This window comes from Cynocephalus volans, chromosome 14 (genome assembly GCF_027409185.1).
Source record: "Cynocephalus volans isolate mCynVol1 chromosome 14, mCynVol1.pri, whole genome shotgun sequence".
NCBI lineage: Eukaryota > Metazoa > Chordata > Mammalia > Dermoptera > Cynocephalidae > Cynocephalus > Cynocephalus volans.
The window spans coordinates 34,810,027-35,386,742 of record NC_084473.1 but is presented as its reverse complement, the minus strand read 5'-3'; the positions used below and the strand labels follow the sequence as shown (position 1 = coordinate 35,386,742).

The window sequence follows — 576,716 nt, the reverse complement described above, 5'->3', positions numbered from 1 at the left end:
CCTCCCCTCACCCCTGCACATCATATCTGTGCACTTGGCTTAAATAGTTCAAGGAATTTTTGTGTTTATTCTGTCTTCTTCCCCCCACCCTTATATGTTTGTGTGTTTATCTATTTATTAATTTTTACCTCCCACAAATAAGTGAGAACATGTGGTATTTCTCTTTCTGTGCCTGACTTGTTTCACTTAATATAATTTTCTCTAAGTCCATCCATGTTGTTGCAAATGGTAGTATTTTTTCTTTTTTATAGGAGAGTAGTATTCCATTGTGTAGATATACCACAGTTTCCTTATCCAGTTATCAGATGATGGACATTTGGGCTGGTTCCAGCTCTTGGCTATTGTATATAGAGCTACAATAAACATTAGAGTACAAGTGTACCTTCAGCATGATGATTTCCATTCTTCTGGGTATATTCCCAGCAGTAGAATAGCTGGGTCCTATGGTAGATCTATCTGTAATTGTTTGAGGAACCTCCATATCATTTTCCATAAAGGCTTCACCATTTTGCAGCCGCACCAACAGTGGATAAGTGTTCCTTTTTCTCCACAACCTCACCAACACTTATCGTTCTCAGTCTTTTGGGTGTTAGCCATCCTAACTGGAGTGAAATGGTATCTCAGTGTGGTTTTGATTTGCATTTCCCGGATGCTGAATGATATTGAGCACTTTTTCATGTGTCTGTTGGCCGTTCATGTATCTTCCTTTGAGAAATGTATGTTCAGCTCCTTTGCCCATTTTTTAATTGGGTTATTTGTTTTTTTCTTGTAAAATTGTTTGAGTTCCTTATATATTCTGGATATTAATCGTTTGTCAGATGTATATTTAGCAAATATTTTCTCCCACTCTGTTGGTTGTTTTTTTACTCTGTTGATTGTTTCTTTTGCTGAGCAGAAGGTTTTTAGTTTGATATAATCCCATTTGTTTATTTTTCCTTTGGTTGTCTGTGCTTTTTGTGTCCTATTCATGAATTCTGTACCCACTCCTATTTCCTGGAGTGTTTCCCCTATGTTTTCTTTAAGGAGTTTTATTGTTTCAGGATGTATATTTAATTCTTTAATCGATTTTAAGTTGATTTTGGTATATGGTGAAAGATACGGATCTATTTTCATTCTCCTACATATGATTATCCAGTTTTCCCAGCACCATTTGTTGAAAAGGCAGTCTCTTTCCCAGTATGTAGACTTGCTTCCTTTGTCAAAGATCAGATGGCTGTAGGTGTGTGGGTTAATTTCTGGGTTCTCTATTCTGTTCCATTGATCTGTGTGTCTGTTTTTATGTCAGTACCATGCTGTTTTGGTTATTATAGCTTTGTAATATCATTTAAAGTCAGGTAGTGTTATGCCACCAACTTTATTTTTTTTGCTCAGGATTACTTTGGCTATTTGTCATCTTTTGTTGTTCCATATAAATGCCTGGATAGCTTTTTCCACCTCAGAGAAATATGTCATTGGAATTTTGATGGGGATTGCATTGAATCTATAGATCACTTTGGGTAATATGGACATTTTCACAATGTTAATTCTTCTAATCCAAGAGCATGGGATATCTTTCCATCTACTTGTGTCCTCTTTAATTCTCTCAACAGTGGTTTCTAGTTCTCATCATAGAGATTTTTCACATCCTTGGTCAGCTTTATCCCTAAATATTTTATTTTTTTGGTGACTATTGTAAATGGGCTATCTTTCTTGATTTCTTTTTCTGCATTTTCACTGGTATAGTATAGAAATGCTACTGATTTTTGAGTGTTGATTTTGTACCCTGCAACCTTGCTGAAATTGTTTATCAACTCTAGGAGTTTTTTTATAGAAGCTTTAGGCTGTTCGATATATAGGATAACATAATCTGCAAAAAGGGACAACTTGACTTCATCCTTTCCAGTCTGGATGCCCTTTATTTCCTTCTCTTCTCTGATTGCTCTAGCTAGTACTTCCAACCCTATGTTGAATAGGAGTGGTGAGAGTGGGTATCCTTGTCTAGTTCCTGTTTTTATGGGAAAAGTTTTCAGCTTTTCCCTGTTCAGGATGATATTGGCAGTGGGCTTATCATATATGGCTTTAATTATGTTGAGATACTTTCCATCTATGCCTAACTTGTAGAGAGTCTTTATCATGAAAGGATATTGAATTTTGTCAAATGCTTTTTCAGCATCAATAGAGATGATCATGTGGTTTTTGTCTTTGCTTTTATTAACATGGTGTATCACATTTATTGATTTGCATGTGTTGAACCAACCTTGCATCCCTGGGATGAATCCCACTTGATCGTGGTGTATTATTTTCTGTATGCGTTGCTGTATTCTGTTAGCTAGTACTTTATTGATGATTTTTGCATCTCTATTCATAAAGGATATTGGCCTGTAGTTTTCTATTTTTGATGCATCTTTGTCTGGTTTTGGTATCAGGGTGATATTTTCCTCATAGAATGAGTTTGGGAGAATGGCTTCTGTTTCAATCTTTTGGAACAGTTTGTAGAGAACTGGTATCAATTCCTCTTTGAAGATTTAGTAGAACTCTGCAGTGAACCCGTCCAGTCCTGGGCTTTTCTTTGTTGGGAGCATTTTGATAACAGCTTCAATCTCTTTTATTGTTATTGGTCTGTTCAGATATTCTATATCTTCTTGGCTCAGTTTTGGGAGCTTGTGTGTGTCCAGAAATTTATCCATTTCCTCCAGATTTTCAAATTTGTTGATGTATAGATTTTTGTAGTAGTCTCTAATGATTCCTTGTATTTCTGAGGTGTCAGATGTAATATCACTTTTTTCATTTCTAATTTTTGTTATTTGGGTCTTCTCTCTTCTTAGTCTTGCTAAAGGTTTGTCAATTTTATTAATCTTTTCAAAGAACCAACTTTTTGTTTCATTGATCTTTTCTATTGTTTTTCATATTTCTATCTCATTTAGTTCTGCTCTGATCTTAATTATTTCTTTCCATCTACTAACTTTAGGTTTGGATTGTTCTTGTTTTTCTAGCTGTTTAAGGTGAAGTGTTAGGTTATTTATTTGCCATCTTTCCATTCTTCTGAAGTAAGCATTTAATGTATAAAGTTCCCCCTTAAAACTGCTTTTGCAGTATCCCACAGGTTTTGGTATGATGTGTCATTATTTTTGTTAGTTTCAAGAAATTTTTTGATTTCCTGTTTAATTTCTTCTTGGACCCACATGTCATTAAGTAGAATGTTGTTTAATTTCCATGAGTTTGTATAGTTTTTAGAGTATCATTTATTATTGATTTCTAATTTTAATCCATCATGATCAGAAAAAAATACATGGAATAATTCCAATATTTTTGAATTTGTTAAGACTTGCTTTGTGACCTAACATGTGGTCTATCCTGGAGAATGTTCCATGTGCTGATGAGAAGAATGCATATTCTGAGGTTGTTGGGTGGAATGTTCTGTAGATATCTGCCAAATCCAATTGGCCTAAAATATTGTTTAGATCTTGTGTTTCTCTGTCAATTTTTTTCCTATATGATTTATCCAATGATGAGAGGGAGGTGTTCAATTCCCCCACTATTATGGTGTTAGTGTCTGTTTCTTTTTTTAGATCTAATAGTGTTTGCTTTGTAAATCTGGTTGCTCTGACATTGGGTGCATATATATTTAGGATTGTTATGTCTTCTTGATGGATAAATCCTTTTATCATTATATATTGGCCATCTTTATCTCTTTTAATGTTTTTTGCTTTAAAGTCTATTTTATCTGATATAAGAATAGCTACTCCAGCTCGTTTCTCATTTCTACTTGCATGATATATCTTTGTCCAACCTTTCACTCTTAGTCTCTATGTGTCTTTACAGGTCAAGTGAGTCTCTTGGAGACAATAAGATATCATCTCACACCAGTTAGAATGGCTATTATCAAACAAGCAAAAAATAACAAATGTCAATGAGGATGGGGAGAAAAGAGGACTCTTATACACTGTTGGTGGGAATGTAAGTTAGTACAGCCATTATGGAAAACGGTGTGAAAAATTTTTTATGGAAATTTTTTCCCTCGAAAAATTAAAAATTTAACTGCCATACAATTCAGCAATCCCATTGCTTGGTATTTATCCAAAGGAAAGGAAATTAGCATACTGAAGAGATATCTGCACTCACATGTTTTTTTTGTTGTTGTTGGTTATGAATATTCATGGGGTACAAAGCTGACCATCACCACTTGTGCCCAAGATGTGATGGCCAGACCAATACTGGTAGCATGCACATTACCACAAATTGCAACTATACCCCATGTCCCCTACCCAATGAAAACCCGACCTTCTTCCTCCCCCTTTCCCCCACCCCACTTTGTATCCCTCGGTACACTCTCTCCCTCTGCAAGTCCAACGCACCACTGTGGTCTTCGTTCCTTCCTTCTTTCTCTCTTAGCTCTCTCTTATGAGTGAGGACATGCAGTACTTTTTCCTCTGTGCATGGTTTATTTCACTCAACATAAGTTTCTCCAAACTCATCCATGTAGTTGTGAATGGCAGAATTTCATTCTTTTTTATGGCAGAGTAGTATTCCATGGTGTATACATACCACACTTTCCTTATCCAGTAGTCTATCAATGGACATTTAGGTTGATGCCATATCTTGGCTATTACACTCCCGAGTTTATTTCAGCACTATTCACAATAGCCCAGATATGTAATCAACCTAGACATCTACTGACAGATGAATGGGTAAAGAAAATGTAGTATATATACAAAATGGAATACTACTTAGCCACGAAAAAAGAATAAAATCCTGTCATTTGCAGCAAAATGGATGAGCCTGGAAGACATTATATTAAGTGAAATAAGTCAGGCACAGAATGATAAATACCACATGTTCCCATTCATATGTAATGACTAAAAAATAAAAATGAGTTGAACTTCTAGAAGTAGAGAGTAGAATTGTGGTTACTAGATGCTAGGACAGGGAGGGTGGAGTGGGGATAGAAAAAGACTGGTTAATAGACACAAAGTTACACCTAGATAGGAAAAATAAATTCTCTTATTAGTAAGTGTACTGTACTAAGTGTACAGTAGCGCTAGGCATTGATAATTAACAGTAATATATTGTATGTTCTCAAATGGCTAGAAGAGAGGAGATCAAATGTTCTCATCACAAAGAAATGAAAAAGTTTTGCAATGATGAATATGCTAATTACCCTGATTTGATCAACACACCTTGTATACATGTATTGTAATATAACTCTGTACCCCCAACATATGTATATCAATACATGTCAATAGAAAAAGAAGTAAATTCCTTTAAATTAAAAAAATTAAAAATAATTTAGTGGAAGTGTTGGGATAGTAATAGAGTTATATCCCACACTTGGCTGTTTTTATTTTCATCTATCTATTTGGGAGTATTTTTATAAAGCAAAACAAAATAAACAAAACAGCAATTCTGTATTGTCCCGACAGGCAAAGGAAGGCACAATACAACCTCCAACACTGTACTATTAAAAAACAATTTGAAATATAGTTTTTTTCCCTTAGTGTGTGTTTAAAAATATATATCATATCTCAAGGTACTATTAAATGTATAAACACAATGAATTTTTCACTTCCTCTATAAGTGAAAATAATTCTAATTCTCCTGCAGAAAATTTTCATTTGATGGATGTGAAGCACAGCTAAGCATCTATGGTCTGAGCTGCAGGGAACTCTGGACATCATGAATGTGCTTTCTCATCAAATTTTCGTGAATGTTCTGAAGTTTACTTTAGATTGCATTTGGGTTCAAATAAAATAAATCATAAAAATAAAAAAAGAAAGAAGAAGTCAGTGAACTTGAAGACATAAAAATAAAAACTACATGAAATAATGGCTGAATTTTTTCAAAATTTGATGAAAAGTATAAACCTACAGATTCAAGAATACCAACATGGCTCACGCAATATAAACACAAAGAAAAACATATTAGGGCATGTCATATTAAAATTTCTAAATACTAAAAATAGAGATAAAAAGTAGCCAGAGGGGGGAAAAAAGACATAATTGATACAGAAAAACAAAGATACCACTGATTTCATACTATAAACGAAGGAAGACAAAGGACATTGAATGACATTCTAAAAAGTACTCAAAGGGGAAAAAAGTAAAAATAGACATCTACATTCATCAAAAATATTATTAAAAAATAAATGTAAAAGGACATTTTCAAACAAAAGCTGAGAGAATTTATGATCATCAGACCTACGCTACAATGAGTGAGCAAGGTATTTTTTTTAATAATAATAAATCAATATTGGTTATTTAATTGTAATTGCTGCAAGTCCAATATCAAAGTGTCAGCTCCTGAAGGCCATGAGGAAAGGACTCTCTCCTCGGCCCATAGATGGCTGTCTTCTCCATGCAAGGAATTTCTTAAGGCTGAAGGAAATGATAGCAGGTAGAAACTGAGAGCTACAAAAGGAAAAATGAGCTCCAGAAATGAGAAGTATATGAGCAAATATTAAAGAATTTTTTTTATTTTTAAATTTCTTTAAAACACAATTATGGTTTAAAACAAAAATAACAATGTATTATGAGATGTATTATATATGCATAAGCAAAAAGTATGACAACAATAACGCAAAGGATGAGAGAGGAGAAGTGGAGGTGTATAATTGAAATGTTCTTACTTTATACATAAAGTGGTAGTATATTACTTGAAGATGCATATTGCAAACATTACCATGACCTGCAATTTAAAAGTATTAAAATTATCCAATATTAAGAATAAAATAAAATCCTAAATTACTCAATACAAAAGAAGCCAGGAGAAAATGAAAGTGAAAAAAGTATGGAATAAGTATGTATGTATTAGTCAATTTTGTGTTGCTATAACAGAAATACCTGAGACTGGGTAATTTATAAAGAACAGAGGTTTATTTGGCTTATGATTCTGGGACAGCTGCATCTGGCACGGGCCTCAGGCTGCTTCTACTCATGGTGGAAAGTGGCAGGCAGCCGGCAGGTACAAGCAAATCACGTGGCGAGAGGAAGAAAGAGAGAGATTGGAGGTGCCAAGGTGTTTTAAGCAACCAGCTCTTGCATTCTTCTACAAATGGATATCCAGTTTTCCCAGCACCATTAATTGAAGAGGCAGTCTTTTCTGCAATGTTTGTTCTTGGTGCCTTTGTCAAAGATCAGTTAACTGTAAATATGTGGGTTGATTTCTGAATTCTCTATTCTGTTCCATTGGTCCAATGTCTGTTTTTATGCCAGTACCATGCTGTTTTTTTACTACAGACTTGTAATATAGTTTGAAGTCAGGAAGTGTAATGCCTCTGGCTTTTCTTTTTTTGCTCACGATTGCTTTGGCAATTCGGGGTCTTTTGTTGCTCCATATGAATTTTAGGATTGCTTTTTCTATTTCTGTGAAGAATGCCATTGGTATTTTGATGGGAATCACATTGAATCTGTAGTTGGCTTTGGGTAGTATGGACATTTTTACTACATTGATTTTTCCAATCCACGAACAATGAATGTCTTTCCATCTCTTAGTGTCTTCTTTAATATCTTTCAGAAGTGATTTGTAGTTCTCATTGTAGAGATCTTTCACCTCTTTGGTTAGATTTATTCTTAGGTATCTTATATTTTTGGTGACTATTGTAAATGGGCTTGCTTTCTTGATCTCTTTTTCTTCTACTTTGTTGTTGGAGTACAAAAATGCTACTGATTTTTGTATGTTAATTTTGTATCCTGCAACCTTACTGAAATCATTTATCAGCTCTAAGAGTTTTTTGGTAAAGTCTCTTGGGTTTTCTATTTATAGAATTGCCATATACCAAAATCAACTCAAAATGAATTAGAGACTAATAGATTAGGCCTGAAACTTTAAAACTCCTAGAAGAAAACATAGGGGAAATGCTACAGAATTTGGGACTATATGAATAACACCCCAAAGCACAGGCAACAAAAGAAAAAATAAATAAATGGGATTATATCAAACTAAAAAGATTCTGCACAGCGAAGGAAACAATCAATAGAATGAAAAGGCATACTACGGAATAGGAGAAAATACTTGCAAAATATGCATCTGACAAGGGATTAATATCCAGAACATACAAGGAGCTCAGACAACTTTACAGCAGAAAGACAAATAATCCAATTTAAAAATTTGCAAAGGAACGTCCATTTCTCAAAGGAAGACATATGAATGTCCAACAGGTATATGAAAAAATGCTCAGCATCACTAATCATCAGGGAAATGCAAATCAAAACCACTTTGAGATATCACCTCACCCTAATCAGACTGGCTATTATAAAAAAGACAGAGAATAACAAATGCTGGCCAGGATGTGGAGAAAGAGGAACCCTCCTCCACTGTTGGTGGGACTGTAAATTAGAATAGCCATTATGAAGAACAGTATGGAGGTTCCTTAAACAGCTACAGAAAAAACTTCCATATTATCCAGCAATCCCACTACTGGGGAGATATATCCAGAGGATTGGAAAACATCAGGTTGAAGGGATACCTGCACTCCCATGTTTATTGCAGCTCTATTTGCAATAGCTAAGTGATGTGAACCAATCTAAATGTCCATCAATGGATGACTGGATAAGGATTTTGTGGTATATATACACAATGGAATACTACTCGGCCATAAAAAAAAGAATGAAATTCTACCATTTGCAGCAAAATGGATGAGCCTGGAGAAAATTATTCCAAGTGAAACAACCCAGGTGCAGAGAGGGAAAAAGCACATGTTCTCACTCATAACTGGGAGCTGAATCCATAAATAAACAAAAGAACAATAAGGAGAGACAGAGAAAAAGAAAGAAACAACAATCACAGTAATTTGTTGAACTTTTAGAAAACTAGAGGTGGAAAAGGGGAGGGGAGGAGGAGGGGGCCTAATGAGGAATTGATCAACAGACACAAAGAATGATTGCATATTGTGATGATGAATAAGCTAACTATACTGATCTAACCACCACACATTGTACACAATTATTGAACATCAACATTGTACCCCACATGTGTGTATAATAAAATAAAGAAAGAAAGAAAGAAAGAAAGAAAGAAAGAAAGAAAATCATATAAAAATTATTAAAAATAAAAGAAATAATATTAATTTTATATAAACCATTTCAGAAAACAGAGGAAGAGGGAAGGGCAGTATTACCCTGATACTAAAATTGGACAAAGATATTACAAGAAAACCTCAAACCAATATTTCTCATTAACATATATGCAGTAATTATTAGCAAGATACTACAAAATAGAATCCAGCAATCTATGAAAAAGATAAAACATCAAGACCAAATGGGAATTATCTCAAGAATGCAAGTTGGTTTACCATTAGAGAGCAATTAATGCAACATATTTTTCAATAAAATCAAAAAGAAAACTCTATAACCATCTTAATAAATGCACAAAAAGCACTGGAGAAATTCAAGGACCATGCATTTTTTTAAAAAATCCCTCAGCAAACTAGAGTAGAAGAGAATTTTCTCAACCTAATAAAAGATATCTACAGAAAAAAAAAACTGCAGCTAACATCCTACTTAATGCCAGACTGAATGTTTTCCCCCTAATATTGGGAACAAGGCAAGGATGTGTGCTCTACTCACTTACATTCAACATTGTATTGGAGGTCCTAGCCAGTGCAATAAGGCAAGAGAAATATAATAGAAGGCATACAGATTGGAAAAGAAGTAAAATTTCCTTTATTCACAGATAACATAATTGTACATACTGAAAATCCCAAAGAATCCACAATAAAAACTATTATAACTAATAGGTGAACCTTACAAGGTTGCAGGATACAAGATTAATATAAAAACATTTGCAATTCTGTAAATTAGCACAATAATATTGCAAAACAAAACTTAAAAATAATGTCATTTTTAATATCAAAAACATAAAATACTTGGACATTAACAAAAATGCTTAAGATTTCTATACTAAAAACTACTTAACCATTTCTGGGAGAAATTTTTTAAAATTTTTAAAAGAAATTTGAATTGATCTATAGCATCAATGCAATTTCAATAAAAATCCCAGGAAGCTTTTTTAAAGAAATTAAATAGCTGTTTTTAAAATTTATAGTGATATAATGCAAACAAAAAAACACAAGAATAGTCAAAGCAATTTTGGAAAGGAATAACAAATTTGGAGAACTTAAGTTATCTGACTCTGAAACTTTCTATAAAGCTATAGAAATGGAGACAGTGTGGCATTTACATAAAAGATAGGCATGCAAATAAATTGAACACAATAGACCATCCAGAAATAGAACTACACAATAATCAGTTCAATTTTAACAGAGGTGCCAAGGAAATTCAATAAGTAAAAGACGTTTTTAACATAGTTCTAGAAAAAACAGAAACCATGTTTATTTTTATTGAAACATAATTGGTTATGCATATTTGTGAGGTATAAAATGGAATATCAATACCTGTGCACAGCACGTGATGATCAAACCAGGATAATTAGTATACGCATCTTTACAAAATATAACCATTCTTTATGACCCTTCACCAATTTCTCATTAACCCCCCTTTACCTTCCCCTTTCCCACTTCTAATAACCAGTTCTGTTCTCTCCTTTTTATTATAATTGTTTCTTTCTTTTTTTCATTCTTTCATTCTTTCTTTTCTATTTATTTCTTAGCTCTCACTTATGAATGAGGACATGCAGTATTTCTCTTTCTGTCCCTGGCTTATTTCTTTTTTTTTTTTTTTTTTTTAAAGATGACCGGTAAGGGGATCTTAACCCTTGACTTGGTGTTGTCAGCACCACGCTCAGCCAGTGAGCGAACCTGCCATCCGTATATGGGATCCGAACCCGAGGCCTTGGTGTTCTTAGCACCGCACTCTCCCGAGTGAGCCACGGGCCGGCCCCCTGGCTTATTTCACTTAACCTAATTTTCTCCAAGTTCATCCACATTTCTGCATATGACAGAATTCCATTCTTTTTTATTGCCAAGTAGTACTCCTTTGTGTCTATATACCACATTTTCTTTACCAGGTTGCCCAATGATGGACATTTAGGTTGGTTCCATCTCTTGGCTATTGTAAATAGAGCTATGATAAACATGGAAGTACCGGTATCCTTTCCACATGATGATTTCCAAAAGTGGGAATGTATATTTGCATGTATATCCAAAAGTGGGAATGCTGGATCATATGGCTGTTTTATCTGTAGTTGTTTGAGAAACCTCCATAATGTTTTCCGTAATGGCTGCTTTAATTTACAGTACAACTAACAGTGTAGAAGTGTTCCCTTTTCTCCACATCCTCTCCAGCATTTGTTATTCTCTGGCTTTTTGATAATAGCCAGTCTTAACTGGGTCAAGACAATATCTCAATATGGTTTTGATTTGCATTTCCCTGATGCTTAGTGATGTTGGGTATTTTTTCATGTATCTGTTGGACATTTGTATGTCTTCCTTTGAGAAATGTCTATTTAGCTCTTTTGCCCATTTTTAATCATGTCACTTGTTTTTTTATTAAGTTGTTTGAGTTCCTTGTATATTCTGGATATTAATTTGTTGTTGGATGCGTAGTTTGCAAATATTTTATCCCATTCTGTTGGTTGTCTTTTTGCTCCATTAATTGTTTCTTTTTCTGTGCAGGAGCTGTTTTGTTTCTCATAATCCCATTTGTCTATTTTTTTATTTTGTTGCCTGTGCTTTTGAGGTCTTATTCATGAAGTCTTTGTCCAGTCCTACATCCTAAAGTGTTTTCTTTTAGGAGTTTTATAGTTTTAGGTCTTACGTTTAAGTCTTTAATCTATTTTTGAGTTGATTTTGGTATATAGCAAGAGGTTTCAATGTTCTACACATGGATATCCAGTTTTCCCACCACCATTTATTGAAGAGGCTGTTCTTTCCCCAATGTACATTGTTGGTGACTTTGTCAAAGATCAGTTGGCTGTAAAGTACATGGATTGATTTCTGGGTTCTCTATTGTGTTCTATTGGTCCATGTGTCTGTTTTTATGCCAGTACCATGATGTTTTGGTTACCATAGCTTTGTAGTATAATTTGAAGTCAGGTAGTGTAATGTCTCCAGCTTTTTTTTCTTTTTTCTTTTTTTTTTTTTTTGCTCAGGATTGCTTTGGCTATTCAGGGTCTTTGGCTGTTCTATATGAATATTATGATTTTTATTCTATTTTTATGGAGAATATTATTGGAATTTTGATGGGGATTGTGTTGGATCTGTAGATTGCTTTGGGTAACAATGTTAATTCTTTCACTCCATGAGCATGGAATGTCTTTCCACCTTTTTGTATTCTCTTTAATTTCTTTCAGTAGTGCTTTGTAGTTCTCATTGTAGAGATCTCTCACCTCCTTGGTTAAATTTATTACTAAAAAAATTTTTTTTGGTGATTATTGTAAATGGGCTTGCTGTTGTTGGATTATAAAAATGCTACTGATTTTTGTCTATTAATTTTATATCCTGAAACTTTACTGAATTCATTTATGAGCTCTAAGAGTATTTTGGTAGAGTATTTAGGTTTTTCTATATGTAGGATCATGTCATTTGCAAACAGGGACAATTGGACTTCATCTTTTCCAGTCTGGGTGCCCTTCATTTCTTTCTCTGGCCTGATTTCTCTGTCCAGTACTTTTAATACTATGTTAAATAGGAGTGGTGAGCATGGGCATCCTTGTCTTTTTCCTGTTTTTAAAGGAAAAGCTTTTGATTTTTCCCCATTCAGGATGATATTGGCAGTGAGTTTGTCATATATGGCTTTTATTGTGTGGAGATACTTTCCTTCCATGCGTACTTTGTTAAGAATCTTTATCACAAAGGGATTGAATTTTGTCAAATGCTTTTTCTGCATCTATTTAGATAATCTTATGGTTTTTGTCCTTGATTTTATTGATGTGGTGTATCACACTGATTTGCATATGTTGAACCATCCTTGCATTCCTCAGATGAATCCTACTTGGTCATGGTGTGTAATCTTTTTGATGTGCTGCTGTATTCTGCTTGCTAATATTTTGTTGAGGATTTTCACATCTAAAATTGAAGAGTGACACTACTTTATGCATTGTTAGTGAAAATGTGAAATCGAAAAATCACTTTGGAAAATAAACCAATAATTTTTTATAAAGTTAAACATAAACTTCCCATATGACCCAGAAATCTTACTCCTAGGTATTCATCCAAGAGAAATGAAGAAGCATGTTTATATGAACATTTATACATGAATGTCATACCAGATTTATTTATAATAGCTAAAAACTGTAAACGACCCAAATGTCTATCAACTGGAGAATGGAAAAACAAATTATAGTATATCCATACAATAGAACACTACTAAGCAATAATGTTGATACATAACACAAAATGGATGAATCTCAAAAATGTGCCAACAAGAGTATATCCTGTAAGAGTCCATGAAAATATAGAACAGGCAAAATTAATCAATAGTGACAGAAAGCAACCCAGTGGTGGCCTGGGACCAAGGACAGTGGGGATTTACTGTATAGAAGCACAAGGGAATTTGGGGGGTGATGAAAATATTCTGTGTGTGCAGGTATTGATATTCAACAATTTACCCCATAGACATGGACAATCAATTATGTTTCAATTGAAAAAAAAAAGAAAAGAAAATATTCTGTGTCTTGATTAGGATGATTGTCCCACATATGTATACATTTATCAAAATGTATTGACTGGTACAATTAAGATGCGTGCATTTAATGTAAATTATACCAAAGTAAGGCTTATTTTCAATGTAAAAAAATAATTTCTTAGAAGGACCAATAGATTTTTACCATTCAAACTATCGTACACAAGTTTGAGAGCATAGAGCTTCCTGAAAGGCTTATTTGCAACTGGACTATCCTTATTTTGATCCTTTTGTCTTGAACGATGTTGTACCTATGACAGCAGAATTCCACATACTAAACTACAATACGACCTTGATAAACTTCCCATCAAAAAGTAGGGTTTGTGTGCCCTCCCCTCATTTCGTAGTACAGTTGTGACTTGATTGGAACTAACAGAAATGCAGCAGAAATGATGCTGCATGATTTCCAAGGCTAGGTTAGAAAAGGCAATGCTTCCCCCTGGCTCACTAGAGAACTAGCACAAGAGCTACCATTTAAACAGTCCAATTCCCTGAAGCCACCATGCTGTGAAGAAGCCCTGAGACTACATGGAGAGAGAAAGATGCCCAGCCAGACCCTACCTCCTACAGGTGACTGTAGGAAGCTCCAGCGTCTGCCTGACTATAACTCCATGAGAGACTCCCTTTCATAACCACTCATCATAGCCCTTCCCAAATTTCTGAACTGTAGAAACTATGGGGTGATTTGATGTCCAGTAAGAATAACTGGAATAACACCCTCAGCAATAACACTTGATACAGTGCCCAAAATCAATGGAAGGAGGAGGTGTGATACTGCTATCCTTTTTAATAAACCTAGAACCATTTCACACCTTTTAGACTCATTGCTACTGTGTAGAAATCAGCACACCTTTTATTTCAAAGCCTGACTAAACACATGCATTAGTGACTCTCTGTTATACTAGAAGAGTAGGGTTGAATTAATCCTCTGTGAAACTGCCTGGCTCTTTTTTTACAGGAGTTGTGACAGATAAACTGTTAAACCCACAAGCACAATATACTCCTCTTTTTCTGGACCTAGACTCACTCTTGGGCTACTGGAAAAAGAACTTTACCAAAAGTATATGAGCAAATAGTATTGACCTAAGCTGAAGGGCACTTCAGAAACACAGGCCTGTTGTTTGTTTCTCAGCGAAGGTTCATGATATGCATTATGTAAAACATAGCACTAGACCAGGAGCTGGCCCAAACAAGACTTTTAAAAATAATTTCAGATCAAAACACATCAATCTTCCTGCATCAGCATGTCGACAAGACCAGCCGAATTTCAGGGAGGCCTACCCACTGGTAGGCATAAGTCCCACCATGGCAGATAATGGGCAAACTGCCTTTACCCTCATCAAAATCCATCCATCCATGTTTGCTAGGCAGCAAGCATAAAATAAGTTGAAGCAAACCAAAAATGTAGCCACAAAGAAGCACACATACTCACTCATACACACATACAGACCTTTCTAGTCAGGGAACTAATGCAAATAGAACCTAAGTATGTGCATGTGTTTAGTTTAAAGTGGGTGTTTATTTTCCAGTTTCCATAGGAAATAATTGAGCTAATATTATCTTCCAAAAGTAAAATCCTTTATGCAAAACTCCTTAAAACTGATCCCAGGCCAAGATTCCTACTGCCGACTCCTTTTGCCCTCATGCCTCCAAATTCTCACCCTGTGGTCTAAAGCACAGAGGATTATTAAAGGAGGGGCATGGCCTTGTTTCTTCCCCCAGCTCTTCTGAAAGTTGGACTGCAGAGTCTTTTGTACCCATCTCGCCAGACCCTATGCTTGAAGTGGGAGATAAAATCTAATGGGAAGCCAGAAATGTGAGGACTCATGGAGGTTTGACCTTGTCAGTTCCACTTGGCCATGGACACCTTTTTCAGACCCTTCCTGGGTCTTTTCTGGAATCATGTAAGCTAGGAGGGCTGGAGATTGGTTTTGGTTGTATTTCTGTGCAGCCCTGTGAGTTTTGTGTTGCTGTGCTTTTAATAATATTTGCCTATATGCTGTTTTGGGGTTTTGTTTGTTTAACTCTATAAAAGACTATTATTAAGATCCTACTTACCAACTGCTCTCTCCTTCATCAGCACTATCAATGACCTTTCAACATCATCTGCCTAATTTTTAAAGTCAGATAATTAAAATGTCAATTTAATGATCTCTATGTGTTTTTTTTTAATCACCAAAAGGCTACATTTTTTAGGCAAATCCTCTTTAAAAATACAGCGAGTGCCTGACGTTTTGAGGGGACAGGGCCAGAGACCTTTCCCAACCCCCAAATCTCAGACACAGGAATGATTATACACAGGAATCTCTGGCTTTAAGTCAAGAGGCCTGAATTTCCTTTTATATGTCATCACTCCAACCACATTTTGACCTGGAAAAATGCATATAAATGGAGAAAACATGACCATCTACAAACTCACACTCAACAAAAGATTAAATTATTGAAGATAAGTATAAAAGGAGACCTGAAATGAATTCAAGCTTTCTGCTACTAATAAGAATTAAGTTCATGCATATTAAAAATCAGTTGTTGAAATCATTAGGCTGACTACGGAAAAATTATTAAGATTTTTTATCATTACAAAATGCATACTCTGTTTTTGCTCAGTGTGCTCACTGGAGATGAATTCTAGCTTTACCATCAATCTTTAGCCCTTTTGTGTCATTAGAACATAAATGTCAAAATACCATGCATATCATCCAAAAGATAAACTTGCAAAGACTGCTAAACAAACCAAAACAAGAAAGTATTCAGGAAAAGTCTTCAGAAGATGATAAGGAGAAATTGTACTCAACCAAAATGTCCAACAAAGGCAAAACAAAAATTGTCCATCTATTCAATGCACTATAAGGCAAACATTAAAATTATTATTATGTAACCATTGTGTTGTAGATGCCACTGGCCCAATGGACCCTGGATTCTTTAGGAGCCATTATGCCATTCGCTTGTCTCAAGCCCCCACTTAAGAAATAATCTTCCTACATAGCTAAGCACTCTTTACTTACAGGCACTGATTCTATTTATTCATTTATTCAGCAAGTCTCCAGCATATTGGTACTGGAATGCTAATCTCCTTATTGAGTTTAGCCAAGAAATAATAGAGCTGGCTGGTTAGCTCAGTTGGTTAGACTGCGGTGCTGACAGCACCAAGATCCAGAGTTTGATCCCTGTACTGGCCAGCAAAAAGAAATACTATTCTTAATATAACAGACACCATCTTTGGTAATTTACTGACAACCGTTAGCTTGGAATCCAAACTCTGCCACTGATTGTGTGACTTTGGGAAAGATAATTAACCTGTCTATTCTTTTGTTTCCTTATTTACAAATAGAGGTGATAACAACTCTCTTTGAGAGTTATTGTGAGGATAAAATAAGATAATATATGTAAAGTGCCTCGTACACAGGTAAGGCTCTATTGACAGGTATGATTGTTTTTCTTGTTACTTCAACGTGAGGCTGTGGTGTTTGCCAGTCATTCAACTATTCACAAACATACAAAATCAAATGCAATTTACACACATAAGAAACATCCTATTTCTCTTCCTTAGATATTTATAATTCATGGTAGAAATTATGAGGTCTCCTTTTCCAAGGTCGAATCTCAACTAAGATTTTCTGTGTGTGTTATATCTCCTTAAACCCAGGTCCTGGAGCAAGATGGCGGCGGCTGCGGCGGCTGCGGCGGCTGGCGCGGAGTAGCTGAGGTGGAAAAGGTGGCCACTGGGCCTCAGGCAGCCAGAAAACTTGTGGACCTTCCTCTGGCCATCTCTTAAGGGAGGACTGCTGCTGCTGGCCGGTCGTGGGGGCTCAACGCCACTTTGCCCCCGGCAGGAGAGGCTGCCTCATTTACAGGCAACAGCTTTGAAGTGTGGAGCAGGAAAAGAACTGATTCTTAGCTGCAGAAGTGAGTCTTGAAACAGGGAACACGACGCCAGGGCTGCTGTGGACGCAGCCAGGATCCCGGAGGCTGGGGCCGCACTGAAGGCGGCCAGCTGCCCTATCCAGGATTCGAGGTTTCAGGCCGGCATTAAAGAAGACTCCTGGGAGCGCCCGAGCGGCGCCGCGACTGAACAGCCCGAGGCGGCAGCGCCGAGAACACGGAAGGCAACAAACCAGAGACAGAGCGAGCGCCCGACCTGGCACAGCACTGTGAGTGATCCCTGGCACAGCTCTGTTCGGGGGGTGGATGCCCACGAGGCTCCCCGCCTGCACCACCAGGCCACTCACTGCCCCGGTGCTGCCTCCATTTTTCCCAGGTGCGGGCAGCTCCGCCCAGCTCGGCCATCACTGAGCCCATTTGCTTGGCCTGGCGCGGGGCTTTCCGGACCCTGCGGGCCGACCTCCTCTCCCACTCCCTCCACGGTTCTCTGGCAGGGCTGGGGGTGTGGGGCGTCCCGACCAGTTTTGGGAGGGCTAGGAAGTACGGGCGGGCCGACTGTCACTCCACCACACCCTGGACTCCGGCCCCGGTAAACTTCCTGTTACTGGGAGGCAGATACCATCTCTGCGACCACCAGTTTGGAAAAAAGCCTAACGAATTTCTGGTTGGGAATAGTGTGGTAGGAGAGTTCCCAGGTCCGCTTGAACCTGCCGGAGAGCAGGCTGCAGGCGGGCACTAGACTCGGTTTATACCGGGGGGATACAAAGGTGAACAAGACCTGAGAAAGATCTACACAGTGCTACAAAGGCACCCAGAGAGACCGGTCGTCTGTGCCTAGCAGAAACCTGGTAGACTTCCTGGGCGAGGCGGTGCTGAGCAGGGTCTTGAAGGCCCAGCTGATAGACGAGGGGTGCAGAAGACACGCCCCAACCCAGCACAGTGTGCACAGAGGGGGGAGACGTGCGGCCAGGGAGGCGGAGACTCGACAGAAACCACACACCCGGTGGGGTCGCCACTGCACAATCTAACAGCCTGGGCCAGAGCACACGGAACGGGGAGAAGTCCTGTACAGAAAGTGAAAGCTCAACAGAGATCACACACCCTGTGGTACGTGACCCACCAGCCCAGCAGAGTACAAGCTGACCAGAAAGGTGGATCCCCGGAGAAGCCCAAGACCCGAGGCAACCACACACACAAGACACTAGAGGCCAACTGAGCAGTCACGGCGGGAGCCATACCAAATTGGCAACCACAGCAACATCCTAGTTAGTCATTAGTCTTAAACCGGTGGACTGTGAAACCCCCTGCCACAATGAATAAACACCAAAAAAAAGACACCAGAAATACAAAAAATCAAGAAAGTACACCACCAAAAGTTAATAAATCTCATACTCTAGATCCTATAGAACAAGAAGCCCTTGAAATAACTGACAAGGAATTTCGAGTGATAATTCTAAGGAAACTGAATGAGATACAAGAAAACTCAGCTAGACATCATGATGAAATGAGGAAAAGTATACAGGATCTGAAAGAGGAAATATACAAGGAAATCAATGTCCTGAAAAAAAATGTAGCAGAACTTGCTGAACTGAAGAAGTTATTCAGCGAAATAAAAAACACAACGGAGAGTTTAACCAGCAGGCTTGTCGAAGTTGAAGAGAGAACCTCTGAACTTGAAGATGGGCTGTTTGAAATAACACAAGCAGACAAAAAGAAAGAAAAAAGAATCAAGGACATGGAAGAAAATCTGAGAGAGATATCAGACAACCTCAAGCGATCAAATATCCGAGTCATGGGTATTCCAGAAGGGGAGGAAAATGGAGATTCCATTGAAAACATATTCAACAAAATAGTGGCAGAAAACTTCCCAGGTATAGGAAAAATCACAGATCTTCAGATCCAGGAAGCTCAACGAACTCCAAACGTATTCAACCCAAAAAGGCCTTCTCCAAGACATGTCATAGTCAAATTGGCAAAACTCAGAGACAAAGAGAGAATCTTAAAAGCTGCAAGAGAGAAGCGTCAAATCACCTATAAGGGAGCCCCAATCAGGTTAACATCAGACTTTTCATCACAAACCCTAAAAGCTAGAAAGGAATGGGATGATATTTTCAAAATACTAAAAGACAAAGATTGCCAGCCAAGAATACTCTACCCTGCAAGGCTATCCTTCCGAAATGAGGGGCAAATAGTATATTTCTCAGATAAACAAAAACTGCGGGAGTTCACTACCACAAGACCACCCTTACAAGAAATCCTCAAGGGAGTACTGGGTTTGGTTCCTGAAAAATAACTACCACTGCCATAAAAACCTAAGAAAAATCTAAACCCGCTAGTACAATAAAAATGACATTCATGAAGAGAAAACAAGCTAACAAAAACACTATCTACAACCTAAGGAACCAACAAACAAAGAAACCAAACAGTAAATCAGAAAGCAAGGAACAAAAGACACCTAAGACAACCAAACAACCAATAAAATGCTAAGAATAAATCAACACCTTTCAATAACAACTCTTAATGTTAAAGGCTTAAATTCCCCAATTAAAAGACACAGACTGGCTGACTGGATCAAAAAGCAGGACCCAACTATATGCTGCCTACAAGAGACCCACCTCACCCATAAAGATTCACACAGACTAAGAGTGAAAGGATGGAAAAAGATTTACCATGCAAACAGAAAAGAAAAACGAGCTGGAGTGGCTATTCTTATATCTGACAAAATAGACTTTAAACTAAAAACCATAAAAAGAGACAATGAGGGACACTACTTAATGATAAAAGGACTGATCCAACAAGAAGACATAACAATCATAAATATGTACGCACCCAATGTTGGAGCAGCCAGATTTATAAAACAAACTCTATTAGACCTAAAGAAGGAAATAGACACTAATACCATAATAGCAGGGGACCTGAACACTCCACTGTCAATATTAGACAGATCATCTAGGCAAAGAATCAGTAGAGAAACACAAGATCTAAACAAGACTCTAGACCAATTGGAATTGGCAGATATCTACAGAACATTCCACCCAACAACCTCAGAATATTCATTCTTCTCATCAGCACATGGATCATTCTCCAAGATAGATCACATATTAGGTCACAAATCAAGTCTCAATAAATTCAAAAAAATTGGAATTATCCCATGTATCTTCTCAGACCACAATGGATTAAAACTAGAAATTAATAACAAACAAAACTCTGGAAACTATACAAACACATGGAAATTAAACAGCATTCTACTTAATGACATATGGGTCCAAGAAGAAATCAAGCAGGAAATCAAAAAGTTTATTGAAACTAATGAAAACAATGATACATCATACCAAAACCTGTGGGATACTGCAAAAGCAGTATTGAGGGGAAAATTTATTGCATTAAACGCTCACTTCAGAAGAATGGAAAGCTGGCAAGTGAACAACCTAACACTTCACCTTAAAGAACTAGAAAAACAAGAACAATCCAATCCTAAAGTTAGCAGACGGAAAGAAATCATTAAGATCAGAGCAGAACTGAATGAAATTGAAAACCAAAAAACAATTCAAAAGATCAACGAATCAAAAAGTTGGTTTTTTGAAAAGATAAATAAAATTGACAAACCATTAGCATGGCTAACAAAAAAAAGAAGAGAGAAGACTCAAATAACAAAAATTAGAAATGAAAAAGGCGATATTACAACTGATTCATCTGAAATACAAGGAATCATTCGAGACTACTATAAACAACTATACGCCAACAAATTTGAAAATCTGGAGGAAATGGATAAATTTCTGGACACACACAAGCTCCCAAAACTGAACCGTGAAGACGTAGAAAATTTGAACAGACCAATAACAATAAAGGAGATTGAAGCTGTTATCAGAAGGCTCCCAACAAAGAAAAGCCCAGGACCAGATGGATTCACAGCAGAATTTTACCAAACATTCAAAGAGGAATTGACACCGATTCTTTACAAACTATTCCAAAAGATTGAAACGGACGCAAATCTCCCAAACTCATTCTATGAAGCAAACATCATCCTGATACCAAAACCAGGTAAAGATATAACCAAAAAAGAAAACTACAGGCCTATATCCTTGATGAATATAGATGCAAAAATCCTCACTAAAATACTAGCAAACAGAATACAGCAACACATACGAAAAATTATTCATCACGATCAAGTGGGATTCATCCCAGGGATGCAAGGTTGGTTCAACATACGCAAATCAATAAATGTGATACACCATATTAATAAACTCAAACACAAGGACCATATGATCATCTCTATAGATGCTGAAAAAGCATTTGATAAAGTTCAGCACTCATTCATGACAAAGACCCTCTATAAGTTAGGTATAGAGGGAAAGTATCTCAACATAATTAAAGCCATATATGCCAAACCCACTGCCAATATCATCCTGAATGGGGAAAAGCTGAAAGCTTTTCCTTTAAGAACAGGCACTAGACAAGGATGCCCACTCTCACCACTCCTATTCAACATAGTGTTGGAAGTACTAGCCAGAGCAATCAGAGAAGAGAAGGAAATAAAGGGCATCCAGATTGGAAAAGATGAAGTCAAACTGTCCCTGTTTGCAGATGACATGATCCTATACATCGAACAGCCTAAAACCTCTACAAAAAAACTGTTGGAATTGATTAATGATTTCAGCACAGTAGCAGGATACAAAATCAACACACAAAAATCAGTAGCATTTCTTTTCTCCAATAGTGAACATGCAGAAGGAGAAATCAAGAAAGCCTGCCCATTTACAATAGCCACCAAAAAAATAAAATACTTAGGAATTGAGTTAACCAAGGAGGTGAAAAATCTCTATAATGAGAACTACAAACCACTGCTGAGAGAAATTAGAGAGGATACAAGAAGATGGAAAGATATTCCATGCTCTTGGATTGGAAGAATCAACATAGTGAAAATGTCCATACTACCCAAAGTGATATACAAATTCAATGCAATCCCCATCAAAATTCCAAAGACATTTTTCTCAGAAATGGAAAAAACTATTCAGACATTTATATGGAACAATAAAAGACCACGAATAGCCAAAGCAATGCTCAGCAAAAAAAATAAAGCTGGAGGCATAACACTACCTGACTTTAAGCTATACTACAAAGCTATAATAACCAAAACAGTATGGTACTGGCATAAAAACAGACACACTGACCAATGGAATAGAATAGAGAATCCAGAAATCAACCCTCACACTTACTGCCATCTGATCTTTGACAAAGGCACCAAGCCTATTCACTGGGGAAGGGACTGCCTCTTCAGCAAGTGGTGCTGGGATAACTGGATATCGATATGCAGGAGAATGAAACTAGATCCATACCTCTCACCGTATACTAAAATCAACTCAAAATGGATTAAGGACTTAAATATACACCCTGAGACAATAAAACTTCTTAAAGAAAATATAGGGGAAACACTTCAGGAAATAGGACTGGGCACAGACTTCATGAATACGACCCCAAAAGCACGGGCAACCAAAGGAAAAATAAACAAATGGGATTATATCAAACTAAAAAGCTTCTGCACAGCAAAAGAAACAATTAAAAGAGTTAAAAGACAACCAACAGAGTGGGAGAAAATATTTGCAAAATATACATCTGACAAAGGATTAATATCCAGAATATATAAGGAACTCAAACAACTTTACAAGAAGAAAACAAGCAACCCAATTAAAAAATGGGCAAAAGAGATAAGTAGGCATTTCTCTAAGGAAGATATCCAAATGGCCAACAGACATATGAAAAAATGCTCAACATCACTCAGCATCCGGGAAATGCAAATCAAAACCACATTGAGATACCATCTAACCCCAGTTAGGATGGCTAAAATCCAAAAGACTATGAACGATAAATGCTGGCGAGGCTGCGGAGAAAAAGGAACTCTCATACATTGTTGGTGGGACTGCAAAATGGTGCAGCCTCTATGGAAAATGGTATGGAGGTTCCTTCAACAATTGCAAATAGATCTACCATACGACCCAGCCATCCCACTGTTGGGAATATACCCAGAGGAATGGAAATCATCAAGTCGAAGGTATACCTGTTCCCCAATGTTCATCGCAGCACTCTTTACAATAGCCAAGAGTTGGAACCAGCCCAAATGCCCATCATCAGATGAGTGGATACGGAAAATGTGGTACATCTACACAATGGAATACTACTCAGCTATAAAAACGAATGAAATACTGCCATTTGCAACAACATGGATGGACCTCGAGAGAATTATATTAAGTGAAACAAGTCAGGCACAGAAAGAGAAATACCACATGTTCTCACTTATTGGTGGGAGCTAAAAATTAATATATAAATTCACACACACACATACACACATACACACACAAACCGGGGGGGGGGGGGGAAGAAGATATAACAACCATAATTATTTGAAGTTGATACAACAAACAAACAGAAAGGACATGGTTGGGGGGGAGGGGGGGAGGGAGAAGGGAGGGAGGTTTTGGTGATGGGGAGCATTAATCAGCTACAATGTATATCGACAAAATAAAATTAAAAAAAAAAAAAAATCAGGTAGCTACTTAAAACATTAAATTGGAAATAGAAATATGAAAAAAAAAATAAAAAAATAAACAGAAGTACTGAAATACATAAAAGCAAGAGCAACTTAATAAACATAAATTTCTAAATTCTTAAAAAAAAAAAAAAACCCAGGTCCTGAGGTGGACCACAGGTCACATTATCACAAAAGGGGAAAGAAATAGTCATCAAAAACCAATTATGTACCAGGACTGTTCAAGGCCTACATATTCTTTTTTATTTTGCTGTCCCTATTTTAAAGATGAAGAAACAGAGGCTCAGCATGGTTAAATAACTTTCTCTATATCCCAACAAAGTAAATGAGAGAACCAGGATTCATATTTGGGCCTGTTCAACTCCAAAGACCGTGTGCTTTCTGTTATGTTCAGCTGCCAAGTTTAGTTTTCTACCACAATGTCATGCACTATTGTTATAAGAAAATGAGACTACTGTTTACTCTATGTCACGGCTAGGTTTTAAATCAAGCCTGAAGATATAAACCTTATGACCTCTAAGTCTTAAATTAAAAACCCACTTGAATTAAAACAAAACAATGGAAAATGCTTTCGTAATAATATTTGAAAAATCCTCAGAATGTGAGATATCAACTGGCTTTGTTTAGTGGAATGTCCCTGCGCAGACATGGGTGGACGTTTGTGGGTGTCAGAGTGGTCAGCTTCTCCAGGGTGGAATTCGTGAACCTAAAGCTCTATGTTCTCTCTTCCTGGTCAACAAGTCATAGTTTAAATATGACATAATTGCCCCTTTCTACAGTTTGTAAACCTTCATCCCAACAGGATTATAGATTCTGGCTAGGCTTAATTTTAAATGGAAAAACAAATTAGTTTCATCCTTTCAGTATGCGAGTCATGTGGACAAAGAAAACTGTGCCTGACAGTGCCTTTTCTAGTACCACAACGCTCTGACAACGCACACTTCTCCAAAGAGCCACTAGCCAAGACTGAGCCCCAGAGGGGGTGGCCTTCTTTCTGTACCACCATCACCAGCCCCTGCCTCATACTAGCTCTTAACCAAGCACGTGGTACAACACCTGGCACGTGGTGGCTGTGCAGTAAATATTTGTTCAGAGAATAAATGAGTGAAAACTTGTCTGCCTAAAACAGCAAGGAAGCAAAATCATTCCTTCCTGATTTCCTCATACCAAGCCTGGCCCTTTCTTTCTACCTGAGCCTCCTGCCTGCTAACTGAAGCCGCCCAGCTCACAGGCCAAATGCAGTCTCAGTTTTCAGCTCTAGGGTCATGATACCGGTCGACCCCACAGGTCTTGAGAGGATCAAATTGGATAAGGTTGTCAGGAGTCTGGGAGTCACAGTATTTGATCCATGTTCTCAAAAATGGTGCAAAGAGAATGTGTCAGATTTTCATCCTTGGAAACATGTTAAAATCACTTGGGGAGTTTTCAAGGAACAGAGACCCTAAGTCCCACTCCAGTTAAAACTGAATCTCTGGGGGTAGGGCATGAGTACCAGCATTATTTAAATGTCCCCCTAGTAATTTGAAAGTGCAGCCAAAAATGAAGATCACGAGACTGGAGGAGGCCAGGAAAGGGGCACATCAGCCCCACACAAGCAGGAAGGAGCATCTTGCTCTCCTAGAAGGGAAGGTTAAGAAGATGGGAAGCCCAATAAGAAACAGCAGCTACTGCTGTTGTACAAAACACTCTTTCCAGCCCTGCAGTGCTCACTGCAGCCTTGGCTCCACCACCTCCTTCCTGTTCCTCTAAATAGTCCTAGAGCAGGCTGTGGTCTCATTCTGGATGGGTCAATGGGAGCCTGCCCCAGACAACCTTTTTTCAAACACATGAGGCTCCAGGTCATGATCTCTACCCACTATCCCTGCCCCAGTCCTCACAGGTCCTGTGTTCTCTCCACTCTCCTACCCACTCCTTAAAATGAGAATCCAAGTGAAAAGTCCCAAGCGGATATTTGATGGACTATGCATAAGCCCAGGGTGAGCACTGTGGAAAGAACTGCACATCATTAAGTCCTAAAGGCAAGCTGGGGGAGGGAGAGTAACCAGAGACGCAAAATGTCAGAGTCGTTTATGTTCTCCATGTTGGAGAGAGTCACTGATTCATGACACTGGGATAAACTGCCTGTTTTAGTCCGTTTGTGTTGCTATAACAGAAATACCTGAGACTGGGTAATTTATAAGGAAAAGAGGTTTATTTGGCTTGCGATTCTGGGACAGCTGCATCTGGCACGGGCCTCAATCTGCTTCTACTCATGGCGGAAAGTGGCAGGCAGCTGGCGGATACAAGCAGATCACATGGCAAGAGGAAGCAAGAGAGGGAGAGAGAAGGTGCCAGGGTCTTTTCAAGCAACGAGCTCTCACGGGAACTAATAGAGCAAGAACTCACTCATTAATCCCCCCTCCCCCAGGGAGAGCATTAATCCACTCATGAGGGATCCGCCCCCATGACTCAATCAGTTTCCAAAACTGCCACATTGGAGATCAAATTTCCACATGAGTTTTGGAGGAGACAACACATCCAAACTCCATCACTGCCTCTTAGATCTAATGTGGTATAGGACACACACACACACACAATTTGGACACTAAGGCCCCTAAGGTCACAGCCCAACTGTTGTGGACTGAATGTTGGTGTCCCACCAAAATTTGTATATTAAAGTCCTAACCCCCCAATGTGGCTATATTTGGACATGGGACCTCTAAGGAAGTAATTAAGACTAAATAAGGCCATAAGAGTATGTCCCTGACAAGATTAGTATCCTTATAAGAAGAGATACCAGAGAGTTTGCTCTCCCTTCTCTCTTCACCATGTGAGGACACCAGCAAGAAGGTAGCCATCTGCAAGCCAGGAAGAGAGCCCTCATCAGGAACCAACTCTGTTGCACCTTAGTCTGGGACTTTTAGCTTCCAGTACTGTGAGAAAATAAATTTCTGTCGTTTAAGTTACCTAGTCTGTGGTATTTTGTTATGACAGCCTGAGAAGACTAAGACACCAACCTCAGACAAATCACATCTCTGAGCTTCGGTTTCCTTATCAATAAAAGAGAGATAAGTCCTACCTGCTCATAAACGTCAAATGAGGTAATGTATGTTTTAAGGGTTTTGCAAAGAGTAGAATATTAAGAAGGCATTACATCACTCATTAATCTCCACCTCTGTGCTCTCATACTCAAATCCTTGTGCTAGCCAAGCATTTGCCACATTGTGTTAGATTGAATTGTTTATATCTGTCTCCCCTTTCAGACTGTAAAATCCTTATGGCCAGGAGCCAAGTCTCATTCATCTTTGTGTCCTTAATGCCAAGGCACACAGTTGCTGCTCAAGAAAGGATTTTGGAATGATCCCTGGTGGCATTAGATACCCTTTCTCTGTGTTCCCTAACACCCCTGTACATACTTCCATCAATTAGCATCAGGTATTGAGGTTATTAATTTTATTGTTTTTCTTTCCTACTGGAGTGTAAGCTCCCAGATGGTAGAGACTACATATTATCATTACTGTATCCCTAGTGACTAGTGCCTGATACCCAGTAGAAATTCAGTGAAAGTTGATGAAAAGAAGGGTAATGATTCATTTCTTGAGGAATTTGCACCATTGAATTTCAGTGATCACACTTGCCCTATATTCAATCCACCACCTTCAACAGAACAAACTAAATGCCTTCATCCCACTGAGTCTTTTTTCAAAGGGCTCCTAAAAAGTTCCAACTCATGCAGATCTTTTATCTATTATAAACCAATAAAGTACCTGAATGCACCATTTTATTGTACAAATCAATATCATCCCTCAGAGAACCAAGACTACTCATTTACACCAGCAGTAGTTGCTATGCAACCACCCTTCAAGGCTTGGTTGAAAGATGTGGGGCTAAGGCAGTGATTTTTCCCACCTGGAAAGGACTATCATTTCTAAGGGGGAAAACACACTATTATGCAGAGTCACTCAATCTTCTTAAAGAAGAAAATTTAACCACATCCGTAAAGCATACTTTGTAGGTTTCCTAGGCTATGCATATATAGCCTTTATATAAATAGATGTGTATATTTAGCTACTGGAACCCAAACATACATACACTATATATAAATTTATATACTTTATAAATATTTGTGTATTTATAAATATGTATACATGTTTATTAGTAAAAGGGTACATATCATTTCTTTTTATTCTAAAGAAGTTCGAAGAGAATCAAATCATTCCATTTCTTTTTTACAGAAGTAAACTTTTTAAATTAATTTCCATTTTCTCATGGCAAAAAATAATTCAGAAAATATGAGAAAATTTAAAGAATAAAATAAAGAAGCCCATATCAAACAGCATAGATAAAACTACTACTGTTGGTGATTTCTATGTAGCCTTCCAAATGCTTAAATATATAAGAACATTTATATACATAAAACACCAAAATGGAAACATATTATATACATAGTTTGGATACCTCTTCTCCTTAAAACTTCACAGAATAACAGTAGATGTCTTTCCAAGTCAACATATAGTTATATCATCATTTTTGTGGATGCATAATAGGCCATTATTTAAATATATTATTACCAAGCAAGGGTGTGCCACCCAACGCACGTAGAAGCCAATACCATGACACGCTTTTTGAGGAAAAAAAAAAGGCTTTGTTGCAAAGTTGACCAGCAAGGAAACAAGGGTAAAATCTGTCTAACCAACCTAGCATCTGGGCATGTTGTAGGGGGTCCGGCAGGGAGCAAGGAAGTTTTGATTTGGCAGATTTTGATTGATCAGAGCACTAGATCTTCTTTATTAAAGGACCTCTCGCTTTGGAATTGACTCCGGTAATTAAGCTGCCAGCCTTTAGGTTCCGTTGGTGGAAAACTTTGTTCCTGCAGTGCTCAAGGGCATGACCTTCCTCCACTGAGCATGCGCAGTGGGTATCCTGCAAAACAACGTTAGTACAAAGTGAGACCAGTTGAAACCGGCTGCTGTTGTGTCCGTTTTTCACAATCAGAAATACTGTGAAAACATCCTCACGCACACTTCTTTGAAAACTCATCTCCTTGTTTCAGTAAGATTAATTCATGGACCAGGTTAGAGATTACGCATGTATTTGAAGTCTTTCGGAGCATTTACAAGTTAATAACCTAGTATTAGGCATTTGTCCCCCCAAAAGCACGATTTTTAAGTCAATACAAATTTAGCCAAATCTTGACTTGATTTTGAGTTTTTAAAAAATAAAAATCCATGGTTTTCAAAGACACATTATGAAAAAATAATCTGAAATTTCTCCCTTCATTTTGTTGTATAATAATCCATTCTATACCTTGCTACCCTTTGACAAACAAACCAAGCTGTCTTTCTTTGTTCCCTGAATTGATACTTCCTGGTATCACTCCCTGTAGCTGCTACCTTTGATCTTTCCTGCTGTTAACAGCTGCGTTTCAGAATTGGCTATAGATGGTCCACATGGTCCACGGCTGAGCCTGAGGAATAGCTTCATAAACTCCATGAAAGATACAGTGGGTTCATGAGTCAAACCCACATGAAAAATAGATGTTCCAAAAACATTTAATTTGGAGTATATTGACAGCTGCCTTCCAAAAGATGTGTTGACTTCTGTTTAAATTTCTTTATCCCTTTAAAAGCTGGTTTCCCCACTCGCAAACTTGTCTTGTTCTTCAAAGTCAACACACACTCCTCTGCCAAGTAATCTTCCTAAATATGCAACTCTGATCATTTTGGGTCCTGCTCAAAAACATTACATTAGTAAAATCCAAGTTCCTGTGAATGACATTCAGAGTCCCTCCAATCTCACCACGTAACAATCTCACTCCCATAGCAGGCTATCTGCCGCAGTGTGAACACAATATATTTCTATTCCAAACCCTTACTCACACTGCTTCTATTTGCCTGCCCTTTCCACTTTCAAGCACATTTTTAACTTGCCCAAAATACTGTCCATTCTTTGTTTCTTTCTTATGTCACCTCTTTTAAGAAACCTTCCCCCATTTCCTACAGTCAAAATAGAATCTCTCCAAGGAATCAAAATCAAAAAGTACCCAAAGTATCTAGGATCAGGTGATCAGAGATCTGGGTCCACATTTGCTAATGACATCTAAAAGTTCACTGCTTTGGTAATAATAAGCTGTACTCTACTGCATTAAAGTTCTGTACTATAAGTACTACTGCATTAAGCAGTATTAACAGCAAAAACTAATAATACCAAATGAAATTAAACTGGGCTAGAGAGAGGATATTAAGGCTACAGGATTACTTCTAACCCCCTCCTTTCTGTCTCCTTATAACACTCAACAGTACCTGGCCAAAAAGGTAGAAGCAAAACGTTAACATCCCCCAGATGGTGCCACAGCCCTCACTTCCATGCACTTCCTAGATCCCCTCCCTTTTCCTTCACCCTCCCCCACCCCCAAAATCCTGAGAAATTGAGTATACAAATGGACTATCTCCAGACTATGTATAAAAATAGAACTGTAACCCACAACCTTCAGCAACCAGCCCAGGAAGCCAAACAATAATCACTATAGCAATCAGTCCAAAATGGCCAGGACTTGATTAATAACTGACAGCTTCCCTAACTTTTGCCCCTGCTTCCAACTTAGTACCAACTGGAGAAAGCGAAATAAGCACCCCTACCTAATCACATAGGATGCACATTCTAGATAGCCCACCTACAACTTCACTGTGCTAACAGACTCCAATCAGGGCATACCTAAAGCATTCCCCCTTTTCCACTATAAAGCTTTCCCACTCCTCTGCCTGCCTTGGAGTCTCTGCCAAGCACAAATGGTGACAACTGATTCCTTCGTGGTAGCAAGCTCCAAGAAAGTAGTCTTTGCTTGTTGTCCTTTGGTGGTCTTTATTTCGACAATCCCAAGTCAAGCCCTGGTGCTGAAAGGTGATTCGAAAAAGTTTTCTAATAAACACTCTTTTATGATTTTGATTCAACCTGCAGTAGGTGGACCATTGTGACCCAAGATTAGTCCTTTTTCATTTGAGATGTCAAAGCCCAGAAGGCCAGTTTGCAACACAGAGAGTCCTATATTAGGAAAGTCTGGACCCATGGCTGAGAAACCAGAGTCCTCTCCAGGCTCTGCCATTAACTTGCTTTAGAATTTCAGGCATGAGATCTTAATGTCTCTATGCTTCTTTTTTTTTTTTTTTTTTTTTCTATAAAATGGAATAAATCCTGTGCTTTCTCACAGGCTTGGTATAAGAATAAGACAAAATACTATATACAACAGTGCTTTGGCATGGTTCCTAATTGTGAAAATATAGGATGTTATCTTGGATCCATACAGCCCTTCTTTCAACAGCTCCTGGTGCCTCAGACATGGGAGAGACTAAATAGGGATAAAGAAGGAAGAAAAAACTTGGCTCAAAGGTACATTAGCTGGATGGAGTGAGGAGTGCGAGCTGCCCAGCCACTGGAGCTGGTTCCTGGTCATGTTATTCTATGCTCTTCAACACCCACACATACAACATCCTCTGCCAAAATACATAAACCTCTTCGAATTACACTTCTCTTACAGAAGCAATTGACTACAGTTGGATGTGATTTTCCTTTGTTTGTTTTAGTTTAGGGATGACCAGGAATGCTGCTCCACCTCCTTGTTTTAAGCACCCACCATTCCTCCATCAGAGGTCCTCTTCTAGGGTCTTAAGTTTTCTGGTAAATTTTTCTTTGCTAAAAATAGTTGTGGTTAGAGGCAGCTCCAAGCACAGCCCCAGGCCCTAAGGCTCATTAAAGGACATTCCCCAACTCTCAGACTACAGCAGTAAATCACTGGCTCCAGAAGGGTGGATGGGGCTTGGAGGGCGAGTGGAGAGCCGTTCAGCTGGCTTCAGGAAGAAAGGCTGCATGGGTCTTATTCTAGGATGACAACCCCTATAAAGGAAAAAGGTTTGAGGAATAGAAGAGGGAGGACACCAGGAACTACAAACACATTTTTCATCTCTCAGCCAGCACCTGTTATTCTGGAAACTCTTCAAGCAGGATAATAAAAGAACCAGCTCACTCAAGTGCTCACAAATGCATCTCAGCTTGGGGTTTCTCACTTAAAATCCCCGAGAATGACTTCAGTCATACCCCACCTCCCAATTAAGACAGCTTTTGACTAAAGTACCCCTAGAAGGACAAGTTACAAGATAATATCTCAACCCTAAGTAGAGCAATGGAACCACTTTTTTTTTTTTTCTGACTTCAATATCAGTAAAGGACTATACTTCTAAGACTGGCATTTTCCAAAGTTGCTAATATACATATGCCCAAAATCAAAAGAGAGAGTGTATGAGTTTGAGAAAAGCTGACTGTTTCCTTCTCTTGGAGAGTCACAGTGCATATCAGGATACTAAAGTTTCTGAGAAGGCCTGGATTGAAGAAACATGTTTATCTAAACTAGAGCATTTCCCAAATCTACTTGACCACAGAACCCTTTTTTGTGCCTGTGTAATACTGATTAATATTCTGCAGAAAACTGCCCCTCAAAAAAGAAAAGCCTCCATTTGGCCACTTAGATTGTTTGGTTTGAAGAGAAAGGCAAATTTGCCTCCAAAGAAAATCTTCTCAATGTATGATATCTCACTAGAGTAATGCAGACATTCATGTAAACCCCAGTCCCTGGGTCAGGAACAAATATCATTTGCTCTCTATCTATGGAGACAGTCAGATGTTCCAAAACACGATGGTGGGTTTTTCTTGCCCCCCACTCCTATCTTCTGCCACCTCTCAGCTCTCTTCCACCACATTGCCCCTGTGAAGGCTAGCTGATAGCTTCATAGAGCCCATGTGGCAGAGAGCAGAACGATTGAAATGGATACCAGCCAAAGAAATCTGTGAAGCAGATGATAACGTAAAATATACATTCAGAGCATTTTTATGTGGTTGTTAAATGGAAGGAAAGATTTCTCTTCTTTCAATTTTTCCATTCATAATTTTTAACAAATGGGCTTCTTTGAATAAGCAACATTAGAGATGGAAGGAGAAGATCTGCACAGAAAACTTAAATGTTAATTAAAAAGAGCATTCCAAAGAAAAAATGTCAGGCAATTTGCAAGACCCAACTGAAGAATGATTTTAAGTCTATCCATGGAAAGTTATTCACAAAATATTGTTGGGTGAAAAAGCAAGCTGCAAAACAGTATATACAAAGTGATTCATTTTTGTATGTGCAGTAGACTCAATGTTTATTGGAAGAATAAATATGCATAAAAAAGAGACTAAGAATTTATACCAAACTGACAGTAGTTAGCACTAAGTGAGGGAATTTTCTTATTTCTTCTTTTTTTTTGCTTATCTACTTTAGCTTTTTTTGAATAAAAATATTTTTACAATAAAAATGATATTTTAGAAATGTGCTAGTCTACCATGCATGTTATCTGTGGAAAAATATCCAAAGATGAAGGAAGCAGTTTTCCTCATGAGGAGGAAGGATCATGAGACCAGACTGTGTAGACAATGAGTAGCCAAGGGCAGACAATATCCTTCATGGCATTTAGCACAGGCTTTTGCACACAGCAGGCAACAAGCACTTGCCATAGACAAGATAGACTATAAGGTAACAGCTGCAAGTCATGATACAAAATATTGGGGAAAACCAGTACATCCCAAGCAACACCAGCCAGTGGGTACAGAGAGGTAACAAATAAGATCCCAGATCTCAATACAAAACCACCCCCACCACACCACACACACACACACACGCACGCACGCACGCACGCGCGCACACACACACACACACACACACACACACACACACACACACACACACACACACACACACACACACACACCCCTACTTACTAGCTGGAAGTCCAGTCCTTTTCCAAATTTTCTTTGCCCAACCAGTCCAAAGAATTTTCAGGTTGTAACCCAAATGTCCACCAGTTGGGGGGTCTTTACATTGATTCCCCTAGAAGTCACAAAGAAAGGGGTGAGGTGTCACATACGTGATCATCGTCTCTACCTGCCCTCTGCAGTCCTGCCCTGTTAACCACTTTCCCTTCATCACCCACAGGCCACTACCCCATCAAGGACAGCTTGTCTCCTCTAAACCACCTGGTTCGGCTGCTCTTCTCTCTCTCTAGCCAATTGGGAAACATCTGCTGCTTCTCATAGGAAAATTGCAGAAGAGATTTCCATAGGAGAGCTGCCGAGTCCCTCTGCCTCTCTCCTCTGTACCACAGCCCACTTCTCATAGATAGAGTGGGCAGGTACCGCCAGGCTGGACAGGGGATTTGGGGAGTAAAGGCCAGGTCTGGATTGCAAAGCACAGCCTCACATCGTATCTCCACTCTAATATTTAAACCCTGCTGCTCAGCTTGGCCAGAATTCTTCCTCATACAAAGTGAATTTTTTAATGAGGATTTTTTCTCTCTTCATTCTGGCTTCACTTAGGCCCCCTCCTAATTACCTCGGAAAGTTCAGTACATATCAAAACTCCAAAAATGGATAAAGTTCACATGTTTTTCTCATAAGATTCTTGGCCTCCAAGCAAAGCAAAAAATGTGATTAAATTTCATTCCCTGAATAGTCCTTGATAGTTGAAATGTTAGGAAGTCCCCCCTCCCACCCCCTGAACAACTTCCTAAGACAGAAGACTGATCAGCCTCCAACACAGACTCTTTAAGGAAGGTGTTGCTAATTCTGACCCAGGCTCAGCTCTGACGTGGCCAAAGTGCCTGTCACATGGGTGACTATGCTCAGGGCTGGGAGCATCCTTAGTAATCTCCTCTCACCTCCTCACATATAGATGAGAAAACAGGCTCGGGGTCACTCCTACTAGATTGTGGTAAACTTAAGCTAGATTCTAAGCCTCCTAACTTCTAATTCAATACAATGGAATACCAAGTCTCTAATACCAAAAAATAACAATGCTTATAGTAGAGTATGCATAATTAGAGACATTTAACCAGCTCAGATTCCAGTTCTATACTAGTTTGTCTTTTCCTTTTACAAATGTCATCCCCTTTCAGCCTCAATATTATGCTCTTTGTACAGACAAATGATTAATGTCTGGAGAAGTAACTTTCCCCAAATCATACAGTTTGGACATGGTAGAGCCGGAATTCCAACTAAAGCCAGTCCGACCCCAAAGCCTATGTTTTTTTCCACTACACTAAACTGATTGGAAAGGCAGAGTGAATAAAAGCTTCTATATTTAAGTATAAAGTGGTGATTTATCAAGTGGATTTACAAAGAAAATAAAACTGCCTAAGTGTGTTGAATGGCCCTGAATCCTCACATTAAAAACCAGTTCTAAATAAATCAATGTTCTGCTTCAAAGCATTTCTTGAAACTACTGTGATTTCTTCATTGATTACACAGAAGAATGTCAGAGAAGAGCTACTATAAGGAGCAACAATATTATTCTATTCGTGTAACTTCAGGGAAAAAATAGTGTAATGCCTATGTGTTACAAAGACATTGCAAACATCAAATAGCAACTCATAAAGAAAGATCAATAAAATGCCTTTTTAATCAATGGATAATCTCTTTTAATTCCTGAAAACAATTAGAATGTGAGAAAGCACCAATTAATTAAAACTTTATAAATTTAGACCAAAGAAAGATTACCATATTTTTGCAAATGCTTTGGTGTACACATATTTATTTATAGTTTTCAATCTGCCAGATGTGGGCTTTAAAAAAAATGGAGAAAAGCTTAACACTTCCCAAAACTTCTTGGCTGAAGACACATGAATAGATTTGGGAAGTGTGTGTGTGTGTGTGTGTGTGTGTGTGTGTGTGTGTGTGTGTGTGTGTGTGTGTAAAGATTTTGTTCCCATCGTATGAGTTGGTTGAAATAAATATGATTTATTTTAGTGGGTGCCTGTCAATGTTGTTCTGGATGAAAACAGAACAAAACCCAAAAAACTACAAAACAGTAGGCACTCCTTCTTTTCCAGAAAGCAGGAGAATCTTCTTCCGTCTATGGTTTCTATCCAACCCAGCCCATAGATTTAGTGACACACACACCTCAGAGAGAGAGACGCAGAGGGTCTATGTGGAATCTACTCATATTCTCCTTGACCACATCTTTTCCTTTTTCTTTTCTAAGAGTATTTTATAAGTAAATTAGCAAGAGATTTCATGCATAAAAACTTTAGAGAATACAGAAGTAAAATCATTCAGAGATAATCACAGTGAATATTTGGTTGTAGTTTCTATTTTGAATACACAAATTTTAATTCTATTTCTATCCCAAGATATCTTGCATGTTTTCCCCACATTTAGATATATTCTTTGAAAACATGATGTTTTAGTAATAGCATAATGTATTATCGTGTGAATGCTTGAAAATTTGTCACTCTCCTATTGTTTAATATTCAGGTTATTTCTAATTTTTTGCTATTATAAATATAAAGATATATTAAATACAATGGCATGTACATTTTTGTTTGCAATCAATTGACTTCCTTAGAGTTAATATTAAAAAGTAATTGCCAAATTAGAATTATTGGGTTAGAGTTTAATTTCTAATTATTTTCATTTTTACTCAGCTAATACTTTCTTTTTAAAAAAATCAAATAATACATATGTAGAATAAAAAGAAAACTCATTTCTGCCTACCCAATCCCATTCTCATCACTAGATCACTATTTCAGTCTTGAGTTAAGTTCATTCTATTACTGATTCCTTTCATTAAATTATTTGGACAATCACATTTTCAATTTTCAAACACCTTGTTTTCTGATAGTTACTTCCTTATAGCTGCCTATTCTTGTTTTATGAGTGCAATGTACTCTTCAGATGGTGGTAGTGGTGGAGATGGTGTTTTTATCCAAAGAGAGAAAATGAAATTCTTTTAAGATCTTTTTTGTTTTCTGAATTCTGTCTTTTCTAGGGTCCACTGATATGTTCATTCATTCTTGCTGTTGATTTTCCATATGGTATCTGGTATTCCTGTGTCTACAAATGGAGACCTGAGAAGCTTTATTTAGGTAGCTTTGCTGTTCCACAGGCCTTTCCCCACCTCCACTCCAAATTGCCTGATTGGAAGGGCTGACTGCTCTCTAGAAGGCTCCTAGATCCTAACTAGGAGCCTTGCTCAGGCAGTTCACTCTCTTATGTGCAGATCTTGGTGTTTTAACCTGGAGTCTATGCCTTATTCATCCACCTCTTACCCCTGTGACCTGTGGTCCAGTAATAATGACCCACCTATTGTCACATGCCTCCTCTTGTTCTTCGTTCTCCTGAAACGTCTCAAAATCTGCTCTTATCTACCCAGCGGTTTTCTCTGTGTGTTTTTTTTCAACCTTATCAGGTCAATCCCATTACTTTCCATTGTCGAGGAAGTTTCTCACAATTTCTGAAATGTTGATGTTACCATTTCTTGTTTTGCATTGAAAGTGGTGGTATTGGGACTCAGAAAACCATACCCCAAAACATGACGCTTTGGACTAAAGACCATTGGAAAGCCTCAGAGGCAGCCTCAGAACCAAGGTCTCTCTTATCTTTTCCTGCCATCCTATCTCTTGCCCCTCATTTTCCCTCAAAGCGAGCCATAGAAACCAGAATTCTTCCACAAGATAGGTCATAGAAACTAGAACCCCTTTTCTCCAAAACAAGCCATAAAGCCTAGAAATACTATTCTAACTTTCCCCACCTTTCTGTCTAGGAGCTGGCCATCAGGAAATTCTCTGACCTACCTTATCTGAGAGTAGATCATAAGACCCTCATTCAAGACGGGTCCTGCCTCATACCTGGGAGGAATAAATGCTACAACAGAGAGGCCAAGAACAATCTGAATACACAGCCTTGTTGTGTTCCCCCCTTAATCTATTACCATTAATTAGGTCATACCCTTTTGTCCAATCACATTTCCATAGAGCTGTCCATGCTTCATTGAACCTAAGCATAAAAACAGATAGTGGTTCCTGAATCTTTAGATCTTCATTTCTGAAGGCTGCATGTCACATAAAACTTTGATTAAATGAATTTGGTATGCTTTTCTCTTGTTAACCTGTTTTTTGTTATAGGAACGTTGGCCATGACCCTTATGACAGGTGAGAAAAGAGGTCACAGCCTTCTGTTCCTATAGTTTGTCTAGACTTTAATGAATATATATTTTCTTTCACTTCAAGGAATTTAGAGGTGGTCAAATGTGCCTAAACCACCACATAGATTCGATGTACCACATCTTCTGTTTCCTTGTAAAAGTGACATCATTTCACATTTGACTTTTACTCCTATCAAAATCGTCATTTTTCATATTACAGTTATTGTCTCAGAAAGATTTTGCATGCAAGTATCAGAAAGCACTGATCTAAATTGACTGAAAGGCTAAAGAGTATGTATCAACCCATGTAACTGAAAATTTCAGAGATCATGTGAGTTTCGGGTGAGGCTTGACTGAGAAGTTCGACGTTGATACCAAAGGCTGCCTTCTGCAGTGTCATCTTCATCCTAAGGCTTCATCCTGGGGTTGGACGATGGCCACCACGGGCTTCTGGATCTACATATTTTCTCCTTAACACACAGCAGGAAGAGAGTGTCTTGTCAAGTAGGCTTTTTGAGATTTCAAAAAAATTTCATTCCCAGAAGCCCCTGGAAAGTGTCTCTCCACAGTTCACTGAACTAAAATGGGTCATATTAATCAATCACTGTGGTCAGGACAAAGGAATGTGCTAATTTGGTTTAAACAAAAAGGGGCACACTCCTAGGGTTGAAGTTGGTTGTGGTCATCTGTCCCAGAAACAAAGGTATGTAAGGGGACTGGGAAAAGGCAGAGAGGGACAGGGAAAGTGGAGAGGGGTAAATTCTACACAGAAATCTGAGTCTGTGACAATAAAATAAGGGAAGATAGGCTAAAATAGCAAATGGCCACCACAGTCATGAAATAATATGAATATCTACCAAAAACAAGCCGTCAGAGGCTATAACAGCACATTTGGGCTACGGAGCTGAGAGTCGGCTCCTCTTCCAAGTGGTGGTTACGCTTGCCCATTGCATAAAGTTTTTCACATTCAAACCCTTTTCATTTTATAATTTTTGTATTTTATATTAAACATTTTAAGTTAATATATTTGCAATGAGTTTTTTAAACTGAAAAGTCTGAGGGCACAGTCCTCTGCAAGAGTGCCTTCACTTAAGACACCACGCTCAGGAGTCAAGGCCCCCATGGCCACTCTCATTTCAGACCAGCTGGCTACAAATTTGTGCCTCTCCATAGACTCCATCAGAGTTGATAATTTACTAGAATGACTCACAAAACTCAGGAAGTGTTATGCTTACAGTATTCAGGAGGCAAATTAGAACCAAGCAAAGGAAGATAAGTCTGGGAGGGTTCCAAATGTGAAGGTTTCATCATCCTCAGGGATGCATTACCCTCCTGGCATCAAAGAGTGGTGATACTCAAAGAGTATTGCCAACCAGGGAATCTCACCTGCTCTTCAGTATCCAGAGATTTTATTGGAGTTTCATTACATAGGCATGATTAATTAAATCATCACCTGTATGACTCACATCCAGTCCTCTGCTCTCCCCAGAGGTTGGATTGATATTTCAGGTGGCTCAAAGCCCCAACTCTCTAATCATGTGGTTGGTCTTTCTGGCATGGCCAGCCCCCATCCTGAGACATCTTGTTACCATAAACTATATCAGGTGTGGTCTGAGGGACCCACCATGAATTACAAAGACACACCTATCACTCAGGAAATTCCAAGGGTTTAGAGGTTACCTCCCAGGAACCAGGGACAAAAGCCAGCCAAATTCTTTATTACAAATATGTCATTAAGATTGGTATATTACTAAAGTTGTATTAAATATTTTATTATTATAATATTATAACAAATCAAGGAAAACATCCATCTTTTCACTATTTAACAAGTAACATAAAATGCTTAATTTATTTTATATTAATTATATAACATAAAATATGATTTCTCAACAAATAGATTTTAAAATGACTTACATCATGTTTGAATTAGGGGCCAAGTATTTTTGAAACTATAGACTAAATTTAACTGTGTCTTCTGGCATTTTTTTAAAAAGCTATTGTGACTCAATGTTTAAAATTCTTATATATGTTTCAAAAAAATTAAAGAATATATGTTTATGATTTTATGTTTTGTTTTTAAAAGACATAAAAAAAGAGAAAATTTTCAACCACTATTTGGAAACATTTCTCCGCAAATAATCCATTTCAGGGTTTTTAGCCTTTATTTTAAATATATGAAAAGCCGATTGGTTATAATCGAAAACATATTTTCTCTTTTTTAACACTGGAGTTTTTAAATTAATGCTAGGGTTTCTATTATAACATTGGCAGAGATGGTGATTTATTAGTTTAATAGACTGCCCCAACACAGAACTCTACAGTATGAATGGTAGAAAAGGAAACTGAATTATTATTATTTAAAGCATTATTATACAGATTCTTTGATTTACTCTTTCATAAATTAATCGAACTACCATTTACACTCTTTGTCAATACCTTCTTTTTCTTGCTTATGGATTTCTTGTTTAAAATCAACCTTATTGAAGTATAATTAAAATACAATAAACTTACATCTATTTAAACTTTAGAATTGATTATTTTTGACAACACTCATGAAACCACCGCTACAATCAAATACAAAACATTTCCATTACCCCCAAAAGACTCTTCCTTCCTTCCACTCCTAGCCTCAAGCTTCACTAATGTACTTTTCATCACTATAGATTTGTTTGCATTTTCTAGAATTTTTTAAAAATGGAATCATACAATATGCACTCTTTTGTGTCTGGTTTCTTTCACTCAGCATAATTTTTTAAATTCTTCCATGTTACTACACCTATCTTTTTATACTTTATCTTTATTCTTTTTATTTGCTGAGTATTTTTTTATCATATTGATGTATAATCACATCTTTTTGTCCATTCAGCAAATATTTATGAACTTTTGGGTTGTTTTCAGCTTTGAACTATCACGAATAATGATACTATGAACATTTGTGTGCAAATATTTTTGTGGATATAAGTTTTTATTTCTCTTAGGTAAATACCTGGGAGAAGTATTCTGGTTTGTATTGTAAGTGTGTATTTAATTTTTTTAAAAACTGCCATGCTCTTTCAAAATAGTCAAACTATTTTATATTTATATGTACAAATCTTTGCCCATGTTAAAAACTGAGTTGTATGTCTTATTATTTTGTTATAAGAACTCTATGTATTTTCTACATTGAGTCCTTTGTCAGATTCGTGCACTGCAAATATTTTCTCCTATTCCGTGGCTTGCCTTTTCATGCTTTTAATGGTGTCTCTGAATGAGCAGAAAAATTTAATTTTAATGAAGTCCAATTATTCATTTTATTTTATTTTGTGGTTTGTGCTTCATGTCACATCTGAAAAATCCTTGACTACCCAAAGTCACATTTTCTCCCATGTTTTCCTTTAAAATTTTTATAATACTGGCTTTTACATTTAAGTCTATGATTAATTTTGAGTTAATTTTGTATAGGGAGTAAGATAAGGGCTAATGTGTTCTTTCTTCAAGTGAATATCCAGTTATTCTAGCACCATTTGTGGAAAGTCAGTTACACACACATACATACACACACATACACACACATATGGAAATATTTCTGGACTCTATTCTTTTCTATGTTACTTCTATTGATCTATACACCTATCTTTTCATAAATACCACAGTCTTAATCATTCTCACTTTACAGTAAGCCATTAAATCCAGTAATATAAGTCAATGAATTTTGTTCTTTTTTAAAATTGTTTTGGCTATTTTAGGTCATTTTCATTTTTACATTAATTTTAGAATTGGCTTTTAAATTTCTACAAAAATATTTTTAAATCATCCATTTTATATAGAGCTGAATTCAATTTGCTAAATCTTTTTGAGGATTTTGCAGCTAGGTTCATTAAGAATAATGGTTTGAAATTTTCTCTTTTTTTTTTTTTCTTTTTCTTTTTTTCTTTTGTTTTTTTTCTTTTTGTATTCTCTTTGTCAGGTTTTGGTATTAGGCTTATGCTGGCCTCGAAAACTGAGCTGAGAAGTATTCTTTCCTCCTCTATTCTCTGAAAGAGTTTGGGTTATTATTCCTTTGGAAGTTCTGTAAAATTCACCAATGAAACAATGTGGGCTTGCAGCTTTCGTTGTACAAAATTTTTGACAATGAGTTCAATTCCATGATTAGATAGAGAGCTAGTCAGGTTTTATTTCATCTTATATTAACTTTTGTTGTATTTTTCAAGGAACTTGTCTATTAAAGCAGTTATCTTGGTTTTTGGCATACATTTATTCACAATATTTTTTTATTTTTGTGTGTGTCCGTAGCATCAGTAGTGAATAACCCCTCTTTTCTTCCCAGTATTGTTGATTTACGTTGTTTTTCTTCATTGGTTTAAGAGGAGTCTACTTTGTTGAAAGAACTTGTTTTGAGCTTTGTTAATTTTCTGTATCATTTGTTTGTTCTATTGATATTTTTTGCTCAAGTCCTTATTATTATCTTTCTTCCACTTACTTCGGACTTTGCTCTTCTTTTTCTAGTGTCTTGAGGTGGTACCATAGGTCATTGTTATTTGTTCTGTCCTAATAAAAGCATTCAAAGCTACAAATATCCCTCTAAGCATGTCTTTAGATAAATCCCACAATTGTGATATATTATATTTTTATCATCATTGAGTTAAAAATATAGTATAATTTATTTTTGACTCTCCTTTGACTCATCAGTATTTTAAAAATATTTTTTTTAATTCCTAAATATTTTTGATTTACCTAGGTATCATAATTTTATTGGTTTCTAATTAATTTCATTGTGGTCAGAGAACATACTCTGTGCTATTTCAATCCTTGTAAATTTATTAAGGCTTGTTTTATGGCCCAAACTATGGTATATATTGATGAACATACCGTGTACACTAAAATAAATGTGCATTGTACACTAAAATTATGCTTATTTTGCAGTAGTTGAGTGAGGTGTTCTATAATTATTAATTAGCTCAAGACAGTTGATAATGTGTTCAAATCCTCTATGTCTTTACTACTGATTTTTGGCTAGTTGTCCTATCAGTTCCTGAGAGACAGTTAATAAAAATCTTCAACTAAAATTCTGGAACTGTCTCCCTATAATTGTGTCTAATTTTGCCTTCTATATTTTGAGGCTCTATTGTTAGGCATATACATGTTTGTTTGTTTTGTCTTCTGATGAATTAATACTTTTTGTTATTTCTTTTTATCTCTAGCAATACTCTTTTTTAAGTCTGTTTTATTTGATATTAATATTGCTCACTTTAGCCTACATATGCTTACTGTTTTTCTGACACATCTTATTCTATCAATTTACTTTCAAGCTACAGTCATACATCACTTAACAACAGGGATACCTTCTGAAAAATGCATCATTAGGTGATTTCATCATTGTGCAAACATCATGGAATATACTTGCACAAATCTAGATGGCATAACTTGCTACACACTTAGGGTTATGAAGTGTAGCCATTATAATCTTCTGGGACCACTGTCGTATATGCAGTCCATCATTGACCAAAATGTCATTATGCAGTACCTAACTGTGTTTGTATCTTTATATTTTAGTTGCATCTCTCCTAGTCAAATATAGTTGGTTCTTGCCTTTTTCTCCATTCTAAAAATTTCTACCTCTTAATACAAGTGTTTAGTTCATTAACATCATTAATGTCAGTTCAGCTATATAGTTACCTCAAAGGCATAGAACTGAGGCCTCCAGTGATGCTGGCAAAGAGATAAACTGAATATTAGCACTGACAACAATCAAAAAGACAAACACATTAATATGTACATTTAGGGAAATAAATAAGAGAGATTTAAATTGACTTCAAAAGAATGTTTGAAACCTCAGTAAACTCAAGATAAACCAGCTGTGAGCTCTCCAGAGGACAAAATTCACTGTGTGTTGCAACAGTTTTCACATATTTACCTCCAATGTCATGGTCACAGCCCTATCAGCCTGATGGGTTTGCTAAGTTCAGAAACTCTTTCATGATTTAAATATTTTTGTTTTACAACTGAATGATAAAATTGGACAAACAAATTTCTCATGAAAATCTTCTGAGCTAGAAACTCTAAAGAGACCAGCAAAAAGATCAGAAGCCCATTTTTCTTCCTGAACTAAAGCCATAGAAAATGATAAGTCAAGCATCTCTTTTCCTGAAACTCTCAGTCAGTGAAAGGCAGAACTAAATTAATGGCTCACACTTTCAGAGATTCTGTTAAAAATGTGATCCAAATATTTTCTATTTAAAGTTTCATCAAAATGGAGAGCTAATGTTTTCAAACAAGAAATGTCTAATTTACTTTCTTGCTAATATGCATTAAGCATTTTTCAAAATAAATTCATTGCTAAGAAATGAATGACATTTATTTATTTTTCATTGAAACAGACAAACAAAAGAAACATAAATGACTGTACATGTCTTTGGGATACAGCATAGAATGTGAATGTCTATGTGAAATATTTGACACTCAAATCAGGATAATTAGTATATTCAACATTATACAATGTAATCATTTTTTGTGATTTGTAAAAATTTGTAAAAATTTCTTGCTTACCCCCCACCCCTCACTCCTTCCCACCTCTTGTGGCTTCAGTTTCATTCTTTCCTTTTGAAATAAATAAACAAATTATTATGATTGTTCTATCTCTCTTTTTTCTTTTTTTCTCTTCTTTTTCTTTTAGCTCCCACTTTTGAGTGCTAGCTCCTTTTCTGGAACATCCGTGGTTCAAATGTTTGTGTGCTTAAGGTTGTCTGCTAACTCTTTTAGTTTTTCTTCAATTAAAAAAAATTTTTTTTGTCTGCCTGGGTTATTTTGAAAAGACCATCTTTAAAATCAGGGATTCTTTCTTCTACTTGCTCTAACCTCCTGCTTAAATTGTGTTTTTCATTTCATTGAATGAATCTTTCAGTGCCAGGAGTTCTGCTACATTCTTTTTAAAGGTATTAATCTCTTTGTAAATTTCCTGCTTCATACCCTGGATATTTTTTCTCATTTCGTTGTGTTGTCTAACTGAGTCTTCTCATATCTCATTAAGTTTCTTTAAGATTGTTGCTTTGAATTCTTGTTCAGTCATTTCAAGTGTTTCTTACTTTATGGGACCTGGTATTGAGAATTACTGTATTCCTTTGGTGGTGTCATATTTTCTTGTTTGGTTTTTTTTTTTTCATATTTCTAGTATCTCTACATTGGTGTCTCATCATCCAGTAAAGCAGTTGCTTCTTCTATTACTCTGGATTGGGCCTGGAGGAGAGAGACTTCCTCCTCTTTTTCCAGACTCTGTTGGTAACTCTCCTTGTATCAATGCAGTTGAGTGGTTGGAAGGCTGCTTGCATGGTGGCCGTATCTACTACTGTTGCAGTGAGTCTCCCTTGTGGAGGCAGTGGCTGTGATGGCAGCTGTGGTGGATACCTGCATGGAAATGATGTTTCCAGCAGTGGTGGGGGCTGTGGTCCCAGGTGTGCTCCTGTCTTCTGTCTGTCCGATGACTGCCTGTGGTTCCTGCTGAGGTCCCCAGGGGTGCTCCTGCTTTCTGTTGGGCAAGGGGCTGCCTGCAGCCATGAATGACTTTTTAAAAATATCTCTTTAGTAGGTTTCTGATTCTAGGTGAAAAAATAATTCTACCCATCTTTGAAGACTCCAATTAGGACTCGTGTCGTTCCTGAACCCTTCATATCTCTCTAGCCCACAATCATCTCTCCCTTCACTGAGCTTTTATACCACTTTTTGTCTACTCCATTTATTTTGATACTATTTGGACATTTACCTAAAAATCCTGACTATCTGTTATTTACTATAAGAGGTGGGTAGCAAATGAATTGATGAAATCTTCCATGACCATCAGGAAATAATATAGGTTATCTCTCAAATTTCATTAAAAAGTCTAGAAGTAATTTTAAAATGGTTATTGATTTTGACCAACATTATATTTGATAGAAGCAGTGGTTATCTGCATAAATTAGAAAGGACTTTTCAGAAGGTCTCCTGTCCAAGAGAAAGGGAGCTCTGGTTCAAATTGCCAATGGCAACCCAGACAGAATACCTCCAGTGTACAGATACGGACTTGTCATGGTGATATAGCCTGAAAGACTTGCCCCGTGGTAAATTCAACATTCTTTCCTCTGATTCCATGCCACCAAACAAGATGTATAATTTGGGATCCTGAATGAACCATCCCACCTTCAATGCTGACTGATAGTCGGGAAGGAAAGGTAAATGTTGCCTATCTTTCCATGGCTGCAGTCTTCTAACTTAGCCAGATTCATCTTCTTTATCTCCACATCTGGCGCACATCTGGATTCAGCCTTGAAAAACAGACATAGCCCTGGCCACATTCGAGGAGACTAACTTAAAGGGTCCTCCAGGTTAATATAGTTTAAGAACCCACTGAGTGTGTGGAGATTGGATAGTATCCTGAACACTGTCCTGCTATTGAGTCCTCTTGCCTCTTGTACCAATCTAATACTGAATCCCTTTTTGCTGGGCTTTCAGCCTTATGACTTGGCCAATAGGGAGTTGGGAGTCTTTCCTGGTGTCCACTAATTCATTGCATGTAATACACCAGGCACTGTGGTGTGTCATTTAAATATATTGTCTCATTTAATCTTTCCAGCAGCCTTTCCCGGGAAACCCAGGTTCAAGGTTATATGACCTGCCCAAGGTCTTACAGGTAGTAAATGACAGAGCTGGGTTTTAAACCAAAAAAGTTTTGTTTCTAAAGTCCACAGTCTTAATCTCAAAGTTATCTAACAGATTTAATCCCTCCAAAACTGTTTTTTGGTGTTGTTTTGGAGCCAGACAGACCAAAATTCAAAACCTGCTTCTTCCCCTCTTAGTTATTTGTCCTCTGGTTCCTTCTGAACTTCAATTTCCCCATCTGTAAAACTAAGATAATGGCACCATTATCCATGGAATGTTAAAAAGTTTAAATGACTTAATATGTGTGAAAAATACATGGACTTGATCGCAAACTGCATCAGTGTAATTTTCCTTCTCGATTCAAACTCCCACCTTCCATTAATGGGTGCCCAGAATCTCTGTAATGTGTTTATGTTGTGTGCTAATGAAGACCTTGTTTCTCATGCTTGTATGCCTTCTACATCTCAGGGAAGCATGGGGTAAGACCATGGGCAGACTGCTTTTATCAACTCTACCATCCACCGGCTAACTGCATCTCCACCATTGCAAAGCCTTCCCTTCCACCATGGAAGATATAGGGCCTCAAGTCACATACCCTTGGGAGAACCAGCATAAAAAATACAATAATCCCATACTCAAGTATTTAAGATATAAGATCTAATCTTTGCAGGGAAACTTATCATAGACTCTAAGAGCAGGAGCATCTCAATGGAAGGTGGGCAAGGGAGGAAAACACATTTTGAAGTGTGATTCCATCTCAACTCCATGCCTAACCTCCATTTTCAAATCCTATGGCTCTGGAAGAGTCCACATCTAAGAAAAAGCAGGGTCACTTGCTGGCTTAGTAAGTGGGCACCCAACTTATGAGGAGCACCTCCATCCCTACCACAATACACACACACACAACACACACACACACACACACACACACACACACACACACGTGCCACCTTTACAGCAAAGAGTCACAAAAGAACTTATCTGAAAGGAACAATTTATTTATCTCCTCTAGGCATTAGTTTCTGCATCTTTAAAACAAGGTGGTTCTCCTTGAAATGATCCCCGTTTTCCCAGCCAATTCTGACACGATGTGCTGAAATATCTATTATTTCAAGTAGATAATAAAAGCTGGATTTATTCTTATTCCTGTGGAACAGCTACACAACTATATGACAACCTGTCCCTACTCACATGCCTCCATTGGCTAGAGTGAGGTGAGTGTCCCAGTACTCTGCTCTGGCCTCTTCCATTTACACTCACTGCCTTGGTGATCTCATCCACACTTGTGGCTGTACATACACCCTATCTCTGGCAAAGCATAATTTATCTCTACCCCAGACCTATCTCCTGAACTCTAGACTAGAATAGATAGCCATCTCCACTTGGATGTTTAATAGGCATCTCAAACTTACATGTCCTAAACTAAGCTTCTGATATTTGCCTCAAACCTGCTCCTCCTCATTCTTCACCATCTCAGTTAGTGGCAATTTCATCCTTCCTGTAGCTCAGATGCTTGACTCTTCACTTTCTCTAATATCCGACATCAAATCTCTTACGAAATCCTGTTAGCACTTGTATTACTCTGTTTTTACTTTGCTATAACAGAATATCTGAAAGTGGGTAATTTATAAAGAAAAGAGGTTTATTTGGCTCACAATTCTGGGACAGCTGCATCTGGTGGGGGCCTCAGGCTGCTTCCACTTGTGGCAGAAAATGACAGACCAATCCACAAGTACAAACAGCTCACAGGGTAAGAGGAAGCAAGAGAGGGGGAGGAGGGGGGAAGTGCCAGGGTCCTAGCAGAGTGAGAACTCACTACCCACCCTCTCAGGGCATTAATCTATTCTTGAGGAATCCACCCCCATGACCCAAACTGCTCCCAACATTGCTAAGTTGGGATCAGATTTTGAAATGAGCTTTGTGAGGGACAACACATCCAAACTCTATCAAACTACTTTCAAAATGTATCAAGAATCCAATTATGTGTCACCACCTCCACTGCTCCACCTTGGTCCAGGCCACCATCATGTGTCATGTGGGTTCCTGCAATAGCCTTTCATTGACCTCTTTATTTCTACCCTTGTCCCCCTAGAGTCTTTTCTCAGCAGAGAAGCCAGAATTAGCCTCTTAAAACAAAAGTCAGATCATGTCTTTCCCCTGCCCAAACCTTGCAATTGCTCTCCTTCTACCTCAGGGGAAAAGACAAGACCAATCTGGCCTTCCACCACTTCTCTAACCTCATCTCCCTCCATTTTTCCCTCCCTCACTCTCTTCCTATCCAGTGCCCTCCTGGATGTTTCTTGAATGTGCTAAATATGCCCTTCCTCGGGTCTTTCCAACTTTGCTCTTCCCTCTGCCTGGAATGCTCTTCTCCAACTAGCGACATGGCTCACTCAGTCACCTACATTAAGTGCCTCCCTGTTGAAGTTGCAACCTCCTTCGCTACCTGCAGCAGCTCTCTTTCTTGCTCTTAATTTTCTCCATCACACTTACCATCTGACACACTACCCTTTTGATTGATTGAATGATTGATTGATTGATTGTCACACATATGAATGTAAGCTCCATGATGGTTTAAGTGTTTTCTAGTTGCTATATCTCTAGTATCTACAACTGTGCCTGACAAATAGTGGGTACATGAAATTCGCTAAATGAACAAACCAATGGGTTACTTGATATGAGTAGAATACTTCCAAATTGTAGGTAAGGAGTCTGGGAGGAGTTAGTGACCTCCCAAGTCTGATAACAATAGGTGTGTCCAGTGTATATCTACAGCATCTTCCTGCTTGATCATCCATGTGACTGGCAGCTGGATGCATTGTTATAAATGCACACAGCCAACCTGTCCAGCCGGTGGCCCCTGTGAACTCTGAAGGAAAGGTTACATTTACACCACCAAAATCTATGAAGTACACTACTCCTTGAGTTACCACGGGTCTGTGGTAATGCATTTTGGCATCTGTAAAAGGCGTGGTTGATAAGTCATGCCTAGCTCATCTGCAGATTCCATAGCTGGGTAAGCCAAGTCCTGTTAGCTCCCGAGGACCCAGCCTATCATAATTATATCTTATATATAACAAGCACTCTGGAGCCAGAGTTACGTAAGGTTGAATTCATCAGTAATGGGGTATCTTCCTTTTCTATGTCTCTCCAAGACTAGAGGCAGCCAAGAATGTGGTGTGAGCTTTGCGTGATGCTGGGAGAGTGTGTGTGGGTTTGATTTTGCATGCAGCTTTGATTTCCTCATCTGGGCCATCTTCATACAGTATATAAATACCAGTGGGATATTTGGCTCCAACTGAAGACTCAACAGTTGAGATTCAGCATTATAATGTCTTCTAGAAGAGGTATTACCTCCAGCCTTGTGAATTCTCTGGAGCCAGAGGTGGTGTAATCTGGATGAAATATGTGTATTGATTGAGTTGAGTTTCAAATTTATTTACCACACAAAATGACATATTTGTTTTCACATATGTTATGATCATGACATCCTCTAGAAAAGAGACTGTGTCTGGTTTACCTTTCCTTCACCAGCACCTGGTGCCTGGCACATGGCATTGCTCCGTAAATCTGTTGCACTGCATGCAACTGCACATGGCTCTTAAAAGGATTCCTGTTCCCCCTCTGAAATAAGGAAGAACAACTATGTGCATATACTTTGTGCTTATCATTTCTAAGTTAGTGGATAAACAGGGATTAATTTTGCATTAAGGAGAAGAAAAGTAAGTCATTGTCCCTGCCTTTTTCTCACTGAGGGTCTTTTCTTAGCCTCTGCATTCCTCACAGCACAGCAAACAAAAGTCATAAGACAACTGAAGTTTTTTCTAGAGCAAGAGGCTGTGTGGTGTAGTAGAAACTAATTACAGAGGCAAAATATTAAAAGTACAATTTCATGATAGTTAGTCATCTTAACCAAGAGTTTTAAACTCCTACTTCAAAAGCAAGATATTATTCAGAGAGCCACTTTCAGGGAATAAAGCACAATGATTAAGAGCCAGCCCATGGCATTAGCCATCTTGGTTTCAAATCCTCACTCTGACACTTCTGAGCTGTGTGATCCTGGACAAATTACTTAACCTCCCTGAGTCTCAGCTTCTTCATCCCAGAAGTGGAGATAAAAATGATGCCTGCTGTAGTGGGTTGCTATGAAGAGTAAATAAAATAATGTCTGTAAAGGGCTTACTTAGCACGATGCCTGTATAGAGTAAGTGCTGAATAAGTGATCGTTATTAGTGCCATTATGGGCATTAATTGGACCTTCCCATACTCACCCCTTGGTCTTCTCCCTTGTCTAGTTCCCATTTAATTTCAGAGTATCACAGCCCTTCCCCATGCCACATCCAAGTTCACACCTCCAAGTGCACTGACACTGTTGCACTCCCAACTTTCTTGATCCTGAGGAAATTCTGACATGTCAAATTTTCTCTCCTGACTCCCAGGGTAGGTCCTACTCTCCCTCTTCAATGCATTCTGAAACTACTTTCCTTTTCTTTCTACCTTCAAGTCAACTAGAGGCTTAAATTATTGGTGCTAGCTCTGTGGCTCAGCTTTCTCACAGTGTTTTTCTCTCATCTCTTTTTTTGGTTTTTTCCCAAGTAATAGACTTTATGGGGGGTGCAGTTTTAGGTTTACAGAAAACTTGAGCAGAAAGTACAGAGTTTCCATATGTCCTCTGAACCCCCTTCCCAGTTTTCCCTATTATTCACCTTTTGCATTAGTGTGGTGCATCTGTTGTAATCAATGAGCCAATACTGACACATTATTATTAACTAAAGCCAATAGTTTACATTAGGGTTCAGTCTTTGTGTTATATTCTTCTCTCGCCGCTTTTTTGTCCATTCTTTCCATGGATCTCACTATTTCCAGTCCTAGCCCCCTTTTATTTGAAGGCCCTGCCCTACTCCATTATTTGCCCAAGCTACACACCCAAGGCACTAATGCCTTTGCATAATCCCTTCCCTAGCTTCAAAATACAATGTGTTTTCAAAGCAATCTCCACATTTTAAAATAGTTGTGTGTCCACATGTACATTGAACACAAGACTTCTCGGGCTGGACCTACACCGTATTCCCTCTTTCCTCTGCAGAGCACCCCCTGGGATTCCAGAGTCAGCTGGCCAACACATGTTTTGCACAAGTCTAAGAGAGGGAAGAATACACCAGCAGAGCCAAACACGCCCCTTTTCTCACCCTGCTCTGAAATGTGCTCCCTGATCACTTATTCACTATCACGCTTGTCCTCATCAGACCAAAAGGAACAGAAAATAAAATGAATACCAAGAGCCTGTGGCCCTCTCTTTCCTTCCTTCCTGCCTTCCTTCCTTCCTTCCCAGAGCCCCCTTTAATTAGCTTAACTAAGTAGTTAATGAGAGAACATCTGCAAAATGCCCAAGGCTTGGAATGAAATGCCCATGAATGCAAGGTGTTGGTGGTGGTGCTGTCATCAGAAGGTGACGTTCCCTTTCTTTTCAATTTCCCTGTCATCCATGCTATTATCACCCCTGGAGTCTGTCCTCGGGCTCAGAGATGCCCTCCTAGCAACAGCCCATTCCCTTGGCAACACCTTGACTCTGGTTTGTCACCAACTCCAACAAAACTAGAAATCCAGTACTGCCAGAGTCATAATGTCAGGAAGCTGCTATTTGGGGAATGTGCATTGCTTTATTAAAGACTTTCACATTCAATTTACTGACTATGAGTTTCAGGCCAATGGCATATTTAGGCTACATCAATATGAATCATTTTGACTGGATCCAGAAAAATATATGTGTGCATAATTCAATCAGATAACTGCATTTTCTTTATTCACATGACACCAGTGATAAATTTTTCACTTTTCAATCAGTTGTTTTGACAAGTATAGTCATCTATTAAACTACTATTTTGTTTTTTTCCTTTATAGGAGCTGGGTTAGAAAAAAATCTTTTAGCACAATTTTTGAAATGGTATTTTCAAATCACAGAGGAGATTTACCATTTCCTCACAAGCTAAAATGCCTTTAGGATGTGTGTTTGACTGCATTCTCACCTCACCATGCACTAAACAGAACTTACAAGCCCTGGTGGAGAATTTGGGGCCAATGTTATCATTAAATAAACTCTGGAATGCCCCAGTCAGGGTCATTAACTTGTCTCCACTACAGACTACATGTCCAAATAGCCACCTCCCTTCTGTGGGTTCCCACAGGCCTCTGGGTGTGCTCCATAGCCCACCCGCTTGGCATAAAGGGACAATTGGGCCATTATATTTGTACCAAGAGCAAGCAGCCAGCTGAGTTCAGCTCTGTACACAGAGATGAAAAAAAATGGGCACCAAATATAGACCACTGGGACCATTTATTTGTCTTAAGAGTGTTTAAAGACACACAAGCAAGCCCCAGCAGGCTATAAATGGTTAGCTTTGTGCAATTGCCACACAAGTCTGAAGAGTATTCTAGGTGGATACAGTTTAGAAACCCTATAGTGGATCACACCACATAGGTGGCCTTGACAAGTCTCACTCTTTGCATCCATGACCTCACAGGAGATTAAGAACCCAACCCAACATCCTCCTCCACATTGTGTTTTTAAAAATGTGTATCGTTGTCTTGCTCAAAACATGTTTGAAATTCCCATTTTTCCCCCCAGAATAAAATATTAGAATTAATGAGAGTTTTAAAACTTCCAAAAGTTCTTGTCCAAATATCTAATTTTTAGAAGAGGAAACTGGTGCCCAGAAGGGTTCATAAACCAGTTGAGCCAGCCTTATTTAAATCCTAGCTTTACTATCAAGTCACAGTCCAATGTACTTTTTAGCCTAGAGGACAACGAGGAATCACCCAAACTTTTGACTGCAACTGAAACACTTAATGTGTGCCCACAAGCCTATTGAAAGAAAGAAAAAGAGAGAGAGAGATTTGGAACCTGGTTTTCTCATTCATCATTGATAGTATGTCTTTTGCATAGAAGTGCTGGGAACCTCCCCTCCTCCCCCCAGAACCTTCTCCTCTTTCAGACAGCAACCATTCATCCATAATTTCTGAAGATTTCAACTAGCTCCTAGAGAGGTAAATGTGCCATCCCTCCCTGCAGTTCTGCACTGTGAACTTCAAAAAGGAACTCCTGCAGACAGTGTCTTAACCCACAGCAGGGGGAGGCCTCCACTGCCCTGCCAACCTTTGAAGTCCTGGATTGCTGCAAGGGTGAAGTCTCCACACAAAGGCAGCTGCTGATGGTGACAAGGATACAGTGGGGAGTGAATAAGTGTAAAGGTTGCTTGAGTGACAATCGTGAGTCTCTCTCGAAGACAAGCAGCAAAGGGATAGTAGCCTGGACAGAAGGAAAAAAACAAACAAATCTAAACAAACACAGCAATAAGATTGCAAAATCATTTAGCATTGTATTCCAACACTGCCTTGGACTAAGCAAGGGTTCAGAAAGGAACTCAAAGCACCTGTCCCCTCCAGGAAGGGGTTGCTGTCACCCACTGTTGACAGAGCTGACCAAGCAGTTCCAAAGCCAGGATGACTCAAAGAGGGTTACATGGTGCTTGTGTTCAAGCTGCCCCATTCACCTCAGCTTGTGCTCGCCAGCATCCAGAACACAGGCAGTCTCCAATCAGCCCCATGACTCAGGCTGGGGTCAAGGTGGCTGCAGGGTCTGCCGCCCAGCAGCCTTCCACCATTTCCACTGGGTTGAGCTCCCCTTGACTCAGTCCTACCCAGGAGCCCCACCTCTTCCTCTCTCTTCCCATGGCCTTTTGCAGATGCTGAGTCTGCAAGATAAAGAAGGGAAACACTTTGGACCAGGAGAAGGCACACCTAGGCTAGTCTTCTTCCCTAACCAGCTGAGGCCTGGGACAAGTCCCATAACTGGTCTGACCTCTATCAAAATGAATCTTCAAGTTTGGATAATAACCAGGAAGCACAAAGTTAACAGGTTAAGTGGGCAGCTCTGGGTTCAGAGGCCTTGAGTTTAAATGGCAGCTCAGCCATTTACAAGGTAGAAAACCCCGGATAAGTTCCTTGACCTCTGTAGGCTTCGGTTTCCTCATCCACAAAACAGGGGTAACACAATTGCTGGGTCAATGAACTGAAACAGTGTATATGTAATTAAACATGACAAAGGAGTGTAAAGTCGTCAGCACGGTGCCTGGTGAGAAGTGAAGACACAATAGACGTTAACTCTTTGCACGGTCATCTTCACCATCCTGGACCAATCTCCCTGAGAGAAATCAGGTGCTACACACATTATTACCCTTATCACAGGGAGCCCAGCTCGCCATTTCCTTCAGCCTATCCTACTAGGTGAAACTAAGGACAAAACCATCCTTTTTCTACTTGGGGAGCTAATAGGATCTGAGAAACTAACATTTTGCCCTCATTTCTAAATGGATTTAGAACAAAAGAAACCTGCAAAGCTCAGATAAACGTGGAACAAAAATCACCAAGCGTTGCTCTTTCCGACTTGCTTGAAGCTTGTGCATCTCCTAGTGGTGATCTTTCAAAATAACTCTGAAAGCTCATCTTTTAGACAGAGTAAAGGAGAATCTGTAGAGGAGCCATTCAGATTTCTAGGGCAGTCTGGGCCCAACACACCAAGACACTTCAGTGTGGAAGGGACAGAAGGGAAGTGTTGCTTCTCCCTAAAGAGGAAACTGAGCACCAGTGAACGCTCACCTCCAGCCTTCTGAGCACAAGAGCCACAAGACATGCTGTGTTTTGTGTGGCCCCAAGCAAAACTTTCTTAAAAAGTCATAAACTATCAAACAATCTCTAGTGCCCCTTTGCTGTCTCCTCCCCTGATCCCATTATCTCTGGGAGAACTGAGGAACTAGCCTTCAACATGGGGGCTCCCCCTGCATGTCAGTATATTTTTAGGAGACTGTCTCTAAACTCAGATTTATACAATGTCCGCACTACACAAAGATGTCCTTGGCAGTGTTAGCTACTTTGATGGTGAGTGGTTATGTAAGTTACCATAAACTTACATGACGGAATATTATGCAGTCATTGAAATGTTAATGAATAACTCACTATAACATGGAAAGTGTTTATGCTATAACCTAGTTTAAGTAGCAGGGACTCTACCTGCCAGCCACCAAAACTAAAATGGGGGTGGGAGGGAGACAGTGGGGGGAAAGGTGTGGGAATATCTGTTCAACTCCCCCACACACAAAGAAAGCAGGAGAAAAATTAGTGGAGGCAGTATAATCACAACTATGCTAACCATACAAAGAAAGGAATCTGGCTAGAAATACCTCAAACTATGAACTGTAGCTTTCTGCAGGTGATGATACTTAATTTTTTTCTACATATTTTGAATTTTCAAAAATTTCTCTAATTGCAATGTATTAATTTCATACTAGAAAATAATAAAATAAAATTTTCTGGGTTTTTTAATCCCTTGCTGAATTAGCAGGACCAATTATTTTAGGCAAGAGGAATTAGACAGATCCAGTAAATCTTCAATGGCTATTTGAATGGAAAGAATTTCTGCCAATGGTGGGTGCCCAGAAAGCAGAAGCATTCAAAGGCAATTCAAACTGACAATTGTGCAAGGAATGAAACTTGCTGTATTTCTCTATAATCATTGAAATTTTAATTCAAGTCACCCCCCAGTTATGCCAGGTGATAGAAACTAGAGCTTTGTCGAGTCAGGGTCCCCTGACATTTTTCTCTCCAATTTCATCTAAATTCCACGATGCTTAAGTTGTACCAAAGCAGGGTCTGAAGGTAGAGGAGGGAAAGCTGGGGAGGTAGGGACAAGGCAGGAGTCTGTCCCCAGCTGGCCTCACACAGCCATGCTGCTGTCCCGAGACATCCCCATGCCCATCCAGCCTGAGTCATGGGTCCACGCAGACACTGTCTTGCCTGCTCCTCAACCACAAGCTTGTTGGCACTTCCCAGCTCTTGCTCAGAAAGCCATGAGGTCTGTACTCAGTGGGGCACAAACATAAAACTTTTTCTCCATTCATTGCCTTCATCCGTGTTCTGTTGAATCTTCTTTCCCTGTCTCTTGATGATATCTTGGGTACTTTTTTTAGCTTTCCCATTTCTTTGAGATGTTACAAAGTTTAGTGCAGTCCAGTTTACCACTTCAACCTTTATATCCAATTAAAGTCCTTTCCCTCTCCCAGCTCAGACCTAATCCCTGGCCCAAGGGAACTGCCCTGCAGGGGATCGCAAGGGAAAGAGCATCATCCACTTCCTCTACCTCCTTTGTCCCTGCTTCTGCCCCCACAGTGAGGAAAGAGGAGACAAGAGGTTTGTTCTACTTCACTCTCCTGGTTGCCTTGGCAGGCTGTGCCTTCCTGGAAGCAGGTGTCCGCAAGCTGCCTCCCGTGTGGGGCACAGGCTTCTCCCATGTGGGATGCTTCCCAGCACGACCTCTCCTGGTCCCACCTCTGCTCCTGCCCCAGGTGCTACACCCCATGGCTCTTTATTGAGAGCCCTGTGGCCTGCATCGGGCCCTCCTAGGTGAGTTATCCATAAGAAGGCACAAGCTCAAGCTCAGCATCCACTTGGACTGCAGGAAGATCAAGAATTCTTGACCCAATAGAGAGCAGGTGTCCAGGCTAGCCTACTGTAGCTCATCTCTCTTCACCTCACAGTCTCTTCAATTCATTCTCCTCCAGCCCAATGGGAGCCTAGCATATTTGCTGCATTAGGGAAATCCAAGTAGGTGATAAAGTACCAGCCTTGCTTTCTCACAGGCACCTCATCTCAGTGGCTCTATTAGAGTTGCATGGCTTGGGGTCAGGAGGACAGAGATCATGGAAGAAGAAAACTACAGTGCTCTCCCTAGTCCTACAACCCACTCTGTGACAAACTCTCTTACTTCATAAACTTCTCTTGGAATGTCTAGTCTACACTTTATAATGGCTGGAAGTAGATAAAGGCAAGATCCTGGAAGAGTTTGCTACCTCATGGACATGCAGTAACATGCTTTCATGATAAGGCTTGTTTGACCCAGGTCACTATATTGGGCTTTCAAGAAGTCTCTCAGACACAAGTGCTTTTTTTAAAGTGCTAACACCTTCAGCCTTCACTTATACACTTGTCTCACCCATTTCTCTTTGATAGGTGTAATCTTAAAATAAATTATATTCACTCAGAAGCATAAAGATGTTAGATAAAATTATACTGGTAAAAATAATATTAAAGAAAGTCAACGGGTCTTTATTCTCATTGGAAACTAGGTCAGTTAGCCACTAAAAGGGGGGGGGGGGCAGAGGAAATCAAGAATGGCCCTGGCCTCTCCCAAGTCACTTGCCTCTAGCGGTAGCATGTATGTTTGTGCCCAAGTGCCACAGTCTGCCTGAGGAGAAAACAGGCCAGATGGCCAGGATGGATTCCAAGCAAAAAAAAGCATCCACGAGTTAGGGCACTCATCCCAGCTACCCTGACTCAGAGTCCAGGGAGCATTTCTAGAAAGGTCAGACCCAGAGTAAAATAATTTTTCAGTAGGATAACTTAGCTCCCTTCTGGTGTTAACCCAGCACCGATGTGCCTGTTCCCAAGCTCTCCTGCCTCGGGCTCTGCTGTTTGACAACAAACACACTCAAATGACATCTACATTAAAAGATAAAATAAGAGAAAATGCCTTCCTTTAACCTTGCCCTCACGAAGCTACTATAACATTCCTTTTACCACCAACATTTTCAAAAATTTGTCTTCCCAGATGACGCCTCCTCCTCACTCCTTAGAGCTCTGATGTATTTAAACAGCGATTCCCAGGAGCGGCTTTCACAAAATTTAACTGAAATGGCATCTATCAAAACGGAGCATGCGCAGAACAGACCGGCCGCGGCAGCGCAGAGCCGGTGTGGGGGCGGGGCCGTTCACACACGCGGGCCAGGTGAGGTGCTGCTGACCGCTGCTCTTTCCCATGATGCTCCAGCCCATTTTTCCAGGTCTGCAAGCTCTTGTCCTGACGGAGAATGTATACGGATAGTCGTCCTCACCCCATTCTCACGGTTCCACTCACGGCTCTGAAATCCGGGGTCAATGCTAGTCTCTCCATATCTCTCCTGAGAAATTTCAGACCACTCAGCAGTTGCTGTGGGCTGAATTGTGTCCTCCAAAAAGATACGTTAAAGTTCTAACCCCTAGTACTCAGGATGGGACCTTATTTGGCAATAGGGTTATTACAGATGTAACTAGTTAAGATGGGGTCATACTGGAGTTGAGTGGGCCCCTAATCCGATATGACTGATTCCTTATAAGAAGAGGAAAATTTGGACAGAGACACAGAAGATGGCTGCGGTTAGACAGAGGCAGGGACTGAAGGGGTGCTGCCACGAGCCAAAGAGTGCCGGGAGCTACCAGAAGCTGGAAGAGGCAAGGAAGGATACCTCCCTCTCTGTTCAGAGGGAGCATGACCCTGCCAGTACCTCGATTTGGGACTTCCAGCTTCCAGAACTGTGAGAGAATAAATTTCTGCTGTTTTAAGCCACCCGGATATTGATACTTTGTTACTGCAGCTCTAGGAAACTAATTAATACAGCAGCCGTCTTAAATTCTGGCACATACCTCAGCCCACTTGCAGAGGCCTTTGGGATTTCACAAGCCAGGGTGAACCTCAGTTCTTTTTCTTCCCCTTGCGGCTGCCTTCTTCGTCCCGATGTTATTGCACTACCTTTCCTCTCCGCAAGGAATCACCTGCAGTCTCCTTTGGGGCCTGTCTTCCTCATCTAAAAGCTGCCTAAGAAAATCCCTCTTTGGCATTTCAAAAACCAAGATAGACTTAAAAATGAAAGTCTATTTTTGAATTAGAAGGTGACATATTTGAAAGTTCTATGTAAACCTCTTAGAGACATATTTCATCCCACACTGAGATACTTTACTTGAGAAGGCAAGTCTTAACAAGCCAAATCCTATAATTCTGTATTGCTGACTAATGCTCCTGCAGAGATTTAGTCCTATCTCATTTCCATTAGTGTTTTATTCAGTATTCCCATCATAAAATTTAGACTTGTTCTGGACATGATTTTACAAAAACAGAATTAAAAATTTAAGTCGTAGAAGTTCATTTATTACTTGATATAAATGATATGTAAGCTTTGAAAAACCTTATTACTGAAGTTTAGTTTATGTCTTTATTAACAATATGCTAGAGCTGATCATTTTTCTTAAGCTGACCATTTTTAAATCTACAAGTATAACCTACATCAGTGATCTATTGTTTTCATTACTCTCCCGTCAGGGAAAAAAAAAAAAGTGTGCACATACTCGTGGTATACATATATTTATAAAATGTATACATGTATACTGCACATTAAAATACACTAAACTTAGAATTTTTAAAGGATGAGATTACAACTAAATATAAATAATAGTTCTTTTGTTTTCACTTAGACCATCTTGAGAACCCCACTTGGGAGACCACTAACCTACATAATAGTGAATATGATACAGATAAAGAGTAAAATCCTGAGTTACTTTTGCAGTTAGAAAGGATGTTTGAAGGTATTCAAGTATCATAAAATTGGGGTATGCGGAAGTCCCTTTCAGGCCCTATTACTCTTCTCTCGTTTATGCAACCCCCGCCACCACTGCACATGATAGCACAAAGTATAAAAATGGAGAGAACAGAGATCTCACCAACAGACCATAAATACTTGCAGCCAGTGATCTAGTGAAGAAGAGCAAACTTGCAGAATGGGATGGATCTTCACAAATAGAAATAATAATAAAATAGCCATACACTGAGAGGAGATAAAGCATAATAGTTAAGGCTCTGGTGTCACACAGACCAGGTTGAGACAAGAGGAGTGAATTAAGAGTGTTGAGTCATTTCTTAATCTACACACACAAACAGTGGGTTCATATGATTTGGAATATGCCACACACACTGTATGTAAATGCTTCTCTATCCATCTTTCTAAATTTGGCATCGGTCTTTTCCAGATATCCGTGACACCATTGATTCGGGACTTATTTGATGAGAGACTATGTGCTGGGGTTATAAGTCTTTATTGCAGCTCCCATTTACTGAATGCTTGATAACCGCCTTATAGACATTATCTCACTCAACTTCCCAGGACTATTTTCTTCATCTAAGAAAAGTAATTATAATAACTACCTCCACAGTGTGGTTATTATGATGAAGTAACTCATCCAGGATCATACAGGAACTAGGTGCCAGAGACAGGATTCCAGGCCAGGGCAGTCAAATTCCAACGAGCTTCACCACTCCTATACTGTCAGGAATAAAGACCTCCTCATCGCATTTCATCAGAGAAATAAAATCAACTTGTCTTTTCAACAATCCTAGTAAATCCATAAGACTTCTTTCCTACTTGGCAAATCAGATAGACAGGGAAAAAAAAAAACCACAAAGCAATGAGTTACCCTATTCTTGCTCTTTCTTCCTTAACAGCCTGAATTGTTCATTATAGAGGTTTGGTAGAACCCAATACATCACACTCTCTCCTCTACCGGAGTTCTGAACTTATTGACAAAGGTGTAAAGCAGATATAGACAGCACATTAGCACCTCTGTTACTAATAAAGGCTATGTTTAACAGTGACACTTTTGCCCCAAGAAGGCTCTAAAATAGGCCCTAAGAAGTTCATTAGTTAAATTTGTCCCAAAACCATTCTTCATCCAAAGTTGAAAATTTACTCGTCATTCTATTTTCCACCTCAAATTAGTTCATTCACATTGTTCAAAATATCAATGGTTCTGTAAAAATAACATCATAAAAACACTCCGATGGTAATATGCTAGATGCCCTATGTATAAATTTAAGTCCACTCACTATGAAGTTCCTAGAGAGAAATTAAAATCCTCAAATTAAATCCCTTTACAAATTTAATTCTTAAAAAAGGAAAATCCCAAAGGGATTCAAGTCTAAAATTCATTTTTCTTCATATATTAAAAATCCAAAGAAAACCTACAAAACTTCTTTTTCTGGCAATATAGCTGACTAGCTATCATGAAAATCTCTCCTGATAAAGGACACTTAATAATGCTGAAAAAAAAAATACAGATGCCTAGCAGCTGAGCTGCCAAGAGAGCAATGGAAATCCTTTATGGTCAAAAGTTATTTCAAAAAAAAAAAAGCAAAAAAATATATATATATCCAGAAAGATAACTAAACATTGAAGCCAACAGCTGTCTCCAGAAAGATACTGATCTCTGGTGGCTTAGAACTTGTGTTTTGAAAAGCCAAAGAATCAAAGTTTATGTCCTCAGGAAGGTGAGATGCCAATGAAGGATTTCTAATAAACCCTGGACCCCAGAAAATAATATGTTCAGAGAAAGAAAAAAACAATAGCTCCATAGAGATAGACCATAAAGAAATTTGACTCTTAGTTATGGGTCAAGACAGAAAAAGCATGTACTCTGAGAATTTACATCTATAAACTGATCACCAATTAAATCTGGGACTGGAAGTTATAGTATGTAGATACCAAAAAAAAAAAAAAAAAAAAACCTTAAAGTTGAAGATTTAGTTTAAAGTAGATCCAGGTTGGCAGCACCACTAGTCACATAGAATAATCAAATATAAATTCTCCCTGAAGAAATGCAACGTAATCTAGTCCTCAAAAAATTTCCACAGATAACAGTTCTCAGGGGTATGAGCTCATACTTAAAGTCACACACACAAAAAAAATAATAAACATAAAATGAAGAAAACAAGCCAATATGCCTGAGAGTCAATGGAAAAACAAACTATGAAAAAATTGAATTATATCCACAATTGATACAGGTATTAGAATTATCAGATATAAAATATAAATTATGTTAAATATGTTTAATAGAATGAACAAGTTTGAAATTATGATAAAATAAGAAAGTTTAGGAAGGCTTGAAAATAAAAAATTCAATTTTTTTAAATTAAAAATATAATAATCTAAATTAGAGACTCATGATTAAATATAAGCACATCAGATTAAGCATAAGCTAAAGAGAATAGTTGTGTACTAAAAGATCTAAAGAGCTTATCCACAATGAATGGCAGAAAGACAGAGATGTAAAATATAATAGGTTAAGAAATGTGGCAATAGCATAAGAAGGTCTAACTCAGTGCTTGTCAAACTATAATGTGCATATGAATCTCCTGGAAATGCTGTTAAAGTGCAGATTCTGATTTAGTAGTCTGGGAAGGGATCTGAGATTCTGCATTTTTAACAAACTTCCAGATCAAGCCAATATTGCTAGTTCACAGACCACACTTTGAATAGCAAGCATACATTAAATGTCCATTCAGAGATCCAGGAAGAGAAAAGAGGAAGGAATATGGAGGAAATACAAAATTAGAAAAAATATTAGCTGAGAATTTTTCAAAATTGAGGAAAAACACAAATCTTTCAAATCAGAGGCCAATGATTAAAAAACAAGATAAATAAATTCATAAAAGTAAGTTCATTATCATTATTTAAGTTCCTTAAAGATAAATTTATACTTAGGTATACTGTAGTGAAATTACAGAAAACCAAAGAAAAAGAGAAGATCATAAAAACAAACACATTACTAACAAAGGAATGACAAATACACAGCCTTCTCAATGGAATCTGTAACAATGGAAGCTGGAGAACAGAAGAACGTATTTTTGAAGGGCTGAAAGACCTGTCAACCTGGATATTTATGTTCACCAAAACCATATAAAAGCATTTTCGGACAAATGAGTTTCCTACCCACAAAACTAAAGGAGCAGGGCTGACCAGTTAGTTCAGTTGGTTAGAGCATGGCACTGATAGCACCAAGGTTCAGGGTTTGATCCCTGTTGCTGGCCAGCCACCAAAAATAAAAAATAAGAATAAGAATAGATTTGTCTCCTAGATGGATGCTTAGACACCAGGACTCTCTTCCAACATGGCTGAAGACAACTCTCTAAACAAGACGGTATCAATAAATTGTAGGCGCAATCGCACAAAATTCACAGAAGATAAATTAAAAATTCTTATCAGTGCCTCCAACCAAAAACCTTACCTGGGTTATGCTACGAAACAAAAACTTGCTTTAGAAGTCAACACTATAGAGTCAAGAACCTAGATTTGTTTTCAGAATCAAAGAGATAGGCACCAATTTCAGAATAGACCAGATCTTGGGGAGAGTTTAGAATCAAGCCAAGGCCATGAGTAAGATCACCTTAAAGAACAGATTCAAAGTAGAGAAGCCTGATGGTGTTGTGCCACCTATAGCTCCTCTCAAACACCCCTCCTCAGGCATTTATGAGCAACCCTTACCTTGGAATTGATTTCAGAGAACAACCTGCCAAAGAAATTGGAGTTGCAGAGTCAAGAGTACAAATTTGGTTTTAAAATCGAACATCTGGATTACATGTCCAGAGAAAAAGAAAACCTGAGGAGTCCCTAGAACATGGCCAGGGCAAGATATCTGAAATACAGTTCAAGGTATAGAAGGTACACAAAGCAACTCTGTCATTTCTCTGGAGCCAGAACATGGTAGACACAGAGACAAATTCAGTGTTATTTGATATCATCACCCTAGGCCCCAAATCTCTTTCACAGCTTTCTTGGAAAGCTAAGTTTTCTGGAGATGGTAAGCAGGACTTCAGGAGGCAGAGGCCAGTGCAAGAGGCAACACACAGCTCCACTGACCCAGCCTGTCTCCAGAATTCAGCAGACCTTGGGACAATGATGATTGATTCAGGCAAAAATCATCAATGGATGTTCAAACCCTAAAATTAAAGTCTTATGAAGAAGAAGATATGTATATATCATCTCAAAGACTCTCTTCCCACATACTTATTAATTACAGACAAAAAACTGGTAATTTTGCAATGGAGAAACCTGGACTCTACCTTAACCAAGTGGCTGAAATTCACTTCCCCAGTAGTGGCACAAACCAATGTGAGATGCCTCCTGATATGATACCCTGAGAAGGACAAAATATCTCTTCTGTAGTATTACTGACAAAAAGTATTTAAGCTGAAACTTATCACGAGGAAGCATGGAGCAAACCCAAATTGAGTTACAGTCTACAAAGTAACACCCCTGTACTCTTCAATAGTGATGGACTGAATAATAACAGTAGGAACAGAGAAGAGGCAGGCTGACTCAGAAAATATTTTAAAACTGTCTCCTGAAGAGTCCTCTTGTATATGTAGCATGTGCCATTTATGTAAAACAAAACAAAAAGCAACACTTTTAGAGACCAGTTTGTGCCTAAGATTGTATCCGTTTTCCTTAGAGAAAATAAGACTTTTTAAATTGTAATAAAATATACATAACATAAAATTTTTTAATCACTTTAAGTGTACAGTTAAGTACATTCACACTGCTGTGAAACCATCACCATCCCTCTCCAGAACACGTTTTATTTTGCAAAATTGTAATTTTATACCCATTAAACAATAATTCCCTATTCCCTCCCTCCCATAGCCTTTGCAATCCATGTACCTCATATAAATGGGGTCATACAATATTTGTTCTTTTGTGTCTGGCTCATTTCACTTTGCATAATGTCTTAAAGTTTCTTCCGTATTGTAGCATGTGACAGAATTTCCTTCCTTGTTGAGGGTAAATAATATCCCATTGTATGGGCATACAATATATATAATATATAATATATTTATATGTATTGTACAACACATGGGTTATTTCTGCCTTTTGGCTATTATGGATAATGCTGCTATGAACATTGGTGTACAAATTTCTGTTCGACTCCTTTCAGTTCTTTTGGGTATATACCCAGAAGTGGAATTGCTGGACCATATATTAAGAAATTTTTTAATAAATAGATGTTATGAAGCAGTATGTAGCCAAATGGCATTTCTCCAAGGAAGGTGGTAATTTAAAATATTTAATAATTCAACATTTTCTACCCAGGTAAACAGATAAACTTTTTTAAAAGGTGGTATTTACACAATGGAATACTATGCAGCTATAAAAAATGAAATCAACAGATACAAAGTTACAGTTACATGGGAGAAATAAGTTCTACTGATCTATTGCACAGTAGGTGACTATAGTTAACAATAATATATTGTATATTTTAAAATAGCAAGAAGAGAGGATTTTGAATGTTCTCACCACTAAGAAATGATAAATATCTGAAGTGGTGACTATGTCAATTACCCTATTTTCACTATTATGCATTGTATACATGTATTGAAACCTCATACTGTACTTTATAAATATGTACAATTATTGTGGGTCAATTAAAAATTAATAAAAAATAAAGTTACATTCCATAGAAACTTTTTTAATTTAAAAATTTAAAAATTAAATAGATAAAAGAACTTCAGGTAGAAGGAAAATGATTCCATAAGTAAAGTCCAATACCCAAGAAAAACTGTTGAGCAAAGAAATTGTTACACATGTGAGAAAAACCTAAACAAATGAACTTTATCAAATGCCAGAAATAATGTCTAATTATTTAGATATTAATGTCTAATAATGTCTAATTTACTGAGTTAAAAAAAAAACTAGAGAGAACTAAAATACCAGACAAAAGATAGCATATAAGTAAAAATGTGCATATTGAAAGTTCTTTGGCAATCAGCAAAATACTAGAAATAGACTATATAATTTCCTAACTAGCAGGAGGGGTGGAGGGGTGATGAAATAAGAATAATAAATCGAAAATAAAAAAGGTGCAGGGGAGAATGAATAACAGACATATAGAGGCACAAAATTAGATGGTAGAAATAAATCCAAACAGAAGTTATCACAGTGAGTGCAAATGAACTAAATATGCCACATAAAAGACAAAGATCATTAGATTGGCTGCAAAAACAAAATCTCCTTATATGCATTTTACTAGAGGCATACCTAAAATATAAGAGAAAAAAACTATTGAGAATAAAAGGATGGAAAATATATAAAGTAAAAATTGCTACAACAGAAAAGAGGAGTTGATAATCCACAATATAGTGGGAAATTTTAACACACCTCTTTCAGTAATGGATAAATCAAGTACACACATGGAGAGAGAAGCAGTAGGGTCATAGAAAATTTGAAATATACAATAAACAAGCTTGACATAAATAATATAAAAAACCCTGCCACCAGCAATCAAAGAATGCACCTTCTTTTTAAGCATTATTGAAAACTGACCACATACTACATAAAGCAAGCCTCAACAAACATCAAATATTTAGTACATATTCTCTGACTTCAGGATGTAAAAGTATAATTTTCAAAAAATTTTTAAAACATGACATAAGAATATAGAACAAAAATGTGCTGAAAAGGCAACTTGTAAAACGGTAAAAGGTAAAATGGTAAAGTTGGTGCAAAAAGCATTTGAGAAACTAGGTATTTATAAGCATTTAGAGAAAATGTTACATGAGATTACTATGTTAGATACAAAACTAGTTAATGAGCTATAGGTCAACAAAATCATAACTTTAGCATATTCTTCTGTACTGCGTAAAAATCTACAAATTAACATGTAACTTCACATAATCTGGGCTTTTGTTCAAGAGTGAATAGCAAGTTAAATGAAGGTGCATTTCTCTAGATAATTGATTCCTTGGCCAGTTAAACAATGCTCCAATGCAGTATCAAAAGAATATGCTGCCCTCCCTTTGCCTTATTTATAAGTTTCAGATAATTTTTCTTAACATGTGTTAGCCTTGTTGGTTTATGTGGGATTTCTTCAAGGCAAGGGGAGTCACAATAGCAAAAGTAAAATTATAACCTTCACTAAGAAAGAAAAAGCTCTCAGTTCCACTGTGGTATTGGTTGTGCTATATCTTAAGATATTTTCAGACAAGTGCTTTTTTTGAGGGTCACCTCTTCTGAGAAGTACACCCCCAGGATTCTGTGATTCTTGGCTTCTGGAAGTTTACACTGCCACCCAAGCCCCACTGACCCAAGCCCTACTTATATCTGGAGCCAGCCCTGCTGTAATTAAAGGGTTGACAATATTTCTACCCTTTTCTTTTCATTCATTTTTATATCTCCTGTGGCAGCCTGCCTGTACATATCATATTATCTCCCAGATGCCAATTATTGTTTTTGTGAATGTACTTCTTAGAAAGTTGCCTAAGTCGTGAGGGCTATGCCCCCAAAAACCTGTTATTTTGTTGTGTGGCTTTTATGGTATGCAAGGTTTTCAGGCACATATACACCACATTATAGAAGAAACTTCTTTATTTCATAGGCTGCTTGAGATGGCAGGAGATATTTTTCACATTGTGGCAAGAAATGTGGTAGATGAGTAATATACCTAACAGATTAATTGACAGACATTGTCAATCGTTCCCAGTAAATAATTTGTCTACAATTACAGAAAAGAAAGTGGTATTACTGGTAAGACTGACGTGCAAAGACCGCTGCAACTTGGAATGGATTTCCAAACATTTTATTTGAGCAGATTAGAGTTTAAGTTTCAAATCATACACAAACATCCCTCCATATAGAGAGCTACTGCGAAGAAAAGAGACAGCAACCTTATTACTCATAGCCTCATTTTTAAACATTTAATTGATAATGCTATCTTATTAATAAATGTTTTAGTTGCTAGAAAAGGGATTCCTGGTATTCATAACCTTTAGCTGTTGCCATTAAATTGGAAATATTATGGAATCCAGTGTGTTAAACTCTTAAAAACTGTTGTGTATGAGAAAGTGCAATCAACTCATATCCTGTGAATGTTCCCTCAGAAGTGATGGTTGCCATGGGGCCATATATAAACATGTTGTTGTGGTGGTTGTTGTTGATTTAAAAGTGCAAGCAGACTTTTTTCTGAAAGAAAGTTTGTTAGATGACTTTGACACTTAGGGCTGGCTTTGCCACTTAGGTTATTACACACGAGGCATTTTCCAAAAATTGAATGAGTTCTGTGTACAATGCAGAGATACTGACAAAAAATATTTAGAGCATTTCATCAAAATTTTCTACTGGCAAAGGTGCATTGATATTAATAATATTTACATTTTCACAACCACTTCTGAATATATTAGGTTAAACGGGGTGAAAGAGTAGCAAGTATAATTTATATTCATTTGATAAGACTTGGTAAAGATTTTTGATTTCTTCACAGAAATTTAGAAAGTGAATTATCTAATGACTGAATAAAACACCCTTTTGCAAGATATGTGGGTTCCAAGTCTTTTTAAAAAGTCACTTAAAAAGGACAAAACCATATGACTATCTCCATAAACGTAAAAAGTATTTAATAAAATACAACATCTTTTTATGATTAAAAAAGTTCAATAAACTAGGAATAGAAAAGAATTTTCTCAATCTGATAAAGGGCATCTGTGAAAAACCCACAGCTAACATTATATTTAATAGTGAAAGACTGAATGCTTTCCCCTAATATCAGGGAAAAGACAATGGCGTCTGCTTCTCAGACTTCTATTCAACATTGTACTGGAGGTTCTAGCTAGGGCAATTAGACAAAAAAAGAGAAAGATATGAAAAGCATCCACTGGAAAGGAAGAAGTAAAACTATCTTATCTTCTATTAAGAAAGTCCTAAGGAATACATTTAGAAAACTAGTAGAACTAATAAACAAGTTCAGTGAGGTTGCAGGATACAAGACCAATATAAAAAAGTCAGCTATATACACTAGCAATGAACAATGCAAAAATGAAATTAAGAAAATTTCATTTGGAATAGCATCGATAAGAATAAAATACTTAGGAGTAAATTCAATGCTGAAAACTACAAAAGACTGTTGAAAGAAATTTAGAAAACCTAACAAATGAAAAGACATCCCATGTTCATGGAATGGAAGATTTAATGTTGCAAAGAAGGCAATACTCCCCAAATTGGTACACATATTTAATATATTCCCAACAAAACCCCACCAGGCGTTCATACAAAAATGGCAAGCTGATCCTAAAATTCATATGGTAATATAAGGGAACCAGTCAGAATAGCCAAAGAAATGCTGAAAAAGAACAGAGTCAAATAACTCATACTTCCTAATTTCAAATTGTACTACAAAGCTCTAATAACCAAGACAAGTTGTACTAGCATAAGCAAAGACATATAGGTCAATGGAACAGAATTAAGAGTCAAAAATAAACCCTTACATCATGGTCAATTGATTTTCAACAAGAATTCCCATGCAATTCAACAGGGAAAGTATAGTCTTTTCAATAAATGGTACTGGACAACTGAATATCCATATGCAAAAGAATGAAGTTGGACTCTCAAACTCATACCATATACAAAAATTAATTCAAATGTATTAAAGACTTAATAGCAAGAGCTAAAACAATAAAACTCTTAGAGAAAAACACAGGAGTAAATCTTCATGACCTTGGATTTGGCACTGGATTCTTAGATATGGCACTAAAATCACAAACAACAAAGTAAAAAAATAGATAAATTGAACTTCACCAAAATCAAAAACTTTTCTACTTCAAAGTATATCATAAGAAGGTGAAAAAACAACTCACAAAATGCAGGAAAATATTTGCACATATCAGTTATGGGACTTGTACTCAGAACATATAAGGAAATCTTACAACTCCGTAATGAAAAAACACATAACCCAATTAAAAAGTGGGCAAAAGAGCTGAATAGACATTTTTCCAAAGGCGATATATATAAATGATCAATAAACACGTGAGGATGGTCAACATCATTAGCCATTAGTAAAGTGCCAATCCAAACCACAAGATACTATTTTTCACCTATTAGATTGGCTATCATCAAAAAGACAGACAATAACAAGCATTAATAAGAGTGTGGTGAAATTGGAACTCGCATACATTTCTGATGGAAATGTAAAATGGTGCAGTGCTTTGGAAAACAGTTTGATAGTTCCTCAAAAAATTACATGTAGTTACCATATGACCCGGCAAGTCTATTCCAAGGTATATACCCGAGAGAACTGAAAACATGTATCCACACAAAAACTTGTACCCAAATATTCATAATAGCAATATTCATAATAGACAAAAAGTAGAAGCAATCCAAACATCCATCAACTGATGAATGGATAAACAAAATGTAGCATAACCATATAATGGAATATTATTCAGAGATGAAAAGGAAAGAACTACTGATACATGTTACAACACAGATAAACCTCAAAACCATTAGGCTAATTAAAGAAGCCAGACATTAAAGATGGCATATTTTATTATCTCATTCATATGAAATGTCAGAAATGGAACACCTGTAGAGACAGAAAGCAGATCGGTGGTTGTCTAGAGCTGGAACTGAATGATGATTGACTACAAACAGGCAAGAAGGAACCCTTTGGGATGATGAAAGTGTTCTAAAACTGGATTGCAATGATGGTTGTGCAACTCAGTAGACATACTAAAGATCATCAAACGGGTGGACTTTATGGTGTGTGTGTGTGTAAATAGACCTCAATAAAGCTGTTTTCAAGCAACTAGAAAAAAACATTTATCTAGGTTTAAAATAACAGTTTTTCTCCCTGTTATTTAATCAAGCAGTTATTTTTTTTTCTGTCATTTCCTAAACACCTATTATGAGATAGGTGGTAGATATTATACTTTTACTATTAGTATACTATTTATATTCATTTTAACCCTATGAAGGGGATGTAATTATACCCATTTCTCAGAGGAAGATACTGAGACTTAGAGCTTAAGTAACCTGCCAGGATCAGAGAGATGATAAGTGGCAGAGCTAGAATTCAAACCCAGATTTGTCTGACTTCAAAGCACAGGCCTAGGCTCTAAGCCACACTGTGCTGTGCTAAGAAATGAAAAGAGTTTCAGAGAATCTTTTTTTAGCAAAGGAAAGGAGAGTGGTTGCCCAGGCAACAAAGCTCTTAATTTCAACACATATCACATGCTGTCTGCAAAGCCAATCCTAGAGCATTTGAGAACCTTTGTTGCTGACATAAAATGGAGAATGAACACATGGCCAACCCAAGGTCAACCCAGCCTCCCTAGTCATGACTTCCAGTTGGTTTAGCTGGTCACAGAACAGATGAAATGGGTGTCTCCATTTACCCATACAAATCTTCCAAGAAGGTCATTTAAATTCTAATTCTAAGGCCCCATACCCGGATATTCTGGTCCAATAGGCCTGGGGCAGGGCCTTAGCATCTGCATTTTTAACAAACATAGGAAATTTGTTGAAATCCCAGGCTTCAGATATAAATGTACCTGGGTCTGAATACTGCCTTAGGCCATTAACTAGTTGTGGCACCTTGGCAAGTTAGCATCTTTGAGCCTCAGTTTCCTTATCTAGAAAATGCTATTGATAATAACTATCTCTTTAAATTGTTGTAAATTTTTAATTACTAGGTGCTTCGTGAAAGTACTTAATAAGCAGTAGCTGTTTTTTACATGTGTGCACCTGCATGGGTGTGTGTGTGTGTGTGTGTGTGTGTGTGTGTGTGTTTCCTAGGGAGTCTGATGGGATAGAGTTTTGCCAGCAGTCCAGATTGAACACTTTTTCTCAGAATCAGGTCAGCAGAAAACACACTGCTGGGATGGACAAAATCAACCCAACAGAGATAGTGAAATAACCAGGCCTGCAACCCTCAGGCACTGCTGATTTGTGTTCCTGGTAAGAGATTTTAATATTTGGAGCTGAACCCTATCGACTCAGAAATTTATTCTATCCCCGGCCTTCAAAAATGATCCTCAGAAAAATAGATAAGGTGAAACCATGAGGCAAAGATGACACCTACTGGAAGCACAAAGCCCCTGCAATAGGCATTCCCGTAATCTCGTTCCCCTCTTAAATACAAAATGCTGTTGCCAAGGAAATCATCAGAGATGTGGACAAAGGTTTAGATGCAAAAGTTTAGAACAAGTATTATTCGTGAAAGTGAAAGACTCAGTGTTCAACAGTGAGAAATGAGTTAAATAAATTTTGAGACATCCACACAATATATCAAGTAGCCATTAAAAACTACGTTTTCAAATCATTTTAATAATGTGAAGAAACACTCATATTAAAATAAGTGCAAATGCTATTGTTGAGTGCATATAAAAATATAAAATAAATAAGTGCAAAAATCAGGTTATAAAACAAAACATGAACAGGATAAGGATTAAGTAAAGTTGATGTATGTACATGCTCATAGAAAGAAATCTAGAATGAAAGGTAGAAAATGTCAATAGTGGTTATCTCTCAGATTAGTATTTTTCTCCTTGTACATTTTCATATTATTCAAGGTTTCTGGAATAAACATGTATTACATTAGGGAATAGAAAGCAAAGGAATAAAAATTAAATTTTTAAAAAAGAAAAAAGAATTTCAATGACATTTTAAGAGAGAACAGTAGTTCCAAAGCAAATACTGATAAAATAGTGGTAAATATCACAGGTGAACAGTTGAGACTCAGATCTCAGGACCTATGATCAAAGAGGCTGATGAGAGACAGAGTCTGATCTCTGTGATGACGTGAGCAGCATCAGATACTGCCACATTGCTAGACAGTGGAACAAAAGAACAAAAGAATGAGGCTACTTCATTATCTAAGAAGCAGAAAGCTATTTTCGCTGGCTTAATCATAGGACTCCTACAACTGCCTCTTTTGTATTCTCTCTAAAGAATTTTCTTTCTTTTTCTTTCTTTTTTTAAATTGGCTATAATTTACACAAACAGGGATTAAAACAACAACATAAAGCAAGAGAGAAGATGAGAAAGAAAATAAAAGGAGAAACCCTGCTTGTCTTTCAAGGCAGTATGATCAAATTAAAATCTAATATAGGGCTAGGATGGGGGAGGGGGGCCAAAATACTTAGTAATCAAGATAAATATTATAATGTAATATTTCCAAAAACCAAAATCAATGTAAAAAAAAATTCATGATAAAAAAAAGTATCAAATTTTTAAATAGAGACAGGATCAATTCCTTCTGTAGCCTGGTAGACTTATTAACTCAAAATGACAGCAAGCATCCACCAACCCCTGCCAGGTGGAAAAAGGACTGGAGCCACATTGAATGAAGGCTGGAGCCACACTGTGAGTGATGTTGAATGGATACATTGCCCACTTGTTTGGAGCAAGATAAGCATTCACTGTTTCCTACTCTTGACAGTAGAAAAGCTATGTCAGGCACTCTAGAGGATTTTCTTACATAAATGACTGTGATTAAAAGGTCTTCCCTGGTGGGTAGGTGGGTAAAACTATATCTCTTCAATGAATGCCTGATTGACACACCTCTTGTTTCTCCCATGTATCTGGCAAGGCACTGGCTCTATCACATTCCAGCTCTGTAGCCAAAGGGAAATCACCTGACTTCTCTGAGCTTCACTCTTCTCTTTGGTAAAATAAAGATGGCAGTAGCCACCCAACTGACCTCCCACGATTGTGAGATTTACATGAGATAATGTGCTTTGAATGTAATCCCATGTAAATCTCATGCAAGGTCATAGTAGCCAATATCCATCATTGACTGATTAGGTGCCAGACACTTCAGAATGTGTTTGTTTTACATATTATTTCATTTATTCATCATAAAAAGCCTATGAGTGAGTATAATCCCTATTTTACACATGAGAAAACTGGTTATAACTTGCTCTAAATCAAACATGTTTTGCATTGCAGAGTCAGGATTTGAATTTAGTTCTTTCTCCAAAGGGAAGGCTCTTAAACAATATGCTGTAGTACTGCATAGAATCCTAGAGCCCAGTGACACCCAACGGATCATTAGGTTGAATCCCTGTAGTTTGCAGATGAAGACACCAAGGCCCAGAGAGGAAACCAACAAGAAACACCACAAACTTTGCTTCACAGGACACTAAGATCCCCCGCACAATCTTCCAGCCAATGTGGTTCCCGATCGCTCAAGCCAGAGAGAGACGGCTGGAGTTTCTGTTCTCATTTTAGCACCACTTCCTATTGCTGATAATGAGAAACTTTTGAGTCCACCCTGTTATTCAGTGGTCAAATTACATATTCTGAACTGTACTGGGTAAACCTTTTAGCTTCTGGGGAAAGGGAACTTCCGCACAATCTTGTTTACCACCTCCAAAGCCAGTGGGGGGGAGCAGAGGGGTGGGGGACAGAAAGGTCACAGGTAGGAGCAGTCCAAGGTAACCAGCACAATGTGAGTCCTAGATATAGGATTCTCTCAAAATGTATCATCTTAACTACAACTACCGAGAGTGAGGGGGATGCCACTAATCATTGCAGTCAGCATATCCATAAGGTAAAGCTATTGTCAGAAGCACCAGGTTGAGGCAGAAGCTAGCAAGGGACAGAGGCAGCAGAACCTAAGTCAAAGGCTCTGAAACTAGAAGCAGGAAGATGAAGCTGGGCTAGAGCTTCCCTCCAGGTTGTGGTCCTGAAACAGTCACATGATTGGCTCTTCAATAATACCTAAGTGTCACGTCTCTGGTGCTGTGCCTTGGCCCATAGACAGTGACAGACATGGCTGTAGTATAAGCAAAGATCAGAGAGAATTTAAAAAGTCAGCTCACACAGCCAGCATGTATGGGCATAGAATTCACCACAAAATTCTCCCCATTTAGTTCACTCCAGCTCCACTTTCCACTCCAGCTCCAATTCTATGAATTAAGCATTTCCCCCTAGAACTTTTCACGTTTCCTTCCATTTTTATGTCTGCGTGAAAGAGGAAAAACACAATCAAGTATCATTTCCTTTTGCATCATGAAATATGATGTCGCCTCCCAGTAACCAAGGCAAGGAAAAAGAGTCATCTAGAAGTCATGCCTATTCATGGGGTCTAACTAGTAGGATAACTGATTTTTCTTTTAATCAAATTGGCTTCTTATCAATGACCATGCGACAGATCCCAGAGGACTACTGAATTGACTGTTCTGGCCCACCGTGTTAGCTCCAATTACGACCTAGAACTTCTCTGGTCCTCAACCATAAATGGCCATAATTTAAAACTCCTGAGTTCTGTGGTCTCTATTACCCACCTTTCACTTGGCTCCCTTATAAGACTGTCCCTGGTTCTATTGCTATTCACTCATTCATTTAACAAACCCATTATATGCCACTCACTGTTCAAATAAACAACAAAACAAAGATCTCTGCCTTTGTGGCACTTGCATTTTAAAAGGGGAAGGCAGACAATAGAAAGCAAACATATTAAATAAGTAAATTGTACAGTATATTAGAGGGTGATACAAGAAAAAGTAGAACAGAGCAAAAGAGATCAAAATTAAAATTTGAAACAGAGAGGTCAAGGAAGACTTCATTGAAAAATTACATTTTAGTGAGGATTGGAAGAAGATTTTTTTTTTAAATAGCCATGAATGTATCTGGGGGGAAAACATGAATGTATCTGGGTCCAGGCAGAGGGAACAGCCGGCGCAAAGGTCCTGAGGTAGAATCAAGACTGACATGTTCAAGAGACAGCAAGAAGGCCAGCATGGTACAGCAGAGTGAGCAATAGGGGGAACTGGTTAAAGATGAAGTCAGAGTGGTTAGGGGACAGATCACAGAGGGCCAAGCAGGGCACTGTAAAAATGCTGGCATTTACTCTGAGTGAAATAAGGAACTATGGCAGGGTTTTCAATGGAGGAGTGACATGATCTGATCTACTTCCTTAAAGGATAACTTTCCCTGATGCATTAAGAAGAGACTGAATTGGGGGTTGGGGGTAGATGCAGGAAAACTTGGTAAGAGGCTTTTACAGTAATCGAGGCAAGAGATGCTGGTGCTTGTACCAATGTGGTAGCAATGGAGATAGTAAAAGCTGACTTGGATGTATTTTGAAGACAGACCTGGCCAGGCTATTTCCTGATTAGGTATGGGATATAAGAGAGGGGTCAAGAATGGCTCCAGTGTTTTTGGCTAAGCTACGAGAAAACCATAGGTGGAGCAAGTTTGTGGGGAGGAAGATCAGAGTGGGGACATGTTGAGTTTGACCTCCAGGTGGAGCTGGTAAGTAGGCAGTTGGATATATGAGTCTAGATGACAATTAAGTGCTCTGGGAATTATCAACATACAGGTGGTATTTAAAGACTTGAAGCTGGATGAGGTCAGCAATGGATCGAGTGAGATAGAGAAATGAAGAGGACCAAGAACTGAGCCCTAGCGCCCTTCAACACTAACAAGTCTGGAGATGAAGAGGAATCAGCAAGAGACTGGGAAATCACCATGTGTGAGTTGCAGGAGAACTAGGAAAATGCAGTGAGATGCTAATTTCAGTGAGCACACAGGCCAGGAACATTCTATTCTTCAGTCACTATTGGCGGGGATTTCTTGAGTCAGTGCCAATAAATTCCACACCACTGGGTGCTTTTTCCTTTCCACTTAATGCCCAAACATTTGAAGCCCTCTCCCATGGTGACTGTGTAGGTCTGGAAGCAGCCAGATCTGTAGCCCTGATACCAGGAAAATAGCTCAGATGGGCAGCTTGTTTGCTGCTGTGACATACCTCAGGCCCAGAGGGAGAATTATAAATCAAACCAGAACCCACGAATTGTGCCCTACCCAGCACTATCAAAACACCGAATGAGAGACTGCTCAAGCAAGCTGCCTGGAGCAAACTGCCAGGGTATCATGCAGCTTTTGAGAGCTCAGCAGTGCGCAGAATATGAACTGAACCCAGGAAAGAAGACAGAGTGACTGGGGCACCCAGAGCAGCCTACAACTTGAGATGTGTATGGTCCCTATAAGGCTCCTGCCCTATAGCCCTGTGGGCCACCTGCTGAAGTTGCTCTGAGGAGTAAGCAATGTCTAGGAATTAATTCCTGAGGTTCTGATAACACAGAAATATCTTCAAAGCTTCAACTCTGCAATCTGATTTATACACTGACTTGTGTTTGAAATTTCACCATTGTCGGAGTTGAATCTCTTGATTAAAAAGTGTTTTCACTAAACTCTCCTGTCCCTCACTCTCAGCTCAGAATGGTTACATAGAGCTTGATAGAGAGGAAGGAGAAGGGAGGGGGGCATGCATGACGAGGATCGAGAAAGCCCCCTCCCCCACCCCAGGAAGAGAAACGGTTCTGAATAGGTACACGGACCGTAACCTCCCCACCAGGAGTTTCCCCTGCTGGCAGATGTAGGAGGGAGCGACAGGGATGAGTCAGAAACTCTTCAGTTGAGGCTTTAGAGCTGCCTATGCAAATTTGCTTGGGCCTTCTTTGCTACCACAAAGGAAATAGCCTAAACCCAAAGTCTTTGCTGGCACACAAAAGCCAAAAGGAGACCACGTGTGACTATCGTGAGGGTCTGAAGGCAGATTTTTCACTCAAAGCCTCAATTCCCCCTCCCTCCTCGTCCCTCCTCTGCCAACTTCTCCTGGCCTTTTGCTCCCCACCTAAGTCCATATCTCACGCCAAAATTTGATCCAGTGCTGAAAAATACTCTATATATACTGTGGTTCTTCATTTTCCACTTTATTTCATATCCATATTTCTCTTTTCTCTTCTCTGGGATTTCTTCAAATATCCTTCTTTTTAAGGGGAGAAGTAAGAGGAGGCAAGAGGCAGACCTGGAGAGTTCTCCAGGCCCACTGAACCTTGCCGCTCTATTCTAAGCCAGCCACTTCTCTAAAGGCAGCACTCTCAGAACCTACTGGAAACTGAAGGCCAGATCCCCAGCTCTAAGCTCAGAGCCTCCCTCCCACAGGCCCAGTAAAGGAGGCCAGGCACAGCGAGCTTACACGCAGCAGCTAGCTCCCAGATGTGACCCTTGACCCATTGCTGCATCTGCCCTTTGGTGCCTAATTCCCACCCTGTGGGTATATCTTATCCTCAGTAGCTGTCTGATCCTTCCAGCTTTGTCTTTCTAGCCAGAAGCCTGAATTCTTTCTTTTTTTACTTCGAATAACCATGTACTCTATAACCCCTGGAGTGCCATTCTGAAACCCCAAAGTGAGTCACTTTGATTTGAAATGTAGATAAGGATTAACATTATACAGTGAAAAGGCATTGGACTGGATGGAAGTCCCAAAACCTAACTTCTGGTCCCAAATCCTCATTATTGTATAAACTCAAACAAGTTGCTTAAGGTCTCCGTGTCTCAGTTTGCCCTATCTTGCCAATGAGGACAGGGGTCTTGAGGGCTGGCACTGTGGAGTAGATGCTCAAGGCAGCCAGTACAGCCAAGAGGCAGAGGATAAGCCATATTCTTATAGAACACCAAAGGCCCAGACTAAGGATACCAAATTTCTCACCAAGATCGAGGTGCCAAAGCCAGGAGATACCTTGTTATATTTTATACAGGGAGGTTGGAAAAGCCTCTCTGATAAAGGGACATGAGAGCAAAGTCCTGAAGACAAGGGATTGGAAGCTGGATCAATACCTGAATATTTTTTAATCACCAAATATTTATTAAACATCTGCCTCAGGCTAATATCTCTGCAAGGCTCTAGGAATGCAATGATGAATCAAATAGACACAGTCCTATCCCTCATGGAACTCACAATGTGATAATGGAGACAGCCCCAACCTCACCCCCAGGGTAAAGCGATATTATAATGACAAGTTGTAATAAGTATGATGAAGGAAATGAGCAGAGAGCTGAGATAGGAATATTCAGAGAAGGACCTATTTCAGATGAGGGGATATGAGGAAAGGCCTCTGTGAGATGGCCAAGAAAGAGACAGCCACATGAACTGGGAGCAAAGGAGAACTCCATGTGCAGGAAAAGAATATGCAAAGCCTCCCTATGGCAGGAAAGAGCTTAGCAAGCTCAAGGAACAAAAATAGAGCCTGATGGGGCTGTAGCCGAGAAAGGGAAGGAGTGTTAATAATGTCGAATTTTTGAGTGGGCAGAGACTTGTAGGCCATATAAGGAGTTTATATTAATTCCTAGTGCAATGATGAGCCATTAGAGGGTTTAAGGCAGCACAGTGATAACTATCTGATTCATGCGTTTAAAAGGTTTCTCTGACTATTGAATGGAGTCTAGATCGAAGAAGGGCAGAGTTGCTGCAGGGAGCCCAATTGGGAGGCTGTTTTATTATCCCAGGTGAGGGAGCAGGGATCAAGATCAAGGGCAGAGTCAAAGCGAGAGGCGCCAAGACAGTTGCTGCCAATGAGACCAGAAGCTTATGTGACTTACAAGTGAATCATCCTGGCTTAACATCCAGGATCAGGAAAGACAAATTTCCCCACCTGTAAAATTCATTCAGTAGGTGTATAAATATACATCTACTATGTGCCAAGTACTAGGCTGGTCAGGGAAGAGATAGCAGTAAATGAAACCAAGTCCCTGCTCTTCTTGTGGGCTCCCTTTCCATAGGAAGACAGAGACTCAAGCAAACAGTGTAAGTACGATTTAAGAAGAAAGAGAATTAGGAGTGGCTAACAGGCTTGGATTCCCTAGAAATCAGAGCCTGAGGCAAAAGTTCATGACTAACGCTTTATGGGAAAGGGTACAACTCTGGGGAAGTAAAAGTGGAGGAAAGCAGGAAATAAGATGGGGAAGGAAGAAAAGTAAATACAAGAGATGGCCAGCTTTGCAACAAATACAACCAGTTTTTCCATCTGTCTCCTCCCGAGCCATCGTATAAAACTACTGCATCTCAAAAGAGTCCATTGGAGAGAGGAAGGTGAGCAATTAATCTCTGGTCTCTTCCTATCTCCTGCCTCTCATCAATTTAAGTCCCCTCCACAGGCCATGAACTGCATGTATTTCTGGGTTGTGTCACCTGGCTGCTCCTGGCAGCTTCCTGGATCGCAGCAGTGTAGGTGCTACAGAAGACACACCTGAGCCCACCACATCTCTAGGGAAAGAAGAGGCCATCAGTGATGTCAGGGGATGAAGTAGTGGAGGTGCCTTTACAGAACTAGTTGTCACTAAGACCTCTCCAGGTTGGAAACAAGGCAAGTAGCCAAGGCCCAGGGAACAGGAGGAAGGGGGTCAGGGAAGAACTCTTCAATAAATTATTAGTTGAGCAGAGACCCAGGTGAAATGTGGGCAAGTGCCATGCAAACACCTGGGGGAAAACCATTCCAGGCAGAGGGAACAACAATACAAAGGCCTTGGTTCAGGGCCATGTTCAGTTTGCTTGGAAAAAGCCAGGAGGCCAGTGAGACCAATGTGAAGTGTGTGAGACAGAGAGTGGCAGGAGGAGAGATCAGAAAGATGGAAGGGACTGATCATGCGGCACCTTGCCAGCCATGGTGATGGTACTGGCTCCTATTCTGAGAAAAATGAAAAGCCATCGGAAGGCCATGAGCAGAGTAGTGATATGACCTGGTTGTAATTTTAAAAGATTGCTCTGGCTTCTGTGTGGAGAGGAGACCAAGACAGCAAAGATGGAGCAGGGAGCCCAGGTGAGAGATGATGGTGGCTTGATCCAGAGTGGGAGCAGTGCTCAAGATTGTACAGACTCAGGTTATAGTACAAAAGAGAGCCAACAGAATTTGCTAATGTCCTGAACTGAGAGAGAGGAGTCAGTACCTGAGTGAAAAGATTTCCATTTACTGAGATGAAAAGATTTGGGGCATGCATGAAACCATAAGTTCAGTTTGGCATTTCATTGTTTGAAGTGCTTTTGGGATACCCCAACAGAGATGTATTGAGTTTGAGCAGAGATTGGGACTGGAGATACAAATTTGGAAGTCATCTGCACATTATTTTATTTTATTTTATTTTATTTTATTTTATTTTATTTTTGACATAGATTTTTATTTTATTTTTTTATTTTATTTTGTCAATGTACAATGTGGTTGATTATTGTGGCCCATTACCGAAACCTCCCTTTCTCCTCGCTTGCACATAATTTTAGAGCTGTGGGGCTGGATGAGATCACCTGGGGAATGAGTATAACTGGGGAAGAGGTCTAAGAACTAAGCCCCAGAATATTCTGAGTTCTAGGAGTCAGGAAGACAAGGAAGATGCAGAAAGGAGAAAGAAGGAGAGACTGGAGGTAGGGGAACCAAGAGAAAGTGGTGACTGAGAAACCAAGGAGTAAGTCATCAACTGAGTCATCACCTTGGAAATCTGAGTCAAAGGAGACTGGACATTAAGTCAGAATTGCAAGCTATGTTCTGCAGAGCTCTAGGTTTCATGGAGGAACTGATGAGTCCCTGTTGGGGTGGGTAGGGGCGAGTGTGGTGGGAGTTTGGATAATGCGTAGCCAACAAGGTTCAAGTTTCTCTCTCCCTGCCGCAACCAGATCTGCTCCACTTTTACCTTTGCGGTCTCCGTGTGAGATTTCCTTTGAAGAAAGGGATCTACTACTTAAAATACAAACCTTTAAAAACTCCTGGAGAACATTCTACCACTGGGAAAGGGGCAAGAACATGGAGAGAGACCCTCTCTGCAGTGCAGCCCCCAGGGAAAGTCTAAAGCTGAGGATGAAAACATAGAATAGATGATTTCTAAGGCCTGTTTCAGTTCTAAAGCACTTGGATTCTACTTCCTTGGTCCCAGACCCTGAACACAACCTCAGCTCAGACTCCACCTGCACTGTGGTCAGATAATTACCTTAATGGAGACCTATGACCTTAATGGAGACCTGTGACCTGACTGGCCCTCATACATCACCCTCATAACATTTATGGGCCTCTAGGGAGTGGTGTAAAGCATATGTTTGATCGAAGTGCTGCCTTGAACTCTTTGATTCTGAACAGAACTACTGGCTTGAAACATTCACAGTGAGTCAGCAAACCCTTCCTTCTTCTACCAACCCTGATCTTCATCAGCTTCACAAGCTGCCCAGCCTCAGGCAGTCTGGATAGGGTCTCAACCATGACTGCCAGCCTCCTGTAGCAGGAAAGTTTATTTTTCCTGGTCAATTTCTACGTGTCCTAAATTTTTCTTGGTTTCTTACATACTGTAATTTCTCTGACTTCTGTCAAGATAAAATGTTAATGAGTTTAACTATCCAAAGATGCCCTTCTGCCTTTGGGTGAGACATTGCAAGCTCTATCAACTGGCATATGGGTCTGGGGAAGAAATACAATACTGCTGAAGAAAATCTGCACTTAGGTGAAGCAACTTTGTTTTCTTTTGACAAACTCTCATTTCCAACACTGGGATCCTACTGCAACGAAATGAAGCAGGAGCAGCTGAATTTGGGAATTTTCTAATCCAGATTTTTAAATTAATGGGGCATAGTCTACCCTTATAACTCCTGTGGTCTTCTTCCAAGACTCCAACCCTATATTTTATGAACTTTGATTAAGGATCAAGTTCTTCTCCATTCTAAGGGAATTTTATAATGTCACATGGTATGTAAGGTAAGAGAAAGTCAGTGCGGTACCATGCCTTAGGATCAGGCTAAGTCACCCAGCTCACTTGTCTACTGTAGTGCACATTTGTTGCTCTTGTCTGTATAGCATCCTTTCTCCAGACCTTCCTCTGGGGATCCACCCTTGCCCCACCTTCGTCCCTGTGGTTTGGGGGGGCTGACCCTTCCCCCATCTATAGGAATGGGCATGATCAAAGTCAACCAGTGCCTTCCATCCCCCGACCCAGAGACTGAATCAGCAAAGGACTAGTGGTGATCAAGCCTAGGAATTTGTTGTTCAGGGGACAGGTACTCTCCTTTCACTAAATCTGCAGTTATGGGGATATGAACCTGGGGGTACTAGCATCCATCTTGCTCCCAGGAGGAAATACTTACCTAGGTGTAGAGCCACCCCAGAGGAGGGCAGAGAGACAGATAAGAAGAGATAGGGTTCTGGATTCAGCTGTGCCTGAAACCAGAGATGTGAGATAAATTTCCTTTTTTGCTCACGTAAGTTTGAATTGGGTTTTCTGCCACTTGCAACCAAAAGAATCTTCAATGATCCATCCTGTCTGGATCTTTGGTATCTGAAACTTTAAAATAAGAATGTTGAAAAACAGTTAGTGTTTCTCAGTGTGGGCACTATTGGCCTTCCAGGTAGGACAATTCTTTACTGTGCAAACTCTCCTAAACGCTCATTTTTGCCCCTTCCCACTAAGTGCCAGAAGCACCCCTCAGTCTTTATGTCAACCAAGCATCTACTACCTGTCCCACTACGTAGACACTCACACACACACACACATACACACACACACACACACACACACACACACTTCCAAATGCCCCCTAGGGAGGTGTACTACCCTCAGCTGAAAACCAATACACTATGAAATCTCTAAAGCTCCTTCTAACTAAGCTGAAATAAGCCATGTCAGATATCAGAAATAAAGTTCTCTAAAGTCTAGTCTTAGCAGCAACTGAGAATAACTTAATCTCTGTGTTCACTTCTTTGTAAAACGAGGACACTAACATGTAGCAATCTGGATAAACCAATCCAAGGATTATCTCAATAAATTACTTGATATGAAATAACTCTAGCATAACCTAAAATGGATCCTTAACATGCCCAAGGGAGGTACCCTAAATGTTTTTGAATACCATTGTTGCATATTATTTCCCAGTGTTATTACAAGGGAGACTAGAGAACAACAGTGAAACTGACGGCTGGTAGTCAGCTATGCTCATTCACGTCTCCACGCCAATCTCTTAGCTCTCATAATTTACATGTCATTCTTTGTTAGTCAAAACCACAAGTGTTAAATCCACGAATGTCAAGAACCTCCTGTAGCACATAGTGCTAAGTGTAAGAGAATTAAGTTTCCAGTGCTATCTATAATTTATCAGTTTTAAAATCTATTTTTACATAACCTTGGTAAACTTCGTGAATTTGGGTTTGTTTATTTTATTTTTGCTTCATGCTGAGTTGTTTTCCCTTCTTTGCAGTTTTGTGCTCTTAATGTTAATTCTCAAGCCAGTTGTCTAAACTCTCCACTGGCAAATTTAGCTATGTCGGAAGAGTGGCCTATGTTTCATGTGCTGCCTTTGAAATATGAGCATTGTAACATGACTTCACATTGCGTGAGTATCCCAACCAAATTCAGGCTGAGGAATACAGACACGCCACAGACAGTCCTTTCATCCCAGCTGTCTTCAAAACTGTCATAAATTATTGCTGCTGGATGTATTGCCAGGAGCCTGGGGGCAATTTCCATGTTTAGGAGAATTTGGAGGGTATCCTATACCACCCTACTCCCTCAACTAGCTAATACCCTCTCCTCTCTGTCTCAGCCCTTCCATGAAACATGGCAGTGGAATTACACAGTGGTATCTGCCCCATTGCAACAAAGCAATAATTGTACTATTTGAAGGCTGAGAAAGATATACCATAGATGTCAGAGACATGAAACAGAAGGGGGAAGTTAAACCACTTCAAAACTACTTTTAGAATTTCAGGCTGTGTAGAAAGTACCCCGAAACTGAGAGTGAAACCTCAATCTCTCATAAAATCATCTTTGAAGCCCAAAGTTGATGGGAAGGCTGACTATGAAAGCACAGCCCCATGCCTTCATGAATAGCAAATTTAAGTAATTTCCCCCAAATCTCCTGCATTTGCTTTGCTTTAAATCACTGTGACTGCTCTGAATATCTCCCTCATCTTCTCTTTATTTCCTTTCTCGCTATACCTTCATTCCTCTGAGTTAGGTCTTACAAATAAACTGAGATTTGACTTTCAACACAATATACCATGACCGAGCCTCATGCAAGGCTGTCTGTGCAACAGGGAAATGGAAGTGTCTCCAGTCTTGTCCATCCCTTTCTTATGCAAAGTAATCCTCTCCAGCTGGGCCAAGTTGATTGAGCAAATGCTCAGTTTCCGCATGATTTTTCTGCAGCACCATAATGAATGTAATTCTTTGATGGAAGAAAGAAGCTTCATGAAATAAACTGTGTAAGGATTTGAAGTTAGAGCTGGAAACATGGGGTGCTTTGTTCTTAGGACAACTGCTTCACCTAAAACATTTCTCCATTTCGAAGGATCTGTCTTTTCTCTTCCAGCCACAACCCTCAAGCAACAATAACAGGCTCGTGATTTTTTTAGATGCCAAAGTTATGAATACTCTTTTATGAATATATTCCTTTGAACTCATTTCTCTTGAAGAAGAAAAATAGCACTATGTATTGCAGGGTTGACAGTAATAGACCAAACACATAAACTCTTAGGGGCAGTAAAACGCTCCAAAATGCACACAGAAAAATTCCAAATGCAACATAATGTTTATGAAGCACTGCCTTAGTAGTTATAATTTCTAAAAGGTAATATTTCTGACTAGCATGAATTATACAAAACATATTTTAGAGATTAATGTCAAGGCTAATACCCTAAAATGTCTCCCTTTGTGGCATCATGATTGCTTTCCCTATATTAGTGTGAACTCTTAGTAAATACAATTTTAGGATGTGCCTTTTCGAAGGAAGGTAACCTTCATTAGATTAAGCTGCTTATGCTTTTATTTTTCCTTTTATCCCATTTCAACATATACTCCAACCTCCTCTAAAAATAATTCAACTCATGCCAACTCCACAGATTATTGCAGATCTCCTATTAATTTCATTCTGCCTCAAAAGGAGCTTATCATTTGGGTTTATAATTATATATGCAGTACTGTCAACTAATGTCTAAGTTCCTTATTAAAACTTCATTTCATTCTGCTTTAATATCATCAGTTAAACCATTTATTTTCTCAAATTTAAAAAAAATACATGTTTTCCCTGAACCCCTTTCAAATGTTTTCTCTCATCCAAAAGTTAATCCAAAAAACTCAGCTCCCTTTAATCCTGCTTTGTGGCTTAGATTCTTTAGCCCTGGAACCACTCATATAGATTTCTGTTATACCCATGCTAATGCAGAAATAGCTTTTGCTATGGCAGAGAAATAATTCTGCATGGAAATGATGTGCCTCTGAAGCCTAACATTGTCAGGTGAATCATGTCAATAATGATTTAAGAATGTTTCCCCAGACTGAGGAAATGACATATAAATATTTCACGATACAAGTAATGCTTTGCATTTGGCACTAAGAATATTCTGCAAAGTTCTTTTCATGTACAGAGGCAATACTCTATAGTGTTTCAGAGCATGAGCTTTAGAGCCAGACTGCTCGGGTTCAAATCCCACTGTTACCACTGACTAGCTACATGACCTTGAAGAACACACTTAACTACTCTGAGCATCATAAAATGCAATTAATGGGCTGATCCCGTGGCTCACTCGGGAGAGTGTGGTGCTGGGAGTGCAGGGGCGCTCCCGCCGCGGGTTCGGATCCTATATAGGGATGGCCGGTGCACTCACTGGCTGAGTGCAGTGCGGACGACACCAAGCCAAGGGTTGCGATCCCCTTACCAGTCACACAAAAAAGAAATAAATAAATAAAATGCAGTTAATAATTCCACGTACCTCATAGGATTGTTGTGATAATTAAGTTGGTAAAAACACATAAAGCAGTTATGCATGCATTGTCTGGCACAGAGTTAAATGAAGCTCTTAGTATTATTAACTCACAAAGGCACAACATCCCTTTATAATACTTTAAAAACAGGTTTGTAAAATAAAGAGAAATCCTAGAAAAATCAAATTTTGTAAAATTTACCAACATGAAATTACAGACAGATAGTGTTATTCCTGTACAAAAAACATAATGTATATAATTCTGGCTACATTCTTTTACACAATTATACATAGTCATATAGATAAAACTATATTTATTTTTTTCTTACCTGGAAAGTATGTTTTAGCAAGTCAACCAATTTCTCAATAACTTCCACTGTCATTGAACTTAAAGCTGCCATTACTTCCCCACTCAGCTTGTCTGACTCACTCTCTGCCCAGCCCCAGCACATTAATTCAGTGGGCATTTACCAAATATCTCCTCTGAGTGAGAAACACACAGAAAACAGTGGCCCCAACTTTTTTATAAAACTCTATAAAAAGTGGACTATGCAATAAGTTATATAATTCTTCATTTATATAGATAAAAAAGAAATTCATATATACAAAAGAAATAATATGCATTTATAAAAGAAAGTCACAACATGTCATTTAATTCTGATTTTTAATTTCCATGAAATTAACCCTACAAAGATTTCTCAAAGCAACTTGAGAGCCTTCAAACTACATCTCTGTTTTATGTTATTTGTAATAGACTCCCAAGTATGAAAAATCGTAAAACTAAGAATACATATTGCATACCACCATCACATTTAAATACTGTTTAGAAAACTATGATATTGAATAAGTGAATCTGATTTTACTTCATAATTTTTATCTAAAGGAATTTTTTTAAGATATTTATTTTCTGAGGTTTTTTTTTTACACGTTCCCTTTTTCAATTTCTAGATGAAAATTAATGAGCAATTTAGGACAAAATATTCTAGGACTCATTGATCACATATGCAAAGACACCTACAGAATGGATCTATAGGATAGAAGTTTTCACACACAGCATTTGTCTGGAGTCAGATTATGTTGAATGATGCCTTGACTTTCGAATTTGATGCTAGAAGCAATTACCATAAATTAAATCAGAATGTTACAAATGAAGATATTCCAACACAAAGACTTGTAAGATTTTGTTTAGATTGTCAATGGTTGATTCATCCAAATTTTCTTCATTGTCATCCATGGTATGCCAGACTTCAGGGAAAGGAGATGGTATCAGATGTAGAATTGGAACACCTAATAAGAAAGAACCCACTTGTAATTAAGTGCATTATTCCCAGTGAGTAAATTAGAAAGTGTTGTTCTTCAAGCTAAGGGAGCTCTATACCATATAAAGACAACTGATAATTCATCATCTTCTGTATACTTCCTTATATATTACCCCTTGTACTCCAAAATCATTCATTCATTAAGCAAATATTAATTAATTCAGTAAATAATTATAAAGCACCTACTATATACCAGTTCCTGTTCTAGGAGTTGAGGTTTCATTAGTGAAAAGGCAAATGGAGCCCAAATGGAGCTTACATTCCAATGGAGAAAGAAGTAAGTAAACAAATATAAAACATAATTTTAGGATGTGATAAGGTTTATTAAGAGTAATAAAACAAGATAAGGGTAAAGAGCATGAGAGGCAGGCAGCAGGACCAAGAGAGGAGGTATTTAAAGTTGGGGAAGGCCTCTTTGAGAAGCTAATATTTAAATAGAGACACACCAAAGCGAAAGCAAGCCATGCAAAGATCTGAGATGAGCATTCCAGGCAGCAATATTAGCAAGTACAAATATCCTGAGGTAGGAGTGTGCTTGGCCTGTTTGAAGAACAGCAATAACACCAGTGTGGCTGGATCAGAGCAACAGTTGAAGAGAGAGGTAGGAGGTGATATTGAAGGAGAGAAGAGAGTCTGAAAATGAAGGCCCTCGTTGGTCATGGTAAAGACTTTGGGTCTTACTCCATGCAATGGCAAGCCACTAGAGATTTTAAACAGGAAAGTAGCATAACTTGATTTACATTTTTAAAAGATAACTCTAACTCCTATGCAAAGAATAGTGATGCAAGAGCAAAATCTGGAGACCAATTGGGAATCTACTGCAAGAATCCTTGGGTCTATTCAGATTTCTACCATCTTGACACAATGAATATTGCTACCAGAGTTACACAAAGTATAATAATACAATCTAACTCCATGAAAGGGAAGGCAAGATGTCAGTGGGATATGAGATTTCATAAATATTTTAAGTGTAGGAAAAAAATTAAAATGTCCTCAAAGATTTGGAATGACTTTCATAAGAAAATAGAAGCCATGAGATGACATGATCAATGATTCTAATTAATCGATTAATTTAATTTAATGGTTCTTCACACTTCTAGCTTGTTGCAAAATGGAGGGAATAGGAATTATCACCAAGGCCTGGTGCTGCATATCAGTATTATACTTAGATGCCACCTTGAAGACCTAAAACTGAATATGTGTGAGATATGGAAGTGGGACACAGGGAAAGAGCAGAATTAAGGACAACTACCAGGAGTCTGATTTGAGCAATTGGTAAATGTAGACCGTTTACTGAGAAACATAAGACCGGAAGAGGAGCACTTACTTTCAGGCCCATCATTCCTCCTTTTCAAGAAACAATGGTGGGCTCTGTCATTTCATTTGATAACCTGAAGAGAGTGGCCTGGTAAGGGCATTAAAGCATAAAGTGTTGCATCTGAATCATACCTAGCGTCAACAAAGATCAAGTGAGGGAGTGTCTACACTTCCCTCCCATTCAATTTGGTTTAAGTATCTGACTTCTAGCTTACAGGCACACAATCAGAAGACACATATTGGTGAAAGCTTATTTACAGCACAGTATATATATTTCTTTTTTAAAGATAGGCTCTCATTCAAATCAGTTTCATTATCTGTTTTTAGATCATTTAAAATTTAGATTGGTTCAGATAATTAATATATAAATTTAGTGCAGTCAGTCTTTAAAGAAGAATGGTTTTACTGATTAACAATGTACCGATTATCATTCATATTTAATTTTCTTCTCAAACATATGCAGCAATTAAAGACCTGGAAAGTTTCACTGCTGAAGAGAGTCATCCGATGGCACCAGAAAGCTACATAAGGTTTGGGAATAAGCCAAGGCTCAAAACATTGATAAGATAAGATGATATTCTCATAAGAGTGAATAAGTGATATATAGTCTTGGAATTTAAAAATGCACATAAAATACAATAAATACAATAGATAAAAAATGCACATGGCCAGGCACGCACACACACACGCGCACACACACACACACACACACACACACATTACCTCTTCTTAAAAATGGAATATGGTCATCCTGAATTACACTTCCATAACCATAATTCTGGAAGTACTGCCTCTCCCAAGAGTGATCTTTGAGCAAACCCAGTTCATGGAGTTCATATTCTGCAGATGACAATTAGACAGTAGTTGAACATCTATTTTTACCTGGTCAAGACTCAGAATGCATCCTTCTTTAAGAAATTTGAAATCTCAGCATATGGCCATCATTTAAAAAATATTACACAGCAGTGAGCACAGTCACACCCATGACAATGAACATCTGGGCTGAACTTGGGTGTGTACACTTGGAAAAGAGTCACACATGGCTCTTACAGGTGAGAACATCCTTAGAGGTAAAACTCAACAGAAAAATGGAGAGATGGAGAATGAGAAAACCGGAGGAAAATGGGAGAAAAATTCAGATGAGATGCTTATAGTTCCAAGATGCTGCATGAAGAATGCCTTTAGAGGAGACGTGCAGCTTAAAAGGGGGAATACTCAAACAGAACAGGGATAAAGTATATCAAGTGGCCACTATGGGAAAGGGATACTTATTGTGACCTATATCAGCAGTTCTCAAAGTGTGGTCCCTGACCAGCAGCAGCAGCAGCATCTGGGAACATGTTAGAAATGCAAATTATCTGGTCCCATATCAGACCTACTGAATCAGAAATTCTGGGGGTGGAGCCCAGCAATGTGTGTCATAACAAGCCCGCCAGGTAATTCTGATGCACACTAAAGTTTGAGAACCACTGGCCTGCATTTTATCACTTTTGTCACCTTGTAACCTATAACCCCTATTATGTGTTACAAGATGACAAGAGATCACAAGAAGATCATAAGACAACCAAATGAAACTAACTAGCATAGGTGTTTATTTTTTTAATTGCTAAATTTAAAGAGTAAAACTAGCCAACTGGTAAGCAAACATATGTAATACGATTTTAGGAACATTGATGAAGCCCTAACCACCAACAAAAACAATATTTCTGACTGCTCATTGATACTTATAATTCCTCTGCCATAGGATACAACTTTTCCTTATATAATTAGAGATATGGTTTGAAGCATAAATACCACTAGGAAAGGCAGCACAATGGGTTAAAATTGCATTAAGGTGCAAGTTATTGATGTATGTTTACTCCAGTACAAGAAATTTAAAAAGTGCATAAAATCCTTAAAAGAAGGCCAAACAAAATTTCTTGAGGCTACTATCAAAGTAAGGAAAACATGTTGCAAGCAAGTGGCCCAAGAAGTTTATATTAATAATACCATAACAGCAATTCTTTCAAACTAGGAATTGAAATTTGCCAAAGATGTGCATCTGAAGTTCAGGTAGAAGTTTCTTTCGTAAGAGTCTAGATCTGGATAACTGGCAAATTCTTAACTCATGGCAAAAGCATGAGTTAAGATGGCAGTGCTTTGTCCACTCTTAGAAGTAACACAATTCTGTCTTGTTCCAGGAAGTTTGTGTGGCTAGAAAGGAATTTCTAGCATGAAGTTCCTGCCTCAAAAGCAGCCTCCTGGCCTGGATTCTATAATAAAGCTCTATCTCATTTTCATCTTTCCCTTGATGCCTAAAGGGTTGGTTTTTGTTTTGTTTTGCTTTGTTTTGGGTGGGGTGGGAGAGTATGAAGGGAAGAAGTAATTCTTCTTTTCCCTCTCCAACCCCCAGGCCTCTCTTGAGCCACAGATATCTATGTTTCTTGGCCTGGCCTGACCTGGTCTGGACTAGTCTATTCCCATTTATTTGACTCTAACTCTCCTTTTAAATGGCTCTTAAAGGATCTGGCTTTCTATTCATCCTGATCTCTTACTTCTTTGGAAAAGACAGAGAGTGTACTAGATTTAAAACAAAATAATGCCTGGATAAGGTAGAAAAACAGAAGATGACAAAGACAGAGATGGAAAAGAAAGAAAAACTAAACATTTATTTTGGTATCATTATAATGACATAACATTCACCATTAGCCAACATACATTGCTGAGTAAAGTTTTCCCTAGAAATGCATTGCATATGCTTCAAACAGGACTCTGGGAAAATATTCCAAACCATTTCTAAGGATATGCAAACATGAATATAGTTTTGTTTTGGTTTGGTTTGGTTTGGTTTTGAAATATATTTATTGGTACAGAAATTGTAATATGGTGTTCAGTGGAAAAGCTATGGCACCATAGTTATCTCTGAGTTGTTAATTTACATGAGATTTTATTATTTTATTTGTAATTATCATATGGTCTATGATGAACATGTATTGATTTCATCATCAGAAACTACAATTATTGGTTATAAACAATTCCCTTCAGTGTCTGGTCCTTACTACTTTTTCTGACCACCACCCATTGCTTCAGAAATGCCATCTTCTAATCCCATTCATGAAATGTAGTCTTTTCTGTTTCCATTTCAGAATATAATTCATGCAGGAAAATAAACTAGGCCTACTAAAAGAGCTGAATAGGAATAATAAACTAATCAACAAAGCAAGAAAAAAAAGCCAGTATATTATATATTCAAATCATACACTTAACTATAAATTTTGAATTTTAAAATGTAGTATTTGTTAGTAGGAAGAAACCATGTTTTACTCTTTAAAATAGTAGTGCTTACCAATGGCTTGAAGTCTATCAAACCATCTGGCAGAGTTTGGAAAAAAATTGGGAAATGTTGGGTTTGGAGCTCCAATTAAATCCAATAAGACCAATAAATCCTAAGGGAGAAAGAATACTGTTTAATCAATATCACCAAAACATGTTTCATATTCATCAATAAAGAAAAACAATTTGTCAAGACTAACTGCGTTTTAGTAACCAAGAATAATATTGGGAACTGTGTAAATGAACAAAAGGTTTAATAACATTGTATGCTAATTATTTTAGAGAACTTTTTAAATCTTCCTTATTCAATGTGGACAAATGGCAGATTGTTGACTCTTCATGTAAATAATCACAGAGGGACATCACTAAAGATAAATTAGAAAGAAGACATTTGGATAAATATTTAATACATTAAAAAAGATGCATTTACTTTATTTTCAGATAGGAATCCAAGTCTTTTTGATCTTCTGTTCCATTCTTTTTTTTTTTTTTTTTTTCTTTGTCTTTTTCGTGACCGGCATTCAGCCAGTGAGTGCACCGGCTATTCCTATATAGGATCCGAACCCGCGCGGTGGGAGCGTCGCTGCGCTCCCAGCGCCGCACTCTCCCGAGTATGCCACTGGGTCGGCCCTTCTGTTCCATTCTAATTAGCCATATTATTCTTAATCTATAATTACACAGCTTTCTATAAGAGAGTAAGTATGTATTGATCAAGCATCATCTGAGAAAAATTCCTTGTATAGGAGTCGTATGACTATACTGTGTCTGTGGATTTCCATTTCTTTGTGTATCAAACGAAGAGCTCAAACTAGCTGATCTCCAAAGGTCTCTTCTGGTTATAAGCCTCTGTAATTAAACCAGTGTTCCTTCACTTGGCTGAGCCATAAAACAACAGCAGGCTTGAGGACTCCCTAAAGACTGACCCCTAGATTAAAACCTCCTGATTTATGTAAGTGAAATAATGTATGGGTAAATAGCTGGCATAGATCCTGACACATAGCAGATCAATTTTTTCAGAGTCTATGATTTTAAAGACACAGTATGTATAAATTCATGAATGACAAATATATTCACTGAAAAAAAGGATTTTTGAAATAGAAACATATTCACAAGGTTGGATAAACTACTAAGAGTTTGTTTCTGGGGAAAACAGTCTTAACTATCACTGTGGATTCACATATTTGGACTGATAAATGAAAACCTTTATTCCTACTACCGATCAACCAGTTCTCTTCTCCTTCTCCGAACCCTTTTTAGCCTCTTGGGCATAAGTTAATGAATGAGGTGTCGAACATATTCCCTTGACCCATTACGAGCTGCCAGTGGACAACGGGAGGGAGAGAGTTGCAATAGGAGGTGTGTTAGAGGCAAAGAGGGCATTAAATATGGCTATTTGGACCCACAGTGTAAATATCAATGAAGGGCAAAGGACAAGGATGAGAGGGGGTTAGAAATAAGCTATCAGTTCACAAACAGGGTGCAGGTCAGAAATACACGAAGGCCCTGGGAAGAATGAAGTCTCAAGGGTAGCATGAAGTTCCAAGCTGGGGTTAGTGAGGACTCAGGGATGGGGCAAAGGTTAAATATGAGAAGAGAGTCAGGGTGGGGAAAGGATTTGGGGGTGGGGTGAGGGATTAGGGATGGAGTGTGGACCAGGAATGGAGATAAAAATAAGGCTTTGTGTTACACCCCTTATTAAGTAAGATTTCAAGGCAGCATCAAAATGTGCCTACCCTCATATCAAAAATGCCATATCAAAATCAACACATAAAAATGTCATATACGCACTGGAGTCACTATAATACTTTAAAGCCACGGAGGAAATTCTTCACTCCTATCCCACACCTACTCCATTTCCCAGGACTTCATGCTCCTCAGACGTTAGAGAAGTCTCAAAGAAGGGATTTGCTCTCTCCACCCCTGTACAGTACTGGAGGAATATGCTCCCATTGGATGAAACTGGATCTGAAGTTTCCTTAACCTGATTTTTTACCTTGTTTTAATTAAGCTCAGTCAAACCTGGCTTCTAACCCAGAATTCTTTTTTTTTTTTTTTTTTTTCCGCCCTGGGATTCCTCAAAAACCCAAGGTCTGCCAAGGAATGTTCTGTTATAAACACTCTGCTCCATGGATGCCGTGGCATTTTTAGGACTTTACTTGGCCTTAGCAACCTTTTCCTTGGAAGCAGAGCCTGCAGCCACAGCACCGTGGAAATTACCCAGACTAACCATGCCATGCAGTTGGTTGGTGCCTCTTGCTCCAGGTGGGTGTGGGGTCGATGCCATCTTCAGAGCTAAGTGTCGCGACCCATACAGAGAATCTTGAGGAGACCAGTGAAGAAAAGCCTCTTCCCCATCAAAGAAAATTAGCTGAAGTGAGAGATCTGGCTTGGAGTCTGAAATATTCTGGTAAAAAGAACAATAAAAAGACAGCAAACAATGTTGTGATGATTAAAAATAGCAAGCTTTTCTATGAACTGGGCAAAAAGATAGATGTGCCATGAAAAAAGGCAGATACCAAAGCAAGTGAAACTATGCCAAAATTTACTTCACACCACTTCCTCTCCAAAAATCATCACACCTCCCACAATCTTCACACACGTAAACCTTACTTCTTCCACCCCCTCTAAAAATAGAAGTCTTATATTTCTTTTCTTACTCCTCAGAGGACATTGAAACTATGGAAGTGCTATGACGAATGGTGTGAAACGCCACCCAGATCCCCTCCAGAAGGAAGTATTGCCTCAGCTGCTGTGAGAGCTGTCAGCCACTTGAGTGACTGCCTGGGCTGCACCTCCTCCTGGGACTGTCCTACAGCCCATGACTGACATACACAGGTACTGGGGCTCTCTAAAGGACCATTGTACCTCAGAGCCCCCTGGGGCTTGGCTGAGGCTGCTGTTGAACCTGCACTGCAGCTGAGCTTCTCCCTCTGCCTAATTTCATTTCTTTCTCCTCCCTGCCACCAGTGTTGATCCAAGGCTACTCCCTAATAAATTACCTGAATGCTAAACTCCATGTCAGAGTGTGCTTCCTGGGAAAACCCAACCAGAAACAACCGCATATCTTTTTTGCTTCTCACCTTATTTAAGTCTGCAACTTTTCATTGAGTCTAGGTTCAAGAACCTGCCCTAGGAATGCTACAGGAACACAAAGAATGATAACTATAGCCTTTCCCTTGAAAGAATCTATCCTTAAGTTGGGTTAGGGAGACAAAAAATAAATACATGAGCATGGCAAAATGTGCCACAGGCCACAAATGTAACATAAACGTCCTCTGGAAACTGGATGCAATGAGAGATGGAATCCTTGGGGTTCAAGGAAGGCTTGATGGAAGAGACGGTATTTGAGCAGTGGAACTGAGAAGGTTGAATAGGGTTCTGATCGCTTTTACCCTTTCCACTGTCTGACAACAACCCTGACCTTTCAGATTAGTCCCACAATCCTTCAACCCACTGAAATCCCCAACCTATTGAATCTTTTACCTCGTCACAGTCCTTCACCCCCATAATGTTCTCATTTCACTTCATATTTAGCTTAAATATCAGCCAATCACTCTAATCACTCCCTTGCATATACCTTCAGCTCCCTGTCTCTCTCTGCCTTGGTCAAACTCTCATGGCAAACACATAACATTAAGTCCAACTGTCTGCCTACATTGTACCAGCACTTATGCAACTAAACCTGGTTAGAGGAAAATATATAACCACACTGTCTGGTCTTACTTAAAATCCTTGACCACAAACCTCAAGTTAGCCTTTTTGTATTGACTGGCAGTCATACTGTATTTTCTTAGTTCATTCACTCTCACACTCTCCCAGTACTTCACATTCCTCCCCTCCCTAACTTGCAACACCTCACCCATCCTCATTCCCAATTGATGATCGTGATTTCTTCTGGCCATGCTCGTATTAGGTGCCAGTCTCTCCACTTGTGCACTAAATCCTATCCCCTCTCATCTGCTCAAGGACATCACTCTAGCAAATACCATTTGTCTCCTACATTATCAACTTTTCTATCTCTGCTAGATAATTCCCATCAGTCTGCAAACATGCGGTTGCTTCTCTCATGTTAAAATGTTTGACGCCACTATCTCCACCAACTGCTGCCTCATTTTTTTTTTTTTTATCCCATTTGTAGGAAAACTTCTTGAAAGAGTTGTCTACCCACACTGTCTCCCATTCCTCTTCTTAAACCACCCCAGTTAGGCTTCATGTCAACCATGTACTGAAATTGCTCTTGTCAAAAACACCAATGACCTCAACATTGCAAAGTCCAGTGGTCAACTGTCTGTCTTCATCTTTCTTGACTTGTTGTCAGCATTTGACAACACTGATCACTCTCTCTTGCTCTCTTCATTTGGCTCCTTGGACAACATATTCCTCCTACCTCAGTCAACACTGATGATTCTCTTGATTTCCCTTCCCTCTTAATGCTGGAGAGCCCCAGGGCTTGCTCCTTGGTTCTCTTCTCTTCCCTGTCCACACTCAGTCCCTTGACATCTAATCTTGATGCTTTAAATTACATATATAAGTGTACGTATATATGTGTGTGTGTGTGTACATATATACAATACAAACACATACACACACACACACATATCGACAATTCCAAAAAAATATATCTCCAGCCCTGACTTCAGACCCACATATTAAATTGCCAAATGAACAATCTCCACACAGATCTTTAACGGACATTTCAAACATAAAGTGCCAAAATTCAACTCCTAATGTTTTTCCTGAAACTACATTACCAACGGTCTTCCCCAACTAAATTGATGGCAACACCACCTTTGCAGTTACTCAAACCAAAACCATGGGCTGGCGTGCCGCTCCCCCCCCCTTTCTCTCTCTCCCCCCGTATATATATGCACACACACACACACACACACACACACACACACACACACACACACACCCAGTTCATCCTTCCTCTGCAAACCTATTTCCCATCATTCCTCACCACATGCCTCTTTTTTCCATTGCTTCATTTTCTTTTAGCTTCATATATCTCCACAATTACGTGGTCAAACTTTCCAGATGCTGTGGCAATTTTGCTTCTCATGTGTCTGTCTAGTTCTGTTTTTTGTGGCTGTAATCCTCCCAGAGCCTCTCCTTTGGCTTGCTTCAGCCTGGCTGGCTACTCACCAACCCTGCTGCCCACCTCTTACCTGAGGTCTCTCCTCACTATCACCTTTGGGACTCCCTCTGCCTCTCCTATACGGGATTCCCAGGGACCCAAATCCCATGACTTCCTTGATTTGTCCCTTGATTTTTCTGGAGAATATCTTAAGTAACTTCTAAAAAAGAAACAGTACATGGGAGTGAAAATGATTGAGACTTTACATGTTTGAAAATGTCTTCATTCTACTCTCACATGTGATTTGGCTGGGTATGAGGATTCTGAGTTGCAAATTATTTTTATTTAAAATACTTAAGACACATTTTCATTATTTGCTTGCTCCTGAGGTTTCTATTGAGAAATCTTACACCATTTTCATTCCCAATACTTTTTATATGACCTATTGTAATTCCTGGAATGATCCCCCAGAAGTAATAATCATCTCTTTCGTTGTCGTTCCTCTGTAGAAAAGATATTCTTCTACATTAGTATCCAGCTGTTTTACTGATTTTTTTATTTTGAAAATAGAATTTTTAATTTCCAAAAGCCCTTTCTTATTCTGTGGTTGTTCTGTTACTGTAGCATTCTGTTTTTATTTCATGGATATAACTTCTCCTCTTATCTCTGTAAGAATATTAAAAATTGTGTCCTTTAACTTGTCTTCTGCTCCTTGTACTCTATTTCCACATACTTCATTTTTCAATTTGTATTATTTGTTTTGCTTCTTTCATGCTGGAGACTGTCCTCAAATGTCTGGTCCTCCATTGAGTTCATTCACATTAAAGAATAAGGTACTAAAATGCTGGTAGGAGACACAAATGGATTGGTTTTGCTGGAGGGCAATCTGGTACCCCATCAGTGTTTTCATTGAGGACCTCCAAATGCCACTATCTGTGAATCTTGTCTGTGAGGTGGTTCACATCCTCTGGAGAAGACTCCCCCAGTTTCCTACCTGACAGGTATAAGCTGGCTGCCAGCTTTCTGGTGCTAGAAATGGGAGGAAGACTGGAGATTTCACTGTCCAATATGTAGACTTTCACCTAATCTCCCTGACTTCCATGGGGGCCTCACTGCTGCCCTCTGGGATACCTGGTATTCCCAAGTTCAGAACCCCCATGGTTCAATTTCTCTAGAAAAATATTCTCTCATCTGCTGCAGAAGTATATGTGGGGCACTCACCTACCTGCCTGGTGTGGGTTGGAAATCTGCATATTTAAGTGCTCCTTATGCAGACTTTTAAACACTCTCCACTCCATCCACTGCCTCACCTCTGCCTTCCTGAGCATATCATACCTTCAATCCCTGAGCCTTTCCAGGATTCTGGAGGAGACCAGCTGGCTTCTTCCATTTCCTCCCCTCTCCAGGGCAGTGTGACTTCTCTCCATTCTGAGAGGTCATTTGCCATTTCTTCATCTACCTCTGTCTTCATTTTGTGGTTCCCGTTAACAGATGTTTTCTAGTTTCTTCAAAAATGGAGTTTTTCTGATTGTTTTAAGGGTGATTTCATAAAAAAGGAGAAAAATGCCTTTATCATCTTAAAACTAAGTTATTTTTGTATGCTAATCATTTCAATTGTCTTAATATTGCTCTTTAATTAGACCATAAGAAAAGGAAAGTTTATTTTACTTTGAATCCCTCACAACTCCTGACAGCATTAAGCCAAGCATGTGTTTGTGCAATACCTATGCACTCAGGGTTTTAAGAAGGAAGCATAAGTAATTAAACATTTTCTCATTGGCAAAAGGTGTAAGGTGTATACTTCAGCGGTGACTTCTAGGCATCCAGTGTTCAAAAGGCCTCGACTGGTTCCTAAGTTCTAGCTCCAAATCAAACAGCATGATTACCACCACAGGGGCAGAATGAGACTTCTTGGGAAAAGAGCTTTTCTGCTCGTGCCCAGGACAGGGGCTAAAGGAGGTAGTTTTCATCTTCTGCAAGTTTGAAGGTTGGTGTGCCTCACTGAAATTTCAACAGCCAGGTTATTCCAATGATCGGTGCAATGATTTACTTTCATTCTGTTCTCTTAGCATCAATTCATTTAGACAGGAGTGGAATGTGGTGGACAATGATCCTGAGTCCATGAGGTAACTTGCTCTTTTTGCTTCATTTCAGAATTGTCAGGAAAAAGCCATGGCCTTCAATTTCTAGTAACTGAGCCTAGTAGCTCGGAGCTAAGAGAATCTGAGTGGCCTGATTTGTGAAGATCTTCATAGTAATACTATAAATGCCTAGTTTCTGGTGTTCCCGTTCTGCAGTCTTTCCCCACCCAAGGCTGTATCGGTTGGCTAATGCCACAATAATGTGGCGCAAAAAAACACCCCTAATGCAGTGGCTTAAAACAATTACATATCCTCCTGGGATCCATAACCATCATGGGTCAGCTGGGGAACAACTGATCTAGGCTGGGTTTGGCTGGAGCAGCTCTGCTTCACCCTGCAGTCAGCGAGGTTGGCTCTGCTCCGCATGTCTCTTATCCTCCTGCTGGGACTGGCAGGCCAGCTGGGACATGTTCCTCTCATGGTAATGGCAAAGACACAAGTGAGCAAGCCCAACAGACAAGCACATTTCCAGCCTCTGCTTGTGTCACATCTACTAACATCCCATTGGTCAAGACAAGCCAAATAACCAAGTTCGGAGTGAAGGGATAAGGAATTACAACTGGCTGCAGTGGGAGGGCACAGCTGAGTTACAAGGCGAGGGATGTGGATGTGAATTTCAATCCTATTAGTGGAGAGAGGAGGGGCTGCAAAGAGTTCAAACCCTAACCTAGTCTTCTATCCAGGCCCCTCCCAGGTCACATTCCACAACCACCTACCCAATCCATGACAGCTGAAAAACTTAAAATAACTCCTGAATACAAATTTAAAGAATAACTGGAAGAATAAATATGATACTCTCAAAGTTTGCATTCAGAAACAGCCCTGTTTTTTAAATTCTCCACATCACCATTTACCTGTAATAAAAAGGATAATTAAGAGGATGTATATGTTGACATGAATTTTTTAATTGGGATCACCACCCAACAACTCTTTTCTATTTCTGGTAACCAAAAGCAGGTACGAAAAAAAGGTGAAGGAGTTCACCAAGAGAAAACACATCCACTACACAGAACTGTGCATTTAAGTCATTCTTCCTTTCATTTCATGTCCTTATACTAGAAATGCACATATGAAAAATTAAACTTTTATATCAGCTTCCGAACTCTCTCAACCCAATTGCTAGGGAAGGGTGCTCATTAAAAGCAGGCAGAGCATGGGACAAAGGCATTATAGAAAGTTCAGAAAACAAAATAGAACAAAAAAATAGTGAAAAGGAGACTGGAGCATATAAACAATTCTGGCTTTCTTCAAGTTCTGCATATCCAGGAAAAATAGAAGCAAATATCTCTATTACTTCCATTACAAGATAAACCTTTTACTTCTTTATCCCCATTGTCTCAATGGCTGGACCTTCCCTAAAGTTCTGAGGGGGAAAAAAAGGCATTTGTTGCCTATGAACAAAGTTTTTTGTTTTGGCTCTGTTGTGTTTACTTGGTTATGAGTGATAGCAGAACAAAATGTCTTCGTCTAGTTTAGCACTTTTTTCCAATATACCCTGAAGAACACAGAGACTGAAATAACATCTGAGAGTCCCAGTCGTATCTTGAGCTGAGAGCATAACAAAAGCTCTGCCATGCTACATAAAATTGAGACGAGATTCACAGATAATAGCAATAATGCATTTCTGCTCCATGCTTTTCATCTCGATATGTCTCTCTGCTTTGGAATCACTTTGCTGCAGCTCCCTCCCCCCAACTCAAGAGCCACCTGTCTCAGATCAGAAGGTTGTGATGTTTTGTGGCTGTCTAAACAAAAAGAAATAAACATATATCATTATAAAACATAATTCTCATACATATACCTGTACCAACCTTCCTCCTTCTTCACTTTTTGCAAAGAAATGTTGCATTTAATTTCATGCACAGTGCAAGCTGAAAAATCAGGTGCCAATTAATAAATGCACTGTCAATGTATCTTATGTTTATTGCCCATTTCAAATCATGTAATCTTCCAATTAATATTCATTCAACGTCATATCATTCTGTACCAAAGTAGAACAAAAATGTACCAAAAGTCTCCATTTCTAAATAGCCTTCTTACTCCCCCAAGAATTCTAGAATTTACTCTGAGTTACTGCTAATGTATTTTATCCTAGGAATCAACAAGAGGAAAACAGATACCTTCAAGGAAAGGAGTTGCTTGTCTAAGGCACGGACAAGTTCCAACATCATTGCACATGGCACGGCTGAATCAGTGGCTCCTACAAACACTCTGTTGCCCCAATGGGGAAAATACTTAGAGTCGTAGTGGCAGGCGAGGACCAAGTGTCGTTTAGCAGTGGGATTGAGGGTGCTGATGATATTTGAGAAAGACCGGTACCCAAAGGGTGTCTGACTCAAGAAGGTGTCTACTTCCACAACCCAGTCAGCCTGAAGTCTCTGAATTCGCTGCATGATGTGCTGATCAAAACATAAACCAAAATTTCAGCTCTAAACAGTTTTCATTTGCTAACTTTGTTTTTAAAAATGTATGTGATGCCTTTCAAGTTAAAATTCTAGTATGTGCTTATTGGATTCATAGTAATAATACTGCTATTAATTGCTATTGTAATTAATAGTATTTTTCCTGTTTAAAGGAAAAGTTAATCCTCTCCCTCTCCCCAAACCTTCCGAACCAATAAATACCAGCCAATTGTTAATGTTAACCAGTGTTAATAGTTTGATGTAGTTCTTTCCACATATCTTCTTCTTGCTTATACAAACATATATGAGCATACAAATACATATATTTGGCAGAGAGGTGTATGTTTTTATAGGAAAAGAATCCTACTTTCCACGCTACTCTGCACCTTGCTTTTTTCACTTAACAATATGTTATGGACAAGTCTGCAAGTCAGGAGATAGAGATCCAGTTCGGTAGTATTGAAGTCCACTTTTTACATTTCTTGGAGGCTGAAAAGGCATGTTTGAGAAATCAGATACACCAAGCTCCTACAAATCTTTACCTCTACACTGAGCTCTCTGAGGGCAAGAACTGCAGATGGTAGGTCTTTTTGTCCCAAGGGTATAGCATGTGCCGACATCCAGCAAATGCTTCATATGTAATGAACACTAACAAAAGATACTAATGCCTACCTGCTAAGGAGAATATAGAAAGATCCCATAACAAGGAGATAGTTGGGGGATATTTGAGGTCCTCGCTCACTGGAAGAATCAAAAAGCAACCCTGAACCATAGTGACATGTCAAGTAACTTTCCCTCTGGACCAGGGCAGGTCCAGACCCACTGCAAATGCTGCTAAAAATAAAAAAGAATCTCTTTCCCCCATCTCTCCTGGCCACTTTGGGCCTTATGGACAACACAGTGACTGAGGAGAGAAAGCAGCAGGTGAAGAAGAGTCACCACTTCAGGGACCGGAAGTGTCTTCTTTCAGAACCTAGAATTTGTGGTGTGAGAAGTTATGGGTGAGTTCATCGCCATTTCTTCTGTCCTGTCTCATCCTTATTTTCCCTTGGCCTCATTTTTCTCACCATGTTCCTTTTTTTCCCAAATATTGTATACATATTTGCAAGTTGCCTTAAATTATTTTCTAAAAGTCAAACAACAAACTAATCATCAAAATAACTGACAATGTGTCCTGCAACTAACATCCAGTAGGGATAGACCTTGAGATGATAAACAAATAACTTACAATAACTGGAAACAAATGGGAGATTTTTTTTCCCTTAAGGAAATACAGGATTTTTCTCTCCTAGCCAAGTCTTGTGTGGCTTGCTGCTCACTAATGTGACATGACATGTAGGCGAGGGCCTTGGAAAAGCTGCAGGAGAAAGATTCCAAGGAGAGGGGAACTTAACCAGAGGGAGGACACTGATTTTACAGTCATTCCTTCAAAAGCTGAATAAGAAAATGACTCCCCAGTTATTCACTCCTTGCTTTTAGTCATGGGTGAACTTTGGCCTAAATAGCATCATGTATGCAGTACCTCACCTTTTCTATTACAAGTTTACATGTTGACTTTTCACACCATCAAAAGAAATGTTTATAATTAGTTGGAAATCTCCATTTATACATCACTTATTTTGTTATTCTCCGCAATTCTTAGTACTGTGCTTTGCTCCCAGTGTGCTATGAATACGAGTTGATTGTAACAGTAAATATGGGTTGATTCAATGAGAATATATAAAATTATATGATACGGAACATTTGTAGTTTGAATAGAGAGAAATCACTGTGCATCTAAGATAAGTTTTTCCACAAAACATGAAAATGGGTTATCCCCAGACTTTGTAAAAAAAAAATTTTTTTCCATAAAAGGGGTCATCTTACAAAAAAAAAAAAGCATATTCTCCAGGACATCTGGTATCCAGATGATGAACTACTGCCTAAAATGGCTTCTTCAACACCAATAGCAGCCTTCAAGCTTACAAAATGAATTGGGATTTTAAAAAATGTATCTGTTAGCATTGCTCAGAAGTCTCACACACAAATTCATTCTCAGCTACCAAACAGATTTTGGCTATAGTTTCTGATGTCTGTGTTGACACTAAAATTCACAAAAGAATCAGCAAATACTCCCAAAAGAGTTCTCCCCGAAGTGACCTTTTTCATTCAGTATAAATATTTTTTATTTATCTTAGCAACTAGGAAAAATAATGTTTATAAACAATAAAATTTGGCTGTATGATCTAATTAGGTCATCAATATCCCTGATTGTTGTGCTTTTGGCTTTCAGAATTAGTCCGCAAGTTCCCACTAAGTCTCTAGAGAAGGCTCCCAAAGCAACTGTTCTTCTCACTAGATCACTGCTAAGCAGGGAGTGCTCAGCCGTGGCAGGGAGTCTAACTAAAGCAGCTGTGCTTCTCCAACTGCAAGTGACAGAAGGCAATTTATAATACGGACCATACCCTGGACCATATATGTATGTTTTAAAGCAGGGAAGGGAGAGAAATGGAGACAGAGACGAAGATGGAGATTGAGTAGAGCAAAAGAAAAAGACACAATCATAGAGATGGAAATAAGGGAAAGAGAGAGAGAAAGGCTATTCCATGACATCCTATTTCCAGCAGGGTGGCAGGGGGGATTTATTTTAGGTTAACATTAGTGAATGATCCTGGGTCTAATTTAATTAAACCTAAATTCTAATTTCCAGGTTCTGAGAAACAATGACATCAGTAGACCAGGTTGGTTTGGAGGAAACAGATTCTCCAGCATTTGCGCTAGGTCTGCAAACACCCCGTTGTCAGGATGCTGATCTGTGGACTTCAAGCGCCTCTTTCTTCTCGGGTGTACAACCTACAAGTCTCTAGGGCTCCAAGCCGAGGGCTCTTCTCCCAGATCTCTCCACCCGGGAGGCTGGCCTGAGGGTGCACCCTGGTATATACAGTTATGCACCACATCACTTTGCTTTAGTGAACAAGGGACCACATGTACAGCAGTGGTTGGAGAATTAGGCTATACCCTATAGTCTATTGTGTGTAGAGGGCTATACCATCTAAGTTTGTGTGAGTACAATCTATGATGTTCACACCATGATGAAATCACCTAAGGATATATTTCTCCCACTCGTTAAGTGACACATGACTACTACCTTTCACTGAGCAAGTTCAGTTTCAGCTTCTCAAGTGCACTATGCATCTGCAGGGGACTTTAACTCCTAAAGTGTCCAATTTTCCTCTTCGAGACAAAGGACGTTGCTCGCCCCTTTGTGAGACTTTATCATCCTGATTTTTTTAATTTATTTTTTATTTCCATCTTAGAAATCACTCAAATAGCCCCAAATTAATGCCTTTAAATTATTCATTTCACAAATAAATTATCTCTTCAAATAAAAATATTCTAATAATCCAATAGGCAGCTTTGGGTTCGTTGATCAGAGACCATAAAAAAAATTCACTAACCAATTTTATATCAAGTCTACATGTTATTCAGATCTCTGGGTCTTCTCTAATTAGAATCTTGAAACCATAAATTATAAAACATCTGATCTAGTGCTCAAAAAGTCCTCAGGAGAAAAATAATTCTATCATTCTTGTTTAAATTCAGTTCTAAATCAAAGGATATAATCCTTGTCAAATTAAGGCCATTAGTGTAGTTCCCTTATACTAACTCTAAGTGCCATCTACCCTGTTTGCAAAAGGGGAAGCCCTTTATCTTCCACAGTTTAGAGTACAGGTCTCTAAAAATTAATGGTAATTTTCTTTGCAAAAAAAAATTATAAAACTGAATTGCTTAAGTGAGGTTTCTCTTTTTTAATAAACGCTTTATTTTAAAGTTCAACATTATACAATGTAATCGTTTTTCATGTCTCTATCAATTTAAGTGAGATTTCTATCACAACCATCAGCAAGAGCAGGCACCAGTAACCCAGCAGTAGTTCCCGACACATTCTAAAATACTGTCAATAAATTTCTTGTTTGCCTCCACCACCACATGACAGTGGAAAATGTTATTGTAGGGCCGAGCCCGTGGCACACTCGGGAGAGTGCGGCGCTGGGAGCGCAGCGACGCTCCCGCCGCGGGTTCGGATCCTATATGGGAATGGCCGGTGCACTCACTGGCTGAGTGCTGGTCACGAAAAAGACAAAAAAAAAAAAAAAGAAAATGTTATTGTAGATTCAGTTACAGTGTTCAATGAATATGTATCTTTCTAATCACAACAATGTCTATGTATATTACCAGAGTACTTCAAAAAGTTCATGGAAAGATTAACATTATCTTTCAACTATATTTTTCCACACACTTTTTGAAGTACCGTCGTATTTTGCTGAATACTCTGTTGAAGTTAAAGATCAAATAGCAGTGTTCGTCGGGTTTGTGGATTTCTAGAGCCTGCAGGTGAGGAACCTCAGGCCTGAAGCACGCATACATATGTCTAGGTATGGCTGGCCTTCTGAGTAAATGACATGGGGAAACCAAAAAGGTTGAGCAGAGCCGAGTGAGCTTCATAGACCTAGATTTTTTTTTCTAAGAGGAACAGGACTTTGGAAAGCACCTGTGAGTATCCTGACTTCTTTTAAGAAAATGCTTGGGAGAGGAGGCCCAGAGCATATAGTTGGAAGGACTGGTATGTGCCTCACTCTCCAGCGTGGGCACGAGAAGGCTGACAGCTAGAGATGTCTGAGTACACACACCACAGAGCCGCTTCCTCCAGCTCTCCAGTGATAGGATTGAAGAGTCAAGCAAATTTGGATCCAAAAAAACTTGATAAAAGGCCTGACCTGGGAAAAGGGCTGAGTAAAAGTCAGCTATCATCATTATTATTATTCATTCTTCCTCAAGATTAGAAAGAATGGAGGTGCTCTTAGAGACTCCACCATCTAATTCCTTAGGAGAAGTGGGAGCTGTTCAAATGGAAGTCCAGAGGCTAATGGGGCAACATCACATGGCTGTCTAGGCTAGACTGGAGGGGCAGAAGCCACACCCTGGGTAGAAGGGAAGAGCCCCAGAGCTGGGCCACTAGGTCTCACAGGTCTTACTCTGGGCACAGCAGTGGGTGCCAAGGTCTTTTGCCTGAAAAGTTAGGCAGGTGGAGTAGCCTCAGAGGAGGGTACAAGGGGCCATTGCATTCCTTCCCAAGCTGACCCTCGAAATGGAGTTAATTAGACAAAAACAGATTTTTACAGGTGGGGTTTCAGATTGCTTAGGAAGACTGACACTAAGGATGCAAAGCGATATTCAAGGTCTAGCCCAGCTTTTGGCTTATTCTACCCTCTACAGCAGTGTTCCAAAAGCACAGGTAAAGCCGGTGGGTCTTGAACTCACTTCAGTAGGTCAAGACAGGCATTTTTAAAGACAAACTGATAAAATAGAACGAACAATAACTGAAATGCTGGTAATAAGAGTATTTTTCCATGAAACTTTTGTTTCAGTTAAATATATCGACAGGTTTGTGTGCATAAAATGTGAGATATGTTTAGACAACTCAGAACTTCAGCCACAACATTATCCCTCATGTGAAAGCAAAATATTCAAGTTTTTAGGTTTCAGTGCCACGTTCTCACCTGACGAACAGCGTAGCTTCCAGGAGATCCCGGGTATCGTTCTATCAGCAATGGTCGTAAGTCCTTTTGCCACATTTCAGAAATACTGGTGCCTTCTGCAATTTGCTGAAGAACCGATGAATTCAAACTGGCTGGTTGGTGATAATTCTGAGGATTAAATTAAATTGTTTAACTGGCTATCATTTCATAATATGTTCAAGGCTTACCCTGACACATTTGCACTTAGTTGCTTTAAACTTCAAAATAAAGTGATAACTTTTATGTCATATGAGGTAAATTAAACTACTCAACTTTAAAATTGGCCCCTTATATCTAGGAAGTTAAAATTTTGGGAGGCTTATTTTATAAACAAAATTAACATAGTGCTTTAAACCCGAGAATTAATATACAATTGTTTTGCAAAACTAAGGTTTAAAAATATCAATTATCAGCCCACCATTATTAAGAAAACCAAATATTTTAAAAACTGCAGCTAACAAAACAATATACTTTGTTAGCACAATTGTTTTCTAAAAGGCAGTGTAGTGTTACACAGTAAGCACTGTCTTAGAGTCAGAGAAACTGGATTCAAAGCTTCTGGCTGCCATTTAAAGGTTGTATGACCTTGGGCAGGTCACTTAACTTCTCATTCTCCCCAAAAAAACTAATAAAGGAATTTGAGCTAGATTTACACTATCCAATAAAGTAGCCACTAGCCACATGTGACTTGGGCTTGAAATGCAGCTAGTCGAATTGAGATATGTTTTAAGTGTATTATACACATTGGATTTTAAAGACTTAGTATGAAAAAAGTAAACTGTCTTATTCATAATTTTTGTAGTGATTACATGTGGTAATTTTTCTGATATATTGGGTTAAAGTACGTACATTATTAAAATTATTGTACTTGTTGCTTTTTACTGTTTTAATGTATCCAGTAGAAAATTTTAAATTACATATGTACCTCTCATTAAATATTCCTATAGGACAGTGCTGATTCAGATGATTGTTGCAATCCTTTTGGCCCAAGCTTGGTGATTCTATAACCCATTAAACAGTAAACTTTTTATCTTCAGTTAAAATTATTGTAATATTCTGTTAATGCTTATACTCATGTAAATGTATATTTACATATTAGTTAAGTGAAACTTAACTTAAAAAGCTAAATAAACATAACATTTAAATTTGTATCTTGGGTATGACTTTACAGAGGCGGTATTTTCTTATGATACTAGCAATGATGAATCATTCATGCATTGCATGTTTTTCAGGTACTTAATGATGGAATGTGTTACTTCTCCTCAAAGGGAAGTGAGTGATTGATTGGATAACTTGCTCCCTAAGGGGAATGATGAGGGTAACATAAAGATACTGAATTATTTGGAATGCAAAACAGAAGTTGAGGAAGGCTTATCTATTTTACAGTTCCTTGCAGGACCAGTGTTAGTTGAATATGTTTACACCGGTACTTTCACTGCATGTGAACCACTCCTTGCAGCTGGTGGGGAACTATGGAATTAGAGAATACTTATTGCCTGATTACTTATACTCATCTACACTTTGGGATGGCTCAGCGTTACTCCCAGTATTTATCATGTCAATAGTATGGGCTGTGGGATCAGACAGCTCCTCTCAACTCAGCACCCCACCTCTTATTTATTAGCTGTAACTCTGGCCAGGTTACTTAACTTCTTTATGTCTCAATTTCCTCACCTGTAGAATGAAGGTAATAACACCTACATCTAAGGATAATTAAAATTAAGTGAGGTAATATATGTAAACTGCCATAGTAAATATTCAATGCATTCGTTCTATTATTCCCTCCTATCTATCATTTAATAGATATAGACTTTTAAAGCTGGAAGAGACATTTACAGATGATCTAGTCCAACCTCCTTGATTTATATCAGTGGAAACCATATAATCAGCTGGTTCATAGGAACCAGCTGATTTCCCAAGTTTGTAAGGAGAGTTACAGATAAGTCCATGAAAACACGTATGACCTGTAGATTCCTGATCCCATGCTAGTTCTTCTCTGCCTAATTGCCTCATCTATGCACTTACAGTTTACTCCTAAATATTGATTCTGTGCCTGAACATCTTATGGTTTGTGTTTGTTTACTGGTAATACATTTTTAAATATATTTACTTAATAAATTTGTCACTGCAGCCTTTAAATTTCTTGGTACCTCCAGGATCTAAGTCCTCGTGTAGCTCTCAAACAGCACTTTGGAAAGTAAGCTGAAGCTAAAAGACAAAACAATAGAATATGAGAAAGGAAAAGAAGAAAAGAAGGCAAGAGGTCGGAAGACTTGCATGGTTAATTATTACTTAACCCAGGCAACAGTAGCCTGTCTGTCCTGTCCCACTGCCTCACTGGCCCCATGCGGTGCTGCTCACCCCTGCTCACCATGCTTGTCACCCTGGCATTCATCCAGGTCCAAAGCACTCTGTCCCCTTGAGCCCTTGGCATCTGCAGTGCGTTCTGCCTTACAGGCTGTTTCCCTTTCTCTTCAACTGGCTGGATGTTTGGAGGCCACTTCTCTGTGTGTTTACTTGTTTAACGTCTGTATTTCATGCAAGCTGTCAGCTCCATGAAGGCTGAAACTGTCTCTCTTCTTTATACTCTCTCCCTATGCAGGCTGCACAGTACCTGGTTCATATTGAGCATTCAATAAATATTAGGCAAATTCATCAAATAAGGAATCAACAGATTAACTATCTTTCTAAAACTATCTTCACTAAGACTATGTTTACAAAATAACGAAGTAAAATGGGCACTTTTACCATCATAAATACCAAGTCAGTTGAATGCACAAGCAAGTATAAATACAGAAGAGACAGGTGGCCACCTGCTGCAGGCCTGGGAAGTGCTATGGCTCAATGTTAGTGGGCTTTGTTCTTTTTGAATTTCTGATAATCAATGTGTCTTATGATAGAGAACTGGGTTGGCCCAGGCAGTCACTGTGACAATCAAGAACTGTTGCATCAAAGGCCATCTGACCAGTAGCTCCTTTTCTATTTACTGTCCATTACTGCATCCCAGAGCTCACCTGGTTACTGTAGACAGGGCCCTTCACTCTGTGTCCACAGTGAGAGGAAATCAAGCTCGTGTTTAGATGAATGATTTGTAGAGGTTTGAAAGAGTTCTTCATAGATTTAAGAAAAAAACAGAAGCAAAGTAAATGGTCCTCCAGCATCCCTAACTGTAAGATATTTTGGATGAAATGTAGTTGGCAAATAGCACCAAAAAAAATGTTTAATGGACGATTAAAGGGTAAATTCAACAGACAGGCCATTGGTGCTCATGAATACAGAGACTTACATGTGTTGCTTCTCAATGTCCTAGGTTCAATCATTTAATTAACATACTTCAGTAAAGAGTCTCGTCTCTCCTTGCCTCTCTGGGAGCAAAGATGCTCCTGCAAAATCCCAGGAGCTTACCAGTCAGTGAAGGATAGAAAGGAGGAAACAACCACACTTAGTTAATTACTTAAGCCCATCTCTTTATTAAAGCCCTGTATGGAAAAGCATTGGACTTTCCAACCTAAATAGTATGTATTCATATTTAAGGAGTCCTGCTCTCAGAACTCAATAAATATATGCATCTATGTGGAGAAGAATGAGTAAGAGGAGAAACGTGGGAACAGTGTGAGCTAAACAGGGGGCAAGTACCTGAGGCAAGGACAGTGTTGGGCCCAACAGTAAATGCAAACCCCAATTTATTCTAGGTTTATTTCAATTAAAAGGCACTTAGACAGTTTTCTATTGGTGCAGGCATTCTCAGAGGAATGAGGCTCTGTTACAGCCCCTGCCTTGTCTTTTCATCCAGGCAGAAAGGACAATTAGTCTGCTCCAGGTGACAAGAATCTTTCAGCTAAAAAAGTGTGAACCAGATATCCTGAAGCATCTCCTCTAGGCTAATCACATGGTGCCAGGCCAAAGAGGGTTTTAATTACATAATTTGTAGAGCTGGCCTAGCTTGCAGAGAGATTTGAGGTTCCAAACTATTGAAATAAATAAAGGGAGATCATTACAGAAATGCAGCCAATTCAAGTCCAGTTTCCATCCTATAAGAGCATCTCCCAGGCAGCCCTCAAATTAACACCTCTGTCCACCTGCACATTCAACTCAGCCAGCATTTACTGAACTCCTATGTGTCAGGTGTGACTAACATTAAAAATGCAGTTAGGGAAGAGTGGGGAACTGCATAAGATAATGTATGTCTTTTTAAAATGCAAGTAGCCGTCTACTTAAAAGCAGAACAGTACAAGCTTTAAACACAGCAATGTAGGGTCAAATCCCGGCTCCCTCACACACTAGCTGTGACTAGGGAAAGGCTCCTTATCTGTAAAATGGATGTCATAGTATTTACTTAGCAGGTGGCACAGGCTCCAAAATGACACATTTTGTCTTTGTTCCCTGACCAACACCCAGCCCATCACTGACCACCCTGCCCTGCCTTGGAGTCTCCATCACTGCTTCTATAGGAATCACATGGGGTAGAGGAGTGGATGGCTAAGGACTCCTAGAACCATGGAGGAAGGAACCCTAGGACTTTTCGAGCACATGTTGCTTCAGAAACAGAAGAATGTGAAATGCTGGAGACAGCAGTTATCAGTTTGCCAGAATTGACACTTCAAATAATCTGTCCCTCCATCCCCAATACGACTTGCTTTTTCCTACTTCACCTTTGTAACAATGAAGGAATATTCTACCAATTAAAATACATCGAGAAAGTTTGAAAAACAAGCTAAAAATTCAAGAATAAAAAAGCTGTTAAATTACGGAATGATGATTTTGCAATTATCTAATGATGCTTTCAATGAATTTTATTGGCTTAAGGAAATACTCATAATATACTATTAAACAACATAGTAAGATATAAAACTATATATGCAGCACAATATCTAGTATGAAATAAATATTTTGTGTTTATTTTTAAAATAAACAATTAACCTTTATTGAGCATTTACCATATGCCAGCCACTTTACTAAGTGCTTTACATGGATTCACTCATTTATTTCTCATAAAAATCTATGAGAATGATATAATTATCCATCTCCATAAATGTAAATACACACACACTTGTGTGTGTGAGCCTGTGTATGTGTGTGTATATGTATATAGAGAGAGAAGACTAGAAATAAAAACACCAAAATGGTTAACAGCAATTATTTCCGAATAATGTGGGATAACATCAGTTATCTTTTTAGTATACTTTTCCATATTTTCCAAGTTTTCTAAAATGAGCACTTGTTAACTTTATAATTAGGAGACTTCACTAGAAGTCATTCTTTTTACTTTATTAGAGTTAGCATCCTTTTAAAAACATAAATCCCTTTCACCAGCCATCAGTCATTCACACCTAAAGGAGGACTGATTTAATGAGATTCCTTTTAACAGTTCGTTGACAATGTTGTACTAAAGGAATGGGCCTGTACTAAAGGAATATGCCTGGGCATCAAGGGGCAGGGGAAGGATCCAGAAGAAGTAATTCTGTAATACGGCTCAACCGCCAGAATAATGATGACTTTTAAGCTGCATTACAGAGATCAAGGAAAGGGAAATTCAGGGGGTGAGAGAAGAGAAGTTACCAAAAACAAACTATTTTGGAATGCCATTTAGGGTCAGTCCACCCTAACCCAGAAAAAGGGAGTAAGGCTGTGGACCTCCAACCTCCCCACTAGCCCCACAAGTCACAGAGCGCTACCTGGGCATTGTGCATGTACATCAGCCAGGACTCACCTACCTTAGAGAAGAGAGTAGAAGGGGAAAGGAATTATCAGGGCTAAGCCAAATCCTACCTCTTCAATTCACTGGTGTAGTAGTCATCAAGTTTTCCCATTTGTAGGCTGGGGATGAATATACCCTCCTCACATGGGTACTGTGAAGTTCAAGTGAGATGGTTTTATATGAGTGTGTATGTGTTTGTGTATATGTGTGTGTGTGTGTGTGTGTGTGTGTGTGTGTGTGTGTGTGTGTATATATATATATATATTTAGGGACCTCTGCTCCTAAACGTACATCTGTGGGCCCACCTGGTAATCTAACAATTTATAATATTGCTTCTGTGGAAACATTGTTTCCAGGTTTCAAATAACCAAATCATAGTCTTCTGAACACAACCATAAACTAGGGTTGATATGCTTTTAAATATTAGATGCCATTGAAAGAGACACACCTTTATTTCAAAACAAAGAAAATGGATTTCAAAATCAATGAGTTCTTTATCACACCTCACCTGTTGGCAGACCAGTGTACCAAGGGCACACCTCATATGATTAATATAATCTAACGTCATAAAAAGCAGGAAGGCATGTATGTTAGTGTGTACTGATTCATCTCTCAGGCTGCAATCTATAGCTGGCTGCCTGGAAGATTTTACGAAGGCCTACAAATAAGAGGAAAGGGAGCTAGAAATTGGAAAATACCATGGCTGGTTGTCATATTGCTTATACCATTTGAAATCCTTCCATTTCCCAATGAACAGTGATTGGAAGCTTCTTAAAATAAATATGAAAGGGATTCATGCTTTAAAAGACATTTCTCAGAAGTCCAATTTTCATTAGTTTAAAACGTTTTAAGAGTCACAGCACCTTCTCCCATCCACAGATACCCCCTGCCTACACATGCCTACAACGGATCCTTCAAAGCAGTTCCTTCAGTTTCCTATTTACTCCCATCCATTTAGATGTATCATAAAGACACATTTGGTGTGGCTCCACACTCTGGTTTTTAATATCCCCTTCCAAATCTCTGACCATATTCACAGTGAAGGGAAGAAGGAGAGGATTTGTTTGTGTAATTCAATGATCTTCTTCATAAGCCTTACTCCTACTGAACCCCCATGGGAAGCTGTTTTTCTTAAAACGAAGTTATTCTGGCAGTTGACTTCCCTCGCCCCTACCACATTCCCTGAAGCAGGTGGTCTCCATGTGTAAGTGAGGGCCGCTGTGGTCCCTGACTGGTGAAGCTAATTAAGCATGAGCGAAGAACGAACGTGGGCTGTTCATATACCTATGCCTGTGGCTGGGCAGAGGTGGGCATTCACAGTGTGCCCTGTATTTCAAATGTTTGAGTAAATATAGACCTACTGTAAAGCACCTAAAAGATCTGTTCAATAACACTGCCAAAGTTTATATCCCTTTACTCAGCTGCTTTTTTTAGTATCTTTAAAGCATACCATTTTACTCCAACACCAATTAACATTTGCACAAGCCTTTAGCAATCTCATGATGTCAAAACTGCAACACAAGAAAAAGAAATAGTTGTGAACCTATTTCTTTCACACTGAGGAACTTGCAAATCACTTTTATCCTAAGTTCCTCATATGAAATTTTCGGGGGGGACGGGGGGAGGAAGTTTTCGCCTACAACTAGACACATTTCTCTGAAAACAGCATATACCCTCCTAAAGAAAAGAAAAGATTTAGAAGTAAAGCGGGTCTCAGTTAACGTCCTTGGTTCCGAGTTGCTCCGCTTACAAACCTAAAGCAAAGAGATGACACAGGTCCGCCCTGAGAATGCGAGGACATTGCAACGCCCCAAGAACATCCTCAGATGCAGCAGCGGGGGAGCTGTGGGTACACCCCAGGAGCGGCCCGCACGCCGGTGCCCGGAGCGCGGGGACCGGTGGCCTCGCGGGTCCCGAGTGGGCGGCGGCGCTGCGACACACTTCCTGTGCCTATCAGCACCCTCGTCGGACTGCAGCCGAGGGGCGGCCGGTGACATCACCCAGCCCCGCTGGCGTCTGCAAAGCAGCGCCGAGGCCAGCCGAGGCACCCTGGCGAGGACGCACAGCCCCGGCTCCTCGGAGCGCCGGGTGCGGGTGCCTGGGTGGGGGACCGCGGCCCCGCCCCGCCTCCCGTTCTGCCGCGGTGACGCCGGCCGGGCCCCGGTGTCCCCGCACTGGGCAAGAGCCGCTCAGGTACAATCAGGCAACGGCGCCGCCTCACCTTCTCCTCGGTCCAGGCTGCGGAGCCCCGACCGACCCTCGGGGCTGCCTGGGGCAGGGCGGCCACCAGCAGCAGCAGCAGGTGGAGGGTGCCCATGGCGCGCCGGTTCCCGCCGCCTGTCATCTCTCCCAGGCTGTCTGGGCGCCGGCTCCCCGGGCTGCCGGCGGTCACGAGCCCGGGAGCGCGCGTCCTTCGCCTTCCCCTTCTCCACCCTGGACCGACCGCGCCCGCCTCCCCATCGCCTCCCAGTCGCCTCTCGCTGCGCCGCGCAGGCCGCTACCGCAGCCCTCCGGCCCCGGACCTTAGCAAACCCGGGAGCTGGGCTTGGAGAGGACGAAGGGAAAGAAGGACGAGACAGGGAAGAGCCTTTTTATGATCCCCCATGTCATGGGAGGAAGTGTTCATCGACCCTGGGGGGTTCCGAAGTGCTTCCCACAGCTCTTTAAGAAGGGGTGAACAGGGAAACAACATTTATCAAACACACTGTACCAGGCACTGTCCTAGGTGCTTTTCCGATGTTCCCCTACTTGATGTACTAATCCCATCTTAGAGATGAGGCAACTGAGACCTCCCTGCAGAAAGCCTGGACTGGAACCTCCAAAGAAAAGTATTTCCTCTATAACAGTGCATCTGTATGTTTTCTCTTTTTTTCTCACAAATGGTTGCCTTACTTTGTAGTAGATAACCAACATACTCCCCAATGAAGACGTGTGGTTGAAGTAATTATCTGAAATAAAAGAGATCTAGAATATTCACAAAAGTGGCTCTTTGGGCAGTCGTCTCCCATGGATGCCCCCAAAAGGAAAAGCTGATATCAATTTTATTTACTTTCTACCATCAAAGGTTATTGTTACTCCAGATAATCCTAGAAAAAAAAATTCAATTTTGTCTGTAGGTTTCTGTCCAAATTGTCAGGACAATTACTTCACCATCTTTTTTTCTTCCACAGTCAAGATCAGGGCTTGGCGTTTCCTGAGTCATCTCCCAGTTATGTATAGTTCTCAAAAAAGACAGAACAAGGACACTGATTTCCTAGAGAGCAAATGTTTGAAGGTAATGAAGCCTGCCGGAGGGCCCACCCCCTCTATCTTCCTAGGCTTGACTATAAAGAGGGGTTTTTTTAAAAAAGAGAGCCAATCTGGAAATACACTGTTCTGCCCCCCTCTGGAGCTACAGAGGAAGACAGGATGGAAGTATCTTCTGATGTTCAAAATTTCTAACCCTAATCATGTCTGAGAGTTTTCAGGGACAGTTTAAATCTCCAGGCCTGAATAAAATTAAATAGCTTCTTTATTACATCCATGGGCAGTTCTTATAATCAGACCACTTCAGAACTTTCTGCTGGTTCAATATTCAGAACAAAACCATTATCACGTTTCCCAATATACTTCTTCTCTTGCTGCCTAGGCCAACCTTGAAATAGTGGGTTTCCTGGGTGGGTGAATAATAAAAAGCCTGTTTGTTTTTCATACCCTATTACCTTTTTATCTTTTCGCAATATGATTTCTATAAGAGAGAGAAGGTGTAAATAGCAAACTTATATGAAATGAAACTTGAAAGATAATATGCTAAATGTAAGCAATTCAAAATAAGAAATACGGGAATACTTGAGCTAAAATGTAACACATAATTTGATTATGATTTTCTATTCCCTAGTGTTCTCCAAGTTTGGTTATGTTTAAGTCAACAAGATACTGTTGCAGAGATCTACAGGAAGAAGACTCTGAGACAAAGTTTAGCATGGAAGATGTGTATCAAAGAACCCTTGAGACAAACCCCTGTGGGAGGAAGAAGGAGGAACAAGGGAGGGCAGAGAAAGAAGTTAGCAGCTAAGTCGGCCCAACAGCCTCACCCAACCCCATGGGGAGCCTTGGAACTGAAATTCCCCTACCTCTATGGAGTGACTTCCTGCAAGCAGCTCTTTACAGCCAAAAGAGCTGACAGCTACAGGCTGTCTGCCAGCATCAGTCCAACATCTGGAGCAGAGTCCTTCCCTAAAGCAGAACCTGAGCAGCACATCTCTACAAGTGCATCCATGTGATGTATCTCGCACAAATCTAAAACATTTCACATAGTAAGTGAGGCTGATTTTAATAAATTGTTTTTTACACATGTGGGTTTTTCTGACAACTTTCCATAAATCTATAAATCCAATGCAACTATTTGTGTATCCTACCTTCCTTATTCATGTCTTTTTTGTGTCTTACACGCTAAATATCCTTTTCCTTTCCTTCACTCATTCTTCTTTTCTCCCCTCCATTCCGGAAGCTTCAGAAATCCTTCGTGTCTGCTATTTTTTTCCCTACTGCAAATTTTTCTTTCTTCAAACTCTTCCTATGGAAGATAACTGATGACTTTTACATTTTAATTAAAGTTCCTGGCCCTGATTTGTATCATGGAAAAAAAGTAGTTGCAAATGCAGTGAAAACACTCTGTTCATGAGTGGAGTAGTTGTCATCTTCAGTATATTATAAATTCTATACTATAATTCGAAGGACATGAAGAACCCAACTGCCAAAAAAGATCTTCACCACAAAGCTGCCATGGCAGGATTTTCCTGTACCCAGTTCCACCTTTAAAGTGGACCCAATCAGTAACGATCAGAAGTTTCTATTAAACCAGCGGTTTTCACGGTGTGTTCCATGGACCCTGGGGATTCCCCGGGACCCTTTTGGATATGTGCAAAGTCAAATCAATTGTTATAATAATACCAAAATAAGATTTGCCTTTCTTACTGCATTAACTTTGCACTGATGTTGCAAAAACAGTGGTGGGTAAAACCACTGGCACCTTAGCACCTATCAAGACAGGACATAAAACTGTACAATTTTTTAAAAACCATACTTATAGTCATTGTATTCTTACTTAAGAATGCCATTGATGAGCAATAACAATTGTTTTTATTAAATCCCAACCCCTAAGCATGTCTTTTTTAATAGCTTTATTGAGACATAATTGTAATACATTAAACTGACCATATTTAAAGTATACACTGTGATGAGTTTTAGTATATGTATACACCCATAAAACCACAACACAGTCAAAAGAATGAACATATTCATCTCCCCCAAACCTTCCTCCTGTTCCTTTGTAACCTATCCCTCCACTGCCCAAGTCTAGACAACCACCTATCAGGCACACTGTCTTCCAAAATTGCTATACCATTTTACACTACTACAAGCAGTGTATGCGAGTTTCAGTTCCTCCACTCTTCACCAATATTTGATATAGTTGGTCTTTCATTTTAACCAGTAGAATAGATGATTCATTTCATTGCTTCTATTTCTGCTCTATTTTCTATTTTACTGATTACTGCTCTGGTCTTTATTATTTCCCGTCTTCTGCTTACTTTGGATTTACTTTGAGCCTCCCTCCCCCACCATTCTAATTAAGTTTCATATAATGGGAGCTTAAGTTATTAATTTGCAACATTTCATTTTTTCTAATAAAAGGTCTTTAACCATCATAATTCACTGAATCTTTCAAATGAAAATTGGAATTTTGGAAACCTTGTATCTGTTACCATAAGCCTAATACTTTTGTGATATGTAACAGCTTTTCTGACAAAATCGGTGATTTTAACAAATGTGATTATTTATAATATATAATGAAATGTTCAACATTTGAAATATTTGCCTAACTCAGTGAATCAAATATTTTCCAAATGCTTGATTCATAATACTACAAAATCACAAGGGAAAGACCCATTCAAAGTATGAGAGACCAGTGGATTTTAGTGTAATCGAGTAAAAAAAGTTTATTTGTATGGTTCCAGACACCAAATCGCAACTAACTTTTATGACACTACCATTTGTCATGTTTTGATTTAATAACCAAGAAGATTAACCAATATTATCCGAAAAGGCTATTAAAATACTCCTCCCTTTTCCTACTACATATCTATGTGAGGCCACATTTCCTTAATACGCTTCAACCAAAATAACACATCACAACAGATTGAATGCATAAGCAAATATGAGAATTCATTTGTCCACTAAGAAGTCAGGCATTAAAGAGATTTCTTAAAAATAGTCAACAATGTCGTCTTCTCACTAAATTCTTTTTGTTTCAGAAAACATAGCTTTTTTTTAAAAAAAAAATGTGTTATTTAACATATAATGATTTTATTATTTTTAAATAAATCCATGATTATTTATTAAATGCCTGTTTAAATTTTCTGCATAAGAAATATTGATAGACACAATCACATAAATAAAAGCAATTTGCAGTCCTCAATAATTGTTACTAAATACATAGGGGTCCTAAAACCAAAACATTTGAGAACCATTGTATTAAAGCTATTTTTCCTAGGGGAGATAATACATTAAGCCAATGGTTCTAACTTTAGCAACACATTGCAATTATCTAGAAATCTTTTTTAGGAACATGATATCTGAATCCCACACCCAGAAATTCTGATGTAATTAGTCTGGTGTGTGGTCTGGGCACCAGATTTGCTGGAAAGCTCCCCAGGTGATTCTAATGTGCAGTCAGGGTTGAGAACCACTGCACAAAGCCACACACTTTAAGAAATACATTAGCGAAAACCATATAATCAGATTAATGATAACATTAGTAATCATGTTGCATAGTAGTCATGTTGTAAAGCCCTGAGGGTACAGTAGAAAAGACAGGGAAAGTGGGCCAGCCCTAGGCAAATTATGAAGTAGGCAGCTTAGTTTCAAACCCTCAACTTTCCCCCAACATTTTGCCCCTGCACAAGCCTCAAACTGAAGCACCCTGCCCTTTGTTCCTTTAATAGTCAAAGAATGTAAAGAAGTACACAATATCCCTGCCCAAAGCTGTTCACCACTACTTTCAATAAGAGAGTCAAAAATTAAAATATTCGCTTCTGCAGTCAAGAGTCAGACTTTTGCTGTTCCGTAGGAATCTCAGGAATCTAGATTTCCTGTAAATCTTCCCAACTCCTTTCACCAGATCAGAGGTCAGGTCAAGGTGGCAATAAAAGTTAGGAAGAAAGGTTCCTTCTCTCTGGTTTTCTGACCCTCTCCCTTCCCAGCTCTTTAGGATAACATTCACTCTCAGAGAAGGGGAGAGGAACAGTCCCCCCTAAATCCTTATCCCTTTATCTGACACTAATCTTGCCCCCAAACAAAATTCCTTTCACTGTTTTACTAATTTTGTCATGCTTTTTATCAATTTTTCTCTGAAGGCTCTGAAAACCAAAAGTGTTCAAGATCCAAAGAAATTAATCTCTAGTAAGGAATTTCAACGCACTCAAGGAGATGAGTGTAGAGAATCAAAGGTGAAGAACCAAAAAGAAACTTCACTCTTCATAGCTCATAAAACAGACAGCTCTGATCCACGTAACACCAAAACTGACTATAATGTGAGGTTACAATCAATTGATTGTTATGGGAAGTATATACACATACAGTGCATGTATGTATGTTTATAGATGCACACATGTTGACTTTTTATTCAAAAAATTCCATTTATGTTTAATTTTTTTGCATCTTGTAGGATCAGATGAGACAACAAAGCACTGATTTCTACAATATGTTAATGATAATACATGAAAGAGGAAAGCTCTTAGTTCAACAACTTGTTTCCATTCCGAGTTACTAGCTACAATTTTATGGTATGAATTAAAAGTATGATCAGGGACGTTAGGTGTGTGAATAACATGTTTTTTAAGACCCCCTAATTAAAAAACATGATTAGAGATATTATCATCATCCTCATCGTTAATGATAGGAAAATCAAGGCACAGGGAGATTACGTAATCTGTCCAGGGCCATACAAAGCTGACTCACCTGCAGGCAGCATACTTTCTTCACTCTACCCTACTTTTATAGTTTCAAAGGAAAAAATTTAAGTAGTCATTAAAATCTAATTTTTAATATGCTGAGATAAGTTTTTACTGAAGGTAAAACCAGACACCTTTGAAATTATTTTATCTCCAAGTTTTAAGCAGAATATTCATTTTGGTATTGCTTTCTTTCCTTTAATTAGATGTCTAGTATCACGACTATTAGAAGAAAGAAAAGGAAATTATTTTTCAAAAGAAGATTCTTTTGGAAAAAAAACCAAAATGTAAGTAAGTATAATCTAAAGTCAAAACTGAGGCACTCAGTTATCTTGTGCTTTGGGTTCATTTTATTCTATTTATCCACATTGTAGTGATATGAAATTGTGAATTTTTTTTTGCTGCTCAAGCTACACAGACTTAACCGGAAAAGTGCCCTTTCTCTCAATCTTATAATCTTGGAGCAGTATTAATTGTGATTGCTAATTAATTCCTTTCTAACTTTTCATGAAAAACAATCATTCCAAGAGTAATTTTCAAGTCGTACCAAAACATGCTTGTTTTTAAGATTCAAATTCGGCCTAGCAGTCTCAAATGAGAGAGGAAGAAAGGCTCTAAAATTTCTTTCCACAGAGCCCCAAAATAGAACATTCAGAAAGCAAATAAAAATGACACAAATATATAGAAAATAGCAGCAGTCATTAAAAAAACAAGTTGGCTATGCCACATATAGCTATTAATAATAATAATAATAATAGTTAAAAAGTTGCAACATAATACCACAATTCAAATTCTGCCTTTTAACCACATGTTACTATACATATATATATATATAATTTTTTTTTGCTTAAATTTAGGATGTGTTTATGCTGTTTGTCTTATTTATATATCTGAAAGAATGAGCAAAGTATTTTGAATGTTAGTAATACTAAGACAGTAAACATTGAGGTAATAAAAAATCCTTTCAACACTACTATTTATATGTACTTCATTGTTCAGACTATAATAGATTAGATGAACTAATCCAACTTTAATTTTAAAGTTTAAAAAAGCATTTCAGCAAAGCTCATGACCAATACCAGGTCAAGAGTATACCTAAATTTTACTAAAAAAAGGAGCTGAAGTTACTCAGCACAGAATTTAGTGAGACCAATTGCTTTCTGTTACTGGTCAAACCTTGACCTTTTATGGTAAATCACATACCTATTATGGGGAACACTGAAGTTGGCATTTAAAGATGTGTGAGGAAGCAAAAGAGATTGACTAATTACCTTTTATAATATATTTGTTTAGTCCTCCGAGAAAATCCTTCTAACAGGGTTAGATCTGTATTACAAATTAGGAAGAATCAAAGTAGTAAGTTTAGAAAGGGGACTGGGAAGAAATTTCATAAGCAAAAGGAAATGGCCATAGAAGAACTGTGCGTCTTCACTCTACTCTAAAGCAAAATGGTCTTCTTTCAATTCTACTCTTAGATTAAAGAAAATGAACATCAGTAGAAAAACAAGAGAATGCCTCAGACAAAACGAATGACATTCAGGACTAAGCCATATATATAGGATGCAGTAAAAATTATTATTCAGGATTTTTAGAGACTGAAAATATGAAGGAAACATGGTATAGTGGATAGACGATAGCCTGATTACACGCATCTCTGTGTGCTACAATTAAATGTTTATCTTTATTATACTGTGTGGCTAGTTACAGAATGCTATTATTTTAAAGCACACACTCACATCTTCAGCATGTGTTTTACACATGTAAAATATTTTGATAATATAATCCTTACAAGGGCAGGCACCTGGCATCTTAGTAAGTTCTCAATACACTATTTACTGTCTGAAAACAAATGCCTAATGATTATTCAAGCTAGTGCCTGCCAGAAATATGCATAAATATTTGACTCATCATAGTACATAATGTACAGCCTAACCTATAATGACAGATAGACGGTGATCTTCCCCTGACCCCAATACCTTCTGTAATTATTGCTCCCTTTCCCTTCATTTCCATTTTTAATGTAATCTACAGCATTAGTTCCCAAATGTCAGTTTCATATTAATTCCTGTCCATGACTATGCTTATTTAGTCTGTTGCAAAAGGAGAACATTAAGAAAAATGTGTTTTGTTAATAATGCAATTGTATTTACCCAAAAAGCTGATCTTTAATTTTATATTCTTCCTTCATATTTGATGTTACATATTCTTTTTTAACTAACGTGATAGTAGGTTGTAGGTTCCTGAATTTGTTTTTTGTTATCTTGCTTTCTTGTTTATTTATTTTTATTGACACGTTGTAATTACACATGCTTATGGGGTACAATTTGATGTTTTGATACATATATATGTTGTGTAATGATCAAGTCAGGGTAGTTAATATAAGCATCACCTCTTGCATTTATCATTTCTTTGTGGCTAAAACATTCAAAAGATTATCTTCTACTTATTATGTAATATACAAAACTTAACTGTTAACTATAGTCACCCTACCATGAGTGGAACACCAGAACTTATGCCTCTTAATTGTAATTTTGTACCCATTGGCCATCCTCTTCCTGTTTTCCCTTCACCCCCGCTCCTCCCCCAGTCTCTGATAACCACTGTTCTACTCTCTGTCTCAATAATATCAACTTTTTTTATTTTTTAGGTTCCATACATGAGTGAGATCATGTGGTATTTGTCTTTCTGTGCCTGGCTTTCTTCACGTAATGTAACAACCTCCTAGTCCATCCATGTTGCCTCAATGGCGGGATTTTAATCTTTCTTATGACTGAATAGTGTTCCATTGTGTGTGCGTGTGTGTGTGTGTGTGTGTATGTGTGTGTGTGTGTGTGTGTGTGTGTGTGTGTGTGTGTGTATATATATATATATATATATATATACACACACTACATTTTTTTATCCACTCATCTGTTATCAGACACTTAGGTTGATTCCTTATCTTCTCTATCATAAATTGTGCTGCAAAAAAAAATTAAAGTGCAGGTATCTCTTTGACATACTGAGTTCATTTCTTTTGAATATATACCCAATAATGGGATTGCTGAATCAAATGGTAGTTCTTATTTTTAATATTTTGAGGAACCTGCATACTGTTTTCCATATTACCTGTACTAGTGTACACTCCCACCAACAGTGTGCATATGTTTCCTTTTCTCCACATCCTCACCAACACTTTTCTTTTGTCTTTTTGATAATAGCCGTTGTAACTGGAGTAAGGTGGAATCTCACAGTTGTTTTGATTTGCATTTCCTGGATGATTAGTGATGTAGAGCATTTTTTCACATGCCTGTTGGCCATTCGTATGTCTTCTTTTGAGCAATGTCTATTAAAATCCTTTTCCCATTTCTCAATTGGGTTATTTGTTTTTTTACTGTTGAGTTGTTTGTGTTCCTTACATATTCTTGATATTAACCCCTTGTCAAATGTATAGTTTACAAACATTTTCCCCTATTCTGTAGGTTGTCTTTTCACTCTGTTAACAGTTTACTTCGATGCATGTAAGCTTTTTAGTTTGATGTAATCCCACTTGTCTATTTTTGCTTTTGTTGCTGTGTTTTTGAAATATTATTTAAAAACTCCTTGCCCAGCCCCATGTCATGGATAGTTTCCCTTATGTTTTTTTCTAGTAGTTTCATAGTTTGGGGTTTTAAATTTAAATCTTGAATTTATTTTGAGCTGATTTTTTGTATGTGGTAAGGGGTTGGGGTCTAGTCTCATATCTTTTTCCCAAAATGTATTCTTGGCACCTTTGTCAAAGATCAGTTGGCTGTAGGTTCGTGAATTTATTTCTGGGCTCTCTATTTTGTTCTATTGGTCTATGTGTCTGTTTTTATACTAGTACCATTCAGTTTTGGTTACTATAGCTTTGTCACATAATTTAAAGTCAGGTAGTGTGATGCTTCCAGCTTTGATCATTTTTTTAAGGATTGTTTTGGCTATTCAGGGTCTCTTTTGGTTCCAAATGAATTTTAGGATTCTTTTTCCTATTTCAGTGAAGAATATCATTGGTATTTTGGTAGAGAGTGCATTAAATCTGTAGATTGCTTTGGATAGAATAGCCATTTTAACAATATTAATTCTTTCAACCTGTGAACATGGGATATCTTTCCATTTATTTATGTCCTCTTCAATTTCTGTCTTCAAAATTTTGTAGTTGCATTGTAGAAGTCTTTCACCTCCTTGGTTTAATTTATTCCTACATATCTAATTTGTTTGTAATTATTGGAAAAGAAATTATTTTCTTGATTTCTTTTTCATATAGTTCACTATTAGCACATAGAAATGCTACTAACTTTTGTATGTTGATTTTGTATCCTGCAACTTTACTGAGTTGTTGTTTAATTGTGGTAAAATACATACAACATAAAACTTACCATTATAATATTAAATACACTCAGATCATTAAATACATTTACATTGTCATGCAACCATTACCACCATCCATCTCCAGAATTCTTTTTATCTTGCAAAACTAAAACTTTACACCCATTAAGTAATAGCTCTTCATTCCCTTCTCCCCGCAGCCTCTGGCAATCACCACTCTACTTTCCGACTCTGTAAATTTGACTACTCTAAGTACCTCATATAAATGGAATCTTATAATATTTGTCTTTGTGACTGGCTTATTTCACTCAACATAATGTCCTCAAGGCTCACCCATGGTGTAGCTCATGTCAGAATTTCTTTCCTTTTTAAGGCTGGATAATTTTCCTGCATATATCACATTTTGCTTACCCATTCATCTATCAATGGATACTTGGGATGCTTTCATCTTTTGCCTGTTCTGAATAACGCTGCTATGAACATGGGTGTACAAATATCTCTTCTAGTACCTGCTTTCAATTCTTTTGGATGTATATGCAGAAGTAGAATTACTGGATCATATAGTAATTCTACTTTTAATTTCTTTAAGAACTGCCATACTGTTTTCAATAGCTGCTCACCATTTTACATTCCTACCAACAGTGCATAATGATTCCAATTTCTTCACATCCTCACCAAAACTTGTCATTTACTGTTGTGTTTTTTTTAATGGTAGCCATTGTGATGGGGGTGAGGCAATCTCTCATTGTAGTTTTGATTTTCATTTCCCTAATAATTGGAGATGTTGAGGTCTTTCTTAATTTTAATGTTCTCAGGTGGCAAAACAAAGAGTTGGCAACTTAGAGAGTCTCCAATTTTTATAAATTTATTGGTCCTTGATATCTGAAAATCTGGGAACCACCAGTGTACTGTCTGTGTTCTCTTCTCATCTCTCACATGCATACTCAATTCTCTGTAGTCTGGCATTGGCTCACAATCTTCTCTTGACATCTCTTTTGCTGGACTTAACAAATTATTAACTTATTATTGCCAAATAGGATGGACCCGCTTCAGTCTTTATATGATTAGTGAAAAGCACAGAGGCTCTGGGGTCAAACTTAGAATCCCATCTCCTTCAGCACAGTACTTCAATAAATGTAAGTCCTGCTCATGGATTTCCCACAATGTAATTTCATTACTTTCCATAATTTCATTCTCTACGTAATGAATGACTCTCAAATCTCTAGTAATCAACCTTATCAGTGGAGCACTAAGACTTTGCAAAGCCCGCTGCAAGGCATATAGGAATGAATTAGGTATGGCCCCTCCCTGTTTCAAGGAGGTTATAGTTTAGTAAGATAGACTGTTGGGCAATAAAGTGTCTCATGTTCTATGGAGAAACGTGCCTGGAGCACAAAAAAAAAGTGTGTGAGGAGAGGGTTAGTATATAATACCCTCCAAACTGGGAAGAAATTTTTAGTCCAAAGGATGAAGCAGGCAAATTCACACAGTTTACTAAGAGTTTTATTAAAAGGGTAACTTACATACAGGTAAGGTCACACACAGCAAAGAATTAGATATCTACAGCAGATGAGAGTTCTCTCTGGCTTTTAGGCAAGGCTTATATAGCATACCTTCAAATAAATAGCTTGAGAAAAATAAGTTTCCTATGATCTATGAAGCAGGGAGCTTGTGATGTTTGTGCACAGACTAGCCAACACCAGGAGTTGTGATAAGTTGCCTGTTGCCTAAAACCTATGGTTCTGCTGTGCTTGCCCTAAGGTTAATCTATAACTGGTCAATGAAATAAAGGAATGAGGTTAAACAGGAGTCAACATGGTGGTTAAGGCACAAGGTAGCAGTAGTCCTGTTCCTTCCCTAACAGCCCACCCTCAACATCTCTGTGGCCTGCACAGTCTTATCTGCCAGTCTTCCACAATGACCCTAGTGGCCAGACATCAGGTGGTGGCTTGCATCCCTATTTCACAACAGCAATATAAGCAACAACAGGAGCATTATATCCCTATTAAGCAGAGGAAGATACTAAGAACTACAGTTGCCCATTTCCCCCAGAGAGAAGTAAATCATCTAGTAAAAGCATCTGCAAAGGAAAGGTGATCTACATGATCAATGGCCTTTCTTATTTGAGAAAACAAATCAGTTATGTTAGCTTCATAGGAAGGAATGTAAGTACAACATTCCTGTCCAATCAAAGCATGTGTTTCTCTATGAGTAGCAGTTAACATATCTAAAGCCATTCTGTTTTATAACACCATTTCTCTCGTGTGTGCTGTTTCTTGGCTTAATAAGAAAATAATCTGGCTGGAGTCATTCAGGGCAATGGCAGTAAATTTGGCCAGTGCCTGGACTTTTTTGTAATGATGTCTGACAATGGGGGAGAAAAAAGTGGCTGCTGGCCATTTCCACAAGGCAAGACTTTGGCTGCATCTGACTTGAGAGCTGGAAGATTATGAGGAACTCCAGGCAGGATATCATATATCCTGCCTGGTAGAGATGCAAAGCTTAAAGTGCATCAGCCAGTCCATCCATACAGTAGGTATGGCCGGAGGTTTGTCCCATATATCCAAATACCATTTGGGGGCACTAAAAAGGCACCTGCTCTAAAGGTCTTGTTTTCTTCCCCAGTCAATTCAGTTTCCAATACCTGATGTGATAATCACCTCATACATCTGTGTGCATGTTGGGTATGATTTATCCTTTTAATATGAAAAGGGACTACCAATCCTAACATACCATGTTCTGCACAAAACCATCCCAGACCATCCCAAATCTGATCGGCAGTGGGTATCTTGCAGTCATTGGTACAGTGCTTTACTAATGAAAATACATACTGCTAAGAGTCATTATAATCAAATAGTACAGTGGTCCTCCATCTGGTATTCAGAGGACCCAGCAGGTATCTGCCCTCTGTAGTCATTGTCCTTACCCAGAGTTCCCATTCTCTCTTGTTGAAGGGCAAAACCTTCCATGGCATCTCCCCAGTACTGGACACCAGCAGCAATCCCCATACTCAACAGTTGGAGCAGTTGAGCACTTCAGCAAAGGTGCTGGCCCAGGACACAAGGGCATTTCCCAATGTTATAGGCAGAGACCCAAAAATGAGGAAGCTAAGGCTGATAAGATAAATGTTTCAAAGGTATTAGGTAGGACAAGTCTTCATTTAACAATAAAACAGTTGCAGTTTGATCACCATGTGCCAATACCATCCCCGGTTTTGGCACTTTCCCTGGTGGGCTATACCATATATTTTGGGCTTTGGTGCTATCAATAGGTGCAAGCATGTTATAAACAGGGGCTTCTGTTGTCAATCACAATAGTATACCCACTTCTGTCTCCTGCTTTAGAGGACATGGAGAGGTCACATGGGTCAAAGTTGAGCACTCTCTTAAATGAAAAGGAGGGCTGAGTGTGCTGCCAGAGGTAAGGCCATTTCCCCATGGGTTAGGAATACCAAGCCACCTGGGAGGGGGATACCATTTGAACATCGAGTTTATTAAAGCTTCCCCAGGTGGGAGGCCCTGTAGCAATCACAGAACAAGCCCCTCATCCTCTCCGAGTGGCCTCAAACCTCCTTTTTCTATTTGTATTTTTAAAACTCTAGTGATTGGCATACACTTGGCCAATCGGTCATAAGTAGACATGTGTCCCACGGTGGACACAGCATTTATCAGTCTGATGGCTTCCATCAAGTGAGGGGACTATCCCTTCAGGGTTCTGTGTGGTGAAAAAGCCTTTAGGGTGGTCTTAATCATGCCATTCATCCCCTCAGTGAGATGGAATGTCCGTGATGTTATGGGCTTCGGCCCACCCTTGCACATCGTGTCCAGTGAAGAAGTTTCCTTGGCCATTGTCAATTTGGGACAGAGTACTCTCTAATTTTATAAGTCCTTTTATAGTGGCAGCCTGATTTGCCCCTTTACAGGTGAAGGCTTATATAAGTCCAGTTGTGGTTTTTGCACACGTTGAATTGTATTTATGTCCTTCAGATGTCATAAGGGGCCCAACATAATCTACCTGCCATCTGGTGACTGGGTGGGTGGATCATCCAACATGCCCCAGTGTATATTTCAATGGGCATCACCATAGTTGGCATTGTGGACAGTCCTGTCGGCAGCTTGCAAATATGAATATTTAATTGGTAAATAGGGCCTTCTTACTATTTCCCAAGTTGTCCCTTGCCCTCGATGGCCAGACTTATGATTAACCCAAACTGCCACATCAGAGGGGATCATCAGATTCTCTAGCAGGATGGCTCAGGCTCTGGTGAGGGCGTCTGCCTCACGGTTGCCTGGTAAGGTAGTCAGGGAGTGAGCAGATACATGCCACACAGCCACCTGAGCAGTCAGCTGTGTACACACTTCCCATACGTCTCTCCAGAGCTCAGATCCCCATAAAGGTTTTCTGAGCACAGCCCAATTTTCATGGTACCATTGTGGCATCCAGGTAGTCAAGGCTTTCCACACAGCCTAGCTGTCAGTGGCTACATTGAGCAGCATCCACTCTTGGGTCAGTAGGATCCACACCACTTGAAGTCAGCCCCCTGGCTACTCTGTTCCTTCTTCAAACCGGATAATATCATAATCCAACCAGATGGCACAGGAATGTCAGGTGGGTGGACTTCCATCAATGTATCAGGTGCCAGGGGGAGGAGTGTCCACCCCTCCTGTGCTTGTGGGAGAGGAGGAGCAATGTCCATGATCTTTGGAATGGGATCCGGATCCACGTATATGACTGGTCCCAATCAAGTATGCAATTTTTGAGACAACAGGCTGGTGTTATATGAATTCCTTTGCTATAAGTATGCATGCCATTTCTGCAGGGTGTTTATTTGTGCACACACACTCTTTGGTTTTAAGAACATGTCCTTAATCCATCCTCCTACCAGCAGGGAGGAACATACTTCCACTGGCAGGTTAGTTGTTTGGCCTTCTGTTTGCTGCAAGGTCAGATATACAGCCAAAAGTTGTTTTTCAATGGGGTTATATCTGATCTCTGCACCTTTCCATAGTTGTGACCAAAATCCTAATGGGACATGTTTCCTATTCCGCTTCTGCCACAGGCCCCAAACAAACCCCTCTGGGTAAAAACTGACATCCAATTTACATCTTACATCCAGCTTGAACACTCCTGAAGCTTGCGCCTGTTTTACCACTGTTTTAGCCTTATCAGATGCTTCTTGTTGGGGAATATCCCAACTCCCTCTAGCCCCTTTGGGTTTTTTTTGTTGTTTGTTTGTTTGTTTGTCTGTTTTTTGCACAGCATAAAGTTCCCAGAATTTGAGCTAAATGGAGAATAAGAGGGTGCCAGTAACCTAACAATCCTACAAAAGTTCGTAAATCTTTCACAGTTTGAGGAACAGGGGAAGTCCATATCTTATCAATAACTGCCTCCAGCATTACTTTAGTTTTACTTGACCGGATAACTCCCAGGCATTTTACAACTGCCCTGGCCCTTGTATCTTGTAGGTATTTACTTTCCATCCCAGTTTCTTCAAGACACTGCAGCTTGGGAAAAAGATGGTAAATCATCATTGGTTAACAATACCATCAATATAGTGATACACTTTGAGGGACACATTTATTTTCCACCCTTCTGGGTCCCTCGCTACCATGCCATGAGAGATAGTAGGGCTGTGTAAGCAGCCTTGGGGCAGTACCTGAAAAGTGTGTTGCCTCCCATCTTAAGTGAAGGCAAAACGATCTTGAGGAGACTCAGCCAAGGGAATGCTAAAGAAAGCATTCACTAAATCCAATACACAGTGATATACATGTCTTAAAGGAAATGTGTATCTGTTCTAGCAGAAAAGGTATGTGAGGCATGGCAGCACGTATGGGTGGACTACCTTGTTCACTTCTCTGTAATCTGCTGTCATGTGCCATGTGCCATTGGGCTTCCTAACCAGTCATGCAGGGCTGTTTATATGTTATATGGTGGCCAGCCATATTATCTCTGCCTCCTCTAATTCTCAAATGGTAGCAGTAATCTCTTCATGTCCTCCAGGAAGTTTGTACTGCTTAATGGTGACTACCCCATGCAGCTTGAGTAGTTTCCCAGGGTCTCAGTTTGCAAGTCCTACCAGTACAGGTTTTACTACCCAAAAGTGTAGGCCTGAATTCACCCATTGTGGTCATCAGATCCAAGTCCTGAAGTCCATCTACTCCTAGTATATGGGGAAATATATACCAGGAAAAGAACGGGAGGAAGGGGGTAGTAGAGAGCTTCCCAATTTGTAAATACTGACCTGTCTGTTTAACCCTGATTGTTTGGCCTCCCTATCCATCAGTGGCTTGAATATCACCTCTAAATTTAGGAAGGTTACCATAAATCAAAGCGCACTCAGCTGCTGTGTCAATTAGAGCCCAGTACTCTCTGTTTATTAGTGCGGGACTGATAAATGGTTAATTCTTCTTGGGGCCTCTGGTTACCCCCCACTGCGTGCACCAGAGGGCAATGTTGGCCAAGTCCCTAGTCTCTAGGGGTTGGGGCTGTCCACCCCTCAATGCCCTCCTAGAAAGGAGGGGCATCAGTTTGTGCTATTGATTTTTCTATATTTCTATATTTGATTTAAGAGTAAATTGCTGTCCTTAGGGAGAACTTTGCATAATGTTAGAAGGACTGAATTTGGCTTCTTATCAATATCTGCTGATACCAGATCCTACCATAGCTGCTTACCGGAGACCCTGATGGGGCACCAGTCTTTTACATCCCCCTTCTTAGAGTTTTTTGGTTTTATCAACCTTTCTATTTCCCTTATGGCCAATTCTCTCAGTTTCATTTAAATCAGCAATTACAGATGCTACTGTCTGGACAGGCAACCTACCAGCAGGATGAGCACTGAAACCAGAGTCCCATACCAGGCCCTGGGAGCCAATTTCAAGATTCTATCATGTGCATGGTAAACAATTCTTCATCTGGTCCCATAAAATGCAGGACATGGAATGTTTCATTCCTAATTCTCTTACTACATCCTGCAGTTCTTCCATAGTGGTCCGTCTTAATGGGAGAGATGGCATGTCCCCTTCCTTTGGCCAAGTTAGTTTTTTGCTTGCCTGGACCCACTCTTTATCAGATTTGCCAGGCGACCTCAGTTTTCTCTGGCCCCAGCAGCACTCAGACACTTTCGCAGGGCAGGTTGTACCATCACAAATGCCATTTTGACAATTCAAAGTTATTTAGCATTATGCCATCTCCTCCTGTGTCCCACAACCATAGTAGCCATTTGGCTACTACCTTTGTACTTTCTGTTTGTACTACTAGTTCAGTGGAGGAGTATTCCCACACAGTGATTTTAGTACTGGGAGGGATCTCTATCACCCCCTGGCTTTCTAGTAGCCCCAGGTTTTATTTTGAATCTAAGGTCATACCTTCTACGCATACATCTCCTCTTCCTCTATAATGTCCTCATCCTCTGATGAGTCATCACAAGAATCCCATCGTTTGGGGTCTCAATTCTCCTGTGAAATAATAGTTCTTACTCAGGTTGCTGGCAAGCACCTACCCTGTGTTTTAGCCACCTTGCAAGCCATGAATTCAATATGTTCCTCCTATTGCTGAAACTTTTTCAAAAGTGAATCAGAATTGGTAGAGCAAGTCATTCTTACATCTTCCTCCAGGGCTAAAGCCTCCTTAGTTTGTTCTAATTCCTACTGCAACTGAAGCTCTTTCTTTGTGCTGAATTCCAGGGCAGAGAGGAGTGGCCAAGCCACTGTAGCAATAGCTTGCTCACTTTCCTTCTTCCACTTTTTATTACCAACAGCTTCAATTGAAATATCTAACAATCCCTTGGGTGTTTTCAGGGTGTCATGCTTGAAAATGTACTCAGGCACCAGTCTGAAGCATTCAATAAACCTGGCCAGGTCCCCCCACATGGAAGGTGCTGGCCAGCCTGGGATTTCCCCCACAAACCCCAGATTGCCCCTGCAACACCCCTTTCATCCATGCTTGCTTCATTCTCATTCTGTTCCTGGCTGGCTCAAAAGCTGTGCAAGGAGGGGGTTAGAGTATGATACTTTCTGAACAGGGAGGGAAACTTCAGACTGAAGAATGAAGCAGTTAAATCCATATAGTTTACAAAGAGTTTTATTAAAAGGGTAACTTACATACAGGTAAGGCCACAAGCAGCAAAGAATCAGATGTCTACAGCAGATGAGCATTCTCTCTCTCTCTGGCTTTTAGGCAAGGCTTATATAGTATAACATCAAAGAAATAGTTTAAGAAAAATAAATTTCCTGTGATCTATGAAACAGGGAGCTTGTGATGCTTGTGCACAGACTAGCTGACCCAGGAGTTGCAATAAATCACCTATTCTCTAAAGCCTATGTTTCTGTTATGCTTGTCCTAAGATTAATCTATAACTGGTCAGTGAAACAAAGGAATGAAGTTAAACAGGAGTCAACATGATGGGTGGGGCATAAGATGGCATTAGTCCTGTTCATTCTCTAACAGAAAGGAACAATTATTCCTTCATGACCTGGTGTGGACAGGAAAGGTCTCATAGAGGAGAAGCTTAAACTGAATGAGTTTTATCAGGTAGAAAAGGGGAGACAGGTTTCACATGAGTAAACGCATACTGGGGAACTGCCAGTAGTCTACCACCACCCGAGGTGCTAGATTTGTGGGTAATGGGGGAGTAGCAGTAAGAGAAAGCAGGAGGGGGCACCTTACATACCATTGTAAAAATTTTGCACAGTGAAGACATTGGTCAGCTATTGAAGGATTTTAGGCTTAGGGAATCATATCATCAATTCTGCATTTTAGAACTACTACTCTGGTGGCTTTTTTTTTTTTTTTTTTTTTTTTTTGGCAGCTGGCCAGTATGGGGATCCAAACCCTTGACTTTGGTGTTACAAAGCTGTGCTCTAACCAACCAAGCTAACTGGCCAGCCCTCACTCTGGTGGTGGAGTGGAGAGTTGATTAAAGAAGAGAAGATTCAAGGCAGGGAAACCTTAATCATTATTTCAGCAAATCATTTGAGGGCTAGTGAAGATCTGAACTAAGACAGTAGCAGTGAAAAAGAAGGCAGGGGATACAACACAAGAAACATGGCATGAAACTTGGTTAGAGCATGGTGCTGATAACACCAAGGTCTAGTGTTTAATCCCTGTACTGGCAAGCCACCAAAAAAAAAAAAAAAGGAAAAGAAAAACAAACTGATGAGACTTGGACACCAGTTAGACTTGGAGAACAAAGGAAAGGAGTTTAGGCTAACCAAGTAGTTAGTTTCTGTCTTGGATGATTAAATAGATGGTGGTACTATGTGCTAAGGTAGGAAATACAGGAAAAGGAACAGGTTAAAAGGAAAAGAGTTCAATTAGGGACACTTTGAATTTGTGATCTTTCTGTGGGGTATTCAGGTGGTTACAGAAAGAGATCAAAGCTAGAGATACAGATTTCTAAAATGGAGGTTTAAGGCATGTGTAGCAGATTCAGCAGGTGCCCTACCAGTTTCCTCCACACTCACCTTCCCATGCATGTCCACCCAAACATATGCAAGCCTTTTTGAGTCTTTGCCTGAAGGCTCCCAGCAGAGCTCACTGGGTGGGCCTGACACCTCTGGGGCTAATGGGAAGGGACTAGTGACAGGTTTCTTCTGGGGTGATGAAAATGTTCTGAAATTAGATAGTGGTGATGTTGCATGACTTCATGAATATACTAAAAAGCAGTAAATTCTACACTTCAATAAAGTGAGTTTTATAGTTTGTGAATTATATCTCAATTTTTACAAATTGTGTGAGAAAAAAAATATCCTATGGTTCAGTCCAATTGAACTATTTGGTCCACAAATGTGCCCCATGTTTTCATACCTGTGTGCCTTTGTTCACACTGCTACTTCCACCTAGAATTTCTTTGTTCTCCCATTTCTCTCTCCTATATTTTCTAATCTTACTTTTTCTTCAAGGCCCAGTGAAAATCCTACTTTTTCATGCATTTAGCCTTACCCAGGTCAGTGGTATGTCTCATATTTCTCTGACATCTTTTAATCCCTTATTTTGTCTCCTACTTACTTTCTTTTTTAAAATCTCTTCTCTATAGTACAGATTTTAACATACCTAATAAATTTTAAACATATAGCTAATAAACTTTAGGTTCCTGAAAACAGTTGTTTTGTCTATATATACTATCAAATGGCTTGTACATGACAGCCTCTCAAAAATGTTTAGTGAATCAATACATCAAAGACTGTAAAGTCTCAAGGGGGAAACTAGGAAAAAAAAAATGAGCTAAACTAAAATCAATTAGCCTTCAGCTAACTTAGACATCATCATTTAAGGAACCATGAGGCAGTTTAAAGTCTAGGATTATACAGTCAGAATTCTTTCCAGAGCTACTTAAGGTTTTGAAATTTGAGGTGTCATGATCAGAATACAAATTATAGTAAAATATTCAGGTCATTATAGTCTGACTAACTATTAAAAATACAACCAACAAACAAAAAAAACATTTAGGATTTTATCCTCCACTGGAACAGTTCAAGTTGTTAGTGTAGAAAATGTCACAGTGATAGCTTCTGCTCACTTGAGGACCTGTGCAGTAGGATCTTCCTTTGATGAAGTAAAAAGGAATTCATACTATGGCCACAGGGATTCCTGTTCATTATCATTTTAAATTTCCCTCCATAGAATCAAGCTTAGCAACTGTTCTTTCTCTGTGCTGCCAAAGGACAGGAGGAGCTATAGAGATATAAAGGGCTCTAACTCTTTAACATGAATAATAATAGTTAACATTTATTGAGCATTCTCTGTATGCCAGGCATTTTTAAAAATTACTTTCCATGTATTATCTCAATTAATCCTTATAACAACTCATGGGGTTTACTCATAGGATTACTATCATTCCAGTTAATGATGAGGGGACCGAAGCACATAGAGGTTAATTTGCCCATGATCACACAGCTTTATAAGTGGTGGAATCACGATGCATACCAAGACAGATTACATTATATATGTGGTTCATTACATACTTTTTTTTTTTCATTTAATTCTCAACAGCAACCTGTGAGATTTCACACGTCAGGAAATTGTTAGTGAGATTAAGTAACACAAAGCTACTACATGGCAGAGCCTAGATTGCATTCTGTCTTCAAAATCCTGTCTTAACGCTTTCCTTCTATTTTGCTCCTCTGGGCTGGTGCAGTTTCCACAGTGAGGAAGGGAACCCCAACTCCTTTGCTTCAGTCACTCTTGGTGCGATAATTAATTTTAACACTGGCTTCCTATTCAGGTTTATAGTACCTTTGTTCTCTTTCTCAGTTGGCTTTTTAAGTATGTTATAACCAGTTTACAGTATTTCAAAAGAGAGGTTTTAAATTAATACGCAATAAATGAAATCCAGAATAAAAGAAATACTCTATAACCCAGGGAATTTAATGTTAATTCCATTTTAATATCCACGAAAAATCTATTCATTACCTCCTCTTTCCTGGAGAAACTTATTTTGCAACCAGCAAGATAAACCCGAATTATTGGAGGTGGAAAAGGTAATTGGCTTTTTATTGCAAATTATCTGGAAATTCACTTTTAATGACACCATATGAAATCCTAGGTGGAGCATATGCAGTAACTAACCTTTCTGTTTACTTACCAGATTTCCCTAATCTTCATTTTAGTCAAACCATCCTTACCTCTTTTTGACTATACACTATGTTACAAATATACTATATGCAGATATATTTACAACATAGTACACATAATTAAATGTAAAATTATGTAAAGCTAAATATAAGTGCAAATAAAAGGGAGGAGTTATGTGGAATAAACAAGAAAGCCATATAAAAATGGATGGGTGTCCTGGCTCAGAGCTGGTATTCAACAAACGACAGATATTATTTATAGTTTTTATATCCAAGCAGAAGAATTTGAAGCCAGTATGGTAGGCAGTGGAGAACAATTGTAGAATCTATCATGAGATATTTTAGAACTACTAGGCTAACTACTATAATCAAGACATATTCAAAAAATTCACCAATTTAACCAACATTTACTGAGCTCTGTGTTAAGTGGTGAGTAAATAAAAATAAGACATGGTCTTCTTACAAGTTCAGTAGGGGGAAGAGCAGATAGGGAGCCCAGAAGGATCTGTGAATCTTAATCCACAATAAACTGTGATAAGTGACATGAGAATTATCTATCAAGGGCTATCACAGCACAGAACAATAAGTGACAGTGTGCAAGTCAGAGAAGACAGTTCCAAGGATGTAACAGTCCGAACTAGTCTAGAGGGAGACCAACCAAAGGTCTGTTGCAGTAATCCAGATATGAGATATGGACTAGGGTAATGGTAGTGGAAACTGAGGAACAACATTTTGAAGCAAGTGTGTCTCTGCTGACAAAGAAACAGATCCTTCTAGACAAACTGGACATGTTAAAGAAAACAAACAAACAAACAAACAGATCCTAAAGCGTTTTCTCCCATAACTTTTTTTTTGGGGGGGGGGGGCCACAAGCCAGTACGAGGATCCAAATCCCATAACTATTTTACTAACTCTACATTGACACCCAAATGCTTTCTGAATTTTTCAGCTATGTGTCAAGGTCATGGAAAAAGACAAACCCAAAATAATTTTGCAGTAACCACAATCCATAAATTAAACCCAGCTGAAGTTTTAAAATAATGATTATTTCCTCTGGCTTGGGCCTTAGCAAATCATGCTTTTCTGCAAATAAAATTCTGAATTAGGTAGCTCTGCTATCTCAAGTCACAAGTGTTGACCCTTCTTTTCTTGTATTAGGTAACATGTGTGAATGCTTATGTTGGTGTCATTAGAGGACTCACAAGAGGAGTCCATTAAATACGGGACAAGCAGATTTGCAACTGCACCCACAGAAAAGGAAGACTGTAAGCTCCTGTTTTCATAATACACCACTAAGAAGAAAATTCCTTTCCATCTTGGATATTCAGATTATATTTTCTCTCAAGGATAAAATACATTTATTTATTAAACCCAATCTGTGTCTTTGTAATGCTCTTAGGATATGAATGGAACATCTTGAGGAAACTGTAGTTCATGTCAAACAAAAAATTAGATACAAAGATAGTCCAATGCTAAAACGTTTAAAGATCAAAGTAGAGGAGACAATTTTATTTTTAAAAAGAGAAGCAGAACAGTGGAAATGAAATGAGACATACATATATAGCATGTATTATATATATTCTCTCACATGCACACAAATACTTAAATCTCTGTGTAACAGTATGATTCGTTTAGAAAAGTTGTTTCTGGGAAGCGTAACTTCTGTCTCTTTAAGGACCACAACAGAAAATGGAAGTCAATAGTGAGATGGGACTGGCTGTAAACTGCTCCAATGAGGTCCTGGGAATCTTGCCCAGAGAGGATATTTGGGGCTGGACTAAAACGTCTGTTAGGGAAGTGAAAGAAAGAAAAAGTCAAAGTTAGTCAAGAGAGTTCCTTAAAAAGAAGGTAAACTTGAGTGAATCTACTTTCACTTTTAAGGTGAAAGAATAGCAGAATAAGACAAGTATAAAAGTATAATTAGATTGAATTAGATAATACTAGATTTTAGACATTTAGCAGCTTCCAATTCCAGAGACTGTTTCAGAAAAGTCTTTTTTTTTTTTTTTAATTGCTTCAGAGTAGATCAGGTTTATACACAATTTTACTTGCCCCATCTTTAATATAAATTATTTTAAAATTACTATTGCTTACCTTTAAATCCAGGGACATCCATTAAGATTGATGATTTGGTAACAAACGTAGGGACTCACTTATTTTCTCTTCTCAGAAACTGCCCTCTTGACTTCTGCATGGGGATGATTATTGACTGTGGCCCCTCCAGTTGAGTGTTTTAATATATTTTACTTTAGTTTTGGGATAAAATGTTGACTTAAGGAGAACTATGTCGTTTCTGTGACAATGGCCACAGCTGCTCAGGCTTTTCCCTCACATAAGAGGTCTATATTTAATGCACAGTGTTATTTTATCTCCCTCTAGATCCTTATGTCACCACCCACCCCCACCCCCCTCCGCATTGTCACAGTCGTTTCCATGCACGTGGACGCCTAGGTTAGTTAGGTTTGGTGATTTTTAACTGCACTTCACTTTGGTAACAGAGGTCACACTCAAGTTTAAAAATAGACAAGGAGGAAACACAAAAAACATTGAAAGTAGCCACGTTACTGTGCTTTAGGTGAAGGGCTCCGGATGTTTCTGTCTTGGTGAGGAATGACCGGGGCTGCGGTGCCAGGCGGCCACCTGGAGGGCAGGCAGGAGAGAGGGAAACGTGGGGGGTAATGAGACTCTTAGGGTGGAAACTGCTCTCTGCTCCGGACACCTTCCCAGTGCCCCTTTCAAGTTGTCACCTCTCGCCCCTTGCCGTCATCGCTTCCATCAGAGCGCACGGCAAACGAGAAATAGGCAGTTCAGCCCCAATAGTGGGTATCGGGCGCGTCGTCCAACTGGTACGAATACACGGTCGCGTCTTCGGAAGCGCCCCCGCCACGTGCGCGCCCCGCGCTCACGGAGACGCCCGCACCTCGAGGGGTGCGGAGTGAGCCCGAGAAAATCCCGAGCTCGCGTTGCCCCTTCGCGGCTCAGAGAGCGCGACCGACCTCCCTCCGCGCTGCCACCACCCGCTCGCGGCTCGCGGCCCGCGGGAGAACTACAGCTCCCGGCAGGCCCCGCGCCGGCCGCGCGCCCCCGCCCCTCGCGCGCCCCCGCCCCGCACGCCCCGGCCCCCCGCCCTCCGGCCTCAGGACGGGACGGAGAGGGAGGGAGGAAGGGGCGCCAGCGGCGGGCGGGATCCTGCGAGGCGCGTGAAGCCTCGCTGGCGCCTCGTCGGGAACCCAGAAGCTGGCGGGCGCGGAGTTTCTCACGACGGACCGAGCCCGCCTTTGTAAGTAGTCGCCTCAGGGAGCGCGGAGCAGACACCGAAAAAGTTCGCGCTGCCGCCGCCACCGCTTTGTTCTCCCGGCCCGTCGGGCTGAGGCGGCGGCGGCCCCTCCCCCACCCGTCCACCCCTCGCGGCGGCCGCGGCCGCTGCGGGACTCGGACCCCGAGCCGGGCTGGGCGGCGGCCGCTGGGCTGGGCGGGAAGTTGGGGCAGCGCTCGGCGGGCGATCGGCGGCCGAGGGGGCGCGGGGCGCCGGCGCTGCCGCCAGAGGGGGCCAAGTTCCGGCATCCCTGCGGAGGCTGACTGGGACTCGCGCTCCGCCGGTGACCACCGCGCCCGGCCTCTCGGTGACGGTCTGTTCCCGGGTGCCCCAAACTAGTTCTCGACGCCAGACCCGCGGCACTCACAGTGTCGAATTTTGGATAAGCCTTTTTCTTTCTTTTCAGCACTTTACGTTGTACAGGTCTCCAAGGGGTGAGTAAACGGTGTTTGGAGAATGTAAGCCCCTCCACGCCAATTTCCTGACTGCGTTTAGATTGACAACTTGCAATATTGCTCGGAGTTCTCACTCCCGGGAGGTTTTTCTTAAGACGAAACACTGAGTGTGACTGTTCCTTTGGGCAATAAAAATAACCACATACTGCTCGATTGCCTCTTGGATATTTTATTTCATGTCAGCGCAGCTAGAAGCACAGGCCTTGGGTCTGCAAGCACGAATATGAATCCAGCGACAGGCGTCTGTGCGACCTGCTGACTTTTCCACACACAGATTGATGGCACAGACATAACTGTCTCTTCAACCACACCCATCCCCACAGGAAATAAGACTATCGGTGTCATCTTTGATTAGGAAGGATAAGTTACACCCTGAACTACTACTTTGTACGACACAGCCTTTATGAGCTGTAGCCACAAATGAAACAAAAATTTTTTAAATGCCATAATTTGTACCCTAGAAGATGTTATTTTGTTACCCAAATTGCTTTTACTTTGTAGTTAATGGTGCTTTCCTTTTTTACATTTTTGGCGATTTGATGTTGTTTAGATCGAGCTTACTTAAAAACTTCTCATGTAGAGGGTGGGGAATACGTGTGGATTAGCTGCAGAAGTCTTCCATAAAGTTCTCAGACTGAGGTCTAGGCCAGTTTTACTCTACAACGAAACCTTCCCCCTGTTAGAACCTGGGTTGGGATCAAGCATGGAAATGCAGCCAAAAAAGAAGTTGCAAGTTTTAGTGAAAGTGGTATTTAACGTGTCACAGGAACCATGGTATGTTTTGCTTCAGGAGGTAATAATATTAAATGTGGTAGGCCTGATAAGATGAGCTTGGAGTATTCCTATTTGACAAGCCGGTTTTTATCCTAGGTCCTGTAAATTAGTATATAGCATTTCAGATTTCCGCATGACCCAAATTCAAGAAGGTGGACTGGTTTATATCTTAAAACTAATCATTTAAGCATCGCGAATAGAAGTGAGTCTTTTAGTTTTACAAATTTTATAAGTTTTCAGTTTCATCAGATAACCTCTTTAAAAGAAATTCCTTCCTTTTAGTGGATTGTTTTTAATTTAAACACTGCCACACACACAAAAGAACTTAAATCAAGCTTTTCTGTATTAAATTTTTTAAATTATATAGTTACCAGAAATACCTCATTCAGGAAAAAAATGATCATTTACATACACTTCTTTTTCTTAAGGGACATTCTCATTTTCAAATGTTCTCATTTTTAAAAAGCATTCAAAAATTGATAAAATATTACGACAGAGGAGTTATTGCTCTTTTTTAAAAAAACTACTTGTACAGAACTTGGTATATGGGGAAATTATTTACTAGTACAAGTTTTAATTTGATAATAACCCTGCTTATGATTCACAATCTCTTGATAGTCTCCGATTATGTAATTCAAATTGAGCTTGTTATATATGTGCCTCTTTGGAACAATCATCTCAAGAAAAACTTGAGATAATGTACATAGGAGATGTTTTCATTTTAATTTCAACATAGGAAAAGAATTTTCCCCACTTTTGTTGTTAGTTTATACTGGCAGTATGTGAGAAAGTGCTCAATGGCTATTAGCTAATCAGATTTCTTAGATACTACTGGTGCAAAGATGAAGTATATCAAGCTCGATGTAGATTCATATTGCATTGCGAGACTGTCAGTCTGTAATCTTATTACTGGATAAACTTTTCAGTGCCTGAGCGGAGAGCAGACATGGTGTGCCCTGTCAGTACTTTCTCTGACAGCAGAAGGACTGAGATTCAAATGTCACTGGTCCAGATGAGAAGAATTTTAGAGGAAACAGTTTAGTCAAATGCTGAATTCTTAGGAGGGAAAGTATTACATTAATCTAAGGTAATAATCATATTTTTGAAAATATATAAATAGATGTAGGGATTGCTGCAAAATATGATTTTTTAAAAACCAACAACAAAGATAATTGAGTTTTTTATATATGATATAAAAGCAACGTGAAGATTATTTAGCAAAATCAAGCTTGTATCAAGGAAAAACATGGACATTGACTTCAGAACACTGGTCAGTATTGCACTGAAAAAGACCACAGTTTTTTACATGGTGAAAGAATATGTGTTATATCAAGGGGTGGGGGAGGTACCCTCCACTTCATTAGCATTCCTAGGACAATCGGCTAAATTGAACCTGGAGAACTCATTACTGGTAGGGATATTCTTTACTGGTAGTGATATTCTGAATATGAAAAGCGTTTTGCCTCTTCAGTCTAGCCTTTACTGAGTACAAAAAGAATGCTGGCTACAGTAAATTATGAGCTTCCTTTTGAAGTATTTAATAACTAGGTATGTTCTGTCTTCCTGAAATCTTCTTGCCTATCTCTCTCTCTGTTTCCCTGACTCCTACTTATCCAAAGGTCTCAGTTTAAATGTCATTGACTTAAAGGGACCTTCCCTGAGACCCCAGCTGAAATTAAGTACCATTAGTGTATTCAGTCATATTTCTCATAGTTTGTAATTACCTAGGTATTTATGTGAATGTTTGCTTAGTATCTGGGAACCACTTACACTGTGAATTCCAGAGAGAGCAGTGTCCATGTCTGTTTTGATCACTGCTGTGTAACTCCAGTGTACTTCACAGCAGTCTGGTAAATATGTACTCAATAAGTATTATTGAGTGAAAATGCTGTTAGAGCTTCTCCTAATTAGAGATTTTGTTAAAATATGAAATAATGTCTGTGTAGGGAGGAGGTGAGGGAGGGGTGAGAGGAAGGTAGATCAACTTGTGGTATTACCATGAAGTGACCCTCAAGTAAGTCCCCTAACCTCCAGGGCCATTGTCTGTAATAATAGGCAGATCAGGCTCAAGATACTTTTAATGTCCTATTTTTTTATTCCGTTTAACAGTGATGACAGATTACGTTAGCTCATTTGAATGGGATATATGACAGGTAAACTCCCCAGAAGAATATTTGAGATGTTCCAAATGAACACATTAGAAGTGCTTCCCAACTAGACAATGTTGTCATTATTTAGAACTTCTCATAGCTGTTCGAAACAACCATGTCTAATATATAATTTAAAAATAAATAAGATGTACCCTCGTTTCTGTTTTCTAATTGAATGATAAAGACAAAGAACTAACATACCAAGGTTCATATATATTAGAGTTATTAGATTTCTTTTAATACTTAGTCTTAATACTTTGATACTTAGCCTTAATACCCTACATCTTGTTGCATCTTACAGAGCAAATCAGGGTTCCATAAACAAAATAAGTAGAGGAAAAACAGGATAAGTGGGCAGAAGCTAGTATGATAGCTTCTTAGTTTTTTCTATTTGTGTTCATGCTAAAACTTTTAAAAATCATTTTTACACAAAATTATATAGTATTTTATGAATAGTAATTAGTTCTGGCAAGTTAGTCAACTATAATATTAGACAGTTACTGTTTTGGGCTAATATTAATAGGTAAAGTAAAATGGAAACTTAGTGGGAGGACATCCATCAAAATAAATTATTTAATACAGTGGTATCTTATATTTTGAAGTAGTTAACTTGCATACAGTATTATTCATAGATATTTTAGTACTTTATTGTGAGTGGTGTTCAGCTTTTTAAAACAAGTTATATGTTATGGAGCTCATTACCTTATGAGACAACCCGTTCTATTAGGTTGTTGGATGTGGAATGAAATAGTAGAAAGAACATGGGCTTTGGAGTAGGTGAAGCGTTAGTTTGAATCTCAGTTCCACCACTTAATAGTTGTATAATTATGGGCAAAGAACAACTGAAATTCTGGTTCTTTTTCTGTAAAATAGAGTTAAACAAATCTAGGGCTATTGCAAGGATTTAATGAAACATCATATCTTACTTGAAGTGTTTAGCATAAAGTAGAGGCTTAATTATTAAGTCCTCTATCTAATTACTCTGAAAATTGCTGAAACTTATTGGGCATTTTACTGTAAGCCACGTACTGTTACAGCTACTTTATGTGTAGTAGCTCAGTACTTACAGCCTGTTAGGTAAGTAAATAGTGCTGTCATCTTCATTTTACTTCTACCCCCTGCAATGATACTGAATATAAACAATTCTTCTATTAACACCTCTTCAAATATTTGAAGAACACTTATTCTGTCTTTTTGGTTTTGTTAAGCATATATTTGTCACGTGACATTGTTTATGCCTTTAACCAGATGAATGCCTTTTTGAAAAATACATATATATATATATATATATATAGACACATATAGCTCTAAAAATGTAGACAATAGAAATAAGCATAATAGTGGTGTAAGCTGACTAGCAACAAGCATATACATTGATACTGGTGTGTTTCAGTGTCCTGGGCTTTTAGGTTTGCTCCAGCTCATGTAGTCACCCATTACATAGTAGCTCATATTAAACTCTTGGGTTGATAACTTCTCACATGAATAGCTTCCAAGTAAGCATTTACACGTTTCTATATTGCATATTTAACTTTTTGAAACTAAATGCAAAGCTTTACACTTATATTTAAAGTTTCACTTTAATTTTAGTTTATTACTCCTGGATTTGTTCAACTTGAGGATTTTATGAGCATATATTCTGTGCCTTTATTATCTCATAAAGAAAAACAATATTGAGCTAGGGAACTAGGGACAGAATTCCAAGGCACTCTTGAACAACTTTCCTCATCTAAGTTAACATAGAGCAGCAAACCCATCCAACTCACACTCAAGCAACATATTTACAAAGATAGCATGGAAAACCCTCTTGAGTATTTTTCTTTCCTAACCCTCTTTGACTATTTTTGTCAAATACACTTTTTTTTCTGGCTTTTCTAACTGTGTGATTTGGGGCAAGTACTTTAATCTCCAAACGTCTGTTTTCTCAACTATAAAATGAGTTGTGAGTATTAAATGAGATAGTACATATAAAGTGCTCGGGACAGTGTCCGGCAGATAGTAAGAGCTCAATAAATGTTATTACTTCTTCTAAGAAGTGTAACAGTGATTCCTTTCCAAGACATAAATACTGTTGACTTGGCATTACTTGTTCTGTTTGAATTCATGCTGACATCTAGTGATCTTCTCTAATTATTCTCAAACTATTTGCTTCATAATCTGTTCTCAGATTTGGCTAAGGATTTATGTTGTTTATATATTTCTAATTTCTGAAATTTGCTTTCCTACTTCTCCAGCCCCCAGGACTTGAAGCAACTCTACCCAACTGCAAGCCATGATTTTTTTCTCTCTTTCTCAGCTCTTCCTACAGGATTATAGGAGTCAGCTTTGTGATTACACTTGCTAATTGCTTTAGCAATATGGAATGGATTGCATCTGGGCCCAGAAATTCAAACTCATGTAAAGTTGTTTTAGGCTCTGTTATTCATCATGCTCAGGTTTCAGTTCTCAGTGGTTTTCTGCAGCTTTAGTTTAAAAACTGTTGGAAAAGATAAGCAAAATACAGTTGAGCAATTCTGTCTGTATGTGATCTCTCAACCTTACCAACATCCTCTCTGAGCAGTGATTCTCTCAGTTCCTTATTTTCTTTGAGAAATAGTATGTTATTGTGGAGACAGCACTGGGTAAAAAACTATGAAACCTGGGTTCTAATTCCCACTCCACCTCATAATAGCCGTGTGATGCTGGGCAAGTTGTTTATTACTTTGTGCTTCAGTTTTCTCATCTGCAAAAATGATAATATTTGCCCTGTCAACTTTCAAAGAGGTATCATGAGATAAAGTATGTGAAACAATTAGAAATTATCAGGTGCGATATGAGGCGGAATAATAATCATTTACTTGAATGTAGCTATAAAATCTTTGTTCTTTAAGCAGTTTTTTGTCAGTTTTTTCTGAGCTTTCTCATTCTTAATAGTGTATCTGTATGTTTTTGCTTTTCTGTCATGTTCATCCTAATTTAGCCCCATTAACTGTTCTGCAGAGTCACTCTGTAGCCACATTGGATGCTTCACTCTTTTTCATCATTGGAATGGTTTATGGATATATATATAGATGGAATAATTTAGAAGGATCCAGCTCTTGTGAGCCCTTTTACTTAAGCATGTGGAATCATACCTATTTTTGTTTTAACTTTTTGAACTGTTCTTTCCTAAAAACTACGATACATACTTAACTGTACCTTTCTTACTGTTAGAAATCCCTTATGATGAGATCACTTTCTTCTATGGTCCTGTCATAACTATGTCAACTTTCACACTTCTTTGTTGGTCATATAACTGTGTCCAGTATATCTCTTCCTGCTTCCTTAATCTTCTGAAAGGAATTTTTCAGCAAAGCAAGTCAGGAGTCATATTTTGGCAGAATTCTACTTTTAACCTAAAAAAGAATACTGTTATTTATATTAGGAAAGTAAAATACATCTTTTTTTATTTTTTTGATTTTGTTTATTTTATTTTAATTTATCAATATACAGTGTAGTTGATTTTCGTTTGCCAGTTCCTTCTTTTCCCCTCTCCCTCTCCCCCTCCCCTGCCATCAGCATTGTATCTGTTCACTTGTCTTAACAAGTTCAAGGAATTGTGATTGTTGTGTCTTCTCTCCCCCGCCCCCATTTATTTGTTTGTATATTTATTTATTTATTTTTATTAGTTCCCACAAAATACAACTTTTTAATGGCTGGATGGTACATATTTTATGTCTATAAAAATGTCGGTTTTACTTTTCTTTTTTGTCCCTTCTGTTTTCCTCATAACTCAGTTGTATAATTGTGGTATAAAAGTGTTTGATCTTTGTTAATTAAAAATAAAATAAGTTTTGTTAAAAAGTGTTTAATCTTCAAATTAGGTATTAATGAGGAGTCCCAGGGGTGTTTTTTGTGTGTGCAGGAGGCGCTTCCTGAAATTATACTTACAGTAACAAATGGCTCTGATAACTAGACAAAAAATGGCTACCCGTTAGGATTTATTAGTGAATTATAAATGTACAACCAAAAATTATGATTTAAAAAAATTATAGGGATTATTACATTTTTAAATTTATGTCAAGCGAATGTAAAATATTGAAAACCTTTTTAAAATTTCTTCCAGGCTGACTGCAATTCAGAAAGCATCAACTTTTCTCACTGGATGCAATCCGCAAATGAAATATTCTTGCACTATTTTAAAAAGCTTTGTACTTCGTTATAGAAAAGTTCACCCCCAAAATGAAAATGAGGGCGGTTGAGAACGTGATTTAAGGTGTGGACATTTGAGGTGTCCCATCAAATCAGTGAACTGGAAGATAAGGTACTGAATAGATTAATCCAAAACCTTTACTATTTCTTAAACCAGGAGGATTTTATCTTGACAGAAAAACTACTTTTATTCAGTATGTATTTTCTGAAATTAAAGCAGAGAGACAAGAAAATACATGAAGATGTTTAATAAACAATGTCTACTCTTTTCTGATGAGGATAACTCAGTGATGTTAAATCCTTTACAGATCCCTGGTTGTGGTCCTAAAGATAAGACTCTCTTTTGATGGGACTGATATTAAGAGAAGTGGGACCTTTTTTTGTGCATTCAACTCTCAGTGATAGAATTTGTAATCATCAGCATGAGTGGCTTAAAAGAAGAAATAAAGAAGCTTTCAACTAAATCCAAAAGTGCAGTCATTTTTTTACTGCTGTTACTTTAAACGGCTCTTCATAACCATTTAAAAAGGATTGACAACTGTTTTAAAGATTAAAGAAAGGCAGATGTCTGCAAATAATTCCCCTCCATCAGCCCAGAAGTCTGTATTACCTGCAACAATTCCTGCTGTGCTTCCAACTCCTTCTCCGTGTTCAAGTCCTAAGACTGGACTTTCTGCCCGCCTCTCTAATGGAAGCTTTAGTGCACCATCACTTACCAACTCCAGAGGCTCGGTGCATACAGTTTCATTTCTACTGCAGATTGGCCTCACACGGGAGAGTGTTACCATTGAAGCCCAGGAACTGTCTTTATCTGCTGTAAAGGATCTCGTGTGCTCCATTGTTTATCAGAAGGTACTGTGCATGCTATTTATGTCAGTAGTTTTCCTAATTAATATTGTTTCTAATGCTTCTCTATAAATTATACATACAATAATGACTTAACACGTAAGGATCCATCAATAATTTATGTCCTGATTCTGAGCATTTTTGGAAGAGTCCTAATAGACTGTGAGCCTAAAGTCTGATATTTCAGAGAATATCTAGTTGGAACTTATGTCCCAGATTTAAAATACTACTTATCCCAACTTTAAAATACCACTGTGGTTCTGTTTGTCTCTTAAGAGTACGAAAATTGGTATAAAGTTAAGAGGACATAAGAAATCTCATTGATTTTCAGAAAAGACAGGAGATAAAGGGCACATAGGACACAGCAGCAGCTGAGTCCCAGTTCCACATCTTACTCTTTCTAGGTGCCCTGTGTTCTGCCATCTCTTTTATACCCTTTTCTGTCCCTTAAATCCTGATAATTTTCAGAAACAATGTTCAGAACCTACCTAAACTGCCATTTAATGTAGGACCACACTCTCTCTGTCTCTTAAAAAATAGTAAGTCAATTTTGAGTATATGACAAAATATATGAAAATTTGAACATTCAGGGTAGTTTTATTTTGTTTCCCATCCACCCACTATGTGCCCTTTACCATGCCGTTCTTAAGGGAACCTTAGCTAAATGTCTTTAATAATCTTGATTTGATGGATGAGCTAGTCTGTTTCTATTTTATCATAAGACTATTTGCATGGGTTGTATGAATTTGTTATATTTTATTTCCATCCAATGGACCAAACATATGTTCCAAATTTGTACTGTTTTTGTTTTAATTCCTTACACTTTATATGTTTGTCATTGTATTCTGATGTAGAAGTGATTAGCAATCCAAATATGTTATGCTGTGAAAATCACCTGTGCCTCTGGTGATTTACATAAACGTGGCCTAAAGTAAGAATAACTTCTACTTTTTTGAGGTTTGGGATGGAGCACACACCTGGCCAATACAGGGATCAAACCCTGGACGTTGATATTATCAGCACCACGCTCTAACCAACTTAGCTAACTGGCCAGCCCCCCAACTACTTTTGTAGAGCTGTAGGGCCATGTATCTTTCAGTGTCTTTGCTTTTACTTTCCCTTTCATTACGTTTCCAAGATTTTCCACAAATACTTTTGCAACTAGGTTGTAATTTTTTATTTAAAGATAATATTTAAACTTAAACGTGATTTGTAACATAAGTGGAGTGTTTTCTTTTTATTTAAGAACGTAGAAACTCAGAACTAATGTTTTGGTGAGTCTCTATTGTTAGTTTTCGATCTTTGGAAATTTCATTTACTTAGTTTTTAAAATTTTTTGAAATTGGTGATGGGCCACAAAAAATACATTGTGTAAAGATAAAACAAAAGTAATTAATTAATTAATTTTTTTAAAGGCAAAAAAATCCATATTACTAAATAAAATAAAATTTTTTGATTGACAAAAAGTTATATATACTTATTGTGTATACATTTTGTTTTGAAATAAGTATAGATTGTGTAATGGCTAAATCAATCTAATTAACTCGATTTACTATTCTTACTTACTTCAACTAACTCATTTGCTTCTCGTGTTTATATGGAGGCATACTGATTTTCTGCATGATTATTCTAGAATCATTGTTACTTCATCATTAATATAAATGTGAGTAGTGGGTTAAAGGGTTAAACTCATGGAGAACTGGATTAAAAATCATAAACCATCAAAAATCAGAGTGGTGTCAAGGAAATAAACGGTATAGCTCAAAAAAGGATAATTCAGAGTAAACTTTATACAAATATAAAATAGTTATTGATTATAGATATATCCAGCATAAAATGAATATTGTAGTGAACTGAATTTGAATCAATTTTATAGTGACACAGGGATGTATTTGACAAAAATATATAGAATATATATAGCATATAAACATGTTACACTTTATTTTTTGTATGTCCTAGAATACTGACTTGTTTAAATATAGTGAAAAGAGTCAATACTCGGTAAATAATCATATGGTAAATAAATACTATTTATTTACCGTATGATTTAGGGCAAGTGATTTTACTTCTCTAGATTATGGTTTCCAGATCTGTCAATCATTCAGATGAAATGATTTCTAGCGTGTAATTACAGCTATCAAACTCTGAGTTATTTAATCTACATTTGGGTTTTCACTGCTAGAGACAGATAAATGAGAATGAAGTCTCAAGGGATGGATGATCTCTCCAGGTCTTAACTGGAAAGAAATCTTTTATTTATTTCTTGTTTATTTATTTATATTGAAACATGATTGATTATAGATATCTGTGGGATACAAAGTAGACTATCAGTAGTTGTGTACAATATGTGATGGTCAAATCAGGATAGTTAGCTTCTTCATCATTACAATATGTAATCATTCTTTGTGTCCGTTAACCAGTTTCTCATTAACTTCTCATTAACCCCACTCCCCTGTTTCCTCCCTCTCTCCTCTTCTAGTAACCACAGTTCTGTTATCTCCTTCTGAAAGTTCAGTGTATTGTGATTGTTGTTTCTTTCTTTCTCTCTCTTGCTTGTTTGTTTATTTATTTATTTAGCTCCCACTTATGAATGAGGACATGCGTTATTTCTGAAAAGAAATCATACGGGAACCAGCTTAGAATCTAGGATTTACTTAAAGGCTTCATGGATCCCTAACTCATCTTGGAGATGGAAAAACTATGTAGAAGTTCTTTTTTCTCTTTCCTGTCTCTCTTGGAGAGCTTGCTCACTGGTTATCCATTTTCATTGCCTACACATGTGCATCTTCAATTAGTTGCATGTTATTTGGAAATTACTTTGAGCTTCTCAAGAAAGGTACTATTTAAAAAAATCATTATTTTGTTGATATATGGGGAGGAGTATCTTTTGAGTTAACTTGAGATGATGATTCCCCACCCTGTCAATAAATGCATCATATTTTTTTAAAAAATGAAGATAGCTCACATTAATAATAATAGCTATTATTTATACAGTGGTTCTTATGTATCTAATTTTGTTCTAACCTCTTTGCACATATTTCATTCATTCTTCACAGCATCACTGTACGAGATGAGCACTATTAAAATCTCCATTTACAAATAAGGGAATTGAAGCACAAAGAGGTTAAGTACCTTTCCAAAGTCTTTAACTGTTTACTTCAAAAAGTTCATGGAAAAATGGAATTAAAAGATAATACAAATCTTTCCATGAGCTTTTTGAAATACTCTCATATAGATAACAAAGTACAGATTAGTGCAGACTGTCCTATCATTATTGTATATTATATATACATACACACAGTTATACATGTATGTGCAAGTATTGCATATTAAAAAAATAATATTTAAACATTAAAAAAATGCTACAGTGATCTAAAAGGAATGGCCATTAGATTTATAAATTATGTTATTGGATAAGATTGCATTTTTATATTTCTTTATTTTCTAGTACCTGTAAGACATATAAAAATGTGACATGTAGTATATATATTTAGGGATTTTTTTCTTAAGAGATATTTTTACAAGATGTTTATTTTTCTTCTTTTTTTTTAGATTTTAATTTATCGATATACAATGTAGTTGATTTTCGTAACTTCTAAGGTATTATTTTAAAACTTTTGATATTTAATATACATACAGGAAATGTACATACCATAACTTTAATAAATTACGAAATAACATCTGCCAATAAATAGAAATTTGCTAGCACTTGCAAAGGTCTCCTTGTGCCCCCTCCCATCACCACTCTCTTGTGCCTTCCCAAAGATAAAGATTCTTCTAACTTCTAATTTCCTAGTTAATATATTTACTTCAGTTTGAACATTTTATAATGAAAGAATGAATATGTAATTTTGTAGTTTGTGTAGCTGCAATTTTATTTTTTATTGCTGTGTAATATTACATTATGTAAATGTACTATTATTTATTTATTCAAACATTGATGCACCCTTGGACTTTGCCATTTTGAGGATTGTGATGGTTAATTTTATGTGTCAACTTGACTGGGCCATTGGGTGCCCAGGGTCATATATCATTCTGGGTGTTTCTGTAAGGGTGTTTGAAATACTAACCTTTTAAATTTATTTGTTAAAAATATTTTAACATTTATTTTAACATTTATTTTAACATTTTGGTTTTGGTGGCTGTCTGGTTTGGGTGTCCATAAAAATATTTTAACATTTATTTGTACATATTTGTGGGGTACAGTGTGTTGTTTCAATACATGCATTTACTACACAGTGGTTCACTTAGGGTAGATTGCATAGTGTTGTACCCGTTAGTCCATTTTTTCTCCTCCCCCCACCACCCCTGCCTCCAGTAACCATTATTCTACTCTCTATGAGAACTTTTTTTTTTTTTGATTCCACATATGAGTGGTATTATGTGGTATTTGTCTTTTTGTGCCTGACTTACTTCACTTAACATGATGGTTTCCAGTACCATCCATGTTGCTGCAAATGATAGGATATCATTTTTTTATTTTATTTTATTTTATTTATTTATTTATTTATTTTTTAGGATATCATTTTTTTAAATAGCTGAGTAGTATTCCATTTTTTTATCTGTTCATCCATTGATGGACATTTAGGTTGATTCCATCTCTTGGTTATTGTGAATAGTGCTACAATAAACATGGAAGTACAGGTTTCTTTTTGATATATTGATTTCATTTCCTTTGAGTGTATACCCAGTAGTGAGATAGCCGGTTCGTAGGGTAGGTCTAATTTTAGTTCTTTGAGGAACCTCCATACTGTTTTCCACAGTGGCTGCACCAATTTACACTACCACCGACACTGTAGGAGAGTTCCTTTTTCTCAGCATCTTTACCAGCATTTGTTATTTTTGTCTTGTTGATAATAGCCATTCTAACTGGAGTGAGATGATATCCCATTGTGGTTTTCATTTGCATTTCCCTGATGATTAGTTATGTTAGGCATTTTTTCATGTGCTTGTTGGCAATTTGTATGTCTTCTGTTGAGAAATGTCTGTTCAGGTCCTTTGCCCATGTTTTAACTAGGTTATTTGTTTTTCTGCTATTGAGTCTTTTAAGTTCCTTAAATATTCTGGATATTAGCCCCTTGTCTGATGTGTGGTTAGCAAACACTTTCTCCCATTCGGTAGGTTGTCCGCTCACTTTGTTGAGTTTCCCTTGCTATGCAGAAGCTTTTTAGTTTGTTATAATCCATTTATGTATTGTTGCTTTAGTTGCCTGTGCCGTTGTAGGCTAAAAAAAGCGCTGCCTACTCCCATTTTGTGGAGCATTTCCCCTATGTTTTCTTCTAGTAGTTTCATAATTTAGGAGTCTTAAATTTAGGTGTTTGGGCCATTTTGAGTTGATTTTTGTGTATGATGAGAGATAATCTTATGCATGCGAATATCCAGTTTTCCCAGCACCATTTGTTGATGAGGCTTTCTTTCCCCCTTTGTCAAAAATCAGTTGGCTATAAATGCATGGGTTTGTTTCAGGGCTCTATGTTCTATTCCATTGGTCAATTTGTCTGTTTTTATGCCAGTCCCATGCTGTTTTGGTTACTATAGCTTTATTGTATATTTTGAAGTCAGGAAGTGTGATTAGTTCTTCTGACCCATGAACATGGGATATCTTTCCATCTATTTGTGTCCTCTTCCATTTTTTTTTCCCACAATGTTTTATGGTTTTCATTGTAGAGGTCTTTCATCTCCTTCATAAATTTACTCCTAGGTATTTTGGTTTTTTGGTAGCTATTGTGAATGGAATTACTTTCTTGATTTCTTCTTCAGCTATTTCATTGTTAGCATATGAGAAGGCTACCGATTTTTGTGTGTTGATTTTGTATACTGTCATTTAACTGAATTAATTCATTCTGGTAATTTTTTTGATGGAGTCTTCAGGGTTTTCTATATATAGCATCATGTCATCTGCAAATATGGGTAGTTTGACTTCCTCCTTTCCTAATTGGATGCCCTTTATTGCTTTCTCTTGCCTTGTTGCACAAGCTAGAACTTTTAGAACTATGTTGAATAAGAGGGAGGAAAGTGGGTATCCTTGTCTTGTTCCAGATCTTAGAGGAAAAGCCTCCAATTTTTGTCTATTCGGTATGATATCAGCTGTGGGTCTGATATTTGGCATTTATTGTGTTGAGGTACGTTCCTTCTATACCTAATTTGTTGAGGGTTTGGGTTTTTTTTTTTTATCATGAAGGGGTATTGGATTTTATCAAATGGTTTTTCTGCCTCTGTTGAAATGACTGTTTGGTTTTTTTCTTTCTGTCAATGTGATGTATCACATTTATAGACTTGCATATATTGAACCATCCTTGCATCCCTGGGATGAATCCCACTTGATCATGGTGTATGATCTTTTGCTTGTGTTGATGGAATTTGTTGCTAGTATTTTGTTGAGGATCTTCATTTCTCTGTTTATTAGGGATATTGGTCTGTAGTTTTCTTTTTTAGTTGTGTCTTTTTCCAGTTTTGGTATGAGAGTAATGCTGGCCTCATAGAATGAGTTTGGAAGTATTCTCTCCTCTTCAATTTTCTGGAAGAGCTTGGGAAAATTTGGTGTTCTTCTTTAAATGTTTGGTAGAATTCAGCAGCAAAGCCATTTGGTCCTGGGGCTTTCTTTGTTGGAGGACTTTATTTCTGCTTCAGTCTTGTGACTCATTATTGGTCTGTTTAGGTTTTCTAGTTCTTCTGATTCAACTTTGGTAAGTTGTATGTGTCCAGGAATTTATCCATTTCTACTAGGTTTTCCAGTTTTTTTGTATATAGTTGTTCATAGTAGTCTCTTGTAATCCTTTGTACATCTATGATATCAGTTGTAATGTCCCCTTTCTCATTTATTTTATTTGTCTTCTCTTTTTTCTTTGTTAATCTAGCTGAAGGTTTGTCAATTTTATTTTTTCATCAATCTTTTTTATTGTTTTTTAAATCTCTAATGCATTTATTTTTGCTCTGATCTTCATTATTTCTCCTTCTACTGATTTTGGGTTTGGTTAGTTCTTGTTTTTCAGCTCCTGAGGTGTAACATTAAGTTGTTTATTTGGAGTCTTCTTTTTTGATGTAGGCATTTATTGCTATAAACTTCCCTCTTAGAACTGCTTTTGCTGTATCCCATAGATACTGGTATGTTGTGTTTTCATTTTCATTTGTCTCCAAGAATTTTTTAATTTCCCTCTTGATTTCTTCTTTTATCCATTCATTGTTTAGGAGCATAGTATTTAATTTCCATATATTTGTATGGTTTGTAGTGTCCTCTTATTGTTGATTTCTAGTTTTATTCCATTGTCTTCAGTTAAGGTAATTAATATGATTTTGAATTTTTAAAAATTTGTTGGGACTTGTTTTGTGTCCTAACATATGATCTGCTCTAGAGAGTGTTCCATGTGCTGCTGAGAAAAATGTGTATTCTGCAGCTACTGTATGAAATGTTCTATAAATATCCTTTAGGTCATGTCAGCTTATAGTAGAGATTAATTCTGATATTTCCTGTTTAATTTTCTGTCTGGATGATCTGTCCTTTGCTGAAAGTGGGGTATTAAAGTCCTACTATTGTGTTGGAGTCAATCTCTGCTGTTAGGTCTAGTAATAATTACTTTTTAGATAGATGTTCTGGAGTTGGGTGTTTATATATTTAGAATTGTTATAGCCTCTTGTTGAATTGATCCCTTTATCATTATATAATTACCTTCCTTATCTTTTTTTATTGTCCTTGGCTCAGCATCTGTTTTATCTGATATAAGTATAGTTACTTTAAAAAAGAACAGGAGTAACTATACTTAGATAAAATTTCTCATATAACCATATCTTTGGAATAAGTATATCTATGGAAATTGATATACTTATTTGATATAAGCATACCTATGGAAATATCTTTGTTCAGCCCTTCACTTTCAGCTGGTGTGTATCTTTATTGGTTAAGTGAGTTTCTTGTAGGCAGCGTATTGTTGGTTCTTGTTTTATGATCCATTCAGCCACTCTCTGTCTTTTAATTGGGGCATTTAATCCATTTACATTTAGTGTTATTGTTAATATATAGGGACTTGTTACTGCCATTTTGCTAATTTTTTTTTTTCCTGGTTGTTTTGTGGATCCCTTTTCCTTTTTTCCTGTCTTACTGTCTTCCTTTGTAGTTGAATGGTTTTCTCTGGCTTTACATTTTGCTTTCTCACTATTGTTATATGCCTCTTCTAAGTTTTTGTGTTATGGTTACCATGAGACTTACAAAAAACATGTTATAGTTATAATAAATTATTTTATTTTATTTATTTATTTGACTTTTCTGTTGAAACATAAATTGACTGTACATATCCATGGGGTACAGCATTGAATATTGATACCTGTGTGCAATATGTGATGGTCAAATCAGGATAATTAATATATTCAGCATTATGCAATGTAATCATTTTTAGTTGCCCTGTACCAATTTCTCACTAGCCCCCCCCCTCTCTTCCCCTTCCCCACTCTGGTAACCACAGTTCTGTTCTCTCATTTTGGAAGTTCAGCATATTATTATGATTCATAACAAATTATTTTAAAATAATAACTTTGATGTCTAAGAAAAAAGAAAAAGCAAACTAATTCTACAATTTGATATCATCCCCCTCTACTTTCTGACAATTTGTTGTTTCAAGATACATCTTTTAACATGGCCTTTCTCTCATGGATGTTGCATATATTAGTGTCTTGTTAGGTTTGTCCTTTTATCTTCATACTAAGGATGTAAGTGTTTTATTCATCATCCTTATGACATGAGTATTCTGAGGTTTTCTGTGAACTTACTTTACTAATGAGTTATATAACTTGACATGTTTTCTTCCTGCTCCTTGATATCATCTTCTTACAGATTGAAGAACTCCCTTTAGCATTTCCTATAAGGCAGGTCTAGTGTTAATGAATTCTCTTAGCTTTTGTCTGGGAAAGACTTTACTTCTCCTTCATATTTGAAGGTTAGTTTTGCTGGATACAGAATTTTTGGCTGACAGTCTTTTTCCTTCAGCACTTTGAATATATCATCCCATTATTTTCTGGCCTATAGGGTTTCTTCTTTGAAATCCACTGAGAGACATATTGGAGCTCTGTTGAAGGTCATGTGTTTCTTTTCTCTTGCTGCTTTCAGTATTCTCTCTTTGCTTTGGTTTTCGATAATTTGATTATGATCTTAAAGGCCTGAAACCCAACCTTAGGGAAACTGAGCACCTCCTATCTCAGTTTGACCTTTTCTAAATTTTTGTATAAACGAGATCATACAGAATGTCATCTTTGTTTCTATTTTCCTTCACATAGCACAATGATTTTTTGTATTCTTCCATATCTTTGTGGGATAATAGTTCCTTTTTATTGCTTAACTAGTACATTGTATGGATGTACCACAATTTGTTTATTCATCCATCAGTTGAACATTGGGACTGTTTCCAGTTTGGGGTTGTTATGAGTAATGTTGTTATGAACATTCTCATGCAGATCTCTACTGTAGATACATCTTTTCATTTCTTTTGGGTAGATACTTAAGTGTATAATGACTAGGTCAGATGATAGGTGTATATTTATAAGAAATTACCAAATTGTTTTCCAAAGTAGCTGTATCTTTTTCCATTCCTGCTTCACATCCCTGTGAACACTTGGTATTGTCAGCCTTTTAAATTTAGCTATTCTGGTTGCTGTGTGGTAATATCTTTCTGATTTTAATTTGAATTCCCCTAATGACTGATGATATTGATCATCTTTTCATGGGCTTAGTTGCCTTTCGTATGTTTTCTTTGGTGAAAGTCTGTACACATTCTTTGTCTTATTATTGAGGTATTAAAATTCTTTATATATATACACATATATTTATCACCTGAAATATTTAACATTTTTGGATGAGAACATTTGAAATTTACTCTCTTAGTGATTTTGAAATATACAGTAGAGTACCCAATTATTAGCTATATTTACCACCTTGTACCATAGATCTTAAAAAAAAAAAAAAAAGAAAAAAAAATCAAACCTATTTCTGCTATCTAAGTGAGGCTTTGTTCCCTTTGACCTTCATCTCCCCATTTCGTTCATTGCCCCAGCCTTTGGTAATCACTGTTCTCTTCTCTTCTTCTATTAGTTCAATTGTTTTAGATTCCACATGAATGTGAGAATGTGCAGAATTTGTCTTTCTGTGTTTGGTTTGTATCACTTAGCAATAATGTTTTCTACTTCCATCCATGTTGTCACAAAAGACAAAACTTCTCCCTTTTCTAAGGCTGATAGTATTCCATTGTGTATGTATTCAACATTTTCTTTATCCATTTATCCATTGATAGACACTTAGGTTGATTCCATAACTTGGCTATCGTGAATAGTGCTGCAAAGAACATGGGAGTGCAGATATCTCTTTTACATACTGATTTCAAATTTTTCAGTTAAATATCTACCCAGAAGTGGGATTGCTGGATCATATGGTAATTTTATGTTTAGATTTTTGAGGAACCTCTGTGCTGTTTTCCATAATGGCTATATTAATTTGTATTCCCAACAACAGTGTCCAAGGGTACCCTTTTCTCCATGTTCTTGCCAACAGTTATCTTTTGTCTTTTTGATAACAGCCAGTTCTAACATGTGTGATCAGATATCTCATTGTGGTTTTAGTTTGCATCTCCCTAACAATTAGTGATGTTGAGTATTTTTTATGTATCTGTTAGCCATTTGTATGTCTTCTTTTGAGAAATGTCTATTTTGGGGGCCGGCCCTGTGGCTCACTTGGGAGAGTGTGGCACTGGTAGCGCCGAGGCCGCAGGTTCGGATCCTATGTGGGGATGGCCGGTGCACTCACTGGCTGAGCATGGTGCATACGACACTGAGCCGAGGGTTCTGATCCCCTTATCGATCAAAACAAACAAAGAAAAAATAAATGTCTATTTAGGTCCCTTGCCCATTTCTTAAGCAAATTATTTGTTTTCTTTCTATAGAGTTTCTTGAGTTCCTTTTATTTTTTGGATATTAATCTCTCATCAGATGTATGGCTTGCAAATATTTTCTCCCAATCCTTATGTTGTCTCTTCACTCTTGTTTCCTTTGTTGTCCATACAAATTCTTATCAAATATATAATACAGATATTTCGTCCAGTCTGTGGCTTCTTTTCATACTCTTAACAGTGTCTTTTGGAGAGCCAAAGTTTTTCATTTTGATGTAATTCAATTTATTAATTTTTTTCTTTATGTGTAGTGCCTTTGTGTCAAATCTAAAAAATCTTTTCCTAGATAAAGTTAAGAAAGATTTTGTCACATGTTTTCTTCTGGAAGTTTCATAGTTTTAGTTCTTACCTTTGCATCTGTGATCCATTTATTAGTTTCCTGGGACTGCCATAACAAAGTACTACAAACTATGTGGCTTAAACAATAGAAATTTATTTTCTCACAGTTCTGAAAGGTAGAAATCCAAGACCAAGGTGTTGGCAGGGTTGTTACTTCTAGGATTATGAGGGAGAATCTGTTCCATGTGTCTCTATTAGCTTCTGGTGGCCTCAGGAATTCCTTGCTTTTAATTGTCAAATTCATTTGCAAAAGTTGTTTTATATTCCCTTATTATCCAATAAGTTCTGTAGAATCTCTACTCCGTCACTTTTATTCCTGGTTCTGATCATTTCTACCCTTCCTTTTTTCTTGTTTCTTTTTTCTTTTATTTTCCTCCTTGACCTTTTTGGCTATAGAGGTTTATCAACTTAATTTCCCACGAACAAGATCTTGGTTTTGTTGATTTTTTTTTTTTTCTGTTGTCTGTTATCTACTTCATTTTTTTTTTTAATTTCTTTTTTCTACCTCCTTTGGGTTTAATTTATCCTTTTTTAAAAAAAATTCAGTTTTTGAAGGTGGCAGTTTAAGTCATTCATGTGAGTCTTGTTTTCTGATATAAGCATCAAGTGATGCAAGCTTCTCCTCGCACTATTTTAGAGGCATACCACAAACTTTGATATGTTCTGTTTTCATTTTCATTCTGTTCAGAGCATTTTCTAAATTCTTTTATGGTTTCTTCTTTGATCCTTGGATTGTTTAATTTGGAAGCATTTGGAGATTTTTCATATTTTTCTGTTACTGATTTCTATTTTAATTCAACTGTAGTTTGAGAATATACTTTCTACACTTTGGATCCATATAATTTACTGAGATTTGTTTTATTTTGAATATTACAAATGCAGTTTTAAAAAATGTGTCTTCTGCTCTCGTTGAGTGGAGTTTTCTATAACTGTGGATTAGGTCAATTGGTTGATGGTGCTCAAATCTTCTACATTTTCATTCATTTGTTTCTACATGTTCCATCATTTACTGAAAAAGGAGTATTAAAGTCTCCCAACTGTAATCGTAGATTTGTCTGTTTCTCCTTTCAGTTTTATCACTTTTTGCTTCAGGTTTTTTGAAGCTCTCTTTGCAAGCACATTTAGGATTTTTACAGTCTTTGATATATTTACCCCTTTTTCAATATAACTTTTTTCTTTATCTCTGGTAATATACCTTGTTCCAAAGTTTACTTTGTTTGGTATTAATATAACTCTTCCTACTTTTTTTTTTTAAATAGTGTTTATATTGTGATATCTTTCACATGCTTTACTTATAACCTCTCTGTGTCTTCATATGTAAAGTGGGATTTTTGTGGACTGCACATAGTTGGGTCATGCTTTTTACTCTAGTCTATTAACTTCTGCTTTTTAAAGTAATTAGACCATTTGTATTTAATAAAATTTTCAATATACAAGGGTACTTCAAAAAGTTTGTGGAAAAATAGAATTAAAAGATAATATGAATCTTTCCATTAACTTTTTGAAGTACCCTCAGAGATACGTTTAAATATGTTGTTTTGCTGTTTGCTTTTTATTTGTCCCTTCTGTTCTTGTGTCCTTTTCTTCCTCCTTTTCTGCCTTTTTTTGAATTGAATATGTTATTGAATTCTTTTTATCTTCACTGCTGGTTTATTATACTCTTTAAAAATTTCTTCCATCAATTGCTGTAGTGCATAGGTTAGCACTCTGCTTCCATGGGCCAAATCTGGCCCACAGCCTGTTTTTGTAAATAGCTTTATTGGAACACAGCATGCTCATTCATATACATTTTGTCTATGGCCACTTTCATTCTACAACAGCAGAGTTGAGTAGCTGTGAACAGAGACCATATGGCCCACCAAGCCTAAGTTATTACTGTCTGGCCTTTCACAGAAAATGTGAACTCCTTCTCTAGTTGTTAATAATATACACCTTCAACTTATCATAGTTTATCTTCAAATAATATCGTAACACTTTATGTATAATGTAATGTATTCCTTACAACAGTATACTTCTGTTTTCTTCCTATTGTCATTTGTGATATTGTTGTCATATATTTTATTTCTGCATACAGCTTATTCTCATTATTCACAGTACTTATGTTCTATAGAGTCACTGGGAACACTGAATTAGCAAATACTGAACCATTGCTCCTACCAAAAATACAGGGTTAGATTCCTGCAAGCCTCTGTTCACAACATTTCATCAACCAGTAAATACATAACCTTGTTTTATATGTGTTTTTGTTTAAAGACACCTTATTTAATATATATATAGTTGATTCATTAGCATTGTACTCCTGGCCAGCAGCACTACATTACCAGTGCCTAAATGAAGGTTATTTAACATACACATTTACTCCATAAGGCACATCACAGACTTCTTGCAGTTAGGAACATTAGACAGTGCTTAAGCACTGTGTTTGGGAGCCCTTTTAAAAAGAGAACTCACTAACAGAAAAAACAAATGAAAGGGGACATTAGTTCAGCTGGTTAGAGCGTGGTGCTAATAACACTAAGGTCCAGGATTCGATCTCTCTACCAGCCAGCCACCATAAACTGACAAAAAATGCAGAAAATGTGGCACTAAATAGACCCTGAAAAGGACACTTGTTTACACTATAAGCGTTGAAACAAGAAGGTAGAGAAGACTCACTTGAAATATGTAGTACAATGGAAGAATTGTATTTGATTGCCTCTGAGTTGTGCTGTGACAACATTTGAGCTAATGCATTATTTTAAAACCTTTTTCAGTCCCAGCCTACTGTTTGAAGAAGTGTGAACCAAGTCAGTAGTTAATAAAGCAGTTACAATCAAATGAACAAAGTAATACTCATACTTTGACAAATGCAGGCTTTATTTTAATGTTTATGTCTGTTTTTTCCCTATAAAATTTTATTCAATCTACTTTTAAACAGCCCAGGAAAAGATTTTCTGATTATCCTATCACTGAGCATTACTTGAGGATGAGCTTTTTTTTTTTAATTAGAAGCAAAATATTCAAAGTTTTTTTTGTCATATTTATGGAAAAAAATGGCTTAATTTTCAAAAATCTTTTACTGCAGGCCACATGTTATGAAGGATCAGGATTCTTAAATGTTTATAAACTTCATACATGTGGTTGGAACGTTATATGCAATTTAAATGTCACTTTATTGGTAACAATGGTTTTCAACCATGGCTGCACCAGAGAATACTCCAGGAGATTAAACAGGTTCTTCCTTGACCAATTAAATCAAGGTCTCGAGGAGTAGTTTAAGAGCTCTATGATTCTTGGTTGTTTGGTTGTCTTAGGTGTCTTTTGTTCCTTGCTTTCTGATTTACTGTTTGGTTTCTTTGTTTGTTGGTTCCTTAGGTTGTAGATAGTGTTTTTGTTAGCTTGTTTTCTCTTCATGAATGCCATTTTTATTGTACTAGCGGGTTTAGATTTTTCTTAGGTTTTTATGGCAGTGGTAGTTATTTTTCAGGAACCAAACCCAGTACTCCCTTGAGGATTTCTTGTAAGGGTGGTCTTGTGGTAGTGAACTCCCGCAGTTTTTGTTTGTCTGAGAAATATACTATTTGCCCCTCATTTCGGAAGGATAGCCTTGCAGGGTAGAGTATTCTTGGCTGGCAATCTTTGTCTTTTAGTATTTTGAAAATATCATCCCATTCCTTTCTAGCTTTTAGGGTTTGTGATGAAAAGTCTGATGTTAACCTGATTGGGGCTCCCTTATAGGTGATTTGACGCTTCTCTCTTACAGCTTTTAAGATTCTCTCTTTGTCTCTGAGTTTTGCCAATTTGACTATGACATGTCTTGGAGAAGGCCTTTTTGGGTTGAATACGTTTGGAGATCGTTGAGCTTCCTGGATCTGAAGATGTGTGATTTTTCCTATACCTGGGAAGTTTTCTGCCACTATTTTGTTGAATATGTTTTCAATGGAATCTCCATTTTCCTCCCCTTCTGGAATACCCATGACATGGATATTTGAGCGCTTAAGGTTGTCTGCTATCTCTCTCAGATTTTCTTCAATGTCCTTGATTCTTTTTTCTTTCTTTTTGTCTGCTTGTGTTATTTCAAACAGCCCATCTTCAAGTTCTGCTAGTGGTGTTCTAAACTGTATGCGAGCTGGACCTAATCATTTGAGAAATTTATGGTGGTCTCTGCCCTCCTCACTCCCCTGCAGTTTAACTAAACAAACATTTGTAGTTGCTAGCAGTGAGCAAGTGACAGAAACATGTGATCGCTTATATAAGGTATTATTGCAAAATTACTTAAGAAATATGCTGATGATTCCCAAAGGCTTATCTCTGGTTCAGATTATTTTCCAAAGCTTCAAAAATGCCACATTCTATCTCATTAATTAGACCTTTGTGCCTGCTATTTCTCTGCCTAGAACACCCTTTCCCTGCCACATCCTCTGCTTAGACGTCCAACAAGTATAGGTGTTGGCATCCTATCCAACCCATTGTATTTTAACATTCATCGTGCTGATTGTAATTGTCCCTGTACTTGAATGTATCCATCATAAAACTGTAAGCTCTATGAGGCCTGATATCATGACCACAGGAAGTGCTCAATAAATATGTCTTGGTTGAATAAATGAAGGAGGGAATTCGTAGGAAGAAGTATAATGTTGTAGTTAAGAACATGAATTTTGGGGCCAAACTGGGGTTCTTCTCTACCACTTACTAGTTGTGTAACCTTGGTTTCTTATCTGAAAAATGAGGTTAAAAATAGCAGTTCTAATCTCTCATGGTTTCATGTGTGTGTGTATGTGTACATGTACATGTTTACTAAATGGTATGTTTCTAAAATGGTAAGCCCAGCACCTAGCATGTTATAATCAGACAATAATTGTTAGCTTATCAATAATATTTTCTATAATCTGATCTTAGTGGTTTCCAAACTGAAAAGAAAAAAGCAAACTTAAACCACTATACTTTGAGGTCCGTCTGTTAAAAGTTATTAGAATTAGTCAGTGGTGATTTAGAAATGACTGAAAGCTACTACCAGTTAAATTTATGTTAACATATGGTTTTGTGCCTTATGGAGTATACACATGTCAAAAGCTATTTTCTACTGTGTAGAAGACAACTAATTCCTTCTTTCCATGTGGGTAAATTATTTTCTATTAGCTTTACTAATGCTCCTTTTATTGGTGCAGAAAAAAAGAGGTTAATGGTATATCTGTTCTGTGATTTATTTAATCTTATGTTCTTGGGCTGCATGTGAAAACCTGTGATTTCTGTATTAGAGTATTATAGTATATTATATTCCTGAGGGCATAATGTGTTTCTTTAGATTAATGGTGATTGCATATGTGACTTTAGAATCATATAATTTTGAGTTCAACTGATTTAACTAATCAGTTAATTACTATTGTTGAACAGTGAGTAAGCATGCTTTTCTGTATTTCTATTCCCTTAGGCTGTTATATCTAATATATGGAATTGAGATATCCCTGCATTGTGTATACATTCCCAAGGACTAAACGGCCAGAAAGAGCCTATAGAGTAACTGTAGAGGCTCCCTATAAAGGGATAGGAACAGTTAAATGAAATTATATAAGATCTTTTGATATCACAAGAGGGACAGGAAAGCTAACCAAGAGTACGTAAATATCTCCATTAGAAAAAAAATGATTGCAAGTATTTAGTGATAATTATCTTAATAGATAAATGCAAATGTTAATAAAATTTCAGAATTTTTTGTAATATATTTTTAAAAAGTCTTTGTGAAATGAATATGTCTTATCATGTTCCAGAAAAAGGAAGACTGATAGACGGATAGTGTATAACTTTTACTTCCCAAATTAAAATTTTTTTTCCCTTGAAGATCTTATTGGGGTTCTTTTTACCTTGACAATATTATTCTAAAGATTATCTGGCAGAAAAAGTAGTAGAGCATTAATTTAAAAATCTGAAAAATAAGAAAGGAGAAAGAAAAAAGCTACAATTATACTTAAACAGGAAAATAGACAGGCCCATTGTACATTTTAGGTATATGCCAAAGGAGGCATGGGAAATAAAAAAGAATCATTTTTCAAAAAATGGAGTTTAGAAAACCAGTTTTAAGCAGTTGAAAGGGCATTAACATAGATCTCCATTTAATACCTAACACCAAGATAAGTTTCACAGGGATTAAAGTTAAATATAAAAACTCAAGGGAAAATTAATATAAAATGGAATTGAGTTTCAAACTTCTGGACAGTGAGATCACTCACTTTTAGATCAATAAAAGGAAACACAAGGGGAAAGAATGGTTTATAGATTTTGTTATTCAAAATTGTAATATATACATATGTAAAAATAAAAACAAAAATGACATTGGGGAATATTACAGATTAGGTATCATATGTTCAATTAGGGAAAAAAATGAAATTGGTATTCCTAGCATAGGGTGGGTATGGTAAAATCTCATAGAAATACGTAACAGTCAATGATTCAAGGTTTATAATAAGTTAAAAACTGGATCAAATTTTAATAATGCTAATACAAAACATATACACTAGGATTTTTTCCCCCAAGAAATATTTCTTCAACCAACAGATCATTTATAGTTGAGCTTTGCTTAAGACTTGGATATGACCAAAAGTGATCACTCTGAATTTCATCCCATTTCATGACATATCCCAAGGGTGGAGTGGGGTGGAGTTTCTTTTGTTGTTGTTGTTAGAATAAACCAAAACTTAGCTTTCTTTTTTCAAAGCTTTTAAACCCTTCCAACAGTTATGATACATTGAGATTGGTACTGTCATATTCATCTTTCTATCCTCAGAAATGAATTATATTCAGTAGACATTTGGTAAAGGACACATTCTACCTGCTTTTATTATTAAAAATATGATACCACAAATAATCTGTGGTGGTGATTACTTTCATTGATAATATGATTTATGGTTGTCAGAGCTGAAAAGATCAAGAAATGAGCAGATAGGCACCAGTATTCTTTTCCATACTGTTTTGTGTATCACTGCCTTAGTTGTGCCCAAGCTGCTCCACTCATTTAGTCAGGTATTTTGTAAAGCTCTTTCTTAGAATTGTGTAAAAGGCCCGGTTCTTCTAGAATGCTCTGAAATTCTCAAAGTTATTCACTCCCTGAGAACACCAGTGAACTTTTTCCTTCTTCCATATAAGAATGTGGATTAGGACTTTGGCCCATTTTATTGGCAAATAAATATTAATATTAAGTATAAATATTAAATTAGTCTCAGTATCTAATTTTAATCTATAAGATCAAGTTAAACCAGTGGTTCTCAACCCAATGGAGGATGAGGGGAGGGATTTTTGACCCTCGGGGGACATTTGGCAATGTCTGCAGACATTTTTGGTTGTTACACCTGGGGTGTGAGCATCTAGTGGGTAGAGAGCAGGGATGCTGCTACAATGCACAGGAGAACCTCCCCCCCACCCCCCGCCCCAGCAAAGAATTATTTGGCCCAAAATGTTAACAATACTGAGGTTGAAAAACCCTGAGTTAAACTGATGCAGAAATAGAACTTCTGAAGTTTAGAGAAATTGAAAACTTCTCTCTATTAGAAGGGTCTTAATAGGTTAGGGAATATGAGTATCTCCTAGATTAAAGTGTAAATGTGAAATTGTACTTGAGATCTTTTAAACCGATTTCTTGTTTGGCTTGGGCATTTGCATTTGTTTGTTTTAAGAACAGTACAAAGTTTCCATGATGAGAATGGATATAGTTAAACAATTCATGTAAATTTGTAACTTTTAAGAGTGTGTGTATATATATATATATATGTATGAGTCCTATATCTTTGTATCGGTTTCTAAAACAAAATTAACAACAAATGAGGTCTCTGATTTCTAGAGGTTTATAAGCTAAAGGGAGGTTTATAAGCTGCTGATAGAATCCAAAGAACTAATGGGACTGGTTATCAGAACCGAGAAGGCAGACAAATCTGAGCAGCAGGCGGAACTGGGATTGCACCAAGCAGAAATTTGCTGATAAGACCACAGCTGGGAGGCCACTTACAAGAGAGTCAGATTACAAAGGAGCAAATCAATACTTAGGTAATAGGCCAAAAGCCTTGCCCATTTTACAGTGATTATTCATTTGTGGATTCCCAATGTTGAAATTACATTAGCTTTTTTTTTTTTGGTGAGAATAATCCAAGAAGAGATAGCAGAATATATTATCACAGAACAGAGTTTTGGAATCAAGGAGACAGATCCTGAGTGTAGATTTTTATTCCGCCGCTTTCTTGTCATGTAACTTTTCTAGTCACTGGTAGTCCTCAATTTTCTTATCTGTGAAGCTAGGATCATAATACCTACTGCCATTTTTTTTTTTTTTAAATGATTAATTGTAGAGCCCTTAATAAAGTGTCTGGCACATAATTAGTGCTCAAAAATAGTAATACTCATGATTTTAAAATCTCTTTAAATCTGGAAAGATCATTGGTTTTGTAGAAGTTTTAAATTTTAGTTAGTACCATAGCATATATAGCAGCCTGCCAACATGCTTACATTGCTTTGCTCTCGCCTTTTGATTTTAGTATTTAACATATGACAAACTATAAACAATAGAGATTAGGTGTTTATCTTATTAAAGGACTGGTATTCCTTGTTTTAGGAGTTTTGAGGAAATTAAATAAAATAGGGTATGTCAGTATTTTGCACAATTTTCTGATGTATATTGACTACACTCAATAAATGTTAATTCCCCACCTTCTTGCTTTCATATTGCCAAGAGGCTTAGAAGATACCACTGTAATGCCACTGTTACTGTGCTAGTTTGTTGAATGAACAAAGTAGATGTAATTGGAATGAGAAAGGAAATTGGCAGATAGCAATTCATTTTAAGTTATAATGGTATTTACCAAAATTGAAATTATTCTGACAAAGCAGCCTGTCTGCTTTTAAATGATTTAAACCATTTGGTTTGAGTTTTGACTGTTAACATGTTACTAGACTTGAAGACTGTTTGCTTATGTAGCCTAATTTAGGAGTGATTTTGGTCTATTCTTTGAATATGTTGTCTCTGTAGACATGGATTGTGTGTAATTTTTGGGTTCTGCCAAAATAGAGCAAAACCCCCAGCTGTATCTTTTGTTTTCTAGAAGTGAGTTGTCATTCTGTGTTGTTTTCTCTACCCCATACTTTCTACTACAGCTGTGTTGCAATGACTTGGTGACATCCTACTGTTTACTCCTACATTTTTTGTCTAGGCAAAACAGTGTTGGGCAGCCATTACCAATCTAGGGTCTCAAACTGAAAGAAGAAATTTTTATTAATTTCTGCTGGATATTCAGGTTAGGACCTTGACTAGAATGGAAGGTCCCAGAAAGTTTGAATTAAAGATAATCAGAACTAATAACAAAACAGGGAAAAAAAGAGAATGAAAAAAGATTGCTCTGGTTTATGTCAAAAAGGCAGCTTTTCCTGGTATATCATATCTAGAAAGTTCCAGGTTGAAGATTAATGATGAAAGGTAAGAGTAAATTCAAGTCCACATTGAGTAATTTTCCCACTGACTCATCTAGACTATAGTGCTTTATGTCTGTATATAGAAACAGAATCATTGAGATTCTTCTCTTCAATCAAATACTTTTCCTAAAAATTGATGTTAAATAAATATTAGATTGGTTTTTGGGAGATTTATTAGTGCTTAATTAGTTACTCAGTAGTCAAAATCTGTGCCCTCGCTGCCCAGTTACCTATGTGGAGTCCAAAATGTTGCCAGTTTGATAAAAACACTGAATAATATTTTTAAAGTAAATTTAAAATTTAGGTGACCTTGTCTTATTCCCCAGACCTTGACCGTAAAACTGAGACAAAGCCTGAGCATCTTTAGTTTTAAGCTCCACAGGTGATTCTGATATGTGGCCAGAGTTGAGACATTGTTTTAGGGATTCACTCCTGCTTGAAAACCTAATTTGTGAATTTTTAAAAATCATGAACAGTAAATCCCTATATATCCAATTCATTAGCAGGTTTTTTTGTTTGTTTTGTATAATTGCTTAGACCTTTTAAAGTGTGTACTCATGGTTTATTTCCTTGTTCTTTCCCTTTTTTATCTTAATATACCCATGCCTCAAGACTTCTAATGTTTTTAAAACTTAGCCAGTGTTTCCCTGATATTCAGTGGCAGCATTTAATATTCTCTTACTTTTTTTCCAGCCACATTTTCTGTTACTTCATTTAGTTCTGACTCTTGCTTTCAGATAATTCTTAAACATCCTACCAAATACACCTATAAATCAATAGTGAATAGCAGAAATCCGTTTTTCACAGACTAGTTATTACAGTTTTCCCCTTAGGAACTCTGTAACTTGTCAGTCATGTAGATGAGTACAGTATAAAAACATTTGCTATCCTAGAAAATGACTTTATTCTTTATCATCACCAACAGCTTTCCAGCCTCTGATACACAATGCTTATGTTAAATATTCTTAATACTCCCTATAATTTTTTTACTTGCTCTTGGGTCTCTTAATAATACCAATTTTATATTGATATTGTCATTTATTAGGTCATGTGTTTATTATTTTATATATATTTTTTCAAGCCATAAATTTATTATTTTGATTTTGCTTTCCTTCTCTCATTAATGTGTTTATTGTCATTATTCAGGACTTCTGGTTTGGTCAAAACAGTACTAATGATTCATATGATTTACTGAAGATACTTTCTAGAGAGAAGTATTCCTTGTTTGTCTATTTTCTTACTGTATAATCTATACCATGATGCCTCCAGCCTTTCTTCAGGAGCTTACTTGGGTCTCTTCCTTTTCTGGTTCCTCTGCACACTGCTGTCAGCATTATCTTTTTAAAATGCAGATTTGATCATGTTACTGTCTTGCTCTGGGACCCCATGTCTGTCCCTCTTGGATATAGAATAATAATACGAACCACTAGTATTTATTGATCATAGTGTTGAGGGTTTTATAGCCATCAAGTAATTTAGTTTTAACAAGAACTCTATAAAGCCAGTACTACTGTTATCTCCATTTTATAGACAAGAACTGATGTAGAGAGGTTAAGCAAACTTACCTAAGGTGCTGTAGTTAGTAGGTGGCAAAGCTTGAACCAGCTCTGTTGGCTCCATGTTAGTATGGCCTCAGTCAGGCCTCCTGAGCATTTTAGCCTCCTTTCTACCCAACTGTCCCCCACCTTATTCTTCCATCACAAAACTCCATTTAACTTTGTCCCATTTACCTTGTACTTTCTCAACTATGACACTTACAATTCAGTCTATGGAAACCCGGCTTCTCTTTTTTATAATTCTGCTCAAATATCATACTGGATCCCTCTACTCCACCTCCCCAGTTAGTTTTTTATTCTCTCTTATACTAGAATTTTGTTTGTATTTTAATTTTCTCATTTGTCTCATCATGTTATATAATATTTATGTTTACTTCCCCCTTCCTACTAGATAGTAAGCTCCTGGAAGATAACGACTAGTTTTCTTTACAAACTGTGGTGCCAATATTTTACATTTAGCAGATAGGCAAGAAGTGTGACTTTTTAAAATCAGTTTTATTCATTCAAATATTTTCTTAGAGATTTTATAAGGATGGAATGTGGAGTCTTTTTTTATTCTTAAGAATTGTTGCAGCTAAGATATGAGGATATTTTGTTCTCCAGTATAATTATAAATTAATAAAATTTAGTAAAATTTTAATTTTAAAACTTAAATAAAATTTTAATAATTTTTTGATTCTGGATTTTTGGTCTTTTCAGTTGAGAATTCTTATACTGTTAGATACATGTTATAGCAGATTTTGAAGTTTTATAAATATTATTGATAACTGAAAAATTGAAAGGAGAATTAGTATTATAAAAATTCTAAATATTTCTGTACTTTCCTGTTGTTTACTCAGGTTAAAAATACAAATAAACTCTTACCTTTCTAATTAAGTAATTGTTTTCAATTTTTTCAATAATTTAACAAAAAAAATTTTGAGAATTCTTTAGAGATATATACAAGATTTTTCTAATGGGAAAATTAAGGCCAGAAAATAAGATGAGGCTAGGTTAGTATGTGCACCTAAAACACATGCCCTATAATACTACACTGATCGCCCTACAATCCTACACTGAGACTACAAATTTGGATGTGCTTTTTCCAGTGGACAAAGCAAATAAGAAAACATGATTAGTTCCTATGATTAGCTACCATATGAAGTAGGTGAACCATATATCTTCAATAACACCTTTGCAATAAATGCATTTACAATTTAGTGTGACTGGTTCATATTAGGCTGTTTGATGCAGGCCAGTGACATATTGCACAGCTTATTAAAGGATATTCCTTGAGGAGCCAAAATAAGTCAATGAGCATTTTCAATTCTGAAATCTACTGAAGAATTTTGGAATGTCTAGAGCAGCATGTCCCAAGGCACTGGTAGTTTAGAAGATGATCTCTTTTTTTTTTTTTTTTTTTTTTCTTAGTGGATTTAAAGATTAAACATAGTTATTTTCTAAGGCAAGTATTTAAAATTCCCTTATAGGCTGGCCAGTTAGCTCAGTTGGTTTGAGCGTAGTGTACTAACACCAAGGTCCGGGGGTTCAGATCCCTGTACTGCTAGCCACCGTCCCCCACCCAAAAAAAGAAACATTAAAATTCTCTTATACAATTTCAAATACATACCTTCATATTTTAGAACACATGCCTTCATATTTTAGTCCTTTGTACTAATCCTCAAGGTATCTTGACACCATAATTGCAAAATGTAGAAGCCTTGGAAGAGGATGCATCAGGCATATGTAAACGTCTCCCACCCTGGCCAAATGTTTTTTTGAAAAGAAAGGCACTGTAATGAATCGTGTGCTTGTAATAAGTGATTAGACTTAAAGAAGATATTAGATAAATGCTAGAGGCTGTAGGTGCATTTGGTAAAAATATTGTAATTAGCACTCTTGTGACTGTAGTTTGAAAATTACTAGTCTTCTGGGATGATAGAAGTATTCTACATCTGAGCTGTCCTATATGGTAGCCAGTAGCCAAGGTGGCAGTTGAGCACTTGTAATGTACATATAGTGACTAAGGAAGTAAACTTTTAACTTTATTGAATTCTAACTATTTAAATAACTGCCCGTGGCTGGTAGCTAACTGTATAATGGAAAATGCAGTTCTAGAGAATGGGAAAGACTGCTTATCTTTCAGGCTATCCAAGAATAGAGAAGCAGTAAGTAAGCTCAAGATTATATTCTCTATCAATAACCGAAATAGAAATCCTGTATTTCTAAGGGCCATATGTTTTAAGATAACCAAAGACTGCTTATTTGTAAGTTTACTCTCTATTTTTGAACTTTAAAATTAACCGATGCTTGAATACATGGCTGATCTTTTAAATATTAATAGAGTTGTTACCAGTGTTAGGCTAAAACACTACATTTAAAATTCTTTCATAAAATTGAGACATTTACTTATAAAAACAGAAAGCTATGGGTATACTGATATAGGACTATTTTCCCAGTTTCCAGAGTGTGGATTCTTTGGCATGTATGATAAAATTCTTCTCTTTCGCCATGACATGAATTCAGAAAATATTTTGCAGCTGATTACCTCAGCAGATGAAATACATGAAGGTGACCTAATAGAAGTTGTTCTTTCAGGTAAGGAAATATCTTTTATTTTGTTTCAACCCCCCTCCCCAAGAGCCTCATTTTCTGCACTAAATGCTGTGTTCAATTATACTTGGTCTTTGTACCATAGCTGCTTACTTCTTTCATCTGTAATGATGGTTACCATATGATTTTTACTTTCAGGAAGGTTATATCACAAATGACAAAGGAAAATAAACTGAATTACTTGAGTGTTGCTAAGCTAAAGTAATTATCAATTGAACAGAAAGAGGAATATACTTTTATTCTCTGAGCTGAAGAGATAAAACAATTATACTGAAATTCTGTTCCCTTTTCATCACTTCTGGAAAGATCATAGAAGAAAAGAATTGAGGTTTAAAAAAGAGAATCAAGGAAAAAAGGAGAAATAATAAAGATATGGAAGAGGAAACTACAATACTGGTTGTTTCCATGGCTTTAAAAAATGTTCTTTCCCTTTTTGTTCTCATTGGGCATTTTTCTACCTCTCTCTCCATCTCCCATCTTACGCATTCTTGCCATTTCTTGTTTCTTAGCTCCCACTATTTTTCATCTCATCTCATCCCATCCAACAGCATGCGGGTAAGATTGTTAGTGACGAGTGTGATGAAGGAAGAAAGAGTGCCATAATAATGCACATAGTAGGTCTGCAGTAGTCCTTGTTTGGCAAGAAAGGAAGACTGATGGAAGAAAGGAAGCAAGCTGGCCAGCCTTGGGTCCAGAGTTCTGCTACCACTTTTCCCTCTTCCCAGACTTACCTTTGAGTATGTTCTTGAGATCCTTTCTGACCATCACCTTTCCTATTAGTCTCCACTCTTTTCACCTTATATTTCTGATCCTCCCATTCATCCAGCCTTCCTGCGATGATCACTCATCTTCTGTACCTCAACCCCAAACCATTTGTATACTTCCCAATCCTTGTCTTCCTCTTCACTCCTAAGGGGCTTCACTCCCTGCCCTCCCTGGACATCATGCTCACATCTATTCCTTCTTTGCTGTGGATCTTTCATCAGACCACAGGGATATCTACTAATGACTTTCAGGTTGAGGTGAGAGAAAAGTCCTTGTGTCTACTGTTCTAGTGTTCACTGAGGGTAGAGTCGTCTCTTTCTCTTAACTGTTAGGACTATGGAGAACAGACAGCCTATCCTGGGATCCTAAGTTAGAACTCAAGTGTCTTTTTTCCATAGAAACATTGCTATAAATTGAGGTTAAGTTCCATGGTTTTTTTTCTTTTTTCTTTTTTTTTAGTGTTCTATTTCCCAGTGTAGTATAAGTTAAACAGTTTTTAGTTAGCTACAATAGACCTAACAGCTATTTGCAATCTTGTCATTATGAGAAAATGCTTTTGGAGGTTTACAGACCTCCTTTTGGAGCTTAAATTATTTGAAGCTGATGGGCTTCCTAAACTGGAGTTTAAAAATCACAACATTAAATGCTGAAAATAATTTATTTTATGGTCAAGTGAAACTTTCAGACAGAAAATGATTCTGTGTACTCTGACATAAATGAACATGGTGAGTGTTTCTAATCTCATCACAATTACAAGTATAAGGTTTATTTTAATACTTCTCTTTTTTAAAAGCTTTGGCCACAGTAGAAGACTTCCAGATTCGTCCACATACTCTCTACGTACATTCTTACAAAGCTCCTACTTTTTGTGATTATTGTGGCGAGATGCTCTGGGGATTGGTACGTCAAGGACTGAAATGTGAAGGTATGTGTTCTAAAATTTTTGTAGTCATTTGAAATAGAATTTTACATTGGCATTCTTTTATTAGTGAAAACCAAGATCATTAGTTGGTGACTAGGTAGTAGCCAGGATTTATAATTGGAGTGATCGGGACTCTGGTCCTACCTCTGCCACCTACTCGTTCATAGTCTTGGGCAACTTACTAAACCTCTCTGAGGATTGATTTCTCTATAGAGTATATTCTACTCCACTGGTTTCATGAAAAGTACATGGTTAACTAAGGTAATATGAGTAAAATATTTGGCATAAAGTAGTGGCTCAATAAATACTAACTTCCTTTTGTATTATCTTTTTTAAAAGTTAAGTCTCTCACATCAAAAAAATTGTCAGAGTTGTTCTGAATTAGAATTGCTAGGGGATAGGATGATAGTGTACTTTTCTGATTAAGAAACAGTCCTCTAAGGTGGAGGGTCAATAATCTGTCTGTAAAGAGCCAGAGAGTAATTATTTTAGGCTTTGCTGGCCATATGGTCTCTGTTGCCACTTAACTTGCTGTTGTAGTGTGAAACTAGTCATCGATAATATGTAAACAAATGGCTGTGTTCTAGTAAAGCTTTATTTATGAACACTGAAACTTGAGTTTCATATAATTTTCATGTCATGGGAGGGATTTGGTACGCAGGCCACAGTTTGCTTACCAGTGTTTTAAGCCAGTAGTTCTCAAATTTTACCACACATCATAAAACATAGTTTGCTGGGCCTTATCCCCAGAGTTTCTAATTTAATAGGTCTGAAGTGAAACCCAGTAATTTACGTTTCTTGTCAGAAATTCCCAGGTGGATTGCCTTAGGGACTACACTTTGAGAATCACTGCTCTGGTAACGTAACTTTTTAAATAAACTTTCCTACACGTTTTCTATTCTTCTTGAATTTGTTAGCTTCCACTTAGCCTGTCATCCGGGTTCTTAATTAGAGTAGATATTGCTGCCAGAGAAAATAAATAAAAGAAGCACCAGTTATGTATCACACTTAAAGAGTAAAGTTTTTTTAATCTTACCTTACCTTTTAAAATATATTTAGGCTGTGGATTAAATTATCATAAACGATGTGCCTTTAAGATTCCAAATAACTGTAGTGGAGTAAGAAAGAGACGTCTGTCGAATGTATCTCTACCAGGACCTGCCCTCTCAGTTCCAAGACCACTACAGCCTGAATGTGTAGCCCTTCCCAATGAGGAGGTATGTATTCTAAAGTAATAAAAGGACATCTTACTAGTTATTTCTCATGTTTCTACATAGTATATGACATCATCATAGAACATAAGTTATATACTAAATAGTCATGTTTCTACACTCAAGAAACTTAAAATGTAGTAATGGACACAGGACTTACCAATAATACTGAATTGCATTTTGTACACCTTGGGATTGCATTATTTATCACTTGGACCACTGCATTAGCCTCCTAATCAATATCTGGGCTACTGTTCTCCATACTTCACTTCATCTTATATACAACAGCCAGATCAAATTTCCTAATATACATCTCTGATTATATTACTCCCCACTAGGAAACCTTTATATATTTATTCTGTTTCTGATAATCTGTACTGTGTAAGTTTCCCTGAACAGACCTTTACTCTCCCTACCACTGCTGTGGTTATTGTCCCATCCTACATGGTTTTTCCAGACCTAGCTCAAAAGCTACCTCTCCTGATTTTCCTCTTCTCTAGAATTTATTTTATTTTCTGAATGACATCACACTTTTCAAGCCTCCCTAAATATATGTATAACTTATCTGGGAATGAGAACTATAGGATAGACATATGTTGTTTTAAGAGCCTCACAAATAATGCTGGTATGCCAGCTACCCCCAGCTGATTATTACTAGATTAGGAATTACACAAGAAAAAGTAAAGAACCCAGTATAAAAGAGCAGATGAGTAAGGTATTACATTTTAATTCATTAATTTATATTTCATCCTGAAGATAAAAATTCCTCAGGGAAGGGTAAGAAGTAGAGTGACATGTTTGAATTGGTTAGGTTGTTCAGAATATGTTAGAACAAGCAGAACTTGTAGAGTAGAAGGTCTCTTGAGGTTTACTTTTGTCTGTCCATCCACACAGTCTCGAAAAGAAGAAGGTACAGTAAAAGAAGAACACATGGAGGAAACTCAGAGGAAAGAAAGAGTACAGAGAGAGGACGCTGTAAAGGAATGGTGGAGATAGCAGTTAGGAAATTAGAGCAACCCCAGAGCTGAAGCAAAGTTAGAGGAGAACTAACTACTAGTGGCTGTACAGCGAGGGCCTCTTAAGCCCTCATGTGTCAGGCTTTATGCTGGGTTCTTTGTTTTCTCATGTAATTCTTGCCACAGTTCTGGGAGGTATAGATTTTGCCCTGATTTCTTAGGGAAAGTGAGGAAGAAAAATTTCTGAAGAGTCAAGATGTTAAACTTAATTGAATAGTGAGATGAGCTTGAAAATAGGCAAATTGAGAATATAGAAACCTTTGAATCTGACTCTTGGGTTGTCTTTCTTTACATGTAAGAAGGCATTTCTGTTATAATGCCAGAAGTCAGTCAAATGGGGTCAAGTAAAGGCATGGTAGAACAGAAGAAGATAGATTGTTCAATGAATTTAGTACAAATGGGACCACTAAAATTAGATAAACTAGAATCGAGTCCTGGCTGTTTTAGAACAAGACAGATAAAATGTTCCTTTCAGTACATTTGGGAAAATTCCTGAGGGACCAAACAGGACAGAATCAGCTAAAAAGAAAATCTTGGTTCTAAGTGTGCATATAAAAGTGGAGATATTTCTCTCACTGAGTAATACTTCAAAGCCAATTAAATATACGTAATTGAGGAATTGCCCTTTTTTAAAAAATACTTTTATTTCCTTTATTATCATGTATAACAGAGAGTTGGTAATATTGTTATAAGGTCTTTATGAGCAATGACTTCAACAAATGTTAGCTGAAACCTAAGCTGTGGAAATAATCAGATTACTGAGTAGCTGAGGGCAGCTCCCTCTACCCAGAAGCAGGCAAGAAGCAGGGCATGTTTGGGGTCCTACGCAGGAACTAAGCGCAGCCCCCTCTGCCCCAAAGCAGGCAGGAAGCCGAGCACACCTGGGGTCCTTGGCAAAAGCCAAGGGCAGCCCCGTCTGCCTGGAAGCAGGAAAGAAGCAGAGCACACCCAGAGTCCTAGGCCAGAGCTGAGGGCAGCATCCCCCACCCCAAACCAGGCAAGGAGCACACTGAAAGCACCACTTCCATGGAGGTGGCTACCACAGCCACAACTGCCGCAAAAACAGCTGGACACCACAGCAGTAGCCACAGCTGCCATGCAGGCAGCCCACCAGACGCTTGACAGCATTGACACAGGAGAATCACCAGAGGAGACTGGAAAAAGAAAGGGATGTTCCTCACCTCAAAGGTCACTCCAGAGTAATAGAAGAAGCAACTGCTCTACCAGATGACTAGATATCAATGTGGAGATACTAGAAATACAAAAACCCAAGAAAATATCAACAAAAAACATATAGTAATTCTCAAAACACCAGACCCTATAGCGATGGAAACCACTGAAATGACTGAAAGGGAATTCTGAGCAACAATCTTAAGGAAACTCACTGAGATAAGAAGATACTCAGACAACATAATGAAATGAGAAAGAAAGATCAAGGATATGAAGGAGGAAATTTACAAAGAGATTAATACCTTAAAATAGCAGAACTCATAGAACTGAAAGATGGACTGAATGAAATAAAAGACACAACCTATAGTTTAAGCAGCAGGCTAAAACAAGCAGAAGAAAGAATTTCTGATCTTGAAGATAAGTCTTTCAAAATAACGTATGGGGACAAAAAAAGGAAAAAAGAATTTTGAAAAATGGAGAAAATCTAAGAGAACTAGCAGATAACCTTAAGCTCACAAACATTCAAATCATGGGTGTTCCAGAAGGGGAGGAGAAAGGAAAAGGCATGGAAAACCTATTCAACAAAATAATAATAGAAAACTTCCCAGGTATAGGGAGAGACATGGACCTTAGATCCAGAAAACTCAAAGATCTGTAAACAAATTCAACCCAAAAAGATCCTCTCCAAGACACATTATAGTCAAATTGACAAAGCTCAAGGTCAAAGAGAGAATCTTAAAAGAAGCAAGAGAAAAGCATCAAGTCACTTATAAGGGAGCCCCAATCAGATATACATCAGACTTCTCAACAGAAGCTCTTAGGCCAGAAGAAAATGGAATGATATATTCAAAATACTAAAAGAAAAAAATTGCAAGCCAAGAATACTATATCCAGCAAGGCCATCCTTCAGAAATGAGAGGAAAATAGTGTATTTTCCAGACAAACAAAAGTTGTGGGAGGTCACCACACAACCAGCCCTACAAGAAATACTCAAGGAAGTCCTGTATCTGGAATCCAAAAAATCGTAATCCTTACCACAAATACACAAGAAAGAACAAAACCCACCGGTAGAACAAAAATGCAAACGAGGAAGAGAAAGAAACTAAATCTTACCACCACAGAAAGCCATAGTGACAATGTAATAATGCCCCTACTTTATTTCCTATTTTAGTAATTTCAGTCCTCTTTTTTCTTGGGCAGTCTAGATGAAGCTTTGCAAATTTTGTTGATCTTCTTAGAGAATCAACTTTTGTTGATTTTTCTCTATTGTTTTTTAATTCCCTATTTCATTTATTTCTGTTGTAATCTTTGTTACTTCCTATTTATATTTGCTTTTGGTTTAGTTTGCTCTCCTTTTTTTATTTTCTTAAGGTAGAAGTTCACATTACTGATTTGAAATTTTTCTTACTTTTAATATAGGTGTTTGCAAGTATAAATTTTCCTCTAAGCACTGCATGAGCCCTGCATCATATAAATTTTGATATATTGGACTTTGATTTTTATCTCAAAGTACTCTCTTATCTCCCTGTTATTTTTCTTTTTACCATTTTTTATTTAGGAGAGTATTGTTTAATTTACACACGTTTGTGAATTTTCTAAATGTCCTTCTGTTGTGGTCAGAGAATATATTTTCTATAGTCTTTTTAAATGTATCAAACTTGTTTTGTGGCCAAAAATTAAAAAGAAAAAAAAGAGAGAGAGAGACAATGACTGACATTGCCAAAACCAGAAATAAAAGAGGGAATATTACTACTGTCCATAAAGAAATAAACATTGTAAAGGAATACTGTAAATTACTGTTTACAAACAAATTAGATCACTTTGATAAAATGGTCAGTTCCTAGAATGATGAAAACTACTGAAACTGACTGAATTATAAATACAGAATCTGAATAAAGCTATGAAGAGCAAAGGCATTACATTAATAATTTTATAAGTTTCAACAAATAAATACCTAGACCAAGATGACTTTATTGGTGAATTCTACCAAACATTTGAAGAAGAATTAATACCAATCCTTCACAAACTCTTTCAAAAAAAATAGGAAGCCTGTTTGTTTATTTTTTTGGCTGCTGGCTGGTACAGGGATCCAAACCTTTGACCTTGGTTCAAGATGATATGATCTTGTATATGGAAAAGCCAAAAGATTTCAAGGAAAAAAACAGAACTATTAGAATTAATGAATGAGTTTAGCAATAATAGAATTCAAGATCAATATGCAGAATTTAATTGTGTGTCTTAACATGAGTAATAAATAACCCAAAAATAAAATCAAGAAACAAATTCCATTTACAATAGGATCAAAAATAATAAAATGTTTAGTAATAAATTTAGCAACATAAGTGCAAGACTTATGTTGAAGTGAAAACTACAAAACACTTTGAAGTAAATTAAATAAGACCTAAATAAGTAGGAAAACATTCTATATTGATGAGATGTTGTTAAGATGACAGTACTCTCAAAGTTAATCTATGGTTTAATAAAATCTTTGTCAGTATTCCACCTGACTTTTTTTGCAGAAAATGACAAGCTAATGTTAAAATTCTTATGGAAATTAAACTAAAGAATAGCCAAAATAATCTTGAAAAAGTACAAAATTGAAGCTCCCACATACTGATTTCAAAACATACTATGCACACACAGTTGCAGTAGTCAAGACAGTGTGGTACTAGTATATGAAGACACATGTAGATCAGTGCAATAAAGTTGAGAGTGCAGAAATAAATCCTTACAATTGTGGTCAATTCCTTTTGACATAAGTACCAAGGCATTTCATGAGAGAAAGGACAGTCTCTACAACAAATGAGATGCTAGGACAAGTAGATATTCACATACAAAAAAAGGTGAATTTTGTTTTTTAATTCACATCAGACAAAATTAACTCAAAATGAATCATAAACCTCAGTGTTAGAGCTAACACTATAAAACTTTTAGAAGACAATGTAAGTCTTTGTGGCCTTGAATTAAGCAATGATTTCTTAAATATAACACCAAAGGAACAAGTAACAAACAATCAAAAAAATAGATAAATGGGCCATATCAACATTTAAAACTTTTGTGATGCAAAGGATACCCTCAATAAAGTAAGAAGACAAATCTAAGGACAGGGAAAATATTTGGAAATCATATACTAATAAGGGGACTGATGGATATATAAAATATTATAACAGTCTTATAAAAAAGTCAATAAAAATCAAATGACTAATTTAAATTGTACAAAGAATTTGAATAGATATGTCTGCAAATAGGATATACGAATGGCCAATAAGCAAATAAAAAGATTCTTAACATCTTCAGCTATTAGAGAAATGCAAATCAAAATCACAATGAAATATCACACCCGTAAGGATGGATGCTATTAAAAAAAAAAAAAAAAAGGCGTTGACTAGGATATAGAGAAAAGAAAAAAACAAAAAACAGTACTTTAAAAAAATTTCTGCCCATACATTAACGAGGAAGAACTAAGAGTTTAAGCTAAGCACTAATTTGTAAATAGGGGACATTAAAGCAAGGTAAGAAAAGAACTTTTACTCAGTTGTAGTTAGTAATCTCAGTGATCCCATTTTAACCAAATTCTCTAGATAATTCTGTCATCTTCTCCCTCCAAATTCTGCCAAACCTTTCCTGCCTTCCTCATCCAATAGAGTGCCAAATCACTGTTACTAATGGGATTGTATTGTATGGCCAGGCATATGGAGATGGGAAAAAGGTTAAGAATTACTGAACTATAATATAAAAAAACCTAACTTTAAATCTTGATTTTAATAATACCACTTGGTAGTATTAACCCGTCTGAGCATTTTAAAATACATATTTAAAATTAGGATAATAACATAAATAACTATTTGTTGTACTGGACGTGATACATTTATTGGCTGCTACAACCAGACCCCTGAGTAGTTCCTGGTATGGATGCTCTATACCATGTCCCTAATACCCTGATCCCAGCAGGACCTGACCAAAAGGCAGTCACAAATTGGCCATTGGCATATTAAGGCGTCTGTTATGAAATCTCTTCCATACAGGTGTACCCTATATATTTGATGATGACTGGCTAAATCAGTCTTACTTGGTCTTGTGTTTTGAACTTGAGACAAACCAAAAATGGTAGAAGCAGGAGCAGGAGAAGCAGTGTTGAGTCACCATTACAAAAGGGAGCCAGGGATGAGCAAAGATCTAAAACATCTATTTCTAGTTCCTGCTGGCTTCTTAATTAGTTTTGCAGAATCACTGTGGTGTTCTGTTTGCTAAAGGTGTCCATACATGGCAGCATGGAGGAAGGGTGAGCCAGACTAGAGTAGGAAACTTCATATAACTGAAACATGCAAGTGTGGTTTTGGTTTTAACATGCTTTTTGTACTTTTTCTGAACCAAACTGCTTCATAATTTGTTTTTAGAAAACTTCTGGCTACACATAGTAAAAAACTATCTGATGCTACCTTTGTGTTCTTTTTATATTGCTCTGCTCCATTCATGTGTTCTGTCCTTTTCTTCTTTTCCTTTTCCTCCTCCTACTTTTTTTTTCTCTTCCCCTTCTCTCTAACACTTCTCTGTCTCTTGGTTTCTTCTGACTTTTGCTTCCATTGGTTGAACATATCAATGTAGAATAACTCAACTTCTCTGAGTTACAAATATTACAAACATTATAGAAGGCATCTAAAAGGTCTCAGGGCTTCGGTCTGACAGTGAAGGTGCAAGCAGCTACAACAAAATCTGTGAACACATCTAGGTGGTAGGTAGGTATTTGGTTTTTGTGCTTGAGAACATGGATTGTTTTATTTATTTTTGTGTCCTCAATGTATAGTATAGGGCCTGCCGTATATTAATCAGTGAATGTTTGCTGAAATAAAATGAGCCACATTGAAACGGCCTATAATTCAGTTTGATTCTTCCCTTTATCTAGAAAAGGCCACAGCTACAAAAATCCCCTTATCCCACAGGTTACACAAAAATTTTTAATTGACCCTTTCTTTAGTTTTGCTTTTCATTTACCTGGGGGAGAAAAAACTCAAACAACTGGAAAATACTGAAAATGTCAAGGAACTTCTTAAAGCCTAATTACTAGGGCTAAAGTTGTTTTAATTAGTTTTGTGTCTGCCATTATTTATGTCATCATCATCAATTAGACTTAAATTTTTGCATACATATTTTAGTATTTGTTAAGATAAATTTGAAAACCTAAGATTTGTTTCAAAATATTTTTAGACATCTTGTTCAGTAATGCAACATGAACAACAATAATACTTTCTGAATTTATACTTTTCTTGTGATTAATTTCTTGGTCATGTTTTTAAAGGGATTTGAACATCTGTTATAAATTCATTTCAAGGTTTTTAGTTTTTATTTGTAAAATGCTGAGCGTGTCAAATAATAGCTAATCAGTTAATGCGTACATGAGAATGAACATATGTTAGATCTTTTTTTAAAGCATAAATAATAGCAAAAAAAATTCTGCACTTTTTTTATTCAAGCGTTGGTAAATTAAGCTTTCCAAAGGAAACTGCTGAGATCCACGTTTTTAGGTTTTTGGCTTTAGCGTTCCAAATAAATGACTTTTGTGGTTAAGCTCTGCTCCCAGTTCTTTGTTTTTAATATTAACTTATACGTATGGAAATTACTTATGTTGTAGTCACATGTTCACCAAGAACCAAGTAAGAGAATTCCTTCTTGGAGTGGTCGCCCAATCTGGATGGAAAAGATGGTAATGTGCAGAGTAAAAGTTCCACACACATTTGCTGTTCACTCTTATACCCGTCCCACAATATGTCAGTACTGCAAGCGGTTATTGAAAGGCCTCTTTCGCCAAGGAATGCAGTGTAAAGGTAGGATTGGATGTGTTCCTCAAGTCAAATTTATGTCTGTTTTTGTTAGCAAATACAGGTTTAAAATATTTATATTTCAGAGGCATTAGCCAGAGAAATTGTTCTCGTAGTTAAAAAAGAAAGGAAATGCATATATTTATAAAATACATGTACTAACAACTACTATTTCTATCTGCAATGTGTGTGCTGTGTACCAGGCACTGTGCTAAAAAAATCAAGCTTTACATACTCAATCTTCAAAGCAACTCTGTGGGAAATATAGTTAGTAGTGGTAATAGCAGTCATTTTCCATTTTTTAAGCATAGAGAGATTAAGTAACTTGCTTAAGAGCACATAGCTAGTAAACAGAAAAACTAGAATTTGGATCCATTAGGTATGGCTACTTAACCCGCATGTTTAACACTTGCCAATATAAAATAGTAAGCAACAAGGCAGAAATTTGAGCTTAAGTTTTTTGTTTGGTTGGTTTCTTTTGTTTGTCTTTGGCTGACTAGCAAGGGGATCCAAACCCTTGACCTTTGTGTTATAACACTACACTGTAACCAACTGAGCTAACCAGCCAGTCAAGTTTAAGTCTTTTGTATTACAGAGCCAGACACTACCCAAAATAGAAATAAAGCTTTCTTCTTTCATTAAATATTCATACACACAAGTGTAAACATACTACGCTTTTTTTCTGATTTTTTTGTTTTTAATTATATAGCTAGGAGAATTGTACAAAAACATCATTACAGAGAATAATCACACGGAAATAGGTAGGATGTAGTAGAAATCATTGAAATTATAATACGGGCCACCCTTATTTGGATACTAACCCAGCACATTATCATAGTATTCTCAAAACATCTCTTAATGAAACAGGCTTTTTATAGAATAATGGAACAATTTTTGCTTAGCTTTTATGCTTCTTAAAGATTATTTTAAATTTTTGTCTCATATCTTCTTTTCGACAATGCTGTACAGTAGAGTGAAAACTAAAATAGTTTAAATGTCTTAGATTATTAGTCATTGCATAGGACAGAGAATAAGTGATCTAACTATAATCTTGTATACTTTTTTCCATGTGATTGATTTAACAGTTCCCGGTACCATACTTTTTTATATGGAGCAGGTATTTGTGGAATTGAATTATCAAGTGATCATTATCAGGTGAACATTAGGGTTGAGGTTTTTGCAATAATAAATCCTTGCTTACACCACAGAATAAGATAATTGTTTATAAGTTAAATTTGAGTATAGAAGAAAAGAAAGCTTTTCCTGACAGTATATGATAGTGTATGGGAACATCAAATAGGGAACAGGTTGTACATTTGTTGTCAGGTATTTAATAAGCATTAGGCAGGCATAATTAAACACTGAAATTTTATTTCAACAGCTTGCTTTGAGGATGAGTTAAGACATAAATTAATACTTTAAATATCAAAACGAAAGTGTATTGGCAAGCAGTCACTGAGAAATGTTTTGAGAAAGAACATTAATAACAGATGTACAAATTGTAGCCAACAGATAATCTTAGTAAAGGTGGTTCATAGTGCCATTCTGCTAAGCAAACAGAAACATTCTAAAACCATATGCAGAAAAGTACATTTTGTAGAGGAACTAAAATAAATATGTAGATTAATGAATTTTTAAATAAAGCCTGTTAATTCTGCCACTAGGTGATTCGTTTCTCTTTTTAGGGTTCTAGAAGAATAATGTTTTGCACTGACATTGGTTCAGAAAATAGCAGGGTTTATTTCTGTACAAATAAGCTATTTCAGTTATCAAAAAATAATCATAATTTACTTCAGTGATTCCTATATTTTTATAATATGAATTAAGACACTTAAAGTAAAATAGGCATCATTTTCATTCCTTTCTCAAGCTAAGAAACAAAAAAGAAATAATTGAGTTAAGATAAAACAGTTATGCTGGATCATTTGACAATCCATCCATCTATTCATCTTTTTATTTTCTACTTTGCTATGTCAAAGGCAGTTTGAAATCATAAGTAAGATATAATAAAGCATAAGCAAATTTTAAAAAAACATGGGTAAGAAGATAGAGAAATTAAAATGCCTGCTATTAGAACCTATATACTTATTGCAGGTGGGCCACAAATTTGGCTCTGAGTGTTCAATGGGAAAATGAAAACCTGTTTATTTTCACAATTTTCAAAGTTCGTAAGATAAAAAACAAATCTGTTGTTTAAGAGATGTGCTAGCTTATTAATATTAACACCATATTTGAATTTTTCCTAGGGCTTCTCATAAGGAGGACAGTGTTTTGTTTTTATTTTTTCTTTTTTTGTGTGTGCAACTAGCCAGTGCAGGGGTTGAACCTTGGACCTTGGTGTTATCAGCACCACATTCTAACCAACTGGGCTAACTGGCCAGCCCTAGGACAGTGTTTTATATAATGCAAACTTTATCATCCACCAAATTATTAATTTCTTGGGGCTTTTTCATATAATGACCTTCATCCTATGCTGTTGGCATGAGACCCAGGATTCCCTTGACTCACATGAGTTACAAAAGCATCCTAAATCAGGACTCAAAATTATTTTTACCCAATTATTGCTAGTAGATGCATTTCAAAGGTGGTGTTAAACATAGTTACATCAGTAGGTCCCAATGTTAGTGTCAAAGAGCTCATTTAAACACACATTTCTCAGCCGCACTCCCAGAGTTGTTGATGGTAGTAGGTCTGGGAGGGGGCCCAAGAACTTTCATTTCTAACAAGTTGCCAAGTGATGCTTATGTTGCTGGTCTGGGGATTACACTTTGAGAACCAAACTCAAATATGTGTTAAACAGATGGTACCTGACATTGATCTGCAATGCTCTCAACTCAGGTTCTTGTAGGCTGAAAAGAACCATTACAGAAAACTGGGAGACCATGTGCCTGAGAAACTCCGTCCTTCCTCACAGGGTTGTATGTGAAAGCACTTATTAGATTCCTGATAAATATTTGTTGAATCTGTCTCTTTTCTGCATATGCATCAGGTCCATATACTTAGGAATTGAAAATATGTACCTGAGATATGTTGGATAGGATTTAGTCAACTTGAGAAACTCTTACTGGGGGTGTGGAAAGATGAATGTGAGGTAAGAGAAGGAAACATGGAGCTACCAGCACATTTGGTAGTGTTACACAAATGGTATTAACCTCATTATACAGATGAAGAAACTGAGTCAGCAGGGGAGTGTTAAGTGACTTGTAGATGGGTAAACAACTATTAAGAGATGCCATCAGAATTTGAAACCAGACCTGTAGTCCGAGACCTGAGTTCTTAGTAGAGGAAGACTTTATTATTATTATAACATCATCATCATCATCACTAATAATGTTTCATCTGTGAGTGATATTGGCTGACTTTTTAACATGAATTAATAAGCTGAATATTTTATTTTAGACTGCAAATTCAACTGCCATAAACGCTGTGCATCAAAAGTACCAAGAGACTGCCTTGGAGAAGTTACTTTCAATGGAGGTAAAATTCTTTTTCCTAATTTCTATAGAAGATGAGAAACGGTCACTTTTTCTTTCCTGTATTACTATCTTTGCATGAGATTATATTTGTATATTTTATTTTGTTTACCTTGTTTTTTACATTTAATGTTTTCTTCTGATTTAATAATCAAGCAAAATATAGAGATCAGTGATGGCATACATTTATTAGTAATTATGCCTTTCCAGCTTTCCTCTAGCCACCTACCACTTTGTAGTCTAACATAGCCAGTGGTACTGCATATCCTCTTTCACCTTCAGCCATAAAAGAACTTGTTTTAAAATCCTGCTGTTTTTCCTATTCTTTCATAATTCTAATATTTTTTGACTGCTTACTATGCCAGATACTGTCTAAACTCTTTAATATATTGACATTTAAGTCAAAGTACAACCCTTTGAAGTAGGTACTAAGAGATGAGTAAACTGAGGTGTAATTACATTAAATAACTTGCCTAAGAAGTATAGACAATAAGCGGCAGGGCTGGAATTTGAAGCCATGTGCTTGGCTTCTTAGTCCATAGTCATTAGAATACATTATACTGCCTCACTGTCTCTTTCTTCATCAGATAATCATTAGCCAAATATCTTCTCTTTGGGGCCATTTTTGTTTTCTCAAGATAATATTAAGCAAGGCAATTACTTTTTTTTTGGAAAAGAGTAAGGACTCTAAGCTTTCAGCATAATTTTTCTTTAACAATTTACATAACTGGCAAAAATTGAATGTCAGTAGTTCTGTAGGAAGAAAAACATAACAAATGGTGTTTAGTCTGTTTCTTTTGCTTATAACAAAATCCTTGAAACTGCGTGATTTATAAAGAAAACAAAATTTATTGCTTACCGTTTCTGAGCCTAGGAAGTCTAAAGTCTATCTGGTGGTGGCAACAGTGACCCAGGGGTCTCACATTGTGAGATGGTGGAAGCAGAGAGAGCAGAGGGAGACAGACTCTTTGTGCTCCCCTTTTAAAGCCCTTCAAACCACACCTGAGACCATTTTTAATCCATTCACTGTGGCATGGTCCTATAATCTAATCACCTGTTCAGGGTACCGCCTTTCAATTACCATAATAGGATTTCCCATCCTCAACAGTTACAGTGGGGATTAAGCTTCAGTGAAGTTGGTAAGAGGCATCCAGTCTACAGCAAATGGAAATTCAACTCCTAGAGAATTTAATCAATATTTTCTCTTACGGCATGTTTTCCATGGTTTCTGGTTGTCCTAGTCTGTCCAGTGTGCTGTAATAAAATACTGTAGGCTGGGTAGATTATAAACAGCAGAGATTTATTTCTCATAGTTCTGGAGATGGGGAAGTCCAAGACACCAGCACATTCTGTGCCTGGTGAGGGTCCGTTTCCTGGTTCATAAGTGCTACCTTCTAGTTGTATCCTCACTTGGTAGAATGGGCTTTGTTGGGCCTATTTTATAAATATTTTTTAATCTTTAACAGCTTTACTGAGACGTAATTTGCATACCTTACAATTCACCCACTTACTATATTAACAAAGTCATACAGCCATCACTGCAGTCTAATGTTAGAACATTTTTATCACTCCAAAGGAAACTCCATACCCATTAAGTAGTCATTCTGTATCTAGTCCTCCCTACTAGCCCCTGGCAAACACTAATCAACTTACTATTTCAATATGTTTGTCTATTTTACACATTTTGTATAAGTAGAATTATATAATATCTAGTTTTTTGTGACTGGTTTCTTTTATTTATCATGATGTTTTCAGGGCTTACTCAGACTGCAGTGTATGCCAATACTTTGTTCTTTTTTTATTAACACATATTCCTCTGCAGGGATGTGCCACATTTTATTTATCCATTCACCAGTCAATGGACTTTTGAGTTATATCCTCTTTGGGGCTATTATGAATATTGTTATGAACACTCAATTATAATTTTTCTGTGGGCATATGTTTTCATTTCATTTGGGTAGACACCTAGTAATAGAACTGTTGAGTCATATGGTAACTCCATGTTTAACATTTTGAGGACTTGCCAAACTGTTTTCCAAAGCAGCTTGACCGTTTCACATTCCCACCAGTGTATGAAAATTCTAATTTCTCAGCATTCTTGCCACCACTTGTCATTGCCTGTCTTTTTATTACAGCCATCTTAATGAGTGTGAAGTGTTATCTTAATGTGGTTTTCTTTTGCATCTCCCTGGTAGCTAATGATGTTGAGTATCTTTTCATGTGCCTATTGGCCATTTTTATATCTTCTTCAGAAACATATCTATTCAGGTCCTTTGCCTATCTAAGTTCTCTTTTTATTATTGAGCTGTAAGAGTTCTTTAAATATTCTGAATACGAGTCCCTTATCTGTATGATTTACAAATATTTTCTCCCATTCTATGGACTTTTTATTTTCTTAAGGTATTGTTTGTGGCACAGAAGTTTTTGATTTTGATGAAATCCAATTTATTTATTCTTTTGTCACATGTTTTCAGTGGTGTATCTAAGAAGGCTTTGCCTAACCCAGGATTACAAAGATTTACTCCTATGTTTTCTTCTAACAGTTTTACAGCTTTAGCTCTTACATTTAAGGTCTGTAATCCACTTTAAGTTAATTTTTGTATATGGTTTAAGGTAGGGGTCCAACTTCATTCTTTTGCGTATAGATATTCAGTTGTCCTAGCACCATTCATAAAAAGACTATTTATTCTTTCCGCATTGAATTGTCTTGGCATTCTTGTGAAAATCAGTTGACGAAAATATAACAGTGGTGGCTTATCTTTTGCTTTGCTTATAGTATCTTTAGTCATATGGAAATTTAAAATTCTAATGTAACCAAATTAATTTTGTGCCTTATGTGTTGTGCATTTTGTATCTTCTTTAAGAAATACTTCCTTATCTTGAATTATAAAGATATTTTCCTATATTTTCTTTTAAGAGTTTTAAAATTTTTTTCACATTTCATAGACTGTCTCTGTTTAGATGTATTGATATTCCATTAATATAAACCTATGAAATTTAAAACCTTGCCAGAACCTTCCAGTCTGGGAACAGATACAGATATACCAATGGACATTGACAGTAATGACATGAACAGTGATGGTAGTCGGAGCTTGGATGACACAGAAGAGCCGTCTCCCCCAGAAGATAAAATGTTCTTCCTGGATCCATCTGATCTTGATGTGGAAAGAGATGAAGAAGCTGTTAAAACAATCAGGTAACACATGTGTAGGTATTGCAAGCTACTTCTAAATGCTAGGTCAGTTTAGGATTAAGTGGAACCTTAAATTTAATTTAAAATCTAGTTAAATTGTGGCTAATTCTTTTATATGCACCGCAGTATTTCTGAAATAAATTTTATCACCCTTGCCTTCCACTCAAGATTGAAAGGTATGAGAATCCTTGTTTTCTTTAAAAAAAAAAAAAAGCTTTGTTTAAATATATTATAGATATATAATACCTAGTTGTGGAGCATCCACCATAAGGTGCCAGTATTTAACTGTTAGTTGAAGCAACCAGTTCCTTCCCATAGGCAAATGGTAGAAACAGCAATAGAGAATGTACTCCTGAAAGGTTGCGTAGAGATGATGGTCCTGAATTTTGGGGCCGTTTTTGTATTGCCATAATTAATCTATTAGCACTTTGTTAAACTGCTACTGAACTATAAAACTGTTTTAAATATCCCACTATGTTTATAGAAATTCAATTTTCGTAGCCTGTAGGATATATACTGCTACACAGCAAAATGTCAGCATTTTGACAGGTTTTTTTTCCTCCCATTTTGTGCAGCTCGCTGGTACAGGGATCAAACCCTGGACCTTGGCATTACTAGCAGCATACTCTACCAACTGAGCTAACTGGTCAGTCCTGGCAGGTTTTGTTTTTCATTGGCAATGAAGAGTTATTTAGAGAAAACGAGTCATTTATCAATCTCACATGGTTGAGCTGTCATTTATTCAGTTTGGCTTATTAAATTACAGCTGTTATCATTATCATTATTAACTAAAACTCGATGTTTACCCAATTTGGAGACTATAACAGAACATAGCTAGTTTCCTAATCTTGAATACTTCACAGTTTAAGATAAAGTATTTAACTGTTTGAGGCTCAAATTGTAAAATAGTATATTTTATACACACACCAAATTGCTCTTTTCTCCAGCTACAATTACTGACCCATGTTTCATTATTACCTGATTTGACTTGTTACGTTTTTTTCTTAATTAATATCTGCAAATTATTTCACTTTAAATATCTTCTACCAGAAATATTTTTTGCTGACAACATGATTGACTGATTTTGACATTTGAGCCATGTGAGTACACACTTATACTTGCATTTTGCCTTCTTATGAATTTGCTGATTTATCATGCTGCCTAGGGCAGGAAAACTCCTAAACAGCAAACCCAAATGAAACCCTGTTCCAGGCTCTAAATCTTCCAGTTGGGAGGACTCTTTCTGCTCTGTTCATTGTTTTCATATTTTTTTGTGACCCTCTAGAAAACATTCATGACAAATAATGACGATTTACAATATTATCTTTAGTCTTTTATAAGTCAACTGTATATCATCGTAACAGGTTAATTTATTTTCTTCTTAAGCCATTGTCTAAGATATTTTGAAAAATTTTAGCTCAATTATCTTAAAATAGGCTTGGTGAGTCTATAGTATTCATATGATTTTTTAAAAATCGAAATTACAAATATTTATCATAAATTTAAAATGTTTTTTAGTCCATCAACAAGCAACAATATTCCACTAATGAGGGTCGTACAATCCATCAAGCACACAAAGAGGAAGAGCAGTACAATGGTGAAGGAAGGGTGGATGGTCCATTATACCAGCAGGGATAACCTGGTCAGTAATCACATACATTTGTGTGATTTATTAAATTTGTTACAAGTTTTAATTTATGCATTTTTTAAAATCAAAATGAGGATGTGATTTATAAGATATTACATACACAATCGCAATGTAAAAAGTTGCAGTGGAATCATAGATACACTTGTGAAGAATTTTTTAAAGGCAGAATGTTTAATGTATTGTCTTTACAAACTGGTAGAGCAGTTGAGATTCAAAAAGGGCCTGGGATTGTACCACAATAAGGAGTAATGACTCTAAACATAATGAGCTACAAATAAAAATAAAAAGAACTAGAACTTCATCTGAAAAGACATCTTAACTGATTACCAAAGATAGGAAACATTTGTTTTTATGTAGACTTTATTATCTTAGTGTAAATATACAAGTTATTTTTTAGATTTAGCAAAGAGGAGAAATGGTGAACATAGTGGATGACAGTAGATTTGAAGAATCAGCATTGTGTAGAGGGTAAGAAGATAGACTTTGGAGCTAGATTGCCTGAGTCTCTGTGACTTACTAAAACTGTAAACTTGAGAAAGTTACTTAGTTTCTTTATGCCTTGGTTTCCTCATCTGTAAAATTGACATAATGTTTAACCACCTCATATATCCAAGCAAGTTAATATATGAGAAGAGCTTGGTACAGCAACTAGCATACAGTAGCATTCAATAAATGTTAGTAGCCACTATTTTATTATTATTTGCAAAATTTGCTGAATGGTTACTGAAAGAGACTTTCTAGTAGCCCTTTTATGAATAAAATGAAGTAAGTACTCAGTACATTTAGCTGGCTTACATAAACTTTTATATGTTGACAACAGTATAGACTGCAGTTAGGTGCTTTTTCTTTTATTTGTAGTCCAAATGGAACTTGAAGTGGTGTATAAATATTTGGGAATTTAGTAGTATATCAAAGGTGTTATATCAAATCAGCAGGGGTAAAGGTAATTCAATAAATGATATTGGGACAACCATGTAGCCATTTGAAAAAAATAAAGTATGTATATCTCACAGTTTACACATAATAAATATAAATGGATCAAATATTTAAATGTAATGAAATTAAACCAGTAGAAGAAAGTTTTGGAGAATTATTTTGTAAACTTTCAATGGGAAAGAAACAATAAAAGATCAATAAATTCGGTCTCATAAAAAAAAATTTTGTGTGGCAGAAACCAAAAGCAAAGACAAAGACAAACGGGAAGAAGTATTTTTAACTCATATTCTAAACAAGGGTTAATTCCATCATATGTGAAGAACATCAACAGATTGATAAGAAAAAGACCACAACAGAAAAATGGGCAAAGAATATGAACAGAGAGTTCACAGAAGAGGAAATACAAATGACTGTTACACATTAAGAGCTTGATTTCATTTATAATAAAAGTATCAATTTAAACTTGCACTGAAATGTGAGTTTTTATTTTTCAGTATAGCAAAGAGCAAAAAGTTTAATAATTACTGCATGAGAGTAATTATTACAGTGAGAGCATGAGGAAATGGGCACTCTCATATGTTACTGATGAACTATAAATTGGGTCAAACCTTATGTAGAATAATTTAACTCTACCAAGGAAAATTACACGTGCACATATCGTTTGACCCAGCAAGTCAAATTCTAGAAATGTAGCTTATAGGTAAATGATATACCTATATGTGTGTGTATGTGCGTGTGTGTATAATATATATGCATTTACGTGTGCATGCATAAAATTCTCTAAAAGAATTCCCCAAAACCTATAACATTGCTTACCTGGGGTAAGGGTGAGGAGTGGATGGTGAGAATAATACTTTTCACTATATATCCTTTTATATTTTGAGAATTTTGAACCTCATGTATTTTAAACCTATTCAAAAATACAAATTTACAAATGGAAATGAAAGGAAAGGGAAAGTACAAGTACATTAGAGGAATCATTTTTTAACCTCTCAGTTTTCTGATCTTGATTTTACAGAGAAAGAGGCATTATTGGAGACTTGACAGCAAATGTCTAACATTGTTTCAAAATGAATCTGGATCAAAATATTACAAGGTAAGTATTTCACATTTTTAAAAATATAGGCGTTAAAATATTGTACACGTTCCAGATATATCCAAATAATATTCATTAATTGTTATATTTGATTATACCTGTTATGACTCTACCTAATGTAGTTCATAGAAGTCACTGTTAGGTTTCTTATTGAGGTAGCTGTTCCCCAACCCTCCGTCTCACACCACCTCCATGCCCCCAGCAGCCCTGCTACCAAAGATTATTTTTTTGTTGGGTGTTTCTTTGTTTTTGGCCTGCCTGTCAGGTTGCTGCCTCTTTCTTTCTGGTTACTATAATTTAGATTAGACTGCTTAGAAAGTCCCGTGACAATGCCTGTCCAGAAGAGGCCAATGAGGTACTCAGTCTTTCTCCCACCTTCCACTTTACCTTAGGCTCCAATTCCCACTTGAGTATTTTGGCCTTTCATCTCCTTTGTATAGTCTTCTTTGCTTGGCTTGCCCCATGTTTTGTTATGTCACAAACAAGGTTGTAAATGTAGCAATTAGGTCAGTAAGAAAGAGAATGGGAAATAATTACTTGCTTCGAGCTGATTGTTTTTTTTTAAATAAGTTTTTTGCAGTTTACATCAATGTATAGAACCAAAATGGAGTGCTTAAACAGCCTATACTAACCCAGGATTCTGCTTTTTTCTGCCACTATTTATGCTTCTGACTGCCTTTGGGGCTACATTTTATAGACAGCAGCCACTAGAGACGTAGTTGTTGATTTAATAACAATTGGAAAGTGACAAGTGTTAGATATACAGTAGTGGCAGATTATCCTCCTAAATTTCTCTTTCCTTGCATCCTAATGACCTGCTCTAGGCTTGGTCATCATACTCTGTGCTTCGCCTCCGGCATTGCTGGACAGGCAAACCATTGAAGGCAGACACCATCATAAGACTTGACTGTGTATTCCATATGCCACATACTTGTGTTCACCTTAATGGCATTCATAGAAATGCATATCTTCTATTCTTTCGTGTATTTAAAAATAAAAAAAGATGTATTTGTATGTTCCAATGCTTTATTTTTTACTTCAGGAAATTCCACTTTCAGAAATTCTCCGTGTATCTTCGCCACGAGATTTCACAAACATTTCACAAGGCAGCAACCCACACTGTTTTGAAATCATCACTGATACTATGGTATACTTTGTTGGTGAGAACAATGGGGACAGCTCTCACAATCCTGTTCTTGCTGCCACTGGAGTCGGACTTGATGTAGCACAAAGCTGGGAAAAAGCTATTCGCCAGGCTCTCATGCCTGTTACCCCTCAAGCAAGCATTTGCACTTCTCCAGGGCAAGGGAAAGATCACAGTAAGCAATAAGTTTGTTGATTCCTTTTTCTCCTCTTTGGTTCTGAAGCTTTTTGGGTGTGGTTGCATTCCTTTGTCTTAGTAACCAATAGCGTGAGTTAATTCCTTTATAAAATTATTTTGGTTATAGTATATACTTAACAATGCCCAGAGCTAGGCTCTAGAGTCATTCTTGCAACATTAAGTTAGGAAACTGCAAATGAGTTAAAAGTGAAGATTCTTGAGAATGAAAGCCCAGTTCTGTCACTTACTAACTATGTGATCTTAGACTCCACAGTTTTCTAAAGTAGGAAGAATAATAATGAATGCACATAATGCACTTAGTGCAGTGCCTGACACATAAGTAATAGTATTATTGTGTTGTTGTTGTTCTTGCTGTCCTTATAGCAACCTATCTGGAGCAGAGTTCTGGGAAGCGATGAAATTAAAACTGGATGGTGCTAGGTGGTGGAGGCCTTAGAAAGAAAATATTGATACAAACTAGGAACCTACTGAAAAGCAAAGTTTTAGACACTTTAATTTTGCTGATGCTGTACCTTTTCTTGACTTTTAATATTTAAAATTTGAATTACTATTCTAAAATTGACTTAATATTTTAAAATGGAGTTTTTGATAGTCGTGTTACTTATTTCTAATGTATAGTTTGCTTACATTTCCCTCTTAAGGAAGTTTTATATTTTTATATTTTGGATTATAAAGGAAACTTCATATCTTGCTTCTTTGAGTTGTCTCTGAGATTCTAGATGTTTGACACCTAGTCTTTTGCTTACTTCCATGTTCCCTTTTTCTCTTTTCTTGCCAATTACCATGTCAATAGATAGGTTTACCTAATTTTTAATTTTTTTATGAAAGCAATGCATGCTTTTTGTGTTTTAAAAAGTACAAGCAGTATAGAAGTGTATAAGAACTAAAATCCTCATTCCCCAACCTCACCTCTCCCACTCACCAGAAGTAATCATATTTTTATTTTCGTTTTTAGTTGAGACACTGCGACCCTACATCTTCCCTTTTTAACTCAATAATATGTCATGGCTAGCTTTCTGGCTCAGTACTTATGGCACTACATCATTTAGTAAGTGTTTAGCTAGTATTCCTTTGTATGGATGTATCATATTTTATTTAACCAGTTTTCTGCTGATGGATTAGTATTGTGTGTGTAGATAAATTTTTTAAATGTACATAATTGTATTATATTGTATGTTAACCTGTTTAAGTTTAGTATACCATATGCATTCATATGGCATTAATATTAAGCCATATATTAATAATTTTGTTATTTTCTCATATATTATTCTTATATTTTACAGAAGATTTGTCTACCAGTATCTCCGTATCTAATTGTCAGATCGAAGAGAATGTGGTAAGTAATAATGATAGCTAACATGTGCAAATTGGGTGATTAAAATAAGGCAAATAAAATGTGAAGATCTTATTAGAGAAATAGGTTTTTAATTTTTATGTTAATTTACTTTTAAAGATTTTTTTTTTTTTTTTTGGCAGCTGGCCAGTACAGGGTTCAAACGTTGGTGTTTTATCAGCACCACATTCTAACCAACTGAGCTGAATGGCCAGCGCAGATTTTTTTATTCAAAGCATTTTTTCCTAACAGTCTTCTTACAGAATACATTATACTTAACCTTCTCTAGAACATAGCCTGTGTTTCATGAAATATTTTAGTTGCCTCTAATGCGAAAACAAGAATGTATTTAAGTATTTGAAAATAGTCAGAGATATTAGCATTGTTTTATAGAGGTAGGTAGTACTTACTGCTTATTTTTTCCTATTAGGACATCAGTACCGTTTACCAGATCTTTGCAGATGAGGTGCTTGGTTCAGGCCAGTTTGGCATTGTTTATGGAGGTAAGCAACTACAGCCTTTTGCATATTGCATATAATATAGAAAAATTGTAAAATTTAAAAACATCTGCCAGCTATCTTGTCATCTCACAATTTTGTCAAGTGGCCCTTTTATCTTTTCAGCTAAGTCCTTTTCACTGTAACTGAGTATTCATTCCTTAATGTCAACTGCAAAAACTTTAGAAAGTAACAAAAAGAACCAGAAGAGTAGTTTTACAATAGTCTTACTTTATCTCTTCTTGTAGCTCACACATAAAGATGTCTGTGTGGGGGGAAAAGTGGTTCAAAGTTTATGTTGGGTTGTATGTGCTGCTTCATTGAAGTATATTCCCTAAGGGTTTTCTAACACAAATGGCATCATTTGTCTACTTTTGGCATTGAAAACCTGAAATCTTATCCAGCTCTGTGTTATGATTTGTTGAAGTCATTTAACCTTTCTGTAATAATCTGTTTCTTTTGCTTATAACATAAATACCTGAAACTGAGTGATTTATAAAGAAAACAAAACTTATTGCTTACAGTTTCAGAAGCTGGGAAGTCCATAGTCCAGGGAACACAGCTGGTGAGAGCCTCAGTAGTGGCGACAGGGACCCAGGGGTCTCACATGGCAAAATATGGCAGAGCACAATGAGTGATAGTTCCTTATGCACTCTTTTTAAAGCCCCGAGAACCACACCCCTGACCACCATTATTAATCCTTTCATTCCGGCATGGTGTCCTACACTCTAATCATTTCTTCAAGGCTCCACCTTTCACTTACCGTAACAGCATTTCCCACCCTCTTAGTGTCACAGTGGGGGTCAAGTTTTGGGGTGCCCTCAATCCAAGGCACTTACTATCCTCAGTATGTTCGTCTATCTAATGAGCTAATAAAACCTGATCTGCATAGCACACAGGGTAGTTAATATTAATTAAAACTAAAGAGTATAAAAGTACTCTATAAGCTGTAATCCAAGGTGCAAAAGAAAAGTAACGTTAAACCCTTTTCATCCCTTGCCAAGACTGCTACAATAGTCTCCTACTTGGCCTTTGTGCCTCCAGTCTTGCCCTCTTTTCACACCATTCCTGGAATCTTTCAGAAAACTCATATCTGACTGTAGTGTTACCTTGCATAGAACCCTTAAGTGGCTCACTGTTGTCTACTGATTCCTGGCCAATTTTCTTAGCAGGGCATATGAGTCGTTTCTCCCTGCTTCTCTAGTCTGTCTAATTGCAGCTCCCTCCTTGCTTTGTCTTCCAGTCATACTTACATGCTTCCATACCTGTCCTTCTGCTCCTTCTCAATCCCTTTGTCCCTCTAGTGAACATTTATTCATACTTCAGGACTCAACTAAAAGATTTCCTCTATGAAGATTTTCTTATCCCCACCCCTTCCTCTCCATCAAAAACTGACCATTCCTTCTTGGTGCTCCTGCTACGTTAACGTTCGTTCTTCTGTCATGGTCTCTATAACACTCTGGGTTTATATTATTGTCTTTCTACCGAACTTTATTTGAGGGTAGGCTGAGAGCTGTGTGGGTTTTCTTTGTATTCCTAGCACCTAGCTTTGTGTTTGACATACAGCAGTCACCTGAAAAATGTGCTGATTTACAATGCTTATACAATATCTATGGTTTGCACCTGCATATTTGTCAGTTCTAGGACTGATGACATCTCTGGAGGACCTCTTCTCATTGAAGGGACAGAGAACTGTCTGAAGTACCTTTGGCTTCTTACCAAATATGCACAGATTTGTCTAGTCTTTTCAAGTAGACTTATGTTTATGCCCTTAAGACAGGTGTGAGTTATTTTCAAATAAATAGCTATGTAGAAAACAACAAGTCACATACAGGTTAAAAGAACAAATATCAAAAATATACCTGTCATTTTCACTGTTGATCCACAGCATCTAAAACAATGTCTAGTATGTAATAAGTGCACAATAACTAATCAGTTGGAACTAACGAGTGAAGGAATGGCTATTTATTGTACACTTTCACCTTGTAAATCTTTTATATCTAGATTCTAGAACATAGGGACCCATAGTTTGAGAGTATAATATGTGGCTAAGTCAATCTGTGCTAACTCAGTGAGCCTAGAATAAAATTAATTAGTATGATATTTCCATGTTGACAAGAGTCTCTGAAGACTAGATCAGGTAGTTAACTATCATTTATTTAACAAGGTACGTTACTTTTCAGCAAACAAATTCATACAAATTTTCTGCCATTTCAGATAATGAAATTGCCTTTATAGAGGCAAATAATATAGAGGGAAAACATAATTTCTTAAAATTAAAGGTGAGTGAAGGAGTGTGGAGAAAGAACAAAATGAGCCAAAAAAAGAAAACATAATACATACATACAAGTTTCAGTCTGCGGACAACTTCCCAATAAAGCTTTTTTATTGTATGTGAGTTGCCAATATGCTTCTTTATTTTCTATTCTTTTTTTTTTTTTTTTTTAATAGGAAAACATAGAAAGACTGGAAGGGATGTGGCTATTAAAATAATTGATAAGATGAGATTCCCCACAAAACAAGAAAGTCAACTCCGTAATGAAGTGGCTATTTTACAGGTAAAAAAAAAAGAAAGGAAGAGGCTTATGTTGGTTTTAATTTTTGTTTTATCTGTTTCTGAGTCTGAATCTATATAGTGTACAGATAAGAAAAAGATTTGCTTTTTATTTTGTTTTGATCTTTTGCCCTTTTGGCTGAGAAAGAACCTGGTAAGAACCTAAATTAACTGCTTAAGTCCTTTTTTTTAAGAAGAAGTCAAAATTATGTCACAGTAATGTAGGAGTTATAAGGACTGCCATTTTGCTCTGGTAGTTTGTTTAGAACACATTTTTGTAAGTAAAATCTTTTTTAAAAATAAATAAATAAAATTTCATTTTTAATTCATCATTCCAGGAGCTCAAAATACTCTGATACATGTATTGCTACTTTTCATTAGGACATCATTATGTACCCATCCAATTCTCACAGATGATGTGCTTGATTATTATAGCAATTACTATAAAAATAGACTGCTTAACAATTGTGTACCTTTTAACAGTAGCATTTGCTATTTTATTCAAAATTCTAAATATTTAATTTTGTAATGGTTTAATCCATTAAAATATATTTTAAAGATAGATTGGCAGTGATTTATATCCCATAAAATAAGCTCCTGTGTGTTCTTCTTTTCATGTAACATTTTTACCTCTTTTGGGAGTCATGTAGAAGACTAAAATTTAGCTTGATCCTTGGATCATTTTTCTGAATATTATGTAAGTAACTTATAATATGCAAATGTCTGTTAATTCATTGTGTAGCTTTTGCCTATTATTTAAGAAATCATGGTCATGTCATAGTTAATACTGTCAGCGTCCCATTTGCTTGTGGGTGAAATTCAAGAAGATAGCCTATGAAATTTGTGTGTCCTTGAAGAAGGTAAGAAACTTATAAACAAGTGATTAATTTTACATTTATTACATTATTTGCCACTAGGAGTAACATTGCATCACTTTTTCAGAGGAATGAATCAAAAGCTTGTGGTGAATAAGGTACCTGTGGTCACATCAGGGCTGCCTCCTCCTATAGAGCTAGCTACCTTTAAATATTCATAGCATTCAGACTCTGTATTAGAGTGTGAAGATACTGTTAGAGATATTTCTGCATATGTAATTTTGGAATCTTTCTCATTGTCCACTAATATGCAAGAAACAAATAAAATAAGGATATATTCCTAAGGGTTGATTTCTCAACACTTTGATCACAAACATAGCTTTGATCCAAGTACTTAAGCTTTTTCCCCCCTGAATTATCAGTTGTGGATCATAATAATTAAATTTAGGATTTTCCAGTTAATGCACAGTTAGGATTTTCCAGTTAATAAAAAACTTTATTATTATATCCTTCTGGTTATTTTTGTCAATATTGCCTAGCTGGGAATAAAGTGATTGTAGTATGTTTCCAAATATACTATTTTCATAAAATTTAAAACAGCACTATATTTGTTGTAGATTCTGTTCAAATTATTTACATAAAATATTTACATTTTTATATTTTGTGAATGGCTTACTTTGTGCCCGAACCCGTACTTAAGTATTTTTTTTTAACATCACCCAGCAGGAAGAAATCAGGTTCAGAGTTTGTTTGAATCTAAGTCTGTTTCCAAATCACATATTTTTTCTACTTTACCTCATTGGACCTACACACCTACTTGGTGTGTGTGTGTGTGTGTGTGTGTGTGTGTGTGTGTGTGTGTGTGTGTGTGTGTGTGTGTGTGTGTGTGTGTGTGTGTGTGTGTGTGTGTGTGTGTGTGTGTGTGTGTGTGTGTGTGTGTGTACATGTAAAATTGTGACTTCAGATATTTCTCTGCAGTGTGTAAACTCAACAAAATCTAAATATGTGGTATAAAGATGAATTTCAGCTGCTTTGTATATGAAATATAATTGTTAGTACAATTTCAATTCATGTGGTAAATACATTTTTTAAAAGGAAATCTTTTTCAAGTCATACCTCATTTACTGAAATTAGTTCCACAAGATTAGTCATATGTGCATTTCAGCTAGACTTCTTCATTCACATGGGTTGAAAGGAACTTACTACACACTTTCACTCACACTGCCCTTTGGCTCTTCAGTTTCCCCTACAACTGTATCATCTTTACTTTTCCATCTTTGTTCTTATATGTGGTTTTTGTGTTCTTGTATGTTGTCCTCATTTAGCCAACCTGAAAGGCTGCTGAACTCCTGTAGTTGATCTGGTGCTGTTGTATCTTCAATTCAGCACCGGTGGTATCCATAGTTTTTCTTTCCCATGCCCACATTTTCCAAAAAAAGATCGGCTAAAAAAGGATAGGCTAAAGACTGAGCATATTATTGAGACCACAACTTTGGCCTTTCCCATGGCAAGGAGGAAAGATCATAGAATCATTTAGAAGTGACATGACAGTTTACCCAGGAACATCCAGCCTTTGTCTTAGTGGTAGGCTCTGTGTTTCTATCAGTTTAATAGAAATGGACACATGCCATTTTTGGATGCCTGTGGTTACTCTTTATTAAACTGAACCAAAATTTCTTGAAAAAGGATACACTGCGGACACCACACTCTACAAATTGAATCTCTTTTCCAAATGATGGCCACCCTGACTTTCTTGATGTTTCTCAGATGTGCCAGACATGCTCCTGTCTCAAGAGCTTTGCATTCACTGTTCTCTCTGCTTGGAATGCTTTTCTCCTCAAATATCTGCATGACATATTTGCTTGTCTTTTTCAAGATTTTGCCTATATCATTTTCTCAGTGAGGCCTTCACATTCTATTCAGCATTAAACCCACCCTCTCACCCATCTGCTCCATTACCCTCTTTTCTTTTCTCCATAGCACTTACTACCTCCATAATAGGTAATTTATTAGTTTATCTCCTATTATCTATTTCACCTTGCTAGAATAAGCTCCATGAGACAAGGGATGTTTGTCAGTTTCATTTATTAATAAATCCAGACTACTTACATAGTGGTAGACACATGAAAAATACTCATTTAATATTTATTGAATAAATGTATTTATGTGGGAAATTATCTACAACATATTGTTAAATGAAAAAATGGAAGTGTGGAATGATCCTATTTGTGTAACTTTTTAAAGTAATGTGTTTGGATCCCTGTACCAGCCAGCCAACAAAAATATAAAAATAAAAAAGTAATGTTTACATTATGTATGTCTGCATATGATTATGTATAGAAAAGGATTCATACCTACATAAACTGTCAACATGGCCATAACTGGGAAGCACGTTGTGGGGTAGAAACGGGGGTGGGGGCACTTTTGTTTCCTAGATACATAGCAATGTAGAATGATTATTTTGCTATTGCCTGAAGAAAGTAATAGAGTAGTGGGAAAAAGTTGTAGCATTCTCATGACTACCTGTGTAAATGGGAAAACACTATCAGAAACTTAGATGGAAATTTCTGGTTTGAAAACTGGTATAAATTCAGCATTTTCCCCTTCTCTTCTTGGAAATCACCCAAAACCTACAAGGAAAATGATAAACAGAAGAGCATACTCTATCTTTAATAAAAATAGAAAAAGTTTATACCTACAAAATAGGGAGAAGATTTTCTAAAAACAGTGAAGTGAAGCAGGGGTACATGTAGGAAGAAGCATCACAATAAAAACTGTTTTTGCTGGTTCTTTCTGACATCTACAGCTGTGATATCCTCCCTAGGTCCCTTCCCCAAACAAAAGAAAGCCAAGGGGTTATACCTGACAAGATTCAGTTCAAAGGAAAACACATTAAATGAAATGAAGAAGGACACTTTAACAATGGAAGACTGTAAATCACACTACACCAAATAATAGCATCGACTTCTAAAGGAAAACTAGAGAAGAAATAAGAGAAACAGACAAGCATATTAATAGCCCATGATAGATGGAGTAGACAAAAATAATTAAGAACATACAAGACCTAAATAGAATAAGGTAGATCTAACCACTTTACAGTGAACTCTGTACCCTAAAAACAAAGAACAAAGAATACCTCATTAATTCAAAAAAGTAGTAGTATAGACAGTATTCTCTGATCTTAATGCAATAAAAGTAGAAATAACTTACAAAATCAGAAAACAAAAAGCTTCCACTACCTGAAAACTTTAAAAGTTATCTTAATTCTTGAATGAAAGAGCAAAATCAAAATTTCAGAATGTTTAGAAAATAATCAAGAAAATACTGTATTTATCAGAGCCTTTGGGCTGTCATTCAAAGAAATCTTTATAATCTCAAATATTAAGCAAGGAAGAATGAAAATAAATGAGTTAAAAATCCAACTCAAAGAATGAACAATAAAATAAAATTAAGGAAAGCAGGAAGGATTAACAAAGATAAAAATGGAAATTAATAAACACAGAAAAGAATACAATACATCCAAAAGCTGGTTCTCTGGGTGAGGGGTGGTACGAGAGGAGGTACGTAAAAATAAAATAAGTAGCCAACCTAAGCAAAAAAATAAAGAAGAAAATATAAAAACAGCTTGGGGAGATGACCTGAGATACAGAAAAAATGAAAGGAATTATAAGATACTACTTTGTTCAACTCCATCAGATAAGTTTGAAAACTTGGAGGAAATGGGCAATTCTCTATGAAAGTATAACTTGCTAAAACAGACTCTGGAGGAAATAAAAAGTTAAGCAAACAGGAAGTTCTTAAGTGAGAAGAATAATGTTATAGCATATTTCTATTTTTAAAAGTGGGCAGGGAAAAAAACTTAAGAGCTAGACAACTGTGTCATAGGAAACAGTCACACCTCTAACTCTAAGTTGATAAAAGTTATGATATTCTGAATACCCCTGCTTACTGCTATTGTCACACCCCTCCACTGAGGTATTTCACTTTCACTTCTCTGCTATAAAATTTTGTCACTTTTTATTTTTCTACGTGGAACATCATGTCATTAAATTGTTTTAAATTGATTAGTAAACAAGTTTATTTTGCATTTGATATTCTTTCATTTTTCTAAACATTTTTGAAAACACCTACCGTGAGTCAGACATTGAGCTAAAGTAGGACAGCCTGTGCCCTCAGGGAACTTATTAGAGAGGGAGTAAGACACATACACACATAATCACAGTACAATGGGATAAGTATTGCTGCATATATACAGTGTAGAAACTATTGTAGTAGTCCTAAAGAGAGATAATGTGGGCTCAAGTGAAGGCAGTTGCAGTAGGAATTGAGAGATGAAGGTGGATTCAAAAACCGTTTTAGAGATGGAACTCAACTTTGCATGGCCAAAAAAATAAAGCTAGCTCCCTTAGCATAATCAGATACCTATATTAAGGGGAAAAGCATAAGAAAAGAATAAAAATAGATTAATCATATGGGTCAATGGAGCAGCATATTTAAGATTGAATGGGGAGAATGAAGCCAGATTATTGAAGATCTTAAAATCTAGGCAAAAGAATTTAGATTTATATCCAGAAATAAAGAGCCACTGAAATTTTTTGAGCAAGGCTGACTTGACATATTTGTTTTTGAGGAAGGTTTTTTCACCAGTAGAAAATAAGATAGATTGCTTTTTTATAAGCAGAAATAGTATCACATTAATCTTTATGTATCTCCAGCCTTTGTAACCTAGTAGTGCTCAAGAAACGAGATGATGGAGGTAGAGAGATGCCGAACCTAAAGGAGGGAAGAGGTATAAGACAGTAGTCCCCCCCTTAACCACAGGGGATACGTTCTAACAACCCCAATGGATATCTGAAACCATGGATAGTATCAAGTCCTATATACTTTGTTTTTTCTTATACATACGTACCTTTGATAAAGTTTCAATAAATAAATTAGGCACAGTAAGAGATTAACAATAAAAAATAGAACAATTATCACAATATACTGTAATAAAAATTATGTGAATGTGGTCTCTCAAAATATCCTATTGTACTGTACTTTGGGGTAACTGAAACCACAGAAAACGAGACAGCAGTTTGGGGGGAGCGACTGTATAATGAGAATCAAGACTTAGATAAACAACTACTTTGGAAACAAAACTATCTCTTGTGCAAAGATCTTCACAAATGCATCCTCCAAAGAGCCAAATCCATGTGTAATTGGCTAAAAATTGACAACTGGTGCCTATTCAAGGACAGCATAAAATTAGAGCAGTGTCAGAAGATTAAAAAGAGAAGGAAGGAAGGAAAAGAAGCAGTAACGGACAAGGACCATTATGTAATCAAATCAGGAAAACATTTTCTCCCCTCAGTGCGTCCACTCTCCAGTACACAACTTGGAATATAAGAATCTATGATCCTTTTTATTAGTTGTTTTTGTTTTTGCTTTATTTTTCTAAGCTGTTTTTCTTTCTATGCCATGTTTTTCATACAATTAAACTGTAACACATTGTTAGATATTTGCATAGTAAAACTGTTTCTCTACTTAAGTTGGTTATATAGATATCCCATAACTGTTTTCAGAATTTGCACCACCCTGGGATTGTAAACCTGGAATGTATGTTTGAAACCCCAGAACGAGTCTTTGTAGTAATGGAAAAGCTACATGGAGATATGTTGGAAATGATTTTGTCCAGTGAGAAGGGTCGGCTCCCAGAACGAATTACTAAGTTCATGGTTACACAGGTATTTTACCTTTTTTAAGCTAGAAAATAATTAAAAACTAAGAATTAAATAGCACTGCTTTTACATATTGGGAGATTGTAGGAATCGTTAACCTTGAAGAACAAAGTTACACTTTGAGCTAAATCTTGATGAACTGTAGTGTTTTCAAACTTACACCATTCAGGGAGTCACATTGGAGTTTAACTATGATTTTCGAGACATTGAAAGAAAATCATTTTTCTTTGATAACAGATACTTGTTGCTTTGAGGAATCTACATTTTAAGAATATTGTGCACTGTGATTTAAAGCCAGAAAACGTGCTGCTCGCATCAGCAGAGCCATTTCCTCAGGTAAGATATTCTCCAGAACCTTTTGAAGAATTATTTTAAGTATCTGACAATATTTAGGAAATACCTACATAATAAAAGGCAGTGTACTAAATGCTGTAGGTTCAAAATGCATACCATCTTACAGATTCAAAATTTTTAGCCTATAACTGCCAGTGAGGGTTAATAACTGATTAAATTCAGATTTTTGAAATTATATTGTTTATGTTCATTAAGATTTTTTTAGACTCTTTGCAATTCACCTCTCCCCATGGGCTGGGAATGAAGTGAGGAGAACCAACCTTGGTTGGTGCTTGGTGCCCAGGATGAATTCCCCATAAATTAAACTGAGGGGTGTTACCTCAAATGGAAGATTTTTGGCCGGCCCCGTGGCTCACTCCGGAGAGTGTGGCGCTGGTAGCGCCGAGGCCGCGGGTTCGGATCCTATGTAAGGACAGCCGGTCCGCTCACTGGCTGAGTGTGGCGCAGACAGCACTGTGCCGAGGGTTGCAATCCCCTTACCAATCAGAAAAAAAAAAAAAATGGAAGAAGATTTTGGTTGAGTCAGGCAGCCAACGCCATTTCCTCTTTAGAGCACTATATTTCAACCATTTTCACCAAATCGTATGTAAGAATTATATTTCCCATTACCACCAGTGCTCACACACATACGAACAATATCATATGCCTGTGCGTCCTGGCTATGTGTGGGGTGCTCTGATTTTTTTTTATTCAATTGAATTTCATTTTTTTAAAAATGTCGATCTTGAACCACTAAATTTGTTTTATAACCTACTAAGTCCAAATTTTGAAACAACTGTCCTGAGAAATATATGTTGGTGGTGGTACCTGCAACTGTTTTTCATGATTGTCACTGATTATTCCTCCAATCAGCTAGAATATCTGTTGCCAGACTATTATTTATGTACATTTGAAACATGTACAGTTGGACAAATGGCTAGAATAAGGATAACAGCTGCTTCACTAGTAAATACAACTGAAATTGTCTTTCAAAGAAAAATGTACTTTTAAAAGTCATTCAGCACTTTTAAAGTAGTAATCATGTTCTTCCTTTTATAATGCCTATGTGGTTAAAAGTGATTCCTTATCACTGTGAGATCAAAAAGTTCCTCTAATAGTGGGTACAATGTTCAAAATAAACTGCTTCCATATATAAGGCCAAAGCTCCAACTTTCTGACCTCTGCTTTCTATATCATTCCCATTAGGAGGAAAGGGAAAATGTTATTTGCTTGATATGCCTTTTTTTTTTTTTTTTGCTCAAGTGCTAGCCATGGTCACACTTCTTTATTCAGTTGCCAAACTGCCAAGTCATCTTTACTTTATCGAGGTGTTAGCTGAAATCTGACATTTAACTCAAAAAAAGGAGAGTTCACATTTCTTCAAGGTCAGTGCTCCTATTCTTCAAAGACTCAAATAGAGAAGCAGCCAAATTCAATAATAGAGCAGATATCATTCATAAAAACGTCAGGATCCATAACCTAGAAGTAGCAAGCAGCATTTGAAAACACCTTCACCTCTTTATTCTCCAGTCATTGGGCCACTGTTTTCTAGAGGTCAAACCCCTTCTCTCTCAATTTATCTTAATGCTTTTTCTGAACACATTTTGTGTGTCAGAGCATTTCCTCTGGAAAGTACTTGGCATTTGCTTATTCAGCACGGATGCAGTCATTAATCACCAGAATCTGAACCTCTACAAAAAGATGGGCAGCAAAATAAGTGCCAAGATCATCACACTTCAGAACTCTCTTTCCATAGGACATGGTAGTGGCTGTGACTACCTTCAGATAGAACTTTTTCAAATCTAAACATCTAACTAGCAATAATTTGTTCCATAGTCATAGAAAATACTGTTGCTCTTCTTATTCCTTGGAACAGTCTACAGCATTACTCTTCTATTATCCACATTAATAGTTTAATACACCTCAGTTTCATTTTCTTGCCACTTAATAGTGTCCTTGGGAAGACAGATTCTAGGATTAAACAAAGGATGTTTTTAAAAATTGTAGCTTATTTTTATTCAGTAAACATGCATTGAGTACCTTTATGTGGTTAGGTACAGTGAGGTCACTGAGGATTCAGAAATGAAACACAATTCTTGCTCATAGGTGATAGAAAAGTGATCTCTGTACAAGAAAAATGGTAAAAGAGCATACCCCATTTCATCAAAAAACTGAACACTTGTAACACCAGTGTATTATTTGGCATTCTGGAAGCTGGAATTCAAGTTTTTTGAAATAAGCACTAGGAAAGCTTTTCATACTGTTAGTCAGGATCACAGGGCTATAAATGTATTTGCCTTCTGGGAAAGGGACATTTTACAATTTCCCTATGTATAGTTGTTTGATATTAAAAATACAGTTGGCAAGTATGTTAAAGTGATACAGGATCATATTTAGGAACACTAAGTATGTACATATAAATTGATATATAGTTATATATAAAATTAACATTTATTTTTCTTTTTAATTTCCAGGTGAAGCTGTGCGATTTTGGATTTGCACGCATCATTGGTGAAAAGTCATTCAGGAGGTCTGTGGTAGGAACTCCAGCATACTTAGCTCCTGAGGTTCTCAGGAGCAAAGGTTACAACCGTTCTCTAGATATGTGGTCAGTGGGAGTTATCGTCTATGTGAGCCTCAGTGGTACATTCCCTTTTAATGAGGATGAAGATATAAATGACCAAATCCAAAATGCAGCATTTATGTACCCACCAAATCCATGGAGAGAAATTTCTGGTGAAGGTAAAAAAATAATAATAATAATTAACTTTGGCTCTATCCCCTTTAGTCTAAAAATCTTTGTGATCCCAAATCAGTCTGTCTCTTCTGATCTCTTTTTTTAATATCTCCCATTCATCCTCCACATTCAACTAGTTACCCATTTTTGGGTACTCTTCCTCTTACACTGTCTTTTCTATCTCTGTCTTCCTGACAGTTCCCAGGCATAGCACTAATCCAGACCCCAGTTACCTCATTCTGAAACCACTACTCCCCTACAGAAACCTAGTTGTGTACTCTCTTATGAAATGTTTTCTGCACGTTGCTTAGGCCTTTTTCCCCTGCCTACAATCCCTCCTCTTCACTATTGAAATCCTTCTAATTTTTCGAGGACTCCTTAACCAGTGGCTCACTTATGAAGCATTTCCTGACTATGCTTCCTCTAAACTGTATAAGATCTACTTAGGCTAATAGTTGGGTGTTTTATTTTAAGCATTCTATCTTTTCATGATTAACTTCTCTAGTCTTCAGAACAAGACTGTTAACTCCTTGAATGGAGGCCTGTAGATCAGGTTTATACCTACCTGGAATGGGCTTTATATTCAACACACATTCTCTACTTTGTTTTCATCTCCCCCGTGGACCTCTACTGGGCACCTTCATACATTTGTTTTTCCTGCCTGATGAAGGCTTTTGAGCTTGCAACCCTTGGTTCTGTACGCATCAAAAATGACTTGGTTGGTCGTGTTCAGTTTACTGATAGTAACAGGAAGGAAGAGTACACCACTTAAAATTTAGTAGTCCCATAGAATTTAGTAGAACCAATGCTGGGAAATACCCCCACCTGGATTTAGCCAACCCTTGGAACAGGTAGGTCTTGTTTTTCCAAAAATACTACGCGTAAGAGTAGGAACTAATATTCCATTGAACTAACAAAAGTTTGAGGAACAACAAGTAAAGACAGTTGGTAATGAAAAAAGCTGATTAACGTCAATGTAAGTATATTTTTGATGCTACCAAAGTCATCTCAGAACTGCTGGGGCAGTGTGGTCTGTAGACGTCTTGTATCAGAATCACTTGATGAGTTTATTACAAGAAAAAACCCTGGTCATGTCCCAGAGATTCAGATTTATCAGTTGGAATGATAACCAGGAATGTGCATTTCAAATAAACACCCCAAATGATTCTGATACACATGGTGGACCACAGTTAAAAAACAGTGAGCAAAGGTTTGAAGTATTTGAAACACAGAGAAGTTCATAATTAATGTACTTACAGAAAATCTAGAAGAGAAATAGAGCTACCGTGGTATAAAAGTCTTTTATTTGGCTCATCTGTGGGTCAAGGCTTTATTTCATATCAGTATTTCAGATGTATCACTGTACGATGGATCTTCGAACAGTTCATGGAAAGATTTGTATTATCTTTTAATTATATTTTTCCATAAATTTTTTAAAGTATAGGGCTATAGTATGTAGGTGTATGGTTGCCTTGGTTTTGCAGTTGATCCATTTCTCCAAATTATTGAATGTGTATGCCAGGATCTCACCATATACACCAAAACACCCTGAACCTATTTAAAACCTTTTGAATGTGAACTTTTGGTAATATGTTATCACCTCAATCTAACCATGTCTGCAGAGGCAAGGCAATGGCTCTGGCTAGTTTTGCAGACCAAGCCAGGGACTAGAGAGCAACATGGTATCATTGGAGGGATCAGCTTATAATCAGGAAGTCTGCTTTATTCATCTTAAAATAATAATAGTTAATCCTTATCACTTTTGTGCTAAGCGCTGTTCTAAGCCCTTTATATATTAAACTGATTTCATCTTCTCAACTTCATTTTACAGATGAGGAAACTGAGGCACAGTATAGTTTAGTAACTGATCTGATATCACACAGCTAGTAAGTGGCAAAAGCAGACAGTGTATACTTTTAACCTGTATTGTATACTGCCTTCTTCATAAAATAAAAATTTGATGGGTACACTTAATTCAGTAAATATCTATGGATCACTTAAGGTCCACGTCCTTGAGAAGCAAAAATTCCTCAACCCTGTACTTCTATGGATTTAACTGCTTTCCGGGCAGAGTGACTGGTGTGTGGTGTTCTATACACCCAAATTCATGTACCTAATTTTGTTTTTTCCCTTAGCAATTGATCTGATAAACAACCTGCTTCAAGTGAAGATGAGAAAACGTTACAGTGTTGACAAATCACTTAGTCATCCCTGGCTACAGGTAAAAAAAATATGCATCTCTTTGGCAATCCTTATTTGAGCAGTTCACTATAATTTGTCTTCCCTCATGAAACCACTCCAAGATCAACAGATTCTACACGTTGCTTAGAATAATGTAAGTGCTCTTCAATGATTAATCTGTGCTATGGCTGAATCTCTGGAAGTGATGCATACAACATTCAAATCAGTACTGATAGGCAATTAAACTCCCATAAGCTGAAAGCTATGACTTAGCCTTTTATAGGGCCTTGTGTGTTCATTTCACCTTTTTGTATGATCAGCATGACATATTTTGTCAAGTATATTTTATTTTAAATGTCCACCAAAAGGCTTATTTTTGCATTGATCAAAAAACTGCCATTTAAAATATTTTAATTCCCCCAAAAGTTACTGCGTGGATTTCTCAAAAGATAACTTCCAAACTTCAGAGTAGGGAAAGAAGCTTTAGAGCTGTTTTAAAGGGAGTGAGTAGAATTAAGCACAATCGTAGTTAATCTCACCAATTATTAAATTATCCTGATAATAGATTCCAAGCACTTTCCCCTATTTTAGGCTCCTCACAGTATAGAATAAAATGTTGTAGTGATTATTGCCACCTCAGAAGCCCAACGGAAATTTTTTTTTTCCAGGAACTAATTTCCTTCATTAAGAGACTCTGAATTTCAAAAAGTATTTATCTTTAACATTGCGAATCTAAAATATTACAAATAGAACTTACTGTATAACAAGTACTCATGAATAGGAATTGTTAGTTATTTGACTCAGGTGCTACACGCCCCCCCCCCCCCCAAAAAAAAGGTTGATAGTACTTTGTTTCTTTTATGGTTCATAATTACATTTTTTTCTAGGACTATCAAACTTGGCTTGACCTTAGAGAATTTGAAACTCGCATTGGAGAACGTTACATTACACATGAAAGTGATGATGCTCGCTGGGAAATACATGCATACACACACAACCTTGTATACCCAAAGCACTTCATTATGGCTCCCAACCCAGATGATATGGAAGAAGATCCTTAATTATCCGTGAGCTAACTAACTTCGATAGGAAGGATTTCATTTTATGGACTGATATTTTGCTGCATAACTGTTCTTTTAGGTTATCATCTGCAAGAATGCAAAGACATGAGGAAGTATGATAAGGAATCGGTGACACCAATACTGTAGTTCACAATGAGGTACAGGAGGGGAAACAGAATAAAAACAGATAATGGAATCAAGTGAAATTTTCTATATTTTTTTTTAGTATAAGCAATAACTGGTTTTGTATTTTTTCCTAATCTTTCATTTTAGTACAGTAGTGCCACTTAATTTATCTTCCCTTTCCTGTTCTTCCATTACTTTTTTTAAAAGGGGGAAAAAGGCAAGCTAGAGCCCAGTTATTGCATAGCTTGACCAAATCATACAAGAATTGTAAGGTTGATATGACTGCACAGGTGTGCATTTAAGAGATAACTGTGAGACTACCAATATGTGATTTACTATAAGGACTTTTAAACATTTGTTTAACTGACCATAGAGGAACTGAATGGTTTTTCTTAGATGCTTAGAAAAGGAGCACTGGACTGTTTTACCTTTTCCTTTTTATGTTAATCAAGACTCCGAAATAGTGATTCCTAACCTTTTTGGAGTTGCAACTCTGAATATGCTCTCTACAACATAAAAATTAGGTTGTCACCTTTTGTATGTTGCAATAGCCTCTAAGATAATTTGGGCCGACTGATGTTACAAAACAAGAAGTAGGAACTTCTGGTCTGAGCGTGGTGTGTATGTGGTGTCTTCTCATAGCTCAACTCTGCTGCTAACTATTTATGTTCCCACTGACATCACTGTGATGGCACAACTGGATTCCAGCATTGAGTGAATGCAGATCTGAACTTTAAACGATTTTTCTTTATCCAGGGTTGAATAGTTTGAGGGAGAAAATTAAATATATGCTAAAAGGAAGGCCAATGCAGGTCAGTTAATGCTACAGTTACTATGCAGCAAATAGTATCCTTTTATTTCTTCCCTTAGCTATTGGACAGCTTTGCAGATAAATGTTTTTAATCAATTATAAGCAGTTTGAAGCAATGGGCAGTAGAGCATGAAATGCTTAGTTTGTAAGGGTGGGGCTATATTATCAACACCGCAAATAAAAGAATGAAGTATTTCTTTTTACATTTCAGCCCCAGGAGCCAGCTATTCTAAAAATAGTTACTAATATTTTCCCCAAAGAAAGTTTAAGATCTGGGACTATACAATTATAACAAATCTAGTGGCTTTTTGTTGCTTTATTCCTCAGTAATCATTGTAGGCCTTTTTTTTTTCTTTGCCACTCTAAGAGCACAAGATCTGGAGTTAGAAAATCTGGGTCTTTCCAAGTCTTTAGTTCCTCATTCTGTAATATGAAGATTGTAATTCTTGCCTCTACCTTCCTCACAGTGTTGTCATGAAAATCAGATATGTATGAATGTATTCAATAAACTAAGAACTATAAAAATGTTCATTATCATTGCCCACTGAATTTGAGGTAGCAAAGGAAAAGAACATTCTTTATATCAGATGTAGACTGAGAAGGCCTTTAGAGATCCCTTTAGCTACCTGCTTTTCTAGGACTAAAAATATCTTTGAGAGAATAGTACCAGACATTGTGCAGTGCCCCTATGTTCTAAGTTCTCTATGTTTTAATTTACCCTTACAACAGTCATGTGGTAAATACATTCTGAACCCCATCTTATAGATAAGGAAATTGAAGCACAGTGAAATTACCTGCCAAAGTTCACACAGTATGTGGATTTAAACCCAGGCAGTATGGCTCCAGAATACTGCTTAACCCTCCTGTAATCATTATGCTATCCTGTCTATCCATAAATATCTCTAGGAGACATTCCACGTCTCTCATAGGAATTCCAAAGATTAAACCAAATTAATTTTGAAAAAACATCTTAGAAATCTAATTTTCCCTGTTGGAAAGCATGACTTCCCCAGATTTCTCCAAAGTTAAGTGTTTATATCAACAAGCACCAAATGGAATAATTTTGAGTCACTAGGCAACTTTACTGTGGTTTTACTGCATAAGGTGAAAATTAACTGGAATGATGTTTGTTTGCTATACTTATATCATCAAACTTTACAAGCCATGAAATCAATTGCACTCTTTTTAGTTTTGTTATTGAATGCCTAAGTTTTTTCTAGAAAATTTTGTAAAGGCACTGTCAGATAATTTGGAGTTGAGAAATTACTCCAGAATAACTGTATAACCTACATAACCTTTTGTCTTGAAGTTAAGTTGTATTTGTATAAGAAATAATTGTTTGCTAGAAACGTTTGATAATGTACAAAGTAGTTTATAATGACACTGTTCAGTACATTTTTATATTTTTGTGTTACATCCCACTTTTTGTAAATATCCTCAGAGAAGCTTGATAATAAAATGTCTTTCTGTATCACCATACTTTCCCATGTGAAAACTTGAGCCTATCTCTAGTAGAGGAATCCAAAGATATTTTTACTTAATTATTTTCCTAGGCCTTGGTAATAGAACAACTTTGGAAATAGTATTTGTAAATGGAACTAATGCTATATATAAGAGCACTGATTTTTTTTTTTTTTAACCTGCCAAAAATAAAAAAACTCATTACAATTTTGTACTAAATTTGAGGTAATTATCTGGAGGTCTCATTTCTTGGAATGAGGGTTTGGAATAATAACTAACTAAATTCTTCAGGAACTACCACCAAATGTTCAACTTTTGCAAATATCACAAGACTTAGAAAAGTTAAATACCTAATATCAAAATAAATTTCCTAAACCCTAGAAAATTAAAATTGAAAGTTAAGGCACTGCTTGATTCTTCCCCCTTAGTTATAAAAACTATTATACATATGGGAAGTGCTGACTATGGGCATATCATCTTTAAGAATTCTCCAAAGTCTTTGAAAAAAGAAAATAAATATGGAAATAGAATATAGTGACTTGGGAATGGCCCAAGGCTGGGCAACATCTAAGACATAAGGCGTCCATCCTTTAGTGAGATGAAATGCTAATCCTGTTCTCAGTTAAGCAGAAAAAGCTATAAAAAGCAACAGCTCATTAATATAAAAGTTGTAAACCAAAAAATGTGAACCTAATATGGAACTAAAACTTGACATTTATCTAAAAATAAGGGAAAATTAGCTCAATTTAGAAAATTATTCCTCCTAAGTAGTCCACACTAACTCATATTTCAAGTACATGTCATATTTACTGGTTTTTTTCCTATGATATTTATAATTTTAAATTTTTTTAATCTAAATTTTACTTATAAAATTCACAGAAGCATAAGGTAAAAATTCAAATATGAGGTCTGTCACCACCCCTCAGACCCACTTCCAGATTAGGAAATTTAATACTGATGATTGGGCATCTTTTTCTTATTTTTTGTATGCAAGTATATACCACAGAACAGAAAACAACCAGTCTGCACTAGTATATTCCTATGAAATTACTTACAAGAATTTATTTAAATGTAGCTTTTCTCCTTCAATAAAAATGGAAGAACTAAACATCTATAGAAACTTTTGCATCCTACTTTTCCACTTACTAAACCTTAGAGATCTCTTTATGTCAGAAAATATTGTTGTACCTCATTTCTTAAAATAGTATATAAATCTATTTCATCAGTCCCCTAATGTGAACAGACATTTACCTTGTTTCCATGTTTTATTAAACCAGTCAGCATTCATGCTTACTTTTTATTGAAAATAAAATAGCTTTATTGAATTTTAAAATAAAATAGCTTTTTATTAAAGGAAACTCAGTTTAATAACTTAATTGTTTTATTAAATTGAACACACTTTTACTAAAAGTCAGTCATAACCCTAAAAGTTCTATAATTCCAGTTGTTTATTCATAACATGGGCTATTCTTACTGTCTGTGAAAAGATAAAATGCTTTTAACACTTATGTTACCTGCGATGTATGAAATGTGTTCTCTTATTTTGATTTCTTAGGCAGATTGAGGGTTTAAAAAGTCCAAGTTTGAAATATCATCGCCAGACAAGTTCACCAAACCCAGCTACAGGTGATGCAGAGGGTTTTGACTGACATGCATTCATCTCATGACTTCCACCATGAAGTCTCTGATGAGATAGCAAGGCAAAAAAGTTAAATCTTTCTCCCATCTTCTTAGGATTCATTAACATATCATACCCCTGAAGTAATTGCTGCCTTATTGATGGCTCTTCTGATTTATCTAAAAGAACCTGAAAAGAAAAATTTCTCAGCACAAATAATCAGAAGAAAGAATTCCTAGTTATACACAGCAACACTAATGACTCTTAAATATTTCAATAAAGCAGTGCTCAGATGTGATTTGTGATTACCTGCCTGAGAATCATGGGGTGCTTATTAAAGACATAGGTTGCTGTGACCAAAACCTACAGATTTGCATTTTTAACAAATATCCCCAGGTGGTTTTATCTACACAAAAGTTTCAGAAGAACAGTTATAAAATTCATACCCATGAACATGGTTTTCTTAATGAACAAGAACAGTATTTGGAAATCTTAATTCTACCTCACATGGAGATGCATGAAACTTACCAGGCTGTGTCACTCTCTGGCTATCTGGTTACACTACATCCTACACTACTGAGAAGACTGGAACACCAAGGATCTAGCTAACTACAAAAGATTAAGTCCAGGTAAACTTACTTAAAATAGTCTTTGAAGTACTATGAAATTAAAATATTAATGATTGTGAAATAAGCCATTACCTTCAGCCGGACATCAATACCCATATTTTTTAAAAATGTTTGTTGTTTTATTGGGCCCAGAGAGGTTACTTTTCCCTGTGTCATTCTGCGCAGATAACTGAAGTCCACATCAGCTGTTAGGTCTGCTGTTCCTGGGGCAATTAAGACATCATGAAGCTTGTGGCCACAAAATCCCTTCAACATAAAGAAATGAGTTTTTGCCCTCTTATGGTTATTATCAAGATTAAAGAAATGTCACATTAGTACATTTTTACATGGCAACTGTTAAAAAGGAATATATGGCCTCAATCTGTGATTGACAGACTATGCTATAGACCCTTCAAATGAGACTCAATATGAAATGCAGTGTTGGAGTGTCTAAAAATGCTACCCTTAACATAAAGTTATTTAACATTTTTATTAATGTTTGTCATGATGGACTACAGGAGATCTCATTAATTTTCCAGGTGAATTCAGGTTATCAGAACCTAAGTAGTGTTTTACAAAGTATATCCATCAACCATGTACATCAGAATCACCTGAGAATGTTACTGGACTCCACCCAGACCTGGTCAGTCAGAATCCTGGAGGTGAGCTAGAGAATCAGCACTTTTAACAGTCTCCAGGTTATTCTCAGATACAGTAAAGTTAGAAATTAAGAAACACAGATCTAGAAAATGACTAATAGCATGTATTTCAATTAAAATATATTGAACAGAACTAATCATATTCAAAGAACATTAAAAGGATGTTTTTTTAGGAAGGGTTAAAAGAATACACTAGGAGAAGAAAATATGTTGAAAATATGACAGAAAAAGTGTGAATGATTACAATAACTAGGTTAAAACTGGAAAGAAGTACCAAAAAATTTTTTTCTGAATGAAGCAGGGGCAGATAGAAAAATATAAGAACTTGAAGAAAACCTTTCTGTTTGTATAACTCAGATGCTTACTAGGTCCTACAACTAAGAAAGAATGTAAAAAATACAGATCTTACTCAAAGGAGAGTTGGACAGTGGACTTAAGACTAGGGTTAAGGGTGATTATAATATGAATTAATGTTAATTATAAAATAATGTAATTCAATAAAACTAGGTACCGTAGAAACCAAAGATAAAGATCTTCAATCAACTTCAAATCTAACAATGAAATTGTGATAAATCATGTTACTGAATTATACATACTCTGAAGGTATCTGTCTTTGTTCCATCATGACCATAATCAGCAATCAGTGCAGCACCTCCAGTTAGTGCAATGCGTTGAGAAAGTTCCTGAATAATAACACCAGCATCAGGACATACTTCAACATGATCCCTTGTTTCTTCACACTGGTAAAAGAATAATTGAAAGAATCAAAATACATCATTTGAAAGAACTGTTTCCTTAGGGTTTTTCAAGTTTTTCCACAAAAGGAACAGTCATGATAAAAATAAAACCCTTCTCAATATGAATATGTTCTCTACGCTCAACTTTTCACCTGATGTGTTTTTTATTATAAAGACCTCCTTGGTTCTTTTAATGCTATCCACTAGGTTTACAAAGACATTTTAATCTTTCACAAAAAGGCATATGCCCTCCTAGCCCCCCAGATGGCCAAATGCATTATCATTTCATTTAATGTAAATTACTTTTATATCATAATTCATATAATATATTCCACAGGGCTGAAAGCACGGGAAAGGGATTTTTGCCTGCCTAGAACAGTGCCTGGCACATTACAGACACTCAAAAAACTATGCTGAAAGAACAAATGATATAAATCCAATACAACAAAACAGATACTATTAAGTATATTTTGATTCCCTCTGTTGGGGCATAAAGTATCCCAATGATATGCCCTATATCTAGAAACATCAACTTACAAATGTACCCAAGATGTTCAACTATTAACTAAAGGTCCACAGTAAGTACTTAGTAAGCTTAAAAAGTGAAATGACAATAAGTATTAATATTTGTCAACCTAACATAAAAGAAATTTCATTAATTCTGAGATGAATGACTGAAAATTTGAAAATTCTTTTCTTCATTATGAAAACATACATTAATTTTTGCTCCCTCCTAACACCCTACTAAAAATGAAGTAATGACCTGCCCTGACATCTCTGCGTATACTGGCACAGGTATACCAGTGTAGAGTCACACAGATGTAGGGTTGAATCTCAGGTCTTCTTACCAGCAGAAGTTACTTAACTTTTCTAAGTCGGTCACTTCATTATATTAAATAGAATAATAAACCATTTAGCCCCTACAGCTATTATGTAAATGACTATGACTTAGCTATAAAAACCATGAAGCTGGCCTCATCAGGCATCTGCTGACACACCTCAGCTTATCGCTGACATTCTTACCACCTTAGACTGCTGTTTCAGAAGATGTCAGTGGTATTACCATTCACCTCATTCAAGTGGAAAGGAAAATTCACTCCCTCCCTCATACGTTAATACTAATCATGTCAACAACTAAAAAAAAAATTCCAACTCCCAGGGCCAGGGAGTTAGTTCTTGGTACCTTCACAAATTTCTCTCTCACTCAGGTAAAATTAGGTAGCCGGAATATGAAAAAACAGAAATGTTCACAAGTACTTAGTCTATTTTAATTTATACTTTGCAAAGAAAATTCATAGGTTTATGTTTAAAAGCTTTTGTGCTTTTAAAACTGATAAAGCTGAGGTAGGAAGTTCTTAGTTAAGATTGAGAATATAGAAATCTTTTTTCTGAGCTGGAAATAAGAAAAAGGTGATATAAAACCCAGACATTCCTGAGAAGTACAGGAATCTATTTGAAACTTTAAACACAACCCCGGGACAGACAGGCTTTTGTGATTATTCCCTGAAATCAACAGAAAGCAGGAGTAAATCTGCTACCATTCTTTCTAGAATCAAGTTTAGATCTGGATGGAAGCATGAGAAAAAAGTCACGCTCTAGCCCAAACAGTGATAATAATAGAACTTATTTAATACAGCTTTTTTGAGAATTAAATGAGAAAATACAGAGTAATACAAAGTACTCAAAAATGTTAGCTGTTATTATTACTTTACTATAGTCTGTACTACATTGAACTTTTCCTGTAAGGTAATCACCATTCAATAGAAAGCTGAAGTAAACGAGGAGAAGGTAAAAGACTTGGCTGAATACGTGCTTACTAACTTTATCTCCTATTACATGACATTGAGGTTACACACTTAAGAAATGACTTTGACCCATTCTCCTCACTCCTGATCCTCTGTACTTTGTACTGTCAATAAAAAGCACGTCACATGTTGCTCGCAACTCCCCCTGTAAAGGAACTCTATAATTGTAACACAGAAAATAAGACTTTGGAGATTGTTACAATAAAAGAAACTTGAAAGAAAAAAACATATTGCTACCTGTATGAAGGCTTCTGCTGGGGTGGTACAAGGTGCCAAAACAAACCTCAGTTTATCAGAAACATGCGGATCAATGTCAACGAATACTTCTCGCCATCCATGTCGTGTTTTCTAAACACAAAATAATGCATAAAAACAAATTTTTACAAGTTTGTTCTCAAAACTGCCTCTACCAAAAATAACAGCTTTCATTTCTTACCAAAAATAATATTTATGGGGCACTTTACTACTTAAAATTACTTAAAAGCACTACTTCATTTCCTTTGAACAATATAAGTAGACTGATATATAAAAACTGTTCATAAGGGAGGAAGCAATAACAGAGAGGGATGTGTAGAAGATAAGAAAACACACAGCATGGAAAGAGCCCCCAAAATGGAAAACAGACTCAGGAGAAACAATCAGAAGCGTCTGCTAACAAATGACTACATGGTAATGAGAACTGGTCTTAGCCTTAAGTTACCAGTACACACACCTTACCACCAAATCTTAAATTTCCTCACAGGAAGAATGAAAATACTTTAATCTCTGGAATTTTTAAAAATTTGCTAAAATAAATCCTTCACTGTACTACTGCCATTTTACATTCTCTCACTTCTTCACCCCAGAAGAATTAAGAATTCATAATAATTACCCCAGGAAAATTAAGAATTCCCTTTAATACCTCATTTTTGTTTTTTAGTTATTTATGTTGATCAAATTCCGAATAATAGTTAAAAATAACTTCAATAAGTAATATTCATGTTCTATAAACACCATAAAAGTTCATTCTTACAATACAAGTCCTTTTGTTATTCAATTATAAACATCTTTTTTTCCATCAATACCTGAAACTTATGCACAGGAAGAACATCAAAAAATTCATGTGCAAGATAAAAGCTGTACCCTATTTAAAAATAGAAAAAAAATCAATGTTTCAGCATTTTAAGGCACTTAACTTTTTTGAACATTAACTATAAAAAAGAAAATGCCTAATTCTTTAGTATTGTAACCTGTGATACTTCCATAATCATCACTACCACAGACTTATGCAGGTCTTCCTGGAAAACCTACTCCTGCAGATCATACAAAGGAACAGTTACTACTGTTCTTATTTTCCACGTAACAGGGTCAGAGAGCTGAAATAAATACCTGAATTACCAGCTAAATCATTTTATTCATCACTAGACCTAAAAGAAATAACTCAAATGTGTTAGCTGGAAGGGAATTTGAATTTCATAAAATCATCTGAGAAGGCTGAGGCCAGGAATGGCTTTGGGTGCCTTGCCAGAGATCACACCAGCAATTTAGGTTTGAGCCAGGACTCATCACTATAAGATTCCTGACTAGTCCGGGATTTTATCACCACACCATGCTTACCTTTAGGCAAGTAGGATTTTCAAAAGATTAGTTAACTAAACTAAATCCATTTACTGCTTCCTTTAACCGCTGCTGGCTTGGGCTGCTTCATCATCAGTACTGTCTCAGCTATCAAGAAATACTAAAAAGTTTAATGGAGATTCATGTTTTGTTTTTTTAAAACAAAACTACATGAAATACACTGCTCCTCTTAATGTTATGCAATTTTTTTTTCTAATATGATGCTCTTTTCTAGGAAAAAAGTTAGCTACTCTCCGTGGATAAGGGACTTGGCAGCAATAACTCAAAATCTATTATACTGCTATAAAAGGTATCACTACTATGAGGAGTCATGATCAAAATTCTTTCAGTAATCAATGTAAAGAAATTACCTTTTGGAACATCTTGCAGATCTCGGTACCAGGATATTGGAATCCCAGCCTTGGTAATACCTTTCATATATACTGGGGATCCAGCATTTCGCTCTAATGGGACCTTCTCTTCAGTCAGTGTCAATGCTTGAATCTCACTTAATTTTTGGCTCACCTCTACCAGATGTATTGAAATGTCACAGTTTTTCAGCACAGATCCAAGCTGACTGAACACCTAAATACAGAAAGAAGAAAAAAAATTGGCAAAATACAATGTGTTAAATAGATTTTAGGTTTTCTAACAATTTACCTTAATAATTTAGTCATGTCACAACAGACATAATGTTTGGTTTCAGAGATTTGTTCCTTACCCACACCACCCTCCAGCAGCCTATAAGAATCACAACCTATAGAGTTATTAAGCATAGGCTATACAAGAAATGAACAATGCTCAATTTAGTTTCCTAATGATAAATTATAATTAAATGAAAATAAAAGACTTGGCATCCAATAAAAACAATGATTCAGATTATGGAGTATAAAGAAAGACCAAGGAAATAAAACACATATAACCTTGATTTTATAGAGCCTCTGTTTCTATGAAATAATCTCATCCTTGAGATAATAAAACTGTATCCTCAGGGAATCAAATTTGAATGGCACTAATAACTTGACAACTCAGATTCTAGCACTTTTTCAATTTTTTCTTAGCAAAACATTTTTTTTTATTGCTGTAAACAAGCAGGATAAAAAAGAAAATACTAATGTTTTACCAGTCTTTTTTTTTTTTTTTGGCTGACCAGTACAGGGTTCAAACCCCAGACCTTGGTGTTATCAGCACCATGCTCTAACTGAGCAAACCAGCTAGCTTTTTTTAAAACTAATCTTTTACTGCTAAAAATTTAACAGCAAAAGCATAAAGTGCATCAGTATTAATTTTCTCTGGTGCTGTGCCTCCTACTTTTGAGAGATGAAGATACAGACGGATAATATTAATAAGATGACTTCCAAATTTAACTTTAAGATGAAACCATACATGGAAAAACTTCCCAAGAGAAAAATCCTTCAGAAAGATCAAAAATAAAAACAGGTCTGTCTGTAATACTTCTTTGGCTATTTTCTTTGCATCCCTTTAAATTCTGTGGCTTTTTAAGAGTTCATATGACTCGATCTAGAGAAAGATTCTTCATATATTTTAAAGGCGGTGGGCTTGGTTCTTAAAGTACTCAAACAAGAAAATATTATTTGAGAACCTTATTAAATATTTTAAATTGAAATGGACTTTGCCAATTTAAAGAAATATAAAATAGAGCCCTGGAAACTTAAATCAGTGATTCTGGGTTTTTTTCCCCCAAAGATGATATAATCAGTATTTTTATTTGTCAGATATTTATAAATTTTCTTTTAAAAAATCCTTCCATTCCTAATTTCAAGCAAAAATCATATAGCAACAAGAAATTTAAATTTATATTGAATATATGTTTTGGTTTTTACATCAAATTGCCAAGGTACATACAAAATAAACTCAAAAAGACTAATGGATTCCAAAATAGTAAAAACTATAGAAGTTTAATAAATGCTATTATCAGGTACTGTAAACAGTAGTCCACGTAACTATTTATTGTTTTTTTAAAATAGTAGGTAGACTGATAGAATGAGGCTGGCCAGTTAGCTCAGTTGGTTAGAGTGGTGGTGATATCACCAAGGTCAAGGGTTTGGATCCCTGTATCAGCCACCCACCAAAAAAAAGCGTAATTAGAAAGAATGATACAAAGAATATCCACCATCTGGTCAAAGAAATGGAACATGATCTTACTTATAAAGCTCCTGTGTCCTCACTCTACCCTCAGAAGTCACCACCATTCTGAATCTCGGGTTAATCATTTCCTGACTTTTCTTTGTAAACACTACTAAATAGATGAGTATTTGCATTACCAAACATATAATGTTTAATGTTGACTATTTTTGGAATTTATGCAAATACAATCATGATATGAGTTCTTCTGCAAGTTGCTATTTTCACTCAACATCTTATTTCATGTGGAACATTGTTTCATCTGTTGTGATGTCATGCACTCTTACTGCACTTGGTATTCCACTGTATGACTATACCACAATTTATTGGTCCTTTTTCCCACCAATAAGCATCTGGGTTGTTTCCAGGTTTTTGCTATTCTAAACAATGCTGCTATTTTCTTGTACACGTCTCCTGGTACATATATATGATGAGTACACTAGATTCTCTAGGGTGTATGACCAGCAGTAAAATTGCTGGGTCATACAATGTAAGTAACTGTGATAAAGTTTTTATTATCTTTGTTAGTAGATAATGCCCAATAGCTTTTCAAAATGGTTGTACCAAATTATACTCATGTACAAACACTATATGAGAGTTCCCACTGCTCTATTATCCCCATCCTCACCAACACTTGGTGTTATCAGAAACACTTGGTGTTTCTAATTTTTTCCAATCTGGTGAGGATTACATTTTTTTATTACTTACCCTCAAAATATCTCCTGCGAGGGTACCCCTACCTGGGCCCAGTTCCACCAGCTGGAAAGATGTACTTTTTCCAGTGGCTATCCATTCACTAATGAACCATATCCCTAGAAGCTGTGACAAGGAAAAAAATATACTAAAGTATTATAAAGTATAAAAGCATATCATAAAACTCCACATAAATACACACTTTACATCAGAAAGCAAAATGTTTGCTAACAACCTATGTATGTTATTTAATATATGCATATATGTTTACACACATAGGAACTACAGTGGATTAAACTGCCCCCCAAAGTCACTGAAGCTTAATCCTCACTATAACTGTTGAGGGTGGGAAATCCTATTATGTTAACTGAAAGACAGGGCCTTGAAGAGATGATTAGATTGTAAGGACCATGCCCTAGTTGATGGGCGTAGTTCTGAGGACTTTAAAAGACGGACATGTGACAGTCTCTCTGCTCTGCCATCCTGCCATGTGAGACCCTATGTTACTGCCAAGGAAGACCCTCACCAGACGTATTCCCTGGACTTTGGACTTCCCAGCCTCTGAAACTGTAAGCAATAAACTTCATTTTTTTACAAATCACCCACTTCCAGATATTTTGTTATAAGCAACAGAAATAGAATAATACAGAAACTTTACTGGAACTATGTCACAACGTACACCATTTAGGAAGTTTAGTAATAGGAGAAAATAGTTACAAGGCAGCTTCCACTATAAAAGGTCACATAGACAATATGTGCATGTACTGACACAACAAACTAAACCCCAAAAACATGTACAAGGAAAAAAATAAAGTAAAATAAAAGTCCCATGACACAGATAAGAGGATATCAATTACAGTAAGGTACTATTATCTGAAAGCAAACAGACATATGAAATGCGATTTTGCCATTTCTTTATACTCATATGATTTAAATAATTACATGACTCTTAGACATGCTTTCCAATATTTGGATTTTACTTGCTCTTATGTACTATTTCCTATTTCTAAATTCATCAAAGTTACTTATAAAGGGAGACTTCAAAGGTAACTACAGCTCACTCATGGTTGGGGCTTTAGAGCTCATCTTGATTCCACTAGTTCCTCTGTTCTTTTCTATCTTTTCTCTCTTCCTTCTTGGATACTCTCTACCTCTTTCCTCACCTTTCCTGTTGTCTTTCTTTGTCCGCTGTTATATTACATCGGGTTTGCCTCTTTTCCATCCTCTTTACTTCCATCTCCTTTTTTTTCTTTCTTTTTGCCCCTCTTATCTCTCCATTTCCTTTTCTACAGTGAAGTATAAACTTTTTAAATGTCCTCTCTACAATTTCTCTTTTCTATTACCATTCTATTCCCTCAGTATATAAACTACTAAAAATTAACTTTTGATGAATCACAAAAAAAGATGTAAAACACTATTGTGGAATAATGCAATTTGATATGATCTCAAATGTTTATGACAGTAGCTTCTTTTATGGTTTACATCGGATATTACCTCCCCAAAGATCTGACTTATTTCAGGTGAAGTAATAAAATCTCCTTTTTCTCCTAGCATGTCACGGTACACATAATAACCCTGAATAAAAAGAGAAAACAAATTAATTTTCAAATAAAGCTTTTTAAAACACCCCTCCAAAATCTTACATAACGTACACCATGAATAAGTATTTAGTAAGAAAGTTCTCCCCTCTAAATAAGCTAGATAAACAGTGACTTTACCTAAATTTTACAAAGTAATAGTCATTTTGCAGTGCTGGTAGAAAAACAATTACTCCTTGACCACAAAGGCAGAAGCCATGCAATGTCCATCTCTGCATACTCCCTCCCCTCCCTGCTCCCACAACCCAACACAGGGGCCTACCTCTTCAGCCTCCTCTCCAAAATCCTAACACTTTCTGTTTCAAATTAGCCATGCCTGCTGGTGAGCATGGGAGTTTACTGTGTGAAAATTCACCCAGCTGTATACTTGTGAATCTGCTCAAATGCCATCTTTGCTGACCTCTTCCTCCAACCCTCCAATCCAGAGCTTCCTTTTCCATATGTCCATGTTCTTCAGCACAAGGTACAGTTATGTGGGAGAGATCTTATTGATCTTCACATCCCAAGTTTCAGCATAATGCCTAATCTTGAAGAAACACTCCAGAATTCTCTGTTAAATTCCTTACGCTTCCTAGCCCCTTATTCTACCACCTTACTCTTAGCGGGTGACCTGTGTTCCCGTCCCACGCAGGAATTAAAGAATGCTATAAAATATGACCTCCCACCCTACCTGACCTCCACCCACCTGTTCCCATTCCTTCCTTGAGATTCAAAGGAGAAATGCCTTCCCCTTCCCCTCTTATCCAAACCTAGTCCTGCCCCCTGGGCTCTGGATTGCCATTCCTCATATAACTCCCATAGGCCCTTTGCATCATCCCTTCTCTCTCACTTCTTCAACTTTTCCCTGTCAGCATTAGAAATAAACCAAGTCACTCTCATCTTTAAAAACTTTTCCCTCCACACACCATCCCCCTTCTAGGCTTTCTCCTCTTCATAAGTAAGCATGTCAGGGGTATTTAACCTTTTTTGTGTTATGAACCACTCTGGTGGTCTAGCAAAGCCTACAGGCCCCTTTGTAGAATGTTTTCAAATGCACAGAACATAAAACACACAGAATTACAAAAAAAATCAAATTGGAAAATACTTATCAAATGTTTTTTAAAAATCTGTGAAACTATATACACTTCTTTACTAGTGTATTAAAAACATCATGCCAAAGCTCTAATAATTAACAAAATTTTGAAGTATGGATGAACACAATGGTATTTTGAGATACCTGTGATCACTATATTGTGATATACCAGTGATTTCCACTGATGACAAAGTCACAGGTACTGCTTATGCTACTGGCTGTTGCCTATGCTCATAACTGAAGAAATGCTAAATTTCAGTTAGAAGTTAATGAAAATAAAGGTGAAATTTTGTTTCCATCCGAACTCATGAACCTCCTGATTTCTATTCAAGGGTGCCTAAGTTAAGAACCTCTACTCTAAATTTTAGAGTTACCCCAAGTCTTAACTCTGGGAAGCCTTCCTTTCTCTAAGTATGCTCCCTGGTTCCTTGGCTTTAAACACCATCTATATGATATCAACCAAATTTATATATGCATACTCAATCTTCCTCCTAAATTCCAGACTCTTATAGCCAATTGCCTACTTACTCTCTCCACCTGGATGTCATCACCAACACGGTATGTACAAAATTCAGCTCCTGACGTAGACCCTCTCCCCAGTATTTTTTTTTTCTGTCTTTCTGGCAGCTGGCCAGCAAGGGAATCGAAACCCTTGAACTTGGTGTTATAACACAGCATTCTAACCTACAGAGCTAACCAGCAAGCCTTATCTCCATCTTAGTCTCAGTAAAAGGCACCACCATCACCCAATTGCTCAAGCTAAAAGTCTAGGAGTCAGTTTTGATTCCTCCCTTTTCACAGCCTTTTTAAACCTAATCCCTCAGGAAATCCTGTCAATCCAAGATATATTTCTAAACCTTCCACTTCTCACTGCATTTCTACTACCACCACAATAGTCTAAGCTGCCTATCTTGCAGCACTGCCCACAGGAATTAAAACACCCCGCTTTAGTAAACCTTCAGACACTTGAGTCACTCCACCACATCCAACAGCAATAGGCCAAACCAACCCCATATGAAATATGAGATGTCATTTTTCAGCCCAGCAAAAGGTGAAATATTCTAAAATAAAGGACTATAGGCTTTATAGAGCAGACAACGAAATACAGGTCAGAAAGCTGTGACAATGTTTAAACCTAAAACCATAAAGAGCCAGACTTTACAATCGCAAGAAGAAAACGCAAAATATGCCTCCAATGCCAAATAAAGCCATCCCAACAAAGACAACTTTCCAGGCAGTAAACTCTTATTTCCAGTTGCCTAGTGAAGATTTACACCTAAGAGTCTCATATACACTTCAAATTCATACATCAGGCTGAACTCTTCATCCTTTCCCGCCCCTGCATTCCCAGGTCAGAAAGACACCCTTCCCCCATCTCATAATCCAAGCGGTTACATTTTGTCTCCTAAACACTCTGCAATTTGTCCTCTCCTCTTTATTGGCACTGCCGCTAACTGCACCTAGCACTGACTAACTGACACTAACTTATCTGTCCCGAGGTCTTCGGGGATGGCTGGTCTCCGGGAAGGCACCCGCACTGCCTGTGGTCAGGACCTTCAGGTTTCTCCCTCCTGGTTCGCACCTCGAAAACTTGCGAGGACAGGCCTGGTCCTCGGGTTCCCCGACCCCTACCTTGGCCGGGTTGGTTAACACCTCCTTCATGTACTCAGCCACAGTGATGGGGCCCGTAGACTTTATTTTGTACATAAGATGCCGCAGCATTGGCGTCACCGAGTTGTTTTCTGCCCGCTCATTCCCGGAGCTGCAGTATTTCGCTCTCCAGATACGGGGAATGACTGCGAAAAGCACAGATGAAACAGGCCCCCCTATAACTTTCAGTGTGTACACGTGCAAGCAACCTGGGCACCTCCAGAGCAGCCTTGTTACCTCTGAACCTCGCCCCAACCCCGGAAGGAGGACTAACGAGCGCAGCACACCCACGAGGCTCGGAGAAGGCAGGCGCCTTGCCCACGGCCACAGGGCCCTCTGCGGCTGCACTCGTCTCACCCCGGGGCGCCCTCAAGCTGGAGGTGAGCCCCCGAGCCTCCAGCTGAGGAACTGAGGAAGGCGCCCCCGGCTGTTTCCAGGGCAACCGGGGTTCAGCGGGTGACACTTACCCATGCGCGCCGCGGCGCACACCCGACCCGCGCGGGACCTCGCCAGCACGCTCATGCCGAGCTTCGCTGGCCGCCACTCTCTGCCCAGGGCCTGGGGTGGGGATTGGGCCGTTTCCGGGAGAGGCCCGCCCCATCGGAAGTACGTCACGGCCAACCGGAAGTACGCTGCGGGCCGTGTGCGTGTGCTCTGCTAACCATGGCGGCCGCCAAGGACGCTTTGGAGTTCCATGCCAAGCGTCCCTGGCGCCCGGAAGAGGCGGTAAGAGATCCGGACGAGGAGGACGAGGGTGATAGCGGTGAAGCTGAGGATGGTTTCTCTCTGGAGGAAGTGTTACGGCTCGGAGGCACCAAGGTAACGGCCGCGGCTCCCGGGGAAGGAGGACAGGCGCGGGGAGCCCGGAGTGGTTCCGCGTGTGGCCGAGCAGATGGCCCGCCGCTCCCGCGCTGCGGGGAGGGACGGCCTCCCGGACCCAGATCGTAGCCTTGCAGTGCGCTTGGCGCACTTCCCGCACTTCTTCCCACTGCTCTTTACGAGAGAAAAGTTTCGAATTGAACGTGTTAAGCTGTGTCACTATCATTCCAGCAGGTCGGAGAGGACTGAGTTTTCCTGGTCCTGACTTCGTGGCATCAGTGTTTTGAACCCCAGTGGTGCTGGAATTTTAAGTTCTGTTCTCAGGGGTACGTGCACATGCTCACTGTACGCTCTAGAAGCCTTCCTGTTTGGGGAATGTGCATCCTAATTAAGGGAGGGAGACGGTAAACAAACTCTCAGATATACATACAGTACGCCAGACTGAGTAGTGCTGTGGAGAAAAATAAAACAACGATGGAGGATAAGGAGTAGAGAGGGCGTTGCAGTTTTAAATGAGGTGATCTGGGAACGCATCACTGAGATATTTGAGCAAAAACCTGACGGAGAGGAAGGAGTGGGCCATGTGCCATTCCATTCAGATGGAACTGCAAACGCAAAGTCAGAGGCAGAAGTTTGCCCAACCTTTTCCATGAACAGCGGAAATGCCAGGGTAGCTGAGGCAGAATGAGGTAAGGGGAGAATCGTAAGAAATGTGGTAAGAGGGGGGGCTTTTGCTCTGTGTTTGATGCAAAACCATAGGAAAACTTCAACAGAATTTGGCTTATTTTTTAAAAATACTGTTTTGTTTGAAGACCAGACTTTGGGGGTGGAGGGCGGTTAAGAGACAGGAGAAATGCAACCCAGAGGGGCATTTTCACAGTTTGCTCTGTATTTGGGTTATACTTATTATTTGAATAGGCAATAAATACACGATACAAACTTTAAAAGGTTGTTGGTGAAAACAACATGGTGAAAAGTCTTTCCCACTTTTATCTCCAGCCATGCAATTTCCCTTGTAGGTAAAAAGTATTTTTACAAGTGTATTTTACCTCTTTCGGAAATATTCCATACTTTTACAAGAAAATACATACATATACTTAGGTATATGAAATATATGTGTTTTTTACACAAATGGTACCATATATAGGTATTCTTATCTGTATATTTTGTATTGTTTTCCTTATCGTCTTAGAGATCCTTCTGTATCAGTGCATGAAATTCTGTGTCATTGGTTTTGTGGCTGCATAATTATTGTGACTTTAATTATTGTGTCTGTCTTAATTTAACCAGTCATTTATTGTTGATGTTTACATTGTTGCCAATCTTTTGCTATTTTAAATAATGCTGCAGTAAGTAACATTAAACATATGAGGGTACTTCCAAAAGTTTGTGGTACCTTTGTCTATGTTTTCCCACATTTGGAAGTACCCTTATATTTGTAATCTAAATTTGTAGAAACAGAATTTCTGGGTCAAAGGATATGTGCCTTGTAGTTTATGATTGAAGCTGGCAAATTGCCCTACATGGACGTTGTGCCAGTTTTTACTCACATGAACCATGTGTGAAAGAATCTTTTCCCCCACACCCTCTCCACCACCACCCATCATAATTTTATCTTTGCTTATCTGATATATTAAAGAATGGATGTATCATTGTGGTTTTAGTGTGGATTTATGTAAATGTCAGTGAGGATGAGCATCTTCATATTTTCAAAGAATCATTTTTTTCCCCTAGGAACTGTTCATATCCTTTGCACGTTTTTCTATCGGGTTATTTGTCAGTTTCTTACTGATTTGTAGGAACTTCTACGAAAAGGTATTAAACCCAATTCCTTTGGTATGAGTTGCTCATATTTTTTCTCCAGTTTTTCTATATGTTTTCCGTGTGAGAGAATGATAAATTTACTAATCCTTTCCTTTGTGGGTCCAGAGTTTCATGTCAAATTTGAAAAGATTTTTCCTATTCTGAAATTATTTTTTTAATTATCTTGTGCTTTCTCTTATTATGTTATAGTTTTATTTTTCACATTTCAATCTTTCATCTGTCACATATTTATTTGGGGGTAGGGTGGGAGCCCAGGTAATACCCTAATAACGCAATTTCATTTCACTGATTTCAAAGATACAGGATTCAAATTAAGTTTTAAAGTTTTGACTAAACTGTTGAATTTGTAATATACCTTTAACTTTCTTATGTTTTTATGCAGCAAGATTACCTTATGCTGGCCACTTTGGATGAGAATGAGGAAGTGGTGGATGGAGGCAAAAAAGGAGCAATTGATGACCTTCAACAAGGTGAACTGGAAGCATTTATTCAGAATCTTAGCTTGGCCAAGTATACAAAAACTTTCTTAATTGAAGAAGGTGAACCAGCTAAAAAAGAAAATGCCAGCAAAAAAAAAGAAAAAGTATCTAAAGTAGATAATAAAAAGCAAAATACAGCAGAAAGTGAAAGGACATCAATCAGTAAAGTGAAAAATAAGAATAGGCCAGAACAACATTCCACTGAGAACAACAGTACCATACCAAAAGCAAAGAAAGATAAACAACAGGATGTCTTTGAATTTTCTGAGAGACAGACATTGTTACTCAAGCCTGGAGGCAAATGGTATGACTTGGAGTATAGTAATGAATATTCTTTGGAACCTCAGCCTCGAGATGTTGTGTCTAAGTACAAAATCCTGGCTCAGAAGCTGTATGAGCATGAAATCAACTTATTCAAAAGTAAGACAAATAATCAAAAAGGAGCCTCTTCTACCTGGATGAAGGCAATTGTGTCATCGGGGACCCTGGGTGACAGGATGGCAGCCATGATTCTTCTTATTCAGGATGATGCCGTTCACACACTCCAGTTTGTAGAAACTCTTGTTAACCTTGTTAAAAAGAAGGGCAGCAAACAGCAGTGCCTTGTGGCTTTGGACACTTTCAAAGAATTACTCATTACAGATCTTTTGCCAGACAGTCGGAAGCTACGGATTTTCAGCCAGCGTCCTTTCAGTAAACTAGAACAGTTGTCCAGTGGTAACAAGGACTCAAGAGACAGAAGACTGATATTATGGTATTTTGAACACCAGCTGAAACACTTAGTGGCTGAATTTGTGCAGGTCTTAGAAACTTTAAGTCATGACTCACTAGTAACCACTAAAATTCGAGCCCTTTCAGTGGCTCATGAGCTTCTTTGTAACAAGCCTGAGGAGGAAAAGGCTCTTCTTGTGCAGGTGGTAAATAAACTGGGAGATCCTCAGAACAGAATAGCCACAAAAGCCTCCCATCTATTAGAGATATTACTCTGTAAACATCCCAATATGAAAGGAATTGTGTGTGGTGAAGTAGAAAGGCTGCTCTTTCGCTCAAATATCAGTTCCAAAGCTCAATATTATGCAGTTTGCTTTTTAAATCAAATGGTCCTATCTCATGAAGAAAGTGAATTGGCTAATAAATTAATAACTCTTTATTTTTGTTTTTTTCGGACTTGTATCAAAAAAAAGGATATTGAGTCAAAAATGCTTAGTGCCCTTTTAACAGGTGTGAATAGGGCATATCCCTATGCCCAGAGTGGCGATGACAAAGTGAGGGAGCAGGTTGACACGCTGTTTAAAGTGTTGCATATGGTGAATTTTAATACCAGTGTGCAGGCTTTAATGTTGCTTTTTCAAGTAATGAATTCTCAGCAGACAATATCAGATCGATATTACACAGCATTATACAGGTAAGTACACAGCATTCCAATATATGAATGAGGAATAACTTGATCTAGGATGTGTAGCACATGCAGTACCCCTCTGTGAGACAAGAGAAAGAGTTAGAAAACTGGATTTTAGGGCCCCATAAGCAACTTGCTACTCATTAACTTTGAGTAAGTCACTTAATCTTTATTTCTCTGATGGATACAAACTATATTAGATGCTTTGGGTACATTTTTTATTATTTTTTATTTTGAGAAGTTGTTAAAATAAAGAAAAATACCCCCAAAAAAGCATTTACATCCTACCACCTAATATTTCAAAATTAACATTTTGCTATATTTGTTTTAAATTTGGGGGGATATTAAAGAAATAGTGCAGGTATAATTGAAGTTTTCTTCTCCCCCTTATTCTCGATCCTGTATCTCCTTCCTCCTGTCCTTCATGCAGCCAGTCAGTAATTCATTCAACAAGTATTTTTTGAGTACCTACATATGCTGCCCATGTTTCAGGTGCTTAGGATATGGCACAGTGAACAGAAATCCTGCCCCCAGAGGTGCTTACATTAATATTGGGGAAGACAGGATAAACAAGAAAGTATGTTAAATGTTGGGGGTTGCAATTTCAGGGTTTTTTTTAAACACTGAGATTAAGGTTTCGTTACTGAACTTGGCTACTGTCCTGCAACTCACCCATTGAGGCATACTTCGAACCATGTAAACGGTTTGGAACTGGAGTATACAGCAAGCTATGTTTAAGAATTTAATGTATTTCCTTCTAATTCATTTTTATAATTTTACATACATATATATTGTGAGAAAATGTAAAGTAGTGGTTAATATCTTCGACTTAAGCCACACTGCCTGGGTTTGAGTCCCAGCCATTAGTTTGTATTGTAACTTTGGGCAAATTACTTAATCCTCATTGGAAAACCCTAATGGATTAATCCCATTTTATCATGCCACAATCACTCTGTATATTGGAGAGAAAAGCAGCTGTCGCATACTGTTATTACTAATATAATGAAACTTGCCCAAGGTTATGCCACTAGTTAATGACAGAACTTGGGCTCTAATGAAAATTGAAGAGTTAATATATGTGTTAGCCCATTTAGGTATGGTAAGTGCCTAATGTGTCTAACACATAAAAAATGCTATGTAAGTGTTGGCTGCTATCCTTATTAATCCCACTCAAACTCATCTCTTTGGTGTAATCCTCCTAACAGCTCTTCAGTAATTTGAGAGATACAGTAATTTGTGCAAGGTCACTTAGGTATTAAGAGGCCAAGTTAAGTCGCAAATTCAGCTCTACTGGCTTTAGAGTTCATGACATTTCATGGCACTGATTGCTCTGGTACACGAGAAGGAATCTCAAAGGCCTTTCCACAATTCAAGAGTCTACAATTTTTTGAAGTAATAGATACTTAACATTTTTTAGTTAATAGTTCTTGGGAAGAATTCCACAGCTGAAAATGTGGAAGGATCTTCAATTTTTTTGGTTTGTTTTAAACTTTGGGGGGTCATAAAGAACTTCTAATTTTTAGAAAATGTTTGGAATCTGTTGGAAAACATTTTTTCTGTATCTGTTTAACATCAGTCTGTTTGACACAACATTCTAACATCTCTAAAGAAGAGTACATTCCGTAGTTTTTTAAGTTACTATTTGCCAACAGCTCTCACAGGTGGATTTTCTTAAAGGGCGTTTAAGCCTTCTTAATGTATTTATTTGCTCTTGGTTTTAAGAATTCTCTAAATTTAAAAAATCCCTAATTGATTGAGAGATGAAAGAAATGACATGATTTGATTTACAAAAATATCATTTATCAAAAACTTCAGAAACATGTTCTCTTTCAAATGGTGGAGACACTCCTAAATTCTTAAATATTTCTGTTGATGAAGAATGGAATTTATGACTAAAGATGAGTTGCAAAATTGATGGGAATGTTGAAAATTTTAAATATGAACAGAAAATTGAATAATACAGAATATCTCAAAATATCACCAAGAGGCTGTAGAATTATATAACTGACAATTGGGGGAAACTGGGTATGCACAGCATTTGAAAACTCTACACAAGCTTAAGTATTTCCATTTCTAGTATTCGTAGAAAAACGTTAATGGAAGTGCGTACAGCAAAGGAAGTAATGATTCCACATGTTATTAGAGCTAATCTGGAGGACTGTGTTAATTATGGGTATTCTAATGTCTGGAGATCCAGACCAATTGGAGCACCTCTAGGATTAAGTAACTAGGATAAAGAGAGAATTTAAAAATAATCATATGAGATCAGTATTTAGCAGCCTGCAGATAAGAGACTGTGGGTAGAGAAGGATAGTAATAGTTAGATTATAGGTTCAAGTATTTGAAAGGCTGTCATGTAAAAGTATAATTAGGCTATTTTGTGTTGCTTCAGAATACAATAGTAGAATTAATGCTTGGAAATTACACAGTAGAGTTCAGCTGTGGAAAAAGAAGGGGTATTGCAGAAAAACAAGTTTTCCAAAATTGCAGTGGATTCCTAGTGAGAGAGTGAGGCAATCCACAACAGAGATGTTGTGTGACCAACAAATATTGAGCCTTTTCTAAGTGCCAAGTACTGGGGTTACAACAATGAATAACCTAGACACAGTACCTATTCCATTAGACCTTGGGAGAAAAGGAGAGAAAGGCAGGGAAACATAAGTGGGTGAAAGTACGAAGAACATAAACGTGACTGAGAATAGTAGAGGAACCTATGTTAGATACTGTGTACATACAGAGCTGGGGAAGAGCATTCTGGGCAGAGAGAATGGCATGTATGGGAGAAATGTTATACAGTCTGTATATTGGACCACAGATTTTCTGAAGTCCTCACAATTTAATTTTCTACTATTCATGTATGGTCTTCACTAGAACCATAAGGGGGCTCAGCTAGTAGGTAGCACGACAACAGAAACCCAAATCTTCTAGTCCACTACTCGCATTATTTGGTTGTGGATTAGCCCTTCCAGCGTAGTTTGTATCTATATAAAAATTATACTGTTAGGGCTGTGCCCCGTTGATTTAGGAAACAGAAAACCACTTGGAAAAGAGAAAAGAAACCACCACAAAAAAATGTCTCTTGCCCCTGTGGTATTCTTTTTTCCTGGTATCACCACCATTCTTTCTGTTCTGGTTGTTGGCTTCCATTTTACCTCACAGTGCAGATATGGTCTCTTGTTCTAAAATAAGCAGGAAAGTTATCCCTAACTCAGATGAGGTTAGTAGTTACCTCTAATGTGACTGCTGGTTGTGGAGACATTTTATGAATACATATTTGATCTTGGTTTTGTTTTATAGGAAGATGTTGGATCCGGGGCTGATGATGTGCTCTAAGCAAGCTATGTTTCTTAACCTTGTCTACAAATCTCTCAAAGTTGACATTGTGTTGCGCCGGGTGAAGGCTTTTGTGAAGAGGTTACTTCAAGTTACTTGTGAACAGATGCCGCCATTCATATGTGGAGCTTTATATCTTGTGTCTGAGATCCTTAAAACAAAACCAGGCTTAAGAAGTCAACTAGATGATCATCCGGTATATTTTACAACTGCTTTTTATATTGAGTGGGTGCTGAATATGATGGTGGTTTTTGTTTTGTTTTTCATTGCTTCAATGACAGTAACTTAGTTCTCTGGGGCATATAAGAGTCTGAGTTCTGGAGTCAGACAGGTCTCAATTTTATTACCAGGTGTACAGTTCACTAGGTGGGTTTGTTGCTTGACCCCTCTATTCTAATAAATTGTAATACTAAAACTGCAATTACATGAGATAGTTGTGGAAGATAATAGAGCTAGTAGATCTCTTAAGCCTATTTCCTCAATTGTGAAATGGAAATAATAATAATTCCTGCCTCATAGGGTTATTTAGAAGTCAGAAATTTATTTGAGGGCTGATTGCTTTCAAGTAATAAAGTCCCAAAGTCTCAGGGGTTCTTGGCTTGTAATTCTGTTATGTTTAGAAATAAGAATGTGTTCTCTTTTGTTCTAAATATCATCAGTGGCCATCATTTTACCTCATTAGAACTTTTCATGTTTCACCAGAATTGCAATAAGCTAATCTTCAAAACTCTGCATCACATAATTGAATACAGACTTTACTGCAACTTCTAGTTGATTAACGTAGATTCATTAAACCATTTTTTTATTAGGAGTCTGATGATGAAGAAAATTTTGTTGACATAGGAGATGATGAAGACATAGAAAAATTCACTGATGCAGACAAAGAAACAGATACAGCAAAAAAAGTTGCGACAGAGGAAACTGTGTCTGAAAGTGATATAGAAATCAAAAAACCAGAAGTTGCTTCCTGGGTACACTTTGACAATTTGAAAGGTGGGTTTTTTTTTTTTTTAATCTTTAAATTATTCTCTTGAATTTTTAAACCAAGGAATTTGTTTCCTTTTTGATCTTCACAGAAAATTAATTTTATACCATTTTAGAACTCCTCAGTATTCCTTTCTTAAATGGGAGCTCCTGTGATCAGATGTATTCAAGACCTTAGAAGTAAATTTTTAATATAGAGAATCACCAATTTATTAAGAAAACTACAGATAATTAGTATACATTTTTAAATAATTTAAATCTTAGAAATTAAAGCAAATGCCTTTTAGAGCTGTGATGGTTAAGTGAAAAAACTATGTGTAATATAATTAGATGCACAATAAATCTCATTTCCTTCAGCTATAAATATAAGTTTTGCCTTTGTGCCAATTTTAGTTTCTTGGCCTTAATATGTAAAGGCCTCAAATATGAAACACATGAAGACCTCCAAATGTAGTGCACACAAAAGTTTGATTTATAAACAGAAGTGCTTGGTAATATATTGTGAACTGTGTGAACCTTTTGGTTCTTTTGTTTAACCATCATATTCACCCCCTACAGTTTCCTAAAGTAATGTTTCAGGATAGAAAACTTTCTGTGAAATAGAAACTTTAAGTGGTTTTCCATATACACACAAATTAAAGCCAAAAGAAATCTTAGAAATGCACCCTCTTCAATTGACGCTGTAAAAAAAAAAGAACACTAGCGTTGAGGATCAAGAAATGTGGTGCCAGACACCTTACTTCAAGTTTGTTGTGGGACTCATGGTCAAATTAATTCATCTCCAAATTTCAGTTTGTCCACAAAGTACAAAAGAAAATTCTGGTGGCCACCAGAAAAGTTTTTAGAAGAATCCACTGTTTACCTTGAAGACTAAACTGAGAATAATCCTTTAGAAGGATGGCGTACATGAGCACTGTGAGGTAGTCAGTTTATAGTGAATTCTGAAAATCTTTTGCTTTAAATTTTTTTAATCCTGAGTTTCTGAAAACACGAATATAAAATCTGTTCCAAGTGAGAATTATTTCTGGGCATACTTTAACAACAGATAGTTGGAGCACTCTAAAGACCTAAAAGATTTTAGACCTATCACATCTTTAGGTTATTACCACCTTAACAATTATGATCTGTTTGATCCGGAAATAGGCATCTTTTGTTGCTATTTGAAAAAGGTAGAAGGTTTGAAGGGAGCTTTTAGTAGTTGGGATAAACTGTTACATGGTTTATTCAAGAAAAATGCTAGTGTGGGTACCAAGATAAATTCTTGAAGGGGTTTGGAATTTTTAATCCAGGATGCCTGGCTAACTAAGAGTGTCGAAGATTATATCTATCCATGAGAACATTAACGGTGGCAGTTTTAATGACTGCTTGGTCTAGGAATAAAGCATTTGGGAAATACTATTTTTTGTTCTTAGGTGGCAAACGGTTGAATACATATGATCCATTCAGTAGAAACCCTTTGTTCTGTGGAGCTGAAAATACAAGTCTTTGGGAACTCAAAAAGGTAAAATAATTTTAAATTGTCTTTTAATACAATTTTCTTGTAAATGATAAACATAGGAGTTAATAGACATTAAATTTGCACATTAGGGGGAGGATACTATGTGAGGGTATTCATTTTGTAGAAAATGTTAAATAATGTGCATGTAAAATAAGGATGTTATACCAGTTTATAAATAAGTGTTGATTTTTGTAGGTAGATTACTGCATAAAACAGCTCTATAAAACTGGCAAATTTTCCTTTTTGCATAAAATATCTCTGAAAAGTTTTCTGATGATATAAGTTTTTGCAAATAACGTTACTTTTTAGATTCATAAGAGGAACTCATATTTCTAATAACCTCTCTAGGATTTCTTTTGTTAAGCCAGTAAGTAACTTTCTATGCCACTATTCTCAAAGTATGGCCAGAGACCCCTAAGGATCCCTGACACCTTTTTAATGAGTCTGCAATGTTAAAGCTACTTTCATAGTAATACCAAGATGTTATTTGCCTTTGTCACTGTTGATAGTGACACTGGTGGCATAAAAGAAATGATGGGTAAAACTTCTGGTACCTTAGCCTGAATAAAAACTGGCACCAAGCTGCACTAGCAGCCATTAAATTCTTCACTGCCACGTACTTGCAGTTTAAGAGGGGAATAAAAGCCAATTTCATTTAAGAATGATAATGCAAAACAAACTGCTGATTTTGTTATCTTAATGTACATGTCTTTTTCACATTCTGTGTGCATATATAGCAAGTAGGTATAACACACTTCTGCTGCATACCTAAGTATGAAGGTTGTCTCATGTCTAAGGAAGAGTGCTCATGTATTGTTGCAAGCTCATCTATCTGCTTTTTCATGAAAGACTGACAGACAAACTGGTTATTCAGATTTGTGTATTTGGGAGACATTTTCTTGAAAATGAAGGAATTAAGCCTGTTGCTTCAAGCAAAAACTGACAGTATTTGTTGTAAATGACAAAATTCAAGCTTTCAAGCAAAGATTAAAATTTTGGAACTCTTATAACCTCCACTTTGAGCTTGATAGTTTCCCAACATGTAAAAGCTTTTCTGATTAAATCAGTGGAATACAAACAATTTCCCAACATGTAAAAGCTTTTCTGATTAAATCAGTGGAATACAAACAATGTGATTTTTGTGAACTGTATAACTCAGTAAATCAGTATTTATCAAATGACTGACGAATGGTGTTACAAGTTCATGTGTGGATAAAAGATCCATTCAAAGTAGACCAATTAATTATCAGTATCAAGTGCTACTTTAAGAATAGGAACAAGACAAGGATGCCCACTCTGACCACTCCTATTTAACGTAGTATTAGAACTAATTCAGGCAAGAGAAAGAAATAAAGGTCATCCAAGTTGGAAAAGACAAAGTCAAACTGTTCCTGTTTGCAGATGACATGATCCTATATATAGAAAAGCCTAAAGACTACAGAAAAACTCCAAGAGTTGATAAGTGACTTCAGGACAATTGCAGGATACAAAATCAACACCTAAAAATCAGTAGCGTTTTTATACTCCAGCAGTGAAGTAACAGAAAATCAAGAAAGCAACCCCATTTACAATAGCTACCAAAAAAATAAAATACTTATGAATAAATTTAACCAAAGAGGTGAAAGAGCTCTACAAAGAGAACTACAAATCACTGCTGAAAGAAATTAAAGAGGACACAAAAAGATGGAAAGACATTCCATGCTCTTGGATTGGAAGAATTAAGGTGGTGAAAATGTCCATATTATCCAAAGCAATCTACAGATTCAGTGGAATCCCCATCAGAATACCAATGACATTCTTCACAAAATGGAAAAAACAATCCTGACATTTGTATGGAACAACAAAGACCCCAAGTAGCCAAAACAATCACGAACAAAAAAAATATAGCTAGAGGCATTATGCTGACTTCAAATTATACTATAAAGCTATAGCGACGAAAACAGCATGGTATTGGAATAAAAACAGACACATGGGCTGATGGAACAGAAAAGAGAACCCAAAAATCAATCCACATACTTACAGCCAACTTATTTTTGACAAAGGCAACAAAAATATACACTGGGGAAACTGGATATCCATATGTAGAAGAATGAAAGTAGATACATACCTCTCTCCATATACCAAAACCAACTAAAAATGGATTAAAGACTTAAATGTAAGACCTGAAACTGTGAAACTCCTAGAAGGAAACAGGGGAAACACTTCAGGATGTAGGTCTGGGCAGACTATTAATAAAAATCAAAAGCATGGGAAACAAAAGAAAACATGGGATTATATCAAACTAAAAAGCTTCTGCACAGCAAAGGAAACAATCAACAGAGAGAAAAGACAACCTACGTAACAGAGCTAAATAGACATTTCTCAATAGAAGACATACAAGGGCCAGCCCGTGGCTCACTCAGGAGAGTGTGGTGCTAACACCAAGGCCATGGGTTCGGATCCCATTACGGATGGCCAGTTTGCTCACTGGCTGAGCGTTGTGCTGACAACACCAAGCCAAGGGTTAATATCCCCTTACCAGTCATCTTTAAAAAAAAAAAGAGAGAGAAGACTACAAATGGCCAATAGGTTTATGAAAAAATACTCAACATCACTAATCATCAGGGAGAAATATAAGTCAAAACCGTGTGGATATATCATCTCAACCCAGTTAGACTGGCTGCTATCAAAAAGACAGTGAATGACATGCTGGTAAGAATGCAGAGAAAAGGGGAACCCTTCTACATATTGGTAGGACCATAAATTAGTGCAGCTATTATGGAAAACATGGTGGTTTCTCAAATAGCTACAAATAGAACTACCACATGATCCAGCAATCCCACTACTGGCTGTAGACCCAAAGGAATGGAAATTATGTCAAAGGGATACCTGCACTCCCATGTTTATCACAGCTCTATTATTATAATAACCAAGATATGAAACCAACCTAAATGTCCTTCAGTGAATAACTGGATAAAGAAAATGTGGTGTATACGCACAATTGAATACTACTCAGCCGTAAAAAAGAATGGAATTCTGCCATTTATAGCAACATGGATGAACCTGGAGAAAATTATGTTAAGTAAGCCAGGCACAGAAAGAGAAATATTTAATGTGCTCACTCATAAGTGGGAGCTAAAAGGCCAGCCCATGGCTCACTTAGCAGAGAGTGGTGCTGATAACACCAAGGCCATGGGTTGGGATCCCTATATAGGGATGGCCGGTTAACTCACTCGGGAGAGCATGGTGTTGACACCACCAAGTCAAGGGTTAAGATCCTCTTACTGGTCATCTTTTTAAAAAATAAATAAGTGGGAGCTAAAAATAAATAAAAGACAACTATTAAAAAGCAATGACTGCCAAGGTGGGGCTGCTAACAGGGTTCCCATGGACCCACATAGGAGCAAAGGGCCATAGACAACTGAAAAAAGGAGCCACTCAGAAGCCAGTGAATTATTGCAAGGGACCGGCTCGTGGCCTGTGTCCTATGGAAGTGTTTGGAGTGCGGGTGGTGGGGGAGATGGGTCCACTAGGGGTACACTGGGGCACAGCATGGGCAGCTGATCTGCCCTCCAGTCAGCACAGAACCATTCAGTGGAGACTGGTCAGGAATATAGAACTGCTGGGGGTGCAGTTTGCTGAAAAGACTCAGGGCCAGACCAGAGTTTCCACAGAATCCAGGTGCACCAAACCTCACAAGACCTGGAAGTGCTTACAGCGTCAACAAGTAAAACCTGAGCTGCACAAAAACGCCTTCCCCAGAGAATCAGCAGCAAAGCAGCAATTTAGCTCAACCACAGGGCTTAAGTGCTGGTTCCCACAGGAAGTTGCCCCATTTTAGAAGTAACCAAAGGTCAACAAATTAGTCCCAGTGCAGAGTTTAAGTGGTGGAAACAGTGAATAATCCAACACAGAACTGAAAGAAAAAAAAAAAACCCAAAAGATCAGAGACAAAGTTCTGATATTAACCACTAAAGGTCTAACACCACCAAATAACACATGTAAAACTTAGAAGAACCAGAAGCCCTCCAGGTGCCCCAGCTGGAGTGGAGGGAGAGCCAACGGCCTCAGCCACGCCCCGCAACATCCACATCTAGCCCAGCAATGACCGAACCACCACCAGAAGCCCCCCGGACTCCCCTGCTGGAATGAAGGGGGTGCCACAGTCCTTGACCACGCCCCACACCTTCCTTCTCCTCCTACACTATCCCTCTCCGTCTTTTCCTCTCCTCCTTCCCCCAACTGCTCTGCAACATCTTAGAATGCAAGAAATAATAAATTTTTTAAAAGTCAGATCAAAATAAGGAAAATACCATTATTTTTTAGTCCTGAGTACTGTACAATACTGAGTTATTTAGATAATTGTTCAGGCACTGACTTGATATTTATAAGAAAGTTACTTTTGAACTTCTCTTGTATGGTTAATGATTTTTGTCTTCAGAGTATAGACTTAATCTTTTCAACTACAGAAAATCTAAAATGTGTTCAAAGTTACTTTTCTTGGAGCAGCACAGTGTAGAAATATTTAAGGATGTCAAAACAGGAAACTTCAAGATGCTGTCTTTAACCACAAATTACCAATTGATACATGTGGTGAGAATGAAACTGTCATGTCAAAGAACTGTATAGCATCAGGAGCTGACTACAGAAGTTCAAATGCAACAAGAAAAGTGTTATCTAACTGTTACCACGAGATTCCTTGAATGATTTGGGGGAGTTTCGATAACACAATCCCTTGGCCTCTCGGGGGATGAGTGCTCCATTTCACATATATCATTCAAACACATACTGAGCATGGGTTCACCAGTCATTAAAATTATATATAGCAGGGGGAAAAAAGCATTAAAAACATTAAAAATAAATTAGAATAATTTTTAAAATGTATAAATAATAAATTTTTAAAATAACATAACTGTGCTCATACATTTTTTTAAAAAGTAAAAAGGCATATGGGCCTGGGACACATGATTTCAGTAAAAAAAATAAAAAATAAAAAAAATAAGTAGCAAGTGCCAAAAGCCAATTGAATATGGTTTCAGATTCCATATTGCAACTAATCTTTGGTTTGGGAGTAGTATCAAAGAAGAAAAGCTACAATTATATGAAAGACTAGTAATAAATCCTCCTTTTTCCAACTACGCATGCATGTGAGGCCAGATTTCCTCATATATTTCAACTAAAATAACATGGAATACAAAAACATAAAAAATTCACTCTCATCTATTAAGCAAGACATTAAAGAGATCTGCAAAACTAAAATATGATACTCATTGCTGTGTTTTTTGTTTTGAAGAAGTTATTTTTTATATGCATGTCTTTTATCCAAGGGTCTTCAAACAGTTCATGGAATGATTTGTATTCTTTTCCTCAATTTTTCTATGAACTTTTTGAAGTACCCTCATATTAATATGTAATGGGTTTAGTGTTATTTTAAAAGAACTACAAGTATTTAAAATTTTTCTGTTGTAATTTCTCATAAGGTAAATATAAATAAAAGCTCTTGGGGTCCTTGGTTGTTAAGTGTATAAAATGATCCTGAGCCCAAAATGTTTGAGAAATAACTTTTCTAATGTATTGGCTTAAGTTTCAGTTCTTTGGGTTTTCTTAAATAGGCTACAGTTATAGTGAGAATTAATCTTAGAAATATTGACATTATTCACATCTTTCTTTTTAGTTATCTGAGCATTTTCATCCTTCTGTGGCTCTTTTTGCAAAGACTATCCTTGAGGTGAGTCTAAAATATTCAGAAGACAAGAAATAAGAAAAAATAAGTAATGTAGCTTTAGGTAATCAATAATTGGTCACACAGTGTTGTCTCTACCACATAGCAGATGGAATCATATACATTTTACTGCTCTTGTAAAAGAAGTGACTTATTTAATACAGAGCAGCAGATAATTCTTTTCACTCTGAGATGAATGGAAATAGAGGACATTAGAAAACCACAGCAGTTATTGATTACATTCTGGCTCTTCTCCCGGAGAAAGATTGTCCTCTTCTTTCCCATTTGCTGTCCTTGCCACTTCAGGGTTTGGTTTTTGTTTAGATGGCCTACATTATTATTTACCTATCCATAAAATCGGCAGTACATCATAGAAAATGTATGTATATGTATGTTTAATTTTTTCAAGTATAATATGCATGAGAGGGATATTTGGTGGGTCATTTATTGCATATTTGTGCCTTTGATGCAACTTAATAGAAGCTTATGTTTTTCCTCTTTTTTCTCATCTGGATGCATATGTATAATTTGAGGTAAGTTCTTAAATGTCCCCTTCCACCACTTTTCAGGGAAATTATATACAGTATTCAGGGGACCCACTGCAGGATTTTACACTAATGAGATTCTTGGATCGATTCGTATACCGAAATCCAAAGCCACATAAAGGCAAAGGTATGCTTCTATTTAATGAATTATTTGTTTTTCTCTGTTGATATTTCATAAACAATATGAGCATATAACTAGTTTTTACATTATACTATCATGATTTTACATTTCAGAAAATACAGACAGTGTTGTGATGCAGCCAAAAAGGAAACATTTTATAAAGGATATTCGTAGTCTTGCTGGTAAGTATAAAGCTGAACAGTTGAAATAGCAAAGACAGTACAAGGCAGTAACACATAAACTGTGTTATTCTTTGCTCAGTTTTATCAGAATAAAACCTGAGCACCAAAGACATTATCCATCTTTTGTCCCCAAGACTATATTCATTCTCAAGTCTACTGTATCTGACTGGGCTTTTTTTTTTTTTAAGTTCATTACAGAAAATTTCAAACACATCCAAAGTTAATAAAATAGTATGATGAACCCCCTGTACCCACCACCTAGCTTCAGCAGTTATCACTATGACGAACCCCCTGTACCCACCACCTAGCTTCAACAGTTATCACTATGACGAACCCCCTGTACCCACCACCTAGCTTCAGCAGTTATCACTATGACGAACCCCCTGTACCCACCACCTAGCTTCAGCAGTTATCACTATGACGAACCCCCTGTACCCACCACCTAGCTTCAGCAGTTATCACTATGACGAACCCCCTGTACCCACCACCTAGCTTCAGCAGTTATCACTATGACGAACCCCCTGTACCCACCACCTAGCTTCAACAGTTATCACTATGACGAACCCCCTGTACCCACCACCTAGCTTCAACAGTTATCACTATGACGAACCCCCTGTACCCACCACCTAGCTTCAGCAGTTATCACTATGACGAACCCCCTGTAACCACCACCTAGCTTCAACAGTTATCACTATTTTATCATTCTTGTATTAACTATATAATTTAGTTTCCAAGTGACTTCACAGAAGCCCAGATATGTAAAAGGACTTACTCAAAGTTAATAGAGTTAGAATTAGAAACCAAATCTCCTTTAAGTCAAGATGAGTCAGAAATTTTTACCCTGAAGAGGAAAAGCTAATGTTCTTATAGTTCCCTATTCTTATTTCTTAGCTTTCTTCAGTATTAAATTATGGAAAAGACGGTTTACCTTTATTTCCTGTTCCCAGAATGGCAAGCATTATTGTCATTTTTAGCTAATGTTCTTGTAGTTCCCTATTCTTATTTCTTAGCTTTCCTCAGTACTAAATAAGATTATGGAAAAGACGGTTTACCTTTATTTCCTGTTCCCAGAATGGCAAGCATTGTTGTCATTTTTCTGAGATGAAATGGCAAGATTAAAGTGATTATCTATTACAAGAACTCTGAACTTTTATTTCTCTTGAAATTTGGATCCTGGATGCAATTGGAAGAGAATGAGAGAACACTGTTTCACTGTCACTGCATTGATGACTGTGTACTTCCTACTTTTCACTGTAGCCAACGAACAGTTTCAAATGTTGGGTCTTCTCCACACAGACTTCCAAAAATTGTCTTTTGCACTATTGGACCCTTCTGTCCACCTTTCTGACATTAAGATTTTAGAATAGTAGATATGTCATATTTAATCTAAAGAGCTTGAATAACATAAAAGGGATTACCATAATAAATTAAAATGTCTAATTTTTCTAGTGAATAGTAAGGAGTTCCTTGCAAAAGAAGAAAGCCAAATACCAGTGGATGAAGTGTTTTTCCACAGGTAATATACTTAAGATAGTTTCATTTGGGGAACTGTTAAATTCTTAATTTCTAGATTCCATAAAATGCTTCATTAACATTGGCATATTTTGAAAAGAGCAGAAGATATGTCAATGTCCATTTTTGTGAAGGAAATGTATAAATCAGTGATTTTGCTAATCTTAAGATATATTTCTGAAACTGAAGTAAACTTGTGGGTTTTGTTTTTAATAATTTAGCATATAAATTTTGTTTTATGAATCTGACTTTGTGGAACTTCATCTTTAATTTCTTTTCTTATTGTAGTTTCTTTTCTTATAGGCTTGAAATTTGCATTAGTTTAATATAGTGATCATACATGGGTAACTTTTTTAGACCAGGGCAATTAGAACAGAATTGGCAAAATTGATTGTGCTACTGTAGAAACAAGTCTTAAACCTACTAGTATTACTACTAATAGCTTATACTAGTAAAGTACCTGCTATCTCATCTGGTTGATTGGTTAATTAGGTTTGCTTTTTAAAAAATATTTAGTGTGAATAACTTTGAGGTTATGATTCCATTTGCAAAATGCTAAGTTTTACTGTATCCTAATATAAGAATAGGGCTAACTGATCAAATATTGTGGCTTGAGAATGTTTAATAATATTCTTAATATCATTAGTGTTGAAACAACCTTTTCATTATGCCATTTTGACTAAAATTAATTTGGGTGTTTTTATAAAGAACTAGATTTTCTTAAATAAGAAACTTAAATCTTTGAAATTTATTACAGTTTACCTTTTAAAAGTTTCCACCTATTTTGCTGAATTTAAAACTCATTTTGTATATTAAACACAAATTTCATTCATTTATATCCAATTGAGTATACTTAAGCTTTTATAATTGTGGTTTGTCACTGGTCATAGGAGCTTTGATTATACAGAGATGGGGCCTTTAATAAATTTTTCAAATATATAACATGCATTTTATTTTAGGTATTATAAAAAATTTGCTATTGTTAAAGAGAAACAAAAATGGAATGCAGATGAAGAAAGTATAGAAGACGTAGATGATGAGGAATTTGAAAAGATGATTGGTAATTTGTTTTTGTTGACTTCAGTTTGTAAAATCTGTTACTTGTCAGTGGAATATTAGTGGTAGAAATGATTTTAGTTTTAGAAAATCATTTAGCTAAGAATATTATACAAATCACAATAGAGAATTAAGAAATCTTTTGATGGCATATGGTAATTCACCCACATTTGCTCTAGAAAAATACATGATTGTGCTTTGGGCAGTCCATGTGAGAAAAAATTTTTATTTACATGAGTATATTCATTCATAAAGCCAAAAATACAAACCATTTTTACTGTTCATAATCTTGTACTATTGATAGCAGCAGTCTGCTGTTTCATCTTTTATCTTCATAATCCACAGAACTAGAGAAATTTTAATTGAGGGCTGTCCAGTTAGCTCAGTTGATTAGAGCATGAGGCTGATAACACCAAGCGTTATATCCTTGTACTGGCCAGCCCCCCCCAAAAAAAGAAAGAAATCCTAATTGAAACTTAATAGATTAAAACAAAAACATGGAGAATTGGAAAAGGCTTACATTGAATTCACTTTAGTTGCATATTTTTCTATTATACCTACTGAAAATAAGCACTTAAGTAGTGCCGGTAGAGTTAAAAAGGACTACATTACTAAATGTCATTTTATTTTATATTTACCCTCTTTCCATAAAAGAACTGTAGAAAAAAGCTGAAATTAACTGGAATTAATTAAGATCATTATTTCATAGGTTTATATACATTAATAAGATATATCATCAATAGTCAAATTTATATCATTTTGGCTTTTGTCATGAATAGCAGAAGCATGACTAACAATTGATTCAGATGTAACACATATGTGAACCTCATTCTTTGCTATATTGTTCTCTGGCAGACACATTTGAAGATGATAACTGTTTCACCTCTGGAAAGGATGATCTTGATTTCGCTGGGTAAAATACCTTTCTTCAGTCTTCTTAACTGTTTTACATGCATTTCCCAAATTGTTGTCCCTTGAAACAGTAGACCACAGAACTATGTGATGTATAGGGGAAATGTATTCAAACAAGTTTGAGAAGTGGATACAATATGCTTATTTTGGACTTTTATAATGTACATTAATGTATTTACTTTGAGCATTTTTTAAGTCTTTATCCTTTTAAGTCATTTAACAGCCCAGTACCCTACTAGTCACCAAAACACTTTAGAAAACACAGCCCTCTTTTACGAGTTTGGGGTTTTTTTTTTTTCACAGCAACATGAAAAAGAAAACGAAAGGAGCTAAGGATAAAAGAGAAGATGAAGATTCAGAGGGTAGTGATGATGAACTTGATAACTTGGATGATGATGAAGTTTCTTTAGGAAGTATGAATGATGAAGAATTTGCTGAAATTGATGAAGACGGAGGAACATTCATGGATGTGTTAGATGATGAAAGTGGGGGCATTCCGGGTAAGCATTTTTAAAAATAAGACAAAAACTATATCTTCCTTTCTTCCTCAGCCTTAGGTTAGCTTTTCTGTCAGAGGTTTTTAATATAGCCCTGTATTCAAATTAATATTCATGTTGATTAGAATCTAAAGAGGATCTTTTCCTCTTTGGAAATTGAAGGTTTTCTGGGTTTTGGTTTTTGTTTTCCTTAAAGCAGCTGAGTTTTGAGTTTGGGGCTTTTTAAAATTTTAATCAACAATTAGCCTTTCTCTACAATACTAATTGAGCTATTATGTTGCCTTAAGAATGGTAATTGGCAGTTTATAAAAGTTAATCAATATTCACCATAGCCCTATAGCATAGATGAAGGTGAACATTCTTATTGTTGTAAATTAGCAAAGAGCACCCAAAATTGTGTCTTTGGACTATTTTCTAACCTTTCTTTGTCCCTTCATGCATGTCCAGTATATACACAACTACCCAATGTTCTGCTACTTATTCAGGACTGCAGCAGAAGTTCTTGTTTTAAGGACTTTTATATTATTTGGTCTTATTAATGAGGCTATCTAGTAAATTATGTACTTGCACAAAATATGGAACTATGCCACATATTCTTAGAGTCTTAACCTCACACCATCCTCAAAGCCTAGTGGAATTATGAAACCCACATGAAACAGCAGTATAGTGCCTTGCTATTGGTCTAAAGATTTTAGCATATCTTCGAGTGATATTTTCCAATACTATTATTTTTAAATTGCTTACTAGTAAATTTTTTGGGGGTAACAGAACTTGATGAAGTCAGCTCCAAAACCAGTACTAAGAGAAGCAAGAGGAAAGGTGCAGATGATTTTGACTTTGCTGGGTCATTTCAAGGTAAGAAAGTTCATTTAATCTCTTTTAAACCTAAACAGTGTCCGTGTGAAAGGTGTTATTCATTATTTTGGGAAATGAACTTTTCTAAATTGGTTAATAGAACTGAGTTTTGTTTTGAAAAGATGTCTTTATAATAATAACAAGTTATGTCTTTTTAATATGTGAAAATTATTTCCCACATACACCTTCAATTTTCTCTGCCTAAATTCCTTCCTCTCACATTTAAATATCTCTAGATTATCTTTTCATTCATGTTTAAACCATTCAATTATATGTAAGCCCTGGATACTCCATAGACACCTGTTGCCTTTTTCCTTTTCTCAACTGTTAATTCTTTGCCATTTGACCCTTGTAAAAATCCATGCTTCTTTATTAACTTTATCGTCCTTTTTTATGATATCTGCCATTTTGCTGCCATGACAAAACAATTCTAATCTCAAAAACGTCTTACATAGGGCGGGCCCCATGGCTCACTTGGGAGAGTGCAGCACTGGTAGCACCGAGGCTGTGGGTTTGGATCCTATATAGGGATGGCCAGTGCGCTCACTGGTTGAGTGTGGTGCGGACCACACCGGGCCGGGGGTTGCAATCCCCTTACCGGTCAAAAAAAAAAAAAAAAAAAAAAATCTTACATAAAAGAGATATGAATTCTTCTTTCTGCTAATTTGTTCTCTAACATTTCTTAAAGTATATCTTATAAGATTATGCTTTGCAGTGAAACATTTGTAAGGTGCTGCAAAAAGAAAAAAGTGCTATGTCAGGTGACAGTTTTAACTTTTTGATACGAATGTAGAAAGCACTATATCCGCTTTGCTTCTAACTTCTCTAGCTTCTGCTTCCTAGCAAACACTGATGAAGAATAAAAATAGATTTGCATGGAGAGTTAAATAGTTTCAAATGACACAACACTAATAAACAAGAATGGAAGAATGTTAAATTTAGCAACAAGGGCAAAAGAAAATAGATTTGCAGAGTTAAATAAAATATAATTTTTTTTAAAAGCTTTGTTTATATATTGGTAGTAGTGTCTTAGAAATTTATATCTACAAAATTTTCATCAGTTCTTTCAAATACTGCTAGCAATATCATAGTCAATAGCTAGATAATTTAACTGATAAATATTTTAAATTATAACATGTTATCTTTCTGGATTTTGTCTTCCCTTGAGTGAGCATATGCTTAAATATAAGGCAGAGTTTTCCTCAGGATCAATACAAATTAAGATGAAGTGCTTTACAAGCTGTTTAATCAAAAGTGGTTCTAGTATGTCTACACAAAGACTTGTACATGATTGTTCACAGCCACATTATTCATTAATGCCTAAAAGTGGACACAACCCAAATGTCCATTAACTGATGAATGATAAACAAAATATGGTATATCCATACAATGGAATATCATTCAGCCATAAAATGGAATGAAGCACTGATACATGCTGCAACAGGGATGAGCCTCAAAAACGTTATACTATGTGAAAGAAACCAGATACAGGAAACGCCATATTTTATGATCTCATTTATATGGAATAGCCAGAAAAGGCAAATCTTAGAAACTAGACAGTGGAGGAGGGGGAGTGTGGCTGCAAATAGGTACCAGGGACTTTTTGGAGTTGATGGAAATGTTCTAAAATTGGATTATGGTCATGGATGAACAATTCTGTAAATTTTCCAAAACGTACTGAATACATACACTTGAATTTTATGATGTGTAATCATTCCTTAATGAAGTTGTTTTTTTAAAGTGGCTCTAGTAGTATTAGAGACATTGATGTCAAAATGCAGAGTTTGAATATTTTCAGGAAAAGTGAGAATGAATAAAAGCAGTATTTCCAGTCTATATATATATGTATATATTTTTTTTATGAGTTTAATCTTGTTAACATTAGTTTTATTTTTTCCAGTCAATATATTTTTAGATAATATGATCTTAAGTGTGAATTTAAACTAACAAATATTAAAAATAAACATTTTACTATTTTGTCGCTTTTGAATATTCAAGACTATAGTTGAGGTTTTCTTAAGGAGAACCTCACTTTTAGTAGTGTAAGCAAAACTTCATTTATAACATAATAAACACATCTTAAATCAATTTCCTCACAGTCCAAAGAATCAGACCTCTGCATTAAAATTTGCATTTTGCCTTAAAAATTCCAAAATCCATCCATGTCAACTTTGGAATTTTAATATGCCCCTATGGTATTTCTCTTAAGGGTAACCTTTGATCACTGGCCAAATCTGAAAAGCAAGATGACACTATTTGTCATCTGAACAGTTCTATTAGGATGCCCACTTTAAAAAAATACTATATACTAACTTTCAAATTATATTTGTTTCTTTAAATGTCAGCTACCTGATGGTCCTAGAAGATCATTGCAATTATGTTTTTACCCAAATAAACTTTTTAGTAAAATGATGTTGAAAAATATATATTTTCTGAAAATCATTGGATTATCTTTGTATAATCTAGACTTTTTTTTTTTTTAAGGACCAAGAAAAAAAAAGAAAAAAAACTTCAATGACTCCAGCCTATTTGTATCTGCTGAAGAGGTAAGGCTAATATACTTCTTTAAGAAGTTAGCTGTTCTACATTATTTTAAGTTTTCTAATAAATTTATCCTCTTTTTTTGTTTGTTTTTTAAAGTTTGGGCACCTATTGGATGAAAATATGGGGTCCAAGTTTGATAACATTGGCATGAATGCAATGGCTAACAAAGACAATGCAAGTAAGTAACTCGATTTTTTTTATTATAGCTTTTAAAATAGCCTTGACTTAAAACTTCTGAAGATAGGAATATTTGGGGAGGACATTTTTATGGTACTTTACACCCTCAAAGGAAGTTTTTCATTACTTTCATGGCTTTTTCATTACTCTGGAGGGCACATAGGATTAAAAAGTATTTAGAACACAGCAAAAAAGACCAGACTACAAAATTAGTTTTTGAAGGGAGGTGAGCTATTTTTATATAGTATGAGTTTGCAAAGAAATTTTATATGCTTTATTGACATTTTAATTGTTTCTGATATTGATAGTTACTGGTTTCTATTCTCTCACCAGCAAAGGTTTTCAAGGGAAAGAAAATCTTTAGAGCATTTGTTCCTTTTCCTTCCTTAGTCTTTTATTTGTAAAACACTAATCTTCAACAATAAATGTAAAAGAAAAGCAACAGACGAGCAGTGGATGTGCATAGTGGGTAGGAAACTGCAGGCCATGGCAGACTAGAAGTTCCTATTATTCATTAGGATGTTCTGTGGGACAGCCAAGAGTCTACAGTGTGGTAATCTTTCTTCTCCTCCCAAAGGTCTCAAACAGCTTAGATGGGAGGCTGAACGTGATGACTGGCTACACAACAGAGATGTGAAAAGTATCATCAAGAAAAAGAAAAATTTCAAAAAGAAGAGGCTGAAAACCACTCAAAAAACTAAAAAACAAAAGAAATGAGTATTATTAAATTATAAATTAAAATTCTACTTACTCCTAATTTTTGCTCTTAAACCATTTTTCTTGATCTTGCTCTCTGATTCCATACATTCCAGACTGTTCAAGGGATCTGTAATAAACTACAAATAAAAATGGCTGTCACTTATTAAATCATGTAAAAATGTTAAAATTAAACTTATACTGAGAAAAAACAAACTTCTTTTTCCATATTGCTACATAATAAAATCAAAAAGAGGACTAAAATAGGATTACATAATTTATGTATAATCTGTAGCATCTCTAATGGTTGTAAGGAGCACTATTGTTTACTTTTTACCAGACACTGTGCTAAGTACATAATGTCATCTTGTTTAATCCTTAGAACACACATGAGGTAAGCATTATCTCTACTTGACAGAGAAAGAAATAGCTCACAAAATTAGCAAACCTGAGATAAGACTGATGTTTTAAAACCAAAGGCTTAAGCTGTGGTTTGATTCCATCACCACCTCAGATACTCAGCTAACTCTGCTCTTATCTAGATACCTCTAGATAAGAATTTTCTTCACTCTTTGGATTCAGAACTAAAATAGGGGTGAATAGTATTGTTGGAAATTGATATATCACAAAATAAAGTCACTTAGTCCTTAATCAGCCATAAAGAAATTACTACTTAATTTATAGGTTAACTGAAAAAGTTGTTTTGTACTTTTACTTAAGGAAAAACATACCTTCCAAGATGAAAGGAAATTTCTTGCTCATTGTTTGCCTGAAATCTGATGAAAAAAAGGAAGTCCTGAAATTAGACATGATCAGAGATTCTTATATTAACACATAAAGAGCCACAATTTAGTGCTAACTTCAGGGTCTATATGATGGGAATCATATAATTAGAAATTTAAGGTCCTTCTGGTAATCCAGGAACTATATCCTTTTAGATGGGATCTGAATTACACTTGCCTTATAATTTGTAGCCTTATAGTTATTTTAGAGTTTTTAAAATTTGGCCTGTATGTATGATGTAATTCATTTAGAAATGCTATTTAAAAGCAAATTTTCAGTTTCAATGTGTAATTCCCTCATGAGACTTTATGAATTGTTTCTAACGGATGCCATTTTACCTTGATAAAGAATCAGAAATAAGATCATACTCAGTTTTTGAAATTGATCCCAAACTATAATTTGCTTTTAAATACTGTTAGGATGTTTTCTTTATACCCTTACTTAGAGCTTAAAAGTATAGAGACTTTGTGAATATCCAATAGCATCATGGTACAGTGTTCTAGTGAAGTACTCTGAGTGACAAGTTTCAAAGATGGGCACCACCCCAGGACTGTTTGCTGCTTTAGGGGAAGAAAAAGCAGCACTTCCTAATTTAAAAAGTAGAGGGCTGTAATATAAAATCCCACAAAATGTTAAAGCACTTGCAATGATAGCATGGGAAAAGTTTTTAGTGCCCACTGTTGGCAGAAGAATACTGTACCCCGAGAAAACTGATCACTCAGTCTACCAAACAATGAAGTGTAATGGGTAGGCTAATTTTCCTCCATCTGTGCTCCTAACCTAAGCCAGACCACGGGCACTTGATCTACCCTCCACAGTAGTAAAACCATGGAGGTGTGAAACATTTTCCCTAGTCTTCAGACAAATTAACATTTTTTTAAGGGAGAAGTGAGAATCATCTAGTCCACAATAATGAATACCTCTCTTCCCCTTCTACTCATTAAAACCTCTAATACATTAAATCTGAAGAATCAATTTCTCCAAAAATGCCACTACCATTTAGCATCTAAAATGTATTGGCAAACTATATATAACCCTCTAGAAAGCATTAACTTCTGAATTGTGATTACCTTGGCTTTTGTTCATCTTATTAAACAAAAAATATGCTCCAAAGATGCCAATAAGTTCAGCTACTAAAACTCCTTTAAAGATCTTCTTTGCCACCGGTTCCATAGAGCGGGTCATCCTAAATTTAACGATAATGTGTGTAAATCTGAATGAGCATATTTAAATTTCTATTACTGCTGCTTCTACAAAAACTACTCCAGTTCATTCTCACAGTTTGAATGGTTTATCTGTATAGGAATAAGACCCCAAAGTTACTGCACTGCATACTTATTTTAGACATGTCCTATATATGTACTCTTAATCTCCATGCCTAAGGGGCACAATGAACCAAAGACACAAGATTATATAAAGCACAGAAAGATAAAATTTAAGCGGGCATTGTAAAAAGAACTAACAATTTATGGAACTAAGACTTAAAACTGTCTAAACATGGAACATTAGGAGATAGGGTAAATCAATTATTTTAGCTGAACTGGGAATTAAGAGATGATCTAATGGGCACAATGTGACAGTTCTTTGTAAAAGGTGTACAAACGTGAGGTTATTCTATAAGTGGTTCTACATTTTTATGGCTGGAATTCTTCATTTATTAACATATATTGAACTATGTGCCATAGTTCAGGCATTTTGCTTGAGGCTGAAGATACAAGGTCAAGCAATAAATTAATTGGTTCTTGTTCCTGAGGAGTTGCTGTTCTGACAGTCTTTTAAACTTTTAATTGCATGACATAAGAGACTTGTTAAAAATGCACAGTCCTGAGCCTCATAGCCTGCAATACCCAGATTCTGATTCAGCAGGTCTAGGGTTGGCACTCCACTATACTGCCCTTTAGCAGACACTCCAAATAATTTTTATACAAGTGGCCCATGGACCACATGAGGGAGAAAACTGGGTGATGATCCAATAAGTGGCAAAACTAGACTGTTTAGATCTTGATTCTCTTCCTGTAATTAAAATAAAACCTAATCAAGAAAAAGTTTGGATCTTTATTCTTTCTATAATTAAAGTGAAAGCTAAACAATGAAAAGTGCTATATAACAAGTTAAGAAAATACATTATATGACTCTTACTGAACATATGAAATGCAAACCCAAGTTTTTACTCTGCTTCCCTATAATCCCAAAGTCAAGAACAGGGGAACCACTAGTTTTTAACCTTAGATTTTGATATTTTCCTGTGTGCTCTTTTGTCACACTGTGCTTTGTACAGAGGTGGTTCCTTCTATAATACTCTACAGTCCTAGCTCTCTGCTGTCAGGCATTTATTCCACTTGCTTGTGACTTTTCACAATGCCTGAGAGTGGGGTAATTAAATAGCCTCCTTTTGTAGGATTATCCTATTAATACCATTACCAGGTGTCCCTCCTAAAAATTTCCTTTTTTTCATTTTGATAATGTGATCACCCTGGGGACCAAAAGATTAAAACTTCATTATTTTTATTTAAGAGAAATGAAGCAAAGGAAGTTAAAAAAAAAAAAAAAAAAAACTTACATATAACAAAGAGGCAGTTGAGTAAGTGGGGAGAGTTGTTTTGCTCTGTTCACCAGAATGCTGTATGTTACTGGCAAAAAATAAGTCATGCTCAGTCAAGGGATGAAAACAAAACAAAACAAAACAAAGCTTGCCTGCAGCCATTTCCAGTTTTACAATCCAAATAAAATTTTGTTTCCTTGGGACAGGGTGAGGCTAAGGCTTCAAAAAAACAAAGTCCAAATAACACTGTATAATAAAGCATTTACCTTTCTTAAATATATGCAAGGGTACTTCAAAAAGTACATGGAAAAAATAGAATTAAAAGATAATACAAATCTTGCGATGAACTTTCGGCAGTACCTTTCTATTTACACTTTACATCCTAAGTTCCTCCGCACAGGAGGGGCCTTCCTAACGACTGATAAAACCCATTTGGTAAAGATCACCAGGGATACATACACCTGTCCACGACCAAGTTCGGGTGACAGTGAGGGAGAAATACCAGAGCAGACAGGACCTTCTGCCCTCTCTGCACAGGGACAGGATTTGGGAGAATGGTTGTTGGGAAAACAGAATAATTTAACCAGGCCCCACTCGCCTTTAGGTTCGGTTGGGGGTGGTGCAGGTGCGTTCTCTGTAAGCAAATTGTGCGTGGGGAGAGTTAGTGCGCATGCACGGCGCCGGAACCTGGCTGGCGCTGAGTGCCTCCGGCGACTGGCCGAGCCGCCATGCTCTCCAACCTAAGGTTCTAAGGACCTTTGCCGGTTACCTAGCTTGGAGACCTGCGTGTGAGGGATCTGGGGACCCAGCCTGGCGTGTGAAAGGTTTGCGACCCAATCTGGACAACGGGCTTGAGGAGTCTGTGAGCTCCAGACCCAGCCCTAGCTCGACAATTGGCTCAGCACTACATCCCGAGCCGTTTCCCAGGCTCGGGTTAGGCCCGAGCGCCCAGCAGAGGCCGAGGCGAGCGGCCTCAGGCTGCCTCCCACGCTGCTCAGCTCCGCTCCCACCCGTCTCAGGGCGAGCGCCCGGAACCCCGGAACCCGCTCGAACAGCGCAGGCAGCACGGCCAGGCCGCGACACCGAGGTCGCCGAGCGACCCGGAAACACTCAGCTTGTCTCACGCCCCCGTCCGGGGCACTGGAGACAGTGACACCAAGCGTCTTCCGCACGACCCCAGAACTCTGGCGAGCACTCCGCTCCCCAAGAACCCGCCCTGCTCGTCGCACTGAGAAGACCCGAGGCACGAGGCGCAGCTAGAGCCACCCGCCCCTGTCCTACCTGAAGCGCGCTCACGCGGGCCTGCGCCTGCGCAAGGGTCGGCGGCGCCCCGCCCCTCCCACCGTCGGCCCCGCCCCCACAGCCCTAATTATGTTTTACTGTTTTCTTACTAGGAGCCGATCCTAACCGCGGGCTGCCTACGTTACTTAATCTTCGCAGTAGCCCTATGTAACAGGTGATGTGAGTATCTTATTTTACAGAGAAGGCAAGAGGCTTACCCTGCCTACAATCACGTAGTAAATGACAGAACTCGGATTTGATCCCAGGACACTGACCTGAAAGCTTGTGCCGGATCGTTTTTCTATACCCTGCAACCCAAAGTGGGATACACTCAGAGGGTCAGCAACATAGGTGTCACTTGGAAACTTATTGGAAATTCAGACCTACTGAATCAGAATCTGCATTTTAATTAGATCCCTAGACAATTCGTTTGCAAATTAAAAGTTGAGAAGCATTGCCTATACTGCCCACTAGCTGAGAGGAGGAAGAGAAGGAGAGGGAAAAGGGAAAAGGAGTGTTAAGGTCTGTTGTACCAGCCTGGAATATCCAGAATAGCTACACACAGATCTACCCTCATTGAAGTTATACTCTAGTAAGTAAGATATACCTACAAATAACTGATGAAAACTACACAATGATAAGGGCCTTGCTTCTAATCCTAGGGATCCGTGAAGGTTTTAGAGAAGGGGTGATAGTTGGAGCTGTCATTGTCAATGCCAGGTAAAGGAAATGCTTGTGAGAGGTGCTCTGTGACTGCCCCAATTTCTCTATCCAATCCTCATAGTCCAGCCCATGTGATTCATTTGCACAACTTAAATATCATAAATTGTGAGAAATGTGGATATATAAACTATATTCATTTAAAGCATGTCATTATTAGTCAAGATCACTCAGATCTACCCAGATCCAGATCCCCAAATAATCTCTCCCACTATGTCAACTTTTCTCCTATCCTCTTGAGGTTTAGGCTTTGTACATTCTCTTAGTCTCTTCTCTCTGCTCTGTAGAAACTGTCTCTGGCTTGAACCTCCATTCTAGTTAATATTACATATTTGACTTTCTCAGACTTTTCTCATAAGGTCTCTTCCTGCAACGTGATGCTTTTTATTTCATCTGTTATCATTTTTGCTATCAAAACTATTTTTCTCAAAACTTTTCAGAACTCTACTCCCAGGCATCACCTACACTGTTGAGTTTCCCCTTTCCCCTCCAACTGGGACATCTACAATCTTTAAAAATTCATTCCCATTCAAAGATTCACTCACAATAAACATTTTTCATATTAGAAGCAACTCCCATGACTTCCATTAAACATTTTGTTAAATATTTGATATTAATATAATTTTGTTAAAACACTATTCTATGCCTCAACCTGCCAGGCCTGCACTAGTCCATTTGAGCTGCTATACCAAAATAACATAAACAGGGTGGCTTGTAAACAATAGAATCTATTTCTCACAGTTCTGAAGGCTAGGAAGTCCAGAATCAGGGCTCCAGCAGATTTGATGTCTGGTAAGGGCCAACTTTCTGGTTTCTAAAATTGTGCCTTCTCACTATGTCCTCACATAGTGGAAGGGACAAGCATTTCTCTGGATTCTCTTTTATAAGGGCACTAATCCCAAATTAGGACCTAACCACCTCCCAGAAGCTCACTTCGTAATACCATCACCTTGAGGACTTCAACATATAAATTTTTGGAGGACACAAACATTCAGATCATAGCAAGGCTCTACTACATTGGTTTGAAATATGACAGCATCAATGTTAAAAATGCCAGTATGACAAAACAGGATGAAAGGTCATTGGAATGATTCAGATTGAAAACAGAAAAGAAAAAAGCTTTTAAAAAATTGACAAGGGTCGGCCCATGGCTCACTTGGGAGAGCGTGGTGCTGACAACACCAAGTCAAGAGTCAAGATCCCCTTACAGGTCATCTTTAAAAAAAAAAAAAAAATTGACAACAAAGACTGAAAAATAACTATAGAAATTTAATCATTTCTGCTGAAGAGTATATGTAAACTAATTGAGGGTTGATTGTTAATTAGGGTGAGAATTTCTCAGTATCACATAGAACTTAATATCTTCATATATATTTCTTACACATCCTGGACCCAGAGTTTAATTTGAGCAAGAAAAGAAAATAAATAAAAATGATTCATGAATCAGGCGACCCCTAGAGTCAGAATAGATTCAGAGGGACTGTGCCATTGTTACATGGTCAGTTAAGATTTATAGACAGAAAAAGGGAAGTGACATGCAGAAAATGAAAGTAAGGTACAGAACCAGTGGCTGCCTGTAATTTGCCTAGTTTTTCTTTTAACAGCTCAGCTACTTGTTGCAAGAGTAGGTTACAGTCTGCTTGCACATCAAGTTAGGTAACAAGAGTAGGTTAGTCAGTGTACACATCAAGTTAGATTACAGTTCACTAAGTCTGAAAAAACCTTCAGGGCAAACTTAATTTAACACCAAATAAGACAGACATCGAATGCCTCCAGCATTCACTATTTCATGGACTCCTTCCCTGCCTTCCTGGTGTTCAATTCCTGAAGGATGGTCCAGTTTTTAGTAAACTCCCCAAATGCAAAGAGGTTATACTCCTCTCCCTTCATGAGGGATTCCAAAGTAAATTTCAATCTGGAACTACACTGGGAAGCAGCACATCTTTTGCTAAAAAAGAGAAAATAATAAAACTTCATCTTGAAGGGGCCCCACTACATTGAAAGGAAAATCACAGGAGGCCAAATTACCTGCCCCTAAAAATCAGCCTTGAGCCCAATCAGCTCACATGAACCCTATGCTACTTGACCCCTGCTTTTATTAACCTGACTTGATTTCAATCACCCTAGACATTGATTTTTTTTCCCATGTTTTTCTCTCTCCCTTCTTTTTTTTTTTTTTTTTTGTTTGTTTGTTGTTGTTGTTGTTATAAGTCTGTAGCCTGGAAAAAGAAGAGATGAGAAAAGGAAGTAAGAAAATGATTTTGTTAAGGTCAAGAAAAGGAAATTAAAGTAAGTCACGCAGGCAGCTGCCTCTCTAGGTGAAGTCTGAGAGGTCCCTGGCCATTTATTCTGAACATGGGTAGGATGCAAGGAGCTGAGTGGGAAGCTGGGATTTCACAAGACACTAGACCCACATGCACTCATAGGCATGCCAGTGCAAATACATCATATGATATAAGTTATTTTGCAGTTATTCATGCTGTTTCCCTCCATCATGCATGTCAGACAATTGACTTAAGTACGTAAAATTGTAAGATTTACGGGTTCACCTAAAGTTAGAGATACTAGCATGAATCAGGGCTCACATTACCAATCCCAAAGAGCCTCCCAAATCCTCCTATAATTACAGGCCTTAGTGTCAGAACAGGATCCAGCTTATTGTCTTTTAAAATGTTTTACTCACCAAGAAGCAAGCAAACAACAACCTTGTTTGAATTAATGTCTTAAAATCTACTTTACCCAGGGAAACAAAGGTTCTTTATAATGTAAGGGATAATCCCACTAAGAAGACTGGCAGGAAGTCCAGTTCTACTCCTCTTTTCTTTTTTGGAAGGGAGACTATTAAATATGCCTTCCCAACTCAGTGAATATCATCCCATTATTATGTAAGGTAATAAGGCCTTCAAGTGGGAGTGGGGTATGGAAATATAAAAACATTAAGATGGCCAGACATTCTTACCTTTTCATAAACAGTTTATTGTTTGGTTGGTTGGTTGGTTGTTTTTGCAGTGGCTGGCCTGTACAGGAATCCAAACCCTTGACCTTGGTGTTATAACACCATGCTTTAACCAACTGAGCTAACAGGCCATCCCCACAGTTTTTTTAAAAAAATAAATATTCACAAATATAACCAAACTCATGCAACTGTTCCTAGCTAGGAATCCTCTCTGGTCAGTTATTTCCCCTCTGTAAAATAGACATAAAAAGCTGCTCTCTCACATCCACCATCTGCCTCATTAAGATACTTTCTATTCTAGGATGTACGTGTTTCCATCTGTTTACGTTCCTGAAATTGGAATGCATCTTACAATCGATGTATACATTTACTATAGTGTTTGTTCCAAATTGCTGTTACAAAATGAAACATCCTAGGACCCAGGAAATTTACTTCCCTTGTGGTCGTAAAATCTCTCTCCCCAGAAGGTACAGTTTTTTTCCCCAGTAAATAGTCCCATGGCCTTGTTTCTCATAACAGGTAAAGAAGCACCAAAGAACCCAGTGGCACTGACAACTAAACCTATGTCCTCTGGGGTCTCACTGTAATTGTCTTTCTGCCTGGACTGAGCTGTACTGCCTGCATACCAATCCTGGCTCTTCCAGGGCTCACTCTACCACCTCCAGAAGTTATACAGAGCCTGTGAGCCCCAATTAACCTAATTGTGAAATGGTAATAAAGTAACACCAATTTCAAAGGGCTGTTATGAAGTTACATTAAATAGATTGTAATCATGGAATCTTAGCAATTTGGCGAGGGTGTGGTACATGCAATAGTGTTACCTATTATTTTAACTGATACATGAAGGACTGCATAGCCTGATAACTGTGCATAGCCAGGAGTTAACTTCTTAACTGGTTAGCATTTGTTTAGAGAAAGGTAAATATAGTAAAAACAAATAAGCAAACAAACAAAAACTGTGTTCTTAGTGTTACAGAAAAAAATGGAAAAAGGGTAAGGAGAATGACTTGGAGAAGAGAATGGGAGAGAAAAAAGAAGAAAAGTCCAGTACCTGTTTATGGAAATTTGACATAATAAGAGGCCAAAGAGTATGTTTCGACCCAGACAATGTACTAGATAGGATACAAGCTAAACTGTTGTAAAAAAAGACACTCCAATAATGATTCAGCGGCTCAAACAAGACAGACAATTGTGCCCTTTCACACACAGTTCTGAAGGAGGTTTGCTTGCAGAGGTTGTCCAGTGAGCCAGGTTACCTCTGTGTTGAAGGTCTCCCATGCTCTGCAATGCTGTTTTCCTTCCAATTAGCAAGTCTGGCTGCCCCAGCATCACGTCTGCTGTCCAGGTGTGTCACACCACGTAGGATGCGAGTGGAAAGCTATCAACCAAATACAGAACTGAGGCTTCATCCTGTGAATTGCTAATAGGAAAACTGTATGCCTGATTCAATTAAATACCTATTTATTAGATATTTAATGTCTACTCTCTTCTATTAGGAGATCCCATTCTTACTTTCATTGGGTGGGTTGTCTAAAAGGTAATGTAATCAACCCGTGGGGTAATATTCCCTGATCCTCAGTCTGTTTTGCACCTGTGGTTTACCTTTTGTCAGAGGAGGATATGCAAAAAGAGGGAGGGATGGATGAGAATTAAATGATTTCTTTTTCATGTGAATGGGAGGAGCCCTTTATAGCAGCCCCTGAAAAACTCCATTAAAAGCAATCACTGCCCCTAGACAACCACAGAACAGGCTCATTAACAGGAAGCCATCATGGCTGATAAGTCCAAATTTATTGAGTACATTGATGAAACCTTAGGAAAATCAAAAGAAACTGCACTTTCTCACTTATTTTTCACCTATCAGGGGATTCCTTACCCAGTCACCATGTGTACATCAGAAACTTTCCAAGCCCTGGACAACTTTGAAGCCAGAAGCGATGACATTGTGCTAGCATCTTATCCAAAGTGTGGTAAATAACAAATCATTTCCTACAAGTGCACTTCTCGCAGTAAGTAGGTTGGGGAGGGTATGAGAGAAAGGTGGCATGAAGGTAGTTCATCCCTGCACGAAGCTGGCTGGCAATGAGCAAGGACGGAGGCCATGATGGTTAAATCCACAGGATGTAAAATCAATAACTAGAACTGCTAGATTTTAAAACCCCAGTTTCTGAGGGAAGAGGTGCATGTGAAAAGGGCATGCTGGAGGCTGGGTGGTGGAAAGAGATGGACGTGGGGCTAGAAAGGAGAAACATGAATGCAGGAAAGTCTAGTTGCCATCAAGCACCAATAGTAGCAGAGATTTTCATCTTGATGTTTGACTGAAGACAAAAGCATGGTCCCTTCTATAGCTTATATGATTATTTCCATGTAATAGATTATTATGAACAACCATTTGTATAGCATAACATTGCTCTATAAGGAACATATTCTAGATTCAAAAACAGGCATTGTCTCTTGTTCAAGCAGATATCTGAGAAATATGGTAAGGTGAATTTTATACTAGTATAATTAAATGCCGTTTTCCACAAAACTATTTCTTTTCATAGCCCAGGTTATTTCAAATACAGAAGAACTAAATGTACACATCAAGGAATGGCTGTAGATTTTAATTTTTTCATGTATATGCTAAAATAACATTCCTTCGCTATATCAAGACTCCTTAATGAGCTTTAATTGTCTAACCTTTCTTATAGGTTCAAATTGGATTCTCCACATTGTCAGTGAATTAATATTTGCTGTTTCTAAAAAAAAGTATGACTATCCAGAATTCCCAGTTCTTGAATGTGGGGACTCAGAAAAATATCAGGTTAGTACAAACAGCTTTTAACTTACAGCATTTTTAGTTGTGAGTTCAGAAAGTACAATACTAATAATTATTGCAATTTATTGTATGCTCACCATATCCTCAGCACTATTTCACTTATTTCATTTTATCACAAAATAAACTTATCACCACTTCACAAGAGAGAAAACTGTTAGAGACTTGCCCAAGGTCAAGGGGCTAATAAATGGCACAGCCAAGATTTGAACCCAAGCTTTCTGATTTGAGCTCTTAATGACTACACTGTACAGTCTGACAGACAGCGTGGCTGAGTGGGGGAAAAGTAAGCTGAGAAACCTCAGGAAATGAACTGAAACCAAAGAAGTTTTATCTCTGAAGATTAAAGCAGAATGCTACTAGGAGTCCTCAGTCTTTCCCTAATAAGACATTATTTTTTATTTTTCTGTCTCAATTAGGACTCTGTGTGTGTGTGAGGGATGGAAAAGAATTAAGTAGTAGTTAAGAGAGTAAGTCACTGGTGCATGTGAAGGTAAAAACAGGTCACCTTACCTGTTATTATTCACCTTCTTAACGTAACTAGCTGAGACTTGGGTGTGAGACAAGATGTTCTGCTCCCTGCCCATGAAAGGCAAGAAAGGGGGGAGAGGAAAGCTCTGCCTTGCTCCTTTGGTGCTTAGACAGGACGGGGTGAGGAAGACCCTCCAATCCCCATCTCTAGACAGACCAGAGTGCAGTTGAGAAGGAAAGGTTGTATTCAAGGGGAAACCATAGTCTCAGCAAAACTCAGAGGTGGTCACCACCAAGACAGAACTCGGTTACTAAGAATAAAGCCACTGGATTGGAATTTAGGGAACAGCTTCTGGAAAATGACTGAGACACTTGGCATCATGACGAATAGAAACTTTAAGTCTGGAAGCTAGGTGGAAGGAAGCCCATTTCCATGGATTGAGCTAATGTAGCTCAGGAGGCATCAGGCTAGCCAGCAGCCACATTAGGGCCTCCGGTCTCAGACCTCATCTATACTAAAGCACACTGAATGGAGGCTCAGTCAGGACAGGCTCAGGAATGCAGACAGGATGAATGGACAGGGCTTTAAGGGGTTTTTCTCTAGGTAAAAAATGGAGGAATCAGTGAAAAGCTCCATTGATTTCTCCTGTCCAGGCCTTTGCACAACCTTTTTTCTAATGAGCCCTTGACATTTCCTTTAGAAATGATGCTCACATTTGACCTGCTTTCCAAATTCTCTTTTAAAATCTCATTATATCATGAGTTGCAGGTCATCTTACCTATTATTACTTACCTTACCAATGTAACCTAACTTGTTGTATTTGTCTGTGTTGTTACCTATCACTGAGATAAACAGTTATCTTTTATGATTGGAATAGAGTTTGGTATGCTGACTTGTAAGTTTTTACATTATTTATGAAATTGTTTCTTTAGGAAAGTCTATTTTAATTTCCAAACAAGGGACCTCTAATAAAACTGTAACATAACCATTTATAAGTAAGGAACTTCTTGTGATATTGCTTACTTATTGGGAAGAGTTTTTACTCCTGATTAAGATTTTGACATGTCAGGACTGAACCCTGAGCTCACACACCCAATATCCGTGGAAGCTCTCTTTCTTTTCATGGAAAATCTGGTATTCCTGTTCATAAGACAGGATTCTTTCTGTTTCCCCAATTACTTTCGTGTGGGTGTAAAGCAAACCATTGCTTCTGTCTTCAGCTCCTTGCATTCTAAATCTTAGTTCTGATGATGAAATATAAAGTTGTACTTCCTATTATTTTCCAGCTTTAGTAAAAAGTCCAGATGATTTTTAAAGCCAAGGAAGTCTTCTAGAAGCATCTGAATTAACTTTATTTATTTTTTATTGGCAGTTGGTCAGTATGGGGATTTGAACCCCGTGACCTTGGTGTTATCAGCACCATGTTCTAACCGAGTGAGCTAACTGGCCAGTCTAAACTAACTTTAAAATGTTGTACAAGGTAAGTGAGGCATAGGAGCCAAGCTGCAGGGCTTCTAGAAAATGTTTTAACTCAGTATAGTATCTTGGGGGTTTGATATCCACAATTAATCAGAAATGTTTATTTTTTTCTTCAGGTACTTTAAAAGACTTTTTTGTATTTTAATTGCAATTCTTTCCTATCTAGGAGCAAAAATACTTTTCTAAGCAATGTGCCTTTTATTTTTAATGGAAATCAGTGAGAAGAGGAGCTTCACTTAATAGTTATTCACTTTACAGAAAACTTAACTAGAATACATATATTTCCTTAAACAAGATATATCTATATCTAATCTTTACATTGCTTACAGTTTGGCTATATTACACATTTTCATGAACATAGTATTATATATTTATCCAGTTTTGTTACGGTTAACTTGTGTTTTCTCCTTGGATATTTTTCTAATCCTTTTAGAAACTTTACCATTTCTCATGTGTCTTTATGTGATTTTTGGCCATGCAGTTTAATGAAAACAGCACTCTATAACTTAATCTGAAAATTACCACCTGTGTAATTTTGCACAATGCTTAAAACCTCAAAGCCTGATCATAATCTCTGAAATGGGGGTTACAGTATCTACCTAAGAGGATTGTTGTGAATGAATGCAAGAGCACTTCAAATACTAAAAACTACAATTTGATGTACATTAGATATTATCACTACTAATCACCACTTAGACCCATATCATTGATTTAAATTATTTTTTATTTTTAAAATATTATTTTTGCCTCCTTGCTTAAGTTGGGATCTCCACTAAGTTCTTAGAGAAAAATTGGTTATAAATGTCTAAGTATCATTGTATCACTTGAAATGAGTAGATAGATATATTGTAGCTGTGACCCAACAGTGTATGACCTCTACAAATATGGAAATGAAAACTCGAAGCCTTAATCCACCACTTAACATATACTTTCTAAAGGTCTGATTTTAAGTTAAAACCCTTAACCCTGTCAGATTAAATAGATACTTCCATCTTTAAAATTATCAGTAGAAATAGATTGCAGAAAAAGAATGGATCACATTATAATCCTTATACTGACAAGTATTTTTCTCATAAAATATTTCTCAGACACTTAAGTGACTCCATGGACTTTCAGGTTCTGTTGGGATATTTGATCACATGACATTTTAGTTGGTAAAAAAAAAAAGATCTAGATGTTAAAAATGGATTTTTATGAAAAGACTTGAATATATAGAAGAGATCCAAATTAAGCAAATTAAGTAAAAGAGTGGGTCTTGGATTATGAGCTGTCTTAAACAAACGGATTTGGTATGATTGTGGGAAAAGGTAATTTTTTAAAAATGATAAAGAGGATTGGGAAATGGTAAGTAGGATCCAACAAGGACAGTCAAGAGGAAGATTAAAAAAATTTTTTTTTTACGTAATCATTCTTTGAGTCCGTTAACCAGACTCTTTGTTTGTTTGTTTGCTTTTGGCGGCTGGCCAGTATGGGGATCTTGATGTTACAAGGCAGTGCTCTAACCAACTGAGCTACCCTGCCAGCCAAGAGGAAGGTTTTAACTCTTTATTTATTTATGATTCTTCATTCTTCATCCCCATAAGTAAAATCATAGAAATAAAAACTGGAGGAGGAGGACGAGAGGGTATAGTGATGGTAGTACTTGAAAATACCATTGAGACACTAAACTTAGGAGTGATTCTCTACACACACGTGCATGCACACTCACACCCACACCCACACATACCCCCCCACACACACACATTTTCACCTTATTGTGTATATTTTTAAGAGAATGAAACAGTTTCCATCGCCAAGGATTTTGGCAACTCACCTCCATTATGACAAATTGCCTGGGTCCATCTTCAAGAATAAAGCCAAGGTGAGTGTCCCTTCTACTGGTATTTCAATTTGAAACTTTTATGTATAGATATTGGCTCTTTTGAGGCACATGATGAGTTTGCTCCTTATAGAATTTTAATAACTGAAGAGTGAGATTTAATATTTCTTTTGTTGTTTCTTCAGATATATTTGCTTTAGTTGCATTCAAGTCAAATGTATTTTCAATTAGGATATAAAACATATGCATAGAATGAAATGTATTATATAATCTGTTTTACAGTGAATAGATTTCAGAATCCTACTAGGATATTTTGAGTGTTTAACAAAAGAGTACATCCTAATAAAATGAGCAAAACTTGTTCGTTTGGTTCTTTTTGGTGAGTACTATTAACCTGAAGTCTGAAACTATTTTATTTCTGAATTTCACATATAATAACAAACTTCATGTCATGCATACAAAACTATAAGTGCTTTGGCTACTCTTACCATTTGCTTAAAAATCTTACTTATTGATCGGTATTGATATATTTCTCATAATTACTAGTTTGAACCCAACTCTTTTTTTTTCTACCACCTGTTCTGCCCTCCATTTCTTATTTCTTATGCTTCTTTCTGTGTCTCAGAAGGAAAGGAACAGAAGTAATTAAAATCAAGATTTAAGCTCCTGAATGCCACAAATAAGAAGGGGAGCACAGTGAAGTAGTAGCAAAGAAAGGCAAAGGAGGAAAAACAGTTAAGATAAGAGGAGAAATAAAGGAGAAGGAAAGGAAGAGTGGGAAAGAAAACATCCGGGAAGTGGCAGCTTGGAATTAGCAGTCTTGTGGCCATAGTACAAGAATCCTAAGAGCTTAGAATTGGAGAACACCTTAAAGGTTGTCAACCCTAACTCCCGTTAGGTTTTGAATTCCACGGCATGGCTGTTTGGACCATGACTGAGTACTTCCAATTATACAGGAACTCCTCTGTACCATAAGCCAGCTTTGGACAGCTCTGTTAAAGAAGTTCCTTACACTGAGAACCTACAAAATTGGAAATATCACTTCAACATACAACTTTCCCTGTTTAATGCAGTTAACATAATCACAAAACTAGGTGACTTTTTCTTTTTTCCTTAATGACTATTTTAAAAAGCTGAAGTAGTGTATTTGGAGCACGCAGGCTTTTGAACAGGGTTTCACTTTCACAAGAATATAACGGCAAGGAAAGAGCAAGAGACAGGTAAGAAGTTGCCGTTGGGGATTTGTCCACACGCCCAATTAAAATTCATGTCTTTGTAAAATTATAAATTACTACAAGCCAGGGTGAGAAATGATAAAGTCTCAAATATAAAACCCTCAAATGACAATCTACTATATTTGGATTGGGGGCAGGGGTGAGATTTAAATCAGAGCACAAGACAAGACCCCATTTATCTCTGTTCATTTTTATCCTGCTAGCATTAGTTCATTTCTTTAGAGAGACAAGGCATTGTGAAAATCTTGATTCCCACCCAGTTTTATGTCATTTATAAATTTGATAAATATAGTTTCTACATCTTTTCCTCAATCATCATTAAAATTTTAACTATGGCCCAGCCAGGACAATGGAAAGGCTTATTAAAAACCTCCATGCAGGTTTACATTAATTATTGTTTAATTATTAAGTTAATTAATATTATTCATTATTATTTACTTAGCCTCATTTGCATGTGAGTATCCCGTCAGTTTTATATGCCCAAGTGTTCCTGCTTCCAGTTTATATTCTTCCATTTTTGCAGAAGAAATCATAAGCAACTCGAACCACTAATCTAGGAACCATGTCCAAAAACTCCTGGTGCTAGTCTGCAGGGACTAGTTCTTAGAGGACCCATGTTGTCCCCTGCTGGTTACTGCTTCCTCCTTTATGTGGCCCCAAATCTTCTGTTCAGTAAGTTCTAGAAACTTCTCCCAAGTGGAGGTAAGGATCACAAATCCCTACTTTTTGCACAGTCCACATCTTCCCCGTCTTTCTGAAAGTGAAACAACTTCTGCCTGTTATGAGTCACCTGGCCTCTTGTGCATTGTCTCAGATTCCTCAGAGCTCTGGAACATGCTCAACAACGTGTCTTCCGGTTTCCCAGTTCTTAAAGTGGAAAGCACCAGGCCTGAACTCACTTGCAGCAGCCATGCACTCTCCCACAATCTTTTGATTCCCTTGGGTTTCAGTTTGCTCTTGGCAATGTTTATTTCACACCTTTCATCCAAAGGAACACTTTCCCCATCAGAGAAGACAGTCCTAACGTGGGAATTCAGAGCTTCTGCTCCATTTGCATCACCATAAACATCACACCTCGAGCCGCAGAGAGTGGACCTTGCCATTCTTTGATCTTCTCTAACCCACTCTAAACATTATTTTTGCTGTCCTTAACATTATTTTGCAAGTTTTATTTTATTTGGGATTTTAAGCTTTCAGATTACACCCTTGTGACTATTCTAGTGAGCTTGGTCTTTTTTTCTTTTTCACATCTTCTGCACATGCCTTTTTACAGTCTAAACTCATTTGCGAAAGTTCTCTGCTCCAGCATCAATATTCTTTTCTTATTTCTTCCTCCCCTCTCTCAGGACTTCCCCATCAGCTATGTCCTCAATTTCTTACTGTCATTCTTTCTCTGTATATTAACAAAATTATGTAATATACAAGTGGACACAGTGATATTGCTCACCTTTTCACTTTTCCAAAGTTCAAAACATAGAACTAAATAAATTAACTTAGTTTTTGCTCCCTAGATATTGGTGATATTTCGAAACCCTAAAGATGTGGCCGTATCTTTTTTCCATTTCCACAATGATGTCCCCAATATTCCAAGCTATGGCTCTTGGGATGAATTCTTCAGACAGTTCATGAAAGGACAAGGTATGGCTGTTGGTAAAAGAATTCTTACTTCAACAGATGACCACATAAATATGAAAATTTAAATGAGTTTAGATTAAAAGAGTAAAAAAAGAAATGATTTAGGCAGATCCAGAAACCAAAAAGAAGCATTTAAATGAAGTTTTATAGAACCTAGTTCTGTGCATCAAACAATTAAAATGCATTACTGTTTTGTTTTTTTTTTTGCGGGGGGGGGGTCTGTTTTTTTAAAAAGATGACCAGTAAGGGGATCTTAACCCTTGACTTGGTGTTGTCAGCACCACACTCTCCCAAGTGAGTCACGGGCTGGCCCCCAAAAAATGCATTACTGTTTTTAAAAATAATTTTGACAATGTATATGCTGACCATGAGTATTGAGAACTGGCATGGGACAAAGAGGCCTTTAACAAAGAATCATGCAGAAAGCATTTCTAGTTAATTTCCCTTAAGTCACTATATAATACAATGATAAAAACCACAAAAGATTTTTTAAAACATGATACTGAGCAACTACACCTAAGACATTTGTTTGCCAGAAAGGATATAAGTTTTGGTTAGTCCATGTTGATGTTTTACCTATGGTTATTAACTGCAATTTTATGTGTCTACTAAAGCTCCAGGTACTAAATTTAGTGTCTTCATTTCATTCATTCTTAGCAAACTATGAGTAAGGCAGTATTAGCCCCATTCTACAGATAAGAAAATGAATCAAAAAGGTTAAATAACTTACCAATGGTCCCACTGCTTGTAAGTGGCAGTGACTCTATTTCCATGGGTGGAGTGGCCAGAGACCACTAAATGCCCCCTTTTATTAGTAGCTCTTTTGAGTCTTTACAGTGTTGTAGGAAGAAGAGTTAAAGCCAGATGACCCTAGAGGAGAAGCTACTAAGGACTACTTTTTTAAAAAATTGATTTTTTATTATCTATAGTTAAGATGTGCAACATGATGTTTTGATATACATATACATAGTGAAATGCTTACTAATTGGTAAGCCAATTAACATACCATCATGTTACATGATTATCTTTTTTGTGTGGTAAGAGCACCTAAAATCTACTCTCTTAGCAAATTTTAAGTATACAATGCAATATTATTAACTATAGTCCTCATGCTAAGTACTTTAGATCTCTAGACTTATTCATAACTGAATAATTCATAACTACATAACTGCAAGCTTGTACCCTTTGACCTACATTTCCCCATTTCCTCCCCTTCCCCATTCTTGATAACCACTGTTCTACTCTCCGTTTCTACATATTTGACTTTTTTTACATTCCACATATAAGTGAGATCCTGCAGTATTTTTCTGTCTGCATCTGGCTTATTTCATTTAGCATAATGTCCTCCCAGTCATCTGTGTTGTCACAAATGACAGTATCTCCTTTTTTAAGGTTGAATAACATTCCATTATATATATGTCTCACCATTTAAGAGGACCACTTCTAAAGGTGGTCATCACAGCACATGCCACATTGTCCCACATGCATGGACACTGGGTACAGTACTGGCTCCCTAGCAAATATTAAATGTTGGGATTGGAATGTATGAGGAAAAGAAGCACATAGAAGGTGCTTATGAAGCACCATTAAGAAAGCTTTGGTTTGTCTAGTGACTCTTCGCTAAGACTGGATAGATACACTTAAGGAAAATCTGAAACATCGTCCCATTGCAAGAGAACATTCAATGATGAGGAACATCATCAACGGGACAATCTATTTTAGGGAACCTTTGTTGCCCTGTTCATCCTTCTAGCCTAATTATTTGATTGACAATGATAAGATGTGTCAGTGATAACTTGAATAGACTTTCTGCCTTGTAAACTTCTTAAATTCAACTTATTTAGGCAGCTGAATGTACTGAAAAACAGGATTTGGAATGAGAATGCCTGGATTGGGCTTCCTCACTTATTATTCCATATTGATAATTAACTCCAGATAAAATACAAGAGCTATCATTTACTGAGCAGCTGCTACTTGCCAGGCACTGTGTGCTATCCTTAGTATTCATTATTTAATTTCAATTCTCATAAAAACACTCTGAGGATAATACTATTATTATCACTATTTTATAAACAAGCAAAAAGAGGCACAGAAAGGTCACGCAGCCGTTAAGTAGTGCAGCTGGAACTCAAACCCAGGTCCAAATCATTTACTGCCTGTGTGATTTTAAACACAATATTTGATCTCTTCTAACTGGTTTCCTTACCTGTAAAATGGAGATAAATATCCAACCTACAGAAGGTAAGACAGTATAACATTTTCTTTGTCAGTCTGTTGCCAGACTGACTTTGAATGGTGGCAATACCCATAACTTAATGGTGTGGCCTGAAAATAGTTACTTAGCTTCTCTGGGTTCCACCATTAAAAAAAAAAAAAAAAAGTGCACAAAAATTACACCTATAACATTGTTTCTTTAAAAATTGAAGGATAAAAAGTAGGTGTGTCAATTAGTAATGCATTGGGAAGAGCAGAAAACCTGGCCACAATGGCCTAAACAGGTCAAGTTTTGTTTTTCTCACTTCACAAAGAAGTCTGAAGGTAGGTGGCTGGTTCAGCAGCCCAGTGATTTCTGGCCAGTACCTTGGATATCCCGCTGCCTTTCTCTCATCCTTTTTACAACATATCCTCAAATCGGCTACTGTCGCCAAGCGCAATCTTCACGTAGGTCATGAAGGAAGTGCAGCACCGGCTGAATGTGTTCCTTAGCTCAAGACAGCAATAGTTTAGCCAGAAACCTTACAGCAGACTTTGCTGTCTTGTGTCTCACTGGGCAGAACCATATCGTGTGGCCAGTCATAGCTCTAAGGGAGACAGAAAAGCAGGGAACAATTCTCATGATTGACTTAGTCCCAAATAATTGGGGATTGGTTAGCAACAAAGAATGGAATGTGCTGGATGTTAAGTAGGCAACTTATAGTATTTGCTACAACAAATAAAACATGTAGCAACTGCCTGGCTCAGAGCAAAGATTTCATGATAATGATAGTAATGATAATAATTATGAAAAAAATGCCATTATTAATAACAGTGCCTTGGATTGAGTGTCCACCCAAAACTTGAGCCCCACTGTGACAGTGTTAAGAGGGTGGGAAATCCTATTATGGTAATTGAAAGGTGGGGCCTTGAAGAGGTAATTGTAGGATGGTGCAGTAGTGAATGGATTAAAACTGGTGGTCATGGGTGTGGTTTGGAGGCCTTTAAAAGGAGAGTGAATGAGGAGGTGAGTCTCTCTCTGTGCTCTGCCGTTTTCTGCCATGTGAGACCCCCGGGTCACTGTCCCCACCATCAAGGCCTTCACCAGCTGTGTTCCCTGGACTCTGGACTTCCCAGCCTCTGAAACTTTAAGCAATAAATTTCATTTTCCTACAAATCACTCAGTTTCAGGTATTTTTGTTATAAGAAACAGAAACAGACTAATACAAACAGTAATGATAATAATAATTATGGCTAATATTCATTGAGTGGTATTATGAATCAGGTACTGTTTTAAGCATTTGATATGTGTTAATTAATTTAAACCTAATGACACTCCATTTTACAGATAAGGAAACTAAAGTACAGAGAGTTCTAGGGAGTTGCTCAAAGCTACACAGCTGGTAAACAGCACAGCTAATCAATGTCTAGGTCTGCACTGTCCAATGGGTAGCCACTAGCCGCATGTGGCGACTGAGCACATATGTGTACACTTGAAATGGGACTAGCACAATTGAGGAGCTAAATGTTTAACTTTATTTAATTTTAATTAATTTAAATTTAAAAATTAAGTTAAATTTTAAAATGGATACTTTACTCAATTCAGTTATTGGAAAACTTTTAAGTAACTGTATAAATTGGGTGTATAAATATACTTTTTCAACTGTATGTTTTATGAATTTTAAATACATGTCAAGTATTTCTGATTAAAATTTAGCATCCAAATTGAGATTCTCTATATATGTAAAATATCCACTGGCTTTGGAAAGCTTAGACTATAAAAAATAATGTGTAATGTTTCATTAATAATTTTTTGTGTTGATTACATATTGGAATAATAATTTTTTATATAAATTAGGTTAAAGTAAAACATTAAAATTGATTTTATCTGTTTCTTTTTGCTTTTTTAAATTATACATGTGGCTTGCATTACTATGGGACAATGCTGGTGTAGATAACATCTATCACTTTGGAATTATCACATCTATCATTCTGGAATTATCTCTGTCATGTATCATTCACTATTTCTGAATTATTTTATTCACCTAAATATTCATGAATTTCTGCAGTTTTTATCAAATCATTTTTACAACTTGCTTTCCTGTGTTGTTATTTATGAAAAATGTTCACAAAGATAAGAAAATGGATAGAAATCTGACAATGAGACTGGTTTATGCCAGCTCTTTTGGGGAAGGGATTTGGAATAACTTATAAACATATATTGTTTGAACACATACACATATGTATAGTTTATATATTAGAGCATAAATGAACCATTTGTCATTTTAACCAAAGTTATTTAAAATTACTTAAGTGTTTTCCCTGTGTTTTTAGTTTCTTGGGGAAGCTATTTTGATTTTGCAATTAATTGGAACATGCATCTTGATGATGAGAATGTTAAGCTCATCTTATATGAAGACTTGAAAGAGGTGAGATATGGCTACTAATATTCTAGAGCAATGTTTATTATAAACTATGACACTGAGCACTTACTTATAATGTCTGGTTATATGAACAAATATAGTTAATTTTTATGAATATTCCAGATATATGGTACAGTACTAGAAAAAAAATCAAGCCATACATAAATGCTTAGGTTCTTTACTTAACAGAAATAAAATAATGCTTAGCAACTTATTATTAACAGTGACTGCTTTATTCTCCCTTTATGATAGTCCAAATTAGTAATGGAAAAAATAATTAATAGGTTTCAGTTGGTGCATTTTGTTGTGAATTGATTTTTCCAGTTAATGTTATTTTTTAATTGTTTATTCACTTAACTAACATTTAGTGAGTGATTGCTCAGCATTGTTTTAGGCCCTGGTGATACATCAATGAACAGATCAGATAAATTTCACTGCCCTGGCGAAGCTTACATTCTAGCTGGAGAAGGCAGGGAGATACAACGATAAATGATAAACACAATAAATTTTAAAATGTATATAGTTATGTGAGAAAAAATAAACAGGATAGCTGGTTAGGGAAAATGGGAAATGCCAGGGGGTGGGGAATTAGAGTGTTGGACAAATCTCAGCATAAAATAGGGTGACTTATTTGAGGGGATGTGATTTGAACAAAGATCTGAAGGAGCTGAGAGGAAGTGAGCCAGGTAGGTAACTGGGGAAGAGCATTCCAGACAGAGGGAACCAACTGGAGCAAAGGCCCCTAGGTAGGGGTAGTCCTGGTGGGGTTAAGACAGCAAGGAGGCAGATGTGCCTAGGCCAGTAGGAGTAAGTCAGGGGATAACAGCCAACGAGGACAGAGTTAAGGGGGTGGGATGGGATATAAGGACTTGAGTGGCAAGCCATTGACATGACTCACTTTCTCTCTGAGTGAAATGGGAAGCCATTGTAGGATTTGAGTAGAGGAGTAATCAAAGCTGATGCATTTTAAACAGGATCATTCTGGCTGGTGTGTGATAATGGATTGGGGCAAAGACAGTACAGGGAGACCTGTCAACAGGCTACTGCATTAGTCCAGGCAAGGGAAGATGGTGGCTCAGACCAGGAAAAGGCAGTGCAGATGATAAGTGGTTAAACTCTGAATATATGTTGAAGGAAGAGCCAATAGGATTTGCTGCTGAATTGGATGGAGGTGAGGGTGGTGAGAGAAAGAGAGAAGTCAGATAAAACTCTAATATAATTGGCCTGACCAACTGAAAGGACTGAATCGCCATCAATTGAGTAGGAGATGGAATTAGATGAAGCAGATTTGCTTGGTGGAATTAAATGTTAGCTGTAAATAGGATTCTGAAGAAATGAGAATTCAAGTGAGCACATACAAATAAATACATTCATCAGTGGGTCTAGACTGGGGCTTTTTTATGCAATGAATATTATCCTTAATAAAATTCTAACCTACCAATTAATGCTACTCGCTTTGTTTATATCCTAACTAGTATTATCTGGCAGTTCAACAAGGGTCATAAATTGAAACTACAAAGTAAAATCAATACAGAGAAAAAAAAAAAAAATATATATATATATATAAACACACACACACACACATACATACATATATATTTTTTTGGCAGCTGGCTGGTACAGAGACAATACAGAATATTTTACAGAGATCTTGAATATTTATATGAGTATCAAAATGAGTCTAAAGAGGTGGATAAGCAGATGACCTAGGGACTTGGGCTTAATAAACCACTCTCTAAAAAACCTATCCTTGCTGTGGGCCCAATTCCCTTAGAAAGAAGTTTATCCTTTAAACTTTGTTTTCAGAATCTAGCTGCTGGAATAAAACAAATTGCAGACTTTTTTGGATTCTCCCTAACTGGGGAGCAGATTCAAACCATCTCTGCCCAGAGCACCTTCCAAGCAATGCAAGCAAAGTCTCAGGAAACACACGGTGCTGTGGGCCCCTTCCTGTTCCGCAAAGGTAAAGTTGCATTGGTTTCTGGGATATCTTACCAGTTAAGGAATGACTTTAACCCTGATTTTTACGCCTTGTTTTTTATTAGCTTTAAGGGAGGGGAAAATAAAATCTCTCTATTGATTGTTAATCAAGTACTATTCAGAATAGAAAAATTCTAAAGTAAGTAAAGGAATAATTTTTAAAATTTACAATGGTTGGTTCTTGTAGAAAATTCAGAAAGCACAGAGAAATGTAAAAAAACATTAAAAATTATCCTAATTTCTCCCACCAGAAGCAGATTTAACTTTTTGAGATATCTCTTTCTAGCCTTTTCTTGTTTTATATAGTTTATTACATTTACAAACAGTTTTATGTTTTATTTCTTTCCTTACTATATCATAAACATTTCCTCATGTCATTAAACCTTAATTTACATATATCTCAATGGCTATGCAATGTGGAACTTACAACTTCAACCCAAATTATCAAAAGATTCTTGAGAAAGAAGTAACTTTCTTTACTTTCAAAAGCAAGTAAAAAGAAATACTAATCATGGGCAGAATAAGTTTTTGCCAAATTTTCAGTATCTGGGGTTTTAATCAAAACTCTCTATAAAATGTCAGCTTTCAAAGACTAGAGAGAGAAAACAAATCACTCTTAAAAAGTGGAATTTTAGGTGTTGGAAGAGAGGTGGGGGTAGGAGATCACTGAGGCTGAGCCCACTTTCCCCAGTGATGTAAAGAAAGCAGTCACCTGCCACACCGCCGGTGGGGGAGTCCCAATGGATATTGTTAATTTTACAAGAGAAATTACATTAGTTTTTAAGACTAATTTTTTTCATGTGTTTATTTTCACATTTCAAAGTGAAACATTGCATTGAAAAATGGCAAAATGAAGAAGAAATATTTTAACAGATGTCTGGGTCTACTGTTTTTGTTTGTTGTAGGTGAAATTGGTGATTGGAAAAATTTGTTCAGTGAAACTCAGAGTCGGGAAATGGAAGAAAAATTCAAAGAGTACTTAGCAGGCACTTCTCTAGGAGCAAGGTTGAAGTATGAATCACATTGCCAGCCTTGATTCTGGTCAATTCAGCAAGTCTAGGTACTTTATTTTCCTTCATAGTAATTGAATTTAAATAATTAAATGATAACTCAATCAAATAATGATAATTAAATAACATTTAAAATAATATGAATTTAATAATAATGATAATATCTAAAATTTTTGAGCAAAAATTTAATTTGTTCTCTTTTTGATGAAAGGACATTTTAGCTGCCCAAAAGAGATGCTATTTTTAATGTGTTATACTGGAGTTTTAACTTCTTCCATGCTCTGGGTTCACACAAGAGCATAAGCAGGTATTATCAGAGAAATATGTAGATCCGTGTTTGAGCATAGATGAGACAGGCCTCCAAATGATGTACAATTTTTTTGTGCTTTCCTCATAATAACTTCTTCCTTACTGTGAATCAAAGCACTTGTGCTGTCTATCTCAAACTCACCGTTGGGGGAAATTAATTCCAACTGTGCACTGACATACGTTGAATAAATTCTATTCTAATTTGATTCAAGAAAAATGCATTGCTCGTCTACTCTGTGTATGCCATTGCAGTAGGCTTTATGGATGTTCCACTGTCAAGTGACTTTATATTTCTACTTAATTCAATCTTTAATTCAAAGCTAAAGATCAGAAATCATGTTATTCTATCATAAACGCTTGTCTACCGCAGAGCCCCTAGCAGTTAAGTAGAACTAAAAGAGAAGGTAGAGAATGTTCTAGAAAGAATCTCCTTCTGTCTACCTGACACCTCTCAATGTCTTAAGAATCCTTACTATTTACATTAGTAGCCAGTCCCACTCTAAAACTAAGTTATATGCAGTTAAGAATAGAAATAGTTAAATAAAAGTGCTTTGAGAGCGAGTATGGGACTACTATTCCTGGTGGTATGGTGGATTAGATAAACTAAAAACCCTCCCCTTGAAACACCAAGAAATGCTGGATAAAAATTCTTAAAAATTCTTTTAGATGCATAGCTCAGCTCCAATAAAGTAAACAAAATCATCAAGGACCAGAAGCAAAGAAGCAATATAGAACTAGAGTTAGTAAGAATCAGAGATGACATTGTGCTATCACACAAGGATTTGTCAGTAATTAAGGGGCTTGGGTTTTAATGTCCAAGCTCATATGATTGGTACAGGAGTAGACAAAAAGACCAGTGGAATAAAATAAAACCACCAAACCAACCCATGCATGAAAGGAAACTTCAGATATGACAGAGGTTGCATTGCATATCATAGGAAAAAATTAAACTGTTCAATATTTGGTGCTAAAAGAATTGGTTTGATATAGAAGAAATAGAATCATATCCTTACTTTATATCACTCGCAAAAATAAATTCCTTGTGAATTAAATATCTATATGTTTAGGAGCAAATACAAGACAATATTTCTATGACCGCAAGGTGGGATTTCTTAAACAAGAAAAAAAAGCATAAACAGAAAGGAAACTATTTATATTTTCGGCTACATTAAAATGTAAAACCTTTGCAAAACAGGCATCTTTAAAGAAGTGAACCCCTCCACACACAACCAGGCACACTGCCAGCACCAAGGAGCATGCAAAAAACATCACCTCTAGGGGGTAGCCCACCACAGCCACCACATTAACCACAGCTGCTGTGAAAGTGCCCAGATGCCACAACCACCACGCAGATTGTCTGCCAGCCACTGGAGTGCATTGACACAAGGAGAGTCACCAGCAGAGACCAAAGAAAATAAGAGGATGTCGCTCTCCACAAAGCCCTTTCCAGAGTGACAGAAGCATCTGCTCTATGATAGTATTGGGGGACCTGAACACACCTTTCAGCATTGGACAGATCATCTAGGCAACAAATCAACAGAGTAACCATTACTCTTTTCATAAAAAGAGTAATATTCAGAAGGAGAGAAGAAATCTAGGGTTATCAGGGGTGGGAGGGGGGAGGGAGAGGGGGAATAGGGAGAGATTGGACAAGGGGCATAAAGAATAAGTACAATTTGCAACAATATACATATTAGTAATATTGATTTGATCAACATATGTCAACATCGAATCCCCAAAATATGTATAATCAATTATGATTCAATAAAAACAAAAGAAAACAAAACAAACAAAAAAGCAAATCTTTAAGGAAATATATGATCTGCAGGCAGTAAGTATTCATGAACATTTTAATGTTTATATGGCCAAAGCCTTGGCTGCTCAGATTCTATTGTAACCAATAGTTTCTCTTCAGTTTCCTAAGAGTGTCAAGGTCTCGTGTGACCTAAGCTAGTTGTATGCAATTGCTCTCACCAGCTCGCCTCTCAGAATGCATTAACTAGCAGAAGAATCCTCCATTGGCTCAGGATCACGTGCTCCTCTCACCTGAGGTGCCTCTCCACTGGGTAACTCTGAAGATATAGCACGTGTAGATCAAAGACATCCTTTGGAGAGATTTAAACTGATCTCACACTCGAGGCAGCCTTTAGAGCACTTTTTTTTGGCTCTTCCAATGCTTTTCTATTTTTCAGTATGGGGCAAAAAAATCTGAATTAAAACTCAGACAAAATATTAAGAGTAAAAAATAAAGAAAGAAGTGAAAACAAAAAAAAGTGAAGTGGCATGACAGAAATTGGGAGAAGATATTAAATAAAAGGCTAAGGTCTCGAGTACATGAAGAACAATTAAAATCAATAGGTGAAAGAAAATATAACCTAATAGGAAAAAAAAGCATAAAGAATGTAGGCAATTTACAAAAGAAGACATCCAAATGGCAAATAAACATGTAATGAGGAATACAGTGGTTAGGAGAATACAGATTAAAATAAAAGTGAGAAACTTCCATGACTGGCGATGGGAAATACCCTCCCACCATAACAACTAGAAAACTGGGCAAAACATATATAAAATAATGGCTTTTGGACATTAGACAACAGGCAGAGCAATTCTGGGATTTCTGAGAAGTAAAGAAATGACGTGAGCCCTACAGTTGCCCAGCCTGTAAACAATTTCCAAACTGCAGCACAGGGAAAGGGAACCCAAACAGAGTAGAAAGGTGTCACTGAGTTGGAGGTGGATGTTAATGTATCTATCTATACACTCCTCCAAACACCGGTTGTTTCCCTTTCTACAAACACTCCATCCTTTAGAAATCATTTCTAGACAAAAACTTTAAGGACACAGTGTCACTTTTGGTTATCATTACATTTCCAGCACAATGCTGCACATAGTAGGCACACAAGTAAATATTTGTTAAACAAATTAATGGATGAAGAGATTTTTTTCCTATAAGTGTTTTTTACAATATCAGATCACTTAGGAAGCTTTTGATGTAACAAACAGAAAATCAAACACAAACTGGTTTGTAGGGGAAAGAAAAAGAAGGGGGGAGCTCGTATGACTGAATAGCCCACGGTGGGTTTGGCTTCAGGTGAGGCTTGATCTGGGGCATAAACAAGGACCTGATTCTTAATCTTCGTTTTCCAACTCCTTTGGTGTAGGCTCCATTTTCAGGGAGGTTTGATGTATTATTTAGTGTTCAGTGCAGGAAACAGAAACCACTGTACGCATGTTAAGCAGAAAGATATAGTAGGAAATTAACACTTACAATTGTTGAAAGGACTACAGAATGGAAATCAGGAGACTTCCACTGTAGATGCCATCCAAAATGCAGGACCCTACCATTGCCACCGCTTCTTCCACTGCTGCCACCACAGATGCCCTACACCCTTGGAAAATTGACAAGAGAAACTGGAGTCCGGCTCCTGCAAGTGTCCCTGAGTATGGGAGCTTGCTCGTCAGCTTGTCCTGTCACAGAAGGATGGCTTTGTCCTCCCTTCCATCTTCCAAATCTTGCACCACTACTCGTCAGTCATTGGCAGACCCCAAATTATATTCAGAACTTTAACTCCACAGAAATCTGGAAAATGCAGTTTTAACCTTCCATACATTGCCGTTCAGGAGAAGAAGAAACATAGAACGGGAGAGAATGGGAGGTAAAAATATATCTAGTACAGTCCACTCCTATCAATAACTTTTGAAGCAAACAATAAAACTACATTCTTGCTGAATTTAACCATTCCCTCCTTTAAATGAAACCATGTTCATCCTGTCCTCTAAGTCTTTATACCCATTACTGTGTGATGTTCCTTCCTCTTCTATTTTAGTCATAATCCCACCTTAAGACACTCAAACCTAACGACTAACTTAAAAATTAACCACCAACAACAAATGTTATATAAAGGGAAAGAGGAAAGTAATTTTTAAAAATCCATTAATACATACAAAAACAAAGCAAGAAAGAAACTATATATAGCTTCTAAAGTTCTTTGTTCTGTAACTCGTCATAAGACCGTAGTTTGTGTTTATAACTTCTTTGTTTCATGTTCCTGTTGCCATCAGAAAATGTCCCAGCTAGTAGAATGATACAAACCTTCAATCCTGAAGGTTCTGAGCCCTTAGAAGTCCTGCCTGTGTTGGACAGAGGTAGACTTCCTTAGCATTTATCACTGAACGTGGAATTACCACGAAGAACCTTTAGGTTGAAGACATGCTGTTCCCTGACTGCGTTGTGTAGCTGCAACACTGTTTCTCCTCAGTAAGTAGTATCAATCACACCAGCCAATTCAGTAATCCCCTTATTTTCTTGATGACTTGATGGCATAAAGAACTTGCAATGTCCAGATGCAGTTTCAAGTTCCCCCTCAAGGAACTACGTATCCCCTGGTGGAAACAGAGCCCAAGGGCTCAGAAGTAGGAAGTACAAGTGCGTGATTAGGTCTAATTGTGGGCAACAACCTTCTACTTCTACTGTGTTTCCTGGGCTCATGTATTCTGGCCAGGAAGAAATAGCAACCTAGTTTAGAGCATATACTGCACCTGAAGGACAGTCCACCCAACTCTTTGGGGTACTGAGGTTCACAATAAAACCATTGAATCCTATGGTAGTCAATGTACTGCCTCACTTCTTTTTCTATAAAATGGGTTCCTCAGTGAGGGATACCATGATGTGAACAAGGCTTTTGGAATGTCCAACAATGAGGTCCTGGCAGAAATATGGTAGGAAGGAAAAGGAAATTGAATAAGTGTTTACTCAAAAAAAAAAAAAAAAAAAATGAGGGCCGACCCCGTGGCGCACTCGGGAGAGTGCAGCGCTGGGAGCGCAGCGACGCTCGCGCCGTGGGTTCGGGTCCTATATAGGACTGGCCGGTGCGCTCACTGGCTGAGTACCGGTCACGAAAAAGACAAAAAAAAAAAAAAAATGAAGTAAGTATTTTACTCCAAAGAGGGAAAAATGCCTGTCCCCTCCATGATGGAAGGCTCCCATGTAACCAGTCTGCCCCCAAGTAACTGACTGGTCTCCCTTGGAGTGTGGTGCACCCGGGACTCAGCATTGTTCTCTGCTGTCAGCACCTTGGGCACTCAGCAGCCAGATCAGTCATGACAAGAAGTCCATGTTGATAAACTCACACATACCCTCCATTCCGACTGCCATAGCCTCTCTGTTTTGAACGAGCACTAGAGTAAGTGGGGAAAAGATTGACAGAAGTCTCCATGCTCACCTGCTTCTCAAAAGCCTCCTCAGAAGTATGTGCCTTTGTTGAACATTCACAAGAGAACCCAATGTGCTCACACTCTGTCCATTCCGCGTGTTCACCCACATCTTTTCACCTAGACCTCCTTATCATCAACCCTCTGATCTCATTCCCTCCAAATCTCTGAACATACAGTTTAATTGTTAGCCACTGGTTCTGTACAAGCCCCTGAAGGAGGGGGTTGGGGGTTGGGGGGCGCATGGTGAGGAAGTGAGTGAATAGTTTGCATATCACTAATGCTCCAAATTCCAGACTCCCTAAGTATTTTTTATTTCTTCATCTGCATCACTTGGCATTACGATTTGATTTAATGTGGGCCACCTGAGCTCAGGTTGTAATAAACCAATTGGGTAAACTGTTAGAGCCATTCCCAGCTGCTGGAGCTAGCACATTGACTTCCTTCATGTCTTCTTTAGAATCACTTCCATGCATATTTCCTGGATTTCTGTTGATAAAAAATAGTGAAATCTTGCAATTCTTTTATTGTGTAAACTATCTCCTCTTGACCAGATCTTGTGTGTGTCCTCTTGGGGCATGTTAGCATCTGATTCTAGTTCTAGGAGGGAACGCATGAGGTAGGGATATGGTGTTTGGAGAATCAGCACCTCTTTGCAAGGTGACTACTTCAGGCTCTTCAAGCTAGACTGTACCAGTCTTATTGGACAATGGCGGGAGGTCTGTGGAGATTTGGCAGAATTTCACAGGGCAGTGGTACTTGGATCCATTCAAATCCACCCGCATTCCCAGGCTTCATTCTTTCCCAATCAATGCCCTCAGTGTTCACAGAAGAGACCTGGTAAGGCTGCAAATTAAATTTATATTGTAATTCTGCTACCTGCAGCATTAGACTCTGCACCTGACTTTTGCAATGTCAACCCTCAGGCTACAGGAAATAAGAGGTTCTTCTGGGACAGTCATCAAAGTTTGTATCTTTTGATCACATTTGGGCTTGTCATTTTTCTTTAAGCTCTCTTGGGCAGTTCAGGGCCTCAAAAAGTCATAAATACTTGCCCTTGCCACAGCGCCCCACCCCCCAAACGGACTCCTGAAAAGACCCACCACGGTCGGAGCTTTTTTGTCACCTGGAAATGCCACAGAAAGTTGGCTCTGTTTCCTATTTACCTCCTAAACCTCCCACCACTTCCTCACATTTGGGGAACTTAAACCATGCCCGGGTCCTGAGATTCAGGGGAAGTATAGGCTGATAACCTGTAACACAGGAGGACTGTAGAAAGGAGCTGGGAGTGGACACCTAGACCACAATTTTTAATATATATTTAATGCCCATCTTAGGGCCCCCTCCCTCCCTTACCCCAGCTAAGATGTTGGGAGTATAGATTCCTTCTAATTCGAGCTCCCGTGCGTACTAGCTGTGTCACCTAACTTCTCTGTGCCTCAGACCTCAGTTTTTTCATCGGTTGAAAGGGATTAGTATCTGGCAGTATTTTTGTCAGGATATGTGCATGAACAGTGTCTGACACAGGTCGATTCTCAGCACTCTTCAACCACTGTGCCAATGAGCCAGTGTGTGTCTGGGAGTGTGTCACAGTCCATCAGGTGAGTAGAATTTCTACAAACCAAGGACTGCTGGTGCTGGGCCTTGGTAGGAAACTCCGCGAGGTGGTGCAGGGTGCGGGCGGCTCTCCCGAGCGGATGGACTGTGCGTCTGGCAGGCGTCTGTTGAAGAATGGACTGGTGGGCAGAAATGGATCAAGGGAGATTGTGTTACCAGGCGCCTATCCCCAGCCTTGGAAAGGTGAGCGGCAGCCGTGTGGAAAGCGCCTAGCAGTGCTTTAGTGTTTACATGCCTGCACTTGAATTGAATCCCGGCTTTGCGACCTACCGGAGGCAAGACCTTTGGCGAGTGAATTGACTCAGTTCCCGCCACTGTTAAACGGGGCCGATGATACCCACCTCCCCACCCCCACCCCGCATGATTGCGTTGACGAATAAATGGGATCACCGGTCCCAGAGCCCAGTATCGCGGGAGCCCGGCGCGTCCTCCTCTCCTCCCGGGGGACCCTTCCTTGCACGGGGCCAATAATGGCCCAGAATCCCTGCAGGGGGTGCAGGTCGCCGCAGGGACCGCGCTCGGGTGCGGAGCCCGCCCCGCAGTGCCGCCCGCGAGCGCTCCGGAGCCGGCGCGGGCTCGTGCGTGGAGGGGCCGGGCGGCCGTAGGCGGGGTCGGCTGGGAAAACGAAACCGAGAGTAACCGACCAGACGCGGCCGGGCTTCGGCGGACCCAGCGCGCGGGGTAAGCGGGGCCGGGGCACTGGGCGGGGGGCGCCGGGCCGGGCCGCGGGGGGCGCGCCGATCCCACTCCCCAGCCCCGGACGCGGACGCGGATCGGAGGCCCCGGCCCCGGCCGGCCCGCACCGGGGGCGCTGTCCGAGGCTGTCCGGGCGCGGGGCCCTTCGGATCTGGGATCGAGGAACGCAGTGGGAACTGAAAGCCTTTTTCTTCCTGCAAAGAATTTTTATCAGAGCAAGAAACAGATGTCTCCCAGGCAGTGGTTGGGGCCCGGGGGCTCTCGTGGAAAACGGGTGGGTCCAGTGGCTTGACAGACAGGTGGGAAATACGGGCGCCTGAAATACCCAAAGACTGGCTAAATAACCCCTTGCTAAAAATCTTTTACCTGGAGAGTTGCAATGGTTTCCCAGCCGCTCGGCCTCGGCTCCCTCCCGACTCAGTCTCCCCACCCCCACCCCGCTAACACTCCTACAAACCTCAGCAGCCCAGTATTTCTTTAAGTCAGAACTGGACACTCCCCTGCGCAGACCTCTCCTGTAGCTTCCAGTCTCATCAGAATCCCACAATTCCCCTGCGACCAGCAGTCTGGCGACACGGAATTCCTTGCAATTTGGAGCACCGGCCACGCACCCTCCAGCCGCTAGGCTTTGCACTGCCTGTTTCTCCTTCCCGGAAAATTCTTCCCCCAGATACTTGCATGGGCAAATCCCTTGCTTTACCCTACACTTCTTCCAGTGCCAGCTAATCAGAGCAGCCTTCCTTGAACAATCTGCTCTCCCCTTAATATAAAAGAATATTAAAAGAATATAAAATATAAATAATATAAAAGAATATAAAATATAAAGAATATAAAAGAATATAAAAGAAACCCCACCCTCCCCTTGATGTCCCCCTTTGCCTACTCGTTTTCCACATAGTACTTATCACCCTGTGACTTACTTTTTTATGGGTTTGTGTTCCTCCACTAGTAGGTTCACAAGAGCAGGGTTTTGTTCACTGGTATAACCCGAGACCCTAGTACGTAATAGGTGCTCATTAAATATTTATTAAATGGTAATTCATAAATTCTCTTTTGAATTCCAGAGCAATGAGACTTCTCATTGCCCATGTTTCCTTTGGTACCAAAAATGCCTCGCCAGATGGAAGCTAAAAGATACACTCTCTGCTGTCACTTAGGAACTTAGAATCTTGGGCAGATTTTGCTCTTGTTCTTCAGTTTGCTTATTTGAACTGAAGATCCAAAACACTCAAGGTGTAGTTTATTCGTTTATTAATCAGATTCTAGTTGAATGCATGTTATATTTGAAGCATTGCACAGGCCTTGAGGGAGGGTCAGCCCTCAGGGGTCCCATTGTCTGCTGGAAGGGACTGGAGGCACAGCCAAGTAATTTCTGGCCATGGACAAATACCATTTGTTAGTGATTATAGTGGAGATTTCTTTTAGGTGAATGAGTAAGACCTAAAACCTGCTCCCCAAAGAGCTCACTGATTAGTTTTAAAAGCAGTCAGGGCTGTGATGCGGGTTGAGTAAGGGAGAGTAGCAGGCCCATGGAGGGGGTACTAGCTGCCCCTCCAGCATCACAGGAGGTTATGTTGATACTGATGGATGAGTGGAGATTTCCCGGTAGATAGAGAATGCAGATATTGCATTCCAAGCTTGGATAAAAGCAACTGACAAGTCATAGAGATATTCTGGTATTCATTTATTCATTCATTATTGAGCCCCTACGATAAGCCTGGTCCCTTCGCTCTTGTAATTCATGGTCTATTTTGGAAGACAGTCAGTTAAATAAACAATTGTATTAAAGGAGACAATGGGTATGAAAGAGTCTGTGAAAGAATGTCTGGGATTTTGATCTGAGTTCTGTAGGAAGTAGGAGTTGACCAGGCAAAGGCAGCAGAAGAGGCAGAATCAAGGGCATCTCAGGAGGAAGTGGGCTGGACAGAGGCAGCTCAAAGTTCAGGAAAGAGCCAATGGTTGAGGCATACTTTTGAGAACCATCATTGTGTAGGTGCAATTTAAAGCCACAAACCTGGAGGTGTAAGTAGAGAAAAGGAGGCCTAAGGGTTGGGCCCCGGAACACTACAATATTTAGAAGAAAGGAAGAGAAACCAGGAGAGGAGACAGAGAAGGTATAGCTCATGAGAAAGGAAGAAAACCAGGAGAGTGGGTGAAGTCCAAGATAAGAAAGGGAGAGGAAAGAGAAGGAGATGAGCAACTATATCAAATGCTGGTTATCGGTCAAGTAGACAAGGACTACTTGAGAGCCGACTACTGGATTTAGTGATGGAGATGCCATCGGTAGCCTTGATAAGAACAGTTTCCATGGCTTGGGAGGCTGCATGATTGCACTGATGTTTTAAAAGAATCACAATACAGCTATTATTAAAAAAAAATAATAACAATTACAAGTATAACAAGTGTTGGTGATGATGTGGAGTAATTGGAATCTTTGTGCATTGCTGGTGGAAATGTAAAGTGGTATAGCCACTGTAGAAAACAATTTGGTGGTTCCTCAAAAAGTTAAACATAGGATTACCATATGATTCACCTCCACTTCCAGATATATACCCAAAAGATTTGAGAGTAGGGACTTAAGCAGATATTTACACACCGATGTTCATAGCAGCATTATTCACAATAGCCAAAAGGCTGAAATAACCCGTGTCCATCAACAAATGAATGGATAAACAAAATACAGTATATACATACAATGTAATATTATTCAGCCTTATAAAGGAAGGAAATCCTGACACATACTACAACATCATATGCTAAGAGAAATAACCAGACAAGAAAGGACCAATATTGTATGATTCCGCCTATATGAGTACCTAGAATAGGCAAATTCATAGAGACAGAAAGTGGAATAGAGGTTATCAGAGACTGAGAAGAGGGGGAAATGGGGAATTATTGCTTAATGGAAATAGACTTTCTGTCTGGGAAGATGAAAAGAGTTCTGGATGTGGATGGTGGTGAAAGAACTTAATGCCACTGAATTGTACATTGAAAATGGTTAAAAGGATAAATTTTATGTTGTGTATATTTTATCATAATTTTAAAAGGTGAAAAAAAGAAAGATCATGATGGCTACAGGGTAAAGAAGGAATTGAAGGAATCGTAGGAATTGTTTCCGAGATTCTTGCAGCAGTCCAGGAGTGAGGTGGTGGCAGCTTGAATCAGGATGGCGGCTGTAGACATCAATGAGAAGCAGAAGCATTTTGTTGACAGACTTGGTTATGGATTAGAAGGTAGAGAGAGGAATTTGGGAAAGGATACCTCCCAAATTCATGGCTTTCTAACTGGGTGGATAGTGGAGTCGTTTTCTGAGAAAGGAAACCCCAAACCAGCTTGGGAGAAGATCATAAATGCAGTTTTGAATATTTTGAGTTTAAAGTTCATTCGAGATGTTCAAGTGAAGATGTTGAATAGAGAGATCTCAAACTCAGAGGGTCATAAGAGATACGTAAATTTTAGAGTTAATGACATGCAGATGATCATTGGAAGCACAGACATGAAAGTAGCCACCTTAAGGAGAAACTATAGAGTGAAAAGAATAGGATCTTTGGACCACTCCAGCATTTAGAGGCACCAAAGATTAAGGAGTGTTAGGAAGAGTGGCCATGGAAGAAATAAAATCCGAAGAGCTTTCCTGCAAGACATAAGAGGTTACCAGGGTCTGCTTTCTGTTTCTATGGATTTACCTATTCTGGATGTTTCATGTAAATGGAATCATACAATATCTGACTTTTTATGTCTGGCTTTTTTCATATAGCATAATGTTTTTGAGGCTGATTCATGTTGTAGTATGTGACATTGCTTTATTTCTTTTTGTGTCTGAATAATATTCCATTGTGTGGCTATTTGATGGTTCATTTCCCATTTATCAGTTGATGAACGTTTGGTTTCTTTCCACTTTTTAGCCACTGTGAACATTGCTGCTATGAATGTTCCTGTATAGATATTTGTTTCAAAACCTGTTTTTCAATTCTTTGAAATACCTAGGATTGGAATTGCTGGGTTGTATAGTAATTCTGAACTTAACTTTTCAAGGAACCACAAAACCGTTTTTTCATAGCAGCTGCACTGTTTTACATTTTCATCAGCAACGTATGAGGGTTCCAGTTTCTCCATATCCTCACCAATACCTTTATTTTCTGATTATTATTATTATTGCCATTCTAGTGGGTGTAAAGTTGTGATTTGGATTGTTTAGTTGTGATTTAGATTTGTATTTCTCTTATGACTAATGACGTTGAACATTTTTTTAGATGCTTATTGGCCAACTGTATATCTTGTTCAGAGAAATGTCTGTTCAGTTTTTTTTTTACCTATTTTTTAATTGGGTTGTTTGTCTTTTTGTTGTTGAATTGTAGGAGCTCTTTATATATTCTGGATATTAGACCCTTATCAGATACATGACTTATAAATATTCCACTCTGTAGATTGTCTTTTCATTTTCTTCATAGTGTCCTTTGATACACAAGTTTTTAATGTGGGTAAAGCCCAATTTATCTTTTTTCTTTCATTGCTTGTACTTTTGCTGTCATATCTAAGGTTCCATCACCAAATCCAAGGTCATGAACATTTACCCTTATGTTTTCTTCTAAGGATTTTATAGTATTGTCTTTTAAATTTAGATTCTATATGCTTTGCATTTAGTTTATAATATAAATCATTGCTACTGTCTTGGTCCAGTGAGTTTTGTAGACTGGGGTCTTAATTTACCCACTGTCCTAAAATTGATTTCTGCAAATTTCAGGGGTGGGGGATTCTGCAGTTTTCATAGGGGAATCTAAATATAGCTAAGTCCATCGTGGATTCATAAATTTCACTTACTATATATATTTTTTTCTATACATACCTTTTTTTTTTTTAACTGTATATACCTTTTTCTTCTCAATATAAAAAATTCCAATTCTACTCCTGCAGTCTTTTTACCTTCTCAAGCAGGTGGGCAGACTCTTACTTGACACTTAGTAGAAGCAGACAGCAGAGTTAAAGAGAAGGGACTCTTCTTTCTTTGGCCAGTTGAGTTTTGAAAGTAGAAAATTTTGGAGAAATTAGCTTGATTGTACAGTTCATGAGAGAGAAAGAAAGGTTTTGAAAGAAAGTTTTCGCTGAATTTATGTGTGGCTGAGATGAGCCATATAATGCAATGTTGTGGGGCGAATGCACAGAGGAATCCAAGACCAGCGTCAGGGTTGTAGTTTCATAGCTCTTTATTTTAGTGTTGCAGCTCTTTGTTCAGTGTCACAGTGCCTCTTTTTGCTTGCAAGCAAGGAAAACACTGGGGAGCAAGAACTCCTAAACCAGTGTCTCCCAGAACAAAGGAAAAGACCCCCTTATATAGCCTAAATTCCCACTCTTTTCCCTCCCAGGTTCCCATTCAGACCCTCTTATGTAAATGAGGGATGCCGTCCTGCTAATTTGGATTGACTGATTGTGGAACACAGTCCGTTGGTCACTTTAGGAGCCTAATTTGCCTCTGGCCCCTGGGGCGTGTGAGACTGCTGTTATCTCCTAGAGGGTGGGACCAGGAAGCAAGGAGGGTAAGTGGCAGGGGGCAGAGTCTACAGTGGAGCATAGAGTTTCTAAAACAGTTTCTCAAGTGGAAAAGGGAGAGCTTAACAATTAGAAAATGCTTAGAGTTCCCTGCAACAGCAGTCTCCGCACCCACTTTTGTCTTCTAAACTGGCTTGGGAAAATCAGATTAAATATGTTCTGTGAGTACATTTCTTTATTTGTAGGTTACTGGAAGAAGAAATGGCCAATGATCTTCCACGAGGTTTTTACTTGGAAGAACTTAATAAATACCGTCAGATACATAATGTAGCACTTACGTATCGTGAATTGCCTGTGGAAGAACCTCTATGTAAGGAAAGGTAAGTTGCTATTTAAAAAAAAAGGGGGGGTATGTCCCTACAAATGTAAACCAAGGGAATGGCAACTCTGGCACAATTTTGAGGTCAAAACTTTAACCCCATAGCAAAGTTGCCAAAGAGTTTCATGGGAGTCCTCTTGGTATAAAGTGGTAACCACAGATGACTTGAAAGAAAAAGAGGACAGAAGCCCTTCTGTCCTTCAAGAAGATATGCTGTTTTGCTCTTTGTGGTGACTGCTTAAATTCTATATTGAATTTAATATAGAATTTAATATAGAAATTATATAATATTTATATATTATAAATTACATATAAATTTATTTCTCAAACCCTCGTAGGAGGCAGTGGTGATTGCAGCGTTTGTCCTTCGATGATGCATAAGTTGTAATATTTTGTGAATATTCTCTTTGTAAGCAGGTTTAAATTTCAAGTTATAATAGATGAGAGAGTATTTCCAGAAGCCGAAGGTAGAACAAAGAAGGGAGCAAGAAATGCTGCAGCCAAATTAGCCATTGAGATACTCGCTAAAGAAAAAAAGGTGAGTGGTTGCCTTTTTTTTGCCCAGTAAAAAGGAATTTGCAAAACCTATTTTGTATTTCTCTGTGAGAAAATACCTACATACAGAGTAAAGCCATTCGCAAGTTCCTTTACATTCGAAAGTTTAGTTCAGTCTTTTTTCCCCATCTCCATAACTGTAGAACCCTGAGTGAGAGGTACGCCTAGGAAATAGTGGGCAAAGGTGGATAATACTGATTTAGAGCAGCAGCTAAATACTCTAAAGTTGAACAAATATGGAAAGGTGAGACATGTTTTGGGAGGAGTCTCCTCCACCAAGTTGAGGAAGTATATGGAAAAGGAAAATTAGGAGGAAGTGATTGCAGAGCGAATAATGTGTATGGAGGACAGAGTGGAATTGGTTTCACTGAAGATGAGAACAGATAAATAGGACAGAAAAAACTATCTGAAGAGATTTCAGCAGAAAATGCTCATGAAATAAAGACCTGACCACAGATTAAAACAACTCAATAGACATAGGAAAATACAGAACCACCCAGAACAACATTGATTCTTGTGAAAGTACTGAGCTCCCAGAATGAAGAAGACTTCTACAAGCATCCAGGCAGAAGGAAAACAGGTAAAATGTAAAAATGAAAAAAGCTTTCATGCAGTTTAAAGAAGCATTAAAAACCAGGAGATAGTGGAGCAACGGTTGTAAAACGAGACATGAAGTCATTTACATGTGAGACAACAGAGGATAAGTCTTAGATATTGAAAATTTTGGAAAAATTTAGCTTTCAAAATACTTTCCTGAAAAATCTTACTTGAAGATGTCACCTTTCTAATCAAAACTGAAAAGAAAATCAAGCAAAATTACAAACGCATAAATTATTATTGAGCTAGAAAACTGAGTCAAGAAGTTAGAAAAAAAAATTAGAATACCCTCCACCCAAAAAAGCAAAAGAAAATAATAACAATGACAGAAATTTATATAATAGAAACAAAGAAACATAAAAATGATCAATAAAACCAAAAACTAGTTCTTTGACAAGATTAATAAAGTAGAAGAACTTTGGACCAGATTTGTCAGATCAAGAAAAAAAGAAGGTATAGATAACAATGGTAGAAATAATGCTATTATAGTCATCTTTTCCTTTGAGTTGTAATCCAGGATATAGCTTTACTTTAATATCAATTACTTTTTGAGATTTAGAAAATGTACAGCAAGCTAGAAAGTGTTATAGTACTTTGCTTGGAAAAACAATAAAATGGACTAAGGTGTTTGGTTTTTCTTTATGAAACTGTAAGAGGAAAATGGATGATTTCTTTCCTATCATCAAAATTCATCCTTGTGGATTTTTTCTAGTGGAGGGAGGTATCTTTTACTCAAGGTAATATAATCGGGAAATACATAACATCTAAGTTGTCTTTCAAACTGCTCATTTAGTAATTTTATTAGAAAAATAAGATAAAACGTTAAATCTTTGTTGTCATTTATATTCGACAAAAATTTTTTTTTTTGTAGGCAGTTGGTTTTTTGTCATCGACGACAACAGATACTTCAGAAGGACAATTCCGTGGGAATTACATAGGCCTTGTCAATAGGTTTGCCCAGAAGTCGAATCTACATGTAAATTACGAACAGAGTCAATTGAGGGAGTTTGGGCGTGAAAGGTGAGGTGTAGTTTGGCTTTTGCTTCTGTTTCATTGTACCTAAGCAATAAAGTGGGCTTATTTCCAGGTCTAATATTCCAGAAATATTTGTCCTTTTTTTTTACATTCTGCATGGGAGGTTTTATACGACACAAGCAGTTGGACATCTTTTAATTAGAATGCTTATTTGCTGAAGCTATGAGATCCATATACCATAATTGATCACATTTGGGTAATCCTTTATTTCTGAAGTGTATCTGGATCGTTTAACCTGTCGGACACCTAAGAGAGTATAGGGTGCCCCTGCTTGAGGGATGCAGAGATCTTCCCATCCCTGAGGTCACGATGGCAGGGGCTATGTGAAAACTGCTCTCCCACACGTACAGAATGACTCTTCTCCGTTACCAGATTAGGGAGCTCTTTGTCCAGGTGTTTGTCCTTCCAGTTTGATTAAATGGAACAATACCATGTATCAGAAGGAATGGGTTTTAGCTCTAGACTGTGAAGAGAGCAGGATTTGACAGATACAAAGAGGGAAAGGAACTAGAATGTGAGAGTTACTGAGAATATCACCAGTGAGCTAAGACTTGTGAAAGTGAGGATAAAGAACAGATTGGAACTGGAAGAAGCAGAAAGCAAAGGAGTATGAAGGAGACTGTTTCTGAACTACAACCAACCAGGTAAATAAAGGAGAAGGAAAAAAATCTAAATGGCGAATAGTCCAAACCAGCACTTTTGGATACTTACCTATGAAGTGACTCAGCTATTTACTTTTTACTCTGATGGCTTTTATGCCAGAACAAGGAAGAGGAACAGGTGATAGTATTCATTGGAATGAAATAGTCAAAAGTGAATTCTTTGGGTAAAGCTCCGTAATTAATATGTAATATTTTCCAAATCATAAGTTAGATTTACTGTATTTTTGATATTTGGATAAATACTCTCCATTATTTCTCCTAGATTTCACTGTAAATGCAAAATTGGGCAGAAAGAATATGGTGTTGGTACAGGTTCTACTAAACAGGAAGCAAAACAAGTGGCTGCTAGACTTGCATTTCTTCAGTTACAATCACAAGAAATCCCAAAGGTATGTATTGCCTTTGGATTTAATTCTTTTGGAATGGGAGAGCTGGACAGTATAGGGATCCGAACCCTTGATCTTGGTATTATCAGCACTATGCTCTAGCCAAGTGAGCCAACAGGCTTGCCCTGGATTTCATTCTTATATTCTAAAATTCCCTCTGAAGTTGATTTGAGATTAGACTGTTTACATAATGCCCAGACAGCCAATCACAAGATGATTCCTTCGTTCTGTGTTCCGTCAATAAGCTGTGGGTCTATGAGGCCCCAGAGGGATGAAAGTTCTATTGGCAATTCAGGGTTTTTTTTTAAACCCAGATCAGACATTCATAGAAAATGTATTAATTTTGTAATTGTTTATGGTTGTGGACTTAGTAAATGCAGGGAAATAAATGTGGCACTTAGTACACAGAGACTGAGTCACTGTAGAGAAGTAATTTACTTGTATTTAAACCTACTAAGGGCTGCTCTTTCTTTCAGAAAATTGACCCAGTATCCTCTGGTTCTTTTACTATTGAGTTTGCTGACTTAGAAAGCAACTCTTCAGTGACAAGCACATGGTAAGTATGGACAAAGAACTGTGATATTTAACATACTCAAATTGCTGCCTGAAAGAAATTTTTATGAAAATATTTAATGTTTAAGGAGAATTTAGAGATAGAAAGTACTGATGAAAACACAGAATTCAGGCTGGCTGGTTGCTCAGTTGGTTAGAGCACGGTGTTATAACACTAAGGTCAACGATTCAGATCCCCTTACTAGTCAGCTGCAAAAAAAAAAAAAAAATAGAATTCATGAAATAGTTATTTTCTTTTCTTCTAGTGCTTCTGAATCATCATTTGAAAATGACTTCTCAGCAAATGCTTCAAAAACAGATCCTAGCAGTGATGGTTTAAACGATTCTTCATTATCTGTGGTATACCGTTAGTCTCTAAGTTTCCTACTTAATCTCATTTTTGTGTGTGTTTCCTCATTTAAAAATGACCTCTAGTATTCCACCATAATTTTTATGTTTTTATCTCATGTGCTCTTAACTAAATAACATTTAGCAGCCTTTTGACTCTCTAGTTTTCTTTATTAACCCCCATTCCTCACATGCAAAATTCTTCCACACTTCACTCCCATCTTTCCCTACTCACCCTCATATTTTTATACATTCCTATGATCTTCCTTTTCTCTTCCATCAACTGGACAATATTTAAAGGTTCATTAATGAAGTTTTGCTTCTGTTTTAAAAAATCAGAAGTAAACAAAATAAAAACTAAACTTAAAAATTAGATAATTCTTATGGTGATGATTAGTGTTACAAAACTATTCTGTTTATAAAAAACTACAAATCAGTAAGAAAAAGACAAACAACTGAATAGAAAAAAGTACAAAGTACCTGAACAGACAGACAGTTCAGGGAAGAGATACCCAAATGGGCAACAAACATGAAAAGATGCTTTACTAGGAATCAGGAAAATGCAAATCAAAACAATTAGATACCATTTCAAAGCCATCAGATTGGCAAATTTAAGTCTTACAAATAATAAGTTTTGGCACAGGGCTTGATGAGAGCACCAACACTGAAGAGTGTTAATCTTGTACACAAAGTTTACGCTAAGAAATGTGTACAGCTACATGTATGGGAGGAAGGATAGCAAGAGAAAGCAAAGTGATTGATATAGTGATCTGAACCTAATCCTCATTTTCTTTTGTTATAGAATGGTCTTGGAGACAATCAAAAGAAGGTTAAAAGGTGAGTCTCATTATATATTGAACATATTTTGAGCTGAAGTTTTATTTCAGACTTAGTTTATCAGCCTTATTTATTAAGTGTTCAGTATTTGTAGAGTACTGTACTCCTTATTTGAGAAGAATTTCAGAAGAAGCTGAAAACTTGAAATCTGCAAACAAATCATTTCAAATGTGTAGAGAAATCTTTGCATATATGTGCACACTACACATAAAGCCCTGCGGGGATATTGCTAGAGTAATTAGTTAAGGGCATTATTTTGGATGAGGAAGTGGGCTTGGAGAGGTCTTTGCAAGAGAAGTGCAATTACTCTGCAGACAAGAAGGTAGGGTAAAAATATTGTAATAACTCGGGTTAAAAAAAGATCAAATGTAGTGTAAATTATGGTGAATTGGTTTCTTGAACTGAAGAGAAAAGCAAGGATGTAAACACAGTCAGAAATGTGGGTGAGAGGGCAGCAGGAGCCGTTATCTGAACAGGAGATAGATGTGTTAAGGAAAGATGACTCCTGATGTGGATGTTTGGATGGAGAGAAGTGAGGTCTACATATGAGATGATTAGGACTTCAGCCACGGTTGTTGCAGCATTGGGGCAGAATGAGGAGAATCACGAGAAAGACTGTAAAGGAAGAGAGGAGGACACAACTACAGGAATACTTACAGTGGCTGGTCGAGAGGGTAAAGAAGAGGTAAAGGAGAAAGGATGTGAAGATTGTTCCATTTTGGATGGGACACAGACAGGAATCATGGCATTGATGGTGCTTAGGGGGAAGATTAGTTTTATGTGGTGTTTGAACTTCCAGTTGCAGGTAGCTTATCACTGGTGAGCAGGAACAGCCAGGATTAACACGGGTGCAAGGAGACATACTTCTGGAGAATCTGGAGAAGGAAAAGGAAAGGCTGGTGGCACACCAACAGTGAATATTTTAAGGTGAAAAAAGGAACCAGGAAAGGGATGAAAAATGATTAGAGGACAGAGGAGAACTATGAGTGTATAATTTTATAAAGGAAAAGGTTAGCACTTGCTACCCTGTTATTCTAATAGTTGGCTTGAAATGTAAAAAGCATAGTGCCAGGTATAAAACCTAGTCTAAATGAGTTGTACTTGATTTCAGTCTTATTTGGGTTTTACATTCTTCTCTTAATTTTTAGAAAATTGGCACCTAGATTTGACCCTCCTGAGTTAATAGAAAACAAGTATACTGTGGACTACAGGTAAGATGGAACTGTGAAATAGAATTTATTTAAAGATATGTTTATGCATTTGACGGGAAGCTTTTTAAGGGCCTGTTATAAGGTTGAGTTATATTTCCACGTGATCAGTTTAATTGTTTTAGCACAATCAGGTTCACAAAGGATCATTATCTCTTGGAGAAGTAAGATTTAGACTAATGCAAATGGAATGTGGTAAACGTCAACCTCTGTGATGCTTAATGTGGATTTCTCTGACATCTTATGGAAATTTTAAGTATTGAAAGCAAATGGTCCTGTAAACCAGTGATTTTCCAAAAACAAGTATTCCTGCGGGAATCAGAATACACCCACTTGAATCTGTTTTCCGTTTTCTAGCTCTATACCAGACTACACTTGAAAAAAGGGTTCCTCTGCCCTAGATGACATGCTTGGGTTTAAATGAAATATCTGAATCAAAGGAGGCCTGTTTGCACAGGGGGACATTGAATATAAGTTTTTTTTAAAAATCCACACATATTTATTAAGAACCTAATATACACCTGGCACTGTGCTGGGCATTGGGTTTGATAGTAGGAACAGATAGAAACAGTTCCTGCTCTCATGGAGTTTTGTGGGGATGACCAACATTAAATAAACAATTATGTGAAAAGTCTGTAATTATAAAGTATGGCCAGAGCTCTGAAGGAAAAGCAATGGCATGGTGAGAAATGGAAACAGGAGGGGTGAGGCAAGGCTTCTCCGAGGTCACCTTTGTGGGGAGGTCTGAAGGGTGAGTTAGGACAGAGAGATGTGGAGACTCTGTGTTTGTACTGTGAAAGGACGAGCCTGTGGGCAGATGAAGATGGAGGTGATGTGAGTGTTTGAGAAGCAGACAGAAGGCATGTGCTTGGAGTGCAGTGAGCAAGAGCACAGTGCCATGAGATGCGGGTGGAGAGGCAGGCAGGGGCCATGTCATGGGGCACCTCGTAGGCCATTTAAGGGCTTTCCGTTTTTTGCTGAATGCAAAGGTAGGCTACTGGAGGGTTTTGGCAATAGAGAGACATAATTGGACGAAGTTTTCATCACTCTGGTTGCTCTGTGGATCATGGATTGCAGCAGGGGCAGGAGAGGAAGTGGGGTGTCAGTAGCCTGATGGAAGTATAGACTGGTGTGAAGATGTTGGAGGAGGAGAAAAGTGGGCGGATACCAGTGATATGTTTTGGAAGTAGAATTGACAGGTCTTAATGATAGAATGTGGAGCCTGAGGGAGAGAAGAAAACCAGGTAGGTTATAAATGTAGGCGGGCTCGGACATATGCCCGTTTCTCTTATAATAGCTTGGTGGTAGCTGTGGAACACAGCATGGTGATTCTTTCTAAAGTTTTATACTTGGCAATAGGATTCTTTACATGGCTTTTATACAGCGAGGAGATGACTGACTCTCAGGGCTGATCTGTTATGTTGGACTCTCCATGGGAGGAGGGTGGGGAAGGTCTGCCCTTTCTAAGTCAAGAGTTTCTGCAATGTGGACCTTTCTTATTCGGAGAGAATCATGTTTGTTATACGTCCATTTCACCAGTGACATTAAAGGGAAAGGGGATGGGGAGAAGGAAGGAGGCAAACACCGAACTTCAGAATAACTGGGGTATTTATCTTTAAGGTTTGCCAAAAATTTTGAAGAAATAAAACTAATTGGTACAGGTGGATTTGGCCAAGTTTTCAAAGCAAAACATCGAATTGATGGAAAGACTTACGTTATTAAACGTGTTAAATATAATAACAAGTAAGTAGCAAATGTTTATTTTTTTGAATGAGAAGTTGTGTTGAACCTGCACTATTCTTTTTCATGTTTCTCTCTTCTTTTTTAGTGTATCATTTACTTCTTTCTGGTCCTCCTTAAACATTTCATTCTACCAAGGGGAGCTTGGCTTACTCTGAAATGATCTTGCTTTACTGTGGTTATTTCAGTAACAAACGAATATACCATTGATCATCCTTTTGAGGCTATCCTGAAAACTGAAGTTATGAAATCATTTGGTTTAAGGGGACCTTTGAGATTTTCTAGTTTAATTTCCATATTTTGCAGATGAGGAGAATGAGGTCCAAAGATGCGAACTGATTTGTGTAAGATAGAATCTAGTTTTAGCTAAGATAATTGTTCTGGTTGTCTGTTATTGCATAATTACACTGCTCCAAAATGCAGTGGCTTAAAAACAGCAATTGATTGTTATCTGTTATGGTCCTGTGGATTATTTTGCTCATCTCACTTGAGGTCTCCCAGACATTTGCAGTCAGTAGTCATCTGGCTAGCAGTTGATGCTGGCTGTGAGCTGGAAATTCAGCTGGAATTGTCAACCACAACACCTCCACATGACCTCTTTATGTGGCTGGGGCTTCTCACACCTTACTGGCCAGATTTCAAGAAGTATTGCTCCCAGAACAAGTTGTCCAAGAGACCAGGAGGGAGTGTCAAGGCTTCTTTTGACCTAGTCTTGGAAGTTCTAGAATGTCAGTTCCACCAGATTATATTGGTTAAACAAGTCACTAAAGTTAGCTTGGATTCAAGGGGAGGGCAAATAGACTCTACCTCTTAATTTGAGGAGTGGATGCCTGTATGGGAAGGGAAGGAAATGATGATAGCTATCTTTGGACATAATCTACTGTGTAACACGATGGAGATTTAGAACTCATCCTTTGGAATGCCAATCCCCTGCATTCCTACTATCACCCATTGTTTCTCTCCTACTGGATAGCTGAACTCCTACAGAAAGGAAAACATTCAGGAAGGAGGTCTCAAATCAAATGTTCACCAGTTCACCAGTCTTGCTTGTTGTTGTCTGGCAATTGTTAATATGTGTAACTGGGCCAGACTGGTCCCTCAAGGACTATGGAAAAGAGATCTGGGCAAAGTGAAATTACATGAGCACAGGAAAGCTGGCAAGGAGTCCTTGGTGCTCTTCATCTCAGACAAACAAACCTACTTCCTGTCCCATGAGCAATGCCTTGCATTTGAAATATCTTCATACCTACTCGGCATCCAGACAAGGCTTTTGACTTCTTGTTTTATTTAACAGAAATGAGGTACTGTTGTTCCTTCCATTAGATAGCAGTTTTTTAAAAAATGGTAATAATATTGATGAAGGTACATATCTTGCACTTGGAAGGGCTAGCCCGTGGCTCACTTGGGAGAGTGCGGTGCTGATAACACCAAGGCCATGGGTTCGGATCCTTATATAGGCATGGCTGGTTAGCTCACTTGGGAGAGCGTGGTGCTGACAACACCAAGTCAAGGGTTAAGATCCCCTTACCGGTCATCTTTAAAATACACATACACACACACACACACACACACACACACACACACTTGGAAATATTAATCAAGAACCATAAAAATGTTCATATGGTATGGGCCAGACAAAAAAAAATTTTTTTTAAATGTTTATATGCTTTAACCCAAGGATTTCCTATCTAAGAACCTGTTCTAAGAATATTACCTAAATTATGACCATATAAAAGATACAAATCAGTGTCATTTATAGCAGTGAAAATTAGAACAAACAAAATATCCAGCAATAAAGAATTGATTAAATGTTTATTTTTCTCCCCTGATCAATGGCTATTTTGCAGCCATTAAAAATGAGGGTTATATACTGAAATATTTACACATGAAATGATATGATGCTGGAAGTTGTTTCAGAATAATCCAGGGGAGAATGAGAAAGTAGGTAAGAGGATAAATGAAACAAGATTGGCCGGGAGTCAATAACTGTTTCATTTGGGTGAGGGCTATGTAGAGATTCATTATACTTACTTGCTCTATTTTTTATGTTTTTGAAACCTTACATTAAAAAGTTTATAAATGATGTTTATAGAGATTGTGTTACAACAAGAAAAACTGTGAAGATAACATGGTATATGAGAAAATAGGATAAAAATTATATACTATAACTACAAATATATAAAAATGGGTATGAAGAAAGGCTATAAGAAATAATCCAAAATAATAACTGATTGTTTTAGGATGTTGAAGTATCAGTAATATATTTTTACAGATTCTATGACATATAGTTATACAGCTTTTTTAGCTAAAAAATAAAATTGTAAAATGTTTGCTTATTCTTCCTCATCTTTGAAATCTCAAATTTATTTACTCCATTTAGCATGGAATTGTCTAAGCTCTTGACAACACATCCGTATAAAGTTCCCACAGTATGCCGTGAAGTCTCAGTTTCTCTGCATGAATTATCCTCTTTGTGTGTTTTTGCCACATATTGAAAATTCCAAATTAAGTTCTTCATGTTTTTTGGGTTACCTACCCTTGCTGCCCAAACGGGGTTTGCTTGTGAAATCCAAAGATTTTAACGCAAGTCTAAACAAAACATAATGTATGATTTAGCTATAAAAAATTGCATCACTAGCATTTCAAAGACTACTACAAATGATTTTTAAATTGTCTGATATTTGGAGTTAAGTCACTGCTTTTTCTTTTATGTTGAGAGTGAGAACAGGTATGTTTTTTTCCTGTATGTTCACTTTTTCCTTTTGAGTTCTCCTGGATTCCATTCTAAAATTCAGTGTGGGAACCATAGCAACTGTTTGATAAGGGAATGGAGACAGCCGTCTTCTTTTACTTGTGGTGTTTTGTGGTTATTATCAGGGATGTACACTGACACTTTCATGTTCCCTGTTCCTTTTCACTAGGAAGGTAGAGCGTGAAGTACAAGCATTGGCAGAACTTAATCACGTGAATATTGTTCATTATCATGCTTGTTGGGATGGAGTTGATTATGATCCTGAGTACAGTGATGATGATACTGAGAATAGTGATGCTAATCCTGAGAACAGCAGAAAAAAGTTAAGGTAACTAAAAAGAAATTCTCATAGCAATAATAAGACGGAAGAAAACTGTCATTTACAATGTGTAGGCCATTGGTTAAGGCCATTAATGACCATATTTAATAATCACAACCACCTCTAGGAGACACTGTTCTCTCTCCATTCTGCCAGTAGGGAGTCAATGAACCGTCATTTCCTTGCTCCTCTCCTTGCTCCAAATTTGCTATTAAAACCTTTTCCACATCTTCAGCTGTTTTCAAAATCTCAGGTTAAGCTTTACTGATTCCATTGTTTAGTGTACGGCCTTGCTCATGTGCCCCGGCTCCAGTACAGGCTGTAAATGCAGCCTTGTGTGAAGCAAGTTTTAACATACAGATGCTGCATCTGGGGGCTCCCTCTTCAGCTGCCAACACTTTTCTGTCCTTCCTTTAGGCCTGTGATGGTGTGGTGCAGTCAAAGGGTTTCTTTGGAAAGCATCTACACAACTTGTAGTAAACTGAAACTTAACTGAGACAAAACGTGAGAGAGGCAAGGTGGGGGTGTCTCATCACAGCTCATGCTTTTAGTTTTATTTTCACTGGGTTGATGAGCACTGAAAATAACATTAAAACCTAAGGGATTTAAGGACACCCCCACCTTGCATCTCTCACATTTTGTCTCAGTTAAGCCACTTCCAAAGGACTGGAGAGTCTAAAGAGCTGGTGTCTGCCTTTGAAAGTCACCCAGCCTTTCTTGGAGACAGTCCTCTCACTGAAGTCCTGAGGCCACTTGGGGACTATTCATTTATCATCTCCCGCCTCCAGTCCCATCTCCACCCCATGCTTTTGATAACTTTATCATTAATTTCAGGATTCAGCTTTCAGCAAATTCTTAGCTTCATCTTCCTATTTTCTAGCCAACATATATACAAGGACTATAAATTAATATTGAAGCCAACTTGGTTCAGAAAAAAAAAGTAAAACATGATTAGCAAAATTAATCCTCTAATTTACAGCTCACAGCAATTTGTTGGCACCTCTGCTAGTGTACCTATCCTTGTACTATTGTTTTAGGTTTTTCCTTTACCTCTCTCCTATTAGACTATAAGCTCTATAACAGCAAGGATAGTGTCTTACTCATTTTCTCATCTCCAAGTTCCTGTTTTGTGCCTTTCACAAAATAGATGCTCAGTAGATCGATGGTGACTTAAAATGCTTAAAATTACTTTATATAGTAATGAAATTTGATTTTCTGCAACTCCATTGTACTAATACTTCTATTCCTATCCATTGGCAAAGGCGATCAGGGATCCTCAGCATTAAACAACAGGCAGGTTCAAGGGTTCAGTACCAGCCAGCCACCAAAAAAAAAAAAAAAAAAAAGGCAGGCTCATAATTTATAAATTAGCTAAACATATAAAGCTCTGGACATGTGGATACTTTCTATTTAAATAAAAAATTGTTTATTATATTTTGATTCACATTTATTATATTTAGATTTCTGTTTTGAGATATGTTTGGGAGTTCTTAAGAAGATAAGGTATAATTTTTTAAAAAATTGATTCTTTATAAATTTATTTTTATTGCTACTTTTACCATACTGTGAATTTTATATCCAGACCAAAGACTCAGTGCCTTTTCATCCAAATGGAATTCTGTGATAAAGGGACATTGGAGCAATGGATTAATGAAAGAAGAGACAATAAACCAGAAAAAGCTTTGACTTTGGAATTGTTTGAGCAAATAACAACAGGAGTGGATTATATACATTCCAAGCAGTTAATTCATAGAGACCTTAAGGTAAGTGGACAATGTACTTTGTTAGCTGATAAATATAATTTAGTAATTTAAAAAATCTACCTTCTCTAGTTTTAAAACTGTGATTGATTCATAGTCATGAGAAAATAATATCTGATCCTCTGAGGTTATAATGGGTCATACCCCAATTGTAAACACAAATAGATTTCATATACTGAATACTTCCATCCAAGTAATTATTGTGGCTGGTACAGCCAACTGGCTGCTCTGTCCCTGCCTCTGCTGCTACTCAGGCTTGTTTGAGAGGCAAGGGACTCTTTGTCGGCTGTGTCTTTGGGAACATGCTTCTCTAATCTCTCAGTCATTACTCTTGAGGGCGGTCACAGCTACTGGGTCCAGAGTCTAGTATTTTCTTGGTTTAGATAATTCAGCCCAGTGATTGGAAAAGTGCAATGATCTAAAGCTTGGGGCATGTATCTTCCTTTAGTATTTTCATTTTCTTCTGGCTTTTGTAGTCTGGACAAGCAATTTTCCCATTCTTCCTCCTCATCAAAATGAATGAAGAAGAGAGACAGAATGGCTTTTCACAGTCTCTCCTCCATACTTTATTCCCCATGATTTGCCTTCTCCCCACCACTAACTAACCATGCTAAATCCTACCTGAGCCTTCGCTCATGTTCTCCTCTTGTGGAACACTCTCTGCCTGTCCCTTTGGTCCCAGTTGCTGTATTTATCCTTTCCTAATCACTCTGGGTCTGCCTTTGCCTATTGTAGGTAGAAGATCCAATCTGGATCTTGGCTATCTGTTTACCCCACCTGTCTAAAACAGCCAGGAATGAAAAATGAAGTGAAAAAGTTCCTTGAAAAAAATCAGCACCCATAGTTGTTTGTTGAACCTATATAGGAATTACTGGCCCTTAAAAAGTATTGCTTCCTTGCTCTGTCCAGGGACTGGATGTCTGATGTTTTGGCATTTGAGTCTGCCTGGTTCCAATGTCTCTCTTTAATAGTATCTGAAGGTGTTCTTTGAAGTTGGGACATTATTGGGACTGTGTTCAAAAGGATAAATTTAGAGTGGCTATACCTTCACTTTGAAATAAATCATACATATAGTTAAATACGAAATTAAACACAATTATTTATGTATGAGGGTACTTCCAAAAGTTCGTAGAAAAATATAATTAAAAGATAATATGAATCTTTCCATGAACTTTTTGAAGACCCCTCGAGCAATAATTTGCCAATAAATACAAAAGTTCAGGTATTAAGTTCCTGGCACTCCTTAGAATGAATTAGTGAAATTCTGACTAGTGCCTACCTATTCTTCTGTCAACTCTCTCCTGTATCCCACACTGTCTGTGCCCTGTGCCCTGTGGACTGATCTTTTCTTGTGTCTATTTGCAGAGAATGTTTGCTCTGGCTGCAGTTGCTCAAAGGTCATTCTTCAGTACTGAGTCTTCTTTCGTCTTCTGCAACTTTTCTAGCTCCCACTGCTACAGTTGCTGCTTTCTCTCATCTGAGAGGAGATGCAAAGGAAGGTGTACACTTCTCTGGTTGCTTTGCGAAGTACCAGCTGTGGTGGTTTTGCCAAAGAATGGTCTTTACCAACACAGCCCCTCTTATACGAAGTCCACCAGTGTTTACTGCTTCCTGTCAGAATCTTAAGAACTAGACCACAGGTGCTGATGAGGGACCATAAGGCTTTCTGGAGCGAGGGCTGACTACCTGAGGCTGCTTCTCTGTAGAAGGTCCAGTCACCTAACAGGCCCAGGCTCTTTGGTCAGCCTTGGCCTGAGCATCAGCCCTTGTTCTGGTGCTTCCTATGTAAAGTTTGTATCCCTCTTTCATGCTGTACAGCCTTACATTTTGTCTAATCTTACCATAACTGGTCAGACAAAATGTGGCATTATTGTTTTTCTTTTTCTCTTTAATGAACTATAAAAAGCTATCTGATATTTTACTAGGTAGTCCCATCCAGCTTAGATATTTAGACAGCATCATAAATTCAACCTCCTGCTCTCAGAGTCAGGGGGTAGCCTTGCACGGGACTAGCAGTTTCACTTGCAAACCCAACATGTTCCTACGTCAAAACTTGAACATAGCATAAGAACATTTTCTCCCATACCCACTCAACACACATCTATAGCCTCTGTCTGTATTATTGGCATTAGGTTCCAACCTAACTGTTAATTGAATTCTAATCTAACTGCTCATTTCTGCGTGGCCTTTTCAGGCTGGCTTCTCTTTCGGCCTTCTCTGGGCTTATGGTCTCTTCCCTCTGAAATTCCTTTACTAGATTCTCTCATAAGTGTTATCTCTTAGGCTCTGTGTGTGGATAGCCCAACATTGTATTGAAAGTTTAGCCTTTTTAACAATGGCAAAATATTAATTTCCTCATCAACAACCTTCCTGTTTTCATGGTCATTAGAGTATTGGTCAGTAGCTTCTACAAAACTGTGGAAAAGGAATGACCACTCTGTTCTTTTTCTTTCTTTCTTTTTTTTTTTTTTTTTTAATTTGCTTAAAGAATTGCATGGAAAAATATTTCAGTGCTAGTTATCAGTTTCCAGTTAACTTGGTATGTTTTCAAGGTGGAGGGAATATGTTTGTTAAGAAGTTGTCAGAGGCCTGGAGAAATTGACATAAAAGGTAGCCCCAGGAGAAATTCTGCTCAGTATGTTCTGTGGTATTATGGGGCATGGACCCATTCAAAGAATCTCAAAATTGGGGGTGGATCTTAAGGGTGTCTACTTCAATCCCCATCAGATCCTGGACTCATATTCAGGACATTTCCTCAAGTGAATGTCCAGCCCCATCCTGGAATGGGGAACTCTCCAACTCTCATTCTTTGGCCCATATGATTAGTATATCAGGATATATAAAAGCAAATCTTTTGCTCATTTCCACCCTCTAGCCATGGATCCATCCACTTGAACCATGAAGAGTGAATTTACCTTTCACTTTGACAGCTTTTCAGGTATTTGAAGATAGCTATACCCAAAGCCACCTCTGTGGTCAGCTAAAAAGTCCTTACTTTCTTCTGTTGGTATTTTAAAAGACCTGAGATATTAAATTTTCTGATTTGGGCTACCTTGTGTAAGAGTAAAAGTCTTACAAGTAAATAAAAACAGCCATTGATAATATGACTCAGGCATGTGATAACAGTCTGTCAAATTGGAACATATAAATTAAATTTTTTTTTTCCACAGCCAAGTAATATATTTTTAGTAGATACAAAACACATAAAGATTGGAGACTTTGGACTTGTAACATCTCTTAACAATAGTGAAAAGCGGACAAGTAATAAAGGAACTTTGCTATACATGAGCCCAGAACAGGTAAAGCCCCTTTCCTTTCTGTCTATACTTTACTTCTTTTATTTTTAAAATTATAAAAATAGTAAACACTTATAAAATTAAAACAGAAGTGTATAGAATAAAAATTGAAAATTCCCCTTAACCTCCCTCTCCATCCCTACTCTTCTCATCAGAGTTTGTTCTTTATCCTTTTACATCATTTTCTGTGAGTTATAACAGCGAGCAGAAATACACACACGTGCATGCATGCAAACATTTTTTGTATAGTATTCTATAATATTATTTTGTGACTTGATTTTTTTTTCACTTAATGATATATCATAATCTTTCCATATCAGTACAAATAGATCTGCCACTTTTTTTGGGGGGGGAGGGAGGGTAGCCAGTACGGGGATCTGAACCCTTGACCCTGGTGTTATCAGCACTGTGCTGTGACCAGCTGAGCAAACCAGTCAGCCCTCTGCCACATTCTTTTTAACAGTTTTATTGTATTCCAAAGTGTAGAGATACTATAATTGATCTATTTCCTTTTTGAAGGGTATTTATTTAGATCGTTTCCAACTTTGTACATTTACAGACATGTTATATGTCTTCCTCCTTATCTTTGGGTCCAAGAACAAATATTTCTATGATAATCTATGGCAGATTCCTTGAGGTGAAATGATTGAATGACAAGTACATTTCAAACTTGATAAATCCTGCCAAATTGTCATTCAAAATAAGTGATTCTAATAAAACTCTCCCACCAAAGTGTATGAGAAAGCTGCTTCCTCACACTTTCAATCAAACCAGGGTACTATAGTCTTCTGTTTGGGCCAGTGTGGTAAATGAGGAATATCTTGCCATGTTAGTTTGCATTTTCCAGATTTTACTAAGACACACCTTCTTTTCATTTATTTACTTATATATTTTTCTGCAAATTCTCTATTCCTATCCATCCTTTCTCCATTTTTCATAATTAAGTTTTTTCCCTAATGTATTTGTAAGGAATCTGTACATATTTTGAGTATTGATTCTGTATCTGTTAACTGTATTGCAAAATTTTTCTCCTTGATTGTTACTGCTTGGTTTATGATTCCATTTGTGGCACAGAAACTTTTATTTATTTATTTATTTTTAAAATTTATTTATTTAATAGTACATTTTTGTGGGGTACCATTTGTTGTTTCAATATATCCATATATTGTATAGATCCTGTCAGAAATAGTTAGCATGTCTATCACCTAAACATTTATCATTTCTTTGTGGTTATAACATGCAAGATCCCCTTTTCTGGCTATCTTGAAATATACGATACAATATTATTAGCTGTTGTCACCCTAGAGCACCAGAACTTATTCTCCCATCTAACTGTCACTGTGTAACTTTGTACCAACTTACCAACCTCTCCCCAGTCCCACAGCCCCACTTCCCTTCCCGTCTTCTTGTAACCACTATTCTATTCTCTATTTCTTTTCTCTTTTCCCTTTTTAATTTATTTTTTCTTAATTGATCCATGATAAATGTACATAGTTATGGAGTTCAGTGTGATATTTGGGAACATTTATACAGTGCACGATGATCATATCCAGGTATTTAGTATATCCATCACCTCAAACATTTGCTACCTCTTCATATTGGGAACATTCAAAATCCTCTCAATTAACTGAAGTTTTATAGTAACTTGTTGATGACTGCAATTTCCCTGTATTGCTATAGAACACTAGATCTTTTTTTTCCTGTGTCTCTACAATTTTATATACATTGACCACCCTCTCCCTACCCTTCCTCCCCTCTCCCCTTCCTAGTCTCTAGTAACCACTATTCTCTCTACTTCTGTATGATCAACTTTTTTAGCTTCCACATATGAGTGAGACTATGTGGTATTTCTCTTTTGCACAAAAGCTTTTAAGTCGTCATATTTATCAATACTTTTTTATGTAAGTATTTTAGATTATAAAAATATTTTGTGTTTTTACTAATACTTTAGTCTAATTTGAATTAATTTTTGTATAGGTATGAGGAATGGATATAACTTGATTTTCCCCATGTGACTATACAATTGCTCCATTACCATGTATCAAATAGTTCATGATTTTAAATATTATTTTAAGGAAAATTCATAGAGACAGAAAGTAAAACAGAGGTTACCTGGAAGGAGGGAGGAATGGGAAATTATTGTTTAATGGGGACAGTTTCTGTTTGGGAGGATGAAAAGCTCTAGAAATAGATACTAGTGATGGTTACATAACATTGTAAAGGTATTTATACCACTGAACTGTACATGTTAAAATGGTAAATTTATGTTATGTATAGTTTACCACAATAAAAAATACTATTTTGTCATATATGAAATTCCCATGTACTCGTGGATCTGTTTCTGAACTGTTCTGTTCCATTGATTTACTTTATATTTTTCTCTTCAATATTATACTGTTTTAATTATTGTAGCATTCTAAAGTAGGCTTTAGTATTTGAGCAGCAGGACCTCCCATATTATTCTTCAATTTTAAACTGCTCTTAGCTATTCACATTTATGATTCCAAATGAACTCTAGAATCAGCTTGCCATGTTCCATAACTGGTGTTGAGGTTTTGATAGCAATTGCGTTAAATTTGAGGATTCAGATGAGGAGATGAGGAGAATTGATATCTTCATGTATCTGAGACTTCTCCAGGAAATTGGTATATTTCTCCCACTTATTGAAGTCCTCCATCAGTTAGCTTTTGCCAGCCTATGCTATGGTAACAGATGAGCCCCGGTTTCCTAGTGGAATACAAAACGTTAAGGGTTTATTTCTCGTTCACATGACATGTTGGTGGCAGTTTTGAAAAAAATTTTTTTCTTTATGAAGATCGTTTATATATATATATATATTTTTTTTTTTTTTTTTTTTTTTTTTTTTTTTTGCTGGCTGGTAGGGGGATCAAACCCTGGACCTTGGTGTTCTCAGCACCACGCTCTAACCAACTGAGCTAATTGACCAGCTCCCAGCTCTGTTTATATTTTTAAAGCTTTCCCCTGAATATGTTTAGTGTTTTGCTGTTAAAAGAGGATTACTTGTATCTAATTGGTTATTAGTGAATTTATTGATTTTTAAAAATATATTTCTTTTTAATTGTGGTAAAATTTACCATTTTAACCATTTTTAAGTCTCTAGCTCAGTGGCATTAAGTACATTCACACTGTTATGCTACCATTACTACCATACGTCCACAGAAATCTTTTCATTTTGCAAAACTGAAACTCTGTACCCATTACTCCCCATTTGCATCTCCCCACAGCCCCGAAAAGTGGAATTATGTAGTATTTGTCCTTTTGTGACCAGTTTATTTCATTTAGCATAATATCCATGTTGCAGCATCTGCCAGAATTTCCTTCTTTTTAAGGATCAATAATATTCCATTGTATGAACATACCACAATATGTTTGTTTATTTTCTTGTTGATGGACATCTGGATCATTTCTAGTTATAAAATATTGTGAATAAATATGTTATAAACATTTCCATGCAAGTCACTACTGGGCACTATTTTAACTGCTTTACCTGATATGTCTCATCTAACCCCACAATCAAACTCTGAGGTTAATACTATGATTATCCCATTTTATAGTTGAGATTATTCCCATGTTGATGGTTAGTGTACACAGATGATTCAGCTATTCAGTGGTAGAAATTTGAAACTGGACAGTCAGACTCCAAAGATCCTTCTAACAAGCAGACATTATTGAGTGATATAAGATATTTTGGTCAAATAATTTTTTTGGCTTCAGAAGGCATGGATATTTATTTCAGTAAGTAACAAAGAAAAATATATTTTGATCTCTTCAGATTTGTTCACAAGAATATGGAAAGGAAGTGGATATCTATGCTTTGGGGCTAATTCTTGCTGAACTTCTTCACATATGTCCCACTGTTTCGGAAAGAAAGAAGGTAAATAGTCTCAAATGAAATATGAATTTTCTCTCTTTCAAGTTTTGGCAACCATTTTGTTAAGGACCAAAAACTTTGATCATCTTCGGAAGGTGTGTGCACTTCCTAAGACCCCTATTGGAGTCAGTCAGTAAAATTTTGATCGACGGCTTTGTATAAGACAGTGTGCTAAGTTATAAAAATCAACAAGATTTTTTCTCAAGACACTTATTTTCTAAAAGGGAAGAGAATGTAAGAGAATGCTGTAAGTGTTTTAGGAGAAGGCATAAAGTGTGTGGAAGCAGCTAGGAGGAAGATCTCTCCAGCTATTGGGATTTAAGTTTTATGGAGACATGTGAGCTGGGCTCTGAAAGATCAGTTGGGTTCTAATAGTCCAAAATAGAAAGAAGGTGATACCGGCATGGAGATGGTAGAATGTGTTGTAGATTTAACAGCAGGCAGTCGTTTTATTGGAGTATATAAGTTACAAGGAAGAGGCAGCTTATGGGACTGGAAAGACAGGCTGGGGCTCAACTGAGGAAAAGAATATGGAGTTTCTTGTGTAGGCAGCGGGGGAGCCACTAAAGGCAGTAAGCAATTGGATATAATCCTCTGAAGCTCAGGAAAGGGAACTCACCTGGAATTGACAGCATTATACTCTGTAGAACAGGGGTAATGAAATTACCTATCATAATGGGTTCCAAAAAGGATGAGGGGAGATAATGAATATGATGCACTCAACACTTCAACACATCGTAATTTTAAGGATGGTTGTTAGATTGGGGGTAGGGTGAGGGAGAGGGAATCCTGCTTGCTTCTTGGCTAAGGAGACTTTCCCAAGGATCTAGAAATATTCTAGATGTAGGGTATTTTCTTCCTTTAGTTCTTTCTAAGCTTGTTTTTCCTCCCAAATAAATAATTTTCTAATAAGTATATATATATATATATATATATATATATATATATATATATATGTTTTATTTCAGATCTTCAAAGATCTAAGGAAAGGCATCTTCTCAAATCTGTTTGATGAAAAAGAAGTAAGCGCTTGAAAATAATCAGAATTTTATTTATTTCAATGTTTTATTTCTTAGTAATGATTCTTACTCTCTCTCTACAGGAAGCTCTTATACAGAAATTACTTTCAGAAAATCCCAAGGAACGACCTAACACATCTAAAATACTGAAGACCTTAACTGAGTGGAAGAACGTTTTAGAGATAAAGCAACGAAACACGTATTAGGGCCCTTCTGAAGAAGTATCCTTCTTCTGATATATGATTTTCCTTTAATTATCTAAAGTCTGCTAGGAAATATTAATAGGTATTTACCTTTTATTTTGATTTTTTTCTCCTTAATTTTTTACTGCATTTGTAGAAATGTCATCATCTTTTTTTTACTTCAAGAACATTCTTACATTTGACTTCGTCCTGGCTCATCTCTTTATTCTGAAGATGGCAAAAAGCTCTCAAATCATCTTCTTTATACCAATTGTTGAGTTCACTAGTGTTTGCTTCATAGTTATTCTTTTTATCTTAAATACATTTTTGTGTCTATTATTAACACATGCTTTAAAGAAAAGATAACTGTGCTGCAGGGCAATAGCTAAGAACAGAAAATAGTCTATCTGAAGGGGCGAGATGAGATCACTTTCTACTGAGCAGAGGGCTTAGAAGTGACATTCCAGGGAGCCTTCTAAGAACATGAGGGATTTTGATGAGTAGAGAGGAGATCATGCAGGCAATCTGGGCAAGGGGGATGGCATGAGTTCTGGAAAAGATATATTTGAGGAACATTGGGTATGCTAGTTTGTTGCCCTTAATTGCTGTAGGGAATGCTGTAAAATAGTTTGGATTGCATCTTAGAAGACCCTGAAGGTTAGTGTAAACTTTACAGCAACGAACTACCATTTTGAAACTACCACATAATTTTATAATTTTAAAAATTAGCCTAATTTAGGCTAAGTAGAAAATAAGTAAACTCACAGCAAAAGGGAATACTTTTATAAAGGCCGATAGCTATTTTTTAAAAAAGTGTTCAGGAAAAGCATTTTCAACTCCCTCTGCAGTACTTAAGGCAAGGTTCATCAATGGATGCTAAAACTATTGGATAAAAAGCTGTCGGGGAACAGGATCTTCACAAGGGTTTAAATATAATCCCACAGATGATGTATCATGTATAAAGGAGAAATGTACTATAAAGGTAGAGATCTGTGGTCACCACAATAACCAGGTGATTCAATTTACCATCACCCAAGGTGGAACAACCTAAAATTATACCCCTCCTGATGTGATATAAGAATTATACAATATCACATATTTCGTTTTCTTGCCCAAAGTGTTTAACTGGAATTCGATAATAAGGAAATTATTAGACAAATCCTGAATGTAGTCATTCTAATTAAGGTAATTGATTTGGGCTTTTCAAAAAAGTCAATGTTATGAAAAAAAGTGGGTAACTATTCTAGATAAGAGATTTCAGAGATGTAATGACCAAATGCAATACTCGAATCTTTATTGTGTTCTGGATATTTAAAAAGAAAAAACCCCAGCAAACAGCTATTAAAGACATTTTTGGGACATTTGAGAACATTTGAATAGATATTAGATGACAACATAGAATAATTGTTAATTTTCTCAGGTGTAATAATAGTATTGCGGTCATGCAGAAAATATTTTAATCTTAGGCAATGCATTCAGAAATATTTAGGGGTAAGATGTCATGATGTCTGCAAATTTTAAATGTTCAGCAAAAACCAATGTGTGTTTATACATAATATATATATATATATAGAGAGAGAGAGAGAGAGAGAGAACACAAATGTAAAATGTTAACCATTGAACAATTGGTAAATCTAGGTGAGGGTATATAGTTTATTTTATTATTCTTTGAACTTTTATGTAGGTTTGAAAATTTTCTGGGTGGAGAGTAATCTTTAAAAAAACTAATATGATCTGGTTTTGATGAATGAGGCTAAGAAAAACTAAATAATGTGGCCAGTTAGAGAGACTAGCCTTATTTTTACCTTCTCTCATTTTATTACTTCTATTCTTATGAAATAAATATAGCATCTTTAAGCAACTTTTATTTTTGAGTATATATTTTCTCAGCCTCAAAAATAGAGTAAATGAGACATATTCTCTTAATCAGAGGAGGAGAGGGGCAAGAGCCACATACTTTATTTGCTAATTAAAATGCACACACATGCAGAGATTTTGAAAGAGCCATTTTGATCTATTTGCTTCACTAGAAACAGACACTGTAGGGAATTTTTATCACTAAGCATACATTTATATTAAATATACACATATTTAACATACATATATATATACACATAACACACACGTGCACACTTAGCACATTATTTATGCTAAATATATCTAGCATATATACATACACACACATATATGTGAGTGTGTGTGCATGTGTGTGTATGGCCAGCTACATAATTTGTGGGACCCAGTCCAAAATGAAAATGTAGGGCCCTGTTCAAAAACAAAGTGAGCACTTCTGAGCATGGTCTTGTGCAACTGCACAGGTTGTATGTCTATGAAACCAGTTCTGTTTTGTGTGCACATGTGTGTGTATGGACATATATAGCATGTCTGTATCTGAGAAGAAATGTTTAAAAATAAAAATACAAGCTTTTCCAAGGCTCTACTATCCAGCAGACTTCCTAGGGACATAAACTCACAACATCCATTTCCCACTAAGTATTCACCATAACTTGAGGTTCTTGGCATGTTAACTTTTCATTATGGAATCTCAAATAATTTCAATATTATTCATATTTATTTTCATAAATTTTTATGTTCAAACATACACAAAAAGAAAATATTGAAACTCTATGTCATCATCCAGCTTCAACAAATATCAACATTTTGCATTTCTTGTTACATCTGCTCCCTTCCCTTCTGTTTGTTTCTTTTGCTGAAGTATTTTTAAAGTAAATATCAGGCATTATGTCATTGCACTTGGAATACTTAACAATGTATCTCTAACAGATAAGGTCGTTTTAATTTTAACAAAACCACAATATTATTTAACACTTCATAAAATTAACAAGATTCCTCAATTATTGTAAAATAATCTGTATTCAGTTTCCTATCTCAAAAATATCATTTTATTGTTTAAATCAGGATCGAACATTGCATTTGGTTGATATGTTTCTTTTACTCTATGACATTTACCCCTGTGTTTTATTTCTTTCTTCTTGCCATTTATTTGAGGAAGGAACTGGATTATATATGGCCTGTAGAATTTTCTTCATTCAGAATTTGGCTGATGGTATGCCCACGGTGTCTAGTTAGTTCTAGAAGCTTGGTTTGATTCTGGCTCAATTTTTTTCCCCCAAGAATACTCCATAGGTGATGCTGTATACTCTCTTCTGCATCACTTCAGGAGGAACATGATGTCTGATTGTGCCACTTTCAGTGATTTTAAGATTGATCGGTGGGTTCTGGTGGCATCATTCACTATAAAGCTTCTCATCAATCTCTCACCTAATGGTTTTAGCAGCCATTGGTGATTGTAGCCTGGATCCATTATTTCATTTTAGGGGTTGCAAAATAGTGATTTTCTGATTCTATCAAACCTCTTGCATTTATCATTTGTGATTCTTCCATAAAATTGAACTTTTTCTAAGGCTGAATGAGCAAGATGGAATAAATATTTGATTTATCAATTTTTATGAGTTAGTGCCCTAGCAGCCTCCAAAGGTGATAAATGACTACAGTCAGGCGTTGCTTAACGACAGGGGTACGTTTTGAGAGATGCATCATTAGGCGATTTTGTCATTGTGCAAACAAGACAAAGTGTACTTAACATAGGCTGTATGCTATTGCTTCCCGGCTACAAACTTGTACAGCATATTACTGTACTGAATACTGTAGGTAATTATAAGACAATTTGTGCTTCTAAACATAGAAAAGGAATTTTTCAGCTCTATTATAATCTTATGGGACTACTGTTGTATATGCTGCCCATTGTTGACTGAAACATTGTCGTGCAGCACATAACTATGTTTTTTAAGCAAACGAGTGGCCCAACCAGTATTTTGGAATAGTGTATATAGAATGGGTTGGAGTAGAAAGAGACTTTATTTGAAAAGTCCGAGCGCCAAAAGACTAAGAGGGCCTGAACAGTAGGAGGGGACAAAACCAAGAGGAGTTGGCAACTAATTGGATGTGGGGATTAAGGAAAAGGTAGGCATCAAAGATTACCTCCAGGTTTGTTTGAAGGTGAAAGAATGGCAGGATTCTGATGCCATCACAGAATATACAGGTTTCAATCAAACTAACCCCAGAAGAGCCACACATGTTTGAAAGGTATTTTGTCTCACATTTTTACCTATTACAGTTTTTAGTAATTTAGAATTTAAGCCAGTAGTAAGGCCACTGTACTTCTATCAACACAGTGAGGTTGGGCACATACAGGAGGTAAGATGTTCAATCCCATTTAGAGATGCTGAGTTTGAGGTGCTGCCAGAACATTCAGATGAAGATGAGACAAGACTGTAAGAAATGCAGGATAGGAAACATCTCCATTTAGATGTTTACTCTTTCTATCTAAACGTCCATCCAGTCCTCAATGTCTGCAATTCTTTGTGATTATAATCTATCTTAATCCTACATTTCCTCAAAGTGGTCACAAATGAAGGGACCACAGTTGACAGATGTAAAGTGACACCACTATTGGCCTAAATTCTAATAAAAACTGTAATAAGCATATCTGTGAGACAAATAAAAAGCTTCTCAAAGATGTGTGGCTTTTGGGGGGGTTAATTTGATTGAGATCTGTATTAATTTCTTACGGCTGTTGTAACAAATTACCACAAACTTAGTGGCTTAAAACCACACACATTTATTCTTACAGTTCTGGAAGCCAGAGTCTAAAATGAATTTCAGTCAGTTAAAGTTTTGGCAGGGCCATGCTCCTCTGGAGGCTTCCAGGATGCATCCCATGTTCAGTGTCACCTGAATAAGCCATAGCCACAGAGGTCTCTGTTTTAGCTGAAGGGGAGTTTGCACTCAATGGTTTCTTTTATGGTTTCTACCTTATGTTTTCAACTTTTTTTTCAATAATAGCTTTATTGACATATAGTTCACATAATATCCAATTCACCTAAGAGTACAATTCAATGGTGTTTAGTATATTCATAGAGTTATGCAACCATCACCATTAATTTTTAAAACATTTCTGTCAATCCAAAAAGAAAACCTATACCCATTAGCATTCTCTGCATTTTCTCCCAACTTCAGGCAACCACTCATCTACTTTCTGTCTCTGTAGATTTGCCCATTCTGGACATTTCATACAAAAAGAATCATGTACCATGAGGTCTTTTTCACTTAGTATAATGTTTTCAAGGTTTAACATGGTTGTAGCATGGATCGGTTCTTCATTCCCTTTTATTGCCAAGTAATATTCTATGGTACAGATATATCGCACTTTATGTATTCATTCATCAATTGATGGACATTTTGGGTTGTTCCCATTTTTTTGGCTATTATGAATAACGCTATCACAAACATTCGTGTACAAGTTTTACATGGACATGTTTTTATTTCTCTGGAATATATACTAGGAGTAGAATTGCTGGGTCATGTAATTCCTCCCTCATCATTTTGCATATTAATGTCCACCTTTCAGAACCCAAATTTGGTACTCCTTCCACAGTGTTCCACCATCTCCCACTCAAAATGAATCTTCTCTCTAGTACTTCCATTGTTTAGTACCTCTTTATCATGTTTACCAGTTTGCCTTGGATTTTGGTCATTCCTGCATGTCCGTTTCCCTCATTATACTGTGAATTTTTGGAAAGCAGGGGCAGGCTCTCTCATTTTTGTATACCCCAAGGCAGTGAGTGCATTGCCCTGCAGAAAGGAGGAACTCTTTAAGTGCTCTTGACTTCATGGGGAATAAAAGTTTAAGAATTTCATATGCTTAATCCTACAAAATGTGTCTAATATTTAATAATAATCACTTTCAAACTTCAACTATTAAGTGCTTGGCAAATAATGATTGCTGTAAACATGTGTAAGGAAAACTGATTTAGTACATTAAAAGTATTTATTCTGAATTTCAGAAGCCACAGTATTTTGGACTTATAGTTAAGAAAATGAGACATTTTAGAAATTCTAGATAGGTCTCTGAAAATAAGTGTTTTAAATTTCACATGTATGTTCTAATTAAATATTAGTAAGTCAAAAAATGCTTTTGAATGTTTTGCTTCTCTGTTTTCATTATTGTCTAGTTATGAAGTCATAAAAGGCCTATATGAATAAAAATAGTTTTTACTCACATTGAAAGCCTGTGTTTTAAACAATGGACAAAAATGGAGGGTATCTTCAAATCTCTAAGACTGGTCTAATTCTAGCTCTAGGCCTTTAAATGTAGACCACAACTTCAGATGGAGTCATGGGTTCCATCAAGGTTATTACCACATTCTCAGCATAATTATCATGAACACACTCAAGATATTCTAGGCCACTGGTCAGGTGGCGAGGTGTCCCATAGTCAGTAAGAGGAGAAAGGGAAGTCAGTTCCTAACTCTATTCCATCTGAAGCTATCCCTATGGCTTTGGGATGACTGTATGTTAGTGTGTTGGCTGAAATGACAGGAAAGGACTTGACTGTAATTCTAAGGGAAAGATATACCCCTTTGTTTTAGTCAGTAATACAACTTTATTATTTTTTTAAACAAAAAAGTAAATATTAAATAGTATCCAACCATAAAAGCAAATATTTTATATATACATTTACATTCATAAAAATAATTAGTTTTCTGGATGAAGAACTGAGGCCCAGGAGTTAACTAGATTAGTGGTTCTCAAGCTCCGCTTCATCTTAGAATCAAAGGTAGTGATTCCCAAGCCACAGTGACCAATTACATCAGAATATCTGGGGGTGGGGTCCTTGTATTATTATTTTTTAAAGCTCCCCAAGTTAAACTTGAGAACAAGAGATTTAGGTCATAGTAGGTCAGAGATGAATACAAGTTGTACCATTGATTATCTTAACCTTTGCAAGTGTAGGTAAGCTTTTGCTATTTTCTTGTGTATACTGTTTTTAATAAAAGGAAGAACTTGATCTCTTGCTCAATGTGACTGAAAAGTGAGCTATAAAATCAGGTGAGATCACAACTCTATCTAAAGAATAGTGGTGTTCTATATTTAACCTACAGCACTAGTTCTTATCCTCAGGTTCTTATCAGGTTCATCCTTGGGACTTCAAAATAAATACAGATATCCAGGAACTACGCTAGACTAGTTGAATCAAAATCATTAGGGGAGATACCTGAACATATGAGCTTTTTAAAAAGTTCATGATTTTGATGCCTGACCCTGTATGAAGCTCTCAAGTGGTGTGCCTCATGGAATGTTCTTAACTGGATTCAGTTAAATTACAGGGAAGTAGATTCCAGTTTAAGAGAAAAAACTTTAAAAATAATTTAGAGCTACCCAGCAATGGAATGTTTTTAAAAAAGTGAGCTCTCTGTGGCTGGAAGAATAAAGGCAGAGGTTGGATTACCACCTGCTGGGAATGTTGTCAAGGGGTTTCCAAATCCAATAAGTACTTGGATCACATGACATTTAAGGTTTCCCCTAATTCTTAAGTCTCCTTAGCAAACATTTGCAACATATCACTTACAATGGATATATACACTACCATGAAAACCCACAATTTTATCAGAAATATAATTACTTTGTCTCTAAAACTGATTAAAATTTAATAGTATTAATGGAACATTGCCTCTGACATCAGTTTTACTGAGGAGAATACTTTTCCCCTCCCCTTCATTACTGGATGAAGGGAAAGGAACTTCTCTTTGCTCTTTGGGAAAGAAGAGTGTGGGAACAAGCTCTCTGAGCACTCATTCATTCCCTCCCAGCAGATAAGTGTTTTATACAATGGGTGATATTGGGAGAAGGAACTGAGTATGTGTGGCCCAGCACCTGCTGTGTTCCCTAACCTTGAGAGCTAACTGGCGTCAGAATGCAAAGATGGGTTCTGCCCCTGCAAGGCAGAGGCCTGCAGCTCTCTCCAATCAGGGAGAAATATTAGGGGGTCTAACTGGAGAAAAAGTCAACTTTGTTTTCTGTTTCAGCTTCATCACTGGTAAAGCTGATATTTTGACCTCCCTCTGACTCCATGTCTTACTTCTCAATTTGTTCCAAAGTGAAGAGGGGAATAAAAGAGTTACATATTGGTATCCTTAAATCCCACATCACAATACAGCTATAAATTATAATTGCCCATGTTTATGATACTTGTGCTCTGAAAGAGCATTCCATTACTTTTTTCAGTGAACAATTATATTCCAAAGTATAAAGTACATGTAAAATACAAAAAGAATAAAACATTATATAAAGGCCCTCTTTCTTTACTGGCATAAAAAATTTGGGAATTCTAATTGCTGAATTGTCTATCTCTAGGAAGCAATAATATTTTTCAAGTTTTCACTTTATTAGGAATAATCTTAGTCATGATCTGCAGAAGTTGGTCCTGGGCAATTTGTAGATAAGTCTTCTTTATCTGTAATTTATGTGAGGAAAATAAAAGATTAATACAACTTTTATGGTAAACTATTGTAGAAAATTATTTCAATATAATATGCATTTTTGATCTGCTATTTTTGCTACTTTGCCAAACAAGCCAGGAAAAGATAAAAACAATAGCCAAAAATTTTTCACTTCCAAGTTCAAAGTCCTTAAATACAAATTAGCAAAAGCAGCTTGAGCAAATGTGTTAGGAGAAGCACTTGGCTTTATAAGACTTTTGGCAAGTTTTAAACCATTTCTTTCCTTGCAATGAAAAAAATGGAACAGATTTCAACATATCTCATTTTTTATGGTTCAAAAATAATATTCCATTTAACTATATAAAAATTAAGTTTGAAAACTTTAATATAAATATCTTTCAGATATCTGTAGCCAAAGAAAGAATCTTTAAAAATAATACATGAAAAAATTTGTCATCCTCAAGTTATTCTAAAATTGTTTCTTTTGAAACAAAAGACTGAAAAATTCCCTTCTGCACATTCAGTTTCTGAAAAGTTAAAAACAACTTTAATAAAGGCCTCAATTATTTCTATATTCACTATTTAAGACATTGGTCCCACATTGCCATTTGAATGGAATAAGAAATTTCCATTGTTTGTGGGAAATCTGACTTTTACTAAAACTCAAAGAGCATTCAGGTTCAATGTTTTTAAAAAGCATAAATTTATCTTCTTACCTTCATAGGCTGTTCCACACCAAATACAATACAGATGTTCTTCTCTTAAATAACTAGTCAGTATTTGTAATTTTTCCAGTACCTAGATATAGAATACAAACATGTTAATAGTTCACATTTAACAGAACCTTGTTTTCTGGTCTCTTAGATCATGCTGAATTAGGATAAAGCTATAAATCTTCTGCTGTACTCTCAAACAGTTATTAGAGGTGTCAAGGGCAGAAGTAGTATATTTGAACATGTTCCACTTTACTAACCACCCTGAGATTTTCACAAGTCTGTCAGACACAATGGAGAACACTTGTTAACATTTAGAAAATAGTTTTTGGCTGACTGTATTATAATTAGCATCCTTTAAGGATCCCTTCTACTTTCAAGGCATCTACCTCTCCCAAATGGGGTGAAGGAAGTTCTCATCAGTGGTCTACCAATTAAGTGTAACAAAGGCTTTTCATATGTGAATATTTTCATTCAAGTAACTATAGGAGTATATCTTCCTTTCTTAAATAATCTCCACTTTCTTTTGATTGTGTTTTTTGTTTTGTCTTGCCTATGGGTGGGGGAAAGAGGTATGCATTAGAATCACTTCCAGAAGTTTAACAGGAAACAAGGTATAAATTAAAATCCTTTACATTTGCAGCCAAATACTTTACATGTACAGTATTTTTGCAGTAAAATACATTAAATTTCATCCAAACTGAAGTTGAGGTGAAAAGTCAAACTGAAGCTAAAGAAAAAATTATGTGAAAGTTTTGATTCAGGGTTAATAAAATAATCCTGTAATGCAGCATTTCTCAACCAGGGGTTATTTTTACCCTCACAAGACATTTAGTAATGTCTGGAGACATTTTTGATTGTCATAAGGGAAGGTGCAACTGGCATATGATGGGCAGAAGCTGAGGATGCTGCCAAACATCTTACAATATACAGGACACCCCATAACAAAGAGTTACCCAGCTCAAAGTGTCAACAGTGCCAAGGTTGAGACAGCTCACTATGAAGGAAATGGTGCCAAAACATACACTTAAATCTTCACTCTTATATTCATCCTCATCCTGTTCTTTTTCTTCTTCTTCTTCTTCAGCTTCCTCTTCAAGTTTCAACCAGTACCATGCCTCCCTGGGAACCTGAATATTCTGAAAATTCAAAATTATTCAATTATTCTGGTTTTTCTTTTTTTTTTTTTACTTTTTACTTTTTTGGTGGTTGGCTGGTACACCTTGACTTTGGTGTTATAACACTGAGAATTATTCTCAAATAAACATAGCTAAGCACAAGACAATCACAAGTATGTTCATGTCACATGAATTCATTCTTTTAATAAATATTTACTGAGTGCTGTTTTAAGAGTGAAGCACTATACCACGAACTACAGGAATGCAAAGTCCAATTAGAATAATATTGTCTCCAAGCTGCTACTGACAGTCTAGTGGGAAAGATAAGCTATGGGTATAAAATACTAAATATAAGTTAGGAAACCATAAACGTCATGAAATACATTCAAAATAAAGTACTATGGAAATACAGAAAAGTGAGAGATTGCATCCAGCAATCTATTTACATATGAGAGAAATTTTACAAAAAATTTTCAGACTTTAGGCAAAGTCATTTTATTTTGATAATACCTGAAACCCTAAGATAAAAGCGAAGATAGAATTTTTTTTAAAACAGTCAAATCTGAAATAGATGGCATTCCACCTTGACTTTACTGTTTAAATGGACTGAAAATAGGGTATTCTGATTTATCAAATATTATGGAGAACCAAATTTCTACTCATACCACTCCTGAGTAATTAATATTCAAATAAGCAGAGAACAATTAAATTTAAAAATGTTATCTTACCCTTATTGGATAATTCAGACAGCTCAGGTTCCTACAGCAAATAAGCCATTGTTGTATCAATTATCACAGATCAGTAATGCACATTAAATGAAAGCTTTAATGGGTAGAAGGTGGATAAACCAAACTTAGAGTTTTGTTGTTTTTTTAAAAAATAAAAATATATGGCAAATTATTCTAGGTGCCAAAACACTTTACCAAACTGAAAGCAGGAAAGAAGCTTACGTTCTGGATATCCAATTGGTGACAGGCTCGCTGACTTCTTTTAAGATCTCCTTCTATCTTCATTTCATCTTGCTTATTTTTAAGTCGCATTCTAATTGAAAGAAAAAATTATACACTAAAAGTCTATATTCTCTTTAACCATTTTATATACCTAAGTACCAGAAAACATACCACAATAAAGAGGAAATGAAACCAAGAACAGCTCAAATATACAATTTTACCGAAACTGTTCTGCAACTTTTTCTTCAGCTTGGTTTTTCATGTGAATCTTTCTTCTGTAGCTTTCTAATTTTTCCTCTGCTTTCCGTTTTAACAATGCCTCATGACCAATGCCACTTTTCCCTATTCAAACAGAAAATTCTGATGAGAAACTTACTGCCTTTGTACTTAAAAACACGACAATTTAAGTATTTACAGATTAAATGCAATTCTCATTTGAGTACAATCAGTCAAAATCATTTGACTAGAATGATAGGAGAAAACACTAGAGGTTTTTTTTTTTTGTACAAGGCCAAACACAGAATCTGATTTTCACAAAGATCATTAGTCTCATCAGATGAGACTAATATAAGATGGTAATACTAAACAAATATTTTAAAATCAGGAAAACAGTATCAAATGTCATACTTTTATATAAATACAATCAATATAACATATTTTTTCTCCTGAATTTATTCAAAGTATCAGCAAAACATTTAATAAATAAATCTGTCTCAGAACACTTTTAGGATATTTCCTAAAATGGTGGTCAAAACTAGCATTGTACTTTCAGTGGTTACAATGATTTTTTGTCCTATTTTTGTAATTTAAATTTTATTTTATACTTACTCAAACTCAGTTTTATTTATAGTTTAAAAGGTTTAGAAGTTTAAAAATTTTACTGAGGACTCATTATGATAAGAACTATAATAGTATCATCATAAAAAAGTATTTAATGACCAAATATATGTGGTAGATTTAAGCGTAAGTTATTAATGGTAAACATGATCCAAAGTAAGTACATACCCGTTTTGACATTGAGAGGAATCGGTTCAACAATACCATCTCCTAAAAAAAAAGAACAAAACACAAACTTTAGAAATTCTTCCTCAAACTACAGGTCCTTATAGTATGCAACTTTACAATGTACTGTACATGTCCTCTCCAGTTTCAGTGTTATCCAAAATTGAAATCTAAACATCAATACTCTATACAATCAAATACCTCCCTTGCTTTTTAATATCTAGACATCAATAAGGTTGTCACAGCCTCTTGTGCCACCTGAAGGTGGGGTTTTAAGGAGTGACAACACTGATATTATAGGTCCAAGAGGGTGACAGCCTTAAGAGAAAGCAAAGCAATTACAATCAAGGAGAGAAGAAAAGAAAAATAGTTTGCAGAAGCTACTATAAATATATAGGTTCTACAGCTTAATAAGCAGTTTCACTTCCTAAAAAGAGAGTTGAGAATTGAGCTTCTCCAATTGGATGGCCACTCAGACAGCTGCCACAGGTACAGAGCAAGCACGGCAGAGTCCTGCCTTTGTCTTCAATGTTGTTTCACTGTCCTCTGGCCATGTACTTCTCAACCCATCACTTGTTACCATTCTTGGCTGCCTCCATTATAAGTCACATGAACCCCAGTTGTTAGTGCCTCCAACGCTGAACTGGGCTGACAAGCAGCTCTTGATGGCACATATAGTGTCAAATGGATGTGGGAAGATGAAAGTTCTCTATAAGGCTTGTTAGCATGTGGAGACTAAGAAGCTTAAGTTATTTTAATTTCTGTGTAGCTAGATAAAGAGTCATCTCTGGTCTTCATCAATAAATTACAATTGGGTGGTTAGGAATGCCTGTATATTTCCAAGTGTGACTTACCACTCTTGCCAAGAGCCTGACCACTTTTATATCCCATCTTTTGGAGCAAAGCAAACCCTTTGTTTTCACAGCCTAGTGCATTCTTCAACCCAATGTCACGTCTTTCTTGTTCTTCTTCTTTTAAACTCTTCTGCCTATTTTTCAAATTGGCTTTCTGTTGCTTTTCTTCTTTTCGACGGGCTTCTCGGATTTGCCTCAGCATTGGCAATCCTGGTCTGATATCTTCTCTGAACAATAAGGGAAAAGGTTATTTTGGATTAGTACATGAAGTTTTTTCATAACTTTGCACTTACTCACTTGACACTAATATTTCAGCAGTTCAACACTACCTCTATGATCACCTTTCTTGTCATTGATATAATCAATGACCTCCAAGAATGGCTGTTTTTGTAGAAATGATAAAGGCTGGTGTCAGATTGTAGGAAACTAAAGAAAGTATAGAGTTGAAGAAATTAGAAATAGTAAATTTAGACTAATTTTTTTTTAAAGGTTGGCAATAATAAGGAGCAAAGCTGAATAGTAGCTAGAAAAGACAGTAAGAGGAAATAAAGGAAAAGGAGCAAATTTCCTTGGAAGACAGCAATAAAATGGATCAAGGGTAGATGTAAAATGGTTAGCATTAAAAGGGAGGAAGGGTCTCCTAGTATATTTGTATGGACACATAAGAGGTATTTCCATGAAACAATAAGACTAACTTTCCAATTTCATATTTAAAATCAATGTTATTGCTTAATAATCTATACATGTCTTATACATATCATTACATTAGATGTGCCCATTTACTTACTGGACATTAATGAAGGAATCAGACATATAGTCCTCTTCTTCTGCCATGTTCAACTTCATATGACAATTGTATCTACAAATCAAATAGAATAAAGTAAAAATTACTTCTGTTTTTTTAGTTTATCGAAATGGAAATACACCTTTATATATCCCCAGACATGGGCCTTTTCTAGAGCTCTACTACATATTCAAGTGCCTTTTGGACATCTTTATCTGTGGAGCTCTCAAACTCAACAATCCAATTATCTTTCCCCCAAAACCTCCTACATCCCCTATATTTCCACATTAATGTCACCACTATCTCCCCCTTCCTTTCAGCAAAGCATGAGATGCCATCCTTCATAATATGACCTCTTACTCTCCTTAGGGATTCATTACTCAAGCCACATAAGTTTCTCATTGCCCCTTGAACATACCACAAACTTTCCTTCCTTCTAAGCCAAGGCTACGCTCCTTCACAAAAACCTCTCCTGAACACTCCAGGCCTCTCTCTATAGTACTTATTGTTAAAGCTGCTCATTTGGAACTTGATATAGTTAACATCTCATTTATATGGAAATATCTTGTGGGACGGTTTCCATCCAAAATAGTTAAAACCATGTAATTATTAATCCTTACAGGGTTAAAATAATTATCTAGAAAAGTACTTCTCAAACTTTATCATGTATATGAATTACCCCAGGATCTTCTTAAAATGCAGGATCTGGTATTCTGGGGCTGGAACCCAGAGTTCTGCACTTCTAACACGTTCCCAGGCAGTCAATGCTGCTAGTCCAGTTGCTGGATACAAAAGTGTAGACATTTGTTACAGTGCACATATGCTATTTTTTCCTGCCCACCATCCTTTCCTTTGGGAGCCCAGCTCTCTGCCCTCCATGTGATTCTAGAGGAGGATGGCATCATCAGTACCCTATATTCCCCTGGGTCCAAAGATGGCCAATTATAGTGCCCAGCAAAATGGCAGGGGATGACCTTACCAGAGCAAATAAGCATCTCTTCCCTTACATGATAAGAATGTATGGGTTGCGGGGGAAAGAAGTTCTCTCCATTGGGGTTTCTGAACTGGGAGTATTTGAAGTTGGGCTGTGGCTGGCCATCTTCTTGGCCATATGAGGAGAACCTGTCTGCAGAATGAAGCCAGAGAGAGAAAATGGACAAAGATAGGCCCCAAATACTCCAATTCTAGTTTCCAAGGCCCTGGAACTCATTCTTCAAGTCATTCTTTGATGCTGTGACCTAGCATTCTTTCTAGCTACATGGACTAATACATCTCTGCATTACTTAAGCTAGCTTGAATAGGGGTTCTATCAACTGTAACCAAGAGTCTGGACAATTACACTGGATGAAAAAAAGACCACTGTACTTGTTTTTAATATTTTTAATGTACATTCCCAACTAGACTATAAGACACAAAGACAAGTCCCCTATATCCTCACTATGTACCACTGTGTCCCAAACATTGTTATAAATGTTCAGCTGTGATGAGGACAAAAAGAGTCTTTCATATGTATGATTTTGTAATAATAGAATAATACTCTTTTCTATGTCAACATGTAAAATTTTTTTCAAAAACTTCTTTACATAAGTACTGAAAATCACATAAAATAAATGTACAGCTTAATGAATTATTATGAGGCAAACACTCTTGTAACCATGTGGTACCCTTCAAGACTGTCCCCAATGGGCTGGCTGGTTAGCTCGCTCAGTTGGTTAGAGCATGATGCTAACACCAAGGTCCAGGGTTTGATCCCTGTACCAGCCAGCTGCAAAAAAATACAACAACAAAAAACACAAGATTGTTTCTAATGATTCTTGCCCCTTGGTTTTCAATATCCTGTGTTGCCTCCTCCCACAGTGTACAGAGTTGACCTGCGTAACTAACAGGATTTAAGAAATAATGGAGTGTGACTTTTGGTCATAACAGACACTGCAACGCTTAGATCACTCTAACTCTGAAGTTAGTTAGATGACTCACTTGAAGAAAGTCAGCTGTCACATAATGAGAACACTCAAGAAGCCTGAGGGAGAAGTCCACGTGGGAAGAACTGAGGCCTCCTGTCAAAAGTCTGCACAAATCATGAGCCACATGAATGGGCCACCTCGGAAATGGATCCTCTAGTCCCTGTTAAACCTTCAGATGACTCAGCCTAGGCTGGCATCATCACAACTCAGGAAATTCCAAGTTAAGATAAGATGCTAACAAATTCCTTACTCTCAAAAACTGCGAGATAATAAGTGATTATAGTTATTTTAAGCTGCTAAATTTGGGGATAATTTTTTATACAGCAAAAGATAATACAAACCATTACCCATACCAGGAGACAGACGTCGTTACCCATACCTTATCGGCCGACCAGGAGCCCTCTTTGTCCCCTACTCAACTGCAGTCCTCCTTTAGTTCTAGCATTAGTCACTATTCTGTCTTTTGTGGAAATCACTTCCTTCTTTTTCTTTATAGTTTCATTATCCACGTGTGCATCCTTAAACATTATAAGTTAACTTTGCCTGTTTTTTAATTATAAAAATGTGTACAATCATATAGAGTATTTGTGGGAATTCATCCACTGTTTCTAAACCTCATATTCTTAATTTGTAATAATAGTATTTTCTACACATAATGGTTTAGCGCGTACCCAGTATATCATCTTTTAAAAAAAAAACATTTAACTATCATTAACAACTCCACAAGGTAGGAATTGTTAGTCCCGATTACCAGTTGGAGAAATTAAGGCTCAGTATGGCTAAATGACTTGCTCAAAAACCACAAAGAACGCAGGTCTAAGTGGTCTTACTACTGCAACTAGGATTAGATTACTTTTTGAGGGACACATTTAGCTCTGAAGTGCTAAGCAGACCTGAATATGAGTTCACAGGTTCTTTTTTTTTTTTTTTTTTTTTTGTCCTTTTTGTAACCGGTAAGGGGATCGCAACCCTTGGCTCGGTGCCGTCCGCACTGCGCTCAGCCAGTGAGCGCACCGGGCATCCCTATAAAGGATCCGAACCCGCGGCAGGAGCGCCGCTGCGCTCCCAAGCGCCGCACTCTCCCGAGTGTGCCACGGGGCCGGCCCTACAGGTTCTTTTTAAAGCCCACTTTTATCAGTACAATATACTTTAACATCATCCATTTCCATCAAACACAAGCATAAACTTCACAAGGCGATAATATTGGCAGAGATAACGATGGCTTGGACCAGAGTGACAGCCGTGGAAGTAGTCGGAATCTGGGTGTATCTGGAGGTAGAGCCTACAAGATTTGCTGATGGATTGGAGATGTGAAAGAACGACGTCTAGACTGTGCCAAGCTTTTGGCCTGAATACCAGCAAGAATGGAGTTAACATCTGAGAGTGGGAAGGTTTCAGGAGCCTGTGTTTTTGTGACAGAGAGGAGGCGAGGAAGTGGCTCCAAGAGGAAGTGGTTCCAGACACAGAGTCCCTTTACACATCCCAGTGGAGAGATGGGCCCAGTAGTTGGATATACAGTAGGAAGGTAACAAGAGATGCCTCACTCCCAAACACTTCCCTCAGGTATCGTTGATCCCTTCCCTCCAGCGTTCTTCTCGGCTGCAAGCGTCCTACAGACGTAACTACCCACGGATGAGAACGTAGTTCATGGTGTGATGGGGTGTCACAGCCAGCGCACACCGCCCTTTATCATGCTATAAGGTGTCCTCAGACTCTTACCTACCTAACAGCTCTACCCGTTCCGGACCAGTCCCGGGGAGTCCGCACTGCGCATGCGCCCACCAACCTCGCGGGACCTCTGGGTCTAGGCTCGCACCTTAGTTTCCGATTGTGGCAGGCGGGGCTAGGAGGACGTGGCGAGTGCGCTTGCGCAAGACCAGCCTTCCGCGCTCGAGCTCTCCCCTCGTTTCCTGCGGGCAGGAGTGCGGGAGGCGGAGCATCCGGGTCTCTTGGCCTCTGCCCCCGGAGCTCAGCTGATCGGCCCTCAGCCAGACTAGGAGGTGAGGCCGTCCCCATTCGCAGCCAAAGCATGCACGTTTCCACGCACACACCCTCGTGTCCCCCCGCAGAGGGGTGAGGGGGAAATTTGATTTCCTAATGAACATTTCCCCTTTTCCGAGCCGCCGCCTCGTGGGGTTGACAGTCCGAGGAACCCTGTGGAGGCCTGTGGCGGCGTCTAGCATTTACCCCGGGCCCGGCGCTGCGGTCCTCGGAGTAGCCGGGTGAACCCACACCCTGAGTACGCGAGGCCTCTGCCGTCTGCATTCCCGACCGCTCGGCGTTGTCATTGACGCTTCGGTCACGGGGACCTGGCCGCCTCCATCTCATCCCCATTCGGAAGAGTCTTGGAGACATGCAGTTTGAGATCTTTGTGCTGGGATGTTTTGACGTCCTCCGGGGCCAGGTGCAGAGGGGGATGGGTAAAGGTGGTATACACCTCTCGGTGGGCGGGAGAAAAAGGAGGGTGGGTGGTCAGGCCCGGCCGTGGTGTTTTGATCCTGCTGCTTCAGTTTTCTCATTTATAGAATGGGGTAATGACATACGTCTTGCTAGGGATATTTCTTCTGGAATAATGCCTTCTGGTGCATATTTATTTTAATATTACTTTCACTCCGTTATTAATTCTTTCTCACTAAGCACAGTTTTATTTGTTGTCGTTTATACCTTTGTCCTTTAAAAATAGGTTCTCAGGATTTCGCCTCGTTATGTTTTTCCGCAAACGAAATGAGAAGTAAAGCTATACTTTTAACATTTAAAAATCCTTACGAGTATTTTTTAATCTGTTACTTTAAGGTGTGAACTTAAAACTTCAGCAATGGAGTTAGCCCACAGTTTATTGCTAAATGAAGAAGCTTTGGCTCAAATCACCGAAGCAAAGAGACCAGTTTTTATCTTTGAATGGTTGCGATTTCTTGATAAAGTATTAGTTGCTGCCAACAAGGTATGGTATTGCTTTTTTCCCCAATTGGATTAACATAAAGAGTTTATTCATGATTTGTGAGAAAACACACATGTTTTGGGAAGGCTGTGGGTCACTTATGGAATTTGGAATATCACACTAATGAGAATTTCTAGTCTATCCTTTTCCTATTCTGTGGCAAAACCCAAACCTCATTTAAATGCAGTTCACTGCCTACTTCAAGGGCAGCTCAATGTGATTGGAGAAAAACATGATCACGTGATTGGTATCACTTTAAATTCATCATCACTAACTGGAAGTGGTCTGACAGGGCTAACAATCCGAGTATCTTCACTTATTTCTCTGAGGCGTTAATAGGTTTTTATTTTATTTTTTCTGTTTTCTTCTTGTATAGTCTCTTTGATTTAAGTTGCTTCTTATTGTCCGTATGTTTTATTTTCTGTCTTTAAAATCAGATACTTACTTCAAATGTCTGATGATTTTTGGTTGTCTGTTCAAATTTAAGAGAGAGTAGTAAAAAGTTTTATGGATAGGGTGAATTTTGTTAACTGGACTTCACTGTAGGCTAGCCGGGTTCCTGACCTTAGTATCTCAGGTTTCTTTAGGCTGGTTGTTTCCCAGAAGAGACTTTTTCTACTCTAGTATCAGAAAGGTATATTGCTAGCTGTCTAGGTTCTAAGACTTGGGGGAGAAAACTGGGGCTTCAACATTTACTATGTGAACTTTCACTTAACCCCTTGTTTTCAGTGCAGTTTTCCCAGTCCACAGCTGTGCCTTGGCTCCTCTAGTTCAGAGATGCAATATTTTATTTTTTCCAGAAAATAAGCCTCCAGCTTTCTTCTAGAATGTAGGAGAGAGATATAGGAGTCTTACAGATTTTTAAGCAGACTCTCAACTATTTCTTCCATTTCTAGGTTCAACTTTACTCCCACCACCAGAAGCAACTACAGCTTCAAACAAACTTGAGCTCTTAGGGGATTCTGTGTTGTAAGTTGGGTCTCTCCTCAGCTTTTCCTATTGGGAATACTTGGCTTCCAAAGTTTGTTTTGGTTCTTTTCCTATTTTCTTGGCCCTTCTAGATTTGTGCATTTTTTTGGTTGTCCTCTAGTATGGTTTTAACGGAGTTTCTAGAGAAGCAGTTAATACATGGAATCGCTTGTAATCTTTAAGTAGAAGTTTCTATTTGCTCTTAAATCCCCTCTAACTAGGCATTTGTTGCCTCCCGCCAGCCATCACTTCTTTCTTATTTGATCCATCCCCATCTTTTCACATAGCTGATCCTCTTAAAACATTTTTTATTTTGTTGTGAAATTGATAAATACAAGAGTATATAAAATATATCTAAGTTAGGAAGCATAATAATATGAATATCTGTATTCCTTTCACCCAAATTAAATAGATTGTTATTATTACTTTGCATACTTTGTGTTATGTTCATCCTGTTTGTGGCTTCCCAAGACACCATTTGCTTTTAGTTCCTCTTCTTCTTCACTAGTTACTCCTTCTGATTCACTTTCGTTGGCTCTTCCCTCAGTCATGGACATTTTTATTTATTTATTTTTCTACCTATACTTATTCCTTCAGTGATATAATCTAATCTTATGGTTTTTACTACCATGTATATAATTATGACTCCCAGATATCCAACTGCTTACTCCACCTCTTTCTCATCTAAATGGCATCTCAGAGTTAACATATCCAAGCCAAATTCTTGATTTCCCTTCCTAATCCTGCTCTTTCCCCAGTGTCCTCCATCTCAGGAAATGACCGTTTCATCCTTCTAGATGCTCAAGCCAAAAACCTTAGAGTCATTCTTGACTTCTTTCTTTTTCTCAAAGTTCTCATCATATTCATCAGCAAATCCTGTGGTTTTAGTCACAAATATATCCAGAATTCGTTTACTTGTCATCATGTCCGTTGTTACTACCATCATTTCTTATGTGGCTTATTGCAGCTGCTTCCTAATTGCTCATGATGCTTCCATCCGTTTACCTTATAGACTATTCTCAGCTCAGCAGTCAGAGCGAACCTGTTAAAACATTTAGATTACGACCCTCCTCTGCTTCAACCTCTTACTCGGAATGTAATACAGAGTTCTTACAGTGGTGTATAAGATACTACATGATCTGGTCCCTTCTACCTTTCTGACTTCCATCTCCTACTACTTTCTTGTATTATGCTCTAGCCAAACTGGCCTTGCTGTCTCAAGCATGCTTCAGCTTCAAGGCCTTTGCACTTCTTGTTCCCTCTGCCTGGAATGTTCCTCCCCCAGGTATATGCATAACTCACCTCTTCACTTCTTTTCAGAGAAGCCTTTTCTAACTAATCTATATAAAACAGTAAGCATTTATACTCTTCATTCATTTATTGGTAAACTCTTTTCCCTCTCCACCAGAATGTAAACTTCATGAAGGCAGGGACTTTGTTTTGTTCACTGTTGCACCCTGTTGCCCAAGTAGTGCATGACATACAATAAGCACACAAAAAGTATTTCTTGAGTGAATGAACAGATTCTAGGTATTGAATTCATTATGGGTAGATCTGGATATTTTTTTTTTTTCTGTTGCTTGGGGCTCTTCACAGTTTCTTTTGGTTTTCTTCACTGACCTGTAGCTTTATAACCACTGACTTTGCTTTTATAGGGGAAACCTGTCTGGATTTTTAAGATATCAATTGTCCATACACCCAGTATTTCATATCCTTTGACTATTAGTTTATTTCTTAGTAAGTCTGCCTGGAAACTTTTTGGATCAAAGTAGTCACTTTTTTTGGAAGCTAACTTTTTGGTATTAGAGCCGAATGATGGAGAATATTTAATCTAGGGAAGAATGGTTCATTTCTTACTGAACTTTTCCTTATCTTGAAAATTTTCATTCATGGTTCTGTGTTTAATGTAATATAGATTTGAGTTATTGGAGTGCCTTAGTGTTAAGTATTTTTAATTCTGATTAAAAGGTAACAAAAATATGTGTAAGAAAAAAACAATGATGTTCTTTATTTATTTTTTTTATAACAGACTGATGTAAAAGAAAAACAGAAAAAACTTGTTGAACAATTAACTGGATTAATAAGTAGTTCACCTGGACCACCTACGCGAAAATTGTTAGCTAAAAATCTTGCAGCACTTTATAGTATCGGGGATACTTTTACGGTTTTTCAAACACTTGATAAATGTAATGACATCATCAGAAATAAAGATGACACTGCAGCCTACTTACCAACAAAATTGTAAGTACTTACTTTGACAGGGACCCTTGAAGTTTTATTTGTTGTTCCAGGGTAATTTAGTAAGGGACTATTGCCCATAAAGACTGCCAGGTGGATGGAACTTGAGGCCTGTTGCTGGCAATAAAAGCTTTAAGTAGATCTGGGGAAGGGACTCTACTTCTACATGCGTATTGCCACTAAGACTTTCAGTACACTAGAGAGAACTGGTATGGTGTCAGAAATTTGCACAGGGGTCTTTTGGTAAATTTGGATGGAAATAATATTCTTGTTGAAATAGAAAAGTAAAGAGTTTCTAGATTGTGGAATTGAGGCAAAAATTTGCAAACTATAGCTCAGGGCCAAATCCAGTCTGCTGCCTGTTTTGAAGTTTTATTGGAATACAGATATGTATGTTCATTTAGGAAGTAGCTGCTTTCACACTGTAATGGCAGAGTTCAGTGGCTATGACTGAAATCATTTTGCCTGCAAGTGTGCTGACCCCTAGATTAAGGGCTTAACCCAGCTCCTAGCCCATACCTGTGGTTTGCGTCAAGGGCAGATGTTTTCAAAGCAAGTATTGAGGGTAACAGCTATAGGTATGCATCCTATGAATGAGTCAAATAAGAAAATTAACAGTTATAGGACAGTGAAGAGTGCTGTGTAAATGAACTTAGTATGGTGTGGGGGAGAACAGTGTCAAGGAAGGCTTCTCAAAGAAACAACAGCCAAAGATGATCAACCATCATAGGATACAAAGAAATTAGTCAGGTAAGGGGTTAAGATGGGAGGAGAAAAGATGAATATGATAGACTGGGGGTCAGCAAACTCTGGAAAGGATCAGATAGTAAATATTTTTGTTTTGGAGACTATACATCTCTGTAGCAACTACTCACCTCTGCCCTAGAAAGTACATAAATGAACAAATATGTCTGTGTTCCAGTTAAATTTTGTTTACAAAAATATGTGGCAACCTGGATGGTGGGCCAGATTTGGCCTCTGGCTGTAGTTTGCTAGCCTACTTTCTAGGTAAAGGAAATTTCAAATTGGAAACAAAAGTGCGTACTTATACCTTGTATAGTGCTTTTCAAAAGATGTACACTAGAGGAGGGAGGAACAAGCTGTGAGGAGAAGATAATGAGTTCGATTTTGAGCATGTTGATTTTGAGTACAAGTGGGAATATCCAAGTGATAGTGTATATATAGTAGGCTGTTGGAAATCCTGGTCTGGATTTCAGCGATCTGAGTTGGGAATGTAGTTTTGAGTAGGCAAAATCCTATGAATAGAGTTACCTACGAAGAGTATATTGCTTGAGAAGAGAAGATGGCCAAGGATACAACTCTAGAACACCAACATTCAGGGGGCCAGTGTAACAGAAACAGAGAAATATACTGAACCCGGACACTGATTTTTAGGTCTTTTTTCAACTGCCTAGATATATTGTGATTAGACTTTGTGGTATTTGGGATAGATGTAGATCTCAAAAGTTTTAGAGATTAGAGAGTGCTAGTGCCTTCTAGTTTATTTTGGAGTTTGAAACTATGTTAATACTTTGATGACTTAGTTCTCCACTAAGCAAATGCACAATGTTTGTAGTTCTGGTTAAGTAGAATTTATTACATGTTATATATTATTCATGTGTATTTCTAGCAGATTCATGGGTTTTGTTTAGGAATTCCCTAATATATTCTGGCATGTGACCTCAGTCGTTTTTAACTTTATTATCAATCCGTATGGTATGGAAGAAAGGCATGAGATTTGGAGTCAAAGAGGTAAAGATTGATTCCTTGTTTCTACTATTTATTAGGTGTATGATTGTGAGCTAAATTTAAATTCTGTCAGCTGTAGAGTAACTTGTTCAGGTCACATAGCTATTAGGCGGCATGTTCTAGGATTTAGGCACAGGTCTGCCAGAATCCAAAGCTCATGCTCTTAACCATCGTATCCTACTCCTGCCTCTAAGCTAAACTCACAGCTGTTCACTTATTTACTATCAACATTAGTAATGGTGGGATTGTTTTCTTACTCCTGAAGAGATGTGTTGCTGTTACTTTTTTTCTTCTACATAGTCTAGTGTTCCATTAAAGCAATTTAGATTAAATTTTACAGGTTTACAAATAATAGTGTACTATTATTTGTAAATTAAGAGGCAGGCACTGTAATCATTACAAATGCACAAGATATATTCTTTGTTTCTGGAGTTCACATTTCCATTGGCAGGATGAGATGGAGACATATAAAATGGTGAAATCAAAGCACAGTAAACAATATAATTTTGTCGAAATGAGTTATTGACATTAAGCGTTACGTATAATGAGAGGAGAGAGGGATCATTGTGGATTAATATAACTTGGAAAGTCTTCATAAAAGGAAAACCTTCATAAAAGGATGGATACGATTTATTATGTACATATGTATTTATTCTTTTGTATTCCTAATGAATACAATTTTAGTAACTATGATATTTGTTGTAATTATAAAGAATAAGGTGTTTTTGAAAATTGAAAATTAATTAAGAATTATAGCCAAAAGTGTCATACAAAGTGATTTCTGAAAATGAGAAACATATAATGAAGTTGTATCATCCTGAACAATGACCAGTGAAAATACCACTTCTTACAGGGCTGCAGTGGCTTGTGTTGGAGCATTTTATGAAAAAATGGGGAGAATGCTGGGCAGTGCATTTCCAGAAACAGTAAATAATCTTTTGAAATCTCTGAAAAGTGCAGAGGTAAGTTTACAACAAATACTATTTGAATGTTTTGCTTGTGACAAGTTAGATGTCAGTTAAAAATAGGTTTGTTTTTTCTGTCACTGTGGTACTCAAATTGCTTACCAAAGAGGTAATTTCAAATTATTACCTGCTGCTTCTTTTAATGTACATTACCTCATATTTTGGGGGAAGAGTAAGAATGCCTTTCCCTGACAAAGAAGTTTCACCTATTATTTTTTATTCAGCCCTATGTATATTTTTGAATTGACATTTTATTTTTGTGCCATAGCTAATGTATTAATTTCCTATGACTGCCATAAAAAATTACCACATGGTGTGTTAAAACAACAGAAATGTATTGTCTCACAGTCCTGGAGGCTGGAAGTCTGAAATGAAGTGCTGGCAGGGCCACGTATTCTCTGAAGGCTCTAGGGAAGAATTCTTTTCCTTTCTATCTTTTAGTGGTTGCTGGAAATCCTTGGCCTTTCTTGGCTTGTAGGCGCATTTCTCCACTCTTCTGCCTCCTTTGTCACATGGCCTTCTCCCTCTGCCCCTGTGTTCTGCATCCAGATTCTTCTCCAGATACCAGTCATTGGATTAGGGACCATCCTAGTCCAGTATGACCTCATCTTTATTCAATTTCATCTGCAAAGGCCCTATTTCCAAATAAAGTCACATTCACAGGTGATAGGGCTTAGGATTTGAACATATCTTTTGGGGGACACAATTAAACCCATGACAGCTAATAACAAGTAAAAATAGTTCTTTTCTGTCATGTCAGTTTGGCATTATCTTTATGAATTCCTTTTCAACTTAGGGATAACTATAAACAGTCAAAGCCCAAGACTCTTACAGGAAAGAGTTTTCCTCTTGTCTAGGAAAGCTAAAGAGTTCTTGGGTGATGCCTCTTCTGGGAACTATTTGTTTATTCATTCATTAAATAAGAATTGAGGATGTATTATTTGTCAGGCAATAGGCATACGAAGATAAATAAGACGTGGACCCTGACCTCAAAAGCTTATAATTTAATGGAAGAGCTCTATCTATCTATATCTATATAAGAGGATAAGTATTATTATACTTACCAAGATAAGTGTACTATTAGAAATAAGAGTAAGCACGATGAGAGTATAGAAACAGGAGTTAGAGTTAGTCACAAGATGAGAGTTTGCTGTATCTCTGCAACAAGTTTTGTAAATGTGTTACATGGGGGGGAAGAAGATATAACAACCACAATTACTTGAAGTTGATACGACAAGCAAACAGAAAGGACATTGTTGGGGGGGAAGGAGGAGAGGGAGGAGGGAGGGAGGTTTTGGTAAGGGGCAACAATAATCAACCACAATGTATATCAACAAAATAAAATTAAAAAAAAAAAATGTGTTACATGGTTTTTTTTTCCCTTTTGGATGGTTTAAGTTATTTCTTAACTACTTTTTACTTAATTTTTTACATTCTGAAAGTTTGGACACCTGAGATATGATATTGAAGCTTTTGAATCTGTCTTTATGTTGTCATTGTATTGTACTTCAACATGTCATGGAAACATTGTAACCTAATCTCAGAAAGATTATTTAATGAAAGTTAATAATTATTCTTACCTTTCAGGTCCTTTCTTAAATACTTAATTTTATTTTATTTTTTGTTACTTATTGTTTATAATTTGTAGGTAAGACCATTGGGTTCTTGGGAACTTTTGTGTTTTGATACGTTCTTCTTTAAATATGGAATTTATTTTACAATATAGTTTTAAAGTCTTGCTTTATGTACTTGTCTAGTCTCAAGGGCGAAGTGAAATCTTAATGAGTCTACAGAAAGTTCTAAATGGACTTGGTGGTGCGGCAGCTTCCTCTCATCGTGATATTTATAAGAATGCCAGGTCTCTCTTGACTGACAGGTCGATGGCTGTTCGATGTGCAGTCGCAAAGGTTAGTACTCAACCAATTTGTTATGCTGCTCCTTATCCTGCTTGCTCTTAAATAGTCAATAATTTTTTTCTTTTAAAGTTTTAAATTATGACAGCATATTTTTTATTCCCATGAATTAGTTTCATTTTCTAGCATTATATGTAAATGGAATTATGTGGTATGTACTTTTGTTTGTATGTGTTTTGGCTTCCTTCACTCAGCATAATTATTTTGAGATTTATCTATGTTGTTACATGTGTCAATAGTTCATCCCTTTTTATTGCTGCACAGTATTTTATTATATGGATATACCACATTCATTTGTTCTTTCAGCTATTATAAACATTTGAGTTGTTTCCAGTTTTGACTATTACAAGAAAAGGTTTGTGAATATCTGTGGACAAGTTTTTGCATGGGCATGTGCTTTCTTTTTTTTTTTTTAATTTAATTTCTTAATTGACCCCTAATAATTGTATGTATTTATGGAGTACAATATGACATTTGGGTACATTCATACTGTGTGCAATGATCTTATTAGGATGCTTAGTATATCCATCACCTCAAACATTTGTCACTTTGTGTTGGGAACATTCAACATCATCTTGACTAGCTGTTTAAAGATACACAGTACTTTGTTGTTGACTGCAGCCTCCTTACATTGCTATAGAACACTAGATTTTATTCTTCCCTTCTCTCTACAATTTTTTATCTACTGACCATCCTTTCCTCATTACCACCTCTCCCCTCCCCTTACTACTCTGTAGTAACCACTATTCTACTCTTAACTTCTACGAGATGAACTTTTTTAGCTTCCACATGTGAGAGAGAACATGTGGTATTTGTCTTTCTGTGCCTGGCTTATTTCACTTAACATAATTTTCTCCAAGCTCATCCATGTTGCTTCAAATGGTAGAATTTCACTGTTTTTTATGACTAAGTAGTTCCATTGTGTGAACTTTATCCAATCATCCATTGAAGGACATTTAGGTTGGTTCCAACTCTTGACTATTGTGAATAGAGCCATAATAAACATGGGAGTGCAGTTATCCCTTCAACTTGTTGGTTTCCATTCATTTAGATATATACCCAGTAGTAGGATTGCTGGATCATATGTTAGTTCTATCTGTTGTTGTTTGGGAAATGTCCATACTATTTTCTATAATGGCTGTACTAATTTACATTCCCACCAACAGTGTACAAGTTCCCCTTTCTTTGCATCCTCACCAGCATATGTTATTTTGTCTCTTTGATAAGTATTATTCATAAAATCTTTGCCCAGTCCTGTGTCCCATTCTAACTGGAGTCAGATGATATCTCATTGTGGTTTTGATTTGCATTTCTCTGATGATTAGTGATGTTGAACATTTTTTCCATATACCTGTTTGCCATTTGTATGTTTTCTTTTGAAAAATGCCTTTTCAGTTCCTTTGCCCATTTTTTAATAGATTATTTGTTTTTTTACTATTGAGTTGTTTGAGTTCTTTGCGTATTCTGGATATTAATCTCTTGTTGAATGCATGGTTTGCAGATATTTTCTACCATTCTTCAGATTATCTTTGCACTCTGTTGATTGTTTTCTTTGTTGTGCAGAAGGTTTTTAGTTTGACATAATCCCATTTGTTAATTTTTGCATTTCTTCCCTGTGCTTCAGAAGTATTACTCATAAAATCTTTGCCCAGTCCTATGTCCTGAAGTGTTTCCCCTATGTTTTCTTCTAGAAGTTTTATGGGAATATGCTTTTATTTCACTTGAGTAAATACCTAGAGGTAGAATGGCTGAGTATTATGGTAGATTTATGTTTAACATTTTACAAAACTGCCATACTGTTTTCCAAAGTACTTACAACATTTTAATTTCCACTGGCAATGTATGAGAATTGCACTTCTTCCATCTACACCAGCATTTGTTACTGAGAGTCTTTTTAATTTTAGCCATTCTAATAAATACATACAGTATGTCATTGTGGCTTTAGTATCTGTGCTGCTGAAGTGAGCATTCTTTTCTTTTTTTTGGTGGCTGACCAGTATAAGGATCATTGTGGCTTTAAATTGCATTTCCCTGATGACTAATGGCATATTTTCAGGTGCTTATCTACTATCCATATCTTCATTGAGGAAGGGTTTATTCACATCTTTTGCTTATTGTTTTTATTGGGTTGTTTGTTTTTTCATTATTGACTTTTGAGAGTGCTTTATAGATTCTTTATATATTCCTTTGTTGAATATATGATTTGCAAATATTTTCTCTCATCTTTGGCCGATCTTTTCATAATCTAAATAGTGCCTTTTTAAGAAAAGAAGTTTTTAATTTTGTCAAAGTCCAATTTATCAATTTTTTTTTATGTGGATTGTGCTTTTGGTGTTGTATCTAAGAAAATTTTTCTAACTCAGAGTTACTCCCATGTTTCTTTCTAGAAGTTTTATAGTTTTATACTTGGATATATGATCCATTTTAGTTAACAGTTTTGTTTTTTTTTTAATATGTATATCCACTTATCCACTTGTTTCAGCATTATGTTGAAAAGCCTGTCTTTTCTTCACTAAATTGCCTTTATACCTTTGTTGAAAATTGATTGTCCATATATGTATAGGTCTATTTTTGGACTCTGGATTCTGTTTCCTTGATCTGTTTGTCTATCTTGATGTCAACAACCCTTTTCTTTCTTTCTTTTTTTTTAAACAACATTTTTCTTAATTACTGTACCTTTATACTAAGTCAGGAAATCAGGTAGTGTTAGCCCTCCAACTTTGTTCTTTTTCAGAATTGTTTTGTCTATTCTAAGTCCTTTGTATTTTCATATGAACTTTAGAATTAGCTTATCAATGTCTACAAAAATAGCATGCTGGGGTTTTGATTCAGGTTGTATAGGACTGGTATTATTTCTTTCTTAAACATTTGGTTGAATTCACTAGTGCAGTTGTCTAGGGCTAGAGCTTTTTGGGGAGGAAGATTTTGAATTACAAACTAATTTTTAAAATAGGTACTGGGCTATTCGGATTATCTGTTTCTTCTTGAGCATGTTGTCTGTTTCATCTCAGTTCTCAAATTTATTAGCGTAAGTTGTTCATATATTCTCTTTATCATTTTAAAGTATGTTGAATCTGTAGTGATTTGGTGTCTCTCATTTCTAATTTTGGTAGTTTGTGTCTTTTTGCTTTGTTTTCCTGATCAGTCCAGCTAGAGATTTATCAAATTTATTAGACTTCTCAAAGAAGCAGAATTTGCTTTTATTATTATTTTTCAGTTTTCTATTTCATTGATTTCCTTTTTTTTTTTTTTTTTACTTCATATGTTTATCATTATACAATGTAATAATTTTTTGTGGCCCTTTGCCAATTTCTTGCTAATCCCCTCCCCTTCCCACCTCCAGTGACCCCAGCCGCTCACTCTCCCCTTGAAAGTCCAACGAATTATTGTGATTGATGTATCTGTCTTTCCCTTTTTTTTTTTTGTCTTTTTGTGACCGGTAAGGGGATCGCAACCCTTGGCTTGGTGTCGCCCGCACCGCGCTCAGCCAGTGAGCGCGCCGGCCATTCCTATATAGGATCTGAACCCGCAGCGGGAGCGCCGCTGCACTCCCAAGCGCTGCACTCTCCCGAGTGCACCACGGGCCGGCCCTCTTTCCCTCTTTTTTTAAAAAAAAAATTTTTTTTTAATTTTTTTTTCTGCTTCCACTTATAAGTGAGCACATGCAGCATTTCTCTTTCTGTGCCTGCCTTATTTCACCTAACATAATTTTCTATGAGTTTATCTAGGTTGCTGCTGATTTCCTTTCTGGTCTTTATTATTTCCTTTTTCTCCTTACTTTCTGTTGAATTTTCTCTCCATATGGTTTCTTAAGGTGGAGGCTGGGGTTACTGATTTGAGATTCTTCTTTTCTAATGTAGGGTTTTAATGTTACATGTTTCTCCCTAAGTACTGGAAACTCTCTCAGGGCAGTAAGCTGAGACAATTATTGGGTTCACCTTGTTTGTTTCTCATCTCTTAAAGATAACTATCCTTCATTGCTTGATGTCCAGTGTCTTGAAAACTGTTGTTTCATATATTTTGTTCAGTTTTTTAGTTATTTCAGGAGACAGAATGAATCTGGTTCTTATTACTCTTTCTCTGGAAGCAGAAGTTCTAGGATGTAATTTCCTTTTTGTTTTTTTTAATTCTAGTGTCTACTAGAACTACAGAATGAAGCCGTATTCATGTGGACTGCTGAACTGGAAAATATAGCCACTCTCTGCTTTAAGGCTTTGGAAAACTCAAATTATGGGGTACGAGTGGCAGTGTCCAAACTCTTAGGAACAGTTATGGCTACAGCACTGATGCCAAAACAGGCAACAGGTATTGTTTGCCAACCCCCAATTTAGACTATAGCAGATGTTTGAAGCTTTATGGAATGCTTCCATCTAAGTTAGTTATTACATATAGGCAGGTTACCTTAAAGGATTTAAATTGTTAGGTATCTTTGTCTACTTTTTCAGAAAATGCAAGAACACAGATGGCATTTTTCTTGATATATTTAAGATATTTTTTGTGATGGTAATGTAAAAGATAATATCAAGCAATGATGCTGGACATATAAGCTAGTAAAATTTATGAAATGGTTTTATGTAAGCTTAAGGCATTCGAATCTGGCACGTTATATGCTAATTTCTTATTTTTAATCTCTGATGGGTAGACCCCCACTTACGCCACAGTATGATTTTTGGTTATTCCTGACCATTATTGTAAGCAGAATCAGAGGCAACTATATGGCATAGATTTATTGAATTGCTTTTATAGTCTAGCTTCTTCCATTTTTGTTAGCATTTTTTGCTTCAAAATTTAATTTAGGTTTACAATTACATTGTAAATTTTAAGAAAATTTCTTATAAGAAAACCAAATGATTCTAGCTCCATTGCAGTAAAATATCTTTAAAAATAATTACTTGGATTTTAAAGCTAGAATATTAGAAATATAATTTAACTAATAGCAAAAAATGTACTTCAGAAATATATTTGCTTATACTTTTACTTTTCTTCCTGAAAGTGATGCGTCAAAATGTGAAGCGAGCAACACTGGATGAAGTCTTAGAACTCATGGCCACAGGATTTTTACGTGGAGGGTCAGGTTTCTTAAAGAGTGGTGGAGAAATGTTAAAAGTTGGAGGGTCTGTTAATCGTGAAGTGAGAGTTGGAGTTACACAGGTTTGTAATATATATGTATAAACAAATTCTGTTCATGTCATTCGGGGAATTTCATGAAAGAGTGTTACTAGGTAACAGCACACACAGAGATTTTAAATATTGCTTGCTTTCTTTCAAAACATTTCTTTCACCAAATGAATTAATTATATTCAAATACCAAATTATATGCTTATTTGGAAAGGTAGATCCTTAATGATGTATAAATTAGCCTTTCTCCACTATATTTATATAAATATCTAAAAAAAATTTCCAAATTTTACTTGGCAGAAAATCAGGTATAAAATAATTCAATTTTAATTGAAACTGTATGCAGGTAGCTTGAGGCATTTAGATTTTAACATTCTCCAGTGATCCTATAGATAAAAATGTTGGTTATTGCTTTGATTGAATATATTATCAATAACTAATCACCAGTGTAATTATGAGATCAACTCTGACTTGGAATTATAATTTCAAAATCATAATTAACACAAAATAAGAAGTTATGGTTAATGATCTACTAATTAATACCTAATAAAGTGAAATGGTGATCGTAGTCAAAATTATGATCTCAGTCAAGATCACCACAGCTGTACCTTGTCCCCTGAAACAAGTGAAAACTAGAAGTAACCCGTTTTTATCTACAGAGAAAGTTATAAGCAAATGTTTTGTAGCTCCAAGTCAGTATTAATTTAGGATGTTAAGATTTTCTTATTCCTGTAACCTTCTTGATCAGAAGTGAATTAAGCTTTCTTTTCTTCCCTTACCACTCTCTTTATGTTCTTCATAAAGCTATTATGTTAAGAACTGTTTTTGGTCAAAGATACTTCACCGGTAATGCCTATGCTAGAAGTACTAAAAAGATCTCAAATTTAAATTTTCTCTATTTTAATCTCAAATATAATTTATTTTACATGCTGTCATCAGTTATTTCTGTAGTTGCTTTTTCTGTAATTTCTGTTCATTTACATACATTTATCTGAAGTCATATCTTAATCTATTTATAGGCATATGTTGTTTTTGTAACAACATTGGGTGGCCAGTGGTTGGAGCGTAGCTTTGCCACATTCTTGTCCCACGTACTTGATCTGGTTTCCCATCCTCGGGCAACACAAACACATGTGGACGCTGTGTACTCGAGACGATGTGTATCCTTTATCCTAAGAGCTACGGTTGGCAGTTTGCTGGGTGAAAAAGCCCAGATTGCAGCTGCCAAAGAAATATGCCAAGCTATTGGAAAACAAATGAAAGCAGTAGGTAAGAATTGGTATCTTAATGGGTATTGTTGATTACCTTAGTCATTTAGTTCTTTGTTATTATTCTTAATAAATAGTAATGTATCTGATTAGTTTATATTTTTCTGGACTGTTTTCATAGTCATTTTTATTGTGAATTCTTTGATATTTAAACAACATATGATTACAGTGAAATAGAGTTTTTAAAGATTGGGTAGCATGTTTGTAAGATTAGGTTTTCTGTTTTATTTCTAGATTTTATAACTCTCCTGGTCTGCAGCAGCACATTAGGTGCTATCTTCAAGGAATAATGTAGTGTGCTTTTTCTTCTAAGAGCCTGTTGTTTTATAAACATATTTTTGTTGCCTTTTTAACCTTCCTCAATGGGTTTAATTTGAAGAATTAAAGAGGAACAATTATGTAGATGGTTATTAGCCCCTATAGGATATACTGTGAAACCTTAGTAATTCATAATTACAAGAAATCCTTTTCTAAGAAGTGTCAATTTTATAAATTTTTTAGTTCGACAAATAGTTACTAAATATCTGAGATTTACAGAGCAGTAATTCAGGGTTTAAATAATGAGTGTGATAAACTTCCTGCCCTCATGGAGTTTGTAATCCAATTAGGAGACTAAAGCAAGACAAAATATATATTCTGCAAGACTGGTTAGTCTTATCACTATTAGAAATATGCATTAACTTTATTTATTTATGTATTTATTTATTTAAATTTAAGATGACTGGTAAGGGGATCTAAACCCTTACCTTGGTGTTGTCAGCACCACGCTCTCCCAAGTGAGCTAACCAGCCATCCCTATATAGGGATCTGAACCTGTGGCCTTGGTGTTATCAGCACCACACTTTCCCAAGTGAGCCATGAGCTGGCCCAGAAATATACATTAACTTTAATCAGGCATATTATATTGCCCAATAAGAGACCTTTAGAAATCAGGATTTAATGAATAGTTGTGATGAGTAATCTATTTTTAGAGAATATATATTGAATATTTTATAAAATTAATAAAAATAAATTTGTAAATAGCTGTGGTTTTTGTTGTTTATAATAGCTTACTTAGCAAACCATTTTTTAAATGCATAGGACTAACTGAAAATTATGAATCGTGAGTTAAGGGTATTTAAATTAATGAGGTATTGTTCTTTAAATATGCAAAAATAGTTATCTCTCCTAAGTTCAGAACTTGAAAAATATTTGTAAATTGAATCATTGAAGAAATGTTTGAGAGCCAGAAACACTGTGCCAAATGGTGAGAGTAAAATAGCAAGCCAGATACAGGTAGCACCTGTCTTCAGAGAGTTTTTAGGTTAGTATTCAAAAGATAGAGTTCATGCATTTCCAAATCCAAAAATATCTAATTAAAAAAGCGGTATTTAATTGCAGTATGTAATTTATTAATCTATTATATATTCTGTATTATATATTTTTATAGTCTATAAATTCACAGTGAATGCATGAATGCATGAAGTAAGAAAGTTTTACTGTCATTTAAAAGGTATTAATCTCAAGGTCATAGATTAGCTATTTGATTTAAAAAATCCTAAAAGCGGAATTCAATAAAGTGATATATGTCAGGAATTTATGAGCCAGAGGATGTTTAGTTGTCTCATGTTAAATACATTTCAATTCTTTTTTTTTTTTTTTTTTTTGTCTTTTTCATGACCTGCACTAAGCCAGTGAGTGCACCGGCCAGTCCTATATGGGATCCGAACCCGCGGCGGGAGCATCGCTGCGCTCCCAAGCGCAGCACTCTCCCGAGTGCGCCACGGGGCCGGCCCAATTCTTTTTTTTTTTTGACCGGTAAGGGGATCGCAACCTTCGGCATAGTGTGGTCTGCACCACACTCAGCCAGTGAGCACACCGGCCATCCCTATATAGGATCCAAACCCGCAGCTTCGGCGCTACCAGTGCCCCACTCTCCCGAGTGAGCCACGGGGCCGGCCCAAATACATTTCAATTCTATTGGTATTTAAAAGGTGTGGGGAAGGGGCAGCAAAGCTAATGGGAACTTTGAGGAACATTCCAGTAAGAAGTTCAAAAGTTTCCTTATAGATCTCCTTTCTGGTCAGTGATTTGACAATGATGCCTCCAATATATTGGAGCACTTGAAATAGGAATAATAATAATCAAGTAACAATAATAATTACTGACATTTATTGAATTTGTATTGAGGGCAGCATTGTGTTAAATTCTTTATATGTATTGACTTCTTAACCATCACAGTACCCTTTGAGATAGGCACATAAGCCCTTTAACAGATGAGGAACTTGAGACAGAAAAGTTGAGTATCTTGCCCAATATCACATTGCTAACATGATTCATGGAGTTGGGATTTGAACACAAGTCTTTCTCCAGAGTTTGTGCTTTTGTGTACTATGGATTACTGTTGCTTACTGAAATTAAGTTGTTCTCCTGGAAGCAGTCAAATACATACCTCAGTATATATTTTAGCAATGTCATAGTCATTAAATAGTTTTAAAGTTAATTCAACATTTATTTTTGCAAGTTTTCCACTGAGAAGTATCTGCATAGAGTTTTTAACACTCAGGCATCAACTGGTATGACTAAAAACATAAATTGTGTAAACTAAAAAAAATACATCACAATTCAAAGACATGATTTTGTGCTTCCAGAAACAGTAGTGAATGATACTAGTGGTGAAAACAAATCTGGTGCAGCAGACATTGCAGCAAGCCAGCATGTTATGGTCTGTGCCCTCCAGGAGCTCGGGAGCCTGGTGCAGAGCCTCAATGCCACTGCCTCCCCTCTGATTCAGGAAGCATCTATAGGTATGACATTCAGTACTTATTGGAATATTTTTTGAGTCTTTTTCAAAGTCCTAAGTGTGATTGATGTTTAACTCCTGATTAATTGTTTATCATCATACATAGCAGTTTAGATCATTAGATTTTATTTAAGATTCGCTATGAGAGAGAATATTGAATTAAATGGTAAAATAAAGGTTTGGAGATATTTCAAAACCAGTCATAAATCAAAAATATTTGTTTCTAATAATTGGCTAAAATTTGTTGAAGACTTTCATTTAATTTTACATCAACACTTACATGTTTTTGGATGTAATTGTACTGTGTTTTTTGTGAAAAATGTTCCTTTAAAGTATTCTTCTGTTTATGAGTAATATCTGTTTTTTGACAAAATTGGGAAACTGTGTGTGAAGTCATGTGATTATGATTTTAATTATTGCAATATACATAGTCTTTTGGTTTCAGAAATTGTTTGACATCATTAAAGAGTAACTTTCTGAGTATTTCTTTTTTAGGACTTTTGGAGATTGTGACTTCAGTGCTTCTTCATCCAAGTATGGCTGCTCGACTTGCTGCTGCATGGTGTTTGCGTTGTGTGGCTGTGGCATTGCCTTTCCAGTTGACACCATTTCTAGACAGGTGTGCCGAACGGCTCAACAACTTAAAGACTTCACCAGAAGCTGTTAGTGGATACAGTTTTGCAATGGCTGCTTTGTTAGGTGGAGTTCATCAGTGTCCTTTGGGCATTCCTCATGCCAAAGGAAAGGTATGACAGAGATCCTGGAATTGTGAATGCTATCACATGACCTTTAGTCTTTATTGGAACACAGCTGTATTTAATGTTGAAACTGGGTGATCAAATGACAACAGGTTTACTATGGTAATATAAAATATAGTGTCCTGCTAATACCAGGTTAATAGACCCTAATTAAAATTTGATATTTAATTCTGATATAGAAATAATAGGTTTTATCTGGTTATAGTATCATGTTATAATTTATTTCGGAGGCAAAAAAAACCCTTAGAGTAATTATTTAAAAATCAGAGATTTTCTTTTAGCTTTTAGAAATAAAAATTCACATTGCTGTATTCAAAGATGCCAGGAGAATATGCTGTTGCCATATTTATCATTTTGATAATACTTAAGAAAAATCGAATGGTTTTAATAAATCAGTTAAATTTTTTCCCTTTTCTTTCTACTGTACTATCATGATTTTCTTCTCAGGAGTCTTAAGTGTTTGTATAAGGATTATTTGCAATTTTACATGGGCATATCATGGCTAGATTTTTAAGTTTTTATGTTTTCTGGCAGATTAGGCTCAGTTCCATTCATTCTTAAGAGTTCCATAGCTACTACTTGAATCTAGGCTTCCAGCTCCCTTTGTCATATGATTGCTTCCTCATTGATTATTCTTTTTAAGTCTTTTTCTTCCATTTTCCTCATACCACTTTCATATTTTACATTTGGTCAGAGGCCCTTAGGGACTACTCAGTACTCAGAGAATAAAATGTAATCTCTGTCTGGTAAACTGCTACTTCATAATTTGCCTTTATTCTGCTCATTCATTCCAATTTACCACTGCTCTACTCAGACCAGTCACCTTGCTTTCTTCTCATGCCTTTTTCAGCCTTCATGCCTTTACTCATGCAAACCTCTTACATTAGAATTTTGTATGCCTGCTTTTTTAAAATTTATTTTTTAATAGCATATTCATTATTACAAATCATACTTATTCTTTATACCCCTTTTCTAATTTCTCCCCTTCCCCCTCTCCCTCCAACCTTCCCCTTCCCTTTCTCCATCTGCTTCCCCCTCTAATAACCGTAGATTATTTCTCTCCGTCTGATAGATTAACTGATCCTCTGTTGGTTTATTGCCTATGTGATCTGTCCAGTACTGAGACAGGTGTGATCAAGTCCTTGCCTGTTATTGTAAATCAGATGCTTCTTCTATTACTCTGGAGTGTGCTTTGTGGAGAGAGAGGACCTCTTTTTTTTTTTTGGTCTCCACTGGTGCCTCTCCTTGTGTCCATGCAGTTGAGAGTCTGTTGTGCCATCTGCACGGTGGCTGTGACTGCTGCTATAGAGACTAGCTGCTTTTGCAGCAGCCATGGCAATTGTGATGGCTATGGTGGGCTACCTGCATGGAGATGGTGTTTTTGGCAAGTTCTTTAACTGGTTGTGGCTGGGTTCAGCTTCCCTTGGCTCCGTACCTCAGGACCCCGGTGGAGCCCCGGGGTGGTGGCGGCAGCTTGCCTAGTTGTGGCCGGGTTTAGCTTCCCCCAGCTCCATGTCTCAGGATCCTAGTGGGACCTTGTCCCCACTTTTATTCACCTGTACCAAACTTAAATCTATTTGTGTGGAGGCCCAATTCAAATTCCATCTCTTATGAAATCTCTTGAGTACTATTCAGTCTATAATAGCTTTCCTTTTTGATATTAATACAGTAAACACTCAGAATAGTGTTAGCTCATGTAACACTTAAAAAGGTTATTATCATTGGTACTATTACCCTATATACAAAGATTGGTTGAACTCCTATTATGCATCTGCCATTAAGCTAATCTTATGGAGCTTAGAGAGAAACAACATAGAAAAATGGGAAGTAAACAGCCCATGATTAAATGACAAAGTGGTAGCACACATGCTGTATTAACTTATTTAATCTTCCCAAGAGTAAGGTAGGCACTCCTATTATTCATATTTTACCAGTGAGGTAACTAAGGTGGGGAGGTTAAGATGTCCCGGGTCAGAAAGCTCATAAGTGGCAGAGTTGGGATATGAACCCAGGCAGTCTGGCTTTAGAGCTTACTCTTCGTAACTACTATGCTGTTCTGGGTCTCCTCAGAGTTGTCAGTGTAATCAAGACTGAGCAGGTCTTGACTTTGCCTCTTTGAAAACCTGTTAACAGCAACAGTAACACAAAAGGATAACTTCTTTTTCAATAAAGTGTACTAGTTGTCTGTTTTCTTATTTGACTTTTTAACTTGTTTAAATTAAAATCCAATTCTAAACTTCTCTTGCAGATGGTAGTTAGTATTGCTGAAGATCTTTTACGAACTGCTGCCCAAAATAGCAGGCTGTCTTTACAGCGCACCCAAGCTGGATGGCTTTTACTTGGAGCACTTATGACTTTAGGTATAATTATACTTGAGTAGGATTTTGTTTTATTCTCTATAACTGTCAGTAGACTATAAGGCAAATTTAATTTAAAAGTATTAAACTTTATATTCTAGACTTTGAATGTGGTTGTAAAATGGTAAAGATGTTTTGCCCGTCTTTTGGTAGTAGATTTCTTTTTTTGGTAATTTTGGCTTAAGAGTATTTAATGAGAACGTTTTTAGTAAAGTTTCTTTTTTACTATCAAAATAGTCATTGTGTACTCAATTAGCTTAGTGTTAATCAAAAGAGATAAGAATATGGAGAGCAAAATTCCATTCCCTAAGTGAACACCAGCAATGTGATTTCAGTAGAGTGATATAGTCATGTTTACGTAGTTTGTTGGTGCTGATCTTTTGGGCTTCACTTTCCTAAGTGCTATGACAAGTCTGAGATACAGGCAAAGTTTATCATTGTCTATAGGGAAGAAATACATACAGTGTTAACATTGTGATAAGGTATGTCCATTTTTTAGTTCACATGTTTAACTGCTACTATAAAAAGTATGTGTGTGTGTGTGTATGTGTGTGTGTTTGTGTTACTAAGTCATTCACTGTTCTAAGCATGTATCTTTTGGAAATAATATTTTGACCTAGTTTTCTTTTCTAAAGAAAAGAAAAAGTGGTAACTCTTTTTCCAGAAGTTTATGTTAAGTATTTTAAGTGGTATCTTAAATGAATTCCTTAGCCATATAACTATAGGTTCCTAGTTCTGAAGATACTGCTCATTCATGAAACTAAATTACACCCAAAATGGAGGCAAATATATATATGTATGCATGTGGGAGTGGGTGTATATGTGTACGTATCTATATGAGGGTACTTCAGAAAGTTTGTGGAAAAATAGAATTAAAAGATAATCCAAATCTTTCTATGAACGTTTTGAACTACTGTCGTATATTTATGGAAAAGAACTCACAGAATGTGTCCCAGATATATTTTATTGTTGATAATATGTAATCCACATTCTGAATATAGTTGGGTAATTTTTTAAAATTGCCTTTTTGTGTATTTGTTTTATGTTTGAATGCTTAAAATATTGATACTTTTAAAGCAAATTTTATTATTATTATGTATATATTTTACTCACTGGATAAAAAACATTTTGAAAATAATGTTAATTTTAGAAACAAAAATAGGATGAAATGACAAAGATTGTTAAAGCTTATATGGGCCCATTTGACTTTCATTTGTAGTATATGTTATATACAGATATGGTTTTGCATTCTCATTTTCTTGGTTAGGACCATCTGTCGTTCGTTACCATCTGCCCAAGATGTTGTTATTGTGGCGAAATGTTTTCCCACGTTCTTTAAAGGAATTGGAGGCCGAGAAGGCCCGGGGCGATTCCTTTACCTGGCAAGTAACTTTGGAAGGTCGTGCTGGAGCTTTATGTGGTAAGAACGGAAAGGATTGCACTTTCAGAATGTTATTATATCACTAAAATATTTGTAAAGTGAAGGAAAATTTCTGTTTCAGTTTTTTTAATATGTAATGGTAAATTTGTGGACTTTTAGATTTAGAAAGAAACCTTATAAATAATTGACTCCAGTTTGCTTATTTTGTAATCAAAATGAAGCTGAGACTCTGAGAAAGTGGTTAGAGTTGGTGTTAAGACAAGAGCTAGAACCCAGTCCTCTTATTCCCGGTTGTTGCAGTCTTTACCTGTTACAGAAGCACTGAGTCACCACGTAAAAAAACCCAACTGGTTTTTAAGGGAAAAAGAAACTCGGTTATTGAGTTTACAGTTACTCTTTTCACAATGGAAAAATAGCTATTTTTTCACATTATTATCAAATCTGCACACATTGATGTATTTTTCAGACTTCAGCATTACAAAATATGGGTACAGTTGTTTTTGTCCAGGAGTCAGCAACTTACAAGAGAGATTCAAGTTTTGTTTAATTCAGGAACCAGAATTATATTGGGTGTCCCTGCTCTTTTTTGGCTTATCTGAGGGTGAAAAATGCTTCTTTTTCCAAACTGAGAGAGAGACACGTTTAACCAGCAGGGCAGCAGGGCAAGGTGTCAGTTTTACTCCCACAAAACCGTCTCACAAAACTGAGGGGAGATGTTTTAGACTTTGCTCTATTGCTAAAGGGCCAGAGTGATATTCCTTCACTTCTGGTTCTGTCTTAAGATTGCTTTCTTTGTAGTCATCTGAATTCCTGTGGGGTTATAGTTCTCTGAATTCCCACTCACAGAAATCTCCCTAACAAATATCTTCCCTCTCTACATTTCTGCTGTTCACCCTTCTTCTGTCCTTCCCTAATGATTTTTCTCTGTATTTGTTGCTTGTTTTTCTTTTGGTTTGACCTAGTTTCAGAACCTTATAATTTTATAAACTTATTCATGTTCACAAAAGCTGCTCCAAATCTGTCCTTTTAAACTATTTATCTAGCCATGAGGAGTTTTGTTGCACATTGTCCTGAGCTCCTAACTGAAGATGTGATTAGAAAATTGATGACTCCTATTGAGTGTGCCATGACTATGATGTCACAGTAAGTAAACAATTACGACAGGTTAACATCTTATTTCATATATTAATTTATTTATTTATATAATTCTCAGTCGTATTTTATACTTCCTTCTAGAGTCGTATGGGGAACATATAAAACTTTACTTTTGTAATGTGACTTTAAAAATTATAGTAATGATGTGGATTGAAATACAATTGTATCTTAAGGTATTCTTGTTATTAACAGTGAAGATCACAAAATAAACTAAAACGAAAATGTAATAGTTATCAGTGTACTTTGACATATTAATACATTGCTAAAATAATGTTTATAGGTAATACTTATTCTAGCAAGCTGATATCAACTATACTTTTTAACATTTTAGCATTCCATCTGTAATTAAAGCCCACGGAGCTCATCTGAAAGCTAGTGCTGCAATGGTCCGCTTAAGACTTTATGATATCTTGGCTTTGTTGCCTCCAAAAACTTATGAAGGTAAATAAAATTCGCAGTTTCTTTTTTTTTTTTTTTTTTTTGATTGGTAAGGGGATTGCAACCCTTGGCTTGGTGTTGTCTGCACCACACTCAGCCAGTGAGCGCACCGGCCATCCCTATATAGGATCTGAACCCGCAGCCTCAGTGCTATCAGCACTGCACTCTGCCAAGTGAGCCACGGGGCTGGCCCTAAACTTTGCAGTTTCTGATAAAAATTCTTCAATATGCCTTTCCAGTTCTTTACAGTATTAATAGAGATCCGACCAAGGCTCTCCCACTGACTCCCTATACAAAGGAAGACCACCATTTTACTTTGCCTCATACATAGCTGACACTTGTTGAGTACTCACTGTGATCAGGTCCCATTCTAAACCCTTTCACATGTATTGATTCCTTTGACTCTAACCCAACTTATGAGGCAATTAGCTCTATTTTACAGATGAACAATCTCTGATAGAGAGGTGAAGTAACTTGCCTGAGTCTTAGAGATAAGTGGCAGAGCTTGGATTCAAACCCAGCTGGTTTATTTTCAAAGCCTATGCTTTTAATTGCTGTCTTAAACTGCTTTATATATATTTTAATATAGCCAATAATTTAGGAATCTGAAGGGAGAATGGTAATGTTCTATGCAGAAATCAAATATTATATAAAATATTAATTAAAAATAAACCATTGATTTCTCTGCAGTACAACCATGCCTAAGAATTTTGGTATGCTCTGTTTCAGTGTTTGTACATTACCGGGCAATGAATAACAAATAATGGTCATGTCACATTTATTATATTTAAAGGATCTTTCCTCTATTTGAGTTTTTTTGGTTACTTTAAATAATTAGATAAAAGGCATAATATAGTAATAAAAAAGTACCATGACTGTATATTAAAACCAACATTAAAATATTTAATATAGATTTTTAAAAAGGGAATAGGGACTTCATTCTTTTATCCCTTTTGAACATATTGCTGCTCTTTGTGGGGAATGATTGTAATTTTCATAAAAATTACTTCTTTAATCTAATACAAAGTTCTCTTTCTTAGGATCTTTCAATGCACTTCTTAGAGAACTGGTAGCAGAATTCACTTTGACTGACAACTCAGCCAACACAACTACTTCCCTCCTCAGATCCCTCTGCCACTATGATGATAGTGTTCTTCTTGGTTCCTGGCTTCAAGAAACAGATCATAAGTCAATTGAAGACCAGGTAGTAAACCATACAGGAAAATGAAATCCTAGTTTAATCTAAAACAGTGATCCTATTACACACTGTCATTTAAGAGGAAAATATTGTAGACTAAGGTTAAATTTTTGTTTAGCTTTTTTAGACACTGAAAGATAGCATCCTAGTGGTGGATGAATAGCAAAAAAAGGTAAACAGACATAGTTAGAGTTTGGCAAATGGTCTTTATTTAGTAGTGGTGGCTGTGGCAAAGATCAGTTTTAACTGGCTTTTCGGTTACTGGAATTTTGTTTTGTTTTAGTTTGTTTTGTTTTGTGACAGGTTGGAGAGGAATGAGAATTAGTAAGTTGAAGATTTAGAACCTCTTTTGCCCACTGAATACATTGTGTCTTATGTGCTTTTTAAAAACAGTGACTAAAGCCCCCTTTTAAATAATTTCTTGTGGATTTAAGTTATTGCTGATATTGTTTTTCTCAGACATTAAGGTTAGTGTTTTTTAAAAATGTTTTAGAATGAAAAAGACTTTTCTTAAAATTGTATGAGGTGTTACTGATGACTTTTTTTAGTGGCCAAATTATATTTTTATCTATTTTAAAATTTTCAGATCCAGTTGTTCTTTTTTTGTTGCCTTTTCTCCTTTCTCCCCTGCTCTATTCTTCGCACCCAATACTTAGTATATAAATTTTCTAAAGTAGATTTTGAATAATTTTTATGTCACTCTTTTGCAGCTCCAGCCAAACAGTGCATCTGGAAGTGGGGCTCTGGAGCATGATCCTTCTTCCATTTATTTACGAATACCTGCTGGAGAAGCTGTACCGGGTCCTCTCCCTCTTGGAGTCTCAGTCATCGATGCCTCTGTGGCTCTTTTTGGTGTAGTGTTTCCTCATGTTTCTTATAAACACCGGTTAGTATAAAGCTAATCCGATCATTTTAGTTAAATATAAATTATATTCAAAAAGTAGATTTTTCCTATCCCAGGTAACTCTGCAATAAGGCAAGTTACTACCTAAATAATACTTTCATAAATTTGCTAACATAAATAACACATACATGATAAAATAAATTGCATGCAAATTCTGGATAATTTGAAACTGTGTTTAAGATTTGACCCTGTTTATTAGCATCTGGTATCATTCTATTGTGGACTATGTTTTGTACAATAAAGTTTTCATTATGGTAGTTTGTTTGACAGTTCATAAATAGGTTTCAACTATATCTTTAAACAGGGACATCAGTTTGCTAAGCCGGTTGTTTTTGTTACTGAAGAAGTTTTGTTACTGAGAAGTCCACTCCTAATAACATTTGTCTGTGAGATGGTTCAAGTCTGGAACTTGAGAAATTAACATAACTGGTTCTTTTTGTAATAGAAGCATTTTGGCTTATTATATTTTATACCCACAGGCGCTATTTCTAATGTTAGTACATGTTTTGTATATTTATGGTGATTTTCCCAAAAGGAAAAGCAAAAATGAATTAATGCAAGAATATTGTTTTATCTGTATATAAATATCAATATATCTTAAATATGTAGGTTATTCGATTAATTGCAATTTGAGGGGCAAAAGATTTAAATGTGAAATTTTACTTTACCCAGATATCTTTAAGATTATTTGGTTGCCAAATAAATGTTAAAGAGCAATAAAGGTGGAAGAATCTTATCTACTCTAACATCCTTGTTTTAAATGTAAGGAAATCCATATCTAAGAGTTTGTCATTTGCCCAAAGATATACAGCTAGTTATGAGAGCTGTAGCTGAAATAGAGTATCATCTTAACACTATATGATCACTTTTGTGGAACAAAGCGAAGTATAAATAAATATATTCTATTAAAAATACAATAAATAACAGAAATATCCAACAATGGGGGAATGAATGAATAAATAATGGAAAGTCAGAAGACTGGAATACTTTCTTACAATGCTTTGATATAAGAAAATGCTCATGATACAATGTTAAAGGTAAAATAAAAGGCAGGAAGCGATCCTAGTTTTTTTTTATTAAAGTACATAAAAATGTACATGTGTATACAAGTACATATGTATATGTGTATGCATTAAGATAAAGACCCAAAAGAAAATGTGCTAGAGGGTAACAGTGGTTATTTCTAGGTAGTAACTTTTTGTTAATATTTTTCAAATTAATTGAAATAAATTTTTTATAATGAGGAAAAAAAATTTGGTTTTTAAATAAGCTTTCTTAAAAATGTTATGTATTTGAAGTCAGGTATAGGCAAATGATACTTAATGGTAGTATTGGAGACCATGTGTGTACTCTGTGTGTGTGCTTGGTTTAGCAGTGTAAATAATGCCCTGCTTTCTCATGCATAGAATATGTGTACCTATATCAGAGCAAGTGCACAAGTAGTCAACTTCAGCCCCATGTAGCTCTAACTAGAGTTCATGCTGTAGGCTAGGTTATTTCTTCCTGTGAGATTCTGAAGAATGCTTTAACCTGAGATCTATGGCCCATTTTAAATTGAGCTTAAATCCTTATACTGACCATAGAGAGATTTTGATTTCCTGCTTTAGGTCATAGTATCTTAGTACTAAATCAACTTCCCTGGATTCCTTTGCTCTACACCATTTTGTTTTAGAAGAATTGTCTCTCTCTTTTAATCAGAATAGTCAAAATGGCCATGATTTTTTTTTTTTAACAGTCTCAGTCTCAATTTTTATTTAAAATAATATAAAAACCAATTCATTTCTGGTTTTTTACTTTTTAAAAAAATTGACCAAAGCTAAATCTTTTGGTTTGCCAATAGCTTCCGAGGTTCAGACATGAGGTACTATTTTCTTCTGTGTAAGAGTATTTTTAAAAAAGAAGAAATTATGTCACTTTTTAAAATTTCTAACTTAATCTTCCACAGAGATATGTAATTAATGATCATTATTCTATTCAAGAAATCTTGAGCACCTACTATATGCCAGGTACTTTGTTGGACCTGGTGTTAATGTTGAAGACCACTGCAGTTATGACCTTATTTTGCTAATTGAAGCTTAATATTTAGTCTCTTGTCTTATTCCAGTTAATAACCGCATGTCCATGTACTAATTCAGAAGGAGGAGATCTGGTAATGAAATAGAAAAGAGACAGCATGGGGCATTATTTGCTAAACACTTAGCTTGTACTTTTCTTATCTGTTTTTTTTTTGAGTCATATCTGAGTAAAAAATGTCACTAATGTGATCTTTATCCTATTATGTAGATTACAGATGTTGGATCACTTTGCTGAATGTGTTAAACAAGCCAAAGGTGTCCGCCAGCAGGCTGTGCAGCTTAATATATTTACTGCTGTACTTAGTGCACTAAAGGTATTTACTTTTAAAACATAATAAATATTCTGAAATGAGATTTTAATTAATGTATTTAATAAGCCAGACATATCGAGATTATTATGATATTTATATGTGTGTCACTTGATAACTGTGCTTTTATAGTAGCTTATTTAGATTACTTGAAACTTTATATTAGGCCCATTGTAATTAAGAATTTTATTTTTTAGTAATGTTAAAGTTCATGTTTTGATTTGAACCTCAAATTTTGCAAGTGCCAGTAATTTCTTTCAGAGTTTTCAGAGATGTCTGACTAGTGGAATCTGATAGTCTACTGAAAGTTAGAATCAAAGCTTAAGTTTGATTTGTGGCTTAGACCATAAATCATGAGAAAGCTGTGTTATATAGTTGAAAGAATGCTGCATTTAGAGATTGTGTTCTCATTTTGCTACTGGCTAGGTTTCTGTCTAGTGGAATTCCTTTAACCTTTTTTGAACCACAGTTTCTGCTTTTATGTAGAAGAATAACAAATATTTTGCCTACCTCACAGAGTTCATGCCTCATACTATGCAGTCTTCTGTAATATATTTGAAAATTTTTTATATTATTCAGCCCTAAACTTATTATAGGTATTGTTTTAAAGTAAAATGGTAGCAAATACAAGTGTTTAAATGAACGTGTCTGAAGTCATTTTGCAAACATCAGGGAAGAGGATTATAGGTATTGGTTATAAAAATATAGGTCTGGACCATTTATATAACCATTAGTTTATGCCCTATTTGGAGACCATCAACTAATAGTGACATCTGAGTTTTTTAAAAAAGGAGTGGGGTGGTCATGGTCTCCCTCAGTGGTTGGGGTAATAGCGAACCAACTGCAATATTTCTGTACAGATTACACTTTTCGTCATAGATGTGCTAATGCCTCTGCTGTAGTTAACATTTTCCCCAGGTGCACCAAGACTTGGATTTTTGGTCTCAAGTAAGCAAACTAAGTTCCAGGACAATAAATGTAGCTACAACAGAGATAACGTTAATACAATACATTAGTAACATTTAGTATTTTGAACAGACTGTATCAACATTCAGTTACTGATTATTTTTCCCTTATTTTGTCTTTAGATATATATTGATTATATTCTTTAAAACATAATCGTCTTCTGTGGAATTTTTATATAAATGAATCAAAATTTCATACTTACCAGGCATTTTCCTTTAAAGTTAGAGTGCTAAATTTCAATCAGTTAAATAATGGTTGATTTATAGATTTATAGTGTCCTTTATAGATATAAAAGCAACTTTTAAGTATTAGTCTGTGGATAGAGACATTCTCAGGGTTTGCTGGTTTTAGGGCCAATCTGTCTACTACTATGTTACTATATCATGTTCTGAAGTCATATTTAGGAAAGTGATTACTGTCAATTTAACAGGCGCTGATTCTATGTTTAATGTATACATGTGAAAGTTGACTGAAGAAAATAATATATGAAAACATATGTATATATCTATATATGTATATGCAGCACATTTTTTCTTTTATTTTACATGAATTATGAATTCCTATTGTTATTTATTTTTTTAAAATAAATGTAGGGCTTAGCTGAAAACAAAAGTACTTTAGGACCTGAAGAAGTTCGTAAATCTGCTCTGACACTGGTTATGGGTGCTCTTGACAACCCGAACCCCATCTTGCGATGTGCAGCAGGGGAAGCTCTTGGAAGAATGGCTCAGGTAGTTGGAGAAGCAACTTTTATTGCTAGAATGGCCCAGTATAGCTTTGACAAGTAAGTGAGTCTCTACTAACAAGTTTCTCATACTGGGAAAAATGTCTTTTAAGTAATCAATAATTATTAATGGGGCTCTGTGTTTTCCAAAAGGCATAGCATGTAAAAATATATTGTGTTTTTTCATAATGATCTCAATTTTTAATTCAACAATTGATTAAACTCAATCTGGAAAAGTTATAATATGTTAGATACTTTAAATGTGGGGAGGGCTTCTAATACAGCTCTTAAATATTTCATAATGGAATCAAGAAGACATGTTAATAAGGACTTCTCTCAGTTATGTGTACTCATTTAGGACATGCTTTAAAGTCATTTTCTCTTCCCTCTGTCTTCTCCTACCCCTGATTATTCTTTTTATTATTTACTCACTTTTTGGAATAAGCCATTCCTTTTCTAACTGCTACCAAGTTTATCATCTCTTAAATTATCCCTGAAATGGGAAAAAGTTAAGCATTAGGTTTTAAAAATTTCTTCGCATATTATAAAGAGTGATCTCAGAGATCCAAATAAATATGATTAAGATGATAAGATGTAATTATTAGTGACTGTCCAGTTGTTAATCAAGTACTTAAGTAGAGAAATTAAAGATCAAGGGTGGTCAAGCACTGATGTGTTATGTAAATTATCATTCTTTGTTATTATACGTATTCAGTAGTAAATATACCAAACTACATCATAATCATTAACAAGAGAAGACGAGTGGGACGCAGTGGTTATGAAGTAGTAGTTTTGAAGAAAAAGCATTTTCTGAACTCTTGCATATCTGAGAATAACGTTCCTTGTCTTCACACATGAATGGCACTTTGGCTGGTTATAGGATAATGCCCCAGTGTATTGTTTGAATCACTGAGTCTAATATAAGCAGGCAGAAAATAGTTAAAATATTCCCACTTAATCTTCTGTAGAATGACTTCTATTTTCTAGCAATAGATTAGTTTTGCTCTTTCCAAGTATTTGTCATTGGTTCTGAAATTACCTTTTGTTAAAAGATTTTTTAAAAGACAGCACCAATCGTAGAAATTCATTTGGTTCATTCTCTGTTGATAATTGGTAAAATAGGAGTGTGTTTCTTTGGAAAGCTCTTGAATTGTATTTTTTTTTTAGTTACAAGGGGTTTTAATTTTTAAGTGTCCTCAGTATCTGTAACATATTGTATTTATTTTGTACATACTCTGGTGAAACAAAAGGAACATTTCATTAATTTAAACCATTTAATGGTTTGTGAGTATTATTAGTGCTTAGTTTCATTAGCTTTTTAAAATAATTGATCATTATCTGAAATTAATTATTACATAGATTGAAGTTACCCATTTTTTCATATTTTAATTTATCTGATATTGGGATTTTTAAAAAATTCTCTATGAAATGTCATAATTACTTGGCCGGATTTTTTTCTTTTATACTGTTATCTAAAATAATGGTACAGTTTTAAAAAATCTGTGGTATCTTAAATTTGACAAAATCCGTATTTTGAAAAAACTTCAGTTTCCTACAGCCTCATTACATTAGACTATTTTCATCAACATTATCTCTTGATGATATAATATCTGACTATGAAAAGCCAAAATCACCTATACCTACAGATTAGTCAGCTATATTTGCACATTGAAATCTTATTCCAATTTAGCTTTAAAACAGAAATTCACAGAAATTAAGATAGGAATCATTCCTATAAACTATTGTAGGTTAATAGAGAGTAGCTTCAATTGCTTAAGACCTAGTTTAAAAAAAAAAAAAAACTTGCTGATTGAATTTGCTTCCATTTAAATTAAAAATCACTTTGAGACCTCTGGGAAATGTATATTCTTGTATCTTAGGTTATTTATTTTATCAAATAGATAATTATTACTGAGAAAATTGGTTCTGCTTTTTAGCTCACTAAACTGTTACTTTTTGAGAAATAACATGAAGGCATCTTTCTAATCTGTAGAATGTTTTAGAATTCACAGATTGCGTTCATTCTTAATTTTATTCATTCCTCAAAATGATCGTTATGTAGGAGTAATGTTAATGTCCATTTTATGGATAGAGAAACTGATACTTAGAGAGGTAGAGATTACTTATCCAAGGATGTATTAGAAATATTGTTAAGAGCAGTATTGAGGGGGAAATTTATTGCATTAAACGCTCACTTCAGAAGAATAGAAAGATGGCAAGTGAACAAACTAACACTTCACCTTAAAGAACTAGAAAAACAAGAACAATCCAAACCTAAAGTTAGCAGACGGAAAGAAATCATTAAGATCAGAGCAGAACTGAATGAAATTGAAAACCAAAAAACAATTCAAAAGATCAACGAATCAAAAAGTTGGTTTTTTTTGAAAAGATAAATAAAATTGACAAACCATTAGCATGGCTAACAAAAAGAAGAAGAGAGAAGACTCAAATAACCAAAATTAGAAATGAAAAAGGCGATATTACAACTGATTCATCTGAAATACAAGGAATCATTCGAGACTACTATAAACAACTATATGCCAACAAATTTGAAAATCTGGAGGAAACGGATAAATTTCTGGACACACACAAGCTCCCAAAACTGAACCATGAAGACGTAGAAAATTTGAACAGACCAATAACAATAAAGGAGATTGAAGCTGTTATCAGAAGGCTCCCAACAAAGAAAAGCCCAGGACCAGATGGATTCACAGCAGAATTTTACCAAACATTCAAACAGGAATTGACACCGATTCTTTACAAACTATTCCAAAAGATTGAAATGGACGCAAATCTCCCAAACTCATTCTATGAAGCAAACATCATCCTGATACCAAAACCAGGTAAAGATATAACCAAAAAAGAAAACTACAGGCCGATATCCTTGATGAATATAGATGCAAAAATCCTCACTAAAATACTAGCAAACAGAAGACAGCAACACATATGTAAATTATTCATCACGATCAAGTGGGATTCATCCCAGGGAGGCAAGGTTGGTTCAACATACGCAAATCAGGGCCGAGCCCGTGGCGCACTCGGTAGCGTGCTGCACTGGCAGCGCGGCGACGCTCCCGCCGCGGGTTCGGATCCTATATAGGACTGGCCGGTGCACTCACTGGCTGAGTGCCGGTCACGAAAAAGACAAAAAAAAAAAAAAACATACGCAAATCAATAAATGTGATACACCATATTAATAAACTCAAACACAAGGACCATATGATCAGCTCTATAGATGCTGAAAAAGCATTTGATAAAGTACAGCACTCATTCATGACAAAGACCCTCTATAAGTTAGGTATAGAGGGAAAGTATCTCAACATAATTAAAGCCATATATGCCAAACCCACTGCCAGTATCATCCTGATGGGGAAAAGCTTTCAGCTTTTCCTTTAAGATCAGGAACTAGACAAGGATGCCCACTCTCACCACTCCTATTCAACATAGTGTTGGAAGTACTAGCCAGAGCAATCAGAGAAGAGAAGGAAATAAAGGGCATCCACATCGGAAAAGATGAAGTCAAACTGTCCCTGTTTGCAGATGACATGATCCTATATATCGAACAGCCTAAAACCTCTACAAAAAAACTGTTGGAATTGATAAATGATTTCAGCACAGTAGCAGGATACAAAATCAACATGCAAAAATCAGTAGCATTTCTTTTCTCCAATAGTGAACATGCAGAACGAGAAATCAAGAACACCTGCCCATTTACAATAGCCACCAAAAAAATAAAATACTTAGGAATTGAGTTAAACAAGGAGGTGAAAAATCTCTATAATGAGAACTACAAACCACTGCTGAGAGAAATTAGAGAGGATACAAGAAGATGGAAAGATATCCCATGCTCTTGGATTGGAAGAATCAACACAGTGAAAATGTCCATACTACCCAAAGTGATATACAAATTCAATGCAATCCCCATCAAAATTCCAAAGACATTTTTCTCAGAAATGGAAAAAACTATCCAGACATTTATATGGAACAATAAAAGACCACGTATAGCCAAAGCAATGCTGAGCAAAAAAAAATAAAGCTGGAGGCATAACACTACCTGACTTTAAGCTATACTACAAAGCTATAATAACCAAAACAGTATGGTACTGGCATAAAAACAGACACACTGACCAATGGAATAGAATAGAGAATCCAGAAATCAACCCACACACTTACTGTCAGCTGATCTTTGACAAAGGCACCAAGCCTATTCAGTGGCGAAGGGACTGCCTCTTCAGCAAATGGTGCTGGGAGAACTGGATATCCATATGCAGGAGAATGAAACTAGATCCATACCTCTCGCCGTATACTAAAATCAACTCAAAATGGATTAAGGATTTAAATATACACCCTGAAACAATAAAACTTCTTAAAGAAAACATAGGAGAAACACTTCAGGAAATAGGACTGGGCACAGACTTCATGAATACGACCCCAAAAGCACGGGCAACCAAAGGAAAAATAAACAAATGGGATTATATCAAACTAAAAAGCTTCTGCCCAGCAAAAGAAACAATTAACAGAGTTAAAAGACAGCCAACAGAGTGGGAGAAAATATTTGCAAAATATACATCTGACAAAGGATTAATATCCAGAATATATAAGGAACTCAAACAACTTTACAAGAAGAAAACAAGCAACCCAATTAAAAAATGGGCAAAAGAGCTAAGTAAGCATTTCTCTAAGGAAGATATACAAATGGCCAACAGACATATGAAAAAATGCTCAGTATCACTCAGCATCCGGGAAATGCAAATCAAAACCACATTGAGATACCATCTAACCCCAGTAAGGTTGGCTAAAATCCAAAAGACTCTGAACGATAAATGCTGGCGAGGTTGCGGAGAAAAAGGAACTCTCATACATTGTTGGTGGGACTGCAAAATGGTGCAGCCTCTATGGAAAAGGGTATGGAGGTTCCTCAAACAATTGCAGATTGATCTACCATACGACCCAGCTATCCCACTGTTGGGAATATACCCAGAGGAATGGAAATCATCAAGTCGAAGGTATACCTGTTCCCCAATGTTCATCGCAGCACTCTTTACAATAGTCAAGAGTTGGAACCAGCCCAAATGCCCATCATCAGATGAGTGGATACGGAAAATGTGGTACATCTACACAATGGAATACTACTCAGCTATAAGAACGAATGAAATACTGCCATTTGCAACAACATGGATGGACCTCAAGAGAATTATATTAAGTGAAACAAGTCAGGCACAGAAAGAGAAATACCACATGTTCTCACTTATTGGTGGGAGCTAAAAATTAATATATAAATTCACACACACACACACAAAACCGGGGGGGGGGGAAGAAGATATAAGAACCACAATTACTTGAAGTTGATATGACAAGCAAACAGAAAGGACATTGTTGGGGGGGAGGGGGGAGGGAGAAGGGAGGGAGGTTTTGGTGATGGGGAGCAATAATCAGCCACAATGTATATCGACAAAATAAAATTTAAAAAAAAAAAAAGAAAAGAAAATGAGAACTCTAAAATTCACCATATTTCTCTTTTTGCATTGTCTTTCTGGAAGCCCAAAGTCTTTTGTAAAACTCACTTCTAATAACTGTATTACCCCTGATTCCCAAAACCTTCTTTTCTGAAATCTTGTTTTTCCTCAATTTTAACTGGGTACATAAGTGATTAATCATGAGCCTTCTTGAGTATATTTCAGGTAGAGATGAAGAATAAAATATCAATAAATGAAGTGAGCCATAAAAAAAAATATATATTGTTAAGGATAGACTTAGTTCCCTTTATTCATTGCTTCATTTTTTAACATCTGTTCTATGACAGCACTTAGAATTTTTCTTTCTTTGCAGTAGGTCAACTGACCAGCCAGTCTTGGTGATGATTATTCATCTCCTGACTTTCATGAGGTTGGCAGAAGTCTGGTTGTGGATTGGCTTATCAAGAGTTATTATACAGTTTTGAAAATGCAACTAGAGTTGTTTTCTAAGCTCTTTTGTTATTTCAGGTGCTTTGTTCTTAGTGGTATTTTGTCCTGTTTTCTAATAGTAATCGACGACATTAGTGCATGGTTATGAGTTGTAGTCATGTATGTTCTTTTCTTTGATCCTTTCCATTGTTTAAAATGAGGTATAGAGGGTAGCTCCATTAAACTTTCTACAGACAAGTTAAATATGAATAAAATGATGAAATCTATTCTTTCAAATAAACATTAAAAAATATACGGGACTTTCACTTCCATTCATGATGGAGTAACAGGAAATGGATTTACCCTCCTTTCTTAAAAAGCTAGACAACCAGATGAAATAAATGAAACAATAGTTTTCAGACATTGGACAGCAGCCAGCACCAGGACAGTGATCCCAGAGAAATGGGAAGCAAACAAGGAGAACACTACAGTTCTAGATTACTGCTTAGAGTTTCCAAACTGAAATGCAGGAATAGGAAGCCCAAACCTGAGTTGAGGAGACACAATTTGGAATTTGGGGAGGCCAAGGTAGCTAGAATGTGTGGGGTAGAATACCAGAGAAGAGAGGGCTGCACAGAGAGAGAGAGAGCTATGAGCAGAGAGAGGGGTTATCTAAAGTCTTTGGCAGAATACTGACAGTGCTTGAGTGCAAGGAATCGACCCAATACCAGAGAAGGAACCGCCGGAAAGAATTAGGTGAAATAATCCCTAGAACTCACTCAAGGCTGAGAATAGCTTGTGTTCCCACCGTTCAGAGTGGAAAGACCTCCTGAGGTGTAGTTCTCAGAACGATATTGCCTCCGTAGTGGGAGCAACATTAACTCACCCTAAAAAAAACAAAGCTTAAAAGCAAGACTTGAAGTAGTCAAACTGATTCCAAGCAGCTTAACTATATCCCAGAACAAAGCCCAAAAGAATTTAAAGGAATACTGTAAAGGTAGTACCCAACATGATAAAATTTATAGTATCCAGTATCCAATTAAAAATTACCAGACACACAAAGAAGCAGAAAAATAAGACTTTTTTAATATGAGAAAATATCAATTAATTTCTGATTTCCAGAGTAAATCCTTTTTTGTATGACTCATAAGATTGTTTTTACCATAGAGAAATAGAAAAATCAGTCCCTGAAGCATAACCTTTTTTTCAGGTTGAAATCAGCTCGAGATGTTGTATCTAGGACTGGTCATTCATTGGCTCTTGGTTGTTTGCATCGTTATGTTGGTGGTATAGGCTCAGGACAACATCTGAAGACCAGTGTCAGCATTTTACTGGCTCTAGCACAAGATGGAACATCTCCTGAAGTCCAGGTATAATATTATTGGTTTTTTTATTAGGAAATTTAAAAATAATATTTTTAGGAAAGTTACTTGCTCTATAAAATAATAGTGACTCTGATAAGTTGTTAGAAAAAATATATTAGTAGAGTCTTTCTCTGTCTTTCTGTTTTATGAGTCTTATCTGTAATAGCACATAACAGGATTTTGTTTTTCAACCTAATCTTTAAGTCTTTCTTATTCTGGGTATTTTACCCATTCACATACATTTCTTCAAATATATTTCCTTTTTATTATTTTTTTATTCTTTGTACTTGTTTCCCTTTTTTGTATTTCCTTACATTTGTTAGATTGATCAAGTTTTTTTGTTTGTTTGTTTGTTTTTTATTAATAACTGTCCTCTCTCTCTTCCTCTAACACCCTGACCCAGGTCCTGGGTCACTGGTTTAATCAAGTGTACTCCTTGAATTTTTTTTTTTCATTGTTTCTCCTTAAACGTTTTCTGCATAAATAAATATAACTTCAGTGAGGATCAAGAGTGTGTGTGTGAAGATATCCTACAGTCTTGATTTGCCACGTCATATTGAAGTGCCTGAAAATATTAAGAATATATGCATGTAGCAATTCAGTGTACTTAATTTAGTATACTCTATAATTCTTTACAACTAAAATAAAATTGTATTTTATTCTAGACTTGGTCTCTTCATTCACTTGCTTTGATAGTGGATTCTAGTGGCCCAATGTATCGTGGATATGTAGAACCAACATTGTCTCTAGTTCTTACGTTGCTGTTGACAGTTCCACCTTCGCATACAGAAGTTCATCAGTGTTTGGGTAGATGCTTGGGTGCTATAATAACCACTGTTGGCCCTGAACTACAGGGTAAGTAAATTTATCTTAAAGAAACCAGACAGATGATTACTATCTTTTGATTTCCTGAATGTCAACATCATATTGCTTGAAGAAATCTTAACAATAATAATTACCATGTACTGAATACTTGTGATTTTCCAAAGGCCTGGAAGTCAGCTTTTTATATGTGCTATTTTATTTAATCCCTACAATAAACCTATGATGTGACAGTGTTTTTTGAAGTTTTGAGCAGGAAAAACATTTCTAAATGAAATTTTCTTGGAGCCCCATGAAAATAATGATAAAAATGGTGTTTCTTTGGCCTGGAGTGCCATTTGCTTATCTTCATGTACTCTTGCTTCATTTATTTTGAACTCTAAGGATCAGGAACATAGTTAGAAAAACTGCTGCCATAAGGTAGATAATATTATCTAATTTTTCTTGAGGAAATAAGCTCAGATAAAAGCTTACTTGCCTAGAGTTATGTAGATAATGAGTGGTACATTTATGATCCTAAAGCCTATGTTCTTACCTCTTAATTCCACTGAACTAATTCTACACTAATGGCTAAATTAAGCACTCAAGTCAGCAAATTATTGTGGATATATCCTGAATATCTAAACCGCTTTCACAGTTCTCTTCTTTTCCTTCTATCATTTATTAAATGCTTTCAGTGGGTCAAACTTTTTAATACATTTTCTCATTTAATTCTGATAACAATCCAGAGATAGATATTATCTCCATTTTACAGATGAAACACTGATGCTGAGAGAGGTTAGAGCTTTTCCAGGGTTTTATGTATATATATAAGCAGAGAGTGATCGGAGTCAGAGGTGAGGCCCAGATCAGTTTCCTTTTCTTACATTTTTAATCCCTATGCTTTATTACCTTCATTTGGACAGATAATTGAAAAAAAGAAAGAAGAGGAAAAAAATTATCTTGAGGAAGAATGCTAAGAATTGAAAAATATGTGATTTAGACATGTCTATTTCTTGGACCCAGTGGCCTCTTTGGGAAAGGGAGGAGAATTATTTCTTCCTGTGAATGTCACAGAGATTTAAAGAGAATAAATATGTGCCTTTGATTAGGTATAGGTGTTTACCAAATGTTTTCTGAAGTGATAATAATAAGGAAATGCATATAAAACTAGAATGTAAGTCTTATATGGTTCTATGATTTCCTTGTTTGGTCTGTGTATGTATATAAAAGCACATTATTTTACATTAGTAAGAAATTTTAAGTCACTTATATTTGGCAATTATGAAATTATTTTATAGATACCATATCATATTACAATTTATTTTTCCTAATTATCTCTATAAAAATTGCCATTAATCTTATTAGGAAAAAAGGGTTTGAAGTTATTGTATAACAAAAGTGATAATATTGGTTTAATAGAGAACAGAGGAAGAGAAATCTTCTGGCTCTTTCAAATAAAACAATGATGGTTATAAAAGGCAGTATAGTTTATTAGGGAATAAATACAAATCTAGCTAGACCTGAGAGATACATTATTATCGTCCAAATACAATTGTGTTTTGAAATCATTACTATGGACTTTGCAAACTTTGTTTTCAAAACAGAATAATAATTGGAGGGAGGGGTTATTTAGTTTTCTATAAATATTAAAATAATTGTATTTTACATTTTTTAAAATTTTGCAACTAGGCAATGGAGCAACAATTTCTACAATTCGTTCCTCTTGTTTGGTGGGTTGTGCAATAACCCAGGACCATTCGGATTCTCTCGTTCAGGCAGCTGCCATATCTTGCCTTCAGCAGCTTCACATGTTTGCACCACGACATGTCAATCTATCTAGTCTTGTTCCTAGCCTTTGTGTAAGTTTAAAGCATTTTATTCATTGATTTATTTAGGGAGGCTCTAAATTTCTTTCTCAAAAGATCAAAATGGGCCAAAACAAAAAATGTAAGTTTCCTGGATTGTGAATTCTAGAGTTTCAGTTTCAATAGTCATTTTATGACTGTTTATTTAATTTACTAGTTTTCTCTTTTACCTTTGAAGAAATATTTTGATGAACTGTTTATTTCTTGGCTAAGAATGCACCACGTTTTTAGTCTTTCCTGCTCAGAATTCTGTTCTCTAAAGCTTGACTGATAAAATCTAAGGATCTGTTGCTATCATTACAGTCGTTAATTTATTCATTCAGCAAATATTTATTGATAGCCTGCTACGTATACATCAAATACCATGCAAATTACTGGAGATACATTTGTAGATGAGACAAGATCAAGCTTCTCTCATAGTGAAGTTCATGGTTTACAAGGGAAAATGGACAATAGTCATTTACAAATAAGTGCTAGAAAGGGCTGTAGGAGAGCATAAGGGGGACCTATCAGAATCCAGGCATTTAGAAAAGCTTTTCCAAAAAAAATGATATTTAAGGTGTGATTTGCAGGATAAATAGGAGTTAGTTTGCAGAGGGGCATGATATTGGAATAGATAGCATCTATTTTTAGTTAGAGGGAGAAATATGTGGAAGGCCCCCAAATGGGAAAAAAATGTGATACATTTAAGGAACCACTTAGTGTGGTTAAGGCTGAGAGAGAAGAGAGAGATGCATGATAGAGCGACACAAGATGAGGCTAGACAGCCAGGTGACAGATCAGTGCAGACTTCCCAGGTATATTAAAACTTTGGACTTAATTCTACAAGCAATAGGAAGCCATTAGAAGGTATTCCACAGGGGAGTAATATTATCAGATTTGCACTTCTTACATTTCATTCTTGCTATTATCATGAAAAATGGACTCTACAGGGTAAGAATTATGGTGTTCTAGGAGAGGAGGAAGATTATGATTTGCTCTAAGTTGTAGCAGTAGGAGAAAAATAGATGGATTTGAGTGATATTTAAGAGGAAGGATTAACAGAATTTTTTGAGGGAAAAGGGGAAAGAATGTGGCCCAGGTTTTTGACTTAAGCATAGTAATGTAATTGCCTGAGGTTGGCAACACTGGAGGAGAAGTTTTACATTTGTGGATATTTAGTTACATGGGTCTGAAGCTCAGAAAAGAGAGGTAAATTTAGAGGCATAAACATTTAGATGGCAAATAAAGATATAGGAGTAGCTGAGATCACTGGAGAGAGATTAAAATTTAGAAAAGAAAAGGAGTCAGCAAAAAATATGAAGAAGAGATTAAAAGAAAAATACAGGTTGTGTTGTTCACAGAAGCCAAAAGGAGTAGAGGAATGGTGTTTTTGGAAAAATTGACAAAAACTTTATGTGCAAATGCAAAGGGCTTTTAAAGACCAATGAGTGGGAGTATTTACTGTATATGTACTATCAGCTCAATTACCATCAGCTACAGTAAGAAAGAAAGGGTGGTATGGCAAGTATAGACAAGTAGATAAATGGAACACAATAGAATGTCCCGAACTGGATTCACACATATACGGTTATATATGTATGACTGTGATACCACTACAGTTCAGTTTGGAAAGGATCATCTTTTCGATAAATACAGGAACCATAAGATACCATCAGTTGTACTTTGCATCTCTATAATCATAGATGTTAAAAAGAAAAGTACACCTCAGAATCACTGAAATGGAGTTTTTAAAAACACTTTGTAAACTGGAAAGTGTTTTATTTTTCACTTTAGCTCTGCTAGTCAAAATTTGATGAGTGTATTCTTTTAGCTACAATTCTCTGTAATGGTTATTATATTAAATTTCTATGGTATTCTTCTACATACATGTTTTGTCACTTGATTCTTATGGCAGCTGTATAATAGGCAGGTAGACATTGTTCCCATCATACAGATAAAAAGGCAGAAATTCCAAGAGACCAAGACATTTGTTCTTCCCATTTGATATGACCATGTTTAAGCGTTCTAATCATGGGGTATTTGAAAGTTCCAAAATGTCTTTATTTTCAGGAAGGGAAGTAAATAAAACATTTTGTTGATAAAAATCTGTCAGGTTTTAGTAGGACCGTGTGTAAAATAAGAAGTGCAAAACATCCTTCTGGATTTTCATCTAAGTATATTGTATGAGTTTTAGTGCACAGATCTTGGGACAGCTATTTTGGCTACTAACATTTTTTGTATATTTTGTTGGCATTATTATTTTGCCAAAGGGCCATCATTTGACTATATTTTAAACAACTGAGGTTTTTAAATGAAGAGCTTCATTACAAGTAAGGTGTTAATATATATTTATTAGGCTAGTGAGATTAAAGTATTATAACTTTTTAAAAAAATTTGCCTAACTTGTTATGCTTTACAGGTTCACTTATGTAGTTCCCATTTGTTACTTCGACGGGCAGCTGTGGCATGTCTCCGGCAACTTGCACAAAGAGAAGCAGCTGAAGTGTGTGAATATGCCATGAGCCTAGCAAAAAGTTCAGGAGACAAAGAGATCAGTGGTGCCAGTAAGTTATTATATCGATCAATATTCTTTTTTGTTTAAATACTTCTACGTTTTGAATGAGTATTATTTATTAAATAGCATTTTTGTGTTGAAATGAGGTCAAGTTTCCTATTATTTTAAATAGAACCATTATCACTTTAAAAATTTCAGTGTAGTTTTCTTGGTTATTTTGCATTTTTACCTTTTTAAAACTTTTTCAGCTTAAAAAAATGAATAGCATTTAATATCAGAATACTTCTGCCATACCTTGAGGATGTTTTAGCTATATAAGGGACAAATAACTCTAAGAATATTGCCCTGTATCACTAGTAAACTACTGAAAAGAGAAATGATATATTTTAGGGGCACTTGAAAGATTTCAGCTTATGAAGAATAGTTAATCTTTTCTGATATAATTTTTTCTCTTAGAAGATAAGGCCAAAGTAGCCAGTAAAACTATGAAATGTCTCCCCATACCAGCCAGCTGCCAAAAAAAAAAAAAAGCTATGAAATGTCAGTAGATATTTGGTAGCAAAAGGTTGATCTTTGCTTTGTTCTTTGGAGGGTTTTAAGTATAACTTGAATTCATAGCTGGTCTTTTGATTTCTAGAGATAGGTGGTTTGGAAACTTTTTAAGAGTTCAATTGACAGAGGTATTTGCCCTTTTAAGAGAAAAATTTTTACTTATAAGCTATTTCTAATTTCTGTGACCTGCTTGGATACTAAGAAGCAAGATTCAAAAATAACTTCAATTTTAGTGTAGTATGATAAGGGCTGTATTAACAAACATACTGTATTGTGGGATATAAATTAAGTTTATTATAAAATTCTAACAGTAAACATTGTTGCTCTTTGGAGAGGAAACAGCACCAAAAGTAATTGCAGAATACATATACAATTTTAAAACTTCTTTTTTTTTTTTTTTTTTGTCTTTTTTTTCATGACCAGCACTCAGCCAGTGAGTGCACCAGCCATTTCTATATAGGATCCGAACCCGTGGCGGGAGCGTCACCGTGCTCCCAGCGCCGCACTCTCCCGAGTGCGCCACGGGCTTGGCCCCAATTTTAAAACTTCTACATGTCAGTCACCATAATCAAAATTGAAAGACAGACTAAGGGAAAAATATTTGCAAAATTTATTTATTTTATTAATTTTATTGGTTAATGTGTATATTTACATTTTAATGTTTTTAAGGCTTTTACAAATGAGTGTGTAGGGAGTCCCTCAGACTACCCCCAAGTTTGATGATTTGCTAGAAGGACTCTGCATATAGGCATACTAATGGATATGATTTATGATGATGAAAGAATAATAAGCAAAGGGAAAAGGTACATGGTGAAGTCCAGAGGAAACAAAGCACAAGCTTCCAAAAGTCCTCTCCCTGTGGAGTCACACAGGATGTGATTAATTCCTAGCAGTGAGTTGCGACAACATGTGTGAAATGTTGTATACCAGGGAAATGTATTAGAAACTTAGTGCCCAGGGTTTTTACTGAAGGCTGGTCCCGTAGGCATGGTCTACCTAGCACGTACCAAAAGTTCACACTCTCAAAAGGAAAGCAGATATTTAGCACTGCTTAGGCACAGTGAGCCACTTTTATCAGGGAATGGTAGGAAACCTCCAGAAACCCAATTTCTAAGTGCCAGCCAATGACTAACCTGGCAATTAGGCCTTTGCTAAGGTAGTCTCAGGCCTGCTATGTTAACTCTTTTCTGTACCTGCAAAAAAATCACAAGAGCACTTGAATGTATTTTATCAAAGAAGAAATACCAATAAACGAAATATCTTTAACTACCAGTGATTAAATAATTATGTTACTACAATCGTAAGATAGCATTTTTCTTCTATAAAACTGATCAAGATTAATAATAATAATTATAACCAGTGTTAGAAGAGAGGTGAATAAAAGAAGAATTTTGTATACTGCTGGTAGAAATGTAAAGTCATACAGATTTGCTGTAAGTGTTTTTTGGTAGTATGTTCCCAAAGTTTTCAAAATGTGTATACCCTTTGACCTAGCAATCCCCTTTTAGGAATTTGTCCTCGGTGGTTAATCAGTGTTCTCTTAATTCATTGGTTTGCAATGTAGCCATCCATATTTTCACTGAGAGTTGGCTTTGTGTTTTTCTTTTTTTCTCAGATATCAAAGTTAAGTTTTTATTAGTCTAAAATAATTTGTTATAACTATAACATGTTTTTTGTCAGCCTCATGATAACCAAAACACAAAACTTATAATTGACATACTGAAATAGTGAGAAATCAGAATAAAATTTACACTGTGTAATTACTGATATGGAAAAGTATTCATTATATATTGCTGTGTCTCTTCCTAATGCTGTTCTTCTTTCTTAGAACGTTTTCTTTTGGCTTTTCCTACTGTCTTGGAATTTCACTCACTATGGCTATTTTCTGCAAACCTCTTGTTATTCTGTCTTTGGAAAGACTCAACTAAAATAAGCTACCTTTCAGTCTGCATCCCTCTATCTCACTGCTTTCAGGGTTCAGAGGGCTCTAGACTTCAGAGAGCCTCATGGTACTCATTCTAAGGTTACCAGTTGTACTTCTTATGTAAACATAAGAATGCAAAGATTACCTGATGAAGCAAGAAATTTAATCACTATTTCATAACAATATTACTTTTTGATTGTATATTATTTGGAAAGGATTTTTCCAATTTTAAAATGAACTTTTAGAATACAATCCACTTAAGTTTGTGTTCTGGCTTTAGATTTTTAAAAATTTGAACTATAAGACCAAATAAATTTCAGTTTGTGCTTGTAACAAATACAGCAATTTTTTTCAGTTTGTTAAATATATTTAGAAGTATGTCTCTTTCTCACACTTTTTTTTTATTAGAATCAAATATTTATTGCACATTCCCTAGAGATTTGTTTATAGTATTCTCAGAATAATCTCATCTTAAAGATCAGGGTTTACCCCTACTGTCAGATCAAATTTTAATCCTAAATACATGTAAACTAGAGGTCATAGTTAAATTGTATATATAGCTAGCTAGCTGGTTTTGTTGCTATTGTGAATTTATATTTCAGACTTGGTCTTTGACGTAATTGTTACCTACCGTACAACAAAATCCCATACAAGTTTACTTGTGAAAATTGCTTTTCAGATGTCAGTCCTTTTGCACCTGGGGTCGGTTCTCGAAGTGGTATCCATTCTCGGCACCAAGGTGTTAATATAACAGAAACTGGTCTTGAGGGACTTCTTTTTGGAATGCTAGACCGGGAGACAGATCGAAAATTATGTTCTGATATTCATGACACTTTAGGACATATGCTTTCATCCCTGGCAGTAGAAAAACTTTCCCATTGGCTAATGCTTTGTAAAGATGTCCTGGCAGCTTCTAGTGGTATGTATTTAAATATGTTCTTAAAATAATGAAAATTGTTTTCCTTCTGATATATCGGTGTGTGTGTGTGTGTGTGTGTGTGTGTGTGTATCCAAAAAGTTCATGGAAAAATAGATTTAAAAGACAATACAAGTTTTTCCATGAACTTTTTGAAGTACCCTCATATATAAATATACATATGTAGAAATTTGAGCTAATGTTTGAAAGTACTATAATTTTTAATCTATAAATTGCTATAAAAATGTTGAAGGATAGATGATATTACAAACTAATGAAATTTCTATATTTTTTGAAAATGTATTTAAAAATTTTTTGAAAGTTCAAACTAAATTTTCATATATAAAAATCCCAAGTTACTTTGTAATACAACATAGTATGTAAAACTATTGAAATATGTAAGTGTAATTTACATAAAAGTAATTTATGTTATCCTTCCTTGTTTTTTGGTTATTTAAAAAAAAAAAACAAAGTTGCCAGTTTTACTGTTTTCCAGACAATGAGAATTTTGTCTTTTTTTAAAACTGGAAATCTAACATTAATGGTATTTCTACAGCATCATTTTCCTACATGTGAGGTTGTTATAATAGTCTTTATTTTTGTTATAGATATGAGTACTGCAACTCCCTTAAGCAGTGGAAAAGATGAAGAATCTGAAAAGAAGGATGAGATGGACGATGATACCATGTTTACCACCCTAGGAGAAGAAGACAAATCAAAGCCCTTTGTGGCACCTCGCTGGGCCACTCGGGTATTTGCTGCTGATTGCCTGTGTCGAATCATCAATTTATGTGAGAATGCAGACCAGGCTCACTTTGATCTTGCTATGGCACGTTCTGCTAAACTACGAAACCCTACAAGTAAATTTAAAACCAGTACTTTGTTTCCCCAAAGAATTTTTATAAGTTTGAGAAATTTTACTGCTGTGTAACATGCTTTAGACTGGCCTTTCATTTATTGTAAGTTCTCTTGCCTTTTATCTTAGTTTTCTGTCCCCTCTCCATACTATCTTATGATTCCTATTTGGAAGATAAGTTGAAGAAGGTGGTCCAAAGAGAAATAGATATATCTGTCTTCATCATTTGCCTTAAGGATAACAATGGCAGTACTTATGTTTCCTCAATACATTGTCCTAGTTTTAGTACTTTACTGTAAAAAATATGGCAAAATGCTAAAGTGTGTGAATATAATGAGCTTGCAGTCCCCACCTGTGGAGAATGTCAGAATTCATAAACTCCATGGCAGATTTCAGACTGTCAGATTTTAGAAATGCTATTAGGCATTTTTGAAAAAGTGAACATTGTCTATTACTGAAAACTCTCACTACTTTTTATCTTTTATAAGCTTTTTACACCACGTATCCCCTGGATCAGATATTACAGGGAATTTACAAAGAAATCATCAGTTGCATATCTTTATTTTACAGTTGAAGAGACCCAGAGAAGCTGAGAGAGGTGGTAGAGTAACAGACTCCCTATCCTGTATTTTGTTGTCTCTTCGTCACCCTGTCATTTTTTAAGTATCTGAAGACAAACTATATGTATTAACAATATTAAAGTCTATAAATTAAAAATGCTTTTAAGGTTATTTTGTTATGTGTAAGAAGCAGCAGAGCTCACAAATATATTTTAAAAACAAACAAGTAAAACAGTAGTACACCATGTATAAAATGTGAATCTGAATAAGGGTACCAACAAAGCACAATACATCATGAACACAGTGTCTTTATTCATGTGATTATTTAACAAATATTTACTGAATTCTTTTCTGTACATGGGGGATATACAAAGAAGAATAAAACATAGGCCATTCCCTGGAAGAACTTCTAGTCTAGGAGACACAGACAGACTTTTCAGTCAAATAATTATACTGTGTCCCAATAGTGGTGTGATAGAGTACTTGGCAAACTTTAAAAAAATAGTATTAATTTCCTGAAGAGCCAGGGAAGACCTCACAGAAGAGGTTATTTTGAAGCTGGGTTCTAAAGGCAGAGAACAAGTTTTCCAGGTAGAAGAGGCTGGTTGTATTAGTTTTCTATTGCTGCTGTAACAAACGATCACAAACGTTGGTTTAAAACAACCCAAGTTTTTCTTATAGTTCTCTAGGTCAGAAGTCCAACATGAGTCTCACCGAGCTGAAATCAAGGTGTCAGCAGGGCCCTGTTCCTTTCTAGAGGCTCTAGGGGGAATCCATTTCCTTTCCTTTCTCAGCTTTTATATGCTGCCTGCATTCCTTGGCTCATGGCTCTGTTTCTCTGTCTTCAGAGCCAGCAATGTTAAAGTTCTCTGTGATGCTTCTTCGGTTGTCACAGCTCTCTCACTGACTGCAGCCAGGAAAGGTACTCTGCTGTTTAAGGCTCATGTGATTAGACTGCACCCACCTCGATAATTTAGGATAATACCCTGTTTCAGGGTCCATAACCTTAATCACATCTGCAAAGGCCCTTTTGCTATGTAAGGTAACATATTCACAAGTTCTAGGTTTTATGGTATGGACATCTTTGGAGTAAGAGAATTTGCTAAGTCATGGAATCGTAGGTGTGCATACCATATTTAAGAAATAGTGAAAATCCTTAGGTTGGCTTTCCTTTTTTTGTATTCCTTAACTTTTTTTTTCTCATTGTTTGTGTCTTGTCCTTTTACCTTTATTCACAGAGATCCTCACCTTTATATATATATATATATATATATATATATACACACACATTGATAGTGTTTTACTCTTTCCTGCCTTCATAGTGGATCTTAAATCTGCTTTTATCTTTTTAGTTTTCTTATAATTTTGCTGCATTTCTTCCATCTCCATTATATCCTATCCTTTTCACTCTTTATGATTTCCTGTTCTTATTTCATGGCAGCTATGATTTTTTGCATTTATTGAGGATGCCAAATGATTTCCTATATCTTATTCTGGTTTTTATAGAAAATTATTTTCATTGGATAATTCTGAGTTGGGGGAAAGAAAAGAAAATTGTTTTCAGAGGTTAGCTCTTTCTCTGAATATTTAGAATCTTTCTTTTCCCCGGTTGTATTTTTTTCCCCCCACAGGCTTATTTGTTTACATATTCTTGAGAGAAAAGAATGCTCTTCATATTTAGAATTTGCTCATAGTGTGCTAATGTTTGGGGGTGTATTGCCTATGTTCTCTGTCTTTGTTTACCGGGTACTTTACATCTGTAGCTGGATGGTGAGCTGGTACAGCTCCCCACCTAAATTCCAGTGCCTGGCATGCTTTGTTCTGCTGGACGCTTTCTAGTATTACCGCCTGCCATTCTGATTCTGAACAGTCATGGCAGAATATATGAAAGAGTATATGAATGTGCTGTCCAGACTTCCTGTATCATCCTCATCTCTACATCTTCCTGTCTGCTGTACTTAACTGCAGGAAATTACTACTCCCAGAATATGAAAAATCTCTACCAGCCCCCTAATTCTCTCCCCATTTTGGAGTTTCTGCCCAGTCCCCCTTCCCATTCCCACCCTTTAAGGAGTTCATGTCCTTAAATTTAGAAAAAAAACAGAGGTCTTGACTTGAGGAAATTTGGAGGTAGAGATGTGTGGAGAAGTAACAGGACGCCAGTTTTTAGGGAAAGCACAACTCTCATTCCAGGGACAATTGCCTGGTTTTTGGTTTGATAGACTGATATGGTCCTCAACTTTGTGAATTAGGTGACAGAGAATGCAGGAAGAATAATAGTTCTTTTTATTTACTTTTATATTTATTTATTTTTATTAGCTCCCACAAATAAGTGAAAACATGCAGTATTTCTCTTTCTGTGTCTGGCTTATTTATTTACTTTTAAATTAGCATAATATGAGTAGGCTCACTTTAATCCAGTTCCTTCTGCCTTGAAAATTTTCTCACAAAATTTGGCAGTAGTTTATTATACCTCATTTTTTCTTTCTCAACTTTTTTTTATTGCGTAAAATATATATAATATAAAAATTACCATATTTTTATTTTTTGCTTATCAGATTGGTAAAGTTTAAAAAAAATTTTTTTTTAATTGTTTTAATTGACAGGTAAAATTGCATGTATTTATTGCGTACAACATGATGTTTGAAGTATATATACTCATACTTATGGAATAGAGTTATGAACAACATTTTGGTCAGTGACAGATTGCATATGTGAAGGTGGTCCCATAAGATAACAATGGCTATATCATATAGCCTAGGTGTGTAGTAGGCTATACCATCTAGGTTTGTTCAAGTACACTCTATGATGTTTGCACAATGAAAAAAATCACCTAACAATGCATTTCTGAGAATGTATTTCTGTCATTAAGTGATGTATGACTGTAGTTAAATCTAGTTAATTAACAAATGCGTTACATCACATAGTTATCATTTTTGAGGTGAGAACACTTAACATCTACTACCTTTGCATTTTCAAGAATATAATATATTGTCACTGCTTGTAGTCACCATGCTATACAATAGATCTCTTGAATTTTTTCCTCCTATCTGACTGTGATTGTATCTTTTGACCAACATCTTGCAATCTACCCCACCCTCTTATACTCTTCAGTCATTGGTAACCACCGTTGTACTGTCTACTTCTGTGAGATTAATTTTTTTAGATTCCATGTGTGAGTGAGATCATGTGGTATTTGTCTTTCTGTGCCTGGCTTATTTCACTTAACATAATGTCCTCTAGGTTCATCTATGTTGTCACATATGACAGGATTTTGTTCTTTTTATGGCTGAATGGTATTCCATTCTTTATGTATAACACATTTTCTTTATCCATTCATCCCTAGATGGACACTTAGGTTGATTCCAAATCTTGGCTATTGTTAATAGTGCTGCAGTAAACATGGGAGTGCAGATATCTTTTTGATATACTAATTTCAATACCTCATTTTTGTTGGTGGCGTGTTTTTGCCTTCCTCCGGTGAGGAAGCATTGGAGCTTCTAACCAAATGTTTTGCACTTTCCCCTTCTCACCCCCAAAGTAACAGATATTCTTTTTAAACTAAAGATTCTAAAATTGGAATTTTAGGTAGGCAAATGAAAAAATTTGAAGATACACATCTTGTAACCTTGAAAAAACAACAACAGAAAACCTATTCAAATAGGAGCTGTTTGGGGATCAGGCTGAGCCACAGAATAGCCACTGCTTCAAAAAGATTTTGAGTCTTGCAGACTCCTGAAGAACTTTATAGTCCTTGAGCTTGATAAATTCTTTAGATAATTTCTGTTGCTATGTCTTTTAAGTTTACTCATCATTAGTATCCAGCCTCTGTTAATCTTATCAGTGTATTTTTCATTTCAGATATTTTGTATCTCTAAAATTTCCCTTTGTGGTTTTTTCTGTCTTTCATTTCTCTCATCATGTTCATGCTTTCTTTTTCCTTCTTGAACATAGGAAGCCTATTTATAATAGGTCCCTATCTGCTAATTCTATTATTGCTTTCATTTCTGGACCTTTTTCTATTCATTAATTTTTTTTTCTCTCTTTTTGTTGTGAAACATATTTCTCTATTTCTTTGCATCCTTGTAATTTTTTATTAGGCACCAGATGTTGCAATTTTATGATGTTAGTGTTGGATTTTGCTGCATTTCTTTAAGTAGTGTTTGACTTTTTTCTGGGAGGTAAATTACTTGGTATCATTTGAATTCTTCTGAGACTTGCTTTTAAGCTTTGTTAGGGCAGATTCACTGTAACCTTTTACTCTATGGCAAAAAGGAAAAAGATTTCCCTTTTTCACATCTTATTCTTATAAAAGTCATTTTCTTTTCATTTCGTAGATTTAAGTTTCCTGACACAAATCTGAGTTTTCCAAAGTAGGGGTTGGCAGACAACAGCCTGAAAATCTAAATTCAGCCACAGTCTGTCTTTGCAAGTACAGTCTTATTGAAGCACAGCACACTCATTTCTATGCATGTTACCTGTGGCTGCTTTTAGTAACAGCAGAGTTGAGTAGTTGCAATAGAGGTTATATAGCCTGCAGAACCAAAAATGTTTACTATCTGGTCCTTTACAGAAAAAGTTTGCCAACCCCTGTTCTAAAAGAATTTACAGATTCGTTTGGACAAATTGTGTTATTCAAATATTTTGCTTCAGATGCCGTTGCACACCCTATAATGGCCTCTGTGTTACAATATCATATAAAGGTTCTCGAAAGATTCTTGAAAGATTGATGTGGAAGTTTTCTTGAAAGAGTATCTTTGTTATTTTTAAATATCATGAAATATGTGGATCATTAGTGCTTTTATCAGAAATTTATTTCATTTCATATTTTTATTTTGTCATACTTATTTTTGGAAAAGTTATCCTTTTTGCATTCTATTTTCATTTTTAGATGACCTCTTGGTCCTTCATCTCTCTGACCTGATTCGCATGGCATTCATGGCTGCAACTGATCATAGCAACCAGCTGAGGATGGCTGGGCTCCAGGCACTTGAAGATATTATCAAGAAGTTTGCGTCTGTGCCTGAGCCAGAATTTCCAGGTCATGTGATCCTGGAGCAGTATCAAGCTAATGTGAGATTTTCTATTTAGCTAGAAACTTATAATTGCTCTTATGGGGCCATTAAAGGAGTCAATACTCTCTGGAGGAATATATTTGGAACTACAATCTATTTTTTCACATAGAGTATAGATCTTTACTTCCATTGTTTTTTACATAGTTGCAGTCAGCCCACAATTGAAGAAATAATAGTGTCAAGTTGTTGTCACTATTTTTAAGTTGTGATAGCATAGTAGTGATAAAACTAGAATAGAAATTAAAGCCTAGCAGTTTTGTGTTTAGATATTTAACCAGACCATTTAAAAGATTAAAGGAACATTCAAAAGAATGTTGTAGATTTGCTGCCATTATTTTTATAAGCCCAAGGCTTGATGAGCATTTTAGAAATAAAAAACAATTGCCCTTTGTATACTGTAGGATAAATTAACTCTTAATAACAGCAGTTAAAAGTATTACTGGAAGAATTAGATACTTTCAAAAAATTTTTTTATTTCATTCGAAGCAGAGATATACTTGTTTCTCCTGAGATTCTATATCTTTGCTTATGTTCTTCAAATGAGGTGCAGTAAACTAATCCTAGTAGTGAGGAGTTATGTGAAGGGAGAAAAAAATTGTTATCAAAGAAAGAATAAATTTTTTTTACTGTGATTATACCATAATCTTGGCTCTCGATACATCATACCTTATTTAAAAGCTGTGCTCAAACATGCACAAAATGAAAAATATGATTATTGTACAATCCATTGTTTTTCCATCGTTAAGTACAGGTGATGAAATTATAGCTTCTTGCCCAAGTGGCTATAGAAAACATATGTACCATTGTTTACTCCCAAATACCCAGAACAAGGGTCTTTTACGAAATTTTTTGTATTTAGAGATAATTTCAAATTTACAGAATAGCTGCAAGAATAATACAAAAAACTATGTTATACTCTTTATTCATATTTGCCAATTGTTAATTTTGCCTCATTTGCTTTAACGTAGATTCTCTCTTTTCACCAGAGGCCTCCCCCTCTCCCTCTCAATACACACACACACGCACACAGGCACACACACACAATTTTTTCCTAAGCCATTTAAAAGTAAATTATTTAGATCATGTACTTTTTTTTTTTTTTTTTATAAGGATAACCGGTAAGGGGATCTTAACCCTTGACTTGGTGTTGTCAGCACCACACTCTCCCAAGTGAGCCACGGGCTGGCCCTTGAATTGTGTACTTTTTACCTTTGAACACTTTAGACTGTATTTCCAAAGGACAAGAAAAAGTCAGAAAAAGTCTGCCGACCCCTGTTCTAAAAGAATTACAAATTGTTTTATATACCCACAGAATAGTTATCAATTTCAGCAAATTCAACATTGATAAACTATTAGTCTTTCATATTCCAGTTTCATCAGTTGACCCAATAACCTCTTCTAAAGTATTCTTTCTCCTCTAGTACAGGATCTAATACTAGCTAACATTTTGTGATTAGTTGCCATCTGTCTTTAGTCACCAAGAGAGACTCTTGATCTATTTCTAAACTACTGTTGAAAAGCCTTATTTACTGGATCTGTGTTGTAAGGAAGAAATCTCAGTTTAGGAGGTGACTACATCTAATTCCTTTATTCAGCTTATACATATTAAATCTACTAATCTATTTAAGAATCCATGACTGATGTTGACTTATTTAAAACTAAAGCTCATATTTCTTTACATATTAATATAAAAACAATATATTAATTAATATTTTTGAGCAACCTTTTAAAGCATCTCTTTTTCAGGTGAAATGATCTCTGAGGTCTTTTAGTGACTGTGTGACTTTTTAGTACTAATCAGTTATTTAAAGAAATTGAACCAGTTATGTGAAATTTACCCATGAGGTAAATACTGTGAGATGTATGTTTAGAAAGATACAGACAGGAAAAAAACCCAAAAACCCCAAAATAGCAGTTTATGTTACCTCTGGTAATTTGACTTTGTCAGAAAATCCTGTTTACTATTAAACAAAAACAAAGGAAAAAGAAACAAGATTAATTGCTTATTTGAAATAGCATTCATATAGATTTGATAATGATAACTTCCTGAAAGCAAAAGAAAAATGGTATGGTGGAGTTTATGTAACTGAAAAGAGAAAAGGGAAACGTGATAAAAAGGAAAGGAACAAAGGTATGTTTTGTGTTTTCATCTCCAAAGTCACAGAGGCTTTATGTTTACTACTTATCTTTTAAAAATAAAATCCTGTGTTCATTTTTTTAGGTGGGAGCTGCTCTAAGACCAGCGTTTTCACAAGATACACCATCAGATATAATAGCAAAAGCTTGCCAGGTACGAAGAAAAATAGGGTTTTCTATAGTTGTTTTCTATAAATTCATAGATATCTTAGAATTTCAGTTCCAAGAAAGAAGAGAGAAAAATCAAATAATATTTTTATCTGGAAATACAACAGTGGCAGTTTCCTTTTTATTCTGTATGAAGTGATGAAATAGTAACTGCTAATCACATCCCTTTTTTTGTTATAGCTGAAAACATGCCTTTGGGATACATAGTTCTTACATTATTCAGAAGTCAACAGACATATGAAAATCCTAAGAGAGACTAAAATAAAAGTAAGAGATCAAAATCTATAATAATTAAAGAGTATATGGTAATGATAATTAGGCAGTAAACATTTTTTTGACTACAGGTTTAGAAAGTTCTACAAGTTTCTGGGTATTAAATTATCCGAAAGAGAATTTCACAATATGGAAATTTCATTGCAAAATTAATCCCAGGGGATTATTTTCATGTTATTGTATCTGTAGAGTCACAAAACCACCAAAAACACATATGTTCCTACACCTTCTAAGTAGTTCCTCTTTTTCATATGCCTCGTCCTGAAAAAGGATGTCTTTCAGAAGATCACATTCTTTATCTGCTTACCTAAGGATAGAAGAGAAGCAGTGCTTCCCTTCCCAGTTTTCTGGAGTATAAGCAGGGTTGTGGTTCATTATTTTTGCTTAGAATCCATGACCAAGCTTCACGTGATCTCTGTGCAGAGATTCTGCTCTTTGCAATGATAGGTTTCAAATTCTGATTTTGTTCTCTCTGTGGCTGAATGGGTTTGCCTCTTCCTTCCATTGTTATGATTTATTTCTCTGAGGCCTGCTGCTTTAGTGGTGACCTTCAGAGAAGTTAACTCCTTTCACTTACAGCAGACCAGAGAGAGAAGAAGAATATTGTTTGTACTGTTTGTAAAAGATTAGTCTCTTGATCATAGTTCAAAACTTTGAGTTAGAGTAGGTAATTTGGTTTGGGATACACACAAACATCAACAATCATAGTCATGTGTAAATAATAATATTATGATGATGTTTCAGAGCATAGTATTTAAGCAGACAAAACCTCCTACAAAGCTCATGATGATTAGAAAAGCAAAGGCTATTAGAATTTAATCATGTAAATAAGTAATATGAAAATTTACTGTTATTGAATTTTCCGAAATTTCTTATTTCTTTTGTTGCCCCAACTGCTTTTTCTATAAGAATTTTCTTCTTTTCTAGTGACAGGCTTAAATTTATAACTCTTCTATTGCTGGGAGGAAACCTAGTTTTGAAACAAGTGGAGCAGTGGGTTGCAGGTTTATTTCCTTAAGTGAAAACAAAGAGCTTACGTGGCATTCAGCTTGTTTGTTAGAATAAACGTTGTGTTAAGAAACCTTAAAATCAGGGTAATTCTCAGATACTGCAGGAGAGACCCTCAAATGTTACACAGTTGGTGACAATAATCAGTGAGTTAATAAAAAATCATTTAAAGCAGGGTCTGAATTATAAACGTAACACATACCTTAATTATTTCATTTCAGCTTAAAATTTCTGAATGTATATTCATTCACTTTTGATTAGTAGCACAAGGTCTTTACTCTGAATGTGATTTTGCTGATTCAGTGCTGCTTTATCTTTCTTCATAAACCAAACTCATAATGCATTATCCACAATTTCCAGTTTCAGGTTCTTGTGAAACTGAAATTGTGGAGAAGTACTTAGATTTTTGCAAAGAAAACTTAGCGGCAGATGCTCAATCTTTACAGTTTTTCCCAACTTTTAGTTATATTTCTATCAAATTTCACAGAAATATTTATCAAATCTCTCCAATATGTTTAATTTCCTTTAGAATAACAACACTTTGTTTTTGTACTCATATTTAATCTCTTTTCACTTTAAATTTCATTATATTTTCAGCATTGTTTTGACTGGTATTTTATTTTGTTATCAGTATGTCCTTAATTGTTTGATAACAATCAGTTAAAAATGTCCGTATTAATTTTATTAAATTTAATTTTGGAGTGTTTGAAAATAAGATTTTAAGAGAATAAAATACTTTAAATAAATATTTATTCTCAAGTTTTAAGAAGTTTTAAATATGGGAACACAGTCCATTCATTTACCATGATTTGAGATACAAATGCTCTGAAAACCAAAAGCTTTTTCACAATTTATTTGGCAGCAAAACTTGAGCTGACTGTACTCGTTTGGCCCTGACATGAACCTGAGAGACTATAGTATTGATGGATCTCTCTTAGGTGATTCGTAATTCATTTCATTGCAGAAATGTCTATGTGTTAATTTTGGGGTGCTGCAATACATCTTGCTAAGTGTATTCCTTAACGAGGTTCATGTAACTTATTACCTTTTACTCAAAAGTGGTGAATTGTGAAACACATATTGGCCCAATGACTTCAAATAAGAAAGTGAGGACTTGTAGTTATTATTAATAAAGTTGGCACTATTAGACCATCCCTTCCTTCTCGGCATTCTTCCTTTGGCTTCATTTTCACTGCACTTGCCTGATTTTCCTTTTGTTTTTCTGCTGTTTGCTTTCTAATTTCTTTCTTTGTTTATTCTTATTCTACTTGTCCCGTAAGTGTAACTATTTTCCTGTGGTCTAGCTTTAAGGCTTTTTTTTTTAACCTGCCCTTGACCAAATTTACCTAATTAAATTACTTTAGTTATCATCTTTCTGTGGGGATTCCCAGGTTTATGTATTTACCCTGAAATCCAGACTCAGATTTCCAACTGCCTGTTGAATATCTTTCCACAAGTCTCTTAGTGGCACCGTAAACTCAGCTTGTAAAAATGTTTGAAATCAAAAGCATGTTCTCTAATGTCTCATCTTCACTAAAGTTTACTATTTTCCTATATTATCTCTCTTAGCAGTGGTGTCACCTTCCTCCCAATCATCCAAGTCAGAAGCTTTGACAGTCAAAATTTAGCAATCTCTGATTTCTCACTCTTTTTTCATCTCCCTACCCCGATTCCCTAAAAATATCTAATTGATTTCCAAATCCTGTGATTTCTACCTGTTAGTCCCTCTCAGATGCCTCTCCTTTTTCATTTCATTCCCGGTTTGATCCAGAACATCTCTGTTCAGTATTGTAATAGACACAACTGAACATATTGCTTACTGTCTATACACATCCCTTCCTGTACATAAGTACTGGAGCAGTTTTCCTAAAGCACAATTCTAATCATATCATCCCCCCTATTCAGAAGCCATGGAAACTCACGATTGCCCAAGAATGAATTCAGTTCACGTGGAATTTTAAATTTTACCATAATTTGATCTCATTTAACTTTCCCAATAGCATTTCTTCCTCATGTAATACTCCCTTTTGTCTGTACACACAAACTTTCCTGATACCTAAACGTTCCCATTTCACCTGCTAGAATTAATCTCCTCCTTGTGTTTTTTTAAGTGTAGTATTACAGTCATAAAACATTCCCATATGTTCATTCAATCTGTGTTTTCTTACTTGGGGATAGGGACTGGGTTTCTTTCCTTTATTTTTTAAATCTCTGCCATACCAGCTAGCATACTCTTTTGCCTGTGGTAAGCAGAAATCCTGTTGAAGAGTTATTGAGACTGAACTTCTTTGGATGGAAAATTCTATCTGTAAAATTTTTGTTCAATTAGACAATAGAAATATAAGTAAATAGTAAATATTGTTTTTTTTCCACATAGGAATACAATAAAATCTGTACTTGCTGTTGATTTGTTATAAAGAATAATACTAAATCATAGCACTGGGTTGTTTGTTTTGTTTTATTCTTTGGTTTTGTTTTGTGTTTTTCCATCAAAAAAGAAAATTATATTTACTGCCTTCTCTAATATATGATGTTAATTTTTTTTTTTATACAAAATTTTAAAATTTTCTTTGGGTAGGTATGTAGTACATGGATTGGAAGTGGAGTTGTCAGTGATCTTAATGATCTCCGTCGAGTACACAATCTTCTTGTTTCTTCTCTGGACAAGGTTCAGGCTGGAAAAGGATCTTCTAGCCAACTGTACCGAGAGAGTGCCACAACCATGGAAAAACTGGCTGTTCTCAAAGCTTGGGCAGAGGTAACCATGACCTATTGTTTTTGAACCATTTGTCCATCCATGAGAAAATATTCCACTATTCCTGTTGGTAAAAAAGTTTTTGTTTGATTTTTGTTTTTTAAAAACTGACCCTTGGTATGGAATGCTTTTTAAAAATCTATTAATCAGTTTTTAAAAAACTTAATGTGTTGAGCAAGGGCTTTTGCTACTTAATATTGGGAAATTAGGTAGAGAATACCCAAAAGTATAAATAATAGAAAATATTTTATGCCAAGAATCTTTTACTTGATTAAATTTGAGGAGACTTGCTACCTTGACATCAAGGCTGCAGGGGTTTGGTTTTGTTTTTAATAGCTGGATTTACCACTTTCATTCCCACAGCCACTTTTAAAAAATATAATTATATTGTTTTTAATTCACTTTTCTAAATTCCTTCTGCCATTTCCTTTTGAATTCTTATCATCTGCCCTCTGATGTTTCAAGTGACTAATTCCTTCCTCTACCAACTCAGTATCTCTCTTCCCTATATCAGTGGTATCAGTAGCCTAAGACCACTGAATAGGCAATTGCTGACTGCAAATATGCAGTAGCCAGGTGATATAGTTTAGATAAAAGACCTCTGGAGGTTTGTTGGGGTTTTTTGCTTTTCTTTCTTTCACAGAAGAAAAAAATGGAAAAATGTAGAGCTCAATAAGATATCATGGAAATTAGTTTTCTCTCTGATTTTTAGACTGTAGATCAAGATGTCTTTAAATTCAGGTATCCCTAAGGGTTCCTTTATTTTACCCTGTTGGCATTTGGGGTTTAGACAAGTAAATTATTTTACTTGTCTAAAATAATTAATAAAATGATTGTTCTTGTTGGTAAAATTTTAGTTTTTCTCAAATTAATGGAAATCTCTAATTTTAGATGGAAAGTAGTATAAGAAAAAGATACTATAACTACCTTGTGTTGTCTTGCTTTGAAATTAATAAAAATTAATTTGTTAATTTCCACATACCTAATTTTTTTTAATTGAATCATAATTGATTATACATATTTTTGGGATTCAGTGTTGACATATGTTGATCAAATCAATATTACTAGCATATATATTGTTATAAATTGTACTTATTCTTTATGTCCCTTGTACCGTCTCTCCCTATCCCCTCTCACTCCCCCTTTCCACCACTGATGACCCTAGATTCCTTCTCTCCCTCTGAAACAGTAATGGTTACTCTGCTGATTTGTTTTCTAGATGATCTTTCCAATGCTGAAAGGTGTGTTCAGGTCCCCCAATATTATCATAGAGCAGATGCTTCTTCTGTCACTCTGGAATGGGCCTTGGAGAAAGAGACATCCTATTCTTTTCTTTGGTCTCTGCTGGTTACTCTCCCTGTGTCAATGCACTCCAGTGGCTGGCAGACCATTTGTGTGGTGGTTGTGAGGTCTAGCCACTTTTGCGGCAGCTGTGGTTACTGTGGTGGCTGTGGTGGGCCACCTACACGGAGGTGATGTTTTTGGCATGCTCCTTGGTGATGGTGGTGTATGTGGTCATGGGGGGTCCGGTCCCCGGCTCCATGCCCCCACCCACAACCAGGCACACTGCTAGCACCTTGGGGCCCCACCCCGGGGTCCGGGGTATGGAGTGGGGACCAGACCGCCCCGCCCACAACCAGGCACACCGCCAGCACCTTGAGGCTCTGCCTGGGGGCTGGGGCGTAGAGCCAGGGACTGGACCCCTCCGCCCACATATCTAAATTTTTAACTGAAACCTACTCCTACTTGTCTGTGAAAATTATATTCCAGCTGATTTAGTGATTTTTATTAGTTAAAAAAAACCTCAAAATTGCCCTTAATTCTCTAACCCCATTAATTAATTTTCCCAAATGTAGAGGCCATCACAAATTTTGATGATCATTAGATCATTTGTCAGTAAGCTAGTTCTCTGGTCACTTGCATAATGTGGTTGATTCTCCTACAAGGAAGCTTGGCATAGGTCAGTATGAAAAGCATGAAATGTTGAGTTAGGGTCCCTAGAACAAGTTCTGTCTCTACAATACACAGAGTCACCATCTGTGTGACTTTGGTCAAGTGATTTGGTCTCTCAGAGTTTTTCATAATATCTTCTTATTACAAAATGGAAATAATTTCTTCTAAGTCAGTATATATAAAAGGGCCAAGCATTGTGCCTAGCACTGAACAGAAGATAAATAATTGTTTTTAAAAAATTAGATCACAAGATAAATAATTGTTCTAAAAAAATTAAATCATGGAACTAAAATGAACATTTTTCTTTGGAATTTTTTTCTTATTTTTGGTTAATTTCGTACTATAATTTAGTGATTTGCACCTCATTCTTGGCCTTTAATGTTTTATAGGGGTTCTTTTTACTGCTTACCTTTCTTTCATTCATCATTCTCCTCAAATACCAAGCATATTCTAGATTGCACTACTCAAGACCTGTCTTTGCTCCTACATTTCACTTAGAAAATTGAGTATGTTAGTTTTCTAACTCCTCAGATTTTTGCCATCAGAGTCTTAGGTTTATGTGAATTGATAACTATCCTTTTACCTGTGTGACATTGGATAATTTATTTAACTGCCTGTTGAAAGCCTGTTTTCTCATCCTTAAAGTATGGATGATAACTGTAAACATTTTATAGGATTATGGTGTGAATTAAGTGAGATAATTGATGTAAAGGACTTTGCATAGTCCCTGTGACATTATAGATTCACAATGAATGTTACTTACTGTTATTAACATAATAATTATTATCATTTTAAAGTTTTCCTCTAATCTAAGACTAACTTTTCTTATTCCCTTACCTTCCACTCTCTGATTCATTCAACTGTGTTATTAGCATCAGCTCCATGCCAGGTTAACAGTTGAGAATATAGTCGTGCACAAGACAGATGTACTACATTTACTGAGCAACACAAACTAGTAAACAAGTAGCTGAAACAAAATTTAAAAAGTATTATCACAGGAGAAATACAGAATGTTTTGACACACGGAGCAGAGGCACTTAAAATAGGCTGGAGGCTCAAAGTAGGCTTCTAGAGAAAATGACATTTAAACTGAAACATGGAAGATCAGAATAGATGTTAATTAGGCATGAATATGAGGTGGAGTCTGTTCAGAGCTCAGTACTGTCAGTTTTCCCTCCTTCTGTATCTTCAGCATCTTCCTCCACATGCTCTTCCTCTTTGCCTGTATTCTTCCCTGACTCAACATCCCTTTCTATTTACTGCTTTCTCTTTCTCCTCTTCACATCTCAGTTTATTAAAGAGGTTTCACTATCTTTACTTCCTCAACTATTCAGTCACTCATTTCTCAATCCTCCACAATCTGGGTTTACTCTCACCATTCTGTTAAGATTATTCCTAGTAAAGTCACTAATAATGCAATTATCCAAATCACTGGATACTTTTCTTTTTTTTTTTTTTTTTTTTTTTTACCGGTAAGGGGATCTCAGCCCTTGGCTTGGTGTCATCCGCACCACGCTCAGCCAGTGAGCACATTGGCCATCCCTATATAGGATTCAAACCCTCGGCCTTGGCGCTACCAGCGCCGCACTCTCCCAAGTGAGCCACGGGGCCGGCCCACTGGATACTTTTCAAAACCTATCTTACTTGGCCTCTCTACAGCCTGTGATATTGTCTCCTCTAGAAATCCTTTGCCTTCCTTGACTTCTGTGACACTACTGTCTTGGTTCTCTTTGCTTTTCATTGTTCTTTCTCAGTGTCGCTGGCTTCCCTTTGCCTGCCTACTCTTTAAATGTTGGTATTTTTCTTGTCCCTTTTCTTACTCTTCATACTTTATGGGCAGCCTCATCTGCACCCATAGCCTATAGCTTTTACTTGTATATTAAAGATTCTAAATCTACATTTCCACCCACACCTCTTTCCCAAATTTCGATCCCATATTTTTAGTTGTTTATTATACATCTTTACTTGGATGACCTATATAAGTATCACATACCCAACATATCTAAATAAGACTGTTTTCTCATTCTTCTTTTCCCCCCTTACTCTAATAAATGCTCCTACCTTCTATCTTCAGTCTTAACCTGCGTATCAGTCTTAACTATTTCTTCCTCAAACCGTCTTATCTTACATCTAATAAGTAACTAATTCCTAGTTATTTTACTTAATTAATATCTTTGAAAATAACATAATTTTGTTCTGATGATGAAATACCTGTACTCACTATACAAACTCAGAATGTAAAGAAAAAGTATAAAAATGAGAATAAAACTCATCTATAATATTACCACTCAAAGATAACTACTGTTAATATTTTGGTATATATCACTATGAATATGTATATATATATAAGTCTATATGTCTATATAATATGTGCATATGTATGTATCTATATCTATTTATTCATGATAAAAATGGAATCCTATTTAACATAGCAACTTTTTTTAAAAAAACGTAGCAATAAATCATGTATACCTCTTCTGTATCTATAAATAAATGCTTCCCTTCTATCCCACTGCCTTAGTTTGAGTCTTCATCATGTCACTGTCTATACAATGGCATCCCAATTTGATTTGCTACCGTTAGTCTTATCTTCCCCCCAGCTATTCCTACACAGATTCTCAGAATAATCATTCTAAAATGCAAATTTTTAAAAAAAATTTTATTTTGTCGATATACAATGTGGTTGATTATTGTGGCCCATTACCGAAACCTCCCTCCCTCCTCCCTCTCCCCCCTCCCACCCAACAATGTCCTTTCTGTTTGCTTGTCATATCAACTACAAGGAACTGTAGTTGTTATGTCTTCTTCCCCCCCACAGTTTTTTTTTTTTTTTTTTTTTTGTGTGTGTGTGTGTGTGTGTGTGTGTGTGTGTGTGTGTGTGAATTTATTTATTTATTTTTAGCTCCCACCAATAAGTGAGAACATGTGGTATATCTCTTTCTGTGCCTGACTTGTTTCACTTAATATAATTCTCTCAAGGTCCATCCATGTTGTTGCAAATGGCAGTATTTCATTCTTTTTTATAGCTGAGTAGTATTCCATTGTGCAGATATACCACATTTTCCGTATCCACTCATCTGATGATGGACATTTGGGCTGGTTCCAACTCTTGGCTATTGTAAAGAGTGCTGCGATGAACATTGGGGAACAGGTACACCTTCGACTTGATGATTTCCATTCCTCTGGGTATATTCCCAGCAGTGGGATAGCTGGGTCATATGGTAGATCTATCTGCAATTGTTTGAGGAACCTCCATAACATTTTCCATAGAGGCTGCACCATTTTGCAGTCCCACCAACAATGTATGAGAGTTCCTTTTTCTTCGCAACCTCGCCAGCATTTATTGATCAGAGTCTTTTCGATTTTAGCCATCCTAACTGGGGTGAGATGGTATCTCAGTGTAGTTTTGATTTGCATTTCCCAGATGCTGAGTGACGTTGAGCATTTTTTCATACGTCTGTTGGCCATTTATATATCTTCCTTAGAGAACTGCCTACTTAGCTCTATTGCCCATTTTTTAATTGGGTTGCTTGTTTTTTTCTTGTAAAGTTGTTTGAGTTCCTTGTATATTATGGATATTAATCCTTTGTCAGATGTATATTTTGCAAATATTTTCTCCCACTCTGTTGGTTGTCTTTTAACTCTGTTAGTTGTTTCTTTTGCTGTGTAGAAGCTCTTTAGTTTGATATAATCCCATTTGTTTATTTTTCCTTTGGTTACCCGTGCTTTTGGGGTTGTATTCATGAAGTCTGTGTCTAGTCCTATTTCCTGAAGTGTTTCTCCTATGTTTTCTTTAAGAAGTTTTATTGTTTCAGGGTGTATATTTAATTCTTTAATCCATTTTGAGTTGACTTTAGTGTATGGTGAAAGGTATGGGTCTAGTTTCATTCTCCTGCATATTGATATCCAGTTCTCCCAGCACCATTTACTAAAGAGGCAGTCTCTTCCCCAGTGAATAGGCTTGGTGCCTTTGTCAAAGATCAGATGGCTGTAGGTGTGTGGGTTGATTTCTGGATTCTCTGTTCTATTCCATTGGTCAGTGTGTCTGTTTTTATGCCAGTACCATACTGTTTTGGTTATTATAGCTTTGTAGTGTAGTTTAAAGTCAGGTAGTGTTATGCCTCCAGCTTTATTTTTTTTGCTCAGCATTGCTTTGGCTATGCGTGGTCTTTTGTTATTCTATATAAATGTCTGGATAGTGCTTTCCATTTCTGAGAAAAATGTCTTTGGAATTTTGATGGGGATTGCATTGAATTTGTATATCACTTTGGGTAGTATGGACATTTTCACTATGTTGATTCTTCCAATCCAAGAGCATGGGATATCTTTCCATCTTCTTGTATCCTCCCTAATTTCTCTCAGCAGTGTTTTGTAGTTCTCATTATAGAGATTTTTCACATCCTTGGTTTACTCAATTCCTAAGTATTTTATTGTTTTGGTGGCTATTGTAAATGGGCAGGCTTTCTTGATTTCTCTTTCTGCATGTTCACTATTGGAGAATAGAAATGCTACTGATTTTTGTGTGTTGGTTTTGTATCCTGCTACTGTGCTGAAATCATTTATCAACTCCAAGAGTTTTTTTTGTAGAGGCTTTAGGCTGTTCGATATATAGGATCATGTCATCTGCAAACAGGGACAGTAGACTTCATCTTTTCCGATGTGGATGCCCTTTATTTCCTTCTCTTCTCTGATTGCTCTGGCTAGTACTTCCAACACTATGTTGAATAGGAGTGGTGAGAGTGGGCATCCTTGTCTAGTTCCTGTTCTTAAAGGAAAAGCTTTCAGCTTTTCCCCATCAGGATGATATTGGCAGTGGGTTTGGCATATATGGCTTTAATTATGTTGAGATACTTTCCCTCTATACCTAACTTATAGAGGGTCTTTGTCATGAATGAGTGCTGTACTTTATCATATGCTTTTTCAGCATCTATAAAGATGATCATATGGTCCTTGTGTTTGAGTTTATTAGTATGGTGTATCACATTTATTGATTTGCGTATGTTGAACCAACCTTGCATCCCTGGGATGAATCCCACTTGATCGTGGTGAATAATTTTACGTATGTGTTGCTGTATTCTGTTTGCTAGTATTTTAGTGAGGATTTTTGCATCTATATTCATCAAAGATATCGGCCTGTAGTTTTCTTTTTGGTTGTATCTTTACCTGGTTTTGGTATCAGGATGATGTTTGCTTCACAGGATGAGTTTGGGAGATTTGCGTCCGTTTCAATCTTTTGGAATAGTTTGTAAAGAATCGGTGTCAATTTCTCTTTGAATGTTTGGTAAAATTCTGCTGTGAATCCATCTGGTCCTGGGCTTTTCTTTGTTGGGAGCCTTCTGATAACAGCTTCAATCTCCTTTATTGTTATTGGTCTATTCAAATTTTCTACGTCTTCATGGCTCAGTTTTGGGAGCTTGTGTGTGTCCAGAAATTTATCCATTTCCTCCAGATTTTCAAATTTGTTAGCGTATAGTTGTTTATAGTAGTCTCGAATGATTCCTTGTATTTCAGATGAATCAGTTGTAATATCGCCTTTTTCATTTCTAATTTTGGTTATTTGAGTCTTCTCTCTTCTTCTTTTTGTTAGCCATGCTAATGGTTTGTCAATTTTATTTATCTTTTCAAAAAACCAACTTTTTGATTCGTTGATCTTTTGTATTGTGTTTGGGGTTTCAATTTCATTCAGTTCTGCTCTGATCTTAATGATTTCTTTCCGTCTGCTAACTTTAGGTTTGGATTGTTCTTGTTTTTCTAGTTCTTAAAGGTGAAGTGTTAGGTTGTTCACTTGCCATCTTTCCATTCTTCTGAGGTGAGCATTTAATGCAATAAATTTCCCCCTTAATACTGCTTTTGCAGTATCCCACAGGTTTTGGTATGATGTATCATTATTTTCATTAGCTTCAATAAATTTTTTGATTTCCTGCTTAATTTCTTCTTGGACCCATATGTCATTAAGTAGAATGCTGTTTAATTTCCATGTGTTTGTATAGTTTCCAGAATTTCATTTGTTATTGATTTCTAGTTTTAATCCATAGTGGTCTGAGAAGATACATGGGATAATTCCAATTTTTTTGAATTTGTTGAGACTTGATTTGTGACCTAATATGTGATCTATCCTGGAGAATGATCCATGTGCTGATGAGAAGAATGAATATTCTGAGGTTGTATGAATCAGCAATTCACAAGGAAGGAATAAAGCTACATAGAAACATATAGGGTAAAAAGAAATATAAAAGACTCCCAACTAAATTAATTTGATTTTTTAAATATCAGTATTGGTAGAACTTTTGTAAAGGGTGATATACTTCAAAAACTTTTTTTTTCCTTGTTGGCAGCTGGCCAGTATACACGGATCCGAACCCTTGACCTTGGTGTTATGACACCATGTTCTAACTGAGTTAACCAGCCAGCCCTCAAAACACTTTCTAAAACTGTGTACATTTGTTGAACATGTTATCCTAAAGAATATTTAAAGATATGCACAAAGATTTTGCTACAAGGATGTTTATTGTGGTAGTGTTTGTTATTCTGAAAATAAAGTGGAAATAACTGAAATGTATTTCTTGATCCTGAAAGATGATGTTATTAAGTGATTAGAAAATCAGGTTAGAAATTATAAACATGCATACATTATTGTTTAAAAGACTGTGAGTATGTATATACAACATGCCTAGAATGTTAACAGTATTGTAACTGTGTGGTAGGATTGCATGTGGTTTTTATCTTTTTGTGTTATTTTTCTTTTATCTCTTTTGCATGTGGTTTTTATGTTCTTCTTTTTGTTTATTCTTCTGATTTTTCTGTTTTTCTTGTGTAATATCTAATAAGAAAAATAAATCTAAAAATTTGCTTAAAAGGAAGTTAAAAAATATATTCTTATATATTGCAGGTAGCAGTGTAAAATATAGAACCCTTTTAGAAAGCATTTGGTAATGTCTATTCAGAGCCATAAAAATATTTGTAATCACTGACCAATAACTCCATTTCTGGGCCTTTATTCTCAAGAATAGTATCTAAAATATGGAAAAGAGATGTTTACAAAAATATATATTTGCAACATTATTTATAATGTGAAGAAGTGAACACTGTTCATCTTCCAAAACCAAATCTCACGTTTCTAAGATTTCCAAGGCTAGGTGAAGAATCAGAAGTAAATATAAAATTTTAACTGTTGGGAAATTGTTACATATATTATGGGACATCCAGTGAAGTCATTAGAATAATGTTTATGAGGACTAGTATTCACATGGGAAAACCTCATAATATGTTAACCAATAAAATTAAATACAAAATTTTATGTAGAGCAAAATTACTACTTACAAAGACAGATTATGAAAGTGAGGAAATTGTGATGTCATTTTTAAATTCTTATTTTCTAAACTTTTTATAGCATAATTATTAAGATAAAATTAAAAGCTGAGAAAATATAAAAATGTGACCTTAAAATCCTACAATGACATCCTCCCTTCCCCATTGCCTACAGAGTAAAATCTTCAAGTACTTCCATCCTCTATCTTGTGCTCAGTCTATACTAAAAAATTGCAGTTTCCTTAAATGCCATGCATGCACTTTCTAATTTTTATGCTCTTGTTCTTGCTGCAGTGTCCCTTTCCATCTTCACCTGTGAACAAGTTAACTTTTGTTCTCAAAAACTCTGCCTTGCCTTTCTCATACTCCCAAGGTTAAAATCCATCCATCCTTGGTGCTTCCCGAGATTCATTCATTACACAAACTGCCAAGTGTTCATTAGATGCCAGACACTGTGCCTAGACACTAAATGGAGTGTAGCAGAGAAGGTAAATTATTAAAAACGAATTTTTAAAGTTGCTTCTCTGAGAACTTTTCTCACTCCCTTATTATACTAGTCTATAAGTTTATGGAAAGCAAAAGCCGTGTATTATTTGTCTCAGTTGTCTCAGAGCCTAGCACAATAACAAATGCAAGTCAAAAGCACCTAGTAAGGATCTGATGAGTGAAGAATGGCTGAATATACTTATAGTGCTTACTGTGAAATTTTTAAAAAATGTCAGCATAACTAAAAAATGTAAGGGGGAAAAGCTAGCTTAAAACCACAAGAAAATATGAATGTGAAATATTTACAACTTGAGATCCAAAGTTATTACTTTAGAACTCAGTCAATTACTGTATGCTTTCTCTGTGCAGTAACTGTCTCCTTAGTGCAGGAATAGAGATAAGACACACTCCCTCCAATCAAGAAGCTTATAATAGTATACTTATACAGATACATAGACTTTCTCATTAGTTACAAAGGAAATAACACTCTCTAAGAGGAAAGCAGTTTTCTCAAGATTTTTACCCATTGTAATTTTTTGGTTTTTGTTCATTCCTTTATTTATTTTTTGCTTTTTCATTAATATGTTATTCAGCTTCGTGTGTGCCAGTTGCCAAAGCCTAAATATATGTTCAAAAACAAAGGAAAGCAAACAAATATAACTCAACAAAAAAGAATCTTTACAATTATGTTTAGGAAAGTTGCTATTATATGTCTTTTTGGTTCACAAACTAGAGAGAAAGTGTACAGATAATATATGTAACCAGCAAATTATATTGTTGTAAATGCTATCTGTTGTAAATGCTACATTGCTAAATATCACGTAAGGACTATTTAAGAATGGATTTAGAAGGATATTTTTGGAAATCCGTTTTCTGGCCACCTTCCCCCTCTCAGCTTTCTTCTTTGAATGCCATTTGATTGTGTCTAATAAGTCTAGGAAAGTGGAGGCAGTAAACAGGAAGTTATACCCTTTGGGGAAAAAAAAAAAAGGTCAAAGGGGGGCTTTGTAAAGTAGAACAAGGGAAGCCAGAAAACACTCAGAGAAGTCTACTCAATGAATATGCTGTGACAGGAATAGTCAGAAGTCAGATAGTAAAAAAATCGCCTTCAAAGCAGGCAGAATTACTCTTTTGTGGTTATCAGGAAATCATGCAGTTGTATACTTTCTAATATCTATACCCAATTACCTTATCTTATGCCTTGTTATTGTCTCCTCCTGAATATCTTATTAGGTGTATGTGGTTGCTATGAATATTAAAAAGGAAGCAGAATCCGAACCAAAAAGAGCAATTAAAAATACTGATGATGATGATGACGACTATGGTACAATAGATGAACTACCACCAGATAGTTTAATAACACTGGTACAACCTGAACTGCCAACACTCAGCCGCCTGTGGTTGGCAGCATTAAAAGATTATGCACTTTTGACTTTACCAGCTGAATTTGCAAGTCAGCTCCCCGCAGATGGTAAGTATTGCATTTGGAGTTTTGCTTTTATGGAGTTCAAAGTAATAATTAAACACTTGGTAGAGGCTAGCAACAACAGTAACAATAATATCTTAAATTTCTGTGGACTTAAAATTGACATTGTCTCATTTAGGGCATGTTCTCCATGTGATTTATGGATTCAAGATAAAGCATAAAGCTTTTCTTGTTAGCTGAAGCAAAATGTTAGTACTGTTACAGTAATAGCTGTATGAGTTACAGTGATACCCTAAGTAACTATGGGTAACAAATAATTATGCGTATTCATGATGAAGTAGGTTGCTGTAGTGGTCATTGTATAGATTTTCATATGAATTCCTCATTCATGAATGATGTTACTAAAGACCTTTGCAAATTGTTTGTTTGTACTATATATAGTTTTCCTATTGAAAGAAATATAGAAATTATCATTAACATTTTTCCTATTTAGAAAATGTATTATCAGTCCCTAGTCAAAGAATCCATTCCTCTTCCCATATATTAATGATAACGATAACGGAGTTCTCCCCTTTTTTTTCCTTTCTTAATCCATCATGACAGCAAGGAGAGATAAGGAAGTCCTCAGTATTGGTAGTGGAAACAGGAGATGGGGAGGAATAGCAGAAGAGGAGAAAAACAGAAAGAAGAGACACAGTTACCTGTTTATGGTGGAAAGAGAAGGTGATAAGGGTTTTAGGAGCCATTGACAACAATGACTAGGTAAATTCCTGTGACAACAGGGTAGGAAAAGGTAAGGATATTTAGTGGCATCAATAGTAGTAGAGGAAAGGCTGGAAATCCAGCATCAGTGAGGAAGAGATGGGCATTCTAGTTCAGCAGCTGCAGGAAAGTGGTTAGTTTTGGTGGCTTTGTAAAGAGGAGAAGCTTTTTGACCAGTTTACTCTTTTATATGTAACAGGTATTTTTAAGTTAGTTGTTCATAAATGAGTGAACACCTATTATAGAATGTAATGTTTTTGATTGTTTTACAGGTGGAGCATTTTATACTCCTGAGACTATTGATACAGCTAGACTTCACTATCGGAATTCCTGGGCCCCAATTCTCCACGCAGTGGCACTTTGGTTAAATAGCACAGGATTTACATGTTCAGATTCTACAGAAGCAGCAGCAATATCTGGTTTACAAAAACGTTCTACATCTGTCAATTTAAACCAGGCATCAGGAGCAACAGCTAATGCTAAATCTTTGCCAGAAATTAACAAAGACAGAATGCATCTGATTTTAGGTAGGTGTGTCATATCAATCATTTTAAGATCTGTCACTTCTGAAAATTCATATCTTTCATTCTAATGCTGTGGAAAAGTTTTGTATAGCACAGTTCAGAGAAGGGGTAGTAAATGGATTTTTCAGCTCATCCTATAAGTTGTTAATTTAATTTTTATCTATAAATTAAATTATTAAAAATTACTCTTAAAAAATTTTAGCTGTCATGTTTACTCCCAGAGCAATATCGAATAATTTTCAAGAAAAAAAATGTTTTATATTTTATTCAACAGCAGGTTTTCTTTTTACTTGGCACCTAGATTGTCTCATGAAGAAAAAAGTTTAAGCAAATTTGAATGAATCCTAATTTATAATTAGTTTATGACTGCTCTTTTATCATTTAAGAGTTTATGTATTCTAATGAAGCTTTTAGTGATCTTATGTTTACTGAGGATGGAAAGGAACACAATTGGTAAGGTGTAACGTTAGAATTCAACAAGCAACCCAATTAAAAAATGGGCAAAAGAGCTAAGTAGGCAGTTCTCTAAGGAAGATATATAAATGGCCAATAGACATATGAAAAAATGCTCAACATCACTCAGCATCCGGGAAATGCAAATCAAAACTACACTGAGATACCAACTCACCCCAGTTAGGATGGCTAAAATCCAAAAGACTGAACAATAAATGCTGGCGAGGTTGCGGAGAAAAAGGAACTCTCATACATTGTTGGTGGGACTGCAAAATGGTGCAGCCTCTATGGAAAATGTTATGGAGGTTCCTCAAATAATTGCAGATAGATCTACCATATGACCCAGCTATCCCACTGCTGGGAATATACCCAGAGGAATGGAAATCATCAAGTCGAAGGTGTACCTGTTCCCCAATGTTCATCGCAGCACTATTTACAATAGCCAAGAGTTGGAACCAGCCCAAATGTCCATCATCGGATGAGTGGATACGGAACATGTGGTATATCTGCACAAAGGAATACTACTCAGCTATAAAAAAGAATGAAATACTGCCATTTGCAACAACATGGATGGACCTTGAGAGAATTAAGTGAAACAAGTCAGGCACAGAAAGAGAAATACCACATGTTCTCACTTATTGGTGGGAGCTAAAAATAAATAAATAAATTCACACACACACAAAAAAAACCGGGGGGAGAAGAAGACATAGCAATTACAATTCCTTGAAGTTGACACGACAAGCATACAGAAAGGACATTGTTGGGTGGGAGTGGGGAGAGGGAAGAGGGAGGGAGGTTTCGGTAATGGGCCACAATAACCAACCACATTGTATATCGACAAAATAAAATTAAAAAAAAAAAAAGAATTCATCAGTAGATCTCATAAATGAAAATGTGAAAAGCTTCTAAAACAATGACCTTACCCTTGTACAGATTAGGAGCAATTGTTACCCATGATATTTATTGTGCCTTTATAGCTTGCCATTTAAAAAACTTTGTATGTATGAAAAATTGTTTGGCAACCATTTAATGAAAAATAATTTTATAATGTTCATAAATTTATTTAATGTATTATTTGGTCATAGAAATAAATAACTGAATGTCTTCATAATCAGCCTGATGGCATGGGGATTTCTTCTTCCACACATACCTAATTTGAAGATTAACCTAATTGCAGAGCTACCACCTTATGCTGAGTTTGGCTGCCTAGCTTGGAAACTATTTTGAACTCTATTTTAAAGCATTAATAAATATATGTTAAAGTAATCTGTAAAAGAATAAATCAAAATAGAGAGAAAATGATGGTTTCAAAGCAATATAATGTATTTTATATTGAGAAACCCATGTTTTTATTTTGTATATTTCAGGTGTGAGTATACAGTTTCTTTGTTCCCCTAGACCCGAGGAGCCTATTGAACACGTTACAGCATGCCTACAGGCCTTACATACCTTGCTAGATTCTCCTTATGCCCGAATCCATATTGCGGAAGATCAGGTACAGTGTGTTTCTATAATAGATAATTGATTGTGTGCCTTGTTTTAATCATACTTATCTTAAGATACTGTTCTCACATAGGAAATAAATATTACATATCATATTAATTAATTAGAATTAATACAATATATAAGTATCCATGATTTTGGCTCTACTGAATCTTGGATGACCACTCAGAACTAGACTAGAAATAGTCACTATACCTTCTTTGATTTGTTCATCAACAGTGAAGTAAACTAAAAATTTAAGGATACCTTCAGTTCCAGTTAATGATTACAAGGCTATTAAATAAATCATGTGACTTTTGAATGTTTGATAAAGGTTTATCTCTCATTTAAGGAAATTTTTTTGCGCTAGCACAAGTGCTTATCTAAAGTTTAATGAACTACTTTTTCTAATTTCTTTTTTTTTGTTTGTTTGTTCTTTATTGGTAGCTAGCCTGTACAGGCATCCAAACCCTTGATCTTATTGTTATAATACTGTGTTCTAACCAACTGAACCAACAGGCTAGCCCTACTTTTTCTAATTTCTGTATGGAATATTTAGGGGACTTTATTCATGTACAGAAACAAGCTATACTGCATTTGTTATTCTTTTTAATTAGGAATTTTTTTATTTTCATGATGATAAGAACCATTTCTTTTGACACCACTACCACATGATATTATTTGGGGTAATTTTTCACAAAATGCAACAGATAAAAAATAAAGTAGATATAATTTTATCATATCAAAATTATTTTTTGTACATGATGCTAACCAAAAATAAAACAAAACACATGCTGTGTGTTTTGCTCAGTTAGAGCACAGCCTTGTTACACCAAGGTCAAGGGTTCAGATCCCCATACTGGCCAGCTGCCAAAAAAAAAAAAAAAAGACAAGATTTACTTACTGATTTGCTCTTTTTGTACCCCAGCCTTGTAGCCTGAAGCTGTGTACCTCATTTAAACTACAAATTTCTAAAGAATCTTCTGGATTTTTTCAAATAGTCCCACCTGTAAGGTTTAATCTGTGAATGAACAGGGGCTACTATATTTAAACTCAGTTATTTGGGTTTTAACATAATATCTCACACAGCTAGCTATTTTTTAGATTTAGTAATATTTTATTCATTCAAGTATTGCTTTACAGTGGAAAAAATTAGATGGATTTTTTTTCTATAATTTCAACATTGTCAGAGTATACTGACTCATATTTTATCCAACTACTTTCACCCTGTGCCTGTTGTCCTTCAAACACAGTTTGAGGCTATAGATGTCAAAAATTATTTTACTGCACCTGGATTAGGAAATAAGTATAGTGTGGTAAGTACTATGTTAGTGTATGTACATGTAGAATGAGAATAGAGAGGAGGAGCACCGCCATTATGATAGGAAAGTAAAAGATGGCTTCTTAGAGGAGAAGATGGTTAAATTTTTTTAAAAAGGTGAATTAGTGAAGCAGTGCAAGAGGGATGGGTTTTTATCTGAGAAAGAAGAACAAATGCATAGACTAGGAGGCATAAGGTAACGTGAAAGTTCATGGGCTCTGCAGTCTTTTACTATGGCTGATGTGAATGGAACATGCAGAGGTTAGATAAGGCTGGACAACAGGGTAAAGACCAAATCATGCACATTTATTTATGGCATGTAAAGGAGTTTGAACCCTATCCTGAAAATGATCGGGGATCATTAAAAATGTTTAAATGAATCACATGATTAACTTTATATTTTAGAAGGAGTACTCTATCAACCTTATAGAGGTTGGTTTTTAAGGGACGAGAAGGGAGGCAAATTATGAGGCTCTCTTCATAATTCTAGAGAATTAAAGAGTATGCTAGCCTAGGAAAACTGAATGAAGAAGAAAAGAAGGCCAAGATTGGAACCATGAAGATAAATAGCATTTAAGGATTGAGAAGAGGGAAATAAATCAGCAGTGGAGACTACTAGAGAGGTAGGAGGAAAAGCAAAAGAGAACAGAGTTATCAAAGACAAGATAGGAGTTTCAAGAAGGGTAAACAGCAGTATCAAAAGAAACAGAATCCAGTAAATAAGGACAGAAAAGAGTACAGAGGAGGTTACTGGTGACCTCCCACAGAGGATTTTCTTAGCTGGGTAGAAAACAGTTTGTAGAAGATGGAGGAGTGAATGAAAGGATAAAGGAGGTGGAAGCATCTAGTCTGGGTAAGGAAGGAGCAGGACAGAAGAAAACACAGGGGTGGATAAAAGGATCTGAGAGGCTTTTGGTGAGAGGGGACAGGCATTAGATATGAGAGTTTTGAGCATTTTCCTTGCACTGAGGAGAGTAGCTTTACTAGAAAGAGTGGCTGAAGACATGTGAGATATGATTGATGTCCTTGAAGAATCCCTGGGAAGTCAAATAGAATGGAATAGAGAGCACATGAGGAAAAATTAACCAGCCTTAGATAAGAGGCTGGACTCATGATATTAAGGGAAGAGGTAAGGGTGGCTTTGGTTGCAGTTAAACTTTTTCCTCCTCTTTTAAATTTGAGGCAGGTTTATTGGATGGATTTGATGTGCAAGATTGAAAGAGGCTCGAAGTGGGTGGTAAAAGTTTGTCATAGTTGCTAAGGGGAACAGGAGAGGGACTCACCAGAAAATCCTACAGTCTCTGGTAGACAACTCTTGGGTACTCAGCTTAGGTTGGAAATGATAAATTTTAGTAGCACTGTTCTTTAGACCAACTGTTTCTTCCCAATAAGAGAATGGTCATCTTTGAATATAAATCTTATCTAAATATATAAATAAAGTCTTTTGTTGCTTGAAAATATGTTGGGATTAAAAAAAAAAAGAAAGAAAATATGTTGGGATAAAATGTGACCATTTCTCAAGGTGGTTATAATGTTCTTATTCTTTACTTAAGAACAAATTTTAGCTACCAAGTTTTTCTTTATTTTTACATGTGTATTTTCTCAGATTTTAATAGTCCTTTGAAATTACAATTAATTAAATTTATTTGTATTAATTTATAATAGCTGATTGGTGTTGAGTTGCTGAGTGTTTTGCACCGCCTCTTATTGACCTGGAATCCATCATCTGTCCAGCTGCTGGTTACTGGAGTTGTACAACAGATAGTAAGAGCTGCTCAGGATTATTTGCAAGAAAAAAGAAACACTCTAAGTAAGCATTCAAAATTTCACTAACTTCAAGTAAATCTTATTTGTACACTAATTTTTAAAATATTAGTGCCAGGAAATTTTAAGTAAAATTTAATCACATGTTTAGAAAAACTGAAATTTACTTTACTTTCATTAGAAAGGAAATTTTATTAGAAATGAAATTGCCGATAGTTGACTGTTTTTCACCTTCAAAAGTGTAGTTTCATCTGGTTCAACTTCGCATATGCATTATTTCTATCATGAAATACGTACCTAATGAAAATATCTAATAAAGATTTTCCAAGTAAAAAATGAACTAATTCTAGTAAGGCAGAGAATTATACTGAGAAAGACGTGGCATCAGGTAGACATTTACTTGTAAATCCTTTTGAAAGAATTTCTTAAATATAATTATTGTTTTGTTTTATATACTATTTGTTATTTTTTTTGCTGGAAATTTCACCAAATTATCTTTTACCTAAGATGAAGATGATATGGAAAAAGAGTCCTGTACTGCATTAGGAGAAGGAGGTGACAGCGGTGGTCTCATTCCTGGCAAATCTCTTGTGTTTGCAACTATGGAGCTGTTGATGTTCATTTTAGTACGGCACATGCCACATCTCAGTACCAAGATGTCAGACTCTCCAAGTCACATAGCCACTGAAACTCGACTGTCAGAAGAAAGTGCTCGTTTGGTGGCATCCACAGTTACCATACTCTCTGATTTACCATCCCTTTGTTCACCTGCTGGTACAGTATTGATCAGTATTTGGAAATGTATTATATTACAGTAGACAAAAATGAGCTTGCCTTCGATTTTCAGCACTGTTATACTTATTTTCCTCTGAAATCTCAAGTATGAAATGAGAAGTTGATCTTTTTTAAGGGTTTGTTTACCTTTAGGAGCCTATAAAGATTAAAAATTCAAAACCCCAAAATTCCAAGGTGCTCTTTTCAGATATGTTTCAAGCAAGAGATGAAACTACAGATTGAGGAAAGACATTGAGTGTCGGCAGACAGACATAAGGTGAAATTACTAAAGTCTTTATTTTCTAATGTAGTTGCCACTCTTGAGCAACATTGACAAGCTAAAGAAAGAAATGTCAGAGGAGAGTGACAGCCAACTCTAAAGAGCATCTAAATAAATTATGGCTGAAAAAGAAAATAGCTCTCTGCAGATATTGAAGAACAAAAGTAGACTTTTCCTCTGTTTTATCTGGAGGGTAAAACAGTATCCATAGATATATAGTTAAATTTCAGCTCAACACAAGGAAGATCTTTTTAGCTCGTAGAGTTACACTACATATGTGAAAATAATGAATTCTCCATCATTGGAGCTTTGTAGGCAGAGGCCGCAAGGCTGCATGTGAGAGTGGTAAAGGGATTCTTTTTTGGAGAGGGGAGTGGGATTCTTTCATTAAGTGGGAGGTTGAGTTTGATGACCTTAAATTTCTTTCAGCTACAAAATCTAGGAATCTTTCACTTCTTTGCTTACCTCAATAGTCTTCATTTTCCTGGCTTGATTAGGCTGATTTTAGTACACTGAGAGCTGATTACATGTCTTAGAATTGCTGTAAGATTCACCAAGTTATTAAGATGCTTCACAAGTCTATAGTACTATTTCCCTTCTGTTTTTCTATCGTCATTTCTCATTTTCATTATGAAGGGCATGAAATATTAAATAGGTTAAATACTGGAAGTCACAAAAACAAGGCTAGTTGGGAAAAAAAAGAATTATCAATTCTGTCTTCTTTGAAATAACAAAGCACTTTATTTTCTTTTCAAACATTGAATTATAGTAATAGTAATGCAGTAAATTTTGTATAAAGCAAGGAAAATAAATATTAAACCACAATTAATTGCCAAAAATATAAGCAATGGAAACAGCTATAATATTGCAATTGAAGTAGTTATGAGGTAATCTGGTTTGTTTTTATTTCAGGATGTATGACAATCCTGCCCACAATTTTGTTCCTAATTGCAAGAATATTGAAAGACACAGCAGTAAAGTCTGCAGATAATCAGGTTCCTCCACCAGTCAGTGCAGCTCTTCAAGGGATTAAAAGTATTGTGACACTTTCAATGGCCAAAACTGAAGAAACTCAAAAACAGTGGACAGCTCTAATTCGTAGCACTCTTGCATGCATCCTAGAATATTCTCAACCAGGTAACCTATCAAAGTTTTACAGTTTTTAATCTAATAGGTTATCTGTTCCCTAATTGATTAATTAGTTGAATAAGCTTGTCAGAAAACTGCTGTATAACATTGAATCACCTCAGAGGTGTTTTAGTCACATCTTTCAGATATGAATTTTAATACCCCTTTCTGGATTGTTGACTTTAAATGCTCTTGTCTTAGCTCTTAGCACTTACATACATTTTGGGAGTTTAAAAAAAAAAAAAAAAGGAACAGAATATGTACCCAGAATTGATATGTAATACGTTTGCTTCAAGATGTTTTTTTAATAGAAGTAATAAAATATGGGAGAAAATTGAAGTACCTGTCACTACCAAGGTACTCCCAAATGGAACCACAATCTTGATATTGCTATATTGCATTCTAGAAATATCTATAAATAAAAATAAGTATATTTTCTATATTAATATGTATATGTATTATATACAGAATGAGTTCTGTTTATAGCATCTCATTTTACCTTTATTCTCTCACTCAACAATAAATTTTTTTAGATCTATCAATGAGGATATATAAAACTTTCATTCATTCTTTTAACTCCTACATAGTTTTTTATCACGTGTTTATCAATTATTATTTATTCCCCTGTCAAGGAATATTTTTGCTGTTTCTAATTTTTCCCAATTACAAACATTGCAGCAGTGAACATCCTTATAAATTCCTCATGCACATGTGCTGTGAGAGATTTTCTAGGATATACACCTAGAAGTAGAATCGATGGCACATTTTAATTTTAATTTTTTCAGACATTGCCAAATTGCTGTCTAGCATAGCTATAGGAATTAACACTCCCAGTAGCAGTGTGTGATTAATTGCTATTTCACCACATCCTCACCAATACTTGGTATTGTTAGACTTTTTAATTGTGCTATATGATGGGTAAAATACACTATTTTACTGTTCTAATTTGCATTTCTCATTTTCCTAGTTTGTATAAGCAGTTTTCATGTCTGTGTTTAATTTTGGAGGAAATATTTATTCACATTTTTGTCCATTTTTCTTTTGTTTGACTTTTTCTCTTAAGTTTTATTTCTGTTGTAAAGAAAATGTAAAATAACTAAAAACAAAGAATAGTAAGGAAAGATTTGTCATATCGCCTGTTAAAACATTTCTATACTATCTAAAAGTGCGGAACAGGCCCAAGAATAAATGGATGGGAAAGTGAAACAACAGACTGCTTTGAAGCAGAATTCATTCACATGGAAATACATGATAAAGGCACATTCATTATTCCTCAAGTGGTTTGTGTCAGTTAGCTGAGAAATAAATTCTAGTTAGGCCCTCACTTTATATCATGAATCAAAATAAATATCAGGTGACTTAAAATGATAATATAAAATTTTAAAAATAGGAAAACAAAGAAAATATAGGTAAATCTTTTATGTCAGAATGGCAGAGGACTAACTGTAAGTCAATGGAATATACCAGAGGCAAATGTCAATGTATTGGTCTATATAGAAATTAACTTTTACCCATCATAGCATCCTTACATAAAAGCGTAGCTTAAAAAAAAGAGTGTTGAACAATTGACAATAATATTTATGTCAGTGTTGATATCATAATATACAAAGAGGTCCTGTAAGAAAAACACTTAACATTTAATAGAAGAAAGTAAAGAACACCCATTGTAAAAAAGGAAATAGAGATGACCACCAAGCATAAAAAATAAATCAGCCATATTAGTAAGTAAGGAAATACAAACAAAAACAGAGTAATGTGAATTTTACTTGTAAAACTGATTTTTTTTTTTTTTAATGTGACTGTATACAGCTGCAGTTGGCATCAGGAAAACGACATTTCAACTTTCAGGGAATCAATTCTGCAGCACATACAAAGAGCCTTTAAAAATACACTGTTTGGCCTTGATCAAAAAATTATGTTCAAGGTTATTTATCACCTATTATATCTATTTTATAGTAATGAAAATGTGTGACAAATATATCTGTCTGTTAGTGGGAATGATTCTAAACTACATGACAGTATATTTATTTGGGTTATATATCTATTAAGTGTCATGTTTATAAGCAACTATATAAAGACTAACCAAGACCAAAAGAAATAAACCAAAACCTAGAAATTAAACCTATTCAATCACTGGGTGATAGCATCTCAAGTTTTATTTTCTTTACCGTACTCTTTTTATATTTTAAGCAATGAACATGTATTACTTTTATAACATGATTTTTAAAAATTATGAGGGAAAATTTTAGTTTTATTAATGTTACTAAAACCATTTTAGCTTTAGCAAGAGTTAATATTTTACTTCTTAAGTAAATTTTAAGTAAATAGATTTTAACAAACCGATGAAACATTAAATGCCATATTTATGTATGTATGTATGTGTATATATGTATGTAGATAGATATATGGATATATAGGAATAACAAGAAGAAATAGTTAAGAATTTGATTAAAAATATAAATATTGGACCGGCCCCGTGGCTCACTTGGGAGAGTGCGGCACTGGTAGCGCCGAGGCCACGGGTTCAGATCCTATATAGGGATGGCCAGTGTGCTCACTGGCTGAGTGTGGTGCAGACCACACTATGCCAAGGGTTGCGATCCCCTTACCAGGCAAAAAATAATAAATAAATAAATAAATAAATAAATAAAAATTATATATATTGCTTTAATTTGGGGGGAGGGAATCCAGAGTAAATATTTTTTTAATTGTTAATTATAAGGGAAGGTTTTGATATTTTATCAAGCTAGATCATTCAGATGTGGTCAGTTTAAACGTCTGATATTAGAATTAACTTGCCTAAGATATTTTGTGCAGAACTGGATTGTCAGGAGACACAGTTATGATCAAGGTATAGTATTTGAATAGCAAGGCAAGCAGATCCCTTGCTTAACAAGAAGAGTTTTAAAATTCTTTTCCTATTATAAAAGCTGAGATCTTCTACTTTAAAAAATGTGTATGCATGTATGTATGTGAATATACACAGACACAGACTCTCTCTGTCTTTCTCTGTCTCTCTCTCTCTTGTCTGTAAATCTCCTTGGATGTAATGAATCACTTTTAATTTTCATTTATAAAACCTTTGATTTGGAAGTAAATTCAAACTTTCACAAAAACTACAAGAAGAGTTGAGTTTACTCCAGTATACCCTTCTTCTAGGTTCACTAGTTGTTAATATTTTGCCACATACGCTTTACTACTTTCTCTATGACCCACTTATCATTATTGCTAATATTATTATTATTAATTATGCTGAACCATTTGAGAATATGTTGAAGTCATCATGACTCATTTACTCCTAAATACTTCATGGATATCCTAAGAACAAAGACATTCCCTTACATGACCTCAGAAGAATTATCAAATTTAGGCAATTTAACATTGATACAGTGCTAATATGCAATTTTATGTCCTAATAATGATCATCATAGAATGTTTTTCTTTTTATTTAGTTGTCATATTGCCTTAGTCTCCTTTAATCTGGGGCATTTCCGAAACCTTTATCGTTTATGACATTAATGTATTAGAAAAGTATAGACCATCTATTTTGTAGAATGTTCCTCACTTTCGAATTGTCTGATTTTTTTTCCCCCTCAGTTTATGTTAGATTCAGTTTATGCATTTTTGTTTTTTGGGTTTTTTTTGTCATTTTTGTGACCGGCCGCACCGCGCTCAGCCAGTGAGTGCACCGGCCATCTTTATATAGGATCCGAACCCGCGGCGGGAGCACTGCTCCGCTCCCAGCGCCACACTCTCCCGAGTGCGCCACGGGGTCGGCCCCAGTTTATGCATTTTTGCCAGGAATGCTTCATAAGTAATGTTATGTCTTTCTCAGTGCATCATATAAGGAGGAGTATAATGTTGCTTTGTCTCACTATTGGTAATCTTAACTTTAGTAACTTTGTTAAGATGGTGCCTGCCATGTTTCTCCACTATAAAGCTGCCATTTTTCCCTTTTATAATTAGTAACTAATCCTTGAGGAGATATTTTGAGACTACCTCAATTTGTCTGTTCCCCATCAAACTTTCACACAGTGGTTTTAGCATTTGTGCCTGAATCATTTATACTATGATAGGTTCAAAATAATAATTTTCTAATCTCTACCTTTTATTCCTTTTACATTTATTAGCTGGCATTCTACTGAAAGGAAGAGCTTTTTCTTTGTCCTGCCTTTATTATATATTTATATGTTTATTTATTACTATCAGTACAGACTCATGATTCTCCTTTTAATTCAGTCAGTCCATTACTGTTATTTTAACATATCCCCTTTATTTCTTGAGCATTTTTTTACTTTCTGGCACCAAGATGTAGCAGACTAATTTTGTATTTTCTCTTACTCTGTTGTAGAATCACTCATTCCTCCAAAAAGCTCCGGTTCCTTTTAGTGGAGAATTGTTTTAAGTGCCCAATCTTCTGAAAGTCACAATTTAAAAATAAAATAATTTTCTGACAAAAAATTTTTATGCTGTATCACAAACTCTGAATAAGAGATTGTTCTCATTCTGCCTAAAATAACATTTCTCTATGGAGTCTCAGATTTTTTATATTTATGACTCATGTTATTATGGTGAGATTGGTGAGATTCTTCAAATTTTACATCTCCTTTTTCTTAGCTTTTTGTTTTTCTTTATGTTAAGTTAATGGACTTCTAGACTGTTGTTCTTCACCCATTCTATTTTATGAAAAGCTAGTATCCTCATCATGAGATAATGTTAGCATATCAAATATATATGTTCATAAGCCTAATAAAGTACTGATTATCGTTAGGTGTTTACAAGTTAACAAATTAGCCCAGATTCACACATAAAGTGTTGATGAGTTCAGTTGTTGAAGAAATGATAATCACAAAATAGTTTGGATCTCTTATTTTATATGTACAGTAGTATTGTTTTTTAGACTAAATGTCTGTATTTCCTGTATCTCTAATTACATACTGCATTTCTGTTAGGTTAAAGTTGTATCTATTTCTGAATAAATGATTGCAATAGCAAGAAATTCTTTAAAAGTGTTAGAAGATTGTCTTCAGGAAATTGTGCAAGATTTTTTTTATGGTTGTGTGGAATTTACAGGTTTTTATATTTACTAAATAGAAAGGTGATCTTACTAAGAAGGTCTACTCTGAATTTTTTAACTAATTATAACATCTTATAACCATTTAACTTTGTTGCAAGGAGAGAGTTTGGAAATTTTTGATCAATCTATACTCTGAAGAAGTTAAATGACTTTTAAGTAATTTTCTATTTCCATGTTATATTTTATATTTAAATTTGTTTTCTGTATTAGAGTTCTTGTAGGATTTTTGCCCGAAATTTTTTCAGTTAATATTGTACCATCTAGAAAAACAAGGAGAAAGACTTAAAGTACCAGGACTTATAATAAAAAATTCCCCATTTCCTCAGTTAGTAGATGCCTTCTAGTCACACAGTTGTTTGTGGACTGTGTTAGATTGAGGCTATAAATGTTAGGGAGAGTTGGGGGAGAATTGTTCAAGATAGAAATTCCAAAGCATTTTAGAAACAGCACATTTTTTTTGTTTTTCATTTTCAGAAGATTCTATGCCTACGCCTGATGAAGTAAGCATGCTAACAGCAATTGCACTCTTCCTGTGGTCTGCTAGTAGTGAAATAATAGGAGTCCAGTCATTACAGAATGGCTGCATGAACAGATTTAAAAATGCATTAAATTCATGTGACCCATGGGTAAGTTACACTCAAAATAATTAAACATAGAGATCAACATCCTACTTTATCAGGAAAATTTCAGATTGATTCATTAAAATATGTGATACATATAATGAAAACCTAAGTATTTGCAGTATGGCTTTTTAAAACTGGAAGAGATCACTGGGTTTAAGCACTAGGAGAGACGTGTGTGTTTATTCACATATGCAGAAACTTTCCAATATCTAAAATATTTGATTAACCATGGACCATACTGGTAAAGGCTTTACATGAATGAATCTATGATTATATTTCCAATGTTTTTTTAAATAACACCAAGGACATTAAAGAATAAATTTACATTATTACTTGATTTAATGAACCTATTGGAAACTCTAGTTTGTCTAGAAAATAAATTTTATTGTTTTACAATGTCAAAGTCTAAACTAACAATTGATTCTCAAACCTGCTGCACAGAGGGAAAAAAAAGCAGTTAGAAACATTCCTAGATTCTACTACTATTTCCTGAATCAGAGTCTCCAGATTTGTGGCTCAGGGATCTGTATTTCTGAAATGTTCCTCAGGCATTTCTGATGTCCAGCAAGGCTTGGCAACTTGTATTCTACCAAAGCACTAAAACAGTTTTATTCCATTATTTGTCGCATATATTGATAGGCCTTTCTTTCTTTCTTTTTTTTTCTAAATTTTTAACATGAAGTCTTTCAAATCTAAAATGGAGCCAGTGAGACTTTACTTTCTATGTCTAGAAAACTTAAGTTGGTATAAGCAATTTCCAGAGAATCAAGTGGGTTTGAAGTATCTAAGCAATGTATTTTTATAGCTTTGTCTTAAATCACTCAAATATTATCCTTCCTTATTAAATATATTAGATTAAAATGGGAGAGACAATTGTACATTAAAGGAAGAATTAAAAATAGAAATTGGAATTCCTGGTTTCTAGATTCTTCCACACTATGGAAATATACAAATTATGTAAGCATATTGATATGGTAATTAACATGTAAGGAATATTTTTTATTATTTTCAGTTTATTTAGTTAACTTATTGAAGGTTCCATTATTCTACTTCATTTCTCTATGCAGAAAATGGCATTGTATTTTCATCTTGCAATATAACTTCTTTTCAGTACATATGAAGATGCAATGTCATTGTAGAGCAAATAAGAACTATCATACATTAATTGATAAAATGATTTTCTTAAATAGGTTCAAGCCAAATGTTACCAGCTTCTCCTCTCAGTCTTCCAACATTCCAATCGTGCCCTTGCAACTCCCTATATCCATTCATTAGCTCCAATAGTGGTTGAAAAGCTAAAAGCTGTTGAAAGAAACAGACCAGCCAGTAACACAGAACTTTTAGCTGTTCAAGAAGGAATCAAAGTTCTTGAAACATTGGTTGCTCTTGGGGAAGAACAGAACAGTAAGTATTTTCTTATAAAAAGCCAGTAGTCAAAATGAAGATCTGATTTATATATAAATCTTATTTGATTTTAGACACAGGCCTTGGCAATACTGAGTTTAATAAGAAGCAATTACTATCTGAAAGCATAATGTATTTGCTTATGTTACTAACATGATGCATTGAGTTGATTTTATATTTATTTTTTTATGAGCAGAAAGTTAAAAAGAATTACTGACAGCATTTCAACACACTAATCTTTTAATTTTCTAGGAATGCATCCTTTAAGAACTAGGAAATATGTGGATATTTGATAGATTTTTTAAAATAACATATTCCAGTCTTCATAATAGAGGTATAAAAGTTTTATAACAAATATAACCATATGAACATTGGTATTAAACATCATTATTAAGTTTGATGTTTTAAATTTTTTTTTTATTTAATGAAAAACTGTCTCATACATCCATTTAACCAGACTTATGCAGCTTACTATATACTTTTATTTATTCTCTTAATGCTAAAGTCTTGGTTTTATCACAATATATTTGTCTTTAAAAATATGATTTTTGATTGTTGTAGAAAGACTATACATTTTAAACTAATGTCTTTTAATTAGTAATATTAAGCTGTATCCCATTGTTCAAGATTATAAATAACTAGATGAATATCCTTGTACAGAATGTCTTTGTACATATTTTTTATTATTTTTGTCAGATAAATTCGTAAAAGTGCAATTATTGGGTTGAAGGAATACTCATTTCTAGGGCTTTTAATATACGTTGCTAGATTGCTTTCCAGATAAAAATTTTACCAATTTTCCCTATCATAATTTTTTCTTCTTCTCTTGAAAAAATTTCACATGCAATTGGAAAGGTAGTAGATATTTTTGAAAAGCTATTGCAATAGTTCCCCTATAAAATAATAATGCAGAACTATGTCAATAGAAGAATAAAATGCAGAGGTGAATGTGAAAGAAAAATTGATCTGATTTGATGATTAACTGGTTATCAGGGACAAGAGAAAGAGAAGAGGCAATTATTACTGTCTTACATGCAAGCAGTGTCAAAATTAGGAAGTCAAGCAGAAAGGGCTGTTTTGGAGAAGTTGATAAATATAGTTGAAATTAGTAACATTAATATATAGGTTATTTGGATGGAAATTTATGACTAATATCATGGCTTATGTTTGGCAAAGCAACATAATTTTATTTGTATTTTTATTTTACTAACTGTAAACTCCATAAAGATGAGAACTAAATCTTATTCATTGTGCAATTTCAGCACTGAGCTTATTGCCTTTTAGTATTTAGAATATTTTTAAGTTGAGTCAACTCTTGGGATTGGTTCCTGAACAGGTGCCGTAGTTTAGAATTAAACTTTGCATGAGGACAGGGAATCCTTTTTTTTTTTTTTTAATTCTGTATTGTTTGATTTTTTTAATAGTTAGAATTTTTTTGTATTATTCGTGTAATTAAATATAGTTTAATAGCTAATTAGGCTTTAGCAATGTCCCTGAAATTAATGACCCTTTTCCAAATAAGAAGGCATTTATTTAAGGTATAAAATAACCAAAGCACTGTAATTTCAACTCTCAACCAGACTAATTTGTCATATTATCAGTGAGGTATATCGACAATAAGCACCATCATGGTGTCTTCATTTTTTAATGGACTGCTTTGCTCAGATAACAATATGTTTTGTACTATAGCAAGACTTAAGAAGTAGGATAAGTAGTTGGCCTATTTTAAGAATTAAAACTAAATATAAGACTAAAAACCATGCAAAAACCAAAGGTAAATGAATCCTGTTAATGAATTATTATAGCATTCATTAGGAGGATACCATCAAATAAATGAATGAAAGAGTGAATGTATATGATATTAATTTGATGGCAACATTTTTATATTTACCTTTATGTTTTGTATAGTTAAATGATTCCAAGAAAGTAAGTTTTCAGCTTTTGAATTTGTTTTATCATTCAGCTTTTTTCACCTCATTTACAAATGTTAGTTTTTATTTTCAGTTTCACAGTATCCATTATAAGAAATAGGCAGTGGATGTTTTCTTACCCTATATGACAAAGGTTACAAGCTAAAAACATTGGAATTATATTTGACTCCTTGTTCTTCATTTTTATTCAATCTGTTACTCAAATCTTGTCCTGTCTCTTTTTGAAACTTCTCTAGGATTCAAGAGAAACTTACTTCTTAGTTTTACATCTAATCACCTCATAAATAGGCAACTGATAGTTTCTTAGCTGGTATTTCTCATCAGATTTACCTAAAGCAATTTTATCTCTCCCTTGCTTAAGAATTTTGAAGTTTCCTCTTCCATTACAGCATCAATTTAGAACATCTTTACTTGGTTCTCAAAACTTTAATTCTGCTCCCCAGTGTGTACCTACTAACCTGGCCATACTAATTTCCTCACTTTGCTCATTTTAATTGCTATGCATTGTCATACTATTTTAAATTTCCTCAGATGTTTTCTTCTCCTCCTTTTTTTTAAAATACAAATCTACTAAACCTATGTCAGATCTCATTTCTTCAAGAAATGTTGTCCTCTTATGCAGCCCAATCTTATCTTACCCTTATAGAATTTATTTGGTAGTTATAACCACCCATCTTATTTTATGGCCTCGTAATAATCGCTAAACTATGAAATCCCAGATTATTCCGTGGCTTTCTGAGTCTCTTGATGAACTCTATACTCAAAGGCTGACGAGATTTTTAGCACTTAGTTCTCTCGTTCTCTGTGCTCTCTACTCCTGTCAACTAGGTAATAAAAGCATTAGGTAGAGTTGAATTATATAACATATTTCCTATAAGTCTTAGCACATTTCTGGATAATTAGTGGGTCCTTAAATAATTTATAATATACTTTTCCAATTAGTTATGTTTTAAAACTGTTAAAACCAAAATTTTCAACCTGCTGTTGAGAACCTTTTTCAGTAAGCCAGTATACTGAAGATAATTTTATATTTATTTGACAATTCTTTACTGTATTTACATTATGAAAGCCAGTTCTTATTATTCAATGCTATTATCATTCTATATGAGGGAAACTGAGCTAAATCTAGCAAATTGGAGGATTTACTTGGGACTTTTAAAATATCAGCTGTTACTTTCTTTCTTCTGAAAATCTAATATGGGAAAAAAAGAATCCATTAATTGAAAACTTCTTGGTGGCTTCCAGGGGAAAGAGTGTGTTTGTTTATTCATTTAAAAAATAGTTATTGAATGCCTACTGTGTGCCAGGTAGTGTTCTAGGCATTGGGGATTCAGCATGAAATAAAACATTCAAAAGTCCCTGATCTCATGGAGCTTGCATTCTGGTAGGAAAACACAGGCAAAAAGCCCCACCACACCCACCCATTGATACATCTGTATCTACATTATATAGAGATATATACAGACATATATCCACATACAATTTTATAAAGAGGTGAAAATGGATATAACTTTATCAATTTTAGATATAGGTATAATAGTGAGATATAGAAATTAATAAGCGCTATCAAGGAAAAGTACAGCAGGGAAAGGATAGGAAGTACATGTTCAGGGTGGGATTGGGGTTCTGGAAAGGCTTTGCTGATTATTATCACTGTCCTTGATGACATCAGTGTGTGTTATATCCCATATGCTTTATCAGATACTTCCTGCTCCCTTATAGTTTTGATCCTATTTATTGTCATTCTACTAAAATTAACATAAATTAAGGAGAAAAAATCATTATTCTCAATGTTGATTATAAGAGATTTTATATACACACATATACACATACATAATTACATATAAAGGTTAATTGTTTAGAAAAATATCAGCTTTAATGAAATTTATTTGCCAGGATGGAGTTATTAATATGGAAATACAAAGACTAGCAAAAGGAGATTAAGCTTCCAAAGAAATCATTTTTTAAAAGCTGGGAATTTATGTCAGCCAAACGTGGGTTCTTCTTTTTTAACTTTAAGGCTTACGTATTCCCTTATTTTTGAGGAATTTCTTCTCACTGTGGGTTTTGGGGAATGATGAAATGGAATAAGAGTTGTATTTCTATTTTTTAAAAAAGATATCTAGTTTTAGTTAAATAATGGTAAATAGATGATACTCAGGATTCTGTTTCCTACTCCGACCTCCTGATTCTAGAATGCCTTAAGTATTTTATAATCTTACTCTCAGAGTACATTCTACCAGATGGCAATTGTAAAGTGTTTTATTCCTTTTTGACCTTTTGGCAAGTATTTATTTAATAAAACAAATTAATGTAAATGTAAAATAAACCATCTTAACAAACCTGGTTTCCAACCCTAACATAGATTGAGCATTTAGTAAATATTGAATATGAATTTTGAGTTGCCGTTGAAGTCTAAAATATGTTGTTAATGTTTACTTGTATTTTATTATAATTCAGTCTTCTATGGTAATTGCCTAGTTTTTAAATTAAAGTTTCTTGTAATCTTCAGGTTCCTGATCATTCTTCATATTTTATCTTTGCTATTTACAGGAGTCCAATTACTTGCTCTTTTAGTTCCCACTTTGATCTCTTACCTGCTGGATGAAAATTCTTTTGCCTCAGCAAGTTCAGCTTCCAAAGATCTTCATGAGTTTGCTCTCCAGAATTTAATGCATATTGGACCTCTGTATCCACATGCTTTCAAGACAGTAATGGGGGCTGCTCCTGAGTTGAAAGTACGTCTAGAAACTGCTGTTCGAGCAAGCCAAGCTAGCAAAGCTAAAGCAGCTGCCAGGCAGCCAGCCCCTACCATACATTCTGCACCAACAATTAAGCTAAAAACAAGTTTTTTTTAATTTGTTCTTCCATTCATTTTTATGTGTATTGTCAACTAGCAACTAATTAGTGATAACCACTGTATCATTCCAGACTGTGTGTTCTATTTTATTTGTATATTGGTATTATTGTGGTTCCAAGTAGGTTAAGTGAAAAATGCTCACACCACTTACTGATTTTTAAGGAGTGATCGCTTATCATGTGGTCAGTGTGTTTTCATTTTCTTGCAATAATGTTTCTCTTTTATTGTATTAATTTATTTTTTAAACACTGAGCCATAGTCTTTTAAATTTTAATGCTAAAAACATAATTGTATCATGTAGTTGGGTAGTGTATAGATATTGTCAAGGAAAAATAGGTCAAAATTCAGCATCTGTCATGAAATAACTCAATTAAAACACGCAGATTTTAAATTTTGAAGTAACCAAAATAATGGAAAGTGTCTGTTTTGTGGTGTATATACTATGAATAAAATCAGAACATTTTCTAAGCATTTCCCAAAATGTCCTTATCTTTCTGATGGATCTTTTTACTTTCATATTAAATTACTAAATTATGCTTGTGTGTATTTTAGTTGTTAACTACATTAAAATTTTCATTTAAAGGTCCATTAAAATGTTTTAAATGTGGCATAATGTTCTGCTTTTTTTTTTAATAACTGAAATTAGGCCTCAGTTATGTTTTGTAATTACAGAGCCTCAAGTTCTGGCTATGATGGTTAGTTATGTTCATCAAATATTTATTGAGTGCCTACTGTGTATAAGGTATTAAGCTAAGTGCTGCAAGGCATACAAAAATGAGTTAGTCATAATTATAGTTATGCCAGTTTCCCATGCGATGGAAATTTTATCACACGAGATAGGTAATTGATGAAATGAATGTTTGCCACAGCATTTAGCAAATTTTAAACACAAAGTTTTACCAGTGTAACGTAGACTGTATATTAAAAGCAAGTTCTTTTTCTTTTTTTTTTTTTTAAGTGGCTGACTGGTACAGGGATCAAACCATGGGCCTTGGTGTTGCAATTCACTTTTCTGAACATTCGAAAATGTATAGCTATTTATCACCGGCTACCTGCTATTTATTCTTTCTTGTTTCTGCCCCATCCTTGTCTTTCTTCCTTACTCCGTCTTTTAGGTACCTCAGACAGGCACTTTCTCTTACCTCTTTTCTGATTTTATTTCTGCAGGGTTGATTTCTTCATTTCAGACTTGCATTTCCAAAGTTATTCTCCTTGTTTTTGTTTTGTTTTTATTTTTGGTGACAACTTTATTGCAATCTAATTCACATATCATATAATTCACCCATTTAAGATGTACAGTTCAGTGGTTTTTAGTATATTCACAGAGTAATGCAACCATAACCATAGTCGATTTTGAACATTTTCATTACCCCAAAAAGAAACCCTGTACCCTTTAGCTATCATCCAAGAATCTCCCCATTTTCCCCTAACCTTAGGCTATCACTTATCTACTTTCTGTCTCTGTGGATTTTCCTATCATGGACATTTCATATAAATGGAATCATATAATATGTGGACTTTTGTGACCGGCTTCTTGACTTAGTGTAAAGTTTTTAAGATTTGTCCATGTTGTACCGTGAATCAACACTTCATTCCTTTTTATGGCTGAATAATATTCCATTGTACCACATTTTGTTTATCCATTTATCAGTTGAAGGACATTTGGGTTGTTTCCACCTTTTGCCTGTTATGAATAATAATGCTATGAACATTATTTACTAGTTTTGGGGTGTACATATGTTTTAATATCTCTTGGGTATATGCCTAGGAGTAGAATTGCTGACTCAAATATTAGCTCTGTTTGACTTTTTATGGAACTGCCTTACTACCTTCTAATGTTATTTTTTTGCACACATTCATGTATGCATATAACCCCTATCCACTCATCTATTTATAAAGTATGTTTATTTCTGCCTTGGCTATTTTTTGCTGTTTTTGTTACCTCTCAGGCTTTTCACATTATTTCTCTCTTTGGAGTAGATTGCATGATGCATTAGCAATGATTCTCCTTCCCACACTCCCTCCCTCTCTCCGTTTCTCTCTCTCTCTCTCTATACTTTCTCTAAATGCTTCTAAGCCACTGACAACTTCTACTTTTCTATGACCATATCTATAAAGGGAAGATCTGTTGGGAGATTTATATTTATTAATTTGTTTCACTGCTCAACCCATGAGATTCTCTCAACCTGAGTAATCATATTTATTTGATTATGAACATGGAGGACATTGTATCCTCCTTTCCCCCATGAAACATCATTATAGCCAGTGGATCCTTCCTGAAGCATAATGTGAGCAGTTTTAATAGTATAAGAAGTAAAGCGTCTTTTGTTTGCTTTCCAAGTTCTCATTAATCAATATTATACATTTGAATTCTCAATTTAATTACAGAAAACTAAGCTCTAAAGTCAGGTGTTCCTGTTTTAAATAGGTTCTGCTATCAATTAGGGATAGAACATTGGACAACCCAATCCTTTGGGACTTCAGTTTTCTCATCTATAAAATGAGAGGAAAGTTTAGTAGGTATTCTCTCTGTGATCTTTTACACATCTAGAAAGTATATGTCTTTGTATTCATCCTGCTTGTTTTTATCAAGAGAGTGAATCTTCAGCCGATCCTTTAATATTGGCATATTATGTAGTCTGATAAGTAGTCTTTACGTGTGTGTAAAATTGTATCATGGTAGGACAATATAAATGACATTAAACATAATTCAATCACAGAACTTAAAGTAATGCAGATTGTTACTATCAATAAGAGCTGCCATTTCTGTCATGTGCCAGGCACTGTACTAGACACTTTCTATCCATTATTTCTTTTCATTCAAACGATGTTGATTGATGGATATAATTAGCCCAATTTTCAAAACATGTCTAATTACATGAGTTACTGTTTCTCACATTTTCTTCTTAATTGGAATTTTTAGGTTGATACAAGAAATGGCTAGGGATACAAATAAATTTCTTGCCTTAATACCTTCCAGCAGATGGATTAATTTTAAAACTTGATTTAATCGTTACAACCCCATTTCTAATTCTCTCATATTTAAAAGCTTATGAAATTATTATTTATGGACTTCACAGATTTTACTTAAGTAAGAAATTCATGTCTTAATTATAATTTAGAAAAATTATCCTAAACTAAGTTTTTGATCCTGTCACTAAACAAATGTGTGAGAATCATGCATGTGCAAGTCACCAATTACAACTATTCTTTCTTTTCCTTCAGAGGAATTTGTTTACAGCCTTTGTTCTCTATCCACAATTCTTTTTGTCATTGAAACTTATGGGTTTCCATTTCAGGCAGTGTTTTTCTCATATGAATATACTTCTTTTTACCTCTTTACCCTTCACTTGCAATTCTAATCAAAGAATGCATGGAAATTTAAGGGACCTGTTTGGCTTTTTCAATTTTTATAACTTTGATTATTGACTCTTTCTTTAAATCTCTTCCTTCTTTCCAACTTATTTCTAGTTATATAGGAAAATGCTTCTCGATTCATTTGTGAAACAAAAAAGGGTTTTAATCTCCTTAATGAGTGTAAAACTAGAGTCAGAGGAAAAAAGTCAATTTTATATCATTATGAATTAATCAATTTTAATTATGAAATTTGCATTCATTAAAATTTTGGGAAAATTATAAGGAGCACTCAGATGAAATTAATATTATTTTAGTCTATTTTCCACATTTGTAATCATCCTATGTGGAGGATGTTGTATCCTGCTTTCCCCCATTTATTTTATAAGCATTTTCTCATAGTATTACTCTAATTATAATATGGGATGGATTTACTAATGACCATTTTTTGATTTTTTTATTTACTATTATTGACCTAGCTGATATCCTTTTACTAGTGGATGTATCATATTGACTTAGCCATTATCCTTTTACTTGGATACTTTGTTTCTAGTTTTTACATTTGTATAAGTAACATTAAATTTGACTTCTTAAAAATAAAACTTTGTAGATTATTTCCTTGGTATAGATTTCTTAAGGGGTTATAAAAAGTATGACAAAGATGAAATTTGGTGTGGATTGCTGAATTTTAGAAAATGATACTTTTTGGAGTAAGCATATGAAAATGAATCTGGGTCATTGTTTTCCAAATTCCAAGAAAATGCCTGGAGTGCTCTTAAATCTTCACAAATATTTTGATATACCGAAACATTATATATTTTAACAGTGTTTTAATTAACTGTAAATCATTGAGAAGCTAGTGGAAAAGCTTAATAGAGTTTGGGCTGTTTTTGGTGAAAATGCACTTGTTAAAACAAGGAAGCTGCTAGTCCTACTCCACACACTGTGACTCCAGTGCATGTGTAAGTGAGTGGGGGTTGGAGGGTCACCTTCAGATGCAATATGTCAAAGACACTGACAAACTGACATGCATCTAAGCCTGGTGGTTTAGAGGAACTGAAGGTAAAAAAGGGCAACATGATCATTAACCTTATAGGAGGACCAGATAGCTCACCTGCACCAACAGATGATGTTTCAAACAAGTTGTTTGCAATTGAACATAAAAGAAGGGATTTTTAAGAAAGCTGCTTAAAAAAAAAAAAAAAAAAAAAAGATTGCTTTATGATAGTGCATTCCTTGACACTGGATGTGTACAAGGAGAACCTGAGTTCCTGTTTGTCAAAGATTTTTGTGATATGATTGTCCAATGCTGTGTCTTATTCATTCATTGGTCAATTGTTTATGGAACACCTACTATGTGCCAAGTGTTGAGAATGCTATAGTGAACAGTCAAGCAAAGAATCTGTCATAGTAGGCTTACATTTTGCCTGGAGAGAGAGAAAATAATTACAGATTGTGATAAATAGTAGAAAGGAATGGTGTGACATATGGTATGACAGAGAATAATAGGCAGGGATTCCTTTGTAGGGTCACCTGGAGCCCTAGCCTTTCTTCTCTTCAGATTATTGTGTATAACTACTTTCCATTGGTTGTCTCAGAGACTCCTCAAACTCAATTTAAAATTAAACTCTTTACCTCCTTATCTAAAACCTGCTTTCAATCCATGACCTCCCAGTAAAAGCTCAACTGTCTTGTTCTGTTGCTTAAATCATAAATCTTGGTATCGTCCCTGACATTTCCCACTTTCTCCCTCACTATAATTAATTCATCACTGCTATGGGTCAAATGTGTCCCTCAAAAGTTCATGTGTTGGAAACTTGATGCACACTGTAACAGTGTTAAGAAGGTGGGAAATCTGATTATGATATTTGAAGGGTGGAGCCTTTGAGAGGCGATTGGATTGTGAGGACTGTGCTCTAGTGAATGGATTAATCCACTCACGAGTAATGAGTTCTCATGGGTGTAGACTTTATAAGGAGCACAGGAGAGAGCTCTTGATTTTCTTACCATGTGATACCCTGTGTTAACATGGACTCTGTAGAAAGTTTCCCACCCAGAAGAAGGCCCTCACCAGATGCATCCCCTGGACTGTGGACTTCCCGTCCTCCAAAACTGTAGGAAATAAATTTCATTTCTTTATAAATTACACAGTTGCAGGTATTCTACTGTAAGCAACAGAAATATAATTACAAAGTCACCTCAATATCTTATCATATACCTCTGTGTGTCTTTATTGCTATTGTTACCACCGTAAGTCCAAGTCATCGTGTTCAATTGCAATATAGCGAAGTGGTTAACTGTGTGGACGATAGGGACAGTTTGCCTGGTTTGGAATCCAGCTCTGTTACTTACAACCTGTGTAACCTTGGGCAAGTCACTTGCCATCTTTTTGACTCAGTTTCTGCATCTATAAAATGAGGAGAATAATATCTTTCTCATAGAATAGCTTTGGATTAAATGAGTTAATACATGGAAAAGATTGTAAAATAGTGCCTGACCCTTAGAAAACAATTTTTAAATGTCTGTTAGTACTATATTTTCCACACAGAAAATGAATAATTTTTATAAATTCAGATCTGATACCCCACTGAAAACTCTTTAGTTGGTTACCTTAGCATAAAGAATAACTCACGTACTGTATACAAATACTGTTAGTCAACTCCGTACCCTATAAATATGTATTTTTTAAAAACAATTATTTAACATGACCCTTAAGGCTTTGCATAATCTGGCCCCTGTCTACTTGACCTCCTTATTTTATTTCATGCTGGTGCCTATGGCCATATGGTAGTGTCTTTATCTGTCAAATGAAGATAATGTTAGTACTTTCCTCAAAGGGACATTGTAAGGTTTGAATTCACACATGTAAAATGCATTATTTCTATTGAGTAAATATTCAATAAGTATTAGCTGCAAAAATAATTACTATTACTTTTGTCTTGTTCTTTTTGTGTCAGCCATATTGGACTTCTTTCAACATATCAAATACAATGATAGAATTCCTTCATACATACACTGTGTACTTTTCTTCCTCAGGGTGTTTGAATTGTGCTTAAAAAGCTTCATTCCACCGTATTCTTCTAGCTAATTTATACTCTTCCTTTATGTTTTAATCTGGTTACCTTCTCATTAAAATGTTGCAGCAGTAATATAGTTGTGGCCATATGTTAAAAACTGTAATATTAGGGCCGAGCCCGTGGCGCACTTGGTAGAGTGCTGCGCTGGCAGTGCGGCGACGCTCCCGCCGCGGGTTCGGATCCTATATAGGACTGACCAGTGCACTCACTGGCTGAGTGCCGGTCACGAAAAAACGACAAAAAAAAAAAAAAAAAAAACTGTAATATTTATTTGTTTCCCTGAAAGGAATTTGTATTTATTGGCTCCTTAAGCTTGAATACAATCAGCTCATTGGTCATAAAGTTACATATTATGAGTTGATGTGAAAGTGTATATGAGCTGGTTCAAACCACTCCTACTCCTGTTACTTCATGTTCTGCAGCTGAGGGGAAATCTGGGAAAGGAGATAACACAGATAATGGTAGAATTTTCCATTACAGAGAACAACTGCAAGTACTATAATTAACACATATTGAACAACAGTAGCATATTGAGGGCCTACAGAGTAGAGATACAGAGATGTAGCACATGCAAAATAGGTTAAATCCTGTTTAAAGAAATCTAAGAAAAGCATGGATCTTAGAAAATTAAAGCGAAAATGTGCTAGACTCCTTTAACTTCATTCATTTTTCTTCTTTTTTTTCTGGCACAATGCCCAGAGTTTTCCCCCTGTCATGTTTGTAAAAAAAATAATGTACCACATTTGTATTCTTTGAGGACCACCTTAATTTATGTCTAAAGAATACCAGGTGGGAGTTGGGGGAGGAGTTGCTGTTCTGAGCAATTTAAGCCTAAATGGAGATTGGGTATTTTTGCTGAGAACGTGGCTATACCTGGAAATGAGTGCATCTCAGTTGCATAGTTGGCAGGAATAGCTGGCTTATAAAAAATGTTCTCCTTGCACACACACACATACACACACACATACACACACACACACACACACACACACACGAGTTATTTTTATGTAATGAAGATTACATTAATTGTTTGGAATTCAGTTCCTGGCTTAGAAACGAAGACACCTTAGCTATTAAAAGAAAACAACAATCTGTTGAGTAGAGCTTTCATTCACTGGAAATTTTAAAAGAGAAAGGGGGTAAAGAAGCAAGGGATGGAGTTGATGGGGAGAAAGAAAAAGGATGTGTAAAAACCAGTTTACCTTTGCTTAGATAAATAGAATCTGAAGTTGATCACCATTAATTTTCTAAGAGAAGTCTTGCTACAGCTTCAGAGCTGTATTATCATTTTAGTCTCTCTGTGTTACATATTTAGATTTGTTAGAGCAATCTGATTTTAGATTTTAAGTACTTATTTCTCTACATATCAGCCACCACAACATTAAAATTAATTTTAAATTAAATTTTATTTAAATAGTTAAATATATTAAAATATAATTAAAGAAAATTAAAATTTGAAATTAAAATTTGGCAACTCCCTAACTTTAACCATACCCTTCCAAAAAAAAAAAAAAAAGTAATAATAATAACTAATGGAGGCTATTTTTCCATCCTATCACAAGATTGTAATGTAGATTTAATTCTTGGACTCCAAGAAAAATTTCTGTTGATGGAATTCCTTCATACCCAACTTGTTATTGGCTGTTTTCCCAACCCAGCCATTACCAGACTTTAAATTTAGGGAGTACGTATTGCTGGAGTCTGAGGAAAGATAGAAGCCGGGACTAGCCCTGGGAAGCAGGGTAGGCAGAAAGGCCAGGTGAGAGAGATTAGGGAGAGGGCAGGTAGTGGACGTGGTGTATAAACAATGTGTTATTGCTTATTCCTGTTGCTCAAAGTTCTCTTCATCCTTGGGGAAGCTTCTCTTTTTTTCTGGCCAGAATTCTGAAAGAGCCCTCAAGCTCAATTTGAAGACTCTTTTTTGAGCATTTAAAGAGTTAGAGACTCAGAAAAGGCAAAGGTTTGCTGTTTTTCACTATCTAACAGTATTAAATGATTTCTTGTTAACTATGTATCTGCTTTTCTTTGATTAGCAACTAATTTAAATACATTTCATCTTTAAGTTAAAAAAAAGTCAGAGACTCAACTAACTGGTAGTTTTGGGCAATTTTAGAAAAATAACTATTCATTTTAATGAAAAATACAAAAAAGAAGAGCAGATTATCATTTTATATAACTATAATTCCCATCCCAGGAAGTACATATATAAACCAAAAAATAACAAACACTCCTATTATCTAAATAACCCGTTAGCATTTCACAGTTTTTTTGTTTTAAACTGATTATAAGGTCATATAGGTCAGGAATTTGGCAGTCGCTGTGTGTGCCTGGAAAGGGAACCCTATTTTTATGTCACTTAGATTTTACTGATTACAAAATGAAAAGATCAGGAAATCAGCAACACCTTAAGGCCCGAAGCTTAGTGATTAGGAATAGGCATCAGTTTTTTTTTGCTTTTAAGATTGTTTTAACTCTAGTAAACTAAAGTTCTGAAAGGGGAATGAGAAAGGGAAGAGAACAATTACTGAACCCTTAGTAATTAACAGGGGCTTTTTTTTACGTGTATTATTTCAGTTAGTCTTGTGAACTCTATCACAATAATAGTTATCACTATTCAGTGTATACCATATGCTAGGCAATATGCTAAGGAATTTAGACGACTTCTTTCATTTAATATCACATGTAAAGCTAGGGCTTGCAGACCCCTCGAGTCTGTTGCACAGATTGGGTCACAAACCCTCCACACTCAGGTCTGTGAGCTAGGTAATAGGAAAAAAAGGTTCCGAAAGCTGTGGGTATAGAAAAAATGAATGGGTTTTATTCACATCTTGGAGCAACTGTCCCAGCGGCTTTTCTGAGAGTTCTGAGAAGCACTGTGGATCAGAGCTGCTAGTCTTTTATACTTAAGTCCACAACCCTGGACACCTGGGTGCCCATGCATAGTTTACATTAAGTAGTAACAAGAACACCTGAGGATATTTACAGCAGATGCTCAGCAAGGTTCTGAACATCTGAGGGGCCCTGACCATTTTCCTATTTTTCCCAACATCACAGCAACTATAAGGTAAATATTATTCCCATATTAAAAATAAGAGAATTGAGGATGAAAAAAAATTAAACCATTTGCCCCAGATTTCCAATTTTGGAAAATCGTGAAGTGAGGAATACAATTTAGGCTTGACTAATTACAAATGCCATGTTCTTTCTAGTTATTCATTTTTTCCAAAAAAAATTTTTTAATTCAAAGAGTTTTGCTATAGTGATTGAGAATGCACATGAAGTGGAGACTTCTAGGATGCCTGCAATGTTTTATTTCAAGATCTGGGTGGTGGTTACATGGAAGTGTTGAATTTGTGAGGTGTTACAAAATTCATTGAGGTGTTACCATTTGTGAACTTTTCTGTATATGTGTTATGCATGATAAAATGTTTACTTAAAATTCACCCTGAATATAGAAAATGTGTAAAGCAGACAAGCTTGAAGTGGGGGAAAAGTCACAAGGAAGATCACTACTCAAAAACTAAGTTTCACATACTGACTCAGTATAGGAGGGAATTATGTGACTCATGGTCCTTACTCTCTTAAAGCCATTTAGGGAAAAAGAACTGTAAGGGAAGGTGCTGTAGATTGGATGCCCCCAACCTCATTGAAGCTTAAATTCCCACTGTAACCGTTGAGGGTGGGAAATCCTATTATGGTAATTGAAAGGTTGGACCTTGAAGAGGTGATTAGATTCTGAGGACCATGCTTAGTGAATGGATTAAAAATGGTGTTCATGGGCATGATTCTGAGGGCTTTAAAAGGAAAGTGCATGAGGAACTATCTCTCTCCCTGCTCAGCCATTTTCTGCCATGTGAGAACCCTGGGTCACTGTCACCACCACCAAGGCCTTCACCAGATGTGTTCATTGGACTTTGGACTTCGCAGCCTCAGAAACTGTATGAAATAAATTTTATTTCTTACAAATTACCCAGTTCTGTGTATTTTGTTATAAGCAACAGAAATGGACTAATACAGAAGGTCTTCTTTTTAAAAGTAATATTGTTTTTTGTTAAATTCCAAAAGAAGTATTACCACATATGGAAATTTTTGGAAAAAGTGAAAAGTAAATTTCTTAATAATCCCACTTTATTATAACCACTGTTAATATTTTGGCAAATTTAGTGAAGTTCTCATGACATTGTAAATCATCAATATTATTTTAAGTGTAAATAAGTCCTTGACAAACAAAAAAGGTATTATGAGTTATAAAGTTAAACTATAAATTAAAACAGTGGTTTTGCATATGTGTGATAATCCAGATTATCTATACATTTTTTTATATTCTGTTATGAATCGATTTAAAGGAATTGTCAGTTTTCTATAGAGAAAAAAATAGCTGTTAACATTCGAACTTGTGAGATTACTTGAGTACCTCAGATGAAAAAATATGCCATTGTTGTGTTATTGTCCCCTCGGTATTCTGGTAGGTCTAATAAGTAAGAGGGGAGCCAACCTGTTAATGAAAAGATCACAGTAGTAGCAGGCAGGAAATCTGGGTGCTGCGTTTGGCTCTGCCACTCCCTACAGGCCTCACGGTGGATAAGTCTCAATTTCTATGGGCTTTAGTTTCTTGAGCTGTAAATGAGAGGATTGGGCTGTATCTCAAAGGACATTTAGAGCCAAAATAACTTATGACACATGGAATTTGGCCAGGCCTGGATCAAACTTTTATAATAATGAAGAATGAATTCATAAAGCAGAAACAGTCAATATCTGGGAGAAGAGAGCTTGCCATCTTTATTTGCAACCAGAGCAGATACAGTGTATTTCCTGTCCTTTCCACAAGTAGCCATGGGAAAGGGGAGGAGGAGGGAGGGAGAGAGGACAGGGACAGGATGTCTTTTCCTTACATGTCCTTCACTAGCCTATATCTTTACGTTTTGTTTTCATGGCCGTCAGCTCTGATATCCCAGAAGTTCATCCCACAAAACATTAGTATTTTAAATAACTTGTTAGGGTGACAAAATAAGTGCTTAATTTCATATGCGCCCCCCCCACCCCCAGGAGCCTTCCTTTCTCCCACTGTTATAGTCTGAATTTCTAGTGACATAGTATCAGGGATTTCGGAGAAGGAACACATTTACAGAGAGTCATCAAAAGGAAAGGCGTTTGGTAGGCTGATCCTGTTGCCAGTCTGCAGGTGAACCGTGGAAGAAACTGGAAAACGGAACAAGTGAAAAAAGAGAGGTGTCTGGATACCTAAGGCAGTTCTGGAGAGCAGAAAGGGACTGTGTCCTTTCAGGTGGTCTAGCTCTAAGGCACTGTGAGACTTGATCATACATATATGCCAATCTCCCTTTGATGACAGGAACTGTGTCATTTATCTTTATAGCCCCAGCCAGCGATATAACCGACAATCAAAATATTTTCGTTCAACGGAATTGAGTAAAAACTACACGGGAAGAAGATAGAAAAAAAGGGACCGAAATAACAGAGCTTCTGTTATTGAATATCTAAAACTTTTACAGGATTTACTGTAGGACTACTACAAAGGGGAAGAGACCTCAACGGAGCAGTTATTCAGATGCGGTGTTAAGCCAGAATTCGGAAGCAGCAGCAGAAAGCTGTTGCTTGAGTCTAGGAGACTGGTGATCAGAGTTCTAATGTGTAAACTGATCAAGCAACAGGTTAGAGCCCCTTGAAGAAAAAAGAAAGGCAGGAGCGACGGAGCCGCGCAGGTTGGCAGAGTGGAGGAGTGTTTCGGCTCAGAGAAACTGAAGTCAGAGCTGGCTGCAGAACCGCCGTCCTGAGCCCAGACCGGGTAGCTTCCCTTGAGCTTGACTCTTAACAGAACTGCCAGGAAGCCCTAAAAGATATGCAGCTCGGGCTGGTATTTTGGCGTGATAACTTCCGTGTGTGTGTGTGTGTGCGTGCGTTTGTGCGTGTGCAACAGGGAGCGCCGACCACAAACTTCCTCGTGCGAGGGCGAGCGTAGCTTCGCCCCGCCGGGCCGTAGAGGAAATCGGCGCTCCCAGCCGGGCGGGCCACCACCGCGGAGGGGCGAGGCGGGGGCGGGGCGGGGGCGGGGCCTCGGCCGCGCCCGAGCAGAGGCGCAGCCCCACAGGCCGCTGGGGCCGCGCTCACCGGCGCCCCGCCCCGCGACTACATTTCCCAGCAAGCCCCGGGCCGCCCGCGCGCCGCGTTGACCTATTTCCCGGCCCGTCACGGGCTCGGCCGGCCCCCGCGCCCAGGCGGCTTCTCCCTGCTGACTGGGGTGTGGGCGGGGAGCGGCTGAGGGAGGAGGAGGTGCTGCCGGCCGCCGCCGTTGCCTCAGCTGCTGGGCGCCTGGCAGCTCCCCGGGTTTCTGCGGCCACCATGGACGAGCAGGCGGGTCCCGGCGTCTTCTTCAGCAACAACCACCCGGGCGCCGGCGGTGCCAAGGGACTCGGGCCTCTGGCGGAGGCTGCCGCGGCCGGCGACGGGGCGGCTGCGGCGGGGGCGGCCCGAGCCCAGTACAGCCTCCCCGGAATCCTACACTTCCTGCAGCACGAGTGGGCCCGCTTCGAGGTGGAGAGAGCCCAGTGGGAGGTGGAACGGGCGGAGCTGCAGGTGAAGACCCTCCCGGCCTGGCCCTCTTCATCCCGCCTCTTGGCTCCCTTCCGCCGCGGGCCCTTCCCCCGCTCCGCCAGCCCTCTCCCGTCCCCTCCCCCGGTGCTCCCGTCCATCCCACCCCGACCCTCATCCTTTTCCTCCCTTCACCTTTGCCTGTCACTGACCCCACTTTTTCCAACCCTGTTCTCACTCCTGCTCCTGATAACGTTGTTTACCCGCGCCGCTCCTTTTCGTCTGCTCTTTCCCACACTTAACTCCCAGTCTCATTTCAACTCTCTTGCCATCCCATATCTAGGGCTTCCCTTACAGTTTACTAATTGGGCCGACAGTAGTTATGAGAGACGCCAAGCAAATCATTCTCTGTCCTAGCGTGTGCCAACCTAGATCTAGAGACGTTCCCCGCAAAAGGTATTGGCAGTTGGCGCTTCTCTGTGCAAGGAAGGTGATCAAAGACGACAACAGAAGTTGTGACAGTGAGGCCTTGACTGTAGGCGAGAAGCAGACATTGGGTAACAATGTTATTAGAATTATCAGCTCCCTTATATATTTATGTTAATATTTCTTCTCCATCCTCTTTCCTCCCCCTCACGTCCTCCCGCGTTTCTCTTAAGTATTTCAGATTCATGGATTTTGAATGAAGGACCTAGATGGTGACGGTTAGATGATGGTTCAGAGATGATTCCTGTTTTCAGAATCTAAAACTACCCAAGGGTTAATTTTATGTTTAATGTTTTGTGAGACTGATTTTTACTTTAAAAGGAACTAAAGGGGCTTTAAGATTAGTTACATTGCCTGCATAATTTGCAAGATAAAGTGTATCCAGGGAGGAGCTGTGGTGCGTTCTTAGAAGAATGAAGCTAGGCTGGTACTTTACAGGCCATTCTGAATTGGTAAGTAGGTTTTCAGTAGCTTTTCTTAAAAACCTTCCAAGGCATACACCAATTTTAGGAGGAACATAAAGAACTGTGAGTAGTTGTGCCTTCCTGTTTTATGGGTTAATCTTGCATACTTACAAAATTTGGGTATAGTTTGGTTGGTGAAAACACTTGAAGTTAAAATGCCACCCAGTGTGTCACTTTTTTTGGTAACGTATTATCTTTGGCACTTTAAAAAGGAAAGAGGAGAAGTCTGTTAAATAGAGTCATAGGCTGCTTTGGTGGAGTGGAAGTGGCTGTGGAAAGAGCAAACAGACAGGGTTATAGTAGACAGCATTACAGTAAGGGCTGTGCTTACTGCTAGCTCTGTGACCATGAAGAAATGCTTTAACCTATCTGGGCTTCAGTTTCATCATTTATTCAGCGTGCTTATTGAGTGTTGCTCTGTGTCTCTAGGCCCTGAGATTAACAAAACCTACAAAGCTTCTGCCCTCATGGAACTTATGTTTTAGTCGGGAAGCAAACAATCAGCAAATGCGACTTAGGATATAATGGCCCATAGTGGCACCTGCTGTGAGAAAAAACAAATCAGGGTGTAGGAATAGAGTGTGATAGGGGTGGCTATTTTAGATGGGGTGGTCAGGGAAGTCCTCTGGGAGATGATGTATGAGCAGGTGAATGAAGTGAGGGAGTAAGCATAGTTTCTGTGATTCCATTTAAGTCTATATTTCTATAGTTGTGTGTTTATATTCTTTGGCAACTTTTTCATCTTTACTGTAATGTTGCTTTAGTATCTGGTCTGTTTGATATTTGTGAGTTTTCTCATAATGAATCTGTGTCTGTACAGTAATCAGCAAATTCGAATGCTTGCTTACACGTTCACCTTTATTAGCAATGCATTCTATAAATGCGCTTGTAGATTTCAGGCTTCAAAGAAGCGTTAAAGGCAGGGTTTAACTTTAATGTACAATTGTGGGAAATGACTTTTGTATGTAGCTACGTAAATTTTAATTTCTTTTCCAGTTTAGGGAATGTAAGCTAAGTCACACTAATTTGATCAAAAACAAATGAGAAAACAATGTCTATCTTCCTACCTGTAGAAGTTTGGGAACTTCCAACACACCTTGTCCTCTGTTTGTCCCATCCCTGCATGTTTAAACTTTTCAATTTACCTGTAACTGCAGTCAGTCTTCAGTTTTTTTATTACACACACACACTACTTTCTGGGTTGTTTATGACAAATGTTACACTTTAGGTAGGTTTCCCATTGGTGCTCATCATATAAAAGGACTACTTTTTTGTTACAGTATCTCAAGTTGGTGTTCAAGTTAAATTAAGCTTTTGCAGAGAAACTTAAAACGTGTCATATTTTCTGAACAGAAAAAGTATCATGTATTTTGTGGGGGGAGAGGATTTGCAGTAATCTGTGGTCTTTGTCCCCTAAATTAGTATAATTGAAAAATGTAGGTTTAATCATTTCTTTATATCAACATTATTCAATTTGGATCTTTCCCTTTGTATTTTGTTCGTTTGTTTGTTTGGACGGCCATTGGAATTTTCCTAGAAAAACAATAGGAAGTAAAAGAGTTGAATGAATTGTGATAAAATGTGGATCAGTTGGTGTTCTCTTAATATTTAAATCTCTTCTCAAGTCATTAACACCAAAGTCAACAAAAAATACCTTTAAGATGAAGTCTAATTTGTACCTTCAGGAACCTGTCAACCCTGCTTTTACAAATGGGGCAGAGTTGTGAAACAGTCCAAGCTCTCGTCTACCTGACCTGCCTTGACCACTTCCTTGCTCAGATCTTGGGAGTAAGGAAACAGCTACATAGTACCAAAAACTTCTTTGTCATTGATTTTCCCCTTGCCCATCTTAGTTAATAGACTGTCTTTTTTACTTTTGGTAATGCTCTCGCCCCCTTCCATCCAGATGAGAATAGGCAATTTGCGGCAGAAAAAAAGAATATCAAGATTATTACAGGGCTTTACTTTTGTGAATGGAATTGGAGAAGGAATACTAATAATATTTGAGAAAAATTTCTGTATGTGAGACATTGTGCTAGATAACCTCAAAGAAACATGCAGTCTAGTTAGTATGATAGGACATAAACAACATGTACAAAAATCAGAGTGTTTATCATTGGGGGGGATGTCAATTTTCTTAGACTAGCATAAGAGAGAAGAGCTAACAGTGAATGAGGAGAATAGCGGGAGGAAAGAACTTTATGGAGTAATGAGAACCTAAAGCTCAGTATTTGAAAATTACTGACTTATGGGAAAGCCAGCATGTAAATAAAAAAACAATTTGGCTCTAGATTTTGATGATGCATTTGTGGAGTGGCCAGAGGCTCTGATATTTACCTGGAAATGCTAGAGTTGTGTGAAAAAGGTGATATAATTGAGTAGCTTAGGGCATGTGGTATGGAGGCTGTATGCTGGAGTGTTTATGAATTTGAGTTTTTGTATTAATGATTCATATTTTCATTCAACAAATATTTTTTAAGCAACTACCTTATGTCAGTTCCTATTCTAGGAACAGTGAAAAAAATAGACCCTGCCTCCATGAGCAAGCAGACAGATAGTGATAAATAAATACATAAAATGTTGGAAGGTTATAAATACCTTGATAGAGTAAGGGGGTATGGAATGCTTGAGAGTGTAGAATGGAGAAGAAGAGCTTCACTGTTAAGGGACCATTTGAGCTAAGAACTGAAAAAGTTTTAGCTGAGGTGAGGAAAGAGCTTTCTAGGCAAAGGGAATAGCCAGGGGACGGGAGCATGCTTGGCATATTTGAGGAATAACAAGGAGGCAAATGTGGCTAAAGTAGAGGAAGAGAATGGTAGAAATGATGTCAGAGAGGTATTGGGTATTGCCCATTGTAAGGACTTCGGATTTTACCTTAGCCAGATGTGTAACCACTGGGATGTTTTGAGGAAAGGAGTGATAACATCTTTAAAAGAAACCCTTTGGGAGGATTCAGAATAGACTTGGAGGGAAGACAAGGGTAGAAGAAGCAGGGACACTAGTTAGGAGGCTATTTTAATTAATGTAGGCCAGAGATACATTTGAGGCATAGTGATGAAATACATATGAATATGTATTTTAATACATATTCAAAATATAATGGATTCTGAATACATTTTTGAAGGTAGGACCAGCAAGATGGGCTAAAGATAGGATGTGAGGTTTGAGGAAAAGGGGAGTCTGAGAAGACTCAAAAGTGTTTTGAATAAGCATCTTCATAGGACTGTTGAGAAGATTTACTGGGCATTTTTTTTTTTTTGGTGGCTGACTGGTAAGGGATCTGAACCCTTGACCTTGGTGTTAACAACACTACACTCTAACCAACTGAGCTAACCAGCTAGGCTCTGAGCATTTAAATGGAAAAATAAGCACTTAAAATGAAAGTTTATTTTTTGTTATGATTATGACTTTTATTTACAGTTATCATGAAAGGCAACATGGCATAGACTTGGGTTTAAATACTTGCTGTAAAACTTACTATTGTATTTTATGTTTAAAATACATATTTGCCATAATTTTACCTTCTCAGAGCCTTAGTTTCCTCCTGTGTAAGGTGAGGATAATAAATTACCTTGTGAGTATTAAATGAGATACTTTAAAGTACCTAGCAGAGGCCTGGTGTGTAACACAAAATAAGTGCTGAATAAATAAATGGTAGCAAATGTGTGGTGTTAAAATTTTACTCTCATTTATCTTGTCTGCAGAGTGAAGCATAATATTCAGTCATGAACTCTTCTGAGGCTAGAGCTTGTAAGTGCCATCCTGGGACCATGCAGTCTTAATATTCTGGGTCTGACATTTAATAGGAGTAAATGTTTGCCTTCAGTGTCAGCCTTAAAATATTGATTATATTCTTCAAATGTTCTTCCTTCCCTTAATAACCCACTACGTGTATGTTATCTTGGAATTCATATAAACGTTTCTAAATGTATTTGTCTTTACTTTGCATTACATCTTGGGTAAATTGTATACATTAACTGACAACTCTATAAAACTAATCCTTTAAATTTGGAGCAGGTGAACCCCATCGTGGTATGGTATAATTTTGTGAGGAGGTTCATTTTTCATTCTGTTCATATCCTTGCTAATTTCATAATCTTTAATTATATTTTGGAAAAATTATAGCGGTTTTACTCTTTTAAAACATATCCTATTATTTGTCAGTTTAGTTCAATATTTCTCAAACTTAGCTGCAATCTTAGAATAATATGGGGGTACTTTTAAAAATATCCAATTCCTTGGCTGTACCCCAGACCAGTTAAATCAGAACCTTAGGAATTGGGGCCTCTGGCATTAGTATTTTTTTGAGCTCCCTAGTAGTTCTACTATGCAACAGGGATTGAGAATCACTGCTTTAGTTGTTGTTTTTCTGTTTTTACATATATGAGTGTATATATACATAAATATGTGTGGTGATTTCAACACTTATGCTAGTATTCCATATATGGGTAGCTTTTTATAAAATTTCAGATACAATTTCTGTTATGTTTCCATTATACTTTCTTCTGATAGCTAGCATTTTATTTTTAGGCACTAGAATATTGTAATTTGAATCGCCTCCCTCTGACTGAGTGATATAATGATAGAGTAATCTTTGAGCTGGAATGCACTTTGGAGATAATCAGCTCCAGTCTTCTGATATAGGTAAAGTGAGGCCCAGAGAGAGGTTAAGTGACCAAGAATGAAGTAGGTTTGTTTAAGCTGTCATTTAACTCTCCAGATGTTTTTACAGTTTTTTTAAAAAAAGCCCTTTCAGATACATTGTCATGTTTGATCCTAACAATGTTTTGAGGTAGTCCGAGCCACAGTGATGCTACTTATTTTTCTTTTTATTTAAAATAACAGACATAGTGATTTTACTATGTCTTTCTGCTTTCTTGCTTTTTTTATCATTACATTTAAGATTACTCTGTCTTTGATGTTTTATAGTTTCATTATGATGAATCAGTATAGATTTCTTTTTATTTCTTTTGGGACTTTGGCTCCTTGAATCTCTGGATTGGTATTTCATAAGTTCTGCAGATTTCTGTTATTCTCTCTCTAGATTTGTCCTCTGTTGCATTTTCTTTTCTTCTTCTTTAGGGTGCCTGATTATAAGTATGTGTAATTTAGGCCTTCTCCTTTATCTGCTCTATATTTTTCATCTTTTTATCTCTCCATGCTTTTTCTGGATAATTTATTCTGATTTATCTTTCAGTTCATTAATTTTCTCTTTCGTTGAGTCTAATCTGTTAAAGCCATCCAGTGAATTTTCAGTTTTGGTTATTGTTGAAGTTAATTTTGTTACTTTTCAAATCTGCTGAGTCTTTTTTTTTTTTCTTTTTTTGACGGGTAAGGGGATCGCAACCCTCGACTTGATGTCGTCCACACCATGCTCAGCCAGTGAGCGCACCAGCCCTCCCTATATAGGATCTGAACCCGTGGCCTCGGTGCTAACAGCACCGCACTCACCCGAGTGAGCCACGGGGCCGGCCCCCCCCCCTTTTTTTAGTGTCCTATTCCCTGTAGGTGTTTTTATGATCATGTTTTATTTTTTTAAATCTCGTAAGTAGTTATTTTATAGTTGGTGTATCTGCACTTCCTTTATCTGAAGTCTTAGAGGTATCTTTGTGTGGTCTGTTGTTTCTGCTGGTTCTTGCTCATGATGACTGGTATCTTTGTGTGCATGGTTTATCTTTGTGTACTGCTCACTGTCCTTGAAAAAGTATAAGACTAATCTCAGCTCTCAAATAAAGGTGACTTCTTCAGAAAGGTGTTGCATTTACTTTTGCTAGATGTCTGGTGGTATTACCAGTCCAGAACCACTTTAAAGTAAATTGGTTGCTTAAGGTTTTTGGACCACCTAGCTGATGTGAATTTTGATTATGAATACATTTGCAGGCCAATATACTTTTGCTTCATCTTTGCCTTAAGGCTGTAAGCCCTTTAGGATCTTAGCTAAATGTGAGGTGTATCACCTATTAGACTCTCCATTCTGGATTGTCTGGGTCTTTGATTTTTGCCCTTTGGTATAAGACTGTCCAAACTAAAGTTTGAATTTGTTCCGACTGGCCAGTACCTAAAGAGCAAAAGTGGCTTTTGTTCCCATACCTCATTGGGTTCCTGTTTTCCTTTTAATTTTGACCATATGATATTGGTTTTGTGTCGCTTTTAAGAAGATTGTAAAAATATTTTGTTCAGAATTTTTAGCTGTTTTTAGTAGGAGAGTTGTTGTAGGCACCATTATTGGAAACTGAATTTTCTTATCTTACTTTCAATATCTGACAAATAAGAATGGCTCCCAAAATTATCTGGGGAGAAATACCACTGACAGCACTTCTGTATCAAGAGATGTACCTATTTAGTCCTAAACTTTGTTTCTAAATCTACTTTTCTTTGAATTCCAATGATAGGGGGCCACCTACAATTTTTCTCCAAATTCTTGGGAATTTGAGCACAATTGAAAACAAACAAAACCCTTTACTATGCAGTCTTTGAGAGATAGGTTTGAAAGTTGAAATAATTTGGACATTGTTCCCTTTGCCAACTTGCTGTCTACTTGATATCAGCTATACTTTTTGATTTATGAATGTTGTTAGTGGTATCCACGTTTCAGTTCTGGGCCATTAGAAATAAAATTGCCCTTGGTTGGAATCTTTGGAGTTTCTTTTCTGGGTGTACAGTTTGACACAGCAGTCTGTTGACTGTCATAATTTGGCCATGGAAAGTATGGGCCTTAGAGTCAGATAGCTCTCTATTTATAATTTTTTCCAGGCCATATTATTTGTAAAGTGTATGGTAGTATACCTACCAAGCAGGGTGGTAGTAAGATTTAAAAAATGTAAAATACATGACACAAGATGTGTCACCAATATGTGGTTCAGATTTTTATGGACACAATGTATAAAATTGTATTACTTATTTAAATTTTAGAAGCTAAGAATCAGTTTAAGCAGTCCATTTGGCATAGTAGGTACTTATAGTCTCTTTGCCCTGTAAGCAGTGGTTTAAGGAAAATAAACTGACTGTGTTGGAAGTAAGGGACAGGCCAGAGGGCAATACTAGGTGGTGATAGTTTGTAAGCATTGAGGACTGAAGGTAGTAATAGAGGAACATTTAGAGTTTGGGAGAGAAACTTAGAGACAAGAAAGAGAAATTGGGGAAGGGGATAGAAGAGGAGAAGAGACAGAAAAGAGGAGTAGTGGGTAGTGGGGAATAGAAGTGGACAGGAGGGAGAAATGGCACACATTGACCTGTTCTTAACTCCCCAAAGGTATATTATCTGTGTGTTTTTTTTTTTTTTCCCTTGGCGGCTGACTGATATGGGGAACTGAAGCCTTGACCTTGGTGTTACAAGGTTGTGCCCTAACCAACTGAGCTATTCAGCAGCCCAGTATCTGTGTTTTTTATTTCAGCACTTGTAGGGTTCTAGGAATGACAGAGATACACACACACGTGCGCGTGCATGTGTGTGTGTACTTTCTTCCCCCTGCCCCTATCTCTACTCTCAATTTTCTATCCCCTTCATTACACTAAGAATAGTTTACCTCTGGAGAGACCTTAGAATTAAGTAATCTCATCCCTTGTTTTATCAGTTAGGACCAGAGAATTGAAGTGACCTGTCTCTGGTCACTGTGAGTTGGTGTAAACTTAGTTTAGAACCCAGGAATCCTAGTACCCAGGTTAGGGCATTGTTCCTTACCATATCCTAAACTTTTATTGGTCCCTCACTCTGTGTAGCTGCTTCTGACCTGATGGAGCCAAATGAATTATAATATTTAGATGATTAAGTATGCTTTGAACAGCTGTCATAATTTAAATTATTTCTATTACTTATTTCAAGTTTTTCTTCAAGTAGAATAATTTAGTGAAACAATGATATAGTAAGGGGTCTGGAAATTCTTTAACAATTTGTGTTCCTCAATAGTGTTTAATAATGTATTACTCTAATTTCTTTTAATAATTTTATTTATTTTTGTGTAAGGAATACTGAAACAATGTTTATTTCTTGTTTAAAAAAATCTGCAAATTTGGAGCTTTTTCAGCTTGCTCTGAGGGTAGCTTAATTAGGTTCAGTATATGTATTTTAATATAGTTTGTATTTTTTGGTCATATATCAAATTTGTATAGTGCTTTGGTTATGGGTTATTTTCAGTCTCTCTGTTTTTTTTTTTTTTTTTTTTTTTTTTTAAATATGATTTGGGTTGGGGAAAGGAAGGGAAATTACTGTTTGTTATTTTATTTTATTTTATTTTTTTCCGTGACCGGTGCTCAGCCAGGGAGTGCACCGCTCATCCTTATATAGGATCTGAACCCGCGGCGGCGGGAGCGTCGCCGCGCTGCTAGCGCAGCACGCTACCGAGTGCGCCACGGGCTCAGCCCTCAGTCTCTCTGTTTTACATATGCTATGTTAGAATAGAATAATACGTCAAGTGGTATTTGCTCTTGTACAGAAAGTTGTTTAAGGAAATAAGATCATTTTCTCTGGGAAGACTTAATGCTGTTTAACCTTTGTCATAAAAGTACCTTATCAGAATTAGATGATGGAATATTAGAACGTTGGTATATAAGAAGGAAATTTTATTGTAGAGTTGGCTGGAAGCAATATGGCAGAAGAAAAAGAGGTATTTTGTTTTGGAGGTGAGATCAGGAGAAAAGTAAGAGAATAGGAGCCTTGGAATTCAGGTGAGCTTTGGGATATATTGAATAAGGTTGGGTGGAATAAGTATTTTGGGTGTGGCAAATAGTTTCTTGGCATAATTGAAGTAGAGACATTCAAGGAAAGGGCCAAGGGGAATGTTTCATTACTGAACACACGGGTTCCATTAGCACTCATTTGCATGTGACAGAAATTGGATCCAATACCAGTATATCTAGTTAGGATAAATAAACACAATGTCAAATTCCGCAAGGGTGGTACCAATTTCACTTGATGGAAAATTACAGCTCAGTCTGGGTCTAGCCCTCTTTTTTTTTTTTTTTTTTTTTCTGTTTGGTTTGTTTATACTTCCTAAATGAGAAGGTTAAGCAGTGAGCAAAGGTGCTTAAATTATAGGCACATCCAAAACCTGCTCCTGAGGAATGTGGATTCCTATAAAGCTGAAAGGAAGGGACAGGTAGAGGAGCTTGGGGATCTGGGTCAGCCTACTTACTGAACTTGAAAGAGTAGAGTCAGTCAAGGAAGAAGGTATCCATGGTCCCAGCAACTCAACCCAGTACTTTATCTGTTGTTCTTCTTTACCCTCCAAAAATAATAATAGTTTCATTTATTGAGCACTACTTATCTTATGCCAAGTACAATGGGCTAAGCACTTTACATGTACAATCTATTTTAATCTTTGTAAAACTATATTTGGTAGGTATTAATCATTCTCGAATTCATAGATGAGGAATTTGAGGAGAAAAGTTAACAAATTTGAGTCTGGGCATGGTAAGTTGAAGGAAATATTTTGACATTTTTCATTTTTCTTTATGCTCCTGGGGTCAAGGTACAGGGCGGGAATGTTTTCCTTTTGCTTGTCTGCCTGGTGAATTTCTAATCATCTTCAAGATTCAGTTTACTTTGTCTGGGAAATCTGTCTGACCTCCAGTTGCAAGGAAGCTTCAGACTTCCCTAATAGCTTGTGTATATAAGGCAGAAGCATTGTCATGCAACACCATCCAGACTCATGATTGATCAGGTAATCCAAAAAGATAGTTAAAATAATATCTTAAATAATGTATTTTAAGTTAAAAACATATAAATGTATAGTTATTTGCTAGTGTAAGACCAAGCCCACCTATGTTTCACTTATTTAGTTATTTATTTTTTTAAGAATGCTGATTAGAGTTCTGTGTTCATCCTTCTTGAATAAGCCACAATTACAATGTACTGTTATGATTTCCGGTTTTGGTTTTCCTTGAGTAAAGCACACTGAATGCAGAAACCTAGATTTTTATGACCTTTTCCCCAATTTTTTACAGTTGTTTCCCACATGTAATCTGACAGCAGTTTTTTAGTGGGTCTCCTTTATTGTCTTGTCTTTCCAAAGCGTTCTTTCTTTTCATATCCATATTTTACTGGTTTATGTAATATTTAATTGAATTATCTAATTAAAGTAACAAGTGCAACTGGTATAAACAGGTTTGGGAGGAAACCCAGTTGACTCTTGGTGAGCTTATAGAACTCTACTATGGAAATTGAAGTGTATGGGTGAACTATAAAGAATAACCTACCAGCTGTGAATATTTAATATGCTTTGAGCTTTGAGCAGTGTTTTACAAAGGGTCTAGAGAATACTGGTTAATCCATAGGGTTGGTTAAGAGGGGCTAGTAGTGAGAACTTCTCTGTATCTCTACTGTAACACCTATCTCATACTTTGTATCTTTGTTTCCTCACTATACTTTGAGTCACTTAGAGGTGTTTTTTATTTCACTAAGGTCCAGCAGAGTGACTGGCTTAAATGAATGAATCATATATTATGTTACATTGTTACTGAATATGTATTAAAATACATGTCTGTATATGTATATCTTCTCTCCCAGCTAAATTGTGTCCTTAAGGGCAGGTCCTGTGTCTCAGATGTTTTTGATATTTATAGTGTTTGTCATAAATGTAGTGAATGTACAATATATGTTGGTATTAGGGGAGCAGTGTATCTATTCCTTTTGCTGCTAGCTAGTTCTGCCTTCCACTGGAAAGAGCCTTTTGAAGCAAATAATACATCAGCATTCTGTTGTGTAGAACATTGCCTGGGTGCTCTCAAATCATTTTGAAAGAGCTCATCTCAGGGACTACACTAGCTTTATAATTGCCACTTGATACTAGCTGCACGCACCAAATGGCTGTGGGTTTTGGTGGTTGTGAGTGTAGGGCTGTCTTCCCCTGGTGACTTGTGTGTTACACAGTGACTGCCAAGAAATGTCTTCAGCATCATGTCCTAGAAAGCCTTTATAATTAGCAGGGCCCTGTAACATTTTTTTTCTTTTCTAATGTTCATGCCTTCAAATTTTATATATGTTTCTTACTCCTTCTACATAGATAACTATGAGCATAATTGAATATTTTTTCTTGAGGATAAATCTTATTTATTTACTTTTGGTAATCTTATTTTAAATAAAATATCTAGTTATTATTACTTTGCATTCTACTTTGATTTTGTTTATATGTTCCACTACCAGTATACCGTGGTATTTAAACTTTTTTGAACTCCACTTCTTTAAGTACATAATAGAAATGCCTCGTTTATAAATAGAAATAGAGTTTGAAAAGCTTTAATCTTTTAATCTGAGCCTGACTTTTTCCATCAAAAAATTAAGTTTTAGCTTTTCAGATCCTTATAGCTAGCCAAATAGAAATACCAAAGTTGCCAAAACCTCACAGAAATTGTGCCATCACAGAATTTAAAAAGTTCTATGCTTTTGCTTTAAGACTTTTTGTTGGAACATTAGGCACTTACTGGATATCTGTCATTCTCCTAGGCAGTAGAGATACAATAGGCAGGTATGGTCCTAGATCACATGTAGCTTATAATCAAGCAGTAATTCTTAACTTTGGATAGCCCTGAGTCCATTATGCCAATGGTAATATCCACTTTGGCCATGCCATTTTAGTTTTCCCTATTTAAAAACCAGTAACAACAAAAGAACCCCCTTTCTCAGCTCTCTTATCTATTAGTACTGTCAATCTGTCCTTTCTTGTCTTTCCTTTCACTAAATTTCTGTGAACAGACCACATTTACTGTCTTCAGTTTTTTACTAGTCTCATCTTTTCCTCTCGGTTTTTTTTTTTTGTTACCTTTTTCTTTCTCTTTTTTGGGTTGCTCATTTCTCATTCTCTTGGATCTTGTTTCCAGTCCTTCATTCAGATGATTGATCACCAGATTTTTTCAGTAGTTACTCTTTGATTTAAGTCCTAACACTCTAGCTAAGTCCTTTTCTTTAGGTAACTTACAAAATTACATCCCTGTCTAGTCCTGATATTTTTCTGCAGTTAAAATTCTATATGATCAATTCTTGCTAATGTCTTCACCTGGATGTCCAGTTGTCACTTGAAACACAATCATTCTTTCTAAAACCCTTCTCCCAAACCAAGTTGACCCTCCTCTCCATACCTAGCCCCCGCTAATTTACCCTTTTTGGAAACCTAGGTTAAACTTAACATTCAGCCTTTCATTTTCTTACATTCACTCTACCAGCCATGCGTAAGTTTTGTAAACTCTGTAGTTTTAAATTCATTTTTAGTTATTTAATTCCTAATATGACTGCTACCCTGGTTCAGACCCTCATCACCTCATATCTGGGTGACCGAAGTAGAGGCCTTCCTAATTTTTTACTTCTGGTTTCTCCCTTGGCCAAAGTAGTCTACACACAGTACTACCTCCAAAGCTTCTAAAAATAGTAATTTGTTCAAGACATTTAAAATCTTTTTATTTTATTTTTTGCCTATTATAGATTTCAGTCTCTCCATGATTAGACTATTTATATTTCCTACCTCTTAGAGTACTTTTTCTAAACAGAAATAGTGTAATCTTTCTTTGTACATAAATCGTATTTACTTTTTTTAGTCATTGCTTAAAAGGTTCATTCTGAAATGTCCTTCTACCACCTTGTAGTTTGTATTACTCTTTCAGATTTCTGTACGAGGGTACCTCAAAAAGATCATGTAAAAATAGAATTTAAAGATAATACAAATCTTTGCATGAACTTTTTGAAGTACCCTCATATTCTTTATTCAAATTTAGCTTAAGTCCCATTTTTTTTTTTTTGTCTTTTCGTGACCGGCACTCAGCCAGTGAGTGCACCGGCCATTCCCATATAGGATCCGAACCCGGGGCGGGAGCGTCGCTGCGTTCCCAGTGCCGCACTCTCCCGAGTGCGCCACGGGCTCGGCCCTTAAGTCCCATTTTTAACACTAAAACTTTTTGGATATCCTTAGCTTTTAGTGAGTGTTTCTTTTTTAGTACTTGTTTTGTCATTTGGCACTTGGGCTGCACAACCTTATACTGTTTACTTCTCACAAATCTATTTATTGAGTGTCTGCTACATGCAAGTGGCTGTTCTAGGCATTGGGGATATTTCAGTCAACAGCATTAGACAATCTTTGCAGCTGTAGCAACTTCCTCAGTACTTTTTTTTTTGGCAGCTGGCTGGTATAGTGAGGTTCCAAACTCTTGACCTCGGTGTTATCAGCACCGGGCTCTAACAAAGTGAGCTAACTGGTCAGCCCTCTTTACCTTTAAAAAAAAAATTATCTCCAGCACTTATCACAGTATGTGTTAATAATGATGATGTTAAAATTGAGTCCAAATTTGTGAGAAGGATCCCCTGGCTAATAATGCAGGGATTAAAAAACAGCACCTTGCTTTTGATCAGAAGGTGCTGATAACTACAGAGAAGGGGATGATTATGTGGAGGATGAGGAAGTCTTCTGGAAGGTGGCTGTTTTTGTCTTTAATTCAGTAATTTTTTTTCTTAAAAATTGGCCAGAGTAACTGCCTTGGAAGATATTAATTCGACTGTATACCATTAGTTTCCCATGAAAAGGACACAGATAAGCAGAATGCAAACATATAAATAGAAATCATTTAAAAAAAAATACTCATTGTCTTGGGATCAGTACTTATTCAGCTCTTTTTTTCCACATGCCATGTTTAGTTCCGTGTAATCACAGATGTTAATCTCTTTCATTTTTTTAAGGGAACTAAGGCTGCTCAGAAAAGTTAAGTAACTTTAACAAGGTTGCACAGTTTAGTGAAAGAATCAGGAGTAGGAATCTCTTAACTTCCACATAGTGTCTGTCTTTACAAAAATTCAATAATTGATGTATATAGTTATTGTCCTGAGTTATCAAGAAAAATTAAAGTAGGTTCACTGACTTTTTTTATAATGAAGGTGGAATTTGTAGATTCTTAAGATTTAATGTACTTAGAGCTTAAATGATTTAACTTATCTCAAATTTTTTATATATGTCTCGTATTTCCTATTTTCTCTACTTTGTGCTCTCCTTTGTTTTCAGAATGTTTGAATAAATGATTGCTGTGACATTTTGATTTAATTTTGTATATTTTTAGCAGGAACTGAGTATTATGATAGCTGAAAGGTAGTTATTAATTAAAATTTGTTTTAATAAAACTAGTCTTCTCTAGTTAAGGAATCTATTTATATTGATTAAAAAAATATTTTTGTAACTTTGCTATCACATGAATTAGAGAAAGATTTGGAACGTGAATCACTGATTAGAAACCATCAGTTTTTCTACCAAAATGAAATAGTTCTAGTCTTTATTTAAATTCAGAGTTAAATTCAGATTTTATTTTTAAAAGCTGTCTAAATTTTACATTTAGAAGAAATGATTTATTTAACATTTAAAGTAAGAATTGGTGTACATACAAAAACACAAGATGTATAGAAATATACAAAGTAGAAAGTACCCCTTTCTCTCTCCAGTCCTGCTATTTAGAGATAAATTCTACTCACAGTTTAATGTATGAAGGTGCTTCAAAAAGTTCATGAAAAGATTTGTATTTTATAATTATTTTTTTCTATGAACTTTTTGAAGTACCCTTGTATATCCCTGTAGATTTTATGTATATACACATGTAAACACACACACACTTGGGAGTTTTATTTAACTTCCATTTACCTTGGTGATATTTGGGATCTTTACATTTTAAGTCTTCTCAACCAGATTTTCTCTTATTTCCTTAAGCAGAGACATCCTGTACTTAAAATACCTAGGAATCAACTTAAGTATTTATAGTTTTTATTACTAGTGTGAGTGGGATCTTTTCCCCATTACATTTCTAACTGGTTTTTTCCAATACATGGTAAAGCTGTCTGTGCTTGTGTGTGCAGAGTGATTTGCTCACCCTGCAGAAGTACTTTATTCTTTCTCATGTTTGGTACTTTAGGTGGAAAAAAATCAATTGCGAATGTATTCACTATGAGTCTCAGAACGTCGTATTATGATGGCAGAGCTACAGGGTCTCCTTTTTTCCCTTAACAATTTAAAAAAAAATTTTACATGGAAGATGTGTAGTATCTGTTTTTTCTAAAAATTACTATGTAGCCTGTTCAGATAGTTTTTTTTCTAGTTTTGTAAGAGGTGCTAACAGTAATAGACGTTGAATGTTAATTGACTTTTTGCATCTAAGATAATCTGTTGTTTTTTCCTCATTTAACCTACTTATGAAATCATTTTGGTACTGTTGTATCTGCTTTGTTAATATTTTATTTAGGATTTTTGCTTCTGTATTCTTAAAGTCATTATTTTTGGTAATCTTATTTAAATCAGGTGCAGAGAGTCAAGTTCTCATGCTTCCCAGTTTATGGAACATTATCATCATTGGTCTGCACACAGTCCCTCTCTTGTTTGATTTACTTATCCATTTTTATCTCCATTCTTCTTTTATATTCCCCTTCTGCTTTTTAAAAATGTATCTTTGTAAAATACTGTTTTTCCTACACGTGTATTTTTTATTTACAAAAATCAAATTGTGTCATTTTCTCTCTATTTTTTTAGGATCACGCTGCAATGTTTTGTGTACATTCAGTCCATTACTTTTACTTAATATGAGAATTTCTTTGATATATTAATAAGTAGTGAAATTGCTGGTTTGTTGGGTATATGTATACTTAATTTAACTAAGTACTGTGCATTGTATTCTCTATTTTTAACTCAGTGTATGTATTTGTTTTAAATATGAATTTGTATGTAATTATTTTAACTGTTTTGTGTCTTCTCTTTTTGTTTTTGTGACAATGAAGTGAGTTAATAAATATAATACTCGGAACAATATACATAGTATGAGTTTGATAAAAGTTAGCTTTTATTTTATATATTTTCACATATGTATAGTAGTAGTCTTATACTTATTTTTAATAATTATGTAAGCAAAACATGTTATTTTTGCTTATCTTTCTGTCTGTCTGTTTATAATCATACAGGAAAGTACAGAAGGGAATTCAGCAACTGTTCACATTGGTTATCTCTGGATTATGGGATGGGGGTAAAGGAGTGGATCTCTCAGTTTTTGCTTTATATGTTTCTGTAAAGTTTGGGTATTTTTTTTCTTTTTATACTACATTTTAATGGTTAGTAAAATTTTTAAAAACAATTGAAGTATAGCTTACTGAACTACCCTCTTTTTGAGCCTTCGGGTAATTTTTTTGTAGAACAATAGTAAATATATGGCAAAATAGTATTAACAATTATCATAAAAAAATACACATTAAAGCAATGAGATACCCTTTTCTATCAATAATTTTTAAAAAATAAATGATAACACCCAGTATTGTTGGAGATATGTTAAAACTTTTCTCTCATGCATCGTTGGTGGTATTGTCAATTGGTTAGTACCTATCAAGAGATATGAAATATTTATGTTTTGACCTGTTAATCCCACTTAGGTTAGTCTATCCCAGGGAAATAAGCGAAAAATTGTGTTAAAAGTCTATATGCATGAGGAGTACTGTTGACAAATTATTTTGTTATGATGAAAAATTACAAGCAATCTAAGTGTACAACTATAGTGTAATGAATATCAGTTAGGAATGCTTTTGACTGCAAGTATACCCTGTTAACAGTGACTTAGCAATTAGAGATCATATTTTTCTTACATGAGAAAAATATGGGTAGTCTAGGGCTGGTGCAGTGGCTCAGTGATGACATAAGGAAACTAGGTTTCTTCTGTCCTCATCTGCCATCCTTCATCCCCAGTGTGTTGCTCATTGTCCTCCTCTTTACATTATGATCACAAGATTGCTATAGCTGCAGATATCAAAACCACACTGTAAAGCAGCAAGAAGGTTTATTTGCAGTATTTTAGGAGTGAGGCTTCTTTATCAGTGAATGATAAGCTTTCCTAGAAGTGCGTTCTCCCCTTCTCCAGCAGATGTCCATATATATCTCATTGGTCACATAGTCTGGCCACAGTAGAATCTAAGAAAGCAAACATTTGGCTTTCCAGGTTCTATAGTGGGAAGCTGCAAAGTAGAAGGGGCTTGGGAATGTGTATTTTGAGTAGCCAGTACACAGCATTTGCCACAATGGTTAAGTAATTTATGGTAAATCTACTTGAAAATCTATAATATGCCAATAAAAATGGTGGCATAAAAACAATAATAACATAAAATGTTTGCATGAGAAAAGGTAAGTGTAAAATTTTACACTATGATTCTAATTATGTAGAGAAATAGACTGAAAGGGAAATTAGAATGAAATAATTCAAATAATAAAAATAGAAGCAAAAATAGCGAATTTCTTTGAAAAATCTTTCATTTACCAGTTTTTTTTTTTTTTTTTTTTTTTACTGTTCAGTGTCTCGTTCTTGTCGTGTGTTATAACTGACACTCTGTGTCAGGTCCTCTCTGTTTCAGTTTCTTCAGAGACTAAACTCTGATGTTGTAAAGGTGGAATAATAGCCCTTTCATCACAAGGAGTAGAGGTGGGTTCCTGGAGGTCTGACTGTACTTTATATACTTTTAACTATCCCCTCTGTTTTAAGCCTTGTGACACACCTGCCCCATTTATGCATCTCATACCTCTAATATATGAGCTTTTTAAGGATCTTTGGGGGAAATTACTAGCTTCTCATTGGAACTCCCTCTGCAGGCACTTAGGTTTCTGAGCTGCTGCCTTCATCTATTCTTCATCTTCATCTATTTTTCTTCATCTATTTTTTTTCTTCCAAAAATTTATTGTCCCTTGACTACTCTTGCCTTTTTTATGTTCTTTTTGACCTTGTGGGTTTAGATCTTTTCTTCTCAAAATTTATTTAATGTTATTTATTTATTTTTTTAAAAAAAGATGACCGGTAAGGGGATCTTAACCCTTGACTTGGTGTTGTCAGCACCATGCTCATCCAGTGAGCTAACCGGCCATCCCTATATGGGATCCCAACCCAGGGCCTTGGTATTATCAGCACCACACTCTCCCGAGTGAGCCACGGGCCGGCCCTATTTAATGTTATTTTTATGGGTTTTTGGGAGGAGCCGTTCTGTCATATGTTTTAAAATTTAGGGTATATTTGCCTTCATCTCTACTTTGAAAATACTTGGATTTTGTTCCTTTTTTTTTTTTTTAAAACTTCCTTTAGTATTCTTGTTTTTATATTCTGTAGCAATTTTGTCGTATGTCTACCAAGGTCTTTAAATTATCCCAAGGGGATTTTTAGTACTTTACTATGTCTTACCGAAATCTCTATGTTAACTTGATATTACTGCTTTCTTTGTTAAATAAATCCTCCCAATCAAGAACAGTAGTGGTGCCTTCCTTTATTAATCCATTTGGAGCCACACCGGCCAATATGGTAGTCACTAGCCACATGTGGCTGTTTAAGTTTAAATTAATCAAAAGTAAATAAAATAAAAAATTCAGTCTTACTAGCTACATTTCAAAGACTTAATAGCTACATGTGGCTAGTGGCTACCATTTTGCACAGCACAGATATAGAACATTTTCATTATTGCAGAAAGTTCAATTGGGCCGTGCTGTTCCAGAGTTTTATAATTTTCTTCAAGTATATATATTCTGTTATTTATTAAATTAATACTAATGTATTCATTTGTTATTATCACTGGTATGAATAAAATCTTTTAAGTATCTACTGCTAACAAATAATATTAAATGAAAAAGATACTATAGAGGAATGTGGACAGACCACATATATTGTGTCAGGTTTGGTCCTCTGTTTTACAAGGTTCAAAAACTTCATTTAGTATTTTACCCTAAGTACCTAAGATTCTGGGAGAATTAAGCCTTACTAACCAAGCTCACAAGAGATTAAATGCTGGTTTTAAAATTTATGTGGGTTTTGCCCTTCCATTGTCCAGAATAGTTATGCCTTCTGTCCAGGCTCTGTTACAGAGAACCTGGGAAGTCAAATTAGTAATCAAAAAGTTGCTTTTGGTGAGCTTGGATTGGAGCAAAGGAAGCCAAGGCTTGAGTTCATCTGGAAAGTTCATATGGAAAAGTCTAGTGAACTATTCTTTCTTGCCATAGCATACATCTCTGTAATGACCCCAAAACTCATATCCTCCAGTTATATTCTATCTCCCTTGCTTGGGTTATACTAGATATATATGAGAAAATTCTTATAATCCATTTCCATCTTTTTATATTCTCCACCCAAACTTCCACCTTTCCATTCTACATCCTTGCTTTTGAAAGTTAGGTTTTAATGCAAATGATTAGATACATCTTAGACCTCAAGGTATGCATGGCTATCATGCCTGAACTTGTTTCCCAAGTTTCTGTAAGTGACATAGTTATAAACCATTTTTAGAATTGAGGATTGTAATGGACTATTAAGTTACTTTATATTGATTTTGTTGTTATTTTTGAAGGGTGATCACCTGTGCCCTGTTTGTAGAAAAAAATAAAGAAATGGATTTATTCATGGACTTATTTTATATACTGCCACTTTACTAAATTCATATATGATTTTTAAGTATTTTCAGTTTCCTTGGATATTCTTAGTAAAGTCCTTATATTTGTAAAAATCAATAATTTTTTCTTTTCCTTTATTTTTCCCTTTTTCCTGATGAAAAATTCAAACATACAGTTGTATAGTATTTTTTATTACTCTTTTAGCGGAATTGGTGACAGCCATCTTGAATCTTCTTTAGGTCCTCTCCTTGAAATGTAATTCTGACTTGGTTTTAGGTAGGACATAAACAGGCAGTTTGAGTGCTAAAATGTGCTAGACCCTTTTTATATGTTATGTAGTTTAATATTTGCAATAACATTGTGAGCTTGTGGGTATTATCACTGCTTTAACGAGTAAGGAAATGAAAGCTTAGGAAGGTCAAATAATTTGCCACTATTAAGTGACAAAATGAACTTTAAAAAGACTTGATGTTAAATTTTGTTGAATGCCTTTTTGGAATCTATTTCATTTCTATCTCATATTACTTCTGTGAAGAACACATAAGATACATAATGGTAATAAGGTAGGTATATGAAAGTGCTTTATAAGCCACAGTGGAAAACTAGTTATTATCGTTGCCTCTAATTAGTGTATATGGGGTAAGGTATAGGGTATGATGTATTACATGTTTTGGTCTGCAAAGAAACAGGAGTTTCCTGAATGGCTTCAGAAAAACAATGACAGTACAATGTACCCCTGTGTGATATTTGTATTAACCAAAACAAACAAACAAAAAACCAACAACAAAAACGGTTCTGACACATTTAGAAGATAAAGGTTTGTGCTGTTGGTTTTCTTTTATTTTAGAAAAATAAAGCATTGTTCAAATGTTTCTTGCAAGAACAAATATAGTTAAAGATGTGCAAAGATATCATCTGGAATTAAATTTGAATCTAAACTTGAGCAAGAGATAAAGGATGATTATAAGAAAAATTATAAAATTGTCCGTAAGAGTCCATAAAGACCAATGTCAGGACAATAGTTAAAATATATCAAATAATTATATATTCTAAAACACTAAACAGAATAGTAATGATTTTAAAAACTTTGAAATTTGACAGCACTGGAAAAAAGATTATAGACCCCTTTTATATATGAAAATAAATGCAAAGAGCAAGCACCAGATGGGCTCAAGGCCACTTACCCAGTAAGTGACAAAACTGGGATTCAAACCAGGTCTGTCTAGCTGTACCTGTATTGCCTTTGAAAAGGTTTCTCAGTTTTCTTTCCTTAATTTGTTAAACTTTTGGTATACTAAATATGTTCCTTTGAGTGATAACATAGTTTTTTTCTTTCCTCTGGAAAATTAATCTTTTAAAATACTTTAAAATTCAAAATATACTTTCTAAAATTTGTTAAAATATTTATTGCCATGTTTCATGGCCTTCAGATGTGTGGTCATAACCTTCATGCTTTTCATTGACTTAGTTCCATATTTCTTTGCTTTTTTTTCCCTTGTAGAATCATTTATTGGTAATGAAATCATTTCAAGGAATGTGCTTTTTTTTCTTCTTGCTGTTTGTCAAGAGTGAATGTTTTATAACCATTCTGGTCAATTTTGAACTATCTTCTCAGGATATTTATGTTTTTATTAACTTACTTTTAAATAAATATGGCCACTCTTTTTCCTTTTAGTTTTTGGCAGCTGACTGGTACAGGGATCCAAACCCATGACCTTGGTGTTAGAGCACCATGCTAACACCAAACTAACCAGCCAGCCCTATATGGCCGTTTCTGTGCTACAAAATATTTTTTTTGTTTTCTTCTTTTTAACTGAACTTATTTTTCTCTTCCCCAACTTGCTCTGAGTCCTGTTTCTTGATCGGAATATATTAGTATGTTGACCTGGAAAATTCTGCCGTCATTAACCATGTTGAAACCTAAATATGTAAGAACATTGATTATTTCAGAAGGAGAATTTTAAAACACTCTATTTGTCTGAAAATTTGGTAGTAAAATGAAAGGTATGTTGTGATAGCTGATGTATTAACAAAAAGGAAGAAACAAGCCTATAATTTCAGTCAGAAGTGTATTTCTGGGGCTGATTACATCAAACAAGAACAGTCAAATTAAATGTCAGATAACTTGCTGACTGGTGAAATTTTCCCTGTAATTTAGAAGTTAGAGAACATATGCTCATTTGTATCACCACCCTCCATTTTTCTCAAATATAGTTTTCAAAGTTTTCTATTTTCTGTTGGCTTCATCATCATTTTGAAAGATTGTTTAGTAATTACTCACATATGCATAGTGTTCTTTTTTGTCCTGTTCAATATATTGCAAAATTTTGATCTATATATGTGACACCCGTTAATTTATAGGATGGTCTTAGTTAAATCAAATTGCTAGTTCAATTGTTAACATTTCACAGAATAAAATTTGTGTTCCTTGAGTGTGAATTTCTCCCTTAATTCCACATTATTTTCTTACAATTATTTGCCATTTGTCATTAGAGTAAAAGAATATATATAATCTATTGCCATGGTGGGGGAAAATAAAACCAAAACAGAACCCAATCCAAAAGCTTAGGTTCTTACTGTTAATTAGAATAATTGGATCTTCATAGACTAAAGACAGAATATACTTACTGTCAAAGGGTGGTGTCTTGGACAACTGGTTGCTTATACTCTTTTCAGAGATAAAATAGGGACATAGGGCCGGCCCTGTGGCTCCCTCAGGAGAGTGCGGTGCTGGTAGCGCTGAGGCCGCGGGTTCGGATCCCATATAGGGATGGTCAGTGCGCTCACTGGCTGAGCCGTGCCAACGGTTGCGATCCTCTTACCTGTCAAAAATAAAATGAAATAAAATAGGGACATAAGCAAAAGGAAAATCTTGTCTAAATATGAAACAAAAAAGAATGGCGTAAATATCTTGATTCAAGGGATTAGACATCATAAGGTTTTTTTTTTTAAAGAAATTGTTTTCATCATATTTTCTTTCTTTTTTTTTTTTTTTTTTAAAGATGACCGGTAAGGGGATCTTAAACCTTGACTTGGTGTTGTGAGCACCACGCTCAGCCAGTGAGCGAACTGGCCATCCGTATATGGGATCTGAACCCGGGGCCTTGGTGTTCTCAGCACCACACTCTCCCGAGTGAGCCACGGGCCGGCCCTTCATCATATTTTCTGTCTGCTTTTTCTGTCACGTTGCTTTTGTTTGAATATTTAATATTTATAATTTTCATATGTTAGTACCAAAGCTTTTTACTTGTTTTGTTTTACTATTTGGAGCTATAATTCATAGCCACCTACATAGCAGAAGAAAGAAATGAGAATTTAAAAAATTTTCAAAGTTCTAAGGAAAAAATCTTTCTAGGTTATGGTAATTATTTTTTATACTTCTAGTTTGTGCATTCTTAGTTTTCTCCACTTTGATTGAAATTTTATCTTTTAAATTAAATAACATTGAATAACTACAATATCGCAAGGTACTTTGGGACAGAACAGTTATATAGCTATTGTCCTCAACAGATTTATAATCTAGTAGAATACAAGGATTCTGTTTTTGTATCCTCAATACTCACTAAGTCGGAAGCACTTAATAGGCACTTAATGAATGCTCGTTAAATGCATGAATGAAGGGTTCTGCCCTTATAGATGGTTTATAATCTGGTTGGAGATGATATAAACCTTAAACACTTCGAAAATTAAATGAGAACAAGAAAATAATTATGTAATAGCCTCAAGAGATTAATTATGTACAGGGTTTATCAGAGTGTCTGGTATGTATTAAGTACTCCTGAGTGCTTATATTCTTGCGTTTTGACTGAACATTAATGTAAGTCCCATAAAGTGGTAAAATAATATTTACTGTAGAAATTATTTTGTTTTTAAATAGAAAATAATTGCTCTTGAGTTTCAGAGAATGGATTACTGTAAGCTGAGTAGGCTTAGACTTGGACATTGGTAGAATTTGAAAATGAAAGACATTTGGGGAGGCAGGAGGGAGAATAGCGGAGCATAAGCTAAGGCATGGACCTGGGAAAATTCAGACTGTGTCTGAATACTGTCTGCTTTGGTTGGAGCATAGGATGTGTGAGTAGGGATCGTGGAGGACAAAACTAGAAAGAGAAGTTGGGAATAGATTGTAGATAGCCTTATTCCACTAGGAAGAATTTGGGCTTTATGTGTATAGCGCTTTAGATTTTTATAGAGGGAAAGAAAGCTTGAAGTATGTGATGCCCCTTGAAGAATGCTTCTTTAGAGATCATATACCTATCAAAAGATAGTTTGATTAGTTGAACTCCTTTGATGCTTGCTAACCATAAACAAAATTATACATTATAGAAGACTTGTCATTTGCAAGGGATAGTTTACGAGACCTTTGGAAATCCTCAGATTTTAAAATTCAGAGATCTTTGTGTGGATTCTTTACTTTCTGTGTATTTTATTTCCATTGAGAGTTAATATGTTTCTTGTATATACTCCTATTCTAGGAGGTAATATTCTTTCAACTTTAATGGAAGTTTTATTTCACTTGATGAATTGTTTTTGCTCAGGTTGGAGTACTAGCTGAATCATTTTGTTTATTTATTTATTTATTTGGTATAGAGAACACTTGGTGGACTTGTGCATGTTCACAACTACAAGCTGTTACAGAATTTGACTTTCTTTTCCTTTTTCTGTTAAGAACTGTCATTTTCTTAATCTTTATATTTTTCTTTCTTCCAACGTCATTCCTAGCAGTTTGGCTTCCTTTTATTGAGGAGGGGAGAGAGACATTTTTCATAATAAAACTTATTTTTTTAAAAATAAAATTTTTAGAATTATTACTTTTGAACTTTGAGACACACTGATGCTTGGTGTTAAACTGTACGCATGCATTTAGTCTCTGGATTGGTCCATTAGTCTCTCCATTAACTTAACAAAGTGTATTCTGGTTAGCTCTTGAAACAGTGGTAACCAAGTCTGTTACATTTTATAACCACAGCAATTCCTTCCTTGATCGGTACCTTATTTTCTCACACCTCTTTTCTATTTATGTGTGTGTGTGTATACACATATACTATACACACACACACACACACACACTTTTTTTTGACTGAACTTTCTTTACAGTGAGAATGTGCTGTGGGAACTTACTGGTTGGGGGCCTGCGGGAACCTTTGGAAGATCTCAAGAAACCTACTTATGTATGGTTATTTATGTGCTGTGCCATAAGGTGATAATGTGGGTGTAACTAATTTAGTGCTTTAAATGAGAATTTGGATACTCTCATTTGAGAGAATTTGAGGGTTTCCTGTATAGGAAAAAATCTATATTTGTAATCATACATTTATGGATGGAAGGATTGCTTCGTGAAAGAATATACCGCTATCTCTTGTAGCATTTCAGAGGTAATGCATCATCTAAAATACTTTCTTATGTTTTTTAAAAAGCAATGATAGATAAAATTTCTGTAACATTTTTACTTATTTATCAAGAAATTTTCAGCAGCTCACTGGTTGAAAGATAAAGCTACCTGTAGAGTAAATACCAGATTAAATATAGTTTTTGAGTTGAATAGCAGTTCTGTACTTGACTCCAGAGTTAAATAGGCATCCCATTGTATTTTATTTGTGTTTATTTTTATATTTACTGCTTTTGCCTGAAACTATGTTTCTGGTTGTAGGGGCATATAACATATGCTACTGTACACATACATGTTTTATGCAGCACGTGTTTCATCTACTGGACTTTGAGCTCTGTTTTATTTGTTTTGTCGCTACTTTAGTCCCAGTGCCAATAATTCTGCTTGGCATAAAGTAGGTGCTCAGTCAATATTGTTAAATGAATGATTGTGAATGTTTGACTTTATCACTTGAATCCTTATTTATTAGGAGACTGCACTATCTTGTCTTAGCTTTTTTTTGTGGATATATGTGTGCTAGTCTTGTATCTTAGCTAGACCCGAAGTGCATTGTGAGTAGAAACTTGGTTTTATTTGTCTTTTCTATACAGTCGGCCCTCAGTATCCATGGGTTCTGCATCTGAAGATTCAACCAACTGCAGATTGAAAATATTTGAAAAAAATAAAAAATAACAATACGACAGTAAAAAGAATACAAATAAAAAGAATACAGTGTAACAACTATTTACGTAGCATTTTACATTGTGTTTTAAGTAATCTAGAGATGATATAAAGTATATGAGAGGATGTGTGTAGATTATATGCAAATACTATGCCTGTTTGTATCAGGGATTTGAGCATCTGAGGATTTTCTGCCAGGGGTCCTGGAACAAATCTCCTGTGGGTACCAAGGGATGACAGTATTCTCCTTCACAGCACTTTGGAACATGGTGGGTAGTTGGTATTCCCCAAACTCCTGATTGAACTGAAAAATGTTGGTGGATTTTGTTATCAGGAGACAGTTGAAAATAGAGTCATAAGTAAGGAATTTGGAAGAGAATAAGAAAGCTAGTATGTACTTGTCTGTCAGCTTGAGGGCTTGTGTAAGACTCCATATTTCTGTGGAATAAAGAGCTGGAGTTCTGAGACAGTTCTTTTTCTTGTTCCTTAGCAGCCTGTTTCCTTTATTTTTGGCCTGCTGTGTCCAAGTGGTGAAAGTCAGTGTTTCTCCAAGTGTGGTCCTAGATTAGTAACATTAGCATCACTTGGGTACTTGCTAGAAATGCAAATTCTTGGGCCCCACTCCAGACCTCCTGAATCAGAAACTCTGAGGGTGGAGCCCAAACAATCTGTGTTTTAACAAGTCTTGTAGGTGATTCTGATGCTAAAGCTTGATGTCCTCAAATGATAACTCTGTCTTTAAGAGAGAGGGCTAGAGGCAATGGTTATGTGCCAGAGAAAACCAATAGCAGCCTAGCTTTAAGAGCATAAAGCATAAGGTAATCCAAAGCTTTTCAGGCCAGGAATATATTTGCTGTCTAGTTAATTAAAGATCTCTGTCTTTTATTTCAGAAGGAACTCTGTTGTAGTGATGTGTGATGAGAACTTTTAAGGGGCCTTTTGGGCCATTGTATTTTCTGTCATAGCCTCATTGATTGCCTTTTTTTTTTTTTTAAAATGACCAGTAAGGGGATCTTAACCCTTGACTTGGTGTTGTCAGCACCACGCTCTCCTAAGAGAGCTAACCGGCCATCCCTATATAGGGATCCGAACCCGGGCCTTGGTGTCATCAGTACCACACTCTCCCAAGTGAGCCACAGGCTGGCCCTGTCATAGCCTCTTTGCTGATACCCCCATATGCTGGATGTGTGCCTTGAGTTTTCCAAATGGTAATTCATTCATGATCTTGGACCATCACCTTGGTTCATTAGGGGGAATGGTGTTTTCTTTTTTTTTTTTTCTTTTTTTGGTCTTTTTGTGACCGGTAACGGGATCGCAACCCTCGGCTTGGCTTGGTGTCTTCCGCACTGCGCTCAGCCAGTGAGCGCACCGGCCATTCCTATATAGGATCCCAACCCGCGGCGGGAGCGCTGCACTCTCCCCAGTGCGCCACGGGGCCGGCCTGGAATGGTGTTTTCTTTAGGGATGTAAACTACTTACTCTCTTGCTGCTGCTGCTTTTTCCTCTCTGTAAAAATAAGTTTAGGCTGGAACATCCAAGACAGTTTACAAACTGGCACTTTTTTGGCTCCAGTCTGGTGGGTGAGTTTTCTTTGGCTGTAATAGTTTTCAATTAAAGGACTCTAGAGCATAGTAACATACCTATGGTACAACATTCAAAAGGTATAAGGCAGCGGGAGGGTGTGTAAAGGTAGGTTTAATTCTTGTTCCGCTGTCTCCCAGTCACCTTTGGAAACATTCACAGTTACTACATTCTTATGAATCATTCCAGAGATATTACCTATACATAGAAGCAAAATGATATATACATATACACACACATATATATACACACCTTTTTTTAAGAAAACCAAATGGTTGTCATATCTTCCTTCTATTTTCCTTTTTTTCTTTTCTTTTCATCTTTTCCTCTTCCCTTCCTTTCATCTTCTTTAGTGTTTTCTTCTGTCTGCCACCCTCCCACTGCCTTTTCAGTTAAATAATCCAGTTCAGGCAACAGTGTAGTACACTGCCATATCTGGAAAATCTTTAGCTGGAATTTAATCTTTATTTTGAAAGGCTAAGGATTTATACCAATTACTGTGTTTTAAAGTTACGTTGTTTTTCCAGAAGGAACTAGCTTCCTTCTGTAAGAACAAGTGTTTTTAGACTTTTTGTTTCTGACTTTCTAAGTTTTCCAAAGGAAAAAAAAATTATGTTTGGCATTATTCTCATAGAGTCTTCTACTCCATTCTCATAGATCTTAGTTTAGTTCCTAATTTTCTTCTAATTGTGCTTATATTTAATCAGTCCCCTGTAGATGGACATTTGGGTTGTACATACATTTTTGTGTTTTTTTAGTGTGTCATTTCACATATGTGCAAATGTTTGAAGGATAACATTCTAAAATTGCTCGGTTAAAGGGTATAAGCATTGACAGATTTAATATACTGCCAGTTGACCACTATAAAGTGAAACTGATTTACACCACCACAGATAACATGCAAATGCCTGTTTTCCAACATATTGTATTATTAGATTACTAGACTTTATCAGTCTAATGGAAAGAAGGAAATCTGATTACACTTTTAATTGACATTTCTTTTACACTTGAGGTTGAACATCTTTTCAATATGTTTGAACCTCTGTCAGCATGTCCTTTTTGTGTTTTTCTTTTTGAAAACAAGTTCTTGGTCTTTTCTTACTGATTTGTAAGGTACTGTATATTATGTATTAAGAAAAAGCAAACCTTTGTGATTTATTATGTTATTGATTTTCCTATTTTGTTTTGACGTTTGTCAGGAATTGTCTTATTTTTTTATAGTAGTTTTTCAGCATCATTTTTATTTCTGAGTACAAATATATATATTTTTTGATGTTAAATTTATGAGTCTTTTATGGTTTTGGATTATGTCTTATTGTTAGAAAGGCTTTGCCAACCCCGAGGTTATTAAACAGAAACAAACCCTGCCTTTTCCTCTAATACTTTTGGGGTTCATTAAAAATTTTTTAACCCATTTCGCATTTGTTTTGTTGTGAGAAGTATTTTCCAGATGGTTGCCCATCATCAGTTACTGAACAATCTACATTTTCCCTGATGATATTCAGTGCCCTGTTTAGCTTATACAAATTTCTTTATGTATTTGTATTTGTTTTTGGATTGTTCAGTACCGTAGCTCTGTCTCTCTATGCATGACTGCCACTTTTTAAGTAACTATAGAATTATATTTTTAAAATATTTAAGGCTTTTAAAGAATTTATCTTTTTTTTTTTCTTCACTCACCAGGCCAACAGTGGTATGTTTATTCTTGCTTATTTATTTTTCTATGTGAACTTTAAAACCTTTGTTCAAACCCTGCTGGTATTTTAATTGAGCTTGCATAATATTTAAAGATTAATTTAAGGAGAAGTAAAGTTATTCTAATGCTGAGTCTGTTTATTTAAGAACATGGTATTTCTTCTCATTTGTTCAAGTCATTTTTTGTGCCCTTTAGTAAAGCATTAAAAAATTTTTTTGTATAGCTCTTTTTTTTTGGCAACTGTCCAGCATGGGGATCTTAAAGTATAATTTTTATTTTTTTCTCATAAAGCTTACTCTAGTCATCTTATCATTTTTGTTACTATAAATAGGATTGCTTGCTTGCTTTTTTTTTTTTTTTCCACCTACACTAAGATGATGGATGCTTTCTTTCATTATATCATCTAACTGGTTGTTTTTATAGACGCCCATGGGTTTTATAGAAGCCCATTTTAAATTTTGTATGCAGCTACTTTATTAAAATTTCTCTGTTTTTAGTAAATAATTTTTAGTCCATTTTCTTGGATTTTCCTGGTATCCACTCATATCATTTGCAAATAATATTTCCTCTTTCTATTTTTATAGTTACTTTCTTGTCTACATTACATTAGCCAGCACCTCCAGCACAATGTTAATAAATATTTGTGGTGAGAAATGGACATTCTTGTTTTTCTCTTGACTTTATTATCAGTACTTTTAGGGTTTCCTTGTTAGGTATGATGCTGCTGACTTTTGAGTTGAGATTGTATCTCTTATACTAAGGAAGTTAGTGTAGTGTTTATTTCAAAATAAAAAAAAAAATTAAACCTTAAACTGACAAAAAAGTTGCAAGGGCAGTACAAATGAAATTTTTTTCCTGAGCCATTTAAGGGCTAGTTGCCAGACAACCTGATGTCCCATTGCTTGCCATCAGATACTTCAGTGTTATATCCTACAAACAAGTACTATCCTATATAATCTCAGATAGCCATCAAAATCAGGAAATCAACACTGATACATTACTACTGTCTAATCTTCAGACTCCATTCATGTTTTGCCAGTTGTCCCAGTAATGTCCATTTATAGCAAAATTTCATTCAGAATCATGCATTACATTTAGTTTTCATGTCTCTTTAGTTTTCTTCGATCTGGAATGATTTTCTTTGACTTTCATGAACTAACACTTTGGAAGATTATAAGAAAGTTAATGTCCCTCGATTTGAGTTTGCCTAATGTTTCCTTATGATTGATTTCAGGTTATGCATCTTTGACAAGACTATCACAGAGGTATTCTGTAATCATGAAGGAATATCACAGATATTCCTATTAGTCTTTTTTGTTTGCTTTTTCTGGGCACCCCCATCTTCTTCATAATCATTCTCTTTAACAATTCTGGGCTTTGCTTCTCTTTTATTAAATATTTGACTAATCCAATATGTGAATTTACAGGAGGATATTGAAGCGAGTGTACCGAGAAAATAGGGAACCTAGTTAGTGGGTTGGGGACTGAGTCACAATAGAGCCTTTAGAGTATGGCATGCTGAAGTTTCAAAATCATTTAGGACCAGTGATGGTGGCAGAAATACAAAACTAGCTAAAGAGTAGAGAGGATGAAATTGACAATTGATTTTATTATTAGTTTGATTGTATTGATTGGATTATTACTTTTATTAAAGCCATTTTTAAAAATATAAAATTCTGTGCCAAAGCATTTTTTGGTCAAACAAATTGAACTGTCATTTCCTTTTGACAAAACTTTAATTTCTATCAGCTTTAAATACATGTATCATTACTATTCTGCTTAGATAAAATAATTAATCTCATTGCAGAATATACTATTTCCAAAGGCTTGATAATTGAGTTTAGATACCATGAATATTTGATGCCTTTTCCTCTGTGTGTACAATTGAGTTCTTTTCAGACTACTTTTAATTATTTCAATAAGATAAATATAATCTTTCTTTTGTAATGTAAATTTTAAGAACTCATTGAAATAGGAAAAAAAAAAATGTACCAGTACCTACATCTTGAAGGTTATGAGAAGTTTGGTAGAAGTAGAATTAAGTTGAATGGCTCACTTGTTAAACCTTAGTTGGACAGTCCTCACAATTTCTTAGGGATGTGACGAGCTCATCCTTAAATGTAAAGTTTTTGCTTAAGTGGAAAGCACTGTGGATATATAAATAACATTGTTATCTGTTTTAGTGGGTTAGTATAATAGAAATGGTAGGGAGGAGCATGGAAGAATAGTGAAACTGATAGCTATCCTTGGGGCCCTTAAATAGAGCTTCTACCTAAATTTCAGAGATGCTATGAGTTACTTCAACAAGTCAGTGTTTGCAGCATAGGTTTAGTTCATTTAGTGGAAGACATTATTTCAATTCTAAATGTCTTTATAATTTTTCTGGAGAGCTCCTCTTTCCTAGCCCCTCTGTTTTACTGAAGATAAAAGTTGTTTATGGTTTGTTTCATGTTAAAATGTAGGGTTTTACTGTTTCTTTGGGGGTATATGGTTAGAATATTTCTATTCCATTTCTTTGGAATGGTTAGAATATTGTTGTCTCTGATTTTCCTTTTTTCAACTTTCACTTTCTTATCTCCTGCATATTACATTTCCTAGAAGGAGGTGGAACGGAGGATGGAGATTGACAAAAGGAAGCTATTTTTTGTTTGTAGGGGAGGTCCAGGATGAAGTCACTCAATACAAGGAATCCCTCATTAAATTTAAATATATGATGAATCTCTGAGAACTCTTAATTTGCAGTGGGATTATGAGAACTGATTATTTTAATTTTCACCCTTCACTCTTTATAAAAAACAAACACTCTCAATGGCATAAAAGATAGACACTCCAGCAAACCATACCATACACCACGCGTATGTTCCGCATTTCCTCCTGTTATTTTAGATTATAGACTCAGAGGATATGGACTATAAGTTGTGACATCCCTAGTCAGATATAAGTAAGATGCATATTAAGCCTTTTTCCCCTTATAGTCAAAGCTTTTCTATATTTTTACATACTTTGTGATAGATATATATGTAAAGGAAATGTTTTTGCATCTAATGGTCCTATCTTCCAAAATTCTTTCCTCAATTGAGTTTTAAAAAAATTTTTATTTGTTCTGAACTGAGTTTTGTCTTTCTCACCCCTATTCAGGCTCAGATTGCCTTCCTTCAGGGAGAAAGGAAAGGTCAAGAAAATTTGAAGAAGGATCTTGTGAGGAGGATCAAAATGTTGGAGTATGCTCTTAAACAGGAAAGGTAATTGAGTAAAGTGGAAGATCGTGTTCTCTTAAATGTTGGAATAGTTTTTTCATCATTCCTAGGATAAATCCAAATTTTAATACTGTGTGCTCTTGAATTCAGGAATGTCTGTAATAAGCATTTTTATGAATGGTTGTAATATGTTATTGTATTATGAATAGTTTATATGCTGTAAAAAAAATTTAGCAATGTTTTTTCCTTACCCTGTTCTTTCTTTAGAAACTCATGTACTTTCTGAATTACAAATATTCATTTCTTCATAGAGTTAAAATAGTTTTAGAATTGTAAAGGAAATTTCTATAAAGCTTACTCCCTTATCCTGTCATCTAATATTGTTCAATTTGATGTATTTTCTTAAAAAGAAAATTGCTCTGGCAGACTATGTTATGTTGAGAGTCTTTTTATAGACTTTTTTTGGTATTTTATTCCTTTGCTAGGCTATCAGCTATTCCTGTCTCTCTAGAAGCTAATCTTACCTTTCTATTTTGCTAGTGTCTAAGATACTCAAGTAACTAAATTTGGGTCACAAGTAAAGGATAAGAGGTCATGAATGAATGAGAGTTTTGGAAGTTGTCAATATGAATTGAGTTTATTTGCTTTAAGGGATGGTTTTGGGATTTTTTGTTAGCAATCAGAGACAGTTCGTTGTTTGGATAATTGAGTACATGATAGATGATATTGGAATTCTCTGTTTTGCTACTTTTTTGCTTTGTTTTTATGATCACTAGTTTTTCTCAGTTTTTTGAAGTTGGGGGATGGGCTGTTTGCAAAAATACCGTAATACAGCATTTAGCAGATGATATTTATGAGTATCAAGAAGTAGATAAAACTTTATTTGAAATTGTGTTCACCTTTATATAGGGTCTTTAAATGGCACAAGAGATTGAAAACAAGCTGACTTCTTAGTGAAAAATAAGTGTTTCTTTTCATATCGTGGAGTTTGATTGAAAGCTGTATTGGGGAGATGGAAAGAAAAACATTTTTTAAAGTACCTAACTTGGGAATATTTGAGATTTTAAGCTTTCTAAATTGTTGACTTCACCAGATAGAGAGAATAATAATAATAATGGCAACTATTTATTGAGTAGCTATTACGTACCAGCCCTGTGGCTTAAAAGCAAAGTAATTTGCATTGTGTAACAGCTTTAGTAGAGCTGTAATTCAGATTGCTCAAGTCTGTCTGGTTCTGAAACCTATGCTCTTCACCAGTACACTATCCTATCTTGTAAAACAAGAGAATTGAGATAAACAAATCCTAAAGTAACCAGGGATGGGTGTGTGTGTGTGTGTGTGTGTGTGTGTGTGTGTGTGTCTGTCCACACTTGTAAACCGCAAAAGTTTAGTGAAGTATAGTAGGGTGTGTGTGTGTCCACACTTGTCCACAAAAGTTTAGTGAAGTATAGTAGGTGTTATAGTAGAAATCAGTTTAGGGTACCGTGAGGTCACAAGAAGGGAGTGGTTTTTACAATCTGAAAGTTGGAAGTAGAAAGGAGGGAAGTAGAAAGGAAATTCGAGAAGGTGAGGCTTGAAGATAGACAAGGTACAGGAAGTAGAACAGAGAACATGTTTGCCATGGAACAAAGCAGTTTGGTGTGTTCAGAGATTTGTAGTCATTGTGTGTGTGGAGAGTAGGATGTTAGTTTGATTTGATGACTGATGATGGTCGGGAGGGGCAAGAGTCAGATCATAGCCTAACTAAAGAGCTCAAACTTTTATCTTACCCATAATTGGGAATGTGGAAAGGTTTTAAAAACGTTTTATTCTAAAACGATCTCGTACTAATAGAAGAGTTGGAAGAACTCTTTGTATACCCTTACCCAGATTCACCAATCAACAACATTTTGCCATATTTGCTTTATCATGCTTGCTCACTAAACATGATTTTCCTAAATCATTTGCTACTCAGTTTGCTTCTGAATTCTTCAGTGTATGTATTCTGTAAGGACATTCCCTTATATAATCACAGCATATAATCAAATTAAGGAAATTTAATGTTGATATAATTCTATTATCTAATATAGTCCGTATTCAAATGTTCTGATAATGATCTTAATAGCATTTTTTTTTCCTGGTCCAGGATCCAGTCTAGGAGCCAATCAGGAAATACATATTGCATTTAGTTGTTGTGCAATTGAAAGGGTTTTAAGCATGAAACATATTTTAGAAGGATCACTCTGACTTCAGTGTGGGTCCGCAGAGGGGGGAAGGATCTCTTAATACAGGCAAGAAGACTGTGATAGTCTAATATGAGAAATGATAACATTGTAGCTGCGGAAATAGAGAGGCATCAGTAGTAAAACATTTTAAGTAAAAAGAATCCATAAAATTTGGAGGTGAAATACAAGTTTGGAGATGCCGTAGAGGGTGAGGGAGAAAGATGATTTAAGAATGACTCCCAGGTTTCTAGTTTGAAGGACTGTGAATTATGAGTTACAGTGTTAGAAGTTATCAAATGAATTAAAGATAAAGAACAAGGGTTAAACAGCAGAAATGGGAGAAGGACTCATAACTGGAGATACACACTTGGGAATCAATATTGTTGTGGGGGAAGTGAAACGAGTAATTGAGATAGGACAAGTATCATGGAAAGAGGGGAGAGAATTAACAGGAGCCACAGGAAATAAAACTGTTTGCAGAAAAGGCAGAAGAAGAAGAGCCAACAAAGGAATAGAGAAGGAAGTAGAGAGTAGTATTTTGGGAGCAAGCTAAAGAAGGAGGGAGTTTGACAATTGCAGATGCCTAGCGGACTTCAAATAAGTTGTGTACTGAAAATAGTCTTTTGGATTTGCTGGTTGGGAGCTTGTTGGTACTCTTGCCAGAGCAGCTTCAGTGAGGTAGCAGGATCATAAGCCAGACCAGAGGGGATTGAAGGGTGAGAAGGATAAAGTAGAGACAGATGCAGTCATTTATTTTTCAAGAAGGTTGCTTTGAAAAACAGAAGAGATAAAGAACTGGCTAAGTCTAGGGAACATCTTTTTTTCTTCTTATTTTCCTTAACTAATGGGACACTCCTGGAAAAAGAGTCCCTGATTTTGTACCTTTTGAAGTTTATGGAATGATTTGGGATTATTCCTGATTAATTTACACTATTTAAGTGTAATAAATTAAGGAATAAAAAAGCATTTATTTGTGTCTTTGAGTTCTAAAACAGTTCAGTTCTTTTCACTCTGAATATATTTTTCTAATGTATTAATGGTTTTTTCTGTACCTTAATTATTAGTTAAAAAAAATTTTGGAGCTCTAGGACATTTCAGTTCTTTTCATTCTGAAGTCATTTTTCTAACACCTTAATGTCAGGAATTTTAAAACAATTTTTTTATTGAGGAAAGTTTGAAACACAAATGTAGAGACACTCCTATTTTTTATGTACATGTCCAGGCTTTAACAGTTAATGTCTTTGTCAGTCTTGTTTCACTTTGATCTATTTTAGAGCAAATTCCAGATATCTTGTCATTTCACCTGTAAGCACCTAAGTAAGTATCATGGGTTTTTTTTGCATTGTTGTGTTACAGATTTTCTATATTAGTCCTCCTTTAAGATCCAAAATTAAGTCAAACTGAATCTTGAACATTACAGAAGGTTTACTCATCCAGCAATGTATGTATCAAAGCATTCCTTAGAGTGTGATAGAATTTACAAAATAAGCAAATTTACATACAGTTTTTCCAGAGTACATAATATATGATCTGAGGTTTATTCAGGAAGTTTTATACTGACGAACGAATACTATATAAAATACAGTTCTGAAGCACTGTTCCCATTTTCCCCATTTCTCTTCATTTACTGCCACTTTTCTTTTATCTAACTACTGTGATAACCCAACTGTCTTCCTTGCCCCTAGTACTGGGTTTCCATATTCTAATTCATTGTCCATATCCATAGTATTTATTTTCTAAAACACAGATATGATAATCATATTCAGTCCGTGCTTAAAAATATCTGGCTAATTTCAGGGTTCTTAGTAAAATCCTTTGCAGCTAGTCCCTTTTGTAGTCTCTTCTCTGAATTCTGTTCCTTTCATACTGTTTAGCTACAAATAGATATTTCCTGTATTTTGATCTACAGTGTATTTTTCTTTTCACTTGTATGATGTTCCTTCTGACAGAGATATCCTCTCCATCAATCCATTTGTGTGATTGGAAACTCCTACTGGTTTTTTGAGGCTTAGTGAAGTCCATATCCATAGTATTTATTTTCTAAAACACAGATATGATAATCATATTCAGTCCGTGCTTAAAAATATCTGGCTAATTTCAGGGTTCTTAGTAAAATCCTTTGCAGCTAGTCCCTTTTGTAGTCTCTTCTCTGAATTCTGTTCCTTTCATACCGTTTAGCTACAAATAGATATTTCCTGTATTTTGATCTACAGTGTATTTTTCTTTTCACTTGTATGATGTTCCTTCTGACAGAAATATCCTCTCCATCAATCCATTTGTGTGATTGGAAACTCCTACTGGTTTTTTGAGGCTTAGTGAAAATCTCTTGTGTTACCTTCTTTTCAGTAGCTTTCTTTGACACCACCTTTGACAGAATTAGGTAATTCCTTGTCTGCATTCCTGTAACACTTGATGTAACCCTTATAGCTCTTATCACAGTGTGCTATATTTATTTATTTACATTCGTGTCCCTTAGGCATCCTCTTGCCTCCACCCTTACCTGACTATAAGCTGCAGGTTATTCCCAGCAGCCAGCACAGTGCCTGGCACTTCACCAAGAATTCAATAATAGTTCATTGCTAACACATCAATATTTAAGATGTGATTAGGATCCTATGTTATATTGTTGGCACATTATGTATGATGATAGGCTTTGAAATGAAGCTAGAATGAGACTTTTTTATTGTAATTATTAAGCACTTTTTATATTATTTTATACAGTAAAGGCCAATGGGGGGGCCTAGCTACGTGTTAAATGTGGAGTTGTTAGACATGAGATCTGCTTATTTATCCTATAGTCAGAATCAGAAAAAGAATAGTGAACAAGAAAGATTAATGACAGTTAGTTGAAGTTTTAAAACAATGGGAAACAATGTGAGTGAGAAGGTATCTTAGCATATTGGCTTCAAAAGAAATGTTATTAAGCTTGAGGAGGGTTTTGTGAGTAAAATATTTTTTAACGAGTTTAACAATTCAGTAGGGAGATCCCAATTTAAAATTAGGAGATCCTGATTTTCAGTAGGGGACTATAGCTTGTGTAAACAGAACAGTTTTTTTTTTTTTTTAAGACTAGTCAAGTGCAGTGCTGAGAAAGGGGAAAAGAGTAAAACAAGGAGTTCTATCTGTAACTGATTATGAACAATCAGTTGAGGTAATGCTGCACCTTCACACCAGCTAACATAACAGTTCTTTACATATTTTCTCTTTTTCTAATGTTTAATGAAATGTTAGTTCATACTTTGTTATTTTGGTTACATTTATTTTGTAGAATATTTTCTATTCTCTTTTTTGTAAATTCTGTTGCAATTGTTCCTAAGACCACTAGAATGCACTGTAACCCAGTATTTTGTGTTTGAAAATGGTTTTCTTTTTTTACATTTTTATAAAAAGTATAAATAAACTCTATAAAAATTTTATTGCCACTTTTATTTAAAAACTTTAGTATAATCTGGCCTCAGGCCAGTTATGTTTGGCTGTTTTAAGGCCAGTTATGTTCTACGAGGTATTTTTATTTTTTCTTATGATAAATGAAGTATGTTTCTGGAAAATATGAAGATTGACAGTTACATTAAGAACTTTATTTACTTTATGGTAACTGTAAGTCAAATTAATGTCTTTAAATCTTACTCTCTAATAATATTATTACAAATACATTGAAATGGATTAGGAAACATTTAATCTGGTGATGAAATTTTTGTGGTTAAAAACTTATTGGGAGTAAAGAAAAAGATAATCTAGATAATTTGGACCAAGCATATTTACCAAAAATTAAAAAAAAAAAGAAATATACACATATAGTTAATTAACCAAATAACAACAGAAGTAGTCTCCCTCTGCCTTAGTTCACTGATTTCCCTTCCCAAAGAAATCTTATTAACTGATGTTTTATGTGTCATGTATTCTTTCAGAAATATTCTATGCATGTGAAATATATATATATCTTCTTTTAAAAAAACGTGTGGAGGTGTACTGTACATAGTATTTTGTACCTTGCTTTTTTGCTTAAGCTTAGATATCAATCCATATTAACACATGAATATTCTTTTTCCTTTTTAGTGGGTTCATGTTATTACAAAACACTTCATACATATACACAGCATATAAAGATTGATATAAAAATGCTCATGTACCCATCTTAAGAAATAGGACATCAGATACCTGTAATTTTCATAGGTCTTAAGATTCTCCTCTTTATAAAACTTTGATTTTTCTGTTGTATCTGCAAAATGATTATTATTCCAAAATCATGAAGAATTCCAGTACTTTACATATTTCAGCAAATAATTTTCATTTCCTTTATTATTTTCTTGAATTATGAATAAACTGTATGGTAAGTGCTCAATTATATTTTATTAAAAAACGAACAACTTTCAAATTTGGCTGTTTTACTCATTCTTTCCTTCTTTATTGCTTTATTACTTTGGCTTTTCAAATTATTGTTGTTCATGTTACTATCCCAGTCATAACCCATTGAATATTTATTTTAAATGATTTCAATATTTTGGGGAGCATACATGTTAACACATACAAATAATTAAACAGGTATAGCCACTTTTAGTTAACCTTTTAAAAATTTTTTACCTTCCTTGGATTATATTTGAGATGTTTAAATCAGATGGTTAAGTCCAATTAACCAGAAATAATAACATTCTGTTAACTTTTTACAGAAGGTAGTCTTCCCATTCACAGTTCTTAGTAAAAGACAAAGGATATCTTGACTAGTAAAAAAAATATTATTTATTTCTACTGGACTATCTTATTCAACATTTATGATTTTTGCTAGGGTTTTCTCCCCTTTGATTGTTCACTATAATGCTTACTTGGCAAAACATAATTACCTGAGAAAGCCCATAATATTATAGATGACCTCCCCCCCCTTTTTTTTGTTGGCAGCTGGCTGGTGTGGGCATTCAAACTCTTGACCTTGGTGGAGTTAACACCTGCTCTCCCAAGTGAGCTAAATGACCAGCCTGAATTTTATTTTTAAAAAGCTCACTTTTGGGAAAGGTTAATCTTTTACAAGTTTATTTCACAATCCAAATATTTTTTAACTGCTTTTTTTTTTTTTTTTTTAAAATATTATTTTGTCTGGGCCGGCCCGTGGCTCACTCGGGAGAGTACGGTGCTGATAACACCAAGGCCCCGGGTTCGGATCCCATATACGGAAGGCCGGTTCGCTCACTGGCTGAGCGTGGTGCTCACAACACCAAGTCAAGGGTTAAGATCCCCTTACCGGTCATCTTTAAAAAGAAAAAAAAAAAAAAAAAAAAATATTATTTTGTCGATATACATTGTGGCTGATTATTGCTCCCCATCACCAAAACCTCCCTCCCTTCTCCCCCCCCCAACAATGTCCTTTCTGTTTGCTTGTGGTATCAACTTCAAGTAATTGTGGTTGTTATATCTTCTCCCCCCCGTTTGTTTGTGTGTGTGTGTGTGTGTGTGTGTGTGTGTGTGTGTGAATTTATATATTAATTTTTAGCTCCCACCAATCAGTGAGAACATGTGGTATTTCTCTTTCTGTGCCTGACTTGTTTCACTTAATATAATTCTCTCAAGGTCCATCCATGTTGTTGCAAATGGCAGTATTTCATTCATTTTTATAGCTGAGTAGTATTCCATTGTGTAGATGTACCACATTCTCCGTATCCACTCATCTGATGATGGACATTTGGGCTGGTTCCAACTCTTGGCTATTGTAAATAGTGCTGCGATGAACATTGGGGAACAGGTATATCTTCGACTTGATGATTTCCATTCCTCTGGGTATATTCCCAACAGTGGGGTAGCTGGGTCGTATAGTAGATCTATCTGCAATTGTTTGAGGAACCTCCATACCATTTTCCATAGAGACTGCACCATTTTGCAGTCCCACCAACAATGTATGAGAGTTCCTTTTTCTCCGCAACCTCGCCAGCATTTATCGTTCAGGGTCTTTGGATTTTAGCCATCCTAACTGGGGTTAGATGGTATCTCAATGTGGTTTTGATTTGCATTTCCCGGATGCTGAGTGATGTTGAGCATTTTTTCATATGTCTGTTGGCCATTTGTATATCTTCCTTAGAGAAATGCCTACTTAGCTCTTTTGCCCATTTTTTAATTGGGTTGCTTGTTTTCTTCTTGTAAAGTTGTTTGAGTTCCTTATATATTCTGGATATTAATCCTTTGTCAGATGTATATTTTGCAAATATTTTCTCCCACTCTGTTGGTTGTCTTTTAACTCTGTTAATTGTTTCTTTTGCTGGGCAGAAGCTTTTTAGTTTGATATAATCCCATTTGTTTATTTTTCCTTTGGTTGCCCATGCTTTTGGGGTCGTATTCATGAAGTCTGTGTCCAGACCTATTTCCTGAAGTGTTTGTCCTATGTTTTCTTTAAGAAGTTTTATTGTTTCAGGGTGTATATTTAAATCCTTAATCCATTTTGAGTTGATTTTAGTATACGGTGAGAGGTATGGATCTAGTTTCATTCTCCTGCATATGGATATCCAGTTGTCCCAGCACCATTTGCTGAAGAGGCAGTCCCTTCCCCAGTGAATAGGCTTAGTGCCTTTGTCAAAGATCAGATGGCAGTAAGTGTGTGGGTTGATTTCTGGATTCTCTATTCTATTCCATTGGTCAGTGTGTCTGTTTTTATGCCAGTACCATACTGTTTTGGTTATTATAGCTTTGTAGTATAGCTTAAAGTCAGGTAGTGTTATGCCTCCAGCTTTATTTTTTTTGGTCTGCATTGCTTTGGCTATGAGTGGTCTTTTATTGTTCCGTATAAATGTCTGGATAGTTTTTTCCATTTCTGAGAAATGGTAGATCTATCTGCAATTTTGGAATTTTGATGGGGATTGCATTGAATTTGTATATCACTTTGGGTAGTATGGACATTTTCACTATGTTGATTCTTCCAATCCAAGAGCATGGGATATCTTTCCATCTTCTTGTATCCTCTCTAATTTCTCTCAGCAGTGGTTTGTAGTTCTCATTATAGAGATTTTTCACCTCCTTGGTTAACTCAATTCCTAAGTATTTTATTTTTTTGGTGGCTATTGTAAATGGGCAGGCTTTCTTGATTTCTCGTTCTGCATGTTCACTATTGGAGAATAGAAATGCTACTGATTTTTGTGTGTTGGTTTTGTATCCTGCTACTGTGCTGAAATCATTTATCAATTCCAACAGTTATTTTGTAGAGGTTTTAGGCTGTTCGATATATAGGATCATGTCATCTGCAAACAGGGACAGTTTGACTTCATCTTTTCCAATCTGGATGCCCTTTATTTCCTTCTCTTCTCTGATTGCTCTGGCTAGTACTTCCAACACTATGTTGAATAGGAGTGGTGAGAGTGGGCATCCTTGTCTAGTTCCTGTTCTTAAAGGAAAAGCTTTCAGCTTTTCCCCATTCAGGATGATATTGGCAGTGGGTTTGGCATATATGGCTTTAATTATGTTGAGGTACTTTCCCTCTATACCTAACATATAGATGGTCTTTGTCATGAATGAGTGCTGAACTTTATCAAATGCTTTTTCAGCATCTATAGAGATGATCATATGGTCCTTGTGTTTGAGTTTATTAACATGGTGTATCACATTTATTGATTTGCTTATGTTGAACCAACCTTGCATCCCTGGGATGAATCCCACTTGATCGTGATGAATAATTTTACGTATGTGTTACTGTATTCTGTTTGCTAGTATTTTAGTGAGGAGTTTTGCATCTATATTTATCAAGGATATTGGCCTGTAGTTTTCGTTTTTGGTTATATCTTTACCTGGTTTTGGTATCAGGATGATGTTTGCTTCATAGAATGACTTTGGGAGATTTGCGTCCGTTTCAATCTTTTGGTATAGTTTGTAAAGAATCGGTGTCAATTCCTGTTTGAATGTTTGGGAAAATTCTGCTGTGAATCCATCTGGTCCTGGGCTTTTCTTTGTTGGGAGCCTTCTGATAACAGCTTCAATCTCCTTTATTGTTATTGGTCTGTTCAAATTTTCTACGTCTTCATGGTTCAGTTTTGGGAGCTTGTGTGTGTCCAGAAATTTATCCATTTCCTCCAGATTTTCAAATTTGTTGGCGTATAGTTGTTTATAGTAGTCTCGAATGATTCCTTGTATTTCAGATGAATCAGTTGTAATATCACCTTTTTCATTTCTAATTTTTGTTATTTGAGTCTTCTCTCTTCTTTTTTTTTTAGCCATGCTAACGGTTTGTCAATTTTATTTATCTTTTAAAAAAACCAACTTTTTGATTCGTTGATCTTTTGAATTGTTTTTTGGTTTTCAATTTCATTCAGTTCTGCTCTGATCTTAATGATTTCTTTCCGTCTGCTAACTTTAGGTTTGGATTGTTCTTGTTTTTCTAGTTCTTAAAGGTGAAGTGTTAGGTTGTTCACTTGCCATCTTTCCATTCTTCTGAAGTGAGCATTTAATGCAATAAATTTTCCCCTCAATACTGCTTTTGCAGTATCCCACAGGTTTTGGTATGTTGTATCATTGTTTTCATTAGTTTCAATAAATTTTTTGATTTCCTGCTTGATTTCTTCTTGGACCCATATGTCATTAAGTAGAATGCTGTTTAATTTCCATGTGTTTGTATAGTTTCCAGAGTTTCATTTGTTATTAATTTCTAGTTTTAATCCATTGTGGTCTGAGAAGATACATGGGATAATTCCAATTTTTTTGAATTTATTGAGACTTGATTTGTGACCTAATATGTGATCTATCCTGGAGAATGATTCATGTGCTGATGAGAAGAATGAATATTCTGAGGTTGTTGGGTGGAATGTTCTGTAGATATCTGCCAATTCCAATTGGTCTAGAGTCTTGTTTAGATCTTGTGTTTCTCTACTGATTCTTTGCCTAGATGATCTGTCTAATATTGACAGTGGGGTGTTCAGGTCCCCTGCTATTATGGTATTAGTGTCTATTTCCTTCTTTAGGTCTAATAGAGTTTGTTTTATAAATCTGGCTGCTCCAACATTGGGTGCGTACATATTTATGATTGTTATGTCTTCTTGATGGATCAGTCCTTTTATCATTAAGTAGTGTCCCTCATTGTCTCTTTTTATGGTTTTTAGTTTAAAGTCTATTTTGTCCAATATAAGAATAGCTACTCCAGCTCGTTTTTCTTTTCTGTTTGCATGGTAAATCTTTTTCCATCCTTTCACTCTTAGTCTGTGTGAATCTTTATGCGTGAGGTGGGTCTCTTCTAGGCAGCATATAGTTGGGTCCTCCTTTTTGATCCAGTCAGCCAGTCTGTGTCTTTTGATTGGGGAATTTAAGCCTTTTACATTAAGAGTTGTTATTGAAAGGTGTTGATTTATTCCTAGCATTTTATTGGTTGTTTGGTTGTCTTAGGTGTCTTTTGTTCCTTGCTTTCTGATTTACTGTTTGGTTTCTGTGTTTGTTGGTTCCTTAGGTTGTAGATAGCGTTTTTGTTAGCTTGTTTTCTCTTCACGAATGCCATTTTTATTATACTAGTGGGTTTAGATTTTTCTTGGGTTTTTATGGCGGTGGTAGTTATTTTTGAGGAACCAAACTCAGTACTCCCTTGAGGATTTCTTGTAAGGGTGGTCGTGTGGTAGTGAACTCCTGCAGTTTCTGTTTGTCTGAGAAATATACTATTTGCCCTTCATTTCGGAAGGATAGCCTTGCACGGTAGAGTATTCTTGGCTGGCAATCTTTGTCTTTTAGTATTTTGAATATATCATCCCATTCCTTTCTAGCTTTTAGGGTTTGTGATGAAAAGTCTGATGTTAGCCTGATTGGGGCTCCCTTATAGGTGATTTGACGCTTCTCTCTTGCAGCTTTTAAGATTCTCTCTTTGTCTCTGAGTTTTGCCAATTTGACTATGACATGTCTTGGAGAAGGCCTTTTTGGGTTGAATACGTTTGGAGATCGTTGAGCTTCCTGGATCTGAAGATCTGTGATTTTTCCTATACCTGGGAAGTTTTCTGTCACTATTTTGTTGAATATGTTTTCAATGGAATCTGCATTTTCCTCCCCTTCTGGAATACCCATGAGTCGGATATTTGAGCGCTTAAAGTTGTCTGATATCTCTTTCAGATTTTCTTCAATGTCCTTGATTCTTTTTTCTTTCTTTTTGTCTGCTTGTGTTATTTCAAACAGCCCATCTTCAAGTTCAGAGGTTCTCTCTTCAACTTCGACAAGCCTGCTGGTTAAACTCTCCGTTGTGTTTTTTATTTCGCTGAATAACTTCTTCAGTTCAGCAAGTTCTGCTACATTTTTTTTCAGGACATTGATTTCCTTGTACATTTCCTCTTTCAGATCCTGTATACTTTTCCTCATTTCATCATGATGTCTAGCTGAGTTTTCTTGTATCTCATTCAGTTTCCTTAGAATTATCACTCGAAATTCCTTGTCAGTTATTTCAAGGGCTTCTTGTTCTATAGGATCTAGAGTTTGAGATTTATTAACTTTTGGTGGTGTACTTTCTTGATTTTTTGTATTTCTGATATCTTTTTTTGGTGTTATTCATTGTGTCAGGGGGTTTCACAGTCAACCGGTTTGAGACTAATGACTAACTAGGATGTTGCTGTGGTTGCCAATTTCATATGGCTCCCTCCGTGACTGCTCAGTTGGCCTCTAGTGCCTTGTGTGTGTGGTTGCCTCGAGTCTTGGGCTTCTCCGGGGAGCCACCTTTCTGGTCAGCTTGGACTCTGCTGGGCTGGTGGATCACGTACCACAGGGTGTGTGATCTCTGTTGAGCTTTCACTTCCTGTGCAGGACTTCTCCCTGTTCCGTGTGCTCCGGCCCAGGCTGTTGGATCGTGCAGTGGCGACCCCACCGGGTGTGTGGTTTCTGTCGAGTCTCCGCCTCCCTGGCTGCACATCTCCCCACTCTGTGCGCACTGTGCTGGGCTGGGGCGTGTCTTCTGCAACCCTCGTCTATCAGCTGGGCCTTCAAGACCCTGCTCGGCACTGCCTCGCCCAGGAAGTAGACCAGGTTTCTGCTAGGCATAGACGACCGTTCTCTCTGGGTGCCTTTGTAGCACTGTGTAGATCTTTCTCGGGTCTTGTTCACCTTTGTATCCCCCCGGCATAGACCGAATCTAGCGCCCCCCTGCAGCCAGCTCTCCGGCAAGTTCAAGCGGACCTGGGAACTCTCCTACCACACTATTCCCAACCAGACATTGGTTAGGCTTTTTTCCGAACTGGTGGCCGCTGAGATGATATCTGCCTCCCAGTAACAGGAAGTTTACCGGGGGCCGGAGTCCAGGGTGTGGTCGAGTGACAGTCAGCCTGCCCGTACTTCCTTGCCCTCCCGACACTGGCCGGGGACGCCCCACGCCACCAGCCCCGCCAGAGAACCGTGGAGGGAGTGGGAGGGGAGGCTGGCCCGTAGGCTCCGGAAAGCCCCGCGCCGGGCCAAGCAAGTGGGAAGGCTCAGTGACAGCTGAGCCGGGCGGAGCTGCCAGTATCTGCAAAAATGGAGGCAGCCCCGGGGCGGTGAGTGAAACGGTGATGCAGGCGGGAGCCGGGTGGGCGTCAGCCCCCCGAACAGGGCTGGGCCAAGGGTCACTCACAGGGTTGTGCCGGGTCAGGTGCTCACTCTCTGCCTCTGGTTTGTCGCCTTCCCCGTTCTCGGCCGCTGCTGCCTCGGGCTGTTCAGTCGCGGCGCGGCTCGGGCGCTCCCAGGAATCTTCTTTAATGCCGGCCTGAAACCTCGAATCCTGAATAGGGCAGCTGGCCGCCTTCAGCGTGGCCCCGGCCTCCGGGATCCTGTCTGCATCCACAGCAGCGCTGGCGCGGTGTTCCCTGTTTGGAGACTGGCTTTTGCAGCTAAGAAACAGTTCTTTTCCTGCTCCACACTTCAAAGCTGTTGCCTGTAAATGAGGCAGCTTCTCCTGCCGGGGGCAAAGTGGCGGTCACCCCCCACGACCGGCCAGCAGCTGCGGTCCACCCTTAAGAGATGGCAAGAGGAAGGTCCACAAGTTTCTCGGCTGCCTGAGGCCCAGTGGCCGCCTTTTCCACCTCAGCTACTCCGCGCCAACCACCGCAGCCACCGCCATCTTGAAACCTCCCTAACTGCTTTTGATAGTAGAGTTCAATTCTGCCAATCATCCAGAAAATTTGAATATTACAGAAACTAAGCTGTATATGGTTCATTTGTAATTACAGAAAGATTCATGATTCCCAGTGTTATTCCATTATTTTGTTATAATGACGTTTGGTGGTATAACAACAGAAAAAGGCAAATGCTTTTGTATAATGACTTTGAAACTATGGAAAGGCTATGAGCCTTTGAACATTCTAGGAGTATTTAGCCAGGACTACTGCATACTGATGACTACTCCTATTACATATCTTAAAGTTCATTTAAATATGTTTTAAGATGGTTTGTATTTTCTCATTTCTTTGTTAGAGCCAAATACCACAAGTTGAAATATGGGACAGAATTGAATCAGGGAGATATGAAGCCTCCAAGCTATGATTCTGGTAAGCTAATTTTAAAGGAAGTTTAAGTGATAAAAAGAAGTTAATGTTTAGTATTTTGTAGTAACAACATTTATAACTGTTAAGTTAATTTCTGATTATTTTCATGTTAGTTATTTTTTCTGACCTGCTTACCTTTTGGCACTAATCATTTAGTGTTATTTAGATCATTTTCCACCACCTTTTTTCCTTTTCCTTCTTCTCCTTTCTTTTAGTTTTTGTTTTCTTTTTATGTTTCACACTTACTGGAGAGGTCAGAATTCATGGGGTAACATGCACCAGTATAACCTTGTCTTGCTGGGTCTGCCCAGCATTAATGGGACCTTTGAGATGTGCAGTACAAAGTACATCATGCCCTTGAAATCCTGAGGAAGAGTGGGAACTATGAAGGTAATTCCCCTCCACTTTCTCCTAGAGCTATTTGCTTTCTCTTAAAGCACAGGGAAATTCCTAATCTCTTAAACCTAATCCCTCAGTTTCAGGTACAGAACTCTTTTGGACTTTCTTACCTTTAGGAGGTTCTGTAACCAGCACATGTTTTAACTGCTGAGACATTATTTTATTGTGTTATTTCTTCTTTTTCCTTCTACTGTCCTCTTCACACTACCACACAGTACAAAATAGTGTTTATCAACAATCAGATATTAAGGAATATAGATATAATTCACTTATTCGTAGGTATAAGGGAAAAATGAGAAAACTTATTTAAAAGTTGTCACCATGTTTCAGATGGGTGTATATTTGGCATGATTTCAGATTAAATTCCTTTATCAAATGTCTGAACATATTAACAGTCATTTATATCATTTGCTGAAATACCTTGTGCTAGGCGTTTTACGTATGTATGTTAACTTTAATTCTTAAAATAGTTATTCAATAAAGATAATATTATTTTCATTTTGCATACGTAGAATTTAAACTCAGAGGAGTAGAGAAATTTGCCCAGGTTCACACATCTATTAAATGATAGGATATAGAGCTGAACCCAGGTCTATCTGACTGCAAAATTTGTATTCATTCTGTTTTACGATACTGCTTTATATTTGAGAGTATATGAAAGAACTTTCCAAAACGAGTTCTAAATGTGCTGCCAGTTTGGTAGTTAATTCAGTGTAGTGATGTATTAATGTGTTTCTTCCGCTGAATATTAAATTCTTGAGATTTAGAGCAATACAATTGATCACTGGTGTATTTTTTTTCCCTTTATTTATTTATTTTGACCGGTAAGGGGATCGCAACCCTTGGCTTGGTGTCGACCGCACCATGCTCAGCCAGTGAGCGCACCGGTCATCCCTATATAGGATCTGAACCCGCGGCCTCGGCGCTAGGAGCGCCGCACTCTCCCGAGTGTGCCATGGGGCCGGCACCTTCCCTTTATTTTTTAATTGCTCTTTTACTTGGGTGTCTGTTCTTGTAACATGAGATATGCTTAAATTTCAGAAAAATAATTTTTAAGAAAATCTAGACTATTAAAGACTGTCCTAAAAATATATTGTCTTATTCAAAGGAGTGATTTGAATCACTATTACATTAAAAACTTATCATAATTTTTAGATATCAGTTTAGGAGTGAGTAGATGACAGTTTTGTGGATGTAGAGGAAAAAAATTTTTATCTGCTCTCATACCACAATCAACAGAGAAGACTTCTGTGTCTGGTGGGGGGTGCAGTTTCCCGTCACACTAAGCAGGCAGTCAGTTCTGCAGTGAATGCTAGCTGGATGTCCTCTAATTCAGTTCAATTCTGACACTGTCTGCCTGGAGATAGCCTCAGATCACACAAGTTGAGGACTTAGTCCCATGAGACTGAGCTCTATTTCCGATGCCAGTCACAAGCCTCAGGTTATTTTGCCTGTCCTTCTGACCAATTGGCTATAAGTTGTGATTCCCTTGACCCCTTCCTTGGATTTAATTAATATGCTAGAGCAGCTCACAGAACTCAGGGAAACACTTATTTATGTTTACCAATTATAAAGGATATTGCAAAGGATATAGATGAAGAGTGCATAGGGTGAGTAAAGGGCGCATAGCTTCCATGCCCTCTCCAGTGGCATCACCCTCCAGGAACCTCAACTTGTTCTGCTATCTGGAAGCTTTCTAAATTCAATCCTTTTGGGTTTTTATGGAGGCTTCATTATGTAGGCATGATTAACTAAATCATTGGCCATTGGTGATCAACTTAACCTTCAACTCTACTCCCTCCCCAGAGGCTGAGGGTAAAGCTGAAAGTCCCAATCCTCTAACACTGCCTTAGTCTTTCTGGTGACCAGCCTCCATCCCGGCTACCTGGGGGCTGCCAACCATCAGTCAACTTATTAGCATACAAAGACATCATTTTGGAGATTTTAAGGATTTTAGGAGTTGTATGCCAGGGCACTAGGATGAAAACCAAATATATATTTCACAATATCACAAGGAGTGTAAAGGTCTAGTTGCAATATATAAAAAAATGTTTATGAGTAAACAGTGTGGCACAGTAGAAAGAACTTGGGCTTTGAAATAAGATAGATTAACTTTGACTCTGCCTTGACACTTTAAATCCCTGTGATATTACCTAATTTCTCTGGGGTTGCTCCATTTCTCATCTATAAGCTGAGAAATATTCTGGGAATAATTCCTAACTCAGACATTTTTCTTAGTATACGATATGTAGTTAGTACCTGGTATCATTCCATCTATCCATCTCTCTAACCATTCATTATCTTACAAATACTAAATATATAATGCTTGTCAGACCCAACACCAAATCCGGTAAGTAAGATAGCAGTGCCCTGTTGGATTTTTACAGGGAAGATAGATAGTTAACAAAATGATTATAATAAAATGACATATATAGTAGGGAAGTAGTAGGTGATATTGAACACAATAGCAGGGAACCACATCTATTCTGAGTGTCAAGGAAGGTTTCTGAGAGGAAATGATGCTTAACTTTGACATCTGAAGGACAAGTAGGAATTAGCAAGGACAAATAGACTGATTAAACATTTGTTGAATGAGAGGTGGGGGAAAGGCAGAGTATTAGCAGCAAAGATTCTGAAATAAGTGTATGGCACATTTGAGAAATAGTAGTGGAAGAGAGAGAAGGAGTATTTCTAGGTGCAGCTAAAGAGTTAGCCAGGGGGGTAAAATATGTTACAAAGGCCTTGTAAAATACGTTAAGGGAGTTTGCATTTAATCCTAAGTGTGATGAGAAGGCATTTTAAATATCTTAATTAAGACTGTTGTCTTCAAATTTATTTTTATATCACACTGACTTTAGTGTGGAAGATGGATTAGAGAGGAGCAGAATTGGAGATGGGGAGACTGGTTAGAGGTCTTAATAGCCACCTGGGTAAATGAGGAAGTTTGCATTGACAAGGGTACTAACAGTAGAGTTGAAGAGAAGTGGGTGTGTTTAGGAAATATTTTGGAAGTAAAATGTGCAAGAACTAGTTCTTGATTGGATGTAGGGGGTGAAAGAAAGGATGAGTCAAAGATGACTCACAAGTCACTGAGAACTTTATTGCAAGCAGTTTTAGGAGAGAGGCAAGGGCAGAAACAGACATAAGTACAAAATGAAGACTGAGTGTTGTCAGCTTTCAGGAAGCCTAGATTGTGAAGATGACAGAGCGGTTTTAGAGGGCAGTAGCTGTAAGGACACATGTGGTCAAGGAAGTGTGTGTGTGTGTGTGTGTGTGTGTGTGTGTGTGTGTGTGTGTGTGTGTGTGTGTGTGTGTGTGTGTGTGTGTGTGTGTGTGTGTGTGTGTGTGTGTGTGTGTGTGTGTGTGTGTGTGTGTGTGTGTGTGTGTGATGTTTCCTGGAGCCATTAAAAAGGAGAGAGTAGAGATACTCAAAATTGGAAGGTATCTGAAGAGGTCATAGGGATTGGATTCTGAACATTTCTGGAGAATGACAAGGAGGAGCATGTCTTTTATTTCTGGAGAATGACAAGGAGGAGCATGTCTTTTATTGTTACCAAGAGACAAAGTAGGAAGTTAGGTAACAAGTTTATAGGTTTGGGTTTCAGTTTGCTGGTAAGTATTTAAGGGAATGTCCATATGATAGCTTTATGTATGCAACAGGATTGTCTGCAGATCAGTTGTTTAAGAAAAGTAAAGACATTTTAAAATAGTGATGGTGAACAGTAGTACAAACTGACTAGGGAATAGTAAGATTGAGAAAAGCTAAGGGCACAGTTGAGGTGTGTGATCATGAGTTTACGTAAAGGCACTAGTTTGCACATTTGGTAGCCTGGGTAAAGACAAAGAGAATGCAAATATTTAATTGTTTAATTCACTGAATTCATGGAGAGACAAAGGGACAGGAAAACTGAGGACACTGGCAAAAGAATGATGGAAGTGATAGATCATGAACTAAAACTGTAGAGAGAAGAAGTGGAGAAGACAAAAGGAGACTAATGGGTAAGTTAAAAGTAAAGGGGGTAAGCTGGTCTTGAGCAGGTCAGCAAACTTCTCCTGTAAAGGGCCAGATAGTAAATATTTTGAGCTTTTCAGGCTACATGTTCTCTGTCACAGCTATTCAACTCTGCCATGCAACATGGAACCAGTCATAACATGAAACCATCCATAGATAGTACATAAATTAATGATCATGTCTGGGTTCTAATAAAATGTTATTTATAAAAACGGGTGACAGACTGGATTTGACCTGTAGGCAGTAGTTTGCTGGCCCCTGGTCTGGAAGTCCCAGCTAAATCAGAGAACTAGTGAATTGGGAGTAATTGAGCCTGATATATATGCTCAGCGAGTGAGTTTCCATCTGTGACAGTTCTTCATAATGACAAGGTCTAAGATATGACAGATAGGGTGGTTGGTTGTGGAGCAAAAATTTAACACTCACATGAATATTGACTTCACTGAAGATGAAGTAGAAGTGTGGTTGCAGAGGAATCATGTGAGCCAGGTTTGGAGGGTTATCTAGGGATTTGAAGATGACAGTGTTAAGAACAGTGAGTAGGAGACTGTAGAAGGTTTTGTACCCAAATAGCATAAACCTTAAAGAAGCAGAGATTTTGTCATTCTTTGTTCTGTTCATTTACTGTATTTTCATAAAACTGATAATCCAGACATTTTCTAAAACGTTTTCCACAAAAATTTATTTTTCCCCTCTGATTTTTCTTTTTTCTGTTTTTTTCCACTTTCAGACCTTCATATTTCTGTCTAAGGAGAATATTATCTTAGGCTGTGTTAAAATCTATTTACCTTCGATATTTTGGTTTCTCCTATTTAATATTACAAATGAGATAGTTATTGAAAATTGGATGTTTTTGTGCAGAATGACAAATTCTGCCTTTTAATTGAGATGTTTATATAATTTACATTTAATGTGATTAGCGATATGGTTAGGTTTAACTCTACCACCTTTGCTATTTGTTTTCTATTTGTTCAATCTGTTCTTTGTTCCTTTTTTCTTTTATAAGCCTTCTTTTGGATTAATTGAGTATTTTTAATGATTCCATTTTATCTCTTGCTAACTTATTAGCAATAACTCTGTTATTTCAGTGGTTGCTTTAAGATTTATAGAATACATCTTTAACTTATTACAGTCTATCTTGAAGTGACGATATACCACTTTACGGATAGTGTGAGAACCTTATAACACTGCCTCTATTTCTCCTCTCCTAGTCTTTGTGCTATTGTTGTCCTGCAAGGGTACTTCAAAAAGTTTATGAAAAAATAAAATTAAAAGATAACACAAATCTTTCCATGAACTTTATGAAGTACCCTCATATTTTACTTTTATTGTACTTCTATATATGTTATAAACCACACACTATATTGTTAATTATTTTTGATTTGAGTCTGGCCAGTTAGCTTAGTTGGTTAGAGCACAGACTTATAATACTGAAGTCATGGGTTCAGATCCCTGGACTCGCCAGCTGCTGGAAAAAAAAAGAAAAAAAAAATCCATGCATATTTTTTTTTGTTTCAACAGTCAATTCTCTTTTAAAGAGATTTAAAAAATAATAATATGAAAAAATATTTCCTGTGCTTATCATTCCTTTGTGAAGGCGTGTATTTCCATCTGGTATTATTTTCCTTCTGCTTTAAAGACTGCTTTTACCATATTGGATAATATGGACTGCTGCTAATGAATTCTTTCATTCAGCATTGTACATCTGAAAAAGTCTTTATTTTGCTTAGTGGCATTGTTTCTGATGAGATACCTGCTGTCATCCTTCCCTTTGTTCCTCTGTATAATATGTGTGACCTTTTTCCTCTGGCTACTTTTAAGATTTTTCTCTTTGTCATTGGTTCTAAACAATTTTATTATGATGTGCCTTGGTGTAGTTACCCCTCCCGCAGTTTTTCTTATGCTTGGGATTTGTTGAGTTTCTTGGGTCTTTGGGTTTATAGTTTTCATGAAATTTGGAACTTGTCAGCTATTATTTTTTCATGTATTGTTTTTATTGCCTGTCTTATGCTATATCTGGAAACTGGGACAATCATAAGGCTCACCTGTTTGCTTCCCTTCTGTCAGGGATCACTGTCCTTTGTTGTCTGATGTCTAGTGTTTTGAAACCATTGTTTTATCTACTTGTTTTGTGGTTGTTTTAAGCAGGAGGTTAAAAAGAGTCCCTATGACTTCAATTGACAGGAAGTGGCAATGAAATACTTTTAATGTTACCAGGAATTTTAGCTATTATCCACTTTAAAATCCTCACTTTTGTATAATGTCATTTTTTGAACTTGATAAAGCAAGGATGAATCTGATAGTTAATCACTACTTACTAATTTGAATTTTTTTTTTTTTTTTTTTTTTTTACTTCAAATGTTTCTCAGGGAGTCAGAGTTCATCTGACTACACTTTTTTCTGAAGAAGGTGGAGGTGCATCCTTATTTTATTTGTCTTAATTTATTTTTTATTAAGGTATAATTTACATTTAATAAAATGTACTATTTTGTGTTTTCACAAACACTATAATCTTGTAACTACTACCCTATGTAGTCAACCTCTCCCCTCCTACTCTAATCTCTTGGAAGCCACTAATCTGTTTTCCATTTCCATAGTTTTGTTTTTTCCAGAAAATCATATGAATTCCAGATTCTTACAGAATATAGCCTTTTGATTCTGACCTATCTCACTTAGCATAATGCATTTTAGGTTCATCCATATTGGTGTATCCATAGATGATTCCTTGTTCTTGTCGAGTAGTGTTCCATTCAATTGATGAACATAATGTTCCATATGAATTGATGTAACATCACTAGCTGCCAAGGTAGGCAAAGGCAGTCGAATATATCTGAGGATGGCATAGGAAGGATTTAGACCTATTCTGATTGCAGTTTAAGTAACCTCAAAACTTCTTTTCACATCCGAGATTTTTAAAGTCTTGAATGCCAGTGTAAATGTTCTTACTTGGCAAGTACAGTTTACTCACTTGACTTAAGAAGGGGATTTCTTGGAACATAGAATGTTATATACCCAGTTCCTGTATTTGTGGGTCAGTAGAAATAAGATGTATTGCTTTTCCTTAGTACTGGGACATTGTTTTTGCCTTTTTTTTTTTTTTTTAAAGTATACCCCCTTTGAAATTATCGCCAAATAATATTCCTTTTGGCGTTAATTTAATTCCCCTCATTTTCTTCTCCCCACCCCTAACTCCAGTCTACTCTGCTGCTATTTCTTTGCTATATCACCTAATTTGGCCAGTTATTTTAGAGTTATTTTAGGAGAAAAACAAACATGCAAGATCTAATTCTTATTTTTATTCACATATTTTTCCAGTTTTCTATCATTGTAGTGACAGCATGTGGAGGAAAATGCTGGGGCTCTGGAAGAAGCAGACAGGATTCCAACACTTAGAACTGTGTTTCTAACTAAGAAACCTGAAAATTATCCTAAAACTCAGCTATCTTATCTTTAAAAAGGGGCTAAACACCTATCATTTGAGGTTGTCTGGAACACAGTAAACACATAGTAAATGATTAATTTCTAATATCTATCACAAAAGAAATTTTCCCAGTCCTTTTTATATCTCCACTTGAATAAGATCCTATAAAGATCTGCAGTTTCTTATAGTTTGATCAAGGGCTGATAAAAAGTATGAACTTTTTCGTATTGTTACCAGAAAGCTCTTTTTATTTTGTAGTATTCAGCTTTTACCTAATGATGAATTTAAGCTTTAAAAGGCTTAGGAGGTTTTCGTTCAAAGAATCTCATTAAAAGAATATATGAAATTTTTATTTAATAGCTCATGAAGGAAACATTTGTATTGAGATTATTTCTTATATATCTGCTCTTTACCAAACTGGCTTTTCTGCCATCATTTCTGGGTCTTTTCTTTGAGTTCTGATGTGTTACTTTATAGTGCTTTTATTTGGCTCATATTGTGTGACTTGACTGGATGGGTTTTTGTCCTGGAGGAAAATTCTCAGGCTAGCCAACGATAGGGAAAATGTCTTTATTTTTAGTTCCGCTACTCTAAAGGGAATCCGGGAGCAATGATTAATTTATATTAGAGTTTTGTTATGGAAATTAGAGTTAAAAACAAAATTTACTTTCTCCTAAAACATACCTTATGGCTGTAGTTTCAAATATTATTAATTTTGTAACTGTTTATTGGGCATTTTTTATGAATTGGGATACCCTCTAATATGTAAAGCAAGTCAGCTTTGGTATGCTTTAATGTTTTTCAGATGAAGGTAATGAAACAGAGGTGCAGCCACAACAAAACAGCCAATTAATGTGGAAACAAGGTCGACAACTACTCAGACAGTAAGTATCCCAAGGTCAACTAATAAATGGTTGAAGATGAGAAACATATCTATGAGATTATTTTTATTTTCTACTTTCAATTCAACAGGATAATTTTATCTTTTGTATAATTACCCTATTGCTCTGAAAAAGCTTAATTGAGTTACTATTCCTTTTTTCATATTAAATACTTTTTCCCTCTGGTGGATTTACATAGTTAAAGGAATTTTATGCCCTTAAAGTTTTCTTTTCATTGCACATTTTATGCATGAATATATATATGTTTTAATGTAAGTCCAGTTAGTGTTTACATGTAATTTTGTGTTATGCTTTTAAACTTTTTATTTTAAATAGATTGAAGAACTTTTTGAATTCCTCAAATTCGCAAACATTGCCTAATGTATACTTCCTCCTATAAAATGAGTATTTGAGACTATAAAGAGGAAACAAAGCTGGGCTGAGGTTCTCATGTCAGGTGGTGGTCTGGACTCATTCACCAGCTCAGTGCCTGGTCCTTGCATACCACCTTTGACACTGGTGTTCATATTTGTGCCTCATACTATGAAATTTGCTACCTGTTTTGGACCTTTGGGGTTGCTTGTGAGTAGTGTAAACCTAAGGTTTCCAAAGTGGGTGCATGCCAGCCATTCCTTTTGACTATGGGAAGAAAATATTAAAATGTCTTCTCATATCTATTTTTTATTTAGACAAAGCTAGAAGAAAACGAGACTTTACTTATATTTCATAAGTGGATATTCACTAGTACCCTTAGTTTGGTCTTAAATAGAACTTACACATTTTCTTTTTTTAAATAGATGTGTTCTTAAAAATGCTGATTTTTTTTTTTTTAAATGAGAAGTGGTTTCATAATGAGCCATACAAGAGGTATTTCAAAAACTTCAAAAGACCCATAATCTGCCCCTCAAAGTAAAGGTAACATTTTATTAGTGTATGAAGAAATAACTATTCAGTGAAACCAACTTATCTATGGCAAGAGCAGTTTTGAAACAGATATTTGTAATGTCATTTTGTTGCCAGAATGAGGTGTGTATCAAATATTATTTGTTAAAAATAGAAAAACGTAGCACCTTTGTAGTAGTTTACAAAACAACTGATTAAATTCAATAAAGTTGTAATTTTATTATTCAAATTTTAACCAAGACTGTTCTATAAATATTGGATGGGATTGAAAATGAGCATCTTGATTTGACAAGATACATTTATTCCATTTGATCACATGTCTTTGTGAGCTATCTCTTTCAACTAATAATTTTTAAAAATCTTGAAATAAACTGAACTTAAACTTTCTTTTCAACCTTTGTTTTCTTCCTTCATCTAGTAGACTCGATGCCTACTTATAAGTTAATGCCTAACATTTGTTTATCATGTTTATGAATGGCATTTGCCTTTTTCATGATCCTGCCACTGCCACTTTTGGTCTTTTTTGGTCACGTTTGGTGTTAATAGGTACTGAGTGCTTTCTGTATGCAAGGTGCAGTATTAGATGTGTCTGGTTTTGTTTGTTTGTGTTTTGTTTTGTTTTTGGTGGCTGGTCAGTATGGGGATCTGAACCCTTGACCTTGGTGTTATAACACTGTGCTCTGACCAACTGAGCTGACTGGCCAGCCCTAGTGTGTCTGTTTTGATGAAAAGAAAACTGAGGTTCAGGAGAATTAAAGTTATGAGCAAGTAAGTGGCAGAAATGGGCCTAGGACCCAGATCTAATTCTCAATACAAAGCCTGTGTCCTGTTTTCTATGCTGCTGCATCTCTGTGACACACACACTCCACATCCCACAATTTAATTGCGGTCTATTTTTATTTTAGAATTGTCTCAGGATAGAGGCTCTTTTGTATAATTGACTCTCAGGCAAATACTGTCTTGTATGTCATGGAGGAAATTATATATGCTAGAAACATTCTTTCTAGCAGTTGATCTCAATTGATCCATGACAATTTACATTAGAAATGTAAAAAACTCCTGGAATCACTATTATAAAACAGTAATTTGGTAGAGTCTGAGAGTGAGCTTGCTCTAATTCTCCCTACAGGAAAGAAAGTGCTATTAGATATATTAAGGAACAGCTTCTTCTCATGATAAATGCAATGAATGGTGTATAGTTCTTTGATTTTCCTCAGAGACTGTAGAGCCTGGTACTGCAAGAGACAGCTCCATCTGCAGCTGGAAGGTTATTTAACAAATGTTTCTTGCATAGTACTGCACTGTTCAGTCTTATGCAGGCAATGAATTTAAAGAAATATTTTTATTTACTCGTTAAATTATACTTGTAGAAAACTGATTCCAGTATGACTGAATTGTAAGGATCCTCTTCACACAGGTATCTACAGGAGGTGGGTTACACGGATACCATTCTAGATGTGAAATCTAAACGAGTGAGAGCTTTGTTGGGTTTTTCAAGTGATGTCACTGACAGGGAAGATGACAAAAATCAGGACTCAGTTATAAATGGCACAGAGTCTGAAGTTAAAGAGACAGCAATGATTGGGTAAGTATTTTGTCTGGAAAATGTTTTAGCTTTAATTTTAATTCTTATTAAGTATTTTTTGGTTTTATGGATGTTACTTTTAGATAGTGATGTAGAAATAATTTAATTATAATTAAGTTTAATAAAATTTTTGAATTTCATTTGGTTAGAAGGCAAACAGGGATTGGAGTTATTTATGATTTTAATTCAAGAATATAATTTTTTATTTAGGACATTTTTATTTGCTTGAAATTTATATATTTAATATAGATTTTAATATCTTGATGCTCAGTCACTTACTATTAGAAATTCATAAAAGATCTTATTTGGAAATTTAGTACAAATCTCTAAGAATGAAATTTCGTTATTGGTGACCCAGAAATCATAAAAGTACCTCAAATTCTTTAGAAGTAAACCTTTTCTTAACCATTTTTGTTTAATAATGCTGTAACTCATCTTTCCTTTGATATAAAATATCTATTTTAATTATATTTTAATAGAATAAGTGTGAAAAATTCAGTAGCTGTTTGAAATATTTTGTTTTTCTTTTTGGATCGTGTACATATAATTCTACTTAAAGTGAACATAAACAGTTCAATAAGGAGATTCTTCTTTATTGGAAAAAATTTGCCATGATTCTTAATTGAGTAAAAAAGCCAAAGATTCTGTGAATGTCTAGATACAATATTTTTTTATTATAATACATTCTTAGCCTGAAAGAATGGTTTTAATTGAACTCTGTAAATTTTCTAGTGAGAACATAGTTCCTGTTATTTGGAATATAAACTTAAATTATGGGATTAAGTAAAGGTTCAAAATAGGACTTTTAAAACAAATGTCATTGGAGGCTTCTTAAATGTATTTAGTAATAACTATCATTAGCAATGTAAGGTTTAGATTGTTTCTCTGTGTAAATATAGACCGTGTGGGCATTATTCCTGGTTGAATTTTTTATCTTATGGATTGTCTTAAATTGTTAAGTTAACTTAGATAATATGAATATTTTTAGGCACTATAATGCACACTTTAAAAACCTTCAGTAAAGACCTTCAGAAAAGACCACTCTGTTGTGTGTTTTGGCTTTGACCTGTCTTTTGAAACTGACAAGGATATTATTCTGAATTTGTCAGATTTCTTTAGGGATAGAGAATTGAGGGGGATGGGAACCAAAAACACAGCTCTCAGCAGATTTAAATCTTAAGTGGATTTAAGATGTACCTGTTTTGAAAATTTTGTCAGTAGTTGTGGCAGCATTTTTTCAGGAAGATGCCTTCTTATCTAAAACATTTTCTAATGAACTGGAGAGAAATCATTCTGTTCTGGCCATTAGGAAACAATTTATTAAATTTATTTTAAGGGAACTAAAATCAAGTCTTATATATTCGAAAATTTAGTCATTTCTAAAAAATTAATGATTTATCCATCAACAGGATCAAGTCTTATAGTAAGGTTAATTTGACTAATATATTGTTCTTAGTAACTTTATGTGGACATTTGCTCTTTTCACCTCTTTAGTTGTTCAGGAGAAATACAAGATTGCATCAGAGAAAAATGACATTTCCTACTTATTTTCTTAGAATTGGAAACTTATATAAGAGGTCAAAGGAAGAGTTGCAGAGAGGAGAAGAATAGAGAAAAATGGAGGCAGGGATAATAAGAAAAATATTTTTTTAAAAGTGTAGTAAGATTGACAGAAGGATCAAAATAATATTGAATCAGGAGGAGGGGGAGTTCTTTACATAAGATTACCACTAATCTAAATAGGTATGATTGCATAATACTTTCAAAAGAGTAGCCACGTCCTATATTGCTTTTTCAGTTAATCCGTGGGAATGTAATACATAAGAATCAATTGGGAATGCAATAGATAAGAAGCAATGTAGATCTTAATATGATTTGGGGATCATAGTTACAATATAAACAAAAGTTAGTGCAACATATGGGTTAATTCTTTAATACATAAGAATCAATTGAGAATGCAATAGATAAGAAGCAATGTAGATCTTAATATGATTTGGGGATCATAGTTACAATATAAACAAAAGCTAGTGCAACATATGGGTTAATTCTTATGCTGATGTTAAAAGATTAACTGAGCAGGATGTATATGTTTTAAACCAGAAAATCTGAGTTAACAGATTCCACCTCCGTTCTGGATAATTTCAAATTCCTTGAAAGTGCAGCTGCAGATTTCAGTGATGAAGATGAAGACGATGACATTGATGGAAGAGAGAAAAGCGTCATTGATACTTCAACAGTGAGTTAGATAACACAGATAATATAAATATTTTTAGGGACTATCATGCATACTTTAAAAATAATCCATATTTTCAGTCTAACCCCTTAACATTTTTCCCCATGAATTTGGGGAAATTTAAGCTAAAAGAGTTTTTAGTTTTGATTTAGAATTAAAGAGCGTTTTTAGTATACCAGCTTTCTTTTAAAAGTCCTCCCTCTTTGACTGTTTGTTAATTCATTAAACATGAGAACATTTTTATAGTATTGGTGAATATAGCAAATGTGTATGATAATAATGCAGAGTTAATTGGTCACTGTAAGACACATCGTGGTGCCTGATGGCAACTAGCACCAGCTCTAATTGATGCAGTTTTTCTTTCAGTCAGGGTTGCTTTGGTAGAGAAGTGCTACAGACTTCCGGAATTCTTCTGTTAGATTTCTTCAACATTGTTTAGGGTTCTTCTGCAGTTTTGTTTAGACCTTTATACGTTTAATGACTTTCCTGTAGCAGTTTCCTGGAATAATAGTTGTCTCTAAATTGCTGCTTCTTCCTTCTCTTCCCTTCTCCATTTTCTTACATCCATCTATCTCTCTCCCTTTTCCTTCTCCCTCCTTTTCTTTCTCTTCACTTTTCCCCTCTTCTTCTCCTTTGTGTCTCTTCTTCCTTCTTTTCTCCTCTTCCTCCTCCTCCTTTTTTTAAGTAAGAGATGAAAGCATGCTTTGCTTTTGTCTAGGAAAATGTTTGTATTTCCACTTTCCTATTTGTTTAAGACTGGGAGGAGGAAAGTAAAGCAATAAAAAACAAACTGGACCTAGAGTTGACAGGCTTGGATTTAAGTCCCAGTTCTGCCAGTAATTGTGCTTCTTAATGCTTTAGGCCTAGTTTGTTAGTTTGTAAAATGGGAATTATAATAAATGTCTTATGCCTGGAGGATTTTGTAAAGAACAAAAGAGATGCTATATATGAAAATAAACCTAATAGAGTATACCTTCTCTGTTTTTTATACCCTCTGCTTCCTGGGCTCTATCAAAGACTCTCAAATTATTATTACCAGATTATTATTTCCCTGGGCTGCTATTCAGTAGTAGTTGCTAATACAGTCTTGCCATAGATATTATTTGAACTTCAAGTAGTCACCCCAAATTTTTCTTATTTAACCAGGTAGTAATAGCACGTATCTTAATTTATTGTAGGAAAAGAAAAACCCTAAACTTCTGACACTTTTTCTCTGACCTGACCATCTAGAAATTAACTCCTTGTAATTTCTATGGGATGATTGTATTAAGATATTATTTTCCCATCAAAATACTTTATTCATAGCTCAGTAGTAAATACTAATTATGCTATAAGTTTGTTACTGGTTATATCAATTTAAATATTTTACAAATCTGTAAACTGATCATTAAAACTATTATGTATGATCTTACTAGAAGTATTTAACCATAGACTGTTTCCTTTTTAAGGAATCAAATTTATAAATATACTGTCTTCCAATTAGTGCAGATCATAGCAATTCTTTGACCAAGCAATGAAGGCACATCTAATATGAACAGGCTTAAAACCCCATTCAAACACTGTTCTTAAAAATTCTTTTATGTTTTTCAGAAAAAAATTTCTAAACAAATAATTGGTTTTGTTGTCACAGTTTTGCTAATTTTTACATTATATTACATTAATTTTCACAGCCACAGTCTAATAGTTATATACCAAAAAGACCTTAACAATCTAACTCTGTGTACAATGAATAAACCTGACTTAGAAAATTTATTGCATTCCACGTATAGAGAGAGAATGGCCAAAAATTATACTATTAAAATGTTAAGTAGAACAAACACATTTTAAAAATATTATTTTATTTCTTTAATCAAAATAGTTTAATAGATACAACTAAGAAAATAAAGAAACAGAAGGCCCTTAGTAACTGCTGGTTATGTTTAGGCTATTGTAGTGCAGTGTCTTCAAAGCCACATATCCTCTCCATTCTTTCTCTTTGTCCTCTGTGGAGTTTGACGGTTCCTTGGATTACATTCTTGATTAAAGTTGTCCCTCAGTATCTGTGGTGAATTGGTTCCAGGACTGCCCATGGATACCAAAATCCATGGGTGCTCAAGTCCCTGATGTAAAATGGTGTAGTATTTGCATATAACTTATGCACATCCTTTCGTATACTTTAAATCATCTCAAGATTACTTATAGTCTCCACATTCAGAACTTTAGGAGGAAAAAGTAATGGGATTAAGCGTCAGTAAATATTGCTGTAGTCACAGTGTAAAGAATCACCATCCTCCTTTGTGTTATGCTTTTTCTAGTGGTTTTCAAGGTGGCAGTCTATTCTTTTTTTCAGTTGACTTGGTACCTGTAACTTTTTTTTTTGCCTCATTTTATTGAATTGATTCGTAAATTCATTGAAGGTATGAGTGTAGTGAAACCTTTGTAAGGAAGAAAAGTAATACATTCTTCTTATAAACCCCACCCCTTCCCGTTTCCTAATCCTGCTCTCCATTGGAAACCACAGATCATTTTCTTCTATACCTAAACATTAAAAACACAGGACTTTTGGTTTATTTATTTAAAATGGGATACTTGGTAGTGATCTGCAATTGCAGTGATAAACTTGCCATTTATCTTCATTCTTTGAGACCTAAAAACAGATTTTTGCCCAAGAGTTGCTTTTGTGACTTGATACCATATATGGTAATAACGAATGTCAAAAATACATTCGGACTTTGAATTTGAGGTTCCAAATACTTCTGGGTTTACCCTGCCCTTTTTGTCAGGCAGTGAGCACAAGGACTCTCTATCTACAAGATGTCGGTGATGGCCTTTCTGAATTATAGCTGGCATCCCATCAGGATCAGGGAGAGGGAGGGATCAAGCCTCTAGGGTAAAAGAAGGTGGATTTAGGCAATACATTTGTATATGGAATGATGAGGATTAGGGAGTCCTGTTGGTATAGCTTTTCAGACAGTTTTCTACCTCAGTCTGGTTGCCCAGGGAAAATTAGAGCAGATTATTAGTATATGGTTTGTGAGTATTTACAATAGAATGCACGCATATTTAGCGTAGGTTTTAGGTTCACAGTCTGCCACTAATCTTGCTTTTTTGTGTTTGTTTAATAGATTTGCTTGATATTAGATTGAGAAATGCTGTAAGCACTGAAGTATTTCTTGATAGTAGGGAAATATTCCAAATAGTTAAGCCAATTGTTCTGGCATCATTAAATAATACTTGATTTCTCCTATTCAGTTTTTATATAAACCAGGAGAGTTAAGGCAGATAGATTTCATCTGCTATGCCAGCTTTGTTCTGTTGGTACTAGCTTCCTGGAATGCTGTATTGAGAAGGATTTCTGAGGCTGTATCTCATCTTTGATGAAAAGTACTGTGATTGATAGGTGATATTAGTTATGAGCATGGGAATAGGGCCATACAAGTCAGGTGTTATCTTTTAGGGTCTGTTCCTGGGCTCTCCATTGTCTGTCCCATTGATCTTTCTGTTAAACCTTTGTAACTTTTAACCATTCAAAACAGTCTAGGGGTAAAGTTTTATCACATAATGGTATTTCTGTTTTGCATGAGGTGAAGAAGCTGAAGTCTGGGGAAGTTGAGATGTTGAGTCATTTTATTGAAAGAAGCTGCAAATTTGGTATTAAGTCTAAGTCAGATCTCACTCTGAAATAACAGTATTTTAGAAAAAAATTGAATATGTAGAGAGCTATTAGAGAAAACTGATGCAAGGTTAGGACAGTAGAAATAATAATGGGAACTTACCGGAGTACCTTGTAAGTCTTAAGACATGTATTTCTGAGTTTGTAGATTTTGTGATTTTAGGTTTTATGAGGGAGTGATGGAATTGTATTAAAATTCATCATGGTTATATTCTGAAAAACTCTTGTAATGTTTTATGAAGTGTCTTCTCTTTTGTTTAGATTAGAATGTCTGTAAACTGCACAGATTGCATCCATGAATGTAAGATTTCGTTGTGGTTCTTATAATACAGTATGTCAGAAACAGGAACTTTTTTTTTCATCTATCTGTAATTAAAATACATTTCTTCTATTCCAGTGATTTCAATATGTGGTTCCTTTAGTTTATTTAAAACAAAGATATTATACCATTGGACAAAGTTAAATTACTTCTTTAAAATGTATAATATGTATCTTTTAAAAATGATCTGTCTTTGAGTTAGATAGGTCGTACAGTTATTTAACACACAAAGGTATACTTTCTGAAGAAAATAACTGAATTGAGTTTTCTCATTTGATGGTAAGGGGATACTATCTCCTTTAAGTTACATCCATAATTTAATATTTTAATTTAGCATGTTTTCTCATTAGATTGTTAGGAAAAAAGCATTGCCTGATAGCAGTGAAGATCGAGATACAAAAGAAGCTCTAAAGGAGTTTGACTTCTTGGTTACATCAGAGGAAGGAGACAGTGAATCTAGAAGCGCAGGCGATGGAACAGACTGGGGTAAGGAAGTATACTGGATCAACCACAGATGTTAAGTGAATAAAAGAAATTAATGTTTTACCAGGAGGGCAACATCTTGAAGAGCTATAATGTTGAAATGTTGAACATCCTGTGAACTTTTTAGTACTGTCATCTTTTATACAGGGTGTGTGTAAGGAAGGTTATTTCACTTTTTTTAAATGTAAGTAATACACTATGAAAATAATTTGAATTAATATTCAGAATATTCTCTGTTTTCTGCCTACACTGTAGAACTTGCAAATCTAGATTTTGTAGAAAATTGAGTATGAGAATGTAATAGAGAATTTTGGAGATATCTTATCTCTGGCATCAACTGTGCAAAAACAAGCATAAGTTAGAAAATTGTAGTTAGTCATTCATTTTCTAGTGTAGGTTTTGACAGTTTGTACAAGGCATAGAATTTTTTTCTCAAATGTTCTAAGTGAATCTAATATTTTAAACATCTAACAAGAATTAAAACAAGTATTTTGGGGAGACTTCAACTGCATAGATCATTCTAATAGTTTGGAAATGCCTTATTGCTGCCAGTAAGGTGGAATTGTGATAGATTCTTCAAAAATATGATCAGTTCTACACGTGTGTGTGTATGTGTGTGAGTAAGAGAGAGAGACAGAGAGAGATTTAGAGAGAAAATTTTCTTTTGAGGTTGAAGAGTTCCAGAATTCAGTTACCTTATACTTTGTTTTAAAGACAAGTAAGGTTAGAGAATCAGGAACTGTACTCATTTTTCTTTGGGGACAACTTAAAATATGTTAAAGTTTAAACTCTGAATGTTTTATTCATTAAAAAAATTGATAAAGTTATTTTTTCATTCCTGTAATTTTTTGTTCTACTGTGCAGTCTAGTTCTGATGAGCTAATATAACTTCCTACTTTCAAGGTTTTTTTTAACCCTAAAGCAAAATTTTAAGGATGTTTTATTTTTGTTTTTGAAGTTGTATTTTTACTGTCCTACATATTTTATGTAAAACAAAATTGTACAATTTCCTCATGAAGGTTTTAGGAAGCTAGTTTTCCAAAAAACTAAACATACTGGAAAAAAGAAAGTGCCTAGATCTTTCTTTCTATTTGGTTATTCTGACACATTAACTGTTGTTCTCCTGCCCTTTAATTGGCAGATATGAAAATCAGATTACATTAAGACCTATTTAGAGAGGGCTAAGAAATTTTATGTTATTTGAGGTAAAAAGGATGAATGTTAGTTTCGTTTTTTTTTTCCTTTTGTCAGCTGGCTGGTATGGGGTTCTGAACCCCTGACCTTGGTGTTACAACATCGCACTCTAACCAACAGATCTAACCGGCCAGCCCCTGGTTTCTCTTTTTTTAAAGTGCAGAGCATATTTTGCATTTTTAGGTATATAACTTCTGTAGTATCCATACCACCTGGGGTGAATATGACTAACTTTTAATCTTTCGCAGACTAACTAAATAGTTCATGGCAGTAGGAATCATTAATATTTTAATTCTGTTAAACCTTTTGAAAAATAGTTCTCTTGTATTTAACATATCTTAAGATTCAACATTATTTAGCATTCTTTAGCTGTTACCTGAGAAATGCTTGCTATATTTTTCTTGCCACAGAGAAGTTTGAGTCCTTATATAGAGAAAATAGGATTATATGCTGTAATTTGGTAATGTGTTTTACTTCTCAAGGATTGTGCTTTGGTGTAGGGGAAGGATGAGAGACAAACATGTAGAAGGTTAAATTATTTCCATTATTCTGTTTTGAAGTAGTTTATAGGAGTCTTTGGTTTTGTATCTGAAAAAAATTGTAATTTTCTGACAGCTGTCAGTGAGATTTTAGAATATATTGATTTGCTACTTGGTAAATTATAAAGTATTTACTTTTTTCAATATAACTTAATGGCATTGTAGAAGTGGTTGTATAGAAGCCTTAGTTACAATATACTAAAGTACTAATGAGAAGATAACTAGAGTCTTGTTAACATTTTTTCTAATTTCTTTTAAATTTAAATAAGATACCTTTTTGCCAATCTTTGAGAATTTTAACTAATTTAATTTTAAACACAAAAGTTCTCTGAACAATATTAGGACAGATCTTGTTTAAAAAACAGTTGCTGTTAGAAGTGGTTAGAGATGGTTTGTGTTAGTTTTTTTTTTTTTTTCTTTTTTAAATTTTTTATTAAAACATAATTGATTGTATGTATCTGTGGGGTACAGTGTTGAATATCAATACTATCTGTGGGGTACAGTGTTGAATATCAGTACCTGTGCATTTTGCCATCTGCTTTGCATGCTTCTTAATTTAATATGCATATCTCAGAATTGATTCAATTTTCAAGCTCCTTCAGGAAGACGTGCCACAGTCATATTGCAGAAATGATGACATGCAACAATCTGTACAATATAAATCTTAAAGGACAGCATGGAAGGAACACTAGACAAAGAGTTAGGTGACTTCAATTCAGTCACATCATAATTACTAACTCAGTTTGTGACCTTGAACAGCATATCTAAACCTTCCAGGATTCAGTTTTCTCATGATAAAATGAATTAGGCAGCCTCTGTAAGATTCTTTCCCTGTTCAAAATTCTCATAAATGTATCATCTTCTTATTGGGAGAAAAACTGACAATTCAGCTGAGAAACAGACATCAACTATAGCTTCTTCTCCCTTCTTTTGATATATGTATTTAGAAAAGATTTTTCAAGAGCTTCAAATGAAAAATCCATTAGTCCTGTAACCAATACAGCTGGAGATAAATATTACAAACTGAATATTAAAGACTCCATATTTTTAAAAAGGGCATGAAAAAATAAAGTTAAAATGAGTTTAAATATATCAGTAGTCACAGCAATTGTAAATATAAGAAACTTCTTTGTTGAGAGTTTTTTGCTGAGCGTCTACAAGAGCAAAAACTAAATCCAGGGCCGACCCCGTGGCTCACTCGGGAGAGTGCGGCGCTGGGAGCGCAGTAGCGCTCCCACGGCGGGTTGGGATCCTATATAGGGTTGGCTGGTGCACTCACTGGCTGAGCGTGGTGCGGATGACACCAAGCCAAGGGTTGCGATCCCCTTACTAGTCACAAAAAAAACCCAACAAAAAACTAAATCCAGCTATGAGCCATTAGCAAGAACGTCTCTATGATATAAAGATATGGAAAGGATTAAAGAAAATTGACTAAAATATATATTTTAAAAATCTAATCAAAAGGAAGATGGTATAGTAATATTATCAGAATAGATGGAATTTAAAAACAAATGTATTTCTAGAGATCATGAGGATTATGACTTTTTTTATTGAAACATGATTGTACATGTCTGTGGGGTACAACATTGAATATCAATACCTGTGTGCAATAGGTGATGCACAAATCAGGATAATTAGTATATTCAACAGTACACATTGTAATCATTTTTTGCATCCCTTTACCAATTTCTTGCAAACCTCCTCTTCCCCTCCCCCTTTCCCAGCCTCAGTTTTGTTCTCTCCTTTTGAAAGTTCAACAAATTGCTGTGATTGTTTATCTTTCTTGATTGCTTGCTTGATTTATTTATTTGATTAGCTCCCACTTATGAGTGAGGACATGTGGTGTTTCTCTTTCTGTGCCTGGCTTATTTCACTTAACATAATTTACTCTTTACTCTAAGTTCATCTATGTTGTTGCGAATGGCAGAATTTCATTCTTTTTAATGTCAGAGTAGTATTACATTGTGTATATATACATTTCCTTATCCAGTTGTCCAATGGACATTTAGGTTGGTTCCACTGTTGGCTATTGTAAATAGAGCTGTCATAAATGTGGGAGTGCAGGTATCCCTTCAACATGATGATTTCCATTCCTTTGGATATATACTCAGCAGTAGTACTGGTAGGTTGTATGGCAGGTCTATCTGTAGTTATTTGAGGAACCTCCCTACTGTTTTCCATAATGGCTACACTAATTTACAGTCCCACCAGCAGTGTAGGAGGGTTCCCCTTTCTCCATGTCCTTGTCAGCATTTGTTATTTTCTGTTTTTGATAATAGCCAACAGTAGCTGGTGAGAGATGACATCACAGTGTTGTTTTGATTTGCATTTCCCTGATGCTGAGTGATGTTGAGCATTTTTTCATGTGTCTATTGACATTTGCATATCTTCTTTTGAGAAATGTCTATTCAGCTCCTTTGCCCATTTTTTAATTGCGTTATTTGTTTTTTCAGTGTTAAGTTGTTTGAGTAACTTATGTATTGTGGATATTAATCCCTTGTTGGATGCATAGTTTGCAAATATTTTCTCCCATTCTGGAGGTTATTTTTTCTCTCTTTTATTTCTTTTGCTGTGCAGAAGCTTTTTAGTTTGATATAATCCCATTTGTTTTTTTCTTTTGTTGCCTGTGCTTTCAGGGTCTTATTAATAAGGCTTTATCCAGTTCTTCTTCCTGAAGTATTTCCCACTATGTTTTCTTACAGGAGTTTTGTAGTTTCATGTCTCATATTTGAGACTTTAATCCATTTTGAGTTGTTTTGGTATCTGTTGAGAGGTGTGGGTCTGGTTTCATTCTTCCACATGTGGATGTCTAGGTTTCCTAGCACTATTTATTGAAGAGACAGTCTTTTCTGCAATGTATATTCTTGTTGCCTTTGCCAAAGATCATTTGGCTGTAAGTATGTGGCTTGATTTCTGGGTTTTCTACTCTGTTCCATTTCTCTGAGTGTCTGTCCTTATGCCTGTACCATGCTGTTTTGGTTACTGTAGCTTTGTAGTATAAATTTGGAGTCAGATAGTGTTGTGCCTCTGGCTTTATTTATTTTTTTGCTCAGGATTGCTTTGGCTATTTGGTGTCTTATGTTGTTCCATATGAATGTTAGGATTATTTTTCTATTTCTGTGAAGAATGTCATTGGTATTTTGATGGGGATTGCATTGAATCTGTAGATTGCTTTGGGTAGTATGGACATTTTCACAATGTTAATTCTTCAGTCACAGAGCACAGTATATCTTTCCATCTTTTTGTGTCCTCTTTAATTTCTTTCAACAGTGGTTTGCAGTTCTCATCATAGAGACCTTTCACCTCCTTTGTTAAATTGGTTCCTAGGTATTTTATTTTTTTGATGACTATTATAAATGAGCTTTCTTTCTTGATTTCTTTTTATGGTAGTTCGTCATTGGAATATAAAATTGCTACTGATTTTTGCGTGTTGATTTTGTATCCTCCAACTTTCCTGAAGTTGTTGATCAACTCTAAGAGTTTTCTTGTAAAGTCTTTAAGCTTTTCTATATATAGGATCATGTCATCTGCAAACAGGGAGAGTTTGACTTTGTCTTTTCCAAACTGGATGCCCTTTGTTTCTTTCTCTTGCCTGATTGCTCTGGATAGAACTTTCAGTACTCTGTTAAGAGGAGTGGTGAGAGTGGGCATCCTTCTTTTATTTCTTTTCTTAAGGGAAAAGCTGTAAGCTTTTCATTCAGTATAATGTTGGTGGTGGATTTTTTGTACATGGCTTTTATTGTGTTGAGATACTTCCCTTCTATACCTAATCTGCTGAAAAGGGATGTTGAATTTTGTCAAATGCTTTTTCTCCATCTGTTGAGATAATTATATTGCTTTGTCCTTGAGTTTGCTGATGTGGTGTATCACATTTATTGAACCATCCTTGCATCTTTGGGATGAATCCCACTTGATCATAGTGTGTAATTTTTCTGATGTGTTGTTATGTTCTTATGGCTAATATTTTGTTGAGGATTTTTACATCTATGTTCATCAGAGATATTGGCCTGTAGTTTTCTTTTTCTGTTGTATCTTTGTCTAGTTTTGGTATTGGGGTGATGCCGGACGTATAGAATGAGTTTGGGGAAGTGGCCTCTTTTTCAAATTTTTGGAATAGTTAGAAGAGAATTCGTATTAATTCCTCTTTAAAGATTTGATAGAATTCAGCAGTAAAGCTATCCAGTTCTGGGCTTTTCTTTGTTGGGAGACTGCTGATTACTGCTTCAGTCTCATTGCTTGTTATTGGTCTATTCAGATTTTCTATTTCTTCTTGGTTCAGTCTTGGTAGTTTTTATTTGTCTAGAAATTAATCTGTTTCCTCCAGGTTTTCAAATTTGTTGGTGTACAGTTGTTTATAATAGTCTCTAATAATTCTTAGTATTTCCATGGTATCAGTTGTAATGTCTCACTTTTCATTTCTCATTCTTGTTATTTGATTCTTCTCTCTTCTTTTATTAGCCTAGCTAATGGTTTGTCTGTTTTGTTTATCTTCTCAGCAAACTAACTTTTTGTTTCATTGATCTTTTGTATCATTTTTTGGGTCTCTGTTTCATTTATTTTAGCTATAATCTAAAGTATTTCTTTCTATCTACTAATTTTGATATTGGATTGTTCTTTTTCTAGTTCTTTGAGGTGTAGCATTTGGTTGTTTATTTGAAATCTTTCTATTCTTTTGATGTAAGCATTTATTGCAGTTAACTTCCCTCTTAATACTGCTTTTGCAGTATTCCACAGGTTTTGGTATGATGTGTCTTTATTTTCATTAGTTTCAAGAAATTTTTTGATTTTCTTTGTAATTTCTTCTTGGACCCATAGGTTGTTCAGAAGCATGTTGTTTAATTTTCATGTATTGGTATAGTTTCCAGAGTTTCTATTGTTACTGATTTCTAGTCTTAATCTGTTGTGGTCTGAAAAGATACTTGAAATTATTTCAGTTTTTTAAAATTTGGTGAGACTTGATTTGTGACCAAACATGTGGTCTATCCTGGAGAATGTTCATGTGCTGATGAGAAGAGTATATATTCTGTAGTTGTTGGATGAAATGTACTATAGATATCTGCCAGATCCAAATAGTTTAAAGTGTAGTTTAAATCCTTTGTTTCTCTGTTGATTTGTTGCCTAGATGATCTGTTCAGTGCTGAGAATTGTACTGGGGGTTGTCTCTTTCTTTAGGCCTAATAGTGTTTGCGTTATATATCTGGGTGCTCTGATGTTGGGTGCATATATATTTATGACTGTTATGTCTTCTTTCTGGATAGATCCCTTTATCATTATATAATAGACTTGTCTCTTTTTTGTGTTAGGTTTGAATCTTGAAGGTTTTAGTCTTGAATCGGAACAAAGAAAACCAGGAGCCAGGCAGTAAATTTAGGGTAGGCTTTAATGGGGGTACTCCCAGACGAGGTTCCACAGCCCTGCAAGGGAGTGAGGCTGGGGAAGTTGCGCCCAGGGTGGATACAAGAGGGTATTTATAGGGGGAGAGCTGTTGGTGTTTTTTGCCCGTGTATGGTAAGAAACTGAGCAGAGCTCAGTTTCCGGTTCCCGCCTTCCAGGGAGAGAGGGGGAGAGGGAAGGGGGCTGGAGTTCACAAGATGGAGGCTCTGTTGCTACTTTGTTGCCACTTTCCAGTCCTCCCAATTCCACGGGCCCAAAATTTTGGTTTTTGATTTAAAGTCTATTTTATCTCATATAAGAATAGTTACTCCTGTTCATTTTGGGTTTCCATTTGCATGGTGTATCTTTTTCTATCCCTTCACTATTAGTCTGTGTATGTCTTAACAGGTGAGATGAATCTCCTGAAGATAGCATGTAGTTGGGTCTAGCTTTTTAATCCAATGGGTCAGTCTTTATGTCTTTTGAGTGGGGAGTTTAATCCGTTTACATTTAGGTTTGTTATTGAAAGGTATTGTCTTACACCTGGCATTTTATTGATTTTCATTTGGATATTTTAAATATCTTTTGTTCCTTTCTTCCCCTTTTATTATTTGTCTTTGGTGTTTGTTGGTTTTTCAAGGTGGTAAGATATAGTTTATTCTCTTTTGTGTTTGCATTTTGTTCTGCCAGTGTGGTTTGAACTTTCTTGTGTATTCATGGTAGTGATTATTGTTTTTTGGATTTCAGATGCAGGACTTCCTTGAGGATTTTTTATAGGGTTGGTTGTGTGGTGGTGAACTCCTGTAGTGGTCTTTTGTCTGGGAAATACACTATTTTTCCTTCATTTCTGAAGTATTGCCCTGCTGGGAATAGTATTCTTGGCTGGCAGTTTTTTTATTTTAGTATTTTGAATATATCATCCCATTCTTATCTGGCTTATAGGGTTTCTGTTGAGAAATCTGCTCTTAGTCTGATGGGGATTTCCTTATAGATGACATGACACTTTTGTCGTTTTTAAGATTCTCTCTTTGTCTTTGAGTTTTGCCAGTTAGACTATATAATGTGTCTAGGAGAGGATCTTTTTGGATTGAATCTGTTTGGGGGGATCTTTGAGCCTCTGTGGTTCTCCCTATACCTGGGAAATTTTCTGCTATTATTTCATTGAATAGGTTTTCGTTGGCTTTTCCCTTCTCCTCCCCTTCTGGAACACCCATGATTCAGATGTTTGCTTGCTTAAATTTGTCTGGTAGCTCTCTTAGATCTTCATTTTTTAAAAAGGTTTTCTTTCTTTCTTTCTTTCTTTCTTTCTTTCTTTCTTTCTTTCTTTTTTTTTTTGTCTGACTGGATTATTTCAAAAAGACTGTCTTCCAGATCAGAAGTTCGTTCATCTCCTTGCTCTAACCTCCTGCTTAAGCTCTCAGTTGTGTTCTTTATTTCATTGAATAAGTTTTTCAGTTCCAGGAGTTCTGCTATATTCTTTTTTAAGGTATTAATATCTTTGTAAATTTCCTCTTTCATATCCTAAATACTTTTTCTCATTTCATTGTGTTGTCTGAGTCTTCTTGTTTCTTATTGAGTTTCCTTAAGATTGTTACTCAGAATCCCTTTTCAGTCATTTCAAGGATTTCCTGCTCTATGGGGTCTGGTACTTGAGAATTTTTGTATTCCTTTGGTGGTATCATATTTTCTTGGTTTTTTTTTTTTTTTTTTTTTAATACATCTGTTACCTCTACATTGATATCTGGTAGAGTAATTGCTTCTTCTGTTACTCTGGAGTAGGCTTTGTGGAGAGAGACTTCCTCCTGTAGATGTGCTTTTTATTCACTGTTGAGTAGGGTGTTTTAGTGTTGGTTCTGGGTAGACATAGGTAGTGTAGTGTCTGAGTGGGTACTTTGGCCGTATTCAGTGTTGGAGTTGCATGTGAGTGCTTCTGTGGCCTAGGCACTGGGGCACTTAGTGATCCCTTGGTGAAGTTAATGACACTGTGTTGGTTCATCAGGGATGGAGGCAAGCTCTTGAATTCTTAGGAGAAACATGTAAACGCCCTGTTGCTCTTCGGCTGGAGTGTGCAACCCTGAGGGGCTTGTTGGCACCCTGGCTAGTGCCCTAATGCCCTAATATCCTGATGGTTGCACTGGGGTATATTAGATCTCCTCAATTTGAATGGGTGACTCTGGGCAGTGTTTCTTTTTCCTGTTTCTTACAGGCAGAGGCTCCTCCTTGATTCTTCAGGTTGGGGGATGGGTTAGTAGTGATTGGGAATGGTTTCTGCACTCTTGGGGAGATCCACGTGTATCTCTCCCCAGATCAAGGTAGTTGTGTGGGATGCACATGTACCTCCCACCCCCAGGTATGCTATTGCACATGGCAGTGTAATTCCCTCCATGAGTTGGGCCACTGGGTCACGGGTCTGCACTCACTTACCTCTTCCTCTGGGCTCTGTTGGTGATTCTCCTTGTGTCAGTGCATTTGAATGATCTGTGGGTCGCCACCATGGTAGTGGTGGCTGCTGCTCTGGCCCTGAGACATCCTTGCTGTGGAAGTGGCTGTGGCAGACCATCTGCACAGCAGTGTGGTGTCTGCAGCAGCAGTGGGGGCTGCCTGTGGCTGCTCTGGAATGTTTTTCATTATGAATTTTTCACTCACTTTCATTTACTTTAAATATGGATTGCAGTATATCTTCAAGAAAACTAAAGTTCAGTGATTTATTTTGTATAAAGTAAGTTTTAGAAATTAGATGTGTATACAGAAAATAAATATTGATAAAGATGTCTTGATTCTCAGTTAAAATATATAGCTATTTTGGTCATGTATTGTTACACAAGTACTCTTAAGTTTACATTTAAATTTTTAATGAAAACTTTTACATTTAAATTTTTAATGAAGATATTTAGGATGAGACTTAGGTTTTGTGTTTGTACACATTGAAATTTAAGAACATGTGATAGATTGTTTCATTAGACCCTCATGACCTGATATTTGGGCAAGTATTTATTTTTTGAGAGAATGTAATTGTGTTAATGTGAGTGAGAGAAAACAAAACACAAACTGTTTTTTCTCTGCTCTTACTCAGCAACAAGCACAATCATCAACACAGAAGACTGACTTCTGTGACCAAATGTGTTGGGATTTTTCCCCACTGGCAATTAAACTAGCAGTTCTCTGGCGGACACCAACTGGGTGCCCTCCAATTCAATTCCAACACTGTCTGGAGATAAGACGTGTTGAGAGAGTAACATTTGAGCAAAAGATGTGAAGTTAATGAGGGAATTGGCCATACAGTACCCAGAGAAGAAGAATTCAGGAAGAAGAAAGTCAGAGCAAATGTCCTCTAAGATAGCAGCAGCCCTGGCATCCTTGAGGAATTCAAGGAAGCCAGAATGGCTGGCACAGAGTTATTCTAGGAGGAATGTAGTAAGAAATGACCAGATCATGTAGGGACATGTAGATGCCTGGGGAGATGGGCAGCCATGGGAGGGATTTGAACAGAAGGGTGACATGATCTAACTTTTATTTTAAAGCATCCCTCTGGCTGCTGTGTTGAAAATAGACTACCCAGGACAACTGGTGTTAATAATAAACTTGTTGGGGAAGGAAAAACGATTATTACATTAATTGTAGCAAGAGATCATGATGGTCATAGAAGTAGTACATGTGCCGAGAAGTCAGATTCTGGATGTGTTTTGAATGCACAGGAAACACTGTTTCCTGAAATATTCAATGTGGAAGGGGAGAGAAAGAAGGTTTTGGTTTCAGCAAATGCGAGTATGGAATTGCCATTAAATGAGGTGGAGAACCCTGTGGATGGAACAGATTAGATGGGGAGGGAGATTGGGAGTTTGGTTTTGTATGTTTAGTTTGAAATATACATTAGACTTTCTAATGGAAATGTAGAGTGAGCAGTTGGATATATGATTCTTCGGTTCAAGTTAGAGTTCTGAGCTAACATTTATGTAACATTATATAGTATGTACATTGTTTAATAGTAAGTATAAAATATATAACTTATATTTACTCTTTAAATTTTCTTCTCCTGAAATAGTGAAAATTGATTATCTCTTTTCTAGTAGAAACTCAGTGTTCTGTTTTAAGAATTTATAAACTAACGCATCACTTAATGAAGGTTGATTAATAAATTTTACATGCTATTTAAAAAGCCTGTAACATAAAAATTATCATTTGTTGATGAACACATGCCGAAAATTCATGAAACTCAAAGATCATTGGAGCCTGTTTTGTACAATCTCTTTTTTTTTTTTTTTTTTTTTTTTAAATTTTATTTTGTCGATATACATTGTAGCTGATTAATGCTCCCCATCACCAAAACCTCCCTCCCTTCTCCCTCCCCCCCCTCCCCCCCAACAATGTCCTTTCTGTTTGTTTGTTGTATCAACTTCAAATAATTGTGGTTGTTATATCTTCTTCCTCCCCCCCCCCCCGGTTTGTGTGTGTATGTGTGTATGTGTGTGTGTGAATTTATATATTAATTTTTAGCTCCCTCCAATAAGTGAGAACATGTGGTATTTCTCTTTCTGTGCCTGACTTGTTTCACTTAATATAATTCTCTCAAGGTCCATCCATGTTGTTGCAAATGGCAGTATTTCATTCGTTTTTATAGCTGAGTAGTATTCCATTGTGTAGATGTACCACATTTTCCGTATCCACTCATCTGATGATGGGCATTTGGGCTGGTTCCAACTCTTGGCTATTGTAAAGAGTGCTGCGATGAACATTGGGGAACAGGTATACCTTCGACTTGATGATTTCCATTCCTCTGGGTATATTCCCAACAGTGGGATGGCTGGGTCGTATGGTAGATCTATTTGCAATTGTTTAAGGAACCTCCATACCATTTTCCATAGAGGCTGCACCATTTTGCAGTCCCACCAACAATGTATGAGAGTTCCTTTTTCTCCACAGCCTCGCCAGCATTTATCGTTCATAGTCTTTTGGATTTTAGCCATCCTAACTGGGGTTAGATGGTATCTCAATGTGGTTTTGATTTGCATTTCCCGGATGCTGAGTGATGTTGAGCATTTTTTCATATGTCTGTTGGCCATTTGGATATCTTCCTTAGAGAAATGCCTACTTAGCTCTTTTGCCCATTACAATCTCTTAATAATAATCTTCTGTCATCACATAAATTAATACAAAGTGTTTTTTGTGAGTCAATCCTAATAAAATTCAGAAAATGGAATGAAAATGACAGGTTCTTGGTTGATAAGTGTTTGGGCTTAATTTGTTAAAAATCACTAAAATCTTCCAAGTTTTTTAAATGTCTCTTTTGAGGGAAATTTATTATTATTACCTAGGAAATTGAATTGATCATTATTTCTTAGCTATTGTATTTTGTGTGACATATATCTAATGAATAAACAAAGACTTTTTTTTAGCTAGTATAAAGAAAATGATTATTATGTCATTCAGACATATTGACTTAGAGTGTTCAATATTTTATTGAAAAAGAATGTTTCATTTCTCTCACTCTGTTTAGAAAAGGAAGACCAGTGTCTCATGCCTGAAGCTTGGAATGTGGACCAGGGAGTAATTACCAAACTCAAGGAACAATACAAAAAGGAGAGAAAGGGGAAAAAGGGGGTGAAGAGTAAGTGGAAAACATTGTATCCGTAAATCATAAATCTTGCCTCTCTTCTATCCCCCAATTTTTTTTTCAATGTTTTCCTAAAACTACTTACTCTTTTTCATTTCTGCTCCTGACCTCTTTCCTTTTCACTTGCTCTCAGGGGTTGAAATTAAATGGTTACTATTTTACTATGAACTTAACAACAGGAACAAAAACAATCCATATATGATTATGGAATCATAATATATCCCAGTAATAAATCCAGAGCCTCATGAGAGTGTTGGGCTATGTGTTCAAACATAGTGATAATTTGATTTTAAAAACGATATGTGCTTAAATTACAGCAGTGATATTTTTTCTTTTTTCTATTTTTTAGCGACAATTGGTAAATCTTATCTAGTATGACCTGCTGGCAATCCACCAAAATTATTGCTTATAATTTTAGATCTTGGAGACAGAAAGAAAGTTAATTTCTACCCCTGAATATTCTGTGTGTTCATAACACACAGTTCTTATGCTCTCACTACTATATGCTATACAGGGCACAGAGTCAAATACATAACTTTTAAAAGTATTTATTTTCTAATTTAAAAATTTTGGCCCATTTATTAATAACAATATCACCAATTACCTTTTTTTCTTTTCAATGAAATGTGCACCACATTAAAAACAGAAGCCAAAATGAAATTTCTAGCCCTCTGAATCATATATGTATAACTCTTTCATTATGCAAATGGTTAATAAAGTTTAGCAATAGATCTAGTTAACTATGTAAAGTGGGAATATAAAAGCTTTCAAAACATTCCTGAAAATGGTCTTAAACATCTTTTTAGGAGAGGAAGGCTTAACTACCCACTTGTGCTTCCACCCTTCTTGACAATATGAACATGGACTTCCCTTTTATGGCAATAGGAATTTCATCCTTTGAGCTATTAAAATAGTTTAAAGCAAAATTAAAATCTAACTTAATGAGAAATGTATTTAAAAGTTGCAAAAGACTGGAAAGATATGCTTTTTCTTTTTCTTTCTTCATAGTGATGCTAAAGCTTATCAAAGACCAGTCAGTCATTCCTGTTAGGATATTCTTTTATAATCTGGTAGTTACTTAAAAACACTTAAATCTTCTTTTGAAATATCTTAAAATTTACATGTGTTTAGCTGAATCCATACAAAGTCAGTGTCCGTCATTGATGTTAACATAGTATCAGTCATTATATACTGAAAGATGATGTCATTTAATGCTATCTCAATATAGATTAAATCAGAATGAGAGGGATTGATATTAAAACATAAGAACATTTTGTACCTGTTATCCAAATATACTGATAAAAAGTTTAATCTAAACAAATATAGTGAGACATGATTTTTCATGGCTTTTCGGAGCCACGACAAAACCAGTTAAACTGAAATTTTGAGGAAAATTTGTATGTTATACATGAGAAACAATTTCCAATTAACTTAACACTGATATACTTTTTAGATCATTGTGCTACAAAAATGAACAAAAGATCTTTCAGTTGCAAACGTAGCCAGGACTTATGTAGAATCCAGCTACTCTTACATTAATTATTCGGTTCTTGTCAAATATCAAGCATCGCTGTAGTTGGAATGTAGCACTTAAGGTCTACAACTGCACCATTTGACTGGAACAGTATCTCTACTAATAGAAGCAATTGGATTTCCTGAATCTGGGGATTATGGTCCATGTTCAGGCATATAGCACATGATTTTTTTAGTATGGCAAAGAAAAATGTCTCTGTAGGGGAGAAATTTTGATGTCTTCCCCGGAGGATATAAGGACTGTAGACTGAAGTTCAGCTCATTTTGTTTATCATCTTTAGTTCCTGTTATCTTAATAAAATAGCAGTCTGGGAACAAGTGAATAGTTATAAAAATAGAACTGAAGCAGAGCTTTGAATTAATATATAAAGCATTAATTTATAAATGACCATAAGTATTTTTTTTAATTGAACTGTTACTCATTGGAAAAGTTTAAGTATTTTTAATATGGTCTGGTAGAAATATTTATAGTCAAATTGTGTACTTTGTTCATACTATCTTGAAATATATTTCTAGGTATTAGTTAAAATTGCTTAAAAATAGTTGTATTCTTTGCTGGTATAGGAAAAAACCATAATGGACGATGGGTAAGATTTTCCCATTCTTAATTAAACTTATAACAGGAAAAACTACCGAAGATCTGTTTCAGCCTCTATCCTATATAAAACAGTCAAAACAGGGATGTGGGAGAATGAAGAATCAAAGCTCAGGTAAGTAATTGACAGGGCATGAGACTTCACCTCAGGTACCGTAGCTTCAAGATGTAAGGCAATGATGGAAATTAGTTTAAACAAACAAACAGGGATGTTATTATTTTATTCAGTACACAGTAGGTTCACAGTCTGTGGTATCTGTCTATATTTAGAGCAATACACAATGGTTTGATTATAGAGTAATATTACTCTTAATGGTCCAAATTGGACATGAGCATTCTTATGCAAATAGTGATGCTATTCCATTAGCTTAATTATAAAAAGACATGTAAAATATAATTGTTTTCAAGAAATAAACTTCAAAAATAATTTGAAAACTTTGAAAATAATTACTTCTTATTAATGTAGTAGGATATTTTTAAAGGTAATTGTCGGCAGATCTGAAAGGAGGTTTATGGCACCATTTCAATGCAATTGGATAATTCTGTTTCCTCTTTTTTTGTCTCCCTGCCCACCCTTTTTTTTGGCTAGGGCCCAATAGGTCAAAACTACAAGATATGCTTGCTAATTTGAGAGATGTTGATGAACTTCCTTCATTGCAGCCATCTGTGGGTTCACCTTCCAGACCCAGCAGCTCCAGACTTCCTGAACATGAAATTAATAGGGCAGATGAAGGCAAGTATTTAAGACACCCTGGAGCACAAAAAGCACTTGTTTATGTGTTTGTGTGTGTGTGTGTGTGTGTGTGTGTGTGTGTATCTACATTCATTCAGTCATTAGAAAGAGCTCTCCTGTCTTAGAGAGAATTTTATTCTGCAAATGTTTGATCTACATAATATTCCCAAAATGCAGGCTTTCTTACATTCAGGAAGGTTTGGTTCCAACTTCAGTCTTTAAGATTTGGGAATGGGTGCATAAACTTAACAATGAACTCTGGATTTTGGTTTAGAATATCCCCTAACTCTGCAGACACCCATGTGGTAAGTCCTATATATATCATTTCAACATTGAGAAAATTAAGAGTCTGTAAATAGGTAGTAAATGTTTGTTACTTTGAGCCTCACATAAATATTTTATTTAAGCAATTTATCACTGATAAATGAAAAAAGGGAAAAAGCCAACTGAAAATTTAGCCACATTTTCTGCTTTCTGTTTTTTCTTGTTCTCTTTTAGTCTTTGTCCATATGCATATACTGTTACATGGTTATAGTCATGTAGAATAATTCTATTTTGTTTTATTTACTTAACATAAAATCATACAAATAACTTTCATACTTATAATCTTAAGATTGATATTATATTTTAGACTTGATATAAAACCATTCCTCTTTGGATATTTAGATTGTTTCCAGTTTTTTCCAGTGCAATCTTATGTTAGAGAGATACAATTTTTTCTTTTAGACACAAGTTCTGATTTGTTTATTTATGAATGTATAAAATGCTTATATGTGGAAGTTGATTTTAAAATATATATTTACATTAGCTGAAAATCTAGTATGACATAAAAGTAATCTTGATTAATGGATCTTTTTCAAAATTTATTTTTTAAAATTATCCTGAATTTAGTAGTGTAATTATTTGCCATGTATATGTCTCTTCAAATCATTATTTATTGAACAAAATAGCTGAGAAAAAGCTACCAGAATAATCATGTATTTTTTTTTAATTCAGTTACATTTTAGAGAGACAAGCTAATAGGGTTTTTTAAAATTAAATTTTATTTATATTTGTTTTTATACCTAACAGGATTTTAATGTATAGATTTTCATGATTTGAATATGTTTTCAGCAATAGTCTTTTTGAGCATCACATTGCTAATTATTTGTTAGAGTTAATTACATCATACTTGAAAGAATCAACACTTTATACTCTAGGTAATTTATTTGATGGACACTTGTGTACATCAGGGGCATCAAATTGCCCTTGATAGGAAAAAAATATTTAAGAACTTTAAAACTGAAGCATTGAATCTTTAATTTGCTGTCTGCAGCAGTGGTTCTAAGTCCCCCTCAATGTAGATTTTTCAGAAGTAGATTAAACATTTAAGAAATTGGTTGTATATTTACTTGTCTATGACTGACACTTCTTGGTTTCCAGTCCACTTTCAGTAAAGGCATCCATAACTTGTGTGTGATCTGTAATTTTATTCCTTTAATTTTACTTTAATAACTTTATTGTTTACTTCAGTAATTCAGAAGACAGTGTCACATTTAAGAGGCATAGTTAAATGATTTTGTAAAAGGGCCAGTAATGTTTAGTTACCAGGTAAAACTGTGACCTGTAGTCTTAAGTTCTAAGGTACCTTAGAGAACAGTCAAATGTCAGTGATGCCCTTCCTTGCTTTCTCTCTTCAGCCCTCCAGTCTGCTGGATGTCCACAGGGGTGTGAGGAAGTGCTTGTTGCCCTCCTTGTTTTCAAATTTTACTTGGCCAATTCTAGAGCATTGGTTAAAATTAGTCCATGCAATGTATATAGTCGATCCCAAGAATTTTAGTCTCCTGTTTGAAGAGTCATTTTTATTTCACACCTGTACAAAGTTATCTGGAAGTGTTAGAAATGGAAACATAACAAGCGAAAAATACTTGTCTGAAGACCTATAGCCTTATAGTCTAACATGAGTCATTTGGTTGAAATTTTGGCCTGAAAATTGCTGTTTTAGCATAAACAATTATCGCTCTTCATTAGTAAATGTTTAGAGTTGTTTAAACCACTTACATGCTATATGGTATTTTTGGTAAAACCCATTTTTATTATTGCTGCTGTATTGAATGGTGTCTTGATAATGTCTTAATTTATACTCTTTTTTTTGTTCTGCCAAGGATTTTAAGTAGAGTTCTGCCACTACTATATTTTAAAGCAAATAACCATTCTTTCATTTATTCAACAGGTATTTATTACTATGTATGATAGAATATAAAGCTGAAAACCATCTTGTAAATCTAGTTTCTACATGTACCAGTTAATACAGTTGACTTGTTTCTTTTAAGAAAAAGTTTATTTACCTCTTTAGCAGCTAGAATTTGAACTACTAAATTCATCTAATTGACTCATAAATGTTTGTCATTAGTTAAGTATCTATCTATAGAAAACTACTCAAAGCCTATCTTTGTTTTTCGGAATGATTTTCATTTACAAAGAGTGACGTTTTATTAATGACCAAATTGAATAAAATCTATCTTAATTTGGCATTTTGCTTTCAACTCGTTCTTCTCTGATGGTTTTGAAGGAATTGGATCGATATATTCAGTGTTATGAAGTAAGGATATTCAAGTTTATTGCAAATTAAAGCTGACACCTTGAAGCATAGTTGGCAGCTAATGAAAGTGTTCAAACGGACACTTAAGTTTTTTTTTTGAAATAAACATTTTTAAATGAAATGTTGTATACCTACAGAAAAGTGTTGATATTGTAAGGGTACAGCTCAATGAATTATACAAAGTCAGAATTATTACCCACCCATGTCACCATCTTCTAGGTCAAGCAGTAGAACATTATCAGGGCCCAAGAAGTCCTGCTTTTGCTGCCTTCTAATCACTACTCCTTCTCTGTCCCCCAGAGGTAATCTTGATTTCTAACACCACATATTAATTTAATTTTTACTTATATCAGGGCATTTTACAATTTAAACTATTTACATTTGAAATCTTTTATATTCTTCCAGGTTTAGAATTAGTCAGTTTTATTTTGAATGAGACCAGCAGCTATGTTCAGAATCACTTGTTATATGCTTAGTAATTGATAGAAATTATTTGAGTAATTAGCATGAAATATCAAATGAGGAAAAATTACTTTCCTCTAGTCATTATTTTTTCTATATAGTGAAAAGGAAAGGACAGTGGATTATTAGATTTGTTTTTACGTCTCACTTTTCTAATTAGATGCTGCCTTTAGCTACGTTTAAGATATGGAAAAAGCAGTAAGTTTCTCAAGATTTTCTGCTCACTGAATTCTATTGTGTTTTAAAAGCATTTAAAAATAAATGTATACATGCCCTTAAGAGAAATTTGATACAAGCAAATGAGACTAATTGTTGACTCTTTAGAGGTTTTTTAAATGTTTCCTTTGTCTTCCCACTTTCAGTGGAAGCATTGACATTTCCTCCTTCTTCTGGGAAGTCATTCATCATGGGAGCAGATGAAGGCCTTGAAAGTGAACTGGGACTTGGAGAATTAGCAGGCCTGACAGTGGCCAATGAAGCAGATTCACTAACTTATGATGTAAGTAGTTGTTTTATTTTTGATGTTTTTACTAGATTTTTGAAAGTAAAAAGTTGATTTATTTTATTTTATTTTTTTTTTGTCCTTTTTGTGACCGGTAAGGGGATCACAACCCTTGGCTTGGTGTCGCCCGCACCGCGCTCAGCCAGTGAGTGCACCGGCCATCCCTATGTAGGATCCGAACCTGCGTGGCCGGAGCACCGCTGCGCTCCCAGCGCTGCACTCTCCTGAGTGCACCATGCGGTCGGCCCTGTAAAGAGTTGATTTTATAGAAGATGGTAGTGGTAAAACTTCTTCACAAGTATAGAACTTTGTTCAATTTTATTTGCAGACTTTGAAAATATAAATATAAAGATAAACTAACATTTGTCATATAACCTAGATATTGAAATTACCAGCTTTGTCTAAATCTATAGTCACTGTAGTTTGTTCATTGGTTTTAGATAGGGAAATAATTCTCTTTTACATTACCAAGTTTGGGTTTTGTTTTGCATTTAGGGCACCAGCAATGAAGTTCATGCCTACCTAACAGCAGCATTTGTTTTCTTTAGTACATCAACCAGTATCTTGTTGAAAAGAGATTTTAATATTGGTGGGCATGAATGTGTACAGGGTGCTTTTCTTATGTTAAAGCTGAACCAATCTTTGTATCTTTGTGTATGCATTTACTTAATTCTAAACACAATTGTTTTATATATGCATTTATAATTGCTCCTCTCAATAGATAATTTGAGAGATTAACTAATGTCAGAGAAATAGTTGCTTATTTCATAGGTTAAAGTATTTATAATCTCTCTTATCATTTCATTAAAATCCTCTCCTTTTGATAGTTCATTATCTCTGTTGGAGAATGCAATATAGCCCCGGCAACAAGCATACCATGTGGGGGATGTAAGATGGATGCCTAAGCAAACCATGGGTATTATAAAGAAGCACGCCAAAGAGGAATCCTTATTACCCATTCCTTCTCCTACAAGCCAAAAACTCCCACTGTCTATGCTAAGTCCATTAGTAAGTCTTTTGGTTATTATTTCCCAAAACAGCCTAAATCCATATACTTCTTTTCACTTCCCATCTTCGTCCATTTTTTCCTCACCTAGAACTACAATAACCTTTATTACTATTATTATTTTTTTTTATTGGTTATGAATATTCATGAGATACCAAGCTAATTGTCACCCCTCGTGCCCATTATGTGAGGGCCAGATTCATACAGGCAGCATACCCATTACCACAAATTAGATTTGTACCCCGTGTCCCCCACCCAATTATCCCCAACCTCCCTCCCCCTCTCCCCCCAACTCCACTTTCTAGCCCAAGGAATGTTCTCTCCCTCTGCAATTCCAATGCCCTACTGTGGTCTTTCTTTCCTTCCTTCTTTCTCTCTTAGCTCCCACGTATGAGTGAGTACATGTCGTATTTATCCCTCTGTGCTTTGCTTATTTCTCTCACTGTAAGTTTCTACAGGCTCATCCGTATTGTTGCAAGTGGGAGAATTTCATCTTTTTTTATGGCAGAGTAGAATTCCATAGTGTATATATACCACAGTTTCCTTATCCAGTCATCCATCGATGGACATTTAGGTTGATCCCATGTCTTGCCTATTGTAAACAGAGCTGTGATGAATGTGGGAGTGCAGGTATCCCTTTAACTTGATCATTTCCATTCTTCTGGGTATATACCCAGAAGTGGGATTGCTGGATCGTATGGAAGATCTATCTGTAGTTGTTTGAGAAACCTCCATACTGTTTTCTATAGCGGTTGTACTAATTTACAGTCTCACCAACAGTGTAGGAGCATTCCCTTCTCTCCACACCCTCGCCAGCATTTGTTATTCACTGTCTTTTTGATTATAGACAGTCTAACTGGGGTGAGGTAGTATCTCAATGTAGTTTTAATTTGCATTTCCCTGGTGACTAGTGATGTTGAGCATTTTTTACGTACCTATTGGCCATTTGTATGTCTTCCTAGTCATTTGAAAAATGTCTATTCAGCTCCTTTGCCCATTTTTTAATTGGGTTATTTGTTTTTTTTACTGTATAATTGCCTGAGTTCCTTGTATATTATAGATATTAATCCCTTGTGGGATGCATAGTTAGCAAAAATTTTCTCCCACTCTGTAGGTTGTCATTTCTCTCTATTGATTGTTTCCTTTGCTGTGCAGAAGCTTTTGTTTGATATAGTCCCATTTGTTTATTTTTTCTTTTACTGCTTGTGCTTTCGGGCTCATGTTTATAAAGTCTGTGCCCATACCTAGTTCCTGAAGTGTTTCACCTATATTTTTCCTTAGGAATGTTTCAGTTTCAGGTCTTATAATTGTCTTTAATCCATTTTGAGTTGATTTTAGTGTATGGTGAGAGGTGCATATCTAGTTTTATTCTTCTGCATATGGATATCCAGTTTTCCCAGCACCACTTGTTGAAGAGGCAGTCTTTTCCCTAGTGTAGATTTTTGTTGCCTTTGTCCAATATCAGATGGCTGTAAGCCTGAGAGGTGATTTCTGGATTCTCAATTTTACTCCACTGGTCTGAATGTCTCTTTTTATACCAGTACCATGCTGTTTTGGTTGCAATAGGTTTGTAGTATAATTTGAAGTTAGGTAGTGTTATGCCTCCAGCTTTATTTTTTTTGCTCAGGATTGCTTTGGCTATTTGGGGTCTTTTGTTGTTCCATATGAAGATTGTTTTTTCCATTTCTGTGAAGAATGTCATTGGTATTTTGATGGGGATTGCATTGAATCTGTAGATCACTTTGGGTAGTATAGATATTTTCACAATGTTAATTCTTCTAATCCAAGAGCATGGAATATCTTTCCATCTTTTTGTGTCTTCTTTAATGTGTTTCAGAAGTGGTTTGTAGTTCTCATTGTAGAGGTCTTTCAACTGCTTGGTTAGATTGATCTCTAGGTTGTTTTTTTTTTTTTTTTTTTCCGTGACAATTGTAAATGGGCTTACTGTCTTTATTTCACTTTCTTTTTAGTTCATTATTTGAGTATATAAATGCAACTGATTTGGGGGCATTTATTTTGTATCCTGCAGCGTTACTGAAGTTATTAACCAGCTCTAGGAGTTTTTTGATAGCCGTTAGGTTTTTCAGTATATACTAGTATCATGTCATCTGCAAATAGGGAAAATTTGACTTCATCTTTTCCAATCTGTATTCCCTTTATTTCTTTCTCTTGCCTGATTGCTCTGGCTAGTACCTCCAGTACTGTGTTAAATAGAAGTGGTGAGAGTGGGCATCCTTGTCTTATTCCTGTTCTTAAGGAAAAGTCTCTCACTTTTTCCCCATTCAGAATGATACTGGTGGTGGGCCTGTCATAAATGGCTTTTATTGTGTTGAGATATTTTCCTTCTATACCTAATTTGTTGAGAGTCTTTATCACGAAGGGATATTGAATTTTGTCAAATGCTTTTTCAGCATCTATTGAGATAATCATATAATCTTTGTCCTTGAGTTTGTTGATGTGATGTATCATATTTATTGATTTTGAACACCGTCCTTGCATCCCTGGGATGAATCCCACTTGATCATAGAGTGTAATTTTTTTAATATGTTGCTGTATTCTGATTGCTGATTTTTAATTTAGGATTTTTGCATCTAGGGTCATCAAAGATATTGGCCTGTAATTTTTTTTTTGTTGTGTCTTTATCTGGTTTTGGTATGAATGAGTTTGGTAGAGTAGCTTCTGTTTCAATTGTTTTGAATAGTTTGAGGAGAATTGGTGTTAACTCCTCTTTAAAAGTTTGATAGAAATCAGCTGTAAAGCCATCTGGACCCAGACTTTTCTTTGTTGGAAGATTACTAATTACAGCTTCAATCTCCTTGCTTGTTACTGGTTTGTTCAGGTTTTCTCTCTCTTCTTGGTTCAGTCTTGGTAGTTTGTATGTGTCTAGAAACTTATGCATATCTTCCAGATTTTCATATTTGTTGTCATAAGTTGTTTATAATAGTCTCTAATGATTCTTTGTATTTCTGTGGTATTGATTGTAATGTCTCCCTTTTCATTTCTGATTTTTGTTATTTGGGTCTTCTCTATTTTTTTTTTTTGTTAACCTAGCTAATGGTTTGTCTATTTTATTTATCTTCTCAAAAAACCAACTTTTTGTTTTATTGATCTTTTCTATTGTTTTTTGGGTCTCTGTTTCATTTAGTTCTGCTCTGATCTTAATTATTTCTTTCTGTCCACTGCCTTTAGGTTTGGATTGTTTTTGTTTTTCCAAGTTCTTTGGGGCATAGTGTTAGGTGATTTATTTGAAGTCTTTCCGTTCTTTTTATGTAAGCATTTATTGCAATAAATATGCCTCTTAGTACTCCTTTTGCAGTATCCCACAGGTTTTGGTATGATGTATCTTTATTTTCATTAGTTTCTAGAAATTTTTTGATTTTTTGTTTAATTTCTTCTTGACCGATAGGTCATTCAGGAGCCTATTACTTAGTTTCCATGTATTTGTATAGTTTCCAGAGTTCCGCTTATTATTAATTAACAATTTTAGTCCATTGTGGTCTGAAAAGATACTTGGAATGATTTCAGCTTTTAAAAATTTGCTGAGGCTAGATTTGTGACCTAATATGTGGCCTATCCTGGAGAACATTCCATGAGCTGATGAGAAGAAATTATATTCTTTAATTGTTGGGTGAAGTGTTCTCCATATATCTGCCAGGTCCAGTTGGTCTAACATGTAGTTTAAATCCTGTGTCTCTTCGTTGATTTGTTGCCTGGAAGATCTGTCCTATACTGAGAGAGTGGTGTTCAGGTCACCCAGAATTAACGTATTAGGGCCTATTTCTTTCTTTAGGTCTAAAAGCGTTTGCTTTATATATCTGGGTGCACCCGTAGTGGGTGCATATATATTTATGATTGTTATGTCTTCTAGCTTGATAGATCCTTTTATCATTGTATAGTGGCCTTGTCTCTTTTTATGTTTTTTGGTTTAAAGTCTATTTTATCCAATATAAGAATAGCTATTTCTGTTTGTTTTTGGTTTCCATTTGCATGGTATATCTTTTTCCATCCCTTCACTTTTAGTCTGTATGTGTCTCTATATGCGAGATGGGTCTCTTGAAGACAGCACATACTTGGGTCTACCTTTTTAATCAGTCAATCTGTGCCTTTTGAAGGGAGAGTTTCATCCATTCACATTTAGGGTGGTTATTGACAGATATTGTTCAATTCCTGTCATTGCTTTTTGTTTAGATGTTTTAAATATCTTTTAATCCTTACTTCCCTTTTATTTCTCTTTTTCAGTGTTAGTCAGATATTTGAGATGGCATGATTTAGCTTCTTGCTCTTTCTCACTGGCATTTTTGTTTTAATAGCAGGTTTTGCTCTTTCTTGTATATCCTTGGTAGTGATATTCATTATTCAGATTCCAGATGAGAATTTCTTGCAGGGCTGGTCATGTGGTGGTGAACTCCCACAATTTTTGTTTGTCTGGGAAATATACTATTTCTCCCTCATTTCTGAAGGAGAGCCTTGCTGGGTAAAGAATTCTTGGCTGGCAATTTTTTTCTATTAGTGTTTTGAATATATCATTCCACTTTCTTCTGGCCTGTAGGGTTTCAGTTGAGAAGTCTGCTGTTAGTCTCTAAGGGGTTCCCTTATAGGTGACTTGATGCTTTTCTCTTGCTGCTTTTAGAATTCTTTTTTTGTCTTTGAGCTTTGCATATTTGACTATAATATTTCTTGGAGATGATCTTTTTGGATTAAATCTGTTTGGGGACCTTTGAGCTTCCTGGATCTGAAGGTCTTCATCTCTCCCTACCCCTGGGAAGTTTTCTGGTATTATTTCCTTGAATACGTTTTCAGTACCTTTTCCTTTCTCCTCCCCTTCTGGAATACTCACAATTGGGATGTTAGAGTACTTGAGGTTGTCTGCTATCTCTCTTAGATTTTCCTCATTATTTTTAATTCTTTTTTCCTTTTTTTTGTCTGCCTGGGTTATTTTGAAAAGACTGTCTTTGAGATCTGAAATTCTTTCTTCTACTTGCTCTAGCCTGCTGCTTAAGCTCTCTGTTGTGTTTTTTATTTCGATAAGTGAATATTTCTAGGAGTTATGCTACATTTTTTTTAAGGTATTAATCTTTTTGTAAATTTCCTCCTTCATATTCTGGATATTTTTTCTTGTTTCCTTGTGTTCTCTAATTGAGTCTTCTTTAATTTCTTCAAGCTTTCTTAAGATCATTGCTTGGAATTATTTTTCAGACATTTCAAGGATTCCCTGTTCTATGGGGTCTGGAATTTGAGCACTACTGTATTCCTTTGGTGGTGGTCATATCTTCTTGTTTGTTTGTAGTTCTAGTATTTTTTCATTGATGTTTGGTCATCTGGTAGATGACTTGCTTCTTCTGTTAGTCTGGGGTTGGCTATGAGGATAAAGACTTCCTCCTCTGTTTGTAGGCTCTACTGGTGACTCTTCTTATATCAGTGTAGTTAAGTGAGTGGCAGGTTGCTTGTAGAGTGGCCCTGGCTGCTGCTGTGGTGGTGAACTGTCCTTGTGGTGACAGAAGCTGTGGCGGTATCTATATTACACCATCTTGGCTCCTGTTCTAGCTTTCTGTGGCTGTAGACTGAGCCCCTGGTGCTGTGCAGGTTTCAACTCACCTCAGTGCCTGCTAGGCCATGTGCACTTCCCTCCCTACCCCAGGGCCTTAGACTGGACCCTAGTGCCATGCAGGTCTTGGCTCACCTTGATGGCTGCTGAGCTGTGTGTGCTTCCTTTCCCTCTGGGGCCTTAGACTGGGTCCCGGTGCCACAAAGGTCTCTGCTCACCTCGGTGGCTGTTGGGCTGTGTGCGCTTCCCTCCAGGCCTTAGACTGAGCCCTGGTCACAATAATCTTTTAATCTAAAGGGGCTCCTTGCACTCCATTTTCCAAACCTATGATGCAGATTTTTAAAGATCATTTCTATTTTTATGTTTATGCATCCTTATATTTTACATTTGTTTTTATAAACACCATTTAATTGAGTTTTGCCTTTTTCATCCAATATTTGACAACCTTTGTCTTTTAGTTGGAGCTTTCAGTCCATTTCTTTTTATAGTAATTACTGATATATTTCTATAAGTCCACCATCTATTTGTGCCACCTATTCTTTTTCTTTTTCTCCTATTTTTGCCTATTTTGAGATTATTTTTGTTATTCAACCCTCCACCTCTCTCTATATTTGGAGTTTATACACTCTTTTGCTACTCTAATTTTAGTGGCTACCTTAGAGATTGCCACACATCCTTATCAAAATTTTATATTCAAAGATCTTAGAATACTTTTAAATCTATTTAATTCTCATCCTTCTTGTATGTCATTCCTGTTATATATTTCTGAACATATTTATCTTGTTTAAACCTAGTTTGCTTGTTAGCCTTGCAGTATGAAGAGTTCATACATGGTGCTAGGTGTAAAGTCAAATGCCAGCTACCTCTTCAACTTTGCTGTTAGTTGAAATGAAAAAAAATAGTGTGTTTTTTCAGTTGTTGAGATGGAGCTCCCATGGAGAAAAAGAATGTAATGGCATCTGATTGTCTTTTCCATTTTTAACATTTTATGTTTCCAGTTTATAAACTTCGTTTCCAGTTTGATGAAGAAAATGTAGCTCCTATTAGAAAGTACAGTATTGAAGATTTCAAAAGTATGATCATATTTTAAAATGTTAGCAGGTTTAAATATATCTTAGTTTTTCAATTCTTACCTAAAATTACACTGTGTATACTACAATTCAGGTAGAAGTACTTTGTTTTTTTGTTGTTTTTTTTTAAGCATTCTAGTGAAGATTTATTTTACATTATTAGTTGATCCACTGGCTTTTTATATTGAATTATATTGACCGTTTTCTTATTATACCTTTAATATTTCTTCAAAGAAAACCACTGTTGAGATATTACTGATTTTGTCTATTGGTTTGGTTATTTACGTTTAAGAATTATAGTGTTTTGAAAGTTGCAAAATGTGATGGTTTCATGAGAAATCAGCAAGAATTATTTTGAAATATAGTGTTTTTTCCTATCCTGAACTAAATGTGTGAGTGTGTTTGTTTTGTTTCTTTAATAGATAGCAAACAATAAAGATGCATTGAGAAAGACATGGAACCCTAAATTTACATTAAGAAGTCACTTTGATGGCATCCGAGCCCTTGCTTTCCACCCCATTGAGCCTGTTTTGATAACAGCATCAGAGGATCACACGTTAAAAATGTGGAATTTGCAGAAAACAGCCCCAGCCAAAAAGTGAGAATACTCTACTTTAACTTTATTTGAATATTTTAATTAACTGTTTTTCCACAGAAAAATATGTATTTTATTATTTGCTATTAAATTTCCCAAATGACTCTTCTAGTTCTTTCTTCTTGACTATGTGAAGAAGGAAGAGTGTTTTTTTCCTTCATACAATCTAATCTAATGTTAGGTTGGAAAATTGACACATAGGAAGAAATGGTATTATCTGATGATTTCCTCAGGTTTGAGAAGGCTGATTACAGTCTGATATAGATTGAATTGTGTTCCCCCAAGTTTTATGACTAGAAGCTTGATTCCCCACTGTGACTGTTAAGAGGGTGAGAAATTCTATTATGGTAATTGAAAGGTAGAGCCTTGAAGAGATGATTAGATCATAGGACCATGCCATAGTGAATGGATTAAAAATGATGGTCAGGAGCATGGTTTTGAGGGCTTTTAAAAGAAGAGAGAGGAATCTCTCCCTTGCTCTCTGCTCCTCCATTTTTGCAATGTGATATTCTGCTGTCACTGTCACCACCACCAAGGTTCTCACCAGATGTGTTCCCTGGACTTTGGACTTCCTAGCCTCAGAAACTGTGAGCAATAAATTTCATTTTCTTTATAAATCACCGAGTTTCACGTATTTGTTATAAGCAATAGCAACAGACTAATATGGAAAATTGGTAACAGAGAAGTGGGAAGTTGCTTATAACAAATACTTGAAAATGTGGAAACAGCTTTGGAACTGGGTGTTAGGCAATGGTTGGAAGAGTTTGGAGAACTCAGAAGAAGACAGTAAAATTAGGGAAACTTTGGAATGTCTTTGAGACAGGTTACGTGGTGGCAAGCAGAATGCTGGTAGAAATATGGACTAAAGACCATTCTAAGGAGGTCTCAAGTAGGAGTAAGAAGGAGTTTATTGGAAACTGGGGCAGAGATCACCCTTGCTGTGAACTGGCAAAGAATTTGGCTGCATTCTGTCCATGCCCTAAGACTTTGTGGAAGTTGGAATTTAGGAGTTGTGAACCAGAGTATTTGGCAGAACAAATTTCTAAGCAGCAGAGCATTAAAGAAGCTGCATAGCTACTTTTTAACAGCCTACACTGAGTTTTGGTGGCAAAGTCACAACATAAAGCCCGAATTAAAAGGGAAGCAGAATGTAAAAATTTGGAAAATTTGCAGCCTGGCCATGTGGTAGAGAAGCAGAGAACATTTTCAGAAGAAAAATTCAGTGACACTAAGATGAACACAAAAGAAAGAGATTGTCAAGAGAAGGGGAAAAAGGCCCTCAAGGCATTGTAGAAGCCTCTGGTGCCAGCCCTTTCATTTCAGGCCCAAGGGCCTAGGGAGACAGAATGGTCTTGGGGAACAGGCCTGAGGTACCCTTCATGGGCTCGCTGCTCAGGGCTACCTCTGGAAGCTGCTTCTGGCACCAGCACCCCAGCTGCTTTGGCTGCTCCAGCCATGGCTAACTTGGCCCCAAGGCGTGGCTGGACCTGCAGCTTTGAAAGATACAAGCCAGAAGCTTTGGTGACGTCCACATGGTGTTAGGTCTGCAGGCTCGCAGAATGCTGGAGTTATGAAGGCTTGGAAGCCTCCACCCCAATTTCAAAGGATATATGGAAAAGTCTGGGGGCCAAGGAAGAGATCCATCGCAGGGGCAGATTCACTGCATAGAGCCTTCACTAGAGTAATGCCGAGCAGAAACATGGGGTCAGAGTTGCAGCAGAAAAACCCCAACAGCACCATGATTAGTGAAGCCACAAGAGTGGGACTGCCATGGAGACCTCAGACCTGTCCATGCACCGCCAGCCTGGGAGAGCTGAAGCATGGCCTTAGACCAGGAAAACTATAGGAGTGGAGCTGCTTGAGGACTTGAGGATGACCCCCCCCCCCCCCCCCATCAGCATGCAGAGGATGTTGGACATTGAGTCAAGTTACATTATTTGCTAGCTTTAAGATTCAATGCGTGCCTTGCTGGGTTTTGGACTTGTTTGGGACCTGTCTGTTACCCCTTTCTTTTGGCCTATTTCTCCCTTTTTGAACGAGAATATGTACCCTGTGTTTGTCCCCCCATTGTATCTTGGAAGTAGATAACTTGTTTTGATTTTCCAAATGGGACTTTGGACTTTGGACTTTTGAGTTGAAACAAGTTAAGACTTTGGGGATGGAATGAATGTTTTATCTGTGAGAAGGACATAAACTTTGCGGGCCAGGGGCAGAATGATCTGGATTGAATTGCGTTCCCCAAGTTTTGTGTATTAAAAGCTTGATTCCCCACTGTGACTGTCAAGAGAGTAGGAAGTCCTATTACGGTAATTGAAAAGTGGAGCCTTAAAGAGGTGATTAGATTGTAGGACCATGCCATAGTGAATGGATTAAAAATGGTGGTCAGGGGTGTGGTTCTGAGGGCTTTAAAAGAAGAGAGAGGGGAAGAGAATCTCTCTCTTACTCTCTGCTCCACCATTTTTGCAATGTGATACTCTGTTGTCACTGTCACCACCACCAAGGTTCTCACCAGATGTGTTCCCTGGACTTTGGACTTCCCAGCCTCAGAAACTGTGAGCAATAAATTTCATTTTCTTTATAAATCACTCAGTTTCAAGTATTTTGTTATAAGCAACAGAAATGGACTAATACACAGTCCTTATATGTACAGCGTTTTGAATGGTTGTCTTCGTTGGGTCGCTTTTTATCTACACTGAAGTTTTCTGCCATTCTTTAAAGAGGTATAGACATGCTGAAAATCGTCAAACCTTCACCACCACTCTGCCCCATTGTTTACTTGGTTTGGACTCACAGAGTGGAGTAAAGGGCTGATTGAGATAGGTGAGGGACCTCTCTTTGGTCTTATCTTTTGGCCTTGAGCCTTTAGGTATTTCCATACCCACCAATATGTCTAGACTGAAAGGCACCATTGTTCAAGTCAACAGTAAGAAAGTAAAAAACTCAATTAAAAACGGGCAAAGGAGCTGAATAGACATTTCTCAAAGATATACAAATGGCCAACAGACACATGAAAAATGCTCAACATCACTTAGCATCAGGGAAATACAAATCAAAACCATTTTGAACTTTCATCTCATCCCAAGTAGACTGGCTGTTATCAAAAAGACAGAGAATAACAAATGCTGACGAGAATGTGGAGAAAGAGGAACTTTCCTACACTGTTGGTGGGACTGTAAATTAGTGCAGCCATTATGGAAAACATTGTAGAGGTTCTGCAAACAACTACTGATATAACTGCCATATGATCCAGCAATCCCACGGCTGGGTATATACCCAAAGGAGTGAAAATCATCATGTCAAAGGGGTACCTGCACTCCCATCTTTATTGCAGCTCTATTTACAGTAGCCAAGAGTTGGAACCTACCTAAATGTCCATCAGGAGATGACTGGATAAGGAAAACGTGGTACTTGATGGAATATATACTTGATGGAATATTACTCTGCTGTGGGAAAAAAAAAGAACGAAATTCTGCTATTTGCAGCAATGTGGATGAACTTGGAGAAAATTATGTTAAGTGAAATAAGCCAGGCACAGAAAGAGAAATACCACATGTCCTCACTCAAAAGTGGGAGTTGAAAGAAAGAAAGAAAGAAAAGAAAGGAAAGGAAAGAAAAGAGAGAAAAGGAGTGAATCACAATAATACATTGAACTTTCAAACAAAGGAACAGAACTGTGGTTATTAGAGGTGGGAAAGGGAAGGGGTGGGGGGTTGGCAAGAAATGAGTTAAAGGTCACAAAGATTGATTACATTTTGTAAACATGAGTATACTGATTATCCTGATTTGATCGCCACATATTGTACACATGTATAATATTCAAATCTGTACCCCACAAATACATATAATCAACTATGTTACAATTAAAAAATAAATAAAATGAAATAAAAAAATAAAAGCCCACATTGTTGCTGTCTTTTAACTGCTAGTGCTTGCCTTTGCCCCTTGTTCCTGTCTGAGCATGGACAGACATGAGTTAGTATAAACCCTTTTATTAGTAGCCAAACTAGACCCAGTCCTTTTTGGTGGGGTTCTCTTATTTGAGCTCCTATCCTTCCTAGGGTCATGTAGTCCAGAACCAGTGTCTGTCAGCAAAGGCCCCTCTGCAGTGTCAGGCACTTTTGTTATTACAAGAATACAACTAAACATCAAATGGAGGAGGTTATAGAAATTTTTACTACTGGTAGAGGAAATCTGTTGCCCAATTTAAAAGAGATCAGTGGCACTCATGCTATGAGTCATACATATGGTAGATAAGATACTTGATTTATCAGTCTGCATCAGATAGCTCAAGCATATCTTGCTAAAACCAAATAGACCCTCTCATGGATCAGGTATTTTCATTAGAATGAAATTAGACATTGTGCCTTTTGCCTTTCTAATTTTTTGGTAACAATATGCTAGTTATGGGTCTAGCACAATCATATGAGGCCAGAGATGTGAATGTCTTACATATTCTTGACTAAAATTTAGAAGAATAGTGAAACAAGTTTCTTGCTGGTGGTAGCTTAACAATAATACCTTCACATGTAAATAACAGTGGCCTGTTTACCTTTGAACTTAAAACTTGGAAATGACTTGAGAAGAGATAACATGCCTGTAAATAACTGCAATACACTATAGAAAATGGTAAGTATGGGTTGAATATCCCTTATCTGAAATGCTTGGGACCAGAAGTGTTTTGGATTTCAAATTTTTTCTGATTTGGGAATATTTGTAGAATACATACTGGTTGAGCATTCCTAATCCAAAAATCTGAAATCCCCCAGTGAACATTTTCTTTGAGCTTCATGTTGGTGCTCAAAAGGTTTCAGATTTTGGACCATTTCTGAGTTCAAATTAGAAATACTCAACCTTTACTTGACTTTAAATATGGTTTCTACTAACATTTATGGCCAGTATTAGGTAGTGTATTGTACCCATAGTGGTGTTCTGAATAGTGAATAAACTGATAATGTGGACATTTTCTACAATATCAAGGACAGACATATTAATCTTCATGGAAAGGAAAGGAAATTAAAGTATCATTTGTTGAAACCCTATTATGTGCATGGTTCTGTCCTAGGCTGGTTTTTAAATTGTAGAATCTCATTTAACCCCGTGAGTATTTGGTGTTATTTTCATTAGGAATCTGAAGTTCTGAAAGATTAAATAACTTGCCCCAAATTAGCCAGTTAATAACAGAAGTGGAAATTGAATTCAGAAATGTATTCCTTCAAAGCCCATGTTGTTTCTCCTGAGTGAAGCTGTCTCTCACTTGTCAAATAGATTATGACAATGTTAAAAGCACTGTAACAAGGTATTATTACTAAACAAGGACCTTGTTTTTTGTTTTTTTAAAAATTGTAATATAATTGATTTGTATGTATCTGTGGGGTACAGAATTGATTATCATTACCTGTGTGTAATATGTGATGCTCAAATCAGGATAATTAGTATATTCAACATTATACAATATAATCTTTTCACATGTCCCTTTACCAATTCCTCCTTGTACCCCACTTTCCACCTCTGGAGAATGATTATTGATCTTTCTTTTATACTCAGTCCATCAATAGATTCCATTACCTTTATCAACAAAATATATGATCAGTCTGGTCTGTTTCCACCTCTATTTCTATTTTATTCTTCACACAGTAGCTTTGATTTTTTAAATATCTGTTTGTATTTTACTTTATATTATAATTTTATATTGTATATACAGAGGTAAAAACCACACTAAACAGTTGTGTAGCTTAGTGAATTATTATAAGACAACTCCCTTTCTGCATTCTTGGTGAGACTATAAATTAGCACAGCCATTATGGAGAGCAGTATGGAGGTTCCTCAAATAACTACAAGTAGAACTGCCATATGATCCAGTAATCCTACTGCTGGGGATATATCCAGAGGAATGGAAATCATAGTGTTGAAGGGAAACCTGCACTTCCATGTTTATCGCAGCTCTATTTACAATAGCCAAGTGATGTAACCAACCTAAATGTCCATCAGTAGGTGACTGGATCTTGTTTCTTGATCCCATGAAAATGTGATTGGTGTTAGGTAAGCTTTCTTATGCATGATGTCATTGAGAATGGTATATTACCATAGGGTTTCTATTTCTAAAGGCAATTTTATGACATATATTCAATTATACTGTTTACTACTGGAGCTTAGAGTGGTAAAAGTTGTCTTCTCTGTCTGATTTAGGAGTACTTCTCTTGATGTAGAGCCTATCTATACATTCAGGGCTCATAAGTAAGTATGTGCTTTTTCTTTATTTTAAACATCATCATTGTAAAACAGCCTGTTAGGATTTTTTTTTTCTACTTACGTATTTGTGTTATGTATTTTTGTGTTTAGTAGTAGTTTTGTAAATGTAAAAGAAATTGTCAGATGGTATAATGCTAAAACAAGTTTATAACTACCAAATAAGGATCCTTTCTGAAATTAGATTTTATTTGTATGTTTAAATGATGTGTGTATATATATCTTAAAATAAAATTGAGGCAATTAGGTTTAAATATTAGAAATATTGATCTTTTTTCCTTATAGATAACCTAGATAAAAATATTTGAGAATTTTTTCTATTGTGATCACATATCGCATGCTTTTCCTGTTTCCGTGTGAGCTTAAGGAATGTGTCCACTTGATTTACCACGGCGATTGGCATACTTTTTACATAAAGGACCACATAGTAAATATTTTTTAGGCTTTGCGGGCAGTATTCTGTTACATATTCTTAATTTTTGTTTTGTTTTGTTTTATTCCTCATTAAAAATGTAAAAACCATTCTTAGCTTTAGGACTGTACAGAGACAGACCACTGGTTGGATTGGGCCTGCAGGCTGTAGTTTACCAACCTCTGGTTTAGCAGAGGAAGAAAAATGAACAGTGTTTTGATAATATTTTTATCTGTTATAAAAAATAGGTAGAAAGCCAGTTGAGTAATTAAGCATTCTTATTTTTAACTATCATATTATCAGATGCATTTTTGAGAATAGCAATTGATTTTTTAAAAAAATCTCTCAGAGGTCCAGTGCTTTGTGTGGTAATGAGCAGCAATGGTGAGCAATGTTACAGTGGTGGTACTGATGGACTGATCCAGGGCTGGAATACCACTAATCCCAACATCGATCCCTATGACTCTTATGGTATGTGATTCCCCAAAGGTCTGAAAGAATAAAATGTTTTCTTCTTACACATTTTTTTCCATAGTTTATATAAGGATAATATGTTGGCATCATCCCCTTGATCAATTATTGGAGAGATGTAGAAGCTAACAGCTTTTAATGTCCGTGACACCAAAATACTTAAAAGACCTCATAAGTTGAATGCCCTTTTAATCTTGGAAACAGTACCATAAATTATAAATCTATATTATAATCTATTACTAGATATTACCCCAAATTCTCTTGCAAAACTGTTTAGGAATTCGCTGTCCTGGTTTTCTCTTAAGTTCTAGAATGGTTTAAAATGTCATATTTGTCATAAAAGCATATTTTAATTTCATTATCACTTTAAATTAATTTTGCCACCAAACCTAACTAAAGATAAGAAATTCAGTAAACAAAAACTTTCCACATCATTTATTTAATGAGCATTAAACATATATTTTGTGAAAAGTAACCCCCCTCTTCCCCAATTCTCTTACAAATTTATCAGATCCATGCCTTCCTTTACTTCTCTCCCAGAGGACCAACTGTCCCTCATTCTGTCCCAGGCCAGCCCTTCCTGTTTTGTTCTTGACCTTATTCTTTCTAGTTTCCTTTGGGACCGTACTTTAATCTTTCCCTTTCCTCTCCCTTTCCCACATTTTAATTAATCCTCACTCTCATTGCTGTCTCTCCATCCTCTAAGCATATAAATTAGTACAGGTTTTTTCCCATCCTAGGTAAGGGGAAGTCTTTTCTTGACCCCCTTTCCCTCTCTGGCTGCTGTTTAGTCTCTCCCTTTCCCTCATCGTCTTTGTTACTTTGATGGTGTTGTCTAGAAAACATAATTACTGGTTACTAAATCCATGTCCTTTCCCTGTGCATCATCCCTTTGCATTTTGACTTCTGGCTCCATCACTTAAATATAAAAAGATTGTCAGTGACTATCTGATTTCCTGATCCTAGGGTATTTTACAGTCCTTATTTTACTAGATGTATTGGCTGTATTTGAGACAGCTAACTCCATCCTTTTTGAAATTTGTTCATTCTATTGGCTTTTTTGACTTTGTGGCAGTTTTTGTTTTCTGTTCTTCATGAACTCCATTTATTTCTCTCACCTTAAATATTGGCACTTATCAAGGCCCAGACCCTATCTCATTCTTTGTGGTGTACAAACATTCTTTGGGAGATTGAATCTACTTGTGTAGTTTTGTATTATATTGACTCATAAATCTCTTCATTAAGCTTCAGACTGCTTACAGGAAATTTCAAAGTGGCTGTCTCATTGTCTGTAAATCCCAACATATTCTGTGTTTCTTCTCCTCCATATTCTTTTATTTTATTTGGTGGCACTACCAGAGTTACCCAAACTAGAAACCTGAGAGTTATCCTTGATTCCTTGTTCTGTCATACTATCCACAGCTTATTAGTTACCTAGTTTTTTAGTATAACTCCCTAAATATTTCTGGAATTACTCCTGCTCTGGCCCTTTTACCACTGCCCTAGCTTAGGTCTTTATCATCACTCTTCCAGTCTATGGAACCAGGCTCCTTGCCTTTGTCTTGATTCTGTCCAATCTGCTTTCTATACTGCAGTCAAGGTTACCTTATTAAACACTTACGTGACCTTACTGCTCTTTTCTTCAGTGGTTCTCTGTTTTTTTCAGGATAATTTCTAAGTTCTTTAATATGTCATAGAAATCTCACCATAAATTGGCTGCCCTCATCTCATCCACTTCCTGCCTCACACTGCACCCTTGAGTATTACTGAATTGCTTGTAAATTTCCTAACGTATCATGTTGTTTTTTCTGGGTTTGTAGGTGCTGCCTCCTTGCCAGGCACGTCTTCCTCTGTTCTCTGACTGGCTGACATCTGTGTACTCTAAGTGTCACCCTCTTCAGGAAGTTTTCACTCATCCCAGTTACTCTCCGTGGTTACTGGTGTCTGTCACTATTATTATACTTCCACCATTGTCTTTTGAGGACAGGGGTAGTATTGTGTCTTAGTCATTTGTGTGGCCCCAGCATCGAGCATAGTGCCTGACACACAGTGTCTTCGATAAATATTTTATGGTGTGTCTGAGAGAGGATATAAGACAGATAACACCATTGGCATTTCCAGACTTAACGTCTGTGAGCCATCTTGAAAGTACCACTTTATATAATCATTATGAGGGTTAATAATTGAAGTTTCTAATGTGACTTTTATTATGATTCTATGCTAAGTAACCCTCTTCGCCTCCCTCTCCCTTCTACCACATCCACATCATCTACATCTCAGTTCTTGCTATTTGAGAATTTGGGGATACCTGTAGGTCTCCGTTCCCGTCCATTATGAATATTATTCTCCCAGGAATAACTGCCATTCATTGTACAGTGGGAAAAGTGGCCAGAAGGGGTATAGCTGAAGTGCTGAAGGAGTTCAGAGGAGAACAGAGGACCTCTGTTCACTTCATCGGGAGTATGAGTTGTGGTTTCTTCAGTGGTCGATTAAATTCAAATTATTTATATTAACATACTTTTAAAAAAATCTAGATAAATGAGAGGACAAAAGGAAGGGGAAAGGAAATACCTAATTTTTTTAAGGAGAAAAATATTTGCTTTTTAATATTTAAATTTTAAACTCAATGTGTATATTTCCAAGCCTGCTTTTAATTAGTGTAGCATTTCAGAAGGATAATACAAACCAGGGAGCATTTTATATGGTTATCAGGGGCTTTTCTTTATATACTTTACTTTCTCTGGATTCTAAGTGTTTTTATGATTTGTTTGTTTTTTCTCCTGATTTTGCATTTTTGCTGTTTTGTATAGACCCTTCTGTTTTAAGAGGCCCTCTGCTAGGCCATACGGATGCAGTCTGGGGTTTGGCTTACAGTGCAGCACATCAGCGTTTGTTATCCTGTTCAGCAGATGGCACTCTGCGTTTATGGAATACAACTGAGGTTGCTCCAGCACTAAGTGTATTTAGTGATAATCAAGGTACATATTTTAAAAACTAATTTTGCTGAATCTTTTATAAAAGGTCTTATTCTAAAAGCCAAACGAACAAGCACATAAGTAAATAAATGATTCTATGAGCTCTTACTGTTTAATTTTGAAGGCTTTTTGAAAAAAGAAAAGTATATCTGTTTGAATTTCCAACTTTAGTTTTTAATAGCATAGTATTTGGTGAAAGAACACTCAGATTTTAAATTTTTAAAAATTGAGATGTAATTTATATACAGTGAAAAACACAGATCTTAAGGGTAGATTTTAATGAGTCTGATAATGAATACACTCCTTTAACTCACACCGATCAAGACATAGAACATTTTCTTCACCTCCTCAAGTTTCTTCATGTCCTCGTCAATCTCCTCTTCCACTTCCCAACCAGACATACCCACTGTTGTGATTTCTTTCGTCGTAGATTAGTTTTGTCTATTCTGAAACTTCAGTATGTACTCTTTTGTATCAGGCTTTTTATTCTCACTATAATGTTTCTATAGTTCATGTTGTGTTAATTTATTTCTTTTTATTGTTTAATAGTATTTTATTAAGCCGTAATTTATTTATTTACCTCTTGATGGACATTTGGGTTGTTTCCATTTTTTGGCTATTATGAACAAAGCTTCTGTGAACATTCATGTATTTTCATCATAGGTGTGTAGAGACCTAGAAGTAGAATTGCTGGGCTTTAGGGTGGGTGTTTATTTTACTTTATGTGAAATCACCAAAATTTTTTCAAAAGCAATTGTGCCATTTTACACTACTGACAGCAATGAATGAGAATTCCAGTTGCCCTAAATCCTTACCAACATTTGGTATTGTCAATCTATATTTAATTTTAGCCATTCTGGTGGGTGTGGAGTGGCATTTCATTTTAGTTTTAGTTTGTGTTTCTTTGGTAGCTAAGTATGTTGAGCACTTTTTTTATTTGCTCCTTGGGCAAAAATATATCTTCTGCAGTACACACAGTTTTTAACTTTTAGCTTGATTTAGATTTTGAGCCAAATGGTAAAAAATCAGATTATTATATTCATTTTATACATTTCATTCTGTTTCTATAAGCTTCAAGTTTTAACCTATTCTAGATGGTAACATCTACCATCTTTATCAGACTATCATAACATGAGTTGCCTGCATTTGATATTTGTATGACTCTAACAATAAATAACAATTCAAAATTTCATTTTTAATATCATATTTTTGATGAATTAAAATTCCTAATGAGATGGGTTTTTTAAATGAAGAATTCCCACTGTGCCACTCTGAGCCCCAGGTTGAGGTAGAAGCAGCAAAACTTGTAGTCCATACGTGTTTTCCGTTTGCTTTCTGAATAAAGGCATGCATTCAATGAATGTATTAGCTGGATAACAGAATACCTGCTGGACAGATAAGGATAATAAAATTTAGAATAGGGCTAAAAGTTACAAAAGAAATAATCTTGATTGAATGGTTATGAGCTAATTCTTATTCTGATGAGAATCCTTATTTACTTCTTAAGGAAATCATGCCATTATTTGTTTTTCTATATTTTAAGCGCATTGTCAAGTAGATACTTTAACTGCTATTTTCGTTGTGTTCTGACTCTTAGAATTGGGAATCCCTGCCTCTGTGGATCTTGTGAGCAGTGATCCAAGCCATATGGTAGCATCATTCAGCAAAGGATATACAAGCATCTTTAACATGGAAACACAACAACGCATTCTCACTTTAGAATCCAATCTAGATGCAAGTATGTATACCAATTTTTAGTAGTCTGTTTAGATCAATTTTTTCACTTTATCAAAATTATAGCTACTAGAGTCAGCTATCAAAAATATTTGTCGTTATAAAGTGTTCTGCTTCCTACATCTCAGAACACAATTACTTAGAAGGATATAATGATTTACAATTGATTTTAAGAGTTTGGGTTAAGTTTATGCATGTTTATAACTATACTATTTAAAATAGCATTTTAGCTATTCCAAAGATGAATCCAGTTTAGTTTTATACCAAATGATTAATTTTTAATCCATTTGAAGAAAACAGTATTTATTCTGAATAGAAAATAAATATATTTTCTATCTCATAATTTTATTTTTTTTAACCAACTTAATTTTATATTAGTAAAATAACTTGATACAGCTCAATATTCTTTAGAATATAGATCACATTGTGGCTCTCAGAATCCCAAATCTGAAGTTTCTTATTGAATACAGGAAGTCAGGAAGTAAATGCTTTCTTGGGTTACAAGAATCCTTTTGGTTTTTGGGTTTTTTTAACCATTACTTTCTGTCTTTAGTCATAATCTGGACAATCACAATTTAGGTTGCAGCCGATAAAACCACGTACACATATACTGTTGTTTTAATCTGAGAACTAGCTTTAAAAATAATTACATTTTGTGAATTTGTGTGTGAACGCACATGTGCATGCATTCATGTGTGCTTGTGTGTCTGTGTCTCTCTCCCTCTCCTCTCCCTCCCCCCTCCCCCTTTCTCTCTCAAAAATTTCCTTCATTCCATTTTGGCTTTCTTCATTTTCCCTTCCTCATCTGTTATCCTTTGTTTTTTCCTGATATGTTGTAAGAGTTGTATGAGGAAGTAGGCATGAATCAAATTTTGAGCTATTCAGATGTAAAAGAGACAGGAAAACAAAAATTGAGATTATGGAATTGGAAAAGGAATTTTTTTGCCAAGAAATATATTTTAGACTCGGGGTAAATTAAAAATCATATTTTGATATATTGATGCTGGAGGAGAAGGGGTCTGTGAAGGCCCAGTAGATGGACTTAACCCTCCTCATCCTCTTACCAGGTTCTTGACTCCACCACAGGAAATAATTCAAGAGGAGAGTCACAGTAGAAAGCAAGAATGGGTTTAATGTAATAAATAAGAGTTACAGATTTCACAGGGAGAGTGTGGCCTAGCTCCAGAGACCCAGCAGGGTCTGCACCAGGTCCAATACAAAAGTAAGAAATGCCCCCTTAAAGTCTAGTACAGAGTGCAGGCTGGCTTGAGAACAAGCAGCCACTTGCTGAAAGTAAGTTTGATACAAAAGAAAGCATACACACCTCAGCCAGCAAAGTGTGGGTTGGCCCTGAGAAAGTGAGCAACAACCCTGCCTTCTGCTGGGATTCAAGTTTTATAGTCTCACTATCTAATACATATTTACACTATCTAATGAAAATAAATTCCATTTTTCTGATCTTGCTTGGCCATTAGGGTTATATAACCCCTTCCTACTGAGCATGCCCAGCTACTGGATTTCCATAAGTCAGCCCCCTGAGGTCTCCCGTTGGTCCGAAAATTGGTTCGACTTGCAACAGTAACTCTCCTCTAGGGTAGGGCCCCAGAGGAGGGCCCTGAGACCTTGGGGAATGGCTTGAAACCCAGACGTGTGTCCTGTAACCTGAGCCCAGGGAAACTGAGCACCTTGTATCTCAATATGACCTAAAGCTACAGTAGTAAGATAAAAAACCGATTAATATCAGAAAGGATGTGAGCATTATTGGAATTACATTTGGAGATTGTGACTTAAATATCTTCATTGGCTAATGTTGGTTTTTAATGACTACTACAAGTTAATAAGACGTCAAATCTGGTGGATAAGATGGATAAAATGAACTAGTTGATCCCATTTTTTTTGTCCCAAGAGGTGTGACCATAAAGTAGTATGGCTTTTTGCCTGGTACTAGAAACATTTTCAGAAGCAGATTGCCGAGAATGTTTTTAACAAAGGTAACATTATTGGAATAAGTAATAATAATTTACTGTGATAATATATCCTGATAGTTCCTAAATTACCGGCTTTGTTACTTTTACAGTTGCGTAAAACAAACTTAAATTAGTCTTTTATTCCATTCTACTGTGGACTACCCTTCATGTTTGATTATGTTGTTCTATTCTGGAATTTAGATTTTTTTTTTTTGACTGGTAAGGGGATCACAACTCTCTGCACGGTATTGTCTGCACCACGCTCAGCCAGTGAGCTCACTGGCCATCCCTATATAGGATCCAAACCCGTGGCCTTGGCGCTACCAGCACCACACTCTCCCAAGTGAGCCATGGGGCCGGCCCTAGAAGTTTTTTTTTTTTTTTTGATTAAAATTCAGACCAAAAATGTTTCAAGGTGAAAGTGAATTTCGTATAGAGTTTAAAATGATGAAGGATGTTTGTTGTTAGAATAAAAATAAATTACCCTTCTCATTGATGTCAATGGTGATTTCACTGTGATACAGAGGCAGTTGAAGCAGGTAAATGTGTACTTGTGAACCCAGTGTAAAAGTAAAGTATTTCTAAGTCACAAGCTGAATATGAGTATTTGGAGGATTGTTTTGGATTCAATGATAGAATGATGGCTGCTAGGCCTTTGATTTATTTCTAGTGTTCTTTGCATTTTGCTTATTTCTGTGTTTTACCATCAAGTAGAGAAACTTCCTTAAAAGTTATTGCCAAAGTATTTCTTTTGCCTGCTTCCATGATTTGATTTCTATTGCATTAATTTTCCAGCTTTCAAAGTAATTAAAGCTATCCCAGAAACTTCTCTCTCAGAATGTATGGGATATTTCACTTAAAGTATTTATTTCTTGTTTTTGTTTTTCTTCTGCTAGACTTTACACAGGCTCTTGCTCAGTGATGTTTTATCTATGGTGGATAAAAATTCATAGTCTCAATTTTGAAACTAAGTATCTCTTTAGATCATCTAAGTCAAGTGTAGCTGAGCAAGAAGTTATTCCATGGTCAAATGACTTTTTTGTTCTATATTCAAATGACAGGCTGGGTTAACAACCTGCTGCTAGCATTGGAAAAAGACTGTCTTCAGGTTTTAAGATGTCATATTTCTGGGAACCCCGTGAAAATCCCATAAGATTATTTTTACCTATATTTTCTATTATGTGAATGTAAACTCATAATACTACTTCTAGGATTTAAAGAAAAGTTAACTCTTTATGAAATATTTTTAAACTTGCAGAAAGGTTGCAAATATAGTACAAGAACTCCTGGCTACCCTTCATGCATATTCACTAGTTTTTCACGTTATATCACATTTGCTTTTTCACTATATATGTGTATAGTTTTTAAATTCTGAACCACTTGAGGGACATCATGCCCCTGGGATTCCTTTAGATCCTTTAGCATGTAATTTCTAAAAACAAGGACATTTTCTGACATAGCACATTAACACTGATCAAAATCAGGAAATTTAACATTGACACAATACTGTTGTTTGAGTTACTGTTCATATTTAAATTTTGCCAATTTTACCAATGATGTATTTTATAAGGACATCCCTTCCTCTCCCTGAACCATGATATAGTGGTATTTTAAAAATTTTGACATATCTTAACTTAGTATTATCTTTATGCAGATTTTTCTTTTTCTTTTACAAAAACATATTAATAAAAATTACTGATTAAGTTTAAGTTCTTCTTAATTATTGATTTCCTTTTGATAAAAGGCTTCCAGGAGGAACTGGTGATCTTATATTAGTTTAGGAACCAGTCTGGGCAGTTGTCCAATTTGCATGAGTCATCTGGTTGGGACAGAGTTAGAAGTTATAATAGATACTGGTTTTGTCACTTAATGTTGAGGGAGTCACAACTTTTTCTGGACGTTGGTGCATTTGCTATGATATGGGCTTAATATATGTCCTGCCTGTTTCATTGTGCATGTAAGTGAAATCTCTTTGAAAACTATTAAAGGATACACAAAAGATGCTATTAGGACGATGACTGTTTTAAGATTCCAAACCTGGTAGACTGTCAAATGATGACCATTTCTATTATGATGAAGAAGAGTGGAAAGAGAAGATTTAAGGGTTAAGAAGCTTTCTTTGTAATGTTTATTTTTTGATGATAACTTTGTGATGAAGAGCTCTATATGCAAAAAGAGCTGAGATTTAAATTTGGGAATTGTCTTCATTACATAGAACTTCATATAACACAATATCACAGAGCATTGTAGAATGATAAATGTCAGTAGCTCTAGGCTAAGCCTTAGATGGACCCATAGATAGCAGGTAGTGAAAAAGGAAATTCTAATTTTTAGGTCCCTCTAGATTTGTCAGTATAGCTTAGCTTAGGCAATTCTTATTTCCTAACATTGATATTACGGGAACAATCTCAGAATAAATGAATCAAAGACAAATTAAAGTCACATTATTTACTTTTTCAGTCTCTTAGGTGGGTATTCAGTTCTCCATTGTGTGAAAATATAATAGCTTTGACTAATTTGTGTTGCTCTTTAATTTTTTCTTTTTAGCAGCTAGTTCTTCCTGCCAAATAAATAGAGTCATCAGTCATCCCACTCTTCCGATCAGCATCACTGCTCATGAAGACAGGCACATCAAATTCTATGATAACAACACAGGTAAAAATTTATTAAGAATTGATTTTTGTTAAAGCAAAAAATCCCTGCTATAAATAGACATTTTGATGTCTATTGGTGGCTTCATAGGCAGGGAATAGGCTGAAACAAAAATACTCTTCTGCCTTAGTTTCTGTTCATTCCATTCAAATCTGCTGAGACTAGTCTTCATTATACAGTATAGAATCATTCTGCTTTATTTAATAGTGAGTAGATACTATATTTAGGCCCTAGGGCCAGCGTTATCACTAGTAATGCAATGAACAGTTCATTTAAATACCAATAAAAATGATCTATTGCTATGATCTGTTGCAATATATTGGGAAAAAATAGAAATGTGTTGGAAGTAGCGGCATATGATCATTGTATTTTGTTTAAAATTGTTCAATTTTTGAATAGTGTTATTCAATATTCAATTATTTAGTTATTGAATAGCCTTATTCAGTGTTGTGATGGAAAACCTCCAGGTCATTTGGTTTATTTTGTTAGTTTTTCCATGGACTAATCTTTTCTGTATTATGATACTGACTATTTGGTCCTCATTGATTTGAGTTGGGGCATGGGGGCTTTCCTAATTTTTATTGGGTTGCATTTCATCAGTTTAAATGAAATTCATGAGGAGCTGTGCTGAAAGGAAAGCACCCTGTAGTAGTAGCCATATTTACTATTATACCTGCTATTGTCTTTGTTAATATGTTGAGTTTGCCGACTTTGCTTAGCTGCTAGTGATGAGTAATTTAATATTTTTAATCCCTTTCTATATGTTTTTTCCACTAAAATTGCAGCCATGTTCTCTTTCTGTTCCTTTGTCTTTGTCTCAGTGAATTTGAACTTTCTGTTCCCACAACCCGTATAATTTGCCTGTAGCTAAAGGATGCAGAGTAGGAGATTAATAATGTCTAAATTCTAATTAATAAACATGCCTTAAGGGAGGGTTTGTGTAGAAACTACTGACTTCCATATTGTGGTTTAAAAGACAAAAGTGGGTGGTCTGAAGGTAGTAAGGAAGTTATCTTGATTGTTCAGTCAGTTACAGATCAACCTTCTTGTTCTACTCTTTCCCTCCTCATTACTCCACTTGATTAGTCTAACAACAACAACAACAACAACAAAAGACAAAAGTATAGTCTAGAATTTGAGCCTTTTTTTTTCTCATCACTACTATAAACCAGAGGCAGGAGGATGACAGATGTTTTAGCTAATGGAAAAAGTTGATGATACAGTAAGTACACAGAGAGGAATGACTGAAGAAACCAGTGTAAGATGGTAGCTGGCATGTGTTAAAGATGAGAGAGGTCATTCATTAATAAAGACTAACAATCTCTTTTTCCAAAGGCAAACTGATCCACTCGATGGTAGCCCACCTAGAAGCCGTTACAAGTTTAGCAGTTGATCCTAATGGCCTGTATTTGATGTCTGGCAGTAAGTAGATCAACTATGGATTATTTATTTGTTCTTATAACTTTCACGTTAATGTAATTTTTCCTTTTAATTTCCTTTCTTTTGGTATAGGTCATGACTGTTCAATACGTTTATGGAATCTAGAAAGTAAGACGTGTATCCAAGAATTCACAGCTCATCGGAAAAAGTTTGAAGAAGCAATTCATGATGTAGCTTTCCACCCATCCAAATGCTATATAGCCAGTGCTGGAGCTGATGCACTGGCTAAAGTCTTTGTATGACACGATGTATCATCTTCATCTTCTAGCTCTTTATAAATATCAAGTGCACAAAAGAGATACAGAAGACCAGGGCAAGAACCAACTCCTCCTGCCCTTTTGTTCTGCTGAAGGAGCACAGAGAATGTTTGTTAAAGTATAATTTTGCAATTCCTATGCTGTTTTCTAAAACTAAGGTTGTTCAGGTTGCTGCAAGCTCAGCTGAATCTGAGAGCCTGAAAACTGTTTCAAATTTTCCCCCAAATAGTGCTTTTATTTCAGAGGATGTTCTAATTCGCTAGGCAGGCCTGAGCGAATACAGGTTTAGCTTGTCTCTACTGAATGAAGAGGGCTTGCTTTAATGGATAATTAAAAAGCCTGATGGCTGGTAATGAGTAGAGGAAGAATTGAAACTTAGACCTACTTCTCCCCTGAGAAATCTTGTTAAACACATTAGGTAGACAAAACAGTAATCTTTATCATATCTCCTCTAACCCCTTTGTGTATAATAACCAGGCAGTGTTAAAATGAGTTTTTAATTTAGCTCTCCTTTCAGCTGTTCACATAAAGCACCTGGCAAAGCATTTCACCTATTAGGGAAAAAATGCAATAATATGTTAAATATATTATTATTAAGAAATGCTAAACAAATATTTAGTTTACAAGGAAATTTCTATATTGTATTACAGTTTTGAAAATAGATTTGGTACCATTCTAAAGTTTAGCTGTCAAGTATACACCATTATGAAGAATAGTTGATAGAGTCTGCTTTTACTAAAGGATTTAACTTATTCAGGTTTGAGATTCTGTTTATTTTTAAGGTAAACAGGGCATATCTCTGTAATAATTTCTATTTTAGAATTCACTTTATTCATGTGGTGTTTATAGTACCAGAGTGATTATTTCATATTGATGAAATCTTACCTTTCAGTAACTGAAAAAGATGGAAGTTATTTGCTAGTACTCATTTATCAACACCTACATAATCATGCTTCAGGTGATCTCTGCTTCTTGTTCTTTGTCTCTCACATTTGTTATCTGATATCTACCAAAAATAGTTCATAATTATTGTTTTAATGGTCCAAAGAGTGTGGGTAACCTCAGGCAGCTGCTTTTACAAAAGTACTAATTAAAACAAATGCTATATACCCTAGGAATCCTTTATTAATATCTCTAAGAAGAAGAAACTCCCAGAAATCTCAATGGAGGAGTTCAATGCCTAAGATTGGCTAAAGGGTTCTCTCTTTCACTCTCCTTATCCCTCCTCATTGTTTATTTTAAATACACGTTTTAATGGTCATCTTGTTTGCCCCAAATGACAGAGACCAATCTAGAAATTGGAAATAAATTATTAATGTTCAATTTTTCACCAAAATGTATATATAATAGGTTCTCAGACTTAAAAAAAAATCATATTCGTAAGTATTTTAACTCATTAAAATAATTCCTGCAGTTCCATCCCCACATATTCCATTGTCATAGCAATGATACTTCTGATGATATGCACATCTACTCCTTGAAGAAGTGTTTGGGTGGTGATGTGGATAATAATGACAATATTTATTTAAAATTTCTGCTTGTCTGCCTCTAGAACTCTGCAGTATACAAGTAAATTTTCTTTAATGCTAAACACCTGTGCTAAATTTGCCAGATTGTTACACGGATGTGTTGTAGTATTTTAACACAGCTACCTTTTTGTTTCATCTTTGTGCTTTGGTTTACAGCAGGCTTAAGGGACTCCTTTGTATAATCAAATGAATTGACTTAGACATGAGTTACTAGGTGAGTGTTTTTATTTTCGTGCAGATACAGAATTCCGCATTGTGTTCAGTAATTCCTTTCAGTTCTTCACAGAGCAAAGAAAGGGTGTTGCTAATCTGACTTTTGTAGAAGGATACTGGAAAATTCCAGTCAGGTGTCCTTACTTGGTATATTTATGATGAACAACCACAAAACTATTGTTCTACCAGTTATTGCTATAATTACCTTCCCAGGTCTTCCAGTGCCTACTTTATGTCACTGAAATTCTGAAAACCAAGACACTCTCTTCCCCTGTTCATTTTCTGCCTCATGGTTGAAATTTTTCTGTTAGTGAGTAGAAAATAACCATGAGATATGTAGACTGTGGTGCAAAAGATGGAACTATTGAAAGTTCCTTTGAAAGCCAGTGCTGTGCCACTGGAGACTGTACACAAAGAGATTCTTCTCCACTAACACTGTATGATCTCAGCCTAGAAATAGCCAAAGCTGTCTTCCAATCAGATAATACCATATATGTATGTCTGACTTTTCCCCCAGCCTATTGAAAATTCACAAAACGAACAAATTTGAGATTCAGTTATTGAAATGATTTCATAGTGCTTGGTTTGTAAATATTTTGGATGAAATATATTGGAATAGTATGAAAATCAGCAGGAGGTATGGGTCCCTGCCTTATTTTCATATGCTGTGGATACAGCTCTGGGAGCTTGCAGCACCCTTCTCAAAAAACTGTCATATGGAACTCATTTGCTACTCAAATCATAGATATTTAACATAAGTGGTATAATGACCTTCAGTATTTTTCTATTGAACAAATTTACCAATTTTTTGCCATTAAACAATTAGTTATGCAAAGTATTTAGCTTTTATAATCATTTTAGTTATGACTAAAAGGGGAGAATGAGCTGCATCACTGATAATGAACTTCATGAGAAATTTTTTGTTTATCTGACTGTCATTCCTTCACTATTCTTGCTATAAATTTCTTTTGGAGATAATGATGAAGATTTATTTGAAAATGTCTAAAATGTATGTATATTTTATAAATGTATATTATATATATTGTAGGAATATATATAATATATATATATATATATAAATAACCATAGGTGCATTTTACTGTTTTGTATTTTTATTTTTGGAGGTAGTGTACACAGCAGATAATGAGTATGACGAGTGTTGTGCTGTTTGCTTTTGCAGTATAATATATAGTTCTAAATGTTTAAATTACTGTATATACTATATTCATTATAGGCTAGCATGCTTGTTTTAAAGACTGTCATTCTAGTTTATTAAAATCTGAATGTAAGAAAACCTGGCTATTCAAATGTGAATTGAAAAATATTCCATTCTTAGTACTGAACTATTTCCATTGAACATTCAGGCTTTTTAACAAAACAGATATCATCAAGAAGGCAATAGCTAGAAAATGAGAGGTGCCTTTAAAAAAAAATACAAATGCAGCCTTACAGTGAGGATGAAGATTGAGTTGGGGGGGGGGCAGCAGTGAGAGAGAAAGAGAATGTGTGTGTGTGTTTGCCAATCTGTGAAGGTCCTGATTTGTGACCATCAACGTCTTTTTAATGTATCTGCTCAACTTCTAGGTCTTCAGGGGACATTTCATGCATTATCTTTGTGCTCTTCTGAGCACCATATATACTTTTCAAGAATTTTGAATGTGAATTCCTAGAACTTTCATAGAGAAAAAATAGCTATTCTTTAATTATAGTCAAGTGCAGGTAAGGAGAAATTATAGGTTCACCAAAATCATGGGATCTCAGTGTTGGCTAAGTAAATGTAATTTTTAAAAGGCTCACTTTTTTAGTATTTCATATATTTCCCCCTTAAACAAGAACATGTTGTGAAATTTTTATGTGATGAAGATTCAACTAGCAAAAATTATTTTTAAACACCTAAAATTCCACTTAAGAATAGTCTTAAGGTATTTCAGTGGCATCTCTCATATCTACCTCTTTGTCACTGCTACCATTTTAACTAAAGTAAATCTTTATGACATCTGAAATGATGATTGTATGCATTAAAAAAAATCTATGTTGGTGCTTTTTTCAAGCTTTGTCATTAAAGTTATATTGTATTAAGATGTCACAAATCACATTGAAAGGCTTAGAATTAATTTTGGTTTTCCTCTGAAAGAATTGCTTAAAATGAACCATCCAATGTTGGTAATGAGTGGACATAGTTAATCTCTGGCTGGTATATGTCTGTATGATGTTTTCAACCAAGAGCCAAATTGTTACTGAATTTACATGGAAAAAGAGTTCTAAGTTTAATTTTTTTCAGCTTGCTTTATTCTTTGAAAGCTGTTTCAAGACTATTAAGTACGTAATCATTCATTTTATTACTCAGAAGTTACCTCTGTTACTATGTGTGCTTGTTTAGTTATTTATGTAATTGCAGTACTTTAAAGTGTTTGACACTGGGATTCAGGTTGTACGAAAGTAGTAGCTGACAAAAATATGTATATTTTTGTTAATGTATTAATTCCTAATTTTAGGGGAAGGTCCAGAAAACTAACATGTGTTTGAAAACAAAGGATAGGTCATCAGTAAATGACTTGAATAGCTTACTTTTGCCATTAAAAGCTTTTTAATTGGCCATATTCATTATTCAACTGGATCTCCATGTCAGTGTAAGGGATGCCAGGTTAACAAAGTATTTCACAGATCCTTTACATCAGTAGGGGGTGTGTGTGTGTGTGTGTGTGTGTGTTTTCTAACCTAAAAAAATGTTAGCTCAAGTAGAGATCCCTAGATCCCACTCATTTATTCTAGCAGTATTCCTGCAGTGGTACTTAGGGGTCAGAATTTTCTGGATTTAGACTTGATTTAACTGGGGCCACATGCTTATTATCCTTCTGATGCAAATCAGAAAGTTCATTTTAATTTAGATTGACTCTAATGTCTGCCTGGGTTTTTAACAGGCTGTGAACCAGTGAGTGCCTTGTTAATGTAGAATGATCCCCCCCACCCCCCCGCCCGGGTTGCATGTTAGCTCCTCTCTGAAAATGTCTCAAAGAATGGTATTTTAATTGACTGGTAGAGAGCTGCTAAATTTGGTATTATCTGCTATCAGAGTGTCTTTGGTCTACCACATACCTCCCTCCCTATTTTCTCCTCATTGTTTGGCTGAACTTTGCCTCTTGTGAGAAACGAATACAACGCCCCTTCCCCACATGCTTTTTTCCAGTCCCAGGTTAGGAGGTATTCTCTACCCCCACCCTAACTGTATGATCTAATATCTGTTTTTAGGAGGAACCGCTTCTTTGTAATACTGAAATCTACTGGTTATTTTATGTCTCCTCAACTTCAGTTTACTAGAGCTGACCTCAGGACATCATCAATTCAGATTTCTAAATAACCCTTTCTCTCCACACCCAGCCCCCCAACTGGTGAGCTCTGGGCCAGATTGTTTGATCTTCAGGTATTTTAAATTTTGGTTTTAATATCAATTAATGTAAATTAATCCAAATGCTAATTTTTGTGGTGCAAGAAGTTTCTTTTGTCAATTCAGGGTATGGATAAGCTAATTAAGATATCCATTTTTGGTGGCTCTAAGTGTATTATTTGTTTTTAAATAAAGTGTACAAATATAGATTATGTGCTTATAGGTGTCTCATGAATTGTAATATTATCCAGATTTGGAATCTAGTTGTGGCTTTGCAGTGAAGTTAAATTACTTTAATACAATCTGATTTTGTTTTTTGGGGGGGTAGTAGAGGACTGCAGAGAAATGAAATTCGGGTATTAGACAAAGTAGATGTGAGTCCAGAGTAATGAACCCCAATCTTAATTATTGATTGTGAGGAAGGTAGAGAAGTTTGTCATCTCTGAAAAGCCAGTAAAATTAAAATACCTCATACGATTGGATCAGTGTTACTTTCAGGGACACATATATGTTTAACGAATAGGTTTGATATTTTTTAAGCATTCAATTAAATAATTTTTAAAAATTATATGTATACATATATACATTAAAAATTTTAAAGTATATATGTACATGTGCATATATATATTTTTTTAAATTATATATATACATATATACGTTTAACATGTTTTAATTTTTTCTTTGTTTGGAAAGCATAAGCTTTCCGTACACCTGCACCTTCAAATTAACATCATTTTTTCAAGGGTTTTGCCTGCCCAGAACTCACAATCTCTTTATTCTAATCTGGAGCCACAATGAAATGTGAAATCTAAAAAGTACCTCTTCTAGTGTCCTTGAAACTATCCACTATTGTTTGATGTTCTGTATGCTACTGTGGTAACGAGTGTTATATCCTTAGGTATGTACGCACATTTTTCAGTAGTCTTGGAAATGTCCTTTTTGTCCCTTTTAATAAGAACTGAGACATAATTTGCTGGAGTAATTTGGAAGTAATCTAGCTCAGAAGGTCAAGAGGACTCCAAAAGTTATTCATGGATTGATGAACCCTCTGGGTCAGCCTAGGTTCAGAGTAGTTTTCTGACCTGCACTGGGTTTCCCAAAATCACTGAGGTTTGAGGGGTCCCAGTGTTTTCCTGGCACTTAAGATATTCCCAGGAATACCTGGGAGTCTAGCACCCCCCTTGACATAAACACTGTAATCATGAAGCATCCCTCCTCTTGTTACTTCTCAGTTAAGATAACCAGGACACTTTAATTCTATAAAGAAACACCGACATAAAGCTCTGCAACTCTGAAAACTGAAATCCATATTTTCTGAAACACAAATTTTAATTTAGTATAGTATATGAGGGGCCTTCAAAAAGTTCATAGAAAGATTCGTGTTTTTTTCCTCCATAAAGAAAATTTTTCTTTATTTTTTTTCCTTTTTACTGTAGATAGAAACCACACATACATAATCAAACCCCCACTACATGCAAAATGATAGACAGCACAAATAATACATGTCAAGGTTTGTATTTTTTAACTCAGTTTTTCCACAGGCTTTTTGAAGTACCCTCCTATTTTGTGTACTTTCAGAATCAAACAATCCAAAATCCACAAACAGAAAATGACTCACTTTAAGTATCACTTAGACCCTACAAAAACCTAAGCCCTTTCTTATTCCTAATTGGTATTAGAGGAAAGGTTGTGGTAGTTTCAATCACATTTGAAGAAGGATCTGATTATTTGAGTGAGCAAACTCCACAATATCCTGGATAGGAAGGGCCTGTTTCATAGAAGATTCTCTTGTCCGTGTGATTTCGCCATTCACCTTATAAAGACTGGTCCAGATGCTAACTCCACGTTGACTTTTCCTCTGTAGCTCTTTAGAGAGATAATTAACCCAGTGATGTAAAGGAGAGCCCACAATAAAACGTCTGTTAAATAGCACTTGGAGTTCTAGAGTTAGTGTTGTTAATTCATGTGCCAGTTTTTTATGCCCTCATAAGGTCCCATGTAGCTTCTCAGTTGATAACCTCAAACCAAAGATTTTTTAAAAATTATAATAGCATCACCAAATTAAGGGTAATGGTAGGGAAACCTATCATCCACAAATAAGAATTCCCAAACTGAAAACTTAAAAAAAAGTGCATGGAAAACAAAATTTTATAATACTCGTGAGTTGTAGAAATAAGCAGCTTGTAGTTTATGTACAAGTGTGCTAAAATGTTGATTTACACTGGTCTCTAACTTCTTCCTTATGGCAGTGGGACCAAGGCAGTAACTTTTCATACATAAACGAAATTAACATATATAGAGCAACAGTAATTTTCATCAGAAACAGTTGGGTGCTGTGTAACCTGGGTGAGGGTTGAAGAAAGAAATACCACACCAAGACGTAAAAGCAGCTAGCCCTGTGACCCGGGCCACTTTTGTCTTCCATTTCTTCTTAAATGGGCTAGAAAGATGACCACTTTTGACCTCAAAAATTGGTGAATGGTTCCAACTCTGACTTGGTTGTCACTAGTCTGTTACCTAAATTAAAGGGTTTTTAGGAAAGACATAGAAAGTATCCTAGAGCCCCTGGCAAAGTGTCCAACAGATGGTTTTCACTATATTTTAGGGAGCTATATTAACATAAGCCCAGGTATGTGGTATCATCTGCATATGTCAGAATGAAGACCAGACATGTAAGAAGTTTTCTAAAATGGCCAAATCAGAGAATCATTTTTACAGGATGAGTTCTGTTATGAATGGTTTTGACTGTGCTTTTAAAAGCATTTTAAAAAATGTACCTATATCTTTTTCTACAGCTCACATATTTTGGAGTATCCTCTTAATAGAATTATTTTTCTCCGTGTATTTTAGGGAAAGAAAAACCCAGTGGTTTTACACATCTCTTGACAATTGTGTGTGAATCACATCTCACCCCCACCCGCCAGTACTCAACTGCTGTGTAGGAATACTTTCTTATGTGGTAAATGTCTCAGTATTTTGTTGACTGGAAAACCAGGATTTCTGTGCATAGGTTGCAGGTAAACACGGAGCCTTGTGCACTTGATACATGTTTAAATGAATGGGACATTAAGCTTCAGCATGTATACCGTGTGAATAATGTTAATGTCTTCTCAGAGCTAACAACATTTTAAATCTAAAATCATTTGAGCAAACTGTTTTTCAATGAAATGGTACCTGTTCACTTTCCTTATCTCAGGGTCATTCCTTTTGGCCAGCCTTTTAAACCAGCAAGTCAATAGGTTTTTTATTTCTTATTGCTGTAGGGTACTTAGGAATACATTTCTACTGATTCCAATTTTTAAAAAAGCTTGCAGACATCTTTCTCTTTAGAAACATCATTGCTTTCTGGAAGTAGAAATTATTTTGCTTCTGAAGTTGAAAGTTGTAGATCCAGCTGGTTTTGTACCCTTGATGTGTGCAATTGATACAGTTTGCCTCTGCTGATAAATACACAAGTTTTATTTTGTGTGATTTTTTAGAAATTATTTTAGGAGTACAAAGATTGACAAGGAATAAATGATGTTTATTTTATGCAATATCTTTCAAAATCTTCTGAATTTTTTTGAGGCGGTAGTGCTAAGTTTTTTCCGGAATATCTTGATTCTCCCTCATCCTCACCCCAGATTTTACATATGAAGTACCGCTCATTTGTTGCCTAACAAAATAAAACAGTTAATGAATATTTTGTTTACTTCTGTCTGTGTAAGTTCCTTGAAGCAGGGACCGTGTTTGTTTTTCTTATATTCCCCTTAGCACTTTGCCTGGTACTCAATAAATATTGGTTGGTTGAGTAATCAGAAATCCCATTCCAAACACTAAGTCTATCCAAATTATCAAAGACAAAGAAAAAAAAAATCATCCTTGACAGTCTCTAGGTGATGCCCAAATACATTTAGATTTATGGAACTGATCCTAAGATTGAAGTCTGTGCCCTGATTGGGGAGGAATTTGGACGTCACCTCACAGGTGGCAACAGAATGCCCAAGGAAGCACCTCTCTATGCTGCACATTTCCAGTCCTGCCTGCATTCAACGAGCAAAGCAGGTCGGGAAGAAGGAGGTGTCTCTAAACTCTGTTAATGGCATACCTTCTTCTCCCTGTTCTCCCTTCTCTTCTCCCCTTACTGGCCTCTGATATCTTGAGGGGAACTTCTTCTCTAGCCTGGAACCGGAAACTACCTCAACTGTCCTGGGTCCAGACCAGGTCCATCTCCATTCTTTCGTTGCAGTCTACAGGTGATGATTCTATTTATGACTGACTTTTTTTTCTCCAAGGAGGAAGAGGAACCTCCCCCCAGTGGAAGCTTGTCAGGAAAGCAATCCCTCTGGGGAGCTTGCTTTGGAGATGAAGATTCTGGGGCAAAATCCCTCAGGATGTTCTAAGGGTTGCATTTATCTTGGGGATTTTATGGTAGTTATCCAAATGTTTAGTAATCCTCCTAGGAATATCTGTGTCTTTGGTTTCCTGACACCACTCCAGCAGGGACTGGGTAGCTGTAGGGCTTTACCTAAACAGCTTAATTGCTTCGGGCGTAAGCTAGTCAACAAGTTAGAGAACTGACTGTTTATATTTAATAGATGACTAAATCATTAAAAGAATCATCAACACAGAGTATGAAATACTCAACTGAATAAATCTCAATTGTACATCTGTATACTGTGTCAGAATGATTCTCCTTAAAATTATTAAAAATATTCCTTTAAGATCAATTCAGCACAGAGGAAAGAGCAGAAATTTGGGCTGGACACAGGACACTTACTGTCTGTGAAGCTTTAGACAAGTTAACTCTTCTGAGTCAGTTTCTTGTCTAAGAAATGGGTGTAACAGAACTGCCTAACTAGATTGCTTTGAGATAATATATGTAAAACACCTGATGAAATATTAGGCAGTATATCAAAGTATCCAACAAATAACTATTATTCACTCCCTGAATCCAGACTTCTTGCCATGTACTTTTGTGACACTCCTGATAGCTTCTAGAATGTGAGTTTTTTAGGAGAAATATGTTTAAAATGAACATCAGTAGTAGCCTTAAAGAGGAACATTACTTTCCTCACTATTTGAGTGCCTGGTATGTGCCAGAGAGTTCTAGGTGCTGGCAGTCAGTAGTGAGCAGACAAAGGTCTTTACCTGATGTAGTTTACGTTCCAGTTGGGGGAAATAATAAGTAAAATATATGGAACATTATTGATAAGTGCCGAGGAGAAATAAAGCAGGGAAGGGAGATGATTTGATATTTCTCAGATTAAAGAGTGATACAAATGAAGAGTAATACAATTTATTACAATTAATTCACAGGACAACACAAAAGAGCAATAAATGAAATACTAAAGTGTATAATAGTGAAACTAATCATCTCCCACCATACCCTTTCACTCCTACCTCCCCGATAGGTCTTTCTAATTGTTCATACAAATATGTATATACGATTTTACAATGGGTTTTATTTGTCTTACTCTACACATTACTTTGCAACTTTTTCTAGTTTAATGTGTGTCATGAGCACCTTACAAGTCTACATATATAGATCTCTTAAATTCCTTAGTACACATACACAATTTTATGGACATAAAATGAGAAGATTTTTGGTGGACCAGTTTGCTTTAAACAAATGGGATCATATATATTCTCTGCATCTCACTTTTCTCATTCAACAAAATATGATGGAAATCTCTCTAAGACTATCTAACAGCTCTTTTTTTCCCCCTAGATTCCACAGCTTTATTTTTTATTTATTTATTTATTTATTTTTAATTTTATTTTGTTGATATACATTGTGGTTGATTATTGTTGCCCCTTACCAAAACCTCCCTCCCTCCTCCCTCTCCTCCCTGCTCCCCCAACAATGTCCTTTCTGTTTGCTTGTCATATCAACTTCAAGTAATTGTGGTTGTTATATCTTCTTCCCCCGCCCGCCGGTTTTTGTGTGTGTGTGTGTGTGTGTGTGTGAATTTATATATTAATTTTTAGCTCCCACCAATAAGTGAGAACATGTGGTATTTCTCTTTCTGTGCCTGACTTGTTTCACTTAATATAATTCTCTTGAGGTCCATCCATGTTGTTGCAAATGGCAGTATTTCATTCGTTTTTATAGCTGAGTAGTATTCCATTGTGTAGATGTACCACATTTTCTGTATCCACTCATCCGATGATGAACATTTGGGCTGGTTCCAACTCTTGGCTATTGTAAAGAGTGCTGCAATAAACATTGGGGAACAGGTATACCTTCGACTTGATGATTTCCTTTCCTTTGGGTATATTCCCAGCAGTGGGATAGCTGGGTCATATGGTAGATCTATCTGCAATTGTTTGAGGAACCTCCATACCATTTTCCATAGAGGCTGCACCATTTTGCAGTCCCACCAACAATGTATGAGAGTTCCTTTTTCTCCGCAACCTCGCCATTTCATTGTTTTTAATGGTTGTATAACATTCAACGGTGATGACATATCACAATTTATTAAACCTCTTCCATTTTAATAGGTATACTTTGTTACCAGATTTTTACTATAAAAATAAACATTCCTGTGTATATGTTTGTGAATATGATGGTTTTACTTCTATGGAATAGATTCCCTGGAGTAGGATTGCTAGAGTGAGGGATAAGTATATTTTAAATTTGTAATAGATGTTGACAGATTGTTTCCAAAAAAGGCTGGAACAATTTATATTTCCATTAGTAAATGTGTAAAAAGATTTTTCCCTTTATACTCACTGGCTCTTGCAACATTAAAGAGAAAAAGAAAAACCTGGTGGGTGTAGTAATTTCTCAGTGTTATTTTAATTTCTGTTTTCCTGACTACTATAAATTTGAACATCTTTTCATGTTCGTTGGTCATTTGGATTGCACTCATAAGTGAATTACATGTTAGTTTTCTGTTGCTGCATAACAAATTACCATAAATTTAGCAGCTTAAAATATACCCATTTATCATTTCATAGTTCTATAGGTTAGAACTCTAAGCAGACTCAACTGGGGCTGTCTGTTCAGGGCTCTTAACTGAAAGCTCTGGGAAAGATTCACTTCCAAGCTCACTAAAGTTGTAGGATGGAGGTCCCTGTTTCCTGGCTGGCTGTCTGTCAATCTGAGCTCCTAGAGGTTGCTATCCAGTCCTTGCTCATGGTCCCTATCCATCTTTAAAGCTAGCAAGGGTTCATCAGATCCTTCTCAGACTTTGACTCTGCTTTCTCTTCTGCTACCAGCCAGAGAAAACTTTGTGCCTTTAGAAGGCTCTTATGACTAAGTTGGGCACACCCGTAAGCTCTGTATATTAAGGTCAAATGATTCGTAACCTTAATTACATCTGCAAAATCCCGTTGCCTGTTAGCATCATCATGGGAATAACATGGGGCAAAGTTCATGGGGGGCCATCTTAGAATTTGGCCTACCAAAGTATTCATATTTATACCTTTATGTTCATTTTTCATTTATTTTTGTCCATGTTTCCGTTGTGTTTGTCTTTTTATTTAATTTGTATGAGCATTTTGTATATTACATAATATATATTAAGCCTTTCTTCTTTTGGTCACTAGCATTTTTCTCCAACTCTTGTAAGTTGTCTGTTGACCACATTAGTAAGTACTTGTTCCATATAAAATTTAGCCATTTGGATTTCATTCTTAAGTGAATTGCATACTTGCATTTTTTTTTTTTTTTTAAAGATGACCGGTAAGGGGATCAACCCTTGATTTGGTGTTGTCAGCACCACGCTCTCCCAAGTGAGCTAACCAGCCATCCCTATATTGGGATACGAACTTGTGGCCTTGGTGTTATCAGCACCACACTTTCCCAAGTGAGCCACGGGCATTTTTTAATTTACATTCAAGTTTTTATTCATTTTCAATTTTTTCATTCATTTTGTTTTTTATTTTTATTAACATTTTGCCCATATTTCCATTCTTTTTAAATATTTTAAGTGCTCTTTTTATATTATATATAAACACTTTCTCTTATTATTTGCAATTGTTTTTCTCCAAATCTAATATTTCTGTTGACCATGTTATACTTTTTCCCATTCAAAACTTTATTTTAGTATATATTCAAATATATATTGTTTTATAAAATATAGACATTTGTAACTAAAAATTTTGAAGTATTCTGTATCGATTAAGAAGGTCTCCACCCCTGGTGGCATGTATGATCTTCTAGAACAGCTTCTACATGTTTTGTTCTTTGTTTTTTGTTGTTGGTTTCCTACAGTTAAGACTTTATTCCATTTGGAATTTTTTATTTTTTGGTATAGAATGCAAGCAGTGGATCCAAGTTTATTTTCTTCTAAGTGGGTTGTGAATCCAGCACCCTTTATTAAATAAACTATCTTTTCCTGATGAATAGAAATACTATCTTTGTCATTATTAAACTTTCACATATAGTGAAATTTATTTCTCATTATACTCTCCTGTTTCCCATATGGTTCTCTTTTTATATGGCAATATATGGATTCAATTACAGTGGCTTTTTATGTATGGTCAGGCAGAGCTTTTTCCTATCCCCCCCCCCATTCTTTTTATTCTTGGCTATTCTTGGCTTTTTATTCTTGGCTATTCTTAGGTATTTGAAGTTTGTGATAATTTAATCCAATTTTATCCAATAGGGGTTGAAAATGCGTTAAATTTACATATTAATTTTGGGACGTTTGACATATGATATTGTCTTTCCATCTAAGAACATCATATCATTTTTATGTTTGTTTGGATCTTGCTTATATCTTTAGTAAGATTTGAGAGTTTTCTTCATTTAAGTCCTGTGTCTTTTTTTATTAAATATGTTCTTATTTCTTAGCCTTTTGGTCATTATTGTGAAAGAGTTTTCTCCCATTTCCATTTCTAAGGGTTTATTACAAATAAAGAGAAAACCTATGGTTTCTGTATACCTATCTTGTATACAATAAATTTATTGTATATGCTTACTAAATCTTTTCATTAATTCCAGCAGTTTTTCACTAGAATCTCATGGGATTTTTAGAAATAATAATTGCGACAGTCATAAAAATAATTTTATTTTTTCCAATATTTGACAGATTCTTTTCTGAAATCTTACTTGCCTAAAAACTTTAATATAGTGTTAAGTAATAACGGTGGTAGTAGGCATTCCTGTCACTGCCTTTAGTTGAAATGGTTTTAGCATTTAGTTATTTAGAATATTTGTGTTGCTGTTTGGTAAATTATCTTACTTGAAAATAGGTTTTTTTCCTGTTTTGCCAAGGGATTTTTATTAAGAATAGCAGCTGAATTTTATCAAATGCCTTCTCAGGCTCTTTTGATATGATTTTGTGTTACCCTCCTTGAAGCTGTTGACTGGCTGAATTATATGTATAAAGTTCATGACATTAAAACACCCTTGCCTCCTTGGAATAAAGCCTACTTGGTCATAATGTGTTATTATTTTCTTATAAATCTGTGTTTCAGTTGCAAATCTTTTATTTAGAGCTTTAGCATGCATTTTCATAAGTAAGATTAGTCTATAGTTTTCTTTAATGGACTATTTTACTAGGTGTAAGAACTGCACAGGTTGGCAAGGGTGTGGGAGTAATCAGAAGGCTCATCCACTGCTGGCGAGAATGTAAATTGATTCCAACACGTTGGAAAGCCATTTGGCAGAATCTACTAAAGCTGAAAATGTTCATATCATGGGATATAGTAATTCTGCTCCTAAGTAATACACCCAATAAAATGCATACATATGTTCACTAAAAGATACGTTCTAGAATGTTTATAGCAACACTATTAGTAATAGCCTCAAACCAGAAACTACCTAAAAGTCCATCAACTGTAGAATGTATATATTTATGTATATTCAACATAAAATATATAGCAGTGAGAATGAACAATTTTTAACTACATGTAACATATGGATGAATCTCAAACATTGAGTGTAAAAAGCCAGATATAAAAGTACTATATGCTTTTATTTATATAATGTACAAAAATGGGCAAAACTAATCTGTGCTATTACAAGTCAGGAAAGTAGTTTTCCTTGATAGTATATAGGGGAGCAGGTTGTATCTGAAAGGGCGTATGAGGAGGACTTCTGGAATGCTGGTAATGTTTTGTTTCTTTGGGTGCCTGTTTACATCAGATTGTTTAGTTCATGAAAATTCATCTTAACTTACACTTCTCTGTATACTTTATATTAAACTTTAATAAAAAGTTTTAGAAATTTATACTCATTTCATAAAATGAGTTAGGGAGCTTTTCATCTTTTTCTACAGTTTAGAATTGTTCAAGTAAGAGATTATTGAAATTATTTGTTAAAGATTAGATGGAACTTGGCTGAGAACTCTTCTGGTCCTGAGGCCTCCTTTTGTAAAGTAGGATCTTTAATCGCCTTTCTAATATTTTTAGTTCAAATTACCCGTTTCTTGGACTAATTTTGATCATTTATATTTTGTAGGAAATGTTTAATTTCTTCTAGGTTTTTACATTTTTTTCTACAGGATTGTATGTCTGTGCTTCTTGTAACTTTTTCTGCTTGTAGTATTATGATTTTTATTCAAGGGTTACTATATGAGTGTTTCTTAATCTTCAGGGAGTTATGGATGTTTTTAAAAATTAGTTTTGTTACTTATGTTGAATTTTAGTTTCTCATGATTAGAGAATGTGTCCTGTAAAATCTCCTTACTTGTTAAAATTTGAGATTTTATTTGAGACCGAGTGTATTGTTTATTTTTGTAAATATTTCATGGATCTACTATGTGTGTATTTTCTATTTGAGGGATTTATGGCTCTATAAATATCAATGAAATAGTTTTTAATTTTGTTCATTTCTTCTGTATCCTTACTCATTATTTTGAGGTGTCTAGTTATGAAAGAAGAAGTCTATTGAAATATTCCACAATATTTTTATCAAGCTTTCCTTAAATTGGTAATAGTTCTTGCTTTGTAAAGTTACTACATTGTTGGGCATGTGCAGGTTTATGACTCTTAATACTTTATTAATTGTGCCTTTTATCTATATCTTACTTTATGCTTTAAAGTTTATATCCTTCTTGTCTGATATATAATTCTCAGTCCACTTTATTTTCAACCATTCTTTATCACTTTGTTTTTAGCTGTCTGGTAGTTTCTCAGTGGACATATTTAACGTGTACACTGATTTTCTTTTCTTACTACGTTCATTATTCGTTTTACTTCATTATTTCCTCTTTTTCTTTTACTGTATTTTTGCTGGTTTGACCAATTCATTATTTATTCCCTTTCTTTCCCATGTTAAAGTGGGATTTCTACTGTATCTTTCTCTTCCAATAATTATTTTCCCTTTCATAGTGTTTATAATCAAGCAGTTTTTTTTTTTTTTTTTTTTTTTTTTGCTATAATGTGAAAAAACCAAATCATTCTAATGCTTCACTAACCCCTGCCAATCTGGAAAAATGCTATTTTTAGAATACTTTCTTTCACTCCTTAAAATAAGTACTTTCTCTTTCCCCATCTTCTGTCCACTTCTTAGGTTTTGCTGATATGACTTATTTCTATAGCTCTGGACTTTAAAAGTTTCCATTTTTTGTCTTCTAGATCATTAATTCCTTACCTAGAATTTACCTTGCATATTTTCAGCTAGCCTATCATTATTTTGATAGAGAACCATATCAGTGTTTTTTAAGGGGGCATGTGGGCATTTCGGGTGGGACAGTTCTTTGTCATGTAGTACTGTCTCATGCATTTTAGTTTGACTCTGTGGCTCTTGGATGTGTATACACATATACACATACATATGTGTATATATATGTGTGTTTCATAAATATTTATATATATAGTTCAACCCTGTTTTTCCTCTGCTTCCTTTATTTTTCTCTAGTTTGGAGTCTGTTCTTATTCATTTCTTATTTGGTTCTCAGTGTTTTCCGTAGACAGGGTAATATATTCTCTGAATCCTTGGCTAGCCACAACTTTTTTTCATCTGAATAGGTAAATCATACCTTGGTTGGGTATAGTATTTTTAGGTTATATCCAGTGACCTGAAGAATGTCCACCATATTCTAGCTTCCAGTGTTGCAGATGGAAAGTCTGATGCTAGCTAAAGCTAAACTTTTTGTTTTGTATGTCACTGCTATTTTTGTCTAAAAGTGGGTAATTAAAAAAAATTCTCTGGTTAAGGAATTATTTTGGATCCACTATTGAAATATTTCTTTCACTTTCAGGTCACTAATTCGAATCTCATACATGATCACCCTGCTTTCCTTTTGTTTTTAAAGTTTCAGGAAATCCTTTTGTGTATGCTGTAATTGAATCTACTTACGTGGTCCTAATTATTTTTTTTAAGTTACCTATTACATCTACATTCTATTTTACTAAAAACCTTTTCTTATTATTCTGTTGGTTTTTTCCCCTCTCTGTTAATTTGGCCCCTTGTATGTGTTAGTATCTTTATTCATAGGGCTAAGCAGCTAGGAACGATATGTGGTGGCAGTTTCAAAAGTGGTAGCAGGCACTGTGATCTCTGCTCTGAGGACTGTGAGGAAACAGATGAGCTGTCAGTGCACTGTGAAGGCCGTGGAAGGAAGGCTCTTTGTGTCCAAGTCTCCCAGGCTCTTCCTGCCTCAGTCCATCTCTTTAACTTCTTCTCAGATCCTTGACTGTTAGTGAGATTAGTTATGCTCAAGCTGGTTGATGTTACTTGCCACGTGAATTACAAATTGTGAAGATACCCTGCATATATATGAAAGGTTCAGTGTTGTAATCAAACAAAAGTTAGAACAGTGATGATGCCTGCTGATATTTGGGCTCTATGACTGTAAATGGTGAGCAGTTCAAATAAAAGAAAGGTTAAGTTTTCACATTCAATCCCTATGTCAAGTTGAAGGATGAGGAGGAGCAGTAATTTGCTCAGAATCCCATCTGAAGATTGCTGGATTAGTAAGTGAGGAGGGGTGTTACTCAGCTCCTCCATTTTCCTTCCTCTTGGGAAGTAGAGACAATTCTCCTCACCCCCCCTGCCGAAATCTCATTGCTTTTCCCAAGCTCATCTTTTTTCATGTCATTGGGAAGAGTTTGCAAAGTATTTTGTTTCCTAATATAATAGTCAATGGATAGTTTCCCACCAATTTAAAAACCCTTCCTAAGTACAGACATGTAAAATGAATGGCAAAGAATAATCTGGAATGAGTCAGGGGTATTGCTCACATTGCCTATCCTATTCTCAGTGTGTTTGGTCATTATTACTGGACCACTTTATCTTCAGTGTTCAGATGGACAACGTGCAGCCCTGGCAATTTACCTTCTACCTCCCTATCAACAAGGAAAGGAATTAGCCTCAAATTTAAGAAAACCCAATAAATAATGGCCTTTAAAACAGATAGGGGTTCTTTTTCTATAACAAGATGTCCAGAGGAAAGCAGTAGTTGGCATTGGTTCTGCTGTTCAAAAATGCCAAGAAGGACCCAGGTTCTTTCTATATTTTTTTTCTGTCATCTCTAGAGTTTTCCATCTCGTTTGGCCTCAAGATGGCTCTCATAGTGTCAGTCATGTTATCCAAATTCTAGGCTGAGAAGTAAAAAAGAGGAAGAGCAGTACTAATTGGGACTTTTCTCCTTCTGACAGTGCTATAGACCGAATTGAGTCTCCCTCTGCCCCCCCCCCCCCATTTATAGGTTGAAGCCCTAATCCCTAATGTGTATTTGGAGATGGGGCCTTTGGAAGGTACACGGAAAAACATTTCTCTACTCACACACTTCTGACATCAAATGTGTGGTTTTTTGCAATTCTTTGATTCTCTGTTGACACCAATTGGGTGTCCTACAATTCAATTCTGTTACTGTCTACCTGAAGTTAGTGTCAGATCCACAAGTTAAAGGGCTCAGTCCCACAAGACTGCCCTCACTTCAGATATCAATCATAAGTTCCAGGTTTCCACCTGTACTTCTGATCAACTGGCTATAAATTGAGGGTTCCCACGACCCTCTCCTCAGGTTCAAGAATTTGCTAGAATGGCTCACAGAACTCAGGAGGGACTTTACTCATATTTTACCAGTTGGTTATAAAGGATACAACTCAAGAACAGCCAAATGGAAAAGATGCGTAGAGCAAGGTGGGGTGTGTGTGTCTCTGTGGAGCTTCCACCCTCACATCACCTAGATATGTTCACCAATCCAAAAGCTCGTCTCTGAACCCTATCATTTAGGGTTTTTATGAAGGTTCCATTGCATAAGCATGATTGATGAAATCATTGGCCCTTGGTGATTGAGCTCAATTTGTCGCTACTCTCCCTGCTTCCAGTTCTGGGGGTGGGAGTGAAAGTTCCAGCCCTCTGATCTCCTGGTTGGTTCCTCTGGTAGCCAGCACCCATCCTCTAAGAGTCACCTCTTTAGCATAAATTCAAATACAGTTGAAAGGGGCTTATGAATAACAAAAGATGCTCCTCTTACCCCTATCACTCTGGAAATTCCAAGTGTTCTAGGAGCTCTGTGCCAAGAACCTAGTACAAGTATCAAATATATATTCTTATATCACAATATTACAGGAGGTTTAGATGAGGTTATGTGGGTGGTACCTTCATGATGAGATTAATGCTCTTAGAAGAAGAGACAACAGAGAGCTTGCTCTCCCTCAATCTTTTCTCCCCGCCCTCCACCATGTGAGGATACAGAGAGAAGGTGGAGAACAAAGCCATCTGCAAACCAGGAAGACAGCCCTCACTGGAAGTTAGCCGTGTGAGTCTGATTTCAGACTTCCAGCCTCCAGAACTGTGAGAAATGCATTTTGGTTTTTAAAGCAATCTGTGTATGGTATTTTGTTATGGCAGTCTGAGCTAATACAGCTGGCAAAGTAAATCTTCCCAGAGGCCCTCCTTGCAGAAGACTTCCTTGCATATCTCATTGGCCAGCACATTGGCCTCCTAAATTTAAGGGATGTTGAGAAAATGAGCATCTCGCTTCTCTGCCTCTACACTAGGAGATAGCAAGGAAGAAGTCTATTTGAAATGGCTGTTGGGTTAGTCAGCAAATGCTCTCTGCCACAATGCTCTTTAGTCACTTATTTCTATTTTGCATTTTATCTCCCTCAACCATCCTGATTAAAAAGGTAATAAATGTGATTTATTTACTAGTAAATATTCTTATTAGTAAGAATATTTACTAATATTCTTATTCTTCAAAACAGTGCCTCAAATCACCTTCCAAGTGAGACATCCACTTCCTTCATAATATAGTATATCACAATTATTCTAATTTCATTTATATTCATTACCTGCTTTGAATTCACCCACTACTTTCTAAAGAATGATCAAGCATCAAATTCTGGTAAACAGGCCTCCTTTCATGTAAAGCCTGAAGAACTCTACCTTTCTAGTCCTAAGTTTGTCCCAAGGTTGTGTTTAAGTTTTATATTAATTGACGCATGGTTCTTCCTGCATTCATTCTACCCCAAGGGGATTATCTTTTACACCTTAGAAGAGGATGGTTTGTTTTCCTGAAGATATTGAAAACACTAAAGAAATGTCATGAAAAATAAGTATCCTTGGGGTAACCAGTACCAAAACTCCCATAACTTTCTTAAAAGAGGACGTAGGACGTCCTTTGCTCTTTAAAGACCACATTATGCTTCTGATCAAGGTGAAGTAACAGACCAGATTTTCCTTCCTCTTAAAACAACTTTTAATAAAGGAGAAAACAACAGCAGCAGTTTTTAGCATTGAACAACAGCAAAGACAGTGCCCCCCGACAGAAACAAATTATTGTACCAGTTTACTGCCTGAAGAGAGTGTTTATTACTCAGTGTGGAGAGGGGCAACCCAGGCAGAGTCTAGAGGTGTCTGTGAGTTGAAAAGACTAAGCTGGGAGTTAAGGCCAAAGTGCCTAGAGTTTGGAGGGCAGAACACCATGAGAAAGTTCTGAAGATATGAACTGGGCCCTCTCCTAAATTTTCAACTAAGTACTCGTAAGCACAGCACGTGAGAAACATACCATAGGCTGGGGAAAGAGTTACTCAAAAGGTACAGGAAGAACAATTCTCTGATATTACACAAGGCTGGGAATCATAAATGTTTCCACCAGGCACAGTGGGAAGTCTCAAAACATGAGGCATCAGGTAGAGGAACTTAGTATTATTGTCTCATTAGTGGGGATAAAACTCGGCTCTAGACTAAAAGTTGCTTTGATCCTGCCTTAAAGCTTAAAAGCAAGACCTGAAAGGGTCAAACTATTTTCAAGTAACCCAACTGTGACCCAGAAAAAAAGCTCAAGAATATATGTGCAGTGCCTCCCTCCCCCAGTCCGTGGAGGATAAGTTCCAAGACCCACAGTGGATGCCTGAAACCACAGATAGTACCAAACCCTATATACACTTTTTTTGATCTGATAACTGAGATGGCTACTAAGTGACTAGCAGGGCAGGTGGTATATACAGCATGGATATGGTGGAAAAAGGGATGATTCATGTCCAGAGAAGGATGGTGCAAGATTTCATCACGCTACTCAGAATGGCCACAATTTAAAACGAATGAATTGTATATTTCTGGAATTTTTCAGTTAATATTTTTGAACCATGGTTGGCCATGGGTAACTGAAACCACAGAAAGCAAAACCACAGATAAGGGGTGACTACTGTAGATTTTAAAATGCAAGAATAGCATCCAAAAAGTAAAATTCACAGTGTTTGGCATCTAATTATCAGGTATGTAAAGAAGTAGAAAAACACAAGAAAAAAATCAAGAAATAAATTGAAAATGACTCCAAGTGAACATGTGATATAATTAATAGACAAGGACATTTAAATGTTAATATAACTATATCCCATATGTTTAAGAACATAGAGGAAAGTATGAACATGTTAGAGATATGTGGAAGATATTGAAAAAGACCCACATCAAATTTCTAGAAGGAAAAACATCTCTGAGATGAAAAAGTACACAAGATGAGATTAACAACAGATTAAACATAGCAAAAGAAAAAGTCAGTGAACTTGAAGACACAGCAAAGAAACTATCTAGAATTAAATACACGGGAAAAAAGACTGAACAAAATGAACAGATCATCAGTGAACTGTGGGAAAACTTCAAGCAGGCAAATATATATGCAATTGGAGTCCCCAAAAGAAATGTTACAGAGTAGGGGCAGAATAAATATTTGAAGAAACCATGACTGAAAATTGCCCAAGTGTCACAAAAACTATAAACTTGTAGACCCAAGAATCTCAATGAACCCTAACTGCTCCCCCTCCAAAAACAGAAAAAACAAACAAACAAAAAAATCATTACATGAAGGCACATCACAGTAATTGCTTAAAGCCAGTGATTAAAAAAAATTTTTTTTTAAAACAGAGTAAAAGAAACATTATGCAGAGGAATGAAGATTAACATAATATCTGGAAAATCTCCAAATATTTGGAAACTAAATACATACATCTAAATAACCAAAGGGTTAAAGGGAAATTAAAAAAGTATTTTGAACTGAGTGAAAATAAAAATAACATACTAAAGTTTGTGATGCAGCTAAAGCAGTGCTTAGAAGGAAATTTATAACAGTAAACTACATAAGAGAAAAAGAAAGGTCTCAATTCAATGACCTCAGTTTCCATTGTAGGAAGCTAGAAAAATAAAGGTAAAGTAAATCCAAAGTAAACAGAACAAAGGGTATAATAAAGATAAGAGCAGAAATCAATAACATGTAAGACAGGAAAACAAAAGAGCAAACCAATGAAAGTATAAGGCGTTTCTTTGAGAAGATGGGTAAAACTGACAGACATCTAGCCAGACTTACTAGGAGTAAAATGAGAGAAGACACAAATATCAGGAATAAGAAAGCAGATATCATTATATATTTCGGACACATCGAAAGTATAATAGAGACATATTATGAATGACTTTATGCCAATAAATTCAACTTAGATGAAACGACAAATTCCTTGAAAGACAAAGCTTACTAAAGAAGAAAAAGGTAATCAGAATAGCCCTATAGATATTAAAGAAATTGAAATTGCTGTTGAAAACCTTCCTACAAAGAAAATGCCAGGCCCAAATTGCTTCACCGAGGAATAAGAATAAATAATACTAATTCTATACAAATGCTTCTTTAAACTTGAAGATGAGGAAACAATTTCCAACTCTTTTTATGCAGCCCACCGTTATTATTACCATGATACCCAAACCAGAGAAAGACATTATGAGAAAACAATAGACCAATATCCCTCATGAACATAGATATAAAAATACTTTTAAATTTTTAACAAATTGAACCCAGCAATATGTAAAAATGACAAGACATCATAACCAAGTGGGGTTTATCCTTGCAAGTCTTTCAACATTTGAAAATCAATCAATATAATTCACCACATTAACAGACTCAAGTAGTAGAACCACATGCTTATCTCAACAGATGCAGGAAAAGGTAATATAATCCAGATACAGAATATCAGTGTCTTCATGACACTCGTGTTCTCCAGACATGCTCCTGCCAGAATAGGTTGAGGAGGGAACTTACCGTGCCTCCTCTCACCCAGGAAAAACTAAAAGAGAGCTCTCAGGGTAATGAGAAATGCCCAGTACTTTCGTAGATGTTGGTGGTGATCTGTTTCTAAAAATAAGTAAGATCTAATGGTGTTCTTTAGTGAGAAAAGAGCACAGGATTTTTTGCTTCTTCCAGCAAAGTTATTCTTATCTAGTGATTTGAGAAGTTTCTATGCATGTAATAAATAATGAAAATATCTTTCAAGTTTCTGTACTTGAAAGCTCTAAACAATATTTCTTTAAATAATTCTGTATTTCTGACTGCACGTTTTAGACATCTTTAATTTTCACTCCCTGTTATTCAGAACTTATAAATTTGAATCTTCTTCATAACTTCATGTTATTTTGTTCTATGACTTTTTAGCTTATTGACATTCTATGTTCTATGAGGAGCAAACTATAAAAACAGGGTTTTTTCCCTTCAAAATGTTGGCGTGTAATTTTATTGTATTTACTTAAATAATTTTTCTGAAACAGGCTTGGTGTTGAACCTGACATTTAACAGATGTGTGACCCTGGGACAAGTTACTTACCCTCTCAGAGTCTCCATTTTCTCCTTTATAAAATGGTGCCTGGAAATGTCATTGTGGGACATAATTGGGATAGATGTGAAGGCAGCCAAGTTAGGGCCAGGCACATGAAAACACCAGAGAAAGGACCAGTTTCTGTTCCCTTCCCCTCATCCTGACCTCTGCAAACTGAGGGCAGTTGATTCCAGTGCCTAGCCCACAGCGAGAAACTTCACTGTGGAGAATTCTGGACCTGGCGACCAAAAGCAACACATTACAAAGACCTCTTAGTTTAGAAACATTCATAACCTGAATGTTTCCAGGTGATTTATTTAGAAACCTCCTAGAAAAGAAATAAACTAAAGCAAAACTAATTTTCTCCATTCCTAATATTTTCCAGAAAATAAAGAGATTTGTGTAAGAATTTATAACAATGCCATATTCAGGAAGAAAAGCTAAGAAAGCTCCTTTTAATTTCCCAAGTATGCTTCTTCAAGATGCTGCCTTCCTTGCTCCTTAAACCATAGAGATGGGTAAACACCAACTAAGAACTGACACAGCCCCATCCCTCTCCCATGACAGATGTAGATAGTTGATTTTAGCATCTCTTTCTTTTGACCTTATACTCTTCAGATGGTTCTTCAGGAAGTCACCACTACTTGATCTGCCAAGGCAAAACGTATACATCAGCCTAGCCCAAAGCCTTTCAAGGTGCCACCCCCAATCTGATGTAGACTGAGTTTTTGTAGATGTTCAGAGTCCTTTGATATTCAAAACAATTCATTAATCAAATACCTTTTGTTTAAAATCAAAAGGGGGTGGGGGTTCCACATGAGGATTCCCGCTCTTCTTTTTCACCCCTCAGCTGCCCAGAGCACGCACAGTCTCTACCTGTCAGCAAATGGACTAACATTGTCTGAGCTGAGGAGCAAGTTTTATGTAATGATCAGGGAAATATGAAAAGGGACACGCGAGGCAAAAGGCATCCGACAACTTCCAAATAACTTTCCAGCCTTCCAAGATCTGGGATTCCATTGCAGGGTGGAAAATAGAGATAGAACATAAAGGCACAAAACATGTGGCACTAAAACAATGGTCTCTACTGTCAGGTTGAAAAGATGGCAGCTGGAGGAAGAGGGAAACAGGCTGAGGGTAAAGTGGCTGGTGATTTACAGGTGAAAAGGGAGAGGAAAAAGCAGAGGGCAAGGTGGCCACTCTGTGATGAAGACAGCACCGAACTGGACATCAGGAGACCCTTGTCCATGGCCCAGCTCGCCTTCCTACCTGCTGTGTGACCTTGCACAACCTCTCTGTGCAACCTTGCACAACCTTGTCTTAACCTCTCTGTGTCTCACTGTCCTCACTGGAAAGCAGGGAATAACTGAGAATGTAATGAATTATGAAAATACGTTTGGCACATGGTTAACTTCCAGTTATGGTTGATTGTTATTCAAGACCAATCTCTCCCTGAAGATGAATGGTTTCAAAATATACACTTATTCAACAGCATAAATTTTGTGTGTATTCAGTGACAGTGAGCATAAAGCTGCTAATTCAGTTCATGACATGTTGGGACTTTATAACTCATGTTAATGATTGATTTTACTGTTGCCACCAGAATTTCCCCAGGCTTCTCCAGCCTGTGGGTACAAATGAAGTCACATGAGCAACTGCTCAGTGGTATTGACTTGTCCTCACTGGCATACTGCAGGACCAAATATTTGGGGTTCTCCGAGGGATGCCCCAGAAGCCTGCAGGCCCTGCCTGGACAGTGTTGGCCGCCACTCATGTAGGCAACACCCCACTGAGGCTGTCATGGCCCCACCGTTCCAGAGATCTTTACTGACTGTCAGGATTAGAATGTCTCCAAGATGAAAAATCGATTTTCCACTTCAGGAGAATGCCCCTCTCCGAAGGTAGAAGAAGGCGTGTAGGTGTTCCTGGCATGTGGGTGTTTTGGCCGTAGAGCTGGAAAGGTCCCCTGAGTTTCCAAGCTGCAATTGCCCTCCAGTTCAATGAGGGTGTTTTCTTAGGAGAAAACAAATTACACTGCCAATAAGTTAGCAGAAAACTGTCTGCTCATTTATTTATCTTGGTGCATATCTTAGACAGTCATTACCACAGTGGTTTGCAATCTTTCGACTTGTCTCTGTTCCCTCTTTGGCTTTAAAATGCTGTACGACCCTTCTATTGAGGTGGGAAAGAAACTCCCTTTCACTATGATTTCAAGGAGAACTTGTAGAGTATTAAGGTAACTGAAAAAAAATCAATATCATGATATCAGGATACAGCTTTACAAATGCCTTGGGGATGTCAGACCAACAACAATTAAATTGATCTTATGTCTTGTTTCAGTGTTTGCAGGTTCTGTGGCTTCTGGACCCTTCTGGTTTCTGTGCCTTGGGCAGTCATGTAAAGGCTCTTTGTTGAGAACCAAGATTTCAATTTGCCATTAACCTGAATACACCCTGCTCACCTCAACCAAGTGTGAGGCTAGAGGAGTTGCAGAAAGGAGCTATTCAGCAGGAACTGTATTTTTTTATAGCAAAGTCCCAGCTGCCAAGCTGAGTATAGTATTTGCTTACTTGGGCAGCTTCCTGCCTACAGGCCCCCTTTGTGTAGGAGGGATGGCACGGATAAAGTGCAGCTCAATACTGTTCAATTAAAGGACATTAAACAAAAAGTAAAGCCTGCTTTGAAATCACAGTCATTCAACCTTATTTGTTTTTCATGTGGATGGTTATTTAAATAGGACATGTCTCCTCAGCGAGGCCTTCATACTACACTCAGAAGTGGATCTCAGAAGCATCACATCTGCCTCCCTGACAGTCTGAACAGCTTTTCAACAGTAAATGGTGTATAACAAGTAACGTCTTGTAGTCACTGAGGCCAAGAAGAGTGAAAGGGAGTCTTAGAGAGGCGGTCTTCAGCTTTCTTGGGTAAAGCTTCGAAGCAAAATGAAGGAAGACTACAGGGCTGAAGACTGTCATTCAGCCTGCATCTGGTTTCCCAAACTCGGGAACTTGTGGACATACCTTCATTGGCATTCAAAATAACTTGGCGCTTCAAGGAACTTCGAAAAGTTATTGATTATAGGTAATCAGATAGAATGATATGAGTTTCTACCCTACCAACTACATCAGCTTGGATTGCTGGGTAGCCCTGCAGAAGGGGGCTGCACCGTGGGGTCAATCTCTAAGGGGTGGGAAGTTTCACTCTGTTCCTTCTCTCCAGAGTTGTTCACCAATTTCCAGATGAAGATTATTCTGCAGGAGGGTGCAGTGAGGTTACCTGGTTCTCCTGTCCCATTTCTGTCCCTCGTTGCATTTCTGAAGCTCTGTTGTTTCCCTGACCTTGGAGTTCATGAGTTACTCCAGTTTCCTTCCAAAAATTTCCCCTTTGCTTGAGCTTCTGCGAACTGAGTTTCTGTTACTTGCAACCAATAGAACCTTAACTAGCCCAGCCTCCCATGGCCTGGTCCCTGCCTCTCCAGTTTCATTTCCTGACTCCCTGCCTCAAGTCTCATGCTGTCATTCTCTCCCTGTGCTGCTCTGTTTCACCTCCTGCCTCTGCTCCTGTCATTCCCCTGCTGGGACGCTTGCTCCATTTTTCTTCACCTGCCTGAAAAGGCCTCTTCCCAGAAAACCCAGCCCAGGAGCTTTCCCATGCTTGCCTGTCACCTGTCAGTCACATTAGTCAGATGGTGTCTGTCTATTTGTGTCTGTCCCACACTAGCCAATAAGCTCCTTAGGCAGGGAACAGGGATTATTCATCTTTGTACCCCAGTGCCTATCCCAATGCCTGGCACATAACAGGTACTTAAAACATGTTTGTTGAACAAAACTCAAGAAGGTAAACAGAAAAACAGTTTTTCCTTTCTGTGGGAGAAAGAGCAGAATGTGAGAAACAGTTTCCCTATGGGTAGATACCCAGAGAGGATTCTAGTCCTAGAAAAACTGTGATTGTAACATACAATAAGGAACCTTAGAAGGGCCCTGGAAAGAGTGGTGCAGTCTAGATAGAATTAGATCCTCTCTTTGTCTTGCCATCATATCCTGTTTCTCTGTTCATGAAATATCTCTGCCTCTCGTTTTACCAGAGTCATTGTATTAATGGTTGGCACTATCTGGTGACTTAAATAGGTTTTCATTCTTTGGTTTCCATCTCCTTGATGGTGTGCGTAGGTTGTGTCCTCTAATGAAAAGGGACCAGGAAGGTCTCTGGAAGATAGCTGGATCAGGATTCTGTATCCAGAGAGTGTAAGTCTACCTGAGCAAGTCAGGGAAGGCTCCAAGAGGAGGTGATGTTTGGAGTGAGACTTGAAGGATGAGCAAGAGTTTGATAGGGGAGCCTAATATTTTTGGGAATCTACAGGGACTGTGGACTGTAGATTAAAATTACCCATTTTAAGTGAGGATGCTGTCCAGAGAATCAGGAGGAGTGATGGGAGAAAGTGGAGTTTACGCTGGACATTTAACAGAATCTGTTCACATTGTACATTTAAAAGACCCTGAGAGTAGACTTTGTGGAATTATATGTATATTCTAAATTGTCAGGCTTACTAGAGAACTCCCATGGAGGTGCTTTGCTTATTTTGTGTGCCTCTGTTATAAGAAGCCAAGTGGTTAAGTATATAGACCCTGGGGTCAGACTGCCAGGGCTGAATTTTCAGAATTGCCTTGTGCCTGCTCTATGACCTTGAGCAAGTTACCTGACATCTCCATGTCTTGGTTGCATGATCTGTAAAATGAGAACAACAGTATCTCTGCTATGGTGTAAATGTATCCCCCAAAGTTCATGTGTTGGAAACAATCTCCAATGCAACAGTGTTGAGAAGTGGGATCTTTAAGAGGTGATTATGTCATGGGGGCAGAGTCCACATGAATGGATTAATGTCATTATCGTGGGAGTGTGTTCTGTTATAAAAGAGAGTTCTACCCTCTCCTCTCTCTCTCTCTTTTTTTCTCTCTCTCCCCCTCTCTCACCTTCTACCATGGGATGATGCAGCAAGAAGGCTCTCAACAGATTTCAGCACCTTGATATTGGACTTCTCAGCCTCCAGAACTGTAAGAAATAAATCTCTGTTCGTTATAAATTACCCAGTCTCAGGTATTCAGTTATAGCAGCATAAAACAGACTGAGACAGTCTCTCAGCAGATTGTAGGGATGATAGTCGATACGTGTGAAGCCCTCACAGAACAGTGCCCATTGTGTGACAAA

At 36.3% G+C, this 576,716-nt stretch overlaps 10 protein-coding genes and 1 pseudogene across 21 annotated transcripts; 7 read left to right on the top strand and 4 right to left on the bottom strand.

Annotated features, from left to right (window-relative positions):
- The first annotated feature begins 63,367 nt into the window (after nt 1-63,367).
- Nucleotides 63,368-63,992, top strand: LOC134362495 (double homeobox protein A-like; annotated as a pseudogene).
- A 23,543-nt stretch (nt 63,993-87,535) lies between these two features.
- On the bottom strand, nt 87,536-115,702 carry QPCT (glutaminyl-peptide cyclotransferase). Its single transcript, XM_063078942.1, has 7 exons — nt 115,580-115,702; nt 107,643-107,789; nt 101,821-102,099; nt 94,710-94,886; nt 92,496-92,595; nt 89,894-90,010; nt 87,536-87,821 (listed from the first exon to the last, which is right to left on the bottom strand). The coding sequence occupies exons 1-7, from the start codon at nt 115,700-115,702 to the stop codon at nt 87,676-87,678; spliced, it is 1,089 nt and encodes a 362-aa protein (XP_062935012.1). The 3' UTR covers nt 87,536-87,675.
- A 24,690-nt stretch (nt 115,703-140,392) lies between these two features.
- PRKD3 (protein kinase D3) lies at nt 140,393-216,192 on the top strand. Of its 4 annotated transcripts, none has more exons than XM_063078399.1 (19): nt 140,393-140,525; nt 148,419-148,962; nt 173,644-173,782; nt 175,356-175,487; nt 176,544-176,701; nt 184,511-184,703; nt 188,097-188,174; nt 191,183-191,366; nt 192,882-193,005; nt 194,966-195,043; nt 196,086-196,362; nt 197,669-197,721; nt 198,149-198,221; nt 200,667-200,773; nt 207,149-207,310; nt 207,542-207,640; nt 210,112-210,379; nt 212,510-212,595; nt 213,443-216,192. In XM_063078399.1, the coding sequence occupies exons 2-19, from the start codon at nt 148,675-148,677 to the stop codon at nt 213,614-213,616; spliced, it is 2,673 nt and encodes an 890-aa protein (XP_062934469.1). In that variant the 5' UTR covers nt 140,393-140,525; nt 148,419-148,674; the 3' UTR covers nt 213,617-216,192. The 4 variants fall into 4 exon arrangements, with proteins under 4 accessions (XP_062934469.1, XP_062934470.1, XP_062934468.1 ...); XM_063078400.1 differs by having other exon boundaries at nt 148,025-148,962; nt 197,672-197,721; XM_063078398.1 differs by having other exon boundaries at nt 148,025-148,962.
- A 1,185-nt stretch (nt 216,193-217,377) lies between these two features.
- NDUFAF7 (NADH:ubiquinone oxidoreductase complex assembly factor 7) lies at nt 217,378-230,742 on the bottom strand. Of its 3 annotated transcripts, XM_063078592.1 has the most exons (10): nt 230,663-230,742; nt 230,178-230,341; nt 227,370-227,450; nt 225,891-226,001; nt 223,409-223,622; nt 222,506-222,564; nt 221,679-221,789; nt 219,496-219,639; nt 218,334-218,507; nt 217,378-217,821 (listed from the first exon to the last, which is right to left on the bottom strand). In XM_063078592.1, the coding sequence occupies exons 1-10, from the start codon at nt 230,715-230,717 to the stop codon at nt 217,606-217,608; spliced, it is 1,329 nt and encodes a 442-aa protein (XP_062934662.1). In that variant the 5' UTR covers nt 230,718-230,742; the 3' UTR covers nt 217,378-217,605. The 3 variants fall into 3 exon arrangements, with proteins under 3 accessions (XP_062934662.1, XP_062934664.1, XP_062934663.1); XM_063078594.1 differs by lacking the exon at nt 230,178-230,341 and having other exon boundaries at nt 230,663-230,737; XM_063078593.1 differs by lacking the exons at nt 230,178-230,341; nt 230,663-230,742 and adding an exon at nt 230,031-230,162.
- A 96-nt stretch (nt 230,743-230,838) lies between these two features.
- On the top strand, nt 230,839-255,486 carry CEBPZ (CCAAT enhancer binding protein zeta). Its single transcript, XM_063078434.1, has 16 exons — nt 230,839-231,014; nt 233,221-234,722; nt 238,014-238,245; nt 238,859-239,042; nt 240,446-240,534; nt 246,185-246,238; nt 246,802-246,904; nt 247,012-247,080; nt 248,530-248,596; nt 249,552-249,652; nt 250,504-250,561; nt 250,864-251,060; nt 251,826-251,912; nt 254,397-254,458; nt 254,553-254,634; nt 255,211-255,486. Exons 1-16 carry the CDS (start codon nt 230,859-230,861, stop codon nt 255,348-255,350), a joined length of 3,183 nt encoding a protein of 1,060 aa, XP_062934504.1. The 5' UTR covers nt 230,839-230,858; the 3' UTR covers nt 255,351-255,486.
- CEBPZOS (CEBPZ opposite strand) lies at nt 233,393-259,989 on the bottom strand. Of its 3 annotated transcripts, none has more exons than XM_063078436.1 (6): nt 259,936-259,989; nt 258,673-258,742; nt 257,183-257,298; nt 256,061-256,105; nt 255,385-255,469; nt 233,393-233,886 (listed from the first exon to the last, which is right to left on the bottom strand). In XM_063078436.1, coding segments are annotated over exons 2-5 (246 nt in total). In that variant the 5' UTR covers nt 258,675-258,742; nt 259,936-259,989; the 3' UTR covers nt 233,393-233,886; nt 255,385-255,386. The 3 variants fall into 3 exon arrangements, with proteins under 3 accessions (XP_062934506.1, XP_062934505.1, XP_062934507.1); XM_063078435.1 differs by lacking the exon at nt 233,393-233,886 and adding an exon at nt 255,002-255,251 and having other exon boundaries at nt 259,936-259,986; XM_063078437.1 differs by lacking the exons at nt 233,393-233,886; nt 258,673-258,742 and adding an exon at nt 255,002-255,251.
- Nucleotides 259,990-265,382: 5,393 nt separating this feature from the next.
- SULT6B1 (sulfotransferase family 6B member 1) lies at nt 265,383-280,701 on the top strand. The gene is made up of 7 exons (XM_063077758.1): nt 265,383-265,581; nt 266,305-266,417; nt 270,152-270,241; nt 272,946-273,072; nt 277,597-277,691; nt 279,492-279,648; nt 280,571-280,701. Exons 1-7 carry the CDS (start codon nt 265,383-265,385, stop codon nt 280,699-280,701), a joined length of 912 nt encoding a protein of 303 aa, XP_062933828.1.
- A 7,647-nt stretch (nt 280,702-288,348) lies between these two features.
- On the top strand, nt 288,349-315,805 carry EIF2AK2 (eukaryotic translation initiation factor 2 alpha kinase 2). Of its 2 annotated transcripts, none has more exons than XM_063078168.1 (17): nt 288,349-288,493; nt 294,241-294,375; nt 294,792-294,912; nt 296,398-296,546; nt 297,486-297,612; nt 298,086-298,165; nt 298,428-298,521; nt 299,312-299,346; nt 300,495-300,557; nt 302,175-302,297; nt 305,216-305,374; nt 306,948-307,128; nt 310,296-310,424; nt 314,215-314,316; nt 315,282-315,335; nt 315,416-315,553; nt 315,672-315,805. In XM_063078168.1, the coding sequence occupies exons 2-16, from the start codon at nt 294,257-294,259 to the stop codon at nt 315,536-315,538; spliced, it is 1,659 nt and encodes a 552-aa protein (XP_062934238.1). In that variant the 5' UTR covers nt 288,349-288,493; nt 294,241-294,256; the 3' UTR covers nt 315,539-315,553; nt 315,672-315,805. The 2 variants fall into 2 exon arrangements, with proteins under 2 accessions (XP_062934238.1, XP_062934237.1); XM_063078167.1 differs by having other exon boundaries at nt 294,789-294,912.
- Nucleotides 315,806-322,088: 6,283 nt separating this feature from the next.
- Nucleotides 322,089-332,989, bottom strand: GPATCH11 (G-patch domain containing 11). The gene is made up of 9 exons (XM_063078580.1): nt 332,926-332,989; nt 329,242-329,313; nt 328,455-328,681; nt 327,604-327,645; nt 326,820-326,940; nt 326,599-326,689; nt 325,556-325,669; nt 324,534-324,615; nt 322,089-323,831 (listed from the first exon to the last, which is right to left on the bottom strand). The coding sequence occupies exons 2-9, from the start codon at nt 329,298-329,300 to the stop codon at nt 323,776-323,778; spliced, it is 792 nt and encodes a 263-aa protein (XP_062934650.1). The 5' UTR covers nt 329,301-329,313; nt 332,926-332,989; the 3' UTR covers nt 322,089-323,775.
- Nucleotides 332,990-333,179: 190 nt separating this feature from the next.
- Nucleotides 333,180-424,017, top strand: HEATR5B (HEAT repeat containing 5B). 3 transcript variants are annotated; one of them, XM_063077918.1, is made up of 36 exons: nt 333,180-333,202; nt 333,996-334,143; nt 337,139-337,350; nt 339,950-340,058; nt 341,819-341,968; nt 346,108-346,279; nt 346,968-347,125; nt 348,112-348,361; nt 350,991-351,146; nt 351,638-351,888; nt 354,149-354,260; nt 355,525-355,677; nt 356,682-356,781; nt 357,125-357,234; nt 358,272-358,435; nt 359,140-359,315; nt 361,617-361,722; nt 363,276-363,466; nt 370,502-370,661; nt 371,321-371,510; nt 373,149-373,318; nt 375,726-375,870; nt 378,977-379,216; nt 379,822-380,073; nt 385,521-385,702; nt 387,926-387,994; nt 391,868-392,047; nt 403,025-403,262; nt 404,252-404,506; nt 406,324-406,451; nt 409,425-409,569; nt 410,031-410,297; nt 411,490-411,714; nt 417,257-417,408; nt 418,596-418,809; nt 423,294-424,017. In XM_063077918.1, the coding sequence occupies exons 2-36, from the start codon at nt 334,018-334,020 to the stop codon at nt 423,596-423,598; spliced, it is 6,213 nt and encodes a 2,070-aa protein (XP_062933988.1). In that variant the 5' UTR covers nt 333,180-333,202; nt 333,996-334,017; the 3' UTR covers nt 423,599-424,017. The 3 variants fall into 3 exon arrangements, with proteins under 3 accessions (XP_062933988.1, XP_062933987.1, XP_062933989.1); XM_063077917.1 differs by lacking the exon at nt 333,180-333,202 and adding an exon at nt 333,475-333,606; XM_063077919.1 differs by lacking the exons at nt 333,180-333,202; nt 411,490-411,714 and adding an exon at nt 333,475-333,606.
- Nucleotides 424,018-436,302: 12,285 nt separating this feature from the next.
- STRN (striatin) lies at nt 436,303-548,059 on the top strand. 2 transcript variants are annotated; one of them, XM_063078118.1, is made up of 18 exons: nt 436,303-436,622; nt 469,341-469,444; nt 483,973-484,046; nt 492,681-492,759; nt 495,077-495,244; nt 497,345-497,480; nt 501,799-501,934; nt 514,532-514,642; nt 517,366-517,509; nt 520,915-521,051; nt 529,098-529,273; nt 535,457-535,504; nt 536,278-536,399; nt 539,210-539,377; nt 540,972-541,112; nt 545,623-545,730; nt 547,063-547,149; nt 547,240-548,059. In XM_063078118.1, exons 1-18 carry the CDS (start codon nt 436,389-436,391, stop codon nt 547,407-547,409), a joined length of 2,343 nt encoding a protein of 780 aa, XP_062934188.1. In that variant the 5' UTR covers nt 436,303-436,388; the 3' UTR covers nt 547,410-548,059. The 2 variants fall into 2 exon arrangements, with proteins under 2 accessions (XP_062934188.1, XP_062934189.1); XM_063078119.1 differs by lacking the exon at nt 514,532-514,642.
- Nucleotides 548,060-576,716: the final 28,657 nt, after the last annotated feature.

Excerpts from the sequence above, each read along its gene's own strand:
- QPCT (XM_063078942.1), bottom strand. The coding sequence starts at position 115,702 with ATGACAGGCGGCGGGAACCGGCGCGCCATGGGCACCCTCCACCTGCTG. Across the intron at positions 107,790-115,579 it reads CAGCCTGGACCGAGGAGAAG|AATTATCACCAACCAGCCAG; the intron begins GTGAGGCGGCGC and ends TTTAATCCTCAG. Across the intron at positions 90,011-92,495 it reads TGATAGACTTCAAGCCATTG|AATATGAACTCCATGAACTG; the intron begins GTAAGCACTACT and ends TGTCATCTGCAG.
- PRKD3 (XM_063078399.1), top strand. The coding sequence starts at position 148,675 with ATGTCTGCAAATAATTCCCCTCCATCAGCCCAGAAGTCTGTATTACCT. Across the intron at positions 188,175-191,182 it reads AGAAGTTACTTTCAATGGAG|AACCTTCCAGTCTGGGAACA; the intron begins GTAAAATTCTTT and ends AAACCTTGCCAG. Across the intron at positions 195,044-196,085 it reads CTGGATCAAAATATTACAAG|GAAATTCCACTTTCAGAAAT; the intron begins GTAAGTATTTCA and ends TTTTTACTTCAG.
- NDUFAF7 (XM_063078592.1), bottom strand. The coding sequence starts at position 230,717 with ATGAGCGTGCTGGCGAGGTCCCGCGCGGGTCGGGTGTGCGCCGCGGCG. Across the intron at positions 221,790-222,505 it reads TTCCTGTGCATAAGTTTCAG|AAAACACGACATGGATGGCG; the intron begins GTATTGATGGAA and ends TTTTGTGTTTAG. Across the intron at positions 218,508-219,495 it reads CAAAGACAGATACCTTCAGA|GGATTTTGTGGCCACAAGCT; the intron begins GTATGTATAATT and ends TTTATGTTGAAG.
- CEBPZ (XM_063078434.1), top strand. The coding sequence starts at position 230,859 with ATGGCGGCCGCCAAGGACGCTTTGGAGTTCCATGCCAAGCGTCCCTGG. Across the intron at positions 238,246-238,858 it reads GTCAACTAGATGATCATCCG|GAGTCTGATGATGAAGAAAA; the intron begins GTATATTTTACA and ends TTTTTTTATTAG. Across the intron at positions 248,597-249,551 it reads GATGAAGTGTTTTTCCACAG|GTATTATAAAAAATTTGCTA; the intron begins GTAATATACTTA and ends ATTTTATTTTAG.
- CEBPZOS (XM_063078436.1), bottom strand. Across the intron at positions 256,106-257,182 it reads TAAGATGAACAAAAGCCAAG|ATTTCAGGCAAACAATGAGC; the intron begins GTAATCACAATT and ends TTTTTTCATCAG. Across the intron at positions 255,470-256,060 it reads ATTTCCTTTCATCTTGGAAG|TTTATTACAGATCCCTTGAA; the intron begins GTATGTTTTTCC and ends TTTTATTTGTAG.
- SULT6B1 (XM_063077758.1), top strand. The coding sequence starts at position 265,383 with ATGGCTGATAAGTCCAAATTTATTGAGTACATTGATGAAACCTTAGGA. Across the intron at positions 270,242-272,945 it reads TCTTCAAGAATAAAGCCAAG|ATATTGGTGATATTTCGAAA; the intron begins GTGAGTGTCCCT and ends TTTGCTCCCTAG. Across the intron at positions 277,692-279,491 it reads TATATGAAGACTTGAAAGAG|AATCTAGCTGCTGGAATAAA; the intron begins GTGAGATATGGC and ends CTTTGTTTTCAG.
- EIF2AK2 (XM_063078167.1), top strand. The coding sequence starts at position 294,257 with ATGGCCAATGATCTTCCACGAGGTTTTTACTTGGAAGAACTTAATAAA. Across the intron at positions 294,913-296,397 it reads TACTCGCTAAAGAAAAAAAG|GCAGTTGGTTTTTTGTCATC; the intron begins GTGAGTGGTTGC and ends TTTTTTTTGTAG. Across the intron at positions 299,347-300,494 it reads AATCAAAAGAAGGTTAAAAG|AAAATTGGCACCTAGATTTG; the intron begins GTGAGTCTCATT and ends CTTAATTTTTAG.
- GPATCH11 (XM_063078580.1), bottom strand. The coding sequence starts at position 329,300 with ATGAAGTTGAACATGGCAGAAGAAGAGGACTATATGTCTGATTCCTTC. Across the intron at positions 327,646-328,454 it reads TCAGGCTCTTGGCAAGAGTG|GAGATGGTATTGTTGAACCG; the intron begins GTAAGTCACACT and ends CTTTTTTTTTAG. Across the intron at positions 324,616-325,555 it reads ATAAGAGTGAAGATTTAAGT|GTACTGGAAAAATTACAAAT; the intron begins GTATGTTTTGGC and ends TTCTATATCTAG.
- HEATR5B (XM_063077918.1), top strand. The coding sequence starts at position 334,018 with ATGGAGTTAGCCCACAGTTTATTGCTAAATGAAGAAGCTTTGGCTCAA. Across the intron at positions 351,147-351,637 it reads GATTCAGGAAGCATCTATAG|GACTTTTGGAGATTGTGACT; the intron begins GTATGACATTCA and ends TTTCTTTTTTAG. Across the intron at positions 361,723-363,275 it reads CTGTACTTAGTGCACTAAAG|GGCTTAGCTGAAAACAAAAG; the intron begins GTATTTACTTTT and ends AAATAAATGTAG.
- STRN (XM_063078118.1), top strand. The coding sequence starts at position 436,389 with ATGGACGAGCAGGCGGGTCCCGGCGTCTTCTTCAGCAACAACCACCCG. Across the intron at positions 514,643-517,365 it reads GGGGAAAAAGGGGGTGAAGA|GGCCCAATAGGTCAAAACTA; the intron begins GTAAGTGGAAAA and ends TTTTTTGGCTAG. Across the intron at positions 529,274-535,456 it reads AAAACAGCCCCAGCCAAAAA|GAGTACTTCTCTTGATGTAG; the intron begins GTGAGAATACTC and ends TGTCTGATTTAG.